Source organism: Stenella coeruleoalba (assembly GCF_951394435.1).
Source record: "Stenella coeruleoalba genome assembly, chromosome: 7".
Lineage (NCBI taxonomy): Eukaryota > Metazoa > Chordata > Mammalia > Artiodactyla > Delphinidae > Stenella > Stenella coeruleoalba.
Window position 1 is genome coordinate 77,910,362 of NC_137153.1, and position 576,716 is coordinate 78,487,077.

Consider the following 576,716-nt stretch of genomic DNA (forward strand, 5'->3'; position numbering starts at 1 on the left):
CCACCATTATTAAACTGGGTGATCTAAGCCTTTTTCTCAGGCTTTAGCAGTCATTAGAATCAACTGGAGGGCTTCTTTTTTATTTTTTTTTTTTTGCGGTATGCGGGCCCCTCACTGCTGTGGCCCCTCCCGTTGCGGAGCACAGGCTCCGGACGCGCAGGCTCAGCGGCCATGGCTCACAGGCCCAGCCGCTCCGTGGCATGTGGGATCCTCCCGGACCGGGGCACGAACCCGTGTACCCTGCATCGGCAGGCGGACTCTCAACCACTGCGCCACCAGGGAAGCCCTGGAGGGCTTCTTAAAACACAGATTGGTATAATGTTCACTCTCAGAGTCTCTGGCCCACACCTCAGTAGATCTGAGGTGGGCCAGAGGATTTGAATATCTAACAAGGACAGGGGAGTCAGAGATGATGCCGATGCTGCTCTTACTGAGACCACCACTGCGAGGCTCCATTCCTCCTCCCGGTTGTGCCTCAGTTTCTTAACCAGTTAACTCGAGAATATTAACACCTACCTCCCAGAGTTGTGATCAATAAATGATGTACTGAAAGTTCTTAACGTGGTGCCTAGCCCACATGAAGTTCTCAGTCCGTGCTAGCGGTCATTACTGTTCAATTCTATGGACCCTGGAGGATCCCCAGAATGAAAACAATGAATGGCTTGTTGCGTTTACTTTGGTCGCTTCTCTGGATTTTCTGCTTTTAACTTTTGATCAGAGTAAACGCCTGTTTTCAATTTTGAGTTAGAAATGAAAGATTTTTATTCTTCAAGGATGCTAAATCCACACTTAGTTTGGCTGCATGATCTGTATATGTGGTTTTACATTCTTCATTTGTTTCTCACTCTGTGCAGTAAAATATTCATGATTTTGGTTGGCTGTACGATGCCGTAAGATGTCCCAGGGTGAGTGAGGGAAAAGAACCATGCACGGGTCTACCTTGTAAGATACGTCAGGGACAAATTTCTTTCTACTAATGCAAACTTGGACTGCACACAGAGATAATGCTACCATTTTTGGACTTTCCACATTTTTAAGTTAATTGACTGTCTCTGGTAGTTAAGTTGTCTCTTGGTAAAGATGTGCCTTAGAAGATACAAGATGAGAAACTCAACTCTGTTGCTGACTTTGGAGCAAAACTGAGTTGGATTAGCATTAATGATTATATGTGAATTCTTTCTGACAGAATTGCCTGGTTCTTATGTAAATTGGTATATGTTGTTGGTGCCTGTGTACAGAAAGAAAGAAGAAGAATAGAATCTAAGCCATAGCAATGAATGACAGAACCTAGAGATCTAGGGTTAAAAATCACTGATGGTTATAAAAGGAAGAAATCATTCTTTTTACTTGATGACCACAATGGAGGAAGACAAGACTTTTGAGTGGTGGGAATAGTTTTGCTAGAAGGCTCTGAGCTAGCGTGGGTGAAGCTCACGCGGGAGTATAGAGTGATGTGGGTCTCAGGTGCAGCATCTTATAGCTTTGTGTCCTGGATTAAAGCAATCAAAGTTCATCATGTGGTGTTGCATATTCAGCACCATGCAAAATTACTGCTGTCTCCCATGGCACCAGATAACAGTAGTCTTCATCATATACAGGCTTATGAGGGAGCTTATCGGAAGTCAACTTCCAAGTTAAGATACCTTGGGAAACATTCTTATGGTATCGATTTCTTTGTGTATTTTTAAGACTGGTGCTTCCACCACTCAGGAGAAATACTTTCATACCATAAGGTAGAACAAGAGTCATTAAGGCAGAATTGAAGTTCACCACTGAATAGGGGGTATGAGGTGAAGCTTGCCACTTTAAGTAATTGCAGAAGTCTCCAGATGAATGATATATTGCAGATAACAGATGTGTTTCTTCTTTGATGATTCCTGGTGAACTGGAAAGCTTCCAGAAGATTAGAAATAAGTAAAATACCCCACACTGAAAAGCAGGCAGAGAAATATAAATTATATATAGACAAGTATTTATACTAGATAAATATACGTATGTATATAAATATATATATGCATATTTCTAACAGCAAGACCTTAGAACAAATTATAGACTAGAGTCATGGGACCAGGGAGGTAAGGTTGTGTCACTGGCAGTCATCTTGTGCACATCAGATAATAAACAGTGACAAACTAACCTCATAGCACTTTTTGATAGTGTTTAATATACTGATAACTCCAATGGAACAACACAGACATCCTATTTTTATTTCAGCAAAGCTGTGGGCATACCACAGATATGGAGGAAATCATAATCGATTGATCAGGAGGAGAATGCAATAGTGAAATTGGCTGTCTTGCAAAGTGCTGAACCTCCCATCATTGAATGTAACCAAACAGATGCTAAATGAGAACGAGGGAAGTCTCTTACTCTTCCTGCATAGTGAGCTTTCGTACTGGAAGTTCCATAAAGGAAGGTATTTAACTAAGTTACTAGAATAGTTTGTGCACTCAACAAACATATTTGCTGAATAAACGAACATCAAGATTCAAGAAGGAATTGGATGTCAGCCTTTCCTAATGTTCAGATCTCAACTCTTAAATAGCTTTGATTTCTATTGAATTAGATATTGTTTGCTTAATATAAAAAATATTAAAGGCAAGATAATGGAGACAATAAAAAGATTAGTGGTTGCTGAGAGAAGTGGAAGTGTGGGAGATGAATACACAGAGCACAGAGGATTTTAGGGCAGTGAAAATATTCTGTATGAGATTATAATGATAAGTACCTGTCATTACGCATTTGTGCAAACCTATAGAACATATGACACCAAGAGTGAACCCTAACGTAAACTATGGACTTTGGGTGATTGTGGTGTGTCAATATAGGTTCATCCTTGTTAAAAAAAAAAAAAAAAAGTACCATTCTGGTGAGTGGTGTTGATAATGGGAGAGGCTACACATACGTGTGAGCAGGCTGTATATGGAAAATTTCTAGCTTCCTCTCAATTTTGTTGTAAACGTAAAACTAATTTAAAAATATAAAGTCTTTTGGAAAATATTCCGCATTTTTAATGAATATAATTACTTGTTCCCCAAAGTCTACCTTACATATTTTATCAATATAATAACCATGTAATGAAAGGAATCTAATTTTACTTGATACTGGGAAGTTTTGGTTTTAATTTTCTTAACGTTTAAAACCTGATGTGTTGGAAGGAAGCTTAGGAATGTATTAGTAAATGAGCAACCAGGGCTCAGGATTTCTGGCATTTGAATTTGGGGTTCTATTACTAATGTCATCCAATAAGAGTATTGCTAGTCTCAAGGTTATATTGTCTATATAACCTTCCCTTGAATGGAAAATAAGTAAGAGCACTGAGGAGAAAATGCTTGGAAATGTAAATGGTTTTTATAATATGGGTTTGAACCAAAGTTAAAATGTTTGCAAGCTCAGTTAGCAGAATAATTTAGCTACCGATTAAGGCACTAATCACTACTCTATACTGCACCAATATTAAATGACTAAAGTTCCTTAAATGGATTATACAAGATAAGTATCCCCCAGGGAATATTTGACAATATCTGGAAACGTTTTTGGTTGTCACAATTAGGGGGTGATGGTGGCATCTAATGGGTAGAGGCCAAGGATGTTTATAATTTTGCTGTTGAGCAATAGCATAAATGATGCATTTACAAAACCATCAGTAGATTAATTCGTTCAGCCTTCTGAAGAATGTATAGTTTTGACTAAATGAAAATATATATTTAGGAACTTTCCTGGCAGTCCAGTGGTTAAGACTCCGTGCTTCAACTGCAGGGGGTGTGGGTTCGATCCCTGTTTGGGGAACCAAGATCCTGCATGCCACAGCAAGGCCAAAAAAAAAAAAACAAAATTAAAGATTAAAATATATATTTAATTTTACTAAGTACCCCTCAGAAACCTGAAGCAAATGCAATTTTTACAGAACAAAATGTTAACATGACTGGAGAAACCCTTTTCACTGCTCACGAATTTAGATAAAATGATGCCATTCAAAGTCCACAGCCATGAAGATAGGGATTCCACCTTGCTTCCTACTATGCTCTCACCAGCTGTGATTTTAAGGGAATTAAATGTTTATTAAGTGCCTTCTGTATACCAAGATGCTGGCTTATATGCTCTCCCATATGTTATCTAATATAATTTTTACAACAAATACATGAAATAGTAATTATTTTCCCTGCTTTATAAATGAGGAAACAGTGGTGCTGAGAGATTAAGCCACTCCCTAAAAGTGCATCACTAGAAAAGGGTGGAAATAGAACCCTGTTCTGATGATTCCGACACACCCTGCTCCTCTGCCTCTACACCCACTGTAGACCCTAAGATGTATATGAGTATTTAGTCATTCTGATTCATTACTCAGAGGATAAACTGATGAATGGATACACAAATTCTATGCAAAGACTTTAGCAGAAGAGTTTTCCAAGTGGTTTGGAATCAAGATAAGACTATATATATATATACATGATAGCTGATACTTACTGAATATGTATTGTTTTACTCTGTTCAGGCTGCTGTAACAAAGTACCATAGACTGATTGACCAGGTGGATGATAAACAACAGAAATTTGTTTCTCTAGAAGTTCTAGAAGCTGGAAGTCTAAGATCAGATTGGGTTCCCTCTTCCATGTTCCAGACTGCCAACTTCCCATAGTATCCTCACATGGTGAAAAGAGAGTGAAAGAACTCTCTGGGAATTTTTTTATAATGGCACTAATCCCATTGATGAGGGCTCCATCCTCATAACTTAATCACCCCCAAAGGCCCCACTTCTTAATACCATCATATTGAGAGATAGGATCTCAACATATGAATTTGAGAAGACACGAACATTCAGTCCATAGCATTTACCATGCTTCAGATACTGTTCTTGGTGCTTTCTATGCATTTTCTCTTTTATTTTTCAAACAGCATAACAGAACTCACGAGGTGGATACTATTATTACCTCCATTTCGCAGGAGTGTAAACCGAGACTCAGAGGGGTTAAATACCTTGCTCTAATCAGATAGCTGTTAAATAGTAAAGCCTAGATTTGTATCCAGACACTGAAACTCTAAAACAACTACAGTTGTCAACTGGGGGCTATTTTGTCCCCAGGAGATAGTTGGCAATATTTGGAAACCTTTTTGGTTGTCACAGCTATAGGGTGATACTGGCTTCTAGTGGATAGAGGCCAAGGATGTTCACAGTGCACAGAACAGCTCCCAGAAAAAGAAATTATCCAGCCCCAAATGTCAATAATGGCAAGGTTGGGAACCCCGCTGTAGGACCTACCTTCAGCATTTCTTTGTACTTTTCTGCCATTGAATTGGGGCAGAATCATGGAAATAATGAATATGACATCTGACATTACTGATGATTAATTCTTACCTGTATTTAATCTTACACCACTTTTTCATGGCAATGTTGATTTTAATATATAACAGCATTATGTTATCTAAATTACATCAAAATTATCTTCGCATCTTCTGTAAAATAAAAATGTCTCGTCTCACATCCAAAACTTCCTACTAAATTGGTCTGCAGTAAATCTCCTGGGAATCAGATTTTTTTTAAAGTTCCTCAAATGATTTTTAACATGCAGCCAAGTTGTTTTGAGAAACGTATAAAGAAAAATAGCAGAGATATTTAAAGTACGTAACACTTTCTAGTCTCCACTAAAGTAATACAGTAATGGCCCACAGTCACTGAATGCTTATTTTGTGCCTAGGACAGAGCTGAATACTTTACAGGAATTATCATACTTTAAATTCTTCAATACTTCTATCAGGTAGATGTTCTTATGGCCATTTTTACAAATGATGAAACTGAGGCATCAGAAGATTAAATAACTTGTCCAGAGCACACCACCAGTATGTGACAGAGCTGCCAGTTAACTCTAGCTCCTCCTGATTGGAAAACCCACGCTGTAAACCAGTGGCTCTGAAACACGAGCGTGACCAGAGCCACCTGTAGGGCCGTGAGGACGCAGATGGCTGGACCCCCTCCCACACACCCACATCAGAGGTTCTGAGTCAATATGTCTTGGGTGGGGTCTGAGAATTTGCATTTCTAACAAGTTCCAGGTGATGCTGCTAATCCTGATGTTCTGGGGAACTATAATTTGAGAACCCCAGTGCTAAAGAGGGACAGTTTTTTATAAAATCAAGCTCTTTCTCTTTTATGACACATCTTTTGTTTAAGAAGCTTCATCTCTCATTTTTCGCCTGAATCTTAGGGGATTTTTTTTAAAAGTACTTTTCTGTCCCACTAGCTTAATGTCTTTTCATACCAGGGACAGTCTAAGTACCACATTGGTATGACAGGTGTATAATATTTGCTGTCTACAGTGGAGTGGGGTGAAGGGAGAGCCATCCAGGGGGAGAGATCAACATCCTCTTGCCTCCAGTGATAATACTCCTAACCAGAGAAAAAGAAATCCAAACAGGACAAGAAGGGACCTAAACCAATGGGAGAAAAGTCCAAAGTGGCAATTAAATGCCTGACATAGGGGACGAAGGGAAAGGTAGCAGATTAGAGGAGAAAAGGAAATCAAGAGAAGTTTTTTGGTCCAACCTCCTTGTTCCTACACTAAGAACCAATTATGATTAAATAAAGGGCAAAAAGAGGTAAGAGATTTTTTTCTTAACCTGCTCTCATCTCTGCTAAGTAGCAGCAAGCAAATAAGTCAACATGCCCCAAAGATGAGCTATCAAAGTGAAACATGAGTTAAAGGCAATGGTGGGAGTAGGCGGTGAGAATTATATCTGGTCCCCCAGTGCCACAATCAGTCAGCAGCAATACACTCACCCACTAACCGACTCCATACATTTTATTGAATCTCTACGAGACGTTGAGAGAAACACAAAGAGAGGGTTTTATCCCTAAGGAGCTTACAGTCAAGGTGAAAGGTGAACCTATAAACAGGATTAATGAAGAACACCAGGACCAAATGAGTGGCAGAGACATGGGAGGAGCCTAGGGTAATCACCATGATTGGAGTGGGCAGGGGATGCGTTGCAGAGGTGATGGGCGTTGAGCTGGGTCTTCAAGAATAGGTCAGATGTGGGTAGTTGGAGCGCAGTGGAGAGAGGCCCTCAGCAGGGTCGAGGAGGAGAGAGGAGCGTCATGGAAAAGGCAGAGAAGTGAGGAATTTGGGGCCAACTTTCAAGGTAGATGGATGGATTTGGCCCTGGATCATAGGGTAAGTACCTGAAGACAGGGCTGACCCAGGCTGCAAAAAGCCAGACCAAAGAGGAGAATGGGTTTGTCTTGTGGACCCTGGAGGGCTGGAAAGTTTTTGATAAGGAGAGCGTTGTGATAACACTATAACTCTAGGTAAATTCCAACCATTTCTTCCTTTCCTTCCTGACCATACACCCCGTATTCAGGCTGGATTCCCCCCTCGTGCACATGCTTATATCTCCAATCCTGCCCTTTGTTTGTGGGGCATGGGCATGCTCTGTGCATCAAGGTGTCATTGAGTCTGTTTCAGCGTTCTTTGGTACCAATTTCCTGGCTCTCCAGAACAGGAGCTGGATTTTTTTTCAAGGCTCAGGAGGCATGAGGAGGTATAAGTTTCTAACCCAGGATTTGGCTTCCAGCATCATACGAATTGTGCCTATAAATTTCGTTCCACGCAAGGTAGCGTTTACTAACCTTTAAGTAGTTCACAGAGAACAATTCAGCCTCCCCATTCAAATGGTAACACATGAAACATTTGGTATCCCCCAAGTCTGTTTACTTTCTGACTTAAAAAAAAATGGTTTTAAATAGCTTTCTTACCTATCCTCATTACCAACAGCCCTTCTAAAAGTATTATTCCTGCTATTATATAGAAAATGACAATTATAATGGAAGAATTTAAATAGGATTAAATCCAAGGTTGTTTTTTGTTGTTGTTCTTTCCTTTCTCTTTTTTTTTTTTGGCCACACCGTGTGGCATGTGGGATCTTAGTTTCCCACCAGGGATCAAACCCGTGCCTGCTGTACTGGGAGCGTGGAGTCTTAACTACTGGACTTCCAGGGAAGACCCTAAATTCATAGGTTTTAAATACACACTGGAGTGCGAACTCCATCTTATTTGTTTCCCAGTGTCTAGTACAAATAATATTAATTATTAATTAATATGTATTGGCTAAATGAACAAATAATAACCAGAGTCAACAGCCAAAATGCATGTCTCGGAGATAAGCAAAGACAAGAAGATTCATTTTCAAGTATATTTGCTGAATTTCCAATATGTACCAGACACGGTGCTAAGGGCTTTCACATTTCCTCCTCATACAACTCAAGTGGGCAGATGTTATGATCTTATGTTAGAGATATGTAACCTGAGGCACAGAAAAAGTTTAGTAACTTACCCAAGAATCCCAAACCAGGTGTTCTAATTCAAATCTAATTCAAACTCCAAGCTTCTGTCCTTGAGTTTCTCCCAAATTTATCTAATTATAGCAAATACCTGAGTGCTTATTACTCTCGCTTCTCACTTCAAGCTCTCCTCAGAAGATTCTGACTCAGTAGTTGGTGGGGGTCAGGAATCTATGGCTCTGGTGATTCTGAGAAACATTTCAGGGGTCTTCAGTCCCAGCTGCCCATTGGAATCATGTTGGCAACGTTTAAAAACTCCACATGCCTTGGCCCTGCTCTAAACAAATCAACGGGAAGTAAGAGAGAAATCCCTAGGCCTCGATATTTTTTAATTCTCCAGATCATTCCAGTGGGCATCCAGAGCTGAGAACCACTGGGCTCAGCTCTACTATACTGACAATAATATTTAAGGGGTTTACCCAGCCTCCTCTAAGCACCTCTCCACCCCTTGCCTTTCTTCCCATACAGTGTGGGCCAGGAAAAAAGCCAAGATACTTAAATGAAAAGAGGAACAGAAGGGAAGGAGATCAAGAAACCATTTGTGACAAGTGATTAGGGAAAAAAAATGAGAGCTGTCGAAAGTGGTAGGGGGAGGTGAGGGGTGAAGAGAAAGGTTTGAGATTCATCACTGAAACAATTTACTAACTCTAAGTGGAAGTTACACAAAGCTGACACTCATGTGAGCATATTGCTCTCAAGTAAAGATCACGCACTTTTCTGTGGAAGTCAAAGCAATTTTTACAAACTCATATATTTATCCTTCCTTGTGACAAGGCTTGAAGATCAGAAATTCTGTCTGGGGACTTCCCTGGTGGCGCAGTCATTAAGAATCCTCCTGCCAATGCAGGGGACACGGGTTCGATCCCTGGTCCGGGAAGATCCCACATGCCACGGAGCAACTAAGCCCATGCGCTACAACTACTGAGCCTGTGCTCTAGAGCCCGCAAGCCACAACTACTGAGCCCATGCACCACAACTATGGAAGCCCACGCACTCTAGGTCCTGCGTGCTGCAACTACTGAGCCTGCATGCAGCAGCTACTGAAGCCTGTGCGCCTAGAGCCCACTCACCACAACTAGAGAAAGCCCATGCGCAGCCAAAAAGAAAAGTTAAAAAAATATAAAGAAATTCTGTCTGTGTCTTCATCGTTCTTATTTTACAAGTGGGAGTACTGAGGCATGCTGGGAGAATGAAGTCCCCAAACTGGTTACCAGGCTTTGTTGCCACCTCTGCTGTAAGGGGTGCATATTTTCTCTGCCTGTAAAATACTCATGGGCATAGACAACTACAATGCGATATTTGGGAAAACAGAAATATGGAATACCTTTATGCCATCCTTCCAAACAACTGGAGGGTCCAAAACAATTGGAGCAAGTTAATATGACGGAAATTTGTGTTATACTTTGATAATCAGAAATAACTTCAGTTACGTGGCATATGCCTATTGGATCTGTTTCCAAAGGGATGAAAACAAAGGAGAAGTGAAGTGCAGAAATTGTAGGTATCTACACACTTCTGGTGGGAGAAAATGACGTTTTAAAACTGCTGATTGTGATCTAGCAAGTGCTGCATTCCTTTGTATCAAAAAGAAAAACCAGGGCTTCCCTGGTGGCGCAGTGGTTGAGAGTCCGCCTGCCGATGCAGGGGATACGGGTTCGTGCCCCAGTCCGGAAAGATCCCACATGCTGCGGAGCGGCTGGACCCGTGAGCCATGGCCACTGAGTCTGCGCGTCTGGAGCCTGTGCTCCGCAACGCGAGAGGCCACAACAGTGAGAGGCCCGCGTACCGCAAAAAAAGAAAAAAAAAAATAGAAAAGAAAGAAAAACCAGTGTTCTCCCTCCTGCCTTCCTCGCCTGGGCAGTCCTTCACCCTCACTTAATGAAACGGAACAGGTGATGCCTTTAACTCCTCTTTCATTTAATCTCATTAATGCAGTCTGTTGGGATTCTCATTGTAGGGTAACATAGGGACAGTCGCGTTAGACCTCTAATGAAAAGTGCAATATTTTTCGATTAGACTTTTAATTGCTACGTGAAAATGTGTGAGGATGAGCTCAAAACCAAAGCTGAGGCCACTGGTGAGTTTTGCATTTTCTTCTTTCTTCTGACACTTAGCTGTACGAACTATCCTTCAGGCAAGACAGTAAGCGTTTATAAGCTCTCGGCAAAATAAAGTGATGGCTAAGTGCGGGAACAATAAAATATTTTCTGACTTGAGCATGTATGTAATAAATAAGTCACTCAGGCTTTATTTTACACTGGAGAACATATTTATATATAAATAGTATTATATCCTAGAGCAAATTACCAAACACATAAGTTTTGAGACTGAATTCATGTGGTCATCTGCCCATTACACTAACATGAGGTTAACAGTGTGAACATCCATGTCACAATTTTGTCGCTTTGATTTTAGCCATTGTCATTACTATTGTTAAGATCATTTTACTTTTCTAATTTTTAAAAAAATTTTTTTTAAATTGGTTTATCAATATATTATGGCAGGTACTTTCTCATATGTAAGAAATCTGTTTTCAAAAAAAATTCTATTTGGTTGAATGATTATTAACAGGTGAATTATGTTTGGGTTTTTCTTCTAAATTTTTTGTAAGTAAAGTAGTACATAGTTCCCTAAACACACATTATCTCATAGGATAGAGAGATTTTTGAGCATTCACTTTAAAAATATTTCAGGTCAAGATGGTGCATGATTTTTTTTGTTAGTACTAGAACAACAGTTGGAAATATTAACATGTAAATTGATATAATTGTTCGTTTCAAATCATATAAGCCTAAAAATTGTTCAAAAAAAGTTACTAAGCAAATTAAAACTCCTAAAATATTATATTAACTCAGAAGTACATTTTTCCACAATGCTAGAGCTTCCTAGTGCCTGTATTTTTAGAAAAGAATAGCTATTGTTTCAAGGCAATTATTCACTGATTCCAGAATATATATATTTAAAGACTTTATTCATGAAATAAGCCATTACCAGCAGATTGCAGTTCTGACATCAATGGAATCTTTAAACAACGATTTATCCTTCCTATTGACAGACTTACTCAGGATATTGTTGTATTGTTGTTTAGAAATTAATAACACTGGACGTATTAATGTCTATGTACTTAATCCTCTTTGGGTCTGAATTACAATTAGCACAGGCTGACAGGTAAACTTAAATGTCCCTTTCTCCCTTGATTTGGTGTTAAAAAAACAAACAAACATGAATTTGTCTTCTATTGTAAAGTTACATGGAACACTTTAATTTTAGGAGCTTATACGTGTGTGTGCGCATACACACACACACCCCTCAGTTTTTAAATGAACTGTATGAACAAATGTGCCTTTACATTTTAAAGACAACCAGATATTTTACTTTCCTCTTAAATTTTAGTGGAATTAAAAGGAATATTCCAGATTAAAGCTGCAGCTTTTTTTCAAGTTACTACGGTAGAAATTTTAGTGTTGTGCTTAGCAACTGGTTTTCACCAGTCTTTTTCCTCTATTATTTCCCCCAAAATAAATATTTCTGCTGCTTTGAAGTAATTCAAGCCTCTAAAGAAAATACTCAGAAAAGCTCCACTTTTTCCTACCAACTTAGACCACCTGGTAGCATCAAAATGCCTTTGGTAGAAATTAATGTATAAGAAACACAGCTAACGAATGGAGCAGCCATAAACATCTCCATGCAAATGTTGTTATAAACTATCAAGCAATGATTATGAATTTGCTGCTTGTAGAAAAACAGTTCAGACGAAACTTGTGAAAATGAAATTTGAAAATCAGGGTATCTGTTCTTAGTACTTGGTCATCGTTGTTCACAGAACTCCCTCACCAGCTTACGTAAACACTGAATAAAGCTGTTAGGGATTACGTGCAGCATGATGGATCTGATGAGCTCAAAAATAAGATAGCTTGGGTCCTATAATATTTAGGATTATGCTGGTAATCTCTTTAGGGAAAGTGTGCAGTATCAGCAGAAAGGCACTTCAGTCTTCAAGGAGCTAGGCACTCATAATTCTATATTTGTTGAGTGGCTAAGCCTTTGCCTACCTTGATATAGGGCCTGTGTGATGTTTGGAATAGGGTGAAATTATAAGAAGGGGCTTACTGGAGTGACATCCCACGTTATCATTTTACCCCTAAAATAATTTCTGGTGCTGCATACAGGTGAGAATACATTCGTTTAAATTCTAAGTGTCTCCTTTTTTGAAAAAGGCTGTCTATATAAGGATGAACTAAACCCAAACGTGTCTTTCTCCAACCTCTGAACTTGTTCTTGTCTCTAGAGATGAAATAAAAATTACGATTGTTTTTTCAATTCTATAATTTCTTTTCAAAATTCAATTCAGAAACAATGGAGACTGAGTTGCAAGTTTGCTAGAACATAAATGATATAGAAATGTAATTCTCAATGCAGAAACTTACAATATATTTTTCTATTGTAGCATTGTCTATGTTAAAAACAAAACCAAATCTCTTGCAGTTAATCCAAAAAATGAGTTCCTAAAATCTGAGTTCTTATAGAATGATCACTGGTATCCAGGTGTTCTCCCATAAGTGAAAGATCCCTCATGTCATGTTGGAGTGCCCATTCAAATGAATTTTTCCCTACGTCAACCCTCTGATGGCAAAGAAAGTCTTTGGGGCTAATGGTAGTGACTGTTCTTTTTCCATTTCATTCTCTCTCTCTCTCTCTGCCACACACAAAACTAGTGTAAATATCTCACCTATGTTCTAAAGTTTGTTTATGTAGTTATTTGCTGCATCCATGGCTAAGGGCATGTTTAAAAAAAAACATAAGTGTTTGTAAATATGTAAGAGGGATAAATTATAATACTGTTCAGTTTTTGACCATCCAAGCAGACTGTAGGAGATTATGAGCCAGTTAAATCAAGCTCTTATTACATTAGGAAGAAAAATGTTAATATGGTGCCAACATTCTGATCTTATATGGACGTTGTCCTCATGTGGGACAAGAATCCACCAAGTATCTCATGCAAAGATGAGATGCCACGTTTATTTCACAAGGTTTCTCTTTTCAAGAACGAAGGCATTGAAATTGGATTCTGATCACTGTATTTTAGACTATGTCCTCACCTTTGCCCCTGTAGTCTTGGTTTGTCTCTTTTTTAACACACTTCAAGAGATTTGGTCTTTCTTTACCACTAAGCAGGAAGAAACTTTTTTTTTCTTCTTATTTTCAAGTTCTCTGAAAAACTTCTGAGAACTTCAGGAATGGTCTCTACCACATCTATCAATGGAAAGAGTGGGAAATAGTACTGTGTCCTTTCCACCCCACACTTCAGTTGCTTAGGGTTTTCTTGGTGTGTATGGGAGACGGAGGAGTGTTAATTAGTCTTCCTGTTTCAACCTTTGAATTGTTTACCTTCAAATATATAATTTAGTGGCTTTATTTTTATATTTCTCAGCCATGTCCCTGTTAATTGGCCTTTTCAAGTATTCTTGAAAAGAATGTAACATAGGAACCACTTCTTAGAGCACAGTGAACAGTGAAACTGGGTTGAACCACATGAAATCACCAACGTTGACTATCTCCTTGCACAAAAGAGTGGCAAATTCATATGGTTCAATATGATATATGTGACTACAGATAAAAGCATGATTGTTTGATAACTCTAAAAGAATTCTGCTATTTATTTTTCATTTAACCCCATTAACTACCCTGTTTACTTTCTACGACCCAGCTCAAAAGCCACCTCGTCCATCAAATCTTGCCAGCTTTCCCTAGTTGAAATCAATGTACTTCTTCCAGGTTTAGTTTAGCATTCATCTCAGTCTGCCCTGTGTTGACGTTATGTAGACCTGTGTGGGGTTGTACAATCATCGTATTCACTTTGGAGACAGAAACTTGGTTTTGCATATATCTGTGGCCTAAAAGAAACAAATGCTTGCTCAATTGCCTTTGCTGGGGCTGTCTCAGAGGATTTTCACTACCTCCATCAAAAGAAGCACTTTGAGTAATTCAATTATTTCTAATAGTTAATAGAATTTTTAGTACAGTGTTAGATTTACAGAATAAGTGAGCAGAGTTCCGTATATCCACCCACCCTCTCACCTACAATTTCCTCTATTATTAATAGCTTGCATTAGTGTGATATATTAATGAACCAATACTGACACATTATTATTTACTATAGTCCATAGTTTACATTAAGGTTCACTCTTTGTGTGGTACTGCTCTGTGAATTTCTATGAGTTTCGACAAATGCATAGACATGTATCCATCATTACAGTATCATACAGCACAGTTTCACTACCCTAACAATTCTCTGTGTTTCACCTATTTATCCCCCAAACCTGGGACAACCACTGTTTTTTTTGTTTTTTTTTTTTTTTACTGACTCCAGAGTTTTGCCGTTTCCAGACTGTGCTATAGTTGGAATCATACCGTGTGTAGACTGTTCAGACTGTCTTCTTTCACTTAGCAACATATATATATAAGGTTCCTCCATATCTTGTCATGGCTTGATAGCCCATTTCTTTTCAGCACTGAATAATATCCCATTGTCTGGATGTGCCATAGTGGGTTTAGCCACTCACTTATTGAAGGATGTCTTGTTTGTTTCCAGTTTGGGGTGATTATGAATAAACTTGCCATAAACATCCATTTGCAGGTTTTTGTGTAGACATAAGTTTTCAGCTCACTTGGTAAATACGTAGCAGCACAATTGCCGAGTCATATGGTAACACCATGTGGCTGTGTAAGAAACTGCTAAACTGTCTTCCAAAGGGGCTGTACTATTTTGCATTCCCACCAGCAACGAATTCCCTTTGTTCTGCATCCTCGCCAGCATTTGGTATTGTCAGTTTTTTTTTAGATTTCAGTCATTCTAACAAGTGTGTTGTTTTAATTTGTAATTCCCTAATATAATATGACATTGAGCATCTTTTCATATACTTATTTTCTGTCCATATATCTTCTTTGGTGAGGTGTCAGTTTTGATCTTTTGCCCAGTTTTTGAAGTCTAAGAGCTCTTTGAATATTTTGCATAGAAGTCCTTTATCAGATATGTGTTTTACAATATTTTCTCTCAGTCTGTGACTTGTCTCTTCATTCTCTTAATGCAATTAGATTTTTAACATAGAAAAGCTGTATTTTTTCATCTTCTAAAAAGAGGCTTTTTTGCTCTTTTGATTTTTTCTCCAGAGAATTAACTCTGCCTGGTCACTCTGAATCATCTGTGTGACCTGATGTGTGGAGTTTCTCCATCCCTGCCCTCCTTCAGTGAAGGTGGTGCTGCATAAACTTGAATTTCCTATTGAAGTTTTCAGCTAAATGGAGACTAGAGAAAGGGGTTCAGAAACAAATTAAGGAACTAAAGAGAGACAAGTTTTTTCGCTGCAGCACAACAACTGCTGTTTTCTTCTTTTTATAACTGGAAGAATTAGCTATCAAAGAGGATGCATGTCTTTTTTTCTTATATAAAGTTGTCTTCACAGAGAGTTGGAGCTTGAGGGCAGATACCCTGAGAGTTAAATTGTAGAAGGTCTTTCCTTTCTCTCTTCCAGAACTTCTCAAATTTTACTCTGCATCACAGAGGTTCTCTTACAGTGCAGATTCTGATTATGTTGGTCTAGGTAGGACCTAAGTGCCCACATTTCTATCAAGCACCGAAGCCATGTCAGTGTGATGGTCAGGGACCACACTTTGAGTAGCAGATCTCAAGACAGCACTATGATAGAGGAGAGGAATGTGATGAGTATCCATCATGACTATTGAACTCTATGTTAACTAATCGGCTTCCGTGAGACGGGGCAGCATTCCAAATGTTTCATTTCCAGAATTACCATGGCTAGCTGAAATGAGTTCATTTCTGTTTCAAACACTGTTTGACCTTCTTAGATTTAACAAAAGAAGAAAACTTGGTGCAATTCCATTTCTAAAATAGAAAAACTGTTTTTTAATCTTCTCAAGAGAGGCTTTTTCACACTGAGGATCCAGAGAGTGAGCTAGCATCCAGAACCCCAAGAGGGAGTCCACAGAAGAGGGGGGACACACTGCCATGCAGTGTTGTAACATGAAGAAGATGTAGGCACAGCTGACAGCCATTAAATCTGCAAAGGAAACCGGTACACTGGATGTTCATTACAGTAACGCAAGATGTTTCTGGGAATACCCTGGCTTCTCTTTCTTCTGCCTTGGCAATTAATGACCAGAGTTTTTTTTATAACTAACCCTTCAATTGTCTTACTGCCTTTTAAACAAAAGAGAAATGCCTAAAAGACAATAGCAGAATCTGCTTTTCCAGAATCCTGTAAAGTTTTTTATTTCCCGTAATGCCAGCGAAATTAAAAATTCCATCAATTCTCATAGTAGCTAAAACTGTAATTACCTGGACATCATAGAACATTTCTTATCAAATTTGAATACTGCCCTGGGAGCTTGTTTCAAAGCAAATTCTGATGCAGTTGGCTTGGGCAAGTCTTGATAGTCTGCATTTCTAACATGCTCACAGGTCCTGCCGATGCAACTGGTCTACAGACCACACTGTGAGTGGTCATGGGAGACATTAACTGCTTTCAACCTGAATGATGTCAGGTCCTACACACACATTATCTCATTATAATTAACACTTTGACAGGACAAGATGTACTTAATGGGAATTAATTCAAAAATTATGAGTTTAAAACCACCACGACTTACAAAAGTGATTTGCTTTGCTTCCAAGGGGGATATTTAACTTATTATCAGTAATGCTACTAATGATAGTACTAATTTCTGTCCTTGTTCTCTGTTGGTCTTCGTTGGTCTCATTCTCTGTTGTTTCACTCTTCTGGGGAGTCAGAGTAAGCAAGCAACTCTTTAGGGGTAAATGCTAATATGCAAAAGATAAATCAACTCCCTTCATGATAATCCTACCAATTATGCCTTTGGAAAAAATCATTTTTTGCCATTATCTTATGATAGTAATTTTTTTTTTCTTACTGTAGTTTCCAATGATATACAGTGTAGGGAATTATAGTGATATAAAAATAAGTGGTATCTTTAGATCATTCAGAAGCTGTCTATCAACTGAATAGAACAGAAAGTTCACACAGACCACCACCCTGAATACTACAGAGAAGGGCTTGAGAAGAAAGAGTGACCCCAAATACTGATAGATGTGAGGGCATTCCAGTAGGAATTAGAGTACACTGAATTTCATGCACTATATTTGGTATTTAAGCAGGATGCTGGGATTAAGATACTCTGTGCCCTGATGAGATAAACGAGAACACAAACCTGATCCAATATCTGGAATCTTTTCAAATTAACCGCATAACATGGTACAAGGGCAAAGGCTCAAAGACTTTTACTTTTTTCCTGAGGGTCTCATTTTTCCACACTTTCATCCCACCCCAATCTTGGAGCTATTTTCTGATAAATCAAAGTTACAGTGGAACCAGATTTCAGGAATACCTGCTTCATCTTTTGGGGCTGTTGCTATGTGATATCATAAAGTTTTGTACCTAATAGAGGTAGATACTTAATCTGCCAATGAGAGAGGAAAAGAGTACAAACAGGGATTTTAATTCAGATTTGCCACAAATGATACATGAGATACAATCTAAGTAGGAGATACAACTTGGGCTACTGAGACCATCTGCAAAAAGATTTTTAACCAAAATAGTCATCTGTATTGGAAACTTTTACATATGCAAATTGTGCTTCACTCAGACATTAAGAGTTCTTCCCTCACTGCCCACTTTTAGCATAACTGTAAAATTCTGGGAAGGAGGAACTGGCAGGCAAACCCAGTGTCCAGGAATGGGAGTTATCCTGGTTATGGGTAGATGCTTCATATTTCCCTTAAGAAAACAAAAGATGCTGCAAGTATAGCCCCCAAACAAAAGCCAGGAAATATAGAGAGAACTACTGGTCACTCCTTAGTATTTTCAGATTCTGGCCTTATCCCAGGATCTTATTTCCTTTGCAGGTGGCTTACGTGCTACAGAGAATTCCTTGTTAATAATTTGATTCATTTAATTCTCAATGCGAGCCTTTTATCATATCAGGATCACCAGGGGGCCTTTTTCAAAACACATATCCACTCCAGTCTTGAGATTTTGATTTCTTCTCCTCACCCCAAATATGGAAAATCAGTATTACTTAAAGCCTCTTTCATAAAAGGGAGTGTCAAATCTTTTGGTTTTACTGAAGGAAAAAAAATTAGGACTATTGCTTTAAGGAGTTATAAGAATTCTCTTTCAGGCTCCATAGAAAATATTTTAAAAGAAGTATGACCTGGACTCTGTCCTCAATGGATTTAAAATGGCCAGAATATAAAAATGGCCGGGCTGAGGTATAAGAGTTGGAATGGTAAGAAAGGAGAGCCACAGGAGCTCACACAGTCAAAAATGTTTCCACCAACCAGAAAGTACGTAAAAGGTCCATTATTACTACCATTCCTTACGGATGCTTTTAACAGTTAAGGTATTTTGATGAATCAAAGTGATTCATTTTCTAGTTAACGCATTAGCCCGGATTAGTTTATTTAACCTTGATACCTGGTGTCACAGCTGGGGCTTCTGAAGGAGTAGAACTAAAGATATGTATATTTTGAGAAGCAGGGAGAATGAAAAGCATGGTGGCTTTGTGTGATGCTGTGTTAAGGGCCCCTCAGCAAGGAAGGGCCTTCAGGAGTACTCCAGGGTGAGAACTGCCATCTTCAAAGAGGGAGACAAATTTGGATTACTACCCTGCAATCGTTGAATAGGACCTGCCTGCCAAATCAGGGGATATTAAGTTAGTTGTGCTTCATGAATTATTCTAATATGAAGTAAAACATCAAATTATTTTAAATCTTCCCTGACACTCTTTGATGCTATAAGAATATCATTTCCAAATAAACAATATATGATTGCTTTTATAAACAAAAAAATTTAATTGGTAAATAAAAATTAACTACAGTCTCCACAAAGGCTTACCAATAGAAAAATGTAAGAGAAAGGACGATATAAGAAATTGAAAACCTGATAAATGAGCACATCTCAAGCCATCTCTCAGGGCACTGCAGCCCGTTTAAATTCGTCTCACAGAGGCTATTGTTGAATTAATCTATGAGTCCAGCAAAAGTATGGAAGTTGAACTCCCTCCTCAGCCTCTATCACCTTCATTGTCACAGCTGGTGAGGTCCAAGCCACCAAATCCTCCCTAGATGTTCAGTTTGAAACCACGGTAAATAGCTTGTCTCTAGATCCGCAGTCACCGAAAGACAATCGCACAGGAAACAATGACTGGTGTAATGGCAAGACATTTAGAAATGGCAAACATTGGAGCAATAATGTGATGTGTTGTCGTAATTAGTGTCTGAAATACCCTGCCTTGAAGATGTGCTTTATAAAATACATAGTGTGAACTGTGAATCTGTAGCTCAGAAGCAGTTTATTTTAAACGAGAGAAAAGGAAAAGGATTCGTACTTTAAATTATTTAAATTTATATTCACCTATAATAAACCTCAGATGATCTATTCTGCCATAGTAGGTAAAAATGGTCATAGATTTTCCAAACTGATAACCCCTTCCCACACAACAGGCTTACACATACACACTTTTAAGTGACTTCTTTCTCTTTAAAGATACCGTTAAAATGTTTATGGTTCTTCAGGATTACATGTTGAGCTAGAATTATAAATATGTATAAATATGCAGATGCTCTATCGAATCATTCCTTATCCCATTTGTATTTCCGAAGTTGTGTAAGATAACCTTTGTGGCTTTCCAGAACATCTTCTCACACCCCAGGGGGCAAATTACCTCTATTTTCATTTCCTTTAGACTTAGATCATTTTATAATTAAGAACTTATTGAAGCAGATTCTCCCCATGTGTAAGTTACTCCCTGGGGAGTAATTTATGCAAAGAGCACCTCTGACTTAATATCATATAAACCTAACAACTGTACAATGGATACCTGGGATTTTTAGTCAATTTTGCAATCATTGTAAAAAATCCACAGTTGGAAAGGTTACACTGGAAAAAAAAAAAAAAAAAGACAAAACCTGGTACAAAAAGCTTATAGTGTCATTTGTTTGGGTTTTTTAATGATTAGATTTTTTAATAAAGGAATAATAATGTGGCTTGTCATATTTTTTGTCCAAAAACATCAGAAATAATGATGTTTTTGATGGTGATGATGAAGATTGACATTTTGTAGCTCTTTACTCTTTTCAGGGTACTGCCACATAAAATATCTCATTTAATCCTCACACCTCTATGAAGTTTGTCAGCTAAGCTTTACAAACCAGAAAACAAGATCAGAGATTTTTTTTCTTGGTCATGGGCCCAATCATTAACAGATTAGGTACTAGAATCCAGGGGGACAGAACAGAATAGAGTGACATCAAATCTCACATTTTTTTCATATCCCACAATTTTGAAGACAAATCCTAGTTCATATATAAAATCAGAAGCAAATAGAAACACTTAGTCTAATAAGTATTTTAGTTGAATTTGTCTCTTCTCCTGATATTTTTATCATTATCTCTTTAACTGGTGCTATTGGAATAATATAGGAATTCAAAATTGTATTTGTATTTTATCTTTGTGAGAAGCAGAGAAACGGTTACTGAATGAAATCTCAGGAAAATCAGCTAATTTCCCGTCATCATTTCCCGAGTCACCTCAAAGGCGTCATTAACCACCTGTATCCTCAGTTTTCTCATATGAAAAATAGGGACATAACTGAATTTTTTGCTTATAAAGATGATTTGAACTTACTGTGAAATATTTAATTTAAACAAAATTTAATGTGCTCCCCTAAAGCTAAGTATTATTTTTTTAATGAAAACAATAAAAAGAGGGTTATGTCTTGCATTTATTTGTTTTGTATATTCAAGGGTGAGAAACTGTAGAAAAGCATCCAAGTGGCAGATTGATGTATAAAGCATTTTGAAGCATATTTTGCATAATTATTTTAAATTGGGAGAAGGAATAGCAGATCTTCCTACTGTGTATAATTTTAACAACACTGAGAATACTATCAGTGACGTAGGAATTACTACATTCTAAATAAAGTTTATATCATGGATTCATCCATAACCTCAAAGCTGATGGCTTAAAATCATCTTTCCAAGAGATTCTATACACGGGTGTCTACAAGACATGACACCAAATTGCACACATGCAAAATGGAAATCCCGTGCCTCACCATATTCCACAAAGGAATTAGCTTACCAACCAACCATGTATGTCAAACCTACTATTTAATCTTACACCCAAGGCTAGGAAGCTAGAAGTCACCTTTGATTCTTCATCAATTTCCACCTCTGTATCCTTTCTTTCTTTTATCTTCTCACCTCTTCCATTGAGCTGTCTTTCTGTTTGCTTCTTCCTCTCCATTTATCCTGCCACCAATGTAATTCACACCTTCAGCTCCTAACACCCAGGTTAGGAATAGTCTTTTAGTTAAGTCTTCCATTTGTGTCTGGTTAGCCTGCCAAACTCACCTTTCTAAAGTACCCAAACCATCACTTTCATCATTTCTTCATTCACTTCTTTGATTCCTTATGGCCAGTGATGTCAGGTGAAAATTCCTCTGCCTAACTCCCAAGAGCTTGATAATCTGACATCATTCCCTCTATCCAACCATACGGCCCAAGTTTCCATTAGAACCAAGTTGCCTGTCTCAGTGATCACAAGCCACAATCATTCGGGGCCTCCTTCATTCCATTCTGCTTGCAGAAATGCCTTTTGCCTTGTATTTCCTACACAATATTCAAAATCAGAATGTCTTCATCTCCAATGAAATTATTTCAGTTCCTATTGAAGTAACAGTACCCATATGCTTTATTATTTTTCCCCTGATATCGCCAGGTATTCATTTTGTTTTATTAAATTATTAGTGTCATTAGTATATCTTATCTTGTGTCAACAACCTTTATTATTTTAGTGGATATATAGATGCTTAATAAATATTGAACTGATTCATCATTGGCATTTTCACAAGTAATCATCCAACCACTTAATGTATAAAGTCACCTCCACCCCTTCCAGTTTCCCTTATTTACTTATGTAAAATAATATTGAAATAAGGCAATGTGATCATTCTCAGTGACTTAATGTTTGAAGTGCAAAATAAGAAAACCAAAGCCACAGGTTCAAGGGATTTTTAAGTCACACTACATGAAGGTCAAGTTCAAAAAAAGGAGAAAACAGTGAAAGCCAAAGTTTAGAAAGCTTCTGGTCCCTGGTTATATTTTTTAGTTTGAGGAAAACAAAACAAACAGTGGTAAATGGATGCCCTTTACTTAGAAGAAGCAGCTGGGGGCCGTTCAAATAGAAGTGGGTGATCTCACAGCCCCACCCCCATCCTAGTGTCTTCAAACACTGAGCCGTGGCGGGGAGAGGTGGGAAGGGAGATCGGAGGGCGAAAAGGAAACAACTCCGTAAGCTCAAAAATGTCTGTTTTCCCCTTTCAGCACAAATTGAAGTGATACCATGCAAAATTTGTGGCGATAAATCCTCTGGGATCCACTACGGAGTCATCACGTGTGAAGGCTGCAAGGTATGGGACTTTAACTCAGTACTGCCAACAGCATCCGCGTTTGCCTCAGGCATCTGTGTACTTCACAGTGCAAGAGGTGACACCTTTTGAAAGGCCTGCTAAAGGATTCTTGTGCCTGCTGCTGACACTCAGGAATTCTTGCTTGGTGGGTGGGTGGGTTGATTTTCTGTTCTTTGGCCTTTTACGTTTTTGTCATTGTCTAACTCATCAGCAGGTGCTTAAAAATGGATTAACATTTAAAAGCTTCAATTATTCACATTTACAGAGCTATAAATACTGATTTGCTGTTTTAACAGTTTTGTGTCCAGTAAACTCCATCACATTTATATCAATATGAAAGGTTAAAATACAGATTATAAGCTAATGGCCATGTATTTATTTATTTGCTTGAGAAAGCCGTCGAGATAGCAGTTGCAATATGCATGTGACCATCTTTTATTCTCATGTTCCAGAAAAATAAAAGAAAACTGGAAGCATGGAATGTTAAAAGTGGAGCAGATAATCTCTGATCAGTTAACAATCATCTGCCCCAACTTCATCAATGAGATCCTGAGGTCTAAACGAGATTATGTCATATGGCCAATGTCACTAATCTAGGTAGTGAGAGAACATGGCCAAAAGCATGTTTCTTTCTCTGTTTTTCATTCTCAGTCTAGTGTTCTCCTCCACAACAAATCCAACCAATTCTTCCAAAGACAAACTAATTCCTATGAGCAAGTTGATTTTTAAAACACAAAGCTGGAGGAATAGCAGTTAACATAGACTTAATCTGAAATAAGAGAAATTTGAAACTTAAGAGTAAATGTTTAAATTTAATCCTTAGAAGGAAAGAAAGGGTGAGAGACTAAATATCAAGGGGGAAATGAAAACAGTTCTGCAATTTTAAAGGGCAGTATGTAACCAGAACAAATGAAATGCAGACATAGTCCAGGAGGGGAAAGTGATAGACTGGCAAAGTTATTGGCAAAAGCAATTATATTTTTGATCAAAGATGCAAGCAAAGTGAATCATTAATTTAAGGTCAGTAAACTGAAGGAGATGCGGCACAATCAAAAATTCTAAGAACCAACTTTAATCTTATAAGACATTCAGATATAAATGAAACAAAACGTACTGTAACTCAGATAGTCATGCTGTGTGAAAAATCGGCAGTGTCTTCATAATAGTCTCAAAAATTATGATTCCTGGAATTGAAACTGGAGGGAAGAAAAGAAAAAGGACTAAATGAGAATAAAGTAGGGGAGGGATGCAGAGGGGGCAGAATAACATGAAATGTCCTAACCCATCAACATACTGACTGGCTTTAGAGGTGATTAGCAGTAACCCATCTTTGAACATCATGAGATGTGCCTTGTATTCTGTTCTTCTGCAGACCTATAATTAAGAATTGCATGTTATTCACCTTAATGCAATTTTTTCAACTTACCACAAGACATGTTAAAGCAAAATTACGAATCAGCAATTTTTTACCCTTCTAGAATAAGTTATTACTTCCTCTGGGCAGATAGACAAACAGTTTTCTTCATAAACACTAATAATTTTGTTTTCTTTTTCTTAACTCATTTTTTATTTTTTTGGCCATGCCACGTGGCATGCAGGATTTATTCCCCCAACCAGGGATTGAACCCATGCCCCCTGCAGTGGAAACACAGAGTCTTAACAACTGGACCATCAGGGAATTCCCCTAAATACTAATAATTTTGGAATCAGACACCTCTCCAGTGAAATCACTTCCACCATGTTGGTTTATTTTGCAATTTTAAGAGCTCTGGTCTAGTTTACACAGTACCCATGAAAAAATGTTTTGTAGCTCAGTGTCAAAGTGGAAATGTTTTGTGTTTCATTGTATAAAGCCGTATTTAGAAAATGTCTGTTTTCAAAATATGAGGCTATGGTCATGTTAAGGAACTAAACATTTTAAGCAGTGATTTCCAAAAAAGGTTTAACTACTGAACAAATACATTCCAACAGGTCAATAGTCAAGAACGAGTATTTAGGCTCCTGTCATCTTTTCTATTTAAAGAAGCAATCCAGGATCAAAGAACTTATGCTGTCATTTTGAAGCATATTCTGAGGTTTTAGTCAAAATGATACTGTACACCACACAACTTCTTTTTATTTCATGGAAAAGCCCACATTTGTAAATATGCTACATTTTTCTCCAAATAGCAAACTCAAGAAATTCTGCTCAGACTAAGATATCAATGTCAGCACATTTAGTATCAACCTCTGAATTTTCATAATACAGTTTTCAGATCAACATAAACCACCCATTTTAAATAACATCATTTCCGCTTGTGCACTTATTCAAGTTCCTTTTCATCCAATAAAAATTTAAAACGAAATCTCTTTTTCATGCCAGAAACCTCATTTGCAGTAATGAGCAACAGATAAGCAAGAAATGTCTCACAATTAATGTCAAATTGGCCTTAAATTAGGGCTGTAGCTGTGACTTCAAAAAAGTCTCTTCTGTCAACTCCTTTGCTAAGTGGCACTTAAGAGTATCCATAGGTAAAAACCACACAATTCTCTTGTAAAATGTAAATTCCAAGTCATCTTCAATCAAGACCGATGAGCTGAGGTTATGCCTTCTGACAGCTTTCACAGTATATGAAGTACATAATTTCAACCTCTGGGGGCTTAGATGGGATCTCTTGTTTAAGGGCTCCATGAGTTCATACAAACTGGCCAATTGGATATCTTATTTTGCCACCACTGGTTCATTAAATAAATAATACGCATGGATCTGTGGGGGCAAAACTAGCTCTTGTTGTTGAATGGCTTGAGGATTACAGCCACAAAACCAATTGGCACTCCTCTCTAAGGAGGTACTTGGCCACTCATCCCTTTCTGAGGCTTTTCATAAGGTTGGCCAAGCTCTCTGTTACAGTGCCTTGCCAAGCCATATGGAAGCCTGAGGCAAAAGGAAAATTGATAATTTTAATTCTGTTTTTATGTAAACTTTTGGGGAGTTTGCATTAATGTTGATTTGTAACATGTAAAATCAGTGTTAAAATGTTTATCCTGAGTACCACATCTTTTGGCACCCCTTAAATGTGTGACCCAGGTGATTGCCTCACCAGTCTCACCCTAGTCCCAGCCTTGCACCATCCTCCCATTGATAGTTGAGGAAACTGTTTGACAGAAGTCAAGTGACCTCTTCCAGGCCTCTCAGCGAGATGGGCATTGCGTGACCATCCTGGACCTTTTCTAGGCTTCCTCCTTCCGAGAGATGATAGTACAGGATATCTTTTCCTAAAATTTCTCTTGGTAAATCTATTTGTAGATCACTGCTTTGTTTGTAGCACTTTGCACTTTTGCTGTATTGTAATTCAAGGACAAGGAGTGATGAGGGAAACTAATTAAATAGGGGAATGAATGGGTGAAGGATACTTTCATATCTCTGGAGAAAATGTTTATTTACCCCAGTAGGATTTTTGGTAAGAGAACTAAGGTGGGTGGTATCCAAAGAATTAAAAAAATAATCGACTCAGCTGTGGGTTTATTTATAAGGGTGATGTATGGTCCAAGGCAGTTCATTTTGTACCAGAAGGACCTAAACGTACTTGCATGAAGACCTCCTAGATCGCTACAGCCTGAGGCCAAGTAGAGAGCATTCATTCAGCTTTTACTTATTGTCTGTTTTCTACTGAGCAGTTTTTATACCATATTTCCTTTATTCAAAGATGTGGTTGACTCTAAGGTACATCACTGCTTAGAAAAACAACCTTCCAGATACATTCTGGCCAAATACAAAAATTTCCAAATGGATAAAAATGCTTCTTAGAAACTAGGAAGATAGTGGCGCATATGGAACCCACACTACTCAGTACCCAGAGTTCCTCACTCCCACAGCACTTGACACACTCCTGTGTTATTGTCCCCATGAAGTTTTGTCATACGTGACACTCTCCTCTGCCACTCCCTTCCCACTGCTCTCTGGGGTCAGGAACTCTATTCTGTTTTACTTTGCATAGAACATCACAGATGTCTTTAGTACACATTGATTGAATGAATGAATGAATGATACCTTCATATCTCTGCAGAGAGTCCAAATTTTCCCCAGTAGAAGCATCTGTAAGCAGTCCAAGGAGAGGTAGCCAAAGAATTTTAAAAAGTGAACTCAGTTAACGACGTTCACTGTAGAAAATGTAGCTATCATCTCTGTTAATGGTCGCTTCTTATAAATTTATCTCCCTCCCATTCTCTTTCTCCCTCTAGGGATTCTTTAGAAGGAGCCAGCAGAACAATGCCTCTTACTCCTGCCCGAGGCAGAGAAACTGTTTAATTGACAGAACCAACAGAAACCGTTGCCAACACTGCCGACTGCAGAAGTGTCTTGCCCTAGGAATGTCGAGAGATGGTAAGGCATCGCCTTCCTACTTCTTACTTAAAGGCTTTCAAAATAGAGAGCTAGTGGGAAGCAGCCGCATAGCATGGGGAGATCAGCTCAGTGCTTTGTGACCACCTAGAGGGGTGGGATAGGGAGGGTGGGAGGGAGATGCAAGAGGGAGGAGATATGAGGATATATGTATACGTATAGCTGATTCACTTTGTTATAAAGCAGAAACTAACACAACATTGTAAAGCAATTATACTCCAGTAAAGATGTAAAAGAAAAAAGAAGGCTTTCAAATGTATGCTTTTCTTTTTTTCATTCAAAATTATTTAATTGCAAGGCTGGATAACTGAAAAAGAATTTTCCATTAAAAACAATTTCAGAGCCAGAAAGTATAAATGATATGCTGGCTAACACGTATATGTCACTCTAGGGCAGTGACATGATTAAACAGAAATGGCTTGAATCTTACGGATGCATCAAATGGATGCTTTGCTGGAGTCTGTTTAAGCTGCTGGAAGAATTCTAGACAAAGGGATAAGAAGAAAAGAAAACCACATGCTGGCAGTGTATTAAGAGGAAAAGTAAGAGCAAATAAATATATAGTATTGCCTATAACATAGGAAGAAAGGAAAGACTTTTCTGTAGCTCATGGAGCAACCTGTGCTAACTAGGTAGATGAAAGCCACATAGTCCTAGATCTAAAGGTGACCACTTGTCCAAGTTTGCCTGTGAATGAGGGACTTCCTGGGATGTGAGATTTTCTGAGCTAAAACTGGAAAGTCCCAGGCAGGCCTGGACCCCTTGGTCACTGGGTAAGTCTGACTGGTACACAGGTTGCTTGGTATGTGGAGATGCTAAGGAACAGACCTTGCTTCTGTAGGAAGCCCAGAAGCTCCATTAATGGATGTGGACTATTCAGAGGCATGATGAAGATCAGAAAGGCTGTAGCAGAGCTCCACATCTTAGAAGGGTTCTGTAGATGGTGTCCCTTTCAGAATAGACTCAAGTGTGTAGTCCACCTCACGCCCAATCCAAATGGGTGACTTGGCACCCCAACTGAACTTCTTAGATTAATGAAAGAGGACAAATAAACTCACACAAAGAATTTCATCTAGCTTTGTGTCCATTTTTAAGTTTTCATCCAAACGGATTCTTTCCCCACTGATGTTGGCCGTAGCACTCCTGTACTGGGTTATGAGCAGCCCTGTGTCCTGGGGCCGTTTCTGTCTTGTTCCCACTGTCCCCTCAGGGTCTGGTTAAAAGCAGGCACCTAAGTGTTTGTTGAATGAATCATGGAATTCTCTTTTACCTAGAGCCTGAGACACAGACAAAGCCCCTGATAATCATTCTCTTTACGTGAATCACTGTGGATTCTGTGTCTCTGGTCACACTCCCTGGAATGACGTTCAAGGCAGTGTGGACCAAAAAAGAAAAAAAAAAAAAAAAAAAGAAATACTTCTAGATTTTAAAGAAATATAGATAATTGGCATGCACTATCTCTTGGTATAAAGGGATTTTATGAGTTATTGAATTAAATGCGGGCCTTTTAGTCATTTGGATAAATTTAGCTCTGCATAGATGGTCTCTAAACATATACACTGTTTACTTCTTAGCTTGCATTCTCCAGATAGTTGCATCTTGAATTTCTGTTTACCATTTCTCTAATTTCCAACCCACATAAACTTGTCTTGCACAAAAGTATACCAATGAGATATATTTAACCCCCAAGATAAAAAGAATCTGACGTTGAGCCTTCCAGTTTATAGGTAGCTTCTAAAGCTACAAGATGTAGGTTTCCAAAACTTTTCTGTGTATTAGCTGATTTTGTTTGTCTGTTTTTCTAGATTTGCAAATCACATACATTTACTCGTAGGGTAAATTTGTAGCCCTGTGTACTTGCACATAACTAAAGTGAAGAAAGTGGAGGGTGGAGATTAAACGGTTTTCAGAATTTCTTTAGTGAAATTCTGTGGGAATTCGAGTTGATAATTTTGTACTTCATTTCTGTAATATGGAGGCAGCATAATAATTGACAGTATCTGAAAAGTTTCATTAATAATTCTACAGAGAGACTAAGCCATTGAGTATTTGCCTTTGTTGCTTCTTCCTACAATAAAAGGAAGTATCTATTTGGAAAGAGAGATCACGTGGGTCTGTGCTGGTGAACAGAATCATGAGCAAGGGATGGGCATATGGTCCAAGGCAGATTCAGTGACGTCAGCCCACAAAATCTAAGAGGTTGTCTGAATCTCATGACATAAAAGAAATATATTGTCGGGGCGGGGGTGGGGACGTGGGGATCGTTTATGGATAGAGCCGCCGTCTATTCTCAAGGGGGAAGAAATTTACTACAGCATAAACTTCTGTGCAAGAAAAAGCAAGATAGTATCTAAGGATGCTGAGGATTAAGGATAATGATCCATCTTAATTTTAGGTCCAGAGACAATCTTGAGGCTTCCAGGGACATCTTTCAAAATGCCTCCTAAGCATGGCTTGTGTCAGATTAATGGCGAGGAGAAATGCTCAGGAGTGATAGTAGTGGCTGGGAATGAGGAGAAGAGGCTTCAGCAGAAGAAAAACATGATTCTGTCTATGGGAAAACAAATTCTTCTTTACTCTTTATATAGAGGAAGTTTGTTATAAGCCTTGAATATATAGGGTACTTTAAACTAAATAAGTCACACTAATACCTGGGAAGCTAAACAGGTTTTATCTCCTATTGATAAGTAATGCCTAGTATGTGGAATCAAAGGATTATGAAGCCCTGAGGTTATGGTTAATTAGCTATGTCTAGTAAGGGCTCAAGAATAAGAGGTAGTATGTGTCCTGCCGCTAATTTATTATACCTACCTTCTACTGATGAAGCAGATATTTTCAAAGTGCTTTAGCAGTAGTACCAGTAGCCAAGGTAAGATGCCCTCACACCTAACTTCTATATGCACACCACCCAGCTTCCCTCAGACATAAAGTAGCATCTTCATTTTAATATTTGCATTTGTTTTCTGTCAGTTATGCCTGGCTCCAAGAATATTTACTTCACCATATCTGGTCACTAAAACAGTATGACTGCTAGTAGATGGCTTGCTATAACTGTTGACTCTGCTGGACTTTCATTCTCTCCTGAATTTCAGCTTCTATAGTGGCGTATTAGTCATGGGAGATATATGAGTAGACAACAAACTCAGCAGTAACAAATTTGTTCGAATTTAGCATTGGCAAAGAATCAAAAGTCAAATCCACTTGGAATACATACACATGTGTTTATGTGTATAAAAAGGTGCAGGTATTGCATGTATACGTGTGTGTGAAGTGACGGCATACATATGTGCACTGAATCTTCTCCACTATTGTATTTATTTCTTTTTTTAACTGGACCCTTCACAAATGTTAGTTGCCGGAATCTTCAGTGTCAGGTGTATTAGCACTACCAAAAAAAAAAAAAAACAGAAAATATTTTGGCATCAATAGGAAGATATTGCACCTCAAAGAAAAAGCATTATACTCACCTTGCAATAATGAAGTATGTGTCCTCCTAAGTGACATGCCTCTATGAAAAAATGGAAGCTGCCCTACACGGGCAGGTGTCACAGATTTAGCTTCTTGTTATCCAGAATGGCATGGTCCAGTGTGGTATCCACGTGTTGCTATTTAAATTTAAGTTTAGATTTATTACAATTAAATAAAATTTAAAATTTAGTTCTTCAGTCACACTAGCTATATTTCAAGTGCTCAAAGCCACACGTGCCTTGTGGCTACCATATTGGAAAGTGCAGGGAACATTCCATAATCACAGGAAGTTCTGTTGGAGAAGTGAAGGGTAAGAGAGAGAATGTTTTAAAATTATGAATAGGGTTGGGTAGACTGAATCCGATTTTTTTCTACAAATCTTAAAGCACTATAAAAAGGCATAGCCTTGAAATTTTAAAGTTAAATTAAGACTAGTTTCCTTGATAAGTAGTGAGATATAAACATAAAGCATTTCACAGCCAAAGATAGTAAGATAAAATAATTTCCAAAAGGACTATGGAAAGTCATAGATGATAGTTCTACAACGGGGTTCCTCTTGATACCAAAAACATGTGTCTAGTTGTCATGTGGTAGGAAGCAGAAATCTTTGAAGAAGCATCATCTTTGCTGTATAGTTACTCCAAAAACTTCCATTCCGTTTAGAATCCCACAATTCATATAGATATGAAACGATTTCCAATACTTTTGCGTAAAATGGTTCTTTGCTAGTGTGGGATCAAAATGAGGGTTAAGAGCATATCATGAGCAAATACTATCATCACTGAATATTTATAAAGCACTTGCAATGTATACAAATTGTGCTAGTTTCTTTGAGAGCTAGCAGTTTAACAAGAGGCTGTCTCCGTACTCAAGTGAATCTCATTAACAGAATAATTCAAGTTTGAGAGGGTCAAACACGTAAACTATGTGCCATTCTGATTAATGGGTAGTGGTAAGAAGAATGCAAATACTTGAAAATATAATAGTAATATAGCCTTTGTTAAAATAGGCCCATGAAGTCATTTGTAGAGACGTGGATGGACCTAGAGACTGTCATACAGAATGAAGTTAAGTCAGAAAGAGAAAAACGAATATCACATATTAACGCATATATGTGGAATCTAGAAAAATGGTACAGATGAACCGGTTTGCAAGGTAGAAATAGAGACACAGATGTAGAGAACAAACGTGTGGACACCAAGGGGGGAAAGCGGGGGTGGGGGCTGGGATGAACTGGGAGATTGGGATTGACATGTATACACTAACATGTGTAAAATAGATAAGTAATAAGAACCTGCTGTATAATAAACAAATTAAATTAAATGAAATTGAAAACATAGGCCCATGAATACAATAAATGTATTTACAAATAGTGACAAGAAATTATTTTTATATCAGGAAAGTTCAGTAGCTTTATTTTGCCAAGTACTATAATTTTTTTCCCAAATATGTCACCACTTTTATTACAGGAAGGGGCATAAAACTGAAACACTGGCTCATCAGTGTTTCTGAAATGAATGGAAAATTGATTCTAAAATAGAATTATAGCCATTGTCAGCAAAGTCCTTGATTTAGGATGAAGCCTGATAATTCCAAAATGTTGTGGAGCTTTAAGTTTTTTCTTTGAAAATATTTAAATTGCTCAGTGACTTGATAAGTCAATTTTTTTTGGAAGAGGCCTAACTATTCACCATTGAGTGGGTTTTCGGGTGTTTACAGGGCAAAGAGCTTGGCAGCATACTTATTTGACACTGTTAGCTTTGATTGTGAGGTCTTATGGTTAACAGCAGAATTCTGAACCTAAAATTGTTCAGTATAGGGTCTTGACTGGGCTCGTTTCCGTATCTGCTGTCAGCTACAGGTCAGTTCTACAGCTCTCCTGTTTGTAGTTGGCCTTGCCTGAGATGGTTCTGCTCTGTTTCACATATCTTATCCTTCAGCAAACTAGTGTAGGCATGTCCTTTTCATGGTGGGGCACTCAATCACACAAGCACTTTTTAAGCCTCTGTTTGTGTCACATATGTCAATATCCCATTGCTGCAGAGCAGATCACATGACCCTGAGTCAAGGGGATGGAGCAGGATGCCGGCACAGAATGAAAGGGCACTGCAAGTTTACATGGGGTAGAGCAGGCAAATAGGCAAGAAGCATCAGGGTTACTAACGCAGTCAACCTGTGTATTTCACCTAAAGTGTATAGAAATCTAAAGCAAGGTTTAGGTTTGGAAAAAGGTTTAAAAAGAGCCACTACATTTTTGTCTCCATGTCAGAAGAGTTCCTCGTTCTTAATTTTTTCTCCCTATAAATTTTAAATGAATAAATGCAAAACTATTCTACTAAAGTAAGGCAGAAAGTAGGTCTACTCCAGCCAAAACAAAAATCTTAACCTACAGCAGTAGACATAAATTTTGGATTCACCTCTCTATCTCTGTCACAAAGAGCTGTTCCGAATCTACAGGAATGCAAAGGGGGTGAGCAAATGGAGAAGCATGTGACATTTCTTGGGGGGAAAAAATTTTTTCTGAATCAAAACTTACCATGATTTAGTTTTTTCGTATACTAAAAGGGTTTTTTTCCCCCTAGAGAATGATATTGAGTAAATTATTTGGAATGATAAAGATAGAAAGCTTTCTCTAAAAGCAACTACAGAATTCTGTCCATGGACAAGCTGAAAATACCACTGCAGTTAGGAAGCAAATATATTTGTCTCTGAGAAACAGAATTTAATGCCCTGTCTCTACAAAGTTAAACACAATGATTCAAAACCCTATAAATTCCATACATATGTGTTAGCATAGGTATTTGTTTTTCTCTTTCTGACTTACTTCACTCTGTATGACAGACTCTAGGTCCATCCACCTCACTACAAATAACTCAATTTCATTTCTTTTTATGGCTGAGTTATATTCCATTTTATATATGTGCCACATCTTCTTTATCCATAGCCACATAGCACAGGGAGATCAGCTCAGTGCTTTGTGTCCACCTAGAGGGGTGGGATAGGGAGGGTGGGAGGGAGACGCAAGAGGGAAGGGATATGGGGATATATGTATATGTATAGCTGCTTCGCTTTATTATAAAGCAGAAACTGACACACCATTGTAAAGCAATTATACTCCAATAAAGATGTTAAAAAAATAGAAAAAAAAAGAAATGAACAAAATCATTTTAAAAAATACCTATAAAAATGACAGCTGAGGTGGCATGGGGAGTTTGGTCTGGATTAACCCGATTACTTGTCTTTATTCAGAAAAATTAGTGGATAATCGCCACTTGGTTTTCCTACTTAGGCAGTGTCAGAAAACCAGAACACAGGTTTTTCAAGATTAAGGAGATAGGAAGAGTTTGGGCTGCTCTAAATCCATCCCTCACATCCACACTCCAGCAGGCAGAAAGGAGAATGGCGAGCCTCAGGACACACACCTGTATGCAGCGCTTCCATTTACTCCCTGTTATCCAGAACTTCATCACAGAGACACATCTGGCAGTGAGGGAGGTTGGGAAATGTGGTCTCCATTCTGAACAGCCTATGCTCAGATAAACTTTGGTAGCTCTATAACCACTGGAAAGAGAAAATAAATACTGGAGGAATATCGGGGGGTAAAATGGCAGCTGTTTCACAACAAGAATCTCTTCTGTGGGCCCTTGGGGCTGGAGAGTTCTTAAGCACTTCACCATTTAGTCATTCTCAGAAGTTATTCTCATCAACTCTACTGACTGAATCCAGAAATTGGACCTATTTCTACTCTCCATTCTCTTCTTCCCACATTCTCTGAGCTCCCACCACCAGCCGGTGACGGGAACAGTGTCACAAAAGAAAAGAAAGCAGAATCTCAAAAGGGAACCTGTAAGTTTACCATAGTCCCTACCATTAACATGAGCCGAACGGGCATCATGCTTGATGATTCAGATAAGGTGGCCCCTCGACTCCGGACGTTCACAGCCTTAAACGGGAGTTGACAGCATGTGAGGAAAAATGTCTCGATCCACAACAGTTCAGGAGGTTAAGCTCTATAAGAAACAATGAATTCAGATCAAAGCATCTTTGTACTACTCTATGACCACTGACAGAGCCTCTTTCTCCTTCTTCCTCAGGATGGTTAAGGATTTTTCCAGAAGAGGGGGGCAGTATAAAACTTGGGGACGGTAGAATAAGAAAGGAAGGGTTACTGTTGTCTCACTTGCTGGGTATCGTATTCACGAAATTGCTATTTTCCAAAGATTGTTTTCATTTGATCCCCAAATCCAATCGAAGGTAAATGATGTGGTTTCCTTGAAATTGTGTTTCTCACCCTGCTTCACATCCTTGGTCTTACCCAACGTGCTATTTAGAAAATAGTGAAATAATAGGGTCCTATCTGGCAATCTAGAAACCGTAATGCTCAGGAGGGAAGCTAATAATGAGTGTTGGTCTACGTTTGAATAGGTACTATGTGGTAGTTTTGGGTTTTTGTGAATTCTTTTTTTTTTCCCTGCAAGTAAGAAAGAATGAGGAAATATGCCTTCTAACTTCGTGTCAATGAGAAATACATCTATAAGTTTGTACCTTTCTTCCTAGCTTAGATTTAGTTCTCACTATGCACATAAACCAGTACAGACACCCGTGAGTATAACCTTTTATCAAATGTGGAGTGCAAGCGAATGGACTCTTGGGCTGTGGTACTGGGACTTGGTGCATTTTATGTTGAGGGGACAGCCATCCATGAGCCCTTGGACTTAAGGTGGTTAATGCGAATGAGAACCTCAAGTGCTGTTTTTGCTTTTGTCTCCCACCCAGCTGTGAAGTTTGGGAGGATGTCCAAGAAGCAGAGGGACAGCCTGTATGCTGAGGTGCAGAAGCACCAGCAGCGGCTGCAGGAGCAGCGGCAGCAGCAGAGTGGGGAGGCGGAAGCCCTCGCCAGGGTGTACAGCAGCAGCATCAGCAATGGCCTCAGCAACCTGAGCAACGAGGCCAGTGGCACTTACGCCAACGGACACGTCATGGACCTGCCCAAGTCCGAGGGTTATTACAATGTGGATTCCGGCCAGCCGTCCCCTGATCAGTCAGGACTTGACGTGACTGGAATCAAACAGATAAAGCAAGAACCTATCTATGACCTCACATCCGTACCCAACTTGTTTACCTATAGTTCTTTCAACAACGGGCAGTTAGCACCAGGGATAACCATGACTGAAATCGGTAAGTGGAAATCTCCTTCCGGCTCATTTTTGGAAATTCTACTTTGAAATCGCCTTGGTCCTGTTTAGTAAGATCATTTTCTTAGGTCTAAGTTGAATTACTTGCATTTATGGCTTCTAGTGAGGAAACTAATGGATTTTAAAATATAGTCTAATAACTGTCACTGTTCCCATGGCCCATACAAGTTTATTTCAAGCAAAGGAAGAAGGAAAAAAATCATGAATAGAAAGATGCGATCTGTAAGGAACAGATGCTATCTGTTGAATTTGGGTTCATCACTGAAGGAAAAATGTTATTGGTATAAACAAGAAAATTTCAGCAAGTGTTCAAAGTGATGCTATTAAAAGTGAAATAGCTAAGGGACATAGAAGCAGTATGTAGTAACTGAATGAACAGGGCTCCAACTCTCCATCTAAGATAACTGGGGACAAACCTCAGTTTCCTTCTGTGTAAAGGCAGAGGGGTAGACCAGAAGACCTCTAAGCCTCTTGTAAATCTGAATTCAAGAATTCTACGTGGGAATAGAGTCTGAATTACTGGCAGTAAAATAAGTGTAGTCTGGAATATTACAGAAGGGCAACAAATAAGCCCCTCTGAGCAGGGCAAGTCCCAGGCACGGTTGCATCGGTTGCAGACCCTCCTGCTTCTGCAACATCCTTCTTTAAGGAGTGGTCTTCAAGAGTGCACTCTCTCTTCTGACCTGTCGCCGCTTTGTTTTACCCTGTTAAGCTTAGGAGTCTGTTAACCGTCTAATCAGTTGATTTTATTAACTAATTGCCATAAAAATATGGATGTAGGTTTAACACATTACCCTCCTGGGTAACAGAGCTGTATGTTAACAGTAGCCCGGAGGAGCTAGCAGGCAGTGGCTACAGGAGGCTTCACGCAGTACTTAGTGCACAGGGAAAGCAGTGTGGAGCTCGGGAGTCTTTGAGACTGCCATCTTGCCCTGAGAGGTGGCAGAAAAGAGTGGTTACGCACCAGGCTACCTGAATTCAAATCCTGGATCCGTCGCCTGTTATTTGAGCTGAAGCAAGTCTCTCAATCCTGGTTTGCTCATCCTGTTTTTCGGTGTTCTTTTTTTCTCAAAAAATGTTAGCTCACAGATCACACCGTTGTTGTAAGAATTAAATGAGTCAATACTTGTAAAACAGAGCCATGTTTGGCACTCCGCAAGTGCTCAGTAACTCTGAGCTGTTCTCACTTGCCCACCACGTGTTCAATCACCTTCTCTGTCTAAACTGTGAGTAGGAGCCTAAAGCCTACGAGTGTTTTAAATAAAGTTGATGTGAACACATAACGAAGGACACGCCATATGTATCTTGGCTACTTCTACCATCTGGTTGAGGAAGAAGTGACGTGACACAGTTATAAAACCCGAAACGCTATTTTTCTCTCTTAGCAATTCAGCCTGTGGCAGGGAGTAAAGAAGTGGTTGACATAGCACCTGTGACGACATCCACAACTGAGAGACGTAGAAAACTACACATCAGCTCTAATAACAAAAATATTCATTATGTTGCTCTCCTTAACCTGTGACTGTGTCACAGGCACTTCACACACATTTAATTTTCACAAGCATCTTATATGATAAGTAAGACTATTACTCCCATTTTACAGATGTGGAAACAGAGGCTCAGAGATGTCTCATGACCTGCCCAGGGTCCTTTGGTTACTAAATGATAGAGGCAACTTCCATTCCAGGCTGTCTGATTCTGGAGTCCTTGTGCTTATCCATTATCCTGCTACTTGCTATGGGCTTAATATTCACAAACTGCATTGTCAATCAATAGGGGACAATCTGTTTAAGTGGAGTCACTAGGTCTTTCCAAAGGGACATGTTAAAAGGAAAAGGAAATAGGCACCATTTTTTGCTTTTATCCTACTTAGTATCTAAGTTCCTGAGTTTGCTATTGATTGGGAACACATGTTTAAAACATACTGAAACAAAAACAATTGTTGGATGATCTGATCCATACCCAAAAAGGAAAGACTTCTAAGAATGCAGAAATCACAATTTCTTTGTGATTTAGAATCAGTGGGAGGTATTACAGAAAGAAAACTACAGCCAGAAACATGAAGTTCAAGTAACCCTACCCAGGTCATTCTCCTCCTGGCCTTGAGTCTATTCCTCTATGAACTAGAGAAACTCCAAATTCATCCAGATTTTCTACACAGACAGTGACCCCAAAATGAACTAGCATTTATTTTTCTTACTTATTTCAAGATACTATTAGTCTTTAGAGATCTCTAGATCTGCCTTAAATTTTGGAGATATCTTCCATCAGACTTTTAGGGATGCAATTAGGTTGTTCTCCTAGTGCTCTCAAATTTAGCAGGCTCCTAAGCCTAAGTATTGCCTTGGTTCCCATTTCGTTAAAACGGCAATGCCATCTAGTGGACACAAACTCCTTCGAGTGTCGAATGGAGGTACTTACAAGAGCCACAACAATGTGATGCACTATGCTTTCCTGCACGATCCAAAAAACTGCCACTCATTTCACTAAAGCACTGAATCCGTAACAGTCTAATTGGGCAGGAGGGCATCGGTGGTGTAGTACAGCAGTTAAGAACTTTGGTTCTGGAGTCGGACTGCCTGAGTTCAAAACCTCATTGTTCCTTTTCCCTCAGGCAGTTTACCCAACCTGAGTCTCAGTTGTAAACCTGAGATAATAATAATCCCTACCTGTGTGTGTGGATTAAATGAGTTAATATTTGAAAATTCTTAGAACAGCTTCTGTCATGCATAAGCCTCATCATTATTATTATTATCAATATAATTGATATTATAATGGTATTAATCTCATTATTACTTAATAACATTCTTGGTCATTACCTAATTACCTGTTATTGAGCCCCTAATGGTGCCTAGCAATATTCAACTCTTATAACAACCCTATTATGCCTGTTATGTAATTATTTGTATATCCATTTTACAGATGAAAACATTGAGGCTCAGAAGTTACAAAACTTGTTAAAAGCAAAGTAAGCATGTGAACCCAGGTCAGAGTAACATCAAAACTATATTAGTTAAAATAGTTAAAAACTATTTTAACGATGTTTCTTCCCATCAAACACAGGGAGCCCCTCCCAAGTTAATGGCATTCCCACAAGAAGACTTGCTTGGTGTTTGCTGCCTACCTGACGTCCTACTGGGCGCTACAAAGGAGCTTACAGAGGGTGCACGCTGACATTTTGACTTGAGTTGATTAACAAGGATCTATACTAATCTGGCTGGTGACAAGTTGTCATAGAAAGAAGCCTGTGCTGACAAATATAGAAAATGTGGGGAATTCCCTGGCAGTCAGTGGTTAGCACTTGGTGCTTTCTCTGCCAGAGCCCAGGTTCAATCCCTGGTCAGGGAACTAAGATCCCGCAAGCCACACTGTGTGACCAAAAAATAAAATATAAAACCTTTTAAAAAAGAAAATGTGATTTTAGCCACATTCTGACTGCGTGAATTGAGGCTATATCACACGAGAGATTTTTTTAACATCACTCTTGGCTGCTAGAAGTACTGATCTGCTTCCTCTCGTTTCTGAGAGAACAATGAAATTGTACAACCAGATTGGGCCATTGTAAAAGCAGATTAAAAAAACCCAAAAAACACAGTTTTTGGATTAGCCCATACAGAATACAGTCTTACAGTTTTGAAATTTTAACAAAAATGCATGTTTAAGAACCGTAAAACAATACTAGCAACAGCATGCAGATCCCCAAAAGTCAATTAGTTGAGTGTTATGAGTCAGGAATATTCCTCCTGAAAAACCATTGTCTTTCTAAAAGTGCACCAAAGGAACTACAGACTTCTAGGTTCAGGAACCCTAATAATAATACCTTATGGATAGACAGAAACAGAAAAATGCCTTCATGCACATTAGCCAATTTAAGCCTCCTACCAGTGCCTTCAGGTGGGAAGGGAAGAAATCATCCCATTGCGCAGATGAAGAAATTAAGGGTCAGAAAGAGTGAGTGACTTTCCCAGGCACAGAGTTAGTTATGTGGTAAAGCTTAAGTTCTTACGTAGCTCATTCTACTACTCTACACTTCCAGGCATTCTTTCAAAAACATATTCTTTTTTTTTTTTAACATGTTTATTGGAGTATAATTGCTTTACAATGGTGTGTTAGTTTCTGCTTTGTAACAAAGTGAATCAGCTTTACGTGTACATATATCCCCATATCTCCTCCCTCTTGCGTCTCCCTCCCACTGTCCCTATCCCACCCCTCTAGGTGGTCACAAAGCACCGAGCTGATCTCCCTGTGCTATGCGGCTGCTTCCCACTAGCTGGCTATTTTACGTTTGGTAGTGTGTGCCAGGCACTCAAGGCAAGGAGAACACGGTTCCTGTCCTCACCGTCTAGGAGGCAGGCATGAGAATAAATAACTGCAGTTCAACGCCATGTATTCTAAATCCCGAGCATGACGATACCACAAACTCTCCTGCAGGTGAAGAAGATGGGGGGTATTGCTTACTCTGTGCCACAGCTCTTTTCAGGAATGTTTTATTCCCATAGTCTTGGGACTTGAAAAGAAAATGTGGGTAAGCAAGGAGGAAAGCATGAAACATTTCCAGAATAATATGCTTGGGTTTCTCAAAATCCCATAGGACAAAACACCATAAAATAAGAGAAGGGCAAAAGTAAGCTGCAAATTAATATTTAGGCATCAGGTTTAACTGGGTTTAGCAGGAATTTTACTTCAAGCTGGCATGGTGGAGGTGTTATATCTTTGCAAATAAAATTTTGCAGTGGTTGGTGGCAGGGAAAGGAAGCTGGCTATAGGAAGACTGGCAAACAAGCAGAGAGAGAAAATGGACGGTCGTGTTTTTGCTCCCCCACTATAGCCCTCAGATGGGTTGGAGGATTCTGCAGGACTAATACTCTTAATGAAAGCTTATTTAAGCTCAAAGATGATTGACAGTGTATCCATGAGGTACCAGACAACAAGACAATTCAAACAGCCAAACAACATGCTTTTAAAAACAGGGAAAAAATCCATCAAATTAGTTTCAGTGCTAAGGGGATAGATTGCCTTTTACAAACATTATCTGAGTTTGCTGTTCAGTAATTTTCTCTCCAGATAAAGACAATGAAATCAATGAATTCATTGATCCCTCCTGTGTAATCTTCAATGTAGATTTACTTTCATATTCCTTTTGTGGTCTATTTATGGAGCCTGGAATTTTAAACATCAAAAATAGAAATAAACCTCTTTTTTTTTTTTAGCAAATTCATCTATTACAGAAGCTGAGTATTAATAGAGGAGATTACAAAAAGGGATTGGCCTAAAGGTGATCTAATCCCTGTAATGTACTATTTTTTTCATCAAGGCTACATGGACACATAGAAGGTATTTCTAGTGATGTTTTATTGGGGGAAATTCTGTAAAAGTTGATGGTATTTCAGTTGTTATTTTTTAAGAACCCCAAGCAGGTGCTATGGTCATAAGACAGCAGCTTCAATGATATAGGCTTTTACAGGTAAATATTTTACAACTGCCTAAACCTATTAAGCATATTCAACTACTCATTCAGAAATGGTACAGAGAATAGAATTTAACTCCAGCTATGTATTTCCTATGTCCTCTGGTGGCACCTTTATCAAATACAGGTAGGCATTCAATTTAGGAGCAAGTACCTAGTAAGTCATTAAAATGAACGAAAGTAGACTAAACTAATGAGACAAAGCATTCAGGCAGTAAGGGACATGAAAATCCAGTGTCTTAGTTCTTTCTTTCTTGCCTTGAGGGAAGACATCTTGTGAACTTCCATTGTCATCTGACACCCCTGTCACCTTCACCCAAACACAGGTCCTATGCAGGCAGTTTAGGGAAGGGACATTGACATTGGGACTCCTGATGGCTAGTTCACATACTAGCCACGTGAACTTGTTCAAAATTAGTTCAGCTTTCTGGAGCTCTGTCTCTTCATCTGAAAAATAAGGCAGATGGGCTCAGTGACTTTGAAGGATTATGGTTCTCCCAACTCCTGGTGGGAGCTTTGGCCATGTGCACAAATATTCCCTTTGTTCCAGCCACTTCCCAAGGAGAAGGGTAGGGTAGTGGAGAGGAGGGGAGGGGACTTACAGGCAACTAGGCAATCCTGACCAATGCCGAAACAGCTGTCTCAAGGAGTAGGACCACACTCGGGAATTTCCATGGGGTGGAATGACCCTGTCAACTATAAAGTTAATAACCACAGTCACATCAGAAGTGTGCACCAGCCTCTTCTCTTCATCCACACTCCTAAAAAAAAAAAAAAATGAACATCAAGGACAGCCAGGAGCTGATCAATGAGAGGCTGGTGGCCAATCTCAAACCATCCCTAGTTCATGTACAAAGTAAAGAGTGAGCCGCTGTATGGATACTTCAGGGCAAATCGACCTGTCCTCTCTGGCCCACTTCAACCTGACCACCTCCCCAAACCCCTCTTGAAAGAAAAAGGGGGACAAAACAATAAAGATATGGTCTTGACTGAGCCCCAGGCCTACCCACATCACCTTGGTCACTTGAGAGGGATTTACCTGACTCCTCTGAAATTTTCATACTACCTTGTTCTCTGCTTTCCATAGACTACATCCCAAGAGGCTGCTTATTTCCAGAATCCTGTCTTCTATCTCAAAAAAAAAAAGATCTTTACCATGGTCACAACTATAGTGTTAACTAGTCCATGGCCATGAATTACTCTGGAGCATCCTGGGACAGAGGACACTATAGTTCTTCCCTAGAGTCATTCAAATCTGTATCTTTCTAGATATCCTTTAACAACCTGAAAAAGATGTCTTAACTCACCTAGTAATATGTTGTAGTCACTCTACTGTCGTGCTCAGTGCAATGATTCTCCACAACTGGAATAAATGGCATAATGTATACAAAAGTACTTTGTGACCAGCAAGGCTCTAAACATATATAAACATGATTTACACTATAAGTAATACACACATATATGCTCAGCTGAAGTACTTATAAACCTGCATATCTATTTATAGTACCTGTATGCAGATTAACCACTATATGCTTGTACCTCTGTCAGTACAGCTTTCCGTATGTGCTAACATTCACTGGATTAGGTAAATCTTTTAAATCACCTTTTCTATTTTGAGTTGAAATTATGCAAAACTGATCTTCCTCAGTAGACTTCCCCTGGAGATGCTAGTTTGGGATTAATTTTTGACTCAGAATTCAGAACTTCCTAAGAAGATTCTAAAATCCACCAACCAAAAAAAAAAAAAAATGCTACTGGGAAGCTATTGGAAAACCAATTCCAATTTATGCACTCAGTTTCAAAAGCCATAGTAGATATGAAATATTCTGCAGTAAGGAAGAGGGAAGGAGATTTCATGAGGTTCTACCTATGACTTATTGAAGGAAGGAATGTTTATGCTTATAAGACAATCTCTGAAACAGCCCCACTGTGGACTAGTATTTCCCGTATTGCAAGCTTGACACTTAACTCTTAGAAAGAGCTCTGAATCACTTTTCCCCTGCCTGGGGTGAATAGGTACTGCTTTAGCCACATTTTCAAGCACCTATTTTGGGAAGAGCTGGGTGGGGTTAAAATGCCACATAGGCTATGGGACACAGAAATGTCAATTGATGGCCAGGTTGATGGAACTTGATACACTTTGGTTTTCATTACCATGGTATACAACCAACTTAACAGGCTCTCTCTGCCAACCAGTACAGGATTTATTTCTGTGATATTTACAAATGTGGGGAAACCTGTTGGAAATGTTTCTAGCTGGCAAGACTTTTTGTTTATTTTATTTTAGGATGTAAGCTATAGATAAGGATATATGACGATATATCCTTACTACTGAGAAGAAATTTATTATTTAAATCTGAGCCCTGTTTATGCAGACTATTGTGGAACTGCTGTTTGGTTTTTAGACAGGTTTGCTCGAGGAACATTTGGTGCTAGACTATTTAGAAAACACTTATTTTAAAACATTAGTCAATTAAATGTATTATTTAAGCAATCATTACTTTTAAAAATTTAGACTAAATGTTTGAAAATGTAAAAATTGCCTCCAAAGATTTCTCCTGAATTAGTTCTTCCTAAAGGTCAGAATTATATTGGCTACATTTCCAAAGGGGGGTAAGGTTGGGGAGGGATTGCTTCTGTTTAAATTAACGGTCAATCCATATGTCAACAAAATCCAAATAGTAAAGGTCAGTCCTAATGATGGCCGTGAGCAATTTCCGTAATTAGGTTTTCATCATCTGTGACCCGCTAAGTGTCCTTTGGGTAATGTGTGGTGGTGTACTTTTTATTTTATTTTATTTTATTTATTTATTATTATTTTTTTTTTTTGCGGTACGCGGGCCTCTCACTGTCGTGGCCTCTTCCGTTGCGGAGCACAGGCTCCGGACGCGCAGGCTCAGCGGCCATGGCTCACGGGCCCAGCCGCTCCGCGGCATGTGGGATCTTCCCGGACCGGGGCACGAACCCGTGTCCCCTGCATCGGCAGGCGGACTCTCAACCACTGCGCCACCAGGGAAGCCCAAGGAGGTGTACTTTTTAAAAGAGAGTAGGGAAATATTTTCATGGGCTCTAGATTATCTTGTTTTTGTTTGTTCTAAGACACTTAAAGTACTTTTAAGACTGTGAGCTGTACTCCCACCTTCTGTAACTCTGCAAGACTTCTCCCTCGTGAGTCAAAAGAAAGAGAAATTCCTATCTAGCCCCTTAGACTCAAGTCGCCATGCTTTTACACAGCCCTTAGAAAATATCACTGCTGCCAAATCTTTCTATGGATAGAAAATCAAACCCAAAGAAACTAAGACTTTAAAATGTTAAGTGACTTCCCAAAGGGCGTGAAAATAAAAGGCTCAATGGATTCATATTGGCGTCCTCCATCCTACAAGCTGCTTTCCTTAAAACTCACCAATTCTAGGTCGTTGAAGTACGTTGATCTTTTCTGATTGTTCTGTGAAGGAGGTCTTTTACTATGAAAGTTAGCTTCAAAAGGTAATGTTTTTATACTATATTCTTAATTTTCTTAGCTAGTTTGAAGAAAGGCAACTGTAATTTCCCCAAAACTAGACATGCACTATTGCAATGAAACAAAACACTTGTGATCCAAGACAGCTTTCCATTATTAAATTATTAAGAAGGCACCCTCATAGATAGTTAATTTGTTTTGCTGTGTATGATGTTTTTTCCTTTGGATATACTCTGCTTAAATACAAATGCCCTATGGTTTCTTTCAGTTTTTCTTTCTGCTTTAGTTTCAGTTTTCTTACTTCCTATTACAGTACTCTCACCTGAACTTCCTGAAATTTGATAAAATTTTAACCATTTTATTTATTAATCTGTTCATTCAGTCCTTTCCCAGATATTATTACTTGTAGTATTAATCTGATTTTTTCACTGTTTTTCTCTGTGTTCATATTTTATTGAGTTGTGTTTTATCACATTTTCATCATTTTTATAGTTAGTAACAATCTTATATTTTGTTAATATATTTTTCTGAAGCACTTTAACAACATTTTGGTTCAGATCTACATGAAGTAAAACTCAGTTATGCCATTCTCTGATGTAATAATTGGCAATAGAATTTGTTTGAAAAGGAGATCAGAAGCTTTCCTAATTCACTGGTAAAAGAGTAATGAGTGGTTGGACATTGAAACTGAGCCAACAAATAAGTTATGGGTTATTTATGCCCCTAAATTCTTCTTTAAAAAATTTGAAGAACTTAAATGCTGAAAATATTACCTCCCTATTGAGGCTATGGATAACTAATAGATGGCTATTTTAAGCTTAAATATTGACGTTTTTATGCTGGTAGCACAATTCTATTTATGCCCCCAAAATCATCATCTCTAAATAGAGATTAGAAAAATCAGAAAGGTCTCGAAAGTAACATTGTCCTCTCTGACAGTCATCTATTACACACTAACCAGCAGACTTGTTCTATTTAAGGACCAAAAACGTATAAAACTGATAGTGTGTTGTCAAAAAGACAAAACGCACACTTGGTTAAATGTTTCACCTTTAAACCAATTGTTCTAATATATTAGAGTTACTGCCTCAGAGTGTGGATTCTGAGGAATCTTGATATTCTGAAAACCTAATGCAGGCACTTAAAACTTGCCTTGAGCAAGTCCATAGAGATATCCTGCCATTAATTCAAAGCGAATCCCCTAAGAATTTCCCTTTCACACTAGTAGTATAAACTAAACAGAGAATTGAGCAGTTCTCTAGATCCTTAAGGCAAGTGATAAATTAAAAATTCATTAATCATTTTGATTGAGGCTGAGATATAGTATTATAAGAAGAATACTTCCAAGTTTAAAAAAAAAAATCCCTTATGGAGGAAAATGAATAGGGGGTATAGTTCACCAAGAAGAAACCGTCCTTTCTCATGAAGAAAAAAAAAAAAAAGGAGGGGGAGGAGAAAGAATTAGGGACTTCAGATGCAGCCCCCTCTAGTGCTATATATAGCTTTGAGTCTCAGCTTTCTCGCCTTGATACAGTTGGGCCACGGGTGCTCTTGGTAATAACACTGAAAGCAGCAGTTTTTAAAGATATACTCAACTTTCCCCGCTCCCAGGATGTGGGATTCTAATGAAACCACCCGTGCAATCCGTGTCTGAGACACTGTAGCCTTTGGAGAGCGCCATTTGCTGAAATGTCTAGTGAGAGCTAAAATAAGCCCCTTTGGTGGAAAAAACCCGCTGAGTGGTTGAAATCAGAGCTGCAGAAGGTCACTTGCTATTTTAGTAGCTGCAAGCTGGTCCACATTTTATAACATTACAGTTATAAACAAGAAATTGTCACCTTACTTGTCAGTTTACTTACTTTTCACCAAAATAAGCAGATGTAGCCTTTTTTCTACATAGTACTAGGCAATTTAGATGACTTCTTTCCAGACTTTGCTTTTCTATATGAATTAATACTTAACAAAATTTATTTTTCATTTATTTCTTTAATATTACTTCAAAATATTATTTTTACACAATTAATTTACACAAAATAGTATTAATATTTACACATATCATGCACATCTCAACCACCTGTGAATACCTTAAGGAGGGACTTCCTTCCTACTTCTTTGATTTATTCCACAGATCACAGTGATGATTGATGAATCACAGTGTGGGGAGGGAGCCAAAGTTGCAGAGAGAGACAGGAGACCCAACTAATTTCTGGAATTATTTAGATACAGTCCATTTGGAAATGAAGGAAGGAGATTAGTTCCAGCCCCAGGGTTCTACAATTTTTGCACACACTATTGAGAATTACCATCAATTTTATTCTAGTTTTCCCTTCAAAAATTTAATTTCTCTCTTCTTATTGCCTGTCATAGGTGGATTTAAGACTACCCCTAAAGCTTCTAGGGAAGTGTAACAATTTTAGCAATATTTTTCAATATTTTTCATCAAAAATGATAAAGTATATTTGCCTGTATCAATTATTTTTTAAACCTCTTTATTGAGATATAATCGACATACAAAAATCTGTCTGTATTTAATGTCTACAACTTAATGGGTTTGGAGATAAGTATACACTCATGAAACCATCACCACAACCTATGCCAAAAACATATCTCTATATCAATTATTTTAAAATTTCTAGGATTATTCTTTCATTTGAATCACATGTTGTCATTTCTATCTCATAAAGTTACTTAATACATGAAGTTACAAATTCTATTAATTAGTTATAAGTCTTGGGCTCCAATAAGCCTTCCTTCAAGAATAGTATAAGGGTCAAAGTCTAAAAATAAAACAGCAATTTTTTGGGGAAAAAAAGAGATGCAAGACAAAGTGAGAGCAGGATATTTTTCATGAAATTAACAAATAGAAAATGAGGATCATGGACTTACTCTTAACCTATAATTACACACCCAGTTTTCCCTTGCCAGCATCAGTGTTTACATTTCCCCTCATCATGACTGAAAAGGAATGACTGGACTGAGCATATAAAATTGTTCTTCTCATTCCTTGTTGTTGTTTTATTAACTATCAAACAGCCCACATACTCTTAGTGAAATGGACAAAGCTCTGTCTCACTGATACATACAGAATCTTAACTACTGAGAAGATAATAGCTGCATTTTCAGGTCCACTTAAGAAATCTCTAGCCTCATCCCTGGTCTCAGGAAAAGGAGAGTGTAGAGTCCATGGGCATCACCTCTGAAGGTGGTAGAATCTCCCATCATTCAGTCATTATTCAGTCATATTTCTGTTGCACCCATTATCCCAGCACAGTGCGTGCTGACTCCTTCTTTCAACATGTGCTTTCTGCAGCCCAAGCTGGTTAAAGGATCCGAAACTGGGCTCTGAGAAGCAACAGCAATCCAAATCAGGGAAACGGATGAAGGGTGTGCGATTGCCCAGAAAGATTCCAGATCCCCTGCTCTTTTACCTCAGTCTTTTTGTCTGGACTTTCTCATGTGGTTGGTCCCTAGAGATGACAGCGTTTACTATTACCTTTTCTATTTTTCCAGGCAAGGACTCTTGAAAGTTCCTTTGGCTCCCAGCAGGAACTCTGCATACTGTATTCATTGTCTCTCCCTTTTGTCCCTTCTTTTTAAATCCTTCTCCCCTTTTCACAACTGCAGACTCTCAGTCCAAGCAGACCATCTCCTCTGATGTTCATGCATCTTTCTAATCGACAGAATGAGCCTTCAGGCCTTGCTCCCAAGGGACCAAGTCTAGCTTTACCGTGTGGTTTATTGACACCCCCCCTCCCCAGCCTGAGCCTTGAGAGGGTCAAGCCGGTTTTTGCACATGGCTCACCTTTGCACTGCAGACCCGTGAAAGGAAGTGGAGAAGGATCGCTCCTGCTACTGCTGCGGCTGTGTCTTAGCTTTCATTGATATATGTCTTATGTCAAAAAGAGATTTACCTTTTACTTCTCACCACAAGGGTATGGGAAATAATTGCCCATGTTTAATGTTAAAGCCATCATGAGTGCTTAGGCTTTAAGATCATCAAACAAAGGGTCAGTCTTAGCTTTCTAAAATCCTTTGTCAACTAAAGCAGAAAACGAGGGGACGAATGGATGGATGGATATTTTCAACATTATCTTTACTAACTCAACATTGGCTGAGTACCTACTATATTTAATACACACACACACACACCCACCCCCCCCCTGCTGGTCCTATGCAATCCTCCTTCAGAATTGTCCTGAATCTCGCCCCTCCACTCTGACTCTGTCATTCTCACCTGTTCTAGAAGCTCCTCATATCTTGTCTGTATTTTTCACAACAGCCTGATTAATCTCACTTACTCCTTAATGCCATCTCATCTGCTTTGCCATGGCCAGTATCACCCTTTTAAAACAAAAAACTGACCATGTCACTCTCCTGCTTCGCGGCTTCCACTAGCTCTTAATCGCCTACAAGGTAAAATCCAAACTCCATGGCCATGCTTATGCAGCTGTTCCATCTCCAGTCACAGTGTCTATCTCTAGTCTCTTTGTCCCCATCTCTTCAATGCACTCTGTATTGCAAACACTACTTTTTGCTGGGAAAGACAGAGCTGATTTCAACGCCATTTGTTAGCTCTGTAAAAATGGGTCTAAAGTCACTCACTCTTTCTGAACCTCACTTTTTTCCTCAAAGGGAAATTGTTTGTAAAAGGTAAGGATTGTAAAGATGTACCATTTAATGTCAGCAGTTATCTAGCTCAGAGCTAGTTTTCTCTCTGTGCCTTTCCATCATCCCCTCTACCTGATGTCCGTCTTTCTCTTCATGTGACAAATTCCTGCTCAGACCCAGGTCAACAGGTATCTTCTCTGTGGATAGTTTTCTGCCTCCCTCTGACTGAGTTAGTTACTTTCTTCTTTGGGCTTCCACAATAACTCAGGGCATTTGTTACGTCATGATATGACATGATATTATTATAAGATCCTGTTAAAAAAAGAAAATGTCCTTTTTTAAACTCTGTACCTTAACTTGGTATATAATAGCTTCTCAAAAAGTATTTGTGAACATGTGAATGAATATATGAAGGCACTGTGCTGGGTTCTGCAGTCCATCTCTTGAAGAACTCACAATCTTGAAGGGTATAGAAACATCCATTCAAATAAGCACAGTGGGAGTCTGACTGGAATAAAGGTTCAGCTGGGGGGTGGAATTAAAGTGTAATGGCAGCTGGCCCTTCTACGTGGGACACTGGGAAGCAGGGAAACCTTCTCGAGGAATGGCCATCTGAGCTGAGTCCTAAAGCATCCATGTGGATTTAACTTTCAATTTTGCTTAATCTGCCCACATGTTTATTATGCCCACTCCTCATACCCCAAAGAACCCTAAACTTTGGTGGCAGAAGGCCAGGGAATTCTTAAACCTTGGCCAGCAATTCTCAGGAGATATTGTAAAGGAACAGGTAAAAAGTTTTTCATAGTGCAATTTTGAGTGCAATTATAATTTTGTTTATAAACCCTGAAGCCTGTAAATTACTGACAAATCGGTATATCTTTGAAAATGAAAACATACTACACCAAGAAGATAAAGGTTTGAAAACTATAGAGCCATAAAAATCTTATGTTTTCATTATATACCTACTGAGGAATAGATATGTTCTTTTAAGAGTCTAAGTAATTAGACTGCCCAAATGAAATTGAAAAATGATGAAGCATGACATACTAATCTATTTTAATATGATGTATAGAATATTTCCTGCCCTTTTTTACAACATAGGAGGACGTTCAATAAATTTTTGAATATAGGATTTTTTAAAGAAAGGATTTTTATAACATGATAAGCAATGAAAGTCTAGAAATGCTCAATGCTGAATCCAATAGAGCATAGCCATAATCATAAGTTAGCATTTTGTAGCATCTTCTACATCCATCAGTTTATAGTTCTGATTGAACAACTTTAATAAATATCGAAATATCTTCCTTCAGTAGCACTGATTCCAAAATTAAATAGCTCCGTTTCATCTCCACTGGGTGGTCAGATTCCTTCCCTGATGAAAAACTATGTAGAATGTCCTAATAATGACAATCGTGGCTACCATTTATTCAGTGTTTATAATGTGCCAGGCAATGGATATACGAGATTTTTTTATTTCGAAGGTGCATTAGAAGCTTAAGCTTACATTTTTTATTCTCTACGTTACTAAAACTCAATTTATTTCACTCCATATATACCAGAAGCTTAGCAAGGTACAAAAAGAAAACGGGACCTGAGTACTGCTTTGAGAGTTACCCTGGAGAAATGAAATATTGCTATTTAGAAAGAACAGAAATTGCATTTAAACTGGCACCACCTGAAACACAAGAAAAACTCCATTTCTATATGAGCCAAGAACAGTTACCAGGCAGAAAATTTGGTCATCTTCATTCTACTCATATCCCACTTACAGAATTCCTAAGTACAGAATTCCAAGATGTCACCTTCACATGTTCAAATAGCAGAGGGGGGATTATGAGGGGACCTTCTGCCAGCTCTATCCCACTTCGGGGGACCCCCTGCAGGTTGTTAAGGAGAGCTCTTATGTCTGGTTCTATTACTCAACTTCCATACCTCGAAACCCCAAATAATCGATATTTAAGATACAATACTAAATACAACGCATTTGGAATAAATGGCCCCCCCAAATTGATTGTGTTTATTTCTACTTTTTTAATGAGTAAAACCATTTCCTCTTTTTTAACTTTTTCAGGGAAAAATTTTATCTTATGAAAAATTTGAAAGAAGAATATAAGGGCCCTCATGACCCAGCTTCAAAATTATCACCTCATGAGTCCATATCATTTCATCTCCCTCTCACATTATTTATGGAAGATATCTACGTGGTTCCAAAGTAACATCTACAAAAACAATACCATCAGAGAAGTCTGGCTTCTATCCCTGTGCCCCCATTCTCTTCTCTTTCCTCTATAGAAAACTATTTTTTTAGATTATTGTTTAATCCTCCCTTTTTAAAATATAAGCAAAACATTTATATTTCAATTCCTCCTTTCTGAGATAAACACTGGGGATCTAGTGATTTTCCAAATATTTTAAAGTTTTTGGAATTTACACTGACTGTTACAGTGTGACAAGTGTTACAAGACTGTGAGTGGACTTTCAGGCCCAAAATCAAGAAACATGGTACATGGTAATTTGTATTTATTTTTAAAATAAATATCTATTTGAACACTTTAAAACTTTAAGGCCCCAGTTTTGTGACCAAAAAGAGGAGGAAAAGGCAGTTAATTTTGATAAAAAGACTGAAAATTGAAAAAAAGCAGTAAAGAGTTTGTCTGGAGATTTTTAAATAGATAGTAATGTTAAAGACATGCTCATACAATTGGAGTAGCTCCAAAAGGCATTCCTACAGGAAACACATTAACAGCAGGTTTCTTTCCGCAGAGTGGGATTTTATTCACAAACCCTCAAACTGATATTCTTTCTCATAGACCGAATTGCGCAGAACATCATTAAGTCCCATCTGGAGACATGTCAGTACACCATGGAGGAGCTACACCAGCTGGCATGGCAGATCCACACATATGAAGAAATTAAAGCGTATCAAAGCAAGGTACTCTGGGAAACTACAGGAAAGTTCTTCTGTGATTTCTCTGTTTCTGGCTTTTTCAACCTCTGCACTGTTGACATTTCAGACTGGACAATTCTTTGCTGTAAGGATTGTCCTGCACATTGTAGGATGTTCAGCATCATCCTTGGTCTCTACCCACGAGGTGCCAGTAGCATCCCCTCACGCATAGTTGTGACAACCCAAATGTCTCCAGATGTTGCCAAATGTTCCCTGGGGGGCAAAACGACCCCGATTGAAAACCACTGCCCTATTTGAGTGACTGGGGAGACTGTGCCCACATCAGGTGATTTTAGGACATCTCATAGTGGTTTCTTGCAGCCAGGCAAGGAATAGGAGCAATTGAAAAAGTCATAGCAGGAATAATAGCTGCAAACTTACACTACAAAGATATGCAACAAAGCATTCTGAATGTTTTTTCTTACCCTACATGTTTAAAAAGGACCAAAGGAAAAAGGGACAACTCACCCTACATTTTTACTGTTATTATTATTATTTTGATTATTTTTGTGTCCATTAGAGAAGGTTTTAAGAGAAGAAATTTGTTGCTGTTTTTGTTGTTGTTGTTTTGACTCACATTAATTTTCTACAGGATTGAGATCCATAATCACAAAACCTACTGGTAAATGAAATTTTAATAAAATATATAAATGTGTCTATATAGAAATATATGACTACAACATACTGATTTTTCTCCAGTGGAATAATTAAATCTTACCACTTTTATATAAATAAGGAGACAAAAGCATAGGTATTGTTATGGTCAATAAAAAACAGAATTAACACATAACTTGGATTTATGTTTCCCATTCCAAAGAAAATAACCCAAGGATCAAAATACATTTCCAGAGTTCTATATTATTTAAGAGAGTGATTTGATTTGATGTCTTTTCCGTTGAATTTTTTTTTTTTGCGGTACGCAGGCCTCTCACTGCTGTGGCCTCTCCCGTTGCGGAGCACAGGCTCCGGACGCGCAGGCTCCGGATGCGCAGGCTCGGCGGCCATGGCTCACGGGCCCAGCCGCTCCACGGCATGTCGGATCTTCCTGGACCGGGGCACGAACCCGCGTCCCCTGCATCGACAGGCGGACTCTCAACCACTGCGCCACCAGGGGAGCCCCCTTGAATTTTTTTTTGTACCAAAAAGCAGTCTCCATAAGTTCTGGGAAAAGAACACAACATAAAAATATTACAGACTTAGTGTCTGTCAGGTACACGTGGAAATAATTTTTTGGAAGCCTGTGAATGAAATTGCTATTCCTCAGTGTAAGAGTTTGACTTTACAAAATAGACTAAGAGCTTGAGTTTGTTTAGGTGAGGAGGAGGCAAAATAATAAAGAAACTATAAATGCCTATCTTTTTGTACTATTGCAATATTTCCATTATTTTAGCCTCATTACTTTATAATTGTGGTGTATCAAGGTTCAAAGAGGTCAAAGCAGTATCTTAGAAAATACTGCCTCTCTTCTAAAGGTGGGTAAGTTCCTACCATGGACCCCAAGTGACAGGTAAGCGCCAGTTAGGGCAACCTTGAGTGTTTTACTGAGTCTCCGAGTTGTTCTTTGCTCTATGTACATTCTGTGTTTTCTCTCTTGAAGTCCAGGGAAGCACTGTGGCAGCAATGTGCCATCCAGATCACTCACGCCATCCAATATGTGGTAGAGTTTGCAAAGCGGATAACAGGCTTCATGGAACTCTGTCAAAATGATCAAATCCTACTTCTGAAGTCAGGTAAGCAAGAAAATTCATGGGGGGCCTATTTTAGACCCGGATGTGGTTGACCCTTAGCTTGCTGTTAGTTCTAGAAAAGCCTCCGTCCGATATGTAGCTCATTTTTACCACCCACGCTGTCAGCCAACTCCCAAAGGAAACTCTCAGTAATAAAAATGCCCTGATAGTCATTCAGTTCCCCTTTGAAGTCAAATACAATTTTGCTTATTGAAAGTGGAGCTATTAATTGTGGAGGTTGAGATACCCAGCTTGACAGGCAGTGCTAGTAATTAGCGTGTCAAGGTGGCTGAATTGCTGAGCTGGCTCTAAAATGTACTACTTGCCTTCTGTTGGGGGGAAAAAAATCCAGGCTAGGTGAGCTCTGCCTCTGTGGTCATTTCCAGTCATTTTAATGAGGATAGCCTGCAGCCAGAATACACCGGGAGAAACTCACTCTGCTCTAATCCTTCCTCCCACTTCTCCCTCACACTCTCTGACACACACACACTGTCACTTAGGAAGCAACTCAGGAAACTTTGCACATGATTGACTTTGCAGCTGCCATTATCCAAACAGGAAAAAAATGTATTTGTCTTTTTTGGCCCCCTTTGAAAATAGAAAATAAGAACCACTATGGTGTTCATGTGAACCTTCATGGTCCTGGGCTATAGCAAATAATAATAACATAATTTATATATATGCAATAACATATATATATATATATATATATATATGTTTATGTTTACCTGTGACATCTCTTTTAATCTCATGTGCTCAGTAATTATTTCCATCGTATAGAAGAGGAAGCAAAGATTCAGGGAAGTGAAGGGCTGTGTTCAGTACCACGTAGCCAGTATCTGGCAAAGCTAGCTTTTTTTTTTAAATTAATTTTTATTGGAGTATAGTTGCTTTACACTGTTGTGTTAGTCTCTACTGTACAAAAAGAGGTGTGGAGAAAAGCTGCCTTTTGAACTTGAGCCAAATGAAAGAATTATTCTAAGTTGCTGCTGCTTCGTTACCAAATGATTAAGGTTGGTGCAAATCTTGACTCAAACATGAACTTGCTGTATTAGTTGCTGGATAAAAACAATCCCAAAACTTAGTTCACACAACGATAATCATTTATTTTGCTTCCAAAGCTACAGGTTGAGCGGGGCTTAGTGAGGGACGGCTTGTGGTGTTCACTGAGGCAGCCTGACTGCGGGCAGGAGGACCCACTTGCGCACTGGCTCGTGTTCATGGCTCGCAGTTTGTGCTGGTTGACAGCCCGGAGTTCAGTCAAGGCTTTGGGCTCAGGGGGGCCTCAGTTCCTATCCTGCACAGACTGCTTGGACGGTCTCACAGCATGGTGGCTAGGTTTCGAAAGTTAGTATTTCAAGAGAGCAAGGCAGAAGTGTGTAGCATTTTTCTGACTTAGCTTCAGAAGTCCCATAGGGTTACTTCCACTGCACCTGTTAGTCAAGGCAGTCATGTAGGCCCACCTGGGTTTAAGGGTAGGAGACATGGAATGTAGAAGAATGTAAGGGGTCAAGGGACGTGCCTTCCATATTGTAGATAGTGAATAAATGGTACCTATTATTGTTTTTCTCAGAAAAGCATTATTGCAATTAATGTTTGCAGATTCCTTCTTATGTGTAAGCCCCTATGCGAAGGTGACATATGAGGGAAAGCAGATACATCAGCAGAACAAAGAAATAAAACACAGACATAAATGTACATGGCAGCATTAAGAAAGGCACCAGGGGTACAGTTGGGTACAACATGGGTGTAGCCAAACCATCTATATGATGTTCTCATGCAAATTTCTGACTTCTGAGCCTGGGTGTCACCTTCCAACACACTGTGGGGCAAAAGCCCATTTCTCCAAAATGTGGAGAAACTTGGCAGTACTTGCTCAGGATGTCAGTAAATGTTCAGAGGGAAAAACAAAGGTAGTGAACTAATTCATTTAATAAATATTTATTAAGCACCTACTATGTGCCAGGGACTTTTCTAGGTGATGGAGATATAACAGTGAATACAATAACCACAACTGCCTATGGCTGCAGATGAAGGTCCTGGCACCATTGGGCTAACAGAGAACTCAGAAATGTTAGGTCCATCAGGGTTGAACAAACTCCTTCATGTTGGGACTTCAACAGCCTTTGACCTGTGAATGTTGCTTATAACTCCCTGGAGTGGATAATGTTCAGCCTTTTGCCAAAACTTATTTGACCAAGAAACCCTCATTTCAAAGATACCAGGACATAAATGGTACCCTCAAGAAACATCCTGAAGGTGTCCCTATTGAAGTCATCGTATGCAGAAATATACATGGAGTGTGTTAAAAACTGAAGCAGAGAACAGGTTTCCCCAACAGCAAAACTTCTACAAAAGTTAACAGACTGAACTTGCCTGCTGCAAATCTCCTTTCTGGGCCACTATGATCACCGGTGAATTCAAGAGTTGAAACTAACTTCATTATCAGTCAAAAATAGGGGGGAAAATGTATGCTTCTGAAGAAAATGTTTTTGCCCTTCATTTTAGTCACCTTTAAAGTGTATTTCATCTTTAATTCCTCACATAGACTTCAAGAGAGCTTTATTTCTAACATAGTTCTTTTTACTTGGCAAGGAATCTTGAGGTGTTTCTGAATGTGTGTGTCTATGTGTCTATGTGTGTGTTTTAACGTTTTTTAAAGTCTCTTGACCTACATGCAGTAGTAACCTCTTTATATATATATATACACATTTGAAATTTTTTTCTCATAGGTTGCTTGGAAGTGGTTTTAGTGAGAATGTGCCGTGCCTTCAACCCATTAAACAACACTGTTCTGTTTGAAGGAAAATATGGAGGAATGCAAATGTTCAAGGCCTTAGGTGAGTTCACCTTTGATGATGACACAATTTTATTAACTACCGTCAGTTTCTCCACTACAAGAAATGCCTTGATTCTCTAACATGACTTAGTATCTCATTATGCAATAAGGGTTGGACTAGGGGAGCCTCCAGTGTTTCATCTAACTCCTCTGATTTTACAGTTGTGCCTCCAAATGTAAAAGGAAGGAAAGAAACGTGGACCCTGTTGACACGAACATGCTTCATTCAGAAATCAACAAAAATTGATTGTAAAGAACTGGGATGCATTCTAGGCCTTCTTTGTAGGATCAGCTTTTCTTTTACCTTCTAGCTTACTGCTTCACACAGTATGTTATGTAGACCACTGGTGGTCCATGGGTGACCTCTTAAGTGTCTCATGCAAATTTATAATCATTAGTTAAGATGCTTAAAAGAGGAGCTCTTTCATTTGTTTCAAACCCAGGGTAGTGACTTTCTCCCTGTTAATTCATGAAGTTCTGGGAGCACAGATAGCATGGCTGCCAACCAGCCCAAAATGATCCCCAGACCATTCTTGTGGGAGGGCAGGACAGAGCCAGTCTCTGCAAGTGTGTCATTCACATCCAGTCATCAGTGCACAGCATGGATAAGAACGTTAGCAAAGATGGGCTGGTGCCAGGAAAGGTTTTAACAATTGACAGTGCCATTTGTTCCATATCCTGCCCACGGACATCAAAGAAGGCCACTGCCCTTTCACCTTTTGTGCTGTCAGTTGATATGGTAGCCAATGGCAAATCCATCGGGGCCGGCAGTGTTTCCCTCCTGCAGCTGATATACATCCATGGCATCTCCAAGGCTAGATTTTCAAGAAAGGAGGGAAAACCTTGGCAAGCAACTTGGGTATATTTCCAGCTTCATAAAATAAACATTTACCAAGGATCCGTGTAGGGATGAAGCATTATTTTGCCAGAATTCACAGTGGCTAAGCAACTGACCTGCGAGTCGTTCATTAGAAGGTAAACATAAACGAATGTTTGCTTCTCAATCGAATTTCCAGGAAATTACCAAATTGAAAGTCACTTCATCTCCATTCGCTTAGCTTGAGGCCCCTGGACATCCTACATTGCCAGTGACGTCCTATATATGCCACTAAGACTGACAGCCCATGGCCCATTATACATGTTTTAGGTTTTCTATGAATGCTATGTCTGTGGCTAAAGGATCCCCAAATCACTAATTTAAAATTTTTTAGTTGGAGCTAATTTCAAACTTACAAGATTAGATTGGGGTTATATATTCCCAGTTGGATATTACAATGGGTGCAAACCATTTCTATCTGCCCCTCATTGGTAATGTTGACTTTCATTACCTGGTCAAGATGTTGCCCAATTTTCTCATTCTATAATTACCACTAAATCATTTGTTATGGTCAGGAACTTAGAAATATTTTTTCTGTGTGCCTAGTATGCAAATCCTTGAATAACTTCTTGATTATGGGACTTTTCTTACTATTGTCCCATTCTGTTCAAGTATTTTCATTTAATTTGCCTTCTTTTATAGGTTCTGATGACCTAGTGAATGAAGCATTTGACTTTGCAAAGAATTTGTGTTCCTTGCAGCTGACTGAAGAAGAGATTGCTTTGTTCTCATCTGCTGTTCTGATATCTCCAGGTAGGGAGGTCTGAGGTCCTTACCTTTTTTTAAAAAAAAAAAAAACTGTTCTCCTATCTTTAACATGAATTGCATCTACCTAAGCCAAGGTGCTCTGAAGAAACTTTAAAAGAACTATATTTTCTTTAGCAAGTTGTGATATTTTTGGACAATTCAAAGAAAAGTAGCCTCAGGTTAATTTAAATATCAGTTTTGTCCCAAATGCAAGAGTAGGATGTGTGGTAAGGGTGACTCCAGATTCAGAAAAGCATGATCATTTCTTAACATATAAATGAAGACAAATAGTGGCCTGAGTTATAACTAAGTTCTATTTTGATTTTAAGAATAAAGGACATAGACAAAAATGTCCAGTTAGGTGAGACTTAGTAGAAATATACCTGAATGAACAAGCCAGCATAGAGACTAAAAAAAAGTAAAACATACATTTTCTCCTCTTTAAATATCTCTTTCGTCGGCTTTTCTATCCAAATTAATGTTGGCGTTCTCACTTCAGGCAAATGCCTCTTCTTTTTTTATGCACTATTAGAAGCTTTAAAAGGAGGTAAGGACAGCAGAGGAAAAAAATGGCTCTTACTAAAGACTGGTAAAGGAAGAATCTCCGATGTGGTGGTAGACATTCTAGGACAGGCTCTGTCACCAGGTATGTGTGTGACCTTAAACACTTGACCCCTCAGAGCCTCAGTTTCCTCACCTGTAAAGTAAGAGGGTTGAGCTTCATAATAATAAACACCTCGTCTAGCTCTGAAATGCAGTAAACAGCAAACAGTTTTCAAAGAAGGTATGGTATGACATTTATAGATCAAATAGCACTATAGCCATTAACATTCTTTTTAAAAGTATATGCTGGCTTGAAAATGTATGGAATCCTAATAAATGCATGGCTCAACAGAATGAAAAGTCAGAGTTGCTCATTCAGTCATCTGTTCAGTTAGACTTGGGGTCAAGGAATAGCAGTTTTATTGACAGTTCTCTATGAAAAGAAAGACACATTCCTGGTCATTTTTATGGTCAAGAGACTCATTCCTTCTATAACCTGTTTATCTCTAGAGACTTGATCTTTCTTATACCTAACATATTTTTCAGTGAGGCTGGAAGAAATTAATCTTCCCTGTGATGGGCCCTGTTGACATGTCACTCTAGCTATGTCTACCCATAATACGGCCTTTACACTTTGTATCTGTTAGGCTTTATTTACTTATTTTATGAGGATTTTTATGAGGATAAATTTTATGATGATTTTTAAAATCTGCTTCTGTTTTTTATTTAACTACTTTATCAAGAATGGAAATTAGTTATCAATTGGCATATCATTACTAACAGTTTCTTTTGTGGCTCTGTCTAAGATCAAGCTGTTCCTCCAAGCTTTTTCCTTTTTCTTTTCTTTTTTTTTTTTAAACCCTAGAAAGTTTCCCAGACTTGGCAGCACAAAGATAAATGGAAGAAGTGACAAGCAATATTTATTTCTGGTAGCAACCACTTGCCAAATAATTTTCCTCCTACCGTTTTCTCATTGCATTTGATTGCTCCCATTGATTATAGTTCAGGTGACGATTAGTTCTAAGCCTTTGAGTCCACAATGAGGGAGCTGGTTTCACTCTGGTTCCTGCTTAATTAAAGGAAGCATTACAAAAGTCACTGTCCTCGTAGGTATGCGTGTGACAAGTCAGTAAATTCCCAGCAGCAAATATTTAAGACATGGCATATCAAATCTAAACAATCCATGAAGATAACTGCCCCAGTTGGAAGGCAAGCCTGCTGCTTATGAGTTAGAAATCAGCTGAACTATGAGCCTTTTTCTAGGAAGAAATGCTAAAGCCATCAAACTCCACGGAGTTTGGAAGCATGTTATTTAGCTTATTCTACCCAGTGGGGAATCTTCCCGCCCCAGTCACAGACCCACACTCAGAGGCTTCTGCAACTCCAAGATACCTTGTTTGCCACCCTGGCTTAGTGCCATATTCAAAAAGGGAGGAAAGACAGTATTCCAGCCTGTGTAGGCTCCATCGCATGCCAGACCCCACCCTTCCGCCCAAGTTCTTGCCATAATAGTTACTGTCTATTCAGCTCCAGATAGTTTAGGGAAGGGAGAGGCAGGGGAACTTAATGTATTCTGATTGACAATTGTCACTGAAGGCTTTTGTGCTCACTTACGTAAGGGTTTGCTTAACTGTTGGCTAGACTTGTCCTGGCCCTGTCTAGGATTACGGAATCGAGTTTCTCACCTGACCTGAACTGTGTTCAGAAGGATCATGTCCAAGTTCTTTTCCATGAGTATTTGTTCAGAATTTGGAGACTCTAGGTGTCTCTTCATTGAAGTTTCAACCTTAGGCGTTGACACTGGGCTGAATTTTGTCACCATGGTATAAAGCGTCTAGGCAGAAAGGAAGGACGGAAGCAGGGAACAAAGGGAGGGAGGAAAGAAAAAAGAAAGGAAAGTGGGAAAGGCTAAAGGAAAGGAGGGATTATCCTATCTATTAAATTCAATATAGAAAAAGAGGACTCAGGATTAAATTTTTTAATTGATTCATGTTGATGCTATATAAATTATAACTTAGCTTATAAAAGGGAAGGGAGATTCTGAATTCCAAAAACACTCCTTTACAATAGGTTTTCTTCACTTCTATAATTCATTTCTTCACAAATCATTAACATAAACTTTGAAAGAAAATCTAAGCGTATGTCCAGAGAAAGAGTAAGAGATGTAAATTGTCACAGACAATAAGACACATGGAGTTTCTCTGAACCACTGTGTCTTTACCTCCACCCTGATTCTGTATGTCAATGTATTATACATTACTGTCATCATAGAATTTCTTATAAAATATTTGTTTTAGAAAAATAATGACGTCTTCAGAAGCAATTTGGAACTAATTTGGAATGGGCCTGGTACTCAGCACTTACATGTATGTAGGTGAAATAGAACAAGGCTTACATTCTGTCCGCTCCTTACCCATTCTTTCCCTTTGTCAGACCGAGCCTGGCTGATAGAACCAAGGAAGGTCCAGAAGCTTCAGGAAAAAATTTATTTTGCACTTCAACATGTGATTCAGAAGAATCACCTGGATGATGAGACCTTGGCAAAGGTAGGTCCTCAGACCCAATGTCACTGGAAGAGCCCAGTGAGCTGAAGAGGGCTAGTCACATAAAGCAGGGGACATTTCTCAGCAGCAGCAATTTCTGAAGATTACCAAAGGTTGCATGAATTTTGAGGTGCACATTTTAAAAGGGAGACTGGGAAATTATAAAAGATTGAAAGGACAATGACTTTCATAGGGAAGGACGATACTGATGGATCTGAACCACAGGTAGAGGAAGACAAATCAATGATACTGATGGATCTGAACCACAGGTAGAGGAAGACAAATCAAAGGACAAATCAAAGACAAATCTTTTGTTTGGAAGAACAAAAGCCTGAAGCAAGGAAACAAGTCCTCAAAAATCATATATGAAGAAAGAGGAGACTTTGTGTCACTTGGGAGTCAGGTCCAGGCAAAAGAATGGGTAGATTTTTATTCAAAATGAGGAAGAACTATTAAGTGATGAGAATTGGGGAACAGAGGGTAGACCACTGTGTGAAGGAGTGAGGTCCCTGTCACTGGTCGTATTCTTAGAGATACTGCCTGGTTTCCTTTCAGGTATGTTGTAAATGACAGTCCTACCCAGAATCAAAGATTAGACTGATGTCTTGTAAATTTCCCTTCAACTCTAATCTCTTCAACTCTACTCTAGGATTCTTTCAAAACGAAGTATCTCAGGGGCAAAAAGCATGTACCGTGCTATCCATTTCGTGATTCAACTTAATTAAAAATAGTGATCTTTAAGAAGAATACTGAGAAAAGTTGTTTACCAAAGTAAAATGATCATAAGAGGACAAAGGAATTTTCTAATGATATTCAGTGTTATTTTAGATTCTAAAGTATCTTAAATTTCTTAAGAATTGGAATTTTTTTTTAGAGGTTAAACAACTAGGAAATGGAGCCTATCCTTAGTTAAAGATGATAGGAATCCTACTCTTTATATTTTTATCATTAAAACCCTCCCACTCTGCTCTTGAAGTTCTTTATTTTAAAAAAGGGGGGAAGACTCTGTTAGAGATACTATCAGATTTTACTTTGCACATACAGAGTACTGCTATAAAAAACCTCCATGAGTTAAATATGCTGCTTCATTATGGTAACATTTTGTTAAAATTAACACATCACTAGGAAGAACATTTCTACACTGTAGAGTGATAGTTCTTTTTGGTGCAACTTTTCACTTACCATGTGGGCAAGGGCAAATCTCCTGCTCTTCACACCTCAGTTTTCTCCCAGGTAAGAGCAAAACTTCTACATACATAAGCAAAACTTCAGATACACTGGGCAGAAAAGACAGTAATGTGGATATACGCATCTGTCTCTGTAATGGCTCCATAGCATATATGCATAAATACATCTGGTTAGTTAATGTGGGCAGGGAGGATGTTTCCTGCATTTGGGATCTCCCAAAGACTTTGGTCCCCATATTTACCACCCTAAAATTAAGAACTTAATAAAATCCAGAGTTAGACAAAAGTTGTTGCTATTCTGCTTAAGGGATCATCTTCTTGTCAGAAAACTGTGGTTTCATCATCTCTAAAATGAAGATCATAATTTCTTACTGCTATAGAGATGTGTAGGTTCAAATGAAATATTTCCACTGCATAAATTCTAACACACTGACATGGTGATTATTACTTCCAAAGAGAGCAACCCTCAAGCTTATACCATTTTCTACTACCTGGTATCCTGGTGGTGGTCTGAGGTATTTGGGGTAGAAAGGAGACAGAGAAATTGAAGATGAAAGATATTTAATAGCAAGAAAAAGAATTAAAACACCAAGTGAAGTCAGCTTAACTCTCTTTTCTCCATCCTTAGTGGGAAAAGTATACAATTATTTTCTTTAAGTTTTTTTTAAGTATAATTAACATACAACATTATACTAGCCTTAGGTGTACAGCATAATGATTCAATATTTGTATATATTGTGAAGTGAACACCACAGTAAGTCTAGTTAACATCCATTCAATTCTTTTCTTATAGAAAGAGAATGTTGCAAAGCTGGGAATCAGAGAAAGCATTAGAGAGGATTATTTCTTACATAAAATTCACTGGAGCCAGATGACAAAGCATTGCTTCCACTGATCAAGTGTGGATATTGAGTTTTTGTGGGGACCCTTCGCTGTAACAGTCATCATTTTGATAGGATGTTCTGTGAACTAATGTGGAGGGACCATGAAAAGGAATGAGAACTGGATTCTCATTTATCCCAGCTCTGGACCGTGTGGTTTTGCATAAGTCACTCCATTTGTCTAAGTCTCAGATTCAACTGTCGTGTCCTGGGGAAGGGAAGAGGGTGAGGCAAGTCTCCTGAGTTCTGACTGCTTTAATACTTTAAGGACAATGGTGCCATTGACATATAGGGACACCCTCTCATCAAACCCACACTCCCCAGAAGGAATAAATAGCTTTATTTAAACCTAAGAAAAACTATTCTACCCTCCCACGGATTCTTCTCATCTTTTCAGAAATTTCTTCTTTTCCTTCATAGTCATGGAGCTCTTCTGCCTCCACAACACCTCTAAAACAGTGACCCCTCTGGGGAATCTGGCGAACATCATAAAACTTATCTCTAGAAAAATGTGCACATACCCAACTGTTGTATTCAAGTCCAGCGGTTCAGGTTACCTCCCCTGTAGGTGGGGTAGATCTGCCTTCTGTGCAGTGTGCAAAGACTGTTCATGCCACCAACCAGTTTCACCCTGAACAGGTGGAGCAGACTTAGGTGAGGTGCAGGGTTCAGACATAGTCATTAGATTTCATCCTAAAAAAACTGTCTTCCATACACTTTCTGCATGCCCACTTCCTGAAATTAAAGTTCAAGTAGCAATGCCTTATACTTTAGACCAAACCTGGACCTAGGGAAGATTTGAAATTCAGGAATTCTTATCCATTAACTAGAAGGAAGGTCTCAACCCCTATATGTTAATCAGTTTGTTTGTTTGTTTGGGGTAAAAAAAAAAAAAAACCCTATTAAAGAGTCTAGTTTCCTCTCCTCATGACCATAATAATAACATGTAGCATATTTGTAATAAACCATCAGAACCACTGGCTGCTTAGTCACCTTGGACAAGGGACTTAACCTCTCTGTGCCTCAGTTTCCTCATTTGTAAAATGTGATAAAAGATAGTATCAATGTCACATGGTTATTTTAAGGACTAAATGAGATCAAATATAAACAAGCTGCATGGTTCATCACAGATAGTACGTAAGTGCTGTTGGAGTTGCTGTGGACAGAAGAAATTCTGTTTCGGCAGGGAAATGTTTATCCAAGAAATGGGTATATTTGAGCTAATCAACTGATGAATGATAACTATTTCAAAAGATGGAAGTTAGGGGTTTAGGGAGGTGGAGTATGACATTCCAAGAGATGGGGGCAATGATATAGACGTAAGAAAGTATAAGGTATACGCAGGCTATGAATAATAGTTAGATTTGGCTGGATCCTGGATTTGAGAAGTGAGGAAATGAGGTCACACTGGTCACTTTCACTAAAGCTCGTGGAAAAAAATACATATACATGTAATACGTATAGAATGTATGTGTATATGTATATGCATGTATACATATATATTTTTAAGCCATATGACTGGGGGAGGCAGCCCATCTGTTTTCTGGGCTTCAGTTTTCTTGTCTCTGAAATGAGGAGGTGGGACTGGCTGGTCGTTAAGTTCCCTTCAGTATAATATTCTTTGACTCTAAAAGAGAAAAACAAAGGTTCCTTCTGATGTCTTCTGCCTTCCATTGCTCTGTCCCGTGCGACAGTTTTAAGGACTCTTTAGATGTTCTGCCGCTACTCTAAGTGAATAAATAGACGGATTTCTACAAGTCTTGCAGATTCAATTAGTTCTATGGCAATTGAATTTAGGGTGATATTCCAATCCCAAAGCTATGAAGCATACACTGTTTATAAAGCCTGCATCCAGGGGTCAGCATTCCCATCAGGCTTTCCGTTTCTAGCATAACAATAACAAAACTGCATCATCAACAAGGGGAATTTGTCCTACTGTAACAGTACCAGGTAACTAAATAAAAACTTAGAAGAGGGGGCTTCCCTGGTGGCGCAGTGGTTGAGAGTCCACCTGCCGATGCAGGGCACACGGGTTCGTGCCCCGGTCCGGGAAGATCCCACATGCCGCGGAGCGGCTGGGCTCGTGAGCCATGGCCGCTGAGCCTGCGCGTCCGGAGCCTGTGCTCCGCAACGGGAGGGGCCACAGCAGTGAGGGGCCCGCGTAATGCCAAAAAAAAAAAGAAAAAAAAAAAAAAAAGCTTATAAGAGGGAAGGCTTACACAGCCCTATTTTACACGTTAATAATTGAAATATTACCTGAAAGAAATCACTCCTGGTCACTCTCACTTTACTAGTGCTATTAATATACATATTTAGGAAAAAAAAACAGCCACGTTGACTCATAGATAGGGTCTATGGAGCACAAGCACTGATTGAGAGATTAGTGAAAACTGCCAAGGGTCATTTACATTGATTTTCATTGTTTGCTCACTGAGATCTAAAGAGACTGTGTCATGATTGATGATGGGATGTTTATGCCTGAAGCCTGCTTATTCTTCGTTCAGGACACTAGGTGTCACATTAGAATTCCTAGTAGGTGGGCCTAGGGATTCATCAGTTTAATCTTAAACAACACAGTCTGTCCAGTCAGGACTTAAGGGGTCCTAGTTCAGATGATGTGGCTATGTGGTCTGAGCCTCCTTGTTCCCCTGCATATTTGGTTAGGAATTTGTTTTATATTTAAATTTTCTATACTTTCTTGAAGTATAACATACATGCTGGAAGTTCTTAAATCGTAAGTGTTTAGTTCAGTGAATCATCACAAAGTTAACATACCCATGTAACCACTGCCCATGTAAAACTTGGCACTCCAGGAGCCCTGCTCAGGTTTCCTCACATGGTATATACACTGTAAAATAATGCAAGAGTCAAAATTATAAAAAACAGTTCAATAGATCATCCAAGTTTTTAAATTCCAAATCGATACTCAAGAAACATAGCTTTCTCATGGAATAGTTTTCTACTTCAACCTACATGTATATTGAGTATGTACTGTATGCCAGATGCAAAGAAGGGAAAGGCAAATAACACATGGTCTTGGCCCTTTAGCGAGCGGTTTCCTTGAGGGATTCCTGTGAGAGACCAAATTATTGCAATCCATTTTAGCCATTTATAGTTTGCTGGCATACACTACAGGTCCAACACCCAGAAATGTCAAGGGTTGTCCATCGGACTAATGGTCTATAATAAGAAGAGAGGTTTTGATGTTTCTCCTCACTCATCAAGTTGCAGGTCAATGCATTAGTTAGGACTCTTGGGTTACACATAACAGGAACCAACTCACACCAGGTAAAGCAAAAAGAAAATAATAAACTAATGCAGAGAAATCTCATCTAAGGTAAAAAATTCAGCCCCCATTCAGGAAACACTAGAACAGGGAATTAGGAAGCCTTCAGAATGCTCCATCTCACAAGTCTATCTCTCTTTATGTATCTACTTTATTCTTCTCCCTCTCTGAACACCAGTTTTCTCTGCTTCCCTGAAATATGGGTAGCTCTTAGCTCCTTAGGTCACTCATAGTTTCTGCTACATTTAGAAAGTAACTTGCTGGCTCACCGTCTGATTCCAAATTCCAACCCCAGTTAAACCGAATGTCCACTTCCACTTTAGTCAGCCATTCCCTGAGAAAACATGCCATACAGCGTGGATGCCAGCATGGAGTAAGGATGGTGAGAGAGGGCTGTGACCTGAACGGATATCTCCAATTCAGTATGAGAAATCTAGGCCAAGTGTCTAGGTTTAGCTGAACAAAAACCCAAAAAAGAAGTGAGTGGGGAATTTCCTGGCGGTCCACTGGTTAGGACTCTGTGCTTCCACTGCAGGGGTCACGGGTTCGACCCCTGGTCGGGGAGCTAAAATCCCGCATGCCGCACAGCCAAAAACAAACAAAGAAGTGAGTGGACAAGAGAAATAGATGTATGTAACCTCACTTAATGTGTCCTGTCTTTCTCAGTGCTTCTGAAGTTTCTTCCACTTTGATCAAGCCATTGTTCACTTCCTGCTTCAGGTTGGAGGGCATCTTGATGGCCTGGAAGCCCACATGAACACAATCCTTAGTTTTCACCTCTGCATGTTCCATTCTTCCAACATCAAATGTACCAGCTATACAATTGTGGATTTTCTCATAAAACCACCCTCTGGAAAAAAGCATAGGATTATTATCTCTTCTCCAACAGCTGCTTTTTAGTCTTGTAAGACCCCTGTAGGTATAAGCTAAAGCTTCCTTCTTGCAAGAAATGTTTATCATAAGAGAGAGATGAGTGTGAAAATGCCTTTTTATAGACCGTCTGTCTACTCCTGCTATGGAGATTATAAACATGAAGACATTTCATGATTTGAAATCGACTACCCCCTCCATCTCCAAGTGCTTCTGGATCACCACCCCAGCTGTTTAAAAAGTTGTTGAGCCATTAACTGCTGCTGAGGTGAGCTCCCTTTGACTTGAGGGTCCTCCACCTGCAGTACATAATATTAATGAGCAGTAAGTGACTGCCTGATGCTTCCTCCAAGAGGCCCTTCTGGGCTCTGACAAGTGCTGCCGCTGCTTCCTCATGGCCTCCTGGCCCATGGTGCCTCCAGAGTGATGGATGCCCCTCTCAGCACTTCTATTCCCACAGCTAATTGGATGCCTTGAAATCAGTCCCTCCTGAGAGCACAGAGGTTGGCGAAGCTCTTTTGTCTTTTTCGGTGTTCTTTGCTCAAGTGGTCCCAATGCTCTATAAGAAAAAGCATTTGTCACCATTCAACCCATTCTACAGATGAGCAACAGGGACAGGATTGAAGTCCCCTAAAAGAGGGAACTAGATCCTGAACCAGACTCTTAAACCTAGTTTTGGGAAGGAAAGAAGCAGGAGTCCATATTTACTTTCCCAAACCAAACCCGTGGTTAAATATTTCCAATAAATGAACTATGGAATGATTTTGGCCATCCTCATACATTTAATTTTTCAACCACCCATTCTCTAAAGGAGCAGAAAACTGCTTTAAGAATTGTAATACATAGAATTCTACTTTATGAATCACAGTTTACTAAATGAGCAACTTACTTTAATTGCTACAAGAAAATGAAAATCGATAATGATGTTGCTTTTCATTTCAATAAAAGTAAATGGCTGATTTTCCCCATGCACTAACCCACAATACACAGAGACTCAATTTTGGGTGCTTGGTTAGCGGCTAAGCTGGTTTCTTGCCCTCCATGTTATTTGGCTGAACAAGCATGACCTTGACTATTTCTCTCCTTGAGGGAAACATTATGTGGGAATGACACATGACATCTAACACAGATATTGCCAGGATGGGCCAGGCACTCCATAGATAGTGTTGACTCATTTAACCCTTACAACAACCCTCTGAGATAGGGACTGTCATAACTGACATATGACAGATAAGGAAGCTGAGAGGTTAAGTGACTTGCCCAAGATCACACAGCTGTAAATAGCAAGTCTGGGAGTCAGACCCAGACAGTCAGGCTTGAAAGCCCATATTTTTATCACTAGACTAATTCTCTTTATATAGTATTTGTGTCTCATAGGGAACTCAGGAAATTTCATTATTTGTCTCTCACCAAACTAACAGAACCAAGCAAATGAAACCTTCCCTCTCTTGATATGATAACTTTTTTTTTTTTTTTTTTGCGGTACTGGGCCTCTCACTGTTGTGGCCTCTCCCATTGCGGAGCACAGGCTCCAGATGCGCAGGCTCAGCGGCCATGGCTCACGGGCCCAGCTGCTCCGCGGCATGTGGGATCTTCCCAGACCGGGGCACGAACCCGTGTCCCCTGCATCAGCAGGCGGACTCTCAACCACTGTGCCACCCGGGAAGCCTATGATAACTTTTTTATCGGCCTCCTGAAAAGAAGCTAACTTGACACCCCGTTACCGGGACTATTTCTAATATGATAAAGAATTTACTCGTCTAAGAATTTACTTTGAAAAACAGTTGTAAATTTATGAGATTCGAACCTCTTAAACAGTGTTTCTCAAAGTCTGTTCTATGGACCCAGTGCACCAGCATCCTCAGGATATTTGTTTCAAACATGAAATCTGAGCTCCACACCTAGATTTCGTGAAACAGAATCCCTAGGAGTGGATCCCGTAATCTGCATTTTTAGGAAGCACTCCGATGGTTCTGTGCACACCAAAGACTGACAAGCATTACAGAGTTGCATCTGGATGTTTTAGGAGCTCCACACATCATCAATTCAACTGCAGATGATTATAGAAAGCTTTCAAAGTCTCTCTGCCTTCAGTAGCTATTTCAGGGAGAATTGTAATGTGCAAGAAGTGTTCCGAAATTGTTGCAGTCTCCTTCTGTGTGAACCAGCTGGTTAAGAAAGCTTGAATAATTTCCCAAGGGACTCTAGTTAAAGTGGACACTTGTGCACCCTTTACCTATGAAAATATAGAAAAGACACGGCTTTCCACCCTGGACTCAAAGAGAATCTTTCAGAATGGGATTCTGATAATTTTTCTCAAAACCCTACGAAAGACCTTAGCAGAGACTATGAGACCTAGCATAATCTGACCAAGCAGCCTCCCCAGCTTTATCCTTGAACATGCTCACCCACGGCTCCAGTGACAATGAACTTCCTTCAGTTCTAATAGCACCGATGATCCTGGAACATATTATGTACCCCCAGCCCCAGCGTCTAGTTAGCTCTCCCTCTCCCTTCAGAGCCCAGCTTAAATGGTCCTTTCTCAGAAGTGCCTGCTTGAAGCAGTCAGAGCATTCTATTATCTACCACTTGTCCTAGCATCATTCCTCCATGGCACTCACCAGTTTTTCGGTCTGCTTTTGACTGTGTGGTCACTTTATTCATCTGTCTTCTCCCATAGTTTATAAGCAACAACAGTACTGTTTTGTGAATTCTGGTGTCTAGTAGAAGTGTCTGCTACCAGTTTAAATACCTCATAATGTTGGAGAGAAAGTCTTGATTCTCAGTCTAAAATTTAACATCCATTCTATAAAGATTTCATGATTTTGTTTTCATTTCTATCCCTATCATTAAATAGCAGTGGAACTAGAAAGTCTGAACCCCAGACTTCTTTATGTGTTCTAGATCCCTTTAATGAATATGTCAACAAGTCTAATCCTGATGCTATTTTTAAAGTTGCTTATAGTGTGGTTATATATTCATTAGTTGTTAAAAGGAAAGTTAATAAAAGAGTGGAAATTTCTGATTTTGAAAAGCCACAAAGTAACTATCTATTTCCTCCTTTACTTCAAAGGCTGAAATGGTTTCTTATTATTGAATAGGGTAGGGAGCACAGTGGGCCTAATTGGTGATTAGATGGGTTTTACTTAATTTTATTGTCACTTTCAAGTGTACCCTTGGTCAGCTGTATGAACTATCAAGCTTATTGTTTGTTAAAGTATTATCTATATAAGAACATTTCTTATTCCCACAGTAATTTGATCACAATGACATTTGGTTTTAAGCAATTTTGACACTAAATGATGGATTCTAAGTGTTCCAAAATTATGTGTGTCAAAAGCTAGAATTGTTCAGAACCTAAGACCTAATAGCATTTAACAAACTGTGGATATTTTAAATTATTAAAACACTGTCTTCCGGGTATTTAAACTCAAAAAATTACATTCTACATGATACTTATATATCAAAACCTAACAATTATAAGTGGATATTCTCCCATGAGTTTTTGACACACCTCCTTAAGGAAGCTGAGTGCCAGTGACTTCCCAAATTCTCCCTGGATTAAATATAGGTTTCATTTTACTCATTACGGTGGGAAAGGAGTAGAGAGCTACCGGCAAGCTAGTGACCTTGACAGAAAAGCAGTCCAGATCGTTGTGAATTACACCTCATATGATTTAGGTTACACCTTCCTAACACTGTCACCTTCCAAAACTAAAAATTCTGATAGTCACATCATAAAAAATCTATGGGAAATGATAGATAATAATATTAGCTAACAATTGTATTTCATGCCTACAGTAATCTTAACACTTTCATACAAATTTCCTCACTCAGTTTACACAACAACGCAATGAAGTACGTGCTATGAATAAGCCCATTTTACAAATGAGAAAACTGAGACATAGAGGATGGCACAGCCACACGGCCATTTAGCTATTTTAGAACCAGGATTCCGACTCAGTCAGCCTGCCGAGAGAGCACCCCTCCTAACGATTAAACTAAACTACCTCCCGTACCTACTTTATATAAGAACAGTGAATTAGGAAGCTTGGTCCTGCTTTCTTTCCTTCTCTTTATTTTCTCGTTAGAGAGTCAGGGAGGGAGGTGTTTTGTTTTGTTTTGTTCTAAAGGAGAAGCTGAAAGTGAGCCTTCTTTCTTTTTGAACATCTTTTTCCAAAGCCAGTTCCCTTCATCTGAGGCCAGGAAGGACACTGATTCAGGAGACAGAGCACTAATGAGCTTCCCCCTTTGTCTCCTTCCCTGTCTCTCCACTCTGCAGTTAATAGCCAAGATACCAACCATCACGGCAGTTTGCAACTTGCACGGGGAGAAACTGCAGGTATTTAAGCAATCGCATCCAGACATAGTGAATACACTCTTTCCTCCGTTATACAAGGAGCTCTTTAATCCTGACTGTGCCACCGTCTGCAAGTGAAGGTGACGAGCGAACTGTCTCATAGTCATGGAATGCAGCACCATTAAGACAAAAGCAATGTGTTCATGAAGACTTAAGGAAAATGTCACTACTGCAACATTAGGAATGTCCTGCACTTAATACAATTATTTTTCACCGCTACAGTTTGAAGAATGTAAATATGCACCTGAGTGGGGCTCTTTTATTTGTTTGTTTGTTTTTGAAATGACCATAAATATACAAATATAGGACACTGGGTGTTATCTTTTTTTTAATTTTATTCAGGTATGTTTGGGGAGACAACTGTTTATAGAATTTTATTGTAGATATATACGAGAACAGAGCAGTACTTTACATGATTACTTTTCCTGTTGATTGTTCAAATATAATTTAAGAAAATTCCACTTAATAGGCTTAACGATTTCTATGTTTTTAGATAGTTGATGCATGTATAAATTTGTAGCTGTCTTGGAAAGCACTGTGCATGTATGTAATGGGTATATAATATCTGAGAATATTATATATGACTATTACTTATACGTGCACATGCACTGTGGCTTAAAATACCATACCTACTAGCAAAGGAGGTTCAGTCAGGCACTATTATGTTATTTACCTTGTGTTATATGTTACCTTTATGTTAGACAATCAGGATTTTGTTTTCCCAGCCAGAGTTTTCATCTATAGTTAATAGCAGAATGGTACCAATTCAGAAATGTCTACAAAGGAATAAATATAATGCATGACCTCTGTATAAAAACTCTGTTTCGATCAATGACATCAAAGCCTTGTCAAGATGGTACATATTGGAAAAAAAAAATCAGTATTTGGAGCCATTTTCCTGTTTTAAGAATTAGGCCACAGATAACATTGTGGAGTCCAGGGCTTTTTTGACCAAACAATAGATATTTCCACCAGGACACATAAAACAGTTTTTTTTTTCCTTTGGATTTCAAGTTGTGAAAGAACCTTCATTTTGGTGCTTATTGTATCTTTAACAGAGAAATACAGTCTGTAGATTATGACCACCAGCAATTTTTGCTAATAAAATTAGAGGAAAAGAGTAGGTCAGAGCCCAGGGTCCTAATGCCATTTCATGTAAACATTTTTCTCTCTAACCATTTTTTTTTTTCAAAGAAGAGGAAGAAAGAGAATATACAAAGTAAGGAAGTAGTTCTTTATGTTCATTCTCTTGAATAAGTTTGTTAGAAAATGCAGCAATAAAGGGGGAGGCAGGACTTTCTACGTCCTTCTAGTCTGGGGTCTCTAATTTTTTCAACTCCACAATGCTGTATTATAAAAATATAGCAAAACCTTGATAGATTAGATTAGAATAAAAGATCTGGGTTATTCTACAGAGCTAATACACCTCAAAGCCAAAACTATTTCCTGTGCCGTCTGGAATTGCATCATCCACCTAGCCGGGGATTATTTTTTTAGCAACTTTTAAAAGTACAGAATGCAAGAGGTGAGATCACGATTAGACAATTTGGATTTCCTAGTACTTCCTCACTTCTCCACTTGCTGACCAATCAAAGCGATCACCAGAAAAGCATAAATTCCAGGGAGTTTGTTCTGCCTGTGTTCTGGAGGCCTTATGCCTTTGGTCTCATTTGATCCAAAATAAGATTTTTTAAAAGGGAGCTAGAGAAGAGCTTAGTGTATAAGACAATGAAAATTATGATCTCCTATAAGTGTAGCCTGGCCATCAACTCATGAAGACCTGCCCTTTTCTCCTTGTCCAACACACACACACACACAAATGCACACCTGCTTTGTGAAGTTTCCATCAGTGGAAACTTTTGATTTTTTTTTTTTTTTTTTATCTCTTATGCTCTCCTGAAGTTAGATGGTTGAGAGCCATCTCCATGATGCCACAGAACTGCAAACTGATGATCAAAGAGTAGTGTTAGTCTTTGCTTTTAGAAAACAGAGTCTTTGCCCACATCATGATTGATGAATTCCTAACCAATAGGGAAAAACAGAAAGGCTTTAAAATAATGAATCTCTTTCTCAACTACCGTTATATTCAATTAATTTAACTACATTGAACCAAATTACCTTCAGTGTCTAAGAAGACAGCTGTAGACTGCTTATTATGCTGCTACAGGGACTCAATTCTTTTTGGTGTAAATGTCACTCCTGCTAGCTCTTTGTATAAAGAATTAATTCCAAGAGTCATATTTCCTTCTAATGGAAAGATTACTTTACTGATTGTTAGGAAAACAGGGTAATGGAAGGCACTCAATTAAACCAAACCGTTTCCAAATGCAATGTATGTTTTATGATTGGCTTGTGATAGGCGATGCTTAATGTGTCTACTTGGTGTTTCCCTTTGAGCTTTGAACTTATGTCAAACTTTGTTTTCATTGTTCTGTTGGCTTAGTGTTTCCAATTGTCAGCCTGTAATTCCTGCTCAGTTGCAAAGGGAACCATTTGTTTCCTCCAGTTTACCTTAGAGGATTTAAATTGGCTCAATTGATGAAGTGGCTGAGAATTTCTCCTCCCCTGTCCCATGGGTGATATAGGAAAAAGATTGTTCCCCACATTTGCCTCAGGAGGTACTGGATTTGAATTTGTGTCGTTTCCAGTAGTGCAAGCATTTCACTGGGACGGCATGAACCTTTTGAAGCTAGGGGACAGGAAACAGCTAGCAACTGAACCAGAACAAAATAGTGGAAACCAGTACACACTCAGCCCCGTTCAGTTGAGAAAAGAGATTTCCATTTTTCGCCACAGTTGCCAAATCTGTCCCTTGAAAGAGAGCCAAGTCATGTTTTCAGTGGTAACAAAGCACCTTTAAAAGCTGCCCTTTTGAACATCTCCTTGCTGCATCTCGAGGTATTTTGAAATTTCAGTTAAGAACAACTTTCTTTACTACACGCAATCTTTGTCCCTGCCCCATGAAGACTCATGAGTGGTTGCAACACATTCATGATAAAATGTGCACTGGAAGAAAGGACCCAGGATCTGTACTTTTCACTTCAAACTTCGTAAATGACAATCACTGCTTGATGCAGATGTTGCACTGTATTCACTCAGGGATGTTTTGTTTTTTTAAAAAAGAAAAAAAGAAGAAAAAAAAAAAGTACACCAAGAAGGAAGGAAAAAAAAAAAAACAGGAAAATGACAACAAAATGTAAATGGCATAAATTAAATATGCCAGTAAGAGAACCTCTCTGACAAGGCTTTCAGACCAACGAGCAGTAACTTCATGTTGTAAGCTGAATTTACTTTCACTATTTGGACTTGCTGAAAAGTTGCTCATGAGTAGGAATAATTTAGTCTCATTTTCTAAAATCTGCTGAGAGCCAAATGATCCAGCTGCCCCATCTATAGGAATATGTATCTCCCAGAGAACCCAAGCTTCCTATACAAGTCCTGAGCAAGCCATCTCAGTAGCATTCGATGAACCTGACAACGGAGGTGACCTGTGGTCTGTAAAAAGAAAGGCAAATTTTGGAGGCAATATAGGAGAATAAGGGATTCCACATCTGGCTTAACATCTCACATCTGCCCCAACTCTCCATGACTCAGGTCCTCTTTGTATTCCTTTTTCTGCAGCTCTTTTATCCCCAAAGACTGAAAGCTGAGGGTGGAGATGTATTCGACAAACATAACCTTTCTGGATTTCCCTTGTTTTAATAGTGTCTTCAGGGCTCTGGACTAAAGGACCACTGAGTAGGTGAAAACAGAGAATATAGTGGTCTCTTGGGTAGACTTCTTTGACAGAATCTAAGAGACTCTGGATATTAACAGTAGGTGCCAGGGGGGCATCAGTTCATTTCCTATCATAGCTGCCTGTTCAACACATAACTTCATAGCAGTCAAGCTCAACTGCTTGGAGGAAACCTCGCACATGGATAGTCAACTCAGGCTCACTTTCTACAGTCCCATGGGTACCAGACTTGACTGCAAAAGCAATTCTTGTGTCCCAAGGACGCAACTTAACAGCTTTTTTCAAAAACATCAGTCAGCTGCAAATGATGTCAGTTTTGTTCCATGTTCTTTGTTTCCATTTATTATAGAAGCAAGGAAGAATTCTACTGCTATTGGAAATTAGAAGAAATAACTTTTTCACGATTCTTTTTTCTCTGTAAACTTTAGTTTCCAGTGGGTTACGACGATTGACAGGAAATTCAGGCAAGGATGTCTGTGCCCAGACAGAACCACCGTTCAAGAGAACAGCAATAACTTTGAAGTGTGCATCTGTAGTCAAACTTTGTACAAAGTCCCTCTAAACAGAAAGAAAGGCTCACCATCTGCTTTAGGTGAAGTGGTATTTGATTTTCTGTTCCCAACTACTAGTGCAAGCAGCAACCTGATACGGGAAACCACGTGGGTCTTTAGACAAGAGTTGACAACCATTTGGGGTTGGTAGTAGGGGAGTGTCTCAGGACACCAGAGGTACATGTTCATTTAAAGCAAAGGTTAAAAATTCCAAAGTCTAAAAGGGCCAGGGAGTGGATGCAAATGAGCTTGCCACTAGCAGACCGGTGGCCAGCTAGCAAGGAAATGCCCCAATGAAAAGGGGCATCCAACAGTCAGCAAAGCTGAAGTATTGCTAAAGTTTCTACATCTTATGCAGTCTCTTGAGTTGTAAATGTCAGTTGATTCAGAGCTTAGTGCAGACCAAACAAATATGTCTCTGGGCAGAAGGCGGTCCACGATTTGCAACCCCTGGTTTAAAGCAAAATCCAATCTAGGGGCCTGTTTGGCTGGAGCAAGTCTGTCCAGATAAAACTCTGGATGATATCAGTCGGGGGTTAGGGGTCAGGAGATCTTGCTCTTCTGATTCTCAATTTCGTTTTCATATTTGACTATCACTGCTAGAATATATAGTAAGAGGTCAGCTTTAAAAATGGCAAACAGTCTAAAAATGAAAATAATTTAATGATGGCTTATAAAAGACACTTCCATCCGTTTTGCCCAAACTCCCAGCTTCATAGAGCCAGGTGGTCAGATTTCTTGCCACTTTTCTTCTGAAAGTCCAATGCACAATTTTTATGCTTTTGAGTCTCAGTGTGTTTCTTTAGATGTGTGGCTTCATTATCTAGGAGTTCTTACTTTTCCCTTGGTTGTAGCTAAAGAATTCATTCAATAATCACAATAGCATAGTCCTCCATTGTTATGAAGTGCGGGACCATGGACCCCTTTACAGTGGATGGGGGTTGTCTGTTGGTGCACTTTTTTCCCAAGCTGCTGAAATTCCTCCAAAGTGAACCGGCCATAGTAATCTTTGCCTCCTGCATGACTGTAAGCACAACCTCCAGTGATCAGACAGAGCAGCTCAGTGATTGTTCTTATGGCCAAAAATAAAGCACAAGTTTACCGGCATTGAATAAGCCCAGCTGAGGGAAGCCAGGGAATGTGCATCCCCGCTGGGCAGCATGATCCTTCTATAAAACCATGCTCTTTGGGCAGCGGCTGGAGGGCATTTGCCCGCCTGGGTCACGACCAGATGCAGACACACACTAGGTATGTCTGAGAAGCTCCAGATCCCATCTCCAAGCACAGTACTGTCTGCTTCATCTGATTAACACACACACACAGGAATGAAAACTACACCTATAGAAAACTGAGTATGTATTGTAGAAATGTAGAGGAAAAATAAAAATATTTTTTCAAATGTAATTACTTTTAATATATGCTTGTGGAAGGTCTAATACAATGTATGCTGTCTCTGTAATTTTTTCTGTAAATAACCAGAGACAGTGAATACACTGATTTTTCTATGTCTCTGTTTAAGCATAAGACTTTGTAACGATTTTTTTAGAGGGGGAAAAACCAACAAAGAGCGAATATGTACTTGCTTCCTTTCTGCGTGTTACGTACTTCTCAGAAACTGGTTGTAACAGTTTAAGCATCTTGACTGGTCATTGGTGTTAAGTGTACACTTCTTTTTATAAGACAGCTGAGAAAGGGACAGGGCTGTCAATTAAATCTGCTCCAAAGAATCTGTATTGAAGATTGGCCTAAGACCTGCAAACTCTATCTGAACTAGACAACATGAAAAAGGAAAGTTTTAAAAAAAATGTTGCCTAAGTCCTCTTTCCTCGTAGCAAATGGCTTAGTCCATATCCTTTCTGCATGGAATAGCTTAAGGAAAACAAACTCTGCTTTCTGATGAACAAAATATTTTTGTACACATTTATTTCGTATTAATAACCCCAAGGTCAGACCACTCATTCGCTGAAGCCATAACTGACCTTTACCAAATAAATGTTGTCAAGAACCTGGGGGAGGGTTGGGGAGAGACTGAGAGGGAGGAAAATTGAAGGTGTCATGAGCTGTAACAACACAGGCAGGAGCAAGTCTGATGAACCTGATGCTTTTCCTGCATCCCAAATACGAGTTTAAAAGGCTAGTATTTTATGATGACCGATTTATAATTTAAAAAAAAGATATTTAGATTTAAATGAGACTTTCCAGTATTTTTGAAATCCCTGACAATAATTCCTTGCTTTTAGGGTTGAGAGAAATGATTTTCATATACTTCCAACATTCAGAGATTTAATGTTTTTACCTTAGCTCCAGCTTACGCGTGTAAAGTGGAGAGCAGCGCTGCAACCTCCAGCGTTGAAACCATGTGCTGTTAGGGGCTTAGCTGTACCTACCGACCACTACTGCACCTTGAATGTGCAGCTTGTGTCTCTTACTAGCATGCACGTCATTGCTGGCAACGCGCACCAGGTGCATTGCCAGACGTATGTAAAATAAAAGTATGCACTCTAAAAAGCATAATAATTATTCTTTTTTAAAGGAATAATGCCTCCTATAGTCTTTGATTTTTCTGGAGCTTAATTACATTATTTCATGTATTATTATTGGCCTATAGAGGCAAAAGGCAAACTACAAATAAACCCAGTGACATATATAGTTTTAAAATCTACAATTTTCTGATCTCTCTCTCCTTGTTTAACATGTAAGGCCTAATTTCTGTGTACGTGAGTAAAACTGCAGCCTGAGTCATTTAGGAAGTAAGCATTGAGTTTTTTTATTATAAATATGCTAGAATAAAACAGCACTCCCTAACAATTAAAAACAGAGTTTTATATTACTTTAGAATGTAATAGGTTTTTGTCCTTATTTTATGTCCTGTAAATTATTAGTTGAATACTGTTAGCATTCCCTGATAATGCACACATGATTTCTGAATGTTTTCTGTAAATGACAATCAATGTTTATGAAGTTCCCTCCTTTAATGCTGAACAAAATTAAAAGAAGGAAAAGAAAAAGTCTTGCCTCGTTTTCTTTTTCTTACACAGGAAACAAGGAGGCTGTGAAGAAGATAGATTTGGCTTTGAAAACATTATTCCATGGGTTCCAACTTACAGAGTTGCCCTTTTTCTAGTAAATACTGGGTAATTTTTTTCTGGAAATTCTTGTGTCCTCATGGACTTGGCCTGAGTTAGAAATGCTCATTGAGAAAAGACCCAGGCTTCATTCTAGCCAAAGAGCTTACAAAGTTGGAATTAAAATGAGAGCAACACTCTCAAAGATAATAAGTAAAATAAAGCTAATAGCCCTCCTTTCCTAGAACTTTCACAAAACAAAGGCCCTGCTAGAAGAATCATAAGCAACTCCTCTGCTGTTGAAGTAAGTTACAGCAGGTTTGAAATACATGAAAGTTTTCAGATAATAATTCATGATTAAGTCTCTAGATCTGATTTTTTTTAAACAAATCATCACCAAGCTGCTCCAACACCAGAATCAATGCTCACCAACATACGAATGCTCTGAGTCTTATCTGAGCTGTAGTCAGAAGCGATTGAAGATAATCACAGACTCACAGTGATGTTTTAAAAAAAAGTTCTAAGAGGTGATGGTAATTTTTCAGGTGCTTGGTAGTTGTTGCAGGTTGGGGTCCCTAGAGCTGAGATGTTCTAAGAAAAGTAGTTTAAAGCAAGATTTAATGATTTTAAAACTAAAACCACTGGCCCATATGACAGGATGAGCATCAGAAAGCTTTCTGTAGAGTCTCTCCCAACTTTAGTCTTTGGAACCAGTAGAAACCCTTGCAGTACGTATGTTTCAAGCAACTTCTCAGCTCAAAACGTCCGGATCCCCTGTGGACCTGAAACAGAACTGCACTGATGTTTCTGTTAGAGCACCACTTGTGTCCCTTGGTTTCTAAGATGGTCTTCAAGTGACCAGAGACATCAAGTACATCAACACAACCTATCCCAGGCTCATGTCAATTGTCACCAATAGGTCATAGAACTCTTTACTATAAAATCATCTAAACTTTTAACAGAAACCTAGATTTAAGCAGCACTGAAACTCAAGGTGAAATTTACCATTTTTTACATTTAGGTTGAACCATGTAAGATGACAATTATTAACCTTTGATAGTGCTACCAAAATTACGAATTAAGCCCTTTTTGTGCACAAAGCTTTGTTTCATTCATAGATCCTCTTCTTTATTTAAAAGTAAGAACTGGGCTCTTTTTCGTGGCGCCTCGGAGGCGGTCGGCAGCTTCAGAATGATGCTGAACATCTCTTTCCCGGCCACTGGCTGCCAGAAACTCATTGAAGTGCACGATGAACGAGAACTTCGAACCTTTTATGAGAAGCGTATGGCCACAGAAGTTGCTGCTGACGCTCTGGGTGAAGAATGGAAGGGTTATGTGGTCCGAATCGGTGGTGGGAACGACAAACAGGGTTTCCCCATGAAGCAGGGTGTCTTGACCCATGGCCGAGTCTGCCTGCTACTGAGTAAGGGGCATTCCTGTTACAGACCAAGGAGGACTGGAGAAAGAAAGCGCAAATCTGTACGGGGCTGCATTGTGGATGCCAATCTGAGCGTTCTCAATTTGGTCATTGTAAAAAAAGGGGAGAAGGATATTCCTGGACTCACTGATACTACTGTGCCTCGTCGCCTGGGGCCCAAAAGAGCTAGCAGAATCCGCAAACTTTTCAATCTCTCTAAAGAAGATGATGTCCGCCAGTATGTTGTGAGAAAGCCCCTAAACAAAGAAGGTAAGAAACCTAGGACCAAAGCACCCAAGATTCAGCGTCTTGTTATTCCACGTGTTCTGCAACACAAACGTCGGCGAATTGCTCTGAAGAAACAGCGTACTAAGAAAATAAGGAAGAGGCTGCAGAATATGCTAAACTTTTGGCCAAGAGAATGAAGGAGGCCAAAGAAAAACGCCAGGAACAGATTGCCAAGAGACGGAGGCTGTCCTCTCTGAGAGCTTCTACTTCTAAGTCTGAGTCCAGTCAAAAATGAGATGTTTTTAGAGTAACAAATAAATAAGATCAGACATCACAAAAAAAAAAAAAAAAAAAAGAGTAAGAACTGGTAACGTGTTCCCATAATCACACTAGGCTCATGTGCATGAGGCATTTCAGGTATCAAAGGAGTAGCCAGGGTTTGGCCTCATACTCCAGTGGCAGCAGCTCCTTGACCAAAATAAAGATGAGGTAGAAGTGAAGCAAACCCTCTAATGCCATCTTGGTAGGAAGGTGCCTCAGGTTACCAAGCCACCATACTATAGAAGTTTTCTCTGTTTTCCAAACTTGAACTTGCTAAGCTTAAGTGGTTGAATAAAGATTATTCTAAGAGACTGCAGAATTGTTGATGGCGATGCCTCACAGATCTTAAATCTCCCAAGTTCGTGGAGTAGGGCATGGCATAGTGCAAGCATTCAACAAATGTGGCAACTATGTATTGGGGTCCATTCTCCTTCTGTAATTTTAGCTTCCCTACTATCTATTCCCTGTCATCTTACTGGTTTTGCCCTTGAGCAAATCATCCTCCAGCAGAGGCACCAGATATAGACATGCTTTTTACCGTAAGAAATGAGAGGGGAAATGGTAGCCCACTGGCAAAGGGCATTGGAAAAATGCTCTTTCCCTTCCTTTCTCCAAAGATTTAACCAAAAGCAATAAGAGAAGGAGCCTGAGTGGCTAAAAAGCCTGGACTTGCCATGTCCCTCTCAAATCTCCCAGTCTGGTTACATCAGATGACAAACTCTCAGTCAAAAAGAAGAGATCTGGAGAACTGATTAATTCTTAAGCTATATCACTGCACAAGTAAGAAATTTTAGAGAAGGTACTACTTCCTAGGAGATGGAACCCATTATATCTGTGACCATGTGTTCCTGTTGCCGCAGTCATAACAGTGGGCCAGATGTCATCTTAGTCACTGGATACTTTGCATGTGGCCAGAGATGAGGGAAACAAGAGAGAGCTTGCAGGATTACACAGTAGGTTTGGATGGGCCAGGCCTACCCACATTCCATGAGTCGGAATTAATCCCACAGAACCACATAACAGTAAAGGTTATGGGAAATGTAGTCCACTTGCGTGCCCATGGGAAAGGGAAACCAGGTTGGGAAACACTTAGCAGTCCTGACACAAATGTGAAAGGAGTCCAAGAAAATCTCTAATCTGATTTCCTATCAGATACTGCAACAAACATTTATCAACAAATACTTATTTCCACTAATACATGCCAGACACTATGTACTGGGAATACAGTTGTGAAGTTGGACAGATATAGACTCTGCCCTTACGGAATCTATGCTCTAGGTCCAAGAAAGATGGGTATACAAAAGGGTGAAAACTAATACAAATAACTAGAAAAGATAAACTTTATGACAACTGTTACACTAGCTACAAAAAAAATTACACAGTGTTCATACAGGTGGTTACTTATTCTCTATTTAATTCTACTCTTGAACTCATTATCACCCATCATAGCCCATTCTGGTGTTTTTTGTTTTCTGTTTTACAATGTTAATTATTTTATTAATTTCTTAATGGTGAGACAAAAATCTTCCTTCTCTTATCTTTTATCCCCAGTTGTAGCTAGCTCTGCTTATTAAGACTAAGCAGAGCAAGTGTATGTCTAGACCTATTTTGGCATATCAACACCTTAGATAAAACAGATATATCGTTCACTCGTCACTCCCAGGCTTCTTTTTTGCACATCGAAAATTATCTGTTACCCAAACATTCCCCACAATGTAATCCGCTCATAAAGACAAGTGTTGTTCACTTGAAGAACCTCATCGGAACAACCAATAACACAAATCAGTGACAAGAGAATCAGTCGGACATCCTGCATATATCAGTGATGTCAGTCATATCTGCATTTAGAACATGGCTTTTACAGACACTTATGTTTTAAAATGTAGGGGTTTTAATTATTATTCCTATTACTATTACAACTACTACTACTACCACTATGATGATGATGATGATGCAGGTATGGTGAAGCAGGTTTGTTACTGACAGTTCCCAATTAGAGAAAAAAGAATGCACAAATAGACACACCTCCTCCTCTTATATAGTGTGCATTCCAGTGATATTTTGTAATTTCCCACCTATTCAATGAGATGATGACACTAAATTGATTTCAAGAAAATGAAGGTATTCCTCGAACATCTGTATTTAGGAAGACAAGTCACACAGTTTGTTCCTAATGCAAAGAAAAGGGGTCAAAGTAGCATCAGAAAATAACAGGGCACAGAGAAGAGAGAAAGTCATTTGAAGAAAGCTGTAAGAGGCATCTGAGAGGTAAATGGATTAAGTGGGAATTCTGGGATTCAAATGTGGCTGCAATCCCAAACATACCTTCATCCTTCCATGCACTTTTCCCAGGGTCCAATGACCCACTTATGTATTAAACATGAAATAAGAGAATTTACAACACGTTCTCATAGCCAGCTAAAAATATTTAACCAGGAGGATGGAGAATAGAATTAATAATCACTTTATAGCTCCAAGTAGCAGCAGAAGGGATTTGCCAAATGGCAGGGAAGTTTTACTGGAGCTATGATCCATACCAAGCTACCATGTAGTATCACTGAGAATTTGTTAACAACTTCTTTCTGCATACTTCCCATCCTTGCCACACTCTACGAACAAGCCTAAAGCCCTGCAGTTCTCTAACATGTTCAGGTAAAATGCCATGTGCTCTTTCCCCTTTGGAAAGATAAAACATTTTAAGGTGGGATGGAGCTGATTAAGTGTTAGGGGTAGGTTAGTGGGGAAAGCAAAGTCGGGAACGACTTTCCCCAAACAAATAGTAACTCTGATGACCTTCAGTCTGCAGAAACTTCAAATCCCACATCCACATCATTGGTCAGGGAATTCTTGTTCATTATGCAGTGAAATTCCCTGTGCACAACCAGACAGATGATTAGATAAAAACATGACACGTGTAGAAACTTGATTTTTTTTTTTTTTTTTGGAGGGGAGGGGTGTCTGGTGCTTAAAGCCATTGAGCCCTAGATGTTTCTAGTTTTTGGAAGAAAAATTCATAAAAAAGATTAGCTATTAAAATAATCCCCTCCCCCCAAATAACCATTTGGCATACATCTTAATTCTACATCATCCAACTGAAAGAAAATCTTCATCTTTATTGATTTTTTAAGTTAAAACTAATTGTTTCAGGATAATAAAAAAGGGAGGTCTCTCTAAATTCTCCTTTCCAAAGCACTGTTCCTCCCTGAAATTAGGAATTAAATTCTTAAAAGTAATTTTATGTGAACCTGTGGAGACTCAACTCTCAGGTAGCTAACTGGCACCATTCTGTGGGAAGTATTCCTTAGCAAAATTTAAAGCTCTTATCTGGACAGGTTCAAGGTAGCAGTCAGATTGCTCTTTCTAATTCCCATTCCAGAGAGGAGTCCCAGATGCTATCTAGACAGTTCCATCCAACTTCCAGCTTTTACCTCACTCACACCTTCACCTGCCCGCCCAATTGCCCTCAGTTGACTGTGCAGTAAAACACTTTTTAAAAATAGACTCTTCAAAGAAAGAGCCCAGATGCTTGCTTAAAACAACCAGTAAATTTTTTCACACTAGTTTTTTTCATTAGTTTTTCACAAAGATTGTATTAGCTACTTTTCTGTTTGTCCCCAAAGGTCAGGGATAACAATTTCTAAACGCAAGGGATTGTGATCAAGTGTAAAAGAAAAATCTGAGGGAAAGCAGAAAGGAGAGCTGAGCTCAGGCCCCACATCCCAAAATCATGTCTCTTTCCCTCATCCATTCAACAAACATTAATACTTATGTGCTAAGTATTATACCAGATCCAAAGGATAAAAAGATGGCTAACATGGTCCCTGTCCCTGAGGTTTTTCACAGTGTAGCAAGGGTGGCAGACCAGCAAACAAAGGCAGTGACACACATCACAAGAGGTGTTTAGAGAGAGGATTCTGGTACCTGTAAAGGGGGTGCAATTAAATCTACTTGGAAATAGCTGTGGGAGCAAAATGGGGAAACTTAGAGAAACAGTGCCATTTGAAATGAGCCCTGAAGGATGACAAGATGTTCTTCCTAATAAAGAGTATTTCTAGTAGTGGAAGAAGCATATACAAAGAGAGAGAGAGAGAGAGAGAAGGCTAGAATATGAAGCAACTGGCAGCTGCATTCCAAATATTACCCTCAGACATGTTTTTTTGGCTTATACTTAATTAGGAAATTCCATATAAAACTGGACTCTCCAGATTCTTTTATTAAAAAAAATAGAAGATCTGGCAATAATATTCCCACATTCTTGTATGGAAAAATTGTTCCTTTTAGGACATGTTTTCTCCAGTTTTGCTCTTTACTCATATTTTACCAGCCTGGCTCCTTCGGTGACTGAGTACATGGTGAACAATGATGAAAGATCAATGGAGAAAGGGTAAAAGTAGGCTAGTTACGAAGGCTCTGGAATCCTGCCTGAAAAGCTTTCTGAAAAGCATATCTTTAACTCGGTGTTGCTATGACTATGCCCTCATGGAACTGGTCATCCACAAGCTGGGTTTTCCTTGTAAGTCTTTTTTAAACATTGGGACTGGTTGCCACTCATCTACATTGATGTACTAGGAAAAAATATGTTATTTATTCTAATCGCAACTACCTGCTCTGGAAGACAATTTCTGTTAAGTAGAAAACTCTCCATTCTATTGAGACGTAAGAGTTTTGGATTTACAAGTTTGGGAGAAGAATTCAAAGTTCCGAAGGCTCTCCAAGAGGAAGGAAGTATATGGGGAAACGGGGGGAAGACACCAAGAAAGGAGCCAATGAGATCATGAAACTTAGGTGCAGATGGGCCAAAGGATCCATGAGGAAGTCTCAGTGGCAGGATTTTAGGAACAGGGATGGTAAACGTATGGGTTTAGATTGTTTTCTGCTTGGTGAACTTACGGCACCACCACCTCCACCATGACCCCCCCACCCACAGACTCCTCATTTTCAGTAAAGTCAACCTCAAAATGGTTTATGTGACCTTGAGGATTCAAATACCCAGAAACTCACAGAAATATTCAGATGATGCTTAGATTTCTTTAGCTAGATGTTAGATGGAGCATGGAGTTGTGTGCTTCATCTAGAGCTCATAAAACAAGAAAGCCCTACCCAATATTAAGTTTATACTGGAACTTAATAACTGAGGAAATAATATTTAAAAGAAAATTTGCTTATTAAATTATTTTATGACTCATCTTAATATCTGATAATAATGTATTCTTTTTCTGTAAGGAGCAACATGACTCCCAGGAGCTCTGACACCTGAACACATGTGATGAGCATGAAGCAAGAGACTTTCTGAGGCTCTCCACGTCCCTAATTGGGAAATGATCCATGGAACTCAACCTAGGAGGAACCAGAGGGTACTTCCTCCAAGTCTCCCCCTGCCTTGTGGGGAGGTAGTGCCCTTGTAGGCAAAGGCCGTGGCAAGCTCTATACTAGCTTGCCTGACTGCCCTTTGTTAATGAGCACAGCTCTACCTGCAATGGAACTGAATTGCAAGGTCTCACCAGCTGGTGAAACAGCTTTGTTCTATAATTCACCTCCTGGCTCCTGGTTCTTATGTCTGATGAATGAAAATCCCCAAGCTTCTCATTCTGAATGGTGCCTGTAGTAAAGCTTGGGTCTCACAGTAAATGATCAACTCATAATCCTGCCTTCAGCTGGAATTAAATGTGCCCCTCAGATTTCCCAGTCTGGAGACTCTTGCCAAGACAACAAAGGAAGCATCTGCTCAGCTTCGTATTTGACCAAAATGACCACTGGGACACATGTGAACCAAACCTTATGAAGCTGACAACCTAATTGGGGTAGGGGTGGGGAGAAGACAATAATCCAATAAAGCAAAGAACTGTATCTTATACCTAGAATCAGCACAAGAAATATTTACTGAATTGATTAATTAATCCAAGAAGATAAAACAATGCACCTTCGAGACACAGAAATTACATTGACTTTTGCAACCATCAGTGCTAGAAGACAATAAGATGCTATTTACCAGCGTTCAGGGAAATAATCTAAAATTTATTATCCAAGAATCCTACACTCCACCAATTTCTTGTTCCTATGTGAAGATGCAAAAAAAATCATATTCAAATATGCAAAATTACAAGAGAATAGTATCTATATACCTTTCCTGGATAAAGAAGAAGAGACTTTTCTAAGACGTTTACCAAAACACTGAAAGATGAGCCAAACACAACAAAAGAAAATAGTAAGAGTTAATAGTGCTTACTATATGCTAGGCACTCTCCTGCGTGCTTATAGTAGTTCATTTAAATCTTTTTGTGAAAATCAGTGAAGTTACTACTATTATTATTCCCCATTTCCAGTGAGGAAGATGAGACGTAGAGAAGTTCACTTTCCTGCTCAAAACTTTACAGCCAACAAGAGGTGGCACCAGAATTTGAACCCAGGCATTCTGGCTCCAAATTTCACACTCTTAGCCTTTATACTATACTGCTTTTTTTTTTTTTAACATCTTTTTTGGAGTATAATTGCTTTACAATGGTGTGTTAGTTTCTGCTTTATAACAAAGTGAATCAGTTATACATATACATATGCTCCCATATCTCTTCCCTCTTGTGTCTCCCTCCCTCCCACCTTCCATACCCCACCCCTCTAGGTGGTCACAAACCACCTAGCTGATCTCCCTGTGCTGTGCGGCTACTTCCCACTAGCTAGCTATTTTACGTTTGGTAGTGTATATATGTCCATGCCACTCTCTCACTTTGTCCCAGCTTACCCTTCCCCCTCCCCATATCCTCAAGTCCATGCTTCAGTAGGTCTGCATCTTTATTCCCATCTAGCCCCTAGGTTCTTCATGACATTTTTTGTTGTTGTTTTTTTTTTCTTAGATTCCATATATATGTGTTAGAATATGGTATTTGTTTTTCTCTTTCTGACTTACTTCACTCTGTATGACAGACTCTAGGCCCATCTACCTCACTACAAATAACTCAATTTCATTTCTTTTTATGGCTGAGTAATATTCCATTGTATATATGTGCCACATCTTCTTTATCCATTCATCTGTTGATGGACACTTAGGTTGCTTCCATGTCCTGGCTATTGTAAATAGAGCTGCAATGAAAATTTTGGTACATGACTCTTTTTGAATTATGGTTTTCTCAGGGTATATGCCCAGTAGTGGGACTGCAGTCCAAAAATGGGCAGAAGATCTAAATAGACATTTCTCCAAAGAAGATATACAGACTGCCAACAAACACATGAAAGAATGCTCAACATCATTAATCATTAGAGAAATGAAAATCAAAACTACAATGAGATATCATCTCACACCAGTCAGAATGGCCATCATCAAAAAATCTAGAAACAATAAATGCTGGAGAGGGTGTGGGGAAAAGGGAACACTCTTGTACTGTTGGTGGGAATGTAAATTGATACAGCCACTATGGAGAACAGTATGGAGGTTCCTTAAAAAAACTATACTGCTTTTAATAAACCTTTAAACATAATTACAAAAGTTAATTGATAAATTTAAATAATTACTTCACTTATTATTACAAAACTAACACTAAAAAAACAGAGTTTTTGTTTCAAATAATACAATGCAGAACCCGAGAAATAATAAATGATGATTAAAATGCAGAGAATACATCTTTAAAGCAAAAATACTAAACTCATTGCCTATAAAGCAGAATCGAAATTAATTGTTTTGATTTTGATATGATGATTAGATATATAGGCTTAAGAATGTTCTTTAAAAAGAACTTTAATGTAACCACTGATAAAATATTTAAAAGAATGTTTAGCTTTGAGTCAAATCAAACTTCCACGGAAGGCATCTAAAAATGTTAGATAGCTGGCAGGGCAGGAGCCTCAGGGCAGCAGAAGTAGCCCCTTGGCCCAAGACACCTGGAACACCAGCCTGTCCTGCCTGTCCCCTTCCCTGGCCTCTAGTGAAGTAGAAAAGACTCATAAAAACAAAACACTTGGAGTTCTGGTCAAAGATGGTGATATAGGAGGCTACTGAACTCCCTTCCTCCCATGGACATACCAAATGTACAGGTACATGTGGAGCAATTCCCTCTAAGATAAATCCATAAACTAGCTGAGCAACACCTACACATCGGGCAAATGAGAAAATACCCACATCAAAACTGGGGCTGAGGGCTTCCCTGGTGGTGCAGCGGTTGAGAGTCCACCTGCCAATGCAGGGGACACGGGTTCGTGCCCTGGTCTGGGAGGATCCCACGTGCTGCGGAGCGGCTGGGCCCGTGGGCCATGGCCGCTGGGCCTGCGCGTCTGGAGCCTGTGCTCCGCAACAGGAGAGGCCGCAGCAGTGAGAGGCCCGCATACCACCAAAAAAAAAAAAAAAAACTGGGGCTGACCATCATCCTCCCTGGAGACCAGGGAATCCAGAAGATGCCTCCTCCACTTTCTCCTCTAGCCCACCACAATCACCAGTATCTTCCTGGAAGGAGCTCGAACTCACACCTGTGCTCCAGTTTTTGCAGCTGCCATCCAAGAGATGGGCCCCTGGATCTTCTGCCTCTTATAGCCAACAGGGCTCGCATTTAAGAATCCCACAGGATGGTAGAAAACGAAGAAGCAGTTCTTAACAGATACAGAATCACCCCCCACACACCCAAGCCAAGTACAGAGGGCACAGGCAAAACTGAACATCTCCCGGTTTCTCTCTGGAATGTGCTCAACTTCATACTTCCCAGATGCTACCTGAGGGCCCAGCTGCCAATCAACCTGCATGTAGGTGCTGACTGCCAACGTCCCCCTTAGGACACTGACAGGTCTTGGCACACCCTCAGCTACTGGGAGGAACCAAGAACAAAGAAGGTGGCTTGGACACTCACAAAGCTTTGAGAGACAGCTAAGCGCTCAGGCCAGGCTGATTGACAAGGGTCATCTCCTACATAAGATCATTCTTTCAAGACTGGGAGAGGGCATATAATCAGAGAAAATCATAATTCAAAAAGACACAGGCACCCCAATGTTCACTGCAACACTATTTACAATAGCCAGGTCATGGAAGCAACCTAAATGTCCATCGACAGACGAATGGATAAAGAAGATGTGGTACATATGTACAATGGAATGTTATTCAGCCATAAAAAGGAACGAAATTGGGTCATTTGTAGAGATGTGGATGGACCTAGAGACTGTCATACAGAGTGAAGTAAGTCAGCAAGAGAAAAACAAGTATCGTATATTAACGCATATATGTGGAACCTAGAAAAATGTACAGATGAACCAGTTTGCAGGGCAGAAACAGAGACAGAGATGTAGAGAACAAACGTATGGACACCAAGGGGAGAAGCAGGGGGTGGGTGGTGGTGGGATGAATTGGGAGATTGGGATTGACATGTATACACCAATATGTATAAAATAAATAACTAAAAAGAACCTGCTATGTAAAAATAAATAAATAAAAACAAACAAAAAGACTGGGAGAGGTGGCTGCTTTACGTAATGCATAGTAACAAATACAGAAGAAAATGAAGAAACAGAGGAATATAAATAACAAGATAAAATTCCAGAAACAGACCTTAATGAAATAGAGATAAGTGGTTAACCTGATACAGAGTTCAAAATAATGGTCATTAAGATGCTCACTGAGGTCAGAAGAACAATACATGAACAAAGTGAGAATTTCATTGAAGAGAAAATATTTTTAAAGTACCAAACAGAGGGAATTCCCTGGTCATCTAGTGGTTAAGACTTCGCACTTTCAACTGCTGAGGGCCTGGATTGGATCCCTGGTCGGGGAAGTAGGATTCCCACAAGCCGCATAGCAAGGCCAAAAAAAACCCAGTACCAAACAGAAATCACAGAGTTGAAGAATACAATAATCAAACTGAAAAATTCAATAGAGGGGTTCAACAACAGTTCAAGCTGAAGAAAGGATCAGGAAACTCAAAGACAGGACATTGAAATTCATCCACTCAGAAGAGAAAAAAAAAAAAAAAAGAGTGAAGATAGCTTAAAGAATTTATGGGACCATAAATTTGATCAATATACACATTATAGGAACCCAGAAAGAAAAGAGAGAAAGGAGTAGAAAACTTATTCAGAAAAATAAACAGATATCTAGATCCAGAAATCTCAGAGTTCCAAATAATATGAATCCAAAGAGACCCACTCTGAGACACATTATAATTACATTGTTAAAAATTAAAGACAAGGAATCTCAAAAGCAGCAAAAGAAAAGCAACTTGTTATATACAAGGGAACCCCTCATAAGACTATCAGAATATTTTTCAGCAGAAATTTTGCAAGCCAGAAGGGGAGTGGCATGATATATTCAAAGTGCTGAAAGGAAAAACTGCCAACCAAAAAATTCTAGCCAGCAAAGTTGTCCTATAGAATTGAAGGAGAGATAAAGAGTCTTCCAGACAAGTGAAAATGCTAGATAAAAGATGTAAGATGTTTATTCCTAGGTATTTTATTCTTTTTGTTGCAATAGTAAATGGAAGTGTTTCCTTAATTTCTCTTTCAGATTTTTCATCATTAGTGTATAGGAATGCAGCATTAGAGATTTCTGTTCATTAATTTTGTATCCTGCTACTTTACCAAATTCATTGATTAGCTCTAGTAGTTTTCTGGTAGAGTATTTAGGATTCTCTACGTATACTATCATGTCATCTGCTACCTAAGGAGACAAAAGACTTGTATGCAGAAAACTATAAGACACTGATGCAAGAAATTAAAGATTATACAAACAGATGGAGAGATATACCATGTTCTTGGATTGGAAGAATCAACATTGTGAAAATGACTATACTACCCAAAGCAATCTACAGATTCAATGCAATCCTGATCCAACTATCAATGGCATTTTTCACAGAACTAGAACAAAAATTTTCACAACCTGTATGGAAACACAAAAGACCCCGAATAGCCAAAGCAATCTTGAGAAAGAAAAATGGAGCTGGAGGAATCAGGCTCCCGGACTTCAGACTATACTACAAAGCTACAGTAATCAAGACAGTATGGTAGTGGCACAAAAACAGAAATATATATCAATGGACCAGGACAGAAAACCCAGAGGAAAATCCACATACATATGATCACATTTTTTTTTTTTTTGTGGTACGCAGGCCTTTCACTGTTGTGGCCTCTCCCATTGCGGAGCACAGGCTCCGGACGCACAGGCTCAGTGGCCATGGCTCATGGGCCCAGCCACTCTGTGGCATGCGGGATCCTCCCAGACTGGGGCACGAACCCACGTCCCCTGCACTGACCTATATACACCATCAAATGTAAAATAGCTAGCTAGTGGGAAGCAGCCACATAGCACAGGGAGATCAGCTCGGTGTTTTGTGACCACCTAGAGGGGTGGGATAAGGAGGATGGGAGGGAGACGCAAGAGGGAGGGGATATGGGGATATATGTATATGTATAGCTGGTTCACTTTGTTATACAGCAGCAACTAACACAACTTTGTAAAGCAATTATACTCCAATAAAGATGTTAAAAAACAAAAAGATGTAAGATGAAATACAAGAATATCTAGCTAACATATTCTGGCTCAAGATAAATAGGAACAAAAGACAGCTATATCGAATGACATAGAAAGAAAATATAAAATTATAGAAATCATTCAACATAACAATTTTTTGTGGCAATAAATATAACGAGTTTAAATTCCCCCATCAAGAGTCACCACAAACTGAGTTTTTTAAAACACCCCCCCCACCACCAAAGATGGGCTTAAAAATAGAAGAAGAATGGAAGTAGATATTTAGGGAAAACACAAATAAAAAGAAGTGCAATCCTTATGAGTCAAAATATTCAGTAACGACAAAACGTTAGCAAAATAAAATTAGAGATGAGGCATCTAATTCAGTCTTATTTGGGGAAACCGGTAAAGTTTCCCAACGAAAGTCATGATGTTTATTTTGTTTGCTCACCCACTACCTCAATTCGTTTTCCATCCTTCACTGTGCTCAGTGAGTGCCTCCATTAATTGAAGTTTAAATCAATTGCTTTCAAACCCTTTTCAAACTCTCTTCACAGGTGATACTGCTACCAATACACACACACTCTCGCGCGCATGCTCATACAAATAACTGAAAACAAGTTTCACAAAACGATGCTTATCTTTACCATGTGTGAATCTCTCTGACAGTTTCTAATATAATTTATCCTATTTCTTCTTTTTCCTTTTTTTCCTAAGATATCTAACATTATTAGGCACCAGGGAAATACAAATTAAAACTATGAGATACCACTACATACACCATTCATGTCTAGTAATAAAAAGAATGAAATCCTTATACACACAATCACATGGATAAATCTCAAACACATGTTAAGCAAAACAAGTCAGACACAAAAGGGTGATTCCATTCATAAAAAATTCAAGAACAGGCAAAAGATAATCTATAGTTATAGAAATCAGTATCTTGGTAATGGCTGGAGAATGACTGGAAAGAAGCATGAGAAAACTTTCTGGGATGACAGAAATGTTCTCTATCATGATCTAGATGATGTTTGTATGTGTATATGTATTTGTCAAAATTTATTAGTCTGTATGATTAATATTTGTGCATTTGACTATACATAAATTATACATCAATAAAGGAATATTAGCATTTTTAAGAGGCTAAATAAGATTTAGTCATCAAAGGGAAAGTGCGGTAAAAAGACTCCAAGCACAAGTGGCAGCACAGCAAAAGGCAAGATGAAATATAAGGCAAAGAATACCATGACCTACATCTGGAGAGGTAGAGGGCACGTGTACGCCACATTTGGAAGTTTGGACATTATTATATGTGCCATGGAAACCCTCCCGTGGAAGAATGACGTTAATAATATTGTCAGACTTGCATACATGACGTCAATCTTCTATCAATGTGAAAGATGTAGACAGGCACCAGGGAGGCCATCTGGGTGTCTTAAATATGTGTTTGTTGGAGGAGGTAAGGAGGGTAGGTTTGGGAAAGACTGGCTATTTACTGTAGCTGAAGCATGGGATACTTAGTGAGGAGGTAGAGGTGTCTAGCTTAAAGAAGATGGGTCACAACCATAGAGGCCTTATATGCCACAGGAAGGAGTTTGACATTATCCCAGCTGAATGAATGAGAGGAAACACGAAAATGAACAGTTACACAGCACATACTGTGTACCAGACTGTTGCTAGTTACTTAGTGTGAATTCTCTTCATCTGCATGAGAGACCCAGGATGTAGATATCATCAGCCCACTTTACAGATGAAGAAACCAAGAGACTCAGAAAGGAAGAATGAATTTTCTAAGGCCACACAGCTAGTAACCATCACAACTATAATGCAAACCAAGGACTATCTAGATTTAAATATCTGCTCTTTCCAAAATACCTCACTGTCACCATAGTTTTGAAAAACATAAAAGCATATGACAATCCTAAAATGTAGATTTTCATCCAAATTGCATGCAGGAGTCAGGAGGACCAATATGAAGGTTACTGCAATGATCCAGGCGAGCAACAATGGTACTAAAGATGGTGAGATGTGATCCTGTTCTGAATATATTTTGTAGGTAGAGCTGAGAGGATTTGTGAATAAATTGGATATGGGGTGAAAGAAACAAGAACAATCAAGGATGGCTCCAAAACTGGGGGCCTTAGCAACCAAAAGTTTGTACTGCATTAACTGAGATGGGAGAGATTGTGGGAGAAGTAGATTTGGGGGGACATCAGGTGCTCAGGTATTAAATCAACTAAGATGTCTGCTAGACTTCAAGTCTACTGGTCAATGCCAAACAAGCATGTGGACATAAGGAACTGATACTCCAGGGAGTTTTTGTTTAAATGTGTGTGTGTGTGTGTGTGTGTGTGTGTGTGTGTGTGTGTGTGTGTGTGTTTCCCTTTCATATAAATGGGATCACACTTCACGTACTGTCTTAACAACACAGATTTGCTTATAGATACAAAATGAATGAATGAAGCAATCAATCAGTGTACACTTACAAAGAGAGATGTCTGGATAAAGTTTTAATAATAGGGATCTCTAAGTGGTAAGATGGTGTGTGGCATGTATTTTGGGTTCTTCACTGCATTTTTTGAATTTTTTACAGTGAACATTGGATTGTCCTTCCAAATACAGTAACACGATTTTCAAAGGATGTTAGAGGAAATTTATTTTACATATAATAAATCCCGAAAGTGAATATGTCCTCCAACACAGAAAGTATACAATAACTACACCTTAGCACTTGTCTTCTGTTTCACACAAAGAGCTAAAATGAGTATGTACTGACATGAGTTTTAAACATTATGAATAACTCAATTTCACGTCATTTTGACGGGACCAGATGCCCTTTTGTATATTGATGATACTAGCTGAGCTCGAGCCTGTCTGTGGAGTAGGAGTATAGGTGTATTTTATATGTAAGCTTATACAAATATGTGTGTCTGCAATCTGTATTAGGACTTGGCAGGTGCCTTCCTCACCAGTGCTATAAGACTCCTTGCAAAAGAACCCTGCCTTTTAATGAGTTTACCATTAAAAAAAAATGGGACACTGCCTGGTTCCACAGTGTTAAATGAAAATAACATTCAGAGTTGAGTTAATCTGATTGCATAGGATCTATTTTCCCCCTTGCTGCAAATCAGAGCAGTTTTCAGCTAACAAGAATGGGTGCCCTACTTGAACGGGCAGGGGTACTGCTGCTAGTCAGAGCAGCATTTAGCATGGCATTGCCATCATTACATCCCCAGGTTCGAGGCAATGAAACTCCAGGAGCGGCAAAGTCAAATCAGTTCAATTGTCTGATTGTTCATACTCATAAAGTGGGGAAGCTGGCAGGGGTCCGGCATAAAACTTGGAGTTCTGCACTGGAGCTCCTTTAAGGTAATTCATTGCCCTCTGCAGTAGCTTAAATCAGAAGGGCCAGCACAGTCACAGTAAATGCAGTTCCCCACACTGCTTGAGAGCAATATCGCAGATAGCCGGCTGCTATGCCAGATGTCAAAGGTGCACTAAAAGCACTTGTTTTTGATCTACCCCATTCCCGAGAAGTACAATGGATGGGCCTTTAAGCACTGCCATAAAAAAAGATTGTGATTAATGAAGCAGCACAACTTAATAAACCAAGTTGACTCCCGCTTCCTTCTCCTAGGCATTTTCACTGTCCACAAAGCCGTTCTTTTACTTAGCAGCAGGGACATGTAAAATGTTAATCATCAATCTGTGGGCCATTAAAGAAGTTGCTTTCCCTTTCTCAACTTGAAAACCAAGGGGGAATGATAATAGGTTTGGTTAACAGAGCCATTCACATAATGGAGATGTGTGGAGGAAAGCTTTGATAGAGTCAGCGTGGGAGCCTTGAGCACTAATCCATCCTGCTCTCTGGGACCAGGAGTTCAGAGCCTAGCTGAGGCTGGGAGGCTCAGGATGGAGACTGGGGGGAATGTCTTGATCTGGCTGGACCAACAGGAGGTTACTGCACCTGAGTGAGGCCCCAAATAAGATGAGAAGGCATGGGCGCTTTCTGTGCCAGAAGAGCTGGACGAGGGCTGTAGGTATTGCCTGACCTTATCTGGCCTTTTTCCTCACAGAACAGAGGACCACAGCAGCCTTCCCAGGTAGGCAATGGCTGTGTTCCCTCCACCAGGTAAACTCTGGGTCATCCTCCGTGACCAACAGAACCGTCCCTTGCCCAGAAAGCAACAGAGTTTTCGGCGAATTCACCAAAACCCAATGAAATACTTTCTTTGCTGAAGTCAAAGGTATATCAGTCAGAGATACACAACTTAAAATTTTACCCATGGTTTAGGAATTGCTTTGGCAGGGGCAGGAGTCAGAGACACAGGGATCGGGCACATGGTCCACAAATGTTTGATATAGTTAACCAGTTAATTTTGGCAGGAAAAAGAAAAACTACTGGAAGACGGTACCAGGACACTTTGAAATGTCCATGGGTTAGGAAAGGTGATGCTAAAATTAAGAACAGTTCACTGCCTCTCTTTTCACTCCTTTAGGGAAACTCTTGGTCTTGTCTTACCTTGGTAAAGAAAGCTTAGACTGCAAGCATGAGGAGATGCCTCCAGCTCCTAGAGAGAGTGTGTGCCTGATGACCCCAATGAGAGGAGGGCCGAGAGCCCATGGCATTTTGAGAAACTCTATCTGGTCAGCAAAGTGCTATTTCCCTGCTAGAACCTTTACCTTTCAGATTGAGAAAACTTCCATCAGCCATATCACAGATAATAATGATATTATTGGTGATATGAAGTGAATCTGGAAGGTATGAACAGTTAGAGCCCTTCCCAAAAAACCCTTAGAGCCAATTCTACTGACTGTAATCACTCGCTGAACTCTTAAGTTCCTGTGGGCAGTGTCTACATCACAGTCAGTGTTCTAAGGCCAAGCAGGTTATACTCAGTGGATGATTAATAAACGTCTGCTGAATTAATTAATTAACCCAGAATTGATTATGTTTAAAGCATTTCCTAACTTCCCCAGCCTGCATAATAAAACTCATTTGCTAAAATTACATGAAAAGCTTTTATCAAATTTACCCATTTTTCTCAGCTTTATCTCATGCTACCTCCTACTATATCCCAATATGTACCTAGTTTCTAGGTATCCCAATACCTAGAGACTAGCTATACAACTATCACCATTCCCCAAACATCTCTCCCAGCTGCCGTTCCCTCCACCAGGTAAACTCTGTGTCATTCTCTGTGAAGCCTTCCCTTCCCTCTTGAGAAAGGGAGTCCCTCTTTCACTGGAATTCAAAAGCATTTTGCAAATGCCCCAAGTTTAGCTTCTGGTGCAGTGAGGTTGTTTTACATGTCTGCCTTCTCACAGACCTGTGAGTACCCACCTTCCTAATCATGGCAAACACTAGGCACTTAGTGAGTCTTAGTTAAGTCAATAAATCAATGACTGAACCAGTAAAGTAATGGAGCAGACACTGGGGATTTACCCCCAAATCACATGTTCTGTCTAGTCCACCTATGCTCTGTCAGCCATGGCTCTAGGGGACTGAGAAATGAACAGATCATAAATTTTCACAATAGTACTCTAAAAATGTCCTCAATTTTAAAATCTGATAAAGTGAAATGTTTCATGAAAATGTTTCAATTCCCCACACACTGCCCTTCAAGAAATGGTCCAAGATGACTCTTAAAAATCATTTTCAAGCTTATGAATCCAAGCTTTAAAGTCAGAGCAATGCTTAAGTTCTTCTACTTTGTGGGAAAAGTATATGATAATTAACTCTCTTCATAAAATTTAGTTAATTTCCCATCTCTTATGTATATCCAAGTTTTCCACCTCCATCTTAGCTCTTGCCACAGTAAAAATTTACCATGATCATGGCCATTCAGTGTAGGAAATTAATTAACATTCTCCACAGGACCCTCATTTGTATAGTATATTAATAGGCTCCTTATGTAAATTTCTACTCTTACCTCACTGCTTATATGCCTGCTAGCTGGCTGTATGCAATTTAGAAATGAGGGCAAGCCATTTTTGATTTCACGTGATGCCGCTTAGAGGGACGGTGAGAAGGGAAATGGATGGAGGTCAAGCAGTGAGAGGAAAGTCACAATGGACATATTTTATAGCTGTCACTAAACTAACAGTGCTCAATAAAGCCAACTCTCATTCCAAGTAGATTTTACTTTTTGTGTCCAGTAGATTTTGCCATTATAAGTAAATTATAGGAAAACAAAAGGGAATATACCTGATGATATTGTGAAGATGCCTGGTGCAAGAAGATATGGAGTGTTAGTCAAAAGTGTTCCATGACCTAAATAAGGAGAACTTTGTATTAAACATTTCTGTAGAAAGAAAAAAACCCCACTCTCCAAAGCCCTCCCAAAGAACACTCCACCTTCCAGAGCCACACTCAATCAAGTGAAAAATTGGACCAGAATAAATAATCCTCAATTTGACACATTTTGTTAGCTGTCCATCAAACCCCTTTCTCTCTTTTTCTTGGACGCACTGCTACACTGCAGTTGCTAGCCTCTTTTGCAGGTAGGCAGGACTGTGTGATGGAGTTCTAGCTGATGGGACGTGAACAAAAGGATGTGTGCCACTTCTAGGGCTGACCCATAAAACCTCCCATGTGCTCTCTTCCCTTTCACGTCATTTTCCCCTTGGTGCCCGTCTGTTGAAGAGGATAGAACCACTTGTCAGCCTGGGTCCCAGAAAGACTGTGTGGAACAGAGAACTCAACCACTCGCCACAGTCTGTCCTGGAAAGTTAAGTGAGAAATAAATGTCTATTGTGTCAAGTCATCACATTTTTGTGCCTATTTACTGTTGTTGCCCAGCCTCCCCTAATATAGAACCATTTCAATACTAGCATTCTAGGATCAATGTCATGAACTATTAGCCTTTTGTTTGAAAAGAGAAGCAGATGGGGGAGGTTATGCATGTGTGGGGGCAGACAGTATAAGGCCAATCTCTGTACCTTTTGTTCAGTTTTGCTGTGAACCTAAAATTGGTCATTTAAAAAAGTCTATTTTTTAAAAAGAGAGAAGCATCTCCAGCTCCACCAATCCTGGGTGGGAAACTGTTTTGGTGATAAAATAAGAATATCTTCAATAATAATGATTAACAACTTCCCAGCATGACTACTGTGTGCCAGACACTGTACTAGGTGTTCCATGTACATTATCTCTAATTCTCAGACTACTCCTGCTTGGTAGACATCAGGTTACACAGATGAATCTGCTCTACAACATTTAGGTACAAGAAATGGCACATTACCTTATTTTCCTAAATCTAGAGAGAGGTCCGCTCTCTGCAAAAGGATAAAAGAGTTAGTCTCAGTCATATTTCGGGATTCCAAAACATGTAAGAACAAAAGCAGTTCACTGGGTGCTTGGAAAACAGAGAAGGGCTTCTAACCTTGGCCATCAGGCCCACAGGCCCACGGGCTCCACTCACAGGCAGGTGGCTCCACGTGCTCCATGACTAGCATGGACACGTCTTGTTCCCTGTGACTTCTCAGGCCATAGCTCTTAGTCAGTCCTGGTATCCATGAACTGGCCCTTCACAAGCCCTACGCCTCTTACACAAAACACCATCATCTTCCCTGACTCCAGGAGTGAGTTTCTCTTCTCTTCTCAGGGTCGGCTTCCTCTGCCTCACCAGCTCCAAGTTCCAGCCCCCATCAATTTTCCAGATGTCTTGGTGAGAGGCTGTCATATTGGGACCTGCAACTTATGCAGTAAGCCATTACGGTCCTGAGGCAAGGGCATCCACCTACTGTCTTGGGATGGAGAATAGCAAGAAGAAAGGTAAGTTGGTATATTAACAGATCATCGTACCATATTCATATGATAAGCTGGGTTCAGAGAGGTTAATCAAGTTGCCCAAGGTAACAAATTATTCAGTGGCAGAGCTTCAGTTCAAACCTAAGTCCACCTGGTTTCAGGGTTTAGAGAACTTTCTACTATTCCATGAAGCCCCTTCTGGGACAATTCAAGGCATGCCAGAGGCTTAAGTGGCCTTTTATGACAACAGGAAATAATCACAAATCATCCTAAATAAAATGAAATATCTGAAAGACTCATTGAAATCCAAGTCTTACAGAGTCTTTTCACTGAAATCTCAACAGTCGCCCAAGCCTGGTATTCAAATAGCTACTTTCTGCTTATACAAACACACATATTATATACACACATACAAATAAGCAAAGTGAAATATTAAAATCATTAGTCATTAAGTTGCAATATCATTTTGCAACTAGAATTCTAAAATCAGATACCTAATGAATTATCCTCTTTGAAAAGCATAGACAAGTAATCTTATTTGACCCATATGACAGCCTTATAAAGATTTCCTAGTTAAAGACTTATTCACACACAGAAACATCTGAATATTTTTTAAGAAAACAGAGAAGAAGTTTAATACAACAAGAGAACATTATTTGCCTTAACTCAAATTCAGTCATTATTAAGAAAAATGGTGATGACTTGGAAGGCCTGAGTTCTAGTCTCTCCTCAGACAATATAGTTATATTAACTTTGAGTGAAACACAATCTCTTTAAATCTCATTATTTTCATCTATCCTTTTAGTTCTCTCTCTTTTTTTTTTCTAATTCTACATTTCTGGAAAAATAGGTACCTCACTTAGGTAAAATTAATGACGTTTCTTGGTTCATATTTGCAGCTAGTGTAGTATAAAAAGATGTAACAGAAATAGGAAGTCAGAGAAAGGAAAATGAAGAGAGAAGAAGAAAGGAAGCATGGAAGGACGCAAGGAAGAGAGGGAGGGAGGGAAGACGTGAGAAAAATAATTCTCATTATCATCCATATTTCTCAAGGCTGGTCACTTTCAGTTCTTTGGAATCAGTCTGGAATATTGCACACTTTGGGTATTCCACTCCCACTGGAAGGCCCATACCTCTGGAGAAGATGGGATGAAACAGGATGTCTTAGCCTGAAACCATTCAATATGTGATTTATCTAACTCTGTTCTGGTTCCACGCACTTCACGCAACCCTTTGATTATAATCCAGCTTCCAAGGCCTCCAGGGACACAGTGTGATGGTCAGACTGATAAAGGTTTTGTCGTTTGCATAGATTCTATTTCTCACTATAAATTGATAAACTGGAATGTCACTAGATGCTATCAAATAGTTAGCTGCTGCATTGACCAACAAATATCTAATTTTTTAGGAAGACATAAAAGGAGGACAGAAATGCAAGTGGAAACAGAAAAATTCATTGGCAGACACAGTGCCAGACTCAAAAGAACCCACTCATCATCTTGCACTTACCTTCTGATGATGACAAGAGGAAGTGCCTCTACCATGGACCCACACTCTATGAATGGCTATTTACTGTGCAGCAAAGATTTCCTTGACAATGACATGTACAGAGAGGACACAAGGTAACATTCCACAAACGCCAGTTTGGATTTTCTCATCCAGTGGCCTAAGTTAGGTCTGACTTCCAAATCTGTGTTTCAAACCATCATAGGGATTCACGCTCTAGTAATTCTAAGTGTGCTGGTTAGTATTGCCTAGCATCTATGTCATTGATTTGATTGATCTTTAAATCCTGGCTCCTCCTTGGGTAGCTGACTTAATTAAGTTGCCTAACGTATAAGCAGCCTTTTCAAATCTTTGTAATGGGCATTTAGCACAATGCCTAGAACATAATGAGTGCTCAACACACATTGCCTATAATAATAATAATATTTAAAAGTTACCACTATAATCATTATCATTGCTGGGCAATGACAAATCAGTATACTGTAAACTCCTTATTTGTTTTGGAGAGCCTTGAAGACAGAAATGGATCTTATCTCATAGGTCTAACCTTAGGGTCAGGACATAACACATGGTAAAGCTCAATGAGTATTTCTTCAATAGGATATATACGGAAGTTGTACAAAACTAAGGACTACACTGTACATCATCACCATACCTCTCTTCCAATCCCCAGAAGCCCTTTAGCAGTAGGCAAACACCCCATGTCATGAAGCCCGGCCCATGTTTGTTTTCCTCTGTAACACTCAGGTGATCTCCAGAACACATCACTCTCTACTCTCTCAATAAAATAATTCACCAGTCCTGCCACCATCCGTGATATTCTCTGTCCTCTCCCACAGCAGATACATGCAACCAACGGTCATTCCTCCTCCTTCTCTCCATTGTTGTTGCCAGCATCTCTGCTCCCCAAGTCCCTTTCTACAAAATTCCAGGGGCAAGTAGGGAATTCCATGGCAACACACTGTAACAGTTTTCTGGGACTGCCATAACAAAGCAGCACAGACTGGGTGACTTAAACAAGAGAAATTTCTTTCCTCCGGTTCTGGAAGCTGGGAGTCCAAGACGTCAGTGTGTCTGGTTTCTTGCGAGCCTCTCTCCTTGGCTTGGAGGTGGCTGCATTCTCTCGGTCTTCACATGATCATCACTTTCAGTGTGTCTGTGTCCTAATCTCCTCTTCTTATAAGGATATCAGTAATATTGAATCGGGGCCCACCCTAATGACCTGATTAAAACTTAATTACCTCTGTAAATACCTTATTTCCAAATACAATCATATTCCGAGGTAGTGGGGGTTAGGATTTCAACACGATTCAGCCCATAACACACACCAAGGATTTCTTTTGGTTACCAAAGCATCCTGAGGTTCTGTGACTTCTTACTGGTGACCAATATGATAAACAGAAAAAGATTCATTAGAAGCCAAAGTGCAATCACATGACACCAATGATGATTCCCCCAAATCCCTCCAGTGAAAGGCAATTATTATGTCCACATTTGGACAGTCATTAGCCAAAGGGTTTCTACCATAACAATTGTAAGGACTTTCTGACTAATATAGCAGGTGGAATTTCTAAAGGTTCAAAATGAAAACAAAAAACAAACAAATGAAAACCACTAGGGGAAGACGAGAATTCTAAAGGAAGTTAGTTACTAAAAGACACTGGCAAGCCATAGGCAGAATTTTCTTACTATTAAACAGCACTACACTGACAAAATCTAAATCAGCATTAATTAAATTTTTTGTAAAACATCAACCTTTGCAAATATCAAGATTCTAAACCTGCTCTTTTTTCATTCCTAAAAATATCACCAATGATGCTGTCAGATTTGGACTTTACCTATCCTGGAAGGCTTTCTTTGGGCAGAAGGTGGCAAAAGACGTTAGCTGTGTAAACCTAAATCCATCAATAAACAAAATAAGTAGGAGACACTGTAAAATGGGGAACATCCTGATTTTGAACTACTTTAATTAAGTTTCAAAACAAAAAGGGGGCAATGAGCTTTTTCCCCTTGGAAAGAGAGAAACAGCAGAAACCACTGTTTTTGTGTTTATACTGAAACAAGTCCACTGAGCATCCTCTGTAAACATGAAATAATGGTCACATAATATGAAAAATGAAAACCCCTTATTACTTATTGAACTGGATCCCATGCTCACGAGAAGCCTTTCAAATGAGATTCTCAAAGGACCTTATAAATGCTCTCTCATTATTGTTTGCCTTTGTTTGAAAAGGTAAGGCAAGTTACCTCATCTCATTGCAGAGTTAGGGTTTAAGACAAAGGTTAAAAGAATTATATAAAGTTAAACCAAATCGGCCAATGATAGAGACCAAGGGTTGTTATCTCTTGAGGACTGAAAGTTTCTTTTTGAAAAATTAAGCAACTTAACTAATTATTTTTAGGAGAGCATTTCATTATCTGTATATCAAGGTCCAGGAAGAAAAATCACAAAATAATAACTATGCTAAATAAAAAAATCAGTGTGGTTTCCAGAACCCTTTCTATTCTGTGTACCCATCCATGTGGCTGGAGATCTGAAATGCTATTTAAGTCTCATTTTCCTTCAGAAGCTAACCTCTGTGGAATAAAATGCTGCTAAGGGAGAAAAAAATCTTTTCTGTCATTTGACTTTAACTTATGATAAATTAGCTTCAACTAGTTTCTTAGAAAATTGCCCAAGAAATGACTACAGAAAATTAAATACCAAGACTTCAAAGAGGCAAACACACAGCCTTCAAATTCCGACCTCAGAGAATAATCCTCCCTTTCTCATGCTTTGGAGAGATGTGAGTAAAGAAATCGTACTAGGGCATGGTAATGAACCATCTTTCAAATGACTTTTCTATCAATCTTCTTTTCAAAGGGTAATAAAGTGATGATTATTTCTAGGCAGTTTCTGGGAAGTTATCATCTCATTTCAATAGTCACCAGTAAGAAGGACGGTACTCTGGTATTATCGCCACAACGATAAGGGCAAGAACTGGTTGAGAATTCAACAGACAAGGTGTAGGCTGTTAAAAGCTATTTCCTGGAAAATTAAAACAGAGAGAGATCAAAAGAATTGTGTTGGGTCTTAAGGAATTGGTAATCATTCCCTTCTAGATTAAAAATGCAAATCTGATTTATTAACTAGTGAATGAAATCCATTATCATGTGAGGGTTTTATTATTTCTTTCAACAAATAATATTGAAAGCTTATTATGTGCCACACTTCGTGCTAGATGCCGGTGACTGATGGAGAAGGGTAACAAGCCATGGCAGGAGCATCTGTGTCATGACTTCTAGAAACTGAGTGATCCGTCTCAACTAAAACAGTAACAACAAAATTTTTTTTTTTTTTTCAATTTTTGATTAAATGGTTGGTAGGGAAGTTTTAGTCACCCGGTACTTGTTTTGCAAAGCTACAGAAAATAACAGGGTGAGGAACACCCAAAACTATATCTGATCTCATTCCCCAGAGTTGTTAGAAGCTTTAAGATGTCGTGGGGCAAAAGTCACTCCAGGGATGTACAGCCCCATGGAGGGGAATACCCATGCACAGGATGCCTTCAGGAAGGACTCCCCGGAACCTGGCTGCTTCTCTGGTCCCCAGGTTCAGATTTCCATCTGTGAGATTGGCTAAGGGCTCATACAAGGATTATGCAATCCATTTTTCCTCAGTGGTTCCTAAAACCAGCCCCATCTATGTCCTTTTATTTGCCCTAATTCTCTTATTCCAGTCTGAACCTACTGCCCACTGGCAGATAGTGTATGGAATACATCTCTGGATTCAACATTTGCCCAGAAGTCAAATTTTTTAGCACTCACCAGAAATCCAAACTTGTAACAACAACCAAAAAAGAAAGAAACATGAGATATAACACTTTCTGAGGGCAAAGAAATGTTATGTTCATTGCACCCTCATCACTTACACACCACAGGGAAGGCACTTAATAAATATCTGTTGAATAAAATTAACCAAATGGATGAATTCATTCATTTGTGGTCATGAATCAAAGTCATGATTGTCACATTGGTATCTGCATGCAAGCTATCCCACAGTGACCTTTGCCCAGCAGCTGGTTCACCTTTTTAAAATGTTATTCGGGTGATTTTTCTTAAAAAGAGAGTGAGAAAATCATAACACAGAAAATTAAAATCAAAACGTGTTTTTTCAAGTTCCATTCCAGGTAACAAATATTTGACCAATGAATTAATGCTTTTAGTTTGGCTTGGATAGGCAAATTGCCTCCTTCCAATAGTTGAACACGGCTCCGAAGTGAGCACAAAGAGATCCCTTATTGATTTGCAGAATAGGATAAAGCAGTTAAGCTCTGAAAAAAGCATTAACATTTTATCCTCATTGGCAATCAAGAAATCACCCAAGTTTCCCACCTCCCACCACCCCAAAGACCAAAGTAAAAAGGCTGTAAATCAGCCCTTGCGCATCTCACAAGAGCCAGACACTATCTTTGGCAAATCAAATCCTTGGCTTTCCATTCCCCTATCCCTGGGCAACATTTCCCCAAAGTATAACCTCAGAAGGCAGGAGTGTTGAGTTAAAAAGCAAGCCAGCTAATGTAAGGGCTAACGAGAAAGATAAGTTGAAAATTTCAAATCCAGGAGGTCTGTTGCTGGTAGATTGGAACGCTTTATAATGAGGAAAGGAGATGCAGGAAGAGTGGGGAGAAGATTCCCAGCCCTCCAACTCCTCCTTGTGTGAACAGTTCGTGCTTGTTCTGAGGTAGGGTGACCCTGATAAGTGCGAAAGAGGGATGACCGATCCCCCGAATATGCTGTACAGCAGGGGTCCCCGACCCCCGGGGCCACGGACCAGTAACGGTCTGCGGCCTGTCAGGAACCAGGCCGCACGGGAAGAAGTGAGCAGCGAGTGAGCAAAGTTTCATCTTCCGCTCGCCATCACTGGCATTACTGCCTGAACCATCCCCCCCATCCCCCACCCCCCCGCAACCGGTCCGTAGAAAACCTGTCTTCCACGAAACCGGTCCCTCGTGCCAAAAAGGGTGGGGACCACTGCTGTACAGTGTGGCTTCCAGGGACCCTTTCTTCAGGCCACTGAAACCGATCACATGTGCTCAGGCCATACTTAAAATATACACTCCAGCACTCGTTAAAGCCACCAGAACTCTGTATTTCAACCAGGCGATTACCTGTGAAACATGTTTTCATTCAAAAACCCCATCTTTCCTCATAGGACCTGACATAAAGTAATTTAGCTTGTAACATTATATACCCAGCTTTGAAAAAGGGAGTAATACTTTAGAGGTTGGCTTAATCAACTCTCTAACCAATAGTGTCCCTGAGCGTAAGGGAAGGGAAAACATTTCTTAATAATTTCTAGTTTTATATATCCTTGTTCCCTTAAAAAAAAGAGGATGCAGGGGTGTTTGTTTTAGATTTCCCTTTCCTCTCTTCCAGAGAAACCTGAAATGCCCGGTTATCATATGATTCACTGACAATATTGAAACCCATCTAGATTTCACCAGGATGCTAACATTTTACTGGTTAGTTTGTACCGGAGCGTGCTCCAGCCTGTGCAAATACACCCTTACTCCGTTGTTTTCCTTTGTGTCGCTCTTCAAAGCCCTATGCTGCTGGAAAGGAGAGGAGGGAGTCAAGTGACTTTTTTATGTACATATATACATAAATACAATATGTGGGTGAGGTGATGAATAATAGTGGAGGGTAGAGTCTGCACACATAGTAAGAAAATAAATTAAATTTATCTGCCTGGTTCTTTAGTGCCCAGCATTCTGCACAAGGAATGAGGTATGAAGAGCAGCATTCCTGGCTGAGTCATCTGTCTTCTTGTGCAACTTGAGAATGACGAACACACGCAAAGCACCCTGCACACAGGTCAATATCTAGGAGAAGCCATTCATCATACACCAGTGAGGTCCTTGGGGAGGGGAGACATGAGGCTCAGAAGGCATGTCCCAGGAGGCCCTCAGGGTAAGGCCATCCCGGCAGAGGCTCTGACATAACCAGTGTTACATCAATCAATCCCTGTTACCATAGAGTTCATAGAAGGGAGGGCAAGGGCTGTCATCTTCTTACTTCTCCCTTTCTTACAATCGTGTGAGGTCTTCTGGAGAATTATTACCCTCTTCCTCTGCTGGAGTCTCCTCAGCTGGTTCAGTTTTGATTTCAAGTCCAAAGGCGGAATTTATCCTTCCGGGGGAATAGTCATTTCTTTTTAAATCTGCAAGGAAGACAATTAAGACAGTTATAGAGAATCCTTAAGAACACAATATTCACACAGATAGATTGGACTTCAGGACTTTAGGCCAAGTGCTCAGAGAGGACTCTGCTCCCTTGGGCCACTGATATGTGAAACTCAAACCCTCAACCATGTCCAAACTACACCCCACCATGCACATGTGTGACTCTAACTCCCCAAGGCTGTGTTTACTGGGGCAGGGGAGGCAAGCTTTGGTTGCTTGACTAAATACACGGTGCCCTATAAGACATGACCTGCCCAGAGTTAAGTGAGGCCAAACTGGAAACAGGGCATTTTCACTTGTTGAATGATGGCAGAGCCAGAGAGTGCAGCCAAAATGGTGGACTCGGGATGTCAATGGTCAGTTTTCTGCAACAAAGCTGTACCTCAGGATTGGCTGCACCTATAAAGACTTCATCCAATTATCAGATCTTATGCTTCCTGAAGCCTCCTTCTTTAATTTCACAGGGAAATTATCAAAAGAAATCACTAATAAAGGTAACCCTTGGGGAGAAACTTATGGAGGAGAGTGACCTTTAAATGTTTGTAAACCACTGTATGCTGTGTTGATTAAATTTGTTAACCTTAAACATGCATTCCTTGTATTATTTTTTAATGTTAAATAGGGATTATCTGGACATAAAACTAATACATATTATAGTTTAATAATAACCAACAGTAATTACATCACTTCAACCCTCACGCCAAATTTATGAGATAGGTGTTATTATCCCCAGCTTACAGATGAGAATGAGGGCCAAGGTCACAAAACTAGCAAAAAGCATTTCTGGGATGTAAGCTCAACCTATGAATCCCATGCTCTTATACTATCCTGAACTGCCTCTCTTAAAAAAAAAGAAAAGAAAAAAAAAGTAAAACATAAACAAAAAGAAAAATCACCCCAATCCTGTTTTCCGAGCTAAACTTTTTAAAATTCAAATTACCAAATGTTCAAGTAAATGAGGATATTTTTTTATCTCCATTTAAATGTGTTAACTAAGGTTTTGAAAGGAAGCAAGGATTAGGTCCAGAAATGGAGGAATTATTGAATTACTCAAAAGCCACCATGGTAGGGAAAGAACGAAAGGAAGAAAGGAAGGGAGGGAGGGAGGAAATCTTTATCATACGGAAGAGCTAACTGGATGGAAGCAGTGAGTTATGCCTCAAGGCCCCCTTTCTCCTGGCTGACCAGATACAGTCCCTGATCAAGAATGAGAAGCTGCCCTGCCCAGGAAACAATGAATCAGTCCTGGGAAGAGGTCAGCGCCTGAGGATGCTGAGTTAATGGGCTGGACTCCAGCCTGCAATCACGGGACGGAGATATGTGTCAGCTCCTGCCTCCCACAGGGCCCTTACCTGGGGGCCTGGATGCCACTCAGCCCAGCCCCCTCTCCTTCCTGGCCTCCTTCTGACCAGAGGAGGCCACTGGGCAGCTTGGTCAATGTGCTATGGACTGATCTCTTTGCCCAGTTCTTCTGGGTGGTTTGTGAGAAGGGGTCCTGGGCAGCTCCAAGAAGACATCGAGACCCCTCCTGTCTGTACTGCTCCAGTCTGATGTCCCCACCGCCACCACCCCTGGCTAATAAGCTATCTCCCACAGGAACTGGAATCTGCTCCACACCCTAGTCTTCTGCTACCTCGTGCCCACAAGGGCAACTCCTACCTCTAACTCCAACAAGATTAGAAAGTGCCTTTCTTTGTTGTAAATTTACACCTACTCCATCCCAGGTTACAATGGATATTACTGATTTCCAATTCAGGGTTTGATCATTTATGATAAGGCTGGAAGGGCTACTCAGCTTAAAAGACGTGAAATTCCATTCTAAGGACGAGTGTGGCGCAACCTTAGAAAATTAGTGAGCAAGCTGAGACAGTCATAAAGCATCCCTTCTGAGATAAAAGGAAAAAAGGCAGCAGAGCTGGGGCTGCCAATCTGGGGGACACAAACCTCCAGCCGCTTACTTTTATGTTAGAAATATTTTTCTGTGCTGACTCTATTAGTTTCAGAGAAAGTGTGTCACATTATCTAATCAGATTTTTAAAATATACCTTGTGATGTATGTTGAAAGTGGCAGGTTTTTATAGTGAAAAGCACTACTCTAATTGATAGCTGTTGTTTCCCTCCATGCCACACCCTCCCAAGTGTCCAATGAGTAAATAAGAATAGAATAGAAACTCTGTGGGCACCACTCAAGACCCAAAGGGGAGGGGGCGGGGCGGGGAACAGAGACCTGCCTCTGTCCAATTTTGCCCCAATTAAGTAGGAGGAACTTTTCCCTTGGAGAGACTGTGACAAGTATTGGGCCCAATGTTGTTTTATCACATTTTGGCAGAACCTGAAGTAAATCCCTGTCCTTTTAATCCCTTTAGAGACTTGAAAAATTTGCAGTCAGAAAGTCAGGCCTCAACTGCGAATGAGATAAAAATGTGATTAAGATTTTCTACTCTATCCCAGGTTACAATGGATGTTGTTCAATGAGAGATTTACTTAGAGAAAAATAGAATCGTTTGGGGGCATACCCGGGAGTTTGAGCTTCCGGCAGCAGGAGTTGCAACGATGTTTTGCAATGAAGTTTCTAATTGCATCTTCCCCTAAATTGGCTGGTCCAAACACCATTCCTCTTGATCTAGAGGAAATATCAGAATATCAATTAGATCACAGCTCAGAAAAAGGAGCTCAACTAGGATTCTCTGAGATACCGAACAGTATCCCATAGTAACCCAGTAAACTTGAAGGAGCCAACAAAGAACAGAGCACTTTGGGGAAGCAACAATGTTAGGTTTGCAAATTTAAAATTCAAATGCACTTCAATCTTTGTACCCAACTCCAAGACCTACTGTGAAACTCATTTCCACGCTAATCTGATAGAAAAGTGAATTTTCTATGTACCACATTAAAACAAAATACAGTGAGACCCTTTTTAATGCATATGAGGTGAGAGAATGACATTCATTACCAACTGGTCTACTAGAATACCCGAAAGGTAAGTATAAAGTAAAATAAACTTAGTATTGGAACACCCCTTCTGAAAAAATTGATATGCATTGTTTCAAACCCACATACTTTTCTGAAAATAACCAATGTCCTCAAACACAAAAGCCCGACAAAACCCGAAACCCAGTATTCATGGCTCTTTTGATAGCTACTTCTACCCTGCAAACTGCTATAGCTGGGCTCTTCGTGAAAAGGTAAGACAACTAGGAGATGATGATTTTGTGGAAGTAAATCAGTATATTTTAGGCACATTTTTAACGCTCTATAATTATAATAGATCCTTAGCAGATTTTAGGATCAACGTTCATCCATTATTTGATCATTCACAACCATTATTCTTCGGCTGACACTCTACACACCAAGGAATAGAGCACACCAGAAACACTTCCAAAGAAACTTTATGAAAGCTAATATTTTATTTTAATGACATGCAGAGTGGGAAACAGCACATTTTAAAATCTGAACTCAATTACTGCTCTTAAATACCACGTCTTAAGAAAAAAGAAAAGCAAACTATCACAAAAGGAAACAATAAATTTCGCTTCTAAGGAATGCGGTTTTTCAAAAGGGATGTGGTGTAAAAATGGACTTTTCCATCTGAGTATTGAAACATTTATCTCAATTTCCACTTCCTTTTGGCAGAATAACAGTAGCTGCTCTGAAGATGTGCCAAGCTCAGAATGAGGGCTGATGTCAGTTTGATCTCAGATTGCCTCTCTGCTCTGAGGCGAGTAGGTGGAGGAAATCTCTCGGGAAGACAACGTGAACAGACACCCAGGATTAACTTTCCTGGTCACTCAATCGCCCTTACAAAATACGGCTCTGGTGGTATTTACCAGGCTGCATAAGCTGCCTCTGTTAACTATTCCTCTTTCAATCCATCTGCTAAGGAACCACTTCTATAAGGTGAAACCAAATATGGCAAAGAAAGAGAAGCACGCAATATTTAGTACTGGAACTCTATGATGCTGATAAAGTGAAAAATGAAGGCGTTATTTTAGTCATTAAAACTGAAGAATTCCTTTTATCGTCTCTCTGGCATGACCCTGTTGGAATATTTCACTCCTTTGCATTCCACGCTGCCATTTCATTCCCCCCAATAAAGCATGAAAGTTCCCAACTTAGAAATGTAACATTGATTCTCAGATAAAAGCTGTAAGCAAAACTGTTTCCCTCTATGAGCTTTGTTAAAGTTAAGACAAAAGAATCAAAATTACTATAATATGTATGTATCAGGCATTCGACCACTCCCTGTGCAGGGGAGAGTGAAGGAGGATTGTAGGGACATTCATACGCCATGCCTACAGCCTTGCAGTCTCAGATAACAACGTTTGAAAAAATATACAACTGTTTTCCAGATTTTTCACAGCACAGGAGAGCAGGAGGTAGCTTGGTTCCACCTTCAAGGAAATGCTAATTAGTGCCATGTACACAGAGATTTACTAAAGAACATCTCATCATCATCATCATCATTATCATTTCATACTTGTCAAACGCCCAAAACCATCAAGGCAGTAAGTGAAAAAAAAGGTGCAATCCCAAACTACCAATAACACTGAGGCAGCCTCCACTGAAGGTCAATGACCTGAAGAACCAAGTTAAGTGGCCAGAAAGCATTTGGGGAAGCAGGTCTGATGACTTTGTCTTCATGTGCAAAAGGTTGGGGAAAGTTAAGAGACAAAAGGCATTAGAGACAATATCAGAATTTGCACCACAAAACATCTTTCCTTTTGGTAGAGGATCATCCCCTTTCACTGACCCCCTTCTCTTCATAGGCTAGTTGCCATCTCCACTGAGCTTCAGTTTTCTCATTTGTGAAGTGGGATTGAAGACACTTCCTTCCAAGGTTGTTGTTAAGAATAAAACAACATGTGAAAGCACTTGCTTCTCAAACTTTAATTTATACCAAAACACCTGAAGATCTTATGAAAATTGAGATTCTATTCAGGAAGTCTAGGGAGGGTCTTGAGAGTCTGTGTTTCTAACAATCTCCCAGGTGATGCTAATACTATTGGTTCATGGCCCGTGCTTTGTGTAGCAAAAGTTTAACAAATAGACGGCATCCCAAAATGTGAGCCTCATTGAACCGATTGATGTAATTCACCACATTGTGAGAAAATAATACTTATTATCTTCACCATGAAGACCAACTGCACCCAAAATTAGGTGACCCCACAAAACCAGGCAGGCTACAGCGATACCAATCTATCAGCTTCCAAAGTTTATGACATCCTCAAGTCATAAAAAATAAAGTTTGACATAAGACAGAGGCTCCCAGCCCTGACTGCCCATTAGAATCACATGGGGAATTTTTAAAAAATACAGACATCAGGGTCCTATACTCTGAGATTCTGACTTGATGCTAATTCTGAGCAGCATTTTTTTTTTTAAGTTCCCTAGGTGACCCTAATAGAAATTGAGACCCACTGGCCTATAGAATGCAGTTAAATACTCAACTGTCAAGAGGAATAATATAATCTTCTTAGAATTCTAAAAGTTGGAAATATTCAGGTCATATTACATATATATACCAAGGTCAAAATTTAATAAATGATAGAGTATACATCAACTTGATCCATTTTATATGCAAAAAAAAATTTCACTGCCAAATTATAAAGGAAGTACTTGTAATACAGGTTCCGACTAAAAACCCTTGGGCACACTGGGCTGCTGAAGAAATAATATGTATTTTTAGCCAAAAACACTTCAACTCTGCTAAAGTGAAAAATAACAAAGCCTTTATCTGTACCCTAAGGGTTACAACATGAACTCCATGGTCAAATATCATGGGATCTGGATTCACAGGAGCAACATGGCTCACCTTTATCTTCTCTAGCTCTCTTAGTTCACAGGGTAGCTAATACACTTTTAGATGTACCTCTTTGCATAGATGCCTACAAATGGTACCATATTTAGATTAAATTGTTCAGTAAAAGAACAGAGCATTAAAGCAGTGAATATTTACAATATGAGTCCAATAGGAGGGAAGTAAAAGTTTCAGATTTCATCATATATGAATTGCCCACTTATATAATTATATGTGTGTGTGTGTGTGTGTGTGTGTGTGTGTGTGTGTGTGTGTTTTACAACCCAGGGGCCAAGTATAGACACTTAGGACAACTAAGAAATTAGAATTTTGTATGCTAGCACTTCTCAAAGTGTGGGCACTAGGCCAGCAGAATTAGAATCATCTGGGAACTTGTTACATTATTTGGACCCATCCCAAACCCACTGAATCAGAAACCGGGGTAATCAAAGGCCGGGGGTAGGGGGTAGCAATCTGTGTTTTAACAAGCTCTCCTGGTGACTATGATGAAAGCTCATGTTTGAAAACCACTGTCATCTGCCATGTTGATCCTCCCTTAATCATCACCATCTCTTCTTTTTACTCCACCTTTAACAGAAGAATACCACCTCCTCTACTGCCAAGTCTTCCCAAAAGCCTGCTTATGGGATAAAATGCCCATGGGAATTCAAAGACTAGGCAGATGACTCATCCTTCTATATAATTTACACTTCAGTCCTGAATTAACAATCTGATGGCTCCATATTTAAGCCCCACTGTTTTGTCCTCTCATAGATTTGCTGTTACTGAATACCACACTTCATGCCCTCAGCTTTCGTTTTATAGGCATGTAATGGAAGACAGTGCCCATGATAAGATGCAATGACTCCACTGTGATGACAACAAAGGAAACTGTGCTTCTCCTATGACATTAATTGTTTTCATGTCAAAGCCTAAGGAGGCTGAATTTACCCATATTTCTCTTTTGTCTGGGCCACTAGAAAACTCAGAGGCAAATTTGCAAGAAAGTTCTGCCCACTGCATTGGTCTTTATACATAGTTTCCATTTTTGTGTACTAACAACTCCAGATTTAATCTTATTTTATTTCCTTATTTTCTTTTTGCCCCTATTTCCTAATCTATGCATTCTTTAAAATCTTATTGTATTTTAAATCTTATTGTATTTTATTGTATTGTATTTGGATGTAGATATTCTTGGATATAGATATAGATACAGATATAGATAAAAGGGACATCAAAACCTTTCTAGGATCTAGGCAAGATATAGAAATGTTTAAAAATTATTTTTAAGAAACCATGTACAATGTGTTAAATGCAATTTTCTAAATGATAAATTAACTTACTGTTTTTCTTCAGGTTTTATAACAGATGGATCTGTCAAATTTTCTCCAACACCTCCAAAGAAAAAGAAAATTCATTTACCAAATGGGGAATTTCATTTTCTCAGAAATTCAAGAAAATAAAAACCAAATTTAAAATTCTTTCTTATACCTACCTTCTTTCCACCCTGTAGTAAACTCAACATCATGTGAATTAACTCTACTACTAACTAGACACCCACCCTGTAGTAAACTCAACATTATGTGAATTAACTCTACTAAATTGTCCAGGCAAGTTTGAAAACTTTAGTTGATGCCGTCTCCCACAACCCCCTCTATTATGCTGCAATAAACCACTAGGCTACAAAAAAGTGTTTTTGTGATGTGTTCACACTTCCTGATAATAGCATCCATCATTCATTTACCACTTGTACATACTAGACATTCTAATTTTATTTCTTCTAATTTTATTTTTTCTAATTCTTGGCAATCGTGAAAGAAAAGTATTAGCATCCTCACAGCCTCATTTTACCAATGAGTACACTGATGTTCAAAGAGATTAATCAACTTGCCAGAGGTTGCACAGACCACAAGAGGTCATAACAGGATTGAAGCTAAGCCAAAGCTTGTGTCCTTCCCCCTAGCCCGAGGTCTCCTTAGATGGAGTCCATCAGTGCTCAGAAAGGTGCAAGGTGCTGTGTGGTTCTGCAGGTACCACCTCCGCTCCATCAAAGACACATATCAAATGCCATATATATATATATATATATACACACACACATATATATATATATGTATGTATGTATATAGCGTTTATAAACAGAAGAATACAAACACCCCATATGCTTGATCTGGGTGCTGGTTACACACACATGTTCAGTTGTGGAAATTCTTTAAGATGTACGCTCATGCTGTGTGTAATTTCCTGAATGTATGTGATCCTTCAATAAATTTTACTTCTTAAAAAACGGCACCAATGCATAAAAGGGTAACGTGTCATATAAAACTAACATTTATCAAGACAGGGATCAACACCAAAGTGAATCTGTTATAAAATGCGAATGGTGGTGAGGCTGACTTCCAAAGGCAGCATTTCACAGGTGAGCCAGTCAGACAGGTGAATGCACCATGTGGGCATAAGCCGACAATGTCTGAGATCATCCTCTAGTCAGCACTGGTCCTCTTGCCTTGGAAGAGACCAACCTTGTGGGAAATTTATTTTAAAATCAAATAAAATGTATAACATTATTGTATATTTCTATTTGTTAAAAAAAAACCCAACACATTTTCTAACCACTACTTTAAAAAAGAAAGATTTTTACTATGTTCTGTATGTTTTACCATATGTTAAACCTTTCACAAGAAAAGGTAATCCTTATAGTTTATAGACCATTCCCCTGAGAAACTGACTTCCTTAGGAAAATAACTTAAGTAGGGGGTTTTAAACCTTTTTTGGGTCATGACCCTTTTGGCAGTCTGATGAAGCTAAGGTACCCCCTTCTCAGAATAATGTTTTTAAATGTATAGTTTGAATACATAAGATTACAAAGGAAATCAATGATACTGAAATACAGTGATCAAAATATTTTTTAAATTGTACTGCAATACACGTGCTTCTTTATTAGTATGTTAAATAACAGGATCAAGCACAAGTCTAATAACACGATAACATCCAACAAGGAATAAATACAACTAGTATTTTGACATATCTGCCAACACTGCAATGTGCTATGTTAATACCTGTAATTGCTATTGCAAACAGTCACGGGTACTGCTAATGCCACTGTGATCTGTCGTCTCCGTTATAACTGAAGGAAATGATGAATTTCAGCTATAGGTTAATGAAATAAAGGTGTAATTTTTTTTTTAATAAATGTATTTATTTATTGGCTGCATTGGGTCTTCGTTGCTGTGCACAGGCTTTCTCTAGTTGCGGCCAGTGGGGGCTACTCTTTGTTGCGGTGTGCGGGCTTCTCAACTGCGGTGGCTTCTCTTTGTTGCAGAGCACAGGCTCTAGGCACGCGGGCTGCAGTAGTTGTGGCACGTGGGCTCAGTAGTTGTGGCTCACGGGCTTAGTTTCTCCGCGGCATGTGGGATCTTCCCGGACCTGGGCTCAAACCTGTGTCCCCTGCATTGGCAGGCGGATTCCTAACCACTGAGCCACCAGGGAAGCCCCTAGGTATAATTTTAATTTGTTTTTTCATCAAAGTACACAGATCTTCTGAATTCTACCCAGAGCCCCTTTCAGAACCCTTGGCTTAGAATCTCTTTGTACACTGATTTTGAATAGGGAAAGGAAAAATAAGTCTGAAACACAGGCTCAAGGGGCAGTATGCAAAATGTGCTTTGCTTTTTAAAGAAAAAGTCATATGAATAGGCTGGGCTCTTTATGCTTTTCTCATTACAGATATAAAAAGGAACAGCCTAACAAGACCCTAACTCTACAGCAAACATGTAGCAAATAAACAGAACAACTATGTTTAACTATGTAGTAAATAAACAACAAACAGACAGCCCATGTACCACCAATAGAGAGACTAAAAGCTACAAATCCTCCACACATTTAAGCTCAGACATGACTTTATGCCTACAATTCCCAGCAGTGATGAAAGCTTTAGGCTGACGTCTGAGTAAACTGTAAATTTAAGCTGAAATACGCACAATACCTAAAGAATTGTGGAATAGGAGGTTTTATAGGGGGAAAAAAAGTCTATCAAAATCACATCAGCTCCCATTTACTTTCAGTCTTGTAGCCTGTTAAATAGGCAGAAGTCAAAGGATCTGGGTCCCACTCACAGCCCCATCACTCCCTAGTTGTGTGATCTGGACACCTTCTTTAATCTCTCTGAGTCTCAACTGTATCACCTGAAAGTGTGGATAATCACGGGCCTTATCCTATACGGTTACTGAGAGGATTACATGAACTAGCATATACAAACTGCTTAGCAAAAGGTCTGATCCAGAAGAAGCTGAAACATGTCAACTGCTATTTTTATTGTCTTTATTCTATCAAGAGCTCTTGTGAAGTAAAACTCTATTTTCTTACCACTGGTAAAATCATGTTCTGATTATCTCACTTTCCTAAAGTACTATTTCCTAATGAATAGAACTTCCTATAAGACCGAGGGTAAAGAGTTTCTACAAACCTTTATATCCCTAAACCCAATCTGACAGCGCAAAGCTTAACTACTAAAAACATCTTTTGGGACCCTTGAATGGCAGAAGGGGCATTCCAATGAGTTAAAAAAAGAAAGCGGTTCAGAGAACCAATCATGCTGCACCACCACACCAACTACTACCACCCCAGCCTCTCCGGCTACACAGGAGTCACCCAATTGGCAAACTTTAACATAGGTGCCCATCCTACCCACATACGTAGATATTTGGAAAACATGAAAGACAATAAGACACTTTAAGATCTAAAAATTCCAGTGCTCTCTCTTTACTGGCATTAACAGAGTAAATGCCCGTGTACAGGCAATACATAGCACGCCCTTATGAGAAACTCAGAGACCTACGTTCTGATTCCAATCACCTTGGGATGCATCAGTGAACTTCTACATCAATGGAAAGAAGTCACCTTCCTTGTAGCAGCAGATGCTGATGCTAATGCTGATTTATCCTGGAAACTGCTTTGTTGAATAAAAAATTAATATCTCCAAAAGTTATTTGAAAAAAAAAAGTGAGCTTAAAAAAAAAAACATGCCACAGACCACTGTAATTTGAAATACAATTGTTTTTCATTCCTATTGCTGGAAACTAAATATTGGATTTCACATATAATGATGACGATTCAGGCTCTCACATGTAAGATTTTTAAATGGAAGGAGACTGGAAGACTACAGTATAATTACATGTGATCTGAAATTAGTCAAGCCTCTCCCTAGAGTTCAGCTTCGTGGCCTGATGTGGTAGCTCCTGGGTTAATGATTGGCACTCCCTTGGAAGAAAGTAATGAGAAGAAAAGAAGAAACTGAAATAATAAACTGCCGGAGTGCTTCTCATTCCTTCTTTCCCTCAAAGCAACAGGAAGCACAGCAAGCTGATCAGGGCTTCACTCTACAGAGGCCAAAGCTGGGATCTCCCTCAAGTATCACCAGGACCACACAGCTAAGAGGAGACTACCCACAACTGAAGATTAACTTCCATTTTAACAAGCCACACAGAGACTAATACTAACAACAATAACTAACATTCACTGTGTCAGGAACTTGCTTAATTTCAGCCCCTTAACAGCCCTCTGAGTTAAGTGCCTAACATTATTTACCATTATTATTACAAATGACTCAAGGACTCAAGGTGGTTGCCCCCTGGTCAGCCCCCAGGACCCTGACGACAGGGCCTCTCCTAACTGCAGCTAATTCGTCTTTCAGTCTCCACTCCCTGCCACCCAGACAATGCACATCATCACTCCAAAGACTAAAAATACTAATCAATTAAATGTAAAACATAACTGAACTGAAAACTATTATGATATTTTAAGAATACATTATATTCTCCCATTTTTCCTTTCCAACCTGGCTTGGATTAAACATATTAATGCACATAAGCCTTTAACGGAGTGACTGACACAAAGTAACTATTTAGTAAATGTTAGCTAGTAGCAGTAGTAATATAACTGCTTGTAATTACTATTATAGGATTCTCGTTCTTCCATAAATTCAGGGCTAACCAATCGGCAAAACTCTCCGATAAGTATCTCAATTTCTTCATGTTCATTCTATGATGTCCACTCTTACCTCCTTTGAAGGTCAATGTTTTCACATCGTTTATTTGGAGTGGTCTATTTCTGCAATTCACATAATTGCCCAGTAAAAAAATAAAGTTAATTCCTTTTTTTCCCCCAAGACTATTAATGCAGTGTTTGTTCTGTTTAACGTCACTTTGGATTTACTAAGAGACATAAAAATCCCCAAATATAAACATCATTAAACAAAAACACACTGAAGAGTCATCATTACTTCCTTGAAGTTTTTCTTTGTTTTTTTGTTTGTTTTTTACTTTTTAAACATCTCTACCCAAAACTCAAAGCACAGACACTCAAGTATAGATGAAAACAATCAACCTTTCCCCAGCATGAGCTACAAAAGCAGCCTTGGGCATCAGTGTGCTGGGTTTACATGGATCATACTGTACTTGCTGGTTTAAAAGCTGAATCATCTTGACTGTTTTAACTTTGTTTATATTGCTTCCTAAAATATTGTGTTTGAGGGTTAGAAATATAATTCACACCTTGTCAACAGCATAGATCTGAAAGGACAGAAGGACTTATGTGTAGTTTGAAAAGTGTAAATATATATATATATATATATATATATATATACATACACACACACACACATCCTTGAGCATGTGACAGGAGTTTCAATCAAAATGGGTTTGCAGTCTTAGTGTACATTGCTCACGATGTCCCAGGATTGCCTGTTCATCTCGACTGTCTCCATCCTCCAAGCCTGGCTTTCAGCACAGAATTCCAGGTGTGGAGAGATGGGAAAGTCAGAGAGGACAAGGAAAAGGCCCTATCATTTTAAATGAACCAGAACATGGTAATGTCCTGTGGCTATGAAACTTAAAGAGAAATAAAAGACAGAACAGTGAAAAGGAAAGAACATGGATGGTCAAACCAGCTTAAGTCTGCATCTTGGCTTCCGCTTAAGCTGCTGTGCAACCTTGGGCAAGTTATTTAAACTTTCTGGGCCTAAAGTCCCCATAATATCTACCTCAAGGTGCTGCTTCTGGGATTAAATGAGATAACTTCTATGAAAGTGCCTGGGCTAAATCCCTTATTTAAAACCAAAGCCCCAGTCAGTGAGCCCAGGGACTAAACTTTGACCTTAATACATATTTCGTTCTGTCCCTGCAAGGAAAACCTGCTAGAGATACTCTGTTTCCTACTGCAGGATTATAAGTCACAGGTGAGGTGTTGAGAGTAGAAAGATGCATTGATCAAAGGCTTCCATTAAATAAGAGCGCACTAAGTTGCCTTTCACAGACTGAGTTTATACTTTTGTGAACTCTTATATCAAGGTACACAGCAAAGAGAACAAGCTAAACTATAAACTGCTAAAATACTGAGCTCAGAATCATGAGAAATGACCAGAATTTAAACTTTCCTGTGTGTATAAATGCATGCCTAAGTGTTATTGTGAACCTAAGTTCAAAGAAAGGCCATAAAACTGGAAAATTGGGTATAAAACTCATTGCCCGTTTAACATTTTAGATGACTTTAAATTCTGGGCAGCTAATCATCTGCCTATATTTTTCTCTTGATCTATAGGTGAGAAACAGCATAGTAGGTGCCCATGATCATCACTGTACAACGTCTCTGAAATAAATGGTGCCACCTCCCTTCAAAGCTAGATGGAGCAACTCCATACATTACCCATCCTGGTTCTTGCATGATCTCTCGGGACACCTCTCTGGTTCCTCCCACTTAGAACAGTTCCACAAACAATAAATAAATTCAGAAAACAGATACCATCTCCTGTTTAAAAGAAAAAAAAAAAAGGTACATACTGCCAAGGAATGTCTCCACTGAAAGGCCTTAACTACGGCTTTGAGTAAAGAAAGAGCTGGGGTCAAATGTAGGTGACAGGGGCTTCCCTGGTGGCGCACTGGTTGAGAGTCCGCCTGCCGATGCAGGGGACGCGGGTTCGTGTCCCGGTCCGGGAGGATCCCACATGCCGCAGAGCGGCTGGGCCCATGAGCCATGGCCGCTGAGCCAGCACGTCCGGAGCCTACGCTCCGCAATGGGAGGGGCCACAACAGTGAGAGGCCCGCGTACCGCAAAAAAAAAAAAAAAAAAAAAAAAATGTAGGTGACAATGACATTGAGAAAGCAATCCCTGGTCACTGTTTCCTGAACTTTGCCTCATGCTTGTTGTATCAAATCCTCAGCTATCAATCACCTTGCAGATCTAAAACCAGCAGCTCTCCCCGAGTATACTCATAGGTCCAGTGAGAGAAAGCCAACATCAGCTCCTCCAAGGTGTTGCTGGGGGCAATTTCATCACCGTTGTTGTTGTTGTACTTCCGGAACTCCCCAGTCATGTACTTCTCAATGGTCAACCACTGCTTGGCTGAATGGCAGTAGATTAAGAACACTTCCAGGAACCTATGGCGAGGGAGGGTGGGAAGAGGCCATTGATTCCCCCAAAGGCAGCAAAGGTGGGACTTATATTACTGAACAGAGAGCACCAGGGGAGATGCCCTAACTCTAGTCCCAGCAGCCTCAATGCACATGCCTTTGCCTTTCTACTGAAAGAATGGAATGCAAAGATTGGGAGTTTTCCCCACGTTTACCCACCTCCCTTCTTTCTGAGGAACTCTTTTATAAACAGTACTGGATTCAACTTTTCTTGTCTTGCTCTATGAAGTTCCTTGTAAATGAGACAGTAAAACTTTACTGTAAGTCCTCAGCACCACACTATGATCTGTCTCGCTAAATGAATACAAGTGTATGGAAACACTCAAGTGAAAGTAACAAGAGTTCACTCCTTTAAGGTTCCTAATTTCTGTAAGATAACAGAAGAAACTATGCTTAAAATAGAAGTGTTTTTCTACCATAATGTTTCTGGACATTAGTAACTACACCCGGGATCTGCCTGCTTTCGTAATTGAGAGGTTAGTCACGGCCTCTGCTTGATCTTCTCTTTTCTACTCACATAAATTCAGCAATTTAAGCCAAAACATACCTAGGGTGTCTAATTCTCTTTTTACTGTCTCCGAGAACTATGTAAGGAAGAAACCAAAGTTAAGGTCATGGGGAACTTCCCCGTGGGTCTGGTATTTCTCGTGACTAACAGGTGAGAAGAAATTGACAGAAATTCCTACATAAGATGAAGGGCCAGGGTGCCAATATTTCCTCACCTTGGAGTGTAGGGAATGGTTTGTGGTTTCACTTGGTTGAAGGTATAGATCAGTTTTTGAGCAGCTCTTTGTTGTTGAATTTCCTGAAAAATAGGGAACATTGATAAAAATATTGGTTTGCTATCAGATGCCTACTAATTAATGATCACAGAATTACTAGAGGCCTCCCAAGTATGATTTTCAGCCTTATTCAGCTTCCACCACTACCCACTCCAAAAGCGAAAGCCAAAAATAACAATATACCACCACTTCCAAAAAGGAATAGGCTATCCTTTGGGTTGAAGATAATGGCCTTCATCTAAAACAACAGTACTGATGAACCTAGTGGCAGGGCAGGAATAAAGAGGCAGATGTAGAGAACAGACCTACGGACAAAGTGGGGGAAGGGGAAGCTGGGACGAAGTGAGAGAGTGGCATGGACATATAGACACTACCAAATATAAAATAGATAGCTAGTGGGAAGCAGCCACATAGTACAGGGAGATCAGCTCGATGTTTTGTTATGACCTAGAGGGGTGGGATAGGGAGGGTGGGAGGGAGGCTCAAGAGGGAGGAGATAGGGGGATATATGTATATGTACAGCTGATTCACTTTGTTGTACAGCAGAAACTAACACAACATTGTAAAGCAATTATACTCCAATAAAGATATTAAAAAAATTAAAAAGGCATACTCAGAGAATTGTCCTCTTTCCCCTATTTTTTCCATCTTAATCTCCTCTTCCCTCCTGCCTTCCACCTCCACACCCCTTTAGGCAATCTATTTCACTGCTTTCTGGTTTAACCTTCCTATGTTTCCTTTTGCGAGAGTAAGTAGATACATGTACGTATATTTTATTTTTTCCCTTTCTTTCTAAGTAGGTGTCTAGCTCCAGAAAAAAAAAAAAAGAGTTTATTGGGATTTTTTAAAATTGAAGTATAGTTGATTTACAACATTGTGTTAGTTTCAGGTGTATAGCAAAGAGATTCAATTATACACATATATATATTCTTTTTAATATTCTTTTCCTTTATGGCTTATTATAGGATATTGAATATAATTCCCTGTGCTATACAGTAGGACTTTGTTTATCTATTTTATATATAGTAGTTTGTATCTCCTAATCTTTATTGGGATAATATTAAATTTATAAATTAACTTTAAGAGAACTTATATTTTGATGATGTTGGAACATCCTAATCAAGATTAAGGATTGTTTTTCTCTTTGTACAAATTTAGTTTTGTATCTTTCAGGAGTGATTTTTCCTCATATAGATTTTAAATATTTCACATTCCACTTATTTCTAAGCATTTTCAATTTCTTGCTATTGTAAACAGGGTTTTCTTTTCCAAAATATCTTCTACTAGTTATTATTTGCTTATATGAAAGTTATTAATTTTGGTGTGTTAATTTTATTAACCTTGCCACCTTCCTGATTTCTTTTATTGCTTGAGTTGTTTTTATCACTAGTTCTTCAGGTTTTCTAGCATTACTATCATATCATCTGCAAACAGAGTTAGTTTTCATTCTTTTTCTGTTCCAGTTTTTATACTTTTGTTTTCTCTTGTCTAATTAAGTTGGTTAATACCTCCAGTAATGTGTTGAATAGTGGTGGAGATGGTGGGCATTCTCGCTTTGTTCTGACCTTGATGGGTGTGCCTCTGTTTTCACATTAGGTAAAATGTTGGCTTTATAGATGAATGTGTGTGAATATATACATACATATGTATATAAACATATACATATATATGTGTGTATATACATCAATATGTGTGTATGTCTACCCTAATCATATCAGTGGTATTTGACATTTCCTAATCAATGATCTGTGATATATGAATATTATACATAAAGGAAGTATTCACCAAAAAAAAAAAAAAAAGATAATGGCCTTTGACCAGGATAGAGCCAGATCTCCTTCGACCACCTGTCCATCTGGGCTCTGGGTCTCTGACTTACCCTGAGGCAAAGATGAAGCACAGTACTTTCCTGGAAGATTTTTTGCCATGCCTGCACAACCTCAGGAAGAAAGGACTTCACAATGAAAACGTGCCCCGGCTTGAGGACGTCATCCTCAGACCAGGTACTAATGACTTTCATGGCTTTGCGGAGGCCACCATCCATCTCCTCTTGGGACAACACCTGGATCATTGCAGATCTCCCTCGCTGGGACCAAGAAGACATGCTTTTATCCAGATTCAAAGGGGAACTCTCCTCCAGCCTGTAGACAGTTACTTCTTCTCCTGTGGCAAACAGAAGTGCAGGGGAGGGGTTCAATGAGATCCATGTCTGTGACATGAATGGCGTCCTAAATATCAACTCAGAATCAGTTCAGTTTCTCAAAGGATCAGTGGGGAATGGGAATTTCACCTGTTCAGAGGCAAGTACAGACATCTGGCCATGTTATAGTCCAGTAAAGAGGGAGGGGGAGAATGAACAAAGCATCAGATGCCACATAAATATTAAGTTGTTCTTATTATAAATTATAACTAGACAAAAATAAAATCAGAGTAGCAAGGCTATGCTTCTTTTGTTAAAGGAAAGTACTTTTTTTTTTAAACATCTTTATTAGAGTATAATTGCTTTACAATGGTGTGTCAGTTTCTGCTTTATAACAAAGTGAATCAGTTATACATATACATATATCCCCATATCTCTTCCCTCTTGCGTCTCCCTCCCTCCCAACCTCTGTATCCCACCCCTCTAGGTGGTCACAAAGCACCAAGCTGATCTCCCTGTGCTATGCGTCTGCTTCCCACTAGCTATCTATCTTACATTTGGTAGTGTATATATGTCCATGCCACTCGCTCACTTTGTCCCAGCTTACCCTTCCCCCTCCCCGTATCCTCAAGTCCATTCTCTAGTAGGTCTGCATCTTTATTCCTGTCTTGCCCCTAGGTTCTTCTGACCATTTTCTTTTTTTTTTTTCTTTTTTTTTTGTTTAGATTCCATATATATGTGTTAGCATACTTTTAAAGAGATAGTTTAACCCTGTCATCCCCCTTAGGAGCTTAAATTTAGACTTTTTTTCCTAATTGCCCCTTCCCTGACATTGTAATACCAAAGATATATTGTTTATGTTTATGAACTCTGTGTGTGTGTGTGCTTTACACATAAAAATAAAAAGATGTTTTTGCTCTCTTGGGGGTGAGATTACCCCACTGAGAACGCATGTTTTAACCCAGTTAAAGTTAGAACCAAAGTCACACCCCAGAGCCTTTCCCTCCTTCCTTTGTGCCTTTGGACAAGTTACTTAAAGCTTCACTTTCCTCATCAGTAAAATGGAAGTGAAAATAACATTCTCTTCATTGGGCTGTTGTAAAGATTAGATATGTTAACCTGGCTAATGTGAAGTAGACCCTCGGAGACAAACCCAATCCCACTTCAAAGATTTTACACACAAATGTTCTTTAACGGCTCTACAGCTTCCACTTTTAGGCTGTTGAACAGGGAGCCATTCTTATTCAACCTAGACTCCACCTAATATATTGTACAATGCTTCCTAACAGAAGTGACATATTCTATACAACTTCTGTCCAGCCCGTATTTAATTTTCTCCTTACACCTCAGCTTCAAATGGCTTTTCTTATAAACACTGTACTGGTTTACCAAGGAAAGAATCTATTCGCTCACTCTTGCATTTAATTGCTTACCAAAGAATACATCTAGGTAATGCTTAGTAACATGTTTTGAAATATGTATTCCTGGTGCCCAGATAAATGCCACTTTAGAGTTCTAATTACCTAGAGGATCTGAAACAGAGCTACCGAGTTGTAAAACCAGCTATGGAGCCAAGTGGAAGGAGAAGGCATTTGCATCGATGATCAGAAGCCACCTCATCTGTCCCCATGTGAAGTATTTGAGAAGCAAGATCTGGGACAGTGTGGCGACCCTTGTTACTTTGTCAATTGGCAGGACAGAGAAACGCCGGTAGCCTTGGCTATTACGAGCTTGTTTCTCCTTACTATTCCAGCCTTTAAAAATTACATTTGCTCTCTGAGTTAAGAGCAATTAGTTTACATCAAACAAAACAAACAAAACAAACAAATAAAAAGCGATATACAAAGCATTTCTCTTTAGATGTCTATTAGCTTCTACTGTATTGACGTTTAATGCTTTCTTCTGTATTTATTACGCATGGTTGGTTGGTTCTTTTCTTTTCTACTTACTTCCAGCCTTAAATCAGTGAATGCCAGGTGCAATATTATTGCTTTTTCCCCAACTGCTGCTCATTATAGGTCCCATCCCCATAGTATACCAGATTTTGACTCTAGATACCAGCCGGGCAGTTAACAAGACTTTCCATTTTAGGAAATTAATATAACTAAACTGCAACCATGGGCAAAAGAAAATTTGCAGCTAAAATTATGCAAAATGGTTTCTCCTATGATTCACTCAGATGGTATGCCTTTGCCCTGGCACAACCTCAAGAAGGTAGAAATGGCACTCACCAAACAGTTGGATTGGTGTAAATGGTATGGTCTGAGAAAGCCTCATTAAATTGTTCCTTTCAATGGCTGCAAACAAAAGCAGATTTACTAGTTTAAGTATGCATCAGTGGGCTGAATTTACAGAAAGCCTTCCCCACATCAATATACTCATATTATGCTAAAATATTTTATTTCAAAGACCTTTATTTTTTCTTTTATCAAAAATATTCTCTACAGGGACTTCCCTGGAAGTCCAGTGGTTAAGACTTCGCCTTCCAATGCAGGGGGTGCAGGTTCAATCCCTGGTCTGGGAACTAAGATCCCACATGCCTCAGGGCCAAAAAACCAAAACAGAAAACAGAAGCAATATTGTAACAAATTCAATAAAGACTTTAAAAATAGTCCACATTAAAAAAAAAAAAAATCTTGGGGCTTCCCTGGTGGTGCAGTGGTTGAGAATCTGCCTGCCAACGCAGGGGACATGGGTTCGAGCCCTGGTCTGGGAAGATCCCACATGCTGTGGAGCAACTAGACCCATGAGCCACAACTACTGATCCTGCGCGTCTGGAGCCTGTGCTCCGCAACAGGAGAGGCCGCGACAGTGAGAGACCCGCGCGCCACAACTAGAGAAAGTCCTCACACAGAAACGAAGACCCAACACAACCAAAAATAAATAAATTTTTAAAAATGTATTATCTATAATACAGTATTTAAAATAAACTATGCCTTAAACAGGAAGGATATCCCAGTCTTAGGAATAGATTATATGAGATTACATAATATGTTCTGAGGTAGCGCTATTACCTCCACTCTCCTGAATACCAAATACCATACTAATCCATTCAGATGTGGAACTTGCTTTTAAAGAGCATTTTAATCTGTGGTCTTTCTGGTTTTTCTTTTCCAGATCAAATCTAACGCACAGCGGACTGTGGGGACATCTACTGTTGATTTTGCAGAGTTCATCTTCTTTTCCCAGAGAGAGCTGAAGACCAGTTTTAATTAGAAGCAAGTGATCTGCATTTTCCTGTTAAGAGCTGTATCTTAACAAATCAGAGTCGATGTGAGTTACAGTGTTCCTCACCAGATGCTTTCTTCAGCTGACAGCTGGAGTCAAAATAACGGATTACTGCTGAGCTGAAAGACCCAGTTACAAGAGCCTGGAATGTGGAGTCTGAAATCCACAGAAACACTATTCACTACAGAGGAGAATTCAGGATAAGGTAGCCTATTACTGGATCCTGAGCACATGACCTTGATATAATAATAACGAAAATTATCACACCAATACACTTTTACTCTTGTACTGAGCTTCAGATTATATAAAAAGCTTGCCCATGTGTTATCTAATCCAATACTGAGAGCAACGATGGCCAAAAGACCACCCAATGGCACGAGTCCAGTTGGTTGTTATACTGCTTTGCATTTCAAAGTGTTTCCCTCTTTATTCTCAACTAGCCCTTTGGCAGATTTTTCCTCAGGAAGGGCAAGTACAATTATTCCCACTTTGAAAGAAAGACAACTGAATCACTGTGAAGTGATGTTGCTTAAGAGAGTCAAGACCCTTGACATCTTGTTTAATAACATCCCTTAAGGTGTCTTTGTTGAATTTACCCTGTGGGGTTGGCATTCATTCAGTGGTTACCCTCACTGAGGGCCCAGTGAGGGTGCAAAACCCTTCCTCAGAGGACTAGTCTCAGGCCTGTCTCCTCCCCAGCCCAAAATACAAAGATCTCTGGCTTTTGACCTCGTAAGGAATTTTCAGATCTCAAGGTCGTCTTTCCTCCTTACAATTTGGAACTTACCAATACACACATTTTTTTTTAAATCCAAATTCTCTTAAATCCTAAAAACTTGTTTTCCCAAGTTAAGAAATCTGAATGTTCTCTCATCAGAGTGAACAACAACTTTTCAAGTTGGAGCCATAACAACACCACAAATTCACCAGTGTTTCTGTTTCCAAATGCAGAATCACAGACATTTAGCTCCATTGACATGTCTATGTACACAGGCATCCTACCTGAATAATGATGGTGAGACTCTTGAGGGCTTTTTAAGGAGGTTGAGATTCCTGAAATTACAGAGAAGATTGGCATCTTAATTACTTGGCTGGAGGTAAATACATGTTTATGAATATATTGCCTGCAAAGTTATTATTGAACGGGTTAATCACAATGGCTTCTCGATTTTCGAAAAAGATTGCCTAATATTCTTTAACCACATTATTGTGCATGGTATCCTGACAGCTTCCAATCATCAATGCAATGTCTCCAAACATATTTATATAGGGAATTGAAGAAAGACAGGTAATATTAGCCTCAAAGATGTATTTCCTTTGAACCAATTACACCTCTGTGCTGCAGAAGGCACTCGGCTGCCCATCACGTTGCACGACATCCCAGAAGCACAATTCTCTGAGCTCCCTACCAAGATGCAGTACCCACATAAAGACATTATTAATACCAAGTTATTAGCACACTACTTCACTGACTTAAAATGACAACAAGATGATGAAAACACATTAAGAGGAATATAAGAGAAACAAAGAAGGAGGCAGAGAATGTGAGAGCAAGGGATTTGTTTGGTTACAGACGGACTGTGTGTTGGGAACACCTCTTGCAAGTTTAACTGGTTCTCTTCTACCTGCTCAAGTCCTAAATTACAAGTCGCAAGAGAAATCCTTTGCAACAGTTTTGCCATTTCATAAAATCAAAATTAAAGTTGAGAACTTTAGTCTCATGGTGGCAACTACTTTATACCTTGTAGAGGAAGCGGCATAAGGAGCCCAATTTCACAGATGTCTCTGGCTTCTTGTTGCTGGATAAGGAAGGGAAGAAACTCCCTCCCTTTGGGGGTGCTGGGTAAAAGGTAAGATCATCAAAAAAGACTGTGCCTTTCTAAGTTCGATTCAATAATTAAAAAAAAAAAAGTATTTAGCCCCCACTAAGGGTCGTGCTAGGCATGAGGGATGTAAATAAGATGTGGCTCCCCCACCTTAGTGAAAAGCAAATATGAAATACAGGTAAACTATAATCACGATACAGTTTGCTAAGTAATATAATAGAGGTGTACATAGAGGCTTAGGGAATCTTCATAGACAAACAATGTGAAATAGAGTATGGGCATCTGAGTCTGACAAAACTGAGTTTCAATCCTGGCTTCACCACTTAAGGAGCTGTGAGATCTTGTTCACATTCATTCAGCATATATTTACTGACCTACTACGTGCCAGGTATTGGTCTATCCTCGACAGAGCAGTAATGAAAACAGATAAAGCCTACATTGTAGGAAAGGGAAATAGGAAATAAATAAGTAAATATATAGTATTATAGTACATTACATATATATTGAGAGAGTTAGGAATCGTGGGAGACAGGGAGATTACTCTTCTATATTATATAGGTTGGTTAGGAAAGACCTCCCTGATAGGGTGAAATGTGAGCAAAGACCCGAAGGAAGAGAGGGGGTGAGTCATAAGGATAAATGAGGAGTATTCCAGGCAGAAGTAATGGCAAGTGCATGGTCCTGAGGCAGGACCATACTTGCTGTGTTAAGGAGGAGAGAGTGGCCAGAGTTGAAGGAGGGGGAGCAGATCAACAGGGCCTCGTAGACGGTGTTTGGACTTTGCTTTTACAGAGTGAGCTGGAACACCATTTGAACAGAAGAGTGACTCAATATGACTTTGAGTTTAAAAGTGTTATTCCAGCTGCTCTCTGGAAATAGAGCAACAGTTTGGAGGCCATCCTGTAATCCAGGGAAGAGGTGAAAAGTGATACGTGGGGGTAGCAAAGTGATCAGCTTCTCAATATATTTTGAAAGACTTACTGATGGGTTGGCTGTGGGGATGTGAGAAAATGGGAGTCAAGTAGGATTGCAAGACTTTGGCCTCAGCAACGGGAAGGATAAAGTTGTCATTTCCTGAGATGGCAGAGAAGGGAGGTGGAACATTTTGTTCCACATTTGAAAATGCCCTCTGGACACCACGTGGAGAGGGTAATAGGTAGGTGGTCACATTCTTCATGGAAGAAATATTGCATAAAAGGGCTCATTCATGAGCCTGGAAATTTGGACTGGGGCCAGACTCTCAAGAGCATTGAGAAAGAGTAAGGGATTTGCAGCCCATCCTATAGGTAATGGGAAGGCACTGAAGGTTTCACATAAGTGATGAAGGTGCCCAGTCTGTATCGAGGGGTCAGGAAGATGGAAAGGTACAGTTTGTGATGAAATTTGAAAGTAGCTAATGAGAGTGGCTTCACCAGGGAGGTGTCTCACCAAAGTAGGCTTGGTCCCACTTAGCCACTTGGGGCATGGAGTCCCACTGAAGACATATAGGAAAGGAGATCCACATACAATCTTATGAATGGTTCTTAAATAGTAATGTGTTAAACGATGACAGTAAGAGGTGTTGAACAGTCTAAATGAGCTCAGTGGCTATACCCTCACTCACAGAGAAAACTAGAAAATCACAGTCAAAAACAGGTAACAGGTAAGATCAGGTAAGATCTCCTGATTTATCTGGAGAAAGACATTCAACCTTCTACTTTTCTACCGAACTTGCTACTTTGTATAGTAAACAAAAATCAGGATTTCAAGAACTATAAAAGTCTGAGACAGCAGGAGAGTAAACCCCACCACTGATAAGATGAAAAAATAAAAATATAAAAACTTACTGTTGGGCTTTCCTGGTGGTGCAGTGGTTAAGAATCCACCTGCCAATGCAGGGGACATGGGTTCGAGCCCTGGTCCGGGAGGATCCCACATGCTGCAGAGCAGCTAGGTCCATGCGCCACAACTACTGAGCCTGCTCTCTAGAGCCCGTGAGCCACAGCTCCTGAGCCCACACGCCTAGAGCCTGTGCTCCGCAACAAGAGAAGCCACCGCAATGAGAAGCCCATGCACTGCCATGAATAGTAGCCCCTGCTCACCGCAACTAGAGAAAGCCCGAGCGCAGCAATGAAGACCCAACGTAGCCAAAAATAAAAACAAAAAAAACTTACTGTTAACTCCATTTGAACTTCTCAACCTGTTTGAAAAATTAAAGTTATTTAGATAATGCTTCAAAATTTTCAATGATCAAAGAAATGAAAAGTGTATGAAACAGTAATAATACAATCTATAAGTATATATGTATATACATGTGTATATATTACTTTGAAGGAAGAGTATCAGTTACATTTGACCCCTACCTTTAGAGAAACAGTTTACAACCCTACAATTGTTTTCATAGAAGAATGAGCACCAGATATACATGTAATTAATTTACTGAGTAGGCCCTAAGCTAACTGAAAAGCAGTTGTTGGTTTTTGTTTTTAATTAGTTATGTGATCACACAACATATATAAGATTTAACTGTGTTTGTGTTGTTCTGGATCAATTAAACTAAAGGCTTCCTGAACTATGCAAGGCAGATGCCTACAAAAGAGTCTGTGAATATCTCTGGACAAGCCAACAAATCAGTTTCATTAGCCCACATGGCCCCTAAATGTTCACAGGCTGAAATTAGCTCTCTTTAAATTGTTACATGCCCTGCTCAAGTGCACAAGTGGCCATGGGCAAGTTGGAATAAATACATTCGAAGAATATGTCCAGTATTTAAGGTCCTTGGGGAAGCAAGTACAATTACAGTTATTGTTTAATTTCATGCTGCAATAACCCACTACTCTGCATGAGCACAAACTACAGAACTTTTGGGAGAAGAAACTCATGTGCATGTTAAGGCTAGAGGCAGGCTTGCACAGAGAGACCTTGAGAGCTCCAGAGAAAAGGCCATCTCAAACAGAGCTGACTGCAAACTGACCGCCATATTCCACCTGCCTGGCATCAACGGGCCCTTTGTAGAGTACAGATGCTTTTGAATTCTGCTCCTATAACTCTAAGAATGGTTAATTTGATGATGTAACTGGAAAAGTCCATAAAACACTACAAACAGAATAATCTTTGCTTGGTTGGTTTTCAAATTTTCTCTGAATAAATAAAAGTCTAGGAGGAACCTCAAGTCTATAAAAAGGTGAGTTCTCTATCTCCTCTCTCTAGCCCTGTCTTCCTTTCTCTCTGTCTCAATCCTTCTCAACTTGTTACTGCATTGACAAACACTTAGGATGTTAAGGAGAAACCAAAAAGATCCATCTCATAAACTAAAAGGAAAATTTTGAAAAAAAAACTAAAAAAATTATTTAGTCTTCATTCTAAGTCTTTTTATTTTCAGTCAAGACAAATTTATTCCTACTTTTTAATGCAAATTTCACTCTTATCTATCAGAAAATATATGATACTCATTATTTCATGTGTGTTTTTCCGACACTAAAAAGACAAAAGGTTAGGGACTTCCCTGGTGGTCCGGTGGTTAAGAATCCTCCTGCCAATGCAGGGGACACAGGTTCGAGCCCAGGTCTGGGAAGATCTCACAGGCCACGGAGCAACTAAGCCAGTGCGCCACAACTACTGAAGTCTATGCGCCTAGAGCCCGTGCTCCGCAACAAGAGAAGCCACCGCAATGAGAAGCCCATGCACCACAACGAAGAGTAGCCCCTGCTCGCTGCGACTAGAGAAAGCCCGCATGCAGCAACGAAGACCCAAACCAGCCAAAAATAAAATTAAATTTTAAAAAAAGACAAACGGTTAATTTGCTACAGTAGTACATGTATCATTATATTCTTAAAAGGCACTAAGGTGAGATCTTGTTGCCAGAAACAGGAAAACTAGGAGAATAAATAATTTTCATTCTTGCTAACACAAGAAAAATACTGTCATTGGACACACACTTTTTTTTTCCTCCTTTTCTGACCCAATTAAACCTTTATTCCCAATCCAGTTAAAAAAAATAAAAGCCAAAGATGCTTAAAGGCAGACATTTAGAAATACTCACTGAGAGTTCCTATTGACCTTGGTGCTCCTTGAATTCCACAAAGAGTTTTTGCTTAGATCCTGGGCAGAAGGGAAAGGTCATTACATGTTCACCCAACTCTCTCCCACCCCAAGCTTCCAGTAATACATTTGCAGAACACACTCCTTGGAGGGTATAGTTCTTTTTTTCCTTTCCTCTAGGCTCAATATTTCTCTTGCTAAACATGCAAGACTCAAGCTAGAAAGATGCATAATGTTAGCACAATATATGAGTAACTCGGTGTGATGACTGACCTTAACAGAAAGGATTACTTTTATGGGGACATCAAAGAGAAAATGTAATACATAACGGTTTTTACAAAAATGAGAGTGAACATATAACATCAGTTAATGACATGAAAGAAGAAAAGAAGGTCAAAGTTGACAGGAAACACTGACCATTACATTATTATATCCTATCATCAGATTATTGTTTCAGTTGATGATTATTTAGAATGTTACCTTGAATATATCTCATTCTATTTCTATACTCCAAGCATTACTCTAGGCATTTTCATTGGTGTTATTTTTGTTATCCACTATCAGTCTCGTAAGGATGGCATTAACCCCATTTTAGAGATACAGGTAATGAAGCTCACATGTTAATTGATGTATACAGCTTTGAAACCTAGAAGTGACAGAGCCAGGATTTGACAGGGCAGATAGGTCCCTGCCTCCAATTACCTTCAAGTAGTCTTATATTTTACTTTCACAGATTGCATTCCTACAAGAACATCTGAGGTTGTTAGTATACATTCATATAGTTCCCAAGGTCATAGACGTAATATTCAAACCAAGACCAAGATTAGATTTGGGGGGCTAGTCTAACTAGATCATGCTTCCCTCATGGTGAATGGCAATAAAACAGGCACATATTTGCAAATGGTTAAGAAAAACAGACTGCAAAATCAGTGGTAGAGAAACACTGAAAGTCCTTTCCTGCAATGTCCAAATCCCCTCCAACACATCTGCAAAGATGTTTGCTTTGCCTGTTTAATTAACCACACTAAATGAGGCACTTACTACTTCGAGAAATAAACCATTCCATCCTTGGAAAGCTCCAACTGCTAAAAATTCCTTCTCAAATCAGGCTGAAATCTGTCTCCCAGTAGAGTCTATATGTTGATGTTAGCTCTACCTCTTAAAAGTGTATTGAAAATATCTTATTTTCTTCCACATGGCAACTTTTATATATGCGAAAACAGTTTCAAAAATTCCTAAATTCTTTCTATTTCATGATAAAAATACCCAGGATAAATTACTGGGTGGATAAACTGCATAAAGGCGAACGACAAGGAAAGAATAAAGTTGGGGGACAAAGGGTGAGAAACTGAGCTTTTAAAATATCAAATAAAATGTTTTTACCTCTTGAGACTGCCTTACATGATCACTGACGTGTACAGAATGCCGTTCAGTTTCTCTACTTTTCATTTTCTGATATATGTAAGATTCTAGACCTTGTTAAAAAGAAGGCAAAAAATAGAGAATACGTGAAAACATGTTACACTTGAATCACAGTTCCAAATAAAAGATCTGAACACCGTGCATTCATCTAAATTGGAATATAGGGTTTTCTTTCTCTTTTTAGCAAGTTGTACCAAGATTCCTTTGTCCTTTTTGAGCTTTACTCAAGTGGCTGAAAGCTATACACCCTATTTCTATTCTTCAATAGTTACCTTTACATTTATAACCATTTATACTTCTCTATCAAAGAATTAAGTTATCCATAACCTGCCCTCCTATTAAACACCTTTAGTAATTTTTGCACACTTACCTTCCCTTGCACCCTATCATCCATGCTTTATTTAAAAATACATGAAATTTGAGGTCCAAATTGTTAGGAATTCTTCCTTAACAACTGCATCAGGCATTACAATAGGCTACTTAAAAAAGAAAACAAAACAAAAACAAAAGAAAGATAGAAAAGAGTGCCAGCCAATAGTTTTAATTTTTAATCCTTCTCTTAAAAAAATCTTGACAAGGATCATTACTGTTATTTTTTATATCTGGTACTTACAGAGTCACTGGCACATAGCAGGTGCCCAATAATAATTTAATAAATATTTGGTTGGATTAATTCTGAGAATAATACTTATTAAGAGTCCCTGGCTAAGGACATGGAAGCAACCTAAATGTCCATCAGCAGATGAATGGATAGAGAAGATGTGGCACACATATACAATGGAATATTACTCCACCATAAAAAGGAACAAAACTGACCCTAACGCATATATATGTAATCTAAAAAAACGGTACTGATGAACCTAGTGGCAGGGCAGGAATAAAGATGCAGATGTAGAGAACAGACTTGAGGACACAGCAGGGGAAGGGGAAGCTGGGATGAAGTGAGAGAGTAGCACTGACATATGTACACTACCAAATGTAAAATGGATGGCTAGTGGGAAGCTGCTGAATAGCACAGGCAGATCAACTGGATACTTTGTGACTACCTAGAGGAGTGAGATAGGGAGGGTGAGAGAGAGGCTCAAGAGGGAGGGGAGGGCTTCCCTGGTGGCGCAGTGGTTGGGAGTCCACCTGCCGATGCAGGGGACACGGGTTCGTGCCCCGGTCCGGGAAGATCCCACATGCCGCGGAGCAGCTGGGCCCGTGAGCCATGGCTGCGGAGCCTGTGCTCCGCAACGGGAGAGGCCACGACAGTGAGAGGCCTGCGTACCGTATAGAAAAAAAAAAAAAAAGAGGGAGGGGATATGGGGATATAGGTATATAGCTGATTCACTTTGTTGTACAGCAGAAACTAACACAACATTGTAAAGCAATTATACTCCAATAAAAATGTGGAAAAAAAAAGAGTTCCTGTCTAAATGTAGGAAATAACCATTTTTTTTTTTCCTACTGTTTTATGCTGAAAAAAAAAAGTATACAGGAAATGCAAAAAAGCTACTGGAAAAGAAAAATCAAAAAATTTCATGTACATTTTTCGTAACATCATAAAATTATGATAAATATGATTTCAATGATAGCACAGTATTAAAATTAAACAAACTATGCTTTCCTTTTTTTAAAAAATTTTTTCCTTTTCATAGTTGATTTCCTCAGAACTTTACTTTTTGTCTTTAGAAAGATCTACCTGACAGGGCACCTCCCCACCCTCAAAATTTTATTTTTTTTAATTCTTTTTTTAATTAATTCTTAACTCAGACAAGTTTTTAAAAACTAAAATTCTCAACCCTGAATGTGGTTCAAGCCAGGCACCTGGAGTCAGCCTAACTCCCTAAACCTTCTCTTCCTTTCTGATCATCAGATTTAAATGAGATTCTTTGCCAGAACCCTCCTGCCACACCCATCTTTCTCAGTTTGAAATTTTTTGGAAAGAACTTAAATAATTTGGGGGATGGGAGGGTGAGAGAGATGAGTGAAGATGGTCAAAAGGTACAAACTCCAGCTATAAAATAAATAAATACCTGGGGAGGTAATGTACAGCATGGTGACTGTAGTTAACAATACTGTATTGTATATTTGAAAGTTGCTAAGACAATAGATCTTAAAAGTTCTCATCACAAGAAAAAATAATTGTAACTATGTGATGGATGTTAACTTATTGTGGTAATCATTTTCAACACATACATATATCAAACCATTACATTGTACACCTAAAAATAATACAATATTATATCAACCATATCTTTTATATATTTTTAAAAAACATAAATAATTTATGTAAAAATGATGCCAAGAGCAACTGCCCCTCCTTCAGTTGTGACAACCAAAAATGTCTTACGTCTTCAGACATTGTTGGTTGTGGAGGCGGAATCACCCCTTGGTTGAAAACCAGTGACCATAGAGCAAACAAAGTTTTAAAGAAGCATAGTAACATAGATTTCAATACAATATCTATTTGTACCTTAAGTTTAGTGTTTCAAATAATTTAAAATATTTATGACTCCTTAATCACATAGTCCCCTCTGTTTAAAAATGAGTAAAGTTCTCTTACTATCAAATGCAAGAAGTTCAATGTTCAGTTCATTGCTCTCAATTCATAATCTGCCCTCATATACCCAGGCTTATTTCACATTCTATGCCTAGCTCACAGTCTTCGTTCCTAGCTCATTGATCTGTCTTCTATCCTCTACAAACATCATTATGATTAAGCTTAAGGGATATTTGCCAATGGAACAAACACTATACGTAAGCAGTAGTAAATAACCAACTACAACTCAATCCACTGAATTCTGTGTAAAGGCTCATATCAATGTCACTTGAACTTTAAAGAATTTGTAAAATTAGACAACCCCACCCATAAATAAGACTAAATGAATACTCTCTGATCCAGATTCAACAGCTCTGAATATGAGACTATCTAAATTTTAATTTTTCTTTTCTAAATTCTGAAAACTATTCCATTAAACAAATGGAAATTGCATCCCCTTCATAAAAACTAAAACCAGAAAAGAGCTATTTTCCTAAGAGAGTGTGGTCATTCTCTCATCTCCCACTTGAAAGAACAGCAGGGACCGCCACTGGTCTAAAGATCATACCCTGAGAAAACACTACCAGAATTTTTAGGATTCAAGAGTGTAGACTGTTACATACTTATCTGACTAAATTTGGACACCGGAATCCAGTTCTTGCTGCAATTCTGTTCTTCTGAGATCTTATTTTCTCCTGGCTCTGGGTTCAGTTGGTCACTTTGAGAGCAGGTGTTGACTGTTATGACCTGGAGAGAAAAACACTCGTTGCAACACAGTGACATTAATCTGAATACGTTTTGTATCACATTAATAGAGGTACTATGTTGAAGAGGAGTGGTTGTTAACATTGGCTGCACATTAAAATCACCCTGAAGGTTTGAACTTCCATCACTCATGCTGGCAGGACCCAAGCATCCATGTGACTTTTCTATCTGCAGTCATGATTGAGAACCAGGGTGGGGAGCAGTTCTTAAACTTGAGTGTGCATCAGAATCACCCAGGACTGTGTTAAACCACAGATCACTGGGTCCCACCCTCAGGATCTGTGATTCAGTAGGTCTTCGGGGGGAGGGAGAATTTGTATGTCTAGTATGTTTCCAGGTGGTGCTAAAGCTGATGGGAGACCACAGTTTGAGAACTACTGGTAGAGAGCAAAACAACAAAAATGTAAGGGTTGGATCCAAAAGAACTTGTTAGAATTCTAGCTCTGTCACTTAGAAGCTATATGAACTGGGAAAATCATGTAATGTCTATGAGCTCCATTCCCTTCATCCTTAAAATAATAGATAGCCAATAATAATGGCTGCCTTATGTTCTTCCCAGGGACAGATAAGAAATGAGATAAATTGACAAACTACAGGACAACAAATAAATGCAAGTTATAGTACTTGAGCTCAGTTATAATTTCTAGTTTAACTCTGGCCATTTTAACTATTTCCAAAATAATTCTATTTAAATTCATATTTTATGGGGTCCCAGCAATTCATGGCATTTTCCCTGAAAGAAGAGTCTTTATCAAAGCTAAGTCTCTCCTCCAAAAGGTGATGTTACATAATTGATTCAATATTTATCTCTTTGCTTCTGCTTCTCACTCTAAAAAGAGTTGAGGTGCTTTGAAAAATGCACACATGTTATTATATGGAAAAATACATGTAGAACAGAAAAATGAAGCAGGGCATTAAGATCATGAAAAGTGAAGTCCTGCAGAATTGTCAACTCAGATCTAAGGCTTCCTAACAATAAACAAAAAGATTTACTGAATGCAAATGAAAACATAACATATCAGAATCTGTAGGATATAGCTAGAACAATGATTAGAAGGAATTTTATAGCACTAAATGCCTACACTAGAAAAGAAGAAAGTCTCAAATCAACGACCAAGGCTTCTACCTTAACAAACTAGCAAAGAAAACAAAAACAAAAAAGGAGCTAATTAAACCCAAAGTAAACAGAACAAAGGAAATAATAAGGAGCAGAAATCAATGAAATAGAATTCAAAGAAAAATCAATGAACCAAGAGCTGGTTCTGTGAAAATATCAATAAAGCAGATAAACCTGTAGCCAGACTAATCATAAAACAAAAAGAGAAAACACAAATATAAAATATTAGGAAAGAGAGAAGTGAGGTCACTACAGATCTCTCAGACAATAAAAGGATAATAAGATAATATTATAAAAAACTTTATGCCAATAAATTTAAAACCTTAAATGGACAGGTTCTTCAAAAGACACAAAGCACACTCAAGAAGAATCACATAACCTGAATAGCCCTATATCTATTACAGAAATTGAATCTGTAGCTAAAACTTTCCCACAAAGAAGGTTTCACTGTTGATTCTACCAAATAAGTAAGATTTAAATAATATCTATACAAACTCACCCAGAAAAATGAAGAAGAAGAAACACTTCCCAACTCAGTCAATAAGCCCAGCATCACCCTGATACCAAAACCAGACAAAGATATTACAAGAAGAGAGGTCTAAAGATAAATATTTCTCAAGAAAAAAGATGCAATAAAATTGTATCAAGATGTTAGCAAAATGAATACAGCATCTAAAAAAGATAATACATCATGACCAGTTGTGGTTCATCCCAGCAAGGCTGATTTAATATTCTAAACATTACTTCTAACATTATAAAATTAATTAATATAATTCATCATATTAACACAATAAAAATGAAAAACCATCTGACCATACAGGTTGACACAGAAAAAGCATTTGACAAATGTCATATCTATTAATAATAAAAATTCTCAGAAAAGTAAGAATAGAAGGCAAATTCTTCAACCTGATAAAGGACATCCAAATAAAAACCCTACAGCTAACATCATACTTACTGCTAAAAGACTAAATACTTTCCGCCTAAAGAGAAGAAACAAGGAAAGGCTACCTGCTTTCACCACTTCTATTCAGTATTGTACTAGAGGTACTAGCCAATGTAACTGGGCAAGAAAAAGGAATAAAATACATCCTGATTTGAAAGGAAAAAGTAATAGTATTTTCATTTGTAGATAACTTGATCATTTACATAGAACATTCTAAAGAAGTAACAAAAAAAAAAACTACTCAAACAAATAAGTAAGTTTAGCAAGGTTGTAGGATACAAAATCAATTTTTTTTTTTTCTCGGTATGTGGGCCTCTCACTGTTGTGGCCTCTTGCGTTGCGGAGCACAGGCTCTGGACACACAGGCTCAACGTCCATGGCTCACAGGCCCAGCTGCTCCGTGGCATGTGGGATCTTCCCGGACTGGGGCATGAACCCGTGTACCCTGCTTCGGCAGACAGACTCTCAACCACTGCGCCACCAGGGAAGCCCCAAAATCAATATTTTAAAAATTATATTTCTATATACCACCAACAAATAATCAGAAATATATAAACCTAAATATAAAATATAAAATTCCTAGGAGAAAACGTAAGAGAAACTCTTAGTGATCCTGGGTTTGGCAAAATTTCTTAAATATGATATGAAAAGCATAGACATGAAAGAAAAAAGTCAAATATTGGACTTCATCAAAATAAAAGTGTCCTATGTTTTCAAGGACATTTATGAAAAATAAAAGGCAAGCCACCGAGAGGAAATATTTGCAAAACATATATCCAAAAACCGGCTTATATCTAGAATAAGAAATAAAAATTAAAAAAAAAAAAAAACTCTTGCAACCTAACAAGACAAACAACCCAATTTTATTTATTTATTTATTTATTTATTTATTTTTGCCTGTGTTGGGTCTTTGTTGCTGTGTGCGGGCTTTCCTCTGTTGCGAGCGGGGGCTACTCTTCGTTGCAGTGCACAAGCTTCTCACTGTGGTGGTTTCTTGTTGCAGAGCACAGGCTCTAGGCACGTGGGCTTCAGTAGTTGCAGCACATGGACCCAGTAGTTGCAGCACGTGGGCCCTAGAGCGCATGGCCTTCAGTAGTTGCAGTGCATGGGTTCTAGGGCTCGCAGGCTTCAGTAGTTGTGGTGCGCAGGCTCAGTGGTTGTGGCTCATGGGCTCTAGAGCACAAGTTCAGTAGTTGTAGTGAACGGGCTTAGCTGCTCTGCAGCGTGCAGGATCTTCCCGGACCAGGGATCGCACCCGTGTCCCCTGCACTGCCAGGCGGATTCTTAACCACTGCACCACCAGAGAAGTCCCACAACCCAATTTTTTAAATGAACAAAAGATTTGAATGGATATGTCACCAAAAAAGATATACAGATGGAATATAAGCACATGAAAAGATACCTAGCAGCACTAGTCACTATGGAAATGCAAACAAAACAACTGTGAGATACCACTACACACCCACTAATATGCTAAAATTAAAAAGACTGAGCATACTAAGGATTGGTGAGGATGTGGACCACTGGAACTCTCAAACTACTACTCATAAGCTGGTGGGGATGTATGTTTCTTCTAAAATTAAACAGATACTTACTATAAGACTCTAGCATTCCACTCCTAAATATTTACCAAAGAGAAATTAAAACGTATGTCCACACAAAGACTTGTACACAAATGTTCATAACAGCTTTGTTTGGAATAGCCAAAAACTGAAAATAACACAAATGTCTTTCAACATATGAGTTGACAAATGAATTGTGGCAAATCCACTTTGCTGACTCTTAAATTTTCATCTTCATTCCTTCCAGGACAATGCTATTTTGTGTACGTGGCACTTTAGAATAGAGAAAAACCAAGCTAAGTTAGGATACTACCTCAATTGCCAAAAACACAAAAGACACTTACTGGCACCTGTAGTCCTTGTGTTTTCTTCTTTTTCTTTGACAATTTCCTATCCTTGGTTAGCATTTTTGCTTTGATCCATTTTGACTGTCCTATCTCTGAGGATTTTGAAAGATCTGTAAGGGAAATGATTTACATGAGAAAGTGTAAGATGGTAGGCGGAACCATTTTGTTTCACAGAAAGGACTGACAGAATGGGGAGAATGAGAATGGTAGCAATGCAAGAATTTAATACTGGTTGTAAATATGTTTACTTCTTACTTTTAATCTTACAGATCTTCAATTTCTCCTCTTTGTGCAATCTCAAACTCTGACTCCTAATGAAGGGCCTGTCTCTACGAAGGGGACTGATCCGAAGGGATGTGTTTTGCTGAAGCCATGGTCCCACCTCTGAGCAATCCCTCTGGGCCAATCTTGTTGAGTTATCAGATAGGGATCTGTCCCGGATCTGCCTCTGACATTGTTCACTCTGTTTGGAGTCACAGTTACAAGTGGAGGCCAAGCAGGTTTGCCATTGTTTCTCGGTGCTAAACACACCAGTTTCATCGCCTTCTGAAAATGCCCAGTTCACATATCCACCTCCAGTTTGCATGCTCTTGACTTGGGAAGGGAGGGAGGTCACTTTAACGGGTGCAGGTGTGCAAATCAATGTGGGTAGCACTTGCTCCTCCTTGTCTTGTCTGGCTGGTAACTGAGCAAGTGACTCATACTGCTCCTTGGTTTCCACCACTGAGCCCTGGGCTGAGACAACCGGGGTCTGCCACATCAGATGAACAGGGACTGCACTCTGGGTGACATGTTCAGTTGCCAGCACATCTGTACCTGCTTCCAAAGATGGTCTGGACAGAGGCAAGTTGGTTTCTGCAGAATAAGGAACTTGCTCTAGATGAGAAGGGACCAGGAGAAATTGGCCATACTTTGGGTGTGCTTGCCTGTTCAGGGACACCCCAGAAGCAACTATACTATTTTCTGTTTCTTGCTCTTCCTGGTCATCTCTTACATTTGAAAACTTTCTGTCTGTAATCTCAAGAAAGGGCCCTGTCTGCACTCGTGGGGGATGCCAGCCTCTGGCCAGGCTCCGCAGCAAAGAAGGGGGCATGCTATAACACTGGTATTTCTTCTTTCCAGAGATCTCCAGGCTGCCTAGAACCTCTGCACAGATGACATTGCTCCAGCTGTGGGGAAGTTTTCTGCAAGTAGAATGCTTTCTGTTGGCCAGGAGGGCCTCATCCTCTTGTAAGGTGTCAACAGCAGAAAGGACTTTTAAGGTATCCACTGTAAGGGCAGAGAGGTCCTGCAGGTGTCCCACCTGGCTGTCCAAAGACAATAAGGAGTCCCTTATGAAAGACACCTTTTCATTCATTTCTTTCAGTTGGAAGCACATTTCTGTAACCCTAAGGTAAAAAGGGAGGGAGAAAACCAATAAGCACAGTAAGCCAATAAACACAGTAAGTGGGAACTTGCCTTACTCTCTTCCTGTCCTGCTTCCATCCTTAGGTGGCTCCTCAGCCTAAGCCGCTTCCCAAAGTTAGGTCTGTCTCCTGCCTTCTTCTCTATCCAACACATACTCTCATCCCAGGTGATCTCACCCACTCCTGTAATTCCCACTATCACCTTAATAAGGAAAATTACAAATTGTATTTCTACCCCTTATTTCTCTCCAATATTTCAGAGTCACATTTCCAGCTTCCTGCTAGTTATCCCTTCAATCATCTCATCAATCAGCCCATTTGTATTCATTAAGATATTCATTAATTTACAAGGCAAACATTTTAATATCTCTTATTGTCCAGCACTGTGCTATTTTGGTAGAGAAAGGAAATCCTGAGGAAGAAACTAGAATGATAGGAACAGAATCAATAAGCAAATACATAATTAGAAAAAAAAAACTACAGATCTTTTAGAATAATATTCCAAGTCTACAGTACAACCAGGCATCCCAACTTTCAAACAAAACCCATTTTAAAAGACCTACATTCAGAGAAAGCCCAAGGCAAATTTTTAAATGACTTTGAATACTTTAACCCAAAATTATGATGTCTACCCATTGATTCATGTAAAAGCAACACAAGGCACCTTCAGCTATGCAAGTACAAAAGTAAATTGCAAGTAGAGTCAAATTAAATGTAACAATTGATTTCATTTAGAGAATTAGAAAGAACAAAGAAAATATATCTGTATATATCTCTGTAAATACCTCTGTACGGGGATAGGTTTTGTTTTGTGTCCTCCCCACCGCCCCAAAAGGTATGTTGAAATCCTAACCCCCAGTACTCCTAGAATGTGACTTTATTTGAAAGTAGGGTCTTTACAGAGGTAATCAAGTTAAAATAAGATCATTAAGGTGTGCCATAAGCCTATACAACTCATATCCTTATAAAAAAGGGAAATTTGGACATAGAGGGAAGACAGTGTGACGATACACAGGGAGAAGACCACCTTATGACTGGAGTGATGAGTCTACAAGCCAAGGAACACCAAGGAGTGTCAGCAAACACCAGAAGCTAGAAGAGGCGAGGAAAGAGTTCTTCCCTAGAGCCATCAGAGAAAACATGGACCTGCCATCATCGTAATTTCGGACTTCTAGCCTCCAGAACTGTGAGATAACAAATTTCTGTTGTTGTAAGACACCCAGTTTTCTGTTGTTGTAAGACACCCAGTAAACACCCAGTTTACTTTATTATGGCAGCCCTAGGAAATTAATACAGTTATCTAAGCTTAACAATCAATAAAATAAATTACAAAATACATATTTTGTGGTTACATAAAATGAAACTCATACACATGAAAATAAAACACAAAATTTGAAAACAAAAAATAAACAGGAAATTATTCTAACAAATACAGTGAGGTGTTTGTATCCCCTAAATAGTCAAAAGTTTTTACAAATTGTTGAGGAAAAATAATACAAAGACCCCAAAGGACATGAATAGATAATTCACAAAAGAGAATGAAACGTGGTAAAATATCCAATCTCATTAGGTAAGCAGAGAAATTATCAATAAAAATAAGACAACAATGAGTTCGTCTACACTGTGACATTTTTTTAATCTAGCAAATTTTTAAAAAGAGATTTAGTGACTCAAGGTTGGCAGGGATGCAACATTGGAATGTTCAAATAGCCAAGACAAATAAAGAGGCAGGAATTTTACTATGCTAAGGCAGACAGATGAGATAGAATATTATGCAGCCATTAAAAATCATACTTACATTGTTAGTAGTCATTTTCTTTGTCTATTTCTGACAGCAGGGGTGGGGATGTGGATGTCTGTGGTGTTCTGCATTATATACTTTTAAATTTGTGATAAAAACTTTGTAAGTCAAGAAACAGTAAAAATTAAAATATGTTTACAAGGAATATTTAATTACTTGGAGAAATGTTTTTGATGTGTAAGGTGGGTAGGGGGACAAAATGCAAACCTGTATAATTTTAACTAAAAATATCTGGAAGACTAAATGGAAAAAGACCACATTTTTCACAGTGGACTCTAGCTTGTGACATTTTTTTCTTCCTTTTCTCCCTGTTTCATTCTTTTATTTGGAGGAAGGAGTATACTTTCCAATTTCCCCATAATGAAAATCTTTGATAAACAGGAATAAAGTGAAAAATTGCAAGGGAGGAAACCAACAGTTTCATGGCTGACATGACCGTATGCAGAAATAACAAATTGCCCCCAGTCTTATTTGAGGGCTGGGAAAAGCAGTAATTATACCATGAAGAGCTTAGCACTCAGCTGTAGCAAGCACTTCTCAAAATAGTGTTAGACATCCCCTCTCTAGAATATATCTCAAGTCACATGGATTGAGAAATCTTCCACTTCTTCCTGGAAGCTTTGTAGATAGGAGTTAAAGAATAAAGAGGATGGTATAATTTTGATTATCACCTATGTGGGTGGAACCCTCTCTTTCTTGCTTCAACTTCTATAACTCAGTAGTGCCTTAGTAAAGGCTTCTTGACCTTCTGGAACCTATAAACCTAGAATTGGCAAGGATGATGAAGAAAAGAGAACAAAATATATGCATATTCCCTTCCAAATATGCTTAATTAGAGCCTCTCCGTCTAGTGCACTGTTTCAACTAATTCAAAAACTGTACAGTCCAAACAGCAGTAATGGAAACTCATTAAGTTCCATTAGCAGCAGTCACATGGAAGGGATACAGCAGACACCAGCAACTATTCACAGCACAGGTAACATTGCTACAATAGAGACTTAGGCAAATAACCGGGTCACTCTCAAATCAGGTCCTCTTGCTTTCAAAGGCACTTCTTTTCTAAAGCTCAATGTCCTATGAAATATATTTTAATTATATCCCTCAGCTACCATCTACATTAATTTAATCTAGTCTTTTAGTCATTCTGACATGTAAAAGAAATTCTCGTAATTTTAGTTTCCTTTGTGCAAGGTTTGAGGGTGGTGGGAAAACCAGTACGGTTATTATTTCATTGTGGGTCTCTGGACCAGATATTGTAAAATGAAATTATAACAAGTATAATCATCATGATAATCATAATATTCACTGAGCACTCATTATGTGCCAGGCATTTTACATTATTTTATTTAATCCACATGACCACCCTACTATCCCTTCATGAAAAGAGGTCACATGGCCAGTCACATGGTCAATGACAGAGTGAGGCTGCAAAGCCAGAGAGTGTGACTCCATATACAATGGCATTAACCACTGCACTCCAGCACCTCTCAGCAACTCAGCAGGGATCCAGGCAAAGTTCTATTGGGGTCCTAGAGTCCCGTGAAGGGGTAAATGAATTGCACCCACATTTTCCATGCTGGGAGTTGTTCACAAAGGTTTCTCAGTAAGGTTTCATGGCGAAATGATTATAGGAAGAGCTCAAACTATAACTCTACTGAGTCACAATGCCCATTATGATAAAGTGTTTAAATTTTTTTTAAATGTAGTATTTCCCAAATATGACGTACCCAAACATGCTTAATATGGAAAAATACCTAGTTAACATCTTACTCCATAGAACATAGAGAGGAAAAACACTGGCTTACGTTACTAGGGACAAAAAGTAGCTGGCGTTCCAAATAGAGAAAGTAAGATATGAAACAGCCTTAATATGTTCTCCTTCCTTTTTTACAATTCACTTAACTCTGTAAAGATATAGGTAATCTCTTCTTCAGAGTTAGGCAAACATGCAAATATCTTCCTAACTTCCTTTCGCTCCCTCTTCAAACTACTGCTGAGTTACCACTGGAAAATATTCTTCCCTCTCTCCCATACTTCATTTACAAGCTCCCCAGAATGACCTCAACAAGGACAACCATGTAAAAAGAGGGCTGGTGAGATAGCTCTATCAAGAAGGAAAATTGATCGACTGTGTTTTGAAGTTAAATTAGGGCTTCATAATCAAATACTAGAGCCCTTGAAAGCATCTAGAATATTTTTCAGAAGCTACATAACCATCTACCATCTAATCCTTCTCTACTCAAATCCCAAGAAAAAAATTCAAGATAAATGTGATAGCATATGATGATTACTGGTGTTCAGTTTACTATTAGTATTATTATTACTAATTATTATTATTAAATTACTTTTTTTAATGTCTGGTTCTCCAGTTTTCATTCTGTATTCACTTGACTCATGATACTACCTTCTCCTGGTTTTCGTTATACTCTTCTGATCAATTCTTTTTAGTCTTCTCCATTAGTTCCTCTTCCTCGGTCCATTATACAGGTGTTGACACCTCTCAGGGTGAGACCCTCAACCCACTGAGTCTCCTCACTCCACTTGCTTCCTGAGCATGAGCGCTTCCTCTGTCATTATTTTATTTTCCTAAAATACGCAGATGACTCCCAAATTTCCTTGTCCAGTTCAAATTTTGCCCTAGGGCTTCAGATTCACGTATGTAAAGCCTTCCAGACATCTCTGGATAAACGCACCACCAGAATCTCAGGCTCAACAAAATCTAAACCTCATTGCTTTCCCCCACCCTCCCTGCCATGCATTTTGTACTCTTTATCTTTTAGTGCCACCTTTCACCTAATTACCCTGCTACAGATATGAGTCATCCTGGACTTCATTCTCTCCTTTACTGCCACAGCCAATCCTTAACTCACCTCTTGAATTGTCCTCTCTAAATATGCCTTTATCCTCTTTGCTATGGCCTAAATGTTTGTGTCCCCACCTAAAATTCACGTTGAAATCCTAAGCCTCAACAGTGATGGTATTAGTAGGTGGGGCCTTTGGGAGGTGATTGGGTCATAACAGTGGAGCCCTCACGAATGGGATCAGTGCTCTACTTTTCATAAAAGAGACCCCAATAGAGCTCCTTAGCCCCTTCTACCACGTAAGGACACAATGAGAAGTTTGTATCCCAAAGAGGGCCTTCACCTGACCGTCCTTGCCCCCTAATCTCAGTCTTCCAGCCTCCAGAACTGTAAGCAGTAGCTTTCTGCTGCTTATGAGGCACTCAGTCTACGGCATTTTGTTACAGCAGACCAAATGGACTTCTTTCAATGCCACCACCAATTTGGCTAGTCCTTGGGCGTCATCTGTGTGTTGTATCAATCTCTCGAGCGGTCTCCCTAGTTCCAATTCTGACTCCTCAAATCCATATGCTAACAACCTAGAAGGTAAATCTGTTTGACCATCTAAAATTTTTCCTTAGTTTATAGTGTAAAGTGAAGGGCTCTCCATGACCTTGTTCCAGTGCATAATACTGGGGGGCGGAGGTGCCTATCTTGACCCATCTTATCTATTTACATCCCTTTTCTTAAGGTTTGGAAGGGAATATGTATTTTAGAAGAAATTATACTCACAAAATTGGAGCCTAATTTTACATAATAATAGATAACTTTCACTACTCCCTTACTATCCATTAGCACACTGCCACACGGTTCATCTATATTATCCCATGGAATCCTCACAACGACCCTAAAAGGTAGGTCTATTTTTGTGTCCATTTTACAGAGAAGAAAACAAGGCCCAGAGTAAACTTGCCCAAGTACACATAGCTAGAAGCAGGACTTCATGCCGGCTCTGTAAACTCCTATCTGGGTACATATACAAAGCAGAACCAAGCTGGCCCGCAGGCCTCAATGAGCATAGCTACAAAGGAGGCAGAACGTGTGGAAAGGCGAAAGGGAAAGAAGGAAGCTCACAGAGTTTTGGCCTAAAGATATTATTTAAGTAAAATAGAATGTTGTGGGTTCACAAATTGTTATTTGATACTCGATTTTTTCCTCACTATTAAAATTTGATCTGAAATTCAATCAGCTACCTAAAATATATTTACATAAATATGGTATTAATTTTAAAAGTTCAGAAATAAGTCATACGCCCAAGGTGACCATTTAGAAAGTTCTTAAGGTGATTCAATTTCAAATAAAGCCATATTTAAGGATTCACTATCTATCTATTTGGACATCAGAAAATATATATGCATAATTAGGTATAACATTTTATAGTCAGGTCCGTGTGTATTCAAAAGTAAGAGAACACATTTAACTTCTGCCAATGTGCTTCCAATTAAGAAAGCAATGCTGCGTTTTAAAAAATGCATATAATCACGGGGACTTAGTTAATAATACTGTATTGTACATTTGAACGTTGCTAAGAGAGTAGACCTTGAACACTTCATCACAAGAAAAAAAACTGTATGGTGATGGTCGTTAACGAGACTCACTGTGGTGATCATTTCACAATATACAAATATCGAATCATTATGTTGTATACTTGAAACTAACATAATATGTCAATTATTTCTAAATTTTTTAAATGCATACAATCACATGCAGTCCATATTTTGATCCAGTGCTGTGTACCTGCGATTAGTGGCACATGAACAGCAGCTCTGACCTACGAGCTTCTACATCTGTCCACTTTCTCCAACACGCCTCCTCTTTCCTCAAGCCTCTGAACGGCCCCCCCAAATCACACACACCCACAGACACCCTCAGCTGATGACTGCCGTGAGAACTGCGTTCCCGCAGCCTGGCTGCATCTCTGGAGCACTCTCCATATTCTCTCCTGGCCCCCACCGTTAACTGCCCTTCCTGAGGACTTCACTCAGCAAATCACCTCCTCCCTCCGGCTCCTGCTGCTAGATCTTTTCCAGTAACAAATATATTACTTTTATTATCTCCACATGAAACAAAAGAACCGCACCATGTCCCCATACCCCTCTTTACCTCCCTTCAGAGAAACACTTCTTAGAAAATCTGCCTCTAATCACTGTCTCTACTTCTATTCACCCTCCACACGCTTCAGTGAATCTGCCCTCAACTCCACTGCACAAGTGCTAGTCAGGCACCCCGCGACTATGACTCCATGATTCCCAGTGCAACCAGCACCCTGCTGCTCCTGGACTCACCTGCATCCACGTTTGCTGCTCCATTCCACCTCCCTCAAGTCTCTCCTCCTCAGCTGCCTCAGAGCGACCTTCCTACACCAGGCTCCCAAAGCGGTCCAACCCAACCCCCAACTCCAGCAGACCCTTCACCACGATCCATCTCTATTCCCTTATACTACTTTTTCCCCCCTTCATTGTTCTTTTACTGTCTGACATTAAATTACATATATCTTTTTTGTCCTTCACTCCATCCCCACCCCTCCACATGCACGCACTAGAATGTGAATGCTATGAAGGAAGGGCCCCTGCTCTCTTATTCACCATTTATCTTTACTAACTTAGAAGACTGCCTGGAACATAGTAGATGCTCAATAAATGTGCACTGATTGCATGAATATTATACGATACTAGAGGAAATTTTAGAAAATCGAAACCTCTGGGTTTTAAAAGTAGACCTTTCTACTTTTTTCAGACATTCTAGTAGAATCAGGTTTAGGTAGCAGTTTAGAGAGTGAAAATACATATATAACTTTTACCTTTCTGACGTCACTCGGATTCGTTCCTCACAACTACAATTCAGACCTTCCATCTTCTCATGGAAGTATTTTTCCACACACTGTTCTTCAAAACTGTGAAGTTTTTTCAGATCCTCCTTACTCAGGTAGAGTTCTATGGAAATAAGTATAGTGCATAAAAAGAATCATTATTCATCCTCCACAGGAAGCTGATACAGTGTCTGACTTTTCTTCCATTGGTATTAAAAATGGATAAAACCATAGCTTGCACGACAATAGTTTGCTGCCTTGTCACACTGTATTCCTAATATTAATTGGGAAGCACTATGTAGAAATAACTGGAAACACCAGGCTGGGTCTTTCCTTTTTGTCCTATAAACAGATGTGGGAATTTGAAGGTGACTCATGGAACAGATACTTCATCCTCAATATTTTCTTAAATTAGAATACTTTTACACATAAAAATTCACCACATTTATATGCATATGGAAGTTCTTCCACCAACTGGTTTATCTCTCAAAATGACAATAAGTAACCTACAGGTTAAAATCAAGGTTAGAAGAAGTCAAAGTCTGTTGAAATTAATCCAGTAAGTATAAGAAAGTGTTACCTCGTTGCACTAAGTTTATATATACACTGAGTTTGTACATACTAAGTTCTTCTACTGAAGAAAGAGACATTATGACGAGTCAATGGCCAATCAAGGCTATACTTCTTCCTTGACAATTACAATTAATTCATTAAAAGACAAGTCATTTCATGATGTTATGAAAGTAATGCAATTCTACATCAAACTTCAGCAATCACATTTGGTCTACCACCTTGACTCTTACTCTGACCTAGCAGAAAAATGCATTATCTTTTGAGCAAGTTTCTAATCCTTGTTAAATATAAAAATGCTGTTGCAAAAAGGGAAAAATTGGAATACCCTCTTCCTTCAATCATTTCACCTAAATTAGGAAAAAAAAAAAAAAAAGAACCATTAAAGTTCTCCAGAATTTATTAGAAATGCAAATGTTCTGTAATTTTCCAGTAAAATGAGAGACAAAAATATTCATTTTAAAAGATGACTAAAAGAAACTACTCAGCCATAAAAGGTGTTCACAACTCAAAGGTATAATGTTTTCTGATTTTTATGGCTTGGAAGCATCTTTCAGACACCAAAAAAATCCCCATCCCCGCTCAACTCTAAATGTGTGTTTGCATTAAAGAATCTTGTATGAGTAAGGAACTTTAGAATTGTATGATTTGAGCCTTCTGTGGATTCCTGAGAGCAAACAACCCACAGAGCAGTTCCAATGATAGGTGCAGCTTGCAGTATGTGGCACGTTCTTGTGACTGTCCACCAGGTGGCACTGCTTCCCCATGTGCAAACGTCTTGATCCTCAATACAGAGAATCAAAGGCAATCTCACAAAAATTCAAGAATTTCCCAGAGTTCAGGGTGAATGTACCTCTGTCCATCAGAATATTTCCTCGAGTTTTATACCAAAATCATCCTATAAGCTCAGATCAAGGTAAGCCCAGGAAAGCGTTGTTTGTTATGGTACTAGAAAACGGGGCCAAATCCTAGCTAATCCCAGGATCTCTCAAGTGGTTCACACTCTCCTGTTAGATTACAGTTGTTCTCGGATGGCACTCCATTAGAAGCCGGGAAATTATAATATTATTATAAGCCTTTAAATTAACTTCAGTTGTGCTTTGACTTCCATATAAAGGCTGAATCGCTTAGGGGAAAGAACTGGAAAAGAAAAATAAATCACCAAGTGACTCAAGAGAAGAAAATACTTCACGGAGCCAACTACTCAACTACAGGAGCAAAAGCATGTCACCCTGTCAACCTTGTGATAACATCTGTCCTCCTAAGGGCCCACCGAAATGTGTAAATAGTCCACAATCCCTTATCTGAAACTCCTGGAACCAGTCCATTTCAGAAATCAGAAGTTTTCTAGTTTTGGAAAGGTAATATAGTGCATATGCCATAAATGAAGTAAAATCCCTAGTTGTAGCTAGGGCAATACCCTGAAATCAAACACATCATTTCTGCAGCAAAAATCAATGAATATCCATACTACAAGGGATAAAGAGGATAAATGGCTTACATTAGTCCCGTTAGCCTCTTCTGTCCAAATGAGTCTTTCTCCAACTTACGAAGAAAAAGACTTTCCATTTTCAAATGTATTTCGAATTTAGGGATTGAGATAAAGGATTGTGAATTTATGCTATCCATTTCCTCTATATCTAGGAATTATCTAGAAATGGGCCTAGTACCAGCGGGCCTAGAGGAACTACGAAAGATCTCTGAACCACAAGAAGGAATGTTCTCTTATGACAATTAGTATGACAGTCATATCATGCTACATATGGATAAGCAAAGTGAACTAGGAAAATCTCAAAATATGTCGAGTTAAGCTTTGCCCAAAAAAAAAAAAAAGACAATCCACATTTCTGCATCCTGAGTTGAAGTTCTTGAAAATATGAAATATCTATAAAGAATCATCTCCATATTCAGTAGAGTAGAGAACCAGAGAGCCATGATTCTGGTGAATAAACTAAGCAAAGTCTGGTTTATCTATTTCCCTTAGTCCACAAGACCTTCTGTATCCTTTCAATTTGGAGTCCATCTTCAACAACAGGGAAATAAGTATGGGTCACTCTGACTACTCTCTAGGAGTTATTCTGACATCTTCCCAGCTAAGCAGAGTAAAAACACGGGGTTTTCCAGGTGACAAAAAGCCTTTACACATCCAAGCAGAGATTCTGTTCCTACCTATTCCTTTCTTTCAAAGTATCAGCTACTTTTAGCGAAAGGTACAACCACGTAATGAGATCCGTGCATTTACTTAGACCCAGGTGCTCAGCTGATACTCTTTGGTCAGTTAACTCCCAGAGCCTTCCATCCTGTGCCCTGAATTTAATCGACAACGTTCCAGGTGTCTTCACCTTGGATCTCCACTCTTGCACTCTCTTCCTCCTGCCCCACCAATGAAAACTTACTTAATCCAACATCACCCTCTTCTTGGTCATTTGGAACTTGGTGATGGCAAAGACGGCGAAGGAGGAGACCAATGTGACTCAGCAGGATAAAAGGCGGGGGCAGCCAAGGCTTCTCGTGGTAGGTCATGATGTAGCGATAGCGATTGTATTTCCACAGGTTATTTGAAATGGATTTCAGATCTATGTAAACGTTACTGTAAGTTGTAGTAAGAGAAGGACAGTGTTTTAATATGGAATCCTGAAACATAACAGTTAGATTATTGCTTTATTTTCCAACTTTTATGATTGGTTCGCCTGACATGGACGGTAGTTAGCCAATAAAAATAATATCCATTGCATTTACGATTCTTCTTCCACCAAACAACATACATTAATCACCTTCTACATTAAAATATGCTAATCAGAATAAGCAAAAGGCAGAAATTACAATCAGAGAGAAGAAAATGCCAACAGTTTAAATTCAATGAACAGACTGTCCTCTGGAAGTAACATTATTCTTGATTCACCATCTCTTCTCACATAAGAGGGTCTTTTCAGTCCATAACTCATCATTCATGGTAAATAGCTTTAATGTCCCTCTATATCATCAACCTTAGGAAGAGATTCTCCTAATGTCAAATGTGACAAGTGCTAGAATAATCCTCCTTAAAACATTCAAACGAAAGAATATTAATGAAGAAGAAGAGATGGAAGAAAAATCAATTCATCCTAAAGTAAGTCAATAAGAAGAGCTTCGATTCAGCAGCTAGATCAATTATTTATATTAACCTTACAATAAAAGTGACTCCTTATTGGTAGGCCACCTTGGGATTTTTCTCCCTTTAATCAATTATAATATGCGGATAGTGCAGTAAATATGTTGATATTATAGAACTTGTAATAGAAGTTGTGGTGAGTGGAACAAATTCACCCTTAACTATTTAACTTTAAGTCTATAACATGATATGGGTGGGGAGGACACAATGGAATATCCATCTTAATATTTTGCTTAGGCTAATATGTAATTTATTTTCTTTAGAGAAAGATGGCAGAGAAGTACTTGAGAAGGGCAGCCACATTTAGCAAATAAAAATGCAGGTAACCCTAAACTGCAGTAATGATAAAGAGAAGGAACCCGAACTATCCTGGAGAAAGCCAGCTTAGGACGAGAGGAGGAGGGAAGTTTCAGAGTTCATAAAGTAGATGAAGGAAACATTGACGACTGACTGAGTTTAACGGTAGTTCTCAAAGTGCAGTCACTGAGCCACCAGCACTGCATCACCTGAGAACAGGTCAGGAATGCAAATTCTTGGGCCCTATCCAGAACGACCCAATTAGCGATCTGTGTCTCAGTGAGTCCTCCAGGTAATTCTGCACAATCAAGTTTGAGGGCCACCAAAATTACATGTTACTCCCACTGCAAGTGTGATCACAGCCTGCCCACCAGCAGGTGGCGATCTTCACAGTGTATTTCAGGTTCTTTGTAATTACAGAATCTGGAAAGGGGCCTCTGGACAAGTAGTCCGATCTGGGGTTGCTCAGCTTGTATGGTCCTCAGTGTATTCATCTCAGGGAGAAGACTAGCCTGTGGGAGGATTTGTCAGCCTCCCTTTTGACACCTGCCGTTTTTGAGAAACAAAAATCTCATACCCACTCCTAATCTTATTTGAAATGTCAAAAAAATAGCTACAGTAATTAAACACGAGCAAATGTTACAAGTGCATAAAATGGTGAGGCTAAAGGGAGATGATAGCTATCACATAACCTTGTAACAAGCAAAAAAGTATGTTTTCCCCATATATACGCAACAACAGTCCTCTTTGTGTGTGTTCTGATTTATTTTGCTTGCCTTCAGCCTTTATCTCCTCTACTTTCTTTACTTAACTTCTATGCATTGATTTCCCTTTTCTTATCTATCTTTCTTCAGTGCAATAATTAATGAATAAAATACCTAGTACAGTGTCTGGCATAAAAGAGGCATTCAGAAAATACTAGTTTCTTCCCATCACTTCACTTGATTTCTTTCATCCATTAAACAAATATGTGCCAGGCACTCTTTTCAGGGCCTGGGATAAATTCATGGGCAAAAAATGGCCAAAAAAAAAAACCCCAAAACCAAAAAAACAAACTTGTTCTTGTGGAGCTTATATTCCAGTATAAGAGATAAACGGGGGGAAAACACAATATAGAGATAAATTATAAAATATATTTGTATATATAAGTCGGTAGTATAAAGAAAGAAGAGTAAGGGGGACCAGGCATGCCAAGGAGATGGTTGAAGGAAAGGGGGCTGCACTTTTAAATAATATCCTTAGGTTAGGGCTAATTAAAGAGGGGACATTTGAGCAAAGGCTTGAAGGAGGTGAGGGAATGGACCACACTGATATCTGGGGTAAGAGCATTCCAGGCAGAGGGAACAGCAACTGCAAACACCCCTGTGTTGTTTGAAAAACTGTGAGGGGCCAGTGTGGCTGGAGAGGCATGGATTCGGGGAATAGTAGTGTGATGGGTGATTGGAGAAGTAGCAGAGAAGCTAGGTCATTGTAGAAACTTTGACTTTTACCCAGAAGGAAATGGGGAACCTTGAATGGTTTGGAGCAGATGAGTGACATCATCTGACATATGTTTTAAAGGTCATTAGGGAATAGAGTGATTAATTAATTTAAAAAATTTAAGTGTCATTAGGGCTACTGTGTTGAGAACAGAATATAGGGGCCAAAGACAGAAGCAGAGAAATAAACTAGGAAGCTTTGTGGTAGTAGCAGTGGGGTGGTGAGAGGCGGTTGGACTGATGATCTATTTGAAGATGGAGTCAACAGGTATTCCTGACAGTCTAGAGCTAGAAATATGAGACGCATTAAGAATGCCACGGTTTTTGGTCCGAACAATGGGAAAGATGAAGCTTTGACAGAAACATGTGGTCTTCCTTATAGATTTGGGAAAGACTACAAGCAGAATAAGTGTATGTTGGGAAAGAGGGGAGATCAAGAACTTGGACATTTGAAAGTTCAGAAATCTATTGGGTTGGCCAAAAAGTTCATTCGGGTTTGTCCATAAGAGGTTATGAAAAACTCGAACGAACTTTTTGGCCAACCCAATATTATACATCTGACTGGTAATGGAACAGGAGAGCTGGATCTACAGGACTGAAGTTCAAGAAAGAGATCTAGGCTGAAGATATCAGTTGGGATTTGTCAGTATACATATACAGGAAACTGAACAAGATCACCAAAGTGTAAACAAAACAAACGTCTGGGCCCAGGAACATTCCAATGTTAAAAGGTTGAAGAGAATATGATGCTCCAGAAAAGAAGACTGAGAAGAAGTGAAAAGTGATATAGAAGAAAACAGAGAATGAGATATACTGAGAGCCAATGAAGGGAAGTTATCAAGGACCCTTTAACCAACTTTCAGCCTCGTCAATTGTTACTCTCCGCGATTCCAAATTATTGCTTAATTACAGTGTATGATCTCCTTTCAGTCTGCTGTTATTACACTCTCTATTTATTGTTTTTTCTCTTCTCATATTCTGCTGCCTTCCTGCCAGTAGTTCCATGCCCATATTTTAAAACCATAGTAATTAGACATGAAACACACAAAAAACTAAGGTTACATGTGAATCTTTCAAAATACCTGCACCCATTTTTGATTCATACAAAATAACTGTATTTGATTAAAATAACCTACTTGAAGAAAGCAATCAACAGGTTCACCATGATGATATATTGCACGAAGAGGTAGACAGCTTGCAGGAACGGAGTAAGAAAAGAACCAGGAGGGCAGGACGGCTGGCTTGAACAAACTACAAATAAAGAATTTAAAAGAATGAGAGATAAGGTGAATCACGGTCCTATGACTCTAGACAAATATTTAGCATATTGACTTAGCAGAATACCACAAACTCTTGACATTTTTAAGATTCAGATGGTTGTTTTCCAGGGTTCTTTATTACTCTGAGTATCTACAAAGGTTCAATTGCTGCATGGTGGCGGAATCCTCTACGTACCATCTATCTCTGAAGCATAGACTTCTCCATAGATCATCCAGTATGGCTCAAACACGATATCTCGAGCAAGGCTCCAGGATGGAGGCTCCTTTGGTGAAAGTATGGCCTTGCGCGCCACTCCAAAGCTCAGCAGGACGATGGCCATGATGATCACGATGTAGAACATGTTTGCCGTCTGCAAAAAAAGCACAGCACAGCCAGAAGTTTACCACAGATTTGAAATTTAAAACAAATCAAACACCTGCAGCCATCATAATTACACCTGCCAATAATAAGACTGTCTAGTCATTGACCAAAATGCCTAGTCCATGAATAGCTGGATTTCCTTTGGCTAACACATTTTGTTTTCTCTGCACAGTATATGTTTCATGTCAATGTAGTCTATGGAGTAATTTAAGTGTGCTAACTGTAGAGGATCTGTGCTTCTTTTTTTAAGATGTGATGAATAGCGTTTGATTAACTAATATCTAACTTTTCATCAGAGGTTAGAAAAAGAAAAAAAATAGGGATATTCAAATTAGTAAAATGGCTCCTTAGTCCCAGGATTATCTTCAGGAGTTAGAGTCTGAGAAATTGATCAGACCAAGAATCTGCTCCAAGGTACTGAATATCCTAATGAAGTGAAGAATTTTTTTTTTAAAGATGCAAAAACAACTATAAAATGATGTTTGTTAAATCCAGTGGTTCATTAACTCACAAACACATAGTCTTTGTATTCAAAGCAAGCCTGATTGTTATAATGCACAATGGAGCACATACAGAACACACATGTACTATACACACATGTATATATAGCACATGTACTGTAATTTTCTAAAGGCTCTTTTAAATAATTCATTTCAATTACTAAATGTACATCAGTTCAACCCACTTGTTCCCTGTGGCAGAGACATACTCCGTGAATATTCCATGAGCTTCCCTTCCATGAGGCAGGAGCTACCTGACCTATTCCTGGCCACTGGGCTGTGGAGTAACAGTGATTTGAGTCACTTCCCATCCAGAGCAGTTAAAAGCTGTTAGATGTTCTCCATCCCTCTTATTCCCTGTCATAGGAAACCTCAGAAGCCACATGTTGACACAGCTATGTCCCAAGATGGAATGATTTGGGATCCCTGAGTCACTGGGTAGAGGGCGGCCTCCATGAGCATACATCAATCTTTGTATCAGGGAGAAATAAACTTGTGCTAAGTCACTGAGATACAGTGATTACCTCAGCATAACCTACTGAATTAATACCAATGTCACCAAGTCCAGAGAAAATATTGCTGGTCTAAGAGAAAAGTATAAAATAAAAAAAATCTATCTTTGGAATCCTGGAGGTTCTCCCTTTTCTGTCTTCTTCCTTTGTTTCAACGATACCTTTCCTTCTCAAGAACTTGCCCCTTCTCTGCCAGTGAGTATTCCAGAAGAAAAAGCAAAGATGATCTTGAGGTACTGTCTTTCTTAGGTCCTGTGCAAAGCCAGTTGGACAGGGCTAATACAAGTGCACAGTGAGCTCAGATGGCAGACAGAGCCAGGTGGCCCAGATTTGAATCCTGGCTCCCTGACTTACGCCTTTGGGAAATTTACCTGAACTCCATTTCCTTGAACATAAAATGTGGATAATAATAGTACCCATGTCGTAAAGTTGTTTTGAAGATTAAATGAGTTAATACATACAAAGTACTCAGAACAATCTGTGGCCCACAGTAATCACTATTTAAGAGTTGGCTGGGGGTGGAGAGATAAAAAGACAAATCAATATTTCAGCAGCAAATATTATTGGTGGTAGCCTCACATAAATCTGGCCCTCAGGAATTACTGTGCTCAGAGACAAATATGATTCAACCCCCCATCATCTGGCCCTAACGAAAAGGGTAAGCTGAGTATTGTAATCAATTACCCAATATGCTATCCAAGGACATTTGTTATATATGAATTTATGGTTATAAGGAAAGTGGGGATGACGTGTGTGCTTCTTTAAATAATTTCAGAAGTTAAACCAATGTATGTGAACCATGAAATTAAGTAGAACTGTTAAAAGAACACCAGATTATACAGCAGACTCACCATTTTTGCAATCATGGTCACATAGGGACCAGCATGTTGATTCACAGCAAAGAAGTCCAGGAGCCGTGAGAACCAGAATATGATGTCGATGCAGTATATTAGTCTTCCCGCCGTGTAAAAAGGAGGGTCACCCCACCGAAGGCCAAAACCCACCAAAAACAGGCCAGTAGCCACAGTTTCCATCAGATTCCAGTACTCGCTAATCCATACCTTCACCTTTTGAGTAAACTTCCCAGGTTCTGAAATATAGACCTAAAAGATGAAAGAAAGAGGGAAACTTAAAGAATGGGTTATAACCCAAGATCAATATGATCTTTAATACGTCAACTGTTCTTTTAAGGAGTATTTGGAATCATGCCAAACCTTAGCTCATAAGGGGATTTTGGAGATGTAAGTTATCCTTGGGGAATGAATTATTTAAACAATTCTATAAATGTAGTTTAATCTCACTGTTAGTACTGGCCAGCTATTTAAAAACGAACCAGATTTTTTTTTAAAAAAGAAAAGTTTTTCTAGCTTTCATTAATCCTAAACCAACACAGGGAAACACCAAGACATTTAAAACTCAATATTGCAATGGAATATAGCTGCAATTCCATTTCATGACATATAGCCTAGTGCAAAGAAACCAGAGAATCCTGTAATCTGGCCCCACTACTGCAATTTAGTGAGTAGTTAGCAAATTACTCAGAACGTGATATTAGAATTCACTATTATAAGAAATTACCCCTGCAACAGAATATCAGACAAACTTAAATGTAAAACAGTAAAAAGCTATTTTCCCTGAAGCATAATAAAAATGGTAGAATTCGGATAAGGTTTTTCTGCTGAATTGTTTTCTACATAATATACAAGGTTGGTCATATCAGCTCTAGGACAAAATCATTGTATGTAAATGCACAGAGGTAGAGAGAGATACATATACAATGATATCTAAAACAGCCTAAGTCATACGGTATGTGATTGCAGTTATAACTGGATAGGAATATTCATTCCTTTTCTTTTGTTTTAAGTGACTCATTGCAAACTAAAAATGAAAAGTTTTGTTTCTTGGACTACTTGCCCCAGAGGGATTTTTATCTTAAATGTTCAAAAATGTTTAGTAAGAACTTTCAAAAACTATAAATGAATTCTTTACACATTGCACAACTTCAGCCATTTATGTGACACTCTGTGACATGAACGCAATAATATGCAAGTAATGTTAGGCTATAAAAAAACATCAGCTTTATTAAAAAAAAAACACTTTTGGGGAATCAAATAGTTGGAGGGTCTATAAACAACTAGATACCATCACTCTAGAACTGATAAACGCACTAAGATGTCCCCTAAAATAACTGCTTTCAAAGAGCAGCAACCAACAGAAAGTATTTGGCAACAATAAAAGGTTGAGATCAGAAATTTTCCCCCTAGTTACCTTTCCTGTAGCATACAAATCAGGATCATTGCCTGACTCACCCTCATGCTTGACCTCTCCATTTTCATCACCCAAGCGCAGAACACGTCTAGCAGAGGTATGTAGAAGACAAAGGTAGAAGGGATAACTCACCTCCCTGACTTTCTCAATGGCATTGGTGAAGATGTAAATGATAACGAGCCACTCTTGCACGGTGGGCTGGGGTTGCATCTCCACCAACACGGTGTAAGTGAACAGCATGAGGAATGCCAAATACACCATCTGTGAGGGGGACATGGATTCCCTGGCCATGAGTGAGAGTCATAATGGAGGATGCCAAGCAGACATGGACCCAAATGAACAGAAACACACACATGAACTTCACCATGATAGCATGAAAATATAAGTGGGACCACCCTCTGATTATTGATGACATAATTATCAAAGAAGGCATAGGAATCCACAGTTTTCTATTTTAGGAATTTGTGGAAGGAAAGATCACTGTTCTCAAATGCATGGAAATGGGCATGGTCACATCTTGTTGACTCCTGACCACAATTTTCAGAACCCTGCACATTCCGGCATGGACACAGTCAGGCCAACAGCAAGCCAAGAGAGAATCACACACCTTCCCCTCCATTTAAAAAGAAAACGTGGGCTTCCCTGGTGGCGCAGTGGTTGAGAGTCCGCCTGCCGATGCAGGGGACGCGGGTTCGTGCCCCAGTCCGGGAAGATCCCACATGCCGCGGAGCGGCTGGGCCCGTGAGCCATGGCTGCTGAGCCTGCGCGTCCGGAGCCTGTGCACTGCAATGGGAGACCCCAAAACAGTGAGAGGCCCGCATACCCCCAAAAAAAAAAAAAAAGAAAACGTGTGTCCCAAGAATGCCAAAGGAGCAGTGTTAGTAGGTGCTTATTTTCAAATATAATAAATTGTGATATTTACTATTGCTGATTAAAATATTCTGGTCACCACTTATGGTCTGGGCTCACGTCTTCTAACACATGACTCACTGGGCCTACGCAGATTACAGAACTTAGCCAGGCAGCTGTTTCACGGTCCTGAGCTTTCCATAAGTGAGGAGTTCTCAAACCAGTCTATGCCACCTAGAGGCTGCTCTGCCCAGAGTATTCAACCTAGACCTGCAGGAAAATGCTTCACTAATGCCACTTGCCAGGCTGGTGGAGTGTGATCTCTGACGCAGGCCGATGCCACTGCGTACAGAGTATGATAACTTCCATAATGCAAGTCTGCTAAAGGCATGACAGGAATGCAGAGGATAAAGCTGGATTTGAGACTTGGAGAAAGAGGTATATCAGTTGAGTCTTGCAGGATGAACACCATTTCCAGATAAGCAGATAAAGGAGGAAACAGTTTTCCATTTGGAAGTGGCGGAACAGAAATAAAATAAGCTTAGAGGCTGGAGGTTAAAGAGCCAGAAAAGTATACATTAGTATAATAGAAGGAGAAAGAAGACAAGATACAAAAGGGAATTTTTACATAAACTGCACATCCATGAGATGCAGATATGTAAAAGATAGAAACGCATTTATAAACATTAAGCATAATCCTTCTAGTGAATTTTAAGCATTTGTGATAAACTGTTAAGTTAAAATGGTTTAAAACTGCTGTGTACACTATGATCTCACTTGTGAAAAAATCTGAAAATATTTGGATAGAAAAAAGTTGAAAGCAGATGTTAAGAATTGCTATCTCTGGGTGCTAGAAAAAGAATAAAATTTGATTGTTTTTTTCCTAAAAAAAAATTTCTGGTTATTGGAAATGTATTGTCCAATTGTGAGTCTCTGTAGTTAAAGACTGTTGACGTTTTTATCTACAGCACTTAAGCACTCAGCCTGACACATGATAGACATTCAAGAAATGTATGTTTAATTACTGTGTATATTAAACCTAGATTTCCAGTCTATTCAAAGAATTAAGACACAGCAAACACGTACACACAGATACACAGTGATTAATAGCTTTGTGATCTTATCTAACATTCTTATCTTCTTACAATTCCCAGAAGTAGACTAACTACACACACATTTAAAACTGTGACACATATTACTAAGTTGCCTGCCAGAAAGGCTTTATCAGTTTCCACAATCACCAACAATTCATGAGACGGTGCAGTCTTTTCAATAGCTTCAGAGACAATGCACAGTGCTAGCTAATAAACACGTATTAAAAATCCCAGATCAGGGCTTCCCTGGTGGCGCAGTGGTTGAGAGTCCGCCTGCCGATGCAGAGGAAACGGGTTCGTGCCCCTGTCTGGGAAGATCCCACATGCCACGGAGCAGCTAGGCCTGTGAGCCCTGGCTGCTGAACCTGTGCGTCTGGAGCCTGTGCTCTGCAACAGGAGAGGCCACAACAGTGAGAGGCCCACGTACCGCAAAAAAAAAAAAAGAAAAAAAAAAAAAATCCCAGCTCAACAGAGAGAAAAGTGCCTATGTGTGTGTTCCTTCTCACAAGAATCGTATTATTTTAACCTGGATCCCTATTTCTCGTATCTTTTTGAGCTCTACCTAAGTTTAATAAGTCTTCTTCTAAGCTTAGTTCTACATAGAGAATGGCTGAAATCACTTCTGACTATACCATTTGATATTATATACAATAGGTGATATTTCAGGCAGGCATAATGGGTATTAGCATTGCCTATGAGTTAAGAAGCTTAGTAGAGAAGCATATAAAAAAGTTAAAGTAAATTCTATTAATTCTATACTTCTCTAGGTCTATGTTTCAAGGGTTAATATATTTGATGACCTCTTAGGAACATAATTTAAATAAATTTATACGATTAAGCAGTCATGTTTTACATTGTTTTCATGGTGGCCAGGCACTAAATCACTGTAGATATTGGTGGTATTGCTTCTGACTCTTTTTTTTTCCTTCCAATTCTTAAAAAGATATCCAAAAATGTTTACATTTCTTTTTCATCATAGCATTTATAACAAGACACTGCTTCAATAAAGCACACGTACCCTAACCTAGCAATGTAACAGCCATGACTAAAAATGCCCGTGCTCACTGCTAACACCATCCTTAGCTATTTTTGTAGTTGTTGTTGTTCCACTTGCTTAGCTTTACTACTGTCTCTAAGAGTTCATAAGCTAGAAATGTCTAAGGAAAGAAATAGTTGAATACTTTTTACCCAATGATGTGACTATGGTTAAACTCTCTCGAAGCTACTATCAGAGTCTCTAGGATTTTCTGTATTCACAAAATACAGAAAATACAGTATTTCCATATTCACAAAAACGGTGAAATCTCATCATCTGAATGAAGATTTTATTTTTGAAAACAGATAAAATTTATTCAGAGCTATGTACTTATTGAATAAGTATATGAAATAAGTGTGTGGTTGGGCAAGTAAATATTTTGAAATATAACACATTTAGACAAATATCCTTTTATAATCACTTCAAAATGTTTTAGAAATATACAATCTTGAGCAATTTAACTAACTATAGGTTAGCATTAGAAAAATAAATACTGTTAAATAAATGTGAAAAGCACTCAATACATTTAGTGTACAGTTGTTTTCTCTGTATCTCTCCCATCCATGATAGATTTAGTATTTGTTTACACAATTCAACTTCTAAAATTTTTCTTGTCCTCTACATATTTAGAAGCATTTGCAACTAAGACAAAAACAAACACTTGAATTTGTTGGTCTATATTACACATTATTCCTACAAAGAAAAAATCAATTCAACTGCTGATTTTTTGCCCAAGATGGGAAAAGAATCCACTCCCATCACTTAATTCTACAACCATATTGCTCATTCTATTTTTCCACACAGTTTCAGATTCTGAGTCCCAGCTGTGTTAACTGGAAGCACTCAGAAAACGAAGAATGCTTGAGCCTTCACTCCCAAAGTAGGAGATCTGCTCTCACTTTTTCTCACCTCCCTCCAATCTTCTTCCCTACCTTCTTTGTCATTCCTCCCTTTTTTTTTTTTTTTTTTTTTGCGGTACGCGGGCCTCTCACTGTTGTGGCCTCTCCCGTTGCGGAGCACAGGCTCCGGACACGCAGGCTCAGTGGCCATGGCTCACAGGCCCAGCCGCTCCACGGCATGTGGGATTCTCCCGGACCGGGGCACGAACCCGTGTCCCCTGCATCAGCAGGCGGACTCTCAACCACTGCGCCACCAGGGAAGCCCCCTCCCTTTTTTTTTAAGTGTACTTTTTACATTTTTATTACAAGTTGGTAAATCAGGCAATATCATTATCAACATTATCATTAGCAATTAACCATCCTGAATACTATATGTAATTTTTGAAATGAGACCAACCGTATAAAACCAAAACTTGACAATTGGAGCACTGTAGAACTCATAGACTTTCCTGGTCCATGGGAGGCTTTGGGGCCCACTCTTCAAATCAAAGTGCTGATTTTCATCTGGTTTCTCATCAGGGCCACTTTCCAAATCATAGTCTTTCTGTAAAATGAGCAAACGATCATTTATTGTCAGAGGCGTAACTAAAATACTGACATTTACAAGTATCTAAAATATTATATATTTCATAAATACATAAATATAGTAAAAATATTAGAAATTAACTGGGCACCCACCTGACAAATTACAATCTTAGTCTTGAACGGAAGGAAAACTACATGTATTGTATCAATCTTTGACAGGGTAAGGAGAACAGCGTATTTCTGAAAAGCAAGCTGAGTCTCCCACAGGAAAACCTAGTCAAACTGAGTAGTTCCAGGCATTTAAAAATGGTCCCTCTTCCTGTTCTTTTTAATCTCCTTTATCAGTAATTTTGGAACCTAAGGATATTAATAAAATCCTTATGAAATCAATAACAGAGAATAGAATTATTTCCATAATTCAGGAGGACAAAATGGACACATAATGCTGAAACATCTTTCCCAAATTATAGGGAAGTCAGGCACAGTGTTAGTTTGAGGATTCTGTCTTTGACAGCTTCTCCACTCATTTATAACAGAGGATCTACCTGAAGCTCATGGACTCTCTGAGCTTCTGGAGTTCCTTGAACCTCCTGCAATTATATGCAGGTATTTGTGTTGTGCATGCATTTTTTTAGGGAAAGCATCTTCCATCAGTTTCTCAAAAGTTATGGGCCAGCCTAAAGGGGTTAACAGTTGTACGTGGTGAGAAATGAGTATCTGTGTGACAAGGAAGTGGTTGCATAAATGTGACTACAGAGGTATCTACATAGAAGAGCTGTTAGAAAGAGAGAAAAAAGAAAGGAAAAGAAAGAAAGAAAAAAAAAGCACTTGCACCCTGGTTGCTTTCGAGAAGTGGGAACTTAGGGATTATGAAAGAGAAGAAAAAGAGATATCACCCTACTTCATAGATTTCTCTGTGGTTTTAATCTTTTAACAGGAAATGTGGGCTTCCCTGGTGGCACAGTGGTTAAGAATCCGCCTGCAAATGCAGGGGACACGGGTTCCAGCCCTGGTCTGGGAAGATCCCACATGCCGCGGAGAAACTAAGCCCGTGCGGCACAGCCACTGAGCCTGCGCTCTGCAGCCCACGAGCCACAACTACTGAGTTGGTGTGCCCGAACTTCTGAAGCCTGTGCGCCTAGAGCCCGTGCTCCACAGCAAGAGGAGCCACCGCAATGAGAAGCCCACACACTGCAACGAAGAGTAGCCCTTGCTCACTGCAACTAGAGAAAGCCTGCGTGCAGCAACGAGGACGGAAGGAAGGAAGGAAGGAAGGAAGGAAGGAAGGAAGGAAGGAAGGAAGGAAGGAAGGAAGTTTAAAAAAAAAAATTTTTTTTGGAATTCAAAACTCCTAAAGACAAGCATGCTAAAGGCACACCAGATGACTACAAGAAATTGAAGCTTTGTTGTGTTGGACTTTTGGAAAATGGTATGGGAGTCAATTGAACAACAGGCTGATAGTTTCAAAGCAACACGTTTTAACCTTGAAACTGAGTAGAAGAATAACTATCCTCGCCTGCGAGAACTTGACCGGAAAAAACTGTTTGAAAAAACTAAAAATGAAATCCTCAATGAAGTTATCAGTCTGAGCCACATTACACCAAAACATTGGGAGGAAATTGTTCAGCAATCTTTGTGGGAAAGAGTATCAACTCATGTGATTGAAAACATCCATCTTCCAGCTACACAGACCATGAATTCAGGGACTTTTAATACTACAGTGGATATAAAGCTTAAACAGTGAATTGATAAACAGCTTCTTAATAAAGCGATCGAGGTTGCTTGGGAGACCCTACAGGAAGAATTTTCCCACTTCATGACAGAACCAAAAGGAAAAGAGCATGATAACATATTTGATAAATTTAAAGAGGCTGTTAAGGAAGAAATTTAAACACCAGAAGTGGAATGATTTTGTGGAGGACAGCTTGAGGGTTATTCAACACAATGCTTTAGAAGACCAGTCCATGTCTGATAAACAGCAGTGAGGTGCAGCTATTTATTTTATGGAAGAGGTTCTTCAGGCTCATCTTAAGGATACTGAAAATGCAGCTGAAATATGGAAGGTCCAGATTGGGAAAAGAGGTGGTTACATTGGAAGAATCAGACCCAAGAACAGTGTGTTCACAATGAAACCAAGCATGAACTGGAGAAGACGCTGAAATGTAATGAGGAACACCCAGCTTATCTTGCAAGTGATGAGATAACTACAGTCCAAAAGAACCTTGAATCCCAAGGAGCAGAAGTAGATCCGAGCTTGATTAACGATACTTGGCACCACGTTTAGAGAAGACATTTCTTAAAAACAGCTCTAAATCACTGTAACCTTTGTTGAAGAGGCTTTCATTCCTAACAATGGCATTTTGTAGATTCTGAGTAGGAATGCAACGATGTTGTCCTATTTTGTCAAATACAATGCATGCTTGCTGTCACCACAAATACTTTAGTGCAGCAACTTAGAAACCCTGAAGTCAGGCAATTAGAGAAAAATGTCGAAGAGGTATTAGAAGATTTTGCTGAAGATAGCGAGAAGAAAGTTAAATCGCTTACTGCTAAACAAGTTCAAATGGCTGAGGACCTCAAGAAAGTTAGAGAAACTCAAGGAAAACTTGATGCATTTATTGAAGGCCTTCATCAGGAAAAACTGTAATAAAATCCTACTCATATTATAATCAGCTCTGCATACATACAAGAAAACTCCAAAGTCTTTGTCCTCCATTTTTTTCTTCTGCTATTCCACCTTTCTGAACATAAAATAATCATAGAATAAAAATTTTAAATAAATAAAAAATAATTTTTAAGAAAGAATAATGGCTTTCATTCTCCTATTACCAGTGCTTTCATCATATTTATTATCACACTATTACCATGACGACAAAGCACAAAGACACTCTAAAAGAGCATCTATGTCCCTCCTGTCTTTGGCTGTCCCCCAAAATACATGCCAATTGTGTTCCTCAACTAATCAAGTACATTATACTTAATTAGCATTATGAAAACTTGTATGTCCCACCAAATGCTACCTCTACCCCTTATTCTCTGATTAACAAAATTTTAAACACAAAGCAGATAATCCAAAACTGTTGCTTTAGTTAAATTCAAAGATAAAAGAACATTGTTACTATGATTATAATCCATTCGTAACAGACCAGATTTGAAACACTTTTTCAATAAATGCTTTAAATTGAATAATGGTGAGGTATCACGGATAGTCTGTCTGATTATAGGCTCCATAGTAGCAGGGGCCGCATCTGCCTTAGTTAATGAAATGTCCCCAGAACTTGTCTGGCTTGTGGAAGGTAGCTATTAGATATTCGTTGAATTATTAATTGATGTGGCCATGTCCAAACCACCAGGTGAGCAATTGCTGTAAGAGAACCACTATATTACAGACAAAATTTAATTTTTCAGGGAATTGTGAGGGCTTACTATCTTTTTTGAATGTTAAGAGCACATTTAATTGGCACTCAAGGAAGGAGTTCTTTCCCCAAGAGTCTCCACTTTAAGAAGAACTGCTTAGTGGAATGCTCCAACTATCTGCAATGCCTTCAGTTTCAGTGAAAGCTTATCTTTCTATGAAACTGCTAAGAGCCAAAAGTGAAGTTACATCCACTTCCAAAGCACTACTTGCAACCAAGTTGCCAACATATTTACATATTTGTTTGTAGATAGATGATAAACAGTTTCCTTCATTGTTTACTTCAACAAGCTAATTAAACTTAATATGAACACTGAAGTAGTATAAAGGCAAACATATGTATGTGAATGTCTCACATATAAAGATTGCCTTCTATTTCTAATGGGGTTAGGCAAGCACTACATTTCTTCTTTCCTTAAAAAAAAAAATTGAAATGGTCTAAACTTAGTAACCACATAATCTAACCAGTACAATCACAATTATGACACCTTGACTAACCCAGCTTTGCAAAGGAGAACTCACACACTCTATTGAGTTTAGAATGTACTTGCCATCTTGGACTCTGAGAACCCCAAATGGAACTATCAGGCTTAGAAAAGTAAGAAGGAAAGGGAAGGAAAGGGAAGGGAAGGGAGGGAAGGAAGAGGAGAGGAACACATATATACCCAAACAGGCATGATAGTAAAAAATATTTAACTACTGATCCGGTTAACTGTTCTGGCATTAACCAATCAGAATAAAGGCTCAACCAATCCCAGCAGATGCCAGCCACACAAACTATTTATAATTATTTTTCATTTAACATTTATCAAATATGTTTTTAATATTATGACAAATACCTCATAAGTACAAAAGCACATCAGACAAGACGCTAGCTAAAGATGCATCACTGAAGTATTAAGTACCAGAAAAGATGTTTACTACATCTCACAGTAAATGACAACTGTATCAGCAGTGATCCAAGTTGAATCATAAAATTCAAAAAATATATGCCCAGACAGCATATTGGAGACTCTCCAGTGAAGCTGCAATAGAAGCAGCTCAAGTTGCCCATGAAAGAGTATACATCTGGGAACTCAAGTAAATCTATTCAAACTCATTGGATATAACAAATGAAAAAACTATGGCGTGAAAGAGTGAAGATCAATGCACATTTTAAACCAGCATCTTTTTAAATAAAGATTTTTAAGGATATGAGGCATCCCTTATTGTAGCTTTAGAGAAACAGTAAGTCTATTTATTCCACTAGTCACAAAGGAAAATGAGAAGTTAAGCAGCTTTCAAGACATAATAAAGTCTTTGATTTTGGCAGAAATAGGATATTTTGCTTAATAACATATGGGGGTTAATTAGAACTATCATACACGCTATACCTGACCTTACTATAATATGATTAAGACTGTTAAATAATTTGTTAAATAAATAAGCTTTGTGTCCGTGTATGTTTGTGTGCCGTCAATGCTATGAAAACCTAGTTCATTATGATATTGCACTAACCAGACAAGCACTTTCTTTGGGAGCGCTGGCATTCTGGTCACCATTATACCACGTAAACTGGGAGTCCTGGGACTGGGGAACATGTGACATCTCTGCTTTGCTTTTAAATTCCAATGTCAAAATGGTGGGTGGGAAAAGAATACTGATGATGATCTTTAAAAGAAAAGAAAACAAAGTAAGTAGTGGGGGTTATACAAGGCACAAGTATGATCCAAATAAAGTTAAGATTTGGGTGTATATAAAATGTCAGCTCCATCCCCAATTCAGTGGATATCCTGATTGTATACATACTTTCCGACTCGAGAATTCCAATTCTAGAAGTGTCTCCCTCAGAAATACTCATGAATCCAAGCATGTGTAGATAGGGATGTTCTTTGCCTGGCTATTTGTAATAGCAAAAAATTAGTGTCAACCTGAATGTCTATCTATAGAGGGAGAGCTGATGTGGGACAACTTAACAGTGGAATACAGTCAGCCCTTCACATCCGTGGGTTTCGCATTCACAGACGCAACCAAGTGTGGATCAAAAAAACCAAAAATTCCAGAAAGTTCCAAAAAGCAAACTTGAATTTCCCATACATTGGCACCTATTTACATAGCATTTATATTGTATTAGATAGTATAAGTAATCTAGACGCAAAAGTTACATGTAAACACTACACCGTTTTATATAAGGGATTTGAGCATCCACGGATTTTGGTATCCTGAGGGGTCCTGGAACCAATCCCTTGTGGATATTGAGAGACAGCTGTACTATGAAATCATTGAAAAGACAAAAGCAATTCTGAATATAATGGAAGTTATATTGTTAAGTCTAAAAAGAGCAAGTTATAAAATAATATGCACCGTGTAATCCCATTTTAAAAAATTAAAAAATACGATGCATATACATATATGCATTTGAAAGTTTAAAATACATCTACCACACTGTTATATGTTATAATACCCAGAGGCACGGCAGTGAGAAGTCTTCTTTTTCAACGAGCATATTGCTTGAATAATTCTTTAAAGCCACTAAGTAGTTACTATCATATAAAACACATGAAAATTTATTCATATTATAAAATCAACAATATAAAAACATACCAAGTCACCTTCTGTTAGATGCATCTCCCATCACACATATATTTTCTCTGCCAGTAAAACCCAACAAAGATAGAAATCTAGACATCCATGATTTTTTCATTCTATTGCTAACATTCATGAATTTATTTATAGTCTATTCAAAAGAATTTTTATCTTCAACCTGTATTGGCCTTTCAGGGAAAGAGTTTAGAAGATTTACTAAATATTGTGACAATCATCTTGGTGAACATTATCTCTTTCGAGCTAAAATTAGGCCTAGTATTCTGGGATTCAGTGAATAAAGGTAAGATTAACCCAGACTATATACCACTCATGATTAAAGAAACTAAAGTCATGTCCTTGTCGACTTCATTTTTTTTTATGCTGAAATGACCTTTTGTTGTTTTCTTTGTTTTTTTTTTATAACACCTTTATTGGAGTATAATTGCTTTACAATGGTGTGTCAGTTTCTGCTTTATAACAAAGTGAATCAGTTATACATATACATATGTTCCCATATCTCTTCCCTCTTGCATCTCCCTCCCTCCCAACCTCCCTATCCCACCCCTCTAGGTGGTCACAAAGCATCGAGCTGATCTCCCTGTGCTATGCGGCTGCTTCCCACTAGCTATCTATTTTACGTCTGGTAGTGTATACATGTCCATGCCACTCTCTCACTTTGTCACAGCTTACCCTTCCCCCTCCCCATATCCTCAAGTCCATTCTCTAGTAGGTCTGTGTCTTTATTCCCGTCTTACCCCTAGGTTCTTCATGACCGTTTTTTTTTTTTTTTTTCTTAGATTCCATATATATGTGTTAGCACACAGTATTTGTTTTTCTCTTTCTGACTTAACTTCACTCTGTATGACAGACTCTAGGTCCATCCACCTCACTACAAATAACTCAATTTAGTTTCTTCTTATGGCTGAGTAATATTCCATTGTATATCTGTGCCACATCTTCTTTATCCACTCATCCGATGATGGACACTTAGGTTGTTTCCATCTCCGGGCTATTGTAAATAGAGCTGCCATGAACATTTTGGTACATGACTCTTTTTGAATTATGGTTTTCTCAGGGTATATGCCCAGTAGTGGGATTGCTGGGTCGTATGGTAGTTCTATTTGTAGTTTTTTAAGGAACCTCCATACTGTTCTCCATAGTGGCTGTATCAATTTACATTCCCACCAGCAGTGCAAGAGTGTTACCTTTTCTCCACACCCTCTCCAGCATTTATTGTTTCTAGATTTTTTGACGATGGCCATTCTGACCAGTGTGAGATGATATCTCATTGCAGTTTTGATTTGCATTTCTCTAATGATTAATGATGTTGAGCATTCTTTCATGTGTTTGTTGGCAATCTGTATATCTTCTTTGGAGAAATGTCTATTTGTTGTTTTGTTTTAAAGCTTGATTTCCTGTGAAGGTTCTCTGGACTTTTCCCAGTCTGATAGGATTGGTTTGTTGGTGTGCTTGTTTTCTTTTCGGATGTAGAACCCAAAATACATGCAATCTTCCAGGTCTGGAAACACCATAGTTAGCAAGCACAATGACAATATTACACTAATTAATTCCTAACCCACTTCCTGGAAAGGCTCCACATTCTTTTGCCCTTGACCGTTGCAGAACAATTGGCTTGTGAACAGTATTCAATAAAATCAATATTCCATTTCCAACGAATAGGTCAGAGTCTATTCTACAGAAGCACTTAAATGAGTTTTCCCTTCCACATAAAACTCTACAAGGTCTTCCTCCAGTCTTCATCCACATGGAATTAGTCTGACCAGGACATTTTACATTTACAAAAGTGTTCCCAAAACTCACAAGCCAAGCACTGAGGAATTAGGATCCAGGCACGGATGATATAAAAATAAAGTATACGAGGAGCACAAAGTTATTAAGTTCTCAGTAACAAGGATTTCTATTCAACTAAAGTATGTACAGGACAGAGCCATGGAGAAAATTATTTCTCAAAATCCCAGCTATCTATACCCCCATCTCACTCTCTGAACATTTAAAAAGAGTTATTGCCAGCACTTGTGCAGCTAGAGGTGGACCCATTTACATCTCTGCTTCATCATTTCCAAGGCTGAAATCGAAACAGATCAAAGGAGAACTTCTTCTAGAAACAATTGTTGTTTCTCCAATATTTTGTTAAAGAGGAATCTATGTGAAATAATTTCTGGTTGACATTCCTCGTTTCCACAATATCATTAGTGGAATTAAAATGTACACGCTCTTTTATATATTTTATGTCATATCTTTTAGTTGTTTGTGTTTTCTATAGTTTGCCGACCAAAAAAATGTTTTTTAAAACAGTCATTCTATTTGGGACACATCATACCTTTAAGAGCTCTAAGGAGAATAAAATTAAAATATAAATTATAACCTTGTGTAGCTCTTAATGATCATGCTTCATCCCCATTTTTTCTGTTTCATAAGCTATGTACTTCTTAAGCATGACCATAACCTAGAGCTTTTTAGGCTTAGGTTTGATGTCAAAAATTAAATGCCTTTAATAATTAACTAAATTACTCTTGATAATTCAGGATGAAAGATGAGGCTAAACCATAATGGAATAGAAAAATTTGGAGATAGTTAGTGGTGTGAACAAATGTGTTTGAGGGCAGCTTTATAAAATAGCCATTTATTTCCTGAAACATCACATTAGATGAACAACAGAAATTGCTAATTTTATTTAGTTTATCATGAGTTAGTATTTTTAAGCTGAGAAAATTTTCACTAAGAAGTCTCATTTACTTCTGTTATAATTATCAGAGGCAATGGTGTTTACTAATAACGAAATCTTGTTTATGTTTGTACATTCTTTTAACTTCTTCTAACCAGCTTCTCATGAGTATGCCTTTGTGATGGACGGAGCTGGCACAATTGTGCCCATTTTTTAAAAGAAACTGTGGTAGTGGGAGATAAAGTAATTGTCAGAGGTTCCACTGTGAAGATCTCAGCTCATCTGTGAGAATCAAAGACATTAACTGGTTTTCCTGAAGGTAATCTTCTGGGGCAAGGGAAAAATGAACGCAAGAGTATAGACCTCAACAGTATAGACTAAACTAACGTTAAACTCTATAAAGCAAGTAAATATACCTTTAACCAAGAGTTTTTCCTCATTTTCAGACGCCCCATCCACATATCTGTCAGTAGCATTTGGGTACAAGTATGTGAAACAAAGGGCCTCAACCCTCCAGAAACAGCCAGTTTTAAACAGGTAGAATTGCTCCAGTTCTTGAGTTCATAGGTCAACAGTTTCATGGCCATTCTTTCATTCTGTTTGAATGCCTTCTCCAACACATCTAGGGCAAGCCGGCCAAACTGTCTGCAATGACACAGTGGTGAGTGGCAAAAATAAATGCAGGTGAGAGCCCCAGAAACATTAAAAAAGATTAGATATGAGACTCAGAAAAGACCAAGACAAAAGAGGGAACAGTAAAATGCAGAAGCTGTTTAAAAGGGATTGCCGCGCAGGAAATGGATTGTTCTGCCTTTCTTAAAAGAACAGAACTAGAGGGTTTCCACCAGGAGTGCCTGAGCTATCCATGGGGAGAAGCGAATCCACACCACAAAGCAAGCTGTGTATGGCTTGATGTGGGGCTCCCTGATAGTACCTAATAAAGAATTTTTTGACAGAAAAGATTGTTCAAAAACTGAACGAGCATTTAAGGAAAAACTGTAGAAACTCCCCTCGCCACTCCTTTTTTTTTTTTTTTTTTTAAAGATTTTAGGAACTTCCCTGGTGGCGCATTGGTTAAGAATCTGCCTGCCAATGCAGGCTCAAACAGGTTTGAACCCTGGATCAGGAAGATCCCACGTGCCGCAGAGCAACTAAGCCCGTGCACCACAACTACTGAGCCTGCATGACAACTACTGAAGCCTGTGCACCTAGAGTCCACACACCACAACGAAGAGTAGCCCCCACTCACTGGCAACTAGAGAAAGCCCGCGCGCAGCAACAAACACCCAACACAGCCAATAAATATATAAATAAATAAATTTAAAGATTTTACAAAATACACAGATGACTTAAGTAAGAAACTAGACCTGGAGACACCCCCAGGTGATCTTCTTGGAGGTTGTTTTCTCTAAAAAGTAGACACTGTCATTCTCTGGAATTTTTTAAATCAAAATGATAAATTAGTTTCTATTAACTCTAGCTTTCTTTCTTTCCCTACTACTACAATGCTTTAGTAAATCAAAAAATCAAAACATTTCTAACTTTTCTATCTTCTACCATCACTCTCTGGTAATTTAATACATAATATATTTATTTGTTTTCCTGCCTGAGCGGCACTTAAAGAACAAATTTTAATATAACTTAGTATCAAAGAGTTTGAGAGTTAGGAGGGACTTCCAAAATCATTCATTGAACATTTTATAGTGAAGAAACTAAAGTCCCGAAATCTGGTCAAGTGATTTGACAATTAGTAAAGAGCTGGAATAGGTCTAGAACCCAAGTCTCCTGACTTGAAGGCCACCTCTCTTCCTTTTAGTCCTTAAAATACCTCAAGACCCTTATTTATGGGAGAGTCCATGAACCACACTCATCTTACAAGTTCACTTCATACAAGTTCACATCTTACAAGTCCACTCATCTTACAAGTTCTAAGCTGAGGGAGATAAACGTGTCTAACCATTCTAAGAACTGTCGATGTTAATATCAGGTAAAGGGAGAACTCCTACTTTGAGTAATTTTTCAGCTCTTCTGAGGCATCATCAACCATGTTGCTCTCCTTGGCTTCCCGGGCCATTGCTCGGTACAGTATACAAGCAATTACTGCCTTGACTGTGGCCTCCTCTCCGTGCTGCCAGAAGAACATGGCCATCTTCTGCCTTTTCATTAGCACAGCCCAAACCAGCAGGTCATTATAAGGATAAATAAAGCCAGTAGAGTCAGGGTCATCTGATATATTTTGTTCTTCTTTTGACTTCTTCCTTGATTTATGAAGGGCTACAGACTTTTCCTGTTAGAATACAAAATAGGAATGGGTGTCCAAATACTCAAATGCGTGATGTTCTACCTGACAAAACACATCGGGTATCTTAAAAATATTTTTAAATCACCGAAAAGAGATGGAGATAATAATAGAACTTTATAAATCAGAAACCAAAATTTTGGCCTTTTTTAATCCATTTCTTGTTGCATCTAATAATTCCAGGGTCCCTAGGCTGAGATACCTTAAGTTCACTTAACACAACTTAAAACACTATACCTTTGGAACAGAGCCACTAATTATATAACAATTTTCAATTTCTCAAGGAAATGGGCTGAAATAACATGAGATAAACGATAACTATTAAAAAAAAGAACTCTAACCTTACCTTACAAATAGATTCATTATCTTCCTCTTAGAAAAATGGCAACTAGTGTTGCCAACATTCATACAAATAGATTGATTTTAATTTTGCTTTCCTTTATTGACTATATTCCCCTAGTGATGGTAATAGGTAATAATGAAATACTATTCTCTACCTGGTAAAACCACCTTTTACAGATCATCTCAAAAACCATTCTCTAACCCCCATTGTCTTCTATATCACTTTGTATGTATCTCTCTCTCGATGCTCATCGTACTGCACTGTGGTTATTACTTTGGGAGGGAGGGTGGGACCATTTCTCAGTCATAATTATATCTTCTCCAACACACCTGCATCTCAAATTCAACCAAGTGCCCAAACTAATGCCTGGCAAATAACAAGATTCAATAATCATTCTTTTTTTTTTTTTTAACATCTTTATTGGAGTATAATTGCTTTACAATGGTGTGTTAGTTTCTGCTTTATAACAAAGTGAACCAGCTATACATATACATACATCCCCATATCTCCTCCGTCTTGTGTCTCCCTCCCACCCTCCCTATCCCACCCCTCTAGGTGGTCACAAAGCATCGAGCTGATCTCCCTGTGCTATGCGGCTGCTTCCCACTAGCTATCTATTTTACATTTGGTAGTATATATGAGTCCATGCCACTCTCTCACTTTGTCTCAGCTTATTCTTTTTAATTAAAGGAGATCACAGCAAAAATAGTAACAAGCTTCCTCTATTTCTATAAATGAAGGGAATTTATGTTCATGTTTTATGACCAACAGTAATTTTATGAAATATCTTTTCATTCTAAGAGCTATAAAAAGCAAACCTCTTTCAGCCAACATAGGAACCATTTATATGGAAACTCTTAACAAAAGCATTCACCCCCAGAGGAAAGTGGGATTGAGGTAGTAAAGGGAGGGGGGCATAATACTGCTCACACACACTCACATGCACACACACAGTCATAAATACATTATCATTGTCATACTGTAACATTAGGTCAAAATTATATTTCAGAAAGCTTCAAAAGGGAAAAAAGAAGATGCAAGAGGGCAGTGTCAGAGAACAGAAAGGAGGAGGAAACAGTCACCTCCAATTAGCCTTGGGGAAAGGAGGAGGAGGGTGCACTGTTGGGCTAGTAATTCTATTTTTTAGTACCATCCCATGGACTGCCTTCCTGAGTCAACATCTGGACATGGTAGAGGTAGGAACAAGGAAGGCAGCCTGAGGTGTCAGCCCCAGCAAATCATTTAGTTGCTTGTCCTGGGCGTTTGCTCATCATTGTTAGAGAACACCTGTATTATGCTTTTGACTTGCACCATCTGTTTATAGTGCTTGTAAATGATCCCTCTATTTGTATTCCCCATTCTCAAACTTTAAATGAAGAAAAGGTCTCAGTCTTTAAGGACAATTTTCTTTTCAAATCTAAAATAAGTAACTGGTACCTTGACTTTGTAAGGTTGGGCAGTTCTAATGAACTGGTAGTGCAGTGTGCTTTCTGCAGATTCATTTCTATTTCCTGAGCGGCATCTTCGGTGAAGAGGGGGCTGGGGAAGGCTTTGAGCAAAAGTGGTCACTTGCTGGAATATGTTATTTTATTTTTAAAATAAAACAAAAAGGGAAAAAGATGATTATAGTGGTAACAATTAACATTTTATTTCTAGACAACAATAAAAACAAATATAATATTGTGTCCTATCAAATATCCAATGGTTCTGTCTCTCATCCAAGATTAGTAGTTAATCACTCCTCCAACAAGAGCCTCTCATGATCCCCTTCTTACTAAGCACACTCTTATTTCCTAACATCTTAGAGAACATGTTCTTTTGCTCCCTATCATATATCTGCATTCCTTTTCTATGTGGAAATTCCATTAGAATCAATCGATGTTCTATACCTGAAACAAGTTCAGAATAGGCAATAAAGATTCACAGTTCTGATAAGAAAAAGTTCCCATTCACAAACAGCTCCAAGGTTAAGCTTCAGTTAGAAAGTTACAGAATTTCTCCAGGTGTTCTATCACTACTAGAATTCCAGTGGCTAGGCCCAATAACAACATAATTAATTGCTTGTCAGCATGAAGCTTTCATCAATGAAAAACAAAAACAAACGAGAGCATTCTTAAAGGGACTGACATAAAATTCCCAACACAAACCGTATCAGGAACTTTGAACTTTATTTTACTTATTTATTAATATTTATTTATTTGTACTTTATTTTATTTATTTATTTTTAGTTTGTGTTTTACAGATATAAATTAGATGTAGAAGTAACGGGGTCCAACTTTTTAAAGAAACTACTCAAATTATTATCATTATTATTACTGTGATATAGAATTAATAGTATCACTAGTAATAATCATAATGACTATTAGTATTAAGTTACTCTATACCCTCTATGTACCAGGAATATGGGTTTTCCTGGCTATTCTAGGTATTATTTTATTTAATCCTTTTGATAAATTTATGAAAGGGGTATTATATTATTATTCCCATTTTAAAGATAAGGAAACTGACACACAGAGAGGTTAAGTTTCTTACTCAAGATTACACAGCTACTAACGAACAAAACTAAGATTCAGTCCCAGATCTCTCCGACTCCAAACCATGTATTCGTTAACTGCTACGATCTAATTTACTAGGAAACACAATAAACTCTGTACTCCTTCACTAGAAAATAATTAAAGAAATGGGCAATTTCCTACCCATTTCCAGAAAGGGCATTAGACGTACCTGCCTAGCATGCTCCCTACTGGGCTGCACCAAGGTCACAGTCAGTCCTATACCTGCCACTGGTAACCTCAGAGCAAGGCATATTTTGTTTTCTTGAAGGCATTGATACCTCAAGTGTATCCCTATGCCTGTGAAATGCCAATAAAGAACATTTTCTCCTTGAGAGTTGGGTTTCTTTCTGTTTTGTTTTCTCATCCCTTAAAGCCAAGCTGGGTTTTCACTTCACATCATTCTTTAAAAACAAAGGTCAAAAGTAGCTTGATATTCTAGACTCTTCATGTGATCTTATCCCAAAGTATCTTTCCAGTGTCATCCCTCACAACCTTCTGGCACTTGTCCAGTGACAAAGGTCTCCTTGTCACTGCAAAACCATACCCTGGTGTTCACAGCACTGTGCCCTTAACTGTTCCCGCTCTTCTCTCAGCCAAAAATGCCCCAAACTACCTTTTCTAACACTTTCATTATCCCCTAATAAGAACTAGGCTCTTCAGTTTACTGATCTGTACTGGCAATTTTGAGAAACAAGCAATGTTTTCTCTGCTAATCAACTAACCAGCAACTCTAATTTTACATTCCTAGACTTTCAAAAATATGATAGAAAATAAAATACGTATAATATGTATTTTCACATGGTACATTCTGCATGCATCTTCCAATATAACCCCTAGAGACTTGTTCCAAGTTTGTCATCTCCAGGCTATGTACTATTATGAGTTATAGATATAATCCTATTAAGCTTTCCACTTCTGTATTTTCAAAAGATAAAGAAACATAAAGAAAGAACCGGTCATCTCTCCCTCTAATACTTCTCACCACATACTTCTGTGTCAATACGGCACATATTATATCCTGTTTTGTATTGTGGCTAGTTATTCATAAATCTGTTTCCTGTAAAAGTTTCTAAACTCCTGATCTTTATGTCCATCCCAGGCCAGCATGCCAGCACTTAGCACAGTAATTTACATGCAGCAGACATTCAATAAATGTCGATAAACAGCATGTCCATTTTGGAAGCTCTTCCCATCTAAACTTCCCGAGCCATTTTTCTAAAGGTATAACTCCTAGGAATCCTTAATTTTACTAGGATACTTTTCAATTATGCTACCTTATGTTTTCTGTAGAGGTTGCTGTAGAGGGCTCTGAAATTTTTTCTGGTATAGCTGCTGCGATATGCTCTACCAATAAGGTATTCTATCACCAGTCCAATGTCAATCAGCGTTATTCTGTAGCCTGAGAGAACGGCATGCTGAAACAAAAACATGTAACACGTAGCTGTCAGTTTTCTTTTTCTATCCCTTTTGCCACGTCACTAGAACATAACCAAATAAACTGCAAAGAGGGAGACTCACACTCTTCAGCCCTAGAACAATGCTTAAGACTCACAAATGAAGGAAGAGCCCCTGAGTTATCACTAATAACTAAAACAAGAACAAAAACAACTGATCACTTAATATGGCAGCTACTGATACAACCTGGTTGTTCAAATGGGAAAAAATACTTAGCCTTAAGATGTTTTTAGTTTCATAGACATGGAATGTCTGCTTTTAAGAGCTCATTTCCTCTCTTTTTCTCTCTCATGCATATACACACTTTAGAATAAAATACATTTAAAGAGAGTACAAAAGATTGTTTTTAGCTGGAAATGACAGAACCACTACAACAAAAGTATAATCACTGGAGGATATGCTGGAGGGTCCAAAAGTAACACTAAGTTAAATCTTAAGCTTCTCTATTGAAATGGCTGTAACACTTTGCACCGTGTTGACCAAATCATACACAAAACAAGAATAGGAAAGGAAGCAGAACAAATAGAAATAAGGAACATGAAGCGGCAGAGCAAAATGAGATTTCAAAACACGAGGCTGTGCCAAGACCAGCGTCATGGCTGCTAGGGGCCTGAGTAGCAGGTTTCCAAGCACATGGGCCTTGGGCCAAATGAAAACTGCTCTGACCCCTTAAAGGCCACCACAGTGCCTCTTCATAAGTGTTACTTCTGAACTGTCATTCATAGCACACTTTTAAAGGCACAGAGTGCTGAACAAGATCTTTGAAATGAACAGATTGTGAACAATGTTCCCAAAGCTTTGAACAACAAATACGGTTACAGATATAAATAAATGCAAATAATTTAATTTCTCTCTTTCACATTCATAATTCACTTTTTCCAAGGAACACAAATCATGCTCTCATTTTGCTGCTAGTTAAACACATATCTAACTATTTCTCTCCCTTTTCTTCAGTTTACCATGACAGAATCAGAGTTTAAGGAGATAATCTAAGGAACATCATTTTGACCCAACATAAATCAATGCAAAGTAAATTTACATCGCCATGGACACTTTTGCTTACTGCTAATCTGCCAACTAAATGTCTTCCTCCACCTTTTACTCCCACCAAGTCAACATAATCAGAAAGCCCACACTCTCTCCATCAAGATACTAGACTTCAGAATTAAGGCAAAAAAAAAGTCTGTTAAAGCTGGAAAGTTCTGGTAATTAATGGGGGATCAGAGATGATTTTAAGTCTGACTTAACTCAAAGTTCAATGAGAATACCATGAGCAAAATATTAGCAAAGGTATAGACCAGTGGGATCCATCCTGGTTCCCTAGAACAATGCTTAGACTCACCAAGGAAGTGAGAGCCCCAGAGTTATCACTAACAGACAAAACAAGAACAGAAACAAGGGAATCACATACCAGTCCTTCAATAAAGATAACAGAACCAGGAAGTTTCTCTATTTTCAGCAGGTATTATTATCATCATTGGCAATATTGTTGTATCATGTTAAGCTGAAATTCTGCTTGGAAGTTTCTATGTCTCCAATTCACGTTTTATAAGAGAAAATAATTATTAGCTAATGCCACTTACTTGGTGGGTCAAATCTTTTAAAACACAAATTACAAGAAAAAATATGAGTGTGGTTTGGTTATGAAATTGTTCAGAGTCACAGGTAAAGAAGGTAGGTGATTCGCTAGAAAATCCAAGTCTACATTTTACAAAGCAAAATCTGGTAACACTTCACCAAAAAGCTAAGACAATACCAGAAGAAATTTGTACACCTTCATAATTAGGTTACCTGTTTTACATCTCGGACAAGATGATGCAAGAGCATATTGGTTGGTCCTTGTTTCTGTAATGAAGAACAAAAGGAAGAATTTTAATTACCTTTTAATTACCATGTGCTAGGGAGAAATAAAAAACCTTTATTTCAGAATTCATAAATTATCCAGAATACTGAAAACTTTCTTCAACATCTTTAGTAATGAAGCTTAAGCCAAATTAATTCTAAGGAAGGTATTTCCCAAGAGAAGATGTGATTAGATTAAAATATTTTTCAATGCAAGATGTATGTATCTAGGAAGTAAGGCCTTAATTAACTTTGTGTGGCAAGAGGCAGAAATAAATTTTAACTAATGTGTAACTATCCTTTATTATATATAAATCACACAATTACAAATTTCATCACACAATTATATTCTACCAACAAATATTTATTGAACACTTACTATGTTCATTCAAGCTACTGAGGGATTCAATGAAGAATAAAATTACTTTCTTCATAGAATTTTTATAATCTAATATAAGAGAGTGGGACTTACACTAAAAATAACCAACAATATGAAGATAGGTATGTTCAAAAGAGTGGCAAATAATCTGTATTATAGGGGCACTATAATATGTGAATTGGAATAATCAAGAAGATAGGACTTGAACAGGGCTTTAAAGAAAGGGTAAGATTCAAAGGCAAGGAAGGACATCTCAAGAAGGGTGCTTGGCTTAAGCAACTGGTGTCTTTACAAGGAGTAAGCCAGTCTCATTTCAATAAAAGGTTTACGTAGGAAAATTGCAGGAACAAAATTTTAAGTGTCCTTAGGTTGAAATGCTTCTCATTACTCAATAAAAGCAATTTGTTCTTATTCACATCTTTGGCTTTAATTATGGTCTTACTATCCTATTTTCTTAAATTAGTTTATGCTTCTGTTCTGTATAATTAATTAAAATGGGAAACACAGAAATGACTATAGGATACAATGGATTTGGTAAGAAAGTTTCTTCTTTGCTTGAAAAGTCTGTCTCTCTATAAGCTATCTTTGTACATGAACATTGAAGGAGACTTGAACATTCAAGATATAGTTTAAGCTAAGTGTTAAGCTAATTAATAAATAAATCTTAAGGAGGTGACTAATGAAATGTTCCAGTACTCACTGTATTATAGAGCTCTTCCAGTCGGGAGATGGTAAGAAAGCGATGGAGGTTCATGCCATATTCTATTAAGAGCTTCACGAAATCCACTCGATCCATCACCAAAGCATCTAACATTGCTTGTTCTAGCGAGCCAGGCTTCAGAGGGCAGAAATAAATAAGAGATACAGAGAAATTAAGAAAGTAGAAATAACTAAAGAATTACATGTATTTGAACTCAAAACTATACAGACAAAATAATCATAAAATACATTCTTACTAAGAAATGTTCAGGACCTAAGTGAAGAAATAACAAAAGGTAAACTGAAGGCATAAAAGACCTCTTGAATAAATGTGTTCTTGGATGAGAAAATTGACTGTGGTAAAGCTCTCAGTGCTTCCCAAATTAATGTTTGAATTTAATGCAATTCTAATAAAAATCCAAGGTTTTTTTCCCTTCCTTCTTTTCCTTCTGCTTCTTTTCCTTTTTCTTTTTTGTTTTTTGGTAACTTGGCATGTTCCCATTTAAACTATATCCGACTTCTGGGTATAATGGCAAATTAAACACACTCATCTACTTTTACTCCTACCTAAAACCCCACTAAAATTATAGTAAAGGGGTTTTTGTCTTTTTGTGTTTTATTTTAAAGAAATGAATCCACAAGAACAAGGAGGTCAAGAGTGAAACGTTTTAGAAGTTGAAAAGCAGATGGTCAAATGGTAATTGACTTAGCAGTTCCCAGAAAGCCAAAAAATGGAAGTCCCTAGAAATTGGAAAAAAAGTCAAGAACCAAACAAAATCTATGCCACAGAATTCTGGCAGCATAAATTGCTAACACTGGGACCTTCCCACTCATCTTCCCCTATTGATTTCTGTAACAATAGGAACAAGGCTTTACCTTGTAAGCAGGAGATTGGAGGATTTCTTTCTGATATTGTGATGAATACAAGAGAAAATATATGAATATGCTAACACTTCAGGTTCCCCAACAAATGGGGGCAGCCAGATCACCCTACTGTGGAGCCCAAATCTACAGCCTCAGAATTTCTAATGAGCTTTCTTTCCTCCACATTTAAACAAAGAGTCCAGGACAAACAGACCAAAAAACGTCAACCAGGAGGAATCAGACAATACAGGAAGAAGAAAACTTCAAAAGAACTATCATTAGTAGCTTCAGAAAAACAAAAGAAGATATTATATTCAGGATGCTAAGACCTAGGGTCTGTCATACAGAGTGAAGTAAGTCAGAAAGAGAAAAACAAATACCTTATACTAATGCATGTATATGGAATTTAAAAACAAACGATGGTACTGATGAACCTAGTTGCAGAGCAGGAATAAAGAGGTAGACATAGAAAATGGACTTGAGGACACGGGGTGGGAGGGCGAAGCTGGGGCGAAGTGAGAGTAGCATCGACATATATACACTACTGAATGTAAAATAGTTGGCTGGTGGGAAGCAGCAGCGCAGCACAGGGAGATAGGCTCGGAGCTCTGCAATAACCTAGAGGGGTGGGATAGGGAGGGTGGGAGGGAGGCTCAAGAGGGAGGGGATATGGGGGCATGTATATGCCTATGGCTGGTTCGCTTTGTTGTGCAACAGAAACTAACACAGTATTGAGAAGCAATTATACTCCAATAAAGATCTATTAAAAACAAAAAAAGCACATGTACACCTTCCCTATGACCCAGCAATTCACTTGTAGAGAAATAAAAACATATGTCCACAAAAAGAAAATAAATAAAAATTAAAAAAATAAAAAGACAACAAATTTGCTCTCAGGAATTAATAATATGCTACCAGAAACAAAAAGCTACATACAAGGTGTGAAAAATTAAACTTGAAGAAATCTACCAAAGAAAAGATACAGAAGATAAGAGGGAAAGATAAGATTAGAGGAGCAGTCCACAGGTCTAACATTTAAATGATAGAATTCCTGAATGAGAGCAGAGAAAGCAGGGGAGGAAACTCCCCAGCAAGGAAATACATGATTGCCAAGTTGAAAGCAAGTGCCCAGTGTAATGGATATAAAGACTCATAACGACACACATCATTGTGAAATCTCAGAACACTGGAACAAGAGAAGATTTTTTTAAACTCCCAGAGAAGAAAGAAATCGTCATAAACAAAGGATCAGAAAAGAGAACGATTTTTTACTTCTCAACAGTACTGCTGGGTGCTGGAAGCTAAGCATTCAAAATTCTCTAGGAAAATTAGTTCCACCTTGAATTAAAATATATCCAAACATATAAAGCCTCAAAATTTTTATCTCCCATACTACCTTCCTCAGGAAGTTACTGCAAGATACACATCATCAAATAAAGGAGTAAACCAAGAAAGAGGAAAACAGGGGATACAGAAAACAGGCGTTCTAACAAAGGAGGAAATCTCTAAGATGATGAAGGATGACAGCTCAGCACCAGGAATAGCAGGCAACCAGTCCAGATTGCAGCAGGGAGGGCACAGACAGAAATGTTAAGAGCTCTCTAAAATTAACCAGAAAACAGCAATATGACTTATTATTTAGAAATATGGAGATTTATAAACGTCAGAACAGTCCAAAAATGTCAAAAGTGCTTGGCTCTAGTGATAAGCAGGGCAGGGAACTACTGTCTTTTTGGTAGCTTTTTAGTACCATTTGATGTTTTAAACAATGTGCACAAATTAGTTCAACCCCAAACTAATAGACCTATGGTCTGGTCACAACTGTAATTGTTTTAAAATGAAATGTTAACAGTGATTAGCATTAGCACTATGAGTAATATTTCTTCTTCCTGCTTTTCTCTGTTTTCACTCATTCCTATTGTGAACATGCATTACACTGTAATGCAAAAAAATAAGATAAACTTTAAGTTTTGAATAACAATATAAAAATCTGCCCATTGAAAAAGTAAATTAAAAATCCTTCCATCTGTCTTTCCCCCGACTTCCTTTGTCAGCTTCAATTAGGCTGCAGAGCAAGAGGAAAAAATGTTTTCAGGGAGGCAAAGTAGATGAGAGAAATGTCTTAGTGATGGTGTGTACCCAGCATCAGAGATGCTACCCTACCCCCACACCCGTCCCCAAAGCAACCTATCTCTCCTCCAATTCTCTCTTTTGTCCCTCCCTAACAAACCAACACACGACACAGGTCTTCCAAATAACTTCATCTTCATTATACCTTCCAATGTTGTCCATAAATTAGGATATGTTTCTTGGCAATGTCCATCCTGTCCCAAGCCATTGCCAGATTTAATTGTTCTGATGCTGATAAATTTGTGCCTAGGGTAAAAGAAAGGAATCACATATTCTGTTTATAATATCAACATAAAAAGCACACAGTGCCACAGAATGTGAAAAGAGGGAAGGAGGAACAATTGTAACCTTATTTAGACACTCACCCTTTAGCAGAGCTGTTAGGATTGCTAAATCAAGGTCCTGTGACTCTTCAGAATCAGCATCAAAAATGGTAATCTGTAACAGTTGAAAAACAGAAAGCCATACATTTTGGGGACTAGCAAAGAAATGCTTTCAAAAGTACCCACAAGATTTGCTCTTGAGCTAATGAATTAAGTGAAACATTCATCATTAACGTCAAAAATCACAGAGTTAAAAAAAATTCTTTTTTTTTTACTAATAAGAGAGAAAACTTTTCAGTAGGGTAATGGTGAATTGTACACATTCAGGGGATTAAAAAAAAACTGAAAAATTCCAAGTATCTTAGAGGAAACATGCATGAAAGAACATTACTGCATTAATTTACTATTCACATGCTATAATAGAAAGAAACTCAGTGTCAATTCCTCATGTAAAGAAAACCATTCCTCATTTTGAAAGAATATGAAATGAGATCCTTCTGTTCACCTAGCTTTAGAAACTAAGACGTTTGCTTTTTAACAAGAAATGAATCCTCAAGGATTTGTCATGAAACAAGTGAGGCAATTACAACGCACCCAGTGAGCAAGTACAATGGACAGTGAAGAAAGCCTTCACAACGTCAAAGCCTCCGGTGCATCCTGGCACGTGACTGATTTTTTTTTAAGACAAATAAGGACATTATTTATGATTATATAAGGTCTTCTCCTGTTAATGAATGTATCTCAATCTTTGCAGATGAAAATATATAGTAAAGGGACCTGTTCAACAAAAAAGAGCCAAGATTGCCAAGTTCTAGCCCCAGATATGCCACTAACTAAGTCAGTCTTGGGTAAATATCTTAAAACCACTGCATCTCAGGTTCCTCACCCACAAGATGAGACGAACCCACTAAATAATCTCTAAGGTCTCATAAAGATAGAATTCTTCTACAATTCATGCTAATAGCCCCTCTATCTAACAGCACCCGCCATGTGCATGAATAAAATCAACCCTCAACTGTGCAGGAGTTGAGAACCTTTCTGTAACATGCAAACCCTTAGCTGCCTTCTCTAGTTCCCTCTTGATTATTACACCGCTCCTTGGTTACTCTCCTTGATGACAGGAGGAGACAAATATAAGGGTGATCCCTTTAATATATCCTTTTCTTAACCTACTGACTATTGTGGGGAATATAAAATGTAATAGACCATGCACAAGATTTCAACTCTGAGCTCCAGTTTTAGTTCTACTATTTCATAACTGCATGTCTCTGGGCAAATCACTTAAATTCTCTAGGCTTCAGCTTCGCTATCTCTGAAACTGAAATAAACAATCACTGCCATATTGAACTCACTCATGGGGCTACTTCACATGAAAAAATATACTGGAAAGCACACCGTTAATTGCAGACATGGTTGTTATTTTCATTGTTACTAGGTCAACCAAAATCCCAAAAGGTTTTTCACATCTGTTGAGCCATGCTTAGTCTAGACTGAACTTGTTCAATTGGTTTTTTGAGGGAAGGTGCTTTAATATTACCAAAATCTTGTATGATTTTGTCCAGCCTTCAAATTCTGGAAAGATCACTATGTTATGACATATTTGCATATTTAATGTAACTGTCAGCAACATACTATCCAAATCACTGATAAAAATTTTGATCGAAGTACCCTAAAACACTAAAATCTTTTCCTTAATCTGTATTATGTTCATAGCCCAAAGTTTGTGGCCTCTATTTCTCACCTGAGAGTTTATTCACATATTTCCATTGTCCAGTGCATCCCCAATGATCTCCTATAGGACATACTGAGGATACTGTGATGGAGTCATCTAAGCCAGCAGACTTGAGTTTATTTAAGACATGGAGCTGTTCTTTTACCCTCTGAAAATATTTACATGTAATTTTCACTAAATTCAATCACTTTTCTGTAATACTGTTATATTATCTAAGTGCTTTTTCCCAGGTACGGTCAGGAATATGACATATGGTTGGAGGGCGGGAGGAAACAAGAAGTCACGTTTACTCAACTTAAAGGTCAAGTTCTGTAGAGCTATATATAATCAAGTAAGAAATGAAAAATAAAATTGTGAAAATAAATATCACAATTGTTGAACATTAGCGTTTTTTAAGTCAGTTGAGTCATCAACTCATCATACTCACAGAATCCCTGTGCACCATACACTCCATCAGAATTTGAAAAAGGTGCTTGGACTGTTTAAGACTAAAGTTGAAAGTGTTCTGAATCATGCAGATGATCTCCTCCTTCACCTGAGGACGCAGGGTCCTGAGAGAGAGAAATGGTCGTGACTTGACACAGTGCAGAGAAGGGGACAAGCCAGAAACATCAGCACAAGTACAACATCCCTGCGTCTGTCCCATGTGATGGAGAAGGTTTCTATGGACAGTACTGCCAAGAGATAAATGAATGGGAAGGAAAGCGAAGCAGCAGCACCAGGAGAAGGCTGAATTGAAAGAGAGAATGGACTGATCTGCCATGCTCCTGGGAAGAATGCACTTGGGGCAGGGTTCTCGAGCTGACAGATTTCCAAGGGGTTGTGAATCTCCAGAAATTACGGGCATAATATACTTAAAGAATCTGACACTGTAAAACGAAAGACAGAGGTGTAATAGAAGAGGAAGCGGGTACGGGGTGGAAGCAGGGCTGAAAGGGGAGAGAAACTTAAGAGAAGAGTTGTCAGAGAGAAATTATAAGCAGTGAATGAATATTTATTAAGTAAATGAGTGGGGTCCACATTTCAGTTTGTACGCACTGTATTTACTCACTTGGCAGAAATATCACGCTTTTGAAATTGGAAGAATCACAATGTGTATAGGGATGGACAGAGAAACCACTAAATAATCTCTAAGGTCTCATAAAGATAGAATTTCAACTTGTTTGAAACTTGTTTGAAACTCCTTGTTTAAAAAGGAAAAAGAGTTAAAACTTCAACTAAGTACAATATATGCGACAAAAATGTCAGGATGTTGATTTCCCCAATTTCTGCTATGTTTACTAACAGCAACTGAATTTAAAGGTGATCTGGGGCCGCAGTGGTCTCCTCCCTCACTCCCCCTGGAAATCCTTTTTCCCTAAGCTCAGACAGGGCTCAAGGTCCTTGTTAGAGGCCGGCCATTCTTCAGCTAAGCTAATAGCAACTTGCGTCACTAGAGGGCATTTTGGTGTTGCTTAATAAATACAAAAACCACTGAAAAATGAATTCCAGTCTCAACCTCTGTCCTCTAAGATATCCAGAGAATTCCAGTCTCCGTCCTCTAAGGATATCCGGCCTACATGAAAGCAGAAATTAAAGAACTAAAATGGAAGAATAAAGAGCATACTTTCAGAAATGAAGACTCAACAACTCACCCTTCATCTGCAAAGTGTTTGTGGGTGAAGGCCAGGAGGTCGGCAGCCCTGCCTGTGCCTTCACACACCACCACTGGAGCTTTGTCTTTCACAGTCTCCCACACTGAGAGGATGACATTGGGACCACCTTCCACCACCAGCCCCACCACAGGCACTCCTTGCCTTGAGCCTATTTCAGATGACAAACAATATCAAATTGTTACAAAGGAACCCCATCAGCAATTCTGATTACCAGACACAAGTCTTTCAATTACCACATACATTTGTTACTTGCACTAGCCATTCTCTCTTCTTTGACTCAGGCTTGCTTAGTTCAAGGCCAAGCCAGAAGCTTGGACTTTAAATAAAAGTAACATAAATATGGTGAGAGCATCTTCTCCCAGTTAAAAAGTTACCTAAAGGCTTTTGGTAATTAAAAAATAATAATAAGTAGTAGTCTTCAAGAAACTAACGTTTTATCTTGGAAATTTTCAAACATATCTAAAAGAAAACAGAATGATATAATGGATCCCAATGTATCCATCACTCATCTCCAAAAATGATCAAACTTTTGCCAGTTCAATCAACTTTGAATAGTGGTTATTTCTAAGAACAAGATGGGATGGGTAAACCTCAAAGACTTTTATATTTCAATTTATTCCATTTTTCACTATTCGGCTTTCTTATAAGACTACATATTACTTTATTAAAGTGAGGAAGACAATAAAAAAGGAAAGACCATGGAGTCATTCTTTTTAAAAAGATACTAAGTGAACAAAAGTTACAGAATGATATGCCCAGTATGATCCTATTTAAAATCCTATTTAAAATGTTAAAACCATATATATGGGTATATATTTTATATATACATATGCACATATCTATAACATGTTACATAAATAACCAGAAAACTCTGGAAGGATATATATCAAATTATTAATAGTAAAGAAAAGAGGGGAAGATTTGGGGAAATGTTGACTGTTTAGTCTATAGATTTATTACTTGATTTAATTTTTACACGACATGTGTATTGATATATTTAAATCAATTTTTTGTTTTTCCAAGAGAAGGAAAATTGGCAGGAAACACCATGCTCACACCTGAGCGACACTGGACTTTACTCTGGGCCCCATGTTCTACAGCGCCCTCCTCTGGCCATGTCCTTCCCCTCACAGTGAGGAGTCTATAGGGTCAAGGTCCAAGGAAAGCCTATGCTCCCTCTCCTACTTACTAGATTGCCCAGGACCCCAAAATTCTTGCTTCCAGGGGCTGCTTGAACCTCTGCCCCAGGAATATACTTGTCAAAGTCAGAGGCAGCTTTGGGGAGTAGGAGAGAAGTGGATAGAGCTTGGACATATAGGCTAGGGTGTCCAGTTGACGTGTGTGAAGCCTGGACATCGTGAGATTGAGCCAAAGGTGGGAAGAGAAGCAGAAAGTGACCTGTAGGCCAGGGGCCAAGGTGCTAGTTCTGTTTCATCTCCACGTTCTGGCTCAGTACTCCCAAAAATCCAGGACTCTGACCTCAAACCTGGCCTTCCTGCTACATGTACAAAAGTAAAAGGATTGAACATTATTCTCTTGTTATTTTTGCTGGTTAGCTTGATTTAAAGCTTTTAAATATTTAAACAAATAGTATGTGGGTTTCCATGTGTAACCTTTGTCCTGACTCCACAAATGTTAAGGGTGGGCCTCTTAGCAGGCACTCAAATATCTCATTCAGTCTATTTAATGGCTTTGACATTATACTTCTTTCCTTTTCCACATATCTCCACTTCCTTATTATTTTCTCCCTATCACTAAAAATCAGACGTAAGATACACCAACTGATAGTCATAGGGTTCTTTTAACAACATTGTCCTGTAAAAGCTAAATGAAATGGTGACGATGGTTTATTAAGGCATAAAAGTAATAGAAGGAAATTTTGATGAAAATGCCATTAATTATAGAATTATTGAAACGGATGGAAAAAACAATTTTTAAAGAGAATCTCATATCCTATATAATGATATACTATGCAGTCATTAAATATGTGCTCAGATATGCTTACTGATATGGAAATATATCCATGTTTAGTGGAAGAGGAGGGAAGGCTACAAAAGATATTATATGATCCCAGTGTTCATTTTTAAATGTTGCTCTGTGTGTACGTAGAAAATTTCTGAAAGCATACAGGTGAAAAAGTTAACAATGGTTATTTTTTATAGTAAGATTACAGAAAGCTATCTCTTCCTTCTATGTTTTCTTTCTTTATCTGAATATGAGAGTATGTAACACTTTTATCATCAGAAAAAGAAATCAGTAAGGGTATTCTGCAGGAGAGGGGAAAATAATTCAATTTCTGTTAGATACATCTTTTTTAAAGCAATAACTAATCCTCACAAAAATAAATATATTTATGATTGTTTTCTACAAAAAGGATCTTACTGATGCTACTAATTAAATTTGTTTAAAAAAAATCGTGAAGTTCTTTGCTGACAAATCTCATGAGAGAGCTGCCTCTACTCCTGGCTCCCAGTTTAGGCAGGAATACAACATTACAGCTCCAATGAAAGGCTCTTAGAATAGGCATCCCAGGAAAGGGCTCTCTTCTCCACCAAGACTTGCATTACGAAGACATACAGAGCTGATCCTATTCTTTCCATCCTCAGAGGCTTACAGAACAGGAACTGACACTGGCCACATTTCAAAGGGATTTCTACAGCAACTTTATGAAGTCATCCTTTTTTTTTTTTTATTTTTGGTAAGTGCTTTCTGCGAACATCAAGGATTTGCCAGGGACTCCAAGAAGCCCGGTTGAAAAGAAATGAAAGAAATCAAGAAAATATTTAATTATTGTCATTCCATCCAAGTAAATCCATTTATAACCACACCAAAGACAAACACAAATATGGCAGAAAGCCTCCCTAGTGAGCACAGGAGGTATGAAGATCAGCTTTGATACCTAAGAATTTTGGGCTTGTTGGGGTCTGTTTTCATTTGTCTTTCCTTTCTCTCTTTTATTCTTCCTTTCTTCTTTCCTTCCTTCCTCCCTTCCTTCTTTCTTTCTTTCTTGTGTGTGTGCATGCATGCGTGTGTGTATGTGTGTGTGTGTGTGTAAGTGGTTTATTGTTTTTGCTGTTTTCCTGTCAGTTCTCCAGAGAATAATAAATATTACCAATCCACTGAAATTGACTCCACATTCTCTCTCCATGGACAGCAAAACCCTCCCAATAAATCCTAAATTTTAAGGACTTTGAAAGTAGAAATGTAGAATGGCATATGGCGATATGCAAGCTTGGGGCTCTTTTCATTCATTAGGGCTGTTTTCACAAATGGAGAATCAGCAGGAAATAAGAAAGACTAAGAAAGACTTTGCTCTCCTGGGACACACATCATAGCGCTGCACAGAATCCCTGAGCACAGGTGGTGAGCCCAGGTCATCAAAGGCAACAGGACATTTCAGGTAACTGGCATTTCAGAGCCCTGCAGGGCCCTCGCTTCAGGGATTCTCCTTCAGGGCAATCTCTGACCTGCCCTCCTTCTCTGCTCCTCTGTGGGTGTCCCTCCCCACTAGCCACCCCCACCCTGTAGAGGACCACATACCTGCTCCTCTCTCCCCCTTCCTGACCTAAATAAGCCTCCAAACTTCACTCACACTAAGCTCTAAATGACTGGCAACAATTCCCAGAGTCCCTCTCTCTACTCCCACCCCAACCAGCAGACAACCCCCTGTACCAAAGGAGAATAAAAGGAAAGAAAGAAGCACATTTGTTGAGGACATGTTATGTACCCAATACTATTCTGAGCACACCTAACATATTTTATCTCCTCTAATTCTCACAACAAAAGGTACAGGTAGACAGTTTCTTCTGTCTTGTATTAAGAGAACAATTTGACAGATGTTAATTTCATTGCCCAAAGTCACAGGCAGTAAATAGGGCTTTGATCCATCTGACCTCACTACATCTGCTGCTTCAGGGAATCTGGGCCAAAACCTCAAAGGATGTTCAGCATTTTCCAGCCCAAAGTCAAAGGTTTGAAGAAGACCGAGCCTGCTGAGAATCTTCCTATTCCCTGGCATCTCCGCTTAAAGGGCAGGAGTAGTCTGCGGAAGATTTAACTCACCAAAAGAGGCAGGGGCCACCTTCCACTGCCCTGGAAGCAGAGTCTCAATTTCTCCAGGCAGCGTCCAGCCCTCTTCCTCCCTTTAAGGATTCCCACCTCTCCACCCAAGGACACTCACTGATTTTGCCCCCCACTCCTCCTCCTTAGGCACTACCAAAGCACCACTGCCAGCATGTCACAGCAAACCTTCAAAGGTCCCTATTTCTAAAAGTCCTGATTTCAACCCCTTCCCTGACTGAAGCCGCCACACCCTCCTAGAAATGTCATCTTCCCTGACTATCAAGGCTCACAGCCCGCTCTTCTCAGGCTAGTCTCTTCTCGGCTTTTCAGCCATCCACATTCCCAAATCAATTCTTTCTCTACTTTTTCCCTCTATCCATCCAAGCCTAAGGACTCCCAGAGACTCTGCTAAAGTCTCCACTCTGACACCTCCCCTCTGCTGTCCCGCAGGATCCCTTCCTCTCTTCTGTCACCCACAATTTCATATCCTGCTTTCTTCTCACTGAGGGTTCACAGGTGTTAACTTAAGGCATGGGCCGGCTTGGACCTCTCTACCCTGTACAGATGGCAATGGAGCACTTTGCTCCACAGCAAGGCCCCAGCCAGGACCTGTTGGTTGAGCCCCTGTGGTACTCACGGCTGTGTATTTTCTGCAGAGAGAGGTACTTTTCCAGGTTCCTCCTGAGCTTCATCTCATTGCCATACTTGCCCACAGTGCCATCATCGGACAGGATGAAGTGGGAGTGCATGCAGTTGAGTGTGGTGAGTTTGCTGAGGGGGTTGCCCAGAGTCTGGTACAGGCACACCACCTGCGAGACAGCGAGGACAAGAGACGGTCAGAGCTTGAGATCCTTCCCAGGCCGACTGCTCCAAAGGCCTGTCTATGTACTACAGAGTTCCTGTCCAGGTCAAAAAGTAGTACTTGCTACCAAGAGCAGTGCTTCTCAAGCCATCTGCGGTGAAGAATCAATTTCAGTTTTCTTATTTCTTATTTTTTTATGGACAGATAGGTAGTCCCCTAACGCATGACTAGTATGCGGCTTGTACGACACGAGACTCACAAGTTCAACAGCACTCGCACACACAGCAAGATAAGCACGCTTACCATATGCTCGGATGTCACAGCACCGTCACATGGCTAAAAACGGTTCCATATATTTATTTTCAATTTCTGTACTTACCTTGTCTCAGATCATTAAAAAACAGTTCAAGGATCTGCACTGGTACACAGACTGCATCACTATCCAGAAACTATGCCTTTTAATAGATCTATTCCAGAATAATATTTGGACACTGATTATTTTTTCTCGTATTCCAAATGAAGTGAAAAGTAAATGGAGATGCATTCATTCAATATAAAATATCCAGATCTTTATTAATATTTGCTGATTCTTCTATAAGCTACTCCAATTCTCATTTGTTTTTAGAGAGGAGAGAACAGTACAGTCATTGGTACCTGTGGGGGATTAGTTCCAGGACCACTCGCGGATACCACAATCCACGATGCTCTAGTCCCTTATACAAAATGGCACAGTATAGTCGGCCCTCAGTATCCGCTGGATCCGCGGTCGGCTGAATCCTTAGGACCCACTGTCAGTTGACTCCTCAGATGCGGAATCCACAAATAGGGAAGGCCAACTGTGTTTGGAGTCAAAGGGCCCAAGTTTAAGGCTAGGCTCTTCTACCTTCTAACTTTAACTCTGGGTAACACCTGCTTCCTTTCTCAGGCTTATTTTCCTCATGTATAAGTGATGATAATAATTCCTATAACAGAGGGTTGCTGTGAGGCTTTAAAGAAATAATGGGGGCTTCCCTGGTGGTGCAGTGGTTAAGAATCTGCCTGCCAATGCAGGGGACACGGGTTTAAGCTCTGGTCTGGGAAGATCCCACATGCCGTGGAGCAACTAAGCCCATGCGCCACAACTACTGAGCCTGCGCTCTAGAGCCCGTGAGCCATAACTACTGAAGCCTGCACACCTAGAGCCCGTGCTCTGCACGGGTGGCTCTAAAGCCACTGCAATGAGAAGCCCATGCACGGCAACAAAGAGTAGCCCCACTCGCCACAACTAGAGAAAGTCCACGTGCAGCAACGAAGGCCCAACACAGCCAAAAAAAAAAAAAAAAAAGAAAGAAATTAAAAAAAAGAAGAAGAAATAATGGATGTAAAAAGCACTACAAACGTTACAAACATTAGTATTATAAGTTACTATAATCCCTAAGCATGACACTGAGGCCAGAAACCAAAAAGATATTTTTTACACATGGAAAGATGTTCATAAATGATACAAATTAAAATCTGGGAAATGCAGCACACATGGCAAACAAAAATGTTAATAGAATGAATTATAATACAAAAGGTCTTTCAAAATATAAAAACTATGCTTAAAAATGCATAAAAACCACATGGAAAGATGTTGAACCTCACTAGTAATCAGAGAAACGTACATAAGAAAAATTAGGTGTTATTTTATACCTATCAGAATGGCAAAGTTTAAAAAAAGCCAGAATACCCGAAGCTGGAAATGGTACAAGGAAATGGGCACCCTCATACACTGTTGGTAGGAATGTAAATTGTTACCACCTTTGTGGAAGACAATTAGTCATATTTTAAAAGTTACATACCAACTGGTCCAAACATTCTACTTTGAGAATAACTTCTAAGGAAATAAGTGTTTTCAGCTAGTTTCAAAAATATATGTGTCTTATCACAACATTAATATCATTTTTTGTAAAAGTTAAAAATAGAAAACATAAATGGACAATACAGAGGGATGGTTAAATAAATTATGGTACTTTAGTACAATAGAACTTTATCAGGCATGAAAAATAAAACTGCACCCTTGGCTCTCAGAATGTGGTCTCTTAATACTATTTCCCATTAAAAGCAACCAGCCATTTCTCTAGGAGCAAAAATTATATATAATGAGCCAAGATCATTTTTTTCATACTAAAACACAAGGAAGCAATGATAAATGATGGAGAATGGATGAGGGACTAAACTAAACAAAATTGGCTATGGGTTCATAACTGTTGAAACCGGGAGAAGGGTACGAAGGAGATGATTATTCTAATCTCTCTACTCTTTAATGTGTTCGAAATTTTCCAAAATGAAAGTTAAAACAAACCATAAGCATGTCTATATTAACTGACATAGAGAATTAATTATGTTAAATAGTTAAGCTGAAAAACAGATTCACAACAATAGGTTTCTGTTGTTACTTTTTTAACACACAAACTTTTTTTTACTATACATACGTACGCACACATAGAAAAAAATTCTGGAATGATACACACCAAAATATTAACAGTGGTTATCTTTCTTCTTCATACCTTTTGTAATACTTGAGGTACCTACCAAAAATATACATTAGTCTTATAAACAAACTTAGACAAGTCCATCCCTTTAGAATCATTCTGGCTACTGTGTTGGGATCAGACCTTAATAAGAGACACGGATGAGAGTAGGGAAGGCTATTACAATCATCCAGGTGACAGAAAATAGTGGCTTAAACCTGCTCAGTAACAGTGGAGGTAATAAGAAGAGGTCAGATTCCAGACAGATATATATATTTTTTTAAATAAATTTATTTTATTTATTTTTATTTTTGGCTGTGTTAGGCCTTCGTTGCTGCGTGTGGGCTTTCTCTAGTTGCAGCGAGCAGGGCTACTCTTCGTTGCGGTGTGCGGGCTTCTCATTGTGGTGGCTTTTCTTGTTGCGGAGCACGGGCTCTAGGCCCACGGGCTTCAGTAATTGTGGCACACAGGCTCAGTAGTTGTGGCTCGTGGGCTCTAGAGTGCAGGCTCAGTAGTTGTGGCGCACGGGCTTAGTTGCTCCACGGCATGTGTGATCCTCCCAGACTAGGGCTCGAACCCGTGTCCCCTGCATTGGCAGGCATATTCTTAACCACTGCGCCACCAGCAAAGCTCCCAGATATATTTTTAAAGTGAAGCTAAGATAATTTACTGGTGGATCAGGTTTGAGGCACGAGACGGAGATCATTCCAGGATAAGTTCAGGGTTTTGGCTTGAGAACTGCAGGACAAGATTGTCACTTTCTAAGATAGGGTAAGGGAGGCAGCAGGAAGTCAGGAGTTTACTTGGGGTGTATTACATTCAAGATGCCTACTAGATATCCGGATATAGTGCTAAGCTGGCAACTGGATACATGTTTATCTCCTTCTGTTGTGAAAGGATTGTCTACTTACATCTCTTCCAATAAGATCTGTCCGGTTCTCAATGACACCCCAAGGAGGGATTCCAACTGTCCAGATCTTTCTCAAGGACTGGGAGGAATGGGCTTTCAGGGCATCCCCAACATGTTTGGACACACCTATGAACAATCAGTTTAGAGGTCAAACTTTAACTCACAAATCATGCAAAACACTGCGACTGCCGGAAAGAGACAAGTAGACAAGCATATGCAAAAGACCATTATCAGGGAAAGTTGCTGGCACAGTGGAATTAATTTCTGATATTTTGACTTGCTCTACTCCCTCTTGACACCTCCTTCTCCTATCACTAACCTTTCTACCTGAACAATTCTCCTCTCCCTTTGAGAAATTTCTGCTTACAATCTCAGTTCTGCCCCTATTCTTGCCTGACCAGAACATCCTGTAAACCCACCCCTGACATCATGAATGTTCTAAGTATTTTTTTCTTTAACCTTCTTGACTGGCCCAGTAAAACATCCTGAAGGTCCTTGCTTCATTGAGGCAAATTAATTTAACAGCTTTATATTCATAAATATTCCAGAACTAATATATTAGTGTTTGCCTTTCTGGGACTAATAATAATAACAATAATAGCCAACACTTACTGAACTCTTAACTACACACCAGGTGCTTTTTTAAGTTTTACAGGCATTTACACTTTAAGTAGGAATTTTTTAAGTCTATTTTATAGGCAAAAATTGAGGCACAAGGAAGTTAAATAATTTGCCCAAGGTTATAGAGCTGGTAGTTTGCACAGTTTGGATTCCAATCCAGGATCTGACTTTTCTTTTTTCAACAGACTTTACTTTTTTAAAAAATTTAATTTTATTATTTTTTATACAGCAGGTTCTTATTAGTTATCTATTTTATACACATCAGTGTATACATGTCAATCCCAATCACCCAGTTCATCCCACCACCACCACCACCACCACCACCCCCCCGCCGCTTTCCCCCCTTGGTGTCCATAAGTTTGTTCTCTACATCTGTGTCTCTATTTCTGCCCTGCAAACTGGTTCATCTGTACCATTTTTCTAGGTTCCACGTGTATGCGTTAATATATGATATTTGTTTTTCTCTTTCTGACTTACTTCACTCTGTATGACAGTCTCTAGATCCATCCACATCTCTACAAATGGCCCAATTTTGAATGGATAAAGAAGACGTGGCACATATATACAATGGAATATTACTCAGCCATAGAAAGGAATGAAAATAGACTTTACTTTTTTAGAGCAGTTTTAGATTCACAGCAAAATTGAGCCAAAGGTACAGAGATTTCCCATATACCTTCTTCCCTACACACTTACAACCTCCCCACTGTCAACATCCCCTACCAAAGTGGAACATTTGTACAACTGATGAACCTACACTGACACATCATAATCATCCAAAGTCCACAGTTTACATCACATTAGAGTTCACTCTTGGTGGTGTACATTCTATGAGTTTGGACAAATGTATAATAACATGTATGCACCATTAAAGCATCATACAGAAGAGTTTCCCTGCCCTAAAAGTCCTCTGTACTCTGTCTATTCATCCCTCATTCCCCCAATCCTTGATAACCACTGATCTTTTTATTATCTGTATAATTTTGCCTTTTACAGTATGTCATATAGTTGGAATTATGCAATATGTAGCCTTTTGAGATTGGCTTAATCTGCCTTTTAGCAGAAATAGAGTCACAGACATAGAGAACAAACTTATGGTTACCAAGCGGGGAGGTGGTGGGTAGGATGAATTGGGAGATTGGGACTGACATACATACACTACTATGTATTAAATAGATAACTGATGAGAACCTACTGTATAGCACAGGGAACTCTTCTCAATGCTCTGTGGCAACCTAGATGGGAAGGAAAGCTAAAATAGGGTGGATATATAAATATACGTATGACTGATTCACTTTGCTGTACAGCAAGAAACCAACACAACATTGTAAAGTGACTCTACTCCAATAAAAATTAATTTAAAAAAAAATTTGCCTTTTAATCACAAACACTACATTACGCCACTTACTCTTTCTATGTACAGTCTGACTCTGTATGTGTCATTAGCACAGGAAAAAAACAACAACAAAGCCCTGCATGTTGCATGCATCTAATGCGTAGCACCTAAATCACTTCCTTCTCTCTGGAATCCTCCCCTCCAGCCATCTTTTGCACTTTTCCCAGTCATTTTCTAAAATTGGGGTTCTGGACCACAGAACACACATCAATACCAATAGAGATTCAGATCCATAGGTTTGGCACGCGTTACCAGCATGTGGTGGTGATCGTTTGTCAGCAGCCCACATGTGATCTTAAGACATATTATCTGCTAAGACTCTCTGTAAAACCAGATCTGACAATATCATTCCCTGTTCATTCTTCTGTTCAAAATCCTTTGAGGGCTCTCTGCTACATAGAGAATAAAACCTCAGCCCAAATAACATGGCACCCAATCTGGCTCCAGTCTCCCTTGCTGCCCCTGTCCTCTGCCACACGGCACGTCCAGCTAGCAGCCTTATCACCTCTTTCTACACATGCCTTAGTCTCCAGCTGTGTACCTTGCCCTGAACTGCCACCTCTGCCTAGAATGCTTTTTCCTACCCTTCTCTCAAGGCCAACATTAAGTGCTATATCCTTCACCAAGCTTTCTTCTCAGGTTCCCTCAGTTGGAACTGGAATTTGTTTTCCTCTTCCTCTTCCTTTTACTCCCAAACACTTCCTTTGTATCTCAACTATGACCCATTCAGCATCGATTTTTGGTTAGTTGCTTACTCTCTGTTTGTTACAGTCACCCACCTCATCACTAAACCCAGGGTCCATATGTTACTCACCTTTCATCCACGGCATCTATCCAAATGCTTTATACACAATAGATTCTTAAAGGCTTCTGGCATTCAATTTAAATAAATGTAAAAAATTCATGCCAAATAATGTTCAACTACAGCTGAGAAGCATCTCAAGCATAGGTTGAAACCGGTAAGCAAAGCTTCTCAAATTTAAATGTGCATAAGAATCACCTGGGGAGGTCATCAAAATGCAGATTCTGATCCCACCTGTCTGAGGAGCCCGATATCTGCATTCCCAACAAGCTCCTAGGTGATGCTGATGTTGCTGGTCCAGGGACCACTTCTTGAGTAGTCAGGACCTAAGGAGCTGAGGCTGAGTCAGGTCAGACCCTGATTATTGTTTAAGGAAGCTCCAAGTATACCTCATTTCTCAATTTTTTTGTTCATATGAACTATTTCAATAGTCTTCACACCATTATATTTGTGTTCTTTAACTGGCCCTAATCTAAAATATTTTTTTCTTAAAAAAGCAATAAGTAAAATAAAGCATGTAACACAATTAGTTATTCAAAGAAAAAAAACATGCCCAAGTTCACCTTTTTCTTAACTCTACAAAACTTCCCCATCCACCCTCTTTTTTTTTACTGGAAATAAAGTAAGTACTACACATTGGACTTAGAACTCTGCAACCTTTGCTTTTTTCTAAGAATGTGAAACAGTAATTATCTCAATGAAATGTACCAGAGAAACTACCAGGTTACCCATTAGTGACAAGACGAATCCCTTGGTTTTATTTTTATTTTGTTTTTTCAATCACTTGCTTCCTTCATTCCTTTTTAATCAAAAGAAATTATTCATTACATTAGTACCCGTTGCTCAGTTCTCAGACATATGTATAGGCCCTAGCCTCTACCTCACAATCAGGTAGACTCATCCTAACCTAACCTGTAAGGCAAAATATAAACGTGCTACAAGTGCTACAGGCAATAAACGCTATAGAAATTAAGAAACAAGAGCGAGTTGAGATAGAGAATGCTTCCTGGGTATGTTGGCATCTAATGTAGATCCTAAAGGTCAAGCAGAACTTAATAGGAAACATTGGCTAGGATATCCCAAATCAAAAGAGGAAGAAGGAAAGGGAAGATGGAAAGCCACAGGTGTGATACTGTGACTTATAATAATATATTTTTGGTCTGTTAGTGACACAGAGCTCCTTAAAACCTTGGAATTTCCTAAGTGGTGAGAGTGACAGAGGTGCCTTCTGTTATGTTAATGAGGCAACTTTTGGACATACTGATGGGGGCTGGTTGCCAAGGGAACCAACCAACCACGTGACTAGAGGGTAGGAAATTTCAGTCTCACCCTCAACCATTGGGGAGGGGAGAGGAACTGGAGATTGAGTTCAATTATCAATAGCCAATGACTTAATCAATCGTGCCCATGTAATGAGGCCTCCATAAAAAAAAAAAAAAAAGAAACAGGGTTCAGAGAGCTTCCAAGTGGGTAAACACGTGGAAATGGGAAGAGGGCATGAAAGTTCCGTGCCCCTTCCCACATGCCTTGCCCCATGCATCTCTTCAATCTACCTGTTCCTGAGTTACATCCTTTTATAATAAACTGGTAATCTAATGAGTAAACTGGTTTCCTGCATTCTGTGAGCTGCTCTAGCAAATTCATCAAACCCAAGGAGGGGATGGTGGGAACCTCTGATTTATAGCCAGCCAGTCAGAAGCACGGGTAACACCCTGGACTTGAGACTGACATCTGAAGTGGGGACAGTCTTGTGGGACTGAGCCCTTAACCTGTGGAATCCGTCGCTATTTCCTGGTAGACAGTAATTCAGAATTGAGCTGAACTGTAAGACACTCAGCTGGTGCAGGAGAACTGTGGTGTGTTGGGAAAGAACCCACACATGAGAACTGGTGTCAGAACTGTAACATATCAGTAACAGATTAGTAAGAGAGGAGTTTGTGAAGTCAGTAATCCTCAACCCTGGCTGCACATTAGATACCCTTCAGAAGCTTCACCCTGAAAAACTCTAATTAATCTGGGGTAGAACTTGTGCATCTGTATTTTTGCAAAGCCCCCAGATGATTCTCTAACATGCATACAGTTCATAAACACTGATGCAAAAGAGTAGGGTTAGAGGTTCAGGGGCTACTAAATGAAGTCCTTGAATGTCAGATTTCAAGAAGTATGAAAGAGTCAGTGACAGAAACAAGTGCCAGTTATGTAGTTAATTATCTCCTCATGCCCCATACACTCAATGCAGTTGTTGCACATGTCACTGATTTCCAATTCGTGAGAACCTGACCATGGTGAGTTTAGCTCACGTCTATGCCCACACACTACCTCACCACAGTCCAAAGCTCATGAAAACCTATTTTCTTTGCCAGACGTTTACCCAAAGTTATATTAAAATAGCATATTTTAACAATGGTAAAAATACATTCCAGGAAAGGTCTAGGATTCTTCTGCGTTTCTTTTCCAGTCACTACACTTCCAGTCTTTCTCACGCTACCACATCTCCTGGGAGCACTGCAGAGCAGAGGTTAGGTGCTATACTGCCTGATTCACAGTTAAAAAGAAGGAATTAAAAAAAAAAAACAAAAACAGACTGAAACAGGGAATGTGCCTTACCGGTATTAATGCCTTCAGTTATTATCCACGCTCCCGTTGTCTCTGCAGCTTTGACCAAACCTTGGCTGAAGATCTCTTTAAGTTTGGAGGGCATCTTGAAGTTCTGGATGCCCCCGTGGACAGAGATCACCAGCTTTGGCAGTTCCATCTTCCACTCTTTCAACATTAAATGTAATAGATGATCCAACTTTGTGTCATAAGAAGTTCTAATATACTGGAAGATATGCATATACACATATACATAAAATAGTGGAAAATACCTGCCACGTCGCAGTAAGCACACAGCAGGGCAACTGAAATGCCAAAACTTGAAAGAAAATGTCTAGGATCTCTTTAAAAGTTCATCTTCATATAATGGAAATATTTACTTTGAAAAGATCCCACACCCCCTTTAAGTTCCTTCTGAGAATTACAAGTCACCATAGGAAGGCTTCCTGTGGTTTTCAGGGTTAGTCTACCAATGTTCTCTGGAAGGTCTGAGGTAAGGCAGAAATACTTCAAACTGGCAAAAATCACTACGCCAGAAAACCCATTTAAAAAAAGTTTTAGAAATAAGTGAAATGAGGTTTTCTCATAAATGCTATGGCTTTTAATTTACTGGACCATTTCACATATTTGCATAATTTAAATTAAGATCCAGAAGCATGTTCATTTATTTTAAATTTTACATTCTAACCATTTCCTATATATATCATCTCTCTAAAAACTTCTTTTCCAAAATAAAAACTTTTCATAAGAGAGTCAGTGTAACCAAAAGAAAAGACGGAAATCAGGCAGCTCCAGAACCATTTTGCATTTTGCCCAAGATTATAGTGTATGGCTGGCTTTTTTTTCCCAGCCAATGCAGCCACATACAGACTGATAAAATCATATTGAGATGAGTGTGAGCCAACCAACAGCAAGAATAAGTCGGATTTATAGGATAAGGACCATAGGAAACCATGAGTTTATAAAACTACAGCAAAAATAACCACAGGTAGAGATCGCCATAGATATGCAAATAGGAATTATCACATTGTCCTCCAGAATGTGATAGTGATTTAAAACAATTGTGTTCGTCTTTGAAATTCTTAAAACAGAATCCCTTTATTTCATAATTAAAATATTAGAATTTCTGACATGAGGATGGTGCAGCCATCACAGGATGTAGTAGAAAGAATCTAAGGGTAACTAGGATTCAGTTTACAAGTGAGAAAACTGAGTTGCCATGGCTTTATCACATATTCAAAGAGTAGGAAAAATACAAGTTGACCTTTGTGAAAGGGTTCATGTTGCCCCGAATGATGAATAAGGGCAGAGGAGGCAGCTCTGGTTTAGTTCTCCTTCTCTCTCTCTCAGTTCTTTCTCCCAGGTAGTCCTCCCTTTCAGTTATAAGTCCTTTTAGTCCTAGAAGATACTTCTTGAGATTTCAGGATAACACCTTGATCAACTAAATTATCAGCACTAGACTCTTTTCTTCCAAAGGCCAGCTGAAGACGGTGCTAAGGTTTTATGACTCTCTCTTTCCCCTCCTCCTCCTTTATCATAACTCACCTCCAAACCTCTGTGGAAGGAGGTGGGAGGGATAACAACTAGAAAGGGAAATGCAGCAGAGGGGATGAGTAACCAGCTCTCCCAAGCTCTCCTGCTGTGCATGCTAAACCTGAAGTGCAATTTCAGGCTGAAATATAAGGGTAGACTCTTCTGAGAGATCAAATAAAATGCATTCAGGCACAGAGGATGTAACAGGAGCCTAATGCTAAGCATAAAACGTATTAGTGATCAGATCTGTCTAAACATGTTTTCAGTTTTCCTAAATGTACCATATTCCCGCTTGGCCTTCCCACAAGCTATTCCTCACACCTACAGTGGTCTTACCCTTCTGTCTCACCAGACACCAAACACCTCACTCATCTTTCCCATCTCAGCTTAGCCATCCCTACTCTCAGATGGCTTCCTTGACACATGCACACCACCCCAGAAAAACAGGAGGAGTTCCCTTTTCATTCTCTCAAAGAACCCTGTATTCCCCTTTCCCAGCATCCCCACCGTCTGGGGTAATTGTATATTTATTTCCTGTTTCCCTCACTAGACTGTAAGCAATGTTAGTACACAGAACATATTCTCTTTGGGGCATAGCAAAGTATGGGCAACTGATAAAGATCTGTTGAATGGATAAAAAAATGAGTAAATGAAGATGATTATAAACAAACATAAAAGCGAAAGGAAGAAGATGAACAATTAAGGGAAAAATTACATAAAGAGTTCTATGAGAGTCAGCTTCCAAAAAGGACTGGAGGACAGTTTTCTTGCCAACTAAAACAAACAAAAATCAATGCACAGTTAGATGCAAGTGGATTAGTAATCAGAAATGTCGATTACTGTACAATTATATTATGAAACCTTATTATGATTGCACTATTAAGAACAGTTTTTCAAATCCTTTTAACTGATGATGCACTGCAGGACACAACTGATTCTGAGCTTTCCTGAGGTAGGCTCCCCCTGTATTTTCCCCAAGGAAAGCTGCCTCTAATAAGGCAGTGTACAGTTAACAAGGTCAATAGAAAACAGCTGAGAGACAGCTGACCTGTCAATACTATGTGAATCACATGTAAAATTACTATATTAGGGACAGGAGAAAAACTGGCCTGTAGAGCCCAGCACTATCATTCAGGGGGTACAGAAATTTCCCCATTTTCTTCCTGAGAAAAGGCTCTCACAAGGGCATAGCAGGCACCAACAGCCACAGGTTAAGTAAGTTACTGGGAATTGCTATAGCCGTGATTCAGGTGAAGTCTGTTCTTCAGTAGTAACCTTTGTACATGCCTTAAGAAAAGGGAAGCCGTTTGGCAACTGCCTCATGAGCAATAAGCCATTCTCTTCTGCAGAGGGCATAACCTGGCTGAAAGAAGTCAATCAAAGAGCTGGCCACACCACACCTGGGTAAGGTACCATGCCCCTCAGACATAAAAGAAAAAGAAGAGTCAGGTCATTTTTGTCAACAGGTAAGTAACACGGATCGCCTTTGCAATAAAACCTGGTCATCTGATCATCTACACTTAGAAATACAATTTGGAGATACATTTGGAGGTTATAGCCTCTGTTAAAAATCAGCAAAATAGGAGACCTCCAAGATGGTGGAGATCACCTTCCTCCCCACAAATACATCAAAAACACATCTACATGTGGAACAACTCCTACGGAACACCTACTGAACGCTGGCAGAAGGCCTCAGACTTCCCAAAAGGTAAGAAACTCCCCACATACCCAAAAGGTAAGAAACTCCCCACATACCTGGGCAAAAGAAAAAACAGAGACAAAAGAATTAGGATGGGACCTGCACCTCTGAGAGGGAGCTGAACTTCACTGGCGGAGACGGAGGTTGGCGGTGGGGAAGCTTCCGAGCCATGGAGAAGAGCACAACAGGGGTGCGGAGGGCAAAGCGGAGAGATTACCGCACAGAGGATCGGTGCCGACCAGCACTCACCAGCCCGAGAGGCTTGTCTGCTCACCCACCGGGGCGGGAGGGGCTGGGAGCTGAGGCTCCGGCTTCGGTCGGAGGGCAGGGAGAGGACTGGGGTTGGCGGCGTGAACACAGCCTGAAGGGGGCTACTGCGCCACGGCTAGCCAGGAGGGAGTCTGGGGAAAAGTCTGGACCTGCCTAAGAGGCAAGAGACCATTATTTCGGGGTGCGCGAGGAGAGGCATTCAGAGCACCACCTAAAGGAGCTCCAGAGACGGGTGCGAGCCACGGCTATCAGCGCGGACCCCAGAGATGGGCATGAAACGCTGAGGCTGCTGCTGCCGACACCAAGAAGCCTGTGAGCAAGCACAGGTCACTATCAACACCCCCCTTCCGGAGAGCCTGTGCAGCCCGCCACTGCCAGGGTCCCGAGATCCAGGGACAACTTCCCTGGGAGAACGCACGGCGCGCCTCAGGCTGGTGCAAAGTCACGCTGACCTCTGCCGCCGCAGGCTCGCCTCGCATTCCGTACCCTCCCTCCCCAACCCCGGCCTGAGTGAGCCATAGCCCCCGAAGCAGCTGCTCCTTTAACCCCGCACTATCTGAGCCAAGAGCAGACGCCCTCCGGCAATCTACACGCAGAGGCGGGGCCAAATCCAAAGCTGAGCCCTGCGAGCTGTGAGAACAAAGAAGAGAAAGGGAAATCCCTCCCAGCAGCCTCAGGAGCAGCGGATTAAATCTCCACAATCAACTTGATGTACCTGCATCTGTGGAATACCTGAATAGACAGCAAATCATCCCAAAATTGAGGAGGTGGACTTTGGGAGCAACTATAGACTTGGGATTTGCTTTCTGCATCTAATTTGTTTTCATGTTTACCTTAGTTTAGTATTTAGAGTTTATTATCAATGGTAGATTTGTTTATTGATTTGGCTGCTTGCTTCCTTTTTCATATATATATATAGATTTTTTTTTACTTTTTCTCTTTCTGTGAGTGTGTATGTGTATGCTTCTTTGTGTCATTTTGTCTGTATAGCTTTGCTTTTACCATTTTTCCTAGGGTTCTGTCTTTCCATTGCTTTTTTTTTAGTACAGTTTTTTTTTTCTTTTTTTATTTATTTTTGGCTGCCTTGGGTGTTCGTTGTTGCACGCAGGCTTTCTCTAGTTGCGGCAAATGGGGGCTACTCTTTGTCACGGTGCGTGGACTTCTCATTGCAGTGGCTTCTCTTGTTGTGGAGCACGGGCTCTAGGCGCACGGGCTGCAGTAGTTGTGGCATGCGGGCTCAGCAGCTGTGGCTCACGGGCTCTAGAGCGCAGGCTCAATAGTTGTGGTACACGGGCTTAGTTGCTCCGTGGCATGTGGGATCTTCCTGGACCAGGGTTCGAACCCGTGTCCCTTGCATTGGCAGGTGGATTCTTAACCACGGCGCCACCAGGGAAGCCCTTTAGTATAGTTTTTAGTGCTGGTTACCATTGGTGGATTTTTTTTTTGGTATGGTTGCTGTCTTCTTTCTTTCGTTCTTTATTTTTTATTACATTTAACTTTTTTTATTTTAAATATTTTTTTTATTTTAATAACTTTATTCTATTTTTTTTCTTTATTTCTTTCTTTCTCCCTTTACTTCTGAGTGGTGTGGCTGACAGGGACTTTGGGCGCGGGCCGGGCGTCAGGCCTGGGCCTCTGACGTGGGAGAGCTGAGTTCAGGACACTGGCCCACCAGAGACCTCCAAGCTCCATGTAATATCAAAAGGCGAAAACTATCCCAGAGATCTGCATCTCAACACAAAGACCCAGCTCCACTCAACAACCAGCAAGCTACAGTGTTGGACACCCTATGCGAAAAAACTAACAAGACAGGAACACAACCCCACCCATTAGCAGAGACGCCACCTAAAATGATACTAAAGTCGCAGACACCCCAAAAGACACCAATGGATGTGGTCTTGCCCACCAGAGAGACAAGACCCAGCCTCATCCACCACAACACAGGTACTAGTCCCCTCCACCAGGAAGCCTACACAACCCACTGACCCAACCTTAGCCACTGGGTGCAGACACCAAAAACAATAGGAACTATGAACCTACAGCCTGTAAAAAGGTGACCCCAAACACAGTAAGGTAAGCAAAATGAGAAGACAGAGAAACACACAGCAGACAAAGGAGCAAGTTAAAAACCCACCAGACCAAACAAATGAAGAGGAAATAGGCAGTATACCTGAAAAATAATTCAGAATAACGATAGTAAAGATGATCCAAAATCTTGGAAATAGAATGGAGAAAATACAAGAAACGTTTAACAAGGACCTAGAAGAACTAGAGAGCAAACAACAAATGACTAACAACACAATAAATGAAATTAAAAATTCTCTAGAAGGAATCAATAGCAAAATAACTGAGGCATAAGAACGGATAAGTGACCTGGAAGATAAAATAGTGGAAATAACTACCACAGAGCAGAATAAACAAAAAAGAATGAAAAGAATTGAGCACAGTCTCAGAGACCTCTGGGACAACATTAAACTCACCAATATTCAGATTATAGGGGTCCCAGAAGAAGAAGAGAAAAAGAAAGGGACTGAGAAAATATTTGAAGAGATTAGTGTTGAAAACTGCCCTAATACAGGAAAAGAAAGAGTCATTCAAGTCCAGGAAGCACAGAGAGTCCCATACAGGATAAACCCAAGGGGAAACATGCCAAGACACATATTAATCAAACTATCAGAAATTAAATACAAACAAAAACATTAAAAGCAGCAAGGGAAAAACAACAAATAACATAGAAGGGAATCCCCATAAGGTTAACAGCTGATCTTTCAGGAGAAACTCTGCAAGCCAGAAGGGAGTGGCAAGACATATTTAAAGTGATGAAAAGGAAAAGCAAACCTACAACCAAGATTACTCTACCCAGGAAGGATCTCATTCAGATTCGACGGAGAAATTAAAACATTTACAGATAAGCAAGAGCTAAGAGAATTCAGCACCACCAAACTAGCTTTACAAAAAATGCTAAAGGAATTTCTCTAGGCAGGAAACACAAGAGAAGGAAAAGACCTACAATAACAAACTCAAAACAATTTAGAAAAGGGTAACAGGAACATACATAGCAATAACTACCTTAAATGTAAATGGATTAAATGCTCCAACCAAAAGACATAGACTGGCTGAATGGATACAAAAACAAGACCAGTATATATACTGTCTAAAAGAGACCCACTTCAGACCTAGGGACACATACAGACTGAAAGTGAGGGGATGGAAAAAGATATTCCATGCAAATGGAAATCAAAAGAAAGCTGGAGTAGCAAATTCTCTCATCAGACAAAATAGACTTTAAAATAAAGACTATTACAAGAGACAAAGAAAGACACTACATAATGATCAAGGGATCAATCCAAGAAGAAGATATAACAATTGTAAATATTTATGAACCAAACATAGAAGCACCTCAATACGTAGGCGAATGCTAACAGCCATAAAAGGGGAAATCAACAGTAACACAATCATAATAGGGGACTTTAACACCCCACTTTCACCAGTGGACAGATCATCCAAAATGAAAATAAATAAGGAAACACAAGCTTTAAAAGATACATTAAACAACATGGACTTAATTGATATTTATAGGGAATTCCATCCAAAAACAACAGAATACACTTTCTGCTCAAGTGCTCATGGAACATTCTCCAGGATAGATCATATCTTGGGTCACAAATCAAGCCTTGGTAAATTTAAGAAAATTAAAATCATATAAAGTATCTTTTCTGACCACAACGCTATGAGACTAGATATCAATTACAGGAAAAAATCTGTAAAAAATACAAATACATGGAGGCTAAACAATACACTAGTAAATAACTAAGAAATCACTGAAGAAATCAAAGAGGAAATCAAAAAATACCTAGAAACAAATGACAATGAAAACATGATGGCCCAAAACCTATGCTATGCAGCAAAAGCAGTTCTAAGAGGGAAGTTTATAGCAATACAATCCTACCTCAAGAAACAAGAAACATCTCAAATAAACAACCTAACCTTAAAGCTAAAGCAATTAGAGAAAGAAGAAAAATAAAAAACCCAAAGTTAATAGAAGGAAAGGAATCATAAAGATCAGATCAGAAATGAAGGAAAAAGAAATGAAGGAAACAACAGCAAAGATGAATAAAACTAAAAGCTGGTTCTTTGAGAAGATAAACAAAATTGATAAACCATTAGCCAGACTCACCAAGAAAAAAAAGGGAGAAGACTCAAATCGACAGAATTAGAAATGAAAAAGGAGAACTAACAACTGACACTGCAGAAATACAAAGGATCATGAGAGATTACTACAAGCAAATATATGCCAATAAAATGGACAGCCTGGAAGAAATGGACAAATTCTTAAAAAAGCACAACTTTCCAAGACTGAACCAGGCAGAAATAGAAAATATAAACAGACGAATCACAAGGACTGAAGTTGAGACTGTGAATAAAAATCTTCCAACAAAAGACCAGGATCAGATGGCTTTACAGGTGAATTCTATGAAACATTTAGAGAAGAGCTAACACCTATCCTTCTCAAACTCTTCCAAAATATACCAGAGGGAGGAACACTCCCAAACTCATTCTACAAGACCACCATCACCCTGATACCAAAACCAACAACGATGTCACAAGGACAGAAAACTACTGGCCAATATTACTGATGAACAAAGGTGCAAAAATCCTCAACAAAATACTAGCAAACAGAATCCAACAGCACATTAAAAGGATCATACACCATGATCAAGTGGGGTTTATCCCAGGAAGGCAAGGATTCTTCAATATACGCAAATCAATCAATGTGATACACCACATTAACAAATTGAAGGAGAAAAAACATATGATCATCTCAATAGAGGCAGAAAAAGCTTTCAACAAAATTCAACACACATTTAAAATAAAAACCCTCCAGAAAGTAGGCACAGAGGGAACTTACCTCAACATAACAGAGGCCATATATGACAAACCCATAGCCAACATTGTTCTCAGTGGTTAAAAACTGAAACTATTTCCTCTAACATCAGGAATAAGACAAGGTTGTCCACTCTCACTATTATTCAACATACTGTTGGAAGTTTTAGCCATTGCAATCAGAGAAGAAATAGAAAGAAAAGGAATCCAAATCGGAAAAGAGGAAAAGCTGTCATTGTTCACAGATGACATGATACTATATATAGAGAATCCTAAAGAATCTACCAGAAAACCACTAGAGCTAATCAATGAATTTGGTAAAGTAGAAGGATACAAAGAAATCTCTTGCATTCCTATACACTAATGATGAAAAATCTGGAAGAGAAATTAAGGAAACACTCCCATTTACCATTGCAATAAAAAGAATAAAATACCTAGGAATAAACCTACCTAAGGAGACAAAAGACCTGTATGCAGAAAACAATAAGACACTGATGAAAGAAATTAAAGATGATACAAACAGTTGGAGAGATATCCCATGTTCTTGGATTGGAAGAATCAACATTGTGAAAATTGCTATACTACCCAAAGCAATCTACAGATTCATTGCAATCCCTATCAAACTACCAATGGTATTTTTCACAGAACTAGAACAAAAAATTTCACAATTTGTGTGGAAACACAAAAACCCCAAACAGCCAAAGCAATCTTGAGAAAGAAAAACGGAGCTAGAGGAATCAGGCTCCCAGACCTCAGACTATACTACAAAGCTACAGTAATCAAGACAGTATTGTACTGCCACAAAAACAGAACTATAGATCAATGGAATGGGATACAAAGCCCAGAGATAAACCCACACACCTATGGTCACCTTATTTTTGATAAAGGAGGCAAGAATATACAATGGAGAAAAGACAGCCTCTTCAATAAGTGGTGCTGGGAAAACTGGACAGCTACATGTAAAAGAATGAAATTAGAACACTCCCTAACACCATACCCAAAAATAAACTCAAAATGGATTAAACACCTAAATGTAACACGAGACGCTATAACACTCTTAGAGGAAAACATCGGCAGAACACTTAGACATAAATCACAGCAAGATCCTTTTGACTCACCTCCTAGAGAAATCCAAATAAAAACAAAAATAAACACATGGCTCCTAATGAAACTTAAAAGCTTTTGCATAGTAAAGGAAACCATAAACAAGACGAAAAGACAACCCTCAGATGGGAGAAAATATTTGCAAATGAAGCAACTGACAAAGGATTAATCTCCAAAATTTACAAGCAGCTCATGCAGCTCAATATCAAAAAAAAAACAAAAACCCAATCCAAAAATAGGTAGAAGACCTAAACAGATATTTCTCCAAAGAAGATATACAGATTGCGAACAAACATATGAAAGGATGCTCAACATCACTAATCGTTAGAGAAATGCAAGTCAAAACTAAAATGAGGTATCACCTCACACCAGTTAGAATGGCCATCATCAAAAAATCTACAAACAATAAATCCTGGGGAGGGTGTGGAGAAAAGCAAACCCTCTTGCACTGTTGATGGGAATGTAAATTGATACAGCCAGTATGGAGAACAGTATGGAGGTTCCTTAAAAAACTAAAAATAGAACTACCATATGACCCAGCAATCCCACTACTGGGCATATACCCTTAGAAAACCATAATTCATAAAGAGTCATGTACCACAATGTTCACTGCAGCTCTATTTACAATAGCCAGGACAGGGAAGCAACCTATGTGTCCATTGACAGATGAATGGATAAAGAAGATGTGACACGTATATACAGTGGAATATTACTCTGCCATAAAAAGAAGCAAAACTGAATTATTTGTAGTGAGGTGGATGGACCTAGAGTCTGTCATACAGAGTGAAGTAAGTCGGAAAGAGAAAAACAAATGCTAACACATATATATGGAATCTAAAAAAATAAAAAAGGTCTGAAGAACCTGTGGGCAGGACAGGAATAAAGATGCGGACATAGAGAATGGACTTGAGGACACGGGGTGGGGAGAGGGTAAGCTGAGACAAAGTGAGAGAGTGGCATGGACATATATACACTACCAAATGTAAAATAGATAGCTATTGGGAAGCAGCTGCATAGCACAGGGGGATCAGCTCGGTACTCTGTGACCATCTAGAGGGGTGGGATAGGGAGGGTGGGAGGGAGACGTAAAAGGGTGGAGATATGAGGATATATGTATAGTTGATGTACTTTGTTATATAGCAGAAACTAACACACCATTGTAAAGCAATTATACTCCAATAAAGATATTAAAAAAATCAGCAAAATAATGTAGGTTACTAGCAAACCTTTGAATGGTGGGTGTGCTCTCCATCTTGGAAGTTAATCGTGCCAAAGGTATCTGTAGAGCTTTTCATTGTGTGCTTTTCAACAGACCATTGTTCATTTTCACTATCGTTGGCAGCTGAGATGGTCCAGGCTTCATCTATCCCATAATGGTCTCTAATCAATCGCCCACAGTAACACCTTAAATTTGGGATAAATACCAATTTCAAAATAGAAAACACAATTTCAGAATAGAAAATAGATGTAATGTTTCTACATGTTCCTAGGGTAATATAAAGATGACATGTATTAACAAGTTTTAAAACTTCACACTGAGATTTATATTTGATTTCCAACACTGGGTTGTTTTCTAAGTTTAAAAACATTCTCACTGCTTCTCTCCCTTGGCTACACATTAGAGTCATTCTGGGGATGTTTTAAGAAAACACTACAAATCTCTTACACACCCATGTTCATAGCAGCGTTATTCACAACAGCCAAGTGGTAGCAGCAACCCATGTATTCATCAATAGATGGATGGATGAACAAAATGTAGTATACACATTCAATTTTGCAAGATAAAAAGTTCTGTAGATCCACAACACAACAATGGGAATATACTTAACACTAATGAACTGTACTCTTAAAAATGATTAAAATAGTAAAGAAAACAAAAACAAACATCAAATTGTGTATTTTAAATATGTGCAGTCTATGTCAATTATAGCTCAAAAACTATTTTTAAAATATAATATTGTGAACAATCATTGACAGGAAGACACTGGAACTCACCAAAAAAGATACCACACATCCAAAGACAAAGGAGAAGCCACAATGAGATGGTAGGAGGGGCGCAGTCACAATCAAATCAAATCCCGTAACTGCTGGGTGGGTGACTCACAAACTGGAGAACACTTATACCACAGAAGTCCACCCACTGGAGTGAAGCTTCTGAGCCCCACGTCAGGCTTCCCAAACTTGGGGTCTGGCAATTTAAGAAGGAATTCCTAGAGAATCAGACTTTGAAGGGTAGTGGTATTTGACTGCAGGACTTCAACAGGACTGGGGGAAACAGAGACTCCACTCTTAGAGGGCACACACAAAGTAGTGTGCGCATCAGGACCTAGGGGAGGAGCAGTGACCCCATAGGAGACTGAAACAGACCTACCTGCTACTGTTGGAGGGTCTCCTGCAGAGGCAGGGGGTGGCTGTGGCTCACCGTGAGGACAAGGACACTGCAAGCAGAAGTTCTGGGAAGTACTCCTTGGCGTGAGCCCTCCCAGAGTCTGCCATTAGCCCCCACAAAGAGCCGGGTAGCCTCCAGTGTTGGGTCACCTCAGGCCTGTTTGATTGCTTACCAACAGGGAGGGAACCCAGCCCCACCCATGATCAGACAAGTGGATTAAAGTTTTACTGAACTCTGCCCACCAGAGCAACAGCCAGCTCTACCCACCACCAGTCCCTCCCATCAGGAAACTTGCACAAGCCTCTTAGATAGCCTCATCCACCAGAGGGCAGACAGCAGAAGCAAGAGGAACTACAATCCTGCAGCCTATGGAACAAAAACCACATTCATCTAGAGACAGACAAGATGAAAAGGCAGAAGGCTATGTACCAGATGAAGAAACAAGACAAAACCCCAGAAAAACAACTAAATGAAGTGGAGAGATGCAACCTTCCAGAAAAAGAATTCAGAATAATGATAGTGAACATGATCCAGGACCTCGGAAAAAGAATGGAGGCAAAGATCAAGAAGAAACAAGAAATGTTTTACAAAGACCTAGAAGAATTAAAGAACAAACAAACAGAGATGAACAATAAATAACTGAAATGAAAAATACACTAGAAGGAACCAATAGCAGAATAACTGAGGCAGAAGAACAGATAAGTGACCTGGAAGACAGAATGGTGGAATTCACTGCCGTGGAACAGAATAAAGAAAAAAGAATGAAAAGAAATGAAGACAGCCTAAGAGACCTCTGGGACAACATTAAATGCAACAACATTCACATTAGGGGTCCCAGAAGGTGAAGAGAGACAGAAGGACCTGAGAAAATATTTGAAGAGATTATAGTCAAAAACTTCCCTAACATGGGAAAGGAAATAGCCACCAAAGTACAGGAAGCACAGAGAGTCCCATACAGGATAAACCCAAGGAAAAACACGCCGAGACACATAGTAATCAAATTGACAAAAATTAAAGACAAAGAAAAATTATTGAAAGCAACAAGGTAAAAACAACAAATAACATACAAGGGAACTCCCACAAGGGTAACAGCTGATTTCTCAGCAGAAACTCTACAAGCCAGAAGGAAGTGGCATGATATGTTTAAAGTGATGAAAGGGAAGAACCTACAACCAAGATCACTCTACCCAGCAAGGATCTCATTCAGATTCGATGGAGAAATCAAAAGCTTTACAGACAAGCAAATGCTAAGAGAACTCAGCACCACCAAACCAGCTTTACAACAAATGCTAAAGGAACTTCTCTAAGTGGGAAACACAAGAGAAGAAAAAGACCTACAAGAACAAACCCATGGGCTTCCCTGGTGGCGCAGTGGTTGAGAGTCCGCCTGCCGATGCAGGGGACACGAGTTCGTGCCCTGGTCCAGGAAGATATCACATGCCGTGGAGCGGCTAGGCTCATGAGCCATGGCCACTGAGCCTGCGCGTCTGGAGCCTGTGCTCCGCAACGGGAGAAGCCACAACAGTGAGAGGCCCGTGTACAGCAAAAAAAAAAAACATAACAATTAAGAAAATGGGAATACGAACATACATATCGATAAGTACCTTAAACATGAATGGAGTAAAAGCTCCAACCAAAAGATACAGGCTCAGTGAATGGATACAAAAACAAAACCCATGTGTATGCTGTCTACAAGAGACCCACTTCAGACCTAGGGACACATACAGACTGAAAGTGAGGGGATGGAATAACGCATTCCATGCAAACGGAAATCAAAAGAAAGCTGGAGGAGCAGTACTCATATCATATAAAATAGACTTTAAAATAAAGAATGTTACAAGAGACAAGGAAGGACACTGCATAATGATCAAGGGATTAATCCAGGAAGAAGATATTACAATTATAAGTATATATGTACCCAACATAGGAACACCTCAATACATAAGGCAACGGCTAACAGCGCTAAAAGAGGAAATTGACAGCAACACAATAATAGTGGGGGACTTTAACGCCTCACTTACACCAATAGAAAGATCATCCAAATAGAAAATTAATAAGGAAACACAAGCTTGAAATGACACAATAGACCAGATAGATTTAATTGATATTTATAGGACATTCCATCCAAAAACAGCAGATTACACTTTCTTTTCAAGTGCACATGGAACATTCTCCAGGATAGATCACATCTTGGGTCAAAAATCAAGCTTCAGTAAATTTAAGAAAAGTGAATTCATATCAAGCATCTTTTTTGACCACAATGCTATGAGATTAGAAATCAATTCCAGGGAAAAAAAACATAAAAAACACTAGCACATGGAGGCTAAACGTTACTAAATAACCGAGAGATCACTGAAGAAATCAAAAAATACCTAGAGACAAATTACAATGAAAATACGACAATCCAAAACCTATGGGATGCAGCAAAAGCAGTTCTAAGAGGGAAGTTTATAGCTATACAAGCCTACCTCAAGAAACAAGAAAAATCTCAAATAAACAATCTAACCTTACACTGAAAAAACCTAGAGAAAGAGGAACAAACAAAACCCAAAGTTAGTAGAAAGAAAGAAATGATAAAGATCACAGCAGAAATAAATGAAATAGAAACAAAGAAAACAGTAGCAATGATCAATAAAACTAAAAGCTGGTTCTTTGAGAAGATAAACAAAATTGATAAAACATTAGCCAAACTCATCAAGAAAAAGAGGGAGAGGACTCAAATCAATAAAATTAGAAATGAAAAAGGAAAAGTTACAACAGACACCACAGTAATACAAAGCATCCTAAGAGAATACCACAAGCAACTCTATGCCAATAAAATGGACAACCTGGAAGAAATGGACAAATTCTTAAAAAAGCACAAGTTTCCAAGACTGAACCAGAAAGAAATAGGAAATATGAACAGAACAATCACAAGCACTGAAATTGAAACTGTGATTAAAATCTTCCAACAAACAAAAGTCCAGGACCAGATGGCTTCACAGGTGAATTCTATCAAACATTTAGAGACGAGCTAACACCCATCCTTCTCAAATTCTTCCAAAAAACTGCAGAGGAAGGAACACTCCCAAACTCATTCTATGAGGCCACCATCACCCTGATACCAAATCCAGAAAAAGATACTACAAAAAAAGAAAATTATAGACCAATATCACTGATGAATATAGATGCAAAAATCCTCAACAAAATACCAGCAAACAGAATCCAACAACACATTAAAAGGATCATACACCATGATCAAGTGGGATTTATCCCAGGGACGCATGGATTCTTCAATATACTCAAATTAATCAACGTGATACACTATTAACAAATTGAAGAATAAAAACCATATGATCATCTCAATAGATGCAGAAAAACCTTTTGACAAAATTCAACACCCATTTATGATAAAAGCTCTCCAGAAAGTGGACATAGAGGGAACCTCCCTCAACATAATAAAGGCCATATATGACGAACCCACAGCAAACATCATCCTCAGTGGTGGAAAACTGAAACCATTTCCTCTAAGATCAGGAACAAGACAAGGATGTCCACTCTCACCACTATTATTTAACATAGTTTTGGAAGTCCTAGCCATGGCAAGCAGAGAGGAAAAAGAAATAAAAGGAATACAAATTGGAAAAGAAGAAGAAAAACTGTCACTGTTTCCAGAGGACATGATACTATACATAGAGAATCCTAAAGATGCCACGAGAAAACTACTAGAGCTAATCAATGAATTTGGTAAAGTTGCAGGATACAAAATTAATGCACAGGAATCTCTTGCATTCCTATACACTAATGATGAAAAATCTGAAAGAGAAATTAAGGACATACTCCCATTTACCACTGCAACAAAAAGAATAAAAAACGTAGGAATAAACCTCCCTAAGGAGACAAAATACCTTTATGCAGAAAACTATCAGACACTGATGAAAGAAATTAAAGATGATACAAACAGATGGAGAGACGTACCATGTTCTTGGATTGGAAGAATCAATACTGTGAAAATGACTATACTACCCAAAGCAATCTACAGATTCAGTGCAATCCTTATCAAATTACCAATGGCATTTTTTACAGAACTAGAACAAAAAATCTTAAAATTTGTATGGAGACACAAAAGACCCCAAATAGCCAATGCAGTCTTGAGGGAAAAAAACAGAGCTGGAGGAATCAGACTCCATGACTTCAGACTATACTGCAAAGCTATAGTAATCAAGACAATATGGTACTAGCACAAAAACAGAAATACAGATCAATGGAATAGCATAGAAAGCCCAGAGATAAACCCATGCACCTATGGTCAACTAATTTATGAGAAAGGAGGCAAGGATATACAATGGAGAAAACACAGTCTCTTCAATAAGTGGTGCTCGGAAAACTGGACAGCTACATGTAAAAGAATGAAATTAGAACACTCCCTAACACCATATACAAAAACAAATTCAAAATGGATTAGAGATTGAAATGTAAGACTGGACACTATAAAACTCTTAGAAGAAAACATAGGAAGAACAGTCTTTGACATAAATCACAGCAAGATTTTTTTGATCTACCTCCTAGATTAATTGAAATAAAAACAAAAATAAACAAATGGGACCTAAAGAAACTTAAAAGCTTTTGCAAAGCAAAGGAAACTACAAACAAGACGAAAAGACAACCCTCAGAATGGGAGAAAATTATTTGCAAATGAATCAATGGACAAAGGATTAACCTCCAAAATATATAAACAGCTCAATATTAAAAAAAAACAAACAACCCAATCAAAAAATGGGCAGAAGACCTAAACAGACGTTCCTCCAAAGAAGACATACAGATGGCCAAGAAGCACATGAAAAGCTGCTCAACATCACTAATTATTAGAGAAATGCACATCTAAACTACAATGAGGTATCACCTCACACCAGTTAGAATGGGCATCATCAAAAAATGTACAAATAACAAATGCTGGAGAGGATGTGGAGAGAAGGGAACCCTCTTGCACTGTTGGTGGGAATGTAAATTGATACATCCACTATGGAGAACAGCATGGAGGTTCCTTAAAAAACTAAAAATAGAATTACCATATGACCCAGCAATCCCACTACTGGGCATATACCCAGAGAAAACCATAATTCAAAAAGACACATGCACCCCAATGTTCATTGCAGCTCTTTTTACAATAGCCAGGTCATGGAAGCAACCTAAATGCCAATCGACAGATGAATAGATAAAGATGTGGTACATATATACAATGGAATATTACTCAGCCATAAAAAGGAATGAAATTGGGTCATTTGTAGAGAAGTGGATGGATCTAGAGTCTGTCATACAGAGTGAAATAAGTCAGAAAGAGAAAAACAAATATATTAACGCATATATGTGAAACCTAGAAAAATGGTGCAGATGAACTGGTTTGCAGGGCAGAAATAGAGACACAGATGTAGAGAACAAATGTATGGACACCAAGCGGGGAAAGTGTGGGGGTGTGTGGTGGTGGTGGGATGAATTGGGAGATTGGGATTGACATGTATTCACTAATATGTATAAAAGAGATAACTAATAAGAACCTGCTGTATAAGAAATAAATAAAATTAAATTTAAAAAAAATCTTAATACTTAAGAAGATTAAGAAAAATCCTCATGTGAAATGTAAGATGCACATCAAAAGGAAGGACTGTTAATTAATGCAAAAAAATAGATGCAACTTCAGAGAAATATATAAACATAGAACTGTTTATTTGTCTTACCTGATTAAATTCTGACAAACCTGGCATCCTGCAGTACATCTTAATTAAAGAAATAAAACCACTGTTAGTTTATTAATATATTTGAAAACATATTTAATGCTTATTCAGTAAATATCTGTTAATCTTCCATAATCTGGAAATCAGGGTTTACTGAGTACTCATACATCATCTCCCAAATATTCCCAGATGTCATTTACCATATAGAATTACATTGCAGCAACTATGATCTAATTAACAGAATACTGAGTTTGGAACCAAAATACCTGGATTTAAATCTCAATGATTTAACAATTCCTCTAAGCCCCAGTTTTCACATCTGAAAATAATATCTGAACCATACAGTTATTAAAATGATTAAGAGTGATAATATATGTAAAGTGTCTTATAGTATCTGGTACATTGCAGGATGTATAAAAATGGTGGCTATTGTTATTATACTATGAAGATAACACAGAATTCCTGAGAATTAAGTAAGAAAACATACATATACAATTTTAAAACCCTAAAACACTATCAAACTGAGGAACAGTTGGTATGATTATAATAATTATATTTATTAATCTCTTTCTTATGATTCAAAAAAGCCTTCTGGATTTGGGAGTTAGCATTATGATCATCAATGATCATATTTTAAGTGTGAAGAAGTTTTAACTAGAAAAGAAATCTAGGTAAAATAATGGAAGAAAAGGTAGTGTTCATAGAATCAATCATTCTAAATTATTCAGAGATGAATATTCAGGTCTTTCACTTCTTCCTGTCCCCAGCCTTTTAGAAATCTTTTTTCTCAGAAGCTTCACTTCGACAAGTTCCAAATGTGAAAGAAAAAGACGTTGTAATCAAGTCTATCAGATTTGTTTCTTATTAGGAGCTACAAAAAGAATCAGTAAAAGACAAACCTTCATCTAAATTTAAAATAGTGAACTACCACTCTTTTGCTGTGTTCCATAAGGAAGAAAACTGCATGAAAGCCACAGTTTTGAGAATCTTACTAGGATCTAAGAAAAAGGCTGGCATGGAAGGAATAGCCATAGTCATCCATCCATTTTTTACAGTCACAAAATAAGAGAGACTGCTTTTTTCCCATAAAAAGTAGTATAGCTTCGACCATTCATGAAATTATGATCACTGATACTCTTCTTGAGTCTGTGGGCTAATGACCTATAGTTTACCACTTTTCATGAGGTTCAAGGTGACTGTGAAGATGATTTTCCATTTACAGAGCAGTGGAAGCCACCTGAGCTCAATGTGCCTTCTACTGCAGCCACTATCATATTACAAAATCTCATAAAAGATGAAGGGAAAAAACAAGGTTACCCTGCCTTTTTATTCTGTAAACATTTTATAAGCAGGTAAAATGAGGATTTCCAATCACGCGGCTTACAAGCCACAGGTAACTCAAAGAGGGTGGGACTAGTAAATATTTAACAAAGGCAAGGAACACTATTTTAGTCATCATCCCCAAAGAACTAGAATTTCAGTGGCCTCACCTGCTACCTTTCATGAGCATAAAGCTGTGATTTCTAAACTTCAAATGAATGTAAGGCCAAAGGCTCAGCAGAATCTAAAAATAGAGTGGTCCCCCTAATTAAAATACTGCTCTCCTATTTTCCTTTCCTTTTAATTCTTTTCCCCCAGGGCAATGCTACCCAATCTTAATTTCATGGACCCGATTACCCTGGGGAATTTTCCATAGACCTCTCTTCCTCTATCTTTCACTGGCTGCTGTTTTGAACTTTGTTCTACAAGTAGAACTTCCAAAGGGTTGTCAAGAACTCAGAATAATCAAATGCAAATCATTCCATTCTGCTGCCCATTATCTGCTTAAGCAAAAAGCCTGCAGGAGGAAAAAATTAACTGTTTGCATAATCTGAGCATGGAGTCCTGAAATATCCCAGTTACGACATTCACAGACACTTGGGGATAAGGAAGTCACACTATTTTGAATATTCAATACTCAAAAGTTGTAAATTTTTTATCCAAACCCGGTGGAATGGATGTAGCACTAGATATTTCCCTGGTATCTATCCTCCCAGGAAGAGGAACAGGAACATCAAAGATAAAGCAGCAGAGTGAAATCTACCACAATATTAACAGTGGCTCCACAGGGCAAACAATCATATCTCTAAATTCCAGTAAACAGTCCTCCAAGTACTGTTGCTTTAAAAAGAAAAATGTAATTAAAAATTGTACCTGTGAGGGTCCTTTGAGCTGGGTATGATTTTGTTACATTCTCTCTTGTCGAACACTCCTTCAATCCAGGATTTCTGGGACTGGATAGAAAAATGTCATTATTTTCATAGTCTCATTAAATGAAAACACAGTATAACCACAGTAGTCCAGGTAGGCAAGATATACTTAAATATAATAGACCCTAATTAAAATGCCAAGACCAGCCCCAAACCCCTAAGCATTTATTAGGTTCTATTACAGACAACATAGACACAAATAAGCCAATGTGAACACAAAAATATTCACAAAGTTAATTGGTCCACAATCTCATTTTAAGTGAAAGATCCCTAAATGCACAAAACTCTACCAAGGAAGTAAAGATATAGCAGAAGCATTCTCTTAATTCTGCCAGAAGTCACTTTTAAATCTTGTACCATAACCCTACAGAGTGAATATTAAGCTCTCAAACTTCAGAATTCTCACTTATAAAGTCCCACTTTGGCTAAGATTCGACAGGAAGCTGGAAAGAGTGTCAGAGGAGAGATGTAACCTCAGCAAGATTCTGTAAAAGAGTTCAATCTACAACAAATCTGGAGGATATGTAATGGAGAATATCACACGTGTGCCCTCAGAAGGGAACTTAACTGAGAAACTGATTTCCCATAAATGCCTGATTCACAGAAGACGAGACTTATTTCCTGACCAATAACCATATGCCAAGAATCTCTCCCCATCCTCAAGACAATGAATTTACTGCTTAGACACTGGCTGGATGTCTCCCTCTTTGCACTCCCTGCCCCAAACCCTCAACAGACTCGCCTGTAGCTTGCTACAGCATTCATTTCCCAAATTCAATTCCTCTGCTATTCCTGAATAAACTCAATTTCTGATCATTCAGGCTTGCCTCAGTCTACCTCTTTATTTAGGTTGACAATTTGATACACATTGTATAAGCATGGCTTACCATTGGCTGAATTTCAAAATATCTGAATTCATTCAACAAATATGTTGAAATAGGCCTCCATATGGCATGCTGGGAATTCTATGGCAAATAAGACAAAGTTCTTACTCTGAAGGAACTTAGAATAAAAAGAAGGAAACGGTTAACAAATTGATATCATTAAACTTCATGTGTAACATTTACCTATTAAAAATGGCTCCAGGGGGCTTCCCTGGTGGCGCAGTGGTTAAGAGTCCACCTGCCGATGCAGGGGACACAGGTTCGTGCCCCGGTCCGGGAAGGTCCCACATGCCGCGGAGCCCCTGGGCCCGTGAGCCATGGCCGCTGAGCCTGCGCGTCCGGAGCCTGTGCTCCGCAACGGGAGAGGCCACAACAGAGAGAAGCCCGCGTACCGCAAAAAAAAAAAAAAAAAAAGGCTCCAGGGACTTCCATGGTGGTCCATTGGGTAAGACTCTACACTCGCAATGCAGGGTGCCCAGGTTCAATCCCTGGTTAGGGAACCAGATCCTGCATGTGTGCTGCAACTAAGAGTCCGCATGCCACAACTGAGTCCACATGCCGCAATTAAGACCCGGTGCAGCCATAATTAATTAATTAATTTTAAAAAACCAGCTCCAAAAAGGGTCCCTAATCTAGCAGCCTATGTATACAAATTAAGCAAGCTATGCTCAACCACTCCCTTCTTTTAAAAGGCTAGACAGCTGAATCTAGTAGAATGATGTGGGCAAATTACTTTCTTCAGGCCTGTTTTCCCATCTATTAAAAAGGAGATAATAACAGTAATACCTACTATTGGGCTACTGAAAGGAATTAAGGCTTGGATTTCTCCCTGGGACTTACTCGGGCTCAGTAAAGCTTAGTTATTATTATTGGTAATATCAAAGGTAAAAATTAGCTTTCTGGTTGGTACCATGGGAACTTAACTTTGATGTATTTTTTTCATAGAAAAATACTTCCTGACCTCCAAATCTCCCTCCTATGACCTCTCATATTTCAAACGAATGACTTTTATGGGTCCATTTTCCCCCACTAGACTCCAGCTCCTACAGGCCCCATGCCAGTCATTTCTGTTGCCCCAGGGCCCAACCCAATGATTGTTGAATGAGCAACAAAATGAACACACTTAAAATAGAACTTCAAGAATCCATGTATACAATTTTCTCTCCAAGGGTGTAAACAGGAAACCTGTGCCATAACAAGAACATGGAAACATTCCTCCTGCAACTCCCATATCTTATCTCAAAACTACAGGAAAAGAAAAGCAGGCTTAATTTGCAAGTGTTTCAAACAATTCTTCAATTTAGAACTTTACTTTTTCCCCCTACCTCATAATGGTAGCCTTTGCAATATACTCTTCAGCACATATGGAAGAGGTCCCCCCATGTTCAGTTCAACAGAGAACTATTAGGAACCATATGTTTGTTAGTTCTGATTCAATAGCCCAAATCTATTGAGGCCAAATACTCAACATGTGTTTGCCACTTGGAGCAGCACATTGTCATTGACGGCAGAGAATATGTCATTTCTGCAACTATCATGACAGTCTTTAGAGACTGGGTGTTTTTTATATACTGGGGCAGGAGAGTTGTGTTTTAACTGTGGTTGTTATTTGGGGAAGGGAAAGGCAGAGGATAAAGAAGGGAAATAGTGTTGGTCTCAGGCTGTGTTGGCACAAATAGTTTGCCTTACCCTAAAATATAATCAGATTTTACATACAAGCCCAGGGCTGGGGAATAGCAAAGAAATGTCCAAAGACTAATCCTCTAATGGTAGCTATACATGAATTAATTCCTGATGTCACTGAAAGTATTTCTACACTGGGGCTTTTTAGGGTTTCCAGATAACAGATTCTTTCTCAGGGGAATCTCTGAGAAGGAATAGTCTAACAGGTATTCCTTGATTTAAAAAAAAATCTTTCTAAATGTACATGGATTTTTTTTTAAACATCCAGGGGACTGTGTGATTGGGGGTTGAAGGGCACACAGCTAACAAGTAATTTATTTTCTTTTTAAAAACTTTTCCATACTTAAAAAAATCTAACATTTAAAAAATACTTTTCCAGGTGAAACTACTTCCTTTTTATAGCCCCCACTCTAATATACATCACAGCACTCACAATGCTTAACTGCACCTATTCAGTTGTTTTTTCCTTAACATTATTGTAATCTACTTCAAGATAAGCATTAGTTTATTTATCATGGAATCTATAGCATGCAGGGAAGCACCAGAATGGATCAAATAGAGAAAATATTTTCAGACTCCAGACTGACATTTTTTATTTTCTCTACACAGTCCCTCCCTTGGAGCAAGGACCTCTTCAAACTGAGTGCCAGGCAGATGGATTTCCACAGTGCACGATCTGTTGGCTGGGGAAACTCATCAGTGCAAAGCCAGCCTGTATACTTTGAAGACTCAGCTCAGGGTCTCCTACAGGGTTTTGTCCACAATCTGAGGGATACCTTGGGGGACTCACTTGATCCAAGATTAAGAGTCTCAGGCAAAGGGCATCCAAACCTAAAATAATCCAAACCCAAGGATCTGGCTCGCCAACACTGCCACAAGTTGACCTCACTGGTTTTCCGGTAAATAATCTTTCCAGAAGGCAGCATTTAGGAGTACTTCATAAAGAACACAAAATAGCCTTACGTGTTTTCTTCTCTTTGGGTAGTTAGAGGGCACTATTTGCTGGTAATGATTTCTTTTTTCTTTTTTCTTTTCTTTTGTAACATCTTTAATAGAATGTTAACTAAATAACTCACAATTCCCTAAAATGCCACTTCTCCTGTTTAGGTGAGAAATTTATATGAAATTTTCGTATACTGCCTTGTTGAGCAAAAGCATTTAGAACTTCAGAATGACTGTTTAGATTATATAAACTCATGAGTACATGAGTAAAACATTTATGAATTCTCCACAGAGTCTAATGGGGAATTAGAAGAACTCAACAGTGACCTACTTAGTAGAGCATATCATAAAAGTTCAAACTAAAATACCATACCCCATCCCTCCACTCCCCAGATTGGTGAAAGCCCTCTTTATGTTAGTCCAAAATCACAATTTCAAATGGCAATGAGAAGACATCCTTTCCTCTGTCACACATGCTTCAGCCTTATTCAGTATCCTAGGGAATTAAACTTGCAAACAAGATGTTTATAATTTCAGATCATGTGAAATCATTTTGATAAGAAGGGAAAAGGAAATGGGAGGTTTCCCTTTTGGGTGTTCTTTACAACTGCCCGTGGAAAGTGAAATACAGAGTTTAACTGAATGCTGGGCCTATTTGTTGTATAACCACTCTAACCTATTAAGGTTTCCAAGTTAGATATACTCAATTTCCAATTTCCACCCAGCAAAATATCCACAAATATGTTATCCAAGTACACAGATGGTCTTCATTTATGCTACAAATATCTTGTTAAATTATCCAAAACTTTACTAGGACTACATCCAAGTGAACTACATAGTCTAAAAAACAACTTCTTGGAGTGAAGCTTCACTATTAGTGGAGCTATACTCAAATAACTGACTTTTAGAAAACCCACCATCCTCTGAGACAATAAAGCCTTTATTAGGAATTACAGGTTAAAGGCAATTTCATTTATGTCATCCATAGTAAGCTTTATTTGTACAATGAAGATTACTTGTTTCATTTTCTAAGTGTAACACGGCAGAAAGAACAATGCTTCTTGAAATTCCATGCAGACACATACCACATATTTAACTTGGACAAATTCAAAATCTTTGCTAAAAGACTGAGAGAGGGCTTATCATATTGAGTGAAGTCAGTCAGACAAAGACAAATATTATATGATATCACTTATATGGAGAATCTAAAAAAGATACAAATGAATTTTTTTACAAAATATAAATAGACTAACAGACATAGAAAACAAACTTATGGTTACCAAAGGGGATAGCGGGGGTTGGGGGGAGGTGGGAGGGATAAATTAGGAGTTTGGGATTAACAGACACACACTACTATATATAAAATAGGTAAATAACAAGGACCTACTATATAGCACAGGGAACTGTACTCAATATCTTGTAATAATCTATAATGGAAAAGAATCTGAAAAAGAATACATGCATATATATATGTGTGTGTGTGTGTGTGTGTGTGTGTGTGTGTGTGTGTGTGTGTGTGTGTGTGTGTGTGTATAGCTGAATCACTTTGCTGTACACTTGAAACTAATACAGCATTGTAAACCAACTATACTTCAATTTTTAAAAAGTGGAAAATAAAAAAAGAATGAAAGAGGACTAGAAGAAAAAGGTGAGAAGAAGATATAAAATGTTGAAGTATGGACAATATCAATGCCATTCCACATTCAGGAGTATACTATGCCCAAGAGCAGCAGTTCTCAAACTTTTGGGGTTTAGGACTCCTTCACAGTCATTAAATTTACCAAGGACCTCCAGAAAGCTTTCACTTATAGAGTATAGCTACCAATATTTATGTATTCAAAATTAGAACTGGGACTTTTTAAAGTATTTACCCATTAGTTAATTTAAAAATAATTATGGTAAACCTATTACATGTTAAAATAAATAAAATATTTTTCACGAAAAATATTTTTAAAAGGTTTATGAGAAGAGCATTGTATTTTTGTCTGGCTTAAGACAGCTGGATTCTCATATCTGCTTCTGCATTCAATCTGTTACAAAGTGTTTTAGGTTGAAGTATATAAAAAGAATTGGCCTCACACAGACATGGAGTTGGAAAAAGAAAATAGTATTTTAATAGCCTTTTCAGATATTATGGATTTGTCATGTAACATCAGGAAAACTCCACTGTATGCTCATGATAGAATGAGTAAAACAGGGAAATAATGTACCGTTATAAAAATAATTTGGGGGGACTTTCCTGGTGGCACAGTTGTTAAGAATCCGCCTGCCAGTGCAGGGGACACAGGTTCGATTCCTGGTCCCGGAAAATCCCACATGCCGCGGAGCAACTAAGCCCGTGTGCCACAGCTATGAGCCTGCACTCTATAGCCCGCAAGCCATAACTACTGAGCCCGCATTCCTAGAGTCTGTGCTCCTCAACAAGAGAAGCCACCGCAATGAGAAGCCCTCGCACGGCGACGAAGAGTAGTCCCCGCTCGCCCCAACTAGAGAAAGCCCATGCACAGCAACGAGGACCCAATGCAGCCAAAAAAAACCCAATAATAATAATTTGGGGACTTCCCTGGTGGTCCAGTGGGTAAGTCTCCACACTCCCAACGCAGGGGGCCTGGGTTTGATCCCTGGTTGGGGAACTAGATCCCGCATACATGCCGCAACTAAGAGTCCACGTGCTGCAACTGAGTCTGCGTGACACTACTAAGAAGTGTGCATGCTGCAATGTAGATCCTGCCTGCCACAACTAAGACCCGGCACAGCCATAAATAAATAAATAAATAAATATTTTTAAAAAAGTAATAATTTTGATTTTGAGGACCTTTGAAAGGGTCTCAAAGATCCCAAGGAGTCCCCAGGGATACCACACATGAAAGACCACTGCCCCAAAGTGACTTCATAGGCAATAGGGTTGAGTGTGAGTGAGAGACAGGACCTACTGTTTCCTGGTTGGTCTCAGGTCCCACATGCATGCCTTAAGTCTGCCCATCTCATCGCAATGATTGCACTGTAGTATTTCAACATCCCTTATTTAATCTGGTGCTCAACTGAAGAAAGTTCCAACATAGAGAAAAAGCAACTAGAGACCAAATCTTCACGTACTTCTCTTTCTAAGCAATGCAAGGGACTTTTGAAGGATAATTTTGACTGCATTCATTTTTAACTTAACAGCTGACTTTAGTACCTACCACATCCTTCCTCCCAAAGATGTCATTGAAGCATGATGAGTGTGGTTATCAGCCCTCCAGAACCCATAGGCAGCATATATTATATCAGTTTACCCACTCTTCCTTTAAAATATTGATACCGCTAAGAATAATAGCTTCATTCATTCATTCCTTCAAAATACTTTGATGGGCATATCACATGGTTGTAATAAAAATAAATAAAATTGTGTCCCAAAGACCAACACCAAAAGAGAAGAAACTATGTTTACTAATAGATACCAAGTATGGCACAAGAGCAAGCTGTGGGACTCCTTGGAAGTAGAAATCCCTTCTGTCCGCCAGTATCTGGGGAGTCTTCATGGAGGACACAAAACTTAGGAAAGTCCTTGAAAGATGACAAAGGTTTTGAAAGGTGGTTGATGAAATTCGGTGGTGATTAGAAATGCAGAGATTTAGGCCTGGGGGAGAATTCAGAGGACAACGATGTTAAGGTATGGCAAAAGCCACAGAGTCACTGGGGAGCAGAGAACAGAGAAGATAAAAGAGCCAGGAACCTCTGGGAGCATCTAAGCATAGCGTGTAGAAGGGCTCAGGGAATGAAAACAGAGTTATGAATCAGGATGGTAACATGATACCTGAAGTTAAGAAGGGAGAAAGTTTTTCTCTTTAATAAAAATGTTTGCATTATTTCAAAAATAGGTAGTTTCAAAGAAAAACTGAGAAGTGTTTAATATTGAAAACAAAGTAAGGAGGACAATTTTTGTCCATGACAAACAAATAGATTGAGAGAGAGTCAGGAAATAGGTTGTAAAACAGAGAAGAAAGCTAGTGTAAGATATCCTTGGGAGAAAGAAATAAAAACAGCCACTAGACCAACAAAGTAAAGCAAAAGCCAACGTTAACGTAGACTTTCATATATGCCAAGGGCTGGGCTAAATGCTTTATGCGCTAGCTAAAGTAATATTCACAACTGTGAGCTAAATACAGTGATTATCACCTCTACAGAGGAGGAGCAGTTTCTATCAAATACCAGCACCAGCATTCTTTTACACTATGTTTAATAGGCAACGTTGAAAGAAAGTTTATCTTATGTTAAGAAAGTTTGAACCTTGTATGTAGATAAATGAGAGTGAAGATGCAAGAGAGAATAAAAATGACTTGAGACTTTGGCGGTGGCGGGGGTGGGGGCGGGGAGCAGGGGAAAAAAATGGTATGAATAACCAAGGAGGAAGGCTCAGCCTTGAAGAAAATGCTTCCTCTTCTGACAGACGCAAGGAGTGGAATGGCAAACTTTCCCTTCTTGGTAATTTTGCCCCAGACCCTATAATCAATGTTCTATAGAAAGTCATAGACCATTTAGCTCAGACGGCTGCAAATCTCAGCATTCTCCTTTGCTCATCTTAACCAGAGAGAAAGGAAGGCAGGAGATACACGTGCAGTCACAGTGCCCCTTTCTATTACCAGCTCTCTACAGTACATCAGTACAGTACAGTATGTATTCTATGAACCACAAAGCATATAAAATGCTCTCTCAGTAGAGGATCCACCCAACTTAAAAGATAGACGGGGAACACCAATAGTATCCCACTGATCACCCTATGGAGAAACTGCCACACAATATTCCAGGAATGTCCCTCATATGCTAACCAAAAATGTGTGCCCCAGGTTATGGGGGTCTGCAGACAACTAAACTGAGGCAATAGGAATTTAGAGTAAAAAATAAGAGTAGGGCTTCCCTGGTGGCGCAGTGGTTGACAGTCCGTCTGCCGATGCAGGGAACTTCCCCCGGTGCGGGAAGATCCCACATGCCGCGGAGCGGCTGGGCCCGTGAGCCATGGCCGCTGAGCCTGCGCATCCGGAGCTTGTGCTCCGCAACGGGAGACGCCACAACAGTGAGAGGCCCGCGTACCGCAAAAATAAATAAATAAATAAATAAATAAATAAGAGTAAATGTAATTGGAGATTAATGGGCAGTCAGGGCAAGGTATAATGAAAGGAAAGGAAGTGGGGAGCAAAAGCAAGGTGTGTTTTCTTCTCTAGTCTGTAAGAAATCTCTATCAGCAAACTGGAGAAATACTGTTCTTCCTGGGTAATTCACCCCAGGGGTTGTTAAAATAATTTCCAGCCGTCCAGTTGTGCGGATGTAAATTTTCATGAGCATTCCTTCAGCTACATTTAGGTACTCCACTTCCATTAAAAAAATTAATTATAATTACTTTAGGTAAACATTTTACAACTGTGTGCCTAATTGCTACATAGCAAAAAACAAACAAAACATATTTGCTATAATGTTATAATTGTTAAAATGCCGCTCTTAGTTCTTTTACTCTAAGCCTGTACTCTATCATTCATGGAACATGTAAGCCAGGCCCCATTAACTTTTTCTTAACAGGGAATTTTGCAAAGTATAAAAGCCACCAGTACAACAGATAAGAAAGAAGAAAATGTTTTCTGCTCATACAGGCACATGGAAGTATTATGACTCTATAGAACAGATAAACTATCCATTGTTTCCCTAAATATATTAAATCAAGGATCATCTTTGAGGATATCACACACTTGTTTCCACAGGATGCAATTTTGATAAATTCCTTTCCAAGAGTTTTCTACCAGTTATCAACTAAGAATATTCCCTCCCCTAAATCTTATATCTTAATATAAGATTTTTGCCTTCATCTTTAGGATTTTTTAACTTAATTTTTAAAAAAATATCTTTGAGATGTTTAACTTAATTTAAAAGATAGAAATCATAAAGATTTTTTATCTTAATTTAAGCTGAGAGATTTAGGGTAGGGTACTAATCAGGTTGGTTTTTTTCTTTGTCTCAAAAAAAAAAAAAATATCACATCCAGAACAAACAATTCCCCTAAAATTCAAGGAGGAAAAAGATGTTTTAATGGAATGAGGGTAGTCCAGTAAGTTGAGAATCAGAAGTCTGTCAGTGGGGTACCAAGAATTCTGTAACAGTTGTTGGCAGATATGAAATCTCATTTGCTAGGAAAAGATTTCCCAACTTCTGTTTCTGGCTGTTATACTTGATTTTCAAAGTGCCAGTGTTGTTGTTTAGAAACTGACTGTACTTTTGATGCAATTCAGGAAGGAAAAGGGAACATAGCTACTGCACAATGCCTTTCTCTAAGTCATTGAGAAGCCAAACTACACAACAGGTTTTCATTTTCACCGGGTTTTGATTATTAAGACATTTCTTCTGCATTTAATTTCTTCTGCTATTTTAAGATGAGAAGAAATATACTCTATCTATAAGGAAGAGACCTTGAAATGACCTAAAAAGGCAATTCTAAGAGAGTGATTAAACAAAAGAAAAGCAGCTTTTTTCTTTAAAGAATGTGTTGCTCAAATGCTCACCTATTTTGTGATTGATTGTATTATAAAGAAGAATGTTCTACCTTAGTCACCTCCAGCTGCAAACTGAGGAAGACTCTCTCCCTTAACCAAACTTGAGTCAGGCTCTTTCTGACTTGAGTCCTCTTTCTAACTAGGCCCCAAACTTGGGCTCTGTCCTTGGCCCACTTAGTCCATTTTTATCAAGAATTCTGCTGAGTTAATTCAGCAAAAATCTCCCACGCTTGCTATCTGATCACTCTACTCTGGCCCACCTTCAGCAAGAATCCTGTTGAGTTGGTTTAGCAAGAATCCCCCTAGCCTTGATGTTTCCTCTTGACCCTTCTCCATCCACTGACCCCATCTTGCTCCTTGGCAATAAATCTCCACTTTCCTCGTATTTGGAGTTGAGCCTGATCTCTCTTCCCTCCTGCAAAACCCACATTGCAGTCATTTTTTCTTGACTGGTCTTCCTTGCTATCTTTAACAATGTCATGAAAAAATTTTCTTTAACAAAATCCACACGACACACACACACACACACACACACACACACACACACACACACACACACACACGAATCATTATCTGTGAGTCAGAGAATAAAACTGACAAAATATTGGGATTCCAATAATTCTCAGAAACTCTCTCCTGGCCTGAACCTTACAGAGCTCTTCTCTTCATTTAAACTGAAATGAAAGACTCTGACATCAAGGAGACCCCACAGAGAAGGGCCTCAGAGGTCCTGCTCTGGGTAAATGGCTCCTTTTCCTTCATCTATCACCCTGCTTTTCACACTCAGTATTTGCTGAACCCAAACACCAGCCAACAAGATGCACTTTCCATCTGAAATGTCTCCACTAAAAGAGTTGTTTCTCAAAATGTGGTTTCTCTTTCAAAGGTAGTGGCTGTAAGGGACTTCCCTAGCGGTCCAGTGGTTAAGACTCCACACTTCCAATGCAGGAGACGTAGGTTCGATCCCTGGAGAGGGAACTAAGATCCCACAGGCCGTGCGGTGTGGCCAAAAAAAAAAAAAAAAAAGGTAGCGTCTGTAAGCAGCTCAAGAAACCAAAACATGAGCCGGAAAGGCTTGCCTCTATTTCATCCAAGAACAAAGATCCAATCCGCAAAGACTTATGTCAATTCACTGACTCCCTCCTAGTTTGTCTTTCTTAAGACTGTCTTAGGGAATTCCCTGGCAGTCCAGTGGTTAAGACTACTCCACACTCTCACTGCCCCGAGAGGACCTGGGCTCAATCCCTGGTCGGGGAACTAAGATCCTGCAAGCCGAGCGGCATGGCCAAAAAAAAAAAAAAAAAAAAGACTGCCCTAAAGACTCTAGCTAATACTATAAAGCGTTTAAATCTTAAGACTTTGAACCCTCTTTGTTTTAATCCAACAATATCTACTCACTTGACCTGATCACAGAGCAAAACTGCCTACTTGGAACCTGAGTTTCTCTAGGCCAGATAAGGACAAAGATTGGGGGGTTTGTTTTTTGTTTGTTTTAAATCACTTTAAAGCAGACACTAACAGTGGTGACAAAGGTTAGACAGGATTAACTGATCCAGGCTAAGGATCTCTAAAGTACCCTCTGGACTTAAATCCTTCTGGAAGGAAAATTCTCTTTCCTAAGATTACAGATTCATTTTACAAAAAAACTCTTGGCTCTTTCAAAGATCAGTAGAGGAAAACTGTTTTTTCCAGAAAGATGAAAGCTGTTTTCATATGCAAAGACCAACCTGCTCCACTATAAGCTAATAACCTGTTCTGTTCTATAAGATAATATAACTAGTGGGTAGCTTAGTCAGGTGGGTTACTGTAACAGAATACCATTGGCTGGGTGGCTTATACCACAAACATTTATTTCTCAACGTTTTAGAGGCTGGAAGTCCAAGATCAGGGTGCCCTCATGGTTGAGTTCTGGTGAGAACCCTCTTCCTGGTTTACAAAGGCCACCTTCTTACTGTATCTCCACATAGCAGAGAGCACTCATCTCTCTTGTGTTTCTTCTTATAAGGACACTAATCCCATTCATGAGGGCTCCTCTCGCAAGACCTAATTACCTTCCAAAGGTTTCACCTCCAAATAACATCACATTGTAGATTGGAACTTCAACATATGAACTTTTGGGGGGCACAAACATTTAGTCTACAGTAGCAACTTAAGAATTCATTTAGCACTTTCTATGTACCCACCTGCCCAACGCAAAGCACATTGTTTATATTAACTCTGCCCAAGAGCATGTGGGAAGTAGGTGCAGTTATTATCTCCGTTTTACAAATGAGGACACGGAGTCAGAGAGGTTGGGTAATTTTCCCAAGAACACAACAGCTCATAAAAATAACACTAGGATTCAAACATAGGCAGTCAGATTCAAGTTCATGCCCTTAACAACTTCATTTCACCATCATTTACCCCCAGAATTTGCACCTGTATTAATCCTTGAAGCTGAATAGTGTTTTAGGGTTTACAAATCACATTCCTGAACATCTGATCCTCATACAAATCCCATGAGGTCCTTAATAGATAATAATGAGTGAAATCAAGTATATGAAGTGCCCAGAAAAATCTCCACTTTATACCACATCCTCTGTGGTTATCCTTAGACCCATAGAGAGATATCAAGAGGGTCAGGAATCCCTAGAAACTGTATAACAACTTTTGTGTGGATATGAAGATGGGCATTTCTCATAAGAAAATCTCAAGAGCTGGATCAAAAACAAGTGCCACACTAAGGGTCTGAATACACTCTTCTCCAAAGAAGGTATACAAATGACCAGTGAACACAGGAAAAGATTCTCAACATCACTAGTCATTAATCATTTAGATGAGAATCTAAGCCACAATGAGATACCTCTTCACACCTACTAGGATGGCTATAATCAAAAGTTCAGACAATACAAAGTATTGGCTAGGATGGGGAGAAACTGGAACTCTCATAGATTGCTGGTGGGAATTTAAATGGTGCAGCTGCTGTGGAAAACAGTCTGGAGGTCCCTCAAAAGGCTAAACATGGAATTACCATATGATCCAGCAAGTCCATTTCTAGCTGTCTACCCAAGAGAAATGAAAACATATGTCCACACAAAAACCTGTACACAAATGTCCATAGCAGTATAGACAAAGAAGCAAAACCAACAAAAATATCCATCAACTGATGAATGGACAAATAACATGTGAGGCACCCACACAATGGAATATTATTCAGCAATACAAAGGAATGAAGTACTGATACATGCTATGACACATACCAGTACTTGAAAATGTTATGCTAAGTGAAAGAAATCAGTCACAAAGGCATACGTATTGTATGAGTCTATTTATATAAAATGCCCAGAATAGGCAAATCTACAGAGGCAGAAAGTACATCAGTGGTTGCCTAGGGCTAGTGGAGATGGAGGGATTAGGGATTAACAGCTAAGGAGTGTGAGGGATGATGAGTATGTTCTAAAATTGACTGTGGTGAAGAATGCACAACTCTGTGAAGATAATAAAGTCATTAAATTGTACACTTTAAGTGTGTAAATTATATGATATGTGAATATATCTCAATAAATCCGCTAAAAAATTTTTAAGGAGGGAGTGGCACAGACAGAAAGAGAGAAAAGCCCCAAAATAAACCTATAAATAATTTGGGTTTAACCATAGTAGAAAACGAAATACAGATATACTTCTGCCCACAGGCAGAAAGCAGGCCACAAATGTGTTTTGTTCAGTCCATAAAGGTGTTTTCAAAAATCTTTGAAGCAACTAGTAAAATGTAAAAACCCAGGGGTTTCACATTCAAGAAAGAATCTATACATCTGCATTTTCCTCAACAAGGAAAGTTAAAAAAATAAAATTTAATTTAAAAATAAATAAATAACCAGAATCTGGCAATACTAGGCTTGCATTCCAACTTTGCAACAATCTGCTAAGGCCAAGGGTGGGCAGCCATTTTTAGACAGAGCTTACACTGGCCAGTAAGCCTGAATGCCCAGCAGGTCAGGTTTCCACTCTACTTTGAGTTTTTGAGTCGATTATCTATTGCTTTTATCAGATTGTCAAAGGAATCTCTAACTCAAAGCACATTCAGAGACCTTAGAAAGAAGTGGCAGGCAAATAGTGGCCATTTGCTTTATAGATAAGGAAACCGACCTAACTTGCCCGAGGCCAGAAGAGTGCCGCAATCAGCAGTAAAACTACTTTTTCTGACTCTTGGTTTCTTTCATTAGTCTTCTGGCCTCCCTGCTGATATTTCTAGAGACTCTACAATTACCATATCCTGTTCCTTTTTCGGCAGCAACTGAGGGAAATTAGTGAGAAAGGAAAGAACTTGCTAGGCATTCCAAAATGGCATATGATTTTCAGGCTCTATGATCTTCTAATCACAAACAAATTTTGCCTGGACTTAAATGTCTCTGGTTTGTGTGGGCAACCTGAGCCGTCCTCCTGGCCCATAGCCCAAGGAAGATAAAGAGAATGTTAAACTCTCAGGACAGGGAAAGACTCCCAAGAGTGTATATTCTCCAATGTTACCAGTAGCCCTGCTACAGAAAGCACAAGTTCCTAATAAACAGGAATGGTTCTTCCCCTGGGCCAGGTGGTTTGCTCATGTCAAAAATGACTATTTACAAGAAGCTCCGAGTGCACAATAGGCTAAGTGAGGAGAGAACTTTGGTTGTTCATAGTCATTCACCCCACTGGGCTTTGAGTCTGCCTGGAAAGAAATTCCATATGATGCCCACATATAGCTGGGAGAGGTGGAAGAATAAAGAACAACCCAATTCACCAGGCTGATCTCTCCAATCAAAACTCAGCACATTTGCAGTCCCGGGATATCTGACCCTTACCCGATCTTGGAGTGCTTCAAGATCCAGAGCCAGCAAATGGCAGAGGATCATTGCACATCAGGCCAGGGCTGGAAAGCAAATGCCAGCTGGGAAAATGCAGGAAAACCAGGGCTAGGGAAGGTACCTGTCTGTGCCAGGGAGTAAAAGTCGTCTTTTCTAATCAAAACAGACCAAAAGGTTCTTGCAAAGGCACGTGCTTACAAAGCCTGAGAAAGAATGAAACCTCTAAGGCAAACAAAATGACCACTTCTCACTGCTCCCAATTGTGTAACTCTGAAATAGTCTCAAAGTTTATCTGTGCTATAAACAACTTAGGAACCTTTTCCCCAGAGATATGGAAATGCCAACACTCGTGGAAAAAGGAAAAGCAGCATTGGGCTGCCCCCGACAAGGGGACATGCTAAAGGTTCTGGTGCCAAGTCCATCAGAAGAGTTTCCAGGGCAGTGCATTGTTGCCCACTCCCCAAGCCCTGGAAAAACCATGATTTCAGGCAAAAGCTGAACCCAGCTGAAAGCAGGTTCAATCATGAATTCAAAGTATAGGACATATCCCACTGTGGAATTTGTGTCAAATTTTTCTTATTTTTTTTAAATTGTGGTAAAATACACATCATGTACAATTTACTATCTTAGCCATTTTATAGTGTGCATTTTAGTATTACTAACTATATTTTTATTTTTGTGCAATCAATCTCCAGAACTTTTTCATCTTGCAAAAATGCAGCTTTACACCCATTAAACAACTTCTCATTTCCATGTCTGCTCAAGCTCTAGCAACCATCATTCTACTTCTTTCTGTGCATTGAACTACTTTAGACACCTCATATAAATAGAACAATTCAAGATCTGTCTTTTCATGACCAGCCATTTCATTTTGCATAATGTCCTCAAGGGTTATCCATGATGTTGCATGTAACAGGATTTCCTTCCTTTTTAAGGCTGAATAATATTCCATTGTATGTATATATCACATTTGTTTATTCATAAAATCTATTTCTGTATCTCAGGGATATGATTCTGTTGCTCTGGTGGTTCACAAGTTATAGAGTTCAATTTGTAATGGTCACGATTTTATACAGAGAAAGAGACAGACAGATAGACAGACTTGATTGAATGATGTTTGTACTCCAGGAGAGGAAAAACAAGCTAACTAAAGCTGCAGCTGAGCTCAATTCCATCATCTAGAACCATCTCACTATCCCTCTTTACCCTAAAAATAAAAGTTTTGTTAACTGTATATTCCCAGGTCCTGGGAACAGGACTTAGCATACAGTTGACACTCAGTAAATATTTGTTGGCTGAGTGAATCTAGAAGAGTGATTGCTCAGAAAATGCTATATGCTTGGTCTTGATTGATCCAGCTCATCTGAACATATGAGCCAAGAAAGGATCAATATGTATTGACATGGAAAGATGTCCAAGAACTATTTTTAAAGGAATCAGGTTGCATATCAATAAACAGTATAATTCCCTTTATGCAAAAGCAAATGCACAAATCAAAACAATAAATACATACATATATAATAATATACCTAAATAATATGCTACAAACCCAATGGGTTTGATTACCTCTGGATTGAAGGGCAATGAGGACAAAGGATAGAAAGGGAATTTTCTGTTTGAATTTCTGTTTGTAGTGTTTTAATTATTTACCAAAAGAACTTATCTTTGTATTGTTAGTGGAACTTTTTTAAGGAAAAAAAATCTGGAAGGATAATATGTCATAAGAATACATTGATTCATTCTCATGACATATAGCACAGGTAACTCTGCTCAATGTTATGTGGCAGCCTGGATGCAAGTGGAGTTTGGGGGAGAATGGATACATGTATATGTATGGCTGAGTCGCTTTGCTGTGCACCTGAAACTATCACAACATTGTTAATCAGCTATACTCCAATATAAAATTTAAAAAAATTTTTTTAAAGAATATGTTGATTCAGTTTACCTTACATGTACCCTTTCTCAGAGACCTACTGGAGAATGTGCTCCACCAAAACAATGGGAAATAATCAAGAAAGAAGAAGACATGGGATATAAGAAACAGGATCCAGCATAAGAGAGAGGCAAAGGGAATCTCCAAAATGATGGTAAAGAGAGAAGTAACAGCTGTGTATCCAACATCAAGGGCTACCATTCTGGACAGGCAAAGCAGGTCAAAGAGCAGTATTCAACAAGATAAAATTGACTGAAATAGCTGTTGCACTGGAAGATCTTGAGAGAAGATTTAGACAACTGGCAAAAAACCTGTGGTTAAATTAGTGAAAGCTCCATAGAAAATTCTGCAAACACACACAGAAAGACAGCTCTGGGGGAAACAATAGTAAGGAAGGGAAAGTAATCATGTAGTACATAATCCGGTTCTCAATAGTGGATAGGAAGGCATAGTAATGTTGACTGAACTAAATATTGACCTAAATAAAAATTATGAGTTAGCTATATTCTGAAGATAGATGGAAAGAACAGGAAGGATGCATGTGAGTGGTAGGTGAAGGAACTCAAAAGAAAGCTAAATACTCATATTCCACGCTGGAAAGACAGTACATGATGACTAACCCTGAAAAATCAAGAGGGAGCAATATAAGCATTATTTAGAGACCCAAAGAAGTACCAACTAGCCAGAAGAGATGAACATGACTGCTCTTTCTGAAAAGAAGAAAATGGTAGAGGTTCTGCTGTTTTTAGTAATGAACCTTATGGAATTATTTGTCTCAGAACTATGTGTATATAAAACTTCAGTCAAACTAAGAAGTAAAAAAGAGAAAAATCACAACTGAGACCCACATCACAATACCTTCTAACCATGCTTTTTTTTTTTTTTTAAACAGGAAAATAGTTGCTGTGTAGATTTCTGATGTGACACAAAGAAATAACAGTTACAGGTAGGATGGCCACTTTCAGTTCCAATACTGGAAGATTCTACCAGAAGTGTGAAGAGAATCATTCTGAAAATGGTTGGGCTTTCCAGCCTATAAGGAAAACCCATGATAAAAAACCCAGGGTGAAAGAAAAAGAGGCAAGACATATTTCAGGTCCAATATTTACCAAATGCTTGAGTTTTGGCATAGAAGTCCTGCCAAAAACACTTAGCTATGATAGAGAATTGTAAATGGGCAAGATAAGACCAAAATTTGTGGCAAATCATCAATATTCTGCCTGGGTCTTTCCCTCTCCTCTGGGGTACAGTCAACTCAACATGTTATTCACACCCTTGTCTATTAAAGCAAGTCTAATACTTTCTGAGGGTACTAATCCCCAATTTTGGCCCCAAAAAGTAGGTTCCCGCTGGGTTCCATCTCAAATGATTTTCAACTCCCCAACCCCGTGGTGGTGGTGGTGGTGAGGGATACCTAAGAAACAGTCAGATTCTCACCAAACCCAGGTGTCAGGCCAGAGTATCTAATGCTTTATCAGTTATGGAAGAATCCAAAGCAAATGAAACACCAAAATTTGTACACAGGGAGAAAGAAATTGAAGAACTCAATTCCCACATTGGTAGTTAATAATGAACCACCCCTAGGAAAAAATGCTCAAAATCCTGTGTGTGATATCCATATTCTTAGTGTTTTAAAGCACTTGCCTGGGTTCCAATCCTAACTCCGTTCTTCTCCCTCAGCTTCATTTTCCTGTTAACCGGTGGGGTGGGAGTGGGTGGGTGGTAATACTTAGATCTCATAGGATTATTGCCTGGATGAAATAATAACAACCAAACTTTTGCAATCCACTAAATATATTACGCATTATTCTAAGCGCATTGCATATATAGCATCTCATTTAATGTTCAAATTATAACTATTACCCCATTTTCCAGATGAGGAAGACAAAGCACAGAGGTTCAGTAACTTGCTCAAGATCGTAGCTAGTGGTGGAGCAAAGAGGCTAATTCAGGTGAACTGGCTCCAAAGAAAGTACCAACAACCGGACTATGCCGAAATGCAAGAAATAAAATGTGCACCATAAATGGTACTTATTCACACACCACGTGTGCCAGTCCAAAAAATAGGTTAAGTGACAGGCAGTTTGAGGCTTGGCAGCCTTGCAAGAGACCAAGGCATGACCAGGGCCTCCACTCCTCTCCCTAACTCCCCAAGCTCCCGAGAACTTCCCATCGCGCTTGGGACTCAGGGCTTCGAGGCTGCGAGTCCTGGTAGCTGGAAGTAGAGGGTGGAGCGGAGGCGGGGGAGGCCGGGGGTAGTGGGGGAAGGTGGTTGGGACGCCGGCGTTTACCTTGACCTGCACTCTCATCGCTCCGGGAGTCCGGGGCGCTGCGCGCGGGGACGCGCAGAGGCGCAAATAGCGGCCTGGCACTTCTGCCGCCGCCACCGAGAGCCGCGACGGCGTCCCGTCCCCTAGGTCTCCGCCGCCCAGATGTGGCCCTCTGCTCCGGACCGAGCCTTCTCTCCTACCCGCAGCCGACTCACGCCACGTCCGGTCTCTTCCGCCACCGACCCAGAGCGGAACCACAGAGCTGCCTCCTCTCCCGGGACGCGTCCCCACCGCCCTAAGCAGAATCCCCCGCCCCGTTAGGTTTCCGCTCGGATACCACCTCCGCGCTGGCCCCATTCCAGCTCCGGCAACCGGGCTGTGGGGCGTGCCCTTAAGTAAGTGTCCTACGGTAGCCGAACCCTCAGATATGTTAATCAGACCCGCGTGGAGACCACAGGACTTGAGCGCAGGTATTTCGTAAATCCCAGCTATGCCAGATCCTAGTTAGATATCTTGTGGCTGGCCCCACCTAAAGCACCCAGGGCCCTGGGCTCAGATCCGGTAAACCGCCTAAGGCGCTTTGCCCCGCCGGCTGGTAGCCCACCATACCTGTAAGCGCTCCTCCGCAGAGCGAGCTGTCATCCTGGACTTGCAGGCCCGCCGCCAAAGCCTTGTCTGAGCTTCTGACTTATGGAGTCAGATTGGGGCTCCACCTCCGCACGCTGCCTTTTACAGCCCTACAGATTTGTCTTTTGGCCTCAGTTACCTCCCGTGTAGAAAGGAGGTGATTCCGACCTTACCTGGATCAAAGAGTAGAGGAAGGGTCAAATGCGATTTTCATCATCATCATCACACATGTATTTAATTGTACTGTTATTGTTGAGTCAGTGTGGTGCGGGGAGGACACAGGAGGTTTAACCTAACAACCAGCAGTTTACTAACTGGGAGTTACTGGGTGTTAGGTGACCTCTCTGGGCCTGGGTTTATCTACACAGCGGGAAGGATAGCAAATAAATCCCCTTTCCTCAGAGGCTATACTGAAATCCATAAAATACAATCAAAAGCTTTGTGATTTCTGTTATTTTCGGTGGGCTGCTCTGGCTAGTCGGTCTTGATTAAGGCTGTGGTCAGTTACTACAGGTGAATCCCAGTATGCTGGCAGAGGTGATGCTCACTTATTACAAGTGTTGTAATTAACAATGCTAGCCATTCGTCCCTGATTTCAAATTAGGACCACCTGTCCTTTTAGTCCATTCTGGACTTCTGCCCAGTGAGCTCACATTTGCTGACACTTTTTTCAGCCTGATTTCTTTATGTGGTTTTCATTTTTCTTTGTTAGAAAACTTGAACATCTCATATATGTATTAACATTTTGTTGTTGTTTGTTTTTCTGTTAATCCATTGAATCTCATTCTCCTTGACCCAGCTCCCTCAAAATGTTAATGATCTGTGAGCAGTTAACAGATTCAGAAGCCCCCCTAAGGCAAGTAAGCACCTCTTGATTGGTGTTTCTCCATACATCTCCCCTGTTAGGTCACAGCACTAGACAGAGTGTCACAGCACTAGAGACTGGGAACTCTCAGAAATCTGCAGACCCACCAAGAAGACTAGACGTTTGGAACTCAAGATTCTTAGGAGTGTTGGTGCACTGTAATTACCATCTTCCAGTTTAAACTCTTTGGTAAATTTACACGTTAGGATGGTCATATATTCTTTTCAGATCAAGCTTCAAGGCAGAGAGTCTAAAATATCAGGACAATTCCAGGGCTTAAGGTATCTGGTGTGCTAGTTTGCAAGCTGCCTTTGGTTCCCAGGCTGTATCAGAAACACCTGAGGCATTTGTTAAACGTGCAGATTCCCTAGCCGCCCCCACCCCACCTAGACCATCTGTATCAGAATGTCTGGGGTGGGGCCCAGGAATCTGTATCTTTCACAGGCGTCTCACACAACTTGAAAGCTTGCGTAAAAAAATCTCCTGGCCATAAATATACCTTTGCCAAGCGGCTAGCAATGAAATTTAAATTTTAGGGTGTTCATTAGTAGTCTAGTGTGGTTTAATTCAAGTCAACAAATATTTCCTGAACACAGACTGTTTGTCAGGCATCCTGCTGGGTGCTGGGAAAACAAAGATGAATACAGCATTGTCCAGTCTGCAAGGAGTTCGAGTTTATAGAGGGAGGAGGGACAATCAAAAGTGAAACTGTACCTGGGGCACCATTGGTAACACTCATCAACATAAACAGAAATTCTCACTTGTTTGCCCTCCCTGATCCCTTTCTCCCTCTTCCCATTCTTTTCTCCTATGTTTTCTTCTTTATCAGATCTTCATTTTTTACCCTGAACATTGTAAATGTTTTATTCCTGATCTAACGTGGTTTTAAGACACTACTCTAAAGTTATTTTAAAGTCAACCTAATGATTTCAAAATGGAGGGAAACAGCTGATTTTTCAGCAGAGAAAAATGGGTATGAGAACATTTTTTTTATATGTGAAGATCTTTTTTGTTTGCTTTTGGTTTTTGCTGTGTTGCATGGCTTGCAGGGTCTTAGTTCCCCGACCAGGGATTGAACCCATGCCCTCACAGTGAAAGCACATAGTCTTAACCACTGTACCAGCAGGTAATTCCCTATATGTGAACATCTTGATGAGTCCCAGTTATCGGAGACTACTAAGGAATAGTTTCTAATATATGCACTCTTCTCCTAAAGAAAATCATTAGAAGCTTGGATTTGGTTTTGGTTCATTTTCATTTATTTGGATAGGGCTGAGGGTTGTTGGGGGAGTTGCACAGTAATACTTCCCAGCCTCTCTGGACAGCCCAGGGGGAGAAAACAGAGCAATAAATAACTCTATTTCTGGGACTTCCCTGGTGGTGCAGTGGTTAAGAATCCGCCTGCTAATGCAGAGGACATGGGTTCGAGCGCTGGTCCGGAAAGATCCCATATGCCGCAGAGCAACTAAGCCTGTGTGCCACAACTACTGAGCCTGCGCTCTAGAGCCTGCGTGCTACAGCTACTGAAGCCCCCGCACCTAGAGCCCGTGCTCCACAACAAGAGAAGCCATTGCAATGAGAATCCCATGCACCACAACAAAGAGTAGCCCCCACTCGCCGCACTCGCTGCAACTAGAGAAAGCCCACTTGCAGCAACGAAAACCCAATGCAGCCAAAAATAAATAAAATTAAAAAAAAGAAATTACTAACTGCATAAAAAAAAACAGAAAAAACAACTCTATTTCTTTGCACCAAGAAGAAAGAGTACCATGGGAAACTCTTGCCCAATGCATCATGGTATATTATTATCTCGTGTTCATGGTTTTCACTGTGGGTGGCCACCACAACTTTCAGAAGCATAAAGGAAACAAAATAAATGCAGTGGCATTCTAAAGTAGGTAATGGAAAGGATGATAAACCTAGAGGGCATTCCACAAGTGGGGGAAGTTTAAAGTTATGGGTTATTAATTTAAGATAAAGGTATACTGCCAGTAAGGAGGGATGAAATCCAGCCCTCCGATCCATTCCTGTGTGACTATTTCTGTTTTCAGACCTTCCCATTCAAACCCAAGGTATTGAGTTTGAATTCCATCCATTCATTCTCCTAAACTGCTACAAATCAAATTTCGTTTTGAAAGGTAGCAATATATTTCCTTATGCCTACTGAATAAATGTTTTTCTAATTCAGTGCTTCTATGGGAGTATGCTCCCAATTTGCAATGAAAATGGATCATTTATCCTGTCACATAAGCAAAGATTAAAATACTCATGGGTTGGCAAGGGGAGAAATAGGAACCCTCAAATACTTTTGGTAAGAGTTTAAAATGATATCCTTTTTGAAGGCATTTTAGCCATCTGGATTCAAGGCATAACCTTTCCCATCACAATTCCAGTCCTAGAACTTCATACTTCAGAGATACACTAAGATATATATATATATATAAGGATATACCTAGTAGCACCCTTTGTAATAAAGAAAGATTGCCAATAATCCAAACAGCCATTAATTAGCAGGTGCTTAAATAAATAAACTGTGGTGTGTGCATACCATAAAACACCATGCAGCTTTTAAAAGAATGAGTTAGATCTAAATGTACAGATACGGAAAAGGAAAATAGCAACTAGTAAAAGTAAGTATGATTCTATTTTTTTAAATTTATATGTGTAAGTTGGATTATTCACAGGAAAGTACTAGAAGAATATATGCCAAACTGTTAACAAGAGAAGACATACTTCTACTAAAAAACTATTTGTTGCTTATCTGAAATTCAAATTTAACTGGGAGTTTTATCACACAAGATTGTTACACAAGCCTACGCTGATGGCTTCAGGTAGCTATGGGTGCTGTTTGAAAGTGTGTATTACGAACATTGACACCGATCCTAGCCTCCTTTAGAACTGTGTCTTCACATGCAACTTTGAATGATTCTTAAAGAGAGGAAAGGAGGAAGATGAAGACTGACTGTAACAAAAATGCCAGGCACGCTGATAGATGGCATCATTTGAAGCTTCCTGAAAACAAGCACAGCAGATACTATAACTGGTTTACTGACCCTCTCATCCCAGCAGCATATCTCTTTGCAAGGTGATTTTGCAATAACCTCCCATGTAGAGGCCCAGTCTCTTCTTCACACCATTAATCTGAGCTGGACTTCTGGCCAGTAAAATGTGGCCAAAGTGAACATGGTTCAAGTTCCTGAGCATAGGACTCTAGTGGCCCTGCAGCTTCAGCCTTCACCCGGTTGTAACGCTGCCCTGAGAACACCATCCTGGAAGAAAGACCACTTGGAGAGACCAGCCAACCCTCAGAATCATGAGAAATAATGAACTGATGGTATTTTAAGCCACTAAATTTGGTGGTTACGTGTTGTGCCGCAATAGATAACTCAGTTTCTTTCCTCATTGTTTTCCTCATTTTTTTCTGCACGAAATCTCTGTGAGGTTTCACTGAAGGTCAGAAATCTTCGTCGCAAATATCACCAGTCTCACAGCTACATGTAAAAGAATGAAATTAGAACACTCCCTAACACCATACACAAAAATAAACTCAAAATGGATTAAAGACCTAAATGTAAGGCCAGACCCTATAAAACTCTTAGAGGAAACCATAGGCAGAACACTCTATGACATAAATCACAGCAAGATCCTTTTTGACCCAACTCCTAGAGAAATGGAAATAAAAACAAAAATAAACAAATGGGACCTAATGAAACTTAAAAGCTTTTGCACAGCAAAGGAAACCATAAACAAGACGAAAAGACAACCCTCAGAATGGGAGAACATTTTTGCAAATGAAGCAACTGACAAAGGATTAATCTCCAAAATTTACAGGGAGCTCATGCAGCTCAAGATCAAAAAAACAAACCACTCAAGCCAAAAATGGGCAGAAGACCTAAATAGACATTTCTCCAGAGAAGATATACAGATTGCCAACAAGCACATGAAAGGATGCTCAACATCACTAATCACTAGAGAAATGCAAATCAGAACTACAATGAGGTATCACCTCACACCAGTCAGAATGGCCATCATCAAAAAATCTGCAAACAACAAATGCCAGAGAGGGTGTGGAGAAAAGGGAACCCTCTTGCACTGTTGGTGGGAATATAAATTGATACAGCCACTATGGAGAACAGTATGGAGTTTCCTTAAAAAGCTAAAAACAGAACTACCATATGACCCAGCAATCCCACTACTGGACACATACCCTGAGAAAACCATAATTCAAAAAGAGTCATGTAACACAATGTTCATAGCAGGTCTTTTTACAATAGCCAGGACATGGAAGCAACCTAAGTGTCCATCAACAGATGAATGGATAAAGAAGATGTGGCACATATATACAATGGAATATTACTCAGCCATAAAAAGAAACAAAATTGAATTATTTGTAGTGAGGTGGATGGACCTAGAGTCTGTCATACAGAGTGAAGTAAGTCAGAAAGAGAAAAACAAATACTGTATGCTAACACGTATATATGGAACCCCCCCCCCAAAAAAAATGGTTCCGAAGAACCTAGGGGCAGGACAGGAACAAAGACGCAGACGTAGAGAATGGACTTGAAGACACGGGGAGGGGGAAGGGTAAGCTGAGATGAAGTGAGAGAGTGGCATGGACATATATACACTATCAAATGTAAAATAGATGGCTAGTGGGAAGCAGCCGCACAGCACAGGGAGATCAGCTCGGTAGAGGAGTGGGAATAGGGAGGGTGGGAGGGAGATGCAAGAGGGAGGCAATATGGGGATGTATGTATATGTATAGCTGATTCACTTTGTTATAAAGCAGAAACTAACACACCATTGTAAAGCAATTATACTCAAATAAAGATGTTAAGAATATATATATATATCACCAGTCTCACAGCTAATTAGGTGTGAAGCCAACAAAAATTTGAAAACAGATGTGTGTGGCTGTAAAAGTCCATTGTTTTCTGTACTCACACCTTGAACATAATGAGCATTCATTAAAAATTTAGTTGGATGACTGTCTGAATCAGAACTTTTTTGTTTTCGTTTTCGTTTTATTAATTATTTATTTGGCTGTGTCGGGTCTTAGTTGTGGCACGCTGGATCTTTGTTGCCTCATGCCAGCTCTTTTAGTCGCAGCATGTGAACTCTTAGTTGCGTCATGCAGGATCTAGTTCCCTGACAAGGGACCAAACCCAGGCATAGGGACCTGGAGTCTTAACCACCGGACCACCAGGAAAGTCCCAGAACTTGATTTTTATTACTTGTATATATCAGAATTAAGAATATATTTATTGGGACTTCCCTGGTGGCGCAGTGGTTGAGACTCTGTGCTCCCAATGCAGGGGGCCCGGGTTCGCTCTCTGGTGAAGGAACTAGATCCCACATGCATGCCACAACTAAGAGTTCACAGGCCACAACTAAGGAGCCTGTGTGCCGCAACTAAAGGAGCCCGCCTGCCGAAACTAAGACCCAGAGCAAGCAAAAAAAAAAAGAATATATTTATTCAACAAGACATGTCTACTAGTAAGAAATTTTTAACCCTTAGTCCTTTTCTCTTGATTAAATTACTTGAAAGGAAACAGTATTCAACCTATTATGTTCTCCCTAAAATGTGAACCACAATTGTTCATCCTTGGAATAAGTACTCTAGTAGCTTAGGAATTGTGTTTCTCCATTTCAGGTGAGAAACTGAGAGACAGAAAAAATAAATGACTTAACCAGAAGGAACCAACTAATTGAACCCTCCATGCCTGACTCAGTTATCTAATACTGCCTTTTTTATTTTTCTTAACTTTTTATTTTTTTTAAATTTATGATTATTTTGGCCACACAGAGTGGCATGCGGAACTTCCCCCACTGGGGATCGAACCCATGACCCTGCAGTGGAAGCATGGAGTCTTAACCACTGGACAACCGGGGAAGTCCAACTTTTTATTTTTAAATGAATATAGTACAGCCTCACAGAAAGTTGCAAAACTCATTTATAGAGTCCCTTGAACTAAAATGAGAGTCTTTTTAAGTAGTTTATTTAATTAATTTATTTATTTAACTTTATTTATTTTTTGGCTGTGTTGGGGTCTTTGTTGCTGCACACGGGTTTTCTCTAGTTGCAGTGAGTGAGGACTACTCTTCATTGCGGTGCGCGGGCTTCTCATTGCGGTGGCTTCTCTTGTTGCGGAGCACGGGTTCTAGGCACGCAGGCTTTCAGTAGTTGTGGTGCACGGGCTTTGTTGCTCCGCGGAATGTGGGATCTTCCCGCACCAGGGCTTGAACCCGTGTCCCCTGCAGTGGCAGGCAGGTTCTTAACCACTGCGCCACCAGGGAAGTCCCTTTTTAAGTATTTTAAATTATATATTTCCTCCTGAAATATTCTTTACATTTTCAGTGTGAGCCATGAATAAAGGAAGGAAGAAATATTACTAATTAGTAATAAATGGGCACTCACTGTACACTAGGCAATTTGATATATGCCTTATTTTTATTTAATACATTATTAACCACCATTTCATACAATCTGAGTTTCTGAAAAGCCAAAACTTGTCCAGAGTCAGAGGTTGAACGAGTGACAGAGCTGCAATTCCAAAGACAGTTTGTCTGACTCCAGGGCCCATGGTGTTTCCATCCTGTCAGAGTTCCTATCCAAAATAATTTCAACTTTCATTTACTAGTGAGGTTTTATTTTGTGATTATTTAATTTTTTTTAAATGTTACTTTGGTAAAAGTATTTATAAACCCTGGGCAAAGTCTTATTTTTTTCCAACTCTCAGTGTAGTAGCATGTCTGCATAGCAAAACAATCTGCACACTTCCATTACTGATAAGATCTTTCTATTACATCTCTCTCTAAACAAACTGCATGTAATTTACTTGATGATAAAGATGCTCAGACAAAACAAACTTTTTTTAAAAGAAAAAATATTTTAATTAAAAGAAAAAGATGCCCAAGCATTTCTGTAACATCCTTGAAGGTATAATAATTCAAACTTCTGTAAGACAAGGTCATCATCGGACTTCCCTGGTGGCACAGTGGTTAAGAATCCTCCTGCCAATGCAGGGGACACGGGTTCGAGCCCTGGGCCAGGAAGATCCCACACGCTGCAGAGCAACTAAGCCCACGTGCCACAACTACCGAGCCTGAGCTCTAGAGCCACAACTACTGAGTCCGTGTGCCGCAACTACTGAAGCCCGCGCACCTAGAGCCCGTGCTCTGCAACAAGTGAAGCCACCGCAACAAGAAGCCCGCATACCACAACGAAGAGTAGCCCCCACTCACTGCAACTAGAGAAAATCCGCGTGCAGCAATGAAGACCCAATGCAACCAAAGATAAAATAAATAAATAAATATAAATAAATATATATTTTAAAAAATCTTTAAAAAAAAAAGGCAAGGTCATTATGCTTAGATATTAAATTCAGAATTGCTGCAATCCAACCACAAAATTTATTTAGTAATTTTAGGCTCTGATAAAATGGAGACTATCTTACTGACCTAAGAACAAAGTGCTGTCATAAAAGGCCTCATAACCCTATGACCCAGAAAGAGCACATCTCCTGCCCAAAAAACCCTAATATGATGAAAATTTACATAATAAGATATTTATATCAAAATTATATAACATAATACCTTAAGGATTTGTTAAAGTCTATTATTTGAGAAGTAATTAAGTAAGTTATCAGATGGGCAATTGTATAACTTAAAAAATGCCAACAATGAAGAGTATGCAAAGCCAAAAAGGGAGCTAGAACATTGTATGTACTGTATGAGTACAACTATGTCAAAGACCATATAGAAAGAAATCAGGAAGAAATGACTCCTTTTCATTTTTCCAAGTATTCTGTAATGAGACCTTATATTGAAAATAATTTTTAAATTAATTTAAAATTAAAATCCTATATATCTTGGAATGACTTACAGGATTAGTGTGTCTGAAATTCCAATATTACACTTTTACTGATCATTTATTCTTCCTGACTTAATAAAACATGCATTTCACTCACTTCCCAGGCCCTTTGAGCCCACAAGTTAAGGACCAAGGCTATTTTTATTTTCTTTTAATGTTTTATGATTTGTGTATTACACTGACTAACCTGGTGCTTCTTTTTTGTTTTTTTTTTAAAGCCTGGTGCTTCCTAACCACATAGTCTACGATAATCTTGTTTTAGCTACAGCTGTTTAACTGAACACACAACAGTGATATGCCAACTTCTTCTTTGCCAAGAAAATGTGTGTACCACTATTTTATCTATACTTATGAAGATCAAGATAAATGAAGAAAGCGTAACATAAGAATAAGAACAATCCTATGTGAATTTCAGCACGGAATCTATGTGTCATCATAATGTATGAAGTTTCTCATTGACCTTTCACGGTAGTGACACAAGAACACAGATTGCATTTTGCAAGCATGTAAAGGCCTAATGTTCCTATATCTAAGCCACTAACATGTAAGCCAAAAAAAAATGTATATTTCTCTCCCTAACTTTTTGTCTGCCTGGTATTCAATATTTTGAAAGTATAAGTGATCAGTTTTATATGCAATTTCACGAACATGCCCAAAGGCCAAAAACCTTTGTCACTATAACCACTTTGAACTAACTCAAGATCATTCCTCCACAGAGCTCAGAATTCATCACATTTATTATTCTGTGGATCGCAAAATCCCTGTGGAGATGGGGAAAGGAAAAAATAGCTTTAATTTCATAAGTAAAGGCAGATCTCATAGTAGAGAATTATCAACTAATGTGGTAAAAATTGACCAGTCTATTTGTGGCACCTCCCAGACATGGCATCCCATAGCTCCACATGCTCTAGTCAACTGCCACTTGAACATCCTCTGCCACCAGTGTCCAGTCTTTATTGCCCAATGGAAAGAGGAATTGTGGAACACTAATAATTCCCCAAAATAAAAGTTTCTATTTCTCTAATCATCCTCCATTCTGTTTATTCTCCCCACCCATCTTACCTTATTAAAGCCTATAACAGAATTGCCTCCTGATCATGATGTATACTAAGAAGACAGTGCCCACTAGCCATCCAGATGTAACATCCCTTCTATTGTGGTGCTATTGTCAAGTTTCTACCATCCTTCCTGTTATTAGTTAAATCATGCCCCCCACCAAACAAAGATATATTAGTGTACTAATCCCCAGTACTTCAGAATGTGACCTTATCTGGAGATATGGTCTTTACGGAGGCAATCAAGATAAATGAGGTCATTAGGATGGACTCTAAGCCAATATGACTAGTGTCCTTATAAAAAGGGGAAATTTGGACATAGAGACATGCAGAGAGGAGAGATGATGTGAAGATACAGGAAAAAGACAACCTTCTTCAGCCACGGAGAGAAGTCTGGAACAGATCTTTCCCTCATAGTCTTCAGAAAGAACTGACCCTGCTGACACCTTGATTTTGGACTTCTAACTTCCAAAACTGCAAGACAATAAAATTTCCATTGTTTAAGCCATCCTTTTGTGGCAGCCCTCGCAAACTAATACACTTCCCTACCATTTATATTCATGGAAGTTCTCCTAAATCCTTTTTTTTTTTTTTTTTTTTTTTTTTTTTGCGGTACACAGGCCTCTCATCGTTGTGGCCTCTCCCGTTGCGGAGCACAGGCTCGGGATGCGCAGGCTCAGTGGCCGTGGCTCACGGGCCCAGCCACTCCGCTGCATGTGGGGTCCTCCCGGACCGGGGCACAAACCCATGTCCCCTGCATCAGCAGGCGGACTCTCAACCACTGCGCCACCAGGGAAGCCCCTAAATCCATTTTTTTAACGAAGGGCATCATGACTCCCTGTTGGCCTGAGATGGATTAAGATTGTGCCTCTTGCATAAACATAAATATTAGTAGCACCTCTTTTATTCTCAAAAGTGCCCAGGTTTATATAGTCATCCTACCTCTCATGCCACCCACATCCTTCCTACACCCCACTTCCATTCAGCCAGGAGGTTCTTTCCAATCACTTTAGTATCTCTGATTATTACAGACCTCCTTTGGTACAATGACAAAAGGGATATTCATTTAAAAGCTTTCATCAATTTTTGTTTTGTTTTGACTAGATTTTACACCCTGTAAAGATAGGAACTGCTTCTTTCTCACTTTTGCTTCACTTAGCATTGACATGGTCCAGCATGCAAGAAATGTTTATACAAAAACATTAAATTGAAGTAGGAACTTTACCTTTACTAAAATATCATATTTGTTCCAAATTAACCTCTCAAAGTTATCAAGAAATAGATGCAAATTGCTAATTATCTCTGTTTTATGGGACTGAGGAATTCTCATTTTTTTTAAAGCATTAAGAATAAGCAAGTTGAAGCATTTTAGCTTTTTATGGCATTAGTATGCTTAGGCCAGCATGATTGTATCTACAGGGAGAAATCAAATATATTGCACATGTATTAGTATCATGCTCCCATAAATATTCTACAAAGTTGTAATAGCATAATGGAAATCAAAAACTACAAAAGAAGATGATTACTGCAAGTAATGCAATCATCACTGAGATAAGGAGAGATTAGAAGACAAATATTTCATGTGGGTTTGTAGACCGTATTTAAAGGGCATGGCATAAGTATTTATAAGTATCTATAGACTTAAAGTCCCATCTAGGACAGCATAGAGAGGACCTAAGAAGCCTAAACACTGCTGTTTGACGCTCTGGGCAGAAATGGAAAATGATCTGTGAACATGCCTTAACATGCATGGTTTTCAGTATAACTTATTCCAGAATGGTGATGTAAACCCAGGGCTTAAAGGACTTATGGCTCAGTAGCCATCAGGCTCCTTTCTTGACTCTGGCAGGACCCTGCCCAAAGGTGTCAATGGTAGCTTTGTATTTCATTGCAGGAACCAAGGAAAGGATAGCATCTGTGCATTCCCAGAGTAAACCTCTCCTCTGTAAAGTTCTGAATTGTGTACATGCCTGTGCCCACTCAGAAGGTTCCTACCTTTCCAGGTACCTGTTACTGTACTTGGAAACCACCTTGCTTCTGCCTTGTGGAGCACATTGCTCCATATTCTACCTCCTCTCCTGCCAACCATATTGGGAACTGCTTGAAAAACCTGCATGCACCTCTTTCATTCCAGAGCACTCTAATTTTTGTGGTCATAAAAGCAATGCATCCCAGTTGTAGAGAATTTGGAAAATTCAGAAAGATACAAAAGAAACAGAGAGAGTGAGGATGAGGGAGAGGGAGAGAGAGAAAGAGAGAAAATATGAAGAATGAATCACTGGTAATTCCACCTCTCAGAGATAATCACTGTATTATTCTGGTGTATTTCCTTTAAGGAGCTCTCTTTTCAGTATTTCTCTGCCTAGCTCTCCTAACAGCTCCTTTGTCTGCACTTCCTCTGTCACCTCTTACAGAACTGATAGTTAAGTGGGTGAATACTTGAATTAGGAAAGATTTTATTTTGTGTGATTAAAAGTACAAAAAAGGGGCTTTTCCTTTAATATTACCCATTGTATGCAGTGGGAGTTTGTAGCAAGAGGACTCCTATTAAGATAGAAGCCCATCTGACATAGCAGAGAATCCTCCTCCCTAACTCTCAGAAACCCAACCACTACCACGATGTACAGCAATGATCAGTATTGTTCTGTAAAGAGATTAGTTATATTTTGAGTTATGTGGCCCAGAGATAGGCCAGGGAACCCATAATCTATGTACCTCTGTTTCCATGAGAAAACCTGTTCTGGGTTCCAACTACTTATTTACAAACTAGTTCACAGAAAACAAATGGTTTCTAGGAGGGAGACTGCCTATGTTTGGATCACTGGAATAAGAGAACAGGAGTGACAGATGAATGGATAAAGAAGATGTGGTAAATATACACAATGGAATACTACTCAGCCATAAAAAGAGCGAAATAATGCCATTTGCAGCAACATGGATGCAACCAGAGATTATCATACTAAGTGAAGTAAGTCAGAAAGAGAAAGACAAACCATATGATATCACTTATATGTAGACTCTAAAATATAACACAAATGAACCTATCTATGAAACAGAATCACAGGCATAGAGAACAGACTGCTGGCTGCCGGGGGAGAGGGTTGGTGGAGGGATGGAGTGGGAGGTTGTGGGTAGCAGACTTAAGCTTTTATATATAGAATGGATAAACAACATGGTCCTACTGTATAGCACAGAGAAGAATATTCAATATCCTATGATAAACCATAATGGAAAAGAATATTTTTTAAAAAGAGCATGTGTATATATATATATATATATATATATATATATATATATGTATAACTGAATCATTTTGTTGTTCAGCAGTAATTAACACAACATTGTAAATCAACTATACTTCAATTAAAAAAAAGAGAGGGAGGGCTTCCCTGGTGGCGCAGTGGTTGAGAGTCCGCCTGCCGATGCAGGGGACGCGGGTTCGTGCCCCAGTCCAGGAAGATCCCACATGCCGCGGAGCAGCTGGGCCCGTGAGCCACGGCCGCTGAGCCTGCGCGTCCGGAGCCTGTGCTCCGCAACGGGAGAGGACACAACAGTGAGAGGCCCGCGTACCACAAAAAAAAAAAAAAAAAAAGAGAGAGAACAGGAGTAAGTGCTTGGGTAACATTTGTGAAGAGGAGGTAACAAGCCAACCTCCAGTGAGGAAAGCAGTGTGGTTAATTTGCATAGGGGATGCCTAAGAGTTGGAAGAACAAGAAAGAGGACAGTTCTTCAAAGTAACTGCCCTGTGAGGCTTTGTTTATCTCTAGTTTTCTTTTCTCATTCCTCTTGTCTATTGAACTCATTTATCAAAACTCAGCTCCATGGAAATGTGTGCATGTAAAACTGGTGAAATGTGGAAAAGAGCTGTAGGTTGTCTCAATGTCGGTATGCCGGTTTCGGTATTGTACTCAAGTTATATAAGACGTTACTATTGGGAGAACCTGGGGGGGGTGGTACCTGGGACCTCTTTGTACTATTTTTGCTACTTCCTGTGCGTCTATAATTATTTCAAAAGGAAAACTTAGCTCCAGAGCTTGCTCAGCACACAACCTTGCCTGACAATTGGATTCACATCACCTTCCAACTGCTTTGGCTTATTGTCCCTTCACGTAATTTTCATACTGCATCTTGCCCACTTTCTAATTATCTGTGCCACATCACTTAGCATACGTGTATATTTACGTTGTACTGCATATGTTTATATATGTTTACATACATTGAGATAAACACACAAGATATAATATATATAATACATCTTGTTCACTAGCTGGTTCATATGTATATATACGGTGAATCTCCACAAGACTGTAAGCTCTTTCTTTGTACTTCCTTCCTTGATACCCCCAGGGCACCCCACTGCTAATTGCATGGTAGGTACTCAACAAATACTACTTAAACAACTGAAAAAGCAAGAAAAAAAATAGTTAAAACACTTGACGAAGTTTTTCTTTTTTAAACAATATAGTTTGGTGCCCAGGAAACATTTGCTAGTCCAAGATTAGAGTTTAAAGGCTGTAGAAGCCTGTACCTCTGTCTCCTTTAATCTTGGTTATCACCGTAAACAGGCAGTTATCAGCTGAGAAGCACAAAGGTAAGTCACAGGTGCGTTGTTTTAACACTCGCCATAAAATCTCTGAGTTCATTGAAGGAAATGCTGAAGAAGCACTTTGCTAACTCCAGAATCCACCTTTCCCTAGGTAATCTTGTCTGAATCAAAGGGTGAACAGGTTTGTTTAAGCTGAAAAGTTGGGTGAAAAAACCAAACAGGTAAATTTTAAACTTTATGAAAAATGTGTACCTTCAAAATCAATATGAATGGTATCTCCACATTGAGAAATTAGAAACATATCTGCTGACTTAATAGAGAATATTCTTAGAAAAGTTACCTTCTGATTTAAACTGCTATTTACAGGCTAAAATATACGGGTTGTCGCCTAGAAATAGGAACTGACTTTATACAGTTGACCATTGAACAATATGGGTTTGAACAGTGTGGGTTCACTTATACGCAGATATTTTGTAATAAATACAATAGAATTTTAAAAAATATTTTTCACAATTTGGAAAAATATGCAGAGGAAATGCGTGGCCTAAAATATTGAAAAAATTAAGAAAAAGGCATGTCATGAATGAGTAAAAAATATGTAGATACTAGTCTATTCCTACATAGGCATAAGGTGAGTGACATTTAATATAAAATTAATAATGTGTTAGTTTTCTTACTGTTTTATAAGCTTTCAAAGAATTACATTACTATACAGGATGCCTGTCCCTCCTGTACTTGGAGAAACTGCATATCAGCCTGTTATCACAGGTAAGTGGTTTTTTAAAAATGTAATAATGTTTCCAATACTGTGTTATAAATAAGACTGTAATACTACATGCCACAAAAATTTTATAATGATTTATTCATTAGTATATAGGCTACTCTACCATGAAGCAATCTTATTGATTACACAAAGCTACCATTAAAGCAAACACATTGCTGCTTCTTTGTTATCAAAGCATGAATCGTTTTATCTGTTAAAAAATATGAATTTCTTTTTCACATCATCTTTTCATTTTTGATGTCTAGTATTAGTAACATGTATAACATCTACAGTGTTTTGTATTACATACAATATTAATGTAGGTACTGACAAGTAACTCACCTTGTAAACAGAGGACATAAACTTAAGTATAGTACTGTAAATGTATTTTCTATGATTTTCTTAATAACATTTTTTAATCTAGCTTACTTTATTGTAAGAAAACAGTATATAATACTTATACAAAATATGTCTTAACCGAGTGTTAATGTTACTGGTAAGGCTTCCAGTTAGGTTTTTGAGGAGTCAAAAGTTATATGTGATTTTCTACTGTGAGGGGAATCAGCACACCTAACCCCCATGTTGTTTAAGGGCACTATGTGATAGTACATATATTATCCACAAAAATAAAATATTTAGTGAAATAAACAAAGATCAGAATATGTGTATGGTATTCTTTTTCTTAAGTTTATTTTGTATTTTAGTAACTTTTTATAATAATCAAAGTAAAAGCCACACAATTTTGAAATTTAGAAAATATGGCAATGTAAAGAGAAAAGATCGTTTTTAATTGAAGTATAATTGATTTACAACATTGTGTTAGTTTCAGGTGTACAGCAAAGTGATTCAGTTATTTTTTTTTTCAGATTATATTCCACTGTAGGTAGGATATTGAATATAATTCCCTGTTGTGCATGGTATTCTAATTCTACCACTTATACTTTTAAATGAGAGGAAATTTTATACACATTTATATTTATATATACATATACACATACATACGTGTATGTGTGTGATTTTATATACATGAGATCTCTCTGGATAGATACACAAGAAGCAGGTGACAACGGCTACTTCTAGGGAAGAAAATTACTAGTAGATGAGTTGGGAAGATTGATTTTTTCACTATAAAAAATTTTCCACTGTTTTGAGTATTTTACCATATGGATGTATTATCTTTAGAGATGTTGTTTTATCTTTTTATTGTAAAATAAAACACAGGTAGAGAAAAACCACATGAAACAATGTCTCAGTAAATTATTAAAAGGTAAACACTTTCATTTACCTTGACACCAGGTCAAAAAATAAAACTTTGCCAGCCACCCAGAAGCCTCTCCATGTGCCCCATCTCAATCACAGACTGTCCCCACCCTTTCCAAAAGTAACTACTATCTTGGCTTTTAGAGTAATCATTTACTTCCACTATCCTGCTTTGATAACTTCCCTTGCACTTCTTTATAATTTTATCAATCAAGTGTGCATCCCTAGCTGCTATAGTTAGTCTTGCCCATTTTTAATTTCTAAATTGGTCTTTTATGTCTCTTGTAAGGTGTAGTTTTCTAAATTTTTTCTACTGTGAACTCATGAACTTACACATATCTAATGGGTTTCAGATTGCGGGAGCCAGAGTCCAGGATGGCCCCCAGTGATCCCTGCCTTCTGGAAGTCACACCTTTATATGGTCCCCTCCCATACTGGACAAGGGTTGGTCTGTGTAACCAATAAATTACAGGCATACCTCAGAGATATTGCAGGTTGGGTTCCAGACCACAACAATAACGAGAATATTGCAATGAGAATATTGCAATAAAGCTCCAAAAGGAGCTTTCTGGTTTCCCAGTACCTACAAGTTATATTTACACTATACTGCAGTCTATTAAGTGTGCAATGGCATTGTCTAAAAAAATGTACATATCTTAATTTTAAAATACTTTATTGCTAAAAATTTCTAACCATTATCTAAGGCTTTAGCGAGCCCTAATCTTTTACTGGTGGAGGGTCTTGCCTCGATGTTGATGACTGCTGACTAATCAGGGTGTTGGTTGCTGAAGATTGGGGTAGCTTTGGTCAACCCAACCCATTTCTTAAAATAAGACAACAATGAATGTTGCTGTGTTGATTGACACTTCCTTTCATGAACAATTTCTCTCTAGCATGCATTGATCTTTGGTAGCATTTTACCATAGTAGAACTTCTTTCAAAATTGAAGTCAGTCCTCTCAAACCCTGCTGCTGCTTTATCAACTAAGTTTATGTAATATTCTAAATCCTTTGTTGTCATTTCAACAATCTTCACAGCACCTTCACCAGGAGTAGAGTCCATCTCAAGAAACCAATTTCTTTGCTCATCCATAAGATGCAACTCATTCTTTAAAGTTTTATCATGAGATTGCAGCAATTCAGTCACATCTTCAGGCTCCACTTCTAATTCTAGGTCTCTTGCTATTTCCACCACACCTACAGTTACTTCCTCCACTGAAGTCCTGAACCTCTCAAAATCATCAATGAGGGTCAGAATCACTTCTTTCAAATTCCTGTTAATGTTGATATTTTGACCTCTTCCCATGAATCACAAATGTTCTTAATGGCATCTAGAATGGTGAATCCTTTCCAGAGGTTTTCAATTTACTCTGCCCTCCATCAGAGGAATCACTATCTATGGGAGCTATAGCCTCATGAAGTATATTTCTTCAATAATAAGACTTGAAAGTCAAAATGACTCCTTGATCCATGGGCTGCAGTATGAATGTTGTGTTAACAGGCATGAAAACAACATTAATCTCATTGTACATCTCCATCAGAGCTCTTCGGTGAACAGGTACATTGTCAATGGGCAGTAACATTTTGAAAGGAATCTTTCCTTTCTGAGCAATAGGTCTCCACAGCGGCTTTAAAATATTCAACTTAAAGTCACCAGCTACATAAGCCCCAAACAAGAGAGTCACCCTGTCCTTTGAAGACTTGAAGCCAGGCATTGATTTCTCTAGTTTTAAAAGTCCTAGATGGCATCTTCTTCCAACAGAAGTCTGTTTTGTCTACACTGAAAATCTCTTGTTTAGTGTAGCTACCTTCATGAATTATCTTAACTAAATCTTCTGGATAACTTGCTGCAGCTTCTACATCACCTTGCTGCTTTATCTTCTACTTTTATGTTATGGAGGTGGCTTCTTTCCTTAAACCTCATGAACCAGCCTCTGCTAGCTTCAGCCTTTTCTTCTGCAGCTTCCTCATCTCTCTCAGCCTTCCTAGAATTCAAGACAGTTAGGGCCTTGCTTTGAATTAAGGGAATTTTGTGGCTGGTTTGCTCTTCTATCCTGATCACTCAAACTTTCTCCATATCAGCAATAAGTCTGTTTCACTTTCTTATCATTTGTGTGTTCACTGGAGTGGCACTTTTAATTTCCTTTAAGAACTTTTCCTTTGCATTCACAACTTGGTTAACTGTTTAGCGCAAGAGGCCTAGCTTTCTGCCTATGGCTTTTGACATACCTTCTTCACTAAGCTTAATCATTTCTGGCTTTTGATTTAAAGTGAGAGAGAGCATTGAGTAGAGTTCCCTGTGCTATACAGGAGATTCTCATTAGTTATCTATTTTATACATAGTATCAAAAGTGTAAATATGTCAATCCCAATCTCCCAATTCATCCCACCTCCCCTTACCCTCTTGGTAGCCATGTTAAAATTTTTTTAAATAGGCCAGTGAGAGGAGACCTTCAAGATGGCAAAAGAGTAAGAAGTGGAGATCACCTTCCTCCCCACAAATACATCAGAAATACATCTACATGTGGAACAACTCCTACAGAGCACCTACTGAACGCTGGCAGAAGACCTCAGACTTCCCAAAAGTTAAGAAACTCCCCAGGTGGGTAGGGCAAAAGAAAAAAGCACAAACAGAGACAAAAGAATAGGGACAGGACCTGCACCTCTGGGAGGGAGCTGTGAAGTTTCCACACACTAGGGAGCCCCTTAACTGATGGAGACAGGGGGTGGCGGAGGGGGGAAGCTTCGGAGCCGCAGAGGAGAGCGTAACAACAGGGGTGCAGAGGGCAAAGCAGAGAGATTCCCGCACAAAGGATCAGTGCCGACCAGCACTCACCAGCTTGTCTGCTCACCCGCTGGGGTGAGTAGGGGCTGGGAGCTGAGGCTCGGGCTTCGGAGGTCAGACCCCAGGGAGAAGACTGGGGTTGGCTGGGTGAACACAGACTGAGGGGGTCTAGTGAGCCACAGCTAGCCGGGAGGGAGTCCAGGGAAAACTCTGGACCTGCCTAAGAGGCAAAACACCATTGTTTCGGGGTGCACGACGAGAAGGGGGTCAGAGCACAACCTAAAGGAGCTCCAGAGACGAGCACGAGCCATGGCTATCAGCACAGACACCAGAGACGGGTATGAGACGCTAAGGCTGCTGCAGCCACCAAGAAGCCTGTGTGCAAGCAGAGGCCACTATCCACACCTCCCCTCCTGGGAGCCTGTGCAGCCCGCCACTGCCAGGGCCCCATGATCCAGGGACAACTTCCCCGGGAGAACACATAGCATGCCTCAGGCTGGTGCAACGTCACACTGGACTCTGCCACCGCAGGTTCACCCCACATTCCATACCCCTCCCTTCCCTCGGCCTGAGTGAGCCAGAGCCCCCTAATCAGCTGCTCCTTTAACCCCATCCTCTGGGCAAAGAACAGACGCCCTAAGGCGACCTACACGCAGAGGTGGGGCCAGATACAAAGCTGAATACCAGGAGCTGTGCAAACAAAGAAGAGAAAGGGAAATCTCTCCCAGCAGCCGCAGGAGCAGTGGATTAAATCTCCACAATCAACCTGATGTACCCTGCATCTGAGGAATACCTGAATAGACAACGAATCGTCACAAAACTGAGGCAGTGGACATTGGGAGCAACTGCAGACTTCGGGTTAGCTTTCTGCATCTAATTTGTTTCTGGTTTTATGTTTATCTTACTTTAGTATTTGGACTTAATAATCATTAGTAGATTTATTGATTTGGTTGCTCTCTTCCTTCTTTTTATATATATATATATATATATATAGAGAGAGAGAGAGAGAGAGAGAGAGAGAGAGAGAGAGAGAGAGAGACATATATTTTTTTTTTCCTTTTTCTCTTTCTGTGAGTGTGTATGTGTATGCTTCTTTGTGTGATTTTGTCTGTATAGCTTTGTTTTTACCATTTGTCCGAGGGTTCTGTCCATTTTTTTTTTCTTTTAGTATACTTTTTAGCACTTGCTATCATTGGTGGATTTGTTTTTTGGTTTGGTTGCTCTCTTCTTTCTTTCTTTCTTTCTTTTTTTCTTCTTCTTATTACATTTTAATTTTTAATAATTTATTTGTATTTTTTTATTTTAATAACTTTATCTTATTTTTTTCTTTCCTTCTTTTTTTCTCCCTTTTCTTCTGAGCCGTGTGGCTGACAGGGTCTTGGTGCTCCAGGTGGGTGTCAGGCCTGTGCCTCTGACGTCGGAGAGCCGAGTTCAGGACACTGGTCTCCCAGAGACCTCCCAGCTCCATGTAATATCAAACGGTGAAAGCTCTCCCAGAGATGTCCATCTCAACACTAAGCCCCAGCTCCACTCAATGACCGGCAAGCTATAGTGCTAGATACCCTATGCCAAACACTAGTAAGACAGGAACACAACCCCACCCATTAGCAGAGACGCTGCCTAAAAGCATAATAAGATCACAGACACCCCAAAACACACCACTGGACGTGGTCCTGCCCACCAGAAAGACAAGATCCAGCCTGATCCACCAGAACATGGGCACCAGTCCCCTCCACCAGGAAGCCTACACAACCAACTGACCCAACCTTACCCACTGGCGGGGGGCAGGGGCAGACACCAAAAACAATGGGAACTACAAACCTACAGCCTGCAAAAAGGTGACCCCAAACACAGTAAGTTAAGCAAAATGAGAAGACAGAGAAAAACACAGCAGGTGAAGGAGCAAGGTAACAACCCACCAAACCAAAGAAATGAAGAGGAAACAGGCAGTCTACCTGAAAAAGCATTCAGAGAAATGATAGTAAAGAGGATCCAAAATCTTGGAAATAAAATGGAGAAAATACAAGAAATGTTTAACAAGGACCTAGACAGCAAACAGTGATGACCAACACAATAAATGAAATTAAAAATTCTCTAGAAGGAGTCAATAGCAGAATAACTGAGGCAGAAGAACGGATAAGTGACCTGGAAGATAAAATAGTGGAAATAACTACCACAGAGCAGAATAAAGAAAAAAGAATGAAAAGAACTGAGGACACTCTCAGAGATCTCAGGGACAACATTAAATGCACCAACATTCAAATTATAGGAGTCCCAGAAGAGGAAGAGAAAAAGAAAGGGACTGAGAAAATATTTGAAGAGATTATAGTTGAAACTTCCCTAATATGGGAAAGGAAATAGTTAATCAAGTCCAGGAAGTGCAGAGTCCCATACAGGATAAATCCAAGGAGAAATATGCCAAGACACATATTAATCAAACTATCAAAAATTAAATACAAAGAAAAAATATTAAAAGCAACAAGGGAAAAACAACAAATAACATACAAAAGAATCCTCATAAGGTTAACAGCTGATCTTTCAGCAGAAACTCTGCAAGCCAGAAGGGAGTGGCAGGACATATTTAAAGTGATGAAAGGGAAAAACCTACAACCAAGATTACTCTACCCAGCAAGGATCTCATTCAGATTTGACGGTGAAATTAAAACATTTACAGATAAGCAAGAGCTAACAGAATTCAGCACCACCAAACCAGCTTTACAACAAATGCTAAAGGAACTTCTCTAGGCACGAAACACAAGAGAAAGAAAAGACCTACAATGACAAACCCAAAACAATTAAGAATATGGTAATAGGAACATACATAGCGATAACTACCTTAAATGTAAATGGATTAAATGCTCCAACCAAAAGACATAGACTAGCTGAATGGATACATAAACAAGACTTGTATAGATGCTGTCTACAAGAGACCCACTTCAGACCTAGGGACACATACAGACTGAAAGTGAGGGGATGGAAAAACATATTCCATGCAAATGGAAATCAAAAGAAATCTAGAGTCCGTGGCCGCTGAGCCTGCGTATCCGGAGCCTGTGCTCCGCGGCAGGAGAGGCCACAACAGTGAGAGGCCCACGTACTGGAAAAAAAAAAAAAATTAGCTATTTCTCCAAGAAGTCCTGGTTTATTTTATTCAGAATGGTCTTGAAAAAGACCACAGCCTGGGTGCCATGGGTGCTTGGTTGGTCATTATTTCTACCTCTTTTCCGTAAATAGATAAAATATGTATCTAGTGAGTTCATACTTAAATTTCCAATTCATATTCAGGATTAAAGATTTTTATTTAAGTTCTTTTATATTAAATCTGATTCTTTTCAACTACATGAAGAATCTTAGTCCTCAAAGACAGATACAACAAAATTAAATATCCATTAAAACAGTCTCAGAAAAGAACTCCAATACTATAACCAATCATTATGATTTCTGAAAACCATTTGAAAAACTTTTGCATATGCTACCATACTTTTCTCCTTTTTAAATACTTGTACCATGTCTACATTCTATGATCAGGTAATCATTTTTAATGATTAAACTTTTTTAATATTCACATGTTAGTTCTAGAACTAACCATACAGTATATTTGATGCCTACCACCAGTACAATGATATGATAGGGTCTTTCATATCATTTTGGTTGGTAAGTTGTTCTTTAGTAGATTACTCAGGGAAAGCTCAGGAAAACAATATTCTCTAAATCCTTGCATGTTGCTAACAGTTTATGCCCTTCATACTTGATGGTCAATTTTGTTGGATATAAAAGCCTCAGTTCACATTTTCTTTCACTGAATATCTAAAATGTGTTACTTAAGTTCCTTCAGAATAGATTACTGTGGTCAAAACGTCTGATGATAATATGATTTTCTTTCTCTTATACATCACATGCTATTTTTTTTCCTAGATGAAAAAATTTTTTCTTTATTTTTTTAATTTTTTAAAAATATTTATTTATTTATTTATCTCTGGCTGCATTGGGTCTTCATTGCTCCTCGTGGGCTTTCTCTAGTCATGGCGATCGGGGGCTACTCTTCCTTGTGGTGCATGGGCTTCTCATTGTGGTGGCTTCTCTTGTTGCAGAGCACGGGCTCTAAGCACACGGGCTGCAGTAGTTGTGGCATGTGGGCTCTAGAGTGCGGGGTCAGTAGTTGTGGTGCATGGGCTTAGTTGCTCCATAGCATGTGGGATCTTCCTGGACCAGGGCTTGAACCCATGTCCCCTGCATTGGCAGGCGGATTCTTAACCACTGTGCCACCAGGGAAGCCCTTGTTCTTTAAACTTCAGCAATTTTACCAGAATATGACTTGGTCATAGTTATTCTAAGTCAGTGTTCTCAGATATTCAATGTACTCTTTCAATACTTATTTCAAATATTTTTATTTCGGGAAATCTTATAAAAATTATACCTTTTACTATTTGCTCTGTTCTCTTAGGTTTTCTTCTTCAGGGACTCCTATGACCCACATGTTGAAACATCTTTGCCTATCTTCAATACTTATGGGTTTTTCTCAAATACTTTTCCCCCTTTTTCTTCTCCTTTTTCTATTTTTTTTAAAATTTCCCATTATTATTCCATTTTTATTAAGGTATCATTTGCTGTGTTTATTTACTCTTTTGCCTCTTCTAGTTTAGTCATTAATTTTTTTTTCTTTTATTCTAATTCTTTCTTGAGTTCTGTCACCTGATTTCTGAATTTTTCTATTTCTGTTTCATATTGCTCATTCGTGTCTTTTATCATTGCCCTATTGTCTATTAATTTGTTTTGAGATAGTTATAGTTTTAAATCATTATATTATTTTTAATCATGTTCACATGATTACATTATTTTAATCATGTTTTTCTGATTAAATGCTTTCATTTTCTATAAGGATATTACTCTGATCCTTATTCTCTTTTTTTGAATATAGTAATTTTGTGTGAGACTTGAATACTTGAATACTTTTCTGTTACTCATTTTATGTAAAATTAAGTCTCCTGAGATTTTAGAAGGAGAGGAAGTTCAGGATATTTGGGGGTTTTTTTGTTTTTGTTTTTGTCTTCACAGAGCTCCCTCTTTTATAGGTTTTCATGTAGTGTGCAGAAATATGGTGTCTCACTTTCTGAGGTTTCCTGGCTCTACTCCATCTCCCACTTGTACCTGGACCTTCTCTTTCCTCTTCCTCTGTTTTCCCCTCTTGCTCAATTTTGTTTTCACTCCCAGCAGGTTTTCCCCTGTTTGAGCTCTTCTGGGAAGAAAACCTAGAGGGTCGGTCCATTTCAAGAGTTGATAGGGGTGGACTCACTAGTCCTTTATGCTTTATCACAAGGCCACCTGCCCTCACTCACTGGTAGTAGTGTCCGAGTAGTGACACTGAGTAGCGTCAGCTGATGTTCTCAAAGTGCCCACTGAACTTTTCAGTGATTACCTGTTGGTTCCTTTGAGTTTCTCCTGTTCTCAGTCCATCTGCCACTCCATTGCTTCTGTCTGCTATCTCCCACATAGATGATAATAACATACACAATCTGGTTGCTGATGATTTCTCTCTACCTGGTTGTACTTGGGGGTTCCTAGAGTTGTCATTTAGTTTTGTATTTATTCTTCTTGGTGTTCTCTGAGGTTCTGGATCTGTGGTTTGGTGTTTATCATTAATTTTGGGAAATTCCTAGTCATTTTTTCTTCAAATATTTCTGTGCTCCTCCCTTTCTTCTCCTTCTGGTATTCCCATTGCACGTATGTTACACATTTTCTAATTGTCCCACAGAATTGAATATCTGTTCTGTCTTTTTCATTCTCTTTGCATTTCAGTTTTAGAAGTTTCTATCAACATTTCTTCAAAGAAGAGTTGTTGGGTTTCAGTTTGTTCAGCTTTTTTCTTGTTGTGGCATTGGGAGAGAAAAATTCTAATCTCCTTACATGCCGGACTAGAAACTGAAGTCTATTTAGTTCTGTTGTAAATTTTGTTCATGGGTTTTTTGTTTTGCCATATACTTTATATGTGGGGGTTTAGGAGGGTCAAAAAATATACAGACACTGCTATCCTCTAAAAATCAGAAATAATGTTTAATGATAATAAAGTAAGAGGCATTTGGCACAAAGTAATTCAATGTTACAACTTCAGCTAAGTTTCTTGGTTTAAAAATGATTTAATAAACATTTAATTATAAATTAACAAACAGGGACTTCCCTGGTGGTCCAGTGGTAAAGAATCCGCCTTCCAATGAAGGCGATGCGGGTTCAATCCCTGGTCGGGGAACTAAGATCCCACATGCCATGGGGCAACTAAGCCCACGTGCCACACTACTGAGCTTGTGTGCCTCAACTAGAGAGCCTGCACGCCACAAACTACAGAGCCCACGCTCTCTGGAGCCCGTACCACAACTAGAGAAAAGCCTGCGCCCCGCAACGAAGAGCCCTCGTGCCACAACTAAGACCCGACGCAGCCAAAAATAAAATAAAAATAAATTTAATAAAAAACTACTATATTTTAAAAATTCTGAAAAAGTTTAAAAAAATAAATTAACAAGCAAAAGACAAGAATTCCCTTAGTAAAAAGCAGAAAATATATTTACAATCAGGCAATTTATAGAAGAAAGTGAAATAAACATGAAGATTTTGAAACTCATTAGTAAACAATCGAACACCTATTAGAACAACAATGAAATATCTATTTTAACCCTGTTAGTCTAGCAAAAATTAGAAAACTGGGTAATACTAAGTGCTGATAGGGTTGTAGTTTATAGAAACCCTGATAGAGAGCCTGGAAAGGTTTTGTTTTGTTTTTTTATTTTATTTATTTATTTTTGGCTGTGTTGGGTCTTTGTTGCTGTGCACGGGCTTTCTCTAGCTGCAGGAAGCAGGGGCTACTCTTTGTTGCAGTGTGTGGGCTTCTCATTGGAGTGGCTTCTCTTGTTGCAGACCACGGGCTTTAGGCACGTGGGCTTCAGTACTTGTGGCATGCGGGCTCAGTAGTTGTGGCTCATGGGCTTAGTTGCTCCCCAGCATGTGAGATCTTAGTTCCCTGACCAGGGCTTGAACCCGTGTCCCTTGCATTGGCAGGTGGATTCTTAATCACTGTGCCACCTGGGAAGTCCCCTGGAAAGGTTCTTACAGGCAGACTTTTTTTTTTAAGTGAAAGAGACTTTATGGGGGGGCGGGTGGGGAAGAGGGAATGTGTGCATAAACTAATGCCACCATTTTGCAGTGAAATCTGGTACTTCTTAGTCAAATTAAATAGATGCATATCCTGTGATCCAGCAATGCCATTCCAGGAGATACATCCCAAGTAAACTCTCAGGCTAGATGTATGAAGAAACAATATGAGATTGTGCTATTGGTTTCCATCACTGGAGACGTAAATAGGTGAAACGTGGTGAATTCACATCATGACGTCTTATGTAGCAATTAGAAACAACAGATCTATAGCAATATGCATAGATCTTTAAAACCTGAACGCTTAGTGAAAAAGGTAAGAACCCAAATTGAGATCCATAACGCATTACAGCATATATAAATGTTTTAAACACATGCTAAAAAACAAAAAAAAAATACACATTTTACAAAAACTGATACAAAAAGAGAACATACATTAACCAAATTAGAATGGCTGCTGTGACAGTAATGACAATAGGAAAGGAGATAAAGAGGAACACAATAAATAATAGATTTTTTTAAAAAAAGAGCAAGATCTTATCAATGATGATAAATTTCCTTAAACTGAGAAGTATATCAACTCATTTCTCCACATCTGAATTTCCATAATGTTTTAAAGTAAACTTAAATATTGTCTCTATCAAAACCTGTACTTCTTGAGAATACCTCAAACCACAAAGTACTATTTATTTTCCTTGTCCTATTAGCATCTCCTCTAATTATTTTCCATTCTTTGACTTCCTTTTTTAGAAGCATTTCTAACCTCATAACTTTTTATTCATCTGACTCATTCATTTATTTACTCAATAAGTATTTAAGTGTCTACTCAAATATTAAGTGTACATAAAGTATTGTTGGGCACTAAGAGGATATTCGGGAAATGTCTTATGATCCCTTTTTCCAGAACGTTTATTCTAATGGTGGGTGTAAAGCATTAACCCATGAAACAGCTCAAAACAGTCCAAGGCAGTACTGATTTAGTGTCTAAAAATGAGAGGTGAATGTTAACATGTGATGGGATCCAGAGAAGAGATCAGTGAGGATTGGGGTAGATGGGAAAAATCTGTCAAAAGCGTCAAGGTGCAGGACTTCCCTGGCACTCCAGTGGTTAAGACTCCAAGTTTCCACTGCAGGGGGCATGGATTCGATCCCTGGTCAGGGAACTAAGATCCTGCATGCCGTGCGAGGTGCAGCAAAAAAGAGAAAAAGAAAGAGTCTAGGTGCATTGGATCTTTTTTTTTTTTTTGGCTGCGTTGGGTCTTCGTTGCTGAGTGCGGACTTTCTCTAGTTCTCCATTGCAGTGCGCAGGCTTCTCCTTGTGGTGGCTTCTCTTGTTGCAGAGCACAGGCTCTAGGCACCCAGGCTTCAGTAGTTGTGGCACATGGGCTCAGTAGTTGTGGCTCGCAGGCTGTGGAGCACAGGCTCAATAGTTGTGGTACATGGGCTTAGTTTTTCCGTGGCATGTGGGATCTTCCCGGACCAGGGCTTGAACCCATTTCCCCTGCATTGGCAGGCAGGTTCTTAACCACTGCACCACCAAGGAAGTCCTGTGCACTGGGTTATATGAGTAGGAGAGAGAGAGAGAGAGAGAGAGAGAGAGAGAAGAGCATTCCAAGCAGGGATATGTCTTTTTACAAGTCACAAAATTAAGACTGAATAAAGCATAATCAGAAAGCATAAAACTAGAGGGTAGGAACTGAGGTAAGGAATTAAGGGCAGTAAGATTAAACCAGGGGCTTCCCTGATGGCTCAGTGGTTAAGAATCTGCCTGCCAATGCAAGGGACACGGGTTCGAGCCCTGGCCCGGGAAGATCCCACATGCCGTGGAGCAACTAAGCCCGTGCACCACAACTACTGAGCCTGCAAGCCACAACTACTGAGCCCACGTGACACAACTACTGAAGCCTGCATGCCTAGAGCCTGTGCTCTGCAACGAGAAGCCATGACAATGAGAAGCCCACGCACCACAACAAAGAGTAGCCCCAGCTCACCACAACTAGAGAAAGCCTGCACACAGCACCGAAGACCTAACATAGCCAAAAATAAATAAATAAATTTATAAAAAAGAAAAAAAAAGATTAAGCCAGCAGAGAACAAATTACAGAGGACTTGAAGGTCTAACCTAGTAATCTTGATTTTATACTGTAGGTAGCAGGAAGCTTCTGGAGGTTTTTTGATTTGGGAACTGAATAGATTTTTCTGTGTTATATTATCACATGAAATCTTTCACCAAATACTGCTCAGGATCATAGCTCTCTTTCTGTCCAGTCCCACAAAGACAGACCTTGTCCAAGATCGGTCCAGTGAACTACTACAACCCCTTCATTGCTCCCCTCCCTCCCCGACTTCCTGCCTTTTTTCCTTCACTTCTTCCACGTCTTCCACTTCATAACTTGACCTCATTCCATCAGAGTTTGGGTTAGGTGTGTTTCCCCGGCATCCTATGCTTGCCTCTACCACATTAATTGATCATTATTTTATTCATCAAATTTTTAGTGACCCCCTACTGCCTTCTAGGCTGAACCCACAGTAATGAGCAAAAACAGAACCAAACCCTGCCCTCATGTAGCCTAGAAGCAGAGAGAGAAGCTATCATATTTTGGAATCCTATTTTTCACCGTAGAATGTATTGCACTGCATTTCAACTGAGCTCAGAGTGTCCCGCACTTTGTAGATGCTCAATAAATGTTTACTGAATGAATGAATGTGAAGATGCTTGGAGAATCCTACTCATATGGCCACAAGCATTATCATCAGTCTTGGATTGATAATGGCAATCTCATCCCTTCTCAGAACTGCTTATCACATAAAAACGTAAACTCTAGGTCAAAGGTCGGCAAACTTTTTCTGTAAAGTGCTAGCTAGTAAACATTTTAGGCTTTATAAGCCATATAGTGTCTGTCACAACTACTCAGCTCTGCTATGGTTGTGCAAAAGCAGCCACAGGCAATATGTAAACAAATGAATGTGGCTGGTTCCAATAAAATATTATTTATAAAAACAGGTGGTGGTCTGGATTTGGCACGCAGGCCCTTGTTTGCCACCCTGTGCTGTAGATCAGGGGTCCCCAACCCCGGAGCTGTGCACTGGTACGGGACCACGGCCAGTTAGGAGCGGGGCCGCACAGCAGGAGGTGAGCAGCTGGCGAGCAAGCAAGTGAAGCTTCATCTGCCGCTCCCTGTCGCTCCCCGTCGCTCACATTGCCGCCTGAACCATCCCCCACCTGTGGAAGAATTGTCTTCCATGAATCCGGTCCCTGGTGTCAAAAAGGCTGGGGACTGCTGCTGTAGAGGATGCCACTTCTGTCAATTTTTCAGGACTGCCTTCATGCTTAGTCCATACTCTGTTCTTTAGTCAGGTAAATTTACTTGCTACACCCAACAGCTGAGTTCCCCCTTAAACTCATGTCTGACACCTGTAAGTGTGGTACTGTGAAAGAGTATATAATTTGGAGCTCAAAAGACCTGCTTTATTTATTGATTGACCTTTTGCCAAGTTACTTTAGCATTATTGAACCTTTATTTCCTCACGGTAAATGGAGTTTGTTTTTATTTTTTAATCCTGATTATGAAGATCAAGTGCGAAATGTATATTGAGAACTGAACACAATGCTTACATAGAGTAGACAGTTCACAAATATGCTCCCCCCCATATCTTTGCCCAGTTATGTTCTTTTCCTCTTTTAAATCAAGTCATCAGATATTTATGGAGGATCTACAGTTTCAGGTGCCTTTAAAACTATTCTAAATCCTCCCTGATATCTCTCTTGACCACTGGGTCTCCAAATTGCATATAACACAATACACCTGGGAGCCTAAAAGTACCGATGGTTGAGTCCCAACACTAGGTATTCTGATACAAGTGTTATAAAGAGTGGCCTGAGCATCAGAATTACCCACAGATAATTTCAGTATAGAGCAAATTTGAGAGTCACTGCTCCAGATAGGACTCTGGGTTCAATCAATTCAGAAGCTCTCTTCTTCCATCTTTCCAACTGCCTTCTCTTTAACAGTTAGTACCTGTACGCACACCCTTATAGAGTTAGAATTGATTGAGTTCTCCCAGCGATTACTTACTCATATTTGGATATATTTATGTTAAGGAAAGAGGAAAAAAGAGAATCAAGTAATTCTCTTACCTTGCATTTGACATTTGTTGTTTAATTATCAGGCATCCATTCCCCTTTCTTGTGGCAACAACCTTGATTTTTATCTGGGGATCCTCCTCTCCCCACTCTCAGTTCGCTTGGCCTGCTTGAGGCTTTATTCCTGGCCCCTAGAAGCTCATGAAACCAGTACACTAACATCCTGGTTTCAGTTACTGTTGGTCCACTCTGAGCAACTGTCACGGTTTAGTTTTCTAGGATTGCTGAAAGACACTCGCTTTTTTTCTGCTGGATTGGAATCTGAAAGAATATGGTTCTTGGAGATTCTGGCAGCTATTTTATAACCTCAAAGAGAAAGCCTGTCTGAGAACAGAAGAAGAGAAAGAGAGACAAGACAGACAAAGAGAGAGATATCACTTTGTGCCACAGTGTCTAGCTATTTCTCAAGCCAGGTGCACCATCAAACTGCTATATGAGCCAATAAATCGCCTTTGCTTCTGCTTCCGCTTCTGCCAATTTTAGTCAGGTATTCTATCACTGGCAACCAAAAGAATCCCAAACTGATACAGCCTCCTCTCATCTCCCTCAGAACCCAATTTACCAGCCATACACACAGAGATTACATGCCAGAGTCAATCACCAACCATTCGTTCAATACATGTACTGAGTGCCTATTGTATATGATGCTCAGCCTAGGAGGAGGGATTATAGTAGAATGCCATCATTAAGAACTGCACAAAATTTTGTGGAAAGAATACTCAACAACAATGCCATCCTACTGTGTGTGAGGCCCTGTGCTAGGTATTGAGGACAGAAAGGATCATAAGACAGGGTCTGTATTCTCCAGGGTTTGCCATCAAATTGGAAAGATGGCATGCACATAAAAAGCTAAGCAGCAATCTGGGATGTTAGATGCACGGATTCCGGAAGATGGATGTCAAATGCAAAGTAAGATGCCTCGGCAGAAAATCTTAAATAAGCACAGGAACCATGACATTTTCATTTCCCTTTGAACCCAAATTAGCTAGAAAAGGGAAGGAAACTGTTACAAAAAGTAGAAAATAAGAAGAGGTAACATGAAGGGAAGAGAGAGTAGAGGCTTTGAAAGTTGTTCTAAATATTTTTTTAATTAAAACAATAAGTCATTTTGTGGATTTTATCTGCTTGAAAATCAACTGTGCTAATTTTTTAAAAATTTAAATATTACGTAAATCTCTTCATTCATTTATTCGACACTGTCATGTGCCTGTTACGTGCCAGACACTATTATATACACTGAGGTTTTAGAATTAAATTTAAAAAGTTCCTACCAGTTACATTCTAATATCTTCAAGGTAGAAAATAGACTTTCTCATTCAATCCCCAAAAACGGCGACTCTAAATGATTCGGTAAATACACACACAGACATTGTAAATGTAGATACTGGTTTATTTGTTTTTACCAAAAAATGAGAATACTGTACACTATACCTACTACCTCACTATTTTTTTTGAAACTTGCTTTTTAAAAAAAATAACTTAGAAATATTATTTAGACTGCCTTCATGTTAATAAATATAGATTCACCTCATTCTTTTTTACAGGTTATGTAGTATGCCATTGTCTTTAACTGCTGTTCTGTTCATTAACACTTAGTTCTTTCCAGGTTTTCACAATGATGAGCAATGTTGTTGTAAAAAACAGGTGGCATTTTCCATAATTTTTCAAACACTCAGAAGAAAAGTATTAATTACAGTTCTCCAAAATGGAAAGGTTTGGTTCATACTGGGAAAGAGGTGAATTAAATTCCTTTCAGATAAAGACCATTTTCTACTTCCTTTTTAATTCATCACTGACATATTGAGTACTGAATAAAGTTTTACACAAGTGACTAGAAGATATCTTCTAAAATCCATTAATGTAAGTGCAGACTTAAAAATAAATAATCAATAGCTCATTCCACAAAGTCTTCTATGTGCCCAGGACTATTCTAGGCCTCAAAAAAGAGAAATTCTGTATTTTTCTTGAAATAAAAGGTCACCACAATTGAAATGGGCAAGAACAGAGTCTTCTAATGAAAGCACTTCTATTATACCCAAATATCATTTTCCTTTTCCAGAAAGACAATAATTGAAATATCATTATAGGTTTAATTTATAAAATTGTTATGACTACTTCAAATAGATTTCAAGAAACAAGAAAAAAATCATCTTGCTAAACAAAAACAGACAGCTAATATATTTCTATTAGAATTATTTGACCTTTGAAGTCTGCCGCCAGATGTTCCATCCAGTTCCACCTTGGCTATTTCCAATAATCAAAATTATTTATGTCTTTTTGTTCACAAAAAATTGTTTCCAGTCTATTTACGGAACAGTCCAACATTCCATTAATGCAGAAAGACATTTCAATAACAGTTCAATTAACTAAATAAACTGTATAATTAATAGAAATGATTTTTTTAGGAGGAAAATGAAACCATTTTGTTTGGCATGTATGCCTAATGTATGTTTTAAATTCTTGGTTTTGGCCTGTGATCACTTAAAAACAACCTCCAAACACATCTAAATGGTTAACTATAAATGCAAGATTATGCCTTTTGCATTTTATGGTGTATAAAATCTAGCATAAGAGAAAATAAACCCAAAGAGGTCCAGTCACTTACCTTCTTCATAACCACAGCCAGGGTAAACTTCACTCAGCCTTCAGCCATTGAATTTTATCCTGAGGTTCCCATCTACCACACAATCAGATAAACCCCAATTTGTGGGAGCAACTAATGGAAATTGTGATATAAAAAGAATTGCCAAACGAATTTCCATGTGCTTAACCTCAAAGGGAGAAACTGCAAAGTGAATTGAGAAAAGTTTTTTAGCTGCTTTTAAACCCAAGGGGCTGATTTCACTTCTACTGAACTTGTGACTAAGATTGCCTGGTCGGGAAATGATTAACACTCATGTTGTCGTCATCTGCTTGAGCTCTCCAGCTGCAGGAAACGGGCTGAGGGAACCTTATCAATCCTGGGAATGTGTGCTGTGAATATACTGTCCTCCTGAGCTGCCATTGAGTTATTTTAAATAAAAATGTATTTAAAACCTCTGCCAACTTCGTTAGTGGTTATTTTATTAAAACTATTATTATCAAACATTTTATTTTTATTTTTCATTTCTTTACCACCCCCTTAAAGGAAAGATCATCACTTAGATCCTTTTTCTTTAAATTCCAAAGTTTTATAAGTAACATTAGCAATACCTCTGTGTTCTCTCAGCCTTGTTTCTCTTCCCAGCCATGCTTGTGTCTAAAGCTTCAGTGTCCTTTTGAACTGCCAGTTTTCAACTCATCTGGAAAACAGGGGCATGAAAAAATGAGGACTTAATAGGTGTACATAATTTGGAGGCATTAGATAGCCATCAAAGGATCTTCTGTTCTTTAAAATGATTGTCGTGAATGGCATCTACTACCTGATGAGTCCTTCATAAATATTTGTAGAAGAAAAGAAAAATCTCATCTAAATATGAGAAAGAAATGGCAGAGATTTATTTAGATAAACTTCTGTGCAGTATTTGTGAATAGGAACCTGAGATGATATTGCAAATGCATGGCTTCTCTAAGAAGGGCTTTCACTCCAACAACAGGGAGTAGTAAATGGTGCATTTCAGGTCAAATGGCCAAGGAAAGTTGAAACTGGGTTTCAAATACAGTGCTGAGTAAAGAGTTTAAGAACTAGTTGTCAGTTGTGTTTATTACACTATAAACTTCATTCTTCTCATAGCCTTAGGTTGCTGATTCAGGAGTAGATTGATGACTCAAGAGTTCATATCACCCTTCCTGAGGTATTTTCCATGAATTGTCAAGTTCCTTTTAGGAACTCAGTTGCATCACCACCAAAGAAAGCAAGTTTGAAGTGTTTCAATGCTATAAAACAATTCCAAACAAATTCAACTAGTTTTTCCCTTTGCACCTTTATATTGTTTTTGTCTCTGAAAAATAACAGACACTCTGAGTTTCAAATATTCTTTGCATGCCTGCATGCTGCGCACTTACAGTCCTAACTACCACACCTTCACTTTATTTTGCTGGGCCACAAGAAACAGCTAGGAAGTTGAAGGAAAATGCCTCCTCCCCACCCACCCCCCCCAAGCTTTAAGCCATCTTAGTTGTTTATCATTGTAACAGTGCCTGGATCATAATGAGCACTGAATAATCATTTGTCATTATTATTCAGTTGTACAAAAGAATAGTGTCCACAAGCATACGAAAAAAACAAAAAGCAAAAACAAACAAACAACAACAAAAACAAATCTTCCAGAACTGAAGTTCTTAACCTAGATTTTAAGGGAACCAGAGGTTCTGGGAACACCCTGAACTATGTGTAAAATTTACAATTGTGTGCATTTTTCTGGGGAAAACGTGGTTAGTATTCATCAGATCCTTAACTGAATGAGTCAATAACACACATAGAAAAGGGCAAGAAACACCACCTCAGAGAAACATTAAAAATATGTAGTCTCAAAAGAGAGAGGACCAAAATAAGAAAGAGGTGAAATTATAACTAACATCACAGAGATTAAAAAAAAAATCATAAGAGAATACTACCATCAGTTATATACCAACAAGCTAGACAACCTAGAAGAAATGGATAAATTTCTAGAAACATACAATCTTCCAAGACTGAATCAGGAAGAAACAGGCAATCTGAACAGAACAATCACTAGTAGTGAAACTGAGTTAGTAATCAAAAACCTCCCAGCAAACAAAAGTCCAGGACCATACAGCACCACAGGGAAATTCTACCAAACACATAAATAAGAGCTAATATCTATCTTTTTCAAACTACACCAAAAAAATTGAAGAGGACGGAAAATGCTCAGATTCATTCTATGAGGCTACCATTACCCTGATACCAAAACCAGACAAAGACACTACAAAAAAAAGAAAATTACAGGCCAATATCTCTGGTAAACACAGATGCAAAAAAAATTCATCTAAATATTAGCAAATCAAATCCAACAATATATAAAAAGGATTAGGGACTTCCCTGGTGGCACAGTGGTTAAGAATCCGCCTGCCAATGCAGGGGACATGGGTTTGATCCCTGGTCCAGGAAGATCCCACATGCCACAGAGCAGCTAAGCCCGTGCGCCACAACTACTGAGCCTGTGCTCTAGAGCCCGCTAGCCACAACTACTGAACCCATGAGCCACAACTACTGAAGCCCGTGTGCCCTAGAGCCCGTGCACCGCAACTACTGAGCCCATGTGCTGCAACTACTGAAGCCTGCACGCCTAGAGCCCATGCTCCGCAACAAGAGAAGCCACTGCAGTGCGGTGCCAGCGCACCGCAACGAAGAGTAGCCCTCGCTCACCCCAACTAGAGAAAGTCCATGCACAGCAAAAAAGACCCAGCGCAGCCAAAAATTAAAAAATAATAAATAAATAAATTTATATATATAAAAAAGAAACTTTCAGGGAAGGATTATGTTACCTCCATAATATGGCAAAGCCCAATATTAGCTATTTTGAGTGACATACAATATCACTACCTATTTTTATTATATTACGAGGTTACTATAATTAAAGCATAATAAACACACATGAACAAATGATCACAGTTCATGTTCCTTTAACTCTCAGAGTCAGTTAATGATAGCCATACTCATGATATTACAAAGTAACTCGACCTAAATGATAAGAAAATGCAAGCGCCTGAAACCAGCATTACTTCTACGTGGTCAAAGCAAATATCTCTCTTCATGCTTTAATTTGATATATTTGCAATAACGCTAATACCAGCATTAGGCATCATCCTAAGATGCTACTTGAGTCTTACCTGAGATGATTTCATCCTCACCCAGACTGGGGAGTTGGTGCTGGGTTGCAGAGAAGTCCCTAAGTAATGTAACTCTTCATATCTGACATTTGAGCAGAGAGAAGGAATCCCAGCTGGGTTCAAAAGAAACAGGGAAGGCAGGACACTGGGACAGGGAATGAAGCCTAGAGCTGGAAACTGAACTCAAGCAGGAAATATCTCAGACTGGAAGAACATACACTGCTCCATCTACCCTCATAGCTACTGGGCGACTCACAGATCACTGTGGTAACTCAGTCTCTGGAGGATGGTAGAGACCACTCCTTCTCCTATATTTTCCCACCCTTTCTAGAAAGATGCCATCAGGTTTATCAACTTCTATCCCCTCAAAATTCCTTCCAAAGGAGAGAAGTACATTCCTCCCCAACAAATGCTTTGGAGGAGAGAGCGTGTGTGAGGAACCCAACCACCATCATTTATTGAGTACCCGTTAAACACTGGGTGCTTGCTTTACATTCATTTTCTTATTTATTCTTCACAGCAATTTTATATGGTAGGCACTATAATTATTCCTATTTTACAGACCAATCCTTCTCAGGCTCAAAGTAGTGTAATTTAGAAAGCAGTATGCCAGAACTCTCTAATTTTCATCACAATGTTTTATCTATAATCTTCTCATTTTATTCTCATTTGGTATAAACCTTTACATCTTCATTTCTGAACCACTATACTTGCTGCCTACCTGGTGTCTTATCCTCCAGAGTCTATGTCCAATTCATTCTGCACAGTGTCATATTAGCATGCACACACACACATACACACACAGCCCCTCAAGCATAAGTGATCCAGTCTAGAGTCCTCACCACTGCAAGGGGATGGAGTAGATAATAATAAACACTTTTCTGGCTTCACAGAAAAAGGTAGAATTGTGAACACTTTAATATTCATGCTTCTTTCATATTTTCAGTGACATTTTCAGGTTTTTTTTTTAAGATGTATTTGGGTATATTTAATCTTTAGAAGCCATTGACCAGAACACTGTCAAATATTAGAGTAAATAAAATCTATTGACTATGATTCTGATATAATGAAACACATGAGCGACGTTTCCAACTGCAAAGGCAGCTTGAAGCATTATTTTGACTTGGCATCACTAAGTGACACTTGGCCCAAGGAGGCCATAGTTCTCGGCCACTTGATGGTCATTTGCACAAGGCTGATTGTTTCACAGAGCCATTAGTACTCTATGACAATGCAGTCATAGCTGGATTAACACTTGATAAGCAGCAAAGATGAGCGAAAAAAAAAAAGGTCCCTTACACTAAGTGACCCGCAATTAAAAAAACAAGATCCATAGCAAAATTGCGTACAGGTCAGAAAAAAATGTGACAAAGAAAATTCTACTGAGCCTTTGCAAAAAGACCAAAAAGGAATATATCTTGTCTCAAATTTGACTTTCACTTAGAGCTTTGCAAATCCTAGAACCATATGTATTATCTATATAAAATGTTGATGGGTTACCCACCCTAAAACTAATATGAATCATATATATATAAGTATGCAGTTGTCAACAAGTGCATGCTCTCAGATAATTACTTAGTGGAGTTATCTTGTCTACCTTTCTGGTGGTTGGGACATCTCTGAGGGTAAGGATCATGTTTCCTGACGACTCTCTATAAGCCTCTGGCTTTGAGTCCTCGAAAATAATTCTTTGAAATACATCAATAATTTGATTTGACTTCTGCTAAGATCCATCTTCTTTGATTTCTCCTAACCACCATGGCACCTGGCCAAATAGAAACCCCTTTCCCTGTCCTTGGTTTGAGAGATGGTACACTCTCTTCCCCTGTTTCTGACTGCCCTTCTTCTGCCTCCTACCCTTTCTATAGTTTTAAAGAGGCAGTGGTCCTAGGTATGTGGCCAGAGTCTTCTTTCTGTCTTCTCCCTCAATATCTCAATTACTCCTTTCGCTTCAATGGGCACCTCCAGGCAAATGACTCTGAAATCTAGTACTTCAGCCCCAAGTCTTCTCCAGCTTGAGATTGCCTGACTACCTGCTGAACATTTGCAGCCGCCGCCAAGTTCAGTTCAACAATACTGAACTGGCCTTGCACTCATTCTCACAATTCCCATTCTTACTTCTCTACTTCTAGCAATGGTTCATTATTGTCTCTCTTACCAAGGTCTGAAACTTCAGGGTCATGTTTTATCTAACTCTCTCTCTGTCTCAGGGTCCTTTCCCACTCACTAGTATATCTAATCATTGCCTAAGTTTTATGGGGTTTTTTTCCTTCATTAAAAAAACTCTTGGGGGAGGGACTTCCCTGGTGGTCCAGGGGGTAGGACTCCACGCTCCCAATGCAGGGGACCCAGGTTCGATCCCTGGTCGGGGAACTAAGATCCCACATGCATGCCACAACTAAGAAGCCCACAGGCCACAACTAAAAGTCCGTATGCTGCAACTAAAAGATCCTGCATGCCGCAAGGAAGATCCCACGTGCCACAACTAAGACCCAGCACAGCCAAAATAAACAAATAAAAATAAATGATATAAATAAAATGAATATTAAAAAAAAAAACCTCTTGGGGGAATTCCCTGGCGGTCCATTGGTTAGGGCTCCATGCTCCCACTGCAGGGAGCATGGGTTCAATCCTTGGTCAGGGAGCTAAGATCCCCCATGCTGTGCATGGCGCAGCCAACAAAACAAAACAAAAAACTCTTGGGAGGGAGAGCGAAAAACTGAAGATGCTGGAGACAAAAAAAAAAAAGTCAAAGGAGGAGATGAGAAGGAGGGGATCAAGGATTTGGAGGGAATTATTAGTCTTAAACAAGAAGGGCAATGCTTAAGATCGGAGAACATAAACAAAGACAAGTATAGGTATGAATAAGTGTATGGGGGTATGTGGGGAAAGAATGAGTACTGAAGGACAACATACATTGTAGCCTAGGAAGAGAATGGTTATGAAGAATTAAGGACATGGGAATTTCAAGATGAAATAATTAATAGCATATCTTGGCACAAAGATGCCAAGGAACATGAAGAATGATAGAGGATCACTAGATTTGCAAAACCATCCATTGGTGTCATACAGGAGTGTATTTTTAGGAGAATGGTGATGATAGAAGCTTGATTATAAGGGTGGAAAAAGAAAAGAGATATAAAGACAAATAAAGGGATATAAATAACAGGAAAACAAAACAAAACTCTGGAATTCCCTGGCAGTCCAGTGGTTAGGACTTGGCGCTTTCACTGCTGTGGCCCAGGTTCAATCCCTGGTCAGGGAACTAAAATCTAAGATTTCGCAAGCTGCTCAGCCAAAGACAAAAACAAAAAAACTCTTGCCTCCATTCTTTCTTTTTTAAATTATTTTTTACTCCTACTGTCATTATCCATTTACTCCTACTGTCATTGGGCCATTCAGCCCCAAACTTCTGGGTAATTGGGATTATTGTAATTTCCTCCTGGTTGGTATCCTTCTCTCTTCTCTATCTCTTTGCTACCAAATAAAATTTCCACAGAGCATGACTTCAGTAGTATCCTTCCCCGATCAATAAGCTTCAACAACAGTATTTCATAGTTTAGATGAGGGTACCTCAAACTTCAGTGTGCACATGAATCACCTGGGGCTCTTCCTAAAATGCAGATTGAGATTCAACTGGTCTGGAGTGAGGCCTGAGACTGCATTTCTAGGTCCCAGGTGATGTGGCTGAAGGTTTATGACCTTGGTCATGTCCAAGTTACATTCTCCTCATCTATCACATGGGAAGACTAATAGCTAATAAAAGGCCACCCTGCCCTCACCCTTGTCCCATTCAGTCTATTCTCAATAAAGCAGAACGATTTTGTTATATGTAAGTCTGATCATGTCACTCCTCTGATCAAGATTCCAATGTCTTCCTTCTCAGGCAAAAAGAAAGTCCTCACTATGGCCTGCAAGGCCTACATGATCTCACCCCCACCCTTTGCCCACCTGACTGCATCTCCCTGCACTCTCCTTCTCGCTCACTCTATTCCAGCCACACTGCTTTTCTTGTGTTGAGAACACAACAAGCTCCTTCCTCTAGGCTTTTGCTCTCATCTTTTCTTCTCCCTAGAATGCTTTTCCTCCAGGCAGTTGGACAGCTTGATCCTTCACTTCCTTTAAGCTTGGACTCCAAGGTCATTCTCTCACTGATATCTTCCTCAGCCCACTATCTACAACTGCAAACATCTCTCCTTCATCACCATTTCCTCACATCCCCTTCCTTGCTCTATTTTTCTAAGTAACATTTATCCATATCTAGTATACCAAATATTTTCCCTGTGTAATGTAAGCTCCAGAAAGGTATAGATTCTAGTCTGCTTCATTTAACTATTCATAGATTTCTGTTTCTTTTAGTTGATTCCCCAACACCTAGAAAACTGCCTGGAACATAATAGGTATATTAATAAATATTTGTTAATTGAATGAGGAATGAAGGTATGAGTGATAGTATCCACTTCTAGGATTATTATGAGGATAAATAAGATAACACCCATAAAGCATTTAACACAGTACTTGACCAATTTCACAGAAACAGAATAAAATGGTTGCCAGGTACTGGGGAGGAGAGGAAAATGGGTGATATAGATTAAATGGGCACACGTTTTCAGTTCTAAGAAGTATGAGGATCTAATGTAGAGCATGGTGACTACAGTTATGAATATGATATTATGTATCTAAAACTTGCTGAGGGTAGATCTTAAGTATTCTCACCACACAGAAGAGTTACCTATGTTAACTATATGAGGTGCTATAGTTAACTATATGTTAACTACTTTGATAATCATTCTACAATATATATGTATACCAAATCATGATGTTGTACACTTTAAATATATACAATTATACTTGCCAATTATTCCTCGGTAAAGTTTAAAAAATACAGTGCTTGAAATATAGAACCATAGTTCTTTGATTCTAACTCAATTGTCCATCAACAGTAAAATGGAAAAATAAATTGTGGTAAATTCATACAGTGGAATTCTTTGAAGCCATGAAAATAAACAGCTACATGTAATAGTATGGATAAATCTAAGTAACATAATGTTGAGTAAAAGAAGCCAACAAATAAGGAAATAACATATATTTGTGTGTATGTTTGTTTAACAATGGGCAAAAACTAATCTGGAGTGGTAGAATTTTTTTTTTTTTTCTGCTGGGCCGTAAGGCTTGCAGGATTCTCACTTCCTCAACCAGGGACTGAACCCAGGCCATGGCAGTGAAAGCCTGGAATCCTAACCACTAGGCCACCAGGGTACTCCCTGGAGTGATAGAATTTAAAATATTAGTTACCTCTGATGGTGGGACAAGAATGACCGAAGATGCATAAAGTAGGCATCTGAGGTGCTGATTATGTTTTTTTTCTTGATCTATGTGGTGCTTACACAGCTGTATTTACTGTGTAAGAATTCGATGAGTTCCACATTTATGTGTGCACTCTCTGTATGTTACATTTCAATACAAACATTTCCTTTAAAAAAGAGAAAATAGTCTTTAGACTAGGAAACACAAAGCAAAATTAAGGTAAGAGAAATTAATCAAAATTTCATGTAATAAATGTCTAGACCTGATGGTCTAGACCTCTTCTCTTTACTTGCCAATCAGAGCACACTCAGTCAGCATTTTCCTTCCAGACAGGAGGTTAGAAGATTCTTCCCTGGGAACTCTGACTAGTTGGAAGAAAAGACCTAAAAGTATTAATATTAGGAGTTCCTCAAAATAAGGCATAGCCAGACCACTGTCTAATGAAGGTGCCAGTTGACAGGCTTCACACATGCACAGAGCACGTAATAAGCTTTTTACTATCCAAATCTTAAATATGAACACATAGCTAAGAACTACTGGATATTTAAAAAAATATTTAATAGAAGTAAAAGGAGAAAAAATTTTCAAATAAGAAATCATTCCTACACTTACCGAGTTAGGATCATATTACATCCATGAACAAGAATAGGATTGTTATTTTGAAGGGAATAGTCTGAGAACAAGCAAAAGTTCTTAAAAATTAAAAGTATGGTAGGAGAAATAAAAAACTCTACAGAATGGTTGGAAGATAAAATTGAAAAAAATCTTCCAGGAAGTAGGACAAAAAGACAATGATATAAAAAATAGGATGGAAAAGCTAAGAAAATTAACAGACCAGTTTGAGAAGTCCAAGATAGAGAGAAGAGAAAATCCAGAGTCAAGGATATTATCAAAGAATAGATTTTTTTTTAATTACCTAGAATACATAATTTCCAGACTGAATGAGCACCTAACACAAAGAATGAAATGAGAGTCAAACTGTTGTGAAATTCTACAACAGTGTCAATGAATAAAAACTCCTACAAGCTTTCAACAGAAAAATGTCACACAAAAACTGATGAATCAAACTTCCCTGGTGGTGCAGTGGTTAAGAATCCGCCTGCCAATGCAGGGGACAGAGGTTCCCACATGCCATGGAGCAACTAAGCCCGTGCGCCACAGCTATTGCCTAGAGCCCTAGCACTGCAACTACGGAAGCCCGTGTGCTCTAGGGCCCGCGTGCTGCAACTACTGAGCCTGCGTGCTGCAGCTACTGAAGCCCGAGTGCCCAGAGCCCGTGCTCTGCAACAAGAGAAGCCACCACAGTGAGAAGCCCACGCACCTCTATGAAGAGTAGCCCCCGCTGGCTGCAACTATGACCCAACGCAGCCAAAAACAGAAGAAAAAAAAAAAAAAGATGAATCAGAAGAAGATTGGGGGAATTCCCTGGCAGTCCAGTGGTTAGGACTCAGAACTTTCACTGCTGTGGCCTGAGTTCAATCCTTGGTCTGGGAACTAAGATCCCGCAAGCTGTGCTGTGTGGCCAAAAGAAAAAAAAAAAAGAAAGAAAGAAAAGAAGAAGAAGTTGGGAAGTCTAACTCCAAGGCTGGTGCAACTGTCCGAGGATCTTAGGCCACCATAACCCTTCAATATTTCTGCTGTGCAACCTTTAGTATGTGATTTCTGACTTCATTGTTACAAGATGGCTGCTGCCTAACCACATAAAAGACATATGACTATGTTAATTAATTAACAAAGGATAAAATTTAAGAGCAATCCCTAATAAAATATCTATTTGAGTTTTCTAGGTATGATATTTTAAAAATCTACATAGAGATCATTTTCTCTTTTCTTCTCCATGTTTGGCTGATTATTTTAGTTTCTGAACCATTAGCTAGAATCTCCAGAAAATTTTTTAAATAAAATAGTGATAATGGACATTATTTGCTGTTCTTAATTTTTCCGGAAATTGATTCAGTAATTCACTGTTTTTATTTCATTTTCTTACTGTATTTGTAGGACTGCCAAAACAATGTTGAATAATGAGGATAGTAGTGTACCTTTTATATTGTCTTGATTTTACTAAAAAAAAGCTTCAGCATTTTATTACTCAGCATGATATTTATCACTTTTAAGGAGTTTACTTTTATTTATGTTTTATTTAGAATAATGCCTAAAAGGTTCTGAGAGGGAAAAAGTGAGACTTAAGAATATTATAGCCAGTCAAACTTTCTTGAAATGTAAAGGCAATGGGCAGACAATGTCCACCATGCAAGAGCTGAAGGACTATAGAAATTGTGCACTCTTCTTGAAAAAATTCCTTAATTATAAATTCAAGACTATCACAAATGAAAAATTTTATACCAGCCAAGATGTAATACAAATATAAGAATAGGGCATAGGCACTCTTGAATAAGCAAAGCAACACATATAAAAATAAACTTTAAAGAAAAACTATACAACAGTGAAATCAGCCAACCAGGAAATAACTTTTTTTAATCCTCTAGAATGAATGGAGTATGGTAAAAAATATGTTAACAAGCATCTATGGCAATTATGTATAGAACTAAAAGTAAATAAACATGGAATTATGATTACAGAGGGAAAATAAATGTTTTTAAGCTGACAAAGTAAAAATAATGTAAGTAACAAAAGTTAGAAGAAGGGAAATAGAAAAAAATATGAGAATATTAATTTCCTTGTCTTTTAGTAAAGAAAATCAATCAACATGACCTAAAATTGAGGGAATTCCCTGGGGGTCCAGTGGTTGGGACTCTGCTTTTCCACTGCAGGGGGCCCAAGTTCTATCCCTGGTTGGGGAACTAGGATCCTGCAAGTGGCATAGTGAGGCCAAAAATAAATAAGTAAATAAGTAAATAAATAAATAAATAAAATTGAAACATGTAGGTCATGTAGAATTCTTCATGATCTTTCCTTTCTAACTTTTGATAATTTTTTATTTGCTAAAATATTTAGCGGTGAAGAAACATTTACCTGATCTTTAGCAATTTCTTCTGTTTTACTTCAATTTCTTCTATTAAATTCAAGTAAAACTGCATGTAATACTTTTCATGGTGCCATTTTATAAACCTACTTCTGTCTATCTTTCCTCTACCCACCAATGTATTTCCATCCATCAATTCCTCTATCCATCAAGAGGTGCTAGATATGACGCTTACTTAGTGTTACTAAGTAACACTAGTACAAACATTACTTCTAAGTGATAGTGGTGGCATTTTACTAGTACAAACATTACTTCTAAGTGATAGTGGTGGCATTTTACATTCTTCTTTGCATTTACCTGCATTGCTTAAATTCCTATGAGTATACTTCATTTTAATAAAGTCAAAGCCATTAAATTTTAAAATACTTGGGAATTTCAAGCACACAGAAAGGTCACAAAAGAAGAGTGTGTTAACAGATGTAGAAAACAAATGTATGTATGCCAAGGGGGGAAAGTGGGGAGATGAATTGGAAGATTGAGATTGACATATATACACTACTATATATAAAATAGATTACTAATGTGCTACTGTATAGCACAGGGAACTCTACTCAATGCTCTGTGGTGACCTAAATGAGAAGGAAATCCAAAAAAGAGGGGATATATATGTATACGTATAGCTGATTCACTTTGCTGTACGGCAGAAAGTAACAGAACATTGTAAAGCAACTATACTCCAATAAAAATTAATTTTAAAAAAAGAAGAGTGTGTTAAAACAACTCAAGGGTGTTCTAAAAACAACGCGAATTTGAAAAAAATTAAATGTATATTCAGCCATGTCCCTGAATTTCTTTGATTAAATAAAGCAATAATGGTGAATTCAAATATATATATATATAAGAAAAATCAAGCTAAAATCATGATTGTCTCTGGAAACAGGATTTTAATTTTTTCTGTATCTTCATGCCTTCATGAATTTCCAAAATGAGCACATATTACTTATATAGTCAGAAAAAGAGTATATGTTTTTTAAATATAGATTTATCATTTATAGATGATAGATTTAGCTATGTAAGGTTAGAGAGTCATGTACTGGGTTAACATCTTTGCCTGCAAGACTTTACAGCTGCTTGTTTAACAATGAAACACAGTGATCAAATGATGCCTGTAAAGCTTAGAGTTAGAATTCTATTAGACATTATTGAATACACCCACACTTTTGCACCTGCAGTTTTACAAGCTCAAGTTAGAAAACTTATCATATTAGAAAAATAAAAATATTTTCAAATTTTAATAAGCATTATAAAATTATATAATAATGCCCTTTGTAATTCTAACTACCACCTTTCATCTAAAGGTCAAGCCAGTATATTTTAAAGAGTTGATTAAAAATATTGAGCTACTTATATGAAAAGCAATACTATTTTTTAAAGTCCAGGTGTTCAAAAGACTCATTAAGCCTTAGAAATACCCAAATAAAATATTCAGGAGTAATAATGATTACAGCATCACTCTATCTTGGACTAAAAAACAAAACCAAACCAAAATAGGTACACAAAAACCAGAATTAGCTTATTGTAAGAAAAAAAGAACAACATTTATGTCTATTCAATCTATTCTAGTAGATTAGAGGGGGATATCTATTTTTATCTTTTTGTACATTATCATTTTAATATATTGTTAGATTTATTTGTGAATATTTTCTAGGAGATTTTTGTGTTTAGCTTCATGAGGGGTACTGATCTATTGATTTTTTTTTGGTAATTATTTGGATTTGGATTCGGTAGCAGGGTAATGCTGGCCTCATAAAATGAATTGGAAAGTGTCCTCTCCTCTTTTATTTTTCTGAAAGAGATTATATTATTTCTTCCTTAACTGTCTGGTAGGTTCCCCAGTGAAACCATGTTAAGTCTGGAGTTTTAAAGAATTAACTAGGAGTTTAATTTTTTTAAATAGATATAGGACTATTCAGGTTACCGATATTCTCTTGACTGAGCCTGGTAGATTATGCCTTTGAATAATTTGGTCCATTTCATCAAATCTGTGAAACTTACAGGAATAAAGTTGTTCATAATATCTGAGACTACGATGACACAAATAAATTATGTGTTTTGATATATACAGGTCACAGAGGCTCTGCTAATTTCTTTTAATCTTTTTTCTCCTTGTTTTTCAGACTGGAGAATCTCTATTGATTTATCTTCAAGTTCACTGATTCTTTCCTCTGTCATCTCTATTCTGCTCCTTAGCATATTTACTGAACCTTCTATTTCAGTTATCTTATTTTTCTCTTCTAAAATGTACATTTCTTTCTTTTCTTACCATTTATATTTCTCTTCTGAGAAATTCTATATTTTCATTAAGTTCATTTTCTTTATGGAACATAGTTTTAATAGCTGCTTTAAAAGCATTGAAAATTTGGAGGGAGGGATCAAGATGGCAGAGTAGGAGAACGTGGACCTCACCTCTCCCCAGGAACACATCAAATATATATCTATATGTGTAACAGTTATCACTGAAAACTAACTTTAAATTGGCAGAAGAACTCCTGTACAACCAGGACTGTAAGAAAGATACACATATAATCAGGTACTAGGGGAAGAAAAGTGATTTGTTTGAGACCTGTGTCCCTGGGAGGGGACTCAAAGAAAAAGGAAAATTACATGGGCAGATACTCTCGCTGACGAGTGAGTGGTTTGAGCCAGATTTGGGGCCCCAATTCTGGGGTTCTATGTGAAGGAGACAGCTGCCTGGACTAGTTTGAGGACGACTGAGACAAACAGAAAGGCCCTGGGAAGACTGGACTCTGATTGTGAGGAGCATGTGTGCACTGGCTTGCTCATGAGGCAGAGCACAGAGAGGTCTGCTCTAGTGGCTGCCAGGTTTCCCATTACCACATTGTTGTGTGCCCCAGTCCAAGCTGAGTGAACACTCCAGCCTCATTCACTCCATGCCATGGCACAGCACTGGATCTGGGGTGCCCACAACCGGGGAAAATACTCAACTATGGGACACAGAGGTGACCTGGTTCCAGGGTGGAGCCTGAGTAGGGTGGCGGCAGCCACTGTTGGTGCTTACTCAAGCAGTACCTCAGAAGACAGATCTCTGATGGTGGCTGCTCTACCACAGCTGACCTCCTGATACATGCTGAGAGTCCATGGGCCCTGCCAGCCATGTGGAGTCGGTCTACAATGGTGCAGTGATCAGCTGTGAGGGACAAAGGCGACTTGCACCCAAGGCTGCATCTGAGCAGAGCCACAGATGCCTGCACAGGCAGTACATCAGACCTCTGTCTGCACATGGGCCACACCTGCACTCCCCTCTGAGGCAAGGGCTCCAGTGTAGGAAGGGGTAAAAATCACACTTAAAAGGAACAGAGTCAGCTTGGGCCCAACCCTCAAGGCTTCAGCAACTTGGGATCAGACCCTGCTCCCAAGAGGGTGATGACAGCCACTGAGCAGAAAGGAAGTCCTGCCTCACAGCTGGCACCAGCTCTAGCCCCTCCATCTCTAGCCCCACAACCTACCAAGGTGATAGCTGCCAAGAAACCCTGAGGACAGACATGACTTGCATCCATGTCAAACCCAGCTCTTCCACCAAAGTCACTTGACAAATACAGTCTGCACAGGGATGCTCCCACATAAGAACATTCCTTCAAGACCATAATAGGTAACTACTTCACCCAAGTTCTTAGAGGCAGAGAAAGTTAAGCAAAATGAAAAGTCAGAGGAACTACTCTCAATTGGAAGAACAAGAGAAAACACCTCTTGTTTTCTCATAAATAATGAAACAGAAATAAATAATTTACCAGATAAAGAATTCAAAACATTGGTAATAAAGATGTTAACTGAATTAGGGGGAAAAATCAATGCAAAAAGTGAATATTTTAACAAAGAACTAGAAAATATAAAAAAGACCCAATCAGAAATGAATAATTAAATAGCTGAAACACATTAGAAGGAATGATTAGCAGACTAAGTGGTATAGAAGAACACATAGGTGATCTGGAAGATACAATAATGGAAATCACCCAATCACAACAGAAAAAAGAAAAACAAACTTTAAAAATGAAAGCAATTAAAGATATCTCTGAGATAACATTAAGTATATCAACATTCACATTATAGGGGTCCTAGAAGAAGAAGAGAGAGAAAAAGGGATCAAAAATTTATTTGAAGAAATTATGGCTGAAAACTTCCCAAACCTGAAGAAGGAAACAGATATCCAGGTCCAGGAAGCACAGAGGATCTCAAATATTAACCCAAACAACCCACACCAAGATATATCATAATTAAAATGGCAAAATTTAAAGATAAAGAGAATTCTAAAGGCTGCAGGAGAAAAACAAAGAGTCATATACAAGGGAATCCCCATAAGGATAGCAGTTGATTTCTCCGCAGAAACTTCACAGGCCAGAAGGGATGGCATGATATACGCAAACTGCTCAATGGTAAAACCCTGCAACCTAGGATCCTCTACCCAGGAAGATTATCATTTAGAATAGAAGGAGAGATAAAGAACTTCTCTGACAACCAAAAACTAAAAGAGTTCATCAATACTAACCCTACTCCAAAGTAAATGTTGAAGGGTCTTCTCTAAGGGGAAAAGAAGAAGAATCTACGGAATAGGGAAAATCCCACCAGGAAAAGCAAATACATAGTAAGGTCTGAGGATCGACTACTTAATTAAGCCAGCATGTAGATTAAAAGACAAAAAATTTAAAAAGCAACTACAACTCCAATAAACAATTAAGGGATAAGCACGAAGATGTAAAATATGACATCAAAAACACAAAATGTGAGAGGGGGGTAAAAAATGTAGATCTTTTAGAATGTGTTTGAACTTAAATGACTACCAGTTTAAAACAAGTAGACATAATTATAGGTCAACATATATGAACCACATGGTAAATCACAAATCAAAAACCTACAGTAGAAAAAGAAAACTGAAAAGAAAGGAACACAGCTCTCTACTGAAGAACATCACCAACCACAAAGGAGGAAACAAAAAGAAAAATGAACAGAGAAGAACCACGAAAACAACCAGAAAACAAGTAATAAAATGGCAATAAATACATATTTATCAATAATAGCTTTAAATGTCAATGGACTAAATGCTTGAATCAAAAGACATGGGGAGGCTGACTGGATTTTTAAAAAGACTCTTCAATATGCTGCCTACAAGAGAATCACTTTGAGGCTAAAGACACACATAGACTGAAAGTAAGAGGACAGAAAAAGATATTTCATGCAAATGGAAATGAGAAGAAAGAGGGGGTAGCAATAATTATATCAAACAAAAGAAACTTTAAAACAAAGTCTAAACCACAGACAAAGAAGGGCATAATATAATGATCAATACAAAAAGAGGATATTACACTCATTAACACATTAAACCCAATAAAGGAGCACTTAAATATATAAAGCAAACACTAACAGACAGAAAAGGAAAACTGACATATATAATAATATTAGGGGACTTTAACACTCCACTTACATCAATGGACAGATTAGCCAAATAGAAAACAGTGGTCTTAAATGACACAATAGACCAGTTGGACTTAATAGACAGCTACAGGACATTACATCCAAAAACAGCAGAATACACATCATTTTCAAGTGCACATGGAATGTTCTCCAGGAGAAATCAAATGGTAGACAAAAACGTCTCAACAAATTTAAGAGGACAGAAATTATATCAAACATTTTTTCTGAACACAACAGTATGAAACTAGAAATCAGTTACATAAAAAGACATGGGAAAAGAACAAACACATGGAAACTAAACAACATGCTACTAAAAATAAAATGCTTAATGAAGAACTCAAAGAGGACATCAGAAAATACCTCCAGACAAATGAAAATGGAAACACAACACTCCAAATCTATGTGATACAGCAAAAGCAGTTCTAAGAGGGAAGTTTATAGTGATGCAGGCCTTCTCCAAGAAACAAGAAAAAATCTCAAATAAAAAACATAACCTACCATCTAAAATAATGAGAAAAGGAAGAAAAAGCAAAGCCAAAAGTCAGCAGAAGCTAGGAAATAATAAAGATCAGAGAAGTAAATAAAATAGAGATCCAAAAAAACAATAGAAAATATCAATGAAACCAAGAGCTGGTCTTTGAAAAGATAAACAAAACTGATAAACCTTTAGCCCGGCTCACCAAGAATAAAAGAGAGAGGAACAAATTAACAAAATAAGAAATGAAAGAGGAGAAATTACAACCAATACCACAGAGATACAAAAAATCATAAGAGGATACTACCATCAGTTATATGACAACAAATTAGACAGCCGAGAAGAAATGGATATATTTCTAGAAACATACAACCTGTCAAGACTAAATCAAGAAGAAACAGACAATTTGAACTGCTTGATCACTAATAGTGAAATTGAGCTTGTAATTAAAAAACTTCCAGCAAACAAAAGTCCAGGGTTGACCAGCTTCACAGAAGAATTCTACCAAATATAAAAAGAAGAACTAATACATATCCTTCTCAAACTATACCAAAAAAAAAAAAAATTGAAGAGGACAGAACACTCTCAAATTCATTCTATGAGGCCACCATTACCCTGATACCACAACCAGACAATGACACTGCAAAAAAGGAAAATCAAAGGCTAATATTTTGATGAATATAAACAAAAAATACTCAACAAAATATTAGCAAACCAAATCCAACAAAAAAGATCACACACCATGATCAAATGGGATTTATTCCAGGGATACAAGGATGGTTCAATATCTGCAAATCAATCAATGTGATACACCACATTAACAAAAGAAAGGATAAAAACCACATGATCATCTCACTAGACACACAAAAAAAGCATTTGACAAAATTCAACATCCACTCATGATAAAAACTCTCATCAAAGTGGATACAGAGGGAATATATCTCAACATAATAAACACCATTTATGAAAAACCCCAGCTAACATTATACTCAATGGTGAAAAGCTGAAATCCTTTCCTCTAAAATCAGGAACAAGACAGCAACATCCACTCTCCCCACTTTTATTTAATATAGTATTGGAAGTCCTAGCCACAGCAATCATACAAGAAAAAGAAATGAAAGGCAACCAAATTGGAAGGGAAGAAGAAAAACTGTTTTCATCCCAATATTATTAGAACTAATAAATGAGTTCAGCAAAGTTGCAGGATACAAAATTAATATACAGAAATATGTTGCTTTTCTTTTTTTTTTAAATTCATTCATTTGTTTTGGTGCATTGGGTCCTCGTTGCTATGCGCAGACCCTCTCTACTCTTCATTGCTGTGTGTGCACCTCTCACTGCGGTGGCCTCTCCCGCCATGGAGCATGGGCTCTAGGCATGTATGGGCTCAGTAGTCGCAGTCTGTGGGCTCCAGAGCGCAGGCCCAGCAGCCAGGGCTCACGGGCTCAGCCGCTCCGCAGCATGCAGGATCCTCCCAGACCAGGGATTGAACCCGCATCCCCCACACTGGCAGGCGGACCCTCAACCACTGCCCCACCTGGGAAGTCCCTATGTTGCTTTTCTACACACTAATGACTATGAACTATCAAATGAACTATCAGAAAGAGACAGCAGAAAAAATTCTATTTAAAATTGTTTATCAAAAGAATAAAATAACTAGGAATGAACTTAACCAAGGAGGTGAAAAACCTATACTCTGAAAACTATAAGATACTGATGGAGAAAACTGAAGATGATACAAACAAATGGAAATGTATGCCATGTTCATGGACTGAAAGAATTAATATTGTTAAAATGTCCATACTACTCAAAGCTATCTACAGACATTTTTCATAGAACTAGAACAGATAATCCTATGGATAATTATGGATAATCCATACGGAACCACAAAAGTTGCCAAAGCAACCCTGAGAAAAAAGAACAAATCTGGAGGTATCATACTCCCAGAGTTCAGACTATACTACAAAGCACAGTAATCAAAACAGTATGGTCTGGCACAAAAACTGACACATAAAGCAATGGAACAGAATAGAGAGCCCAGAAATAAACCCATGCACTTATGGTCAATTAATCTACGAGCAAGGGGGCAAGAACATACAATGGATAAAAGACAATCTCTTCAATAAGTGGTGCTGGGAAAACTGGAGAGCTACATATAAAAGAATGAGATTCGAATATTTCTTCACACTATATACAAAAATAAACTCAAAATGGATTAAAGAGCTAATTGTAAGACCTGAAACCATAAAACTCCTAGATGAGAACACTCTTTGAAATAAATCATAGCAATATTTTTTAGACCTTTCTCCTAAGGCCAAAGAAACAAAAGTAAAAGCAAACAAATGGAACCTAATTAAACGTAAAAGTTTTTGCACAGCAAAGGAAACCATTAGCAAAATGAAAAGACAGCCTACTGACTGGGAGAAAATAATTGCAATTGATATGACCAGCAAGCGGTTAATATCCAAAATATATAAACAGATCACCAACTCAATATTAAGAAACAAAAAAAAGAAACCACCAATCAAAGAATGAGCAGAAGGTGGTTTGTGACCACCTAGAGGGGTGGGATAGGGAGGGTGGGAGGGAGGGAGATGCAAGAGGGAAGAGATATGGGAACATATGTATATCTGATTCACTTTGTTATAAAGCAGAAACTAACACATCATTGTAAAGCAATTATACTCCAATAAAGATGTTAAAAAAAAAAAAAGAACGGGCAGAAGACCTGAATAGACATTTTCCCAAAGAAGACATACAGATGGCCAACAGGCACATGAAAATATGCTCAACATTGGTAATCATCAGGAAAATGCAAATCAAATTCTCAATGAGATTTCACCTCACACGTGTCAGAATGGCTATCATCAAGAAGTCTACAAATAATAAATATTGGAGAGGATGTGAAGAAAAGGGAACACTTATCCACTGTTGATGGGAATGTAAATTAGTGCAGGCACTATGGAAAACAATATAGAGGCTCCTCAAAAAATTTAAAATAGAACTACCATATGATCCAGCAATTCCACTCCTGGGAATATATCCAGAAAAAACAATAACACTAATTCAAAAATATACATGCACCCCAGTGTTCGTACCAGCACTATTTACAATAGCCAAGACATGGAAGCAACCTAAGTATCCATTAACAGACAAATGGATAAAGAAGATGTAGTATATATATGCAGTGGAATATTACTCAGGTATAAAAAAAGAATGAAATTTTGCTATTTGGAGCAATGTGGATGGACCTAGAGAATATTATGCTTAGTGAAATCAGTCAGACAGAGAAAGAGAAAGACTTTATATTATCACTTATATGTGGAATCTAAAAAATAATACAAACGAATATATATATCAAAACAGAAACAGACTCACAGATATTGAAAACAAACGTGGTTACCAGAGGGGAAAGGGAAGGGGGGAGGGGAAAATTAGGGGTATGGGATTAAAAGATGCAAACTACTGTGTATAAAACAGATAAGCAACAAGGCTATATTGTATAACATAGGGAATTATAGCCATTATCTTTTAATAACTTTTAATGGAGTACAATCTATTAAAATACTGAATCATTATGCTGTACACCTGAAACTAATATTGATTGTATATCAACTATATTTCAATACAAAAATAACTTTCATATTCTAACATCTGTCTCATCTTGGAATTGGCATCTGTTGATTACCTTTCCCTGTAAATTGATCACATTTTCTTGATTGTTTGCATATCCTGAATATTATGTTGTAAGATTCTGGGGCTTTTTAAAATCCTCTAGAGGATGTTGATTTTTTTTTTTAAACCAGGCACTCAGCCCAGTTAGGTTCAGACCATACATTCTGTCTCTTCTGTGGGTACGGCTCTAAGGTCAGTTCAGTTTTCAAAGTCCTGGCTGTGCTGCTATGTGCCGGTCCCATGCATGCATCGCTCAGACATCAGTGAAGAAACTGGGCAGAAGCTCATACTGTTGTTTAGTTCTCAAAGCCTTTGCTATATAGCTTTCAATCTGTGCCATGCATGTGTACCTTAAGGATGAGCCCAGGATTAGTGCCAGTTTATATACAGAATTATGGGATCACTTACCCAGCTCTCTCATCTCCAGAATTCTCTCTCCTGCTCAAAGCAGCTCCCTTTCCTGGTCTTCTACCCAAAAAGTGAAGCTTCTCTCAGAATTTGAGTTGCCCACGCTGCCACTGCAGTTCTGCTGGGTGTTCACTCTTGGTTCAAAGCTGGGGAAAAGAGTAAGAAATAAAACCAGAAAACTTAATGCTGTATGAGTTGCTTTGCCAAATTTGACTTCTGTTTCCAATCCAGTAATGCTTTCATTTAGTTTTCAGAGACCACAGGTGTGTTTTAGCTAGAGTTTTGAGTTGTAATTAGTGGGAAAGAGAGAGTGTACTGAGTTTACTCCACCTGATCAACTCTTAAAGTCCTACTTTTTTTATTTTTAAGCATTTTTCTATATCATTAAAAATTCTTAATAACACTATTTTATGATTTCATTATCCTCTATTACACATATTTAAATTATCCATCAATTCTCTTTAAAGCTATTTTTTGTTTATTGCTAATATTTTGCTATTACAAATAACACTACAAATAATAAGTGTGCATCTAATTTTCTGATTATTTCTTTAGGATAATTTTTAGATATAGAATTACCAGTTCAAATTATAATAAGGCTCTTAAAGCATATCATCAAATTGCTTTTCAGAAAGGTGTTACTGAAACTAAAGCATTATCTGCAACTTTTGCCAATTTATATAGAAAAATATTATAGTATCTTGTTTTAAATTTAGGACCACAATTGATTAGAAATGCTTATTTTTTATACTCGTGTATATTTTTTCTTTTGTAAACTATTTTTTGTAGTTTAATGCATGTCCATTACTCATTAGAATCATAGTTTTATAATAAATTTGTATGAATTATATATATAAATAAAGAAGAAATTACATGTCTACCTGCCCACTAGTATAAAAATAAAAACAACAGAACAAATCAGAAATTAATGAGATTTTTACTTACAGGGTTAAGTGACAAAGTAGGAAAAAGAGGAGAGTGAGAGTGGGGTAAAATATTTAGGAGGAATGACTTCTCTGATGATAGATTTTTGTATAGTTCTGACTTGTAGAACTATGTGAATGTTTTACAAACTTATAAACTTAAAAGAACATAGACGGAAAGTCAAAACAAAACAGAAGCAACTGAATCCAACTATATTACAAATAACTAACATAACCACTTTGAAGAGAGGGATGGGAAAATAGAATCAAATGAAGTACGTTTGGGAAACAATATTTTAATTGCATATCCAAAGAATAAAGACAAAAAGAAAAGTGTATACAAATATTTTGCTCTAATTAGCCGCCTACTTATTACAGAACTATGGGTTAGCAGTTTACAAACTATGTTATATGTATTTGAGGACTGAGTAAATAAATATACTGTGGATAAAAAGCCCCATTTTCTCACAGTTGGAGAAAGGAGTTACAAATAAGGAAAGGTGGGAAGATAAAATGAACCCTGTCATGTTTATCAGTATGAATTCAAGTGTTTTTAAATATTTTTAAATGTTTTAAAAATCCGCTTAAAAATATGTATAGGAATTCCCTGGCGGTCCAGTGGCTAGGACTCCATGGTTGCACTGCAGGGGGCATGGGTTCAATCCCTTGTGGGGAACTAAGATCCCACAAGTCACACAGCCAAAAATAAAAATAAATAATTAAAATATGTATATACAGATATAGACACAATATACAGATACATATAGATATACATTAGTTGTATACACAAAATACATTTTATTGTTCTGTCAGCTGAGAGGACCTAGAAGCAATGATACCCAATACCAATGAGCAGATCTTGCACTGAGCTCTTCATTTCTAAATACCATTCTCTAATAAAGGAATCAGGGCTTTTTGGAGAAATAATTTCAGGACTAGGGTAGAGAAATTACAAGAGAAACATCTGTGCCAAACATCTTGTGTGAGAAGCTAAGGGAGTGTTAAAAAGTGATGGGGTCTGTATTAGCTGTCTATTGCTGCATAATAAATTGCCAAAAACTAAGCAGCCTAGAAAAACAGAACAAAATTTATCAATTTATTAACTCACTTCTAAATGTCAGAAGTCCAGCTTGACATGTAACATTCTCTGTTGAGAGTATCATTAAGCTGAAATCAAGGTGTCAGCCAGGCTATGTTCCTTCTGAAGGTTCTGGGGAAGAATCCACTTCCAAGTTCATTCAGGATGTTGGCTGAGTTGATCCTTGAGGTTGTAGGACTGGGGTCCCATTTTCTTTCTGGGTTGCCACCAGGACTTAGGCCTTCAGCCTCTGGTGGTTGCTCTCAGGTTCTTGTCACATGTGCTCCCTCCATCTTCAAAGCCAGAGGAAAATTACTCTCATATTGAATCCCTCCTACACTTTGTATCTCTCTGACCTCCTCTCTCTCTAGCCTCTCCACCCATATTTAAAGGGCCTGTATGATTAGATCAGGCCCACCAACTCATCTCTCTATCTTGAGGTCAACTGTTTTGAGACCTTAATTATATTTGCAAAGGTATTCAAGTAGTACCTAAATTAGTGTTTGATCAAATAACTGGATGTTAACAACAGGGTCTGGGAATCTTGGGGCCCATCTCTGCCTATCACAGGGTCATATCATTAGAATACAAGATACAGCAATCAACAAATATAAGGTGTTATGGTATTACTATTTAGGTCTGTGGACTCCAGATAATTCAACAGCTGAAATTCTTGAAAACTGATCTTCCTAGAGTGTTTTCCTCAATCAACTTCAGGTACTGAGAGATCACTAATAGTTATCTATCTGTCTATCTATCCATCTACCTATCTGAAAGACAGTGAATACATGCATTTCAAGTACTGTAAAAGAAGAGAGATATGTATTTAGTGCCCACTACGGTTTCCCCACAGCCACCATATCATTTCACCCCAACTCTGCTCCTCTGAGGGAAGTATTAGTGTCCCCATTTTCTGAGGAGGATACCAAGGCTCAAACTGTTTACTGAGTAACAGAGTTGCCACAGCTGGCACTGATTTCCATCCAGAGACCTTGTAAATGCAAAAGTGCACTGCCAATATTAACCAGTATTCACACAATAATAAAATACATTTAAAAAGGGGAAGGCACAAGAGCCAACTTGAAGGGACTCCCAATGGCTAAACCTAGGATTTGTGCAACAAAATAATGATAGTAACAGATTATAACTCATAGAATAAAATATATACTCATTAGTCTATACTGATATAAACAATTGAATATAGAAATGAGGATGAAAGGAAAGCTCTTCCCTTACAGTAGAATTCCAATAAATAAATATACTAGGGATGATGGAAATAGAAAATTACCATTTGACAGATACCAGAGAAATAAGTATTTCAGGCAAGAATCATCAAGATTGTAAAATTTGTGGGCAGAATGAGAAATTTATATAGTTTCGAAGTATCTTTCCAAAAGATAATTATTAATTACAAAGGAGAAAATTGTAAATTTACAAGAGACAAACCTGGCAGATACCCCCTTGACCAAGTAATCAGTTACAATCACCAATAAAGAGACAAATTAACATCCCATGCCTCCTGGTATGATGCACTGAGGTTACATCACTTCTATAGAGTTCTTATTAAAAATGCATAATTATGGGAAGTAACAGACAAACAGAAATTGAGTGCCATCTGATAAAATAACTAACCAGAATACTCGTCAAAAAGTATCAAGATCATGAAAGGCAAAGAAATTCTGAGGAATTGTTTAAAGAGGACTAAGGAGGTACAACTAAATATATGACATGGATTGAATCTTGAGGCAGAAAAGGGATGTTAATAAGACAGAAAAGGGATGTTAATAAGACAATGGTGAAATCTGAACCTTCCTTTTTTTTAGGTTTTTGACATATATTCTTTAGAGTTGTCTGAAGTCACTCTTTCCATGTCCTCATCAAAGTATAACAGAATTATATTGATGCTAATTTCCTCATGTTCATAATCATACTGTGATAATGTAAGATATTACAATAGGGAATCTGGGTGAAGGGCATACAAGTTAAAAAAAAAGAAAAAGAAAAACCTACTTTTTAATTTCCATCTCAATTTATCCACAATGCAATTTTGCCAAGTTACCTGAGGCTTACTAAATTAACATTTTTTTAAAGGACAAAATTATTTCAACTCTCTCTCTGTATATATACGTATACATACACACACACACACACCCTGCATGTGTATATTATACATATTTAACATATATGTGTAAATGTTTACATTGTACTTATATATACACCTACATAAAAATATTAAATCTTTTAACATATTAACAGCAACTGTTTTCCCTGAATCTTTACTTTTTTTGTTTTTGTTTTATTTATTTAATATATTTTTGGCTGCGTTGGGTCTTCGTTGCTGCGCGCGTGGGCTTTTTGTAGTTGCGGCAAGCAGGGGCTACTCTTCATTGCAGTGTGCAGGCTTCTCATTGCAGTGGCTTCTCTTGTTGCAGAGCTCAGGCTCTAGGCCGTGGGCTTCAGTAGTTGCGGCACACGGGCTCAGTAGTTATGACTCGCAGGCTCTAGAGTGCAGGCTTAGTAGTTATGGCACACAGGCTTAGTTGCTCCATGGCATGTGGGATCTTCCTGGACCAGGGATCAAACCCGTGTCCCCTGCACTGGCAGGCAGATTCTTAACCACTGTGCCACCAGGGAAGTCCTAACTTATGGTTTTGATGTTTTTTGACACACGCTTGAAAAAGTCATCCAAGCTACTCTTTGGATCTCCTTCACTCAGACACTGCAATGTGGTGTCCGATGAAACTTGTCAAAGTAACCACCTCCTATTGTTCATTTGGGGGACATGTCTTAGTCCTTACGTTACTATATAATAAATATAATAAAGTTAGCACATTTCCAATGTTTTACTACTGGATCTCTGTAACAAACCTTTTCTATATTCATCTTCAGGAAATGGTCTAAAATTGCTGGCATGACCCTCCCATCAACAAATAGAAAAACCCATTCATTTGTTCATACAATATTTATTGACTGACTACTATGTGGCAGGCACTGTTCAGGCCACTAGGAAGAGCAGTGCACAAAAATAGACATCTTCCAAAAATAAAAAATGGACACCTTCCTACCCTCGGGTCAAAGAGAAAGAAGGAAGAAAGTTTATCCTTTCCACAGTACTTTAACTGCTTCTTCCCCCCGTCTGCCTGCTTTCTTTGCTATTTCTTCAATCCCAACTCTTAAACTTCTAGTAGCAATTTAAAGTGGAATGAAGTGCAACTATAGGAAGCACATTTATTCCAATTATGTTTTTTGTACCCATAAGATCATTATGAGAATTAAACAAGATGATGCAGGTACTTAGTATACTGCTTGACAATAAACATAGTCTGAGGTAGATACTATTTATTGTTTCTCATTTTACCAGTGAGGCATCTGGAGCTTAGAGATGAAAAATAACTTGCTTAATGTTACACAGGTAGAAGTGGCAGGCCAAGACTTTGAACTGTCTGACTTCAAACCCTTAATTATACAGTTTGTCTTCTGTTCTAGAATATTCTTATTAATGTCAACCCATACTTAAATCCTACAGTACACACAAAACATTGGTGGTTCTCTCTCTCTCATTGGCATTTATCATCTTTCCTAAATTTTGGATCTAATGTCATTAACAACAACAAAAAATATACAAGCAGGATGAGTTAGTCAATTACAAAACCAACATTCTGAATGCAATACAAAAGTTAACTTAATTACTAAGTTATTAGTAACTTAGTTACTAACTTAAACACAAATTGCTTACTTTAACAATGAAACTGTAATAATGACACAATAATTCAGTTGTAACAAAGCCATCAACAGAGCAAAATAAAAACAAAGCTAACGAAGGAGGCAGTGCTTCAGCTCAAGTTAGTTATCTCCTTTAAACAGGAAAAACAATCACTAGTCTAGTGGTTCTTGAACTGGCCTGCTCATTTGAGGAATGGGTGGAAGGAAGATTGGTGCTTAAAAAAATAGCTACACCACGGGCTTCCCTGGTGGCACAGTGGTTGAGAGTCCGCCTGCCGATGCAGGGGACGTGGGTTCGTGCCCCGGTCCGGGAAGATGCCGCGGAGCGGCTGGGCCTCTGAGCCGTGGCCGCTAAGCCTGCGCGTCCAGAGCCTGTGCTCCGCAACGGGAGAGGCCACAGCAGTGAGAGGCCCGCGTACCGCAAAAAAAAAAAAATAGCTACACCCAAAGCCCACCTCAGAACAATTATATGAGAATCTCTCAAGAGTGGGGCTCATTTGAAGTGTTGTCAGTGTTGACAAGTACAAGTCTAAAATAATAAGCAATAAAGAGCATTCCCTCAAAGCAATTCAAAACCAAGAAATTAAAAAAATAAATAAATATGATAAATTTCTTGCCTCTTATCCTGGGAAAAGGGGGAAGCACCTACTCATTTCTCTTTGTTCTTTATCCATCTTTGATTGCCCAAAGTCAAGTTTAACAAACGTTAAATATTGGAAGTTATGCAAACATCCTACCCAAATTAAAATTTTCACTACTGTACATTTAGAAAGCTCTTTTAAAACAATACCAGGTTTCAGAAAGAATCCCCCACATTTTAAGTTTGCACAGATGTTTAAGTCAGCTATTTGTTCAACGAAGAAGAGTCAATGAAATGTATTAGAAAGCATTTTATTAATAAGTTATTATAAAACAATATTTATTTCATGTACCACAAATTAACTTTTTGGTGCAACAAGAGGAATATCTGAATGTTTCCCATCTATTTCTAAAACTGTCACAATTCCTTTTTATAAGATATCTTCAAATTTAGAACCTAAACATAAATTTTTCTTAAGAATGCATACATAAAATACTTCTCCTATAACTGCACTATATCCTTGACAAATCCCTATTGGGAGGTATAGTAGTGACTGCAGGCATTTATCTTTAAAACAACTTTTCCTCATTTTTCAGGTTTGGGAATGATATCACATCAAGTATGGAAAATAACTCTTTTCCTTAAGAATACATAAATTCACTTAGAGATGTCTCCTCAAATTCAGAAAAACCCATTTCTTCAGCTCCTTCTGTCAGGACTCCATATCGATCTCAACAACTTCATTCTTGTCCTGAAGTGTTGTTTCTGTCAGGTTGTCTTCACTTACATCTTCAATGTCTGCCAGATCAATAGGTGGTAAAGGATTCCTCCAGTACTGGAAGGTGTTATACTGCCAAAATTCTTCATTGAGCTTTAGTGAAAAGGAGAGAGAGGTGAAAGTACATCAATGGTCTAGAAAAAATTAAGTTGTTTCACGAAACAAATTTTTTTCTGTTTTAAAAGCAAACTCACGTTAAGATTTTGCAGTCTTTAACTTTGCATCTTCAACAAATACATATTTTTAATTCTGCCTAATCAAAGTACTTCATGGACTCAGTCAACTCTGCATTTTCATATTCATGAATTGGTGAAAGTATTTCCTGTGAGTAGTTTAAATTTAAAAGAATTTCCTCCAAGAGCTTCTCTTCCCAGAATTTTCTTCCATTTTTCAACCAAAAAAAAATGCCTGAAGATAGTCTTAAAGTTTTTTACCTTTCAGTGAGGAAAACAATTTATTTAAAAAACACATGCACACATCTTAAAATTTACTTTTGGTCTTTTTCCTGATGTTTGGTATTTTAAGGGATTGACTTGATGTAGGCTAAAATATTTTGACAACCTTCTAAAAAGCATTAGAATAAAAACATGGTAAATAACAAGAAAATCTTAAACTGATCATTTTATTAAAGATACCATTTTGTACAAGACATGACTCAAGATACCAAAACTGATAAATCCAAGTGAAGGCTGGCCCCTTCAAAATTCAACAGCTTACTGTAAAAGGCTATAAAATTGTTTCAAGTAACTATGAAGTGAAGCTGATATTCCAATGAAGTTCAAAACTGGCACAAAACTAAAATACTTTGTGCAAAGGAAGTGGCATTGCAATTACATATAGGCTTCCAAAGTGACCATTTTGAAGGTTAACACCTTTCCCAGATGGATATCTATATATCTATATTTAGTCTACTAAGTTGTCTTTGTACTTTAGGTTCATACTTGCTATAGCAGCACTAACCAACAGAAATATAATGAAAGCCACATATGTAATTTAAAATTTTCTAGTAACTTCAGCTAAAAAAAAGTAAAAAAAAACAGGCGAAATTAATCTTAAAATTTTACTTGACCTTATAAAGCCAAAATACTATCATTTCAACATGCAGTCAATATTTTTAAAAATTGAGATATTTTACATTCTTTTTGTCTAACTAAAAGTTTTCAAAATCTGCCAGGTATTTTACACTTCCAGCACTATTCAGACTAGGCCCATTTCAATGCTCAATAGCCACATGTGGCTAGTTAATTAAATGGGGAGCACAGGTCTTCTCAATAATAAGTTTATTCACTGCCTTAGACACTAAGGCTTAGAGAATTAAGAGTCTCTTTGGAATTCCTTAACACTGGGATAAAAATGTAATAACTCAAAGGATGCCAAGAAAAACTTCATTTTAATAAGTAAATAGGGTTAAAAACAAGGACCTATTTCTCTGCCTTTTGGGAAAATAAAAACTATTGTTCAAATGATCTACTTATAAGAACAAACCAGAAAAGATCCTTAATGAGGTCAGTATAACCTAGTAGCTAAGAGCACAGACTTTGCCACCAGACAGACCTGTGCTTGCATGATAACTCCTCCACCCATTAACTCTGATCTTGACCTAGGTCTCTTTCATCATTGGTAAAAAGCAGAAAGGCTCTTGTGCAAATTACAGTTTAGCACTATAAATGCCCAATATAGCTAGTTATTATATCCCAAGAAGCCTACGAACCAATATCACTATGAACCAAAATCACAACATTTCTGCTTCCTTTCTATTTAAAGTATTTAACAGTAAGTGTCAGCACTGACAGAGTACTCAATCTGCATAAAGTGACACTAAAGTGACACTAACATGAGAAAATACATGAATATTTATTGAAGTAATACCTGGTTTTATTTTAGTTCTCCGGTTAAAAAAAACACCTGAGGGGCTTCCCTGGTGGCACAGTGGTTGAGTTCGCCTGCCGATGCAGGGGACACGGGTTCATGCCCCGGTCTGGGAAGATCCCACATGCCACGGAGCGGCTGGGCCCATGAGACATGGCCGCTGAGCCTATGCATCCGGAGCCTGTGCTCCACAAAGAGGGAGGCCACAACAGTAAGAGGCCCGTGTACCGCAAAAAAAACAAACACACACCTGAAACAACTCAAATATTCTGAGGTTCTAGGACAGAAAAATAGGTATCACAATTCTGCCTAGATTGCATCTTCAATATAGAAAGGACATATTTGAGGAAATTCTTCCCAAATGAGATCCCAAGGGTACGGGTAGGGACTTAAGCTCTATTCTGAGCAAAACAGGAACCAGGAAAACATTTGCTTCATGAAGTGAAAAAGCTTTTTAACTTCTACATGTTTTTGCTATATCCTATTTTCCCCTGGCTGTAAGACCCTTAAAACAAAAACCATGCATCTTTGGTGGCAGGAAAGAAAGAGGAAAGCTGGAGAAAATTAAGTTTGCACAAAGAAGCAGCTCAAGGAACAGAACAAAAGAAAGGGACATGAGGGTTCCTGGGCTTTTGCCAAAAGAGAACAGGGGACTAGTCTTGATGAAGAAGGAACCCCTAGAGGCAAGCTTGTTCCCTGTCACAGGTTTGTAGTGACTACAAGAAGCAGAGAGCTGTCAGATGTGGTCACTGCTGTGGAAGAAGACACAGGTGTGTCTAGGAGATTCTAAGCAAATGTCTGTGTCAGTTTACTAAAAAATTCCTTTGCTTACCTGCCATTTCCATGTCCCTCTTATCAATTTGTGGCATACTGCAGTCAGTATATTCTGGTAGCAAAGACAAGCCTAAGTATGGGTCCGGTACCAAAAATGGCCAAGTTTTCAAACTACACAGTACTTATCTCCATACCAAATAGGTCTGGATGGCTGTCACTCTGGATTTTTGTTTTTTCAGGTTTTGCACACTGGTGTGACATGATTTAATTGGAAATTCTAATTCTTTATTCTACTTTCAAAACATAAGTGCTATCTAAAAGCAGTCTGAAGAAAAAAAAATCTAAATAAGGATCATGTTTTCTAAATTCCAAGAAAACTGGGGGTAGAAACATTTACAATTTATAGTTTCATCCAGAAATGCTCATCATAATAATTATATCTAAAGGATAATTTCTCATGACCACAGAAAAAGATCTTTCCTAACTACTGTATTTTATTGGCAAGGTGTCTGATAAATTCTGCATAAGATACTTGAGACAATGAAAAATGTGGGGTGGATGCTATGATGGAGTAATTGAAGAGAATTTGGCGAAGTCTGGGCTCTACATTTGGCTCTTCCACCCCCAAAGCTCCTGGTTCAACCCAGAACTGCCAAATCGCAGCTTGAATTCCAAAGATTAGACCAACGCTGCCCAATAAATACAAAATGCCAGCCACAAACGTAATTCGAAATTTTCTGATGGCCATATTAAAAAAGTAAAAGAAATAACTGAAATGAATTTTAATATAATTTATTCAATCCAATATCTCCAGATTATTTCAACGTGTATTCAATATACAATTTTTTGAGATCTTCGAAATCTAGTGTGTATTTTACTTTGAGCGCATCTCAATTTGAACTAGTCCCATTTTAGGTGTTGTGTCACATAGCTAGTGGCTGCCACACTGAATAGCACAGATCTAGACAGATCTTATGTGCAGAGATAGGGCAGGCTCATTTCCCAAGGAAGAGGAACTCTCCAAAGATCCTCATACAGACGGCTGATCTTAAGAACCAAATTAATTCTCAACAACGATCCTTTTTCATAGGATCCGATTTAAGACTGCCTTTTCCCAATACACGGAGGCCCTTCCTCTCAACCAAAAGAGCTGTAACATGCCTAAAGGATGTCCAACTGGTGGCTACCACATTCGTCACCCTCTTTAGAAAGAAATCGATCACGAATTCCAGAAAAAAAATCATCGTTAAACCAAGGAAGACGCAATACATCTTTCTCTGACGTTTGTCGTTGAGCTTAACTTATTGCGGTTCACGGTCAACATCTTCCCAAAGTTCTACAGTCTGTCATGACCCACGTCCCTGCTTCCCTCTTGGACAGCACAGATGCTGAAGGTGCAAGGCCACGCCTACTACCTCACCCAATGGTCTGTCTCCCCAGACTTTAGCTTAGTGCTCTCAGCTCGTCGGACTCTCCCAAAACGCTGCCAAAGGTGGTCTCTGGGGCCCCTGGTGTGCTGCCTGGGGTGGGGGGTCGGTGTTCATTCTTGCGGCGAGGATCCCGGCTTTTCATCTTTTGGGGCGTCGTGACGAACATGAGTCTAGAGGGGAACGATCGGTTCCTTCCCGGGACGCGCAGTGCCCCGGAAAGTATGACCCTTTTTCCCCTCACCCCAGGCCCCGCCCCCCGTCCCCCGCCGGAGCGCCCAGCCCACCGCCAACCCCTACCTGGTGCGGTGCGGCCCCCCAGTCTCCCCGCAGGGACTCTGCGCGCTCCGCCCCGTCGTCGCCACCGCCTCTCGGTGGCCGAACGCCCCGGGGCTCCTCCCCCGGCCCCCGGGGCCGCACGGGCGGCTGCAGCAGCGGCGGCTCGCCAGTCTCCAGGCCGCGGCCCTCACGCTCCGCGCCGTCCGGAGCGCCAGTGTCCCCGCCGTCGCGGCGCTTGCTGGGCGAAACCAAAGGCTCAGTCATACCCCCTGCGTCGATTTTACGCTTTCGGGGCAGCTCCGGGACGCCGAGGGGCTGCTCGGGATGCGAGGCCCCCGGCGGCGGGATCCAGAGCGGTGGCCGCGGCGGCTCCTCAGGAAAGTCGCAGAGCAGGAGCCGCTTCCAAGGCACGTGGAACGTCAGGGGCTCGGCCGCACGCCGCTTGGCCATGGGCCCCGAAGGCTCGGGCGGAGCCCGCCAGGCGCGGGAGGCCGAGCGCCGATAGCTGTGGGGGCGGAGGGCGAGGGCGGAGCGCGCAGCGCGCTAGGAAGGGCGAGGACCGAGTCCGGACGAGGCTGCGGCTGGAAGGTGCAGAGGGCGGAGGGGGCGGGGCGGCCGGTGTGGCCCAGCCCGCGCACGCTGCCCTCGCGACCGCCGAGGTGCGGCCGGACGCTGAGGAGCAACCACGAAGCGGCTGAGATTCGAACCTGCGCACAAATGTGCGCGCGCGCACTCGCACCGGCGAGGCGGAGTCTTTGGTTGGTGGAGGCTCGCGGGGCGAACTCCCGAGCGCCCCTGCGGCCGGAAGTGCGCGCCCCGGGGCGAGGCGGGAAGGCCGCGGCGGGTTTGTTAAAGGCAGAGTGGCGCTGTCTTCGGAGTGCGTGATTTTTCCTCAGGGGCGGGGATAGGGGTGTGCAAATCCCGAGCCTAAAGTGTATATGTTAATATTCCCTTCCTTGAGTCAGTGGCCGTCGGGGCGTCCCCAGGAGTTTAAAACAGAGAATTATACAAATTTGATAAATTAGTGTTAACAGGCTTTAGCGCTACGTTAAATGATTACGCAAGACAGACTGCTGAACGGGGGTTGGGGCTGAGGGAAATAGATAAAGCCAACATGCAAAAACAAAACAAGAGAAAACAAACCAACGAGCGTGTTTTGCAGTGGCTGTTGTGGACGGTGAAGTAGGCACCACATTCCTTGATCTTTTGAATAAAAATTCACTGATGAAGTTGCAGAGAAGATGCGTCGCTCATCTAAGGGCTAATCCTGGAGCACAGACCTCTTCCGACTGAAACCTAAAATTGTTTGGCTCTTAAATTACGTGGGAAGTGCACAGAATTCCCTGCTTGCTCTGCGCGGTGATCAAAAGTGAGATTCCAAGACCTTTGTTATTTCAAACTTGTGTGTGTTGTCAAAGAAAATGAGGAGACGATAACAACATATAAGGTATTTACCTTATATTTTAATGGTTAATAAAGACAGTAACCAAGTAAAGAAGAAAGTAAGGAAGAAAATTATATATATAAGTGCTTTGAAGGGAGAAATTACTATGATCTTCTAGAGGAAAATAGTGCAAGGAAGATAACTGTCCTCTAAATGGTTGGTACTACCTATATATTAATTACCCCATGCCCCTATACCTCAAGGCTGTTGTGAGAAGATAGGGCAACCAGTTGTTTATTAATAAGCACAAATAAAATAAGTAGGGTAATAAATAGTAGCTTTTCTGTCTGATCTTTCCATTTCCTCTTGTTTTCCTCTCATCCCCGCGTCCCCGTCCCTTCTGGCAACCACCCGTTTGTTCTGTGTATCTATGACTACTTCTCTTAAGTTTGCTCACTTGTTTTTTAGATTCCACATATAAGTAAAATGATACAATATTTGTCTTTCTCTGAATTACTTCACTTTGCATAATATCCTCTAGGTCCATCCATATTGTTGCAGATGGCAAGATTTCATTCTTTTTCATAGCTGAGTAATTTTCCATTTATTTTATTGATATTAATATTATATATATATATGTATGAATATATCACAATTTGTTTATCCATTCACTGATGATGGACATGTAGGTTGCTTTCAGTTTGGGGCTATTACAGATAAAGCTGCTGAGAACATTTGTATGGACATAGGCTTTTTTTCTCTTGGGTGAATAAATACCTAGGAGTGGAAAGGCTGGATCACATAGTAAGTGTGTATTTAACTTATTAGCAAACTGCCAAACTGGTTTCCAAAGTGGTTATACCATTCTACATTGCCACGAGCAGTGTATGAGAGTTCTAGCTCCTACACATTCTCTCCAACAGTTGGTTTAGTCAGACTTTAATGTTAGTCTTTCTAAATAAGTATCTCATGTATCCCATTGTAGTTTATCCCTTTGCATTCCCCTAATGACTAATGATGTTGAGCATCTTCTAAGTGCTTACTTGCTATCTGTATATCGTCTTCACATTTTGACCAATTTTATTTTTGCCCTATTTTATTTTATTTTTGCCCAATTTTAAAATTGGGTCATTTGCTTTCTTATTTTTCTTATTTCATATTTTTATGCATGTAATCATATTTCATTCATTTGTATTAAGTATAGCATTCCATCATATGAATCCACTTCATTGTTGATAAACGTTTCAGTTTTTTCAGATGTTTGCAGTTACAAATAGTGTGCTATGAGCATGCTTGTTCATAATTTCTAAGGCACATGTACAAGAATGTCTCTACAGAGTGGAATTACTGAGTTGTAGAATATGTTTAACTTCACCTGGACTAGGTAGTGCCAAAGCTTCCCAAAGTGCTTTTTACTAGTTTATCATTCTAGTAGAGGACAAGAGATGCCTTTTTGTCGCATCCTCACCAGTAAACTGAGTATGGTCTTACCGGAGCAGTGTGATATGGTATCTCATTGTGGCCTCAGTTTGTATTTCCCCAGTGAAATTGGACATCTTTTTATATCGTTTATGGACCATTCCTGGAGCAATAATCCTGGCTCTTTACTGTGCATGGTGTCTTGTTGAACAAGTTCTAAACTTAAATGTGGTTTAAATTATGTCTTTTCTTTGTCTAGTTTTTGCTTCTTTTTTGTTTTTAAGGCATTGGCCCTTTCACCACCACCTCTGCCTCAAGACCACCCTGCCTAATCCCAGTCTCTGCTTGGCCCAACTTGGATCTCTAGCTTTTTGTAAAAGGATTGTTAAATTCTTTGCCCTTTAAAAAAATTGGTTTAGTTGGGTTTTTTTCTGATTTGGAAGAGCTTCTTTTATATTCTAGAAAGCAATGTTCTTATGGGTAGTAGGTGTTGTAAATATTATAAATATTTCCTCCCAATTTGTGTCTTGTATTTTTACTCTCTGTGATACCTTAATTTTAATGTAGTCAAGTTTATCAATGTTTTCTTTTCTGGTTTACACATATTGCATCTTGTTTAAGAAGTCCTTTCCTGTCCCAGTTCTATACATTTTATGGTTTTATATTTTTGCTTCCACATTTAAATCTTTCATCCATGTGTAATTGATTTGTGTGTTTTTATGGTGTGAAAAAAGACTCAAGTTCATTCTCCTTCCCTGTATGGAATAACTAGTTTTCTTAACACCATATATTGAATAGTTGTCCTTTTTATCACTGTTATGCAGTACCTGCTTTGTCACAAGTCAAGTTTTCATAAATACACACAACTTTGGGGGAGCTCTCTATTCAGTTAGATTGGTCTATTTGCTATCCTGGGCCAATTCAACAGTGTCTTAATTACCATAGCTTTGTAATAAATCCTTGATATCTTTAGAGCAATCCTCCACATCTTGTTCTTCAGGAATATCTTGACTCTACTAGGCCCTTTGCTCTTGCATGTACAGTCATCTTGTAGCATTACATTACCCTTTGGAATCATAATTGCATTGAAACTATAGATCAATTTGGAGAGAACTGTCATCTTTACAATATGGAGCCCATTTCCTTCTCAATGATATTTTATAGCCTCAAATTATTTAGGTCTTTTAAAAAGTTTTATAATTCTCACTGCAAGGAGCTTATGTATCTTTTGTTAGGTTTATTCCTATGCACTTTATAGTTTTTGTAAATAGTTTTTCCCCCCACACCATACCTTTTTTTTCTCCAACATTTTGAGTTATTACTCAGTTGTTACTCCCGCGCTGTCTTTAAAAAATTAGTTTACTCCAAGTTTTATATAGTACCACATTCATTGCTTCAAGGAATTTATCCATTTCATTCCAGCTGTCAAATTTGTTGGTGTAATATTTTCTATTTTCTGTTTCCTTGATTTCTACTTAATTGGGGTTTACTTTGTTCTTCGTTCTCTAGGTTCTTTTGATTTAACCTCTAGCATCATTGATTTTAGCCTTTCTTCTTTTCTAATATAAACACTTAAAGCTATAAATTTCTCTGTAGCACTTCTTTATCTGCAGCTGCCCAAATTTTGCTGTTACATTTTCATTATCTTTCAGTTTGAAATACTTTCTAATTTCCCTGATTTCTTTTTTGACCTATGGATTATTTCAATGTGTTAATTTTTCAAATATCTGAGATTTCCCTAAATATCTTTTTCTTATTGATTTCTAGTTTAATTTCATTCCTTTAATTCATACTGTGTGTAATTTTAATCCTTTTAAATTTATTGAGATTTTATGACCCAGTATATGAATTATCATGGTGCATGTACCATGTGCTCCTGAAAAGAATATATATTCTGCATGTATTGGGCACAGTGCTGTCACGTAAGTAGATGTCACAGGTAAAGGTGATTGATAATGTTTGGTGATTTTTTTGTTTCTCCCTTAAGTTCCATCAATTTTTGTCTATGTATTTTGAAGCTGTTATTAGGTACACACATATTATGATTGTCATGTCTCTGATGTACATCCATTTTTCTCTCTGATAATGCTCTTTGTTTTGAAGTCTTAATTTGAGATTAGTATAGTTGTTCCAGCTCTCCTATGCTTACCATTTGCATAGTATATCTTTTTTTTCCATCCATTTACTTTCAGCTTGTCTGTATCTTTACATTTAACGTATCTCTTGCAGACAACTTACATAGCTGGATCTTGCTTTTCTGGCATTCTGACAATTTCTGAATTTTAATTGGAATGTTTGTATAGTCCTTTAACATTTGATATAAATTATTGATATGGCTATATTTAGGTCTGCTTTTGTACTATTTTGTTTGTTCCCTTTCTTTTCTGGCTCTGTACCTCCTTTCCTGACTTCTTTTTTTTTTTAATATTTACTTATTTATTTGGCAGCACCAGATCTTAGTTGTGGCACGCAGGATCGTTAGTTGCAGCATGTGGGCTCTCTTAGTTGCAGCATGTGGGATCTATTTCCCTTACCAGGGATTGAACTCAGGCCCCCAGCATTGGGAACGCAGAGTCTTAACCACTGGACCACCAGAGAAGTCCCTTTCCTTACTTCTTTTGGATTAACGGAATATTGTTTTGAATTTCATTTTAATTCTTAACATTTAACTACATCCCTTTGCATTAATTTTTAGAGATTGCACTAAGGATTGCAGTATACATCTTTAACTTTTTAGTCTATATGAAGTTAACACAGTACCACTTCATGTAAAGCAGAAATCTTGAAACCCTTCTTTCTCACCCCTGCCCTGTCCCAGAAGCACGTTTATACTGACCCAGTAGGATATTCTACCTATCCTATAATTTCGTTAGAAGCACTCTGACTTCCTTCCCCAATACTTCTTGTGGAAAATAACCCAGAACTCATCATTAGTAACAACAAAGCAACAAAGAAGTTTTCTTAATATCTTCTTGGTAAAGAAGACTCTCATGAATTTATTCTGCTTATCTTTAAACTTGCCTGTTTCAGACTGATTGAATGAAGCCTCAGAGCAGTTTAGGGCAGGGAAGTGGTTTAAAAATTTTTAGCAACTATATATTTGCCAGACCTTTTACATATCTCATTTAATCCTAAAAACTGCAGCAGATGCTATTACCAATTTAACAGATAAACCTCACCCCTGAGCATCAGATCCCTGTCAACTTTTCAATGCGTCCAGACTTGACCACCGTATTTAAAATTGCAACTCACTCCATGTTAAGATTCCCCTTGCCTTTTTTTCCCCCACAGCACTTTACACCTTCCAATATATTATATAATTCACTTATTTGTTATTCTTATTATCTTCCTCTCTAGAAAGTAACCTCCTTGAGGGTAGGGTTCTTTGTGTTTTTTTCACTGATATATTCAAGCACTTAGAACAGCGCCTGGCATGTATTAGTAGCTCTTTACATATTGTTGAATGAATGACTATTCTTCATTTTACCTGGGTGTTTCACAGGTGTCTCATACTCCATCCTCCAGTATTCCCTATGAGCCATCATTCATCCAACCAGGTACTCATATCAGAAATACTCCTGTGCCCCTTCACAATCTTATGTTCACTCATTAATTTATTCTTTGAACAAATATTTTGAGCATCTGCTATGACTGGGCAAAATTCTAGACACTAGAGTTTCAACAATAAACAAAGCTAAAATCCCTATCCCTTGACTCTCCCACCAAAGCTTTGTATTGGGGGAATTAGACAATAAACAAGTACATCTGTCAAATGCTGAGGAAAAAAATAAAGCAGGGTAAGAAGGATAGGGAGGGTTTATATAAGGTGAGCAAGAAGGATCTCTCTGATAAGGAGACTTAAGCAGAGACCTGAGGAAAATGAAGGGACAAGTTGTATATATATATGGGGAGTGACTGTAGGCAGAGGCAATGGCAAATATAAACGTCCTAGAGCAAGAGCATACCTGGCATGAGCTTGGGACAGCAAAAAAGCCAGTGTGGCCTTTTTTCTCTCAGTGTTTTGTTTTGCATAGTTGCTATATCTGCTGTTAACCCTATACATTTTTTCATCCCAGACAATGTACCTTTCAACTCTAGAAGCTCAATGTGGGTTTTATATATGTCTCTACATAACTTTTTGAACATATGGAATACAGTTATGCTATTTTATTATTTTTAAAAAATATATTTATTTATTTGGCTGCACCAGGTCTTAGTTGTGGCATGTGGGGTCTTTAGTTGTGGCATGGGAGATCTCTAGTTATGGCCTGTGGGATCTAGTTCCCTGACCAGGGATTGAACCCGGACCCCTTGCATGGGTGCACGGAGTCTTAGCCCACTGGTCGACCAGGGAAGTCCCCAGTTATGCTATTTTAATGTTCTCTGCTAATTGTTGGTTCTGGGTTGGTTTCAGTTGATTGATTTTTCTCCTCTTTATGGGTGGTGTTTTCTTCTTTCTCTGCACACATGGTAATTTTTGATTGGATACCAGATATTATGAGTTTTATTTTGTTGGGTGCTTTTTTTTCCTCTGGCTTGGGTATGTAGTTATCTCACACACATGCACTGATCAGTACTCTACAGATTACTCCAGGGGCACTGTCCTTAGATCTCCAATGTTCTCTCTGTGTGCAACTCTTTCCTCTCAGGAACTCTGTCCTACACAAGGTAACAACAGCTCACTGCCGGTGGAATCTGAAGCCTGTGATGCTGTGCGATAACAAAAACAAGACGCAAACCCAACTCAAGTTCTTCTAAGATTGACTCAACCTCCCATGCCTGCCTGAGAGGCATAAATTTACACCAAGGCATAAATACTCTTTACCTCAGGTTCTGTTTTTTTCTACACAGTAAGTGGAATTCAACATTATGAGACTCAGGGGAAAAAAAAAAAAAAAAGCCCTAGTCAGCTGATGAAGCAATTAATGGAACTAGACTCAGAGTTGACCCAGATATTGGGATTATCAGTTAGGGACTAAAATATCTATAATATATTAAAGGATACAGTAAAAAAGGTGGACAACATGCAGATACACAGGGAATTTCAGCAGAGATGAAAACTACAAAAAAGAGATAAATGGAAATGCTAGAAATAAAAAACATAATATCAGAGATAAAATTTCTTTCAACAGTTTCATTAGTAGAATGGACAAAGATGAGGAAAGACTCAAGGAACTTGAAGATAGGTAAAAAGAAACTATTCAGTTTGAAACACAAGGAAAATTTTTTTTTAAAAAAGTGTAAAAACCAAAACAAAAACTAAGAAACCACCAAAAACAGAGCATCCAGGAGTTGTGGGACAATGACAAGACAATCTGATGTACATGTAATAGAAGCCCCAGAAGCAAGAAGCAAGAGACAGCAGGGCAAAAGAAATATTTGAAGAGATAACGGCAAAGAACATTACAGAAATAGTAACAAAATATCAAACCACAGATCCAACAAATGGGGTCCAATGGGCTGCTGCTGGTCAGCTTCAGTGCCAGCTACGTAAAACCAAAAGCAGATGTGGTCAGTCTTCAGAGGCCAGAACTCAGAACAGTCCTCACGACTCTGGCCAATCCTCCGCTTAATGAACCTCACTACGTTTCTACTAACTTTTGGGTCTGGTCTGCCAGGTGAGAGCCTACAGACTGGCAGATTAAAGACACCTCTCTTTGTCCCTTAAACTTACGCAAATTGCTCAGCCTCTCTCGTAGTTAAAAGAATAAATATTAAAATTAGATTCTTATATTGACAAAATACGGAAAGCTTGGCAATATCTAGTACTGGCCAGGAATGGATGCAGTTATTCTCAAACGCTGGATGGAATGTAAATTGGTAGTCTTCTTGAAAGGCAACTTGACTGAAAGTGCACATACACACCCAATGATCCCACTTCTAAACAGCTACTGAAGAGAAATAAACATATATATGAGGCATGTACTACTAGCATGTTTGTGAAAATGAGGGTAACCCTCCATTAAATTTTACTTGTGCCCTCTGTCCCATTACCTACCATTATATTTCTTTACACTTCCCACCAAGCTTTTGGAATCTATACTTACACCTGTCATCTTTGATTTTTTTCCCTAAGAACAGTCAACACAGATTGAAATCACATTTACTTGTCCACCATATGCTTTCACATATTCACATACAGGCATACCTCAGAGACATTGCAGACTTGGTTCCAGACCATTGCAATAAAGCTAATATCGCAATAAAGTGAGTCACACAAACATGGTTTCCCAGGACATCTGAAAGTTATGTTTATACTGTCGTTTATTAAGTGTGCAGTAGCATTATGTCTTTAAAAAATGTACATACCTTAATTTAAAAATGCCATCATCATCTGAACCTTCAGCAAGTCATAATCTCTTTGCAATGGTAACATCAAAGATCACTGTTCACAGATGACCACAACAAATACAATAATGGAAAAGTTTGAAATATTGCAAGAATTACCAAAATGTGACACAAAGACATGAAATGAGCGAATATTGTTGGAAAAATGGTGCCGACAGACTTGCTCAACACAAGGGTTATCACAAACCTTCGATTTGTAAAAAATGCACTATTTGCAAAGCACAATAAAATGAGGTACGCCTGTATAATATTTCACAGATAGCACATACGATGTCATAAAAACCCACTGAAATAGGTGGTATCAATCCTGTCTTATAGATGAAGAAACAAACTCGGAGCACCTTGCCCAAGATCACAAATAATAATTCAGGAAAAGTATCTAAGTGCAAGTTAAGTGCTCATCCTACTAATGGCTGGTCCTGGAATTTTCTTCTACTGGTTCCTTTACAATTCTTGGTTGATTATTTAACAAAACCAAAGACCAAGATTAATTAGTATGAGGCCCAGCATACTCAGAAACCAAGTGATCATATTAGAAGCATATAAAAATAGGCTAATCCAAGGGTTCAAAAGTATTATGTGTTCAATTAAAATTCCCATGTCTATGGTTATGAGTAATTTAGATGGAAACAACCAAGCAAATATTGTTTCATAGCAATTGGCAGACTTTAATATTCAAGAAAAATTAAGTCCATCATACACATTAAAAATATAGGAAATTTCATGCAGACATGAAGCTTCCGATTAAGCCTTTGTGGCAACTTTTAGAATGAGAGTTACATACAAATACAGTGCATTTTACAGTTCCCAAACTTCGTAATTTTATACTGTGATTTATACAGCTTCTCTTTATATTTTACATATCCCATCTTGCTCACTTGATTAATATACCCTAGCCTGCATTGCTTCAGATTATGTAAATTTAATAAAAAACAACAACAAAAGCAAGCACAGTGACCTATCTCCTCCCACTTGATGAAAATGAATGAAAACATTTGTGTATAGAGTTATTTAAGAAAAATGTTTTAAACTTTAAGGCTTACACACTTTAGTAGCTATTTATACACATAAGAAATACAAAATTAAATCCTCCAGTGACACCTCTATTATTGATTGATACCACAATTTTCAAGTTTAGAATATATTAACTACAAAAGCTATAAGAAAAAGAGTGATGCAAATTTGTGAAGTACGTTTAAAAAACAGTATCATAATATGAGGGAGAAATTAGAAACAAATGAAATGATTTCAGAATTAACTAAAATATAAGCTATAATTTAGAAATATAAGTAACATTATTAAAGAATAAAACCTGATAGCAAAAATTTTAAGTAATAATGCCAACCCATTGGTGTCAACCTGTTTTTCCCTCTGAGAAAACCAAGATCGTTTGTTTTGATACAAGTTGTAAAAAAGTGAATATTAATCAGTGAATAAAAAGCATTTCTAAATTACAAACAGCATGATTCCTTTCCTTTCAATGGCTTTTTTAAAATACTTATGCTCCTTTTAAGTTTCTTTCTTTAAAAGAAAATAATAAATTTGGGGGCTTTTTCCCCTTGCAATTAATTTCAAGTTCATCCATGTGGTAGGTAAGGAGAATTCCCACTAAGTGAATATCTGCCAAGTACTGAGGAACACAAAAAAGAGAAACAGTTTTTCAGAAATACTCAACAGGTTACATACACGTGTCCATAACTTGACAAATCAAATTAACTTCACGGAATCCTTCACTGCATCATGGGCATAAAGGCCACAGGAGCTCCTGTAGTGTATGCAGAAAAGGTCCTACTGGTAAGATGCCAAATCGCGTAGTGACTCCCCCGCACCTAACTGACAGTAAAGGTCTAAAGATTTCTAAGTAAGTTTTCCTATGAAAACATGACATTTATGCTACCAGCACATTATTGAGATTAAGTCTATCTAATCCAAATTGCCACAGAGGTCACTTAATATCATCACAATCATCTGTGAAAATATTCAATATTACTTCCTTTTCTCCAAGAAAAGGTTAAATTAGTCATCTCTACTTATCAAGCTACTGGAAAACAGGATAATAAACATTAAAAAAATACAAAGGAAAACTCCCTCCAATAAAGATCCGCTAGAGGTAGAAATTTAAAGCAGCATATATACTGTTTTAGCTACAGCTATCAGGGAACAAAATTGGTATTAATCTGAAATTATATTAATGGCTGCTTCTTACAATATTAAAGACACAGACCATGGGCAGTAATTTATCCCTAAATTTCATAATCAAAATTTCTCCACATTAATACTATCATGACAGTTTTTACTAGTATATAATTGTTTTAACGGAAAAAAAAGTGCTTGCTTTTGTAATTCATGTAACCTAAAGAAAAGACATTATTGTAAACATCTCACTGACAAACTCTGTATTCATTTATAGTTTGAAATCATACATTTCAAATGGGCAGATTTTATTCTTATGTCCCCAGTTTCTGAGCAGTACCTTTAATAAAGGCTTTTGTGCCTCACTTAGAATGCTGAGATCTCATACATTTCAGAGTGATCCATGATGAGTATGCTTTCAAAAAGCGTTCAATTTAGTGTGTCCAAAAGACTTAATTTCTCAGTTATTTAAAATGCATTTTACTGGCCTGTGATCCTATGAATTCAGCACTTCATAAAAATGAAATGTTTGATGCTAACTATAAAGTCAGTTGAGCTAGAAAATAAAATCAAATAATCTGAATGATAAAAGAATAGATGCACATTTTACATATAGATTCCTTAGGTCCAAAGTAAACAAAATTCCCAATTCCAGATGTTGAAAGTGACAGAGGATCCTTAGACTTTTTAAAAAATAACATGTGCAATGCATACAAAAGAACAAAAAAGGAGATTATTATGGACTTCAATACTATTAGTCATTCATATGGCAGACTTGCAATGGACAGCTTCATGAAGACACTGGAGACAAAGTTTTTTCTACTGAAAGATAATTCTGGGCTTCAAGGAAAATGTATACTTGAAGACATTTCCTCCATTTTTACTTGGGTAGTACAAATATGCATGGCATAGTATGTTTCTGAAAAAGCAATAGACATATTAAGAAAATAGACGCTATTTCTTAATTTTGTTAGGAATAAGAAGGCACCACTGACTTGAGGTTGTGTCCTGTCATTGTGATAGTTGACTTTGAGTTGTTTATTTCAGCATCTGCTATTATTAAACTTTTTTCCTTGTGATACCACTTGAGATTGTGTCCTGTCATTGTAATAGTTGACTTTGAGTTGTTTATTTCAGCATCTGCTATTATTAAACTTTTTTCCTTGTGATACCACTTGAGACCGTTATTGTGGTTTACGGACCACAAACAAGACACATTCATAGTAGTACTTCATCATGGAGAGATCATTCACAGTATATGTTGACAAGACAGATTCTTTTTCCACCTGAAATGCAAACAATAATCATAATGATGATGATGATGACAACCATGGTGCTATTTTAAACATATTCTGTATATTCATTTATTACACACAAGTACCCCCTAAGATTGGCACTATTAGTAATCCCACTTTACCAACAACAGTTTTGCTCAAGGTCACACCACTAATAAGTGGTGGAACTGGAATTCACACTCAAGAAGTCTAATTCCAGAGCTTGAACTGTAAACTACTATAATATGTTGCTTTTCTTTATCTTTAAGAACAAACCTGTTATTTACTTTTTAAATGAATCAAATGCTTCTAAATAAACATACAACTAAAACACAATAGTCAAAGTATCATGAAACCTTATAATCACATGATAAGGAAAGACTGAACAGTACAAAAGTACATACAGTTAACAATATCCCTCTTACACCTGCCCTCCCACCCTGTCTACCTGGTACTTTTCAGTCTACAAAGGCCAATATTATAATGGTCAGCTACCACTTATTGAAAGGTGATTACACCAGAGATTACTGTTTTCCATTTACATACATATTATCTCAAATCCTTATAGTTCTAAAAGCTAAGTATTATTATTTTCACTTTATGGGTGAGAAAACAAAGAGGTTAAGAGGTAAAGCCAGTAACTACCATAACATCACCATTCCTGTTTAAGTGCTTTGGAAGTTAAATTTTGGCAATACTTCATTCCATCCTTACCTCTACCTGGAATCCATACTGCAGGACAACGTTTTTTATATCCTCATAGCTCAATTCTATGGAAAGTTCATTTGCCAAATTTTCAAAGTGGTATAGCAGAGGACCTATGGTTTAAAGATACTATGAATGAACTACTTAAATATAAACATGCACTAGTAGCCGTTTAAACTGAACTCCAAGTTGAGAAATAAGTTGGGTAGAGGATGAAACGTAAAAAGGAGAGGTAAAGAACCATTACATTTGCCAAGGACAAGTATCCAGACCACTGAAACTTTGGCCAAGTAACTGCCATTTGAGTGCTGGGCCTACATTCATGGGGAGCGAGACCCTCTGGTATAACCGCCTTGCACTGTGATTCTCCACATCATGGGCCTTACACCTGTAACTCTTAAGGTCCTGAAGGAGTAGCTGAATCACAGAATGCCTAGTCCCCAAAATGCAAGGGTATACTGTAATTATAATTCCATAAGTAAATGCAAAACTGCAGTTACAAACTGAGTATCGCGTGAAAACAGAGAAGAGTCCTCAAGCCAGACTGGGAAGGAAAAATGCAGGGGTAAGGGGGGTTGGAGAGTGATAGGCTGGGCTTCCTAGAAGGAAAAGGTGATACAAGAGCTAGCTTTTTTTTTTTTTTTTTTTTTCCCCTTCTTTTTTGGCAGCACCTCGTGGCTTGCAGGATCTTAGTTCCCTGACCAGGGATTGAACCCGCGCTACCGCAGTGAAAGCACTGAGTCCTAACCACTTGACTGCCTTGTGCTGGCTTTTTAAGAGCACAGTTCATATCCCAGCTCTAACACCAACTAATTGTGTGCCTATGAACAAGTCACTAACTCTGTCCCATCTGTAACATGACTTTAACGTGAGATAACACACCTGGCGTATTGTAGGCACTAAGTTCATCAAAGCTATTACAACTTCTTAAAATGACATTCCCCCTTTACTATTCTCTCACTCCAGATATCCAAGGAACTATCACCTGACTCAAACCAAATTTTCCAATCTTTTAGTCTCACATTTTGCCCAATCTATTGGCTTTATCCAGGTAACATTATCATTCCAAAGTTATACTAAAGGATTAATCTAGACAACCATCTCTGCACCTTTCATTGGGTTAATTATAAACCCTGAGACCAACTCACCACCCACACCCCATCCCCACTGCTCATACCATGTGCTAATAATCACAAGAGATAAAAGTAACAAGACAAAGTTTCTGCTCCCAAACTGCTCACCACTCTGTGCAACATACTTACTTAGGGTTAAAAGGTTTTTCTTCTTCTCTTTTTTATTGTACATAAACCACTAGAAAAAAATAACTATAATTTATATATTAGTGCTCTTTTCAAAAGATAACAATGACTCCCCACCAAACTACTCACTCTATCAAGCTTCAATTCCTTTTAGCTGGATTAGTACTAGTAAAAATGAAAGATGCTACCATTTACTGAGCACCTATTGTAACCAAGATCATCCCAAAGCTTTTGAAGCCTTTTATTAAAGAACGCAGAGCCTCACAGCAAAGTCTTTCCAGCTCTAAAGCATATGCTGTTCCTTCTCTATTATTTTAAAAACCTCCAACAATATTGTTTTATTATATCTACATAAACACATTCCTAGGCCAGATTTTACTTCTACGTATGTTTTATTCCATTACAAGCTATATGTCTTAGGTTTCTTTTGAATCCACCATAATGCCCAGCATAGCACTGAATGTACAGTTAAGCATCTGTAACTTTACCACCCAAAGACAGCCATTACAATTGCGCTGTATTTTTCAGTCTCCTATCACAAATGGTACTTCAACAAATAGCTCTGTGTATATTTCAGATTCTCCCTTACAAAGAAATTCCTTGAAGTGAAATTTCCAGGTCAAAGAGAATAAACAGGGCTTCCCTGGGGGCGCAGCGGTTAAGAATCCACCTGCCAATGCAGGGAACACGGTTCGATCCCTAGTCTCGGAAGATTGCACAGGCCACGGAGCAACTAAGACCATGCGCCACAACTACTGAGCTTGCACTCCAGAGTTCGTGAGCCACAACTACTGAGCCTGCGTGCCACAACTACTGAAGCCCACGCACCTAGAGCCCGTGCTCTGCAACGAGAGGCCACTGCAATGAGAAGCCTGTGCACTGCAATGAAGAGTAGCCCCCGCTCACTGCAACTAGAGCAAGCCCAAGCGTAGCAACGAAGACCCAATGCAGCCCAAACTAAATTTATTAAATAAATAAATAAAATAAAACAAAGAGAATAAACATTTTTACTGACTTGATTCAAACTGCCAAAATGCTTTCCAAAGGAGAAAATAACAGTTTTCACTCACAATTGCAATGGTAAGTACTTGTTTTAACACCTTACTTAGGAAGGGGTGGGAATACAATGGTACAGTCACTCTGGAAAACTGGTTGGCAGTTTCTTATAAAGTTTTCCATACATGCACCACATATGACCCAGTAATTCCACCAGTAGGTACTTATCCAAGAGAAATGAAAACTTGTGGCTACAAGATTTGTACTCAAGTGTTTATAGCAACTTTATTCATAATCATAATTTGGGAACAACCCATATGTCCATCAACCAGTGAAAGAATAAAAAATGTAGTATATCCATACAGTGAAATATTACTCAGCAATAAAAAAGAAAAAAGCTACTGGTATATGCAACAAAATGGATGAATTTCAAAAGCATTATGCTAAGCGAAGAAAGCCAGACACAAAAAGCAACTTACTGTATGATTCTATTTATATGGTATTCTGGAAAAGGGAGAACTATAGTAACATAAAACAGAGAACTGCCAGGTATTAAGGATGAGAAAACTGACTACAAAGGGGCACAAGAGACCTTTTGGGGATGATAGAAATGTTCCCTATCTTGACAGAGGTAACAGTTACATGATTATCCAGCTTTCAAAATGCATCAAACTGTACACTTAAAAAAAAAAAGGGTGAATTTATTATGTCAACTATACCCCTCCCAAATCTAACTTAAAAAGAAAAAACACAGTAAGTATTTGCTAAATTGGCAAGAGGAAAACAACAGGCCAGACATGATTTCATCTGCATTTCCTTGAGGCTGAGCAGTTTTTCACATTTATTACCTGGTCGCTCATTCTTTAAATGAATGTTTACCAAGCACCTAGCAAATACCTGGCACTGGATATATAAAGATGAAAAAAACACTGCCACACTCCTCAAGGAGTTCTTTATTTTCTCAACTCGCGTGTCTCTTCACATTTTTTAATGGAAATAACAGAAGAAGCAAAGAAATATTTTTTCCTTGACCATAAATATAAAGCAAGCTCAGTAAGAGAAAGCTAAAATAACATGAAATTTCATAAAAATAAAATCAAACCATTGAGTAATCCTAACACTCAGAGATAACCACTTGAAAACTTAATGTATCTCCCTGATGCATCAGCATGAGATATTACATATATAGTTTTGCATCTTACACTTCATTCGGAACATTTCACTATTTTATTGATTATTTCTGGAGAATGGTTTTACTATGTGGCTATCCTATGACTATCCATTCCATTACTGTTAGAAATGTAGGTTCAGTCTAAGTTTTCACTCAGTGAGTATGTCCATTAATTGGGCTTTAGTCTTCACCCATATCTAATTATTTCGCTCTGACAGACTTCTACAAGTATAATTAACCTAACACATGTACGTAATACTGAATGCAATTATGTAATAGGTTAGATGGCAAGGCAAATATCTGAGGCTTTGTGGGCCACATACAATCTCAACCACACATTCTTATTTGTGTGTCCCCCTACCCCAACGCTTTAAAAAATGTAAAAAATACTCTTAGCTGGTGGGCCATAAATAGGCGGCTGGCTAAATTTGGCCTGTGGGCGATAGTTTGCCAAACCCTGACCAATGTATGAATTGTTAAGATTTTATCATACATTATCAAAATGTTTTCTTCTTGAATAAAGTTTTATTACTATACTCCCACTAGCAGTACATAAGCACACCCTATCTCACTGTACCTTATCTAAACATCAAGCAAAAAATTTAAAAATCTACCCAGTATGATACGTGAAAAATGGCATCTCATGTATATTTATTTGATTAGCAATGAAGGTGAACATTTTTCCCCCTGTATATAGGTCATTTACATTTACTCTTTTATAACTTATACATTTATGTTGTCTGTCTATTTCACTTCTGAGAAGGTTTCTCTTAAAGACTTTTACTTTTTTTTCCCTTTCCAATTTTTTTCTAATTAAAAAAATAGAGCTCATTGCAAAAATACAAAAACATATAAAGGAACTTCTGCTTCCTGTAACGGCAGGTTAGGTTATTCAGACCAATGTTTCTACTGAAAACAACTAAAATTGGCGTATATAATTTATTTTTTTAAATCGTAAAAATAAAGAACACATGGCAAGTTACTAAGAAACTACCAGGAGCCCAGAGGATTAACCAGAGGTAAAGCTAGATGCCATTTTTTTTACCCTGAGGGTATTTGACTATCCATATGAAATGGGCCTGCAATTTAACAAACTCTTTTGGCCAGGGTGATAAAAAGACAAAACTCTGAGCCTACCAAAGGTAGGTCTGACAGATCACCCAACATTATATTTGGAATCTTACAGGCTATCTTCTTCTTCTTTTTTTTTTTTTTAATTTTTTTAAAAACATCTTTATTGGAGTATAATTGCTTTGCAATGCTGTGTTAGTTTCTGCTGTATAACAAAGTGAATCAGCTATACATATATAACCCCATATCCCCTCCCTCTTGCGTCTCCCTCCCACCCTCCCTATCCCACCCCTCTAGGTGGTCACAAAGCACCGAGCTGATCTCCCTGTGCTATGTGGCTGCTTCCCACTAGCTATCTATTTTACATTTGGTAGTGTATATATGTCCATGCCACTCTCTCACTTTGTCTTATGGGCTATCTTTAAGGTAAGAAATAAGTAAACTGAATTCTATCCTTTAACCTGGGGGTGGGGGGGAAGGGGGTTGCAAGGAAAGCTGACCTAGTGCTTACTAAACAAGGGGGAAAAAAGAGAAAAAAAATAATTTTGGAGAGATATTGTAAATCATGCTTTAGCCCTAGGGTAGATTTTCAGCTTAATTTTACATAACATGAGTGGTCCAATGAACCTCAAGTCCAGGTTTTAGTTTAATATTTAATTTTAATTTAGTTTAGAATTTAATATTCTGTTGTTTTTCTGATAATGTTCCAATCTTCTCCCAGAAGCAAATGCACATTCCTTTGGAGAAAAAACCCTTTAATGTAGGTCTCCAGAAATCTCCAAAAGTAACTTCTCAAGGGCAATGAGCAATAAATAAATGGTTAAGGTCCACAGCCCAGGGAAACAAAGAACCATAAGCAAGAACCAGCAGGAACAGGAGAAAGCAGAGACTCACCTGCAAAGACTTGAGATATTACAATTATTGGACAAAATACACTCAGTATTTTCAAAGAAATAAAAGACTATCTTGAAAATGTATTCAGAGAATAGAAGATTCTTAAATGACATAGACCAAAACACACAAACAAAACAAAAAAAAAACCCACCTAATAGAAATAAAATAGATATTAGACACAGTGAAAGAGAGAATTTGTGAATGGGAGGACAGGTCAGAATAAATTATCTAGAATGCAAAACAGAGAGACAAAAAAAATAGCAAGTAAAGAGAAGTGAAAGCTAGAGTGAGAAGGTCTAAAATACATTTGATTACATTTCCAGGAGAGAAAAAGAATGAGGGAGAGGAGATTTATGAAATAATAGAAATAATACGTGTTATTACTTATTTTGATGCTATGCTTGTCTCATATTGGCAAGTGGAGACCCTTTTTTAAGCTAAGATTTTTCAGAACTGATGAAAAAATTTACAGACTCAGGTAGCCCAATAAACTGTATAGTTTTTGTTTTTGTTTTTGTTTTTTTTTTTGCAGTACGTGGGCCTCTCACTGTTGTGGCCTCTCCCGTTGCGGAGCACAGGCTCCGGACACGCAGGCTCAATGGCCATGGCCCACGGGCCCGGCCACTCCGTGGCACGTGGGATCTTCCCGGACCGGGGCACGAACCCGTGTCCCCTGCATCGGCAGGCGGACTCTCAACCACTGTGCCACCAGGGAAGCCCAACTGTATAGTTTTTAAAAAGAAAAAATCACAACTAGATGTAATATTGAACCTGAAAAAACTACAAAGTGAAAAATTTTAAAAACAAAACTGATTACTTAAAGAAGCAACAGTTAAAATAGCTAAAGTCTCAACAGAAGCTAGAAGCCACTGGAATGATATCTTCCATGTACTGAAAGCTATATGCCAACCTTGTGTTGCTTGGGAACTAAAAGTACCAGCATAAACTCATGATCTATAAACATGAACTGTGTCTATAGACATAGAAGGGTAGAAACATATACTTCTAAAAAGGTCTAGAAGCAATACCATCACAGTGGTAAAATCCAGATTTTCATTTCTACATACCATTCCCCACTAAAAGGAACTAGGAATCCTTGGAAAAAATGACTGACTTCAGGGATCTCAGGCAGAAAAAGTATAAGATGAGCCTAGTATACCTGGTTATGCCAGAACGGAGGTGCTCAAAAAATGACAGGGATATGTCAAAAGGACACAGGAGCCAGCTTGAAGGAGATCCCATTTACCAAATCTGGGATAAGTTGATTTAAACCATTTATATCCTTAAGGTTCTAAAAGTTCCAGTTAAGAGACAGAGATTATTAGATTGGATAGTGAAAGAAAATTTAACTGTATGCTGTATATAAGAGACACATCTAAAACATAAAGATACAGAAAGGATTTAAGAGAAAAAGATCCACCATACGATTATTAAAAGCTAGTGTAGGACTTCCCTGGTGGCGCAGTCGTTAAGAATCCACCTGCCAATGCAGGGGACACGGGTTCGAGCCCTGGTCCAGGAAGATGCCACATGCCGCACAGCAACTAAGCCTGTGCACTGCAACTACTGAGCCCGCACTCTAGAGCCTGCGAGCCACAACTACTGAGCCTACATGCCAAAACTACTGAAGCCCGCGCACCTCTATCCTGTGCTCCACAACAAGAGAAGCCACCGCAATGAGAAGCCCGCGCACTGCAACGAAGAGTAGCCCCCGCTCACCACAACTAGAGAAAGCCTGCGCGCAGCAACAAAGACCCAATGCAGCCAAAAGTAAATTAATTAAAAAAAAAAAAAAAGCTCATGTAGCTATACTGACATGCTGACTTAAAGAAAGATGGCTTGCATCTGTGCAAAACAGACAGCTGGCACTCAAACTCCAGCAAAAAGTTTTATAGTCAGGGTAGGGAGGTGTTGGGGGTAGGAGTAGGGTGAACTGGTGGTCACTGCCTGATCATTTTCCAATGCAGACTTTTAATTAATCCTCTTCTTTTTTGTCCTACATTTCATACTCACTCTCTACTAGGCCATGCTTTCATAAATTCTGCTCCTTTTCCATTTACTTTTTCCAGGGAATTAAACTTCTGGTCTCCTGCCTGAGCATGGACTGGAAGGGGGCATAAGGTAGGCATCTTGGTTACATAAGAGGTCAACTGTTTCCTAAATATAGATTTTTCAACTTATGTTGTTTTCATTTGGTGCCTCATTTTCCAGGGTTATTCCACGTCAACCAGCTCTATTCACGTTGGTCTCTTTGCACAACTTATCCACCTACCCCATCTTCTGAAATACTGTTACATTCTTTCGTCCCCTGATGACATCCCTGCCATTATTTGTTCGTGTGTTTTATACCTTTTTATAAACTGTAACAAGATCTCAGTGAGGAGATAATGTATGTGTTCAATCATCCACCTTCTATAGGAAATCGTTCATGTTTTTAAAAATTCTGTAGGTTTACAGTGCTTTCAAATCTGATAGGCTCCATTTCTCATTACGCTTTACAAAGACCTCCTTTGGTACTTTAACCTGTTTCTCCTTCCAGATGAAGTTAGACTCAATTTGCTAATTCCCTGCCCTCCGCTATCCAACTATAAATGTATCAGTGCATGGGCAGAGACACGCACACCTACACCCCCACTTTTAAAAATAAATTCTGTATAAATGCATTTAAGGGGTACTGATCACCATGAAAAACAGTTGCACAGGATGCACAGGCATTCTTCTGCATTTTGCCAGACCAGAGCCTTTCCCAAAGGACATATGCAGAAGAGTTCCCTTGAAAAGCTCACTAGTTTTCCAGAACCTAGGAAACATTAAAGTGAATACCTTAAATACCTCTTAAAGCATTTTATAAATTAATAATATTCCCAACTCTAATCTCATATAATGTCACTAATTTTTCATTACAATTTAACTTCCAATGTAACTTTTTAGTATTCCAGAATGGCTAGCAGTTACCTCTCTCATTACATATGAGTATGTTGACATTCTGGTCTATGTAAGCATGATTAGGGTGAAACTGTCCCCGAAGGGCTGGGGACACACTCTCAGTTTACAGATAAAACTAATTTTCCAAGTCCACATGGCTGAAGCCAAAACCATAGGAATGTTATGAATTTACCAATATAAATGCCATTTTATTAAGTCCCTTGGCAGCAAACTTCTGTGGCATCTTAACATTACTTTGATCCTAATTTCAAATTCTGAAACAATACATCCATTCATACACCTAACAGTTGCTAAATATTCACTCCAAGTGAGGAAGAGGCATTAAGATTCCTGCCCTCATCAAGCTTAAAGACTAGTAGGGGAAACAAAAAGATGACTGACTATACCACAATGTGTTAAATGCTAGGGACAGATTCTGTGAGAATATAAAAGAGAAATACAGGATATTTAACCCAATCTGAAAGGATCTCCTGAGCTGAGTGTTAAAGAGCACATAGGGAAGAGCCAAATGAAAACAGAGAAGAAAAAGAAAGGGCTTCCTAGGCCAGAGGACTAGCACCTGAGGTCAGGGCAGCGGCAGTAAAAAAGAAAAGGAAAAAATGAAGCTGAGACACAAGATAGAAGAAAGATCACAAAGGGCACTACACATCCAGAAGAGTTTAGGTTACCAACAAAGTTAGACTTTTATGCAGGGAGTCTGTCAGGGATAGATTTGCACATTGGGAAGATCACTCTGGTGGTAAATGGAAAAACTGAAAGAGGTGTAGAGGGTTGAAGATAACTTGAAAGCAGGGATACTCTTAAGAAAACTACTGCATTAATCCAGGCAAGCAATGATGAGGGCCTGGACTGGGGCATTAGCACAAGGTTAGAGCAATGGTTTTTGATCAAGGGCAGTTTTGCATTTTTGGCTGTCACAACTGGGGAAGTACTACTGGAATCTAATAGGTACAAGCCAGGGATGCTGTCAACCATCCTACAGTGTACAGGACAAACCCCCAACCCTCAAATGACTGCATAGTCAGAATAATGCTAAGTTATAGACTGACCCAGCACAAGCCTGCAGAGGAGCTGATTAGGCATTCAAGGGGTTGGATGGGGGCTGTCAGCCTGTCTCTGCCATATATAAGCTCCACAACCTTTCTGCTAGTTACTTAACCCAAGATTCAGTTTCTTCAATTATAAAATAGCAATAATCCTATTTCAACATAGGGTTGTTTTGAGACTAAACAAGGTATTTTTAAGTGGCTAACATAATGCCTAACCCCTAGGGAGCAAATACCCAGTAGGTAATGTTATCTGTCAATCATTCCTCAGGAAAAAGAATACTTTTCTTTTAAGGAAGACCCAAGGTTAGAGATATTTGCTTCATATCATGGCTACAGTTTACAGCTGCTCTCATCTTTCCTATGGACTTCTAAAGAGAAGTCTGGAAAAGACCTACTACTACCTGTAGGCTTAGTCCTACTGGCTAAATCTCCAGTAAAGTCAAATCATTAAAGAGAGCACGTAACAGAACCCACCAACAAAACTACACCAATACTGAAGACACCAAGGACTCAATGTTTATCTGACTTTTATGTAATATAGTCTTCCTTAGTATGGATTATATATCCTACTAAAAAAGACAAGTATATTTACCTTGATTATCATTATTCTCCCTTTATTTTAAAGGAAGAGTATAAAATTGGCAATTTCCCTTAGACTCTAGATGGGAAGGACCACGTCATACTCATTATTTGATTTCTAGCACGTGGCAATAGGATGCAGTAAAAAGGCTTTTGCATAAATTAAATTATATTTCTACCCTTTCTTAAACTCAAGGTAGTCACAAAAATTATCATACCTACTCTTTTCCTAGTATGTATATGTACTGGGGAGGAGGTTTCCAGGGGAGAGATTAAGTGCTTTCCCTCAAATGTTTCATTACAGAAATAAAAAAAGAACACTTCCTTCTTAAAGGAAGCGTTGTCTCCATGGAATGGAGGGTGGGGAAGATAAGGGAACGATTATAATCAAGTTAATAGTTAGTACCTCTTTGAAATTATGACTGCTGTGAGACTGACCTAGTATGAATATACAAATTTTGGGGGTTCTACTGCTTTTGGAGGAACTAACTATGATTGGAGGAACTGTACCACTAACTAGAATGCAGTCTAAAGGAAACTGCAGAGGTTTTAAAACATGTATGACATAATTACAACTTCTGTGAACATTTAGTACTGTGAAGTTACCAAATGCAGAACAGCTCTAAGTACTCAGATTAATGTGTAAATTCTAATAAATACTGAGGAACTTACCTAGATTTATCCAAATTCCACCTGGTTTGAGTATTTTCCATATTGTGTCAATATAATCAATTACATTGTGAGCTGTGTCTATGAAGAAACAGGTAGCAATACAGTCCCAAGTACCTATTCAAGGAAAATCAAATTACTACATGTTATATTATTTTGCCTTTCTTTTAATGAATTCTATAAAGGTACCAGTTACCTCTTTACAGACTATGAATATTTCATTTAACTGCAGGGGTATAGAAGCTAAACTCTTCCAATCAACTGCTATAATCAAGGCTACCAAATAAACATTTATGAGATACTTTGTAATTCATAAGAGCTTTTATTACTAATTTGATAAGGTAATCAATTTGGAAATCATTTTTGATAACCTATATCACTATATCCTTACCAAATAATATTTATAAGAGTTTTGTTTATAATCTTTTCAACTTCTAGCCTTCATTTTACATCAGTTAAGATGAAATAATATCTGAATTTTAAGTTGTGATTTAAACCAGTGTTAGCTACCAATTCCGGAAGGTTTCAAAAAGACTGCATGCATTTGCTGCCAATTGAGAAATGAATGGCATCAGAATACATAAGCGTCCACCAGTACTTGGGAGAACTGCCAGTTGAAAAGGGGGATGGGGGCAGTCAGCAGCAGTGGGTGGGAACCCAGCAGAGAACTCTGTTTGCCTTCTGGAGGCTGTGGCCTGGCACAGAGACAGAAGAGACTGCATTGAAGGTGGCTGTCTGTACAAATAAGGCACTTGATCCAACTGCGGATTACCTTCACCATCTCCTCTTTCAAACCTGCTCCAGAAGAAAGTCACTTTTACTTGACAAAGCAATGTTTTCCATTATTTCACTCCTATTTTGAGACCCTGCTCCCTAACTTACCCCCAGCACCTAACACCTTCTATCTCCCTCCTTCTACCTTCAGAGTGCAGGTTTTCACAAGGTCAGCGTTCAGGGAAAAACAAACAAAAACTTTACTATCTTGTTCCTCTCCCGCTCTAATCTCTCCAAGGCCTCCCATTTCTCTCAGAACACAATTCAAAGTCTTCGCTGTGGCCTACGAGTCAGCCTCACCAAACCCACTCCAACCTCATCTCCCATCATTTGCCCACTGCTTATCAAACCCCAGCCAAACTGACCCTCTTACTCTTCTTGAGCAGAACAAGCATACTTCCCACTCCCTAATCTTCTTTCCTTTGCCATTCCCCCTGCAACACTTTCCCCCACATATCTGAATGGCTTGCTTCTTCATTCCTTTGAGGTTCTCTGCTCAATCTTTCTTCTTAAGTTCCCCTTTTAGAAAGATCTTCCTTGGGAATTCTGTATAAACCAGCAGTCTCTCCCCAGTCACTCATTATTCCCTTTACCCTGCCTTATTTTTTCTTCCTCACAATATTAATTTGTTATCGCCTCTCTCTCCGAACTAGAATATGGGTTCCCTGTGCACAGGGGCTTTGTTTTGCTCACTGCTCTCTTTGCAATGCCTGCTACTTAGCAGGTACTCAACAAATACCTGTTAAATGAATGAACTTGCTGACCCCTCAGCCTGCTATTTTTTTTCTTCCTTTTATTGCCAATCCCTCTCTCCTCTTTCCCCATTATCATCTCCCTTTCTCTAATGCCTAGCTCAAATTTCTTCAACATTTTGCCAGGCTGAAGTCCAAACTTCATAGCCTGATTATAAAGGTCATCCACAATCTGGAACCAACCTACTTCTCTAGCCGTATCGCCCATTAAATCCCCAAATGTCCTTTTTCCTTCCAGTAAGGCTATTCTACCATCCCCGATTACCTAACTCATTCATATCTTTGTACCTCTGAATGCCATTCCTCCCTATCCTTCAAGTCACAGCCTCTCCACAAAGAGCTCACTTCTCACACTAACCTACTTCCATCTTTATTGTATTCATTACTCAACCTTTGTTTACATGTTGTCTTATGTTAATAGACCCAACAGATTCTAAATTTCTTAATTGTGGGATCTCATATTTCTTTATATTTCCCATCACTGCCTTATACATAACTTTGAAAATATTCTAAATTGTCGTTGAAGTATACCTTATATTCTATCGTCAAAATGAATGACCACAACGCTGGCCTAGTATAAAATTAGCTCATTAAATTTAGAATAAAGCATGTGATCTTTGGACTTACTGCATTCTGAGTATATCTCCTGAAAATCTCCTGCTGTCATAGAAAAGTTAGAACCGGGAGGAAGACTGTGGGGGTCAACATCAGGGAAAAAGATGGGTCGAATCTGATCAGCTGACCTCCGGTTATTGCTAAACTGATGAATCCAGGGATAAAGCTTATATTTATTAATTTCAGAACATCTGCAAAATATGAGCATAAAATTCAGTGTTAACTAAATATTTTACCAGGGAAATCTACTTTAAACACTAAAATATAATCTGTTTGATTGAAGGTTTACTTATATAATTAATACTTAAAAGTGTTACCACTACACTCTACCCAATTATCTGAAACTCCACATAGGCATGTAGATGAGTAACCAATCACGGATTAAAACACAGAAACAAAATTAAGGTAAATTCAGATATATAAATGTGCTATTTTCACTCAAATTTTTAAAAATATATCACTGAAACTCAAGCTCAAGTAAAAAAGTCTAAGTATTTTTTTCAAAAAAGGTATGGGTTTTGTTTGTTACCTAATTATTTTAATTATTTTGTACAACACTCTCCTTTCTACCTTCTCACTCTCCCCTAACTCACACTGCTATCAAGACAACACATTATTTAAACAAGGCAGCTATTTATTTTTTTCTCTAACACACCTCTTCTCGCTTTAAAAACTCTTTTCCACTACTTTCTAAATGAGGCCACAGAAGTTCTGCGAGATCTTTCCAACTCAGATATGTGAGCCATTTATAAGAATTTGACTAAGAAAAAAATTATGATTGCTACATTATAATCTTACTCCACTAAAGAAACAAAGGGGTGAATAAGTTTAAGGAACAATAAGAAAATACTCCTTCCAGGACAATACTTAGCCCAAAATTCTGCAGAGAAATCATTTCAGTTTCATGGAGTACCCAATCACTTTTTAAAATATCACTTACCCATCCCGTTCAACATTCTGTTAACTAGGCAACTAATTAAAGTAGTAATTGTATAAGCAATTTAATTTTAATCAGAAACATTTATGATATATACCATATTTAAACACTACGTACTTATCTTCAAATTCAGAATTCTGCAAAAATAGGTAAGTCAATCTGATTCTGAGAAATTACTATTTCCAGCAAAAAGTAAATTAAATACCTGTTGAGTACAAAGTTGGAAGAAAAGAGCATAAAAAAACTCCATTCATTTCCTTGACAAGCATAACCTAGCATAGCTATTTCCCAGGCCAGTCTTCCTAGTCCAGCACCAGGTACCAGAATATTTACTTTAGAAGGATCCCTGAAATGAAATAAGGCAATTATGTCCAACCCCTCAAAGAAAAGGGGAAAAAAAAATAGACAAAATCCATATTAACAACTAAAAACTTAAGATATTTAGTAAGAATAAGCTCACTCAAGACTCTGACTTCTTAAATTTGAGAAATACTTCTAAATATCAGTGAGAAATAAGGATATAAAGAATTATCAAATGTTCAGTTGTTGTGTTAGGGTTTTATCCCCAAAGTATTATTTTTAAGAAGAAAAAGGAGTCGCCTTATATCCAAGACTTATGAAGACACTCATATTCCTAGTAGCTATCACCTATCTGGGAAGACAAATTATTCCAAAAAGGATCCCTAAACATACAAAGAGACTGAACAAAATTATTTTAGCATATGAGACAGTCAAACAAGACATAACTTTATTTCTGAATTCTATATGTAATACAATGGTTTATGTGACCAAATTAAGTACAAGCAGATCTTAATGTGTCAGGTCTCTCCTTAAAATCTTATATATTTCAAATGGCAAAAGAAGCTGGAGCTGGGATATTCTCATGGGGAAAATGGGGAACTGCCTTCTAATTGAGCATATATGATGGCAAACATATCACACCAAACCAGAGGTTCACAATCAAACTGTTCTCCACTTATTAGCATCACTTTACCATCACAAATTTCCTTTACTGTAACATCTGTCATTCTATTTTCAGACCACTGAAAAGCCTTAGCAAAGCAAAGACTTTTCTCAGTACTTCTGGCAAATCAACATAAGCCTAAGGGAACTAAAATGTGTTCTTGTGAAAAACCAGAGAAAAATGTGTATAATCAGCTGTCATTGTGTCAATTAAAAAGGAATTTCATTATTGTCTGTATTCCCCAAATTTAGCTCATAAGTCAAATCCAATTTCCAAGTCTACTCCCATGAACAATTCTTTTTTATCTTTAAACTGTATGGGCTTTAAGTTTGATGTGCTCCAAATGGCAACAGGACTTTTTACTAGTAGCCCATATGATAACCTTTAGCATTTCCCACTTTGAAATGAAAAGAAACAAATAGAACTATGGGGCTTCTGAAAATTCAGTCTACAAATACAGTAACAAGGGAATTTGCCCAGCATCCTTCAATCTTGAATATCTATATATGGAACATGTATTTGTATAAAAATCGCAACAAAGTCTATTTAGTCTGTTTTACTGCTGAATTTTATATATACAATAAGGCATAAACTGAAATTTGTTAAAAATGATTTCTGACAAATAGGCTTAATATGATTAGTAAGATATTCTTTAATACTTGACATGGACAAACTAATGCCAAGGTGCCTTATAATAGTTTTCACTAAAATAAAATAGAATGTTTCCTTTTCATTCCAGACTATATGCAATATGTTTGTATGTGCGAACACTAATTTTTAATAAAGAGAATGGGTACGTGCTCTCATTCTGTTCAAGCCTACCTATATCAGTTATCTAACATGAACATATATATTTTTAATACTAGAATCTGAAAAACTCCTAGCTGTAGGACTCTATGCTAGCCCTTGTATAAAGGACCGGCCACTGTCATTTTCTACTCCCCACCAGACCCACCAAAACACTTACTCTCCAGAACTACTACCTCTTTTCTTTTCCCAGTTCCCATTTGCCCAATCAAAATCATGTTTTTTTACAAGTGGCTGTTTTCAGCTTAGATTTTTTTTAAAAAATCAAGGTAATGCAACAGAAAGTAAAAGGATCTGGAAGTAAATTCATAGAGTCTTTAAATTTTTATAAAAACAATCACTAATAATCAATTTCTGAACGGCTCATAATCCGAGTAAAAGATTACCATGCAGAAATTAGAAATCATGTCAAACTTAAAGGAAAGTTGTGTTAATAACTGTACTAATATTTATTTTGTTCACTTAAAGAAAGTTAACTTTATGATAGCTATTACCAAATACTTCCAAACTGATCAGGCCTATAGAACTCTTTATCCCTACCTTGTGGCAGAAAGTTTCTATATAAAAATGCTATTAAAAGGCTGTCATAAAGCCATGGAATACAGAATACATCAAGCCTTACCTTAAGAGTTAGTAGAGATTACTATAGATCTATCAAGAGTTAGTAGAGATTACTATAGATCTATCAAGAGTTAGTAGAGATTACTATAGATCTATCAAGAGTTAGTAGAGATTACTATAGATCTATCAAGAGTTAGTAGAGATTACTATAGATCAATTATTTGTATTACAGAAAGAAAAAAGAAGGATTTTAGTGGGAATATTAAAGGAGACACATTAAAACAAATTCTCTAAGAACTGAAAAAATGATCAAGAATCAAGCACTGAATGGGAGAATTCTTCCCCAAATCTTTGTTCTTAGCTAGATTTTTTTCCCCCAATTGGGTCTTCATATAAGGGATATTAACAGCATAAAAGAAAGTCTCTCTAAACACAATGTGTATAAAACTAAGGCACTCTAAAAGGCATTTTCTAGTATGAGTTCTTATAAAGTCAAGGGCATTTCTACTCTGTGGAGAATAAGAGACATATAAGTCTAAGTATAGACCTTAATGGTGAACTGACTTAAACTTAGAAAACCGGGAATAGAGCCATATGACTAATATGTGCCTCAGTAATCAAATGTTGCCTGTTTGAGAGTCTCGGCAAAAAATTGGCAAGCAAACAAGTTTATGTAGTTATTAAGGCCCAACTATGGAGAAGCAGTATATTCACTACAAATTTAAAACCTCTGATAATAGTGGGAAAAGTTTCAATGGTTTCCCAGACAAGCAAGAATGAAGACGACAGAGAGCCCCTGTGTCTGAAGAGGCCGTGGATCATGTTTGCACCAACCTTTGTGATCCAACTATTTTACCAGCAGGAAATGTTGTTCTTGAAAGAAGTTTCCTTTATTGTACACAGAATGATTTTTGCATAGCAGCTGCAAATCAGCAAATTCCAACAGACAAAATTCTTTTTCTCGGTGTGTCAGCAGAGTGACACTTAGCTGACCCCTGGTGATAGGAGTATGCACAACTTTCAAGCATCAAAAGTGCTGGGTTCTATTTGAATCACAGCAATTCACATGGTAAAAGCCACAACTCATTTGTGGCTACTAAATACTCAAAATGTGGTTAGTTCTAATTGAGATGTGTTTCAAGTATAAAATAAATACCAGATTTCATAGACTTAGTATAAAAAAGGAATGTAAAATATCTCATTAATAATCTTGTATACTGATTATATGTTAATATATTTTAGATATACTGGGTTATTAAAGTATATTATTAATTTCACCTGTTTCCATTTACACTTCTTATGTGACTACGAGAAAATTTAAAGTAACACAGGCAATTTGCATTGTATTTCTGTTGAACAGTGCTGGTCCATACAGAGAAATCATAAAAACACAATTCTGAGCAAAAAAACAATTGTGAAATGACACCACAAACCATTATATGGCCTTTTAAAACACACAGAACACAATGTGTTGTTTATGTACATGTATATAGACATGTAGCTAATGCAGGAAGGTAAGATTAGAGTAACAAATTTATATTAGTTGTTATCTCTGGAAAGAGAGAAGAATGTGCTCTGTATTGTTTGCAGGGCAGTTTCAAGTGTATCTGTAATGTTTCTTTTAAAAAATACAGAAAAAAGAGATCTGAAGCAACTATGGCAAAATGTCAAGGTTTAATAGAGTTGGATGTTGAAACACTTTTCATTCAAACTAGAAAGTGGGTTAGAAATCAGAATTAGTGTCTAGCCCCTTCAAAAATATGGTCCCAACTTCCTTATCTACTCCCAATAAAGAACTCCGTATATCAGCAAGACAACTTCTCATCCATTTCAGAAAACACTTTCTTACCTTAATCTTTAGAGCTCCTATAGAAACTGAGCTTAAATTATCACCGAATCTATAAAGTCTTCTCTTTCCAAATATCCCAGGCAAAGCTTTAAGTCACTTCTCAATGCTTTCAGTACTTCATTCATATCTCTATTATAGTTTATATACCTAGTTCATCACTTCGCTTCTTTCATTTAATACAGGGGTCAGCAACTATGACCCACTAGCCAATCACCTGTAGTTGCAAATAAGGTTTTAGAACACAGCCATGTCCAGTCATTTATGTATTGTCTATGGTTGCATTCCCATGACAAGAGAGCAAAATAGTCAGTCCCCAGAGACCACATTGCCTTCAAAATCTAAAATATTTTCTAGCTGGCCCTTTAAGAAAAAGTTTACCAATCCTGATCTAATGTATCTTGAACTTCTTTCCCAATCCGTGCACAGAGCTTTCTTAATCTGTTTTATGACTGAATAAGTAGTCCATTGTAATACTGTATAATAATGTATCAAAATTTGATAATTAAGGACTAGATTGTTTCCAATCTCGTTATTATAACATTAAAACTAATATCCTTGGCATAAATAGTTTCCCTCATGTACCTCTGTGGATAGCTTTCCCAAAACTGAACTGCAAGGATCAAAAGATATGCATTTGAATTTTGTTAAAATTACCAAGTTGCCCTCCATAAAATTTTACTAATTTATTCTTCCATCAGCAACATGTTTCCTCACACCTTCAGTAAGTTATATAACTTTTAAATCTTTACAATATAATGGATGAAAATGGCATCTTAGTGTGTTTTTTTTGTTTTTTTGTTTTGTTTTTTTTTGCGGTACGCGGGCCTCTCACTGTTGTGGCCTCTCCCATTGTGGAGCACAGGCTCCAGACGCGCAGGCTCAGCGGCCATGGCTCACGGGCCCAGCTATTCCGCGGCATGTGGGATCTTCCCAGACCGGGGCACGAACCCGCATCCCCTGCATTGGCAGGCGAACTCTCAACCACTGCGCCACCAGGGAAGCCCCTTAGTGTGGTTTTTACATTTGCATTTTTGTATGAGATTAAGCACCCTGTATTTCTTTTTCTGTTTACTATTTACATTATTTTTCTACTAGGTTATAGTCTTGAATTGTTTTTCCACTGAGTTATTACTCTAGATTTGTAAGCACTTGAAATCCTGGAATGTAGGTGCTTGAGATCTTGATTTGAAAGAAATCTGAAATATATATCTGTCTTTGTTCTAAGAGGACTTTCTGGAGAGAAAAAAGAGACTATTTTCAGTCTCTAAACTACTTCGGCATTATTTGGCAATCTCCATTTGCTCTTTTAAAATGGTTTCTTACAGCTAAAAATAATCCTTTTAAAATGTGTAAATCTTAACAGTTACTATCTCTGATAGATTAAACAATATGATTTTTTAAATCCTTTTATAAATTATAACTTACATTCTCTATTTCAATCTAAGTGAAAAATGCTTCTTTAAAGCTCAGCATATTTCTTCCTAATGCTCAACTATATAAAGGAAAAAATATATTCAATGTAGTCAATAGTATATCAGTCTTCTTGAAGTGTTAGACATATACTGAAATGCAAAGGCATAATAGATTTACCACCAACAAACAAAATATCACTTCAAATTCTTCTAAAATAGAATGGGTTAACAAAATTAAGCTCTAGAAAGTACAGTCCAGAAATTTTCAGGATTCATTAAGAGAATATGATTCTACATGGTTGTGATTTCCCATTTCAAATAGGACTCGTACCTAAGAATCTCTCCTTAGCAACTATAAACTTTATGGCACTACATTCTTGAGCTAAAAACTACTGAAGTGTTTGGCATTCAGCACAATTAAAACAGCATTTCCTTAATTTAAAAATAGACCCCAATATAGATGTTAATCTGTGGCTTCAAAACTGCTTGTACTTGTAAACTCAGACGCTTAAAAATTCTAAACAGGAACAAATTGGACAAACTGATAAGACAAATATGCTTTCATAGGAAAAATTATTTTAATGATCACAAGTACAGTTAATTTATGCATATTTAGGTATATTGTTTTTTGCAGACAGCTCAGTTAGAAAAGGCCTTTATTGAAATTTCAAAAAGAAAAGAACACAATCCAAAGGCTAGCTGACATAAATGTAAGTCAAATTCAGCCTGAGTGTAAAAATATAAAATTCTCACGTGCTTGCTGTGGCACAAACAGAATCCTAAAAATTTATCTGAGACCCAAACTTAACCAGGATTTACCTAGAGTCAACCTGGATTCTGAAGGGCTATAATTATTTCCCTTTTCCAGGACTCGGAGTTTACTTTTTATGGCAAAGTTATAACTTTAATATGGATAAAGATTTTGCTGTATTTTATTAGGTTTATTTTTTAAGTTTTTTTTAAATAGCTCATCTTATCTATTATAAGGAAACCAATCTAAGTTTAACAAGCAAAACAAATGACGTAGGAAGAAACATGTAAATTTTCCATTGGGTACCAGAATGCCAAAAATAAAGTTTGATATTTTGGTGCACTTCATTTAAAGTTCATATATCAATGTCCACTTTTATAACATTGATTACTTTCAGGGAACGGAAATGGGTAGCTGGGTAGGAAACTTTATATCCTTTGAAACCTTTAAAATTTTGAACCCTGCAAAACGTTTTACCTCTTCGAAAATTTTTTCAATTATTTACTTATTTTAAAGAAACATTAAGAGTTAATGTTAGAAACACTGAGTGAATTCATCCTTTTCTCACCAGTCTACATTGTATCTGCCAACAGTAATAATAATAACAACAACAGTAACAGGGACTTCTCTGGTGGTCCTTCCAATGCAAGGGACGTGGGTTTGATCCCTGGTTGGGGAACTAAGATCCCACATGCCGCGAGGTAACTAAGCCCACGCACCGCAACTACTGTGCCCGTGCGCCACAACTAGAGAGCCCACACGCCACAATTACTGAGCCTGCGTGCCACAATGAAAGATCCCACGTGCTGCAACTAAGATCCAATGCAGCCAAAAATACATAAATAAATTTTAAAATAATAATAACAATAACAGATAAATAATAGTAAAATAATACTTGTGCTAGTTCAGTAAGTACCTTTAACAATGACATGCCTTTTTAGTACAGCTAACATTGTTACGCTGACTGGATACCATGGTAATACACATGATTCAATGATCACTGAGTATGAACGAAATCATGTTTAAAGTGCTAGAAATTATGCTGACTTAAGCATTTGGCCTTCCAAAAATACCCAAACTTTTGTATACTCCAACAGTAAAAAGTCTTATCTCACAACCTGCTTTTCAGAAACAAAGATATTTTGAATTTTGAGAAATACCTGGATTTTATGTTTACAAAAGCTATCAAACTATATTATCCATTATTTTATAAACAGTATATACATTGAGAGAGTGCACCAAGTAGGAACTTTAAGAATATATTTTTGGAAGCAGCAATATTTATAAAAGTTCCTTAAACTGAAAACATATATTTATAAAAAGTATGAAAAATAAGGAAATAATGAGACTAGATTATAATTCTAATAGTTGTAGAATATTTAAGGTAAGACTATCGATAAAAATTAACAAAAAAACTTGTAACATTTATTAAAGTAAACAAAGGTAGGCTTTAAGAATAGAAGAAAATTAATAGAACAAAGGAAAAAAAATGATCATTTCATCTGACACAGAAAAGGTATATGACAAAACATTCTTTCATGACAAAAACTCTCAGGACAACAGGAATACAGGGAAAATTCCTCAATATAAAAAAGGGTATTTATGAAAAACCCAGAGCTAAATGCCCCCTTTCACCACTGCTATGTATTGTTATGTACTTCCAGAGCTATTTAAATGGGGAAAGGAAGAGGTAAAAACTATATTCACAGATGAGATGCTCCTATATGTAGAAAAACACAAAGAATCCAGAAGAAAGCTACTAGAGCTAATAAACAAATTAAGCAGTTGCAGAGTACAAGATGAACACATAAAAAAGTTAGTTGTTTCTATACATCAGCAATGAACAATCAGAAAAGGAAATTAAGAAAACAATTCCATTTACAATAGCATCTAAAAGAATTTAAAACTTAGGAATAAATCTAAACAAGGAGGTGTTACATTGAAAACTTGTATACTGAAAACTAAAAAACAAAGCTTAAAGATATTAAAGAACACCTAAATAAATGGAAAGACATCCTGTATTCATGGATAGGAAGATTTAACATTATTAAGATATCAATACACTAAAAACAATCTACCTATTCAACACACTCCCTAACAATATTCCAATAGCCTCTTTCACAGAAATGGAAAAACTGACTCTGAAATTCATATGGAATTGCAAGGAGCCCCAAATAGCCAAAACAATCTTGAAAAAGAATAAAATGTACGAATCACACTTCCTGACTTCAAAAATTGCAAAGCTACAGAAATTTAAATAGTATGGTACTGGCAAAGGGCAGACACATAGACCAATGGAATAGAATAGAGAGTCCAGAAATAAACCGTCACATATGGTCAATTGATTTTCAAGGACAGTGCCAAGACAATTCAATGGGGGGAAAAGACAGTCTTTTTAACAAATGGTGCTGGGAAAACTGGATATTCACATGTAAAAGAATGAAGTCAGACCCTTACCTGATACCATATGCAAAAATTAACTCAAAATGGACCAAATACCTAAGCTTAAGAACTAAAATTATAAAACTCTTAGAAGAGAATATTGGGGAAAATCTTCATGACACTGGATTTGGCAATGATTTAATGGATATGGTATGAAAAGCACAGGTAACAAAAGAAAAAAACTGATAAACTAGACTTCAAATTATAAAATTTTGTACATCAAAAGACACTATCAAGAAAGTAAAAACAGCCTACAGAACGGGAGAAAATATTTGCAAATCATATATCTAACAATGGATTAACACATGCAAAAAAAGAAAGAGAGTCAAATCTTATCACACAATCTTATCTATGAAAATCATCTTCAATCCAGACATAATAAAGTATAAAAATGCATTAACAAAGCCTATGGACAATAAAAATGTAAATTAAAAGCTTGTCAAGTGACTACTATATATGCCAAGCATTTGAAATCTGAAATCTGAAATATCTGTAGTTGAATATTTGAAATCTGCCTAGCTTTGAAGCCTAAGAATAAACTTCTTTCTAGAAAAAACACGTCACTAAAAAACTTCTTTCTAAATCGTATCTGCAGAGCACACACAAAAAGGCAGTGAATTATTACCGATTCTACATCTGAATCTTGTACATTAGATATCTGGACATGCAGAAATAAGCATTGGTCTTTTTTTTTCTTTTTTAAGTCTGACAACATGGCTGAAATAATGATAAATTCAACTGTGGGGCGTCCAAAGTTACTCGCTTACTGAGCTATTTCTGGGTCTCACACCCAGAACTCTATACACTTGACTGAAGAAATATTTATAGAATTGAACATCAGTAGTGTCATGACTTCATCAACAATGGAATAAAAATTATGAAAGCTTTAAGTGATTAAAAAAATCAAAAGTATACAACGAATCTATTATCCCTTCACCTGTGTGTTCAGAACATAATTACAGCACAGCATGCCAAAAAACTACTGGTCACAAGCAGAAATACACTGGGTGATTTTCATACTTATTCAGCTAAAGACAATCTACATGGCACACAGACATAAAAGTATTCAAACAAGGTGGATCAGCATCCGTTACATGTTAAAGGCTCACTAAATAAAACAGATATTTTCAAGTCTTTCAATGGGCTTATCAACAGACTGGCATAATAAAGAATCAGTGAAGTTCAAGGGAAGTCAATAGAAATTATCCAAACTAAAATATAAAATGAGTTAACGGAGGGGCAATGTAGAAAAAGAGCCACTTGAAACCTGAGAGACAATAGCAAACAGTTTAATATATATGTAACTGGCATCCCTAAGAGAAAGAAATAGAGAAAAAGGTAGGAGAAACATGTGAAGAGATAAGAGCAAAGAATTATTGATTTGGTGATATATATCTACTCAAACCTCCAAAAGCAAAGCCAACCTCAAGTGGGAGAAACACAAAGAAAACCACATCTAGTCATACTGCTGACAAAGGTGGGGAATGGGGTGAAGAGAATGGCAAGTAACTGTTTAATGGGTATGGGATTTATTCTGGGTTGATGAAAACATTTTAGAAGTATACAGAGATGATGGATGCACAATACTGTGAATGTACTTAATGCCACTGAATTGTTTCCTTTAACATGGTTACTTTGAAACCACAATGAAACAAATCCTGCCAACAACCTGAGTGAGCTTGGAAGTCAATGCTTCTACAGTCAAGCCTCTAGATGAGAACACAGCCCAGCAGACATCTTGATTACAGCCTTATAAGATCCTATACAGAGAACTCAGTGAAGCCATGCGCAGACTTTTGACCCACAGAAACTATGAAATAATAAATATGTGTTGTTTTAAGCAGTTAAATTTATGGTATTTTGTTGCACAGCAACCAATATACATTTACCTTTCAGATGCAGCAATCCCACATCTAAGAATTTACACTAAAGATACATCTCCAAAAATACAAAAATATACAGGCACAAGGTTATTAACTGTAGCATTATAATTGCAAGATACTGCCAGCTACTTCACTTAAATAACCAAATATAAGAGACTGGTTGAAGTATTCCGAAACTGTTTTAAAAAAAAAAAAAAGATTGGGTAAAATTTCCATGAACTGATACAGAGCTAATCGAGGATTAAGTGGAAAAAGGAAAGTGCAAAATAAAATATATAGTATGCTCCATTTTGTGTATGAAAAAGGAGGTATTTAAAAAGAAAAAAGTACTTATCTGCTTACTTCCATAAAAAAAAAAAAACAGGGACTTCTCCGGTGGCGCAGTGGTTGAGAGTCCACCTGCCAATGCAGGGGACATGGGTTCGAGCCCTGGTCTGGGAAGATCCCACATGCCACGGAGCAACTATGCCCATGTGCCACAACTACTGAGTCTGCGCTCTAGAGCTTGTGAGCCACAACTACTGAAGCCCGAGCGTCTAGAGCCCATGCTCTGCAATGAGAGAAGCCCCGCAATGAGAAGCCCTCGCACCACAACGAAGAGTAGCCCCTGCTCGCTGCAACTAGAGAAAGCCCTCGCTCAGCAACAAAGACCCAACGCGGTGAAATAAATTAATTAATTATTTTTTTAAAAAACAGAAGAGAAACAGTAACTAAACAGTGGGAAAACCAAATAACATCTTGATTAGAATCATCAATGATGGGCTAACAGACTTTGCATGTCTCTGAAGGTGATATCCTGAAAAGGATACAACATCAATTATCTATTATTTTGAGAAAGGACACATAATCTAGATCTAATGATGAAGAAACATCAGATAATATCAAACTGAGGAAGAGTCTATAAAATAACTTACTTGTATTCTTCAAAAATGTTAATGTCATGAAAGTCAAAAAAAAAGGCCTAAGAACTGTTCCAGATTAAAGACATTAGAATTAAACATAACACAATATCCTGGATTGGATCCTAAACTGTACAGAAAAATAAGTGTCATAAAGGACATTATTAGGATAATTTATACAACTTAAATATAGATCATTGATTAGAAAGCAGTAATCAAGTTTAAATTTCCTCGATCTGGTAACTGCACTGTATGCTTATGTAAGAGTATCATTGTTCTTAAGGAAAAAAACTCAAGTATTAAGCAGTGAAAAAGCATGATATATGGAAACTAATCTCTCAAATAGTTTAAGTAATTATCGTGTATATGTACGGCTACAGACTAACAAAGCGGGGAAGGAGAAAGGAAGGGAAATAGGAAAGGAAATAAAAAGCAAAGGTACAATGCTAAGAATTGGTGAATTTAGGTAAAAAAAATACATGGGAGCTCTTTGTACAATTCATACAATTTATCTGTAATTTTGAAGTTATTTCAAAATAAAAAGTTTTCAAAAAAGAGAGGGAGAGAAGGGACACACACATATGTATGGAAATTTCTGAATGGATACATCCAAACTTAAAGATGTCAATCAATGAGGAGGGGAAGAAGATGAGGAAAAGGAGCCTCTCGCACTACAATGGTCCTTTTAAACAACAGACTGAACTCCACCCAGTGGTTCTCTTTAAATATATAACCTGTAAGTCAGGTTCCTAACCTGGGATCCATGGACCAAAGAGGTCTACAGACAGAATTCACTGTACCTATAAGGGGGTGGAAAAAAATTACATTTTCATTTCATTAACCTTTAACTGATTATTCTTTTGTCAATTATGAATGTAGACAACAAACAATAGTAGTTTTAGGAGTACCTGTAACTGTATCACCAATAGAAATCATATATATTTTCACTTCACATTAGCTGTTGAGATTCTCAAAATAGCATATACCATTTAGTTCTTTTCAAAGTACATTAACACTTCCTGCAAGACTTTTATTTAATGTGATACATGATAAAAAGCAGGTTACATAACATTTGCTTTTCAAGTATTTTCATAAGTATATTTCAAAATAACTGGTTTCTTTGTAATCCTATGGATGTTATTTTATTCACTTATGTTATTCTGAAAATGAAAATTATGAGCTTCAGACTGCTCAAGGTTTTCATGGCATATAAAAGTTAAGAATCTGTTCTCTGAGCTATAGATCCCTCACTTGTTTACAAATATGCCATAATGAGGAAAATTAAAATAGTTTGCAGCTTTTTGCTCTGCTATAAAGCAAATTATAAAAAAAAATGTCGCTGATAATGAACATTCAGTCTAATCTTCTCATTATGTAATTTCTAGATAGAGTAATTTCCGATAGTGCTAGAGCAATAATTATTCAAAACACTAACTGCAATCTCACACAAAGTACCCAAGAACAAATATAACAGCATACACCCACACATGAAAAAATACAGTCACACAGCAACTTGTAAAAATGAATCAACACTGTGAAATATCTCTTAGAGAAACTCAGTGCTTACATATCTTAAAGAAACTGGTTAAAAACAAGATACTATTTACCATCTCTCTTTTGGAAAATTTTTTAAAATTTCTTTAATGATTGGCTGGTAGCAGGCATCCCTTTCTGCTTTCCCAGTTTCACTCCAGTCTCTCACAAACTGTTTCAATGTGGATTTTAACTTATCCATGTCAAATGTAGATGCTGGCATAATCTTTCCATTCTCCTGTTTAAAAAACAGAAATCAATTCGTTTCTCAGAAAGTAATCAATCTTGAATATGATTAAATAAACATGCTACTAAGGGGCTTTATAGATGGTTTAGAGGGTAGGTCACTAGCCTTTCAACTCGACCGGGGTTCAAGTGCAGCTTGAGATTCTAAATGAAAAGAGTTTGGTGGTCTCACTTCTACCCTCAATACAGTATGGTCCATTAATCATGAAACCACCATATAATTAAGCAGTCTTTACTCAAGAGAGAACCAGAACTGAGCTGCTATGGAGACCAAATATTCTCTCCGTCTAAGAGAGGAAAGAAAGAGCCTCCAGGTCATTGATGGGGCAGCATGGAAAGGCTCACACTGGAGTGGCCCAACTGTATCTATCCTGTGGATACAAAAACAGGACTTCAGTTTCTATTACTTCCAGTCCCTTGAGATTTATAAGGGAAAATAATCTTTTAGAGTAAAAGATGAACATCAATAGATGCAAGATTCTGAAGATAATGTTTAGCAAGGGAAATTAATTTCACACAGCTCGTAAAGTTGTTGATAAAAATGTAAGTCACTAACTCCATATGCCACAATAGGCGGAACACTATGTGAAAAGTGTATCAAAATGCCCACAATTATCTTAGTACTTTTAGGGGAAAAAAATCAGTGAACAAATCCAGTTTCTGGCATACTGTTCTATTAAACCTAATAAAATGACTGAACATACAAGTGAAAACATTCTCTAAGTAGAGCCAATGACTCTTTCATTTCATAAAAATGAAATCCAGGAAGATAAAGATCTCAAAATATAGAAGTCAAACCCTAAAATAAAAACAAATAGAACAAACTTGCACATACGTCTTCTCCATATTCTTTATTTTCAAACATATGTATGCAATCATTCACAATGGTGAGTAGTATCTCTTGATTATGATCAACGCATTTCCGTATCTTGTCCAAGTGAAGAAGAAACTGCGGAAGTAGTTTCTGCTGATTAGCTGGGAGTGATCGAAATTGTCTTTCTGTTCGGTGCACTCGCTCATGCATACTGGTGCTAAAACATAAAAGGTGTTTTTTAAATTGGCAAAGAATTCTCACCAGAGGCCAATCTTATTTTAAGTTTCTCTTCCTGTACAATTATTTCCTTATAATGTTGGATACTGTCCAGCCATTTTCAATCTTTTGGTTTCTTAAAGGGTATCGATTTACGAAGTTTCGTATATTTTCATCTTATTACAAACTCTCTAAGCAACCAAACAAAAGACAAATAGTTAAAACACCTGCACCAATTAGAAGGGAGAAAAAAGGAAACATAAAGAGGATTAATGCACAACATGTTTATTTTTATGATTTCAATTTCCAAAATTAAAATTTTCAGCAGAACAGCTTTGATTTTAGAAATTTTAGATTTCTCCATCAAGTAGCAGAATACTGCTCTGAAGTTACTTTAGAATATATACAAAATGTGTTTTGAAATTATTAAGAGCCAACCAAGTTGAATTTTTTTAAATATTGTAAAAGATCTTATATACTACAAAAGTAGTAAACAAATGAAAAACTGAAATTCTATAGCTTTTTACATGATGATATTCACACTTTGTATTCCAAAAGTTTCCAGATAACTCTAACGGTCACTTTGAGGACTTTTTAAAGAAATAAAACCTAAAAAGAACATCATTTTTAAAAGTTAAATATTATACTCAAAATAAAATGTCATTTTACATCAATCAGATGGGCAAAATTTTAAAGCCTGACTATATGAAATACTGGTAAAAGTACGGAAGATTTAGAATATTTATATACTGATTGATGGTGGGTGCGTAAATTAGTACAACCACTTCAGAAAATTTAGCATTACCTAGTAAAGCTTAATATGCAGACTCCCTATGACCAAGCAATCGTACACCTAGACACATACTCAAGAAACTCTTGCAAACGGGCACATGACACATGAATAAGTCTCATCACAGCACTGTAAGAAATAACAAGCAAAAAATCTGGAAACAACCCAAAAAGTCTATCAGCAGTAGACTGAACGAAGAAAATACAGTATAGTTATACACAGAATACAGTTAATAAATACAGCTACACACAATAATATGGATAAAACTCAGAAACAAAACATATTGTAGGGACTAAACATATGTAGAGAAACTACAAGGAAAGTAAGGAAACGAAAATGCAGGAAAATGATGTCCTACGAGGGGAAAAGGATAAGATAATGTTCTTTCTGTAGACTGGGTGGTACGCGTTCACTACATCATTCTTTACATTTTACATATACAAATAAACAAATACATAAATGCATATGCTTCTTTTAAATGTCCTTTAGCATTTACTCAATATTAAATGGAAATGAAAAATATTCTTTTTCATTTCGTTGCCTGAGTCTCTCTATTTATCCAAATCTGTCATTTTATCATATGTCAAATTACTGTATAATTTCTGAACAGTCATATTTAAAGAGGTTCTGAAGAAACTTGACAAAACTGAAGCAAAAACCTGGTCACATTTTTAGAAGATTGCGTGTGGTGGTATTCTAGGGGTGGTTAGGGATAATGTGAAACCAAGTAGGCAGTGGCTGCACTAATGTTTGCTTTTTTTCCCCCCTGGAGACAGTACAACAGTGAGCTCTGGAGTGTAACAGATCCAGATTGAAACCCAGGTTATGCTACCTATTCGCTTATGTGACCCTTGGCAAGTTACTTCCTTTCCCTGTGGCTCAACAGTCTCATATACCAAAACAAGGAAATACATAACAATGATGATGATGACAGAAGCTATGATTTATTGAGATTTAATAAATGTCAGGCACTAAACCAAGTCACTTAAAATGAATTATTCTGAAAAATCTCCATAAAACCCCACGAGGTAGACACCATTATACTCCTCTGCCTACTTAATGGATTTCATTGAAAGTGTAACAAAATAAAGCACACAACACACTTAGCCCAGTGCCTAAATCATACTCATATGATTTTTATCATAGTCATAATTTATATAACTAATGTGTACACAGTGGAAATACGAAAAATGAAGAAAAGTAAAAGTATTCAGGAGGAAAAAAATTCCTAATAATTCCTCTTCTAGAGGCAACCACTTCTAACTTTCTGGCATATTTCTCTCTGTTTAAGACAAAGTCATCTAACACCTTTCTAGTCAAAATGCGGTACAGACCACAGCAGATCACTTGGAAGTGGTTCGGAATGTAGAATCTCTGGTGCCATGCAAGACCTACTGAAATGTAATCTGCCTTTTAACAAGACCACCAAATGCTTCACATGCACATTAAAGTTTTAGAAACACTTGTAATTCTTCATCCTTATCAAAAGAATTTTCCCAGGTCAGAAAAAAAGTTCTCAAATATCTATATGACAAATGACTATAAGGGCTGCTCATCATCATCCCATCTTAAGCAACCAAAATTTACTTAGCTATTTCCCAAACATTGGGCATCTAGATACTTTCACTTGTCTATACAGTGAAATTTTGTGTTCAAAATCTGTCTACATTTTAGAAAAAAAAAAAAAAATTACCACAAACTCCCAAACGAATTACCAGATCAGAAAGATAAGTATTTTTAAAGCTCTTGATACAAACTGATTTTCAGAAAGATTTTACCAATTTACATTCCTATCAGTAGAGTATGACACTAAGTAACTACTTAAAGTGGGCAAACAGCAGAGTTGCAACAGTTTACAATTCACTGTCAACAGGTTAAATAGTCTCACAGTAATCCTTTCCTAGAATTCCTCGGCACTGGATACCCCACCAACTCCCTCTCACCACGCCTCAAAACTCAGCATTTCCAAACTAAACTTGGCACACGTCCCACCAAAAAAACTTGCACATCTTCCTATATGGCTGATGTTGATGAATGGTACACCACACATCCACTCAAGTCAGAAATTAATGAGTCATCCTAAAATGCCTCTTCTCATAGCACACACAATCAAGAAGCCTGAAATCCTTTTGATTCTACTTCATAAAACTATCTACATATTCCCCCTCCTCCAATGCTTTACCTCGGGCCCTCACTATGTCTCCCAAAGATAAACTGAGAGGCCTGCTACCTAAATATGCTTTCCCCAACCTAACCCCCTCCCACCTCCAATCAGATAAATTCTTCTAAAATACAAAACTCATCTTTGTCACTATTTAAACTCCATATTTCAGCATATGTAAAAAGCAATCAATAAATGTTCAGTTATGCTCCCTCGGCACCACTTCTGGTTCTCCTTGGAGACTACTTATTTCCATAAGTGCAGGGGAGTTGAGTAAGTTATGGATTGGTCAGAAAAGCCAATCCATATAAAAGTTCTGTTAATTCCATATAAAAGTGATGTAATGGGGCTTCCCTGGTGGCGCAGTGGTTAAAGAGGCCGCTGACCAGTGCAGGGGACACGGGTTTGATCCCTGGTCCGGGAAGATCCCACATGCCGCGAAGCAATTAAGACCGTGTGCCACAACTACTGAGCCTGCACTCTGGAGCCTGCGAGCCACAACTACTGAGCCGGCGTGCAACTACTGAAGCCCTCGCACCTAGAGCCCATGCTCTGCAATAAGAGAAGCCACCGCAATGAGAAGACTGAGCATTGCAATGAAGGGTGGCCCCCGCTCGCCACACCCAGAGAAAGACCGCAGGCAGCAAGAAAGACCCAATGCAGCCAAAAACAACAACAAAAAGCCAAACCAAAACAAAACACAACAAAGAAAGTGATGTAACTACACAGAGCAGGATGAGATGCAGCATATCCCTTAACCCCTGGTTACTTAATGGTATGCAAAGCTGTCCATAACATACATCTACATACTATCTTGAAATAAGTGAGGTCTTATCAAAGTTGAGAAGAGTCCAATCCTTACTATACTATTAAAACTGGGGCTAATTTCCCTATTCTGTAAACGCTTACATTATCAATGTGTTTTAAGACAGCGGTGGGCAAGTTATGACCTCCTGGCTACTTGTCTGTTTTTGTAAAGAGTTCTACTGGAACACAGCTATACTCATTCCTTCGCATACTGCCTGTGGTTGCTTTCACACAAGCATACAGTTGAACAGTTTTAACAGAGACCTAGCTCTCAGAGCTTAAAATGTTCATTGCCTGGTTCTTTAAAGAAAGTTTGCCAACCTTAGTTTAAAGGAATGTTTTACAACCTTCAGACTCTCCTTGGTTCTGAACTCAGTCAGCATTAAGAGGCTACATCCTTGGGCACCTAAGAGGAGAATAGAGTCAGCAGCCACATTTCCTCAAGGGTATCCCTACCTCCAGCTCTCTCTAGAAGGCTGATCTCAGCAGTGACCCCAACTCTGACTCAAAGTGGGTCCAGTGCTGGATCTAGCCAAGGGCTAAGGTCATAGACCCATTCCTCTGCAGCTGTTGAACTATTCTACAATTCCAAACACGGAAGCATACCTTTTCAGAGGAGAGTCTGTCTCAATCCATTTAAAATATTTATTAAATGCCCAAGGTTAAAATTGTCTTACTAGTACCACTACTTACTAATGCAGGGTAAATTTTTAGTTAATGACTTTGGATTTCAGGCCAGACTCTACCACAATTTGGTCGTATAACCCTAGGCAAGGTGCTCACCATATCCCCTCACCTGTAAAAATGAGCTCTACATCTCAGTTTTTAAGATCTCACCTAACTGCTATTTCTAAAAGTAGGACATTTCTGACGACGTTTGATATTTCAAATGTAGTATTTCTTCTGTGAGTAGGTATCTCCATTCATAACAAGAGCAGTATTTTAAGGCTAACATTTTTTGCTATTCAGTACAATGCTATCATCATTTTTACCTCAGTCAGAATATGTCATCTAAGCAAAATCTGTAGAAAGTACAGGACTGGAAGCCACTGGAAAGAGAATTCTTTTTTTTTGAATTTTATTTTTTTATACAGCAGGTTCTTATTAGTTATCCATTTAATACATATTAATGTATACATGTCAATCCCAATCTCCCAATTCATCCCCCCACCACCACTCCCCCCTGCTGCTTTCCCCCCTTGGTGTCCATACGTTTGTTCTCTGCATCTGTGTCTCTATTTCTGCCCTGCAAACCGGTTCATCTGTACCATTTTTCTAGGTTCCACATATATGCGTTAATATATGATATTTGTTTTTCTCTTGGAAAGAGAAAATATTAATCAAAAGACATTTCTTGCCTTATGACCTTTATCTAAATCTCCTATATATTGACAAAAAGGCAGTGAGTAGTAAAACCAAACTGTCTGAAATTTGGAAGCATCTGCTAAAGGTCTAGAATAGAATTGTTCATAAGAACTTACTACAATGATGGAAAGGCTTACATCTGCACTGCCCCATACAGCAGACAATAGCCGCATGTGGCTACTGAGCATCTGAAATGTAGCTAGTGAGACTGAGGAAAGGAATTTTTAATTTTATTAAATTTTAAGTAATTTAAGCTTAAATGCAGCCAGATGTGATTAGTGGCTATGGTATTGGACAGTACAGGTCTAGAAGATTATAAAATGTTGGAATGTAATAATCCAGTGTTTTCTGCTACACAATCCTTCCCATACCCCTAAACATACTTTTAATTGTATACTATTTTCAGTACAGGGATTTCGATTTTTTCATTAAGAGAGTACATGCAAATAAAAAGGATTGTTGTTAAAAATGAAATTTTCCTCAGTCCCAACTGAACTGGTAAAGAAGAGGGAGGAGAGTATAGGAAATTGTATCACAACCACCAGAACGTGCACACAGTGCCCTTTTCTATATTGCCACACTTAGGTTCTAGTTTCAGGTCAAAATCCCCTGCCCTCCCCCACAAAAAGGCCCAGCTGATACTCAATCATAAATATCAATTTTAAATTAGTCCCAATATATTAGAACTGCGTACAAACACACATTTTAACTGAGTCCACAATAGTCCCAAGACATTTCCCAGTATTCTTTCTACATTTTTCAACAGTAAAATATACCAGACTTCTCTGCAGCTAACACTTCTGGCTATCTATTGTCAGCTTCTTCCCCTCGCTGCATGGTTCTTCCAGACACAATACTTGTAACAAGTTCAATGCTCCAGTTGTCTGCCTTCCTCACTCCGTTGATACTAAATCAAATCCCCATGTTACTAATTCCCTTTTGAGCTCCATAAGTAATGCAATCCATGGCTCCTATGCCCGAGTTTAATTAGTTAATTATTTCATCAAGATGTCTCAACTTCAAAACTTCATGTCACCAATTTAATCAGAGTCTGAAGTAACTTTAAGCTTTCATTAAGCAAGTTTTAAAATTCAGAATAGTAACAAATTAGTTTAACCATCAGTTACAAACTGACCAACTATTTGGGAATGACAAATATACTTCTTTGCTACTACTTGTCTTATTTGTTAAAAATAGAGCTCCAACAACATGCCAAGCACTGGCAACGTAAAAATAAATAAGGCTCTGTCCCTGCCCTTGAGGAGGTCAGTCAAGCAATATTTAAAAATTTGCATAAAGCACAGCAGGAGCCCATCTAAGGGAACAGTTTTACTTCAGTAGGAGGTCACATCTATCGGATTCCAACTGCAGACTCAGAACATCGCCGTCGGTGTACTCATCTCTCACACGAATAAAAGTGCTTTCTTTACCTGAAAATCCAATTGTTTTAAGTCCCTTTCAGATCTTGGAATTATAATTTTGTGACTAAGCTACTTTACGATTTATCTACAAGAAAAATGAAAGTTAGGAAGTTTAAAAGTCCTACCACTGTGCCCAACCCACAGTGAGAATTCGATAAATATTTGCAGAAAAAAAATCATAAAAGCGGCTCCTACAGTGCTTTCCCTCATTTCCCCCTTAAAAACTCTGCAAATTTTAGAACATCCGGACCATCTCCGATCTTAATTTCACCCAGCAGTTAAAGGCACTGCGCAGCATCATTCACTCGTTCATCACAAAAGTGCTGTGTTTTCGCAGCGCCAAGGGTGGGGGGTGTGTGAGGGGCGGAAATCTTAACGCTGCTCTCACGAGAACTTACAACAGTTTGAGAAAAAAACATCCTACGGCATCCCACGTGTAGGTGAACTTGGGCTCTCCGTCTGTTCAGTTTGCAGGACAGCGACAATACATACAAATCATGCCCAGCACTGGACGATTTTACCACCACCATCTTCTATCTGAAATTCTTACAGCACTTTTCCGGTCACCCTCACCCGCCTCAAGCCAAACCTTTAACGAGGAAGGAAAGGCAAGAGGACTAATCTGATCCAGAGATCAGAAGACAAGAGGCTGAGCAACAGACGGCGCGGCAGACACGCGAGAGTGCAGCGCCAGGAGGGGCTAAGGTGGTGCGAGATGACTCGGGGGCGCGGAGGTCAGCTCAGGCGGCCCGGTTCCGACGCCCCGGAGGCGTGGCGACCGGAGGGCGAGCGCGGCGTGCGCCACGGTGCGGACGGGTCAGCCGCAAGCAGCGGGCGCGCCGACGGGCTGAGCGGGGGTCCGCCGCAGGCTCCTTACCCGTAGTAGCGGAAGGCATTAATGATCTTCCAGAAGTGCTCGCGCTCGAGCCTCTCCTCCTCTTCCTCTGTGCTGCGCGTGGCCGCCGCCGCCGCCGCCGCCGCCGAAACCGCCGCGGCGGAGCCCAAACGCCCAGCGGAGAACTGCACTTCCACCTCCTCGTTCCCGCCGCCTCCTCCGCGGCTGCCGCCGCCTCCCCCGCAGCTCTCGGGCAGCTGAGAGACTGGCGGCGGAGGGCGCCGCCGTCGCTGCATCGCCGCCGCGGCCCTCGGCCTGGCTCGCTTGCGTCTCGCCGCGACTGAAAGCGTGGTGGCGGCTGCTTGGCCCTCCTCTAGACGGCGCCCGCCGTGGACATGCCCCCAGCACGCGGCGCGCCCCGCCCCCGCCGCCCTCAGGCCTCCATCAGCGCCTGGCTCCGCCAGGTCTTCCGAGCACCCGGAACGACCGCGCTTGCGCATTCGAGAGTACGACGAAGGGCCGCAGCCACCTGCGCTCATTTGCTGCCGGCCTTTGGCGACGGCGCGCTGATGTCACAACAACGCGTGAAGTAGGCGCGGGCAAGGGCCAGATGGGTGGGGCGAAGGAGGAGATTCCTGGCAGGTTGGGGATGGCACCTGCGAGCAGCCGCGTGGTTCGGGCTTGAGAGCCGGTGAGTGCTGGGTGGTGGAACAGGCCGCTGAACTAAGGCTAACACATTAGCAGAGGAGAAATGCAGAAAAAAAGTTCAGCTTTGATGAATTTAATAGGAACTTTTATTTCAGAAAGTCTAGAAGGAAGGTCTTGTATTCGCTCGCCCTAAGTTGTTTTAATGAATTTCTTAAGTGAATTTCTATTTTTAATTGCATAAATGTAGAGGGACACTGTCATCTTTTCAGTGTTTAGGGGCCAGCGAAAGCCCTAACCCAAGCCCTGGACTGGTCATGGCAGCAGATCGGGAAACATTCAGGAACCTAACTCTGGCTAGTACTCGCACTTTGGAAGACCACCAAAGCGCAAAGGAGCCGTAACGCGGTGCAGCATTAACATCAAACGGTGGCCCATAGCAATGTCAGACTTAACCACTAACCCTTATTTACCTGCGTTCATTTTCCGCCCCATTTCTCTCTGGGCTCGTGGATAAAACCTCTGCCCTACCTGCATTTGATGCTATTCTTAGAAAATAACTCGTTTCACTCAATTTATTCTACCATCCAGCAAAATAGTCTTTCAAAATAACGGTAAAAGAAGATTGTTTTACTCAGGAGAATTAAACTTGCTCAGGGACCACGGATTCTGTTAAAAAGATATAATCATATTGAAAATGAAGTGGCTCTCTGATCGCGCGGCGGGCCTTCAGGATGGCGCCGAAGAAAGACAAGAAGCCTAAGAAGTCAACATGGAAGTTTAATTTGGACCTTACTCATCCAGTAGAAGATGGAATTTTTAATTCTGGAAATTTTGAACAGTGTCTACGGGAGAAGGTTAAAGTGAATGGAAAAACTGGAAATCTTGGGAATGTCGTTCACATTGAACGCTTCAAGAATAAAGTCAGTTGTTTCTGAGAAACAGTTCTCTAAAAGGTATTTGAAATACCTTACCAAGAAGTACCTTAAAAAGAAAAATCTTCGTGATTGTCTTCGTGTGGTTGCATCTGACAAGGAGATTTACGAACTTCATTACTTCCAGATTAGTCAAGATGAAGATGTATCCGAGTCTGAGGACTAGATGAAGCCATCCCTTATAGGGCTTTGCTTGCTAATAAAACAAATGAAGTATACAAGAGAGACATCTTGAAATGGACCTTTCGTTTATCAGTGAATAAAAAACATTACTCTGGGGCTTCCCTGGTGGCACAGTGGTTAAGCATCCACCTGGGGACACAGGTTCGAGCCCTAGTCTGGGAAGATCCCACATGCCGTGGAGCAACTAAGCCCGTGCGCCACAACTACTGAGCCTGCGCTCTAGAGCCCGCAAGCCACAACTACTGAGCCCTTGTGCCACAACTACTGAAACCCATGCACCTACAGCCCGTGCTCCACAACAGGAGAAGCCACCACAATGAGAAGCCCGCGCATCGCAACGAAGAGTGGCCCCCACTCGTTTGCTGCAACTAGAGAAAGCCCACGCACAGCAACGAAGACCCAACACAGCCAAAAATAAATAAATACATTTATTTTAAAAACAAAAAATCATTACTCTGTATGTTAAGCATTCATCTCTTTAAGTGTATGCTGTTTATATGGTGCTGGCTTTCCTTTAATACTTTTTTTTTTTAATTTTTATTGGAGTATAGTTGATTTACAATGTTGTGTTAGTTCTGAGTGTATGGCAAAGTGAATCAGTTATACACATATGCACTCCTTTTTTTTTAAGATTCTTTTCCCATATAGGCCATTACAGAATATTGAGTAGAGTTCCCTGTGCTACAGAGCAGGTTCTTATTAGTTATCTATTTTATATATAGTAGTGTGTACATGTCAGTCCCAGTCTCCCAATTTATCCCTCCCCCCCTTATCCCCTGGTAACCATAAATTTGTTTTCTACATTTGTGACTCTACTCCTGTTTTGTAAATAAGTTCATTTGTATGCCCTCGTTTTTTTTTAAATACTTTCTGTAAGCAGTATTTAAATAGCCTATAGCTAGTGGAATTTCTTTCAGGATTTCTAAAATGTAGTTTTGAGTTAAAGTATATAGTGAAAAAATGAAGCACAATTCTGGGTATAACTTTATATAATAAAATATTTAAATTCTCAAAAAAAATGAAGTGGCTTCATTTTCATAATTTAAATTAATAATTGAAATAAGGCAATGCTAAGAAAAAGTACTGTGGTTATTCTGTGTTAATGTTACATTTTAATACAATGTTTTTATAAAGTTTAAAGTTATTTATTTTTTGAATAGTAATGCAGTAATACATGGTTCAAAATTCAAAAGGAAAATTCAAAGGGTTACAAATGTAAAGTTTATTTACCCTGTCCCTAACCACCAATATCCCTGTCCCAGACACAATATATCAATTCCTTGCCTATTCTTCCAACTTTTCTATCCAGTACCTTTTTTCTTAGAGTCTGGTGTTTGGAAGTTATATATAAATTCTCATAATATTAACTGTTACCAATGCTGTTTTCATATGCACACACAAATTATACATGTCATAATTTGTGACATATATCATGCTAACATTTAATATTTTATATTTTGATTATTTTCCCCTATTGTATCCCCTTATTTGTTCCTTACCTCAACTCTGTGAAGTAAGTCTTGTTATATTCCTTTAAGAAATGAAGACAGACTCAGCAAAATTGTCTTACCCAGGGACACATAAATAGCAGAGCTAAAGTACATTTATTCATCCCTTCTTTCCAGCAAATGTGTTGGTTGCCACCTATGTCTCTTGCACTGAGCTAAAGGCAGCTAGAAGCTAGTGGAAACATGTACTTCTCATTTTCACTTTGCCAGTTAGTAAGTGTGACCTGTTTAGAAAAGTTACTTGAGGTGTCGACTGTATTGTTTCTAAAATGGATGTAATATTACCCTTCCTACAGGGCCATTGGGAGAAATAAATGAGATAAAGAGCAAGAAATGCCTAGTATATCAGCTTAATAAATGTTTTCTCTTGAGAATACATTTTTGATCTTGTTTTAAAACACTTTTCTTAAGACTTCCTCTTCCTAACTTCTTTGCAATGAGTTTCTCCTATAGAAATCTTCTCAAACAATAGAGCCCTTTGGGCTGAAAGTTTGGGAATGTTTTCATCCCAAGGTCAATTAAACTCCAAGAATTAATAACCAAAACATACTAAGCATCCCTTAGTTTTCCCAGTCCTACCAACAAAGTTACGTCTTCATTATTCTCAAGGTTGTTTCATAATGAATAAATGTTTATAAATAAAGGCTTAGAAATCAGCAGGCCTATTCACCTGTTAATCATAAGTATATTTCTATTCGCCTCATGTCCCCAAGTGGATATCTCACTGAAAGTTGGCACTTAAATATTATGTTGGTTTACCTTTTAACCAGTTGCTTTCCCTACTAGACTCTTAAGTTCTTTGAGGGCGAGATGCATATATTGATCTGTTTTGTTCAAGACCATATCCCCAACATCCAGCACAGTGTCTGGCATGTGAAGATTTTCTAAAACCAGTTTATGGATTGAGTACAAGAATTTACAAGTGCCAGGCACTGTGCTAAATACTACATACATCATTGCCTTTAACTTAGTACTTAAAATAGTATTGTCATTCCTGGTTTTTTTTTTAACAGATGAAACCACTGTAATTTAAAGACTTTAAGTAATGCTATCAAAGCATACAGCTCCTACATGGTAAAGCCCAGATTTGAAAGCAAGTGGACAAAGCCCAAAATACTATTAACCACTGGATCTACTGCCTCTATTGAAGTTGATCTTGTTTATTCTTACATCAGTTTCATGAAGTCCTTTTACTTTTGGAAACCTTGCAAATAATTGTTATTTACAGTAATTTGACCTTCTAGGTGGGCGAGAAAAGGTATGTATACTTCACTTACGAAAAGCAAGAGACTAGATTGCTCAAGAAATATGTTTATGGAGATAAACTATTTCTTACTCTTTATGTTTAAATATCTTGTTTTTATATCAACAAAGATTCAAATTGCTATTGATCTAAGCACCTCATGGAAAAAGGGGACAGCAGCTAGGGACTTCTTCAGCTTAATATCAGGGTCCCCTTATAATCATTATCATTCTGGGGTTTATAGTTTTTCTTCCTGGAATCCCTCTATTAAGTCTGCTCTTTATGAGTACTGTCTTTGACTGAGAACTAGCTAGTTTTGCCTTTGTATTCTTTGTTCTAATACCTGGATTTAGGCTAAGAATACCATAATTTGTCTTTAAATAACGACCATACTCTCCACTGTGGAACTAAAGATATGACTCCTGTAATGATCTCTTTTTCCCTCTAGAGAATCTTTATCGTCTTAATCACAGGAGCCACTTCCAGTTGCAATCTTTTTGTACACATTATTTTAATGCTCTCAATAGTTATTCTCAAACTTGGGAAAATAAGTCCTAGATTATTTACCATACTGCTAGGAGTCACTACTTCTTTCCAGAAGCACTAAAGTAGCCCTGCAAATAAGTTTTCCCATCCTCTAAGCTCTAAATCATTTTTTTGTTGCTGTTGGAAAACATTTCAAGTTAAAAGAATCATTTGAACTGACATTATTCCATGCTTCCCTGTCCAGAAATCCAGGGCCAACCGACCCTATTGGCATCATACCCACGCATGTTTAGGGTACCAGTCAAGCAAATGTACCCCCACCAAAAATTTAAGAAGAGTAACATATCTATTACTTCCTCCCCCCAAAAAAAAGTGTCAGAGTAGTCATTGTGGAGGAAAATCAAAATTTGTACTTCCTTACACTTATTTTACAGATTATCTTGGTGGTGGTGGTTTAAATTACCTATGGTGGTGAAGATGGGAGTACCGCAATATTTTCAGGCAAAAGGCCTATAACAGTCATCTAAAAGACCTGCTAGTACCAAGAATTTGTGCTTTGTCTGAGCACCTCCTACAAGTAAGAAAGGCACTTTCTGCTTCCTTCTTCTCTGCAGAGGCAGTCTCTAAGATCTTGTCCTGGTTTCTGTCTGCCCCTGGCACCTATCTGCCCCTTACCTTTTCTGAAATTATCAGTATTAATAAGGAATAATATTGGGCTAATCTGGTTGAATTAGCAGTCACTATTGTACCTCATCCTGACTCCTGGCTCTCCCTTTAAAAATCCTGTCAGTCACTTGGAGGTTTCCCATCTATCTAACCTTTAATGAGCTATAGCTGTGGTCTACATTTGCTGCTCAAAGGTGTGGACCCTATTCCAGCACCATGGACAAATCCTGGGAGCTTCTTAGAAATGGAGTATTTCAGGCCGCACCTACTGAATTTGCATTTAAACAACACGCCCAGGTGTTTGATAGGTACGTTAAAATTTGAAAAGCACTGCTTTAGAAACAACACAGAACATACACATATGAATCCCTTTACTGATGATAGATACATGTCTCATAGTATCTTTCTCTCTGAGAGCCTATATTAGGTAGACTGCTCTCGGTGATATGAACAGAACACGCAACTAAAACTAGCTTAAATAATAAGGACATTTACTATCAAAAAAACCATGAAGTTCCAAGCTACATCAGCTCCAGATTATCAACCCAGTCCTTCCCATCCTTGGGCTCTGCTATTTTCTGCATGCTAGCTTAATCCCTCACAATCGTAAGATGGCTGCCACAGTTCAAGGCATCACACCCAGATACAACAAATTCAGCAAAGAAAGCCTGTTTCCTCCTATATGGGTCTCTTTTCTTCAGTAGGAACACTTTTCCTGGAAGCCACCCAGCAGACTTCCCATAGTGCTTCACATTCCCATTTCTAAACTAACAGTAGACAACAGATATAGAATTACCTGGACAGGCTTAGACTAATTAATATCATCTTCATAATCCTGAAATACAATCATAATTTTTTTTTTTTTTTTTTTGCAGTACGCGGGCCTCTCACTGCTGTGGCCCCTCCCGTTGCGGAGCACAGGCTCCGGATGCGCAGCCTCAGTGGCCATGGCTCACGGGCCCAGCCGCTCCGCAGCATGTGGGATCTTCCTGGACCGGGGCACTGAACCCGTGCCCCCTGCATTGGCAGGCGGACTCTCAACCACTGCGCCACCAGGGAAGCCCACAATCAGAATTTTTATTTTCGCCTAAACTTATCAGGCCCGTCTTACCAAGAAGAAAACTAAACACTCTAAGCTAGGTGGGGATGGGGGGAGTTTGCTGCTAAGAAGGCAAATAACAGTACCTTTATCTTCACGTTTAAACAGAAAAAAGAAAGTAGGAGTGACAGAAATCCTCTCAAAGAACAAATCCTCTCTGATTTAATATATACCCACACTATAAGCATAACTAACTTAATATGTATATATAATTAAGGTTTGGCTTTAGTTTCTTTTATTGTACTGTATGCTCTATGCCAAATGCATCCTTGTATGTACTTTACTTGCTAATAAATAGGCTGACATAAAAATTATTGGGGCCAGGGCTTGGCTGAGGTCAAGAATCTGGTCTATTGCAACACTTCCTAACTTATCTGCTAGCCTCCAGATTTCCCTCACATATGAGAGTGCCCCAGGTATATGAGAGACTTCAAATGATTCTTTTCTCAATAAATAGTTTTCTTTTTTCAAAAGTGAATTGAGGGGCTTCCCTGGTGGCGCAGTGGTTGAGAGTCCGCCTGCCGATGCAGGGGGCACGGGTTCGTGCCCCGGTCCGGGAAGATCCCACATGCCGCGGAGCGGCTGGGCCCGTGAGCCATGGCCGCTGAGCCTGCACGTCCGGAGCCTGTGCTCCGCAACGGGAGAGGCCACAGCAGTGAGAGGCCCGCGTACTAGAAAAAAAAAAAAAAAGTGAATTGAGTAGGGACTTCCTGGTGGTCCAGTGGTTAAGAAGCCGCCTTCCAATGCAGGGGACGCAGGTTCAATCCCTGGTTGGAGAAGTAAGATCCCACATGCTGCAGGGCAACTAAACCTGTGCACCGCAGCTACTGAGCACACAAGCCACAACTAGAGAGCCCACGTGCCACAACTACACAGCCCACATGCTCTGGAGACTGCGCGCCGCAAGGAAAGATCCCGCATGCCGCAACTAAGACCTGATGCAGCCAAAAATAAGTAAATAAATAAATAAATACTTTTTTTTTAAGTGAATTGATTATGTTGCTCTTCTGATTCAAATCCTGCAGTGACGTTCCACTGCCTATTGAATAAAGTCTAAGTTCTTTAACATAACATATAACATCCTTCCCAGTGGGCCACAGGCAATCTTTCCAGTTATGTCCTATAAGTCCCCACCCATCCCCTCACCTTATCACCCACAATCACTCCTTCCCCTATGATCTCAGGGCTCTCTTTCCTCTGTTACTGAGTGCCTCACACTCCTTTGTAATTAGTTGCTAAAATATCTGGTTCCCCAGCAGAATATGAGCTCATTTATCTTCTTCATTTTGCATGACTGAATTTTCTAATTTTTCTACAAAATTTTATACCATAAGTTTTATATCAGCATTTTACTAAAAGTATGCCTTAATAAAAAATATGTTGTAAACAAGCTTGTAATATTTTGGATGGACATAAAAAATCTGGGTGGGAGGAGGCATCAGGCTGCAGAAGAAGGAAGTATCTGTGGTGGATGTGATGTCCATGTTCAGATTTAATGTCTTTTCAGAGAGAGAAAAAAAAAAAGCCTTTTTACCTTCAGCCAAAGGCAGAATAAGAGTATGATGTCATACAGCAGAAAACTGAAGTTCTGAAGATAGAAGAATTTCTTTTGCAGAATTAGAGCCATTCAATAGATGAAGATGAAGAAATGAAAACTTACAAGCTGGAATCATGGCTAGGGAAGTGGCAGAATTCCATTATCTCACTAAAATCTCCAGAAAAATCAATGTTTTTTGGTGGGAGGTAATGTTTCTTTCCCGCTCTTGACCTGTCCATCTATGAAAAGGGAGTTCAGTCAAGCAATACCCCTTGACTTTCTCTACTCCTCTGCCTGGAGAAGGTGGGGTGTCTCATCTGATTGGAACATCTGGGAGGAATAAACTGGGCGTGCTCAACTTAGCTCCGGGCCTTATTTATTTCGTCCCTCTTGGGAGTAAACTTGCTTACAGTAAGCACAATTTCTTCTCTGTTACTCATGCCATAAAATCCTTCCCAGCTGGAAAAGCTGTCCTGGTCCAATACTGCTATGACTATATGAGTAAGTCTAATTCCGCATGGAGTTAGGAGGCCCATTTGACTCTCGTGTAAAGATATATTCTCCAAGGTAGGCTTTATCAGTAAAAGAGGGGATATTTGGACTACCATCTGCCTCTGCTTTGTCTTATTGCTCAATTGTTCTGAACCCAGGTGGGAAAGAGAGGAGTGTAGTAACTATATTTTATTTTCTGTATACTTTTTTTTTTAAGTTTTATTATGGAAAATTTCTAACATGTACAAAGTACTGAGGATAGCAATGAGAACTACCACACAGCTTCAACAGTCATCACTCATGGCCAATCTTGTTGCCTTTGTACCTCCCACTCTCCATTATTCTGAAGCAAATTCTAGATATCACATTATTTCGCCCCTAAACATGTAGGCACGCACCTCTAAAACGAAAGAATGGGAACCAAGACATTTGGTGTCTATGCCTAGCTCAGTGGGTTGCAGTCCTCTGTATCTTCATTTCTGCAATTTGTAAAATACGATTTATAGGTGGTTGCAATGAAATATTTTGTTTTTTAAGTAACCACAATCAAAAAGGAGGGCTAAATCCTCACAAGGCTCCAGGAGGGAAGCTCACCCCCTAAATCCAGGCTGGCAAAGCCCAAGGCACCACTCAGGAACAATTCCCTTCAAGGTGGGGATCCCAGGCACTGCCCATGGTCCCTGGCCGTCTAGGGTGCAGTGGGTCCTCGTCCCCCCCTTATCTTCCATATTCTTGAGGCTCTGCCACCTGGGGCCTCACTGACTGGGGAACGACTGCTCCTCTCAGGGCTAGCTAATTGTCCAATAGCTAACAAATCCCCTGAACCTTTCATATACAAACGGACCAATCCAGAACCCACATCCATCCTTCAACCACCTTCTTTATCAGACTCTCACACACCAAGTCAATATTCCCCTGCCCTAATCAACCCAGCACCAGGTACTAGATAACTGGAGACAGTCCCTACATCCCAGAGCCTGCTGAAATTATTCAGACTAGCCAATCCTAAGCATGCTTACTCTGCCTTGCCTTTACTGTGGAAACCACAATAAACGCTTTTGACCACGCCTTCCCCTTGACCACCCCCATCTCCTGATTGATCCTGATGCTTCCCTGTATGGCCCTATGTGGTGAAGCATGCCCCTCTTCTTGAAGACGGTAAGTAAAAACTATCTTGTCAGTGGCATCTGTCTCCTGATCTCCTGGTCTCACCATACTGAATAATAATAAAAGCTACTTTTTAAAATGGGGAGCTGCTATCAGGCTTCTCCAAAGGCCCCAAAAGATATCTTCAGGAGGTGGTACAAAATGTGTCTTTAAAACACACTCATTGATATCATTTCCCCTTCTTTCTTGCCATATTTGTTTTTAAATCAGTAAGGTGGGAACAGAATTACCCAAAGAGCTAGGCCCTGGTTAGCAACAATTTGCCCAGTTTTCATTTATTCTTGAGATTCTAACCACTGATTTCTAAAGAAAAATAACATATCCAATAGTTTATCAGTCAATCTGCATCTTAAGTGTAAAAAATTCTTAAGTGTTGTGAACACAAGAGAAATGTAATTCATGGTCCAAGCATTCAAGAAGGTTATGGTACAGTGGGGAAGTAAAACTAGGAAATATTAAACAACTGAGATGATTTAGTGTTAAAGCAGTAGATTAAGTAAGGTATAATGGGAGTTAAGGAAAGGGAAGAACGGTTTGAAAGTAGCATGAGAGCTACATCTTAAAGGGTAAACTTAACTTGAAGAGGCAAAGAGGTGGGAGTATTCTTTGCAAACCAATTCAAATTGGTTTAAGTCAAAACAGAAAAAAAAATATTTATTGTTTCTTATTACCAAAGAGATCAGTCATATGTAGATCGAGAAGCTCAATTATATCATCAGGAATCTGTCAGTTGCTGTTTCTTGGCTTTGTCAAGCACTACTTTTTCTAAAAGTTCCTGCTGAAGGTTCAGGCAAGGCTCACTTGGGCCAGCTTGGGTCATATGTTTTTTTTGTTTTTTTAATAAAGTTATTTATTTTTGGCTGAGTTGGGTCTTTGTTGCTGCGCGCGGGCTTTCTCTAGTTGCAGCGAGCTGGGTCTACTCTTTGTTGCAGTGCGCAGGCTTCTCATTGCAGTGGCTTCTCTTGTTGCGGAGCATGGGCTCTAGGCATGCGGACTTCAGTAGTTGTGGCTCACGGGCTCTAGAGCACAGGCTCAGTAGTTGTGGCACGCAGGCTCAGTAGTTGTGGATTGAGGGCTCTAGAACTCAGGCTCAGTAGTTGTGGTGCACAGGCTTAGTTGCTCCATGACATGTGGGATCTTCCCAGACGAGGGCTCGAACCCACGTCCCCTACATTAGCAGGCGGATTCTTAACCACCGTGCCACCAGGGAAGCCCCAGGTCATATGTTCTTTATTGAACTGATTGCTGTGACCAAGGGGTCATGGTCCTCTGATTAGCTGGGCTTGGGTCACATGTCCACCCTAGAGGTGGCTGTGGAGTCAGCCCCATGCAAACCTATGGACCAAAGGTAAGAGTTTGATGATTCCCAAAGGAAATTCTGAACGATGTTACCAAAAGGTAAGGTCAATTCTGGACAGGAAAGTATAACAATCTTTGGCGTGGTGTGGGAATAACAGCATGAGCAAGGTGGAAAGGAAAGCAAAGACCTGTCTGAGTATAATCCATATTAAGAAACAGAGGAAAATTTTGATAATTCAGGTGGTGTAAAATTATTAGAACCTTTAAAAGTCAGACTGAAGAGACTGAATGACTCACTAAGCAGTGGAGATTCATTTTAGATTCTGAAGCAATAGAGTGATATGGTAAAAGCAGTATTACAGAACAATTAATCAGACAAGAGCCAGTAGCTAAGCTGTTGTCAGGAAGACCAGATGAGGAGATTGTTCAAATAATCCTGAAATGACATGATAAAGATTTATGCTAGACAGTAATAGTGAAGGGAAGAGATTAAGGTAAATCTAGATATTACTTTCCAAGGAAGAAAAGACTAAATTGAATACAGGGATGAAGAGAAGAATCAGAAGGGATGACAAAGGTCGTAGCTACAGTTACAAAACTATTGCTAATAGGAATTTATAATGAGAGTGGGCTTCCCTTTCTCCCAATGCTCCCACCTACTCTCTTAGCCTACGATTTCTTTCAGTAGCATGGATATAGACTGCTGAAGGGTCTAAGTACTGAAAGATTATGGTACCTAACTCCACCATCATATGTGATTCCATATAAAAATATTAAATGGTAAAATAAGCATAAGAAGTCCAACGGTCATGATGTGTCAAATGATGTTTTTTTTTACAATCACAAAATTTTCTCAGAAATTTACTGGTGACCTAAATGTGAATGAAATCCAAAAAACGTGATATATGAATACATATAGCTGATTCACTTTGCTGTACAGTAGAAACTAACACAACATTGTAAAGCAACTATACTCCAATAAAAAGTTTTAAAAATTAAATTAAAAATAAAAGAAATTTACTTATTGATACCCTAATTCACATTTAGTTTATGTAATCCAGCACTGCTTGTTAGTAATTATGTACTTATTTTCACCCTCGGGTTGAAAACACAAATTTTTAGACTAGTTTTTTTTTTTTTTAAGCAACTTTTAACAGTGCCCTAATACAGCTGAAATACTTCCCCCCCACCAAAGGAAATGAAAACAGGGTATCGAAGAGATATCTGCATTCTCATGTTCATACCATCATTATTCACAATTGCCAAGACATGCAAACTACCTAAATGTCCTTCAACGATGAATGGGTAAAGAAGATGTGGTACACATATACATATAAATAAGAATTCTGAAATTCTTATTTATAACTGTCAGCTGTTTAAAAAATAAAAGCTTATTTATATAATCTTAGTAATTAGGACTATTCAATTGGGAGTACTAATTACACATAGGCACAGGGAAGAGAAAAGAGCGAAGAGGAAAGATGAAAAGTACATGAGGTAAAGCTATCTCTTGATGGGGGATGGGACTCACATTAGCATTCAGGCAAAGACATTCATCTTCCCTTCTAGCTTCCCTTCTCTGGTCACTAGATCAGAGGATGGATTCCTCATTTTAGGAAGCTAGAGAGATTCAATGATTTGGTGGATAGAATACAGAGACTGTGAGAATTACTGAAGGAGTAAAGTCTAGAATGGAAAAAGAAAGCTGAGTAACAGCTCCTAATTTAAAAAATATTGATTACTGGATTGATGGAGCATGATTTGGAGTCATACTTGAATGTCTTGTCACTAACCTTCCACTGCTACAAATTTTAGACATTTTCTCTAAGTAACTAATATTTAAATAATGAATAAAAATAAATTTAAATAATAACAAATATTTAATGAACACACATTCTGTGCCAGATTACTATGTTAAATGTAAAGCATTTGCATGGGTTAAAAATGTAATCTTCACAGCAAATTTATAAAGTAAATTGATCATTATCATTATCTCTATTTTATGAACAAGGTAACTAAGCCTCAACATAGATAATAACTTGCTTGAGGTCACAGAGCTAGATTTGATTCTGCTCTATGTGATGGACACCAAGCCCTGGTTTTCACTGCCACATTATACTCTTTTCCAAATAAATAATCTCTTAAATTTCTTATAGCTCGGTGACAATGCTCTGGCCTGAAAAACCAGGATTTTTATTGCTAAAGGAGGGGCAGTGGGAAATTGGGAGGCTTTCTCTGCCACATTCAATAAATCAGCACAGTTTTTCCTCTACTGTTGGAACAGATCACTGTTTCTTCAGCTGAGCACCAGATGAAGTAACTAGCTTGCATTTAGGGGGTGTATTTTCTAAAGAGTGAACCACATTTAGCATTGTGGGATGCTCATACTATATGTGTATGTGAGGCACTAGTGGGAGATCGTATAAATTCATGTCTTATCCCGTGGTACCTGCCAACGTACATTCATTTCCTGTCTTTCTGCCTCTCTTTCTCCCTTTCCTCCTTCCAGCTATCCCTCTCTCCCTCTCTACTAAGCTTCTATAGTTACTTGGAATTTGTTGTAATAGCATATGATTTTTCTTCTGGTCTCTTTTTCTTTTTTTTAATATTTATTTGGTTGCACCGGGTCTTAGTTGTGGCACATGGGCTCCTTAGTTGCAGCAGGCAGGCTCCTTAGTTGTGGCTCACTGGCTCCTTAGTTGTGGCATGCGAACTGTTAGTTGCAGCATTCATGTGGGATCTAGTTCCCTGACCAGGGATCGAACCCCGGTCCCCTGCAATAGGAGAGCGCAGTCTTAACCACTGCACCACCAGAGAAGTCCCTCTGGTGTCTCTTTTATCTACCTTTTGAAATAATTTTTCACTTTGTAAAAGTTACAAGAGTGGTACAGAGAGTTTTCGTATTCTCTCCACCCAGCTTCCTCTCATGTTAACATCTTGCTCAATCATAGTACAATGATCAAAACTAAGAAGTTGGTACAGTAGCATTAACTACAGAATTTATATGAATTTAATCAGTTTTTCCTCTTACGTCCTTCCACTGGTCCAGAATCCAATCCAGGATGTAGCATTGCATTTACTCATCATGCCTCCTTTGTCTTCTCCAGTATGTCACAGCTCCTCAGTCTTTCTTTTCCTTTCATCATTTTGACACTTTGGAAAAGTACTGATCATTTGTTTTGTAAAGTGGCCCTCAATTGGGTTTATCTCATGTTTAGATTGAGGCTCTGCACTTTCGGCAAGAATACCGCAGATGTGATGAGCCCTTCCCAGTGCACCATGTTGGGGAGTACATGATGTAAATGGCATGTTTTTAATCAAGGGAGTGGCCTGATAAAATCTACAATTTTGAAAGATAACTCTGACAGTGAGGTGCAGAGTAAACAGGAGTGAAGGAAGGTTGTTGTCAAGATACCAATTAAGGGGCGGTTGTCATAGAATAGGCAGGGTATGAAGGTAATCTGAACAAAGGCTGTGGCTGTAGGGATGGGGGTGAAAGTCTGAATATGAGATTCCCAAAGTAAAATGAATAGGATCTGGGGAGTTGTTTCCATGCATGAAATGAGGTGACAGAGGAACTGAGGATAATTATTAGGATATTAGGATATCAGATAGATGGTTGACTCCATTATCAATTGGTGGCCAAGATCTTTGTAATTCACATTCCCTAATAAGATTTTTTAAAAAAATAATATGCTGGTGTGTGGCTGCAATAAGATGTTGTTTGCATGTTTCTGACAAAAAGATACAGAAAGAGGGGAAGAAAGAGATCTTCGGCCATTTATTTACTCCTGTTTTCAAGTTTCAGGTTTGGAAATTCAGCGTCTTTGTTCTGTATCTATGAGTGAGAGAGAAGTCAGCATCTCATCACAGCTCTCATTTTCACTGGGTAAAAGGGACTTTTCATACATACTTGACAATATTTGTAGAATAGTGCATGAAAGAGTTAGTATGTCTGAGTCAGGGGCAAGGGAGACAACAGAATGTGATGGAAGCCACTGAAAATTGTCTCATGGCCAGAAGTATTTCAAATAAACTGGCTCTGGTCTTAACCTGGAACAGTGAAGCCAAGATGGAAATTCAAGATGAAAGCAGTGAAGTTTAACCTTTCTTGCTCATTTCTATGTTAGAGATAGAAGAGAGGAAGAAACCTCGGATTTTCCTGATGTTGGAGAAACTTACCTGAGCTTCCACTGACCTAAAAGCTGACCTCACAGTGCATCATGGCGGGAAGAAGGGAGTTTAGCTGATTTGAAGCCAATGGATTATAATTGCATGTTAAACATTCATACTTCCCAATAAAACAGAGGTTTTTAACTGGGCTGCACATAAGGTTTTTAACTGAGCTGCACATAAGGTTTATCTGCAGAGCTTTAAAAAACTACAGATGCCCAAGACCCATCCCAAGGGATTCTGGTACGGAAGGCATATTATTCAGAATTTCTTTGACTGAAAACAGCAAAAGAGCAACTCAAATCAGCCTCAGCCACAATTTGGAGTGAGTTGTGAATTATTATCTAAGGCTGCATAACAAATTAACCAACTCAAACCTTAGCAGCTTAAAACACACCTTGTACAGTTTCTGTTGATCAAGATTTGGGGGCTGGCCTAGCTGGGGGTTCTGCCTCAGGGTCTTCCACGAAGTTGAAATCAAGGTGTCAACTGGGCTTCAGTCATCCGAAGGCTTGACTGGGGTTGGAGGACCCACTTCCAAGGTGGCTCCGTTACATGGCTGGCAAACCATTTTGCCACGCAGGTTTTTTGCACAGGGCTGCTTGAGTCTTCTCACAATTTATTGCCTGGTTTTCCCCAGATCAAGCAATCCGAGAGAACAAGGCTGAAGCAGCTTGATACGATTTTATGGCTCGGATGAAGGTGTCTTTGAGTAGGAGGAGGGGCATCATCACAGGTGGGATGTCTATTGTCGCAAAGACTGAGGACCATCCTAGAGCAAACATACCATATGTTCCAACACACCCATTCATTGTTTATAGGGTGAAAGTGATTAAAATGAGTATCAAGGGAAGGCTTGAAGGGGAAAGTATAATAATTTTAAAAACCTCAAGGGTTATGACTCACCTCTAACTGTGGTAATAGACTTAGATCTGTCTCAATAAGCCTTTAACATTTGCAGATCCCTTTAGAGTTTCTCGGATGATTTCATAACATCTTATTTGATCTTAAGAACAATGTTAGGTTTGTAGGCTGGCATCAGGAGGATTGGGACTGAAAGACAGAGCTAATAATAGTGAACACCCACCAGATGCCAGACATTTGACTAGATACTTCATATTCATAAACTTTTTAACCAAATGCCATGAGGTCAATATTAGTAATTTCAATTTTGAAGGAGGCTTAGCTTCCTTGGGCTCAGAGAAGTTAAATGACATGCCCACAGGGCTTCCCTGGTGGCGCAGTGGTTGGGAGTCCGCCTGCTGATGCAGGGGACGCAGGTTCGTGCCCCAGTCCGGGAAGATCCCACATGCCGCGGAGCGGTTGGGCCCATGAGCCATGGCCGCTGAGCCTGCGCGTCCGGAGCCTGTGCTCCACAACGGGAGAGGCCACAACAGTGAGAGGCCCGCGTACAGCAAAAAAAAAAAAAAAAAAAAAAAAAAATTACATGCCCATAGCCGAGCATTGGAGCCAGAAGGGGAACCCAGATTTTCCTTCTCACAGTCCTACATGCTTTCCACTTGGCTGCTTCCCTTTCCAGCATAACAACCGCTGCTGCTACTTTCTCCACATGCTACACCTTTGACTTAACCTTCATCTTATGGTAGCATGGGACTCCCCAAAAGACAGAGGACTCAATAATTACAGGCTGGTGCAGGGGTGGTGGTGGTGGGATGAATTGGGAGATTGGGATTGACATATATACACTAATATGTATAAAATGGATAACTAATAAGAACCTGCTGTATAAAAAAATAAATTAAATTAAATTCAAAAAAAAAAAATTGCAGGCCCAGACTTATAGTACCCTAAGAATGGTGTTTTTTGGGTTTTGTTCTCCCTTGTTATTTTGGTGACCACTTCATTACAAGCCTATTGGAATGAAAAAAGAAAGGCAGAGAAAAAAATATATTGAACAAGAAAAGATACCTAGTTTGCAGTTTATACTGAAAAAATCCAATTTTCTAGGAACGTCTACCTTTGTTTGATTTTTATTAAAAATCTGTCTCCAAAGCAGACAACCTGAGTGGCCACAAATAACATCTTGGCATCTCATTTTCCCTTGTTGTCAAGTTGGGTAATACTTCTTAAGGTTGGCCTAACTTTCATGGGTGTGGAAGGATAGGTGGCATGAAAGATAAGATGTACTTTGTGTTCCTACACGTGTTTGAGTGAAATAAATGATTTTCAAGAGGTAAACGTCATCTCTATTACTAACGGCCTCAAACTTCTAACTGTTCTTCTAACTTATAAATATGCAGTTACACCTCCATGTTGTTTGTGGCTTAGTAAAAGCAATGTGCAATAGTATGACCTGAGATAATCCAAAATAGATGTTAAGTCTCCCACCAAATAAATCTGCTATTTTTAGCAGCTGCAGGCTAGCTAGGCAATATGGCCTCCATCCAATATTGTCAGGCTAATCATAGCACCTTTTCTGAGCTCTGTACAACCTTTGCTTCAGTAAGGACCACATCAAAACAGAGGTCTGCAGGTTCTCTCCTCTTACATACCCTATATATCCTGGCTTACAGGATACTCAGCCAGTCATATCTTCAATGAAGTCTTATCCCTTAACCCCCTCATTCCAGTCCTACCAGTCGGGTACTCAAGCATTCCTGTTATTATGGTAGAGTACAGTAGTTAAGAGCATGAAATTGGAAATCAAATTTGGATTTGGCTCTGCCACTACTTGTACGGCCTTGAGTAAGTTATTTTACCTCTTTGTGTCTCAGTTTCTTCATCTGAAAAACAATACTATCTTCTAGTAGGATTTAATGCGTATTAAATGAGATCATATATGTAGGGAGTTTAGAATGATGCCAGGTATATGGTAAGCACTCTACAGGTGAGACCTATTTTTATTATTGCATGTATTTTTCATAAAGCTAAGTTACCTCCTAAAAATTTGAAGACTCAGGAAACTGATTGTTTAACCAGTGGGTCAAATAAACATTTATATGCTGCCTACTGTAATTAGTATTATTGGACTAAACAGAGAAGACATGAAGATCAGCATAGACCTAAACAAAGTAGCTTTAAGTGTTGATGTCATGAATCCCTGATGCCTTTCTGCCTTATTCTACCACATCCCCCATTTTTAAAACAGCGAAAGGGACAAAAAGTGATTACCAGGGGAAGCAAGTTCCAACAGAGTCTCCTGCTGGGTCTTTTACAGGGTTGGGGGAGAAAGAGGGGGGGTGCAGGGAGAGAGAGGGAGAAGGTGCATAGCAACTCACTCACAAAGATAAGTTCAAGAAGTGTGTTGAACATGGAGTCTTGAGTTGAGTTGCTACAGATTCCAGGTCTCCTCTGTCAGCCTCCTATTCTGTTGACATCTGTGATATTATAATAAAGTGAGCATGGAATGGTCCAAAGTTAGAAGGCTACTCTGATTGGTCCTTGGATTTTTAACTACGAAGGCCTTTCATAGTGTATAAATGGGGTGGCCAAGAGCTGCAGAGGTATAGTTGCAAGCTAAGCACAATGACAACAGCAAGCCGAGTCCCAGAGTTTCAGGACTAGCCTCATAATACAGAGTAGCACAGTGATTCACTATTTGGGGTCATAAAGTGTTGGGTTCCAAACCTGGTTCCAACAAATGTTAGCAGTGTGACTCTGGGTAGTTACTTTATCTTTCAAAGCCTGAGATTTATACAGTTGTTATGAGAATTAAATAAAGTAATGCATGTAAGGTACTGTCAAAACATACTTCCCAAAAAGTTAAAAACATGACTCTCATACAAATATAAAGTGAGCACGCGTCAAAGATTCATTTCACATGTTAATGAGAGAACTGACAAGATGGTTTAAAGAAAACTGGAGAGAGCAAAGTATTTACAGTGGCTAAAGAAAAAGGCTTGAAAAAGCTGGCTAATTTAGATACAAAACTGGTTAATGTACAGGGCAATAAAACTGTAACTTTTAGGGTTGTCTTCTTTACCAGATAAATAATTTGCATCTCTAGTGAACAAATTTCATTTTCATCACAATCAGCAGTTGTTCTCAAGTGGGGGTAATTTCTCTTTCCAGGGGACATTTGGCAATGGCTGAAGACATTTTTGGTTGTTATATCTGGGGGGTGAGGGTATGTGTGAGTGCTACTGGCATCTAGCGGGTAGAGAACAGGCATGGTCCTAAACATCCTTCAACGTACATGACAGCCCTCCCCCCCCCCGCAAAAAATAATTTTCCAGCCCCCAATCCCAATAGTGCTGAGGTTGAGAAACCTGTGTATCAAGTTCTACAAGTTAACATCTACTCTTATGAAATTTAAAATATCCTAATCAAGAGAAAATAGCAAGTCAAACAAAGATACACACTCCCAGAGAACTGGCTAAGGTGGGTTGGCTAGAAAATGCTTAGATAACTCTGAAAGGACATGCAGTAGCCCTTTTGCCTATTTCCCAGTTTTGGAAAGTTTTCTTGACAATACTTGACACCATACCTGAAACATGGTAGGTGTTCAGTAAAGGTTAGTTATTTCTATAAATTTATAGGCCACTAGATAGAAGTCCAAATGCCCATACAGTAAAATAAATACCATACTTTGACAGAAGCATCGTCATTGTTGGAAATCTTTTCCCTGTTGGATTTTTTCATCATGGTCACTTTGAAGTTTTAAGAAAGTCCTCCAATATAACCTTCAGACTTACAGATGATAGATCTATTAAAAAAGACAAGTCATGTTTAAAAACTTTCCTGAAAGCCTCATTCAAAAAACTGAGCCCCTCCTCCTGCATGAAAAACTTATTGTCAAATTGAGAATATCCAAGATATCCTTAGGAAGTCCATTTAAAGTCTGCTATAGAAAGGATACTAAGGTAAAGATCATAGAATTGCAGATCATGGCCCTTTTTATTGGCCAAAATGTGTATGTGTGTTTTTTGGGTTTTGTTGACATTTTCAAAATTGAAGCATAATTGATGTACAATAGTATATTAGATTCAGGTGTACAACATAGTGATTCAATATTTATATACATTACAAAATGGTAACCACAATAAGCCTAGTTACTGTCTGTCACCATACAAATTTATTACAATATTATTGACTGTATTCCTTATGCCATACATGACAAAGGTAAAAAAAGAAGAAAAAGCAGCCACGCAATTGCCCAAGTTTGTCTTGTATAAATCAGTTGAAAAGTATATCCAGTGGTTGTATCTATCAGTCTGAGTCCAAAGGAAGAGGTTTTATTCCCCCCCCAACCCCTTCCCCCCTTATTAATGACAGCCAGATCTTGTTGGAGAAGGCACTGCCATGGCTCACTGAGTGTCAAGGAAGCAGCTGTGGTGAAATGCTGGCAAAACTTGCTGGAAATATATCCCCTGGAATTCTGGGGAAATCCACTCTCTAGGGTGCCATGGAAAAGCTGTTCCCCAGCAGATGTCTCACCAGAGACACTCTGCTGCATTGCCAACCCACAGGAACCTAAAAGCAAAATCCATTTCCTGCAACGGCTCTCCAGTGCCCTCTATTGACAATGCTTAACATTGTTCCACTCGGCAAAGGAAAACTATTTAGAAGGCCCAGATTCATTTTCACAGAAAAAGCAAAAAGGCAGGATTTGGAGCTAAGAGTGAATAAAATCAATAACTGATGCAAGAGTTATTCTGTAATATTTTTAGGAGCCGACAATACTGATAATTTCAGTCTGGTAGTGTCTGAATAACAGCCAGTTTGGGCCCTCCTGGGCCCGCAAGGTGCTTATTTGCCCACTATAGAGCAGTAATTCCTCCTGGGCCCTGAGTAGGCAATATCGACATCACCTGGGACCTTGTTAGAAATGCAGATTCTAGCACCCTACCCCAAATTAACTGAACCAGAAACTCTGGGATTGGGGACCAGCAATCTCTGTTTTAATAAGCCCTGCAAAGGATTCTGGTGCATGCTAAGGTTTGAGAGCCACTGTTATAACAGTAAGTTCTAGGAACTTGCTGTGCAGGCACGAAGAGGAGAGTCAATAAGGATTTGTCTGTATGAGTTTTAGTCTCAATTTATTTATTTATTTATTTATTTGGCTGCTTTGGGTCTTCGTTGCTGTGCGGGCTTTCTCTAGTTGCAGCAAGGGGGGGCTACTTGTTGTTGCGGTGCACGGGCTTCTCATTGCAGTGGCTTCTCTTTGCTGTGGAGCATAGGCTCTAGGCACGCGGGCTTCAGTAGTTGTGGCACATGAGCTTAGTTGCTCCGTGGCATGTGGGATCTTCCTGGACCACGGCTTGAACCCGTGTCCCCTGCACTGGCAGGCAGATTCTTAACCACTGCGCCACCAGGGACGTCCTTAGTCTCAATTTTTAATCTTGAAGAACACAACCTAACTTCTCTGGGATCTGGAAGCTAGCACGGAAAATAAAATTTTAATCTCTACTTTTACACTGATGATGTGTTTCTGGACTCGTGGGCATGAATGCATCAGCTATGTTCACTTTGGTAAGAAATTCTGTTTTTGATGTTCTCTTATCTGCAGGTCAGGCTACCTTGATGCAGGCCCCAAAGCTGCTATTGCAATTTTCATCTGTTTCTGTGAGTACACAGAAGTGGAGAGTAATGCCCATTCTACATTTTCCATACCCTTGCTTTTCCCTAGGTCTCCACCATGACTGCAGTTACTAGAAGAAGAGCTAGAGCCACAAACCTAAGGTCAGCATAGCAGACAGTGGCATGGAGCTCACATTAGCTCACCACTGCTCCTCGCCCCTCAGATAACCTCATGAGTTGGCTCGCCTCCTTGACAAAGCTCCAACAGCCCAGAACAGAAAGCTTCATTTTCCCGACATAGCCTTTGCCTTTCCAATTTGCTCCCTTTGAAGGAAAGATGGTGAGATGTATGCTAGCAAGATATTTTTCTGCCGTTTTTCACTTTAAAATGAAAAATATGCGTGTGCGTGTTCGTGTGGTGTAGGGATTATGTCCTGTCCCTGGTCCTGCCAATAACTAGCTGCATGGGGTTGGGCAGGTCACCAACTCTGGCTCTAATTTCTACACATAAATATAGAGCATTAGACAAGCTGATACTCCTCCAACATTTTATGATTCTATGCACTACCACAAGCGTATCCTTAAAAGGTAACTTGGTGGGCTTGAATCTCACCCTTTACTGTAACAGTCTGTGCATGAGGCCCTCTTCTAAATTCCCTCCTCTGGGTTTAACATTAAGCACAATGAAACCTTCCTACAGCAAATTCATCCTAAAGGGATTGAGGTTATTTATACATAGAAGGTGAAGTCTTCAGCAGATTTGCTCCTTTTCAATAAATAAAGAGCATGTGTCTTTCTAAACAGATATCTATCCCATTAACTGCTTTGATAAGAGTAACTAAATGTGAAAGCATACACTGGAAATGAAGCAATAGTATTCTTTATTTCAAATTCCTGATTTATTTCTCACTCATAGTAGTAAGCAAAAATGTTTACTTCTTCCCCGTTTGAACGTTTACTTCTTTTTTTTTTTTTTTCAGTACGCGGGCCTCTCACTGTTGTGGCCTCTCCCATTGCAGAGCACAGGCTCCAGGCGCACAGGCTCAGCTGCCATGGCTCACGGGCCCAGCCGCTCCACGGCATGTGGGATCTTCCCGGACCGGGGCACGAACCAGTGTCCCCTGAAGCGGCAGGCGGACTCTCAACCACTGTACCACCAGGGAAGCCCTGATCGTTTACATTTTTAATGTTTGTTAAAGTGTGTTTTTTTTTTTCTCAAGATAAAGAGTCTTTCTCTGACCTGTTTTCACATGCTGAAATGGGGGGAAATGACCGTGAAGTATGATGCTTCTCAATCAACAATCGCCCTCTGTGGGGGATGGTATTTCAGAAATTCTTGGAAAAAATAAAGTTTGAAAAGTCATATCTAGACTTTTACACTAAAAAAAAAAAACAACCTCTTGTTTTGATAACACAAATTACATCTATCTAAGCTTGCTAAAATCAGAGCCAGGGAGGATAAGCAGAGAAAAGGTTGTGCTAATACTTGGTGTTGCTTACCTATTTTCTCCTCCTTCCTTAGTAAAAGCTTTTTCTTTCCCGTGGCAACATCCCCAGACAATGAAACACAATGAGCTCAAACCTCTCAGAACGCCTCTTCCCAGCCTCTCTTTCAGTGAGAAGTGGCCATGGAGGCAGTTCTGGCTGTTGGGGTCACTGCTGGGTGACTCTGGAAGGCCTGCGGCTGGCTGTGCGTCCTCTACCCAGCTTCCTGCCTTTATAATTGACACTGTGCGGGGAGCTTCTGCTGCCTTCCTGTGACCTCCTGGGGTAGCTCCGAAGGCAAGGATGAAAGACCCTGGCTTTTCCATAACACTTTCAAGTTGCTAAATTTCAGAAAAACAGGTCTTCAATATGTAATATTTGGGACTTACCCTAAAATGTTATTTATAGTTTATCTGAAATTCAAATTTAACTGTATGCCCTCTAATTTTCTTTTTGTTTTTTTCCCCCTAAATCTGACAATGCTAACCCTAACCCTAACTCTAACTCTAACCCATAATTCTTGGTTATGTAAAAATAATAAACCCCAATAAGCTACTATTTGTCAAGTAACACGTTGCTTGCATGTGAACTCATTCCTGACATAGTAGTAATTTATAACAAGTACCCAACGTTTATTGTGTTCATTATGTGCCAGACACTGTGCTAGTTAGCAGGGGTGTGTTTGTAATTAAGTCACAGAGGTAGGTCCTGCCTTCAAGCAGCTTGCAGTCTAGCTGGAGAGACAGCCACTAAATGAGTGATTCTGTAAGCAGCAGTATAACTACAATTGTGATTAACGCTTTGAAGGAAAAGTAGAACTTTGAGAGCACCTATGAGGGCGGGGCAAGGAGGAGGGAATCCTCTGAGAAGCAGCATCTTCTGAAGGAGGAGGAGTTAGCAGACTAATTGGAGGGAAGGGTTGCAGAAGTTTGCTCTAAGTATCGGGAGCAGCACATGAGCCCGCTGTGAAGCAGGAAGGGTCCTGGTAAGTTTGAGGAGAGGAGGTCCCAATGGCTGAACAGCAGTGGGTTGAGTGACTGGAAATGAGGGTAGAGACGCACTCATAAGCTAGATCAGGGAATGTCTTGGGGGTCATATGAAGGATTGTGAACTTTATCCTTACTCTCCACTAAACCCACACTAAGCACTGTTGATATGCCCTTCTTATAAAGAGGAAGTATACACTTTAAATGGTTTGATCAAAGACATATAGCTATTAAAAGGATGAACTTAATTTGAGCCCAGATTTTTTTTTTTTCAGTGTGTGTGACCAAAAAACCCCCTAGTCATGGGTGAGTGTAAGCTAGTTACAAATTTCTAAGTTCTGAGTGCTGATCAGATAAGTCTGTAGAGAATGTTTAAAGTTAATGTAAGAATATATTTTATATTTGTAAGGACTGAGAGGGTGTGAGCAATCTATCTATTATTAATAAATAACAAGTTGATCACTAATTTAACTTCCAGCATTGAATGAGGCCTCAAAGAAATGATACGATTATACAGATCTCCCGTTGTGTTTTTCAATGAAAGCTCCCCTGTATTACATATCACTGAAGTAACTGTAACTTATTTCTGCTATTTTAGACCAACGGTTTGACAAAAACAAAATAAAACATGCACATAAAAACCTTATTTGTAACAAAGTCTCAACATAAGTGACACAAATGATTCAGTGGTTTCAGACGCATATAAAAAAAACAGTAACAGCGGCAACAAGGACAAAACACAAAAAAGATACTGTTGGCAAATTCTTGATTTATTCAATATGATTACCAATATGACTACTCCTGGTAATCCCTTTATTTGCAGGAGGTGGGCATTGGTATGGGATGGTAACCAATATTTTTAAAAAATTAAAAATAGAGAAATATCAAGAGTACATTGTATGTGAGGTAAGTATTTTATAATTCTTGATATGATACACGCAACACATATAGATACATACACACAAACACACACATCAATAGATTACATATATACTGGATTGTGATCTATATCTTATTCCTTACTCCGGGTCCCATTCAGAAGAGTTTGACAATCACTGGTCTAGAGAAACTGACTCACTCTTTGTGAGCTATGCTGTGTCTTGTACTTCCTGGAGTGAGAACAAAGTTAAAGTAAATTCCTGTCCATTGTCATGGATAACTACTCACTTTTCCATGTGTTAAGGAAATCATGTGTGATAGAACAAACAGAGAAACAAATAAACAAAACAACAGGCTGTCATCATACCAAAGTACACATTGTATCTTGGTTAAGGTTCTTGCATAGCTTCCTTTGAATGTCCTAATTCACTCCAGGAAGGATTCAGTGCATTCCAACTCTACGCTGTCACTTGCAGACCTGGGGAATAATCATAAATAGAAAAGAAATTAATGGAGAATTCCAATAGTCATTTTATTAAATCTTCACACTAACATCTAAGGATGTTAAGATTACAGGGATTGTGGGGCAAGAAATGCTGGTTTTCTGTAAAGAATTAAATAGAGTCCAAGTCTCATTCATTTAATCCTTGTGTTAAATTTAAGCCTATTTTCAGCTATCAGATATCCAATATCATCTGCAATTGATATAATAATCCTTGACTTCAAAGAATGAAATAATTTGAGAACTAGAAGAAAAACACAAAAGGTGGCTGGTACAGTAGAATTCTTGTTTTGGAATGTTATCCTTGGTTTGAGGAAAGAAGTATTCTTACCTTCAATCTTTATTTTTTTAATATTTTTTATTTATTTAAAGTAAGGAAGTCTTGCTGAATACTTAGTGACTTTGGCTTAGAAACTCAGTGATAAGCCTACCGCATTCTTATTACATATCTCATGCTGGAAAAGCACACCTATTTTAGGATACTATTTAATCTTTGAAGCATGTAAAATATAAAAATGATGATACTCTTTGACCAAGCAAGTGCTACTTCTGAAAAATTTTAATTCAAGAAGAAGAAAACCAGTAATTTGTGCAGATATTTTTACCGCATGTTATTTGTCAATGTAAAAAGCTTTCTAACAACACAAAATATCCAACAATTGGGAAATGGTTCAATAATTTTGTTAATTTGGATATTATACTATATAATTATACTACTATTACTTTGTAACTGGAAACTATTTTAAATTCAATATAGAAAAATATCCCAAATTCATTTTATTAAATTTTTATTTTACAATGTTTGTTCCTTTGATTTGACATCTTTCTTCTGTAGTAAGATGTCACTGTCAGGTCTTATAATTTACTTTTAACGAGCAAAACAGAACTCAGCCTTGAATCCTTCAACTGGGAGAACTATTCAGTCTTATTCAGTTTCATTACATAATGGACTCTATAAAGCTTATTAAATATTAAATACTAATTTAAAAACAAAAGTAAGCATGGCAATTAACTATGTAAACCATGTAACCATATGAAAGACTGATGGGAATAGCAAAAACATGGGATATGTACTTATCAAAATGTTAACAGTGATGATTGGTGGGAATATAGGTGATTATTTTCTCCCTAAAAGATTAAAAATTTAAAAAAATTATTATGTTTTTATAATGAGATGAAAATAAACATTTTATTTAAAGGGAGTTTGAATGTTCCTGGTAGCTAGGGCTGCCTTGTCATAGGGAGAATAGGTAATGATTAGATTTTGCCTCAAAGTCTGGATTTAAATAAGGATTAAACATATAACTTTATAAACTTACTCTCCTGCGTTATTTGTTTCATTAATAATTAAATTCAGTCTTTGTTGTTTGCCTTTCATTATTATTACTTAATCACAATTATGATTCTATATGCTTAGAATAGAAAATTAGTTAAACAGTTTATGAGATGCTATCAGAAGCTGGAGGTGTAGTCGACTGAAACATTGGAAAGGTCTCCTGGCTAGCTCAGACCCGTACTGAGGGTTAAACCAGGCTATGCTGAGGATCCCTCCAGGCTGGCTTTGGCAGGTGCTGTGGTTGAAAGAACTGGGAAATGTGATGTGTCATAAATAATGCAGTAACTTATTTATGCAACTGGAAAAAATGAACATAGATCTTGGAGGTAGGAAAAGCTGATCTTCTTTGGATTTTACGTCTTTTCTAACATTTTGCTATTATTTTTTTTTTCTTTTTAAGCTTTATGCAATATCTTGAACACAAGGAAGATAGCCTTACAAAGGAATACTTCCTTACAAGCCTCTAGGATGTAGGCAAGGAAAGAGGAGGGTGTCACACACATAGAAATGTACTTTGCTGTGGGCTTTCAGCCCTCATCAAAACATGCCAGCTATTCTTGGGCCTTGGACCAGATAGCACAAGCTGGTACTTGGTATGGAATTAGGTGCAATTTGCCTGAGCTACACGATCAAGGCTCCTTCATTTTCTTATAAATAAATAAATTTATTTAGTTGCGGCGAGTGGGGGCTACTCTTCGTTGCGGTGCGCGGGCTTCTTATTGCGGTGGCTTCTCTTGTCGCACAGCACGGGCCCTAGGCGCGCGGTCTTCAGCAGTTGTGGCACGAGGGCTCTAGAGTGCAGGCTCACTTGCGGCTCAGGGGCTTAGTTGAGGCTCACGGGCTTAGTTGCTCCGCGGCATGTGGGATCTTCCCAGAACGGGGATCGAACCCACGACCCCTGCACTGTCAGGCGGATTCTTAACCACTGTGCTACCAGGGAAGTCCCGAGGCTCCTTTACTTTTATCAGCAGGTGGATCATAAGGGCAAACTTCAGCGTGTGACTTGGTCATTAAAGGAAAATTGGACCCAAGCATTAGCCATTATTGAGAGGATGGAAAGGTACAGATGTCCAACTGCTGAAACACCCAATAAGTATCTTATCAAGGTCAGCAAGGAAGCCAATAACTCTCAGAGAAGTGGCTCTGGCTCAGGTGCTATCGTTTACAAAGGCTGAGCCCCTGTCTTCACCCTACACTCTGTATCCACTTATGCTGGTGCCTGAGCTTCATCATGGGAGGCCTATCAGAGTAACAGATGGCAGGGGTGAGCAGGCATACCTGAGCAGGCAAGGATTTTTTTTTTTTTTTTAGACATCTTTATTGGAGTATAATTGCTTTACAATGGTGTGTTAGTTTTTGCTTTATAACAAAGTGAATCAGCTCCTGGCAAGGATTTTAAGTTCCACTTAAAGGAAGAAATTTTAATATGGTCCTGAAATTTCTTTAAATAGGTTCATGTCTACAGGAAGGGCTGATCCTGAAATTGGGAATGTGTCAGGATCAATGAGCTGCCTGGCTGGGCTTAGACTGCTAGTCAGATAGGAATTTTACTGAGGGCATAGGAAATCTAATTCTTATTGAGAGATTTTGAGATTTGGACTGGGGGATTTGTTTCTCACCAAAAGAGCATGTAATATTCTTCACTGCCAAACTGGCTCATACGTCATCTCTTGAGCCAGCTGATGACTGCATTTTGTATGTTAGCCATGAAAACACTTTTAGTTCAAACAGTTCCAATGAAACAGCTAGATCTATAGTTTTGTTTTCCCAGCACACTTTGTCATCTTTCTTCTTCTGGTTTCTACCTCCTGTCCTGCTTTCTCTTGGGGAATTTCTCCCCTTAAGTCAGGAGGTCTTAGGAGAGGTACTCAATTACAAGATGAGTACATGATCCAGTCCTAGCCAATCAGAATAAACCATCTCCTCAGGCACAGTGACTGGTTTAGCAAAAGTCATGTGACCCAAGCAGGACCAATCAAAATCTTTCCTGGGACTTTTCCACTGGGCTAAAATGGAAAACTGCTTTAAAAAATGTTCAAAATAAAGAATTTTAAACATATGCAAAACGAGTGAGAATAATATATAGACCCCCTGTACTCAACACCCAGCTTCAACATTTATCAACTCATAGACAATCTTGAAAAAGAATAAACTGTCTTTTTACTGGGGCTGTTGGACCTAGGAGGATGGTGTGGCCAAAAGACATCATATCTGTCAGTGGAGACAGACTGACTTCAAAATATACCCAAACAGAAAATGAAATTGAGGCAAAACCATGAGGACCCCATATGAGCTCCTTAATACAGCTGAGCCTGAAGCCACTGCCACTCCTGTACTTTATTTCTGCTTAAGCCAGATTTAGGAGGATTTCTGTCACTTGCAAAATGTACTGCCTGATATGAAAACCTTGAAGAAACACTCAGTAAGTAATTAAAAAAAATTTTTGTTTATTTTGGGAATAGAATTTATGAAAAATCTTTAGGAGGAATAAATGAGAAAGGGAACTTTATACATATTAAAAGAAGATCACCAGCATTTTAACTTCACTAGACTCAAAGGATAATTTCAGTCCCATTGAAATAACAGCCATCTACTAAAAATTTTAAACTAAATAACATAAATATCATTAAGAGATATAACAAAGGGTGAATATTTTCACCCTTAAAAAAAACCTCACAAAGTAATCAAGTCCCTAGACCCATTCAGAGTGTCTGATTCTGTACTATCTTCAAAGCAATGCATGAATAGATACAATCACTCCTACACTAGCTGTCTGGTATACCATTCTTGGGTATGTAATGAACTATTTCTCCTGGCTGCTCCTTCACAATCCACTTTGATTGGACAATACTTACAATTTTGCTTTGCTAGTTGTTGCATTAGGTCTTCATACACTTGTGAAAAGAGGTCCTCTTCAGATTTTGTTCCATCTAGGTAAACTGAGAAGGGGGAAAAGAGAGCAGTTTAAATGCTAACAGGCTGATTAATACAGGATGCTTACTCTGGCACTTGGCATCTCTTGAGAACACCAATAGGTTTAATCAAAGAACCCAGGAACATAACTTAAAAAGAAATTAATAGCCATTAAAGAGAGAAGTATATCACAGCCAGGTACAACGGGTAAGAAATTTTGATTTATTGCAGAGAAAATTCAAACTAGCTGATGTGAAAATTTAAAAAGAAAGAAACAGAGTTAAGTGGCACTGTGCATATGGTACTTCAGGAGCACTGAAGAGGTCCCTTCTCAAAACAATCATTTATGGAATTCCCCGGCAGTCCACTGGTTAGGACTCCAGGTTCAATCCTGGTCCAGGAACTAAGCTCCCACAAGCTGCACAGCATGGCAAAAAAAAAAAGAAAGAAAGAAAGAAAGAAAAAGAAACCACTTAAGGGAGTAGTTCTTGAGCTTACTTATACATCAGGATCACCTGTGAGGCTTCTTAAACCATGCAGGGGGTCTGAGTTCACATGTGTACTGAATCTGAATTCTCCAGGCCCATGAGATATATATTTTTAACAAGACTGGCATAGTCAGTTTGGGATAAAAAGCAGAAGTTATGTAGGTTAAAGGAAAGAAAGGGCCTTCTAGTCAGAAAACTGCAGAGGTTAGGGAGGTAGGAGGAACTTTGCCTGTTAAGGAAAAGATGCTCAGTTTGGAAAGGCTAGAATGTGGGGAGGCAGGAACAGTATAGAGATGAGATTTTAGAGCTGTGCCTTAGTCTTTAGTGGCCTTGAGGTCTGGCTGTTTGGATTTTATACTTAAGGGCTGGAGACTCTCTGAAGGTATTTAAGCAAGGTAGGAGCATGGTTGGATTTGCATTTTAGATGGAGAGAGAGAGGGGTAGTAAGAAGACATCCCTGCAACCAATGGTCCATGTTGGGAGTGGTGTGGCCAGAATGTCATGAGAGGCTCTGTGGATGGGGAAGAGGGGTTGAACTGGACTGAAGAAGGGATCATAACAGCTGCCAGATCATGGGGAGGCCCTGTGTGCTTTCTGTAGCTACCAAAGAGGCCACGAGGCTTCTCACAATATGCGCAACTCCCTTTATTCTGAAAAGATACGTCAGTTTTGATTGCTCTACCCCATCCAAAACCCTTCTCTCTCCAGCCTCCTGCATCTTCTCCATGTGGTACTCTATATCCCAAGGATCTGTTCTTGGCCCAGGTCCATAGATCCAGATATTTATTTCTAAATCACTGCTTTAAGTCCCTCAGGCATCTCAACTTCATTATGTGCGAAACAGACTCGCATTCCTCCTTACAAATCTGCGACTCCTTCACTTTTTCCTGTTTTCTGAAATAATGCCTGCCAATTCCTGAGCTGTTGTCCTTGCCACCTCAGTGGCCTGGACCCTCCATGTCCATCCTATCACGCAGTTCTTCTGAGTACATATGTCCAATATCGCACCCTCTACATCTACCCTTCACATAGCCAGAGGGATCTTACTAAAACAAAAATTTTATATCTACCATATCCTTGTATAAAGCCGCTCTGTACAGGGCTTCCCACTTTCCTTAGGATAATGACCTAAGTCCTTAACTGATCTATGGCCTTGCAGGGTTTGGACCCTTCCTGTATCAGCAACATCACCTCTTGCCTTGGCTTTCTCTACCACAATCTTCCTTCTGGTGCCCCTTGGTCTTTTCATGTACTATACCCACCATCTGGGGTGACCTTCTATCTCCCCAAGTTACCTCCCTTTGTCCAGTTATATCTATCATCTGGTTTAAATATGGCTTCCTCAAGGAAGCCTTCCCGGATTGCTGAGACTTGGGCGGTCCCCCTGAAGCTCAGTGTCCCAGTACTCAGCACAGCTAAAAAGGATAATCTTGTGCGTCATCCATTTAACATCCATTTTCCTGATAGAATGCTGGTTCATAAGAGTAGAGACTGAGTCTGCCTTATTTCCCTTGATATCACCAGGGTAGTGCCTTGTACATGGAAGGCATTCAATCAATATTTGCTGAATGAATGACCATCTAGAAGTTGACAAACTTTCACAAGAGCCATAGAGAAACAGAAGGCAGGAGAGCCAGTGTGGAAAAGGCTGTGAAAAAAAGCCCAGAGCGTTCTAGCTTAAAGTGTCCTTTTATAATCTAATATATGAGAAAAATGCCTTCTAAAGTCCTTTCTTTTGTGTACTTTGAGGCAATGACAAGTAAAAAGGCTTCCGCGGAGGGAAGAAAAGGCACTTACCGATTTCCCATGAGATGTTCTCCATTTCTTTCCTGTGCTTTAGATACATGGGCCACACGTGGCCCTCAAAGTACCCTGGGGTGTCTGGAGGCTCGTAGATCCTTGTACTATCAAAATACGTAGGAAACTTTACGTTGACATAAACACAATTGATAAAGTAAAATAATGGTCAGGACAACGGGGAAATCACTCAGAGACTGTCTAAACAGGATTACGACTACACTTTTTAGACTCAATGCCAGTTACAAAGACAACACCCAATGGATTTAGTCCCCTGATCTAAAAAATGAACTCTAATTCACTGCCATTCATAATTATTTCCCCCCTCTAGTGATTTATAAAAGAATTGAGAGACAAATGTTAATGTAAATAATGATAGAGATACTGAGATGTTGTCGTAAGCTTTAAACTAATCGGTGTTCTCTGTGGCTGTAGCAGAATACAGGCCCCCTAATTTAAAACCATAATCAACATGGGATTGCTTCATATGAGGATTTAGGAAAGATAAGCCAAAGAGCTTGTACAAGAGCCTTTTCTTAGAAAAGTAATTTGCATTACTCCATGTGGGTGACCATTTATGGAAAAAGGTCTTGCTCTTTGTATGAAGAATTGAGGCTTCTCTTGCTTGAAAAATGACATACACATTGCTCAATAATGCTGTTTCCTTGTTTTTCCTAAAGTTTGTCTTTTGAATTACAATCCACAAAGGCAATTTCAAAACTTACCTCCTCCTCCTCTTACATTCTTCATACGGAATGGTCAGAAAATAGCTTCTATTCCATATAGTGTCAAGGGGCCTAAATTAACAGCATATTTAGTGCACAAAGTTTTTTTTTCCCATTCATTCAGAGTCAATATTAGAGTGGGGAATGCTTACTTGTAATTATAGAGAAGGAAACCTTCGATAATTAAGATGGGAATTTCCTCAGTGTTTCCCCTGTCTCTTGATGCCAGAGGGTGTGCTGCACTTTCCATCCAGTGGGAAACGGCGGACATCATTTCCTCCATGTTAAGTGCTTCAAGCACTTCAAACAAACACAAAAATATGAAATCAATACAACAAAATTTTACGCTGTGGCTTTTTATGATGAGTACAGCCAGTGGTCTATAAATATATAAAATAACACTATTTTATTTACCCTTCAAAACACCTAATTAGGGACTTTCCTGGTGGTCCAGTGGTTAAGAATCTGCCTTCCCATGCAGGGGACACGGGTTCGATCCCTGGTCTGGGAACTAAGATCCCACATGCTGCGGGGCAACTGAGTCTGAGCGCTCTAGAGCCTGCGCGCCACAACCAGAGAGCTAACGTGCCGCAACTACTGAGTCCACGTGCTCTAACTAGAGAGGAGCCCACATGCCACAACTAGAGAGAAGCCCACGCACCACAATGCAGAGCCTGTGCACCGCAACTAAGAGCCTGTGCGCCGCAGCTAAGACTAAAAAAACACCAAATTAACAAATGCTTTAGACAAAAAATATAAACTCTAATATTGATAAAGTGGTATGCTTGATATATTTTCATTCTGGAAAATTTTATTTATCTGTTTATTTATTTTTGGCTGCATTGGGTCTTTGTTGCTGCACGTGGGCTTTCACTAGCTGCTGCGAGCAGGGACTACTCTGTTGTGGTGAGTGGGCGTCTCATCACAGTGGCTTCTGTTGTTGCGGAGCACGGGCTCTAGGCGTGCAGGCTTCAGTAGTTGTGGCTCTTGGGCTCTAGAGCGCAGGCTCAGTAGTTGTGGCGCACAGGCTTAGTTGCTCTGCAGCATGTGGGATCTTCCCGGACCAGGGCTCAAACCTGCGTCCCCTGCATTGGCAGGCAGATTCTTAACCACTGCACCACCAGGAAACTCCTGGAAAATTTTAAACATATACAAAAGTAGAGCGTAGAGTACAATGAACTCCCATGTCCCCATTACCAGCTTTGACAATTATAAACTCATTGCTTTATTTATAACTTCTATTCCCCCTTGACTATATAAAAGTTTAACATTTTTGGATAACAAAATATTTATAAATTAGTTTGAAAGATATGACACACTGGTGAAAATACCTGCAATGTATTTGGCAAAGAATGGATATCTTTAATATATAAAGAGCTCTTACAGATAAATAAGAGGAGGAAAATCATTAAAAGAATTTACAAAGGATACAAGTATGTCACATTCAAATTCTAAAATGTGCATACTTTTAGAGTTTACAGTTGTTAATGCTAGAAAAGTACCCTATAACAGTGATTCTCAAAGCATGTTATCTACACTAGCGGCATCAGCATCATCTGAGGACTTATTAGAAATGCAAATTCTCAGCCCCACTCCAGAATGACTGAACTGAGCCATCTGTTCTTAAAGGTTTTTTAGTGGAAGGTTTTAAAATTATGAATTAATTCATTTAAAAGATATAGAGCTATTAAGATTTTCTCTTTTTTTCTGGTGTTTGTTTTGATTAATTTGCATTTGGTAAGACTGTCAATTTCATTTAAGTTTTCAAATTTATTTGCATAAAATTCTTCATAATATCCTCATCTTTTTAATGTTTGCAGGATTTGTAGTGATATTAACCTTTTTGGTTTTGATATATGTAATTTGTGCCTTCTCTATTTTTTTATTGATCAGTCTTATTTAATTTTTTTGAGGATCACTCAGATTCTTCAATCTGTAGGTTTATGTCTTATGCCAAATTTGAGATGTTTTACATCATTACTTATCTGAATACTTTTTCAGTACCACTCCTCCTCTCCTTCTGAGCTTCCAATGATATAAATGTTAGATCTTTCATTATTGTCCCACATTTCTGTTCATTTTTTTTTTTTTTTTTGCCTGCTTTGTGTCTTCATTGCTGCATGTGGGCTTTCTCTGGTTGTGGCAAGTGGGGGCTACTATTCATTGTGGTACACAGGATTCTTATTGTGGTAGCTTCTCTTGTTGCAGAGCACAGGCTCTAGGTGCATGGGCTTCAGTAGTTGCAGCATGCAGGCCCTAGAGTACGTGAGCTTCAGTAGTTGTGGCACATGGGCTCAGTAGTTGCAGTGTGAGGGTTCTAGGGCATGTGGGCTTCAGTAGTTGTGATGTGTGGGCTCAACAGTTGTGGCTCGCAGGCTCTAGAGAGCAGGCTCAGTAGTTGTAGTACACGGACTTAGCTGCTCCACGGTATGTGGGACCTTCCCGAACCAAGGATTGAACCCTTGTAACCTGCACTGGCAGGTGGATTCTTAACCACTGCACCACCAGGGAAGTCCCTCTGTTCATTTCTTTTCAGTCTACTTTCTCTTGCTTGTTCAGATTGAATAATTTCTATTGTTCTGTCTTGAAGTTCACTGATTCTTTCCTCTGTCATATTTATACTGCTGTTACACCCATCCAGTGAGTTTTAAAATTTCAATTATTGTATCAGTTTTCAGTTCTAAAATTTCTATTTGGTTCTTTTTCACATCTTCTCTCTCTTTGTTAAGGCTTTCTAATTTTTCACTTGATTCAAGAATGGTCACAGGGCTTCCCTGGTGGTGCAGTGGTTGAGAGTCCACCTGCCGATGCATGGGACATGGGTTCGTGACCTGGTCTGGGAGGATCCCACATGCCGCGGAGCGGCTGAGCCCGTGAACCATGGCCGCTGAGCCTGTGCGTCCAGAGCCTGTGCTCCGCAATGGGAGAGGCCACAACAGTGAGAGGCCCGCGTACCAGAAAAACAACAAAAAAAAAAGAATGGTCACAAATGCTCACTGAAGCCTTTTTATGAATACTGCTTTAAAGTCCTTGTCAGAATTCCAGCATCTGTGTCCTCACAGTGTTAGTGTCTAATTGTCTTTTCTCATTCAAGTTGAAAGTTGCCTGGTTCTTAATATGACAAATGATTTTTAGTCTCATCCTGGAAATTTTGGGTATCATGCTATGAGGCTCTGGATCCTAGTTCATCTTTTTTTTTGCAGGCAGTGTCCCTGTTTAGGTGTAGTGTGCAAGTCCAGGTGGGGTGGATGTTCAGCTGCCTGCTGGGCCTCACCAATACTGAGGTGGGGGGTGACTGTGGGGGGAAGAGAGGAAAGCATGCGGGTGTGGCGTCATTACAGCTCAGTGAGGATAGAAGTTCAGCTCTCAAGTGGGTCCTGCTGACAGTAGTTGACACTGCCTGGTTAAGGAAAGTGGAGTGCCAACTAGCACCACCTCACACTGCCTTATTCGGTCTCTTTGCTGCCAGGTAGGTGTGGAAGTTCAGCTCCGTTTGGCACCACTGATATGATCCCTATGATGATGTGGAAAGCCAACTCACCATACCTTGCTGGTGCTGATGGGTCTAAAAGTCTAGCCCTCCACTAGGCCCTGCTAACACCATGAGGGGAAGTTGGTTTTTCCTTTTGTTTGCCTACAGTAAGGTGGATATTAACAAATTAATTTTCTATTCTGTTAGGCCACCCTTTTTCTAGTCCTTTGACTATAGGGAACAGGTTTCTTGGGAATTTTGGGTTGTACCTATTGATGGTTCCATGTTGTACACTTCTCCATCACCAGTCATCTCCTTCCAGATATATGAGAGACAGACAAAAAACAAAAATCGAACAGGAAATTCACAGCTATGTCATTCCTCAAGATCCAAATCCCCCAGTCAGTCTTCTCTCTTCATCTTTCAGAGTTTTTCCTTTTTGTTGTATTCCATCCGTGGTTTTTAGTTATAAGAGGGAGGAATAGCAAGGAATGGGGCCAAGCCATCTTGGCTGGAACCAGACGTACCATCAGTTTTAATGTATTTCCACTATCATTCAGTTAAAAATATTTTCTAATTTTCATTGTGATTTATTCTGTGACCCATGGGATATACAGAAGTGTTTTGCTTCAGATCAAATGTGATGATGTCTGGAATTTGCTTCAAAATAATATAGAAGGAGCAGGAGGGTGAGGGTATGGATGAAATATAATTGGCCAAGAGTTCATCATTTTAAAAACAGGATGGTGAATTCATGAGAGTTCATTATACTTTTCCGCCTTTCTTTGTATATGTTTAAAATTTTGCATAAGAAAAGGTTTTTAAGAATCAGACAAAAGGTACTGATTAATTTTCAAACGCTTGGGAATTTACTATTTACTCTTTTGCTATTGATTTCTAATTCAGTTCTCTGTGATTAGAAGATATCTCTATATTACTTCAATACCTTGAAATGTATTAGGACTTGTCATGTCCTTGTGTATGCCTTCCATTTTGGTTAATGTTCCATGCATTCTTGCAGAAAAAAATGTGTACTCTGCTGTTGTTGGGTACATGTTCTATATATGTTAGTTTGGTCAAGTTTGTTGTGTTGTTCAAATCTGTTAGACTCATAATTTTTGTGACTTTGTTCCATAAGTTACTGAGAAAATTGTATTAAAGTCTCCCACAATACTTATAGATTTGTCTATTTGTCCTCTTAGTTTTGTCAGTTTTTGCTTAATGTATTTTGAGGTCATTATTATTAAGTGCATACAAATTTTAGATTTTTTATATTCCAGTTGAATTGATTCATTGAGCTCTCTTTATCTCTAGTAATACTCTTTGCCTTAAATTTTACTTTGTCTGATATTAGTACAGTTATACTAATTTTCTTTCAGTAGGTATTTGCATGGTATATCTTTTTCTAGCCTTTTACTATTTACTTTTCTATATCCTAATGTTTAAATATATCTCTTATAAGGAGCTGATAGTTGACTTTTTAAAAAAATCCAGTCTGACAACTTTTGAGTATTTCATTTTAGTTAATTTAACTTAATATAGCTACTGATATGTTTGATTTAAGCTATCATTTTACTATCATCTTCTATTTTTCCACCATCCTTTGATATTTTAGTTCTGTTTTTTACTTCTTTTGCATTTATCAGGTATATTTTAATAATTCTACCTACTTATAAATGTGATAGCTATCTATTTTATTACTATTGTTATTATTTTAAAAAATATTTATTTCATTTATTTGCGGCAGGCTCCTTAGTTGCGGCAGGTGAGCTCCTTAGTTGTGGTGTGCAAACTCTTAGTTGAGGCATGCATGTGGGATCTATTTCCCTGAGCAGGGAACGAACCCGGGCCCCCTGTGTTGGAAGTGTGGGGTCTTAACCACTGTGCCACCAGGGAAGTACTGATAGCTATATACTTTAAAACTACTGTTTTGGTAGTTATCACAAAGATTTCAACATTACCTTGACTTACCTTAAATTTGTACATTTACCTAAAAGTTCAGGTTTCTCCTTAAGACAGATTCCTGGAAGTGGGACACCTGAACACATGGCATGAATATTTTACTGTCTTTAGGACATGTGCTCAACCTCCTTTCCAGAAAAGGTTTTTGTTTTATTTGGCCTATGCCATTACTAATTATTAATCTTTTAAAAATCTGTCTATTAGGTAAGTGAGGAAAAAAGAAGTTATAATTCTTTGACTAGTTTTCTTTTTCAAATTTTAAAAAAAATTTGGCCACACTGTGCAGTATGCAAGATCTTAGTTCCCCAACCAGGGATCGAACCCGGGCGCTGGCAGTGAAAGCACCAAGTCCTAATCACCGGACCGCCAGAGAATTTCCTTGACTACTTTTTTTTTTGCTGTTACGCAGGCCTCTCACCGTTGTGGCCTCTCCCGCCGCGGAGCACAGGCTCCGGACGCGCAGGCTCAGCGGCCATGGCTCACGGGCCCAGCTGCTCCGCAGCACGTGGGATCCTCCCGGACCGGGGCACGAACCTGTGTCCCCTGAATCGGCAGGCGGACTCTCAACCACTGCGCCACCAGGGAAGTCCCCCTTGACTACTTTTGAGGTTGACTTTTTATTGTACATTCATTAATCATATAACCTTTTGCTTCTGTGAATAACTATTCACATCATTGGACATTTTTCAACTGGGATATTAGTGTTTTTCTTATCAGTTTGTAAGAACTTATTTAGATTAGGAATAATTCTTCGTCAATTGTTGAAAACCGTTTTTCCTTGTTTAACTCTTACTTTGTAATAATCTTCCTTAATAACGTTTAGAAAAGGAGGAGAGAAGAAAAAAATATCCTAGCTGCAGCTCAAGACACAAGAATAGATAGCCAGTCAAGGATTCTGCCTCTTTTAAAACTATCATGTTTCTGTAAGAACTGATTACACAACATTTTTCCTCCAAGGTTATCAAAGTTAAAAATAAAGAACAAATTTTATGGCTCTTTAAGAGAGCTCTCTCTATTGCTAGTTTGCATAAGCACTCAATGATCATCTTGTTAATTATAAATGTTGATAAGACCATTAAATATAGTTTACCAGTATGACATTCCTTTGCAGGTCTATATAGATGTTTCTCTGATGGACTTTACTCCGCTGGCTTCAAAGCAGTGTTAAGACTGGGCAAGAGGGTAAAGTGAATCCATCTAAAAAATATTCACTATTCTTTTTGAGCAGTGAAAAGACTCAGTACCTTGGTCACTGAGAAAGTAAGCTCAGAAGATAAAGAGCCCTAAAGTTCGCTACAAGCAAGAGGAGTAGACTAACAGAGACCCACCTTACCCCACCTTCAAAAGAAAAATTTATTTTCCAATGTTTTCAGTTTTAACTATAAAAGTGGGGAAAAGGTTTCATTTATTTAAATAGCTGAACATAAATCAGAAACCCGTACAAAAGCATGCTTAAAGTACAGCAACATAATTTAAACTTATTTTGAGACTCTCTTCAGAGATAGCAAAGTTATTTGGGTTTGAAAAAGGAAACAAACATTATTGCATAATGTTTTGTAAGCTCATCTACTTACCATCATACTGAAGAAATCCATTTTCATCTGTCTCTATCTCAGACTCTGGCTGGAAAAATAATAAAGTACCCATAAAAATTGTGCAGTGCAGAAATAATGCAATCATAGAATGAAGAGTTGATAAACCTTTATTTTAACAAATGCTTTGGATGGTGAGGATAAATAAAATCAAAGATTAGCTCCCATAAGTGTGCCATCTAGTGGAGAACTAACACTACTGCATTGAGCCTCCCTTCACTACAAAAGCACAATCACTCAGCAAATGCTTTTGGATGTAATTCAATTAACTTTGCTACTATGACTTCTTTTGGTTAAATAAATTATCTGAGAAGTTTTATAGATACCTTAAAGAAATTATCCTGAGATATGATACTGCAGTTTGGAAGGCGTTTCTGCAAATTCTTAGCCAGTGTTGTCTTCCCACCATTTGTCACACTGAACAACAACAAAAAAAGAAAACAAAGTAAGAAAATACCAAGAAGGAAGATGCATTAAAAGAACATAAAACATTTTAAATTGATCTTAGAAAAAGGATATTTAAAACAATATGTAATATCTAAGAAAAAAATATTTCTTTCATAGATAGGACTTTGTTGGCAAAAATCATAGGCTCAAGCAGGTCTGAAGCAACAAATGATAAGAAATAAGCTGGAAAGGATGGAGCAGAAAGGTAACTAATACTGGGCAAGTGAACTGCGTAATACTAAGACTTAATTACAGCTACTGCATTGGAAGAAAAAGAAATTTTTGTCTATGCTGAAACATTCACAAGGTTCACATGCCACACAGAGAATCTGAGTAGCACATTTTAGTGCAAGTATATAAAACTGCACGTGGTCACTGTGATTTTGTTTCAATGCACAGTGAAGAAAAATGGAGGAGTGGCTTATTACAAGCCCACCTATCATGACTTTTCACCTCCTTTGGAATGCCTCCTTTTCCCCAATCTCTCTCCACTTTGGCGCTGGTTGGGAGGTCCATTGTAGCTTATCACATCCTGTCAGTTACTTGTCCCCTCTGGCTGGACTGTGACATCAAGGAGAATGGCGACCCTGACCAACTCCTCTGTGTATGTATCCAGTTTTCCAGTACCCAGAACCATGCATAGCTGGGGGGGAAGCACTTCTCCACTCAGTCACTCAGAGTTTTTTTTTAAAACCTGGGGCTTATGTACTTCCAAAGAGTCTATGGACAGATTCAGGATCTTTGTGAACTTGAAAGATATTATATCTTTATTTTCAATAAATTCTAACAGAATTTTGGCATTTCCTTTAATTAAAATATGTCACAAGCAACAGTATTATTAATAGTACCTGTGGCTTTTTCACCAACAGAAATCACAGACAGGTATTTTCATATCATGTTGCACTTGGGGCAGACATCTGGAAGTATCATTGACATTCTATTACTTGAAATTTACAGCAGCTTTTAGACTCACCACAGGACACAGTTATTTAGTGAGTTAACAAAGAAGCATGTGTATCATAATGCTACAAATTTTCTTTTAAAAATATTTTTATAACTACATTATCATAACTGGTTTCCTTTGTATTTCTGTATTTTATTTTGTGCATTTAAAACCACTACTCAGAGAAAGCAAGACTTCATCATACCACCAAATGCCTACAGCACAAAAAACTTCTGACTGCACATGAATTGTGCTTATTCCGAGGTAAGATGAATTGCAGTATGTTTATAATCTAGAAAGGGGAAAGGAACTAATACTTATTCATCAAAATTGTTTATTGGATATAATTCAATTATTAGCCAAATATCTTACACCTACAAAGTATTAACAGAAGAAACTTGATTCACACTTTTTTTGTTTTTTTTTCTGTTTAACCTTAGATCACACAATTGGGTAGGATATGGGCAATCTCCTTAAAAAATGGAAAAGTGGGTGGGTATTACCCTATGCATTGAGAAAATACTGTTATGAGAATTTTTTTCCCCCTTTACAGAAAATGTCTATAATCCATGTTGAATGCCCATAGTTCGATTATTGAATTTTGGTTTAAAATACATAGTAAACAGGGAAAACTTTATTACAGTATGAGCAACCTGGCTAGAAAATGTATCATTTTCTAGACTTACCTCTTTAGTTAAGATCATGCAATTGAACCAACAGTAATTAGATCCCTTCTCACTGACTTAGCTAGAGCCAATGAGAAAAAAGCACCCCATTTTTGTAGACTTGATAGAGATGGACCAGCTAGAAGGCAGTCCAGGTCAGAAAGATGAGGGAGGGGGAAAAGCATGTAACAAGTCTGAGCCTAGGACCTGTAATTAGACTGTCACCATCCAAGTCAGGTGACACCTTAAGACTCAACCCTTCTCCTTCAGCATGCTCATACCCACCATGCACCAGCAGGCTCACAGCTTCATGCATGTGCTCTCCAACCCTGGGGCCAGAGTGTCCAGACAGGAGCATGTTCTATCCTAGGGTCTAGGGAAGGAAATGGGGGACTCCTTGGGCCCACTTGCTCCTTTGTTCATAACACCCAAATAAATGCACAACTCCTAGTCCATTTGTTTTTTATGTGACAGGTGAAGAGAGGTCACTGTATTTGGAACATGGCATTTGGGAAGGAAGAAGTTAAAAAGGCTGTCTGTAATTACTCCAACAAGTGGAGAACCCATTCTGCAATCCATTTGCCCAAGGTAGATAATAATTTTCCCATTGTCCAGTTGAGGAAACTAAGGGTTGAAAAGCTGTATTCTCATAAAACTTGCTCAAGGTAACAACTAGCAAGTAATGGAGATGAGATACAAAGTCCAACTCTAACACCCTACAACTAACAACTCTACATTTTTTAACATTAAGGAACTTTGCGAGAATCTGATGAAAGTTATAAAATCTTTCCCCAGAAAAATGAACATCTTCACACATGCATTAAGTTTTCAGGAGGTTCATGGATGCCACTTGAATCCTCTAGAACCTTTACTATTCCTTGCAGTCTCAACTGAATATTTCGTTCATAGGGCAGCAAGTGGTAAGTACATGGGAGAGATACAGCACAGTGAGTTTGGAGGAAGGAAGGCAGGAACTGCAGCTGAGTGTGGCAGGGGCTTTGCAGAAGCAGCAGCACTAAAATGAAATCCTGACACTTGCTGAGGAAGAGACAATGAAGAGAGGCTTTCTTAGGAAGTTATGCATAGAACCAAATGCACGTGGCATGAAAGCATGACACAGGTTTCTAGACAGAGGGCATTATACTGGAATATTGAGATGAGGGGAGTTTATTCACACACGTGCAGAATAGAAGTCGGATTGGATTCTGTAGTGGACCTGGTAGTGGCCTCCCCAGGTTCCACCCCTGTTTCCAAGGTCTGGTTGGGATTGACCCTGCTCTCAACTCCAGAGCAAGGGCCCCAATGGCCTAAACCAATCAAGGCAATCCCCTCGCTTTTGCCACAGTAACTGTGGCTATGTGACCCAGGTGGTCCTGTCAAAGACCCTTGACCTAGGGGAAGCAAAGCACTTTTTTCCCCCTAGTGACAGGCTAAGGAGAAGCATGAGGTCCCAGGAGCTGCTAGTAGTCCCTTGAGACCAAAAAATGCAGCCAACTTTAGGATGAATCCAAAAGGAGGAAGACACAGAGAAGAGGCAGAGAGAAATGGAGTCTTTGGTGACACCACTAAGCTCCTGTATCAAATCTTTCCTGTACCCTGCCTATCTACCCACCCCGAAGCTAATACATTTTATTATTTTTGGATGGTCTTCATATATCAGGAAATTTAGACTGCATTTTAAATAACTGGGAACCACTGAATATTGTTCATCAGGTGAGAGAAAATTTAAAAATTCTGTATGAAGATTAAACTGGCACAGGTATGCAGGGAAGATTGAGAGGAGGAGATTGGAATTAGGGAATGAGGGCTTGAATTAGGATGGTGGCAGTGAGTGTGGAAAGGAAAGGAGGGATGAGAAGCAACGCAGAGAAAAACTGAACTTGGTTCTGATTAGATGGGAGCAAGTCAAGGCAGAGTTCTGGCATTTAATTCATTCAATGTTACTTCTAATTGATTAATTAGAAGTAATTAATCTAATTAGTCTAATTAATTAATTAATTAGATTAATTGTAGTTATGTAATGCAATAATACATTGATCTCCCCCAAATTATAAACCTTTAATTTCAATAGTCTTAAATATTTTATTAACTAGACTACACATAATGTGAAAGGACTCAGAAGAAAGACGAACATAATACACTAGCAAAACAAAAAAACAAATAATGTCCTTTTAAGTTGCTGTTGTCTTATTTGATTGCCCACTTCTTGGTACCATGGGTAGGGTGACCATAAAATTTAGGACACTTCTGAGACGGAGAGGGGTGAATGATTAATAATCATGCCAGGGAAATAAGGACTACCTCAAGATGAAAAGTATGGGGAAAAGGGGTAGAGGTGAGGTGATTCCTTATTCCACATGTCCAAAGCTGGGCATAACTGGCAAGAAATGATAGATTTTCTCCTATGTCACACTGGAGGAGCAGCCGTATGGAGAACGATAAATCACCCTGAACCAACGTAGCATTAGATCAGGCCTTGCCTCTGGTGTCAGCTTTAGAAAACAAACAGTAAAGCAGGTAAACTTTGTGTACCGACTCCCCTGTTTCTGTTTATAGGAAACTCTCCCATCTCCTGTTGGCATTTACATAGCCAGTGCTCCACTGTTTTAAATTCAAGTGTCCTGTTCTCTTTTCTGGGACTCAGGAATCCTTCTCACTGCTTCTCCTTCCCCCACCACATCCACATGGAAACACCCTTTGGACATCCTGAGTATCTCAATCAGCTGTTTGTAGCAAAATTACTCACCCACCGATTCCAATGACAAATGTTTTCATAATTAGCTTTGAAAATCACGTCTTCCTAAAATTAAAAAAAAAAAAAATCGAAAGCACATCACTTAGGTGTCTAAAGAGATAAGAGTCCTAACTTACAAGGGCCAGCTGAGGGGGAAAGATGTCAGTGATCTTTGGGTTACCCCCCTAGGATTACCCACATTCTGTGGGAAAGTTTCACACTATACTGGCTTCTCTCTGCCACAGTCTCCTGCTACGTGCCAACAGCTGGAAGTGCTCAGGGCCTGTAAGCAAGTCAGGTGAACTAAAGGGGCCCCCACGGCCAAGCATACATACTTGAGGGTCTGTTTTCAAGGGCATGGAAGAGTTGCTGAGCCACAAGGCACACTACAGAGTTTCATGCTCCCCTCAGGCAGGTGGCCTGTCACCTGCATGACTCAGTCACCCAGGGATGACCCATTACCCCCAAGGCAGAGAAGTGGCAGAGATGGCCTCTCTCTCCTTCTGAAATGAGGAGACAGTCACTGCTGGCCAGAGGCAAGAGGAAGTGAATTCCCTTTAAGTATGCTATTTCCTCACCCTAGGGCCGGGGTAGGCAAACTTTCAGAAATGAGCCAGTTAGTAAATCTTTGAGGCTTTACGGGCCAAGAGACAAAATCAAGATTATTATGTAGGTACTTATACAATAAGAGAGAAAACACTTCCACAAACTTTCTGATGGAGGTCAAAACATAATAATTGAGTACAATTTTTTTTTTCCTCGTAATTCATGTCTACAAATGAAAACAGAATTCCTTTTCTATTGGGATAACATTTCCCTTATTGGATATCAGAGTGAGTGTCTCCTATTACAAAAAGGGACTGCAGGTGTTCAGGCAGAAGGCCAGGTTTTATTTTTTTAATTTTTTTATTGAAAAAAATTTCTTTTAATATTTATTTATTTATTATGTGGTTGCACCAGGTCTTAGTTGTGGAATGCGGGCTTCTTAGTTGCGGCATGCACATGAGATCTAGTTCCCTGACCAGGGAATGAACTCAGGCCCACTGCATTGGCAGTGCAGAATTTTTTTTTTTTTTTTTTAACATCTTTATTGGAATATAATTGCTTTATGATGGTGTGTTAGTTTCTGCTTTATAATAAAGTGAATCAGCTTTACATATACATATATCTCCATATCTCCTCCCTCTTCCATCTCCCGCCCACCCTCCCTATCCCACCCCTCTAGGTGGTCACAAAGCACCAAGCTGACCTCCCTGTGCTATGCAGCTGCTTCCCACTAGCTAGCTATTTTACATTTGGTAGTGTATATATGTCCATGACACTCTCTCACTTCATCCCAGCTTACCCTTCCCCCTCCCTGTGTCTTCAAGTTCATTCTCTACGTCTGCATCTTTATTCCTGTCCTGCCCACAGCTTCTTCAGAACCATTTTTTTTTTTAAGATTCCATTTATATGTGTTAGCATACGGTATTTGTTTTTCTCTTTCTGACTTACTTCACTCTGTATGACAGAATCTAGGTCCATCTACTTCACTACAAATAACTTAATTTCGTTTCTTTTTACGGCTGAGTAATATTCCATTGTATATATGTGTCACATCTTCTTTATCCATTCATCTGTCGATGGACACTTAGGTTGCTTCCATGTCCTGGCTATTGTAAATAGAGCTGCAATGAACATTGTGGTACATGACTCGTTTTGAATTATGGTTTTCTCAGGGTATATGCCCAGTAGTGGGATTGCTGGGTCGTATGGTATAGTTCTATTTTTAGTTTTTAAGGAACCTCCATACTGTGGCTGTGTCAATTTACATTCCCACCAACAGTGCAGGAGGGTTCCCTTTTCTCCACACCCTCTCCAGCATTTATTCTTTGTAGATTTTATTTATTTATTTTTCGGCTGCGTTGGGTCTTTGTTGCTGTGCGTGGGTGTTCTCTAGTTGCGACTAGGGGGGCTACTCTTTGTTGTGGTGTGCAGGCTTCTCCTGTTGCAGAGTACGGGCTCTAGGCACGCGGGCTCAGTAGTTCTGGCACACGGCCTTAGTTGCAGCATGTGGGATCTTTCCGGAGGAGGGCTAGAACCCAAGTCCCCTGCGTCGGCAGGTGGATTCTAGCAGTTGAATTCTTAACCACTGTGCCACCAGGGAAGACCCTGTTTGTAGATTTTTGATGATGGCCATTCTGACTGGTGTGAGGTGATATCTCGTAGTTTTGATTTGCATTTCTATAATGATTAGTGATGTTGAGCATCCTTTCATGTGTTTGTTGGCAATTTGTGTATCTTCTTTGGAGAAATGTCTGTTTAGGTCTTCTGCCCACTTTTGGATTGGGTTGTATGTTTATTTGATAATGAGCTGCATGAGCTGCTTGTAAATTTTGGAGATTAATCCTTTGTCAGTTGCTTCATTTGCAAATATTTTCTCCCATTCTGAGAGCTGTCGTTTCATCTTGTTTACAGTTTCCTTTGCTGTGCAAAAGCTTTTAAGTTTCATTAGGTCCCATTTGTTTATTTTAGTTTTTATTTCCATTTCTCTAGGAGGTGGATCAAAAAGGATCTTGCTGTCATTTATATCATAGAGGGCTCTGCCTATGTTTTTCTCTAAGAGTTTTATAGGGTCTGGCCTTACATTTAGATCTTTAATCCATTTTGAGTTTATTTTTGTGTATGGTGTTAGGGAGCATTCTAGCTTCATTTTTTTACATGTAGCTGTCCAGTTTTCCCAGCACCACTTACTGAAGAGGGTATCTTTTCTCCATTGTATATTCTTGCCTTCTTTATCAAAGATAAGGTGACTATATGTGCGTGGGTTTAGCTCTGAGCTTTCTATCCTGTTCCATTGATCTATATTTCTGTTTTTCTGCCAGTACCATACTGTCTTGATTACTGTAGCTCTGTAGTATAGTCCGAGGTCTGGGAGTCTGATTCCTCCAGCTCCACTTTTCTTTCTCAAGATTGCTTTGGCTATTTGGGGTCTTTTGTGTTTCCATACAAATTGTGAAATTTTTTGTTCAAGTTCTGCGAAAAATGCCAGTGGTAGTTTGATAGGGATTCCACTGAACCAGCAGATTGCTGTGGGTAGTATAGTCATTTTCACAATATTGATTCTTCCAATCCAAGAATATGGTATATCTCCCCATCTGCTTGTATCATCTTTAATTACTTTCATCAGTGTCTTATTGTTTTCTGTATACAGGTCTTTTGTCTCCTTAGGTAGGTTTATTCCTAGGTATTTTATTCTTTTTGTTGCAATGGTAAATGGGAGTGTTTCCTTAATTTCTCTTTCAGATTTTTCATCACTAGTATATAGGAATACAAGAGATTTCTGCACAGGGCTTCCCTGGTGGCACAGTGGTTGAGAGTCCACCTGCTGATGCAGGGGACACAGGTTCGTGCCCCGGTCCAGGAAGATCCCACATGCCGCGGAGCGGATAGGCCTGTGAGCCATGGCCGCTAGGCCTGCGTGTCCGGAGCTTGTGCTCCGCAACGGTAGAGGCCACATCAGTGAGAGGCCTGCATACCACCAAAAAAAAAAAAAAAAAAAAAGATTTCTGTGCAATAATTTTGTATCCTGCTACTTTACCAGATTCGTTGATTAGCTCTAGTAGTTTTCCGGTAGCATCTTTAGGATTCTCTATGTATAGTATCATGTCATCTGCAAACAGTGACAGCTTTACTTCTTTACTGATTCGGATTCGTTTTATTTCTTTTTCTTCTCTGATTGCTGTGGCTAAAACTTCCAAAATTATGTTGAATAATAGTGGTGAGAGTGGGCAACCTTGTCTTGCTCTTGATCTTAGTGGAAATGGTTTCAGTTTTTCACCACTGAGGACGATGTTGGCTGTGGGTTTGTCATATATGGCTTTTATTATGTTGAAGTAAGTTCCCTCTATGCCTACTTTTTAGAGGGTTTTTATCATAAATGGGTGTTGAATTTTGTCAAAAACTTTTGCTGCACCTATTGAGATGATCATATGGTTTTTATTCTTCAGTTTGTTAATATGGTTTATCACATTGATTGATTTGCATATACTGAAGACTCCTTGCATTCCTGGGATAGACCCCACTTGATCATGGTGTATGATCCTTTTAATGTGCTGTTGGATTCTGTTTGCTAGTATTTTGTTGAGGATTTGGGGATCTATGTTCATCAGTGATATTGGCCTGTAGTTTTCTTTCTTTGTGACATCTTTGTCTGGTGTTGGTATCAGGGTGATGGTGGCCTTGTAGAATGAGTTTGGCAGTGATCCTCCTTCTGGGATATTTTGGAAGAGTTTGAGAAGGATAGGTGTTGGCTCTTCTCTAAATGTTTGATAGAATCTGTCTGTGAAGCCATCTGGTCCTGGGCTTTTGTTTGCTGGAAGATTTTTAATCACAGTCTCAATTTCAGTGCTTGTGATTGGTCTGTTTATATTTTCTATTTCTTCCTGGTTCACTGTTGGAAGGTTGTGCTTTTCTAAGAATCTGTCCATTTCTTACAGGTTGTCCATTTTATTGGCATAGAGTTGCTTATCGTAATCTCTCATGATCCTTTGTATTTCTGCAGTGTCAGTTGCTACTTCTCCTTTTTCATTTCTAATTCTATTGACTTGAGTCTTCTCCCTTTTCTTCTTGATGAGTCTGGCTAATGGTTTATCTGTTTTGCTTATCATCTCAAAGAATCATCTTTTAGTTTTATTGATCTTTGCTATTGTTTCCTTCATTTCTTTTTCATTTATTTCTGATCTGATCTTTATGATTCCTTTCCTTCTGCTAACTTTGGGGTTTTTTGTTCTTCTTTCTCTAACTGCTTTAGGTGTAAGGTTATGTTGTTTATTTGAGATGTTCCTTGCTTGTTGAGGTAGGATTGTATTGCTCTAAACTTCCCTCTTAGAAGTGCTTTTGCTGTATCCCATAGGTTTTGGGTCATCGTGTTTTCATTGTCATTTGTTTCTAGGTATTTTTTGATTTCCTCTTTGATTTCTTCAGTGATCTCTTGGTTATTTAGTAGCATATTGTTTAGCCTCCATGTGCTTGTATTTTTTACAGATTTTTTCCTGTAATTGATATCTAGTCTCATAGCATTGTGGTTGATAAGATTTCAATTTTCTTAAATTTACCAAGGCTTGATTTGTGACCCAAGATATGATCTATCCTGGAGAATGGTCCATCAGCACTTGAGAAGAAAGTGTATTCTGTTGTTTTTGGATTGAATGTCCTATAAATATCAATTAACTGCATGTTGTTTAATGTATCATTTAAAGCTTGTGTTTCCTTATTGATTTTCAGTTTGGATGATCTGTCCATTGGTGAAAGTGGGGTGTTAAATTCCCCTACTGTGATTGTGTTATTGTCGATTTCCCCTTTTATGGCTGTTAGCATTTGCCTTATGTATTGAGGTGCTCCTATGTTGGGTGCATAAATATTTACAATTGTTATACCTTCTTCCTGGGTTGATCCCTTGATCATTACGTAGTCTCCTTCTTTGTCACTTGCAATAGTCTTTATTTTAAAGTCTGTTTTGTCTAATATGAGAATTGCTACTCCAGCTTTCTTTTGATTTCCATTTGCATGGAATATCTTTTTCCATCCCCTCACTTTCAGTCTGTATGTGTCCCTAGGTCTGAAGTGGGTCTCTTGTAGACAGCATATATGCAGGTCTTGTTTTTGTATCCATTCAGCCAGTCTATGTCTTTTGGTTGGACCATTTAATCCATTTACATTTAAGGTAGTTATTGATATGTATGTTCCTATTACCAATTTCTCAATTGTTTTGTGTTTGTTATTGTAGGTCTTTTCCTTCTCTTGTGTTTCGTACCTTAAGAAGTTCCTTTAGCATTTGTTGTAAAGCTGGCTTGGTGGTGCTGAATTCTCTTAGGTTATGCTTGTCTGTAAAGGTTTTAATTTCTCCGTCAAATCTGAATGAGATCATTGCTGGGTAGAGTAATTTTGGTGGTAGTTTCTTCCCTTTCATCACTTTAAATATGTCTGCCACTCCCTTCTGGCCTACAGAGTTTCTGCTGAAAGATCAGCTGTTAATCTTAAGGGGATTCCCTTGTATGTTATTTGTTTTTCCCCTGCTGCTTTTAATATTTTTGCTTTGTATTTAATTTTTGATAATTTGATTAATATGTGTCTTGGCATGTTTCTCCTTGGATTTATCCTGTATGGGACTCTCTGTGCTTCCTGGACTTGATTGACTGCTTCCTTTCACATATTAGGGAAGTTTTCAACTATAATCTCTTCAAATATTTTCTCAGTCCCTTTCTTTTCCTCTTCTTCTTCTGGGACCCCTATAATTTGAATGTTGGTGCGTTTAATATTGTCCCAGAGGTCTCTGATACTGTCCTCAATTCTTTTCATTCTTTTTTCTTTATTCTGCTCTGTGGTAGTTATTTCCACTGTTTTATCTTCCAGGTCACTTATCTGTTCTTCTGCCTCAGTTATTCTGCTATTGATTCCTTCTAGAGAATTTTAAATTTCATTTATTGTTTTGTTCATCATTGTTTGCTCTGTAGTTCTTCTAGGTCCCTGTTAAACGTTTCTTGTATTTTCTCCATTCTATTTCCAGGATTTTAGATCATCTTAACTATCATTACTCCGAATTCTTTTTCAGGTAGACTGCCTATTTCCTGTTCATTTGTTTCGTCCTGTGGATTTTTACCTTGCTCCTTCATCTGCTGTGTGTTTCTCTGTCTTCTCATTTTGCGTAACTTACTGTGTTTGGGGTCTCTTTTTCTCAGGCTGCAGGTTCATAGTTCCTGTTGTTTTTGGTGTCTGCCCCCAGTGGCTAAAGTTGGTTCAGTGGGTTGTGTAGGCTTCCTGGTGGAGGGGACTAGTGCCTGTGTTCTGGTGGATGAGGCTGGATCTTGTCTTTCTGGTGGGCAGTACTGCATCTGGTAGTGTGTTTTAGGGTGTCTGTGACTTTATTATGATTTTAGGCAGCCTCTCTGCTAATGGGTGGGGTTGTGTTCCTGTCTTGCTCATTGTTTGGCTTAGGGTGTCCAGCACTCTAGCTTGCTGGTCATTGAGTGGGGCTGGGTCTTAGCATTGAGATGGAGATGTCTAGGAGAGCTTTCGGTGTTTGATATTATGTGGAGCTGAGAGGTGTGTGGTGGACCAGTGTCCTAAACTTGGCTCTCCCACCTCAGAGGCAGAGGCCTGACACCCAGTTGGAGCACCACGACCCTGTCAGCCACACGCTCAGAAGAAAAGGGAGAAAAAAAGATAGAAAGAAAAAAATAAATAAAATAAAGTTATTAAGATAAAAAAAATTATTAAAAATAAAAAATTAAAAAGTAATTAAATAAAGAAAGAAGAGAGCAACCAAACCAAAAAACAAATCGACCAATGATAACAAGTGCTGAAAAGTATACTCAAGCAAACAAACAAAAAACGGACAGACAGATCCCTAGGAGAGACCCTAGGACAAAGCAATACAGACAAAATCACACAAAGAAGCATACATATACACACTCACAAAAAGGGAAAAAGGAAAAATATATATATATCTATATATATTAAAAAAAAAGGAGGAAGAGAGCAACCAAATCAATAAACAAATCTACCAATGATAATAAACTCTAAATACTAAACTAAGATAAACATAAAACCAGAAACAAATTAGATGCAGAAAGGAAACCCCAAGTCTACTGATGCTCCCAAAGTCCACCGCCTCAATTTTGGGATGATTCAGGTATTCCAGTGATGCAGGGTATATTCAGGTATTCCAGTGATGCAGGGTATATCAAGTTAATGTGGAGATTTAATCCACTGCTCCTGAGGCTGCTGGGAGAAATTTCCCTTTCTCTTCGTTTGCACAGCTCCTGGGGTCCAGCTTTGGATTTGGCCCTGCCTCTGCATGTAGGTCACCTAAGAGTGTCTGTTCTTGGCTCAGACAGGATGGGGTTAAAGTAGCAGCTGATTAGGGGGCTCTGGCTCACTCAGGCCGGGGGGTGGGAGGAGTACAGATGCAGGGTGAGCCTGCCGCGGCAGAGGCCAGTGTGACGTTGCAACAGCCTGAGGCGTGCCATGTGTTCTCCCAGGGAAGTTGTCCCTGGATCCCGGGACCCTGGCGGTGGTGGGCTGCACAGGCTCCCGGGAGGGGAGCTGTGGATAGTGACCTGTGCTCACACACAGGCTTCTTGGTGGCGGCAGCAGCAGCCTTAGCGTCTCATACCCGTCTCTGGGGTCCGCGCTGATGCTCATAGCCGTGGCTCACACCCATCTCTGGAGCTTGTTTAGGCGGTGCTCTGAATTCCCTCTCCTTGCACACCCCGAAACAGTCGTCTCTTGCCTCTTCAGCAGCTCCAGACGTTTTCCCGGACTCCCTCCCGGCTAGCTGTGGTGCACTAGCTCCCTTCAGGCTGTGTTCATGCAGCCAATCCCAGTCCTCTCCCTGGGGTCTGACCTCCAAAGCCTGAGCCTCAGCTCCCAGCCCCAACCTGCCCTGGCGGGGGAGGAGACAAGCCTCTCGGGCTGGTGAGTGCCAGTCGGCACCGATCCTCTGTGCGGGAATCTCTCCGCTTTGCCCTCTGCACCCCTGCTGCTGCGCTCTCCTCCATGGCTCCAAAGCTTCCCCCCACCCCCCCCATCTCTACCAGTGAAGGGGCTTCCTAGTGTGTGGAAACCTTTCCTCCTTCACAGCTCCCTCGCACTCGTGCAGGTCCCGTCCCTATTCTTTTGTCTCTGTTTTTTCTTTTTTTCTTTTGCCCTACCCAGGTATGTGGGAAGTTTCTTGCCTTTTGGGAAGTCTGAGGTCTTCTGCCAGCATTCAGTAGGTGATCTATAGGAGCTGTTCCACATGTAGATGTATTTTTGATGTAACTGTGGGGAGGAAGGTGGTCTCCACGTCTTACTCCTCCACCATCTTGAAGGTCTCCGGGTGCGGAGTCTTAATCACTGTGCCACCAGGGAAGTCCCTAGGGGGCCAGGTTTTAGCTGCAGCCCATTGCTTATTGACCCCTGGTATGAGGGGTGGAGGACAGCTTCATGCATGGCCCCCTAAGGCTCACCAAAGCAGTCCTGTGGATATTCCAAGGACCACTGTCATCTCTTTAAGTGAAAAGATGAAGCTCAGCTGCAGGGAACCTTAGCATAGTGGTTCTAGAAGGTTGCCTCTGACTGATGCTGCTCTTTATTCCTGACTCCTCTGGTGGGGTGACCAGGAACCTAAGCTGTGCCACCCGGGGTGTGTGGTGGCTGAGCTGGAGGCTCTCAGCTACCCTCCCAGTTCCTATCCTGTGTCCCCTGTGGGGAGGTAGTAGAGAAGAGCGTGGTGGAGAGAGGGCTGTTGTTCCTTGGCCTGTCCTCAGTTTTTTCAGAACACGGTTGGCCCTCCATGTCTGAGGGTTCCACATTCGCAGATCCAACCAACAGTGGCTCGAAAGTGTTTAGGGGAAAAAAATTTCAGAAAGTTCCAAGAAGCCAAACTTGAATTTGCTGCACCAGCAACTATTTACATAGTATTTTCATTGTATTTACAACTATTTCCATAGCATTTACATTGTATTAGGGATTACCTGTAATCTAGAAATGATTCAAAGTATGTGGGAGGACATGCATTGGTTATATGCAAATACTTTGCCATTTTATATAAAGAACTTGGGTATCTGCAGATTCTGGTATTCCTGGGTTGGGGGGTGTTGTCCAATCACCACTACCACCCCTACTAAGGAACAGCTGTATTCCAAATTGAGTGCAATTTAGTAAGGTTTGGTTCCACTTTCATTTACTAGACTACATGAGACAAGAATGTGATTGTGACAGAAATAAAATAACATATCAAGTTGGACATCTGAGTTTCACCAGGAGCTGCATTGTTGAATATTTATCTCCATCCACATTGCCACAGTATATCAAGGGAACAATTACATATAATGAGTATTGTAAAATAAATTTTTACATTGTAATTTTTCTGCTTTTGAATTATGTTTTACCTTATTATTACCTTTAATATGTCAGTGTAAGGCTGCCAACTATCCTTTTTTGGGAAAGGAAAGGTTACCCTTTTACAAGCAAGATGGTAGTTTGCTTACATTTTTTGGTGCTAAATGTCCTTTCTCCTATGAAATCATGCTGGCTAGGTAGTAGTAGATTGATGTCCTCAGTTGGCAAAATAAGAAAAAAAATTCATGAAAGTTTGTTATTCCTTGCTTCCACGTCACCTATTTTTGGATAATTCATCAGAGCATAAATTCTCAAGCCTGGAGAAATAGAGCCTTAGGTATCACACAGTCTACCCCTTCATTTTACGGAAGTTGAAACTGGCCCAGACAATGGAGTGACTTGTTCAAGATCACACAGATAGTAAATGGAAAACTAGAGAGAGTTCCCTGGTGGTCCAGTGGTTAGGACCCAGCGCTTTCACTGCTGGGGCCAGGGTTTGATCTCTGGCCAGTGAACTAAGATCCTACAAGCTGTGAGGTGTGGCCAAAAAACAAAACTAGAAACAAAACTAAACCAAGTGAGTTAACTTCTTTCCATCTTTCTAAGCTGCTAAAAAGCACTTTATTACCAAGAGCAAAGGAAGGATGTTGCACAGGTGCTGGCTTAATTGTGAGGCTCTCATGTATAATAGATGTTATTTTTATTGATGTATTATTGATGGGGCATTTTCTGTATCCACTGAATGGCAAGGACTACTAGTCTCCTGTGCTTCTTGCCACATCTATGCGTACACATGAGGATGTTGTACTGATTACCTAGCATGTAAATAACAAGGAAGTGTGGCTGAAGCACTTGAAATAGGCTTGAGGTGGTTATTTGGGTGGAAAATCTAACAATTCTGAAACTAACAGTAAGGGAGTCAAGAATCTTCTTATGAAATCTCCTGGGCTCGGGAGAGAACTCCCAGTCAAATGCCAGTTTTTACCAAAATAGGAACCCTCACTTCTATATTAGTTAGCAGTTTTAGCCTTTCCAAGACAGTGTTTGGGTAAATATTGGGCACAGTCCATTAGCAATGAACAGGTGACACTGTGGTGGGAGGTTAGGGAATTGAGAGAAGCAGAAGCAAGACCTACGGCTGGGCTGAGTGGCTGGGGTGTGGGATGGGTATAGCAATCCCAGAAGCCATGTATTTCAAAACCAGTGTTGGATGCACAGGGCAGCTTCAGGTGAACTCCAAGCTCAGCCCTGGCACTGTCCATCTCCACACCATGTTCTATTATTTCACTGCCTGCTGTCCCGTTTAAGAACTATTTTAAAATCACATTTAAAAAGCTTGCACTCCAGAGGTGCCAGGCTCCAAAAATACATAGAAGTAGACTTCAATGAATGAAACACAATCTCCATCCCCTACAAACTGTAAATCACTAGATGTCTCCGGAGAGACAACCATTTGGACTTTCTAACCTCCTCAATCCAGGGCAGCCAATTACTAGGAGTACATACCACTGCCACTCTTGTGGGATATTTATGTACAGTTGACCCGTGAACAACTCAGGGGTTGGATATGTCAACCTCCTCACAATCAAAAATCCACATATAACTTTACTCAGCCCTCTGTATCCACCATTCTGCGTTCTCAGATTAAAACAACCTTGGATTGTGTAGTACTGCAGTATGAATTTAGTGAAAGAAATCCGAGTATAAATAAACACATGCAGTTAAAACTTGTGTTGTTTAAGGGTCAACTGTACTCTATTCTCCCAGTAAGTGCAAGGCTTTCCTCAACAGCAGAGTGAATTTGCTTAGGAGGAGGAGAACAGATGAAGATGGCAAACAGCAAATCCAAAATGAGTACTTTTAATTTTTTTATACTTTTTTTAACCCTAAGTAAAATATGTTGTTGAGTCCTTTTTTCATAACTGGTATGTGTTTACTATATTTAAATTATTTCACTACTAAATACGGTACATTTTGGATTCTAAAAGAGTGAAATGTTTCAGGACTTCTCACTCATTTATTTAATTCAATATTTTGATTATCTTCTATGTGACAGGGTAGTCTTTTTCTACTATTTTCTAAACTTTGCTCCTTTTTGGTAAATGCCAAGGCTGGCGTGTTTGAATACACAACCCTTGCCCAGTTCTCTTGGAATCACTCTGTCACTAACCCCTAGTAGAAACTTCAAAGCTTCATTTTACATAGACTCTCACGTAAAGTTTTTCTTTTCAATTTTTCTTCCCCCAAACATACAAGCGATTTATCATATTGCCTGTGCTATTTTGAATTTACACACGGTGCATTTATTGTCTGCTCCAGCCCTTACCTCTCAGTGGAAATTCAGTTGGCTAGGTCTGGGGTCGGCAAACTTGCTCTGCAAAGTGCTAGATGGTAAATGTTTTTGGCGTTGCGGGCAGCTGCTCAACTCTGCTGTTAGGAAGTGAAAGCGGCCGCAGACAATACATAAGCAAATGACAGTGGCTCTGTTCTAATAAAACTTTATGGACACTGAAATTTGAATTTCATATAATTTTCACGTGCCACAAAATCTGCTTCTTTTGATTTCTTTTAAGCCATTAAAATAAACTTGAAAACCATTCTTAGGCTGTACAATAACAGGCAGCAAGAGGGCCGCAGTTAGTCAACCTCAACGCTAGAGGAGTCAAGCTGTCTCCTCTGGCAGGGACCTGACCCTGACCTCAGTGACTTCTCCCAACCACCTGTCCGGTCTCTAGAAGGCAGACTCCCGTTTTCAGGATTATAAGGGGGCGTGAGGGCACTACACCATCACGAGTGCACGTCCTCCTTGGCAGGCCACTTATCAGCCCATTTAGGGTGTAGGAGTCCCAAAAGGGCTTGCAAGACACAACGGGGCTCGGGCTCCAGCGCAGTAACACTCTGGAAACACCTCCAGGCCCCAGGGAGTCTGCGCGGCGGGGCGTCAGGCAGGTACTCACCAGGCGCCAGTTCGAGTGGTCCCAAGCAAAGCGGCACAGGCTATTGCCAAGCGCGCCTGTCACTAACCCGCCGCAACCCCCGAAGCTCGTTAACCGAGAGGCCCACGGCCCCTTCTCCCGTGCCCCTCCCGGGTGAGAGGCGACGCAGGGTAGAGGTGGCCACTTAGGGCTCTGCCCAACCCTGAGCGGACGCGGCGCCCGGCTCCGGCCGGCGTTGGATGGGGCGGGATTCCGGCGAGCGTGGTTGCGCGCGCGCGCTCCTGCCCAGTCCAGCCCTTTCCCGTCCGGGGCGCGCGCGCAGCCAGGCCGGCCCCGGCGCGAGCCTGCGGCGCCCCCGTTCGGCTCCCGCTGGTTCGGCCGCCGCGCGCGCCGCCGTGCGCGCCGCCCGCGCTCCTGCAGCGGCGAAGCTGGCAGCCGGGCAGCCAATTAGCGCTCCGCGAGGCAGCGGCTACTTCCTCGTCTGCCCGGCTGCGCGCTCTGGACAGCTCTGTCGGCCGCGGGGCGGGGCGGGGCACTTCGCCGAGCTGCTCTGCCTGCCTCTGCTCGTCCGGCTTCCCGGGGTGGACGCAGGTCCTTGAAGGCGCACCACTGCAAACCAGACATAAAGAAACTCTGAGGCGCCCGGAGTGCCGGCTGGAGGGGCATTCGGTTGGCTTTTCGTGCGTGGTCTTTAGAATCAGCCGCTCCAGGAAGAGAGATGTCGAAGCCGCCACCCAAACCGGTCAAACCAGGTAAGGAAGGTGCTCGCTGGGTCCCCTGGCCGCTGCCGTGCCCTGCGCTCCCTCTGCCACTTGGCAGGGCAGATCAGGCACGTACCCGGCCCCGAGCCTCGCTTTCGATGCCACCCACCAGGGTGGGAGTTGTTAGCGTTGCTGTGTTCGCTGCAGGGGACGGATCGTTTTGGATAGCAAGAAGATTTTCGAGGAATTTTTTAAATTTGATTTTTAAAGAGGAGTCACCCTCGGCTTTGCAGCATTGTCATTCGCTGCAACTTTCCAGTCGACGTGATGGCTACGTCCCATTGAGATTTCCTGGAAGACAGGGCCATTGATCTCCCTTAGGGAAAAAAAATTAAATAAATGTCTTGAAATGGTTTTTTAGCCACTTCCTCTTTTTTTTTTTTTTTCAGTGTGTGTCGCTGTCAAGTTTGAGCTCTTGACCGGCCAAAGCGAACGGGAAGTGCGCTGCTGGTAGGGTGGGGTGGGTGAATGAGTGTCCGCAAATTGACCTCGAGATCTTGGGAAAAGCTTTTAGAAAGCTGTACTCGAGCTCCTGACTAGAAGAATCTAGGCTGCGGCAGAGTAATCTCAGCTATTACTATTCGGAAGTGTCACTTTATCATGCAGTACAAGCCGTTTGCCTCCGCTCCCTCAGTGAATTAGGCGAGTTAAACTGGAGAGGGTGAGCTTACTAAGTTCCTCAAGCAGCTTTCTTGGCCGATAGTCCTTGTTCATTTTTTATTCGATCCTTGGAATATTTTCTGGGACATGGAGAAAGGAGAATTTAAAAGCGACTGAGGTATTTCAGTTCAACACTGTAATAAGCTCTTTCGTGCATTCATTGAGTAGGTAGTTACTGAAAACGTGGGAAATGGAAGAGAAGTGGCTCTTACATACTCTGAACTTTTTTCTTCCAATCTCATGCAACTTCATTCAGTATAGCACAGGCTGAAATTTATCCATTTACATCAAATTTCGAAGTAACCTTGATTAGGAAGGAGTAATTTCAGTGATTAATTTTTTTCTTGATTTTTCTAAACTTTAGTCAAGCACTTCAACTTTCATGATTATCCAGTTTTCTTCCTTTACCATCATACAGTGGTAGTTTCAAATCATTTTATTTGAAATTATGTACATACTCACATATATGACATAGTCATTCACTGAGGACTTAAATTTTGCTGGGCTGGGTGTGACTTTGTTGGGACTTTGGCTCCGCTGTGAGCGATGGTGGAGAAAGGCTGGAAGTGGGCTCTGTGCTTCTTTAGATATGGAGTCTGATGAGGAATTTGCATTTTAAGTCTGTTTGTAGGACGCAGCAGCCTTCTAAACTCAGATGTAAATCAGGACCTCAAGTAACCAACAAAGAAGAGTTGTTCTTTGATAGCTAAACAGAGTACTTTATTTCAAAGAAGGTCCTGAAAAGCCGTTCATGAGGTTTTTCATCTCTAGACGTTAAGTGATGTCTGTGCTGTAGCAGGAGGGACATCAACGTGATGTGTCTGTGTGTGTTTGCTGAGGTGTGGCTTAGGGATCACACGGCCATGGCCGTGAAAGCCCGGAATACTAACCAATAAGGCCACCGAGGAACTCCCTCACAAAGACTTTTTAAAAAGAGACTTTATTCTGAGTCTTGAGGTAAAGATGGGCCAAAAGATGTTGAATGAGATTTGGACTAGAATCCTCTCATTTTAAGCACGTTTGATAACCTTCCTCTGTAGTTGGAAGCCTGATGTCTGACCTTGACCAATTCTTTTAAATGGCTTATTGATTTTGGTGGTCGAAGTAAAGTGGCATAAATATTTCGCTTGTCTTGGGAAAATAAATTAGTGGGACTTTGAAGAAGCATATGTCAGTGTTTTGGGTTCTTTCATATTTACAGTAAAAACACCATAAAACTTCAAAGATGTCACACATATGTTGCTTATATAACACCTTTGAGAGGGAAAAGGTTTTCACCTAAAATGATCTGAAGTTTTGTATAATTTTTTCTTCTCTGAATAAATGAATTAGTTAAAGGTGAGATACGGAGTTGGCTCGAGGTGTGCACATGAATAATTCTCCTTCATAAACTTGATGCTCTGTTAATACCTGATGGCAGAATAAAGTCTGAGAAACATCTTGAAAACTCCAGAATGATGATGATGATTATAATAGTAATAGTTAACATTTATTTGGCCCTGAGTGTCAGGCACTGTGCCAAGTACTTTGTATGCTCTGTCTCATTTAATTGTTCTAATTTCCCTATGAGGTGGATCCTAATATCCCCATTTTATGGATGAAATAGGACTTAGTGAGGTTAAATAAACTCTGTAAGGTCTCAGAGCTAGGAAGTGGTTGGTTTGGCCTGGGAATGGAACAAAAGCCTTAACTGGAGTCTATGCATTTTGGGCAGAGAAACCTGTGAGGGTTCTATTAGGTTGGACCGGGTTTTACTTGGGCAGCCACCTTTATTAACTTACGCAGTTGTATTATTTGCATTTGCTTTGTATAGCTCCCCTCTTTAATTGGATCTGTATTAGACTATTTGACACTTAAAATTGTATTTTAATTTTATATTGGAGCATAGTTGATTAACAATATTTGACACTTTTTGAGAGTAGAATAGTCTCTTGTTTCTTTGTAACTGCACAGCAACTAAACTTTGTGTGTGTGGCAGTTACATAAAAAGTCTTGATACATAATAAAGTCTTTGTCTAGAAGAAAGCAGGGGAGACTGTGATTGGGCATATCTTGTAGCTTCACATTAAATAGCAAAGGCTGGAGGCAGTGTCCATCAACACGACTTCTGGAAGTAGTGGGGTCCCCTCCCTCTTGTGTTTTCAGCATTCCCATGGTTTGACTTCAATGGGACTAAGTGATGAGCTTTTCTGACATGCCTCTGTACGGGAGAAAAAAACTTTTCCTCTACCCCTCTTAGGTTTGATATCTAGTTACTGTGAATTAACTGAATTAAAGTAACAAAAAACCAGATTAACAGGAGGAAAAGGCATACAAGTTGAATTGATGTTTTTAATTTTATGTGTATAAGGGCTATACAGAAAAGAAGTGAAATCCAAAGAAGTGGTTAGACTTGGACGTTTATATACCACTTTAACAAAGGGCAACACATTGTAGAGAAGTGACTAAAAGGAAAGAGGCGTTGAACTTCTGGGGGAGTAAATTGTGGAAAGGTAGAGATATGGGGAAACTAATGGAAAATAAGGGTTATTTTAGTAAGGTTTGCTTATGCAGACTCTTCTCTATCCCTGGTGATAAGGGTTCTTCTCCTCTGTCTTTAATGGGGGACCTACAGGAGGAGGATACCTTCATGGGGAATTTATGCCTTGCTTTCAGGCAGATGGGGGAGGGCTCAGAGTTCTTCCTGTGTCTGCTTTTTCTCAATTGCCTTCAACTCAAAATAATCCTTATGCCAAAGTGGCATATTTTGGGTTGATATTTTCTGATCCCCTTCACCTCATACTTCACGTCCAATGAAGACCATCGCCAAATTTGTCCTCACTTGCTTAATGGCTGGGGGAAGCAAAATACATGGGGGTGAGGAGAGGAAGAGAGGGAGGGGGCAGACACACCCTTTTAGTGGGCTGATGTGAACTATTAAGTCAAAACTCTCTATTGACTTGTCATTCATATTTCAATAAAGCTGGGGAAAAAAGATTCTCTATCAGATAAATTAAGGGACTTTGGGAAAAGAGTTTCAGACACCAGTATGGAAAGAGATTTCTGATTCTTACTGCATGGTACTCTATTGTATTTATTTAAACCAGACCCGTATTAAAATGTGCTTCGATTGTTTCCACTCTTTTGTTATAACAAATAGTGTTAGAACAACCTTGTTGCTTACCTGTGTGAGTATATCCACAGGACAAAGTCCTGGCAGTGGCATTGTTGTGTCAGAGGGTATGTGCGTTGCCGTATTCACAGACATTTCCAAAATGCTCTCCAAAGAGGTTGTACTAATATACTTTCCTACCAAAAATGTGTGAGCACGCCTTATATGGAAAAATTACAACGCATGTGATAGGAGATATTATCAAAGTGTGGTCAGAGGTCTAGGAAGTACAAGGCAAGGAGCTTGAGGAAGCCGAAAAGGTGTCACAGAAGAGGGGAAAATTAAGCAGGGTCTTGAATGCTGAGTAAGAATTTGGTAGGCAGAAAAGAGGGAAAAGTCGTTTGACGTGGACAGAAATGAAATAACTTGGCATGACGTCCTGCCCACGTTTGATTGACTGCGTAGGAGCTGAGCTTCTCTCACAGAAGCCAGGGGGATTTGGTGTGGAACTGTGAACCAGAGAAATTTGTTCTGAATTAAAGAGAAAGCTGGTTGCCTAGTGTAGCAGGTTGTGGAAAACAGTATCGCTCCACACAGAAAGCAAGCATTGGAACGTCCACACGTGAGCCATCTACTCATGTGCTTATCAGTTTGTTAGAGTGTTAACAAGAGCTGTGGGTGGTAGTTTGCAGAAATGAGTTAAAGAGGGCCACAGCTTCAGCTCACTTACACAAGTTACTGGTGGGACTGCTGAGGCCACCTCCTTTGTATTAGTTCTTGCCAGTTGTTTCCCACTCACTGTTTGAGTATCTGTAGAATTTTTAGAAAGTTACAAGGCAAATCCCTCAACTTACTCTCAGGGTAAGAGTTAGGGGAGAGTTTTGTATTTGTGCATTTTGATTAGCGTGTTCGACTTGTTAGCATTCCTTAGAATTTGATAAATTACCTTGGTTTTATATTCTTGGAAGGAAAGAATGTACCCATTCTTTTCTTTTCTTGTACCCCCTGTGGACATGAACTTATTAGAGGAGCCAGGTCAGAGTGGGTACAAGTTGCAGGTTGAGAGGAAGGGGCAGGGGGCATGGGCAGCCCTGCCAGCCTGAAGCCAAGAAGACAGGAGGCCGGAGGGGGCACAGCCAGTAGAGCACTGAGTCAGCAGGCGAGCAGACAGGCTGTTCTTCACCCTCCAAGTGTCAGGGCCGACGGCAGAGCAGCAGCTTCGAGAGGGTGTGGAGAATGTAGGTGCCTGGCTCCAGTTGCGGCTAGGTGGGCAGGACGGTGAGGAAGCTCCCCACCCCAGGGGTCTTCAGCCACTGAGAGACAAGCTTGGGAGGGAGGGCGGTGCCACTCAGGGTTTTGGGAAGGGCACTTGGGTAAGACGGGCAAAAGGTGGAGGTGGTGGCTGTAGCAAGAGGGCAAGCCACAGAGGGGACAGTGGGATGGTGAGAGGCTGGGGGTCCCGGGGTTGGGGGGAGGGATCTGAGGGTTCCTTCCCAGTCTGGTGCTCCTGTTTCCCAGGGAACCTAAAAGCAATTTAAATTCAAATTCAGGAAGGCCCTAGAGATGGATCTAGGGTCTCTAGACCAAGTTGATTCTCTTGCTGGAGGGTCTGCCTCCAGCCTCTTACAATGATCTGAAAGCAGCCCTAGAGAGTCTTTCTGGCATCCCCTCACCCCAGGGATTTTGGTAGGTTCTGAGAAACTCTTGGGTTCTATTTCAGGATTCTCTCATCTGTGAGGAAAGGCTTGATTCAACTCACTTGTATGAGACAAGGAAATTACTTCCACCTGGAGGGTGGTCTGGAGTGGCTGTTATCTTCTTGGAATTTCTTGACCCAATCCATGCTTAGGGGGAGGACCCCTCCAAATCCCAGCTCTCTGAGCATAGATGAGGGCAGCTAGAGGCTGAGAGGAGCTCCTCCAGGCTTTTGGCACAGTTGACAGGCATCTCAAGACTCCAGATTTGGAAGATTCCAGAGTCTCATATTTCCTTTCTTGGAAACCAGACTCTTAGGACTATCTCTAAAATGTTGCCTATCCATGTTTACAGGGTTTGGGGGCTGCTTTTTGGGCCCACTGTTTTGATGAGTCAGTGCAAGTTTGTTGACAGTAGCCCTGGGAGGACCTAAACTGGTTTTTCAGGCAAAGAAACTGGCTGGGAAACATAGCAACAGACACCATTCCCTCCAAAGTTCGTTTCTGAACGGTATACCAAACCGGAGATAGTTTTCAACGTTGTTTTTCTGTTGAGGAGTAAATCATTCTCTGTTATTCGTCTGTACTCAGGTACTAAATCTAAGACACCCAAGCAGCTGCTAACCACAGCCTGGGCCTACGTTAAGCAGAGCCATGAAGTGGGAGTCAACTGCTTAGGGTGACTGCCCACTTCCTCTTTCAGGGAGTCTGTCCCATCCATAGGGCTGCTTCTAGTTCTTGCCTAACACCTTGCCACTCCTGAGGGCCAATTCTATACCTAAATATTGGGTCTCTAAATGGTCCCTAGGACTTGACACTGGTTTAGTAGGAGCTCTGTTCTCCATAATGGGTTCCTGCCCATTTCCTGATTCGTGGTTGGTACTGGGTCTCTCTGATGTTTTGACATCTAGCCAGGCACTCTCTTATTAACTGGCCCTGGGATATCTGCTGCCCTGAACCCTTGTCATTAGCTTGCTTGGACACGTGCTCCATGTTGTACGGCCCTTTGGCTAACGCACCCGTGCCTTTCCAATATGCTGTGACCTTAAGATTGGCGTCGGTCTGTGTCTGCTCTTAGATGGATTTCCCCTGGGGCACCCATCCTTCAGACCTAACCTTTGGCACACCTGAGTGCCGTAGCCAGTTGTTGTTGGAGCTCTGATTTTGGTACCTCTGGGACCAGGGCCACATGCCCAGAGAGCCTTATAATATCCCACTCAGGACCATTCTGGTTTTCGTTGCTGACATCACCTGGAACTTGGTTTCCTCTTGTCTTAGTTCTACGGGCCTCTGAGAATAAACTCGCTGCTTCACATCTGATGAGTAAATTCACCTGCAGTATTAAACCAATCATTGATTTATCAAAATCCCCTTCCCCAATGTGCTTACATTAAAAAATAAGCTATAAGTAAGATTTCTGAGACAGAAATTCGCTTTTCAAATGAACTAGCCTTTAGTAATAGGAATTTAAGCATAAAGATGGGCTAATTAGGGCAGATATTCTAGAACCAAGCTGTGATCTGGAGGAGAGGGATGCAGTATATAGTAATGGGAAATGGACATTAGTTTTGGGGTGAAGTTCTGGTCCCAGGTTTTTTTTTTTATTAACTTGCTAGGTCACTTTGATAAGCAGTCCCTAGACTACTTTGGGCCTCATTTTTTCATTTGATTCTAAATCTGATTCTGAATTTTTATTGCCTTAGGCTGACTTTTCAGATAATTCCCCAAGTTTCTACATGATTTCATCCTGTGCTTTTTATAGAGGCCCTGGACATTTTCGATAAGCCCTACCCATCTTCCTGCTACTATCAGTGTTCAGTGCCACGTGAATGCAAACATGGAGGAATTAAATACTTTTTAAAGGCAGTTCATAAATCCAGATTTCTATGAGAGAGAGAGAAAAGAGAGAGAAGGATGGGAAGTGGGTTAGGGTGGGGACATAATGTATTCTTAATTAGGTCTGATCTGATTTCATTTAGCTCTCTGGCTACACAGGGCAGTGGAGTTTTGGGTTTTTTTTTTTTTTTTTTTGCAGCTGCCTAGAAGGCAACGTTAGGATGGCTCTGCAGAAATGTGTCTGGGGTCTGCATGCACGGATTCCAGTAAGACCCTCGCAAAATGTAGCCATCATGTGGACGTTTGTGTTTGGAAAATGAATGACATTAATTATAACTCAATAATATCAGCTCCATAGATTTGAGATCTAAGAATATATCTTCGGCTAGTTTTGTTTTTTGTTTTTTTGGGCTGCGTTGGGTCTTCATTGCTGCGCACAGGCTTTGTCTAGTTGTGCTGAGGGGGGCCTACTCTTCGTTGTGGTGCGTGGGCTTCTTGTGGTGGCTTCTCTTGTTGCAGAGCACGGGCTCTAGGTGCGCGGGCTTCAGTAGTTGTGGCATGCAGCCTCAGTAGTTGTGGCTCACAGGCTCTAGAGGGCAGGCTCAGTAGTTGTGGCACTACTTTGCTTTGCGGCATGTGAGATCTTCCTGGACCAGGGCTTGAACCCATGTCCCCTGCATTGGCAGGCCGATTCTTGACTGCTGCACCACCAGGGAAGCCCTTTGGCTAGTTTTTAGAAATTAATTCTCTGTGTAAAATACTGTTCAGAATCCCCTTTTCTCCTTGTTTTTTTTGTTCCTGTCTTTATTGGAGGTGATAGTTTTAAGCCATGAATTCAAGTTCAGACCTCGCCGTACAGAAATTCTCACATTTCATTCCAGGAAGGAGGGTTTTCAGTGCTTCTCTCTAAAAGAGGATTGACAGTCTTCCTCTAAGAGAGTGGTTCTCAGCCCACCCATCGCTCTGTCAGTTATGTAGATCTGACACAAGAAACCAACTTTTTAAAGAAAATAACATTTACATGCTTACAGGGCTTCTGATATAATGACAGTGTTAAGAACATAGAATTGTACTGATGGGAATAAGTTTTATTGCTGTAACTTTAGAACTCACACACAAAAAATTTGTTTCATAGTTAAAAATTATTATAGTGCTCTTGAGTGTTAATAACATAGAATTGTACTGATGGGAATAAGTTTTATTGCTATAACTTTAGAACTCACACACAAAAAATTTGTTTCATAGTTAAAAATTATTATAGTGCTCTTGAGTGTTAATTTTCCACTAAACATCTTTAAGACTATAGGTAAAGAACTTCAGTTTGTTAGGACAGATGACAAGAGAAGGCGGGGTACTTCTGCATCTGGACGGTGGGTACTGAAGGAGGGCAAATTCCTAGTAATTATTATGAAAGCCTGCAATTTGGATGACCGTTGCATATTGGTGGAAAGCCACTGCCCTAGAGAGCGTGGAGTTTTCCCTCTTCTGTCCCTGTGGGCAGAGAGGTTATTTTCACTGTCTACCCATCCACATTGTAAACAACAAATAGTTCTGCAAGCTCAAGGGAAGGGACCAGCAGTACTCCTAGAAGTTTAAGAACAAATTCCAATGTTTCAATACTTTGCCTTCCCCCATGACCGTGTGTTAATAAAAAAGAGACGTGATCTTCTGGGCACCCATTAATGAAAAAGAGTTAAGAAAAAGTCCAGAGCAATTTGCAGTCTCAGGAGTAGGTGTGAAAGGTGCCTTGGGCCTTCTAGTGGCTGAGGTTAGTCACTGAAAGCAAGTGTAGAACCCTCAGGAATGTTATCACAGCTCCTGCCCAAGGCCTTGAGTAGAAAGGAGATTTTCATAAGAATTGTCCTGTAATTATTACCCTATGTTAATTATAACCCCAGAAAACTAGAGCTTTTTGTTTGTCTCTCTGTAGCCTTGTCCTTCTCTAGGGGAAATCCTAAGGACTCCCTTCTCTCTTCCTCTGTTCCTCCTCCCAACAGCTGATCTGGTTTGGGAAAATACCTGAACATTTCTTGGGGTTAAGATTCTCCCCTGACCTTTTCCAGGAGTCACTTGGTCTCTTTGGGTCTTCCCAGACCTTCCAGCTGTAGCCCCTCCTTTCCATAGACAATCTTGACTTTCAGGACCAGGTGAGTTGGGCAGAGGAACTCATGCCCTAGGTAGGGCATCCCCTTGCCAGGGCTGAGTCTTCAACAATGCCAGGTCTGGCCCTGGAATGGCCGATGGGCGTAGCTTCCACTAGAGGTGTCATGTCCAACGTTTCTGGGGCCACTGGGCAAGGCTCACCATTTTCATGCCAGGAACGTGACCCTTTGGAATACTTCATAAACCTTTTGAAGGAGCACTGTTGTGTGACTTGAGAAAGAATGCAATTAGGGAAACAATTTCCAGTTTAAAAGCTGTTGTCTTAGTGAGTAGATGATCTTAGAAGGAATGAATGTCTTAGACATCTTGTTGGTTTCCTATAGATGGCCTCTCTGAATTCACTTTCCTGGTTTTGGTTCTGTTATAATTTTGGATAGGGACTTTTTTTTTTTAACATCTTTATTGGAGTATAACTGCTTTACAATGGTGTGTTAGTTTCTGCTTTAAAACAAAGTGAATCAGCTATACATATACATATATCCCCATATCTCCTCCTTCTTAGGTCTCCCTCCCATCCTCCCTATCCCACTCCTCTAGGTGGTCACAAAGCACCGAGCTGATCTCCCTGTGCTATGTGGCTGCTTCCCACTAGCAATCTATTTTACATTTGGTAGTGTATATAAGTCCATGCCACTCTCTCACTTCATCCCAGCTTACCCTTTCCCCTCCCCTTATCCTCAAGTCCATTCTCTACATCTGCGTCTGTCTTTATTCCTGTCCTGCCCCTAGGTTCTTAAGAACCATTTTTTTTTTTTTAGATTCCATATATATGTGTTAACATAAGGTATTTGTTTTTCTCTTTCTGACTTACTTCACTCTGTCTGACAGACTCTAGGTAACCATCCACCTCACTGCAAATAACTCAATTTAGTTTCTTTTTATGGCTGAGTAATGTTCCATTGTATATATGTGTCACATCTTCTTTATCCATTCATCTGTCGATGGACACTTTGGTTGCTTCCACGTCCTGGCTATTATAAATAGTGCTGCAATGGACATTGTGGTACATGACTCTTTTTGAATTATGGTTTTCTCAGGGTATATGCCCAGTAGTGGGATTGCTGGGTTGTATGGTAGTTCTATTTTTAGTTTTTTAAGGAACCTCCATACTGTTCTCCATAGTGGCTGTATCAATTTACATTCCCACCAACAGTGCAAGACGGTTCCCTTCTCTCCACACCCACTCCAGCATTTATTGTTTGTGGTGGATAGGGACTTTTTCAGAGTCTCTCATATGTGCTGCAGAAGAAAATTTTAATTCTTTTTCTGAACTGAGAGGGGCTCAGTTTCAAGGTTATTGCTTATTCTTTGCCATCTAATTACTTTTTCCTGTTGTGTTTGATAATATTTTTCACACATCCAGAGTTTGTATTATTATACAAGAGTTCTAGGATTAACTAGAAATAGTAAAATGCTCTCACTACAGATTTGACCCCTGTGTGTCCATCCGGTAAGCATGAAGTGAGTACTTTACTTAAGCTCTGTTCTATATCTCTAGAGATTCTCTTATTCTTCCTTTAGATACAGTGTATATCTTTGTCCCTATATCAGGTTTTAAAGGGGTTCTGCTTGAAATAAAGGAAACATTTTTATCATCATGTTATCTTGCTAGCGTGTGTCTTTATAGAGGGCTAAAACCATTTTTGTTGCTGTTTTTGCAAATTTTTATTTCCCATGTGCTAATTCCCAAGGAATTAGTCATTCATGAAGTCTGAAGTTTAAGCTTGTCCATTTATTATTTGCTCAAATTAAAAAAAAATCTCTTGAAATAAAATAATTTCCAAGGCCATTTTTTAATATATTCTGAGAATATTTTATTATTGCAAGGAGTACCAGATATCTAAATCTGAAAAATTTCCATATGGTCTCTAAACACTGGTTACACACATCCATACAGTAAATGTAAGGATAAGTATTTTTGGTGAAAAATTTTTGTTGTGTGTGTGTGTGTGTGTGTGTGTGTGTGTGTGTGTGTGTGTGTGTGTTTCCTTGGTCCTGATGTGCAAAATATTTCTTAATGTGGGTATCAGAAAAATTTGAGAAATCTCTAGCCCATCTGTGCTCTGGTCCCCAGCCTAATCTCTCACCATTTCTCCTGCCAGGCTTCAGGCACATTGATCTACGTGACATTCCTAGGCCACCCTTTCTGGCCTCCAGCCCCTCTGTCTGTATACTGCTCTGTTTCCCAGGTCTGCCCTACCCTGTCGTCTGCCTCTCTTTGCCACTCCTGTCATTTTTCCAAAAACAAAGTGTGTGCCCTCTCCCATACAGCCAGCACTGACCTAAGAGTTTACCCACTGTCTGTGTTGCTTACATGATCCCTGTATTCTCATTTTTGTGAGCATACTTGGCATTACAGTTGCTTGTCTTTCCACCAATTCTTTTTCTTAGTAGTGAGATCAGAGAGTCAAAGAGGACAAAGGAGGGGAATTCCCTGGTGGTCCAGTGGTTAGGACTCCATGCTCTGCTTGCTGAGGGCCCAGGTTCGATCCCTGGTTGGGGAACTAAAATCCCACAAGCCGTGCGGTGTGGCCAAAAAAAAGAAAAGGACTCATGTTAATAAATACTCTGCCGATAAATAAAGTACACATAATTTTTAGGTTGTCCTTCAATAGGGCATTAAAAGAGACCATGTTTTCCTGGTTATGTATGGGATTTGTATTCTTTGTAGACAATTAAGAAAATAGAGAAGAAAATAAACATGACTCATAGTTCTACCACCCAGAGATTACATTGTGTTGTTTCCTCCCAGTTTTTCTTCTGTGAATATCTTTATATTACATAGCTGATTGTATGTATAAATTACCACCAGTGATATGATATTTACATAACATAAGCATATCCCCCAAAGCTAATTTTTTTAAAGATCATGATAAATCCTTTTTTTTTTTTTTTGCGGTACGCGGGCCTCTCACTGCTGCGGCCACTCCGGTTGCGGAGCACAGGCTCCGGACGCACAGGCTCAGCGGCCATGGTTCAGGGGCCCAGCTGCTCCGTGGCATGTGGGATCTTCCCGGACCGGGGCACGAACCCGTGTCCCCTGCATCGGCAGGCGGACTCTCAACCAATGCGCCACCAGGGAAGCCCCCATAAATCCTTTTTTTATTATTATTGTGGTAACCTGTATAACAACATATGTATGCATTTACATGTTCATGCATTTCTGTAATTCTATATTCATTGCTGTTATGGACTGAACGTTTATGCCCCCCCAAAATTCATGTATTGAAGTCCTAACCCCCAGTGTGATGGGGATGGGGCCTTGGGGAAGTAATTAAGGTTAGATTGGGTCATGAGGGTGGGGCCCACATGATGGGATTAGTGTTTTTGTAAGATGAGGAAGAGAGATCTCTTTATCTGTGCCTGTACAGAGGAAAGGCCATGTGAGCACACAGTGAGAAGGCAGCCGTCTGCCAGCCAGGAAGAGTGCTCTCACCAGTACCCAAATTGACCAGCACCTTGATCCTGGACTTCCTAGCCTCTAGAACTGTGAGAAGTAAATGTTTGCTGCGTAAGCACCCAGTCTATAGTATTTTGTTCAGGAAGCTTGAGCTGACTGAGGACAATGACTATAGGTTTCAAAAATGACAACTTAAAACTCTCATTGAATTTTTTTTTTTTTTTTTTTTTTTTTTTTTTTGCTGTACGCGGGCCTCTCACTGTTGTGGCCTCTCCCGTTGCGGAGCACAGGCTCCGGACACGCAGGCTCAGCGGCCATGGCTCATGGGCCCAGCCGCTCCGTGGCATGTGGGATCCTCCCGGACCCGGGCACGAAACCCGTGCCCCCTGCATCGGCAGGCGGACTCTCAACCACTGCGCCACCAGGGAAGCCCCCCATTGAATTTTTTAATAGCCACTAAGGGATATAATATTAGATGTTATGCTTTGTTTGCTTAACAAAAGCATTTCAGTTTCTCTGTGGGGGTCTTGTGAATGATAAATTATCTAATATACAGGATACATAGGGTATATATATAATATAGGATATATATATCGAATATACAGGATATATGTAATATATAGGGTTTTGATAAGGCCATCTTGCCAGTGAAGATAAAAACTCAAGGAATAAGGAATAAGGTAAAAACGTATAGTAATTAATAAAAGCTAACACTTATGGGCACATGCAATACCTCAGGAACTGCACTCAGTACTTTACATGTATACGTTTGTTTAAACCCCTTTAATCCCGTGTGCCAGCGTGAACAGCTCAGGTCTTTTGGAGCCACATCCAGCGTGTTTAGAGCATGAGCCCTGGAGCCAGACAGCATGGGTTTAAACCTCATCTCTGCCGCTTCCTAGCTGTGTAGACCTGGACTAGTTACCCCTTCTAACCTCCGTTTCCTCAGCTGTAACATAGTCTTAATAAAGTATTTATGTCCCAGGATTGTTTTGAGGATTAAAAGAGTTGCTGCAAGTCAGCACTTTGCATGGTGTCTGGTCCGTGGTAAGTGTCCCATAAATGTGAGCTTAAATGGGTCATTCCCTTTTAGATTAGAGGTTCCAGTGTTAGGGAATTTTCTAGTTCAATCTTGGATGTATGCACTCATTTCCCCTAGGACGAGGCCGAGCCCCAGACTGCTTGCGGGCCAGTGAGAGGCAGGCCCAACAGCTCCTCAGCCTGTGACATATGCTTCTTTGGTCTGACTTGTCCTTCACGGGAAAAGGGGGACCATGGGATAGAGGGCAGCAGACTTTTTCTGTAAAGGTACAGATAGTAAATATTTTAGGCTTTGTGGGCCACAGATGGTCTCTGTTATAACCACTCAACCCTGCCATTGGAATGGGGAAGCAGCCGTAGAGGATACACAAATATTGGCTCCGTTCCAGAAAACCTTTATTTATGGACAGAGCAGTTTGAATTTCAGATAATTTTCATATATCATGAAATATTTTTTCGATCCTCCCTCCCGCGCTCCCTCCCAACCATTTAAAAATGTAAAGCCATTCTTTTTTTTTTAATCTTTATTGGAGTATAATTGCTTCAAAATACTGTGTTAGTTTCTATTGTACAACAAAGTGAATCAGCCATATGCATACACATGTCCCCATTCTTAATTCTTAGCTCACAGGTTGTACAGAAACAGGCGTTGCTGTCATGAGTCAGCCCTCAGACTCATCTTGCCCTTTTGCAGAAGGCGCTGTGGCCTTTTTTCTTTAAATTCCAAGGACTGAAATAAATAGCTTTCTTCCATTCTTCCTCCCCGGTCTCCTTGTCAAACTGACGCTGGAAGCACGGTGTCTAGAGATGAAGGGTTTTACAGGCCATTGCTCTTTTGTCTAATTTTTAACCAGTCAAGACATGGTTGGCAGTGAGCTTGTCTTTTGAAATTTTGAACCCTGCTCTTACGGACTTCTGTGTTATACCGCAGAGAAGAAATAAAAATAACCAGCAGATATGGCCCCTCAAGATGTGAAAGTAACCAGCTCTGCCGAAAGGCACTGCAAAGTATAAAGCAAAGGAAAAAATGGATAAGAAAGGCACACTGTTAATAAACAGAACCCTCTTGTCAGAAAACACACTGCCTACTGTTTTTAATGAGTCTGCCATTCCTGCAGCTGCAGTCAAGACACGTTTCAAATTCTTTAGTGTTTTTTTTTTTCCCCCTTTGGATTGCATAGGGTGGAAGCAGGGGAGAGGTGGTAGTGGAGTAAGGAGAGATGAAAACATGACGTTCATAGTCTTTTTTGTTAATTATAGCCTTTAAAGGTATATGCAAATAGAGTTCGTTGGATTTGATTTAATTCATCCAAGAATATAAGTATGAGGGAAGAAACTTATTCTTTACATTGGAAACTCTTGGACATTGCTCTACTCACATGATGATTTTCTTTGCAAGAAAAACATTTATTTTTCAAGAGCACTGGGCTTTTGTGGACTGACAAATAGAGGTCGTCACCCTGAAGCCTGTTCTGAACTGACCACCTCATTTATGGGCGTTGGAATCCACAAAGCCCAGGGGAGCCCCGTGTTGGCCTAACAGCACAGCTGTTTCCTTTCACCCCAGCAATAGAAATGATGACCTTGACTCTTGGATACTATCACATAGACTCCTTCTTTTTTGTTTTTGAGCAGAAAACATCCTGTTTCATCATGCTTGTTTAATAGAATAATTTAAATATGCCTCGTAGAAATAACATTAATACTTTTACTTACCCTGAGACACATTTTTTTATACCCACAGGATATAAATTAAGATTAATACTCCCTGCATTTGCTTAGATAAATGTGAGAAATATATGTACATAGTAAATTCTTATTTTTCTATAATTTTTCCTTGTTCAAATAATTCCCTTCCTCATCTTTCTTTTTGATTGGTTATAATTATCTAAAATTGGTTATAATATCTTCTTTTGGGGGTGATGGGAGAATATTATAGTTTATATGCTGGCTGAATTTTGAGATTCATAAAGTAGAAGAATATTACCCATTCTTTAGAGTCCTGTAGCAAATTTCTAACTTGATCAGATGGTCTAGAGCAGTGGCTTTCAAACTTTTTTTGACCTTGACCTCCAATAAGAAATATATATGTTTTACTTCATGACCTGGTACATTCAAAAATACACACACACACACACACACACACACGAGCATAGGGGTACACAGAAGTTTGCCTTCCCCTCATATTTCTTCCAAAGTCTGCCATTCAGCTTTGGATGACTGACCAAATGATGGAATGCCTACTTCAGTGTCAGTTTTGGCACACCAAGACTTGCACTTGATCAAGGATTGTAGATTGCATAGGTATCCCTTATGCCATGCCAGTGATGCAAACGGCATGCCATTTGGATTTACTGTTTTCTTAATATTCACTTTGAAAGATAGGTGCATACTCTAAATGTAACTTAATTCAAATGGCCTCTTTGTACTTTATATATGAAAATTCCCTCAGTCAACTGAAAGTATAAATGTACATTTTTTATTGGAGAATAAAATATTGTGATAATTAATGATGATTGTGAGGCTATGAATTGTATATGTCCAAATGTTATTATATAAATAGTAAAAATCATAGGTGTGGATTGACAGTGTTGAGAGAATACAGTCCCTAATAATTTGGGGGAAACAGTTGTCTCCTTTGTGGGATTGCTTTCAATGAAATTGCATCACCAGCATTGAGCAAATCTTCAAGCCCGGGAGATGAAGAGGAGGTAAGTCTTGACTTCAGTCAGTTTCTATTAGGGAGGAAGGACAGCTTACTAACTTGGTGGCAAAATCATCATCAGAAACAGCTACACTGGCAGAAGTAGCACCATAATATCTTGCTTTTACACAGACCTCATCTTAGAGAGAACATTTATTTAGTTTTGCAGAAGTTTTATCAGACTGCAGTTGCCAGTGCTGAGGAATTATGGTTCCTGCCCTTTTATATCAAACTTTAAATATGGGTCTACCAGAATTTTTAATAATAAAATTGTAATCATAATTAATTTTTGAATAAAATTTCAGATTTATTCTTCTTTCCCAGTAGTTCATTCTGTAAAGGCAACATTTAGCTTTGGCAAACGTTGATTTTAATATTTGGCCATTTGGCATTATGCCAAAGTGTGTATTTGGTAAATTTCTAAAATAAACATTCATTTCTGCATCCATCTGTCCAGTCCTAGTGAAACAAAAGTTTCACAAAGCCATAATTATTTCTATTATTTACAGTACTCTGGTCTTTTCTGTTTTATTTAATATTTTTAAAAGCCACTAAATTAGTTTTACCATCTACTAATATGTCATGATCTAGAGTTTAAAAATGTTGAGACTCACTGTACTCTGGGGATAGTGACATTGTCTGGGAGGGGTCATTTTTGTATGCAAAATAAGGATGGTTTTCTTCCTCAGAAATGCATTTAAGATCTCAAAGACATGTTAAGACATAAAAAATGAATTGATGCTACTGCCAAGTAATTTTCTATAGTGGTTGTACCAGTTTACACACCTACTGGTAATGTCTGAGAATTCCAGTTGTTCCATATCCTTCTTAACACTTAGCGTTGTCAGTGTTTCGGGGTTTAACTTTCATAGTGGGTGTGTAGTAGTTATCATAGCCATTTTAAATGAAGTCCATCTAAAATGTCTCATGCCTCCCAACATTGTTCAGCAGAATGTAAATGAAATAGTCGGTCTGTTACAGATGACTAAGTTCTGATGTTTTGAATAGTCATTCTTCTTGCCATTTATGGTATGTCTATCCATTGTGGTGAGCAGTCTGCTTTTAATGCTGTCCTAGTGGCTCACTCTAGAAGCTTTTCCTCCACTCTTCCACCAACAGAGAATAAAGTAGATTAGAAATTGTATGTTTGAGTTTGTAAGCCCCAAGTTCTTCTATGTGCTACTTCAGGGCCTTAGTGCTGCAACAATACATATTCTTTTTGCCGACCTCAGAAACAGGAAATTCTCTTACTCGTTGCCTGTTCGAGACCCCATCCCAGATCCCCTTCCCTCTATCAGCCTCAACTGCTATGGACAAGGATTAGTTTATTGAAGTCGGGGGTGAGGGGAGGTTGGGAGGTGGTAGTAGGGGAAGTGGTCAGCCTGACTCCAGAGGAAAATAGTGTTTGGCTGATGACTAGTGGACTCAGCCTTTCACTACAGGGTCTAGGTGGGGTTGCAAAGAAAAGAGAAGGGTGTGCTTGGCAAGGTGAGGAGCCAGCTGCTGTTGGTGTCATAGGAATTTGCTTATCTTGCTTATGTTAGGAGGCCAACCCTGCTGAAATCCTTAACACCATTCACATGCTAGTTCATGTTTATGAGAGTCACGTAAAGCATCAGGCAAAAGATTGGGCCTGTTTCTAGTCTTAATTCAGGGTGAATTCCAGGGTGACTTCAGGTAATTCGTGCCATCTTCTCAGTTCCACTTTCTTCCTTCGTTGTATGTAACCAGACTTCTGTGAGAAAATGGTCAAGATGGAGGGTATCTGAAGAAGGCATCTAATTTAGCCTCTCTGCACATACAAGAACACAACTATTTTACGTTGTGAATCTGCCTTCATTAAATATGTTGGGAATTGATCAGCGCCTGCTCTTGATGACTTATTAAGATTGTTTTTTTGTTTGTTTGTGTTTTGGATGTCTGCAAGGACAATACTGTAGAAACACAGAGTACCCTGATTTTTTTCCCTTTAGTACTCTGTGTAAACCTGTGCTATAGAATCTTGCACACAGTTGAATTAAATACGATGTAAAAATGATCAGTGAATTAAGTATTATTAATTGCTGTTCTCTTGAGAGGCTATATCCAGGGTTGATAGTCATCTGTTTTGCTTCTTTATGCTATTCTTTCATAACCTCTGCCTGCTTCTTTGTATTCTTTCATTTCTACTTGACTCAGCTTTGGGAATGGAATAAATTAAGGCCTAGAACTTTTATAATATATGAGTTAAAAGGGACCCACAAGGGGCTAATGTCTCAACATTAATTGAGAAAAAGGATCGTGTATGTGAAAGTGTTTTCTACAGCATTACATAGAGAGAGCGTTCCCTCGTATAATGGCCTAGAGGGTTGCCTGATGTCCTCTGTTTAGTATAAATCAAGATGCAAATAAATCTCCAACTTCCTCTTAAGTTGTGAACATTTTAAGTAAGACAATCGCAAAAGATACAGTTACAAAATTCAGCGGCTTAGTCACACTCCAAGTTTTCTTTTTCCAGGTTTTAAAATTTATACTGAATTTTCTCTAAGCTCGTTAAGTTGACATTGGATCTTGTTTCCAAAATCATACATAGCCTGTGTCATCCCTGCCCTTCCCTCAAAGGAGCAAGAAAATTCTGTCATTATTGAGTTTGGTCACGAGTGGATGCTTCCTTGTGTAACTTCTCTTTGGAAAGTTTGAAGTAATCAAGATAGTTAATCTCTCCTCTCAGAGACAGGTCAGCAGAAAATATTTCTCCTGGCAGCTCCTCCTTCCATTTAATGTTTCCTTTCTTAGGCCTAAGGATGTGGGGTAAAAAACAAACTCCAAACAAAAAAGAGTTTTCACTTTTGCTTCTAGAAGTTGCACTAGAATTCAGATCGCAGAAATAATGTTTTCTTGCAGCCACACTAAGTAACAGGGGATTTGAACGGCTCTTCTATATTAGGGCATTTAGAAGAAAGAATGATTCCACCCCGCTATACCCGCAGTGAAAGTATCTTTATTGTTTTCATTGATAACAAAAGTAATACACGCTCAGTGTAATAAATTTAAACAATGCGTGTAAAGTAGAATGTGAAGATTCCCATAATTGGTGTTTCCACTCAAGATGTTTGTGTGCTGTCAACATAGATAGATGGTACTTGGCATACTGTTCTGTAACGTGTTTTTTTTTTTTCCACTGAATATTTTGCAGGCTTTTTGCTACATCAGTGTCTGTGGGTCTGTCTGCAGCATTCTTTTTAAATGACTTTATCATAAGGTTGAATCAGAGTTGATTTACATAGTCCCTTCTTAATGGACATCATGTCATTTCTCATTTTCTGATGTTCTAAATTTGTGTCATTCAGTATGCTAGCCACCAGCCACTTGTGGCAATTTAACCTTGTTCAAATTAAATAATGTGTAAAAATCAGTTCGTCAGTAGCCATATTTCACGTGCTCAGTAGCTATATGTGAGTAGCACAGATGTAGAGCTTTTCCATCATTGCATAAAGTTGTATTGGACAGTGCTGTTCTAAACTGCTGGTTTTCAGACTTTTTTTTTGAGTACACGTTTCCATTCCTTAATTCATCCATTCTTCATTCATTCAATAAATAATTATTAAGCGCTTCCTATGTGTCAGGCACTGTGCTAGGTACTTGGATATATCATTCATAAAACAAAACACCTACCCTCATGATGCTTAACATTCTATCAGCAAAAGGTTTTGACTACTCCCAGTAAATGTATTTATAAGTTGTATATGTATTCTATCATGCCGTTATATTTTATTTACTTATTTATTAAATATTTATTTATCTATTTATGGTTGCATCAGGTCTTAGTTGCGGCACGCAACTAAGATTTTTTTCATTGCAGCACTCAGGCTCTTCGTTGCGGTGCGTGGGCTTCTCTCTAGTTGTGGCGCACGGGCCCCAGAGCTCATGGGCTCAGTAGTTGTGGCATGCGGGCATAGTTGCCCCGCGATATGTGGGATCTTAGTTCCCCGACCAGAGATAGAACCTGCATCCCCTGAATTAGAAGGTGGATTCTTAACCACTGGACAACTAGGGAAGTCCCAATCATGCTGTTATATTTTAAAACATGTTAAAATAGGAATGAAAATGAATAAGATAAAAATGTACATAATTTCTGAAGTAGTCTTCCTGTGTCCCACCTCGGGGACCACTGTTCTGAATAATGCCCTTGGACTAGGTGGTCATCTCTAAAGGTTCTTCCAGTACTGAAACTGAACTGTTATCACATTTTAAGTAGGTAGTTCTTCTATTTTGATATGTGTAGGCTTTTTCCGACACTGTTTGAATTTGTTCTTATACTTATATATTTATTTAGCAAGCATTTATTAAGTTCGTACTATATGTCACGCAGATGCCAGGAGATTGAACAAGTCAGGGTTCCTGCCCTCAAATGAGACAGGCCAGCAAATCAGTTATTCTGATACCAGGTGTTATGGAAATGCAGCAAAGGGACATAGAAAGAGAGAGATGGTTTGGCGGAATGGACAGCTCTCATGAACATGACTCATTTTTGGATAGTTATTGAACTCTGTTGTGGGACTTAATGGAATCACAGATTTCTCCAACAGGTACAATTTTTCTCCCTGCTATTTTCTTTTCTCTTGGAAAATATAAAATCCTAAGCCATTAATTTAAGAATATTCAACTACTGTTGATTGTCCCATTAAGTCTCTCTTTATGTTAAACTCTCACCTTTCTGTTTTTAAACTTAGATCTTAGGGTTGGAGAGGTTCTACATAGGACAGAAGCTAAGTACAAATAATTAGGTAGCTCCTGTTGTTTGAGAGGGGGAAGGTATGTGTTTATTCATACTTTCATTTAACAAATATTTTAAAAATACCTCCTATGCAGAAAAAACACTTAATTCCAAAATAAATTTCGCATAGGGGCTTTTAGTTAAGGAATTCTGAAGAATATAAAGGAAAATACTGTTTACAGCAAATTTAGAAATGGAAGAATTGATCGTGTGTTTTTTCTTTCCTTTCTTTCAGGGCAAGTTAAAGTGTTCAGAGCTCTTTATACGTTTGAACCCAGAACTGTAAGTATTCAGTTTTTCACTTTCAAATTGACATAAAAACCCAAAGTGATTTCATTTAGATACTTCCTCTGTCCTAAATGGTCATCAGCTGCTTCAACCCTTCATTTGACTAAGGACAGAGTCCTCTGTGGTCCAGCCCCCTTTCTAGTCCTGCCATCCTCCACTCCTTCCCCTTCGTGGACCATTCCAGTCTGGATCTGGTGCACAGTACAACTCATGTCTGAACTCTTTGTAGACTCATGGCTCTGCACCTCTCTAAGCTTTGATCACACACTTCCTCTTCCATAAAGACTTTCTGATCACCCCATGGAGGAGTGGGATGTCTCTCCCGCCTCTGAATTTCTGCACTTGGCATTGCAGTCTTGCTCACCAGCACAGTGTCTAGGGTGCAGAAAACAGGGGTTTAGAACTTACAGTAGCGTTTAGGACCCGCTCTGCCTCTTTTAGCAGCTGTATGACCTGGTAAATTCAGAAATTACCTAACCTCTGTGCCTCAGTGTACTCATCTGTAAAGTGAAAATAATAATAATCTCATAGGGTTTTAGTGAGAATTAAGTGAGATTGTGTAAAGCTGCTGTTACTGTTAAGGAGTCATTGTTACTATTAGAAGGGGTAGTGGTTGCTATATTCATAGACTCTTAACACATACTTTTGATTGGTTGATGTATTAATTACTTTAATTCACCTCCAGTTCTTTTCCAGGATGGAGTCTCTCTACTGTTATTTATTTATTTTTGGCTGCATCAGGTCTTCGTTGCTGCGTGAGGGCTTTCTCTAGTTGCGGCGAGCTGGGGCTACTCTTCGTTGCGGTGCGCGGGCTTTTCATCACGATGGCTTCTCTTGTTTGGGAGCACGGGCTCTAGGCACGCAGGCTTCAGTAGTTGTGGCACATGGGCTCAGTAGTTGTGGCTCGTGGGCTCTAGAGCACAGGCCCAGTAGTTGTGGCACACGGGCTTAGTTGCTCCGTGGCATGTGGGATCTTCCTGGACCAGGGATCAAACCCATGTCCCCTGCATTGGCAGGCAGATTCTTAACCACTGCCCCACCAGGGAGGTCCCTCTACAGCTTTTTAAAAGTCTTGGTTATTATTGAATGCGCAGGAGAAAATACACATTTAATTCACTAGGTTTTTTGAATAGTCCACATTTAAAATGCTATTTTTAATATCCATGGTCCCAAGCATCCTAGGCTGTAGAGCAGTGCCGCTAATTCATCCTGTGTGTGCTGGACGGTCAATAATGGCTACCTCATGCCCTGCTGCTCCCACGCTCTGCTCCTCTCCATCTCCCCTCAGTACAGATGTTGAAGGGGAGGTGCCTGGCTGATCAGGTCCCAGGGGTCTTCCTGACTGCTCAAGTGCCCATGCTGTACCAGTTGTTCAGTATTTTGAATGTCACCCTAGAACTAGGTTCATCTTAACATTCTTTTCTGAATGAGAATTTCTTTTGGACAAGCTCGGTTTGGTCTTTCTCCCCTGGGCCCAGTGGCCATCTTCTCTAGTGGAATGGGTGTACCCCAGTATATCCTAAACTCACCTAAAAGTCATTGAGACAAAGAAGTTGGAAGGGCTGAGCTGGACTCTGTGAGACCATCGCTGACATGTACAGCACCCCAGAAATACCTGGGTCCAGTTTTTAGCTACTGTACTACTCTCAGGAGATAGGGACAGCAATACCCAACTCATCTCGGTGATCCACTGGGAAGCTTGTCACTCTTGGTTCTTCCTGTCAGTGCATTTCTCTCCTCTGTCGTGCATGAAGGCAAGGTAGTCCTGACATCACCCAGCCCTGTTTGGTTCTTATTTCTTACCCAACCCCCAATCCAATAAAGTGTCATATAGAGGCCTGGTAAGACTGGATAGACCAGTGTTGCACTGACGGAGAGAGAACAGCATTTCCTGTGTGCTGGAGGTATATTGATTTCTGCAAGGAAACCAGCAGGATCCTCCTCTCTATCATGTAACATTTGCTGGACTCCTCTAGGTTTATAGCACTATATGTAGGGGAAGGAGCCCTAGGATGGGATTCCAAAAGCTGAAGTAGGAGCCCAGCCCTACCACTCACTAACTGTGTGATTTGTGGCAAGTTCTTCAACCTCTCTGAGCCTGGCTGTGAGATGGAGGTTATACCCGTGACCCAGCCCTGCCTTAATGGGCTGTTGTAGGATCAAATGACGTTAAGTATGCTTTGCAAGTATAAGGCACTGCTGTTGATTTTGTTGTATTGCATTATGTTGGGGTGGGGAAGAGAGAAACAACAGATATTTTCCACAGCCATTGCCTTTTATCCTGATCATGACACCATGGCAGCCAGTAATGGCTATGCGTGACCCTTCTGTATGAGAGAAAGCAGAGGTGGTGATGAAGGGCAGGGACTCCAGAATCTGAACGTCACGGTTCAAGTTTAGGGTCTACCATGTACCTGCTGTATGGCCTTGGACAAGTTTCTCATCTATAATGTGATGATAAGAATAGCACCCACCTCACAGTGTTGCTGTGAGATTCTAAGTGTCCAGACCAGTGCCAGGCACATGATAATACTATAAAGTGCTAAATGAAAACATCTGTGGAGAATTTGATTTTTTTTTCTTTTTCTTTTTATTAATTCTCAGGGCTCCAGGTTGACAAATGTGGAAAATTTCAAAAGGACGTCACGATCTTTCCAAAATTTTTCATAAAATACATATTTGCATAAACCAACCAAAATTAATGCCTTGAGAATTATATGTTACCAAGAATATATGGAACAGGATATACATTACCAAGTGGGTACTCATCCCTATAACATCCCAGTGGCCAACAATTTACTTGTTCTGATACCTTGTGGTTGTTCAAGGAGAGAGGAAAAGAAGAATGTGGTTAAAAACCAAAGAACAGACAGAAATAGACAAGTGCTTACTTGATTGTGTCACTCTTTTCCCATCATAGTCCATGAATACGATGCCAGGAATTTAAAAGTCGATCCTCACTGAACATTTACATTGTGTCCTGCAAGTGGTTTCTTAATGGAAAGTGTGAATATCGGAGGTACAAATCTATCTGAGTTTTAAAATCATGAAATTACCTTGTTGTTTATATTGCCACCAGCAGTCTGAAGAATTTGGTAAACGACCTCCTCAGCTACATTGGGAAAAACCGCCCCTAGCTTCTTTGGAAGAAGATATTTTAGCGGGGGTAGCATTGTGTGTCTGGGAGCTATTGATTAAAAAGAAAATAAACGTTCCACTCTCTTTTCTCAGGATGAAAACTTAGCGAGACCTTTTTTTACCTGACTGAAATCGACTGCCTTTTGTTGCTCCCTTAGTTGAAAAACAAGTCTGATCTAATGGGTAGCTGAAGCAGGCACTGCTATGGAAGAGCAGCCATTAATTTAAAATCCGAAACAGCGCAAGAAGTTTTGAAATGACTGTACTTGGTGACAGTTTCCAAATCATGCATTTTACCAAACCACAAAAGAAAAGAATTATTTACAAACACCATATGATTTTAAAAATTGAGGTAAAATTCGCATAACACAACATTAACAATTTTTTGTATTTAAAGTGAACAGTGAAGCATTTAGTACAATCACAATGTTGTACAGCTATTACCTCTGTCTAGTTCCAAAATATTTTCACTGTCCCCAAAGAAAACTCTGTACCCATTAAACACTGACTTCCCATTCTTCCAGGCTTTATTCCTTTTTATGAGGAAGACTAATTACAGAGACTTGTGTATGTTCTTTGTTTTTTAAGTTGTGTGTTTGGCACTTTCTCAAAATGTGCCTTTTGTTTCAAGGGTGAATGATCTTATTAAGTGTGGAAATTCAGGCAAACTTGACTTTTGTGATTTTAGACATGACTCCTTCACTTCAACGTAAGCACTGATTGAGGAGGATTGATTGTTAGACGTAAGTGGGCAAGGTTAGCTTCTCTTCAAGACATTGAACTCTTTCAAAACTCCAAGAAACTCAGTCACTCCAAAAAAATGCTAAGATTTCACATATATTCTGTTTTCTTTACTTCCTTGCATCCTGCTTCATTCTCCCCACCCATTCCTTACTGTTGTAAGGATGGCTACTCCATCCCACCAGCTGGGATGCTATGGTGGCAGTGAGTCGCCTTTCTGGCCTCTGAGAAGTGAGCCAGTTAACGGCAGGGAAGTGCTAAAGTAAACAATTTGTTTCCCTAATCACTTTCTATATCCATCACATATTGGTAGTAATATTGATCATAGATCATCAGGACATTTTAGGGAAAAATTGAGAAAAGTCTTAGAAGGCTTTACTTTTTTTCTTCCAAATGCCTATTTCCAATAATATTAAAATGTATGTCATTGATCTACACAGGCTCAACTAATTTTGTATAGATATGCTATGTGTAAGTCTAGTCTCTGTAGATCGAAGTGTAAATTAAGAAATGCTTCAGAAAGTGCTTTTTAGAGGAACTCACATTTTTTAGTTTCATTAATCATCATTTGCTAATTTTTATATTTGAATGCATATTGCATCTAAATATGAATTATGGTTGCTTAAAGCATGATATAGCTGATATAGTCTTCATCTATATTCACGGGGAAATAGTTATAAAAATAATAGAGATCATCTTTGAAACTCAGTAAATGACTGTTGCAGAGTCACATTTACTGCCGTAGTCTGCAGCTGAGAGAGATAAACAAAAGGAAAATGAAAGAATGAAATAATTTGTTTCACTAGCATAATTTTTATTTGTGTGGAGCAGTAACTGGAATCAAATATCAAAGCCTTTAAGAAAATTTTTTTTCCAACCAGCATTATGAAACTAATATGCGCTCATGATCTTATCCTATGTAAAATTTTGTGCCCTACATTCTTCACTTAGCATGACAATGTAAACATTTCCCAATATCTGAAACTTGCTCATCAGTAGACATAAATATACATATATATAGATTCTGGCCACGCCAGGCGGCTTACAGGATCTTAGTTCTCTGACCAGGGATTGAACCTGGGCCACAGCACTGTAAGTGCTGAGTCCTAACCAGTGGACCACCAGGGAACTCCCTAGACATTTTATTTACTCATACAGTCATGCTGATAAGTGTTATCTACTGATGGGAAAAAGATATTTAATTAAAGTGCCTGGCTTTATTCAGGGAGTTTGTAGGACATTTGGCTGGTATAAGAGCATGTATTGTCTGTGTAATTAATTAACCCCTTAGAGCTTGCTTAAGATCTAGAACGAGTTACTGCTTCATATCTTTCGGCTCTTTAGTCTTTTTTTTTTTTTTTTTTGTGGCACGCGGGCCTCTCATTGCTGTGGCCTCTCCCGTTGCAGAGTGCAGGCTCCAGACGCACAGGCTCAGCGGCCATGGCTCACGGGCCCAGCCGCTCTGCGGCATTTGGGATCTTCCCGGACCGGGGCACGAACCCGTGTCCCCTGCATTGGCAGGCGGATTCTCAACCACTGTGCCACCAGGGAAGCCCTCTTTAGTCTTATTAATGGTTGAATTATGTATTAACTGTTCTCATATATAAGATATTCATTCTCTCTGAACATGAAGAGTTAAGATAATGGTTTTCTCAAAATAAGTAGAGAGCGATGTTGATATGAAAGGTTTAAGGATTGAAGGCTAATCGTTTAGGAGAGAGCCAAGCTTCTAGCTATTTTTCATGGTTTTAGTTCTAGACATTTATCCTTTTATGAAAAAATATATATCACCTTTTGAAATTTTTACAATGAAAAAGTTTTATTAATATTCTATTTTGGTATAAAAATGCCTTGCTTTCATTGGGGAAGAAAATAAGGTGTGTGGGTGTGTGGGGAGGAATTCTTATTTCTTATATTCTTTGAAGTTTATCGTGGGAAAATTCACATTTCTGTGCATGTGTTAGCTTGTCAATAATGTTATATGGTTTATGTGCAGATTTAAGTATATAAAAACTACGCTGTCTATAAGGATTTTAGAATGTGGAATTTGTATAATTATCATCATCATTGAATTCTAATTCATGAAAAAATCACATGGAGTAAAACTTAATTTTTTTTTTTTTTTTAGCCAGATGAATTGTACTTTGAAGAAGGTGATATTATCTACATTACTGACATGGTAAGCCCAGCCAATATTTTGTCATACCACGCATGAACTAAAGATGTATAAGACTATTTTGTATAGCTGTAATATTGTACATTATTTACATGTATATCTGTATAGAAATACATATACCCAAGTTCACTCACTGAGCATAATTTGTAATAACGTAAGATTGGAAGTAGCCCTTACTCCATCAATAGGAAAATAGTTCAATAAACTTTGCTGTATCTACAAACAGTATTATGCAGCTATAAAAAGGAGTGAGGAATATCTCTATATGATATTATGGAGTAATTTAAGTGAACAAAAGCAAGGTGAAAAAAATGTGGATAGTGTGCCTTTGCTAATGTAAGTAAGAAAGGGTGAGAGGATATACATATACATATTTTCCTCAATTTAAAATAAAAAGTCAAAGGAGGAGTCATAAATTTTTAAAAAGTAGTTTCTTCTCTGAAAGGAAACGGAAAAGGGTAGAGGAAACATAGATGGAATATAGACTTTTTAAAAATTACACCTTGTTTTGGAGATCTGTCTTTGGAATCATGTAAACTTTTGCATAGTTATAAAATTAAATTAAATGATAAAAAGCAATCCCTAAAAATTAAAAGCAGAATGAATCAAATGAACTTAGTTGTACCCCAGGTATTTGGCATGACACACAGAGAGGAACTATTCCAAGTGACTTTAAAACTCAGCATTTCAACTGAATATCTCTAGTAGAATAATATGAAGAACAAAAAGAACTTCTACCCCCAAATTATAAACAGTTTTTAATCATGATGTTGGAGAAGTGTTGGTATTGTTATTCTGAGATTGATGCATGTGTACTGCAGTTTAGAGCAAATGAGTCATTAAGTCAATGATGTAGAAAACTGGCAGTTTCAGCCTGCAAGAAAGGATGTACAGATAGATGTAAGATCAATGAAGTTAAGTCGCTCTGCATTTGAATTGGAAGTATGTTGTATATTATCTAAAATAAAATAAACAAAAGGATTTCTGCTCTGTCCTTTGAAAAGGCCAAAAAAAAAAAAAAAAAAGACCAACCTAATAATAATATGTTATTTCCCATTAAAAGGAACAAAGTTCCTTTGAGAAATGTCTGGGGGCAGGAAAGGTACAAGATAATCCCAGGACATCTTGTTCTTAGAAAGCAAGGAAACTCCCAAAGACTACTAGGGTCCCACTGGAAAGACACAGAACTAAATTGAAGAGGCTGCCACTGGTCAAAGATAGGACAATTTGAGCAATCAGTTAGGGCAACAATTCCAAGGATTGAAACAAATCTACTCTATTTAAATTCATGAGCTCCTAATGATACTTAAAAACAAAAATCATTGGTCAACCTGAGAGAATGCTAGGGAACCAACTTTTTATTCTGATGACTCTTAAGGAAAAGAATCAGTATTTATTCTGACAACTCTAAAGGAAAAGAATCAGTATTTATTGTGCCTTTCTCCGTGAACTTTATCTCTGGGTAACCTGAGAGTTGATGAGGGAAAGTTCGTCTTTAAAGTAATATTCTAGTTATTTAAATGAAGAAGGAATGATAGAATTAGACTGTCACCATTTGCAACCCTTATGAAATAATGGATCCAAATAATGCTCATCAGTGGTTACTAATGTTACAAAAAGAGAGACATTGTGTGTCTCCTGATGGAAGAATCAATGCTACACATGAAATAGTCTTGCTAAAAAATTGAATCTGAATCTAATTAAGCCTCTAGAACTAATGACCGATTTATAGGCAATACAGGGAGCAGAGGAACACATTTTTTTATAACAAGGGATACAACAAGGAAAATCCAGACTCTTCCAAACTCTTCGGAACAAACTAGTTTCTATGAAAAGTCTATTGTGAAGGAGTGAAAAAAAAATGAAGGGGGAAACTAACTATACACTGAAAGAGACTTAAGAGGCAAATCGATCAATCATACTGTATGGACTTTATTATAAGACATACTGGAAATTCTGAGTATTGTAGATATTTGATGATATTAAGGAATTATTGTTGAAAAAATTTTAAGCTAGCAAACAAAATAACACATGATAATGGTGTTATTATTATGGAAAAGTCCTTATCTTTCAGAGATTCGTATTAAAATATTTACAGATAAAAGAATATGATGTCTAGAATTTATTTCAGGATAATCTGAAGGGGAGGGAGGTTGTAGGTGAGGATATGCATGAAACAGTATTGGCCATGAGTAAATAGTTCATGCAGTTAGGAAATGGGTATGTGTAGGTTCCTTATACGGTTCCTTCTACTTTGGTATAGGTTTGAATTTTTCTATGATAAAAAGTTACCAAAAAAGCAAAGGTGAAATAAAGAGATCTTTAGAAAAGCAAATATATGCATATCTTGAGAGTAAGAGAAATTAGACTCTGGACCAAAAAATCCTACAGATAGTCTAAACCAAACATAATTTTTCCCCTTCTCTTTCATATTATCTCTGTTTGATTTGTTTGAATGTGGAGTCTCTATGATGAAGTGTCTTTGATTTTTTGCAGGCAGATGTGTGTATATTTGTAATTTAATGATAAGGGGAATGGACATCCATAACTAGGGAGTGAGGAAGCTTGATCAGTGTGACCAGGGCTGATGGACATTTGGTAAAGCAGTAACTCTGCATTTGAATTGGAAGTATGTTGTATTTTATCTAAAATAAAACAAAAAGTGTCAACTGCTCTACCCTTTGAAAAGGCCAAAAGGAGGCCAATCTGCGCCACATGGTTTTAAAAATGACTGAATGTAAACTGGATTCGGTCCCACTTAATTTAACTCTTCTTTCACCAGAGTGATACCAATTGGTGGAAAGGCACCTCCAAAGGCAGGACGGGACTAATCCCAAGCAACTATGGTAAGTATGGCAGCGGTGGCTTTACTTGGGCTGTACTTTGTGTATTTTCAGTTATCTGGTTCCTGAGGCCTTTCTGCTTCCTGCTGTGGCTGAGAAATCGATGGAGTCATTGCCAGCCTAGGGCATGTTCTACTCTGAGCCTCCTCTTAATAGAGTGGTCATGGATGCTGGATGTACTTGAACTTGACTCCTTGGCTTAAGAAAATGCATTGTAACATTCTTGAAAGAACCTAAGGTTTCCAGGGAAATACTTATAGTTTTACTTTATTCAACGCTTAGACATTTTTCTTTTTCTTTTCTTTCTTCTTTGTTTTTTTTTAGACTAGCCCCCCTTTCTTTTGTGATGAAGTAACCTTGCCTTGTTATGTTAATTAATGTTTGGGGCAGTGATGTTCATTAAATGAACATTAGCGCAGTTTGAGGCACTTGAGCAGTGAGACGCACTTCTAGTTGGAAGGGGGACAAAGCAGACTTTCGTAGAAATCAGCAGAGTAAAGTAAAAAGTGCACAGGATTGATAAACAAGGGTCCTGGGTTTTAATCCTTCTTCTACTTCTAACAGCAAGGGACCTTAGTTAGGGTACTTAACTGCTGCCCCTGGGACCGTTTCTCCATCTGTATAACAAGAGGGTTTGATTTAAATCACTTCTAAGGTTCCTTTGGACTTTAGCATTAGATACTTCCTTAGACCAATAGGGCTGACATCAGGCACCAGTTCCAAACACTGGAAGGGGACTTAGAAATTTCAAGGAAGGCAATTCAGAGCTCCTAGGGGAGCGGAGGGGAGGAGGTGGAGGGGAGGAGAGAAAGTGGGGGGAGGGAAATGAGTGAGACCTGGGGCTCAACACATGGGCCCCACTTACCTGGTCTAAGGGCCATATTATTCTGGATTTTAAAAGACTAAGCATTTCTACACTCCTCTAACCTTTGAAATCCCAAATAAACAACTTCTCCAGCTGGTCATAGACTGAGGGTGCAAAATGTTTCTCAGTTGCTAGATCCCTGGTAGCCAAGGGAGTATCTAGTTACAGCCCTTTGTGGTGGGAGGGGTGGGTGTGAAGTCTCATTTGAACAACAGTCTTCATGTGGTCACTCCTACTGATTCTAGGACAGCAGTGAATACACCTTCCTTAGGGGCAGGCAGGTATGCTGATTGCCCGTTCTGAATATAGAAAGCAAAATATTTCTCCCTTACCTCACCCTTCATATCCACACACACAAGGGAGACAATTATTTTTAGCCATCTTCAAAGCAGGGTGTTTTTTTTGTTTGTTTGTTTTTGTGTGTGTGGTACGCGGGCCTCTCACTGTTGTGGCCTCTCCCGTTGCGGAGCACAGGCTCCGGACGTGCAGGCTCAGCAGCCATGGCTCACGGGCCCAGCTGCTCCACGGCATGTGGGATCCTCCCAGACCAGGGCACAAACCCGTGTCCCCTGCATCATCAGGCGGGCTCTCAACCACTGTGCCACCAGGGAAGCCCTAGGGTGTTTTTATAGAATGTAAAAAGGAACCTCAAATGCTTTCTTTTGCACTTTCCTGACTAAATTTATTGGTGAAATATTTGAGCAAACTGGTTGGCAGACCTTGGATCTGTTTGTTTCTATTTATACTTCCAGTTAATGGTTATGTTTGTTTCTGTTTATACTCCCAGTTAATTGCTGTGTTATTGTCTTAGCTTGGCTTCTTTTGACACATAATTCAGCTTCTTTCAAAGCACAAAACATCACTTTTGATTTTCTGCCATTTTTTAAAACTCACATTAAGTAAGGGAAGCTGTATGGTGGAAGGTCCTGGCACTTCTGAAGCTGGGACACTGAACTGGCTTCAGGGAATCCTTTGGGTGGCCCTCTCAACATTGATTTGCATCTTTTTTTTTTCCATCTAGTGGCTGAGCAGGCAGAATCCATTGACAATCCATTGCATGAAGCTGCAAAAAGAGGTAGGTCTGATTCTTTTTGATTGAGATAAACAGTACAGTAAAACACAGACATATTAATTATGTAGTTTGATGACTTTTAACAAATGCATTTACCTGTGTAACCAACACCCAGATCAAGATCCAGAACATTTCTATCATCCCAGAAAGTTCCCTTCCCAGTTAAATCCTTGCCTCCCCCAGAGGCAATCTCTGTTCTGGCCTTCTTTCACTCTATAGAAATGTGTGATTTTAATTTTTAAAATGTCAGTCAACAAATAACTTTTGAGTCTTACCTGCCCTGTGCTTAGTTGCAAGTGGAAAGTCATGCTCTGTGACTCGCAGAGCTCAAAGTCTGGCAGGGGAGAGATGTGTGTAGCAGATCATTACAAGATGGTGTGATAAGTATAGCGGTTGAAGTGTGTTTCAGTTAAACAGGCTATAGAGGCCAGAATGAGTAACAGGAGGGCAGAGGGTGGGGGCTTCTCAGGGGTCCAGCACCAGGGAGAGTGTTAGTATATTGCAAGTATGAATGGTGAGGTTGGGGTTGGGGAGGAAGGAAGCACCAGGGATGGGGCTTGTACGTGGGGCTTTGTTCCATAGATCAGTGGCTCTCCACAGAGGGTAATTCCTCTCTGCAAACCCTGGGACATTTGGCAGTATCTGGAGGCATTTTTTTGTTTGTTTGTTTGTTTGTTATTTTGCGGAACGCGGGCCTCTCACTGTTGTGGCCTCTCCGGTTGTGGAGCACAGGCTCCGGACGCACAGGCTCAGGGGCCATGGCTTACGGGCCCAGCTGCTCCGCCGCATGTGGGATCTTCCCGGACCGGGGCACGAACCCGTGTACCCTGCATCGGCAGGCGGACTCTCAACCACTGCGCCACCAGGGAAGTCCTCTGGAGGCATTTTGACTGTCATAACTGGGGGGATGCTGGCACCTTTTGCGTAGAGCCTGGGGATGTTGCTAAACATCGTGCAGTACAGCCCCCATAACAAAGAACCCTCCAGCGCCAGATGTCAGTAGGGCCGCTGTTGAGAAACCCTGCTGTAGATCGTGGGGAATTTTTTATAAGGCCACAGTAAGCTCTCTTTCATTTAATTGTAGATATTTCTGAAATCTGAATGTGCAAAAGGAAATTATTGGTTTAGGATTGTGCATAAGTAGAACTACTAAATTGACATTTAAAAAATTCTTTGTAAACTAGATATTTAGGGCATTAGCCACAGGATATTAAATGAATAGTTATACTTTAACATATAAGAGCAGCAGCTTTGAGTAGGTTATTTAGTTTTTCTTTTCTTATAGGAACTGAAAATGCATTTTAAATATGAATATGAGTAGTATCTGCTTGTTCTTAGGTTTGAAATTTTTTCCCGAAGTTCCAGGATTTCACAAAGGAAAAAAAAGCTTTTTTTACAGAGTAAAAATACCTTAAATGGACCCATTTAGGCAACTCTTCCCATTAACCTACCATTAAAAATTGATGTTAATGCTTTCCATTAATAAACTGGAAGTCAAAATGTACCATAGAGAATGCGTTATGGGGCAGGTTTTAATTTCAGACTTACTGATTAATCCTTTGCAAATGCGAATTTATGCAGGATGAAATTGATTGAAAAGCAAAACGAAAAAAACTAAAACCCTTTTTCATGTGTTTTTATAAATGTAAAATGTTTTCAGGCAACTTGAGTTGGTTGAGAGAGTGTTTGGACAACCGAGTAGGTGTTAATGGCTTGGACAAAGCTGGGAGCACCGCCTTGTACTGGGCTTGTCACGGGGGTCACAAAGGTATTACATTTTGTTTGTTATCATAAATATCTGTGCTACTGAAAATGTGCTTCATCTAGGGGAGCCAGAGTTACACAAATGAAAAAAAAATTGGTTATTCTTTTTAAATTTTTCAGAATGTCAGCCAAAAGCCCAGTCCCTGGAAGCTCTGTAAAACAGTAGGTAGAATGTGACTGGTCAGCCTCACTACACAGACCTTTTCACTTGAAGGAGTGGAAGCTTCCTTTCCTCTCTCAGACTTGCAAAGGTCTGAGAAAACAGGAAAACAACAGTAATATAAAAACAACCCCCACTGTCTAATCTCACAGAAGAAAGGACCAGAATTGATTCCTCTGACTTAGTTTTTCCCAGGAAGCTTTTTTTTTTTTTTTTTCCGGTACGCGGGCCTCTGCACTGTTGTGGCCTCTCCCATTGCGGAGCACAGGCTCCGGACGCGCAGGCTCAGCGGCCATGGCTCACAGGCGCAGCCGCTCCGCGGCATGTGGGATCTTCCCAGACCGGGGCATGAACCTGTGTCCCCTGCATCAGCAGGCGGACTCTCAACCACTGCGCCACCAGGGAAGCCCTCCCAGGAAGCTTTTATGATTTACATTCTAAGCTTAAGATTTAGGAAAGAGACAGCATTTGCTTGAGTTGGTGATTCAGTTGATAACTTCCTCTGTTATAATCAATAATAAGGACAAATGGAATTTCTAGATGTATTTCAGCCTGGCTGAGAATCTACCACACCCACTCTCTTTCTCCCTCTCTACAACACACAGAAAATGATCCCAACAGTAATGAGAAACAAAGAATCCAACAAATTAAATAGCGTGGCCAAAGGAAAATTTAAACACAAATTAGTGGTATGAATATTAAGTGCCCCAGCAAATGTAAAAATATTCCTATCATAGATGTCATGTGAAAATGCAAAAGCCAAAATATTAGAAAAAAATTTTCCCTAAGTAATTCTACCTTTTATAGTCTTAGGTCTTCTATTTACATAAATGTTGAAAACTTTGTTATAACGATTTTCTTGATGATTCTTCTAAAAAGAATCCTCTCTTTTAAAATTATTATGCTGAGTTTTGTCAGACTTTTAGTCTCCTTCTTTAAAAAATCTTTTCTATTTGAATTTCAGATATAGTGGAAGTGCTATTTACTCAACCAAACATTGAACTGAACCAACAGGTGAGATTGCTTATGCAGAAGCCATTTAACCCACCTACCTTGCTCTCCTCGTACAGCTTATGTGTGTGTAAAATCCTGTCTTGGTGTCTTGGAACTCACCTTTTCCCATTTATTATTTTTCATAAAACTTTTAATCAAAATACAACAAGCACATAGTTAAAAAATTATGATTAAAGTCCAAATTGCATAAAGCCCCCAATTCCTGCCATACTCCTCCTCGTATATCACTTTCAGCTTTTAGTGCTTTCCTCTTACCTTCTTGTTACTAAGGAATATGCTTGTGGAGCTGTCTAATAATTCATCATCTTCATAAAGTATTTTGGTATCCTATCTGGTAGGTGAAGGTTTACGCTTGTCAACCGCCCAGCTGTCATCTTCCAGCACCCAGCGCCCAATCTTTCCTCCTCCGGTCCTCCTAATGTTTCATACATAGCATAGTTTTTGCTTATATTACCATATAATGCTTATGGTATTATGGCTATTTAAATATCATTCACTGCTTGTGTAACTTTTTTGTTTCTGTATTTATTGACTTTTATTTAGTGCTTTTTTTTTTTTTGTATTTCACAAAGACCTCGACACTGTTTTATACTCTCTTGATATACTTTTCTAAATTGTATAAGATAATTGCTTTCTTTCTTTTCTTCCTGGAGTCATACTGAAGCCTTCCATCTTCATTCTCTGATCGGAGCAACTTGGTCTCTACTGCCCTTTGCTGTCTTCCTGGGAAACGCTTCACCTCTCTCCTGTGTTGTGTCCTCACTTTTCTGGATCCTCTGTCTTCCATTTGTTGAAGAATACCTTCAAGTAAATTCCTGAGAAACGGGAGCTTGGGCTTGACTATTTGGCTGATAGAATTCTGGGTTGAAAATGACTTCCCTCAGAATTTTACAGGCATGGCTCCATGGTATTCTAGTTTCCAGGGTTGCTTTTGAGAGGTTTGATGCCTTTTTGAGTCCCATTCTTTGTGTATTAACTGCTTTTTCCCTTTTTTATTTGGCCATGCTGCGAGGCTTATAGGATCTTGGTTCCCTGACCAGGGATTGAACCCAGGCCCCTGGGCCCTCAGCAGTGAAAGTGCAGAGTCCTAACCACTGGGCGGCCAGGAAATTCCCTGCGTTTTCTCATGATTAGAATTTTACTCTATCCATGGTATTCCAAACTTTCACAATGATGTGCTTTTAGAATGGGTCTTTGCCTGAAAATGGTAGTGAACTCTTTCAGCCTGGAAAAATATCTTGTATTATTTCTTATATATTTTTATGTTTCCTTTGCTCTTTGGTTCTGGAATGCCCATTAGTAGCTATGTGGGACCTCTCAGATTGAGCCTCTAATTTTCTTAGTTTTCCTCAGAGGTTTTCTCATCTTTGTGTTTTATTTTGGTCGCCTTTTTAATTCCCCAGAGCATTGTATTAGATCTCTGTTGTTGTGTGACAAATTGCCACGTATTTAGCAACTTAAAATATACCCATTTACCTTATGCTTTCTGTAGGTGAGAATTCTGGGTGGCGTAGCTGGGTTTCCTGCTCAGGGTCTCACAGGTGGGAATCAAGGTATTGGCTGGAGTGGGGTTCTCATGTGGAGCTTGAGTCCTATTCCAAGTTCATTCATATTGCTGGGAGAATTGTGTTCCTTGCACCTATGGTACTGAGGCCCTCAACTTTTAGAGACCACCCCTCCTGATGGACAGTTCACAACATGGCTGTTTGCTTTCTTCCTCAAGGCCAGCAGGAGATTGTGTTGCTGGTGCTATGCCTTTCCTTATAAGGGCCCACCTGACTAGGTCAGGTCCACCCAGGGTAAACATCAACTGATTAGAAAATATGGGCATGATATCCTGTTATATTCACCGGTCTCACCCACTCTCAAGGGGAGGAAATTATACAGGGAGGTGTATCCCAGGGGGCAGGGAGCTTGAGGGCTGTCTTAGAATTCTTTCTACCACAAGCTCCTCCTTTTACTCTTATTTTTACTTTTACATAGCATCTTTTTGTCATTTCCTAACATAATGTCATATTATATCTCTGATATATTAATTATATACATATTTTAAAACATTTTCTGCTATTCACTACACTGTGTCTTTTTCCTCTGAGATCCATTAGCTTTGTTTTGATCTTTCTTTGGATATTGGAGGCTGTCCTCAAATATACAGTACCTTTGTCTGTCCATTCATGTTTGAGTTTGACTGAAAGCACTGTGTGCTTGTGGGGCTTATTGACTGGTGGTTTCCTCCGTAGGGTGAAGTGGTGAGGTCCTGGATGTTCTGCTGGCTTATACCCAGATGCCAGTTAAAATATTCCCTTCCTCCCCCGCATTGGGACTGTTCAGCTCTCCCAGAAAAGTATTCTCCAGCCTCCTCCCTGGGCGTAGATGCTAGACTGTACACACTGGGGCACTGGGGTAGGTAAAGGCAGCTGGGAGAGGGGTCTTACTGCTCAGTTTGCAGGTTTTTCAGCTAGCCCCCTGCTTTTAGTTCCTAGCCTAATTGCCACCTTCTCTTGTGCCTGCAAGTTCCATGAGCTTGGAAGCTATCTGGTTAATTTCTCAACAGGGTAATTCTACCATGTGTACTGGGTCATCTGGCAGCAGGGAGAAAGGAAGGTGATCTGGGGTTCTGGGGTTCTAATTACTCCTGAGAAACACTTTCACCCAGTACTCTTGGTTTCACTCCCATGCCTCATTCCTGCTCCCGTGTCTCCAGGCATCTCCAGTTCCTAATTCATGCTGGTTTCTGTGGAGACAAATCTGCTTGTTTCCTCCTGGCGTCTCCCTCTGCAGGCATCTGCACTTCCACTTGTGCACTTCCACTTCTCCTCTTCCATCCCATTCCCTTTCCCCAAATGACTCACCTCTCATCTTTTGAGTCTCCTTTCCCTCTTTGGAATTTTATATGATTTTATAACTTCGTTCTCATTTTAGATTTACTTAGGTTAGAGTAAACCTAAATTCATGCACGGTTTCAATCCACACTCTCTTTTTAAAATGCTGCTTTCTCTTGTTATATCACCATAGAACAAGTTGGGAGACACAGCTTTGCATGCTGCTGCCTGGAAGGGTTATGCAGATATTGTCCAGTTGCTTCTGGCAAAAGGTAAAGTGTGCTTAGTTTTTCTGGTCTTTGCTTACCCTGAAAAATAGGCTACGTCCACTTTTACCACTTGAAATAGTAGGGAAAACAATAGGATTCTTATTTTAAAACTGGAATTGTGGTCTCTACTCTGTCTGCATCACGGAGTTGTTATCATAAGATAAAATTGAGGTGATTTGTGTAAGCTTTTAATTTTAACTCAAAAGCTTGGTAAGCTTTAAAATCACATATATTACCCTCAGTAAGAATTTATTGTACATTTCTGCAGGATGAAAGGGCCTCAGAAAGAAGGTGTGTGTGTGTGTGTGTGTGTGTGTGTGTGTGTGCGCGCATGCACACATACAGAGGAGATCTCTCTAAGAAAGCTGTATGGGTGAAGTTGCTGAGGCCCCTGTTCTCACAGGAAAGCTTGATAGATAAGAAGGAATGCTGTGGCTGCGATGTCCTGCTTTGAGCTGAGCAGATGCTAGATGTACAGAAAACAAGAAGATACGTTGATTCCCTGTTTTTACACAAGTCAGAAGCAGCAGTGAAATTATGGACTCACCATCCATTCATCTGTTTGTCCCACAAATATTAGTTAACCCTTATAGAAGGCCAGGGATATCACCCCGTACTGCACCCTGGTCTAGAAGGCTGTAATATAGGATGCTTGAATCCCCAGCCTACATGTCACATGGATGCAGTATCATTAGGGATCCTTGGAGCAACGTTGTGGGTTATATGAGAGGAAATGTTTTTGATTTAAAGGATGTTGATGATGTAAACTCCAGGTGCAAAAGATCAGACACCTTGAGGACCACTGTAGTGCCCCCCAGAGGTATGCCAACATCTGCACTGTCTGCTATGGCAGCCACTAACCACACGTGCTACTGAGCCCTTGAAAGGAGGCTAGTCTGAATTGAGATGTGCTGTAAGTGTAAGATGAATACCAGATTTTGAATACTTAGTAGAAACAAAAAGAGTGAAGTAGCACAGTAATTTTCATATTGGTTACATGATGAAGTGATAACACTTTGGATATACTGGGTGAAATGAAATATATTCTTAAAATGAATTTCACATTTTGAAAACGTAGCCACTAGAAAAATTTAAATTATGTCTATGGCTCACATAATTTTCTTCTGGGCAGCGCTGGTTGAGAGGGACACAGGAAATGGTTGAGTTTCTTCTCTAGCATCCTGTCTCTGAACATTTCCCATCCTGACAGAAATCATGTATGTGAGTTCTCAAGTGTAAAGTAAGGTATGATCAGTCACAGAACTATGAACCTGCAGGGTGTTTGACCTGTAGTACAGCGAGAGAATGAGGTTTTCCCTATAACCCCAGCTGTGGATATCTAAATCTGTTCATGAGAGATTTTCACACATGGTCACCGTATTCCTAATTAAACATACTATTCTTTTCTTGACAGTATTTTTGTGCCTTTGAGTTTTAGGACATTTATATTTTGTTTACTGACGAGGATGTGGTTGTAGAGAAAATGGCACTCTCAGACACTGTGGCAGAGAGGGTAAATTGGTAAGCCTTCTTGGCAGGCAGTCTAACAGTAGCTAGCAGAATGAAAACATACATATCCTTACATTTCAGCACCACTTCTAGGAAACCATCCTTCAGAAATGCATATAAACAAAGATGTTGTTCAAGGAGGTTCACGGCAGCATTGTTTGTGATAATGAAAATTAGGAAAAGCCTAAACACCCCTCAATAGAGGAGTGGTTAAATAAATTTTGGAATACCCACAAAATGGAATAATTATAAATATTTAAATAGATTGGGTTATAAGTATGTGTACTACTAAGGAATGAATACGATAATATATTATTAAGTTAAAAAAATCAAAACTGGTGGTTACCAGGGAGGAGAGGGAGGGAAAGGGGTAAGATAGGGGTAGGGGATTAAGAGGTACAAACTACTGTGTATAAAATAAATAAGCTACAAGGATACATGGTACAACACAGGGAATATAGCCAATATTTTGTGACAATTATAAATGAAATATAACCTTTAAAAATTGTGAACCCCTATGTTATATACCTGAAACTTATAAATATTGTACATCAACTAAAAAAAAGGAAAGTATCATTGGCAAAAAAAAAATCAAATTACAGACTAATACATGGAGTATGATTTTGTGTATATGTCCACATATGTCTGTGAATGCATTCTTGCACATAAGGGAGATGGGAACTGATGCCCACTTGTTGGGAATGGTCACCTCTGGGGAAGGTAGAAGGTGGGGAAGGAAGGGGTTAGTTGCAGGCTGAAATGAGACATAAGCTTTTGTTCAGCATACATCTGTATTTTTGAATCTTTGACAATGAGAAAGATTTATGAATTCTGATGTAATTTATCACATAATAAAGACAAGGAAAAAAGGGAGTAGAAGATGGGCTGTGGGAACAATGGATTGCCTCTAGATTTTAGTGTTACTAATTCTGCTAATAAGCATGAGAGTATACTTAAGATAAATATTAATCTCCTCAAGCTCAACTTACATGGTCTTTTCTAAAGACCTTCTTGAAAAGAAGAGGCAAAGGGTGTATTGAATTTAATCTCCAAAAACTTGTGCCAAGGCACGTTGAGTCTAACTGATTTACTGCCCACAGGGACAGTCAACTCCTCACTGAAAAGTTCACATGCAATTCTATAGGGACTCGAAAGGAAGGCTATATTTTAATTGTGTATAATTATTACAGGTGCAGCAATAAGCTCCCTGATTAAAGCTGCCAAATATGTTATTACTGTTTTGAGAAAGTTTTACTGTTTGGAAAGAGCCTAGTTCGGGGCCAGAATGGTTCTCTAGTTAGTTCTGCCAAAAGTGATTAGTTTTGATGGAAAGAGGATTGGCTGCTATATAATTAATACTACTGTTTGTTATATAAGAAAGTTGTTAAGAGAGTAAATCCTAAGAGTTCTCATTACAAGGAAAAAAAAATTTTATATTCTTTTAATTTTGTATCTATATGGGATGATGGATGTTTACTAAACTTACTGTGATAATCATTTCATGATGTTCGTAAGTCAAATCATTATCTGTACACCTTAAACTTATACAGTGTTGTGTGTCAATTATATCTCAATATAACTGGAAGAAAGAAAAGAAAAAGAGAAAAAAGAAACTAAAAAAAAAAAAAGGTTTGGCTGCTACTATAGAGTCTTCAAAACACCTAATTTACTTTCTTGTGTTGGGGAAGGTGCTAGAACAGACTTAAGAAACAATGAGAAGAAGCTGGCCCTGGACATGGCTACTAATGCTGCCTGTGCGTCTCTCCTGAAAAAGAAACAGGGAACAGGTACTTGATTTTAATCCTTCTTCCTCCTGATGCCATCATGACTAAGAGTTATCGATTTAATATTAGGGAAGATTTTTTCTTGGTAAATTCTTCAGGTGATTCTGAAGTTAGATTTTACATCCTTGGTCTGAATCAGAACTTCAACATGGAAGAATACCTTTATGCAAACAAATTTGAAGAGACATCGATTTTTTGCTATGATTAGTATGTTTCTTTTATTCCTTGCAATCCAGTTCTAATTACTTTGCTTTCCATTACAGTCCTTATCAGAGAACCATTGTTTCCATATTCTCATTTCAGATTTGTTTTTATGAGTGGTTATCACTAAATATTTTTTAATTATGCATTCAAGAGCTTTATGATTATATTTTGTTTCTATTTTAAATGAGGGTATCAAAATTGTTTGTAATCAAAATTTTGTAATCAAAATTATTCTAGCCTTTGTAAATGTATCGGTATCTCTTCACAGTTCTATGCGTGGTTTTTTAAAGATAAGAGTGTATATTCTTTTTTAAAAATTAATTTATTTTTGGCTGTGTTGGGTCTTTGTTGCTGCGCACAAGCTTTCTCTAGTTGCGGCGAGTGGGGGCTGCTCTTCGTTGCGGTGCACGGGCTTCTCATTGCGGTGGCTTCTCTTGTTGTGGAGCACGGGCTCTAGATGCGTGGGCTTCAGTAGTTGTGGTACACAGGCTCAGTAGCTGGTGGCTCGCGGGCTGTAGAGCGCAGGCTCAGTAGTTGTGGCGCACGGGCTTCGTCGCTCCGCGGCATGTGGGATCTTCCCAGACCGGGGATCGAACCCGTGTCCCCTGCATTGGCAGGTGGATTCTTAACCACTGCGCCACCAGGGAAGTCTGAAGATAGAGTGTATATTCTTAAAGATAATATCTATTGATGTAGGAGAAGAGGTTTGAAAAGTTCACATGCAATTCTATAAAAATGAAGAGTTTGTGTGGTGGTTTTGAAAAGGTGTTAAAGGAAATAGAGGTGTTAAACACATTTGCACTGTTCGTGATTACTATTCAGAGATTGGCTGTTGATTAGACTTCTCAGTATATAGCCTGCTGAATGTGCTCCCCTAGATTCATTCTAACATGGTGATTCCAGAAAGGAGTACTGGGAGTGGCGGGGTGTGAACTCTGCCACCTCTCCTCTGCCACCTCTCCTCTGTCCCTCTTTCATTTATCATCAGTCTCCTGGCCCATGAGAAACCCAGAGAGGTAGAAAAAAAGAAAGGTGGAAGATGCTTGGTTGGAGGGAACATTTGATCTCTTTTTTCTCACTTCTCAAGCCTTATTCTACTTAATTATCTCCTGTTTGGCACTTTAATTCCACTTTGAAGTATAAGCCTGTAATGGATACATTTTTACTGCCGTTTTCTAGAAAGGAACTAGTATAATGGAGGATTCACCTTTTGCAAGTCTTTGCATTGCTACTCATCATTCTGGACTCTTTTAGTATCGCTTTAGAGTGTGAAGTTTAGACTGGTTCATGTTGGTGGAGAATCACCAAGACACCTTTTTAGAAATTTCCATTATAGAGGCTAAGTGCATGTGTTTTCATTTTATCCTTAGGGTATTATTATTTTCAGAGTTCTCCAACTTGGGTAATGAGATGCTCATTTCTGTTTCTATCATTTGAATCAAATTCCCAGTAATGTTTGAACCCTTGGAAAACTTATTTCTCTCTCAGGTATCCCTTGATTTATGAGAAGAGTCAATATTATGCTGTCCCATATTCCATTTCTAGCATAAGCAGCAAAGTATATCAGTCCCCTGGTTTCCTGCTTTAGTCAATTAAAGAAAGCAAACAGCCCCCCTCTCTTTGTGGCTTACCAAGGGAACTTCCCAGAATCATCTTCCTTACCTATCATCAAATTCCCATCATAATTCTCACAAATCCATTGTTCCGTTTGTCCCTTATTTCAGATAAGTGTTTGTTCCAGATTCTTATTTAACCTCAGTTCAGGTATAATGTAAACTATTAAGCAGTTAGGGACTTCTTAATTATTTAAGCCATGAATGTTTGCTGGCAGAGCAAGTCTTTCTTTAAAGTAATTACTCATGCATAGATGTGTATAGGGTCTACCAAATGAGTGAGAAAGTGTTTACCAGCTGAGTGGTGCTCCCTAGCTACATTTTGACTGAGAAGCCGTATTTGCAGCCATGTGGTTGAAACACTTTTACTTGAGGTGGACCTCTCACGCCCTGCGGCCTTGGTTGGGTCAGGAAGAAGGACTATGACCTAATTTCCTTTCTCTGCCACTGACTTCCTGCCGCTATATGGGCACCTCCAAAACATCCTGACTGAGGAGTAAGGTTTCTTATGAGCTAACGGTTATCAGAGTCTCATGCACACTATGAGTTTGATGGTGACAGACAATGAAACTATCACACCTGCTCAGACCCCAGAGAGCTACACCCAGAAGCCTCCACATGAACAACTGGAGCTGGAAGAGGCAGGTGGCAAACTTTTCTCTTTTTCTCCTCATTTTTCTGTAGTCTTTGTAGAAAAGGGCAGGGACGTTGGTGTTCTGTTTCTCTGTTTACTCCAAGTTTCTTTAGTTTACCTTCCTAAATTTGTGCTCTACTGATTTCAGTAATGAGGTAATTAATCTTGGGGCCTGGCACACAGAGCCAAGAAATGAATCTTCGTATTTCATTTTTCATGTTACCTTTTTCTCTGTTTTCTTTTTCTTCATTTGCCCAATTATCCAGTTTAAAAAATTTTAATTTGTATTTTGATCGTCGTTGGAATGAGAGTTTGAATATTTGGCCATATAGCAAATTGCCAGCATGAGCTCTAAGCCAGAGGAGGTATATTCTGACATCGTGGTCCACTTTTAAAAGCACATCTTGAGGGCTTCCCTGGTGGCGCAGTGGCTGAGGGTCCGCCTGCCGATGCAGGGGACGTGGGTTCGTGCCCCGGTCCGGGAAGATCCCACATGCCGCGGAGCGGCTGGGCCCGTGAGCCATGGCCGCTGAGCCTGCGCGTCCGGAGCCTGTGCTCCGCAGCCGGAGAGGCCACAACGGTGAGAGGCCCGCGTACAGCAAAAAAAAAAACAAACAAACAACAACAACAAAAAAAACAAAAAAACCCACCACATCTTGAATTTCTTATAAGGACAAAATAATTTACATGTTACAGTTACCATGAAGGGTAACTTTAGGATATAGGGTGGGGTCAAGGCATACTTGAGGATTGAACCTTTCAGTTCTTTTTCCAATTTTTAAAAACTAGGGTATAATTTACATTAAGTAAAGTACATAAATCTTAAGTGTACATCTTGATGATTTTTTTTTTTTACTGTGCTTACACTTTTTTTTAAATTCATTAACCTGATTTAATCCACAATGAAATTAACCTTTTTTTTTTTTTTTTTTTCCGGCCGTGCCACACGGCATGCAGGATCTTAGTTCCCCAACCAGGGATTGAACCTGGGCCCCCTGCAGTGGAAGTGCAGGGTCCTAACCACTAGACCGCCAGGGGATTCCCACTGTGCTTAAACTTATTAACCATAACCCAGATGATAGAGGACATTTCCCACACAACAGAAGCCTCCCTCAGAATCCTCTCCTTCTCTCACTATAGATTAGTTTTGCCTGTTTTCAAACTTGATATAAATGGAATCAAACAGTGTGTGCTTTTTGGTGTCTAACTTCTTTCACGTAACACGTCTATGAGATTTTACATGTTATTGTGTTTATCCCTCCACCGTTTGTTTATTTATTTGTTTGTTTGTCTATCTAAGTTCTGGTGCTTTGGAACATGTAAATCCAGGGCAGTGAGATTGAGAAAAAATATGGAAGTGAGGTAGGGGAGGCTGAGAAGCACTACTAGGGGATACATTACCATGATAGTCATGCCCCAAGATGGGCTATGAAGATACCGCTCATTATCAGCACTTGGCCATATGAGAAGTTTCCAGAGAAACTGTGCCTCAGAGCAGTCCACAGAAGGAAGGAAGGAGAAGTTTATTTGCCTGGCTCTCACTTTCTATTTGGTCAGAATTTGCACCGTGGCCAGTCATCTTCCTCTCGCTTAAAGCAAAGTGCCAAAGTAACCATTGAAGGACAAGGAATATCTCCAATATTGAAAAACACAGGTTTGTAGTAGCAAAGTAGAAAGGGGAAGAGCTATGCTATTTGTCTTTTTGTCTTTAGCTTAAAAGGCTACTTTTACCAAGTTCATGGCCAGTCCTGAAGTTTGTGGATGTGTATGGAACAGAACAAAATACCTTCCTCCCAGGTCTCCAGAACTCCTCTTAAGGAGAATGGAGAAGAGTACAGTCAACCCGGAGACTTCTAATAGTTTGGAAGCTGAAGTCGTTGAAGGCCACCTCTGTTCTGCGTAAAGCCACTTGTTCTTTTACCTTTCTTTCTCTCTTGTATAAGATAAATCGGTTTCTATATCCCTGCCCTCTCCCCTGCCCCTTCCTTTTTTTTTCAGTAATCATTTTTCTAAACCTATGAAGACTTCAAAAAAACTACAGTATCATCAAACGTCTTGTGATGGTCTAAATTTACCATTTTCTCTTACATGTTTTTTATTCTTTGCTTATTTATTTATGTTTTTTTAAGTAGGGTCCAAACTGATAGCTATGTCTCTTGTTTCTTTGTTTTTCAATTAATGTTTCCTTTCCCTCTCCTTTTCCTCTTTGTTTAGCCTTGCAGTTTATTTGTTAAAGAAACTGGACCAATTTCCCTGAATTTCCCAGTGTAGACATTGCATGCATGCATTCCCATGGTGTTGTCATGCTCCTCTGTCCTCTGTATTTTTGTCAATTGGTGTTACAGCTAGAGGTTTGATTAGATTTGGATTCTGTCTATCATCTATCTACCTATCTATCTACCTATCTATCTATCTACCTACCTTAGGGATAGAGGGAAGAATACTTCATAAAGAAAATTGTGTTCTTCTATCAGAGGCGCATAGTATCTGTTTGTCACTTGTCCTGCAATGTTAGCATCCATAGATGATCATTGTCTAGATTCATTATTTCACTAATGGTTGCAAAATGGTGATATTCTAATTTTGTCACTCCTTTCTTGGTTATTAGTTGGAACATTCTATAAAGAAAAATTTCCCCTTATCAACTCTTTGGTTACTCGAGCAATAGTTTGTATATCAGGGGCAGAATAAAGCCTTGATTTTTATTTACCTTTTAAGAGTTTTCAAAATAACCTGCTGGTTCCCTGTTATTTTTCGAAGGGGGCCAATGAATTCTCTTTGGTGTGTGTTGAAATATTTGCTGTGTTTTAATCCAGCATAGTTTCCTTACTGGTAGCCTATCTTTGGCTAGTGGAGGTCTCTTCTGGTTGGATCCTGAGCCCTTTTAAAATGATGCTGTCTTTGCTAGGATCCTTGTTTTATGGCATAACAAGAGGTTTCAGGTCTCTCTTTTACAGTTTCTTCCCCAGACTTGGAATCAGTCATATCTCCAATGAGCATGGGCTTATAGTATTTAGAGACCATGTTCTGGGTGCTATGTATAACATACATTTATTGAGCTCTAACAATGTGCTTATACTTGCATTTCAGTTTTCCCCTTAAAACTATACCTCGTGTAACCTGTTGCTATAAGAATTTGACTAGACAGTTTGAATTTGACTGGACAGGTGAACAGTTAAAGATCAGATGTCTTCCTTTTGAACTCTGTTTAAGGTTGACTTAACATTTGATGGGGTTCAGCTCTTTCTATTTTAAAACTTTTATTTTTCAATTCAGTTTCTTTTGCTTCTGAGTATACTTTATCAATGTTTTCTAAAATGAAACTGAAGCTTTTGTGTTTTCATTCTCTTTCTTTTTCTTTTCCTTTTCCCCCCCTCATTAGTTATCTTTCTACCCAGTGACCTTGCCCTCAGGTAAGGCCACAGGTTGTCGACTGACTGAAGCCACCTGTGCACTTGTCATTGGGAAAGGAGGTTGGATGCACAGTTGTCAGGGTGGACGGGCTTCTGGTGTGTTCCACATTGGTCATGGTGCATGTGGCTGTCGTATTTTGTTTAAGGTAGACTAATGGTACCTCAGCACCATGTGCTTTACTTTTCTGCATGTCTAGGTAACATGCAGACAAATGTATTTGTCAGCCTCTGTGGCAACAGAAACTAATCAGTTAGACTGGAAAGCAAAAGTAGAAAAATATCCTTGGAGAAAATACAACCCGTAGGTCTGAGGGAAGATTACAGTGTTTTGAATTGTCAGGAGCTTTGAAAGTGAAAACAAAATCTGAGCCATTTGTAATTTCTCTGTTTTGCTTTTCCCCCATTCCTTTTAGATGCAGTCCGAACATTAAGCAATGCCGAGGACTATCTTGATGATGAAGACTCAGATTAATTCCTTTCCAGAGCTTTGAGATCTAAAACTTGTGTTGCTTTTGCCATTTCAAAACCTTGTCTTTGCCAGAAGAGTGTTGGTAACTGTAAAAAAAGAAAAAAAAAGTCTATATGAACGTGGCAGTATTGCACTGTTTGAATAAAACATGGAAATGAATAGGTCTCACCTTCAGTTTGCCAATAAGTGACTGGATATTTTGCTGTATAAAGTACATTTTTGTTCACCAGAGTAGAACAAGAAGAGATTATTTCTATTTATCAAGCTTAAAAGAATTTTAAGAAATTTTTTCTTTAAAAAAATCGGGATTTTTTTTTTTTAAAGTTCTTTACCTCAAGGATTGAGATATTTTGAATGGATTTTTCAAGGGGGGAATGCTTATTATAATAATAAACTGAAAGACTTAATAGAAAATCGTCAGCTATTCTGACAAAAATAAACATTTTAAGAGACTTTATTTCCTTTGTTTTGTGGTATCACTCTTTGCTGGTAAATAAATAAAGCTTTTTATATTTATATTTAGGTAAAGACTGATTTGATTTTTTAAATAACATTTTGTATTATTGGCACAGAAGAATCATAGTAGCCAAATTTTCTTTCTTTCTTTTTCTTTTTTCTGGATACAGTGTATTTTGTTGATGGTACATGACAAAGTAGGGCTCCCTAAGCCCCTCCCCTTCTTTAGGGGGTCTGGGATGGAAATCGTGTGGAGGTCGGGAGATTCTCAGTGTCTTGGGGGATCCAGTTGGCATAGTAGCCAAACTTCTGTTCAGCCTTCTATATCTGCTTTGATTAAAGTGAGGACAACAGTCATTGAGGAGATACATTTCTAATAAAATATATAAACTTTAATAATTATGAGACTTTCAATTTTCTCTCCAATGTTGGCCTTAATATGAAGAAACCCAGCAACTCATTAAAGTTTGCTTAAGGTTTAAAAGATTAAAAAATTGATTTCCTTATTATGGAAGCTGCTATAATTTTTCATAATGGAGTAGCGTTCAGTTTTTCACTTTGGTGACAATTATTTTCTCTAAACATGGCTCTACCTCGTAATGATCTGGATTCTTTTGCTAAAACACCAGTTTAACATTGCAGGGAGCCTTCTGTACTACTGAAGTGACACTTCATTTGAGATTCTAATCTTGTATCACTGCAGTGATGATATTAGAAATGACACAGCCATTGGCATTTGCCCGGATTCCAGGCCCCAGACCCAGAAGTATATTTTGCAAGAAGCCTTTGATGCTAATTTCAAAAACACACATTGGTGAAGAGAAGACAATGTCTGAAGAAGGAAGTGGGTTAGCTCAGGAAATGAATAACTGCCTTTAGAGGAGTTTCCTCTGTCTGTGACTTTGGCTTTTCTCTCTGTGGGTGCTTTGAGAAAGGATACCCTGAGAAGCCTGGTAGAGGTCTATCAAATACCCCAAATACATTTTAGTAGAAAGACATCTGTACAAGTAGTAACAGCGGAAGATGAGCACAAAATCTAAAATTAGTATTTTATTTTCAAAACAAATGTGTAAATTTTAATTAAACATTTTTATTGCTTCATAAGCATAAACTTGAATATATGAAATTCTCATTGAAATTCTGTTCCCACAGAACCTTTTAAGGATTTGTTTTTTAAAATAGGGCTTGTGCCTTAACAAAAAGCTTTTGGAAATCTCTCACTTTTTACTCTTGTGTACTTTGGACCGGGGGTAATCAGGATAGATGCCAACTAAGCACTCAATTTTTTTTTTTTTTTTTTTGCGGTACGTGGGCCTCTCACTGTTGCGGCCTCTCCCGTTGCGGAGCACAGGCTCCGGACGCGCAGGCTCAGCGGCCATGGCTCACGGGCCCAGCCGCTCCGCGGCATGTGGGATCTTCCCGGACCGGGGCACGAACCCGTGTCCCCTGCATCGGCAGGCGGACTCTCAACCACTGCGCCACCAGGGAAGCCCCACTCAATTTTTTTTAACATCAGTAGAGAGAACACAGTTTGTAGGAATATAGATATGTTTTATGAAAATACTACGTGCTTGTTGTAGACTTATAATGTATATGAGGAAAAGAAGCCTCACTGTCATTGCTTTTAACATTATCAAAACTAAGAGAATTCTAGAAAGTTGGCCAACTATGTATAGTTTTTTTGGCAGTGGAGGGTAGACTTAGGTATATGCACAGTTTTTTTGGTTGAAACAGCACAATGCATTTGGCTGTGGTTGAAACTCCATGGGAAAATTTACTTTGCTGCTTGTTTATTCAGTCTAGCTTATCTGAGCTTTTGCAGAGATTGTTTAATGCTGAACTCAGCAAAAAAATTCAGTTCCAGGAACTTGCCACCACTCTGACTCTGTGCAGAGGAGAGCTTTGATTATATTCTAGAAATGACTTTGAAGGTTTTGCTGTAACCCGAGCTTTCTGACAGTCACCGTGGCCTGAACTCCTTCCCAGACACTGCATCCTTTACATAGAAAATGCCTTTCAGCCCCTTGGGCAGTGGGAGACTTGTCCAGCTATAGGCCCAGTAACCTCATGCAAAGAACAGTTTTTATCATAGTTTCCCATTTTAGTTTCTTTCTGGAACTGGTGTCTTGCAAATTATTTGTTGCTAGATTGCCGTGCATTACAGTTGTCAGTTTCTGTTTTTTCAGTGACCACCCCCATTGGCTGCTTTTTAAAATAGGATTGGGTATGTTGTTACCCAAAGGGAAATGTTGAGCAAAGCAGTGGTGACCGTATTTTTTTTAATCTTAAAAATCAAACTGGAAATAATGCTAAAACTGAAATCTGAGATAATTTTAGGCAGAGTTGGAAACATAATGTTTCCATATAAACTTTCCTCATAACTGTTCTTTATTGTGTAGAATTTCTGATTTACTGATATTTTTTCTTTTGTGAATCACGTATTTTTCATCTTTTCTTTGTAAATGATGATTTCTGATAGGCTACAAGAGCCTAACATTTACATCTGACCATCAGCATTTCCCTGTTGACTTTTTTGTGTTTGTTCTCGTGAATTTTATGTTGTAAATATGTGTGTAGCAGTAATACACAGATAGCCATACATTGTGCAGTCAAACTTCGAAGTGTCTGATTACTAAAAGTTGAGGTTTTGGTGGGAGAGGTATTGCAAAAGATTTTGCTCTCTCTTTTTAACTGAAAATATAGCTTTGGTGAACAGTTTTCTTAAATGAAGGAAAAATTACAGACCACAAATTTACGGTTTCTGTCTCCTTATTTCTTAATAACAAGTCTGTACATCTTCTCTCGTAAAATGACATAAAATTAAATAAAACAACCATTTATTAAATGCCTACTCTGCTAGTTCTGTGCTAGGTACTTTCATAGACTTGATGTCACTTGATCCTTACAGCAACCCTGGGGCGGCGAACATTAACGCCCCTACCTTTTTACAGAGAAGCTGAGGTTTGAAGAAGTTAAGTAAGTGGCTCAAGGTTACACTGCTGGAAGGTGGAAATGCAGGTCTGGCCGACTCCTGAGCATGAGTGCATCTGCTGCCTACTGCAACTGACAGGTGACGCCATTCACGTGCTGCCAGAAAAATATGTAGACAGAGACCAGCTCCTTTTCCAACTCAAGCTTTGGATGTAGTATCTAATAAATTGAGCTAATGTAATTGAATGTGTTATTTAAACCAACCCTCTAAAAAACCAATTTTTTTTTAATAAAGGATCTCCTTTTTTTTTCCCCAGAAAAATTTTGGCAAAACTTTTTGGTTCCCAGTAACCCTGAAGAAATATGATTTAATGAAGCAGGTCGTACCCCTAAGTTTCCAAAATTTCCAACTCAATGCATAGCAGAGTATGAAAGAAGGAAAGTCTAGAATAGCAGCTGTTCATCTTGCTCTGAGTTTGCATTGCTAAATTCAACATTTCCCTGAGAGTCTGAGGGCTCCTCACATATTTCCACCTCACCATGAAAATAAATGCGTCCCTGGGAAGGGTCAGAGAATGTTTCTTACCCAAGCGTGGGAGGTCATCATGGACATGCAGGTAACCTCACGCTTCCGAGGCAGTTCCGCTGTGTCTTCTGCCAATGGCCATCTGCTCATCGTTCCCAACAGGCTCCCACCTAAACTTGCACTGTTGCCAGCTAGGAGCTGGAGTGAGGCCAGGTTCCTGGCTGTGGCTGGAAAAGAAAACTGAGGAATCTAAAGGTGCGAGTTAGAGAGACTGAGAGGAAGCAAGAAGGAAGATGGAAGAAGAGACAAGGAGGAAAGAGGCTAAACAGCAAAGGAGGAATGGTGACCTTTCCTAAATTTCCCATAGTTCTGATATGAAATCATAAGAATGCTTCAAGAAGTGGCGAAGCGTATGGCCTTTGGAGTAGAATTCTCTGGATTCAAGTCTGGTTCTGTTGCCTGTTGCTGAGTGACCTGGACAGGTTACCTAAAACACTCAGACTCCTTAACTGTAAAATGGGGGATGTAATAGTACCTACTGCTTAAAGTTAAGAAGATTAAATAAAATGATCTATGTAAATGACTTAGGAGAGTACCTGGCAGAGTAACTGCTAAATAAATGTTGGCTATACTCATAAGCTTGAATGAGGAAGTTTTCATGAAAAACAAATAGATGTGTACAGATGAAGAATGTATTAACAATGTTTTTCAAAGGCACCATTATTGTGAAGAGTGGGATTCCCTAAAATGCTTTTAAAATGGGTGGAGGACAATGATATTTCCTTACAGTCATTTAGATGTGTTTACTTGTGATAGTAGCATTTTTCAAGATAAATATACTTTCTGTGAGTTACAGGAAGAGATGTGTAACTTGAAAAGACCTGGTTATTACTGTTGTTATTATTAAAATAATTCAAACGTCAAGTGAGGAGAATGTCTCTACCACTGCTTCAGCTTTATATTGTTGCTTTGGAGTGGTTTGACAGGCTTAGAAAGACCATAGGTCCAATGTTTGGTATGTGGTGATTTCTAATTGGAATTGGATGATTTCTAATTTGGTGTTAGCATCTTGCTCTTACATACGCCTTCAACATGGGAACAATGTGTCTATTTAAACGGATAAGCTTTTCAGCTTTGTATGTTTCCCCCAGAAGGTCTAAGCTTCAAGAATTTGGTCTCCCAGTGGCAATGACATACAGTAGAGAATCTAAGACACCTGGAAGTAAAGTATCATAGAATCCTCACTAACTTTGAACAAGAAGGCGATAGTATGAGAACTAAATTGGGTATTTCATCATTTGCCACTCCAGGAGGGGAACTGTTGGGGCCACCAGGAAAATGCCTTCTTATTCCAAGAAGAAGTTTCAGATGTAGAAGTGAGGCCTGTTTGGGTACTGGGTGGTGTGGAGAATCAGCCAAAGCCAGTCATTGACTGAAACTAGAAATAGCTGCAGAGAAGTCCACAGCTCCGAAAAGCTCTCAGGTAGAGAGGGTTTGTCACCATGACACCAGGACTCAGGGAAACCTGGCCTGTAGCCCTTGCCCTGTCATTTCTGAGCGCTGTGACACTAGCCAGGCCCCTTGATGCCCCTGTAATGAGGATCAGGTGACATTGGCTCCTTGTGTGAATGCCAAGTGTCACTGCTGCAATTTTTTAGAGGACCTCGATCAGGGATCTGATTTTTGAGAATCTCAGATTACAGCATAAGTCACTGTGGTTGCTGTGTCAGTTTTCCATCATGTGATACCCACTGATCTGCAGCAGGACACATGAAGAACCCCTGCACTTAATCTCAGAACTGGGGTTCAGATGGTGGATCTCAGGATGAAAGGGCACTTGGAGGTCTTCAACCCAGCTGAGTATGAGTGTGCTGTGGTGTAGTGGGAGGTTTTTGCTTATCTTTAGGTCTGCATTCATCAGTGCTGGGGATACTGCTTTTCTATGAGTCATGTGATTTCCACGTTTTGTTTTTTTTTAACATCTTTATTGGAGTATATAATTGCTTTACAATGGTGTGTTAGTTTCTGCTGTATAACAAAGTGAATCAGCTATACATATACATATATGCCCATATCTCCTCCCTCTTGCGTCGATTTCCACGTTTTTAACCACTTGGTCACTACTTACAGATACTGTATCAAATTTGTGAATGCCTTTCTTCTCCCTCTTCAAAATGGAAACTCTGCCTTCTCTCTCTCTCCATTTTTCATTTTTAGTTAGTAATGGTTTCTTCTGTACTGTTATGTGAATTCAGTTACTACCACTACATCTGATTATTTAGCATTTATTCCCCACTGGGAAATTTCAGCAAGAAAACTTTTTGTACGAGAATTGTTCTTAAATTGCATCCTTGAACATTCCTCAGATGTTATTTATTCATTCTAATTTCTGGCCCCTCTCCACTTTTTAATAGCTGGAGCTTGAGGCCCAGAAGTGACGTCTTAATTAGGAACAGTAAATTAATGGCAGAGCTGATCACCAAGGAGGAATCAGATGCAGAGGATTCGAAATAGCTGCCATGGGTGTTTCTTTCTAAATCATGTTGCTGTGTGAGAGACTGTTTTCCTACTTCAGGCGTTTTTTTCCTCTAGAGGATTTTCCAAGTTCTTTATCTTCAGCTCTGACTCGCCGTCCTCTTTTCTTTTTCTCTAACTACATTTTAGCCACACACGGGGGGAATGGGAAGGGCCTAATTGAATCAATTTTTTTTTAAATTTTATCTCCTGATTAAACGTTAGTATGGGAAGAAATGGAAATGCTAGCCAAAGTGAAATCTGAAAGGATTGAATTTATCATCTGTGTTTTGTGGCTGGCCCCTATTACCTATCCTAGATGAAAAGGAGTTGAAACTCTTGTGTCCTAATTTTACTTATTGAGTTACTACAATAAGATGACTCAATTCCATAGAGTATGTCCAATCACAGAATATCAGTGTTCATTGTGTTTTCTCTCTGTTTCATCTATCAGCAATGAATATTGCTGAATATTCAGCAAATATTGATAACACTTCTGCATTTAAGGAATTCCTTTTTAAGCTGAAGAATAACTAAATATGTTGAATGGTTTTACTTAGTACTTGTCTAACAGCATTGTCGTTAGACCCACCTAGGAATCCTAAGAATGAAACCATGGTAAAAAGGTAAATATTTGTGTCTATTATGTTTCCTTTGAACCAAGAGCCCAGTAAACTTTGTAATGACTTCAAGTGAGTAAGAATAAAGGCCAGTTTCACTTCCTCAGTTTTCACTGATGTGCCTTGCTTATTTTAATGGCCTGCCTGTATTTTTTATTGTTGTGTTAGTAATGATTTCACATAAATTCATACCAATAGGAAAAATCTCATTGTGTTCAAATTAGTTTGTGGATCCCTTCTGCTGCATACAATTGTGGTTTAGTACTAAAACCGTAACAATATACATCCAGTACTATCAAATTTTCCTTTTTACTGCAAGTTTTGTAACAAACTTTATTCTCTATATGTCATTTTTATTTCTCTTTCAACATAATTTCTTTATTGTGAGAAAAGTCACCAATACTTATTTTTAAAGAATACTTTGATTATATACGATTTTCTTGTTCTGTATTTTATAAAATCCATGAAAATTCTCTCATCTCCACACCAGTAAGGAGTTTTTAATTGTGATCTGAGGAATTGTCTATTATTTGATTTTTTAAAAAATTGGGTTACATCATGCTGTTGCTTAAAATACTTTTAAGGTTTTAATTTGAAGTTGGAATGGCCTGTTCCCGAACATTTTTTTATTGCCCTGCATGTATTTTTTTAATGAAGAAAAATTGGTTTCATTTTAAAATATTGATTAAAGCAAACTAATATTTAAATGCAATTGTTGGATAATAATAAAATTATCACTATCTACATTTCCTCCTTTTAGAACTTTAAAACCTGTATTTGTTCTTTCTTCCCTGTTCCTTTATCCCTTACATCCAATTTACAACCCTTGTCAATCCTAACTCCAAAATGATGTCTCTCAATCTGTGCTTTCCTTTCCATTTCCACTACTACTGCCTGGATTCTCAAGGAGGAGTTTGTGACCCTGTTTTGGGGGTAGCATCTGAGTAGAGGTTGCTGGTAAATAAAATAAGCTGGAAAGGGATGCCCTTGGGGATTTGAGGACAAACTGCAGTTAAGAGACAGTATAATTAGGAAGAGCCAAAGTTGCAGCAAGGAAGATGAAGATGTGCCCCACATTTGTGAATGAGGCAAAAAACTCAACTGGTGGGAATAAAATTAAGATGTGGACCAGGCGAACCTTATACATGGTCTCCAGGGTACCTTGCAGGTGTGGGTCTAGCTGCCTAGAAAGGCTTGCTGTGCTATATGGCCAGCACCCCAGCTCAGGCTCTCCCCAAATGCCTTACCATCTAACCAGGCATACTTTCTGCACTCAGGCACTTTCCCAGCTCAGGCTCTCCCCAAATTCCTTGCCATCTAACCAGACTCACTTTCTGCACTCAGGCACTTTCTGTTGCGTTCCTTCCTGCACACTATTGACATAATTATTTAATTGACCATTTTCCATAGGGAATGATCCTCTGTCCTCTCTTGCTCTTGAAACTGAAATCCAAGGCAACCTCTGCTCTGAAGCATTTTCTGTTCAGTTAAACTGGAAATTATCTCTTCTTTAATTTCCTATAACATTTGCTGTTTTTACTTTTCAGTTATCATATATCAAATATTTTTGTGCCATAGTTACTTTGTGTTTATATTCACTCCTTATCTCATTGAGCTCATTGTTTTTGTCTCAGATAACATAGCGCCTGGCATAGAGTAAGTGTGCTTTAAAAAAAAAGTTATACTGTAAAATTGATTTTTTCCCCTTTTCTATGTAGAGTTCTATGAATTTCAACACGTGTATATATTTGTATAACCACCATAATCAGGATACAGAACAGTTCCGTCACCCCAGATAACTTTATGTGCTATCTCTTTTTAGTCACACCCTCCCCCCTACTCCACCCCAATCACTCCATCTACTGTCAATTCCTGATCTGGTCTCCATCCCTGTTTTGTCTTTTCCAGGATGTCATGTAAATGGAGTCATACAGTATATATAATCTTTTGAGACAAACTTCTTTCACTCAGCATACTGCCTTTGAGATTATCCAAATTTGTTGCATGTATCAACAGTTCCTTTTTTAAAAATTGCTGGGCAATATTCCACTTCATGAATGTAACAGTTTGTTGCTGAACATTTGGGTTGTTTCCAGTTTTTGGCAATTTTGAAAAGCCATAAACATTTATGTACACGTTTAGTAAGTGTTTGTTTTTTTTTCTCTTCTTTTCTTTTTTTTTTTTAAACGGAAAGCATATCAGATTTCCGCCTATTTCCGTCTTCACCAGGGGGGTGAAGCAGCAGAAATGGAACAGGTGCTTGAATTCTAACCTCCCACGGCTGCATGGACCTTTTCTTGCGCCCATGATTTCCTTACCTGTCCTTCAAATATTTTTCCATTTACTTTGGAAATCTACATTTCTTTGGCAACACACGCAAGGCCCAGGTGCACGGATCTCTGCTACCACCTGGGTGATAACCAAGCTGTACCTCTAAATCCGCGATTTTCCGCAAGCATTCAGCAGCCGGTCCAGAGGGTCTCCACGCAGGGCTCACCCCTCCGGACTAGCATGGGGTCTGCGCTGGCCAATGCCGTCTACCCCCCGGGGAAGGGACCCGCAGGCAGAAGCACAACTACTTGGACCGGAACGCCCGGGGCTCTGCAGCACCCGCTGCCCGGCGCTCGCTGTGCTGGTCTCCGCCCCCAAGCCTGCGCCGGGTCATCTCGCGAGATCTGGACTAGGAGATCTCATACCATCACGTGCAGTACCGCGTGGGCGTCACAGCTGTCGCTTTAGCACTTCCAACGCAGCCTCCCTGCGACCTTTGTCGCGTGCTCCGCTGCGCCTTCTGCCACCGGGGCAGCGAGCACCCCTGCTGCTGCCACATTTCCGAGGGCGAGTCCCCAGGCTGCCGGCCCTTCGCCCTGGGGGACTGGAGCCCAGGCCTCCACGTCCAGCGCGGGCAGCGCACCAGCCACCAGGCAAGTGCCGTTTCAGTGAGTCGATTTCAACCGCTTGGTCTTATGGACCGCCTTATGTTAGCAAAACTTGGGATAGGCCTCAGTGGAGGCTGAGAAGGAAAACCTTCGTTTCCTTTACTGTTCACGATCAGACACCAATGTGCGGGTTTCCCCACCAAGCAATTCTCCAACTCTCCGGAGGGCAACCGGGTGTCCTATAATTCAGTTAAATTCTGATACTCTCTACCTGGGGTTAGGGCTAGATACCACAGGTTAAGGGCTCGGTCCTACAAGACTGCCTCTGGCCACTCTTCATATGCCAATCACAAGCCCAGGTTGTCACCTGTGTGCCTGGGTGGTTATGATTCAGATATACCCATGACCCCTGACCCGTCTTGAGCTTGATAATTTGCTAACGTGGCTCACAGAACTTAGGAAAATGTTTACTAGTTTGACAGAGCTGCATAGGGCAAGGTGTGGCGGAAAGGACTGGAAGAGTCCCCACCTCTCTGAGTGTGCTGCCCTCCCAGTGCCTCCATGTATTCACCAACCCAGAAGTTCCCCAAATCCTTTCCCTTAGGTTTTCCTACAGAGGCTTCATTACACAGGCATGATTGATTAAATCATTGGTTATAGGTGATTAACTCAACCTCCAGTCCCTCCTTCCTCCCAGAGGTGGGGAGGCTTGTTTCCCTGGTTAAACAGCTGTCATCCTGAGGCTTTCCAGGATCCCCCAGCTGTTAGTCATCTCATTAGCATACAAAAAAGACATCACTTCTGAGGTTACAAGGGTTTTAGGAACTGTGAGCCAGGAAAAGGGGAGGGAGACCAAATGTATATTTCTTATTATGTATTCTCTCTCTATATAGAATTAATGTATATGTTATACATACATTAAATTATATATACAAGTTGCATTGTATATATATATATATATAAAATGAGTAGTTCTAAAATAGGCATACAATGATCTTTCAGATTTCAGGAAAACAGGATTACTTCTGGCTAGTTGTGGGTGTCACTGAGGTATGATCAATATTATTTGGATTCTGAAGTCAAATAATTGCTTCCCAAACAGGGGCTTGACACTACAAATCAAGGAAATACAAGGACTTATATAAAGATTTGTTTGTTTGTGATTTATATACAACTGACCATTTTTGAAATGCTTGTTTATATCATTTATATCAAGAGGTACAAAATGTCAGTTTATATCATCGCTAGAATCATTCCCTATGATTCAGAAATACAGAACATTTTAAATATAGATTTCTTAAGACATCGTCACTTTAGACATCCTCAGAAATTTCAAATAGAGCCAGACATTCTCAGAAAAAGTCAAAATAGTACAAGACATTCTGACTTCCCCTTTTACTAACAGAAGGCAGTATGTTTTACAAATTATGGCATAGAGAAAAAGACATTCATTTTCAGGGAGAGCTGAATTTTTAGTCCTGGATTGGCTACAAACTAGCTGAATGACTTCAGGCAAGTCACTTAACCTCTCTGAGCCTGTTTCCTCATCTCTAAAATGAGGATACTATTGGCTACCAAGCAAAATCATCATGCAGATGTCAAGAGGTAATATACAGAAAATGCTAGTCATATTATTCATTTAATAAATGTTAAGTTCTTGCCTTCTTTCCTTCTCTGAAATTTAACTTCATTATCTTTAAAATTTCATTTTCAATTATCTACCATGGGTCAAACTAGAGCATAAAAGAGAATGTAAGACATAATAGTTTACTTGCTGATCTAGAAATTTTGTGCCTGAAAGATGTATCTGTTCACAGTTCACACAATCACAAAAAGTAAAAGTAAAAATTTAAAAATCCAGAACTGGAAAAATTTTATAGTAAATCATTTGGTCTTAGTTCTACACTTTAAAGATAAGGAAGTTTTTTCTATTTGAAATTTCTTTGAAGGGTGTGATGAGGGAGGTTATGCATTGTGATCCAGCCTTACAAATTAAGGAATATATTTCATTATAAATGAGGAAAAATGCCATTAAATGTTTAACCTTGAACTCAAAGATTCCTAAGTGCTCTTTAGAATTTATTTTTTAGTCTGAACTCCAGTGGTTTTTTCTTGGCCGTGCGACATGAGGGAGCCTAGTTCCCTGACCAGGGATCGAACCCACAGCCCCTGCAGTGGAAGCGCAGTCTTAACCACTGGACCGCCAGGGAAGTGCCCCCTCCCACTTTTTTTTTTTTTTTTTTTTTTTGCGGTACGCGGGCCTCTCACTGTTGTGGCCTCTCTCGTTGCGGAGCACAGGCTCCAGACCGCAGGCTCAGCAGCCGTGGCTCACGGGCCTAGCTGCTCCACAGCATGTGGGATCTTCCCGGACCAGGGCACGAAACCGTGTCCCCTGCATCGGCAGGCAGACTCTCAATCACGGCGCCACCAGGGAAGCCCCCCCACCCTTTTTTAAGACTTTATTTCTTTAGAGCAGTTTTAGGTTCACAGCAACATTAAGAGGAAAATACAGTTTTTTCCTATATCACCTGACCCCACACATGCATAATTTTCCCCATTATCAACATCTTCTGCCAGAGAATACATTTGTTATAATTGATGAACCTATATTGATACACTGTAATCATCCAAAGTCCACATTAGCGTTCACTCTTGGTATGGTACATTCTGTAGTTTTTTACAAATGTATAATGACACGTATCCATGGTTATAGTGTCATACAGAGTATTGTACAGCAGTAACACTGCCTTAAAAATCCTCCGTCCTTTACCTAATCATCACTCCTTCCCCAACAACCACTGTTAACCACTGATCTTTCTACCGTTTCCATAATTTTGCCTTTTCCAGAATGTCATGTAATTAGAATAATACAGTATTTAGCCTTTTCAGATTGGCTTCTTTCACTTAGTAATATGCATTTAAGGTTCCTCCATGTCTTTTCATGGCTTGGTAGCTCATTTCTTTTTAGCACTGAAGAATATTCTATTGTCTGGTTGTGCCATAGTTTATTTATCCATTCACCTACTGAAGCATATCTTCATTGCTTTCAAGTTTTGGCAATTATAAATAAAGCTGCTGTAAATATTTGTGTGCAGGTTTTCGTGTGGACATAGTTTCTAATTCCTTTGGGTTAATATCAGGAAGCATGATTACTGGATTATATGGTAAGAGTATGTTCGGTTTTGTAAGAAACTACCAAAGTGTCTTCCAAAGTGGCTGCACTGTTTTGTATTTCCACCAGCAATGAATGTGAGTTCCTGTTGCTCCACATTCTTACAGCGTTTGGTGTTGTCAGAGTTTTGGATTTTGGCCATTGTAATAGGCGAGTCATGGTATCTCGTTTTAATTTGCATTTCTCTGAATATGTGGAGCATCTTGTCATGTGCTTATTTGCCATCTATCTGTACATCTTCGCTGCTGAAGTGTCTGTTATGGTCTTTGGCCCATTTTTTAAATTGAGTTGTTTGTTTTGTTTTCTGTTTTATAAATTTATTTATTTATTTTTGGCTGTGTTGAGTCTTTGTTGCTGCACGTGGGCTTTTCTTGTTGTGGCGAGCGGGGGCTACTCGTTGTTGTGGTGTGCCAGCTTCTCGTTGCAGTGTCTTCTCTTGTTGCAGAGCACGGGCTCTAGGCATGGGCTTCAGTAGTTGTGGCTCGCAGGCTCAGTAGTTGTGGCACACAGGCTTAGTTGCTCCACGGCACGTGGGATCCTCCCCGACTAGGGCTCGAACCTGTGTCCCCTGCATTGGCAGGTGGATTCTTAACCACTGTGCCACCAGGGAAGCCCCTGTTTGTTTTCTTATTGTTGAATTTTAAGAGTTCTTTGTATATTCTGCGTAACATCTTTTTCTTTTTATCATGTATGTCTCTTGGAAATATTGATATTTCTCCCAGTCTGTGGATTGTCTTCTTATTCTCTTGACATTGTATTTGACAGAGCAGAAGTTTTTAGTTTTATTGAAGTCCAGCTTATCATTTTTTTTTTCATGGATTGTGTCTTTGGTGTTGTATCTAAAAAGGCATCACCATACCCAAGGTCCTCCAGGTTTTCTCCTATGTTATCTTCTAGGCATTTTATTGTTTTGCATTTTACATTTAGGTCTATGATCCATTTTGAGTTAATTTTTGTGAAGGGTATAAGGTCTGTGTCTGGAGCCCACTTTCAAAATTAATTCTTATGGATGTTCCTAAAACACAGAGAAGATGAGAAACCCATAGGACTCTAATCAATATGTCAGACAGATGGTCAGGAGGAAATTTAGAACTGGATGTTGAATGACTAATATTGCTAGGAGTCAGTTGCACAATAGGCATTATTATCTCTCCAATAGGCATAAATTTGATGGCCGCAAATGTCCTTATTTTCCAAAGAAGAATATAGTGAGTTGAATTGCAGAAACTATAGGTAAATGGGCTTTACAGCAATCATTGCCACAATTATGGAATGAATTATAAAGCAAATAGTGAATTTATAGAAGAGAAGGACATTCTTCTATATAATCACAACACAATCAAGACATTCAGGGGACTTCCCTGGTGGTGCAGTGGTTGGGAGTCTGCCTGCTAATGTAGGGGACACGGGTTCGAGCCCTGGTCTGGGAAGATCCCACATGCCGCGAGCAACTAGGCCCGTGAGCCACGGCTACTGAGCCTGCGCTCCGCAACAAGAGAGGCCGCGATAGTGAGAGGCCCGCGCACCGCAATGAAGAGTGGCCCCCGCTCCCAGCAACTGGAGAAAGCCCTCTCACAGAAACAAAAACCCAACACAGCAAAAATAAATAAATTAATTAATAAACTCCTACCCCCAACATCTAAAAAAAAAAAGACATTCAGGAAATTTAACATTGTTATCATGCTAGTTCCCCAATTGTCTTACTAATGTCCTTTATAGCATTTTTCTTCTTAAATCCAAGACTTTTTTCTTTTGTTTTTACACAGATAGTAACTTATTTTTCCTTTGTTTATTTTTTGTTGTTATTGTTTAAAATTTTATTTTGATAATAACATTTTCTCTTTAAATTTAGATCCTCCCTCCCTCTTCTTTTTTTTTTTACATAAGGAGTGTCATATTTTACAGTCTTTTTGGGAGGAGTTTGTTCTGTTTTCATTATTGTTATTACTTAAAAATTTATCGTGGCAATTATTCTCTATGTATACATGAGACTTTTATCACTTATTTTTTAATTATCAAATAGTACTCCAGTGTTTGGCTGTACCATTATTTATTTGACAAGTTTGCAACTAATGAATATTTAGACTCTTTCCAATCTCTTATGATTATAGACAGTGCAGTGATAAATAACATTATATGTATGTCATTTTATATATGAACTATACCTATCTGTAGGATGAATTCCCAGAAGAACTGCTGAATATGTACATAAGTTTTCATAAATATTGTCCAATTACCCTGATAGGATAACTGCCCTATGTCAGTAACGTGTGAGAATGCCTGTTTACCCAAAGCCTCACCAACAGAGAATCTATCAAAAGTTTGTGATTTTAGGGCATTATTGATAGGTCTTCTGTTTGCTGAAGATTTCTCCTTTAAACTTTAGTTTTTCCACCCTTAAATCCATCTTTATAGAGCGGCCCATAATTATATTACCACCTCACTGCCCCTCTATAACCACCACTCCCTCCCCAACTCTGCACCAACCTTGCTCAACCACTGGCAGTTCCTCCGTAATGTACAGTGTTTGTCTCGCCTTCAGCCGTGTAAAAGCTGTTGTTCTTGCCCAGAATACTTTGATCCTTTTTAGTCTTATTTCTTTACCTATCCTGGTCTGGATTAGGTACTTATTTGTGTGTGGCTTGGCTTCCCAAGTTTACATCTATCCCTGAATTTATCATGGTTGGCATTAGGTATATCTGCCTCTTCTACTGGATTGTAAGTTCCTTGAGGTCAAGGACCTTGTCTTAATGTTTGTTGACCAGAGCATTAGCACAGAGTCTGGACCAGGAGGGAATGTTAGTTCAATAAATATAGTTCTCTACTAAAAGGCACATATTCCCAGGATATATGTCTGCTCACATTCGTTAGTATACATGTGTTTATTTATATATATTTTTAAACTGTGTTAAAATACATAAAACATAGAATTTACCATTTTAACCATTTTTATTTATTTACTTTTTATTTTTAAAAAAATATTTATTTATTTGAATTTTCTTGGAATGAGGATCCACCTTAAATCTGGATTGCAGTTAGTCATCTGAATCTTGGTCTTTTTTTTTTTAAAATATTTATTTATCTATTTAGGCTGTGCAGGTTTTAGTTGCAGCATGCGGGATCTTCCTTGCGGCATGCAGGATCTTTAGTTGTGGCATGCAGGTTTCTGTTTTATTTTGTTTTTGTTTTTTTTTAGTTCCAGCATGTGGACTTCTTAGTTGCAGCATTTGGGCTTCTTAGTTGTGGCACGCAGACTCTTAAGTTGCGGCATGCGTGAGGGATCTAGTTCCCCGACCAGGGATTGAATACGGGCCCCCTGCATTGGGAGTGCAGTCTTACCCACTGGACCACGCAGGAAGTCCCTAAACATTTTTATATGTATAATTCAGTGGCATTAATTATATTCACTGTTGTGCAACCATTATTACTATCTGTTTCCAAAATGTTTTCATCACCCTAAGCAGAAAGTCTGTAATCATTAGGAAGTAATTCCTCATTCCCCTCCTCTCCTAGCCCCTGATAACCTCTAATTTACTTTCTGTCTCTTTGAGTTTGCTTATTCTAATATTTCTTATGTGAAATCATAAATATTTGTCCTTTGTGTTTGTCTTACTTCACTTAGCATAGTGTTTTCAAGGTTCATCTATGTTGTAGCATGTGTGAGAACTTCATTCTGTTTAATGGATGAGTACCATTCCATTGTATGGATATACTACATTTTGTTTTTTCATTCATCTGTTGATGGATGGACACTTGTATTGTTTCCATCTTTTGACTGTTGTGAATAGTGCTGTAGTGAATGTTGCCATACAAGTATCCATTTGAGTCCTTATTTTATTTTATTTGTTTTTGTTTTTTTTGGCGGTACGTGGGCCTCTCACTGTTGTGGCCTCTTCCGTTGCGGAGCAGAGGCTCCGGATGCGCAGGCTCAGCGGCCATGGCTCACGGGCCCAGCCGCTCCGTGGCATGTGGGATCTTCCGGGACCGGGGCACGAACCCATGTCCCCTGCATCGGCAGGCGGACTCTTAACCACTGCGCCACCAGGGAAGCCCGAGTCCTTATTTTAAATTCTTTTGGGTATTATACTTGGGAAAGGAATGCTGGGTCATATGGTCGTTCTATATTTAGCTTTTTAAAGGAACTACCAAAATCTTTTCCACAGCAGTTATACTGTTTCATATCCCCACCAGCAATGTTTGAGAGTTCTAAATTCTCCCATCCTCACCAACAGTTATTTTCCATTTTTTATATTTTCCATTGTTTATAGACATCCTAGTAGATGTGAAGTGGTATCACATTGTGGTTTTAATTTGTATTTCCCTAATGACTGAGGATGTTGAACATATTTTCATGTGCTTCTTGGCCATTTGTATACTTCTCTGGAGAAATGTCTATTCAAGTACTTTTTCCATTTAAAAATTGGGTTGTTTGTCTTTTTTATTGACTTTTAGGAGTTCTTTATATATTCTGGATATTAAAACCTTACATACATGTGACTGGCAAATATTTTGTGACTGGCAAATATTTTATCCCATGCTGTAATTTTCCTTTTTACTTTCGTGATAATGTCCTTTGATGCACAAAAGTTTTTTTTTTTTTTGAAATATAGTTGGTTTACAAAATTGTGTTAGTTTCAGGTATACACAAAAGTTTTTAATATTGATTTTTATCTTTTGCTGCTTATGATTTTAATTTTGGTATAATATCTAAAACTTTGTTGCTAATTTCAAGGTCATGAAGATTTACCACTATGTTTTCTTCTAAGAATTTTGTAGTTTCAGCTCTTATGTTTAGATCATTGATCCATTTTAAATTAATATTTATATATGTTGTGAGGTACGGGTCCAACTTCATTTTTTTTGCCTGTGGAAATCCAGTTGATCCAGCACCATTTGTTGAAAAGCTTGTTCTTTCCCCATTGATATGACACTCCTTCATAGATGTTTGAATCTATTGGCCATACACGTATAGGTTTATTTCTGGACTCCCAATGCTATTCCATTGATCTGTATTCTACCCTTAGGCCAGTACCACACTGTTTTGATTACTGTACCTTTGTAGTAAGTTTTGAAATTGGGGCATGTGGATGCTCCAACTTTGTTCTTCTTTTTCAAAACTGTTTTTGGCTACTTGGAGTCCACTGAAATTTCATATGAATTTGAGGATTGACTTTTCCATTTCTGCAAAAAAGGCCATTGGAATTTGATAGGGATTGCATTAATCCATGGTTTGATTTAGGTAGTATTGACATCTTAACAATTTTAAGTCTTCCTACCCATGAACCTGGGATGTCTTCTCATTTATTTAGGTCTTTAATTTCTTTCAGCAATGTTCTGTAGTTTTCAGTGTACAAGTCTTTCACCTCCTTCGTTAGATTTATTTTGCCTCCTAAGTATTTTATTCTTTTGGATGCTATTGTAAGTGGAATTCTTTCTTGATTTACTTTTTGGATTGTTGATTTTGAGAAACATACTGATTTTTGTGTGTTGATCTTGTGCATTCATTTCCATCTTAGTTATTTATGTCATCTCTTTTTTCTTTGTCAGTCTAGCTAAAGTTTTGTCAATTTTGTTGATCTTTTCAAAGAGCCAACTTTTGATTTTGTTGATTTTCTCTATTATCTTTCTATACTTTTTTCTCCACTCTAATTTTTATTATTTCTTTCCCTCTGCTAGCTTTGAGTTTAGTTTATTCTTCTTTTTCTGGTTCCTCAAGGTATAAATTTAGGTTATTGACTAGACATATCTTTTCTTTTCTAATGTAATTCTCTACAGCTAGAAATTCCCCACTAAGCACTGCCTTCACTGCATTCCATAAGTTTTGGTATGTTTTGTTTCATTTTCATCTGTCTACAAGTATTTTCTAATTGCCTTTGTGATTTTTTTCTTTGTTCCATTGGTTATTTAAGAATGCATTGTTTAATTTCCACATATTTGTGAAATTTTCAGTTTTCCTTTTGTATTGATTTCTAGCTTCATTCCAGTATTGTAATCAGAAAAGATATTTTATATGATTTCCATTAAAAACTTTATTGAAACTTGTTTTGTGGCTTATCACATGCTGTAGCCTGCAGAGATATTCTGCAAAGTTCCATGTACGCTTCAGAAGAATGTGTATTCTGCTGTTGTTAGGTGGAGTGTTGTATACATGTCTGTTAAATCTACTTGGTTTATAGCATTGTTCAAATCCTCTATCTCCTTATTGATCTTCTGTCTAGATGTTCTACCCATTATTGAAAGTATATTAAAGTCTCCAACTGTTATTTTAGAATTGTCTATTTTCCCCTTCAATTTTGTCAATATTTGCTTCATATATTTGGGACTGTATATTGCATTTATGTTTATAGCTGTTATATCTTCTTGATGAAGTAACCCTTTTAATCAATATATAATATCCTTCCTTGTTTCTTTTTAGCAGACTTAAAGTCTATTTTGTCTGATCTTAGTATAGGCTCTGAGCTCTCTTTTGGTCACTATTTGCATGGAGTGTTTTTTTCCATGCATTTATTTTTAATCTATTTGTACCATTGGATTTAAAGTGATTCTTCTGTAGTCAGCATATAGATGGATCACAGTTTTTCATTCATTATGCTAACTCTGCCTTTTGCATAGAGAGTTTAATCCATTTACGTTTCAAGTAATTGCTGATAAGGAAGGACTTCTGTCATTTTGTTATTTGTTTTCTGTATATCTTATATCTTTTTTGTTCTTCATTTCCTCCATTACTGCCTTCATTTGTGTTTATTTTACTTTTTTGCAGTGGATTGTTTTGATTCTCTTCTCATTTCCTTCTGTGTGTTTATTTAAGATATTTTCTTTGAGGTTACCATGGGGATTACATCTAACATCCTAAATTTATAACAATCTAATTTGAATTGATAGGAACTTAACTTCAGTAGCGTACACAAACTACTTCTATACAGTTCCATCCATCCTCTTCTTATGTTGTTGTTGTCACAAATTACATCTTTATGCATTGTGTGTCCAGTAACATAAGTTTATATATTTTAAAGCACTTACCTTTAATCCTGTATGAAATAAAAATTGTAGTTATAAATTTCAATATAATACAACTTGATAAAACTACAATAATATTTGCTTTTACATTTACCCATGTATTTACCTTTACTAGAGATTTTAATTTTTTTTTATATGGCTTTGAATTACTGTTTAGAGTCTTTTCATTTCTACCTGAAGGATTCTCTTTAGTGTTTCTTGTAGGTTAGATCTACTAGTAATGAACTCCTTCATTGTTGTTAATCTGGTAGTGTCTTGATTTCCCCACCACTTTTTAAAAATTTATTTATTTTTATTTTATTTATTTACTTATTTATTTTGCAGTACGCGGGCCTCTCACCGTTGTGGCCTCTCCCGTTGCAGAGCACAGGCTCCAGATGCGCAGGCTCAGCGGCCATGGCTCACGGGCCCAGCCGCTCCGCAGCATGTGGGATCTTCCCGCACTGGGGCACGAACCTGTTCCCCTGCATCGGTAGGCACACTCTCAACCACTGCGCCAGCAGGGAAGCCCGTCCCCACCACTTTTGAAGGACAGTTTTTTTGGATATAGAATTCATGGTTGACAGTTTTTTTCTTTCAGCACTTAAATCTGTCATCCCACTGTCCTCTGGCCTGCATGTTTTCTGAAATCAGTTGTTAAGCTTATTACGGATCTGATGTATATGATGCATCACTTCTCTCCTAATTTCAAGATTCTCTCTTTGTTTTTTAACAGTTTGATTATAAGTGTCTAAGTGTGGATTTCTTTGGGTGTGCTACTTCGAGTTGATTGAGTTTCTCAAATTTGGGAAGTTTCAGCCATTATTTCTTCAAATATTCTTTCTGCCTTTTTCCCTATGTCTTCTTCTCAGGCTCCTGTAATACATATGTTGGTCTTCTTGATGTCATTCCACAGGTCCCTTAGACTCTGCTCATTTTTCTTCACTCTTTCTTTTTCTGCTTCTCAGACTCAATAATTTCAATTGTAAAAGTTTCAAGTTTGCTGATTCTTTTGCCTGCTCACATTTGCTTTTGAATCCCTGTAATGAATTTTTAAATTTCAGTTATTTTATTTTTCAGCTCCAGATTTTCTGTTTGACTCCTTTTTATAATTTCTTTCTCTTTATTGATATTCTTAATTTATTCACTCATCATTTTCCTGATTCCCTTCAGTTCTTTTTTTTTTTGCGGTACGCGGGCCCCTCACCGCTGTGGCCTCTCCCGTTGGGGAGCATAGGCTGTAGATGCGCAGGCTCAGCGGCCATGGCTCACGGGCCCAGCCGCTCCGCAGCATGTGGGATCTTCCTGCACCGGGGCACGAACCCGTGTCCCCTGCATCAGCAGGCGGACTCCCAACCACTGCACCACCAGGGAAGCCCCCCTTTAGTTCTTTTTTAAATTTATTTTTGTTTTTATTTTTTTAATTTATTTTGGCTGTGTCAGTATTTAGTTGTGGCACATGGGATCTTCATTGTGGCATGTGGGATCTTTTGTTGCAGTGCACGGGCTCTTTGCTGTGGTGTGTGGGCTTCTCTCTAGTTGTGGTGTGTGGGTTTTCTTTCTCTAGTTGTGGTGTGCAGGCTCCAGAGCATTTGAGCTCTGTAGTTTGTGACATGCGGGGCTCTCTAGTTGAGGCGCATGAGCTCAGTAGCTGTGGCTCACGGGCCTAGTTTCCCCACAGCATGTGGTATCTTAGTTCCCCGACCAGGAATCGAACCTGCTTCCCCTGCATTGCAGGATAGATTCTTTACCACTTGACCACCAGGGAAATCCCTCCTTTAGTTCTTTGTCTGTGTTTTAATTTAGGTCTTTGAGCACACTTCAGAGAGTTGTTTTAAGTATTTGTCTAGTAAGTTTGATATTTGGGCTTCCTCAGTGATATTTCCTGTCAATTTTATTCCTTTTGAATGGGCTATATTTTCCTTGCTATTTTTGTATGCCTTGTGGTTTTTTTTTTTTGGTTGAAAACCAGATATTTGTATATTATAACATGGTAACTCTTGAAATCAGGTTTGCTTCCTTCCCTAGAGTTGGCTTTGTGGGTTTTTTGTTTGTTTTTGGTTTTGTTTTGTTTTTGGTTGTTGAAGGCTATAGTAGTATGTAGTGAATTTTTGAAAATATTATTGCCAAGACTGTCTTTCTTTGTTGTGTGAAGTCACTGAAGTCTCCTTTCCTTTGTTGTGTTCAGCTAATGTTTTGACCGATTTCCTTGAATTCTAGGAGCTAAAAATAATACAAACAAACCAGCCAAAAAAACCCCACAAAAAACGGAAAGGAAAAAACCACCTATCCCAATCTTTACAGTTTTATAAGTTTGCTTGTGTGCTGGGGCCCTCCTTCAACTTGGCCATGGTTCAGCCCAAGGTGAACGCTTAGGGTCTTCTAAGGTCTTTTCTCCGCATGTGTCTTGTCCTGGGCATGCATAGCTTTCTAAATCCCAGTGTACCCAGATGCTTTGAGTGTCCTAATATCCCAAAACACTTTCCCTAGCTTTTGCCTTAAGCAGTCTATTGTACATTTAGACTGTGATCTTTTGCCCCAGGTATCTGTGAGTTGTTCGTTTGGCTTACAATGGTTTTGAGCAGTGCTGTGCCTTTTGCCAGCCTGATTTCTGAGTTAGGCAAGACAGAGAAGATTGCCTTACATCGGTCTGTCCCATAACTCCAGACTAAGTCCCGTAGACTTAGAACAGACGTACACAATTTGTGAATAAGGTCTGCTCTGCTCCCTCCTGGACAAGTGTACCATTCTGGAAACATAGGTATCCACTGTTTAAAGACCAAAACCACTGCCATGCCAGGCAGTGGATAGACACGGACAAGTAAAATTAGAAAACGTACCTAACATTTTTTTTTTTTTGCGGTACGCGGGCCTCTCACTGCTGTGGCCTCTCCCGTTGCAGAGCACAGGCTCCGGACGCGCAGGCTCAGCGGCCATGGCTCACGGGCCCAGCCGCTCCGCGGCATGTGGGATCTTCCCGGACCCGTGCACGAACCCGTGTTCCCTGCATCGGCAGGCGGACTCTCAACCACTGTGCCACCAGGGAAACCCCCGTACCTAACATTTTGAAGTGCCTTTTTTTTTGACTCAGTATTTGTTTGCTCCAGTTCTGATAAATGTGGTTCTGACCGTTTCTGCCTGTTTTTCATTGTTTCTATGGGAAATGAGAGCTGGGAGCTGCCTCATCTTGTTTACACTGGTTAGTGAGCATGTTTGACTCTTCAGGATCTAGAGGCAACCCCTCTCCTCTCTGTCATCCCTACCCAGACCCTTTGACCCTGAAAAAGGAAAATGAGACATTCTAGGGAGTGCTAAAGCAGCACCTTTTCCTAGTTCTCCAGCCCTTTGTTATTTGGTCAGAGAGTCTGAAATCTAATTCTTGGCTCATGCGCGTTGTTTAGCTTTGGCTTTGAGGCTTCTGCAACTTATGTCTGACGCTTTCTCTCTAACCCCCACCCTCTAAATTGAGGCTCTCCTAATCCCTTATTTAATGTTTCAAATGTGGACGGTTGTATCTTGAAAGATATTTTCTGCATGCATAAAAATTAATTGAATTTCTTCAGGAAAACAGTGGAGAAATTAAATTAAATTTCATTTTTTTCCAGTTAGTCAGCTAGGGCATCACCTGCTTATCGAGCCTTTTTCTCTACAAAGGCTTCAAGATTCTTATATGCTTGGAGAAGATTTTTGGTTTTGATTGACTTATTTTTCATATTCAGGTTATTATACAACAACCAACAAATAAAAGACAAAATTAAAAAATCATGAAACAAAACTGCCATGAGACAAACAAAAAAATCATAGTTTTGGTCACTCCTCCTACCCTAGTTGTGCTATTTTAAGTCTTAACTTTAAATTGTTGACCCCTGTGGGTGAATGGAGTGTAAGTGCCACATACTTAATACTAAGTGAGTAAAAGAGTATTTATGAAGTTACTGAAAAGGATGGAAGAAACTCAGAATGATTTTTCTTTTGCACAAAAGCGCTATTAAGGTCAGTTAATGGCAGACAGTTGTGTCATTCTATAATTATTTTGGGTTTAGTACTGTCCTTCAGGGTATTTTGAATTTAAATAAACAGTTGAACAAACCCACAGAATAATGGTATGCTTTTGTAGTTTGTTTTGACTAGGTTGGCTTGGCCCAAGTGCTCAGTATTCAAGGATAGACGGCACGGCTACTGGTGGGCTTTGTCAGAAAAGCTCACTCATTTATTCATTCATTCAGTCAATCAATCAACAAATATTTATGTAGTGCCTAATATATGCCGGGTATTGGTGATGAATAAAGGTGATATGGTTCTTGCTATTACTGAACTGAGGTCTAGTTTAGGAGACAAACAGTAAACATATAAACAAACAAATAGTATGACTTATGATAAGTGGTATGCAGGGATGGATTAGGTGCTGTGTTAGGGAATAACAGGTCTAGTTACTTCAGTTGAAATACTCATTTGAGAAGATGGAGTTAAAATGAGACTGAATGAGAAGGATCTCTCTAGGCAGGGGAGTGGGGGATGGTGAAGCTTTCAGATTCCGGGAAAGGAATGTGCCTTAAAGCTGGAAAGAACATGTTGTGTTTAAGATATAGAAAGTAGGGCAGGATGAGAGTGAAGGAGAAAGAGAGTCCTTAAGACATAGTTGGACAGTTAGGAAGGAGCCAGATTATCTAGTTCAGTACCAATCCTTGAATTGTTCCACAAAGGGATAAATACAGAAAATGAAAAAAAGCACTTAAAATCTTTAAAATGATTTGACAAGTGGTTTTATATCTATAAAAATCTAATAAAAATTTGGACTTGTATTTTTGTCCTTTTTTCTGGCTTATTTTTTTTCTAGTAATTCATTTCCATTATATCTTATAAAAGTATCGATCAGAGACGGATTGGAAATTAAAAAAAAAAAAAAGAAGAAACGAGTCTTTACCATAGATAGTTTGAGAAATGCTGTTGCGGGGGCCTTATAGACCCCAGTGAAGGGTTAGATTTTCTTTTAAATGCAAAGGGAAGTCATTGAGAAGTTTTAAGCAGAAGAGTCCCATGAATTGATCTGTCTTTTATAAGAAGACCACTATGGAGCTCATTTGGCTAGCACACATGTCAAAAAGTGGACTCCCTGGGCAGGTGCGGGATATATTCCTTAGGCATTTTACTGACATATAAAAAAGAACAGTAAGACAAGAAGATTTATGAGAACAGAAACATTGCCTCTTAGAGTAAGGTCTGATACCTAAGCTGTTGTTATAGTTGAATAAGAATTCTGTAACTCTTTTTCTTCTTGAGTCCTTTGAGGGAGGAAAAATGGAAATACATGTGTATGAAAAACAAATTATTTTTCAAAAGAGCTACAGTGGTTGCTGTGTGAAGAGTATATTGAGGGTTGTCAAGGTAGGGATGGGGAGAACTGTTCAGAAGACCATGGCCATGTCCAGGGTAGCTTGCACTAGGGTTCTGGCAGTGAAAAGGTAGGTAGGAGATGAATTCTAGATATATTTTGTATGTGGACTCAGCAGAACTTGTTAATGAAGATTGGATATGGTGGATTGAAGGAGAAGTAGGAGTCAAGCATTATTCTTGAGCATATGACTGGAGAACTGGTTATATGGTGATTCGTCATTTACTGAGATAGGGAAGACTCAAAGAACAACAGATTTCAGGGTGCAATGGGAGCACAAGAGCAGTGTGAGTAGGGGCGGAATCAAATACTGTATTTTCTACATGTTGAATATAAGATATGTGAAATATACAAGCAGAGATGTCAGGCAGTTGGATATATGATGGTGGAGCTCTGAGGAGAGGTTCTGGTCTTAAGATATACATTTGGGCGTGATCAGTGTATCGGTGGTATAGGTGGTATTTATTTATATGGGAAGAGAATGGTTGCCATTTCTGGAGCTTGAGGACCTCCAACCTTTAGAGGTGATGTCAAGGAGAAGGGGCAGCAAAGGAAACTAACTTGGAAGGAGTAGACAGAGAGAGGAGGAAACAAGAAGAGTGTGGAGTAGTTGAAACTAAGAGAGAAAAACATTTAAAGGAAGGAGAGGATAGGTTAACTGTGTGAAAAGCTACTGAAAGAAATCATAAGATTAAGACAGAGGGTGGTAACTGGTATTGGCAGCATAGAAGTTCATCGGTGACTTCTGTTAAGATTCTAATTATTCTTCTTATAAAGATAAGACAGTTTTCCTGTAAGAATGATCTGTGTGGAGATGGGGATTTTCAGTGTTATGATAGCCTCACCCTTAGTCACTAAAGCCGTTTCCCAGACTAATGGTACAAGCACTCCCATCAGTGTGCCAAGACTGGCTCTTACCTAGGCCTGCATGCCCAAGGTAGAGTTTTGTAGATATTGCATAAATGCCACTAAGTTCAAGTTTCCTCCCACACTCATCTCCTTTGCTTCTGCTTTAAAATACTGTGGCTTGTGCATCAACTTTCCTGTGCCCCCCAACCAATAGAGGTCATGTCTTTTCATGATCAATTTCTGTATATCTCCTTTTGCGTTTATTTTTATGACACCTTTAGACTTTTCACCTTGACACAAACATGGACGTTCTGTAGGATGGTTCTTCCAGTAACTACTCCTCAGCGGCACATACTGCAATTGTTGGCAAGAGTTGCTTCTCTCCCGAATTCTGCTGGATGGGTCTGATGATTCTTTAACCTGCTTCCCATCCGGATATTTGCCCAAGATACTATAACGAATAAGCTAGGGAGATGTGAATTGAGTCAAGATCTGCCTGACTCCAGAGCCCTGCTTTCAACTTTTGAGCTAAATTGTTAATGCAATCCCACTGTTTGGGTCTCAGTTAACATGAAAAAGTAAATTTGTGTTAACTGAGTGTGCTGAACATTTAGTTTTTCAGACCTTAGTTACCTCTTTTTATTCTAAGGATTATGATGGTTCGTAAACAGATAAGGAATTCTGGAATCACCCAGAAAGTAAGCATAATCACTCTACAGTGTTACAGTGCTCACTTATCCATATCAGCTCTCTGGATTGTATCTGAGATCACTGAGGGAAGCACAAAGAGGTTCTGAGAAGTGAGAAATGAAACAGAAACCACACCTTGCAGAACTGTACCATAATTTGCAAAACAGATAAACTTGTACCAAACCATGACTACAAGACAAACTGTCTAAGCTCTGATCCCTTTGTTCAAGATAAGTCACAAACTTGATCAAATAGTAACTGTATAAGGACTTGTATCTTTTAGAGAAAAAACACTGATTGTTCCAGTAACTCACCTAGTTTGCAAATTTTGACTGATCCCTGCCCAAGACCTTGCTAGTTATCTTCTGTCCTGAAACCATTTAATGACAAACCCCAGGCCCCAAAACCCTGTAAGTACCCTTCTCTAACTATCCTACTTTGAGATGTGTGTGCTCCCTCCTGCTACAGGAAGCTAATAAACCTAACCTTTTTTTTTTTTAATTAATTAATTTATTTATTTTTGGCTACGTTTGGTCTTCATTGCTACGCATGGGCTTTCTCTGGTTGCGGCGAGTTGGGGCTACTCTTTGTGGTGGTGCGAGGGCTTCTCATTGTGGTGGCTTCTCTTGTTGCGGAGCACAGGCTTTAGGCACCCAGGCTTCAGTAGTTGGTGGCACGCGGGCTCAGTAGTTGTGGCTCACGGGCTGTAGAGCGCAGGCTCAGTAGTTGTGGTACATGGGCTTAGTTGTTCTGCGGCATGTGGGATCTTCCCGGACCAGGGCTCGAACCCGTGTCCCCTGCATTGGCAGATGGATTCTTAACCACTGTGCCACTAGGGAAGTCCCAAACCTAACCTTCTTTTGACCAAAACTGTGTTTTGGTGATTTTTGGTGAGTGGACTTCAATAGCAGAAAAAAAGAGTAGTGAGATAGAAAATTAAAAATCAGGTATTGTACCTTGAGGAATATATTAGTTTGCTAGAGCTGCTCTAACAAAATACCACAGAGAGAATGGCTTAAATAATATAAATTTCTTTCTTCATGGTTCTGGAGGCCGGTTGATCGAGATCAGGGTATTGGCAGGTTTTGTTCCTCTTGAGACCTCTCTCCTTGGCTGAAGATGTCTCTCTTCTTGCTGTAGCTTTCCTCTGTGTGTATGCATCCTTGGTGTCTCTTTGTGTGACCAACTTTTCTCTTCTTATAAGGACATCAGTCAGATTGGAGAAGGGCTCACCTCAATGGCCTCATTTTACCTTAATCACCTTTTTAAAGAAGTGTAACCACAAGCATAACACAGTGAGTAAAACCTTTTTTCCTCAGAATGAACACTTTGTATCATGTGTCTTTCATGTACCGAGTAAGAAACCTTTACATCAATATGCTATTGGATCAAATCTTTACCTGAAGAGCCAGGAAGATATACCTACCTACCTGGTTAAAACAAAGAATCTCCCAAGTTCAATGGTGCCTTAAAAACACTGTTGTTGCTGGTCTTACATTTACTTTTTCAACAAAGTCTGTTTGTACAGAATTCTCAGCCTTCCACCCTTGACAATAAGAATGCCACTCTCATTCCGGCATAAAGAGGACATCTTCAGATACAGTCACATTCTTGGACACGTGAATTTGGGGGGCTACGGTGCAGCCTATAACAAGGAAAGTAGATGTTTGGGGCTCTTTTGGATAAATATACTGGTTTGGATGTGAGGGTACTGAAGGAGCAATCTTTTTTTCTTGATTCTCTACTCTCATCCTTCAGGGAAGTGCGGGCCACCCCTTGGTTGAGCTGCCCTCGACTGGAGGATTATGAGCAACACATCAGGTGCATTATCAGGACAGGCTCCTTGAGTGAATTCCATGAAATGAATCATCTCAGATTTTTTTCCCACAGTGAAACATGCTGGGTAATATTCCCCGGTACAGCACACCCATGGTCAGTTCTTATTGCCCTCAAGCTAGCTCTTGCTGCCCCGTTCTCAATCCATTAAGTATATTAAGTGCAAGTGAGTAAGGGTGACATTGTTATAGAGAGAGCAAGGCCATTCTAACTTTTTTTTTTTTAAAAAAACACACACAAATGATTTGCAAACTTTAGCTGTTTCGTACCCATCAGTTTGTTGTCTGGGTGTCTTCATATCCTTCAGCCTTAGGAAGTTACCTGATCCTAATAAAATTGTTCCAACATCAGTCCCATATGCTGTTGGAAATCTGTGTTCTTCCCAGTATTTCCAGAGATATCCAGAAATTTTTATTCCTTCAGGTCACACCTGCTCTAATTTCTTGGTTCTTCTGAATCCTTCTAGTTTTTTCCCTGCTGTGACCTCATCTTCCCTATTAATCTCTTCCTCTTGTGAATACCAGTACAGCCCTGGGAAAGCCCTATAGTAACCACAAGATCGCATTCCTTACATGGATCCTCTGTATGCTTACCATGTGCATTTTGTCAGAATTGCACTTTCTTTTGGTCTGATGTCACAACGTTCCCATTATTCAACTCTACAGATTTATTCTCATGTTTATATTTCTTTAATTGTTTCAGTGTGATTGGGAAGGAAGGAGAGAGAAATGTGTATGCTTGGCTAGCTGTCTTGAAAACTAGCCATCACTGCTAGTTTTAAAAGGAAAAAAAGGTGTGTAATAATTATATTATAGGTTAATGTCAGAGAGTTCAAATTTCCATATCAATATTCATGATTCATTAAATCACACCCAGGATTTCTGATTTGTATTGCAATTACTGAAATAACTTTCTGCACCCAAGATGGAGCTGCAACTGCCTGGGGTGCCACGTCAGCAAACTGAAACTTAGATCTTTTGTGTCTCTATAAATGCTCTGCTTGATCAGAAATGCAGTATATCCAGTCAGCCGAACCCCAAATGCCAAGCCAACTCTGGGAAAACGTTGAACAGGATACGGAGTTTATTTGTCTGGATATATCACATAGACATCTGCAGTGTATGATATATTAGATGCTCAGTATATGTTTAATCAGTGAGCAAGAAAAAGGATTAAAATGTTTAGCTTTTATTATAAGTTCTGACATTGGCCACTAGAGGACACTAGTTGCAATGATAAAAATTAGAGTTCCTAAAAAATTATATCCAGAATTTGATATCCGTAGTATTAATTCAGAGGCAAGGAGCAGAAGCAGCCTTCGGAGGGAGTGCAGTCCTGCTGACACCTCCAGAACTGTGAGAAAATAAATTTCTGTTGTTTTAAGCCACTGGTTTCCTAGCAGCCCCAGGAACTGTATACAGGTGTGCTCCAGGCTCACCTCGGGGCGGTTGTTGAAACAGATTGCTGGCCCCCACTCCCAGAGTATCTGATTCAATAGGTGTGAGTCAGGGGTGAGAATGCACGTTTCTGACGAGTTTCCATAAGATGTTGGTGCTGTTTATCTGGGAACAACATTTTGAGAATCACTGTTCTAGAACTCTGATTTTCAACACTGGCTTTACGTTACAGATTTACCTGGGATGCTCTTAAAACACTCAGAGATTCTGATTTTTAATCAGTCTCTAGTGGGACTTAGGGATCAGTAATTTTAAAAACTCACCAGGTGATTCTAATTATAGCTGGCAACGAACTACCTCAGACCTGCCATTTACTTTACAGTTCCTCCAAAGTAGCCTCGAAATGCCTGAAAAAGGGCATTTTTATGAGACTTTAAAAGCAGTAGATTGAATCATTAATATAAAGTTAACAGTGATTATTTATTTTTAAGAGGTCAGGAATGAGAATCTATTTTAAAAAATTTTTATTTTTTATTGTAGTTGATTAACAATGTTGTGTTAGCTTCAGGAGTACAGAAAAGTGATTCAGCTATACATGTATCTATTCTTTTTCATATTCTTTTCCCATTTAGGTTATTAGAGCATATTGAGCAGAGCTCCCTGTGCTATACAGTAGGTCCTTGTTAGTTATCTGTTTTAAATATAGCAGTGTGTACATGTTAATCCCAAAGTCCTGATCAATCCTTTCCCTCCACCCTTCCATCCTGGTAACCATAAGTTCATTCTCTAAGTCTGTGAGTCTGTTTCTGTTTTGTAAATAAGTTCATTTGTACCCTTTTTTTTAGATTCCTCGTAAAGCAATATCATGATATTTGTGTTTCTCTGCCTGACTTACATCACTTGGTATGATAATCTCCAGGTCCATCTATGCTGCTGCAAATGGCATTATTTCATTCTTTTTAATGGCTGAGTAATATTCCATTTTATGTATGTACCACATCTTTATCCATTCCTCTGTCAATGGACATTTAGGTTGCATCCATGTCTTGGCTATTGTAAACAGCGCTGCAGTGAACATTGGGGTGCATGTATCCTTTTTTTTGATCATTTTTAAAAAAATAAATTTATTTTATTTATTTTTGGGTCTTCATTGCTGTCCGCGGGCTTTCTCTAGTTGTGGCATGCAGGCCTCTCACTGAGGTAGCTTTGCTTGTTGTGGAGCATGGGCTCTAGGGAGCGTGGGCTTCAGTAGTTGCGGCACACAGGCTCAGTAGTTGTGGCTCGTGGGCTCTAGTGCGCAGGCTCAGTAGTGGTGGCACATGGGCCCAGTTGCTCTGCAGCATGTGGGATCTTCCCGGACCAGGGCTCGAACCCATGTCCCCTGCATTGGCAGGCGGATTCTTAACCAATGCACCACCAGGGAAGCCCCTGGGGTGCATGTATCCTTTTGAACCATGTTTTTCTCCATCTATATGCCCAAGAGTGGGATTGCTGGATCACATGGTAGCTCTATTTTTAGTTTCTTAAGGAACCTCCATACTGTTCAATGAGAATCTGTTTTAAAATGATTTTCTAAAATTATAAGAAGATCTTAGTATTACAGTTAATTCTCAGAGAATGTGGGTCAAAGGATGTGCTACTTTTTGTTGTTAGCATATTATACTGACAAATGGTTTGGTACAATTCCTCTCTGCAATTAATTTCTGAGTAATATCCCTAATATGATGCTATTTGAGACTTTGTGGTGTTAGAAATGCACATCTTGTAGAGTAGTATTTAGAACTTAAACACTAGAGGTATAAAAGATGACATTGCCAAAGAGGCAGAATCAGCATGTAGGGGGGTTAAAAGCACAGATTTTGCATAACAGACTTAGATTGGAATTATGCCACCATCATTACTATGAGTATAACCTGTGGCAAGTTACAACGTAAAAAAATTTGTTTTATTATTGGTAAAATGGATCCTCATGCTTAAATGATATTCCTTAGTTTTTCAGTTTTAAATATGTTCTACCGATTTTCTACTAGAGAAGTTGAGGTTTTATCTCTCTTGTACTCCCTTAACACCTGCTCCCATCAACCCCATCTAAGCTTCTGCTCCCATCTTCCTAATACAGTCATATTATACATTTTTAGTGAAATCAGTATTCACTATTTACATTATTTTGATCATGTAAATATTGTTCACAGATCATCCTAAAGTATATGATTATAGTTCCTAACAGTTTTCTTTTCCCTGAAGTTTATAATTGCTGTGTTTTTTCATATGTGCCTATCATTACTTCTTCCCCAAACGTTCTGTCAGAATGGTAAGTGTCTTTTTTGCATAGCCACAGTCATCAGATAATCTATTAGCTTTGTCCCCCCACCATGGAAACAACTCTTTTGGAGCCTTTCATCCTACTGCTCCAGTCTGGGTTGGTTGGAAGAGCTGCCATCCAGGAACCACTCTCTTCCAAATTGCCTTCACCTCTCTCCTTGTTTAACTCCTTGTTTTCTGGATCTTGTGGCTTCTTGGTTTGTTTCTTTTTTATTGGCTGGAATTTACACTATAATAGCTTTCTGGGAAACAATTCTTGAGAGATATATTATCTGAGGAGTACCTTATATTCTAAAAAGTCTTTTATTTTTTGTTTGATAATGGAGATGGGAAAGAATTCTAATTTGGAAAAAATTGCTTCCTCAGAATTTTGATGACATTTTCTATGCCCCCCTCTGCCCTTACTTTTGCTTGTTAGATGTCTGATGATATTCTTATTCCTGAATCTTTGATGTATCCTCCTTTTTTTCTATTTAAACTTTTATGATCTCTTTATTCCTGGTATGCTAAATTTTATGATGAAGTGTCTTGGTATTTTGGGGTACTTCATGGGCCTTTTCAAACTGTAGATTTGTTTTCTTCAGTTCTGAGAAAATTTCTTCTATTATATCTTTTATAGTTTCCCCTTCACTATTTTTTGTTGATGTTCTCTTTTTCTGGAATTTCTATTATTCAGATAACAAACTCCTCAAAATATACTCTAATTTTCCTGTCTTTACTTTCTATCAGTATTAAAAAGGAAAAAAACTTAATGGGAAGTTTTTTGACTTGACCTTCCCAGCCTTCTTTTGAATTTTGTTTTTAATTTTGGTTATGACGATTTTAATTTTTCAAGAACTCTTCCATTTTCTTTTTGAAAGTTCCCTTAGTTTAAGAGTTCTGTTGTATGAAGGTTATACATTCTCTTATTTTTTTGAAGTTGTTAATTATTACTTTAATAATTGTTGTTTTGGTTCCTGTTCCCTGTATTTTGTTTCCTCTGAACTCCTTAATTCTATTTTGTTTTTCCGCTTCTGTTTTTTACTTTAGAAGTATGCTACTTACTTATCTGTTGTCTCTAAGCCAGACACTTCCTCTTGCATACTTGGTTCTGTACTGTAGCATCTGGGAGTCTACAAACTACATTTCCCAGGCTCCTTTGCCAACTGGCTTCCTCTTAGGTTCTGTCATTGAGAGGCATTTGTGAGAGTTCAGAAGTGAGAGGAAAAGATACATTTTCTGTTTTTGGCTTGCAAGTAGCAGATGGTTGCTGGAAGCTGCTGGTGATTGCTGTGAGGGTTGTGGGATTGTGCAAACTACAAACTCCAGCGGTCCCTTAAGCAGCAGTAGCACCTCTTTGGCATTTCTGCTTCTATGTCTGGGGAGTCCTAGGCTGCCTCCTAATAAGAGAATGAAGGAAAGTGAAATGGTCATTGATTTGCTATTTATGAAGGTTAAATCCAAACACATCTCATTTTCAAGGAAATCAACTCCAGAGACAGTAAATGGGAAATCAATTCACCTCACCAATTTTGTACTCTCTTGACAGAATTGATGTAAACCTTGCTGTATCCTTCTTGAACAAGAGGGAGAAATTGTATTAATATGCTGTATATTTTACGTGAACTACTGGAGACAGAAGCTAAAGGAACGTGTTGAATTTGAAATAGATTGGTAGCATCTATAGAAAACTTGTTTATGACACAGCATTCTGCTGGGCCAGGACCTATGGTTCATCAGGAAAATGTTACATCTGAGTTGGAAGTAGGATTTGAGGCCATTTATTTCTCTGTATATGAAAACACGTTCAGCTTTCTTTTCTGTTCATACTAGATTATACTTTTCAAAGGCCATGGAGTCTTGCTTCAGTTACATTTGTCACCAGGTTCATTTCCGCCTCTGTGTGCAGTTACCCAGGTAACGTGTGTGTGTGTGTGTGTGTGTGTGTGTGTGTGTGTGTGTGTGTATGTATGTAACATGATTAGTGCTGATCACTGTTGCCATATGGTTCACCAAAGTTTTTCCATGTTAATTACGTTTATGAGTCAATAAAGAGACAAAGATAAAGGCAGAAGAATTAGAGCCAGGCAGTTTTTTGGTGTGTGTGTAAGCACAACACAGTTTTCCCCCTACTTGGTTAAGTAGGGAAAGCTGGAAAGCTCTTAAAGAGGCTCTGGCCCACAGACATTGAGTCAGAAGGGATTCCCGATCCAAGCCATTAGGACAATGTAAGTTAGGCAAGAACTGCATTTTTTCTTGACTGTATGTCTCAAAAAGCATATTATTTAATAAACTATCAGTCGAGTTCTCTGGAGTGGGAATTGCATTCAACTGAATTGGGCAATCAGTATAAACTTCTATGTGTGTGTTCATGGGAATCTGCATATTTGTTTCTGTATTTGTGCAGAATCTGTGTATAGCAAATCTAATGTGGCTTAACTCTCCCCATTTTGGCATAGAGAAAAAAATATTAACTTGGAATCAGAAGAATTAGGATCTAGCTCGAGGTCAAAGATACTTCTTGCACATGAAAAACCTCCTAGGAGACATAACAACAAGAATGTTCATCAATTGTGTTGTTTATAACAATAAAATCCAAAAAAAAAATTCACTAAATTTCTAACAATTGGGAATTGTTTAAATGAGTTATGGTAAATTTACATAACGTGATTTTTCAGCCATTTCAAATACTGCTATAGACTAATGTTTATTGGCATGTACTGATATTTTCATATATAGATTTGCTTCATAAGATGTTCATTTAATTCTTTTTTTGCCTATTTAACATTTTTAATATTTTTTAACATATTTAACATTTTTCAGACAGCTCTTTAAAAAAAGTATTTGTTTTTCACCCAAGCAATACTAAATAAATATGCTATAAGAAACATTATGGTTTTAGGCTAATGAACACTCACCAGTTTTCTCAACACAATAGTTTCTAATCAAATAATACAATATGAAACAGTGAATTGGGCACCGTATTTGGGGATTCCAAAATGATTGCTTTTTACATGTTCACTAATCAAGTGCAGTAAAGATATAGCATCTCTGTGTGCTCTTTCCATATGTTACTAAGGACTGGCAGATTTAGCCTTTATTTTGCCTGAAAAATGGTTTCCAGTGTTATAACTTATATCTAGGTCCCATTTCAGTGCAAAATAATGACCATGAATACCCCAAAGTTTGAAAATCTGGTAAAGAAAATGGTACATGGAGAATTCATCTTCTGAAAGAGTGACTCCCTCAAGCAGTGCCCAGTCAATACCTACTATCAAGACTCTTCCTCATTTTGTGAGAATAACAAATCTTTATTCTATTTCAGCCAATGTACAAACCATATTCATATCATTTCATATATTGTTGTCTATTGCTTATATAACTTGTTTTCATTTTTCAGTTAGCAGTGTGAAAATTGTCTGGGTATTATAGGTTGGGATGAAATGTATCATAATTTTCCCCATTAAAATTAATGAAAATATAAAAATTACTGTTTGCTCACTTTGCAGGGATTTCCAGAATTAAATAATGTTGTTGTGCAAGAGAGAGATGAATGATTAAATTAAATAAAGCAGGTTGCAAGCTACAGGTAGCAAAAGTTAGGAATAGTAGAAATATATACATGTACATATAAATAGATAATGAACTGAAAAGATATATACCAGAATTGTCCCCAGTGATTATGATGTTTATTGATGGGTGCTTTAGGTTTTCATATTATATCCAACTGCCTTTTCCTTATTCTTTCCTTCTTTTATTTGTTTAGGTGGCAAGATAATATTTTGAGAAATAAACTAATATTCCTCCCTACCCTGCCCCTCCCCCCCATAGAATTTGTACCTCTGTGTCAGCTTGATGTGTTATGAAATTCACCTTCATGCCATGGGGATGGGCTGACACAGAGCTGATTTTAACTTGTATTTTTGAAATCAAGACCTTGCAAAGACAAAAGTGTCCTGGATAACGTCTGCCTGGAGTTGGGCAGAAGAGAATCAGAGGGAAAGCGTGAAGGTAGTGGGTCTGAGATGGACCACATTCTAGAATTTAGAGGGAGGAGGAGAGTGACAGAATCCTCATTTCATCTAAGGATTTAAGAGCAGGAAAGGACTTCTTTCAGAGGAATTAAAATGCACAGGTAAACAGAGTCGCCTCAAAATGACAGTAGCTGTGATCTTGATAGCTGCTGACTTAGGGGTCTTCACATGTGGATGAGGGACAGAAGGAGAGAAAAGATGAGGGAGAGGGATGGGGTGAGTTTCTTCCTAGACTCAGAGATTTCTATCTCAGCCATAGTTGAATAAGGTTCTGGGTCAATAAGATCATTTGATGATGTACAGAATATTATTATCTCCAAATAACAATAATGACAACCACCATTGCAATACACAGAGATAAACTTCCCGGAATTTGCCTGTCTTCAGAACACATTTATAGTTGCTCTCAAGCCACTTCAGAAATAAACAGAAGTAACAGTTTTGAAAGTTCAGAGATTCATGAGGCTTCGTTTCTATTAAACAAAACATGAACAAAATATGCCAGTCTAGTTCCACATGAGGTTGAAATGTGACTTCATTTCTAACCTGCCAAGTCGCCTAATTTAAAAAATAGCATGGCATGGGGCTTCCCTGGTGGCGCAGTGGTTGAGAGTACGCCTGCCGATGCAGGGGACACGGGTTCGTGCCCCAGTCCGGGAAGATCCCACATGCCGCGGAGCGACTAGGCCCGTGAGCCATGGCCGCTGAGCCTGTGCGTCCTGCAACGGGAGAGGCCACAACAGTGAGAGGCCCGCGTACCACAAAAAAAAAAAAAAAAAAAATAGCATGGCATGAATAAAGTATCTCTTTACGCCTCTAGTAATGAATTCTGTCCTACTATTGACATCTATTAAAAAAGTTACAACTCAAGGGTAAAAAAATTTGCAAATATGCATTGCTTTTATTTCTCACGTTGTTTTCCCTCCATTTCTCTTAGAGTTTGTTCTGCATATTCAGCCCTTAACTCTGCACCCCAGGGGCAGCCCCTCCACTCCTCTGAAGGTTCTCTTTTTGAAGTCATCAGCATCCTCCTTGCTGCTTAACCCTTGGATCCCTTCTCTGCCCTTGCCTAACTTAATCTCCCATCAACATCTGGACACTATTGCTCATGCCCTCCTTCTTGATATCTCCCTCCCCCTTTGCTTTGTCCACTGTGGTTTCTTGGATTTGTCCTTTCTCTTTTAATCTTTCTTAAGAGCTCTTCTTTTTCCTTTTCCCACTCCTTAAATAGTGGTGATCTTTTGACTTATGTCCTAAATTTTTTTTTTCTTTTTATTCATTCTCATATTCTTCCTGAGAAATCTCATTTCTTTTCAAGGCTTTGATTATTACCTTTATGCTGATTATTCTCAAATCTGTATCTCTGGTAGAGCTTTTTTCTCCTGAGCTCCAGATTGATGTATCTGCTCACTGGACATCTCCACAAGCATATCCTGTAATCTCTCAAACTCTGTCTGCACAGACCTGAACTCATTATCCTTCTCCATAAGCCTGTTTGTCCTGTGCCTCTCTATCAGTGGCTGGTACCCCAAGCCATCCAGTGACCAAGCTAGAGCCCTGGATGTTCCATTGGACTCCTTCCCTTCCCTGAATTCCCATCTGTATTAGTCTGCTTAGGCTGCTATAACAAAATACCACAGTATTCTGTTAGGTTCTGGGGGACTTAAACAACAGAAGTTTATTTTCTCAAAATTTTTTAGATCAAGGTGCTGGCACATGTGGCTTCTGGTGAGAGCTGTCTTCCTGGCTTGCACATGGCTGCCTTCTCACTGTGTGTTCACATAGGGGAGAGAAAGAGAGAGACAGACACACAGAGAGACAGAGACAGAGGGAGGCAGAGAAAGCTCCTTCTGGTGTCTCTTCTTATAAAGACTCATTTCATCAGATCAGGTCATCCTTATGACCTCTCTTAACCTTAATTACTTCCTTAGAGGTTCTATTTCCAAATCTAGGCACACCGAGAATTAGGGCTTCAACATAGGAATTTTGGGGGGGACACAAACATTTGGTCAGTAACACCATCCATCAATCATCAAGGTTTTCCCATTCTTCCTAATAAATAGTGTTTAAAACACCTACTTCTCAGCTCCTGTGGTAATTAATTTAGTTCTGGACACCATTTCCTTTCACTCTCTTGACCACAGCAAGCATCGTTACTTGTCTCCCTGCTTCTAGTCTACCTGTGTCCCATCTAGTCCCTATGCTTCAGCTAGGGTGTCCTTTCTCAAATGCAAACCTGATCATGTCAGTCCTCTTTTAAGTCTTGTCTGTGTCCCTCCATTACTGTCATGATGAAGCTCAGATCCCTTAATTGGCTCTCAAGGCCCTTTGTGAGCTGGGCCTTGCTTGCCACCCTAGTCTGCTCTCACTACTCCCCACCTTGTGCTCAGTGCTCCAGCCTTAAAAACAACACAGTTCCCCAAAGAACCATGCTCCTTCCTCCTCCCCTTTTCTCTCTCTCTCCCCGCCTCCCAGGCCTTTGCACTGCTGTCCTTTCTGCAGGAGCAGCAGTTGTGCTCTCCTTCGCCTCCCTCCCTCCCCTCCTTTCTTCTTGCCTCTCTCTTCCCCAGCAGTTCCAGAGTCCAGCTAATGTTTGTTCATCTCTCAGGTTTCAGTGTTGACAGCAGTTTCTCTGGAAAGCTTTTCCTACCCTCTAAGGCTGGCTTGGGGTCCTTCCTCCTTAGATACTTACCTGTCACACATTACTGTGTCCCCAGAGTCTCGCACAGTGTTTGGCACATAGCAAGACTTCAATAATTACATGTTTTAAAATGAATGAATACATCTTACCTAACCTTTAGGTAAGTTAATCAGTCAATAAAGCTCTTGTGTTCTCGTTACAGTCTCTTCCACCTCTGAAGGAAAAAGCAAACTAGATGCACATTATATCAACATGTGCCTTAGAGGAGCTGGCTGGAGATACCATAGCACAGAGGTCAGTGGGGTAGGAGCTGAGGGTCATGGATACACCCAGGTGACGTCAGCCAGTGTGTAGGAGGGAGGTTTGTCTTTGTATACCCTCATTTCCTGCACAGGCCCCTCCCTGACAGTTCCCTGTCTCCATGGAAACGAATGCCTATAAACGTGAGTGATGTTTGAAACAGTCAGCAACTGCTATGCTTATATACATAAATAGGTGAATAAGAAATTAAGAAATGTATTTTTTAAAACATCTTTATTGGAGTATAATTGCTTTACAATGGTGTGTTAGTTTCTGCTTTATAACAAAGTGAATCAGCTATACATATACATATATCCCCATATCTCTTCCCTCTTTCGTCTCCCTCCCTCCCACCCTCCCTATCCCACCCCTCTACGTGGTCACTAAGCATGGAGCTGATCTCCTTGTGCTATGCGGCTACTTCCCACTAGCTATCTATTTTACATTTGGTAGTGTATGTATGTCCATGCCACTCTCTTACTTTATCCCAACTTACCCTTCCCCCTCCCCATGTCCTCAAGTCCATTCCCTAGTAGTTGTGCGTCTTTATTCCCTTCTTGCCGCTAGGTTCTTCATAACCATTTTTTTTTTTTTAGATTCCATATATATGTGTTAGCATACAGTATTTGTTTTTCTCCTTCTGACTTACTTCACTCTGTATGACAGGCTCTAGGTCCATCCACCTCACTACAAATAACTCAGTTTCATTTCTTTCTATGGCTGAGTAATATTCCATTGTATATATGTGCCACATCTTCTTTATCCATTCATCTGTCGAAGGACACTTAGGTTGCTTCCAAGTCCTGGCTATTGTAAATAGAGCTGCAGTGAACATTGTGGTACATGACTCTTTTTGAACTATGGTTTTCTCAGGGTGTATGCCCAGTAGTGGGATTGCTGGGTCGTATGGTAGTTCTATTTTTAGTTTTTTAAGGAACCTCCATACTGTTTTCCATAGTGGCTGTATCAATTTACATTCCCACCAACAGTGCAAGAGGGTTCCCTTTTCTCCACACCCTCTCCAGCATTTATTGTTTGTAGATTTTTTGATGATGGCCATTCTGAGTGGTGAAATGAGAGATGACATCTCATTGTGGTTTTGATTTGCATTTCTCTAATGATTAATGATGTTGAGCATTCTTTCATGTGTTTGTTGGCAATCTGTATATCTTCTTCAGAGAAATGTCTATTTAGGTCTTCTGCTCGTTTTTTGGATGGGGTTGTTTGCTTTTTTGATATAGAGCTGCATGAGCTGCTTGTAAATTTTGGAGATTAATCCTTTGTCAGTTGCTTCATTTGCAAATATTTTCTCCCATTCTGAGGGTTGCCTTTTCGTCTTGTTTATGGTTTCCTTTGCTGTGCAAAAGCTTTTAACTTTCATTAGGTCCCATTTGTTTATTTTTGTTTTTATTTCCATTTCTCTAGGAGGTGGGTCAAAAAGGATCTTGCTGTCATTTATGTCAGAGTGTTCTGCCTATGTTTTCCTCTAAGAGTTTTATATTGTCTGGCCTTACATTTAGGTCTTTAATCCATTTTGAGTTTATTTTCGTGTATGGTGTTAGGGAGTGTTCTAATTTCGTTCTTTTACATGTAGCTGTCCAGTTTTCCCAGCACCGCTTATTGAAGAGGCTGTCTTTTCTCCACTGTATATTCTTGCCTCCTTTATCGAAGATAAGGTGACCATATGTGCGTGGGTTTATCTCTGCGCTTTCTATCCTGTTCCATTGGTCTATGTTTCTCTTTTTGTGCCAGTACCATACTGTCTTGATTATTGTGGTTTTGTAGTATCGTCTGAAGTCAGGGAGCCTGATTCCTCCAGCTCCGTTTTTCTCTCTCAAGATTGCTTTGGCTATTGGGGGTCTTTTGTGTTTCCATACAAATTGTGAAATTTTTTGTTCTAGTTCTGTGAAAAATGGCATTGGTAGTTTGACAGGGATTGCATTGAATCTGTAGATTGCTTTGGGTAGTATAGTCATTTTCACAATGTTGATTCTTCCAATCCAAGAATATGGTGTATCTCTCCATCTATATGTATCATCTTTAATTTCTTTCATCAGTGTCTTATAGTTTTCTGCATACAGGTCTTTTGTCTCCTTAGGTAGGTTTATTCCTAGGTATTTTATTCTTTTTGTTGCAGTGGTAAATGGGAGTGTTTGCTTAATTTCACTTTCAGATTTTTCATCATTAGTGTATAAGAATGAAAGAGATTTCTGTGCCTTAATTTCGTATCCTGCTACTTTACCAAATTCATTGATTAGCTCTGCTAGTTTTCTGGTAGCATCTTTAGGATTCTCTATGTATAGTATCATGTCATCTGCAAACAGTGACAGCTTTACTTCTTCTTTTCCGATTTGGATTCCTTTTATTTATTTTTCTTCTCTGATTGCTGTGGGTAAAACTTCCAAAACAATGTTGAATAATAGTGGTGAGAGTCGGCAACCTTGTCTTGTTCCTGATCTTAGTGGAAGTGGTTTCAGTTTTTCACCATTGAGGACGATGTTGGCTGTGGGTTTGTCATATATGGCCTTTATTATGTTGAGGTAAGTTCCCTCTATGCCTACTTTCTGGAGGGTTTTTATCATAAATGGGCATTGAGTTTTGTCAAAAGCTTTCTCTGCATCTATTGAGGTAATTGTATGGTTTTTCTCCTTCAATTTGTTAATATGGTATATCACATTAATTGATTTGCATATATTGAAGAATCCTTGCATTCCTGGATAAACCCTACTTGATCATGGTGTATGATCCTTTTAATGTGCAGTTGGATTCTGTTTGCTAGTATTTTGTTGAGGATTTTTGCATCTATGTTCATCAGTGATATTGGCCTGTAGTTTTCTTTCTTTGTGACATCTTTGTCTTATTTTGGTATCAGGGTGATGGTGGCCTCGTAGAATAAGTTTGGGAATATTCCTCCCTCTGCTATACTTTGGAAGAGTGAGAAGGATAGGTGTTAGCTCTTCTCTAAATGTTTGATAGAATTCACCTGTGAAGCCATCTGGTCCTGGGCTTTTGTTTGTTGGAAGATTTTTAATCACAGTTTCAATCTCAGTGCTTGTTATTGGTCTGTTTATATTTTCTATTGCTTCCTGGTTCAGTCTCAGAAGGTTGTGCATTTCTAAGAATTTGTCCCTTTCTTCCAGGTTGTCCATTTTATTGGCATAGAGTTGCTTGTAGTAATCTCTCATGATCCTTTGTATTTCTGCAGTGTCAGTTGATACTTCTCCTTTTTCATTTCTAATTCTATTGATTTGAGTCTTCTCTCTTTTTTTCTTGTTGAGTCTGGCTAATGGTTTATCAATTTTGTTTATCTTCTCAAAGAACCAGCTTTTAGTTTTATTGATCTTTGCTCTCATTTCCTTCTTTTTCATTTTTTTCTGATCTGATCTTTATGATTCCTTTCCTTCTGTTAACTTTGGGGTTTTTTTTTTCTTCTTTCTCTAATTGTTTTAGGTGTAAGGTTACGTTGTTTATTTGAGATGTTTCTTATTTCTTAAAGTAGGATTGTATTGCCATAAACTTCCCTCTTAGAACTGCTTTTGCTGCATTCCATAGGCTTTAGATCGTCGTGTTTTCATTGTCATTTGTTTCTAGGTATTTTTTGACTTCCTCTTTGACTTCTTCAGTGATCTCTTGGTTATTAAGTAGTGTATTGTTTAGCCTCCATGTGTTTGTATTTTTTACAGATTTTTTCCTGTAATTGATATCTAGTCTCATAGCATTGTGGTCAGAAAAGATACTTGATACGGTTTCAATTTTCTTAAATTTACCAAGGCTTGATTTGTGACCAATATATGATGAGAAATGTATTTCTTATTCTCTAACTGAACTTTATGTCATAAAACAAGTGCTGTAAATTCTAGTGTTAATTGTTCATCCAGTTCTAATAATTTCTAAATTGTCTGTTGATTTTAGAAAAAAAAAAAATGTTTTTGTGGTTATCCCTGACTAAATCATGTTGCATTTAGAGCCGTGATTCTATACCGGGAATTCCATCAAGGTCTTTCCGAGGACTTTCTCATTGCCTTTGTTGCAGCCAAAAGTGCCTGGGATGGGTGTGTATCCAGATGTTAGCACCTCTCACATGAAGGGACCTGGAGACCCCAAGTCCCAGCTCCACCCACATTGCCATCACCAAGGTGACTGCTGCCTACTTGCTCTGTTTTCCAGCCCAGGTCCCGGTGGAGCAGTGTGGGGAAGGGAAGGTGCTGCTGCCTTCCCCATTGCCGCGGTCTCCTTAGCGGCCACCGGGATCACCCTCACCCATCCTACCAGTGCTTCCAGACCCTTTCACCCGCCTTTGTGGTCCCAGCAGGTAGCAAATTCTAGAAGCAGCAATAGCTGGGATGGATGGCCCAAGGAACTACTAGCAAGCTGAATTGCTGGCTTTCAGTGGGGGAGGCTGGTTTGAGCTTTCAGTGGGGGAGGAAAGTTGTGCTCAAAAATCCTCTTTCTTTCTAGTAGGAAATACTTAAATACAGATACCTCAGGCTGGCCCAGAGAGCCCTCGGTAATACGCTCCAGTCTGCCACCCTGCAAACTGGAGCACTCCTTCTGACACACACCCACACACCCACAGGCTCCTGCCTCTCTCACTGCGCTTGGACCATTGCCTCTTTCTAAATTGCTCTCCCTCTCCCTCTCTTCCTTAATTTTGCCTGTTAATATTTTATCCCTCCTTCAAGGCATATTTGACATGCTGCCACCTCCTATGAAGGGATTCTTGATCCCTCCAACCTGATTATACCCATTCTCTCATTTGAACTTACACTTACTCCTTCTCTTATGACCTTGACTTCACTGAGCTATGTATTTTTAAATTATCATTTGCATACTTAAAAAATCCTCTCCATTTTCCTAGACTGAGGATCCCAGAGAGAAATGTGTTCTACTTTTTCTTTTTATCCCTTGAAGATCTTACTGTAGTGCCCTTCAACAGATATATAACACTTTTTTTGGTGGGAGTTGGAATTATGTTTATGTGATATATAAAAGTGTCATTGAGGAAAAGTTCTAGAACCAGTGTGAAAACTGCAGGAAGAAATGTTTCTGGTTTCTGTATTTCTCTAGGTCTTAGGTTCCTCCTCTGCTGTAATGTGTGTGATAAAGGTACATGTATCATAGGGGGTTGCGTGGATTAAGTGAGATCATGTGTTACTTAGCACAGTGTCTGCTGTGCAGTAAGCAATCAGCAAATGGCAGTTGTTCTTGTTACTTGTACCTTTGCTCTATGGTAATATCTTCCGAAGATGGAAAAGTCCGCTACACAGTTCTTCCTTCTTTCCTTGGTGGTATTTGTTTATCCTTTCATTCAACTTATATTTATGGAGGTTTATGATGTGCTAGGTCTGTGCTAGGGGCTGGAAATCCCATGCTTAGAACAAATACCAGCTGTGGTTCCCACTTTCATAGAGTTCTGAGCCTAGAGTGGGAGATGGGTGTTTATCCAGCAATTATGCAAGGAGAGGCACCTGGCCCTGTGGGAGCCTGGCTTAGGGAACCTTGACCTAGTGAGGGAAGGTGTCCCTGAAGTGTTCACAGCAGGCCAACCACCTTGAGGAGGCACTTTTAATCAGGTCTGGGACTGGGGTGAGGCAAGTGAGGTAGTCATCTTCTGTGAAAAATTTAGGAGGACACAAAAAAGACTCAATACTCAAGATAAACAATATTTTAATACATATTTTAAAAATGGAAATTAATGCAGAATAATCCATGAGGAACAAAATATCACAATTTTGAATAAAGACGGGATCAATAACAATGGCATGCCAAACCATAGTGGAGTCTTATGCAAAAAGGAAAATCAAATACTGATCTTTAGTCTCATCTTAGCCCTGGGTTTGACTGCATAAGGGTAACTTTATTTTATTTTATTTTTTTATTGTTTTACATCTTTATTGTAGTATAATTGCTTTACAATGGTGTGTTAGTTTCTGCTTTATAACAAAGTGAATCAGTTATACATATACATATGTTCCCATATCTCTTCCCTCTTGCGTCTCTCTCCCTCCCACCATCCCTATCCCACCCCTCCAGGCGGTCACAAAGCACCTAAGGGTAACCTTAAAAGTCCCTTCCTAGCCAGAGTCTGGAAAATTATGTACATTTAGGTGGAAGCTTCTCATTGTATCCAGCAGAGGGCAGTGATACCTAAGAAAACGGAGGCTTTTCTTTTCATCTCATCATCATCGTCGTCATCATTATCAAATTCTTGGAATTACTTTATTGGTTAAAAGTTTTTACAGTAGAAAGAGGATGTGCTATGGAAACTTTGTATAACTCTAGTGTTGGAGGACTAGCAAACTCTTATAAAGTGCCTTATTATAACAAGCTTTCTCTTTGGTAGATATATGTTTACAGGTTTAATTTTTGCAGGTTTAATTGCAGCAGTTAATATTTGGCTGGTTTTTCTCTTTATTCCTGATTTTTCTTCTTTCAATATTAGAATTAGAGATTTGGAAGGGAAGTTGGACATATCATGTAGAAGGAGATCATTTGCCAGATGAGAAAACTAATGCAAGCCAGGCGGTTTATTTACCTGTCAGTTCATTTGTTCATTCATTTATTGCCTCATTTATTGACAAGTATTTAGTGTCTACCATGTAACAAGACTGTGGTAGCACTGTGGACATAACATAACATAATATGGACTAACATAAATCACAGTTCTCATATTTGATGAACAACCACTCAGGAGTAGGAAACACTGGCAGAAACAGATACTTATGATACTTAGGGTAAGTGTACAAGGTGTGTGCCAAGTGCTTGGGGAACTCGGTTGAGGAGCAACTAACAAGTATTCATTTGTCCAATTTACTCTTATGAATACTTTTAGGATCTGATATATGAGGCCTAAAGTGCTTTGTTTTTATTTAACTATGACTTTGGCACAAAGTATATCTCTTATTAAACGATAAATTTCCCAGGTTCTAGTTCACTGGGGGCATCCATCAAATATGTTTATTGATAACCATCTGAGAATCAAGATGGAAAGGCTGGCTGCTAGAGAAATCGTCTAGGCATGGAGTTTGTAAATGGTGCCATAGGAAACTTGAGGGCAGTGTTTCTTACCGTGTGGTCTGTATCACCTGCATCAGGCAGTTTGGAGTACTTGGTGAGTGTTCTGATTTCCTTTCTTGAGATCCAGAGAATCAGATGCTGGAGGAGTGTAGCGGGGGAGTTACACAAGTGCTCCAGATGATTCTTATGCATCCTGAAAAGCCCCAGGGACTGTTCCCCTTGCCTCTCCCAGCTAATAATACACTTCAGCCAGAGCACTTCTTCTAAGTTGTAAATTCCACAAGGTCTGGGTTTTATGTCTATTGTGTTCACTGCTGTACTTTGAACAATGCCTGGTTCACAATAAATATTTGTTGATTGAATAAATGAACATATATAAATTGGCTTTCTACCTAAGAGTTCAGTTTGAATAACTTTCTACTGGTAATAAACCCCCCAAAATTCCCATTCCAAGAGTTTGCATTATCCTCTTTCTTTAAAGAAAACAAATAGAACTGAAGGTCCTCAGGTAATTACCTTGGGTATAGAACCTAATTAATTACATTTTCAAGGCCATGTTTTCTTTTCATTTTAATAATAATCTGTAATGCATAAGTATCACTCCAGGATTTATTCCAGTAGAGATTGTAATTTGCCAAACGTCAAATCACTGGCGAGCTTGATCTCCGGTCCAGCTGTCCTGACTTGTGGGCCAAAGCTCTTAATGCTGGCTTGTCTGACACTCTTGATTCGAGGTGAAGCTCATATGTGATTGTGACATTGTATGTGTTACATGGTCAGTGATAGAGCTGGAGCTAGGCTTTTCTACTTGGGCCCTTATGTTCAATTCTATGTTCGTTTCTAATTTTTATCCTGCTTTCATGACTCATGTGCTCAATTCTACAATTGAAAGGTAGTCATTCATTCATTCTCTTATCTGTTCATCCATGAATAAGTATTGATTGAGCATCTCTGTCTAGGAATGGCTTTATCATGAATTCAGCTTTACAGATACAGTTGGGTAGTCTTCATATATTTATGAGAAGAATCTACTTGCTATTTTATAATGTGACTTCCAGGTTTGTGTGTGTTTGTGTGGGTGCATTACCAAAAGTGAAATTCTTGGATAGCAAAGGGGATGGTCCGTTATTCCTGGGTCTCTCTTCTCAGTGTAATAGAGATCAACTATTTTTTAAAATGACTTGTAGAGATAAGCTTTCTTTGTACTGATTGGGTGTTTAAAGCAGGGAGGTGGTAGTAAGAAGGGAAGGGAGCAATGCAGAGTGAATATAGCTGCTTGGAGATGGTCTTTGTTTAGGTTCTCCCCAAAGCACATGCTATGAGCAGGATCTGGGTGCAAGTAGCATCTGTGGGAGGTCCTGTGAGGGAGTGGGGAAATGAGACAGGGAAGGGAGGAAAGATAAGTCCTGCCCTTCAAAATGGGATGGAATGAGCTTCCGAATGTCACCCTGAGTGATGAGGAATTTTGGGTTTTCCAGCAGCTCCCACCCTTACTAGTTAAGAGTTGCTCCTGGAGCATTTACTTCCTGGTACTTCCAGTCTGTGCCTTACCTCCTTGTGTGGTCAGAGGATGCCCTCAAGTAAGGAGATGCTGCGGGAAGCCATAGTGGTAAATGGAACTGTCTGCAAGTGACCTCTGGGTAGGTGAAGGGGGTGTGGGCAGGATTTTGAAACCATGTGTGTATGCATTTGCTTGATTTCTTCTGGCTAGGAATTAAAGCAGTAACTACTTTTTGACAAAGAAGGCAAAGTTTTGTTGGTTTTATGTATTTTATTTTAATTATAAAATAGGTTGACATTCTAATAAGTTTTCTGAAAGTTGTAAAACATTTTGCTTAAACATTTTCTAAAGGTAACTAAAAGTATAAACTCAGACAACTTAAAACTCTTAAAACCAAGTACTAGTGTTGATAGCAGGGTTCTCATTTCAGAAGCATCTTATGCATGACAGGGGTGTACAGTTATATAAATCTGTGTTTTTGTTGTTCTTTTTGGGATCCTGTATGTAGGCTACATTTTTTTTTTTTTTTACAGTGGTTTAGCTCACAGTACATTCTGTCCATGAAACACTGTTCAAATTACTGTTGAAGGTGTGTCTGGCCTTATCTGTTTAGTGCTACCGAGAGTATATAAAATCAGAATGAATTTAGTATTTCCTAGTAAGTTCTTAGGAGCCTTATTCTTATCTCTGATTATTTAGGTTCTTAAGTCCCTGAAAACAACTCTTAAGAATAACTCTAGATGCAGGATAGCAACATGAATGTATTCTTATTTGCATAGTCTGAAATTTCTCTATTATATATAACTGCACTGTTTTACTACATGTCAATATTCAGTTGGAGTCCTTTGAATATCTAAAAAGCCTAAGCCAGATAAGAAGCATTAAATATGGTCTTATTTTCTACATTAAAAAACTAATTTTCAGAGCAACAGTTAGTATGAAGCAAATAATCAGATTATTTCCTTTATCTCTAAGTGTTTCCCAGATGGAACAGGCTGTATCATAGTATACTATGCAGCTTGAGTTGGATGTACATCAAAACCATTAGCTTAGTTTAAAAGCTCCACTGGGAAGATGAGAACTAGAGTCAAGATGAAATTTACTCTTTGAAGAAGAATTCCAAGAAAGTGAAGCCAAATATGTAGGAAAAAATATCTTTTGAAAAAATATCAACTATATTTAATATTCTTTGATTTCTGTTAGACAGTCTGAAGCAGACAATTAGTGATGGAATAAATTATTAAGTAGGAGATAAAGTTGGGAAGAGACTGTTTATTCTCAGCTGTCGTTCTTTGACTTATGCCATTTTGCTTATTATTAGAAGAACAATAATTGCTGCCTGTATTGATTAGAACTCTGTGGCATATAAGTGACAGAAGCCCAGGCTTCAGCATAGCCAAGCTATAGAAAGGGTGAAGCTGGACAGAAGGATAATTAGAACCAAGGACTTGAACAATGTCAAGACTCTTAGTCCCTCCCTTCCGACTTTTCTTGGGTTCAGCTTCATTCATCTTTCTTAGCGCAGACTTTCCCCATATGTCATGAGATATGACCATTGATAGTTCCCAAGATTTACATCTTTAATTTCATTCACTGGAGAGAGTTTAACTTAATGTACATAGACTCAAATGCTTATGAAATACTCACATACACACAACCCTCCTCAAATTGGGTGAGGGCATTCATTGATTGAGTGTGGGACCCCTCAGCCTTGGCCAGAGTGAGGTTCCATCACTGAGTACCTGCAACATTCAGGCAGGCTCTCACTGGAGCTTCACATTCATGATCTATAATCAAGGGACTCTTGCAAGGTAAGTCTTCTTATTCCTTTTTTCCGTAACAGGCTTAGAGAGGTTAAATCATCCAAAGTCACACTGCTAATAAATGATGGACCCTGGATTTGAACCCAAGTCCATCTGTGTTCTTTCTTCTGTACCATGCTGTGTCACTAAAAAACTTGTTTTTTGGACTGAATGACATTTATAATGCAGTTTGGTCACCAACATGCCTTTTTGCCTGTTAGATACGTTCAGATTTCATCATATTCATTCTATTGCCGAGCAATGGAAAGGAATTAATCTAAATGTTTTTCAAATTCTACAAGTGGTAAAATGCTCAAGTGTTACTCAGATGAGTTTTGCTTACAGATATTAACTAGTCACACCAGCCTCTGTAACCAGTGATACAATGAAGTTGTGTTTTTTATGTGAGAGTCTCAGGTACTCAATTATTTTCCCCTTCAGAAGTTCACTGAACCTGGCAAGGTTGAACTTTGCCTGAGCCCTGAGAACACCGCAGTTAAGAGAACCCCTCACTCTTTTATCTTTTGGGAACAGCTTGCCCCAAAGCACCACCCTTCTCCATATGACTGAGATACGACTTGCCATCTACGCTTCACTCTTTCTCATGACTCTTGTAAGATTCTCAGATGACTCCTTTGTTCACCTGTGACAAGGCAGAGCACTGACCTTTCCCCCTTGGCTTGAACCTGCTGACAGTGCCGGACACAGACTGTCCAACTTTACATGCTGTGTCTCATGAATGATTAGCTCAACTCTTTGTCCCCTAAAAACTAGCCAGACACAGAGATAAGCATTTCCTGGTCCACATAAAAGACAAAGTTTGTGTGTGTGTGTGTGTGTGTGTGTGTGTGTGTGTGTGTGTGTATCTCTGTCTCTGTATGGATCTGTATGAGTCATTGTCTTAAAAGGAACATTGGAAGTTATCCAAATGTAAGTGGCACACCTCAAATTTTATATGTGCTAACCACATATTGGTGCTAACCACAATAGATTCAGAGGCACACTGAGTCTCCTTAGAGACATCTGCATGCTGAGGACCCAGAGAGTTTTATGTCTAGATCCATCTAGATTTTCTTTCATTCTTGCTCCTACCACCCATATGGTTGGAACCTATTTATAACAAGAGCATCGTGTCTTTATTAAGTATAAATGCAAAGAAATAGCAGTCTGACAAAAAATTGAAATTGATTACTATCAAATCTTAGAGTTTCTTAAAAACATCAAAAAGAATCCTTTTTTATAACCTATAGTCATGCTTCTTAAAACCCCTTTCCCCCCATCTATCTTTTTATCACCAAAAACCTTTCAGCTGACTTCAGCTATCCTCTCTCCTACACCCCCAAATACCCGAGGACACAATGGAGACAAGTAGTAAATTAACGTGTAAGTATATATAGTGTTCCGTCCTCTCCCATCCTCCAAGAAAAGTTCTGTCTCTGCCTGCTCAGTTTCTTGACCCTGTGATGCTGAATCAAGATGAGTAAGAGCTGGAAAAACTAGGCTAGGGCTGAGGCTTACTCATGGGAGAAAAAGAACAATGAAAAGTGGATGCATAGAGGGGCATATTTGGGAGGAGTCGGAGGACAAGAGAAAAATCACAACCTCTGTGTGACAGTTCTCTCAACACAGAACTTTGTCTACAGTAAATTCCGAGAAACTATCTGAAACAGATGAATGGCGTCCAATCAATTTTTTAAAAAAATCAGTGGAATCATTTAAAAAATCTTAAGTGAAGCTTTATTAAAGAAAATATAACTGAAGTTTGGATAAAGAGCCTGGATATCTGCACACTCGGCTTCTTTCCTGGAACCAGTTGAAAATTCTGGGTCAGTGAGAGTACATGCTACTAATTTTTAAAATTAAGTAACAAATTATCATTGATTTTTTTTTTAAACTTATGAGAGCAATGTATTTTATTTGGGGGAAAACTTAAAAATACAGACAAGTACAGAAAATACCATAATCTCAGCACCCCAAGATAACTTTGATTAAAAACACTGTTAACATTTCCCTGTTTACTCACTGATTTTTAAATATGCCAGTGTTTTAATATGGTAATGCCATAGTTTTTTTTCTGGTTCATACAAAGAATCACATTGTGTCATTAAAGGCTCAGAATTGATCTAGATACTGTCATAAGCACAGTAAACTGTGATCTCCAGGCTGTCGAAAAATTGACTTCCCTTTAAGCTTTTTTTTTTTCTTAGAGTTTCCTGTTATCTGTCACATTAAAGGTAATGATCTTGCTCCGTATTTCTTACACCTGGGTACATTCTCTGGCTCCAGTGAATTTGGTTCATAAATACCCAAACAAATGAAAACCCAAATGGTCCAATTAAATTATGCTCTGTACAGCTTCCACTGTCAGAAAGTGTAGCACAGGGCTCCAGGTCAGGGGGTCAATTTGCAGCAGGGATAAAACAGCAAGCACAAAACTGCACAATGGGGGCTTCCCTGGTGGCGCAGTGGTTGAGAGTCCGCCTGCCGATGCAGGGGACGCGGATTCGTGCCCCGGTCCGGGAGGATCCCACATGTCGCGGAGCGGCTGGGCCCGTGAGCCATGACCACTGAGCCTGCGCGTCCGGAGCCTGTGCTCTGCAACGGGAGAGGCCACAACAGTGAGAGGCCCGCGTACCACACACACACACAAAAACTGCACAATGGGACCTTGAGAGGGCTCCACAGTTTTATAAGGTGCCATCACTTTGAATGAATTAAAAGATTATTTGTTTATTTATCTTAATTTAAGGATTTTGTTTAGTCAATCTATTAAGTAAGCGTAGAACACTAATAAAATGGGGCTGAAACTGGGGTTTGAAATTAACTGTGAAATTAATTTGTCCTTGTTATGCATGACTCTCATTTGCCTAGATAACTGAGAATTACACTCTTTTCCTAAGGAAAGAACAGTTCTGGTTTGGGGGAGATAAGAGCATTTAATGAGAGAAGAAGGGACATGGAATTTCTTAGCAGCACTCTCCCATTCCCACCTCGGTTAGGGAAGAGAGAGTCCAGGGTCTGCAGTCACAGAGCCAACCTTCAAATTGCTTACTTGACTTTAAAAAGGGAAAAGCATGTTCTGCTTTATGTTTTAAACTCTTGACCCCTGATCATTATCAGGTAAGAACCCTATCAATTACCATAACTGTAATTGCATTGCTTTTAATATTATCTAGAAACTCATGCACATTAATAGTGGAGCTTTTTATCTCTTTGAAGAACAATTACTCCTAAAAATTTATTATAGTCTGAAAGTAGATGATTTTTGTTTCATTTTTGTGCAAAAGAATCCAAGGATTGAAGTACTTTAAAGAATTGTTTTTGGGGGAAATACATTAAGTTTCTTCCACAACATGGTCTTTTAGAGCAGGAGTAATTTTGCATTATAGAAATGCAAATGTTCCTTCCTTCAGGATTGATGTGTTTATTTCTTGACTGATGACCAGCCTCTTTATCTGGCAGGGATGTGATAAGCCCAGTTTGACTACTTACATGTTTTGTTTTACAAAGCTTTATAGTTTCTATGCTATTTCATTTTGCCTGTGGGCTATAACAGCTTAAAATAATTATTTTAATATCTGAAATTGATAAGAACAGTCTAAAAAGAAATATAGCATTGTTTGAATTATATCTCCACTTAGAAGGTAATGGCTGTAATAAGATTAAACTCGTATATGAATTAATTATATTGCTGCTTCATCTCTCCAGTGAATATCTCTTGAACAGCGTACAAAAGAACACAGCAAATTTGTAGGTTGTGCTTGCTTTAAATCTTTGGTTGTAATATAGTTGTTGTTGAACAGATAGCAGTTATCTTTATCGAGGACCACCATGCTAAGGTAATATTTTTAAGGTTTTGGTTATAAAATGGGTTTCTGATTATTCTGTGGTTCCCAAGGCCAACTGCTGGAGTGTGTTTCTTTTCCTTGATACATTAAAAGTTCTTGATTAAAAACGTCACTTTCTTAAGTAAAGAAACAAATATAATTTCTTTTTTTCAGGTTTTTCCCTATAGATTTTCTTCTTTTCAGCAATGTTTCACCTCAACACTATTTCCTTTCTCTGAAAACTAGCCCAACTAGATGTATTTTGGGGTGTATTCTCAGTGATATTTTGTTCTATGAGAAATAATAATCATAAATATGACCACAAATTATCACAGTTGACTTGACTCTGAGTATAACAACTTAATATCAATATGTTGTAAATAAATATCTTTTAAGATTGAGATTTTAAAAAAATTGAAGTGAAATTCACATAACATAAAATTAGCCATTAAAAAAATAATTTATTTTTGGCTGTGTTGGGTCTTTGTTGCTGCACACGGGCTTTCTCTAGTTGTGAAGAGTGGGGGCTACTCTTCATTGCGGTGCATGGGCTTCGTATTGCGGTGACTTCTCTTGTTGCGGAACACAGGCTCTAGGCGCACGGGCTTCAGTAGTTGTGGCACGCAGGCTCAGTAGTTGTGGCTTGCGGGCTCTAGAGCGCAGGCGCAGTAGTTGTGGTGCACGGACCTAGTTGCTCCGTGGCATGTGGGATCTTCCTGGACCAGGGCTCGAACCCGTGTCCCCTGCATTGGCAGGAGGATTCTTAACCACTGCACCACCAGGGAAGCCCAGAATTAACCATGTTAAAGCAAGCAATTCAGTGGCATTTAGTACATTCATAATGTTGTCAATAAGCACCACCTCTATCTAGTTCCAAAATATTGTCATCACCCCAAAAGGAAACGCCTAAACTGTTAAGAAGTTATATTCAATTTCCTTTTCCTTCTTGCCCCTGGCAACCACCAGTCTGTGTTCTGTGTCTATGGATTTACCTATTCTGGGTATTTCATATAAATGAAGTCATAATATTTGTCCTTTTGTGTTTTGTTTCATTCACTTAAGATGATGCTTTTGAGGTCCATTCACATTGTAGCATGAATCAGTACTTCATTCCTTTTTATGACTGAATAGTATTCCACTGTATGTATAGATCACACTTTGTTTATCCATTCATCCATTGATGTACATCTGGACTATTTCCACCTTTTGGCTATTGCAAATATGAATAGTGCTGTTATGAGCAGGATGTATAAGTACTTGTTTGAGTAGCTCTCTTCAGTTCTTTTAACTTAGAGTAGAATTGCTGGGTTGTATGGTAATTCTCTGTTTAATTTTGGAGGATCAGAATTTTTTATTTAAAATTTGGGACAGATATTTATATCAGTCGTGCTTGTTAGATTACTAGCTGTGCTTGATTCATCTGTTGACTTAACTAGGCAAACTTAAAAAGGGTGCTTAACTAAAGACCGTGAAATGAATGAGATATGTAATAGAATGTGAACAACAATACTCACCTTAGACTAGGGCAAGTAGGGTGCCTGCCTGGGTCCCAGGCCTCAGAGGGCCCCATGCTTTAGAATACCTTGATTGAAAATTTGTAAGACCATCTTGTGCCTGGGGTTGGCCAGGGTTGTGGTACAGATGGCATTGACCAGATGCCCCAGTGAACTCATGCCTCTGGAGTTGTCCTGGGGCCCTGTGGTTGGCTGGTTCCAGGAGGACGGCAGATTGCTCCTGTTGCAGTATTTTTTTTTTTTTTTTGCGAGATCACATGAGATTGTGCCACCAGAATGATGCTGACATGCTGACTTTAGGTGACTTTCATCACACCAGACTCAAAGTGAGCTCTGGTCTGGATTTCCAACAGTCCACCTTGGGCTTGAGCCATGTGTGTGGGCTTGTGTGTCTTCTCTTGCTCACCCATGTGTCTTGACCATAGTGTCATCTCTTATCTATAGCACATAATCATGGCAGGGGTGGGGCCAGGTGTCCTTTATCCTGGGTGCGCCCCTCCATTAGTGCCCAGGCTGGTCACTCTACTTTTGTGAGGGCTCCACCACTTGTCAGACAGTCTCCAGGCATGATGTGTCTATGTTCTCCATGGGCTTTCAAGACCTTTGATCTGTGACACCACTGGAACCTTCACATCCATGTTCTTTCTTGCCTCCAATCGATATGGTGACATTTGTGCTCTCTCAGGTTGGTCATAAGGGATGAACATTCCTTGTGTGTATGGGTCAGCTCCTCTTCCAGCACCCATGGGCCCTCACCTATCCTCCTTATAGGTGTCAGTGTGTGGGGGGCAGGTGTGTGGTTAATGTGGAGAGAGTTCACATTCTAAGAATGCAGTGATTACAGGAAGACATGGTTGGAAGATATGTTGTTCTATGTTTATGCTATCAAATTTTGAATGGCAAATTTAATGGGGCCAGAAAACAAATTTTTGTCCACATTTTCCCTTCTTACTCTGGGTAAATCTTGTGTTTATGGTCTTCATCAGTGAACCACAGTAACAACCTTGGAGACAGTCATTAGAAGGCAGCTTCATGGGCAGTGCAATGGATAATGCAGTGTTATGAGTAATGAAATAATCAGCACTAAATAAATGGTATTAGGGAACTGCAAAGGCAAGACGGCTTACGTTGTTTCAACACAAAGAGTTTCTGAAGAGCTAGGGCATGGTGAATAAGTGTGTGGCTACTTTTTCTTATGGTGGAGATAGGACATTTTGTATGCATGACACATTTGACAGTGACAGAAAAGAAGACATGATGGACCTGAACAGGAAGAAATGGTGCCTGGACACTCTGAAGAATCTTCACATGCACTGATTGGACAATCAGTTAATTCTAAATACCTTTCTCTACCCATTATTCCCTATACTTCATGTGAAGCCATGAATTTTACAATACATTTAAAAATCTAATATTTCCCAGGGTCCTGCATGCCCTAGAGTGTGGCCCTACTGAGCAATGCTGTGGGCTTGGGTAAACTAATGGATGCCTTCTATAACTGAATACGATAGTTTCTCAAATGATGGAGAGGGTAGTCCTCTCCAAACAGAGATTGATCTTCATTTCAGGTTATAAAAAGAATACTGCACTCCAAATCAAATTATAAGTAATGTCAGCAGAGTCTAGGTCATGAAGAATTCTATCTCTTATTTGTAACTTGGACACTATTTCATAGTGAAACTGGTCTAGAGAGGCTGCTATTTAGTAGAGAATTATTTTATTTTTTATTTCTTCTTCTTATTTTTAAAATTAATTAATTTATTTTTGGCTGTGTTGGATCTTCATTGCTGTGCTCTGGCTTTCTCTAGTTGCTGCAAGCGGGGACTACTCTTCATTGCGATGTGTGGGCTTCTCATTGTGGTGGCTTATCTTGTTGCAGAGCACGGGCTCTAGGCACACGGGCTTCAGTAGTTGTGGCACGTGGGCTCAGTAGTTGTGGCTCACAGGATCTAGTGTGCAGGCTCAGTAGTTGTGGCACACGGGCTTGGTTGCTCTGTGGCAAGTGGGATCTTCCCGGACCAGGCCTTGAACCCGTGTCCCCTGCCTTGGCAGGCGGATTCTTAACCACTGCGCCACCAGGGAAACCCTGAGAATTATTTTAAAAGAGCCAAGACCAGACAAAATGATGCTATTTATGAGGCCACTGCAACAGTTCTGGAAGAGATAATGAGGGTAGTGATACAAAGAATGGACATAATGGGTGTTCTCTATAATGCTATTTATTATGTTTTAAAATTGAAGATGTTCAATTATTCATTAACATGGAACTGATTAAAAAGGTATGATACATTCATTCAATGGAAAATAATTCAATTACTTTAAATGATATAGACCTATATTTAACATGTAATGTTATCACATTATTTTTTCAAGTAAAAAACAGACTGTAAAACAGTTTGTATAGTATTATCTCATTTGGGAGGGAATTAACTCTGCTCCTATATGCATTTGTACATTTATACAGGAAACATTTCTGAAAATAAATATCCCCAAATACTAACAATGCTTGATTCTTCATGGCTGGATTAAAGGTGTTCTTAAAAAAATACCCCCTCTTCCCCAACCTATAACAGCATCAATACAAAATAAACTGCTATATCCATCCACCTCATCAGCTTAGGATATAATAAAGCCACAGCATATTTGCTATTCAAATGAATACGGCTTTGTATTCCCCATCCTAACATATGAAAAGTTCATTTTTCTTCAGAAGTTCTCTTCTCTGATATTTTCTGGGACCCCCCAGGTTTACTTACTAAGTCCAAAGGAGTCAGTTAAGGACACCATCAATAAAATGTTCAGGCTGCTGAAGAGTCCAGCCTCTTTGCTGCAATTTCTGCTTCTGGTGGGACACAGTGTAACCTCCAAGATCAGGTAATCCAGAGTACTGAGCAAGACTCTGTCCTTGGCAGGAATCACCGTGGTGGTTGAGGCCCCATCTGCCATAACTCTGGTCCTGCAGTCATTCCTCAGGATGCTAGATCAAGAACTGTTCTAGCATCAACTTTTTGTGTCCAGGCTCATCCCTTTTTTGGCAGTTTGCTCCAAATGCAAACACAGCTGTCTTAACCAGCTGCCTCAAGTCATGGTCCAGTGTAAACTTTCTAGTCCAGACTGAGCATCACAATAGTCCACAACACAGTTTTCAAAATGTGGATCATCCAGTCATAAATAACCCTATTTATGCGATTGTATGTATGTCTCATGCGGGTGAGGGGAGCATGGAGAACCTTATAGATTATACCAAAAATCTCTCCTCTGGGACATCTTTTTCTTTTCCCTCCTCAAGGGCATAGTCCAGTTAAACAAACCCTTAGTTTACATGATTACATTCAGTTAACATCTCAATCAGTAGTTGTTGCATTCAGATACAAGGTGGCCTCCCATTTTTCTCCAAAAGCAATGATTGGATAATTACCTTACATTCATGTAACTAAAGGATATATCCTGGTAGTTTTTCCATATATAGGATAGCTCCAAAGGTCTTCCAAAATGTTCAGAAGCTTCCTAAAAGATGGTTTACTTTTTAAAATGAAAAACATTAACAAAGTTTGCTGACCATTAGTCTGGCTGATGGTTATTTGAGCAATAAGGAGGCTGTAATTTCATGACTCCCCTCATTAAAGAGGAATCATAGATTATCTTTCCAGTAAAAGAAAGTGAGTAGTCGTCATAATTAAAGGAAAATGTGTTTTTTCCCCAAGTACTATGAGTTTGGAGTTTATTCATATTATTACATTTCTTATAAATGAACTAACCTCAAGTCCTGGAATTAGCTGTCTTTAAAAATTTAATTTGTATTTTTATGAAAAGAATGAATGTGTATAGTTAGAATATCAAATGATGATAAAAAGCTTATAAAATCCAAAAAGGACTTCTATTTTACCTTATTATTTTTCTTTTTAGATCTTTATTTCCATTCACACCTATCGTCACTGACCATTGCTGATCTACTTTCCAGAGGCATCCATCTTTTTTTATATTAATTTTTACTAGAGTATAGTTGATTTACAATGTTGTGTTAGTTTCAGATGTACAGCAAAGTGAATCAGTTATACATATACATATATATATATATATATATACATATTCACTCTTTAGATTCTGTTCCCATATAGGCCATTACAGACTATTGAGCAGAGTTCCCTGTGCTATAAGTAGGTCCTTATTAGTTATTCATTTTATATATAGTAGTGTGTATATGTCAATCCCAATGTCCCAATTTAATCCTCCCCCCCGTTACCCCCTGGTAACCATAAGTTTGTTTTCTACATCTGTAACTCTATTTGTTTTGTAGATAAGTTCATTTTTACCCTTTTTTTTTAGATTCCACATATAAGTGATATCATATGATATTGTCTTTCTCTGTCTGACTTACTTCACTCAGTATGATAATCTCTGGGTTCATCCATGTTGCTGCAAATGGCATTATTTCCTTCTTTTTTATGGCTAATATTCCATTGTATATATGTACCACATCTTCTTTATCCACTCCTCTGTTGATGGACATTTAGGTTGCTTCCATGTCCTGGCTTTTGTAAATAGTGCCAGAGGCATCCATCTTTAATTTTTTAAGCTACATCTTCTGTATTTATTTCCATGTTTCCAAATAATATAGTTTACATCTGTCTCTTTAGTCTTCAATCTCAGACATTTATTGACTTCCTATTATGGAAGATGAGAATTTTAGCTCTTTATCAACTCCCTCTTTTTATCCACTCATTGTTTTAATATAGTTTGGGTAAGTCTATATTCAAGTGATTGCATTTTCTTTCTACTACAACCTTTTGTTTTTCCTGGAGATAATGATTCTCTCTCTCTCCCTCTCTCTCTCCCCCCTTCCCTCACTCTTTCTCTCTTTTTTTTTAACTTGCTTACATATATCTGAAACCATGGGTTAGTTTCCCTGACCCTCCAGTACTATTGTAAAATACCTCTTATTTCAGTTTCCACACAAACTTGTCAGATAAAATTTCAGTTTCATATTATCTGGTAGATATCTTTCCTCAAGGTTCCTCTCCTTCTGCTCCATGCTGTCCTTCTAGACTGGTTGCTTGCTTGGTCTAATTCATAACTATTATCTTTGCATTTCATTTTACCATATTCCTGGAAGCTCTCTTTGCTTTATTCTGTGTTGGATTCCCCATTTTGCTGAGTCATTTGCTTTCCTTTTCTCTTGGTAATTCCTTTGGTTTTCTGGAGCATATCCTTCTGTGGTGTCCTTAGAAAAGGCTAAAGAAAAGGAACAGTTTTGACACTTTGTATACCTGATAATTTTTTTTATTCTTCCCTTACACTTAACTGATAGCTTGCCTGGGTATAAAATTTGGGGTAGAAACTAATTTTCTCTTCAGAATTGCTCCGTAGTTTTCTACAGAGCTTTTAAGGATCTTGTTGGGACATGCAATGCAATGCAATGCAGATTCCTGAACGCTTTCTGGAAATTTTTAGAATTTTTTCCCTTATTCCTGCTATTCTCAAATTTCAGAATATACGCCTCAGCATTAATCTTTTACATTTATTAGTCTGAGCACTTAGTGGATCCTTTTCATTAAATTTCACTTGGAAATTTTCTCGCATTATTCTTTTCTGCAACTTCTACTATATGGATATGATGGATCTCCTGCATTGATGTTCTCTAATTTCTTATTTTTGTTCTTTTTTCCAGTCTCTTTGTTTTTACCTTCTAGAAGAGTTCTTTTACTTTACCTTCTCACTATTTAATTGAAATTTCTGTTTAATTGAAATTTCTATTTTGGTGGTCATATTTTTAATATTGAAATTTATTTCCTTTCTTTGATCATTTATAAAGATAGTATCTTGTTCTTTTTCATGAATGCAATACCTTTTCTTTTCCCTCTGATAATATAGCTATTTTTATTTTAAAGGTTTGCCTCCCATTCCTTGCATTGCTTGTTTTCTCCAAATTCTCTTTTTAATCTATTTATTTTCTCTTTATCTTTCATGTTGGAGGCATTGTTTATTTGCCTCAAATGATCCGTGGCTCATCACTCATATTTCCTAGTGGTGGCTTGAAGCTGACTGAAAGCCAGTGTGTGTTGGTGTTGTTGACTGATTATCCAGCTTTTAGGTTGAAAACCCTTACACGTCAGTCTCTGTAGGTCTTTATTCTGGGGTGGTTCAACTTTATCAGGAAAATACTTTGCAATATATTGTTTGGGGAGTAAAGATTGGACTGCTAGAATTCTGGAACTGGTCAAAAAAGAGGGTTTGGGGGAGGTCTCTCTGTTCAGCATATAAACTTTCAAATTATGTAGTTACTGGTTTTGGTTCAGTACCTTTTTTTGTGTCTGGTGTCCTCACTTCTGCAGTTTCTTTTGTTCATTTTCCCCCAGCATACTGCCCATCTCCTGCAGGAACTGTGAAGGTATTCATCTGTTAGTGTTGGGTAGGGACCTAGGGCCTCATTGCTTCTCATAACACATTTGCAAATAATCTTTTTCTTTTCAGCCTGTTGCCTCACCTGTGTCTTCTGCTTTGCCAGGTATCTAAAATTCTTGAGAATTAAAAAAATATATGTTAGCTTGTTTCTTGACTGAATGGTTGTACCCATTCTTCCATGATTTTTCTTAATGTATTACGGCTCTGGGTTATAAGTGTCTTGGTTTTATAAAATGGAGATTGTGCTTCTGTTTCTTATTCATGTTGATGTTTTGGGGGTTAACTTTAGAGCATAGAAAATGTAAATGTTTACCATTCTTAATGTATATAAAGTATTCACGTCTCAAGTCATTACTCTTTACAATAAAAGCATAAAGAGAAACTTTATTCATGCATTTGCTAGTTATTTATCTTTACTGGGGAATGTTAGTTGGAGTTTCTCTTTAATTATAAGATGTGTTTTTTCAGTTGACAATGAGAAATATAGGATATCAAAAACAGTCTGGCCAAAATAGCTATGGTTATATGAACATAGAGACTATATTGCTGAGATAGTTCTTAATATAGTAATGTAACATAAATGAAAAATTATACCAGTAACTAAAAATTAGAATGAACGAATCATTTAAAATGTGTCTGTTAAGTGCTAGGCTCTGAGACAACAGAAAAAAATAACCGAATTGTACACTCTTAGAAGAAAAAGCCAGAAGTTGTTAACAGTCAAAGCCTTTCATACTCTCCCTACAGAAATCAGGGGAACCTTCCTTTTCTGCTATTTTCATCCAGTTCTGAGCATGCAGGTTGCTCTGTCTGTGACATTTTCTCGTCTGCACGACTTCCACTGAAACCAGATCCATTGGTCTTGATACAGGTTATCATATGAGAATAGTAGGAATTATAGTTAACTAACTCAGAAGTCCAGGAAATACTGCATTAATTTTTTCTTTTTTCTGGGGCTTCCCTGGTGGTGCAGTGGTTGAGAGTCCGCCTGCCGATGCAGCGGACACGGATTCGTGCCTCGGTCCGGGAGGATCCCACATGCCGCGGAGCGGCTGGGCCCGTGAGCCATGGCCACTGAGCCTGCGCGTCCAGAGCCTCTGCTCCGCAACGGCAGAGGCCACAACAGTGAGAGGCCCGCGTACCGCAAAAAAAAAAAAAAAAATTTTTTTTCTGGAAATGAACTCAATTTTTCAGCTTGGGCCCTCGCCCCCACCCCCCATTCTGCAATCTTAGGCAAGTGCCAGGATGTTTGCAAGCCTGTTTCTGTCATTTGTCTTCTGTACAAGTGGTTAACTGTGAGAACACCGTTGTCCCAGGCCACATGGTCTTTTCAGCTCTGGCTGACCTGGTGTTTTTGGGTTGTGCTTGGTGTGTGGTGAGCTTTGGTGAGCCTGGGAGCCCCCAACCCAGAAGATTAGCCTTCATCATGTCCCACGAGATTCTTTCTTGGCAGTCCTGTTGCCTCTTGGGCATTGCCAGGGAGCAGTCTACAAGCCATCTGCTCTCTGCATTTGCAGACATCTTTCTCTTCAACTTTCATCTCTCAAATTCTTTTCTCCTATATGGTCTTGGTTCTTTTGGAAATAAAATCTAGGAAAGGAATTGAATGTAGGCAACTTTTGATTTCTAGTGTGCTCCACAGGATAGATACATTGATTTCTACCTTCTTGAATGGAAAGGTGAAAACATAAGAAAATCGTAATTAGTATCTCAAAAAGTTACTCTGTCAAGTCGTGAGCGGTCAAATCTACAAGTGTGTTTGGAAGACCATGCATTCAGCGAAGAAGAAATTGTGGAGGACACCAAGTCCAGGATTTTCATTTTTCACATGAGGAGTCCAAGGGCCTGAAAGGTCAATGACCTGACAAAGGCCATGTGAACACTTCTTCCTGTGAATTTGGTTACTGTTTCTGTTGACTCCAAACAAACACTGAATCAGTCTCACCCAGGCTTTTGGACTAAACTCTAAGGGAACCTCAAAATAGATTGAATTTGATTTTTATGTTGTTAGGTAATGTTTGGAACCAAAGGCTTATTCTATACGGTGCCTAGAACACTGTGGACTTTTCGTAACTATCAAACAACAACAGAACGTTAGTGTTTTCCAATGCTGGGCAAATGGGCATAGAGCTGACAGCATCCTTGCCTGACCCTCTGAGGCTGCAGCTTATTTGCTGTTGAAAATAGAGGACAGCTCCATTATCAACTCCTCTCATGGAGTGGATGAAAGGCAGCATTGAAAGATTATGGAAATCACCCTAAACCTCTTTGGTTTTAAATATCCTGAGCTGTAAAATGAGTTTAATATACCCTTGACTACCCACTTCCTAGAGTTAGCATGAAAATTATGTGAAAGAATGTCCAGAATTAACATATCCAACAAATATTTATTCCATGTCTATTGTGTTCTGGAGCATATTAGGCACAGCCAGTGCAGGGGTGAGTAGAATTGTATCTACTCTTGCCTGTATAATGCCAGTAGTCACATAAATAAATCTATAGTTATTAAGCATTCTGATAAAAAGCACTATGGAAAAGTAGAATGGTGTTAAGCCCCCTTGAGGAAGTAACGTTTAAACTGATAGCTGAAGGCTGAGTAGGAGGTCATCAGGCATAGGGTTGTGGGAAGAGCATTCTAGACACAGGGAATGGCAGGTACAAAGGCCCTGATGAGAGCACTAAAATAAGCTAGTGAGGCTGGAGCAGAGCAAGAATGGCAGAATATGAAGGTGGAGCTGTAGGCCGGGGCCAAATTTTGTGGCCTTGTACGTGAGACTGTTTTGTCAGCTTGTTAAGAATTTCAGATGTTAGGGCTTCCCTGGTGGCGCAGTGGTTGAGAGTCCGCCTGCCGTTGCAGGGGACACGGGTTCGTGCCCCGGTCTGGGAGGATCCCACATGCCGCAGAGCGGCTGGGCCCGTGAGCCATGGCCGCTGAGCCTGCGCGTCTGGAGCCTGAGCTCTGCAACGGGAGAGGCCACAACAGTGAGAGGTCTGCGTACCGCAAAAAAAAAAAAAAAAAAAAAAAAAAGAATTTCAGATGTTAAATAAGATTCAGTGAGGCTTCAGAAATCATGGCATATACCATATATAAATTCAAAATGGATTAAAGACCTAAATATAAGACCTGAAACCGTAAAACTCCCAGAAGAGAACATAGGCAGAACACTCTCTGACATAAATCATAGCAATATTTTTTTGGATCTTTCTCCTAAGGCAGATAAATAAAAGCAAAAATGAACAAATGGGACCTAATTAAACTTAAAAACTTGTGCACAGCAAAGGAAACCATCAACAAAACAAAAAGACAACCTACTGAAGGGGATAAAATGTTTGTAAATGACATGACCAGCAAGGGGTTAATCTCCAAAATATATAAACAGCTCATACAACTCAACATCAAAGAAAACAAACAACCCAATCAAAAAATGGGCAGAAGACCTGAATAGACTTTTTTTCCAAAGAAGACATACAAATGGCTAACAGGCATGTGAAAAGATGCTCAACATTGCTAATGACTAGAGAGATGCAAATTAAAACAATAATGAGAAATCACCTCACACCTGACAGAATGGCTATCATCAAAAAGTCTACAAGTAATAAAAGCTGGAGAGGGTGTAGAGAAAAGTGAACCCTCGTACACTGTTGGTGGGAATGTAAATTGATACAGCCACTGTGGAAAACAGTATGGAGGGTCCTCAAATATAATCCAGCAATTCTACTCCTGGGTATCTATCCAGAAAAAATGAAAACTAATTCAAAAAGATACATGCACCCCAATGTTCACAGCAGCACTATTTACAATAGCCAAGATACAGAAGCAACCTAAATGTCCATCAACAGACGAATGGATAAAGAAGATGTGGTATGTATATATACAATGGAATATTACTCAACCATAAAAAGAATGAAATAATGCCATTTGCAGCAACATGGATGGACCTAGAGAATATTATACTTAGTGAAGTAACTCAGACAGAGACAAATACTGTATGATATCACTTATTTGTGGAATCTTAAAAAAATAAAACAAATGAGTGTATGTAGCAAAACAGAAACAGACTCACAGATACAGAAAACAAACTAGTGGTTACCAGTGGGGAGAGGCAAGACAGGGGTATGGGATTAAGAGATAAAAACTACTATGTATAAAATAGATAAGCAACAAGGATATATTGTACAGCAACAAGGAATTATAGGCGCTACTTTGTAATAACTTTTAATGGGGTATAATCTCTAAGAATATTGAATCATTATGCTGTACACCTGAAACTGATATAATATTGTAAATCAACTCTACTTCAGTAAAGAAAAGAAATCATGGCATGGATGTTGATCAGAGTTTTGAGTTAGTTATTATCAATGCTCAGTCTGTGGTGCACTTCGTTATCAAATAGTGGTTGTACATGTGGTATCTGGAGACAACGGCCTGGGCCTGAATCTTGGCTCTGACAGTTCTTAGCTGTGTGATCTCAGGCAGCTACTTACCATCTCTGTGCCTCTTTTTCCTCATCTGTAAAACGGTGAAATAATGGCATCTACTCAGAGGGTTGTTGAGAGTTAAATGAGTCAATATGTGACAGTTATTTTACGGAGAGCCTGGGGTATAGAATGCACTCAGCACGTGAATAACTATTACCTCTATGTTTGGGCTGTATTGAGGTTAACAGTAGTCTTTCAGATGAATGGTGCCAGTATTTTTATTTGTTTGAAAATATATCTTCCAGAGCATCTTTGTGGTGTGGTGAGGAGAGCTGAGTCTGGGGTAGAAGTACTGGCCTAGTGTAGGATTATCTTCTAAATCTCAGTTTCTTCATCTGTAATTTAGGAGAAATCTTCCTGCCTGCCACTATTTTCATCATTTTTGTACTCTGCATCATTTTCAATAACCTGCATTTAACATGTAGAAGGAGGTCTCTTTTGTAATATTCCTTCTCTGTAATCTGGCGGTTTATAGACTAGCAGCTGAATTCATTCAACAGCTGAATGTATTTGCTTTCCCTGGTCTTGGAAGAACTGTAACAAAGAAGAAGCTAAGAACCATGCCTCTCCTGTTATGCTGATAAAGACCTTTTCATTTCTCACTGGACAACATTGTTCTGTCATTCCTGTTGTTGCCTTTACGTCATGGAATAGTCTCACTTTTGTCAACAACCCGGGTCCTTTCTATTTTGTGTCTTATATTTAGAGTCTGCCTTGTTGCATGATTTCACTTTCCCTTGTGATAAAATCTAACACTCATACAGGATGGGAAATGAGAATGGTGATTGTTTCCTTATTAATTGCATTATTGCCTTTTCCTAAATCCCGTGTTAATTGGTAGCCTCTGCATGTAGCCTGCTTCCTTCATATGTGTTAGATTACAGCAACTTGGTATCTGGGTTATCAAATGGGACCCATCTGTGGGGGAATTATATCACAGCAGGAAATAATTTAAATCTTTAAAACTGAATTTTTATGCGTTGTGAGAGAAAGGAGTTCCAGGGAAAAAAGGTAGAGAAATAATGTTTTACAAAATGCTCTCCCTTATGTTGCTTCATCCAGTCTCGCCCTTTGGAGAAGCACCTTGTCTGATGTCTCTTTTAGACATGAGGAGACTGAGGGCCTCATTAGCAGAGATTCACTTACCCTGAGCCACACAGCCAGCATATTGGAGAGCTGGGCTTGAACCCTGGTCTTTTGCCAACCTCAGTAATGCCTGTGCCGTGACATGCAGTTGTGGGTTATCAAGAGGGAGCTAGGTTTTCTGGTTGCTAATGATATTCTCCCTGGCTTTCATTTTAGTGATGTTGTCTGTGGGCTTGTATTAGAAATACATAAGCCATGTGGACAGAGTGTTTCAAGTCCAGAGGACCCTGGTGCTGACGTGTGCTGTTCCCAGTGACTCACAGCCAGTGATGTATGTCTAGATTAACAGGGAATGTGTGCCTAATGCACGGGGCTCCAGGGAAGGAACTAAAACTACGAAATCAATCGAGTATAGCTCTTTGTATACGTGCGACACCAAACCCAGATCACGTTGTGACCGTAACACTTGGTCAAACTGATTATTCTACGCAGGACCATGGTTACATTACGTCTTCTATCTGATTGGAGAGGAGGGGACGTCTTGGGAAGCCTCATACCTTCCTGCTTTGGAGACGGTGCTCAGGATTATTAGTCCTCGAGGCAGGTGACTACCTCTTCTGAACAGCAGGGCGAGCTGTAGATACAGTCAGAGCTGTGGGAGACAACTCCTGTAGTAGAGAGAATTTGCGTGCTTTTAACATGCATCAAGGATTGTGCACTAAGGCTGGAATATCAGCCCTAGCATTCATTAAAATTACCCCAGGAATTTTGAGAAAGTATATATACCTGAAGTCCCACCCCAGCACAATCAAATCAGAATCTCTGGAGAGAAAATTAAAAGAGAATAGAGAAGGGAGTATCTTTTGATGGGATCCCTCCTCTTTCATTCTCTCTTTTGATCAGTAAGTCTTGACTTCCAGAGTTATGTCTGCTCTGCTACACAACCACTGCCATGGTTAGGTATTGTGGACTCTTACAAAGGAACAAGACTTCTTGATTTCAGCTGCAAATGATCTCTTCCTGGCTTTCATTTCAGTGATGTTATTACTTGTGTGGGGTTGCTGGAAACTAACGAGACAGGAGGACAGAGCATCTCAAGCCTGAGAACCCTCTCAGGTGCTGATCCGTCCATTTCCATTGGATCACTGCTCATGGTGGTTCAATTAGAATAACTGGGGAAGCTTTCAAACAACAATGACACCTCAGCACCATCTCTCAAATATTCTTATTTAATTAGTCAGGTGTGGGGCTTAGGTTTTGGTAGTTTTACAAAGTTCCCAGGTGCAGCCAGGAATTGGAAAAGCACTGAGGGCTACGGGGTGCTAGGCAGCTCACCTGCACACTCTGTTTGAGGGAATGCCCTCGCATGAGTGAAGGTGCCTTTGCTGTCCAGCTAGTGGTCAGAGAGGTTATTCAGTGTTCCATCAGCAGGTGGCTATATTGTCATTCTGCTCATTGCTCTTAGGCTCCTTAGTTCTGTTTGGGAAATAATGGATCTCTGTGCTCCTGGCCTCCACCCCAGGAATTCAAAGTCAGCAAGTCGCCTGCTGAGGAGACCTTAGGTAAGTTGGTGCAGGGTTCGTGAGGATGGCTATAAGGGTTCAAAATCTGTCCACACTGGCCTTCTTAGCCTTTGGCCATCTCACACTTTGGGCTTCCATAAAAATGATTATGTTTCAGTCAAGGAAGAAACCAAAACCCTTTTAGTGGAGGGAGGCTGGAGAGAATAAGAGGTAGTAGATCAGGGAGGATCTTAGGAGATAAAGAGGTTCTATGTTTTGATTTTGACTCTTCGATGGGAATCTGACATCATCCTTCCAGCCTCTAGAGCTTGGGCTTCTCAAAGTGGCTTTTCTGCCTTTTATAAAGGTGACTGAAAATGCCCCAGTGGTCAGGTCATTCCTGATCTCCCTGGATCTGAAAAAATGGAAATATGATCTTATGGTGCTTAAGATTCCCATTTGGAAGGTCTTGTGGAAAAACATGAAGCCAAACAGAAAGGGGAAAAAAATCCCATGGACGCTTCCTCTGGCTTTCTATGTGCTTAGTATACAAAATGCCAGTGGAGTTTAGGGGCTGTCAGGCCTTGGCCTGGTCATCCCTTCCTCGCCTCAAGTCTCCTCGGTGCAGACTGCCCCTCCTTCGTGAATCCTTGCCCGTCTTGTCAGCTGAGTTAAGCGTTGTTTTCTTTTTCTTTCTTTTCTAAGCACTTTGTGGCCTCTTTAAGGCAAGGTCTTACTTATAGCACTTCTTTCTCCCCCTTAGACTGCTAAGTTCTCTCAGGCAAGAGTCCTGCTCACTCATTTCTTTGTGTCTAACATAGCACCTCTGTATGGTTGATGCTCACAGAATTGGTTTTTTAAATAAGCAAATGATTAAAGAGGCCCTTCTGCTCGCTCTGTCTTCTTTTTTTTTTTTTTTTTTTTTGCGGTACGCGGGCCTCTCACTGTTGTGGCCTCTCCCGTTGCAGAGCACAGGCTCCGGATGCGCAGGCTCAGCGGCCATGGCTCACGGGCCCAGCCGCTCCGCGGCATATGGGATCTTCCTGGACCGGGGCACGAACCTGTGTCCCCTGCATCGGCAGGCAGACTCTCAACCACTGCGCCACCAGGGAAGCCCTCGCTCTGTCTTCTTGATTTGAATGTTGAAAGCATTTCCTTCCTGGGTTCTTCAAGTTAACTTTTAAATGAGAAGATTTTCATGGACAGTGGTTGAGATGGTAGAAGCAGCTAAGCTGATCTTCCTTCGAAGTTTGCAGTCCAGTGGTCAGCACAGCTGGGGATTTGAGGGGGGAACTGTTGAGACAAGCTCTGCCCCTTTCCTGACCTCAGTAACCCTTGCAAGTTCTAAAGTATGGGCTCTGAGGTAGGGAAACTGATTGAACCACGGCAAAGAAATAAAACCCCTCATCATTTCATGAACAGAGCTGGAGAGAGGGCCTCACCTCCCTCAGTGCCTAGCACTTGGCAGACATGCAGTAAATATTTGTTGGATGAACTTGTCTAAAATAACCCAAGAAGGCACCAGTTCACAAAGGCTTCTAGTAGCTTCTAAGGTGCAAATTGGCTCCACTTCTGTTGCTTTCCTAGCATGACGGAGATACTATTAAGTTGAGGTGATTCATTGGTCATTGCCAGAACAGTTTTATTGGGATGACTATTACCATGTATTTAACTTCTCAGATCCCCGTAGCATTTTATTGCTGATTATTTTTCCATTAATCCATTCAGCAGTGATGGAGATATATGGTTTTAGCAGGGGCTAATCTATTCAGCTAGCTGTGTGCCCAGTGAGCCCCTGGTTAAAATCCCCACAGAGACCCTCCCAGAATATATCAGGACCTTTAATTATGTGGTGCTCATAGAGATCACACAGAGTTGCCTGTGACATTTTCACTAGACACGTATTATAGACGTCTGTGATTACCAATGTGTAGAAAACTTACCAATGAGGGTATAATTAAGGTAGGCTTCAAGGGAGCAGCATCCAGGAAATTATTGAGTCTTTTTTAGAAGAGAAATAAAAGACGACTGACAGGTATCTAGGACTTTCACGTTTACATACATACCCCATAAAAACCGATTATTTAAATAGAGAGTTCTTTTGGTTTTGATCTCCTTGAAAGAGTTTTATAAGTTCTCCTGATCTAAGATATATTCATATATAGAGAAGGAAGACAAATACCTATGAAATATAGTTGTAAGCCAAGGCTTTTGGTTGTTGCAAAGTGTTACATATGCCATTCTATGAAATTAGAATTTTTGATGTATACGGTGACTTAGTGTGATGTTTTCAGATACTTTTTTGGCAGCAGCAGAAAAATTTTGGGGGGAGGGAGGAACGAAAGCTTACATGGGACCCCAGTATATAAACTGTTTCCGTTTATCCACAGTTTGCTCTTCCCAAACCCCCGCTTTGTAGGCCCCTGTCCCCAGACACCATCCATTCGGAAGCACCTTTCTGGAACTCGTGGGCTGTACACAGTTTGAAGAGTATTGTCCTCTTGAGCAGAGTTTATAGAAGAATTCTCTGGAGTGAAAATGGACCCCTTTTCCTCCTTGAAAAGACACGGGGGTAAACTTTCAGTCACTGCCTCTGTCTCTGAACTCTCTTTATTATATTCGATAGTAATAGTAATAGCAGGTAGATCAGCCCAGTTTTAAAACATTTCATTTGTCGAATTGTTAGCATTGTTGCTAAGGGAGATCCTCCAGAAATGTGTTTCCGGTTCTTTTGAAAATCTCAGTAGACAGCGGGTGCAAAGTGTAAATGTAGTGGTATCAGAATCTGTTATCATCCTAATATGCAGTAACAGTTCAACACAGACACAAGAGAAGACACACCATAATACGCATGCTCTCGTGAAACATCTTTGCTGGGTTTTTTAGAGGGAAGGATGAATTCTAACATCTAACAAGAATTTCACACATAGGAGTTATTAAATAAATAATTGAGGCTTAAGTTACACATGATTTATGTAAAATTCTTATTTTAAAAATTTGAGGCAGACATTATATAAAATTCTATTGTCTATTATGACTTGGCAGAGTGGCCACATTTTAGGAGATTGAATGGAGGAAAGGGCCCTGAATGAGAAGCCTTATCATCTGGGCCGCAGTCTTACCTTGGCCCAGATGAGTTGGTATGACATCACAGGCCAGAGAGACTAAATTATTTGCCTACATTTCTTATCTATAAGACGAGGAGGTTCACCTTGATGATCTGAGCTCCCTTTCAAACTGGAGCATTCCACAGGTATCCATGATCTATGCTGTTGTCGATTGTGCTGCTGCCTGTGATACGCATGGGTGAACTCAGCTGGGGAGACCAACCTGTGATTCGTGCTCCTGCATTTCCAATTCTGATCATTCGACTCCTTTACTAGTCATACCAGCCTAAACTGTACTTTGCAAACCCTCCTCCTCATGGGAAATCTTGCCTCGTTCAAAAGAGAGTTTCTGGCTCTGGTTCATGGCCCTCAGCAGAGCACAGTAGTTATCCTCTGCTTTTTATACTTGGTGATTAGCATTCGTGTTCCTGTTAAATAGCCCATGGTTAGTTTCTGCACATCAGACAGATTATTGACGCCTTTTGCTTGTTATGAATCTATATTTTTATGGCATCATTTATTTTGTCAAAAATATACATTATGATAATAAATAAAATGAACTGCATTTGGCACTTTTTAACACCCTAATTATCTTTTTAAAGTAGCTAGTTAGAATGTAGTGCTTTTATCCATAGTACCTTATCTTAGATATAAATCACTTGTTTATCTTTAAATCTTCCTGGCTCAGAACCTCCTGTAGTATTTGCATTTCTCCCCAGTACCACATGTTTACTATTGTTTCATTTCTTTCTGCTTAAGTGTCACTTCTCTGTTCCAAAACTCTTTAAAAAAGGCCCATAGGCACAACTGCAGGCGCTCAGTTGAGAGATTTTTGTAAATGGCATGAATCTGATTGCAAAAGTTCCCTTCTGGGGTTGTAGTCAAACTTTAGTGTCAATAAGATCACCAAAGATGTTTGTTAAAATACATCTTTGGGGCCTATTTCGCAGGGATTCTGATTCAGCACATCTGGGGTATGTTCTAGGACTCTGTATTTCTACCAGCAGTCCCAAGTGATTCTGATGCAAGAGAATACTCTTGCTGTAGGGTGTTATTTAATGACTCTGTGGGTGGGATATGGTGCTGTGTGACCAGGGCCTGGTACTGTATGATCCCCTTATGGCTCAGTTTGCTCCCTCTGTCCTGGGGCATGGGTTGCACTCATGGTTATCTTAGTCCAGTTATTTTTGTAGCCTTCACAGAGGCTTCCAGAAGCATCACTTCTGGAAGCATCCTTCTTTTGCCTATGCAACTTTTTTGTATATTAATATTTGAGAACCATTTCTTGAACGGAACATCAGTATTAGATTTAAACCTTTAGAAAATTTCCTAACCAAGTGCCTGAGAGGAAGGAATATATAGATTTTAGTGTCTGGACTTAGAAAAGCAACATCCTAAGTGGAATAGTAATATGAGAAGAAATAGATAAGATACTGGGAGGAAAGCAAATACAGATAATATTCAATAAATAATATATCCCAGATTTAATAAATGTTTCTAAGGACTTCATGATTTGAATGGTCACTTCATTCTCTGAAAATTAATACCTAAACTTTCAGAGGTGGGTGTTCAGAAGCATTCTTATTAGACTTCTCTACTGGAATAACCCTCCTTACCCCTAATGAAGCCCAAGTGAAATTCTAAAGGTGTTTATTCAACCATAGTTCCAGGCGTTTCCATTCAAGTCCCCTGAACGTGCAAGTAAAAAAATGCAGATTTTGGGGTTCCACCTCAAATGCAGTGAAATATAGGCAGTAAAGTTTGGGAACCACACATGCATTTTTAGAAAGCCTTGAACTGATTCTTCTGCATACTGAAGGCTGAGGAGCTTAAAGTGCTGCTGTAGTAATGTGGAACACGGTACTTCTGTACACTCTACTTCTGCAAAACAAAACACAGCAGAACAACTCCTGAAGAGTGGTGAGAAAGAAATGCCCAAGAGCTTAAAATTTTTGTGAAGCAGAGGTTTAGAAGGTCATAGGCTTTCAGCCCATCTGAACCCCTAACTGGCTGCCTGAGCCTGGGCAAGTGTCTGAACCCACTAAGGTTGTGAGGTTGGCACGAAGAGCCAGTGATTCTTCAAAGTGGGAGCCACTGCCGTCTGAACAATGCTGCTCAAGTTTTTCTGTTTAGACACAGGAGGGCTCAGGTTGGTGAAGTGATCTTAGCCAATTTGACCATTCAGCAGTATTCGGGTCCATTTGTTAAAACTCCACAAAATCCTCATATGTCCATTTCCCCCACAATCTTTCTATAGGTGGTATTTTCTGTTGAAAACAGCCTTAGGCCAAATTCTGCCAAACATTCCCAGCTTCATTAGTAAGAAGACATCAAAATAGCCATACTACCTGTTCTTATAAACCTAGAAGGTCCTTATTTCTCTGACTTTTGGCATTTCTGTGACATCTTAAATGAGAGGTTCTAGTGATGCCGATTCAATACCTCTGATGACTAGATGCTAACTCTCTTTTTGGGTCAGATGACAGTCCTCTGTGAAGTGGGAAGAACATAGGACCAAACAAAGCTCTAGACTGTCCCGAGCGTTAGGATACTTAGGATATTGCCGACTTTATTCTTCTGGTTCGAGAAACGTTGGTGAGGCCTTAACAGTCGATCTGACTTCCATTTACTTTACCAGAGAAAAATGATTTCTAACAATCCTTATGCTAATAAAGAAACCATCTGGTGTTGATTTCGATAACCATATTTGAAGTTCTTACTAAAATCCTTTGGAGGCTGGTATTCTTGGTAAGTGTATTTCAAATACTAAACAGATGCCTCTAGACACAGTCTATTTTGAAATAAATTACCACACAGCCAGCATTAGCACATGACCAATGTTTCTTTTTTACCTAATGGGGGTTGGCCTCAAAGTTTAGAAGCACCTTAGCAATCCATGTAAAGTCCTGAATTAAAGATAGAATAGTACTGGGGTTTCCAACCAAGTTTTAGGTCTCATGTATTTTTTTAAATTAATTAATTAATTAAATTTTTATTTTTGGCTGCATTGGGTCTTTGTTGCTGCGTGCGGGCTTTCTCTAGTTGCGACGAGCGGAGCTACTCTTTGTTGTGGTGTGTGGGCTTTTCATTGAGGTAGCTTCTCTTGTTGCGGAGCATGGGCTCTAGGCGCACAGGCTTCAGTAGTTGTGGCACGTGGGCTCAGTAGTTGTGGCTCGTGGGCTCTAGAGCGCAGGCTCAGTAGTTGTGACGAACAGACTTAGTTGCTCTGCGGCATGTAAGATCTTTCGGGACCAGGGCTCGAACCCGTGTCCCCTTCATTGGCAGGCAGATTCTTAACCACTGCACCACCAGGGAAGTCCCAGGTCTCATGTAGTTTAAATATATTTGAAGTCTGAAGGAGTAGTACTGGGGAAGCCACAGTTCCATTACATATCTCCAGCCTTCTGCCTTTTCCTGCAGGGGGGCAGTATTACCCCTAATTAAGAACTACTGCTAAAAACTAATCTCAGGGCTCCCTGGTGGCACAGTGGTTAAGAATCTGCCTGCCAATGTAGGGGACATGGGTTCGAGCCCTGATCGGGGAAGATCCCACATGCTGTGGAGCAACTAGGCCCGTGCGCCACAACTACTGAGCCTGCGCTCTAGAGCCTGCAGGCCACATCTCCTGAGCCCGCGTGCCATAATTACTGAAGCCTGCACACCTAGAGCCTGTGCTCTGCAACAGGAGAAGCCACCGCAATGAGAAGCCCATGCACTGTTATGAAGAGAGTAGCCCCCGCTAGTAGCAACTAGAGAAAGCCTGCGTGCAGCAATGAAGACCCAACGCAGCCAAAAATAAATAAACAAACAAACAAACAATAAATAAATAAATAAAATTTATTAAAAAACCCCCACTAATCTCAGGGACTCTCCCAGTTGGTTTGTGTTGCTAAAAATAGATACCCATTCCGTTAACTGGCACACTTAATGGGTAGGTGTAAAGTGGAGCTTGAAGCTATTTGGCAGTAGGGCCAGGAGAGCAGATCTGTCCCATGAGTGGAAAGACTTGGTAGCTGGGAGGAGGTAGACATTGAGGAAGTGAGTTGGGGGAGGTGGTGAGGGGAGGAGCCATCAGCCATCAAGATGATAGGAGGTTACCTAGGGTGACAGAACAGGTGAGAAGTCTCTCGTGTTAGGATGACAGAAAGGACTTGAAGAATAGGGAAGTCAATAGTGGGATTTTATGTTTGCTGTAGAATGGAATACCTTTCTGCTGAAGGTCTTGATGCTTTGGGGATGAGGAAATAAAAATTGAGCAGGGGCATGAAATTAACACCAAAGGTGACTTTGGGAATGTGAATCTCCTGAACATTTATACAAATATTAGTAAAGGCAGTGGACCTTGCGCAGTATGGGGACTGGTGATTTGAGAAAATCTTATTTACATTTTAAGTCACAGAGTGACCCCATTCTCAGAGTAAGAATAGTAATTTACTTCAACAAATATTTCTGGAGGACTTATTATTTGCTTAGCCAGGTGCTGGTAAATTATCTAAAGGAAAGAGAAAACAGTTCTTGCTCTCCAAGAACTTATTTTCTCTGTAGAAAAACAAAATATTTCTATTTAAATGTTTAGCATGTCAGTGACCATTGTCTTTGAAGCAGCTGCTGTGTTCAATTCAGAACACTTGGGAAGGGATGGACCTAGAGCCACGGTTGTCAGCTCTGGCTGCACACTAGAATCACTTAGAGAGTCATTTAAAACTTTTTTTTTTTTTAAATGGAAGCATAGTTGATTTACAATGTTGTGTTAATTTCTGCTGTACAGCAAAGTGATTCAATTATACATATATATACATTCTTTTTACATTCTTTTTCATTATGGTTTATCCCGGAAATTGAATATAGTTCCCTGTGCTATACAGTAGGACCTTGTTGTTTACCCATCCTATATATAATAGTTTGCATCCATTTAAAGCTTTAAGGACACACAAAGACACACATATATTCCTAACCCAACATTATTGTATCATCCATATTTCCCTTTTCTCATGTTCCGGATGGAAATCAAACCAACCTAAATTTCCCCTTACTTACTCCTCTTCTGCAGGAATGCACAGTTTCTAAAATGTCACATCCTCTCTTTTATCTTCCACATTTGTATAACAAGGCAGTGGGAGTTTACTCTAGAAATTCCAATACCACAAAAAGTTATCTATAACTATAAGATCTCCAGGGCTCAGGTGGTTCGCATACTTCCTATAGCCAGCATATCTAATGCAATAGCATTCCAGCCCAACAGAATAATGTTGTCAGCCTCTTGGAACGTGTTGTGTGGGATTTGACTTACGTGCCTCTGCTCTAACAATGAAGTCAGTCTCTTTAGAAAATACTCAGAAAAAAAACAATAAAGGAATATATATGACAGAAGAACATTGCCTAAGTCAAGCCAAGTCAAGCCACTCTTACTATCAGCTCTGGAACAAAGATATCAAGGATGTTTGAGTTTATCTAATTTTATATAATCAGTCAGTCATTCCTCCATCCTTTTTTTTGTCCATTCCTAGAGTCCATCAGTAACCCTGTAGAAAAATTATCCTTCTTCTTTTGCTCTCAGTGCTATTTTTGGCTCTCTGATCAAACGAGTAACTCCTGGAATGTTCAGTTTGTTTTATGGTTGTGGCACTCTGGGAAAGCGGGGCAGCTCACCTGCCCTACTCTATGGCTGATTCTAGCTGGGAAAGCTCCCAACCTCTGTGTCTGTAATACAAGACACTACAAAAGCAAAATAAATCAGCTTTCTACCTCCATTTCTCCTGCACATTAAAGGCTGATCACCTACAGTCATGATCCTGGCCCTGAATTGGGTTGCAGCATCTGATCTGATAGCACAAGGCAAGATCAATACCTGCCACTGTAAAATGTCAATGGAACATAAATTAGGAAGAGAATATTTTCTAACGCTGGCCCCAAGCAGTGACTGGTTGGGTGCAAGCCATGCTGTTGGCCAAAGAAAAGAGAGAGCAACTTTACTTAGCAGCAGGGTAGACTCTACTAGGGCCATATTATGTGCTATTCCTAGTTCTCTTTATTGATCTCCAAATAATGAAGTGTGATGATCCTCGCTAAAGTTTTTCAAGATTTTACTACGAAAAAATTATCAGAAAGTTTCTAACCATGGCTAGAGAAGTATGTGATCTAATCTAGGCATAGGTTTCCTTATAAGCATTTTGAGCATAACAGATGATTTTGGCCAGCCCCGAGACAGGGTTTACCTCATACAAGACTGCTTTAGAGTTGTAATTAAGTTGGTTGCTGATGAACAGCAGATGCACCTCTTCTCTGTCCTTCCTTGGGCCATCGTGCCTTTCCGTGATATGAGGCCCAAGCTTTTCAAATTTCCAAAATGGAAATAATTTTTTTTCTCATTTTTAACTAATACAGTTTTTTTGGGGAAAATAATTCAAGCCCATGAGAGTAAAGGAAGAAAATAAATCTTGCCCATTATGCTATCACTCAGCAATAATTACTGATTGTATGTTAGCATATCTGTTTCCAAGTCTTTTTTGGTGTGTTCTCACACACATACATTTTTCAAAAGCGGGAACATAGTGTAGGTGGTATGTGATCTTTACGCGAACTAAATAAATAGCACCCCACTTCCCCACCATTTTTGAAATGAGAATTAGCAACAAAGGTTTAATGCAAATGAAGGTCAAAATATCACATTAATTACTGATAAAACCTTAAGATTGGAGGGTGTTTTATGGCTGCAGTCAGGAGGACTTCCTAATACTGAGACTTATTATTAGGTAGACTCAGTATAATTAATTAGATCCCTTAATATAACATGTCCATCTTCACATAGTGTTTTACTGTGTGTCCTTTGGATTGAATGGAATACAACATTTAAAAATTAGTGTAAGCTAAACAGCGACTGAGACGATGGTTATATTAAAGAAGTAGAAGAGTCTGCAGTAATCCAGGAGAACCCCAACTATTTTAGCTTATAAAGGACAAGAATTGAGGCAAATTCGGGGAAAATTTGGTCACTCTCTGGTATCTCATAATTATATATGAGAATAGAGGTTACTTACATCATCCCAGCATATTCTTTAAGTTTTGATGATGAAGTCGCTATTTTTAGTTTCTCTATTAGTTACCTCTGTAATTTCCAGTATTAGAATTAAACCGCTATCTCTGGCTCTATCAACTTTCAACTGTATCTCCAAACTCCCAGCATCCCTCTCTTCTTAGACATGACCTGTTGGCACCCCTTGCCTTTCTTCAGCCTCCCTCAATTCTGGTCAGCCATTACATGGCTTAATATCATAAGGGAGATAACTTTAATATATTTTTTGTAGCTGTGATTAAAGTCTTCCATGCTGTATCTATAGGTTGATTCTAAAAATTGAAAACTAATATACAAAAATGTTTGCATTTTTATGATAATGTTAAATTTGTTAATTGCTGAACAAAAAGCTCTGATTATAGTTCTTTTTCTATATTGCAATATTATAAATCCTGTTCCTCTCAAGGTGAAGAGTTTCCTTTCGTACGCTGCACCAATTAATCACAATCATACCTCATCTTAGTTATTTCACATATGGCCCATGATATCCTCATGTGGAATTCTGGTTTTCCTGGAGTTTTTAAAAAACAGCCTTATTCAGATATAACTTATATACCATAAAATTCATCTGTTATAAGTGTACATTCCATGATTTTTTAGGAAATTTACAGAGTTGTGAGACCGTCACCACATGTAGATTTTGAACATTTTCATCACCCCCCAAAAGTTCCCTTGTGTTTCTCTGTAGTAAATCCCTGTCCCTGTCACCAGCTCCAGGCAAGCGTTAATCTACTTTCTGTCTCTATAGATTTGCGTTTTCAGTATTCTTCATATAAATGGACTCACACAATATGTAGTCTTTTGTGTCTGGCTTCTTTTACTTAGAATGTTTTTGGGGTTCACCCATGTTGTAGTTCTAACCTTTCTATTGCTGAGTAGTACTGTATTCCATTGTACAGATATACCATGTTTTGTTTATCCATTCACTACCAGTTGAGGGACATTTGAACAGCTTCCAGTTTTTGGCTAGCATGAGTAGTAACACTGCTGTAACATTTGCATGTTTTCATTTCTTTTGGGTTGAAAATTAAAGAGTAGAATCACTGTGTCATATGGTAAGTATATATTTAACTTTTGAAAGAAACAGCCAAACTGTTTTCCAAAGTAGCCGTACCATTTTACATTCCCACTAGTCATGCATAAGAGTTGCAATTTCTCCATATCCTTACCAATACTTGGTATTGTAATTCTTTTGGATTAAAGCAATTCTAGTGGGCATGCAGCAATATCATATATGGTTTTAATTTGCATATTCCTAATGACTAGTGATGTTGAGTATCTTTTTATTTTAGTAGGCATTTGTATACCTTCTTTGGTGAAATAGTCTATTCAAATGTTTTGCCCATTTTTAAATTGGATTGTTTTCTTATAATTAAGTTGTAAGAGTTTTTAATATATTCTAGATACAAGTTTTTATTAAATATATGATTTGAAGACATTTTAATATTTTTTCATATTTTCATATGTTTATGTAAAAGTCTGTGGATTTTTAAAAAAATTTTTTTTAGTTGTGATTTTGAAGAGCTAAAGTGTTTAAATTTGATGAAGTTCAGTTTATCAGTTTTTTCTCCTATGAATCATTATTTTATTGTTAACATTTAAGAAATCTTTGCCTAAACCAAGGTTACTAAGATATTCTCCAATGTTCATCTAGAAGTTTTATACTTTACCTTTTATATTCAAGTTCATGATCCATTTAAATTAATTTTTTGGTGAGTATAAGGCAAAGTGTAAATTTTTTTTCTTTTCTTTTTTGCTTGTCAAGGGTTCCCAAGACCACTCTCAGGTTTGATGATTTGCTCAAGGACTCACAGGACGCAGAAAAGCTGTTATATTCATGGTTATAGTTTATTACAGAAAGGCTTATTACAAATTAAAATCTGCAAAGGAAAAAGGATGCTTAGAGCAGATTTCAGGAAAAACCAAGTGCAGGCTTCTAGTTGTCTTCTCCTGCTTTTGCATGGGTACTACTTAATTCTCCCCACAACAATGTATGCAATATGCATATGATGCAAATGATTTTACTTTGCATTATTACTTGAACTGATAGGTTGGCTGCCTGTAGAATTTTATACTCAAAATTATTTTCCGGGGCTTCCCTGGTGGCGCAGTGGTTGAGAGTCCGCCTGCTGATGCAGGGGACGCGGGTTCGTGCCCCGGTCCGGGAAGATCCCACATGCTGCGGCACGGCTGGGCCCGTGAGCCATGGCCGCTGAGCCTGCGCGTCCAGAGCCTGTGCTCCGCAACGGGAGAGGCCACAACAGTGAGAGGCCCAAGTACCGGGGGAAAAAAAAAAAAGATACAAAATTATTTTCCCTTTGGACTTGGAAGACTTATTCCATGGTCTTCTAGCATTCATTGTTGTTCAGTCTTATGACTGATGCTGGTCTGATTGTTGTTTCTTTCTGCAGAAGACTTTAGGCTCTTCTGTTGATTCTTGGGGGTCTGAAATGTTACCAGAATAAGTCCAGATGTTTGTCTCTTTTCATTCCTTCCACTTAGCAATCATTGGAACCATTCAGTTTGAAGACATATTTTTCAACTTTGTGAAAACTTTCCCATTATTTCTTTGACAGGTTTTTACTCAACATTTTCCATTTTTCTATTTCTGCTGTACCTGTTAGTCAGATGTTAAAACTCTTGGTCTGATCTTCTTGGTCTTTATATTTTCTCTTTTTTTCCCCTCTAATTTCTTGAATTCTGCTTATACATTAATCTAAAGTTTAAAAAATTTTGCAACTCTGTTTTTTCTGTAGCAATACATTTATCCACCCAACATTTTATCTTGAGAAAATTTTTAAATTAAATTAAATTAAAATTTTTTTTTGGCCATGCCATGTGCACGGCATGCAGGATCTTAGTTCACTGACCAGAAATTGAACCCATGCCCCCTGCAGTGGAAGCACAGAGTCTTAACCAGTGGACCACCAGGGAAGTCCCTATTATGAAAAATTTTAAACATCTTTAAAAGTTGAAAGAATAATTTAACAAATATTCTAGTAATGTCTACCTAATTTCAATAAGTGTTAACTTTTTGCCACATTTCCCCCTCTCTTTACATATACATGTATATCTTTGCTGTGGACCATTTGAAAGTAAATTGCACTTACCCCTAAATATTTTAGAATGAGTATCATAAGAATAAGGATATTTGTTTCTAATATCACAATACCATTTTTACAACTAAGAAAATTAACAGTTATTCAATAACATCGTATAATATTCCACCCATATTCAGTTTCCTCAATTGTCCAGAGAATATCTTTTATACATTTTAAAAAACATAATCTAGATTCATTCACTGCATTTAGTTGCTATGATTGACTCTTTTTAGCCTGAAAAAGTATACTGACCTTCTCATCCCCACATTGCTACCAATTTTTTTTTCTTATATAGTGTCCCACAGTCTGGATTTTTCTGATTATATCCTGATATCATTTAGCATGTTTTCCATGCTAAATTTCCAATTTATTTCCTCTAAATTGGATCCAGAGAATTGATTATATTCAGGTTAAAAAGTTTGCCACAAGAATTTTGTAGGTTAAGTTGTGTATTTCATATTATGTCACATAAGAAGGCATATTATATCAGGTTGTTCCAGTAATAGTGTTACTAGGTCTGCTCATTTTGTTAAGGTGATACCCTTCAGATCTCCCCACTGAAATGGTATATTTTCCCCTTCGCAATCAGTAAGTTATCTATGAGGTGATTAGGTTTTTCCAAAGATCTTTCACCTGATGGTTTTAACAAAGATTATGTTGACCTAAGTCAATTATATTAAAAGTTACAAAATGGTGATTATCTACTTCTGTAATTCCTTATACATTTATTAGTAGACGTTCTTTTATAGAGAAGAGCTTTGTTTTTATCTCCTTTCTCTCTCATTTTGAATTTCACTGTGTATTTCAAGGACTTTTTATTTAAAATGTTATAATCAATAATAATCACTATTCTTTTCAATGGCCAGATTGTCCTGAATTTGATCACTGGGAGCTGATTCAAGCTAGCTCCCTGTGTCCTTTTCTCATGACTCAGCTTGTCTTTGGGCACTTTCTTACTTTTTGACACAACATATCCCACATTGCCTAGTACTTTCTGTACGTCAGATATGGAATCAACCATCTCTCCAAGGATCCCTGGTTGCTTTCACTGGGATATGGTACTTAGAAACCAAGATCTGGGTGCTTGTTCATTGCTACTAGTTGTCACTGGTTCTAGGCCCTTCCTATAAGTAGAACTGGGAGAAATCTTTAAAAAAAATCATACTGTTTCCAGTTGAAATTTAACATTATAAGATTTTTAAAAGCTTATTTTATATTGTTCCACCTTTTCTGTAACACTGAGGATCTTGGTTCTCAATACCATTCACGTACTCATCTGCTTTATCCTGTAATATGCACAAAATAATTTCTAAAGTGCACTGTTACTACCAACAGTAAACATACTGAGTAAAGTTTTACATATCTTTGCAATTCTTTTTGTCCTTGGACTATATCACAGTAAGAACAAACAGTCAGTTTATTGTACTCGAAATAACTCTTCCTCTGTGTGGTTATTGATTTTATACAGTTAGGTTCATTTGTTTGTATTGGTGTTCAATTTTATGGTTTGCTTTCTCTTTTTTATTTAATTTAAGTTTTGAATATATAAAACATTCACATGTTGCGTCAGTTATTAAGCTACTGATTCTCAGCCTTCTGCACCCAGCTTTGTGATGCTGGGCCTGGGATTCTGCAAACCACATTTCTGTTCTTCCAGCTGGTTCTCTGCTGTGATCTTCCAAAGGTGATGCTAGAGGGAGACCGACCGCAGAACTAGAAGAGTTAAAAGGAACTTTGCTCCTTCCTGTTTTTACCTTGTGGGGCTATTTGTCAGCTCTTTGTCCTGTGCATACCACTCTAGCCATGCTTTCCCCCGCCTGCAGCATAATTTCCTTCCATAGAAGCAGTTGAAGGCAGTTTGCAGTTTTTCAAATACTCGTAGAACCAGCCTCCCCCAGAGGTCCAGCTCATGGACCCTTCCTTTGAACTCATAGACGTCAGCACCACCTGAACAGTGACCCTTCCTAGAAGTTCTGAGTTTCAGCCCAGCAGAGCAATTCTAAATTTTAAATAATTTCTAAATCTTAATAGTTCCAACGTCTCTAATTATTCTTCTGCCATAAAGGTGGTAGCTGCTTCCTGCAATTATTGTTGTCCTGATACATTTGTGTTCTTTTTTTTCAGTCATATAGTTAACAATTTGTCATATTAAATTCCCTCTGTTCAAATAACTAGTGTGCTTTGGTCTCCTGACTAAACCTTAACTGATAAACATGGTTCATACGTAAAAATCATTACTCAGAGAAACCTTTCTTCCATCCTTAGCCTTCCTACCGCATTCCTATCTAAACCCTTGAGGTAATCATTCATTAGTCACTGTATTCTTGACTGTGTTTGTTTTGACAAAATTAATCAAACACACTCGCACATGCGTGTGCATACCTACATAGAGATTCTTATTTTCTCTCTCTTTTTTAAAGTTTTTTTTAAGTTGAAGTATAGTTAATTTACAATTTGTGTTAACTTCAAGTGTACAGCAAAGTGATTCAGTTATATATATACATATATATATTCTTTTTCAGATTCTTTTCCATTATAGGTTATTACCAGATATTGAGTATAGTTCCCTGTGCTATACAGTAGGACCTTGTTGCTTACCTATTTTATATATAGTAGTGTATATATGTTAATCCCAAACTCCTAACTTATCTCCCCCGTGCCCCTCGCTATCCCCTTTGGTAACCATACGTTAGTTTTCTGTTTGTGAATCTATTTATGTTTTCTAAATAATTTCATTTGTATCATGTTTTTTTAGATTCCATATATAAGCACTGTCATATGATATTTGTCTTTCTCTGTCTGATTTACTTCACTTAATATGTTACTCTCTAGATCTATCCATGTTGCTGCAAATGGCATTATTTCATTCTTTTTTATGGCTAAGTAATATTCCATTGTGTGTGTGTGTGTGTGTGTGTGTGTATACCATATCTTCTTTCTACATCTGTGACTCTATTTCTGTTTTGTAAATAAGTTCATTTGTACCATTTTTGCTTAAAATTCCACATATAAGCACTATCATATGATATTTGTCTTTCTCTGTCTGACTTACTTCATTCAATATGACAATCTCTAGGTCCGTCCATGTTGCTGCAAATAGCATTATTTCATTCTTTTCTAAGGCTGAGTAACATTCCATTGTGTGTATGTGTGTGTGTGTGTGTGTGTGTGTGTGTGTATATATACATATATATATATATATATATGCCACATCTTCTTTATCCATTCCTCTGTCAGTGGACATTTAAGTTGTTTTCATGTCTTGGCTATTGTAAGTTGTGCTACTATGAACACTGGGGTGCATGTATCTTTTCAAATTATGGTTTTCTCCAGATATATGCCGGATCCTGGATTTGCTGGACCCTATGATAATTCTATTTTTAGTTTTTTAAGGAACATCCATACTGTTCTCCATAGGGGCTACACCAGTTTACATTCCCACTAACAGTGTAGGAGAGTTCCCTTTTGTTCACACCTGCTCCAGCATCTATTATTTGTAGACATTTTAACGATTGCCATTCTGACTGTTATGAGGTGATACCTCATTGCAGATTTTTTTCTTTTATTTGGCCAAGTGGCATGTAGGATCTTAGTTCACCACCCAGGTATCGAACTCATGCCCCCTGCAGTGGAAGCACAGAGTCTTAACCACAGGACCTCCAGAGAATTCCCACCTCATTGTAGTTTTGATTTACATTTCTCTGATAATTAGTGATATTGAACATCTTGTCATATGCCTGTTGGCTATCTGTATGTCTTTTTTGGAGAAATGTCTGCTTAAGTCTTCTGCCCATTTTTAGATGTCTGTCTCTCTTTTTAGTATGAAAGGTAGTGTAACATATATACTGTTCTGTGCCTTGCTTGTTCACTAAATATAATATATCCTGGAATCATTCCATATCAGTTCTTAGAGATTATTTTCTTTGGGGTGGATGCACCATAATTGTTGCACCAGTGTTTGACTGATGAGCATTTGAATTGATTCTAATAGTATTTTGTTTTTGCCAGTAATGCTACAATGAATCACAATTTTGAGCACCTGTTGTTTTGTATTTGAGTTGGTGTATCTACAGGTGGAATCCTAAAAGTGAGATTGCTGAGCCAAAGGGTAAACCCATATATAACTTTATTATATTTTTATCAAATATTCCTCCATAGGATGGTACCATTTTCTGTTCTCATCAGGAATGTATGAAAGTTTTTGTTTCTCTTCAATTTTAACAACTGACTGTATTGTCAACTTTTTGGATTTTTACCATCTGCATAGGTAAGAAATGTCATCTCAGTGTTGTTTTAATTTGCATTTCTTTTACTGTACTGAAATTGAGGTTCTTTTCATATGTGTCATGGTCATTTGCCTTTCTCTTTCTGTGGGCTTTCTCTTTATCCCATTTTTCTACTAGGATTTTGGTCTTTTTCTTCTTGATTGTTAAAAGTGGTTTATATACTAGTGAGATTAGCTCGTTTGTTATATCTGTTGCAAATATCGCCCAGTTTGGAATTTTAATTTTGACTTTGCTTATAATGCTTTCTTCATGCAAATATTTAAAAATTTTTACATAGTCAAATTTTTAATCCATCTTTTGACTGCTTTTGGGTTTTGAACAAAAGTCATAGTATCTTGTAGTACTTGAAACTATGGTTTTATTTTATTTTTTTCACTAAGTCCTTTATTTATTTTAACATCTTTATTAGAGTGCAATTGCTTTACAATGTTGTGTTAGATTCTGCTGTATAACAAAGTGAATGAGCTATATGTATATATATATCCCCATATCTCCTCCCTTTTGCGCCTCCCTCCCACCCTCCCTATCCCACCCCTCTAGGTGGTCACAAAGCACTGAGCTGATCTCCCTGTGCTATGCGGCTGCTTCCCACTAGCTATCTGTTTTACATTTGGTCGTGTATATATGTCAATGCTACTCTCTCACTTCGTCCCAGCTTACCGTTCCCCCTCCCCGTGTCCTCAAGTCAGTTCTCTATGTCAGCGTCTTTATTCCTGTCCTGCTCCTAGGTACATCAGAACCATTTTTTGTTTTGGATTCCATATATATGTGTTAGCATACGGTATTTGTTTTTCTCTTTCTGACTTACTTCACTCTGTCTGACAGACTCTAGGTAACCATCCACCTCACTGCAAATAACTCAATTTAGTTTCTTTTAATGGCTGAGTAATATTCCATTGTATATATGTGCCATGTCTTCTTTATCCATTCCTCTGTTCATGAACACTTAGGTTGGTTCCATGTCCTGGCAATTGTAAATAGTGCTGCAATGAACATTGTCGTAGATGTCTCTTTCTGAATTATGGTTTTCTCAGGGTATATGCCCAGTAGTGGGATTGCTGGGTCATATTGTAATTCTATTTTTAGTTTTTTAAGAAACCTCCATACTGTTCTCCGTAGTGGTTGTATCAATTTTATTTATTTATTTTACATTTTTTTTTCTTTTTTGTTTTAATAGATTTTATTTATTTATTTATTTATTGGCTGCATTGGGTCTTCTGTTGCTGAGCGTGGGCTTCCTCAAGTTGCTGCGAGCGGGGGCTACTCTTCGTTGCGGTTCGAGGGCTTCTAATTGTGGTGGCTTCTGTTGTTGCGGAGCACAGGCTCTAGGCGCGCAGGCTTCAGTAGTTGTGGCACACGGACTTCAGTAGTTGTGGCTCGTGGGCTCTAGAGCGCAGGCTCAGTAGTTGTGGTGCATGGACTTAGTTGCTCCGCGGCATGTGGGATCTTTCAGGACCAGGGCTCGAACCCGTGTCCCCTGCATTGGCAGGCAGATTCTTAACCACTGCGCCATGAAGGAATATTTTATCAATTTACATTCCCACCAACAGTGCAAGAGGGTTCCCTTTTCTCCACACCCTCTCCAGCATTTATTTTTTGTAGATTTTTTGATGCTGGCCATTCTGACCTGTGTGAGGTGATACCTCACTGTGGTTTTGATTTGCACTTCTCTAATGATTAGTGATGTTGAGCATCCTTTCATGTGTTTGTTGGCAATCTGTACATCTTCTTTGGAGAAATGTCTATTTAGGTCTTCTGTCGATTTTTGTATTGAGTTGTTTGTTTTTTGATATTGAGCTGCATGAGCTGCCTGTATATTTTGGAGATTAATCCCTTGTCAGTTGCTTCATTTGCAAATATTTTCTCACATTCTGAGGGCTGTCTTTTCGTCTTGTTTATGGTTTCCTTGCTGTGCAAAAGCTTTTGAGTTTAATTAGGTCCCATTTGTTAATTTTTGTTTTTATTTCCATTTCTCTAGGAGGTGGGTCAAAAAGGAGCCTGCTGTAATTTATGTCATAGAGTGTCCTGCCTATGTTTTCCTCTAAGAGTTTTATAGTGTCTGGCCTTGCATTTAGGTCTTTAATCCATTTTGAGTTTATTTTTGTGTATGGTGTTAGGAAGTGTTCTGATTTTATTCTTGTACGTGTAGCTGTCCAGTTTTCCCAGCACCACTTATTGAAGAGGCTGTCTTTTCTCCATCATATGTTCTTGTCTCCTTTGTTTTAGATTAATTGACCATAGGTGTGTGGGTTTATCTCTGGGTTTTCTATCCTGTTCCATTGATCTATATTTCTGTTTTTGTGCCTGTACCATATTGTCTTGTTTAGTGTAGCTTTGTAGTATAGTCTGAAGTCAGGGAGTGTGATTCCTTCAGCTCCTTTTTTTCCCCTCAGGATCGCTTTGGCTCTTCGGGATCTTTTGTGTTTCCATACAAATTGTAAAAACTTTTGTTGTGGTTCTGTGAAAAATGCCACTGGTAGTTGGATAGGGATTGCATTGAATATGTAGATTGCTTTCACTAATATAGTCATTTTCACGATGTTGATTCTTCCAATCCAGGAACATGGTATATCTCTCCATCTGTTTGTATTGACTTTAATTTCTTTCATCAGTGTCTTATAGATTTCTGCATACAGGTCTTTTGTCTTCTTAGGTAGGTTTATTCCTAGGTACTTTATTCTTTCTGTTGCAGTGGTAAATGGGAGTGTTTCCTTAATTTCTCTTTCAGATTTTTCATTGCTAGTGTATAGGAATGCAAGAGATTTCTGTGCATTAATTTTGTATCCTGCTACTTTACCAAATTCATTGATTAGTAGTTTTCTGGTAGCCTCCTTAGGATTCCCTGTGTATAGTATCTTGTCATCTGCAAACAGTGGCAGTTTTACTTCTTCTTTTCTGATTTGGATTCCTTTTATTTCTTTTTCTTCTCTGATTGCTGTGGCTAAAACTTCCAAAACTATGTTGAATAATAGTGGTGAGAGTGGACATCCTTGTCTTGTTCCTGATCTTAGAGGAAATGGTTTTAGTTTTTCACCATTGAGGACAATGTTGGCTGTGTGTTTGTCATATATGGCCTTTATTATGTTGAGGTAGGTTCCCTCTATGCCTACTTTCTGGAGAGTTTTTATCATAAATGGGTGTTGAATTTTGTTGAAAGCTTTTTTGCCTCTAATGAGATTATCATACGGTTTTTAACCTTCAGTTTGTTAATATGGTATATCACATTGATTGATTTACATATATTGAAGAATCCTTGCATTCCTGTGATAAATCCCACTTCATCAGGATGTATGTATGATCCTTTTAATGTGCTGTTGGATTCTGTTTGCTAGTATTGTGTTGAGGATTTTTGCATCTATGTTCATTAGTGATACTGGCCTGTAGTTTTCTTTTTTTGTGACACCTTTGTCTGGTTTTGGTATCAGGGTGATGGTGGACTTGTAGAAGGAGTTTGGGAGTGTTCCTTCCTCTGCTATATTTTGGAAGAGTTGTGGGGTGTTAGCTCTTCTCTAAATGTTTGATAGAATTCGCCTGTGTAGCCATCTGGTCCTGGTCTTTTGTTTGTTGGAAGATTTTGAATCACAGTTACAATTTCAGTGCTTGTGATTGGTCAGTTAATATTTTCTATCTCTTTCTGGTTCAGTCTTGGAAGGTTGTATTAGTCTAAGAATTTGTCCATTTCTTCCACATTGTCCATTTTATTGTCATAGAGTTGCTTATAGTAGTCTCTCATGATCCTTTGTATTTCTGCAGTGTCAGTTTTCACTTCACCTTTTTCAGTTCTAATTCTATTGATTTGAGTCTTCTCCCTTTTTTTCTTAATGATTCTGTATAATGGTTTATCAATTTTGTTTATCTTCTCAAAGATCCAGCTTTTAGTTTTATTGATCTTTGCTACTGTTTCCTTTATTTCTTTTTCAGTTATTTCTGATCTGATCTTTATGATTTCTTTCCTTCTGCTGACTTTGTGGGGTTTTCTTTGTTGTTGTTCTTTTTTCTCTAATTGCTTCAGGTGTAAGGTTAGGTTGTTTATTTGAGATATTTCTTGTTTCTTAAGGTAGGATTGTATTGCTATAAACTTCCCTCTTAGAACTGCTTTTGGTGCACTGCATAGGTTTTGGGTCGTTGTGTTTTCATTGTCATTTGTTTCTAGGTTTTTTTTTTTTTTTTTTTTTTTTGCAGTACGCGAACCTCTCACTGTTGTGGCTTCTCCCGTTGCGGAGCACAGGCTCCAGACGCACAGGCTCAGCGACCATGGCTCACGGGCCCAGCCGCTCCGCGGCATGTGGGATCTTCCCGGACCGGGGCACGAACCCGTGTCCCCTGCATCGGCAGGCGGGCTCTCAACCACTGCGCCACCAGGGAAGCCCTGTTTCTAGGTATTTTTTGATTTCCTCTTTGATCTCTTGGTTATTTAGTAGTGTATTGTTTAGCCTCCATGTGTTTGTATTTTTTACAGTTTTTTTTCATGTAATTGATATTTAGTCTCATAGTGTGGTGGTCAGAAAAGATACTTGATATGATTTCAATTTTCTTAAATTTACCAAGGCTCGATTTGTGACTCAAGATATAGTCTATTCTGGAAAATGTTCCATGAGCACTTGAGAAGAAAGTGTATTCTGTTGTTTTTGGATAGAATGTCCTATAAATATCAATTAAATCTATCTGGTCTATTGTGTCATTTAAAGCTTCTGTTTCCTTATTTATTTTCATTTGGGATGATCTGTCCATTGGTGAAAGTGGGTATTAACATCCCCTACTATGATTGTGTTACTGTCCATTTCCCCTTTTATGGCTGTTAGCATTTGCCTTATGTATAGAAGTGCTCCTATGTTGGGTGCATAAATATTTACAATTGTTACATCTTCTTCTTGGATTGATCCCTTGATCATTATGTAGTGTCCTTCATTGTCTCTTGTAATAGTCTTTATTTATTTATTTATTTATATATTTTTTGTGGTACGCGGGCCTCTCACTGTTGTGGCCTCTCCCGTTGTGGAGCACAGGCTCTGGACGCACAGGCTCAGCGGCCATGGCTCACGGGCCCAGCCACTCCGCGGCATGTGGGATCTTCTTGGACTGGGGCACGAACCCATGTCCCCTGCATCGGCAGGCGGACTCTCAACCACTGCGCCACCAGGGAAGCTCAATAGTCTTTATTTTAAAGTCTCTTTTGTCTGATATGAGTATTGCTACTCCAGCTTTTGATTTCTGTTTGCATGGAATATCTTTTTCCATCCCGTCACTTTCATTCTGTATGTGTCCCTAGGTTTGAAGTGCGTTTCTTTTAGACAGTATATATACTGATATTGTTTTTCTATCCATTCAGCTAGTCTGTGTCTGGGTGGAGCATTTAATCTAATAACCATTAAGGTAATTATTGATATGTATGTTCCTATTACCATTTCTATAATTGTTTTGGGTTTGTTTTTGTAAGTCTTTTCTTTCTCTTCTGTTTCCTGCCTAGAGAAGTTCCTTTAGCATTTGTTGTAAAGCCGGTTTGGTGGTGCTGAATTCTCTTAACTGTTCTTGTCTGTAAAGGTTTTAATTTCTCCATCGATTCCGAATGAGATTCTTGCTGGGTAGAGTAATCTTGGTTGTAGGCTTTTCCCTTTCATCACTTTAAGTATGTCCTACCAGTTCCTTCTGGCTTGCAGAGTTTATGCTGAAAGTTCAGCTGTTAACCTTACGGGGATTCCCTTGTATGTTATTTGTTGCTTTTCCCTTGCTGTTTTTAATATTTTTTCTTTGTATTTAATTTTTAATTCTTTGATTAATATGTGTCTTGGCATGTTTCTCCTTGGATTTGTCCTGTATGGGACTCTCTGCACTTCCTGGAGTTGATTATTTCCTTTCCCATGTTAAGGAAGTTTTTGACTGTAATGTGTTCAAATATTTTCTCAGAAAATTTATTTTTCCCTTCTTCTTCTGGGACCCCTATTATTCGAATGTTGGTGTGTTAAATGCTGTCCCAGAGGTCTCTGAGACTGTCCTTAATTCTTTTCATTCTTTTTTCTTTATTCTGCTCTGTGGCAGTTATTTCCACTATTTAATTTTCCGGGTCACTTATCCATTCTTCTGCCTCAGTTATTCTGCTATTGATTCCCTCTAGAGAATTTTTAATTTCATTTGTTGTGTTGTTCATCATTGTTTGTTTGCTCTTTATTTCTTCTAGGTCCTTGTTAAACGTTTCTTGTATTTTCTCCATTCCATTTCCAAGATTTTGGGTCATCTTTACTATCATTACTCTGAATTTTTTTCCAAGTAGACTGCCTATTTCCTCTTCATTTGTTTGGTCTGGTGGGTTTTTACCTTGCTCTTTCATCTGCTGCATAGTTCTGTCTTCTCATTTTGTTTAACCAACTGTGTTTGGGGTCTCCTTTTCTCAGGCTACAGGTTTGTAGTTCCTCTTATTTCTGGTGTCTGCCCCCAGTGGGTGATGTTGGTTCCATGGCTTGTGTAGGCTTCCTGGTGGGAGGGACTGGTGCATTTGTTCTGGTGGGTGGGCTGGTACTTGTCCCTCTGGTGGGCAGGGCTGTGTCCAGTGGTGTGTTTTGGGGTGTCTGTGAACTTAGTATGAGTTTAGGCAGCCTCTCTGCTAATGGGTGGGGTTGTGTTCCTGTGTTCCTAGTTGTTTGGCATGGGACATCCAGCACTGGAGCTTGCTGCCCCTTGGGTGGAGCTGTGTCTTAGTGTTGACACGGAGATATCTGGGAGAGCTCTTGCCGATTGATATTCCGTGGGGCCAGGAGGTCTCTGGTGGTCCAATGTCCTGGACTTGGCTCTCCCACCTCGGAAGCTCAGGCCTGACATTTGGCTGGAGCACCAAGACCCGCCAGCCACGTGGCTCAGAAGAAAAGGAAGAAAATAAAGGAAAAAAAAAAACAAACCCAAAAACGAACATATAGAACCCCAAACCAAATGGTAAAAGCAAAACTAAACAGACAAAATCACACAAAGAAACATACACATACACACTCACAAAAAGAGAAAAAAGGAAAAAACGAAAGAATATATATATTAAAAAATAATAAAAAAGTAAAAAAATTAAAACAAAAAAGAGAGCAACAAAACCAGTAAACAAATCCACCAATGATAACAAGAACTAAACACTAATCTAAGATAAACATGAAAACCAAAAAGAAATCAGATGCAGAAAGCAAACCCAAGTCTACAGTTGGTCCCAAAGTCCACTACTTCAAGTTTGGGAACATTCATTGTCTATTCAGGTATTCCACAGATGCGGGGTTCATCAAATTGATTGTGGGTGGGGATTTAATCCACTGCCCCTGAGGCTGCAGAGAGAAATTTCCCTTTCTCTTCTTTGATTGCACAGCTCCTGGGGTTCAGCTTTGGTTTTGGCCCCGCCTCTCCATGTTGGTCACCCTCAGGTGTCTGTTCCCCGCCCAGACAGGAGGTTGGTTAAAGCAGTGGCTGATTAGGGCTCTCTTGCTCACTCAGGCTGGGGAGAGGGAGGGGTACAGTAGTCACAACTGGAATGCAGGGTAAGCCTGCGGTGGCAGAGGCCAGTGTGACATTGCAACAGCCTGAGGCGTGCCATGTGTTCTCCTGGGGAAGTTGTCCTGGATCTCTGGACCCTGACAGTGGCGGGCTGCACGGGCTCCTGGTGTGGTAGTGACCTGCGCTTGCACACAGGAGTCTTGGTGGCAGTGGCGGCAGCGCTAGTGTTTTATGCCTGTCTCTGGGGTTCGAGCTGATAGCCGCCACTCGTGCCTGTCTCTGGAGCATACTTAGGCAGTGCTTTACCTTCTGTGGGCGCATGGAGCAGGAATCCCTTCTCCTCATGCACCCGGAAACAATGGTCTCTTGCCTCTTCAGCAGGTCCTGACTTTTTCCCTGACTTCCTCCTGGCTAGCTGTGGTGCACTAGCCCCCTTCAGGCTGTCTTCACGCAGCCAACCCCAGTCCTCTCCCTGGGGTCTGACCTCCGAAGCCCGGGCCTCAGCTCCCAGCCCCCGCCCGCCCTAGTGGGTGAGCAGACAAGCCTCTCGGGCTGGTGAGTGCTGGTCGGCACCGGTCCAATGTGCAGTAATCTCTCTGCTTTGCCCTCCGCGCCCCTGTCGCTGCGCTCTCCTCTGTGGTTCTGAAGCTTCCCCGCTGCCCACCCCACATCCCCACCAGTGAAGGCGCTTCCTAGTGTGTGGAAACTTTTCCTCCTTCACAGCTCTCTCCCAGAAGTGCAGGTCCTGTCCCTATTTTTTCTCTCTGTTTTTTCTTTTTTCTTTTGTCCTACCCAGGTATGTGGGTACTTTTTACCTTTTGAGAAGTCTGCAGTCTTCTGCCGGCATTCAGTAGGTGTTCTATAAGAGTTGTTCCACATGTAGATTTATTTTTGACCTATTTGGGGGGAGGAAGGTGATCTCCACGTCTTACTCCTCCGCCATCTTGAAGGTCTCCTTCAAAACTATGGTTTTAATATTGAAGAATTCTTTCATTTTCTATGATATTTCCTTTCCATAATATTATGTTGTCATTTCATGAAAGTAATAACTTCTTGTATCTCTTAGAGGGATATCAATTAGGGACTTCAAAAATTTTCTTTTCTTCTCTGAAATATCTGTTCATCTGGAATCAATATTTCGGTATATTTGTCTTTATCATTCTCTTTGATGCATATTTTTCTTGAAAATCTAGTTAGTCTTATATTTAAGAGAGAGACCTAAAGAGTGATCTGGTAGGTTCAACCTAAGAAGTTTCCTTTGGGTTGAGTGGTCAGGGATCTAACTGTTACACTGTTAGAGGAGCTCCCATTGTGTGAATGAAGGGGACATTTGCTGGGGTGCTAACATACTCATCCTCAACAGCAGTTCTGATCAGAAGAATTTTTTTGCCTGTAGGTGTGTGCCAGGGAACCTGTGTTAAGATTGTAGTTTGTGAGTAGGTAGGCTACTATGGTGTATCCAGATCTTAAAGTACTCCCCTTGTTTTTATCTTCACTTCTTACATTCACACTTTATTGTCTTTAATCTCTGAGTCCAGAAACTTTCCAGAGATTCTTTTCTCCTCACTTCCAGTTTTCATATGTGTTAGAGTCTAGCTTCAACATCATGCTTACATCTGCCAGAAATTTGTTGAAATCTTTCATCTGTTTAGCCATAACCTTATTTTCGTTTCTGTTGTGGGATTATACACTTTAATTTTTTAACTATTATTTTAATGGGTCTTTGGGTAAGAAAGAAGAAAAACCAAACCTTAGCCAGAAGTCTCTGTGTCCAAGTCATAAATCAGGTCATGTAAGTCTTGCATTACTGGATAGCCCATATAAGGGCTCCCTTTTGAGTTAGATTCAATTTTGGTCAAATTAATCAATTCCACACTGGTGAATATTTAAGTTATTTCTAGTTGTTATTATTTTGTACAATCCTGTGAAGAACACCTTTTACATACATTTTGGGACACATTTCCAAGTATTTATTTAGGATACATTTTTAGATATAGAATTCCTGAATTGAAGGGCATTGTTTCTTTGGCTTTTGACACATTATCCTTCAGAAATGTTGTACCAATTATACTCCCAGACATCGCAGGTAAAGGAGGCCCGTTTCTCAAAGCTCACTGACAGTGAGATTACTTATGTTGGTTTTGGAGGTGATCGTGGTTACTTGCTTTCACTCATGGAGCACACAACTTGTGTTATGAATTATATCCCTGATTTTCACATCAGTTCTATATGATGTGAATTGAATTACATTATACAAAAGAGGAATATGAGATTCAGAAATGTTGGTTATTATTTCAGTGGCTTATCTAGTATTCAAACTGGTATCTATGTTACTCCTATAGACAGTTGAAGGCAGAATTTTGTGCAAAATCATAGTAAAGATGGATAAATGTTATATTATTCTTTGAACATAGTGATATTAATATTATTAATAGGGCTATCAATATTTGGAAATAAATCCCCTATTGAGTGATGATGAAAGCTAAATGCTTTGTACCTTCTGATGACGCTTTGAGGAGCAGGATGGAGCAACTGTGATCTTTGTACTCTGACATGACTTTCACGTCACTTCAAATACCAAGTATGTTATGAACTGCTCTGTACCACTGATACATATCACTCACTACTGATAGAAAACAAGCATTGATTTTGTGGGATGAAGGAATGAGATTTTGCATCATTTATAATTATCTATTGCTGAGTGACAGATTCCCTCAGAAGTTGGGTTAGAGCAATAAACTTTTTTTTTTCCACAGTTTCTGTGGGTTAGAAGTTTAAGAGTGGCTTAGCTAATTCTGGTCCAGAGAGAGATTTCAGTCAAAAAGTTGGCAGTGGTTGTAGTTACCAGGAGACTTGACTGGGACTAGAGAATCTGCTTTCAAGGTAAATCACTCACATTGCTGGCAAGTTAGTGCTGGTTAGAGGCTTCAGTTCCTCAGCATGTGAACCTCCCCATAGGACTGCTGAGTTGTCATCCTAACATGGCAGCTGGCTTGCTCTAGAATAAGTGACTCAAGAGGAAACAAGGCTGAAACTGCAATGTCTTTTATGAACCTTCTTTGGAAGTCACACTATTATTTCCACAATATCCTTTCAACATGGGAGGAAACTGCAGAAGGGCATGAATATCAGTAGACAAGAATCATTGGACATCATCTTAAGAGTCTGGTTACCACACTTGGATATGTAGTATCCAGGCAGACAGTGGATGCAGGAATCAATAAACAACACTGAAGATCTGCTGGGTTTGAGTAAACACAGATAGATGGATCCCTACTCACATAAAAACTGAATAACTTTCTCTATTTTATAGCAGTAAAATAAATATGGTTAGAATTCTTTTGTAAATGTTTGTCCAAAATGGTTGTCCTTCAATCTCAACATTTATTTGAGAAATGCTTGTAGTGTTACTTTTTGCACTAGACAATGAACTAGGCAAATTCACTTAATTCCCACAACATTTGCATTATTATTTGTATTTTACAGATGAAGAAACTGAGCCTTGTTGAGATTAAGGGACAGGCCCAAGGCTACTTAACTCAGAAGTGGTAGAGTTGAGTTTCATCACTGGGCCTATGCCACTGTTCTGTGTTGTGTCCCATCACACACAGGCCTTCATTGCCTGAAGTTCCAGGAGTGCCAGATTGTCATGTTGGGGATAATAAAAGGCAGAACTGAACCTTATACGTAATCACATCGTGAGAACAATACTTTGAAGCTGATCTCCAACCTTCTACTCATCCTACTGGGAAAGTTAAAAGGACCTTTTGAGGATATAGGTAGAAATTGGGTTTTAACCACAGAGCAACAGAATCTGTTTTTGAGAAAGAAGAAATTTTGATGCTTTCAGCATACCTTGACCGTCTTAGTAATAAGGTTGGGTTTTTATCCAGCCAGAAGGAGAACATCACCGAGTTCTTCCTTTGCAGCACTCCCCACTTCCTCTTTCCCAGTAAAGAGGAATATGCTTAGACAGCAAGTCAGCTACATTTTTAAGGCAATTTTTAAAGGCAAAAATTGCTCTCAGTAACCTGGTAGTGTTTTATCTGGCTTAAAAGTCACTGCTTGGTCACTGAAGATACATCTTTTAGGCAATAATAGTTACGTGCTTAAATTATGTGTAGTTGTGTAGACCTTCAGAATGCTGATTCAATTTGATAATCATGATGGGTGTGAAGCTATTATACACACTTCAGTGTCTCAAGATGTCAGGTTCAGTTGGGTCTGATTCACTTGGGATCAGCTTTTAGTTTTCTTTCAGAGTTGATACTGGGTTTTAAGAGATTCAGAAGTGTGGTTAGACCCTTCACTTAGGACTAGTGAGGACTAGTTCTGGCCTGCTCAAAAGATTTTTGAAGAGATATGATCTTGGAGGTCTACAGGAAGCTGCTTGTTCTAGATAGATAATGATTTCTTTTTATGGGGCTTTATTCAGTAATCCTGTCATTTCGTATCCACTTTATCTGCATTGATATTACTACCCTCATCTTTGATTGAGATGTTTTCTTCCTCCCCACTGGGTCTTAGGGGAATGAAAGTGCTGTAGACTGAATGTTTGTGACCCTCCAAAATTCATATGTTGAAACCCAGTTTCCAATGTGACAATATTTGGAGGTGGGGCCTTTGGGAGGTGATTAGATCATGAAGACCAAGCCCTCATGAATAGGATTAGGGCCCTTTATATAAAAGAGTCTCTGGAGAGCTCCCTAGCCCCTTCTGCCATGTGAGGACACTGTAAGAGGATGGCTGTCTATGAGCCAGGGAGCAGGCTCTCATCAGACACTGAATCTAGCAGTGCCTTGATCTTGTATTTCCCAGTATCCAGAACTGTGAGGCTGTTTAAGCCACCCAGTCTATGGTATTTTTGTTAGAGCAGCCCCAATGGACTAAGACAGGGAGTCACATCTCAGTCACTTTTGATGATAACGCCCAGGGAATCTAAGTCTCTGTAAACTCCCATTTACCTAGACAGAAAAGATCTGCACTAGTTTTCTTTGAAACAAGGAAATTAGTTCTTACTTAGTCTGTTATAGCCCCCTTACTTTGGGTCTGTCTTTTCTGACCACATTATCTAAGTTTGTTTGTACCCTGATTATTCTTTATTATAGCAACCTGTTTCTTTCCTTTAAATTATCTATTCCAGTCTGTAATTATCTTATTTGGTGGTTTATGTGTTTATTATCTGCTTTCTCCACTGGAATGAAGGCTGTATCAGTGTGGCTACAGTGTCTGCTTTGGCTCACTACTCTTCTGCAGGACCCAGCCTGGTGGCTGGAGACACAAACAGAGGCCACAATGGTTACTTGTTCAATGAATGAATGAGCATTTATGAAATACTCCAAGTTAGTCTAACAGACGATGTTGATGCTGTGCCCATAACTCCTTGCCGTTGCCACTGCAGGGTACACCAGCTCTCTTCAGCTGCCAATATCTGCACTTAATTACCTGAGGGTGGGTTTTTTTTTTTTTTTTTTTTTTTTTTTTTTTTAAGCCACTGAATCTTTCTTTCTACTCACAGCAGGATGAAAGTTCCTGGAAGTGTGCATACCCCTGGAAGCAGCTCTCAATCACAGACAGATTGGAGTTGGTGTATAGATACCCTAGCTCCCTTGTCCTTTGGGTGGGATGACTCTGAAGCATTTTCACACTGGCTCCCAGAGTTGCTGAAGTAAAATTAAGCTTCAGTCACTGAATGTGCTAGCTGCCTCAACTCTGCACCCTTTATTATAAGCTGTTCTTCATTCTTTCTTTGCTTCACTTTCCAACTCCCTTGCTGTTTTCCTCTTACTTCCCCAGTAAACCACTTGCACTTAAAACCTTGCCTCAGGGTCTCCTTCCAGACAATCCAAAACAAGACAGATAGGAAACAAAAGTTCGCAAAAGCTTTACAAGCGTTCTGAACTCTATTTCTAAATGAGGGAGGATGCACTCTATTTTGAAATGAAAGTAAGTTGGAAAAAGGTTATTTCCTTTCCTAAAGCATAGGTTTTATTATTGTCTTTTGATTACCTTGTATACTAAAAGTATGGCTATTTTAAAATATTGTTTTATTAAATTGCTTTTCTAAGCTTCCAACTTTAGTTTTTTGTTGTTGTTGTTGTTTTTGCGGTACACGGGCCTCTCACTATTGTGGCCTCTCCCATTACAGAGCACAGGCTCCAGACGCACAGGCTCAGCGGCCATGGCTCACGGGCCCAGCCGCTCCGCAGCATGTGGGATCTTCCCAGACCGGGGCACGAACCCGTGTCCCCTGCATCAGCAGGTGGACTCTCAACCACTGCGCCACTGGGGAAGCCCACAACTTTAGTTTTTAACATGTTCGCATTTCCAGACAACCATCTTGCAATTGGAAGCATGCATTTTGTGAGTCACTATACAGAAACGTGGCTAGCAATTTAATGGTCATTTATAGCACGTTTACTGTATGAAAAGTGATGAAGTCCTTATGGAGGACACTAAGTTGAACAGGACATTTGTCTCCATCCCTCAAGAGCTCACAATATAGTAGTAGAGAGAAGTGCATATATGAATACATTAAAATGGGGGTCAGCACTTTTCAAGCTAAAAGAAATGTGCTATATGGGGCTCCAAAGTATTGGGTTGGCCACAAAGTTCGTTCCGGTTTTTCTGTACCATCTTATAGAAAACCCAAATGAACTTTTTGGCCAGCCCAACAGATCAGAAGAATTCTGGTGAGGAACTTTGCAAGGCAGAGCCTGAAGGATATGTAATTCTGCAGAGGAAACATTGTCAACACAGACAGTAGGTTGGAAAATACAAAGTATGATGAGAGGACAGCTCTTATTCTGATTACACAGAAGTAGGGAACAATGGTAGATAAGGTTGAAAGGCAGAAATAAATCTTTCTGAAATGCTTTATATTAAGAAGATGAAAAGTTCCTAAAAGTTGGGACAAAATGTAACAATTGCAAAGTGGGTCCATTACAGCTCCACTCATAGGGAAATCCTCAGCTGTTTCACTCACTCATAGAGAAATATCACCAAGGTATCACCCGTTCCCAAACAAGTTCCCTACCATCTGACTAGGGGAGCTTTTACTTGTCTAGATCAGGGGCCTACAAACTTTTTCTGTAAAGGACTAGATAGTAAATATATTAGGCTTCGTGGGCCATATGGTTTCTTTTGCTACTACTCACCTCTGCCATTGTAGTGTGAAATCAGCCATAGATAGTATGTATATGAATGAGTATGGCTGTGTTCTAATAATACTTTATTTAAAAAACAGATGACCAGCTGGATTTGGCCCATAGGCTATATTTTGCTGACTCTATGATAGACTAATTCTAGTCAAGCTAAAATGTCCCAAATGACTTGCTCATGTTTTAACATGAAGGAAGCAACAGAGCTAGAGGAGAATATTGGGCGTGGGAAGATAGAATTTCTGGTGCCCATCCAATGGTACTGGATAGATAGCTGCTTACACAAAAACTGGGTCAAATGCCCAGTCCCACGTGTTTGGGACTTAATCTCAGCATGAGCTCTTGGAGCATAACAAAAAAGTGAGGCTAGAATTGAACAATGCAGGGATAGAGCAGTGCAAGCCAATTTAGCTATACATTGACAGCATAGTGAGATTATTGTGGGTTAGGATTGGGAACTATATTAGTTTGGTACAGCTGTCATAACAAAGTACCACAGGCCGTGTGGCTTAAAAAACATAAATTTATTTCTCATCGTTCTGGAGGCTGGAAGTCTGAGATCAAGGTGTTGGCAGGGTTAGTTTCTTCTGAAGCTTCTCTACTTGGCTTTTAGATGGCTGTCTTTTTTACCCTGTGTCTTCCCAAGGTCTTCTCTCTGTGCACATCTGTGTCCTATTCTCTTCTTCTTATAAGATTACCAGTCATATTTGGTTAGGGCCCATGCTGATGACTTCATTTTAACTTAATTACCTATTTAAAGATTCTATCTCTAAATATAGTCACATTCTAAGGTACTGGGGGTTGTAATGGACTTCCACATATGAATTTGGGGGAGGGGATGCAATTCAGCTCATAATGAGGAGACAGAGTGATAGGGTGTGTACATATGTATATATATGGGTTTACATACATATGAGGTAAGGTCAAGTTCATCTGATCACAGTGATGTGAAGGAGTGTGGTTTCATTGAGCAAAGAATGGGAGAAGGAAGGATCAAAGTAGGCTGGGCAGAAGGAAAAAGAAAAACGGAAAAGAGGCTGGAGGTAGTGGTAGAAGGAAGAAAAGATAGTTATGGAGATTAGGAGAAAGAATAGAGGAAGATTAGAGAGAGAAAGCAATGATGAATGGATAACAATGATTAGCAGAGAGGGTGGTCATGGCAAGTGAAAATCAAGATGGCTAATTAGTTGAAAAACAATGGTCAAGAAGGCCTGAAGAAGAAAGATAATCTGTTCATATGTATTTTCCCCAAGAAAAATGCCAAGCATGCTCTCGTAAAGCAACGTTACATGTAAATTTAGGCAGAGGCAAGCTCGTGTGTGTGTGTGTGTGTGTGTGTGTGTGTGTGTGTGTGTGTGTGTGTATTTTTAGGGTTTTTCTTTTTTTTAAATTAATTTTTATTGGAGTATAGTTGCTTTACAATATTGTGTTACTTTCTACTGTACAGCAAAGTGAATCAGCTATATATATATATATATATATATATATATATCTCGTCCCACTTCTTTTGGATTTCCTTCCTTGTTTAGGTCACCACAGAGCACTGAGTAGAGTTCCCTGAGCTATACAGTAGGTTCTTATTAGTTACCTATTTTATACATAGTATCAGTAGTATATATATGTCAATCCCAATCTCCCAATTCATCCCACCCACCTACTTTCCCCCCATGGTGTCCATACTTTTGTTCTCTACGTCTGTCTCTATTTCTGCTTTGCAAATAAGATCATCTATACCATTTTTCTAGAATTCCACATATGTACATTAATATACGATATTTGTTTTTTCTTTCTGACTTACTTCACTCTGTATGACAGACTCTAGGTCCATCCACATCTCTACAAATTACCCAATTTCATTTCTTTTTATGGCTGAGTAATGTTCCATTGTTTCTACATTTCCATTGAAGAAATGTACCACATCTTCTTTATCCATTCCTCTGTTGATGGACATTTAGGTTGCTTCCATGTCCTGGCTATTGTAAATGGTGCTGCAGTGAACATTGGGTGCATGTGTCTTTTTGAATTATGGTTTTCTCTGGGTATATGCCCAGTAGTGGGATTGCTGGGTCATATAGTAGTTCTATTTTTAGTTTTTTAAGGAACCTCCGTACTGTTCTCCAGAGTGGCTATATCAATTTACATTCCCATCAACAGTACAAGAGGGTTCCCTTTTCTCCACGCCCTCTCCAGCATTTATTGTTTGTAGATTTTTTAATGATGACCATTCTGAGTGGTGTGAGGTGACACCTGATTGTAGTTTTGATTTGCATTTCTCTAATAATTAGTGATGTTGAGAATCTTTTCATGTATTTGTTGACCATCTGTATGTCTTCTTTGGAGAAATGTCTATTTAGGTCTTCTGCCCATTTTTGGATTGGGTTGTGTGTTTTTTTGATATTGAGCTGCATGAGCTGTTTGTATATTTTGGAGATGAATCCTTTGCCTGTTGATTCATTTGCAAATATTTTCTCCCATTCTGAGGGTTGTCTTTTCATCTTGTTTATGGTTTCCTTTGCTATGCAAAAGCTTTTAAGTTTAATTAGGTCCCATTTGTTAATTTTTGTTTTTATTTTCATTACTCTAGGAGGTGGGTCAAAAAAGATCCTGCTGTGATTTATGTCAAAGTGTGTTCTGCCTTTGTTTTCCTCTAAGACTTTAATAGTGTCTGGCCTTACATTCAGGTCTTTAATCCGTTTGGAGTTTATTTTCGTGTATGGTGTTAGGGAGTGTTCTAATTTCATTCTTTTACATGTAGCTGTCCAGTTTTCCCAGCACCACTTATTGAAGAGCCTGTCTTTTCTCCATTGTATATTCTTGCCTCCTTTGTCAAAGATAAGGTGACCATAGGTACATGGGTTTATCTCTGGGCTTTCTATCCTGTTCCATTGATCTATATTTCTGTTTTTGTGCCAGTACCATACTGTCTTGATTACTGTAGCCTTGTTGTGTAGTCTGAAGTCAGGAATCCTGATTCCTCCAGCTCCGTTTTTCTTTCTCAAGATTGCTTGGCTATTTGGGGTCTTTTGTGTTTCCATACAAATTGTAAAATTTTCTGTTCTAGTTCTGTGAAAAATGCCATTGGTAATTTGATAGGGATTACAGGCTGGTATATTTTTTAAATGTCAGAGAAACAGGCTCATGATGACGTACAAATGTGGATGGCATGTATTACATGTCCACCTGTATTCCACATTGACATAATGGAAGCTTGTTTACTCTGAGTACTACAGGATTCATTATCAAATAATGGTGAAATGAGATTTTTACTGTAAATTAACTGTGTAGTACCAGCTTCTACACTGGGACCAAAGAGATAAGATATGACTTCTCTCCAGAGGAGTTCATCTTTCTATTCAATGTATATTTTTACATATTTATATAATTTCAACATTAAGGAAACCTTTTATTTCTCCATGTTTCACTTGTGTGGACACTCATTCCTATCTGGAAACCTCAGTAGCTGACAGGAAAAGAGGCATTTTGTTGTAAGAGTTTGGTTGAAAGATGAACACTTATCTCACTGGTATTCAAAATATTTGAGCCTGGAAGTTTACGGGCTAGCTTGAAATTTTAAACTCTAGTTTCTGAGCTTTCACTGGTAACAAGTTTACAAATTTGCCATTGCACTTCATTCTGCCACTTTGTGATGAAAACTCATGATGTAGAATGCACCATGGAGGATAAAAAGAATTGTAAAATATGGGTGTTTAGAGAGCTTAGTGGTACAGTAACTATATTCCTGGGCTGGAAAGCAGAAGAGCTTATGCTAATGCTGACCCTTGCACTGGCTCTGTGCGCTTTGGGAAAAGTCACTTTTCCCCTAAGCTTTCATTCCCTCTTCTCTCACCTTATACTTTTTTATTTTGAAAAATTTCAGACCTTCAGAAAAATACAACAGTTATAGATCCCTCTAGCTTTACCAATAGATAACATTTTGTCACATTTGTTCCATTTCTCTGTACATCATTATCTGTCTACATATGTATTTATGTGTGTTCACAATTTTTTTCTCAACCATTTGAAAATAAGTTGCAGACATGACATAACATGCTTAAGTATGCCGACCTTTTTCACCTAAAAACAAGGACATTCTCCTTTATAAATTCATAACCACCTACCTTATTTGTCAAGATATTTAACATTGATATAGAAATATTACCTATATTCAGACTTTGCCATTTGCTCCAAATGTGTCCTTTAGAGTTTTTTCCTCCCAATTTAGAATCTAAACAAACAATATGCATTGCATTTAGTTGTCATGTCTCTTTTGTTTCTTTTAATCTTGAGTATTTTGTCTTTTGTAATACTGATAATTTTGAAGAGTTTAAGCCAGTAATTTTGTAGATGATACCTCAATTTGAAATTATTCTGATTATCTTCTGAATACTAAATTCAAGCTAATAATTTTGCAGGCAAAAATATTACATAGATGACATTATGTACTTTTTATTGCATCCCATTAAGAGGCACATGATATTAAATATTTCATTGTGTTATTAAGTGTGACCAGTTGTTTGAGGAGGTGTCCTCCAGATTTCTCCATTATAAAAGGTACAGTTTTTCCTTTTTAGTTAATAGGCAATAAAAGGGTCATTTTTTTGAGATCATGTATTTTATTTTCCAATGAATTTCACCCAATGGTTTTGTTATCCATGCATGATCCTTGCTTCATTCAGTATTAAATTGATGTTCTATCCATGATTGAAAATGGAGTGTTGAAATCTCCAGCTCTTACTGTTGAATAATCTGTTTCTCCCTTCAAATCTGTCATTAACACATGTTATTTTCTGTTTTTCTTAGTAGTTAGTCTAGTGGGCGTGAGGTGATATTTCATTGTGCTTTTGATTTGCATTTCCCTAATGATGAGATATTAAGCATATTTTCATATGCTTGTTAGCCATTTGTATATAATTATTAGAGAAATGTCTGTTCAGTCCTTTGTCCAGTTTTGTATTGGTGTGTTTGTTTTTTTGTTATTGAGTTGTAGGAGCTGTTTATATACTGGATATTAACCCCGTATCAGATACAGGATTTACAAATATCTTTTCCCGTTCCGTGAATTACCTTTTCACTCTGTTGATTGTGTCCTTTGATGCATAAAAGTTTTAAATTTTGATGTAGTCCAATTTACTTATTTTTTTCTTCTGTTACCTGTGCTTTTGGTGTCATAACCAAGAAGTCATTGCCAAATCCAATGTCATGAAGTTTTTCCCCTGTGATTTTTTTCTAAGAGTTTTATAGTTTTAGGAATTACATTTAAGTCTTTTCCATTTTGAGTTGTTTTATAAGTATAGGGTAAGGGTTCAATTTCATTCTTTTGCATGTGGATATCCAGTGTTCCCAACAATATTTGTTGAAAAGGCTGTCCTTTCCCTATCGAATGGTCTTGGCACCCTTGTCAAAAATCACTTGACCATATGTGTGGGGGTTTATTTCTGGGCTTTCTGTTTTATTCCATTGGTCTATATGTCTGTCTTTATGGCATTACCACATTGTTTTGATTATTGCAGCTTTGTGATAAGTGTTGAAATCAGGAAGTGTGAGACCTCCAACTTTGTTTTTCTGTATCAAGATTGTTTTGGCTGTTTGAGGTCCCTTGAGATTTTAGGATGGATTTTTCTATTTCTGAAAAAAAAAAAAAGCCACTGGGATTTTGATTACATTAAATCTGTAGATAGCTTTCGGTAGTATTGACTTGTTTATTTATTTATTTTTGGCTGTGCGATGTGGCCTGTGGAATCTTAGTTCCCGGACAAGGGATCAACCCCAGGCCCTTGGCAGTGACAGCACAGAGTCTTAACCACTGGACTGCCAGGGAATTCCCTGTATTGACATTTTAACAATGTCAAATCTTCCAATCCATGACCATGGGATGTCTTTCTATTTATTTGTGTATTCTTTATTTTCTTTCATTGGTATTTTGTAGTTTTCAGTGTACAAATCTTTCACCTCCTCAGTCAAATTTATTCCTAAATTTATTCTTATTGATGCTATTGTAAATAAAATTGTTTTCTTAATTTTCTTTTTGGATGTTTCATTGCTTATTTGTTTATTTAATTATGATTTTTAATTGCATTATAAATGACTTATAAAAGTATATTAATTTCAGGTGTACAACATAGTGATTTAATATTTTTATACATTGCAAAATGATCACCACTGGGTGGTTCATTGTTATTGTATAGGAAAACAGATGATTCTTGTGTTGATTTTATATCCTGCAACTTTACTGAATTCATTTATTCTAAAAGTTTTTTTGTGTGGAATACTTAGGTTTTTCTACATCTAACATCATGTTGTCTCTGAACAGAGATGATTTTAATTCTTCCTTTCCAATTTGGATGCATTTTATTTCTTTTTCTTGCCTAATTGCTCTAGCTAGGACTTCCAATACTATCTTGAGTATAAATGGCAAAAGTAGGCATTCTTGTCATGTTCTTGTCTTATAGGAAGAGCTTTCAGTCCTTCACCATTGTGTATGTTGTTAGCTATGGGATTTTCTTATACAGCCTTTATCATGTTGAGGTAGTTTAGTTCTGTTCTTGTTTATTAAGTGTTTTTATTATGAATCTCTGTTCATTTTTCTTTATTCTTTTTTTCTTTTTGTGTTTTGGATTGTGTATTCTCTATCAATCTATCTTCAGTTTTTCTTTTTTTTTTTTTTAATAAATTTATTTATTTGTTTTATTTATTTTTGGCTGCGTGGGGTCTTCGTTGCTGCGGGTAGGCTTTCTCAGTAGCAGCGAGTGGGGGCTGCTCTTCGTTGCGGTGCGCGGGCTTCTCATTGCGGTGGCTTCTCTTGTGGAGCATGGGCTCTAGGCGCATGGGCTTCAATAGTTGTGGCACGCGGGCTCAGTAGTTGTGGCTCGCGGGCTCTAGAGCACAGACTCAGTAGTTGTGGCGCACGGGCTTAGTTGCTCCACGGCATGTGGGATCTTCCCGGACCAGGGCTTGAACCCGTGTCCCCTGCGTTGGCAGGCAGGTTCTTAACCACTGCGCCACCAGGGAAGCCCTATCTTCAGTTTTTCTGATTTTTTCTTCTGCCATTCAAATCTACTGTTGAGCCCCTTTAGTGAATTTTTCATTCAATTATTGTACTTTGAATGCCAGAATTTGTGCTTGGTTCTTTTTTTATTTCTAAATAATTTCTATCTCCTTATTTATTTTCTCTATTTAATGAGACATTTTCATCATAGCTTCCTTTACACCTTGAAGTATGATTGCCTTCTGTTCTTAGAACATACTTACAAAGGAAACTTTGTTGCCTTTGTTAAATTTGATGTCTGAGCCTCCTCACAGACTTTTTCACCTGCTTGTTTCCCCTGTGTATGGGTCACTCTTTTCTGTTTCTTTTCATGTCTCATAATTTTTTGTTGATGGACCGCTTTAGATACTGATTCTCCACTGCCTCTGGATCTTATTTTGGTTGTTTGCATGTTTATTTGTTTAATTACTTGGCTAGATAATTTTAGTGAGTTATATATCTCCTATAGTGGGAAGCTTTTTGTTTTGCTTCTCATAGAGTACAGGCTTGGGTGTGTGCACAGTCACTCTGGGACTTTCTCTTTCACTGAACTCTCTGTTAAGCTGTTGGCCTAATTTTTTTTTTTTTTTTAATCACAGCAAGCTGTTGAGACCCACTAATTGCCAGATGATTGCTCTATTATTTAGACAATGCCCTGGGGCATAAATTGCTCTGCACTCTGATTCAGTTAAGTTTGAGCAGGGGAGATACAGAGGTCCATGTTTGAGGTTTATTCTAACCTCAGGAGGGCTCTTAGCTTTAATCTCTGTTTCTCTCCAGTGAACTAGTTGGCCTATGGTTTGTTGCTCTTAATTAAGAGGAGCTATTGGGGCTTCCCTGGTGGCGCAGTGGTTGACAGTCCGCCTGCCGATGCAGGGGACACGGGTTCGTGACCCGGTCCGCGAAGATCCCACATGCCGCGGAGCGGCTGGGCCCGTGAGCCATGGCCGCTGAGCCTGCGTGTCCGGAGCCTGTGTTCCGCGGCGGGAGAGGCCACAACAGTGAGAGGCCCGCGTACCGCAAAAAAAAAAAAGAGGAGCCATTGTTTTTGAGAGCATTCTGAGGCTTGAACTTCTCTGCCCTCTGTTTCAAATAAAGGCAATCTATTTGGGGAGAATTTTTGAACTCTCTGTTCTTATGAATTGCCTCTTCCCTGTCTGTCCTGGGTGCTGGGTAGAGGAAGGGATCTATTGACCTTTTGTCTGCATTCACCAGGAATTTAGCTTCTTTGACTAAATTCAGAGTTTGAGGGAATGAGAAATGCTGATGACCTGCCCCCATGGGTGAGAAACTGTATTTCTTTTTTTTTTTTTTGTCTGCATTGCATGTTCGTTGCTGCACGCAGGCTTTCTCTAGTTGTGGTGAGCAGGGGCTACTCTTCATTGCAGTGTGCAGGCTTCTCATTGCAGTGGCTTCTCTTGTTGTGGAGCTCCGGCTCTAGGTGCGTGGGCTTCAGTAGTTGCAGCATGTGGGCTCAGTAGTTGCAGAGAATGGGTTCTAGGGCACGCAGGCTTCGGTAGTTGTGGCGCGTGGGCTCAGTAGTTGTGGCTTGTGGGCTGTAGAACGCAGGCTCAGTAGTTGTGGTGCATGGACCTAGTTGCTCCGCAGCATGTGGGATCTTCCCAGACCAGGGATGAAACCCCTGTCTCCTGCATTGGCAGATGGATTCTTAACCACTGCACCACCAGGGAAGTCCCTAGAAACTCTATTTCTTGATTTGCTGCTGAGGTAGCAGAAAGCTTTGAGTCTTGGCCACACCCACTGAGAGTTTCAAGCTAAGTTGGGGGTCAGGGTGAAGAGAGGGAGCAGGTTGTGCTGTAAATACCACGGACTCTCCTTTTGTTGTTTTTTTTTGTGGTACGCGGGCCTCTCACTGTTGTGACCTCTCCCGTTGTGGAGCACAGGCTCCGGGCGTGCAGGCTCAACAGCCATGGCTCACGGGCCCAGCCGCTCTGCGGCATGTGGGATCTTCCCGGACCGGGTCACGAACCCGCGTCTCCTGTATCAGCAGGCGGACTGTCAACCACTGCGCCACCAGGGAAGCCCTGTTTTTGTAACCAAGTTTTAGTAGTTTTTCTTGAATAAATGTTTCTTCATTTTCCATATGCCTTTAGGACAATTTCCAGAGACTGTTTTTAAAATACTTTTCATTAGTTATTTATGTTTCCCTGGGTAGTGAATCTATGGAGCTCCTTACACAACTATCCCAGAAGTTCCTCATCAGTTTCGAGAAGTCTTAAAGTAAGGTGTTAACAGGGTCATGCTCTCTCTAAAGGTTCTAATCTAAGAGAGGATGCTTCCCTGCCTTGTCCAAGCTTTTGGTGGGTTGCTGGCAATTCCTGTTCCTTGGCTTGTAGGTGTGTCACTCCAACCTCTGCCTCTGTGTTCACATGGCATACTTTCCTCTGTCTGTCTCTGTGTCAGATTTCCCTCTTCTTTTCAGGACAGTGTGACCTCATCTTT

At 39.0% G+C, this 576,716-nt stretch overlaps 6 protein-coding genes, 1 long non-coding RNA gene and 2 pseudogenes across 18 annotated transcripts; 4 read left to right on the forward strand and 5 right to left on the reverse strand.

Annotated features, from left to right (window-relative positions):
• The first annotated feature begins 22,798 nt into the window (after positions 1-22,798).
• On the forward strand, positions 22,799-80,735 carry RORB (RAR related orphan receptor B). 2 transcript variants are annotated; one of them, XM_079926193.1, is made up of 9 exons: positions 22,799-22,861; positions 27,121-27,206; positions 35,469-35,870; positions 52,233-52,354; positions 53,967-54,099; positions 56,829-56,936; positions 58,455-58,565; positions 61,536-61,648; positions 72,152-80,735. In XM_079926193.1, the coding sequence occupies exons 2-9, from the start codon at positions 27,194-27,196 to the stop codon at positions 72,305-72,307; spliced, it is 1,158 nt and encodes a 385-aa protein (XP_079782319.1). In that variant the 5' UTR covers positions 22,799-22,861; positions 27,121-27,193; the 3' UTR covers positions 72,308-80,735. The 2 variants fall into 2 exon arrangements, with proteins under 2 accessions (XP_079782319.1, XP_079782318.1); XM_079926192.1 differs by lacking the exon at positions 22,799-22,861 and having other exon boundaries at positions 27,013-27,206.
• On the reverse strand, positions 62,727-107,130 carry LOC307188710. The gene is made up of 7 exons (XR_013829046.1): positions 100,364-107,130; positions 100,223-100,256; positions 99,190-99,255; positions 67,643-67,849; positions 66,489-66,561; positions 64,235-64,344; positions 62,727-62,922 (listed from the first exon to the last, which is right to left on the reverse strand). It is a non-coding gene; the product is annotated as an uncharacterized lncRNA (long non-coding RNA).
• Positions 80,742-81,587, forward strand: LOC307188709 (small ribosomal subunit protein eS6-like; annotated as a pseudogene). Its single transcript has one exon. The product of its transcript is annotated as a small ribosomal subunit protein eS6-like (transcript).
• Positions 107,131-107,281: 151 nt separating the features above from the next.
• TRPM6 (transient receptor potential cation channel subfamily M member 6) lies at positions 107,282-301,955 on the reverse strand. 4 transcript variants are annotated; one of them, XM_079925535.1, is made up of 42 exons: positions 301,725-301,955; positions 299,694-299,839; positions 278,842-278,930; positions 245,202-245,392; positions 225,484-225,563; positions 223,294-223,332; positions 216,417-216,594; positions 205,713-205,926; positions 200,288-200,412; positions 196,720-196,891; positions 192,000-192,168; positions 190,793-190,916; positions 188,676-188,748; positions 188,456-188,556; positions 185,318-185,452; positions 184,188-184,241; positions 182,216-182,356; positions 179,824-179,958; positions 177,751-178,031; positions 176,161-176,389; positions 171,991-172,143; positions 166,951-167,097; positions 162,808-162,936; positions 161,259-161,510; positions 159,210-159,384; positions 158,891-159,005; positions 155,225-155,418; positions 152,250-152,382; positions 143,658-144,790; positions 143,400-143,512; positions 139,289-139,412; positions 136,103-136,194; positions 134,721-134,779; positions 132,853-132,878; positions 129,876-129,926; positions 127,877-127,942; positions 125,385-125,668; positions 123,446-123,528; positions 122,485-122,690; positions 115,602-115,653; positions 110,978-111,084; positions 107,282-108,439 (listed from the first exon to the last, which is right to left on the reverse strand). In XM_079925535.1, exons 4-42 carry the CDS (start codon positions 245,232-245,234, stop codon positions 108,306-108,308), a joined length of 6,111 nt encoding a protein of 2,036 aa, XP_079781661.1. In that variant the 5' UTR covers positions 245,235-245,392; positions 278,842-278,930; positions 299,694-299,839; positions 301,725-301,955; the 3' UTR covers positions 107,282-108,305. The 4 variants fall into 4 exon arrangements, 3 of the variants coding, with proteins under 3 accessions (XP_079781661.1, XP_079781660.1, XP_079781662.1); XM_079925534.1 differs by lacking the exons at positions 245,202-245,392; positions 278,842-278,930; positions 299,694-299,839; positions 301,725-301,955 and adding an exon at positions 244,614-245,171; XR_013828939.1 differs by lacking the exons at positions 122,485-122,690; positions 245,202-245,392; positions 278,842-278,930; positions 299,694-299,839; positions 301,725-301,955 and adding an exon at positions 244,614-245,171 and having other exon boundaries at positions 108,409-108,439.
• A 1,008-nt stretch (positions 301,956-302,963) lies between these two features.
• LOC307188445 (uncharacterized protein C9orf40) lies at positions 302,964-311,882 on the reverse strand. The gene is made up of 2 exons (XM_079925537.1): positions 311,146-311,882; positions 302,964-306,868 (listed from the first exon to the last, which is right to left on the reverse strand). Exons 1-2 carry the CDS (start codon positions 311,572-311,574, stop codon positions 306,710-306,712), a joined length of 588 nt encoding a protein of 195 aa, XP_079781663.1. The 5' UTR covers positions 311,575-311,882; the 3' UTR covers positions 302,964-306,709.
• An 8,209-nt stretch (positions 311,883-320,091) lies between these two features.
• On the reverse strand, positions 320,092-360,526 carry CARNMT1 (carnosine N-methyltransferase 1). Of its 3 annotated transcripts, none has more exons than XM_079927063.1 (8): positions 359,146-359,889; positions 352,282-352,477; positions 351,275-351,438; positions 338,305-338,445; positions 337,175-337,353; positions 335,025-335,138; positions 324,397-324,500; positions 320,092-323,694 (listed from the first exon to the last, which is right to left on the reverse strand). In XM_079927063.1, the coding sequence occupies exons 2-8, from the start codon at positions 352,468-352,470 to the stop codon at positions 323,593-323,595; spliced, it is 993 nt and encodes a 330-aa protein (XP_079783189.1). In that variant the 5' UTR covers positions 352,471-352,477; positions 359,146-359,889; the 3' UTR covers positions 320,092-323,592. The 3 variants fall into 3 exon arrangements, with proteins under 3 accessions (XP_079783189.1, XP_079783187.1, XP_079783188.1); XM_079927061.1 differs by lacking the exon at positions 359,146-359,889 and adding an exon at positions 359,898-360,526 and having other exon boundaries at positions 320,093-323,694; XM_079927062.1 differs by lacking the exons at positions 324,397-324,500; positions 359,146-359,889 and adding an exon at positions 359,898-360,526 and having other exon boundaries at positions 320,093-323,694.
• Positions 360,527-360,675: 149 nt separating this feature from the next.
• Positions 360,676-362,590, forward strand: LOC307189205 (ribosomal protein eL22-like; annotated as a pseudogene). Its single transcript has one exon. The product of its transcript is annotated as a ribosomal protein eL22-like (transcript).
• A 22,401-nt stretch (positions 362,591-384,991) lies between these two features.
• Positions 384,992-417,737, reverse strand: NMRK1 (nicotinamide riboside kinase 1). Of its 4 annotated transcripts, none has more exons than XM_079927467.1 (10): positions 417,516-417,737; positions 416,885-416,985; positions 404,707-404,760; positions 400,232-400,322; positions 399,888-399,936; positions 393,032-393,179; positions 392,880-392,951; positions 392,155-392,261; positions 389,812-389,895; positions 384,992-385,596 (listed from the first exon to the last, which is right to left on the reverse strand). In XM_079927467.1, exons 3-10 carry the CDS (start codon positions 404,733-404,735, stop codon positions 385,577-385,579), a joined length of 600 nt encoding a protein of 199 aa, XP_079783593.1. In that variant the 5' UTR covers positions 404,736-404,760; positions 416,885-416,985; positions 417,516-417,737; the 3' UTR covers positions 384,992-385,576. The 4 variants fall into 4 exon arrangements, with proteins under 4 accessions (XP_079783593.1, XP_079783594.1, XP_079783592.1 ...); XM_079927468.1 differs by having other exon boundaries at positions 416,885-416,988; XM_079927466.1 differs by lacking the exon at positions 416,885-416,985.
• Positions 417,738-417,794: 57 nt separating this feature from the next.
• On the forward strand, positions 417,795-469,904 carry OSTF1 (osteoclast stimulating factor 1). The gene is made up of 10 exons (XM_079926848.1): positions 417,795-418,246; positions 439,836-439,882; positions 445,896-445,946; positions 448,726-448,789; positions 450,673-450,726; positions 452,384-452,491; positions 453,612-453,661; positions 456,677-456,755; positions 459,950-460,048; positions 466,323-469,904. The coding sequence occupies exons 1-10, from the start codon at positions 418,213-418,215 to the stop codon at positions 466,379-466,381; spliced, it is 645 nt and encodes a 214-aa protein (XP_079782974.1). The 5' UTR covers positions 417,795-418,212; the 3' UTR covers positions 466,382-469,904.
• Positions 469,905-576,716: the final 106,812 nt, after the last annotated feature.

Coding starts and splice junctions, on each gene's coding strand:
- RORB (XM_079926193.1), top strand. Junction 52,355..53,966: donor TTAAAGCGTATCAAAGCAAG/GTACTCTGGGAA, acceptor TCTCTCTTGAAG/TCCAGGGAAGCACTGTGGCA. Junction 58,566..61,535: donor TGCTGTTCTGATATCTCCAG/GTAGGGAGGTCT, acceptor TCCCTTTGTCAG/ACCGAGCCTGGCTGATAGAA.
- TRPM6 (XM_079925534.1), bottom strand. CDS start 244,949: ATGGGGCCAGCGCGGAGGTGGTATCCGAGCGGAAACCTAACGGGGCGG. Junction 136,195..139,288: donor GTCCAAATTTAGTCAGATAA/GTATGTAACAGT, acceptor CTTTTTAACAAG/GTCTAGAATCTTACATATAT. Junction 134,780..136,102: donor ATGTAAGGCAGTCTCAAGAG/GTAAAAACATTT, acceptor CCTTCTGCCCAG/GATCTAAGCAAAAACTCTTT.
- LOC307188445 (XM_079925537.1), bottom strand. CDS start 311,574: ATGGCCAAGCGGCGTGCGGCCGAGCCCCTGACGTTCCACGTGCCTTGG. Junction 306,869..311,145: donor GGGGGGCCGCACCGCACCAG/GTAGGGGTTGGC, acceptor TTTTCACTAAAG/CTCAATGAAGAATTTTGGCA.
- CARNMT1 (XM_079927061.1), bottom strand. CDS start 360,394: ATGAGCGCAGGTGGCTGCGGCCCTTCGTCGTACTCTCGAATGCGCAAG. Junction 337,354..338,304: donor TCCAACTTTGTACTCAACAG/GTATTTAATTTA, acceptor CATATTTTGCAG/ATGTTCTGAAATTAATAAAT. Junction 335,139..337,174: donor GGAGATATACTCAGAATGCA/GTAAGTCCAAAG, acceptor TTCCTTGAATAG/GTACTTGGGACTGTATTGCT.
- NMRK1 (XM_079927466.1), bottom strand. CDS start 404,735: ATGAAAACATTTGTCATTGGAATCGGTGG. Junction 400,323..404,706: donor TTTGTCATTGGAATCGGTGG/GTGAGTAATTTT, acceptor GTTGTTGTTCAG/TGTGACAAATGGTGGGAAGA. Junction 392,952..393,031: donor TTCCTTCTCTATAATTACAA/GTAAGCATTCCC, acceptor CTGTTAATTTAG/GCCCCTTGACACTATATGGA.
- OSTF1 (XM_079926848.1), top strand. CDS start 418,213: ATGTCGAAGCCGCCACCCAAACCGGTCAAACCAG. Junction 448,790..450,672: donor ACTAATCCCAAGCAACTATG/GTAAGTATGGCA, acceptor TTTTCCATCTAG/TGGCTGAGCAGGCAGAATCC. Junction 460,049..466,322: donor GAAAAAGAAACAGGGAACAG/GTACTTGATTTT, acceptor CATTCCTTTTAG/ATGCAGTCCGAACATTAAGC.